Consider the following 575,387-nt stretch of genomic DNA (forward strand, 5'->3'; position numbering starts at 1 on the left):
ACAAAAACTATGGAGGGCCACATTTCAAAATTAAGGAATATGAAGGATGCCTGGGTGGCTCAGTCAGTTAAGCCTCCGTCTGGGGCTCAGGTCTCCATCCCAGAGTACTGGGAACAAGCCAGGCATTGGGCTTCCTGCTCAGCAAGAGTTTGCTTCGACCTCTCCTTTTGCCCCTCCCCCTGCTCATGCCCTCTCCCTCGCTATCTCTTTCTCTCAAATAAATAAAATCTTTTTAAAAATTTAAGAAATATGGAAGATATTTTTAGGTAAAAGCTGAAATATCATATATCCAGCAGATATGCACTACCAAAAGTAGGCTAGAGAACATTGTTTAAGGTTATAGGAAATGATACCAGATTCTTGACTGTTCAAAGCACAAATAATACAGGATTGAAGGGTTGGTAACGTATGCAGAAGTAAAATATATGACAACAAAAGCACGGAGTGTTATGGGGGAATAGATGGAATTATGTATGGTTTGTGAAGTGGTAAAATATTTGAAACTGTCTGTACTGATTTAAAGATGAATACTGTAACACCCAGAGCCACCACTAAGTAAATACAAAAGATAAAACTAGTAAGGATTGGAGGAAGAGTACTGCAGAAATACTCAGTTAACCCAGCAACAGGAGGAGGACGACAAAGAATACACAAAACAAATGGGAAAAAAAAAAAAACAAAATGGTAGGCTTAAATCCAGTTATACTGACAACTACATGAAAAGTTAGAAGACAATATTGCATTGGAAGAGAGAGATTGTCAAATTTTAGTGGGGAAAAATCAAGACCCAACTCAAGTCAATGCAATTGGAAAGGAAGATGTGTTCCATCAATGTGAAGCAACTACCTGTGTGGAGAGGAAAGAATAAATTTTTGACCCACATTGTTCCACACCAGATAGTGATCATGACTAGGCATAAGTGTGAAAGCTAGAATCATATATCTTTTAGAAGAAAACAAAGTATTTTTACAACCTTGAGGTGGGCCAGGATTCTTTAGATAAAATATATAAAAAAGGAAAATAAAGATCAAATGGGACTCATAAAAAAGTGTTCTTTTAAAAGACACCATTAGGGAAATAAACACACAACCACGGAAAGGGAGAAAATTTTCACAACAATTTTATCTAACAAAAGACTTGGATCCAGAATGTTTAAAAGCTCCCACAATTCAATAATAAAAAGACAAATACCCCAATTAAAGCAGTGGGGAAAAGACTTGAACAGACACTTCACAAGAGGATAAATAAATGGCTAATAAGCATGTGAAAAAGCATTTAACACCATCACTTACTAGGGAGACTTACACTGGAAGTGAAAACAGCCTCACACGCATTGGTATGAGTGAAGTCAGGGAGCAGCTGCGGCTCACACTGCTGGGTGGCTGTGTGGAATTGTACTTAAATAACTGCTTGGCAGTTTTGTATGAAATTAAAAAGCCAACTCCTCTGTAACCCAGCAATTCCATCCCTAGAAATTTTGAAAATGAAAATATGAAGTAGAAAAATGAAAATATGTGTACACAAAAAGGCTTGTACAAGAAGGTTCATAATGATGTTCATTATAATAGCCCAGAACTGGAAACAATCCAGATGTCTATCAACAGGTGAATGGACAAACAAATTGAGGTATGTTCATAAAACGAAATCTGTCAGTCAAGGGGATCAGCTGGAGAGAGGACTAGGGAAGTCTTAAGCGATGATAAAGTGCCCCCCATCTTGTTTCGGGTGATGATTACATGAGTACGTACAAAGGACAAAACTCGTTGAACTAAGTGTTTAAGCCTTGTGCATATTATTGTTAATTAAGTAATCCTTGATTATTAAAAAAAAATTAAATGTCTACCCTCTACATGCTGAACAGAGGCAATTTAAGAGAGAGAGGGTAGAATTGATGAAACAAGATGGGGTAGGAGACTATGCAGCAGTCCAGTTCATTCAACGAACTCTCCAGGACATCCGGCTTTTACAACTCCTAACGCTTTGGGATGAGCCCCGCCTCCTCAATGGAAGCAAAGGAAAGGAAGTCAATCCCTGCTGGAAAAGCCACCCTTCCAAAAGAGGTCTACTGCTTCTCAGCTCCTTACCATGCCCCGGTGCTGTGAGTGTGGTCACACCCTGCTCTTCATTCTGAGGTATTACACTGCTTTTTTGTTGGCTTGTTTTTTTGTTTTTTTGGGTTTTTTTTTTTTTGACTCATCTCACTCACCCTACAATCCCCTCTTTATCAATTTCTCCTTTTCCAATGTCTTCCTTGAATTTAACAACATATTGCTGTCTTTCTACTCAACATAATGTATTTATTTCCCACCTCTATTTCAAAGTCAGGGCAGGAATGGTGAGGTCCTTATCTCGGGGGGGGGGGAATGTAAGCCAAGTGGACAATGATATGCCTAAGGAATTAAAATCAGGGAGAGCAAGGTACTTAATGGCGGGACTAGGCCAGTCAACAGGGTCCTCACAGCCTTACCTTCTACCATTATATGACAAGCGCTCGATACATGTTGATACAGCCTACTAAATCAAAACTATGGGTTAATTCATACTTAATTTAATTAGCTAAATTTAATTCTATCCTGTATCCATTTTGTTGGACTAGAGGATAGAATTTCACGTGTATTCATTCTGGCAAGAAATTCTGAACTTTTCTTTGATCATCTGCTAATTTTGCTGCTGTAACAATTAGCCATCGCTCTGCTGCCCTAGCTTCCAGGCAGAACCTGATGCTGATTTTAATTACTTAACCTAAGACCAAGGCAAAGTGAAATACCCACTGAGTCCTAGTCCAATTGTACTTCATTTAATGTAAAATCTATTGCTTGTAGGCTTGGACTTTGCTCTCTGAATTAAGCATCACACGTTGTGGGGCGTTTAAATATTAGTTTCCTCGCTCCTTCAGTTCTTTACTCATGACCTTTCACGGTCATCCTTATTAATTAGCCCAACAGTCACAGCACTGCCTCTGTCACTGTGGTCCCAGTGACCCTCCCCCGTGGTCCTCTCTGGTGAGCCAGACCACCTCCTGTGTGGGTTTCTAAGGATAGCTCCTTTGAGCCCTCACAACAAAGACATCTAGGGCTTTTGGCTCTACCTTGTCAAGACATCCTTGTGATGGTTCCTGCCTTAAATCTTTCACCTTAGGTCTGCTTCGGTCTCCACTGAAAGGATTGTTTTTAATCTTATCAGGTAATTTAGATTAATGTGGGTGGAAGGAGGAGTAACCAGACTTATCTAATGCTACCCACCCCCAGACCTCATGATCAAAGCCATGGTCTTGACTGGAGTTCAGTACTAATCTAGCTTAATGGATTTCTTGCATTCACTTCACATTTTAATTGAAGCCCTCATTTAAAAACAAAAATAAAGTTTAAATGGCTTGAGGCCACGGAGTTAGAGCGTCCTTCGGTCCCATCAGCAAACAGGGTCTGTAGATGCTTGTGGTTCTCCTTCCTGCTGGCCACACCGACATTGTGTCCCGGGGCAGCCAGGCATCAGACTCATTTCCTGAGCAAACTGTGGCAGAGAATAGGCAGCGCAGAGAATTTGCAGAGATACTCTTTTTTTGGATAACTTGCAAATATGCCTAAAGAAAGAGAAATCAAATTCTCTTCACTTTTTAAAGCAAAAAGAAGTGGGAACACAAATGGGCGATCTCATAAGAAGTGCTTGTCCTGGTTTGGAAATCCAGATGTCCTCCCAGTGGATGTCAGAAGGATCATGTTGGTGTCAGTTATCCGGATGATCAGAATCCACCCCCTGCACCCCCAAAGCCTACTTTTGGGCTTTGTGGGCTTTACAAGATCATGACTCTGGGAAAACAAGCTAAGGGAAGAACAGGTGTTCTTACTAGTCACAAAGAGAAGTCTGTGCATGGTGCATGTGTGCCTGCACCCGCTGAGTACTGAACACTCAGGGAGCCCGTTTGATCTCAGTGATTCAGCACATGGTCTGGTGAGGCCAGATAGAAAGTATTGCCCAATAGTGGAGAAAGAAAGTGAGACACAAGAAGTAGGTATGGAAATGTGAGGCTGTCCAGAAGCTCAGACACACAGAGCTTCTGTTTTCAATCGATGAGAAAACTGGGCGAATTAACCCAAAAACTCTCAATTCCAAATACAAGAGACCATCTGATTTAGAGCCTCTTCTTCCCTGCTGTTGGTCACCATCCTAAGAAAAAGAGACATTGAATCCAGGCTCTTTGGGTCACGAAGTGTGGGGCAGTCCAGGCTTTTCCTTTGTCCCTGGGTCATGGCACCAGGTAGCCATCCTACAGACATTAAGTGCTTACAAAATATGCAGCCCTTGATGAAGATGCAACTCAGGCAGTAGTCCTCGGGCTATTGTTTGAGCGTGGGGTCACCGCTCTGGAGATAGGGGCCCACCAGCAGAGGTTGTGTTCTAGATGGAGGCCCCAAACTTCCTACTATGAAAGGGCCGGTCCCCTGCTCCCTCCCATTGTAGGTTCTGAACTTCCCACCCCAGTGCCGTAAACACCCTCATGCCCCATCCCATGGTCTCTGCATTTCTGCTGGTTTCTGTCTTTATTTTGCATATTCTACCTCAGTTGTTTTCTCCTACACATTTTTCTTCTTTTCTCTTGGTCTTTGTATCTTTGCCTGCCTCTGTATTTGATTGTCTATTATTTATGAAACAGATCCTCAAAGCTCCTTCTTCATGCAGAACACTGAGTTTGAATTGCTTTGAATGTTCTCCCTCTGAAATAAGACGCAACTCTCTGGATACCCCGATGCCCTGCCTACCATTTCATAGTTTCTGAAAGGATCTACTCAGATCATACAGATGCTTGGAATATCATTCAACTATAAGGAAATACGGGAAGTATTATTATCATCTAAATAGGATCGGCATCCTCCAGTTATTTTTGTTCAGTAAGCATGTATTGCTCCCTGGTTTCGCCTGGCACTGCTGTCTGGAGCGGGAGAGAGCATGAAAGATGAAGAACATGTGGAAGAACCGTCACACCCACCCTCAACAGACTTCATGCCCGCGCCCGGAGATTGGGATCAGTGCCGTGAAGGGCAGAGGCCGGGTGCCAGGACGGAGAAGGGAGTGGGTCTGCTTCATAAGTGGCCTTTGTTGGCTCTGATTGCTATAATAAAATTCCAGAGATCGGCTGGATTTAAAAAAAAAAGAAATGTATTTATTTTCCCACAGTTGTGAAGGGTGGAGGTCTAAGATCAAGGTGCCAGAATGCTCAGGGTCTGACAGGCTTCCTCTTTCTCATCTGCAGATGGCTGCCTGCTGCCTGTGTGCGCTCACGGCCTTTCCTCAGTTCTGGCATATGGAGCGAAGGAGAGATCTCTGTCTTCTTATAAGGCCGCCAATCCTACCTGATTAGGTCCCCATCCTTATGACCTCATTTAACCATAATTACTGTAGTGGTCCGGGTTCTCCAGAGCAACAATCAATACGATAACATAGGTGGGTAGGTAGGTAGACAGACATAATACATGTTAGATGGATGCATGGACAGGTGGATGATAGATACCCTAGATATGGGTGTGTGTGTGTGTGTGTGTCTATATACATATAATATGTATAGTAAATATAGAGAGAGGTGTGTGTGTGTAATATGTGTGTATATGTAATAGATACAGTGATAAGACCTAGATATACATCTATATCTGTAATCTGTATGTAGGTACATATAACATATACATCTTTCTTATACAGTATGTGTATAGATATATATAGTGTATGTGTGTATATGAAATAAATAAAGAATAGACATAGAATATATTAAATAGATCATAAATCTACATAAAGGAACTGGCTCACAGAATTATGGAGACCAAGATGTTCCACGATTTGCCATCTGCAAGCTGGAGCCCCAGGAAAGCCGGTGACAGAGTTCAGTCCAAGTCTGAAGGCCTGAGAATCCAGGGAGCCTATGGCTTAATTCCTCTCCTGAGTCTAAAGGCAGGAGAAGGCCAATCTCCCAGATCACAGAGTGAATGAGTTCTCCCTTCGGACACAAACATCCATAGCAGATGTCAAGAAGAGACTGTGAGCTTTCGAGATTCAGAGGAAACCTATCATTGAAACTGTGTGGAAAACCCACTGCAGAGAGAGAACCTAAGAAAATGCTAGTGAAATTGGTCCTAGAGATCAGCATCCAGGCTTCTATTTTGGATAGGTCAGATTTGAGGCTCCTGTCCCGTTCAAAGGGATGGATCAGTTAAGCAGTGAATAAAAGAATGGGAAATTGAATAATAATTCAAATCACTTATTTCCTCCCAAAGCACATTGGTGAGATCCCCAAGATAAAATCTCTGTGTCTTTCTATGGCTGCCCTATCTGGATCACTGCCGGAATTACTTAAAACCATTTTGGTGTGGGGGTAACACGGAGAATAAGCAGGCAAGCCTGCGGGCAGTTCAGCTTCCGGTGTGCCCTAGGGAACCAGGGGGAATGATCTGTACCAACACTCTGGATTTCTTCAAGGTAATGCACTTCACGTGGCTTACCGAAGGAGGTGTGTTTGAGGTTTCATTAGAGATTACAATATTCAGAACAAAGTCCTCCCATCTGGGAAGCTGCAGGGTCCTAAATAAATTCCTCATGAGCACCCCCAGTGGCCAACTGCGCATCAGAAAACACTGCTGTCACTCGGAGACTGTTTCATGAAGTCCACAACACCTGACATTGCCTTCTTTTTCTTCCTGAAACACCCAGGTTCTTAATACCGTGTAATCCACTCTCTGCCTTCCTGCCACACAAAGCTGTTCAGATAAATCAATTGAAGACTTCTTCCACAGAACACATGATTTAGGGAGAAAGGAGGGGGATCCTCCCAACTCTGTTGAAGGTCTCACCCCTCCCTCGGAGCAGAGGTTTCGGGAAGGACCCTGCCCCCTTCTACTCCTAGCGTTGGACAGAGCCTTTCATTTTAAGGAAGCATCCAAGATGTTACATTAATCGAGTGTGTAGGTCGAGCCCATCCTGATTTTAATTGCTTTATTCCTCGCAACCACACAAAACATGTAGGAGCCTTAACAGGCTGATAAGGGCCTCCAGGCACTGTTTTAACAACTTGAATGTAATTTGCAGATTGCAAGCATTGGCAAGAAAGGCCCTGGTATAGATCCTGGGGCGGGGTTGCCATGGGGGAAGAAAGAAGGAGTAGAGAAAATCTTTAGTACATTCTTGATAACGTATCTTAATCTTAATGTTGCCAAAATACACCAGTTGTCAAATATGCGTTCATGTGTTTTAATACGGCATCTCTGGGAAGATGGAAACTGTGGCTAGAAATAATTCATTTAGATAATTGGAAACTATCTGGGAGTCAAATATGTGACCCAGCGAGAAGTGACTCTTGCAGCTTCCTGTGGTCTTTGCCCCTTAGCTCCCCCCCCACTGAGCGCTATTCTGAATGAATCCTGTCTCGCTCGGTGTACAAAGTGACGCACACACGCAGGCAAGTGCTTCCTGGGAGAAAACCGGGAGACTCTGGCTCATGTGGAAACACTAAGAACCGGGTTTCTCTGAGCACTATGAATTACCCTCGGATGGAGAGGATGGGCGATCTATTTTCATGAACATGGGCATTAGCCCTTTAATTATACCGCAGAGGCTTCTCCTTTCAAGTTTTTGCATATAAAAAGCTTGGACATCATCTCTGCAACACTTCTAATAAGAAAAAGCTGGACAGACTGAAAATCAATGACTTCTCTTGGACTCATCGGGGAACTGAGTTTCCAGGGTAAACCAACCACTTATGGGGTTCAGGAGATGCTACCCCCAAAGAAGGTACCTTGGCAGATTGAATATTTCAAGCTGAAGGAATTTGAGAAAATGGCAGAGATGGGAAGTAATTCTGACCTTCCCCTCACCTGTTCCCCTCGAACAGAGTCACAAAGCCCTCATGGGCGCGCTGCCCTCCCCCTCACCCAGGAGAGGAGCTTCTTCATCTCGGAGGACAGAGGACACACATAAACAGGCCTTGCTGTTTCCTTTATTTCCTACACTTACACTCCTTAACCTGTCCTGTTCCTCCACGACTGCCCACTCTTCATCAAACCCCATGAAAACACTCAGGTCTAACTGTTTCCTTGGTCCTCATTTTTTAAAAACGATTTTATCTGTTTATTTGGCAGGGAGAGGCAGCGAGAGAGGGGACACAAGCAGGGGGAGTGAGAGAGGGAGAAGCAGGCTTCCCGCAGAGCAGGGAGCCGGATGTGGGCCTCAGTCCCAGGACCCTGAGATCATGACCTGAGCCGAAGGCAGCCCTTTAATGACTGAGCTGTGCAGGATTTGGTCCTCATTTCTTTACGAAGGCCTCAGTGTCTCATAAAACTTAGGTCATTACTTGTCTGCTTCTTTCCTCTTGGTCCGCATTTGTCAGATTACTTTTCAGACCTAGTCAGGGACCCTAAGAGGGTAAAGGGACATTTTTTTTCTCTCCCACACCACCAGCCTAACATGTAGAGAGGCAGATGAACCCAAATAGGCGCAACTCAGGTGGGGTTGTGCCTATCTGGTGGGAACGCTTAGTAATTCTGACAAATAGCTGTAACTGAATCTGTGCTAGCTTGAGAGGGAGAAGTTCCTGGGGGCACTCCCCCCCCTTGTGGACTTTATCTCAGGGAAGCTTTCCCACCCCAGGTTCTCATGGTGAAAACCCTGGAAAAGAGCCTTTCCAGAGGGCGCCTGCATGGCTCAGTGGACTAAGCCTCTGCCCTTGGCTCAGGTCATGATCTCAGCGTCCTGGGATCGAGCCCCACGTCAGGCTCTCTGCTCCACGGGGAGCCTGCTCTCCCTCTCTCTGCCTGCTTCTCTGTCTACTTGTGACTTCTTTTTGTCAAATAAGTAAATAAAATCTTTTAAAAACAAAACAAAACAAAACAAATACCCTTCTCCTTAAGGAAGGCCCACTCTGCAAGGGGAAGACTGCCAGCCCATCCCGCTGGGGGAAGGGTCGTCCTGTCTCACCTAAGGCAGAAAGAACAGCAGAAGGACGGCATGAAGGAGGAGGTTGGGGAGGCTGCGGGCAGAAGAAATAGAGAGCAGGGAAAGCCCTGCCACGGGAGAAACAATTGCAGCGGCCACAGACCAGACACCTGGCCCGCTAAAGCATGGATTGAATGTGAAGACTATAGAACGTTCCCCATTCTCCCCGCTCCTCTCCAGTGCCCAGGGCTCCAGCGTAACAGGCAGGTTGAAGGTGAAAAGAGACCCAAGATACAGGCTGTCCGTGAGGATGAGGATTTAGAAATTCAAGGTCAAAAGAACAGACAAAACAAGGACACCAGAGGAATTTGAAGCTCTCACCTACAGCCACTGAATATATCAAACACTGCTCAGCTCCGAGCCAGATGGCAAATACTCTTACCCTAAAGCCTGTTTGCCCCTCTGTCTATACTGGCACCCTGAATCAGCAGACCAGGAGTTTAAAACAACCCTGGCTAACATGCTAAAGACTCTGATAGAAAAGTAGAGCACTTGTAAGAACAGATGTAATATAAACACAGAGATGGAAACACTAAGAAGGAATCAAAAGAAAATACTAGAATCACAGACACTGTAAAGGAAATGAAGAGTGCCTTGGCTGGGCTCATCCACAGACTGGGTAGAGCCAAGGAAAGAACGAACAAGCATGAGAAGATGTCAATATAAAGTTCCCCAATGGAAATGGAAGAAGAAAAATAAGACACACACACACACACACACACACACACACACACACAGAAAGAACAGAATAACCAAGAACTGCCAGACAATGTCAAAAGGTTTAACATGTTATTGGAATATGAGGAGAAAGAACAGAGCAGGAGTATTTGAAGTAATAATGGCCAAGAACTTTCCAAAATTAATGACAGATGCCAAACACAAGATCCAAAGAACTGGAAAAGTACCCTTAAAAAACACATGTAGACACATTCTACTCAAGCAATAGAAAAACAAAAACAAAGAAAAAATCCCGAAGAAGACAGAGTAAGACAGGAGGGGGAAAGAACAAACAACAAAAACCTTTTCTACAGAGGACCAAGAATATGAGTCACAATGAAGTTATCAGAAACCGTGCTAACTCAAAGAGAATGCAATTAAACATGTATGGTTGAAAGAAATACACTTTTGGGGTGCCTGAGTGGCTCAGTGGGTTAAAGCCACTGCTTTTGGCTTCGGCCCGAAAGCTTTTGCATCAGGCTCTCTGCTCAGCAGGAGGCCTGCTTCTCTTCCTTTCTCTCTCTGCCTGCCTCTCTGCCAACTTGTGACCTCTGTATGTCAAATAAATAAATAAAATCTTAAAAAAAAAAAGAAATACACTTTTTATATCCAGAACAGCTGTCCTCCAGAAATAAAGGAGCAACAAAGTCTCAGACCAACAAAAAGTGCTGCAATTCATCACCAATGGACCTGCCCTGTGAGAAATCTTCAGTTCTTTAGACAGAAGGAAAACAGACGTGGTCAGAAACATGGATCACACAAAGAAAGGAAGAACTTTAAGAAAGGATTAAAGAAGAAAAAGGTTTTTTACTTTTCTTACTGATGTGTGAAAAGATAAGTGTGTAATGCAGCAACTGTAAGAGGGGACTGGAAGGGACTGGGAACACTGGAAGGTCCCTGCACTGTGTGTAGGGAAGTAGGCTGGTGGGTGAAGACGGACGTGGATGCAGTGACCACTAAGCAGCTTGGTGTCGAGTGGATGACTCAGGAACGCAGAGCAGAAGGGTTCAGCTCTCCGCTCTAGAGCCAGAAACAAGAGCCCTGTATGAGGTCTCCTCCCTGGGAGCCCAGGAGAGAGAGGGTCACGCCTGAAAGGCTCCATGATTCACTTCCTACCTGATTCAGAGATAAAAGAAAACCAGAACCAGGATCCTGATGTTTAGGTTCTAGGTTCCACTCCTGAGCTTTCAAATGTTGAGGTCTCTTGATGGAAGTATTTTCTCAATTCATTAGTTTAGTCATTTTTATTTTATTTATTTTTTTAGAAGATTTTATTTATTTATTTGACACAGAGAGAGATCACAAGTAGGCAGAGAGGCAGGCAGAGAGAGACGGGGAAGCAGGCTCCCTGAGAGCAGAGAGCCTGATGTGGGCCTCAATCCCAGGACCCCAAGATCATGACCCAAGCGGAAAGCAGAGGCTTAACCTACTGAGCCACCCAGGCACCCCTAGTCATTTTTATTTTAGTTGTAAAGTTGGATTGGGCCTCTAGTACACGCGATGGTCAGTGCGGGGATTATGAGATCTTCTCTCCCCAGAAATGATCCTCTGCTGTAGACAGCCCTATGAAGAAGCGGTATGTGGCACAGACGCCATGACAGAGGCACACCCATGAGGCTAATGAGTCTGCCCCAGTAGAACAGGGCTGGCCTCAGGCAGGAGCTAGAGATTAGAGCAGCAGCTGCTGGGGAGTCGCCTTGGAGAACTAATGTTTGCCCGCTCCGGAAGAGTGGATGTTCCACCTGACTGTCACACAAGGACATGGAATCAACACAGGCAGCAGGTCCCTTTTGCGTATTAAACTTGTGTTAAAATGCCTCTAGTGGAAATACCTAGTGCTGACAATGGTGTAATGAAATTAGCATTTTCATATATTTCTGGAAGCATCTGGTAAACCAGCAAATGGGAACAATTAGCTTTTGGAGAGGATCACTCAACACACATGAAAGGCTATCATAAATTTTGTATCATTGGGCCAAGTGATCAGACATGTGGGAATCTGACCTAATGGATGTTGTTTTAAATAGAAGGGGAATGATAATCTCCACTGTGCTCATTTTGAAACAAACAGAAGCAGTACAGATGACAGAGAATGGTTACATAAATCTATACCCACCACTCAGTAGTTAGTAGCCATTAAAATAATTTTGCTGAAGAAATTCAGCAACAAAATTTTAAGAAATGTTAAGTTAAAAATCATGACTCAAAGTTTTACCGAGTATGATTGCAAGTATCTAATAAGTAATAACATTGCAGGAAAATATTGGAACGGAATCACAGCAAAATAGTGCTGTCATTCAGATGGTAGATTGTGACTTTTTATTTATTTTTATTCTTTTTTAAGATTTTTTGGTCAGTATGGGTAGAGGTTTGTCAATTTTTTTTAAAGATTTTATTTATTATTTATTTGACAGACAGAGACCACAAGTAGGCAGAGAGAGAGAGGAGGAAGCAGGCTCCCTGCTGAGCAGAGAGCCCGATGCGGGGCTCAATCCCAGGATCCTGAGATCATGACCTGAGCCGAAGGCAGAGGCTTAACCACTGAGCCACCCAGGCGCCCCTATTTATTTTTATTCTTTGTTATCTATTCCTCATTAGCTCTACTTCCCTCATGCTGGAGGACTTTCTGTGCTGCGCGTCCGCTCTGCTTTCTGAGTCCCGTGTCGCAGGACTTCACTCTTACAAGAGACCGACGTTAGCCGCTGCTTTCACTAACTGAAAGAAATCCAAAGAGGATTTTTGCTTTTATGAAAAAAGGTGAAAAACTAAAATATCTTTCAGCACTGGTTTTGCAGCGAGCCATCCGGAGGCAGCGCCCCCAACTCCTTCCGTGGGAGCCCCGCTCGGCACCCGGCCAGAGCTCGGCACCGTGTCTGTGAGCTCCTGCTTCTCCTGTCGAGGCATTTTGTGACCGTGTTAGCGAGATGTGTCCTCAGGTAGCAGAAAGGCCCAAGACATGCAGTTTTTTGGCCTCTGAGAACGCTCCAAAAACGTTCGCCCATGGACCCCTGGTGAGGGCTGCTGCAGTTTCCCCGCACTTGGGCTCGCGGCAGGTGTAGAACGCGCGCCCTCCGGCCCGGGGAGCCTGTGCTTGCAGAGGGCCGACCTGCAGAGGGGTGCAGGGAAGACCACCTCCTTCTGTTTGAAACGGATAAAAACAGTCACAGGCGCTTCTGATTACCCGCAGCAGGAGCCATCACGAGACTTGATTTTCCTTCCTTTCTTTTTGCAGGAAAGTGGTCTCCAAGGCTACCGTGGTCTGGGGAGGCTGGAGCGGAAGGCGGTCAAGAGCCCAGGATCGGGCCAGGCAGAAGCCCGGGCTGCAAGTTCCTGCAGAGTCTCTCCACCCAGTGACAGCCGAAAGCCCCCAAAGTCCTCAGTCTGGGGGCGAGGCGGGGAGGGTCTGACTACAGGGAAGGGGTCCAGAGAGGATGAGAAGGCAGGGCCCTGTCAAAACCTGGAGAGACGTTCGCGCGTGTGGCCAAGTCCTCGCACACACGGCAGCACAGGCTGGGTGGAGTGGCGGGGAGCCGCGGGCGGTGGTGGCACCTCTCCAGCTGCTTCCCGCCAGCCCCTCAGCGCCTGGCCCCAGTGGGACGGCTTCCCAGCCCATCTCCCTTCCAAACCGAAAAGTTCTTTGTGTTTTCTGGACTCGGGGTTTTTGCTTCCTCACATCATTTTGGATGCCCAAAGCTTAAAGACATTTGAAAACCTCTACTTAATTTTATAACTAAACATAATATTATTTCTCATTTGATAACTGTTTAATACTTATTTTCCATTTATTTCAATAACTATTGTAATAAAAAATTACAGCTTCGAAATAAACAAAACGGTTTTTCCGTTAACTACCACGACATCATTTAACACTGCTGCGCACCACAGATGAGAAGATCTAAGCACCAGCCTCCACGCTCCCCGGTGCCAGGGACTTTCTCCGCCTGGTCTTTGCGGCTGGCCCGGACCCCCAGCTCCCAGTGGGCGCTCCACGGGCCATTTCGAAGTGAGTGGGTGCTGCCCCCTGGTGGCAGAATACCCAAGTTTCAGGCTTAGCATTTTGATTCCTTAAGGAGATTCATGGAAATTGAATCAGAAAACCTAAGACATGAATCTTGGTGATGGTAATCTCATTTTCCTCATTTAGCTCTTTTGTCTCCCGACTCCGCGCAGATTGGAGACATCTGAGTTCACTGGCTTGCACATCTTGCACCTGTCCTCGTGGCACACAGTTGCGGCTGTTCGGTGGTAACAGGGCTTGCCCCTCTGGAGGGCGGAGTCTTGTCTTGTCACCTTAGACCTTCTCCCCTAGAGCCCTGCGTTCAGCAGGCCCTGGTCTCACCTTTCCTCGGGACACTAGAAAGGTCATGTCCACGGCCACCATCTCCTCAGCTGACATCTGCCCCCCCCCCCCCGCTTCCTGGTGTTTCGCCGTGGCACAGGCACCTGCAGGCAAACGACGGCAGCACCATTCCCTTAGCTTCGTCTGGGCTGGAAGGACGACTCTTAAATGCAAGCGACAGCTGTTTCCTCGTGGATAGGAGGAGTTTTAAATTATTTAAGGCAAATCAATAAAGGATGTGGTCTTACCCTCTGAGGCGCTGCCTAATTGGTAGATTCATAGGACGTGGCACTGGGTTATGAAGCCACGTTATTCTGATTGGTAATATTATGCTATCTTAATTCAGTTTATATAATTATTTAAGTTTAATTTTTTAGGACTGCTATCAAATATTAACATTGTATTAGGTAAAGGACATAACTAATTGGGGCACACGTACGCACACACACTGAGGGGCCTAATTGCTGGTACAGTGCAGGGCAATTATCCTAATGAGAGCAAAGCTGACGTCTGACATGTACATATGACTCTGTCCCCGCGAAGTCTGTTAAAGTGACAGTTCCTGGGCTCTGAGCTCCTCAAGGAGAGGGCCATGTCTCCTTCACGGACATGACTCATTGGCGGTGCTCAGTCAGCATGGCTGACTTGACTTGAAGCAGAGCAAGGACAAAGAAAGGTCACGCAGTCCTGGAAAAGTCTAGGGTCTAAGAGAGTACGTTTGCTGTGGGGCTCGCTGTTTAATTCTGCGACGTCCATCAGGAAGCGGGTGGGAGCCACTGCACTGAGGCCACCCAGGCCAACCCTGTACACAGTGGAGACAGTGTCTCCCCGCCATGAGCCCCAGGACCGCCTGCCGGCTCTCTCTCCAGGCTGACTGTCACGGCTGCTAAAATCCCTCGCTAGCGCTCAGACCTCTGGCTGCTGGGCCGTGAGTAGTTCTGCTACAACCGCACTTGCTGTCTCTCTGCGCGCGCTCTGCAGCCGTACAGTGGGCTACAGAGCCTGCTCCGCTGGAGGGAGAAGCGATGGGAAGGAAGACATGCAACGTGCCTGACACGTCCATGGCCCGCAGCAGACCTCCGCCAGGCGCCGTTGTCATTATTGTTCTTCCTCACCCTGCTGACAGCCGGTCCTCTCTGCCACGTTTGGACACAAACTCCACTCCGTGTGCTCGGCCAGGCCCATGCACCTATATGCTGCCCTGAGTAGCGGCCTCCGGGGTCTGCACATCACCGGCCCCTTACCCCAGAGTGAAGTCCACTCTGGCAGGAAAGTCTACTCATCCATCCGCGCGTTCGTCCATTCAGCAAACACAGACCAGCGTGTACTGTAGACCACGCGCAGCAATCTAAGAGAGAGGAAATTAAATTAAAGCACGTTCTAGATTCCATAAAGAAGGTTAAACTGCATGCTAAGAATTCAGTGTGGGGGTCACACTGTGAGTTAAAGGGAGATGCCAGACTCAGACCCCAAAGTTTCTGATTCAGAAAGTCCGATTTCAGGCCCCAAATGTGCTGTATGTTCAGCGACTCAGGCTTTTCTGATTCAGATGATCTGAGGACGCGGGTAAGACAGTGAGCGCCTTATGAGCTGAAGTCACCCCTGGCCGGTTTGGTCAGTGCACGAAGCGGGTGCCTCGCATTTGATTGGTGGGGTGGAGTGCCACATCCCGGAAGTCTGGAAGGTCGGAACAGCTTCTCACAGAGGACTGAGATCAGAGTCAGGAGCAGGCAGGAACCCCGGGGACAGGCATTGCTTTTGGAGTCCTAGGAACTGGGTTCTTGCTGGACAGGACCTAGAGAGCAACTCTGGCATGAAAATTCCTTGGAAGGAGACCAGGATTCTAAAGGTCTTGTGACTAACTTGGAAGTTCCCAAACAGCCCCACTCCGCCCACGGGGAGAAAAGCGCTTGAGCTTGCAGTGGTTATTGCGTATTAAATATTAAACAAGATTTCCTCTTGGGCAGTCATTTGTGGTCATTAGGCTGCTCCGTCTACCACCACATCACAGAAACCCTCAAGCACACGAGAAACATGCGTCTGGGAGACAGCGGCTCAAGTCCAGTTCAAGGACACCATAGCTCACCAGTGGCCAAACCCCAGATGCATTGGATCCACTGTGTGTCTTCTGCAGCCTCAGGTGTCCTCTCTAATTATCCATGAGACCAGACCCAGCAAATGAAGTCTGTGCAGACCAGGAATACGGCTGCCCCACCTTTGCCTTTAAAAGCACCCTGATGCCCTCCTGGGCAAGCGGGGTAGGCCAGCTGCTCATTCTGGTCAGTGCCTCTTAGGCCCTTCATCCCCTGCAGTGGGTACACTCTCTCCCCCCCGATCGAGCTGCAGGTGCTTCCCCTCTGGACGAAGGAAGGGTCCTCCCTTATGTCAGGCGTAGCAACCCCCGATTCCCCCTCACACTCGCTCAACTTGCCTGTAGCTGTGCTCTTCCTGGGGATCGCCCTAAGCTGCCCAGAAATCTTGGGGGTGGGGGGTGTCTTCAGTGACTCTGGGTCCAGTATTTCTCCTGCCATCACAGGGAATTCATTTTAGGTTCTATATTATTTTTGCCATTTCAAGTTCTGTTTGAGGGTAGGACTCAGAGGCCAGCATTTGAAAATTCCCGGGATAAAATTCAAACTCCCTAGCCTGGAAGTCAACCCTGCACAGCCTCACTTCCTGCCTCTGCTTGAATTTGCCCTTCACGTCCAGCTGGTCACTCACCCCAAGTCAGCTCTCTTGCTGTGATTCCTCCAATTCCATTACCTGCTCATTTGGCCCGCGGCAGCTGCCGTCCTAACTCCCCCATTCCTTGACAGGGTGGCCAAGGTTCACGGTTCACAGTAATGATCAAAAAGTCATGTTGATCACAGGCACCCTGATAGGATCAGAAAGACACCATCTCTTTGTTTTCTCCCCCTGAAACTCAAAACCCCAGTCTAACCATGAGAAAACCATCAGACAAATCCAAAGGGAAGGACATCCTATAAAATACTAGCCACTACTCCCCTAAACTGCTAAGGTCACCCAAAACAAGGAGTCTGCGTCTCCAGAACAGCCCAGGGGAGCGTAGGGCAACCTGAGGACTAAAGGCGATGTGGTGTCCTGGCTGGGGTGCTGGACCAGGGAAAGGACATTAATGCAGATAGAGTGGAATCGGAATTAGATCTGCGGTTTGCCCGATAGCAATACACCAGTGTCAGTTTCCTAATCATAATAAATGTCCCATAGGACAGGAGGATGCTAACAACAAGAAAACTGGGAAGGAAGTACGAAGGGACTCTCTTCTGTAAACCTAGAACTGTTCTGGAAGTAAAAGTGCTCCGGAAAACCCTCCGATAACATCCCTGGCCCCTGGAATAACATGTAGGTCTTCCTGGCGACCATCCAAGCCCACATTACTAACTCTTGCTACATCCCCTCACCCCTCATCCCACTCGGGCCCTCTGCTCCCAGGCCCTGAAGCTCCTTTCTGCCCCACGGTCTTGGAACTTGCTTTTCCTAGAATACGCTGCTCCACTCAGCCCAGGCCTGGCCGGGACTCACGGCAGGCTGCGACTGAATGTCTCCCTTCCTGCTCTGCTCCCACATTCCGGCTCATGACTCCGGTAGCTGTGTCACCCGCTTCCTTCCGCTGCTGACTTCTACTCTCCACTGGACCCCACCGAAGCCAGGGCTGTGGCTCCCCGGGTCACTGCTCCTTCTGCAGTGCAAAGGACGGTGTCCGGCATAGAGCAGGCAGACCCAGGCGCAGGGGACCTAGACGTGAACAAGGGAGAGATCCCTCCCCTCAAAGAACTCCCAGTCAACCTCTTTTCCGTGGCCTCGCTAAATGTTTAGCTCTTAGGACCAAACTCAGCCCCGTCTTTCCAAGGGCACCTCCTCAATACCCATAACCTGAAACTTCTGCGAGGTGTTGGCGTCGTGGCTCGTTCTGCTCCCAGAACGAAGCTGTCTCTCTTAATCAGATAGAAAATAAATGATGCTGTTTTTATGCAGATTTTCCCATGCAATGAATCTACTAAAAATGGGAAATCAAAATGATAAAACTTCTCGTAACGTGAAAACTTAGGAGACTTTATTATTTTTACATATATAAGTAATCATTAGGGAAAATAATTATATATGCCCAAAGGGATACATTTTTTTTAAAAACCTAATTAGCTGAAATCTCCCACACAGATTAGCACAGTTAAGGTTTGGGTCTTTCTCCTTCCAGATGAGGATGCCCTGTTTGTAGCGCTTCCGTAAACCCACGCGGAGAGCTGGGCGCTCTGCAGGAAAGTATGGATTTGTGCCCCATCCTCGGGTGAAACCCAGTGATGTCAACCTAACTTACGTGGAGCGTCCCTCACTGTAGTAAACAGAGAATCACAGCATCACCCTGAACGGCTCACATGGTCCAACAGCTCGATGGCTTACCCAGGCTCTTCCTGTTTGTTTGGACACGTTGCTTGTTTCCAGTGGTTCACGATTATAAATAATACTTTACTTAATAGCTTTCCATATACATCTTTTCATACTTGTCCGGTTATTTTCTTTTTTTAAAAAAGATTTTATTTATTCATTTGACAGAGATCACAAGTAGGAGGAGGAAGCAGGTTCCCTGCTAAGCAGAGAGCCCGATGCGGGGCTCGATCCCAGGACCCTGGGATCACAGTTATTTTCTTAGGATAAATTCATTAAAGTCGAATGTCATGTTAACTCCCAAGAGAACTATATAAATTTATATTTCCACCAGCCACACTATTATTTTCATACAAACTTCTTCCATTTAAGAAAATTTCAAGCAAGAAATGCAAACAAGGTGATGCATTTGGGTAGCAGGATGTAACACTCTCCTACAATAACCACAAAATTATCATACAATATGATAGATTTATTATGCAGTATCAAACAAGGCAAAGCATTAAGTAGCTGAACATACAATTATCATACAGTCACTTCATACATACAAATCCGTTCCTTACATTTACCTTTATAGGTATTTTTATTTACTTTAAATGTAAAACTTGGGCAACGAGAGTCACCCACGTGTCGACCAGGTATAGCACAGCGGCCGTCAGACTGACGGGGAGACTCCGGGGGGGTGGGCGTGAGTGTGCCCTGATCGTCCGATCATCCATCCGAAGCAGGGGCACTGCCCCAGGAACTCGTTTTATAGCAGAGGAAATGAGCCATTGGAGCTACTCTGGAGGGTTAGTATTCCTTACCACTGCCTCCCACCTTTTTTTTTTTTTTTCAATTTATTTATTTTGAGGTAGATTTACACGCAGTTCTAAGAAATGATGCCGTTGGGTCCCCTGTAGCCTTCATCCGTTTCTTCCAGTGGTAAATCTGGTGAAACTGAAATGCAGTATCACAACCAGGAAACCGACCTTGACCCAGGGCGCCATCTCATTCAGACTGTCAGTTGGCTTCTACCTGTGTACGTGAGTGCGCACGCGTACGTGCTTGTGCATGTTTAGTCCTGTGCACTTCTATCCCATGAGCCGGTCCATGTATCCACACCACAGTCCAGACGGAGAGCGGATCCGTTCAAGGGTCCTCAGACGAGTCTTTTGTAGCCAAACGCACCTCCCGCACCTGACCCCTCACCAACCACTGGAAGCTCTTAATCTCTTCTCCATTTCTTTAATGTCATCATTTCAAAAAAGCTGCATAAATGGAATCGGGTGTACACAGGTATATCGCTTTGGGGATTGGCTTTATTCCACTCGTAATTCCTATGCTATTTATCTAAGTAAGTGCATATCCACGGTTTGTTCCTTCTGATTACTGAGTAGTAGTTCATGGTTTGGTGGATCTACAGTTTGCTTAACCATTAACCCACCAAAGGACGTAAGAGTTGTTCCTAGCTTGGGGTTGTTATGCATAAAGCTGCTATACACACTCATGCCTTGGTCTCTATGTGAGCCCAAGTTTTCATTTCACTGGGATAAATGCCCAAGAGAGCAATTGTTGACTAGTGTGGAAACTACATACGGAGTTTTACGAGAAAGTGCCAAACTGCTTTCCAGAATGGCTGACCATTTCACATTCCCCCAAGTGACATGAGTGACCCAGTTTCTCTGCATCCTTGCCAGTATTTGGTGTTATCACTGTTTTTTCTTTTTTTTTTTTTTTAAGGTTTAGCCATTCCGATAGGTGTGTAGTGATATCTTGTTGTGGTTTTAACTTATATTTTCATTATGGTTAATGATGTTGACTGTCTTTTTGTGGGCTTATTTGCTATCTGTATGTCCTTTCTGTGAAATATCTCTGTGTCTTTTGTTTGTTTTCTTCTTAGATTGTTTAAGGTTTTTATTACTGTTGAGTTTTAAGAATTCTTTATATATTCTAGCTACTAATCCTTTATGAGATATATAGTCTCTAAAAATTTTTCCTAGTCTGTACCTTGCCTTTTTATCCTCCTCACGTGAGCTTCACAAAACAAAACTTTGATGAAGTCAGTGTATTTTTTTTTCCTTTATGAATTGAGCTTTTGGTGTTAAGTCACCTAACCCTAGACTCCAAAGATTTTGTTCTGTGTTTTTTTTTCTAGAATTTTTATATTTTAGTTTTATGTTAAATACATGATCCATTGTGAGTTAATTTTGGTATTAGGTGTGAGATTTAGGTCAAGATTTGTTTTATTTTTTTTCCCTTAACCTATGAACGGCCACTCGATCCGTCACCGTTGTTGAAACGCTCTCCTTCCTCCACTGAATTGCGTTTGCACCTCTGGGAAAATCGGTGGGCAGAGTTGCATGGGTCCAACTATTCAGCTCTCTGTTCTGTTTCCTGATCTCTCCGTTCCCCCAGGGCTGCATTGCCTGAATTCCTGTAGCTATACAGGAAGTCTTATTATCAGGCAGAATGGGGAACGGCTTTTCGAAGAGTCAGTTTTGGTGCCTATAGGAGGGAGCGCACCCTGCCAGGATGAGGCGCGGACAAGGAGCAGTTTCAGCTCCGGCCCAGTGCCCAGTCCATGCTGCTGAGCCTCCCCTGGCCAGAATATGTGCATGTGGGAACTAGGGAGCAGAGATGCAAGTGGCTTCTCTCACTAACACACCCAGCAACCCGAACACGGGACGTTTAACGCCCATCCCTGCAACCTTCCGCCTGGCAGATTTCGAGGTTTTGGTTTCCAACAGAGAAATGCCAGAAGTTGAGGCTATAACGTAGCAAAGCGAGACTTGTCCTTCTCCAGAGCCTGTGCTGGCCGAGCTCACCGGGCGTGCTTCTATTAGAGGGATGTGGTGGGGCGGGGACAGGAGATGGGAAGCACAGGCCTGCCGGGGCCCCCTTTGGACTTCCAGAAGAAAACTCCCAGCAGGCCAGACCACTGAGGGCTCAGTCCTTCAGGAGGGGGCTTTGGTGAAATCACGCCAGCTGGGGATGACTGACATGCGGCAGTGACATGGACTGGTGGGTAGTGGGGAAGGAATTTATCAATACCAAAAGGCTTTGCAGCCAGTTACTAGAAGCAAGGACTCAGGTACTTACAGGGATTTTCTTACTTGCTTTACTACGTGTCTTTTATATCGTCAGCCAGCATCTTCTTCCCGCCCTCCCCAACCCTGCCATCTTACGGAAGGTGTATTGATCGCTAACCTAGTAATTCAGGCTGCAGGCCCCAGTCTAAGGGTGACTTTGTCTGAACAAGGAGGATGAGGACCGCTCAGAAATTTATTCTGTGACTATGGGGCGCCTGGGTGGCTCAGTGGGTTAAGCCGCTGCCTTCGGCTCAGGTCATGGTCTCAGGGTCCTGGGATCGAGTCCCGCATCGGGCTCTGCTCAGCAGAGAGCCTGCTTCTCTCTCTCTCTCTCTGCCTGCCTCTCCGACTACTTGTGATTTCTCTCTGTCAAATAAATAAATAAAATCTTTAAAAAAAAAAAAAAGAAATTTATTCTGTGACTAATGGGACTGTGGGTCTCCTTTTTCCCTGCATGGAAGAGAGCATTTCTCATTTCGTGTGAAGAAACATGATGATGATTCTGTGATTGCTGTTTGGAGATCGAACACGGCTGGAATATGGGTTTGGATGTTGAGTAGCCACGAGTGGGCCGGGCCGGCTACGGCTGTCGGCATTCACACCGCCCAGTCCCTGCAGCAGCTGGGCCATGTCATCCCAGGGGTTAGAAGCTTGGGCGTTACATTTTCCAGAATCCCTTTCCAGTAGGAGCCTGGTTTGGATTCTGCCCCTAAGAGCTGCCCCCATGAAATGCAGAAGGCAGAAGATAAGCAGCCTCCAGCGCCAGCCGCAGCAGAGGCAGCGCCTTCCTGAATCTCCCAGCCCCCCGCCGTGGCTCACATTGAGCCCCGGCTTCTGGCTGCAGGCAGCAATGGCAGCTTCCTGAACAGAGTCCAGCAGGTTCCTGCTGTTGCCGGACTTGTGGGCCGCTCTCCCACTCGGCGGCTTCCACGTGCCTCAGCTCCACCAACAGCTCCTTCCAGCCTGAAGTATCTTGACGGTTGCCTGCTGACTGTGCAAGCCTGAGTGGAGACGGAGGGGACGGTTTCCAGGACCATCTCCTCTTGCAATACCTTGTCTCTGGCTGAGGCGCGCGGGAGGCTCGCTTCTGTTTCGGGACAGGATCGGCAGCTTCGGTTTCCTCTGCACAGACCCGGGTGGCGGATGTTTGGGATGGGCCCGGTGCCAGGAGCTGGTCGGCTCACATCCTCGAGCAGCGCAGCAAAGCGGGCACACCAGACCGCTCGTGGAAGCTGCGACAGACGGTTTTCCGAAGTGGCCTCACCCTCTCTCACGCCTCTCCTGGCGGCCCTCCAGGTGGCACAGGAACACAATCTGCTGATTTGTGAAGCCAGCAAACCTAGCCTCACCTGTGCCAGCATTTCCCCCTTTTCGTCTCCTCCCACATTTTTTCTTCTTCATTTTGTCGAAGGTGACACAAAGAAGCAGAAAATATTTAAGCTGCCGCTACACCATTTATGTTTTTAATTTGACAAGAAAACGTGTGCAGTTGCATGGAACATTTGTCTTATTTCTGCAAAATTTTGCTTTCTTCTATGAATAACAAACAGATGCTAACGGCAGAACTCCCCCCGCCCCCCGCCCCCAGAAGAGAGCCCCGCCTCCGCTCGGCAGGACCCTCACAGCACGAGCCCCCACAGCCCAGGCGTTCTTCCCTCCCCCCCAGTTGTCCCGTGCACCCCCGGGGGCCCCTGCGCCGGCACAGAGCGGCGACCGTACACGCTCTGCACCAGCAGCCGATGCGCAGTATTTTCTTCCCGAGCCAGAGCCCTGCGTCCAAACACAAATGAATGGAAAGACATACTCAAAATGCAGGGAGAATGGGGACCATGTGACTCCAGGAACAGGATGAACACACATTTAGACAAGCCAGCCGTCCTCCTCCAGAGAGAGAAGCAGATGAGAACGCGCACCAGTGTGCTGATGCCTCCCCTGCCTTGCCCGCGCCCTGCCCGGGACCGAAGTGACTTTCGTCCCCACCCTCCTGCTTGACTAAGGAATGCCACCCATTACTCAGCAGACTACTTCTGCCAGTCGCAGCTTCTCTAGGAAGCTAGATACGTTTTGCCCATCGGCACCGATCACGCCCTACCCCCAACCCAGCGCACAGCAGCAGTGGTCACAGCAGTGGGTGAGGACCTGCTTCCGGCGGGCGTGATGCAGGCGTAACCCTGCATTGTCTCCTTCAGTCCTTGTAACAGCGCCGCGAGTGGGGTACGGCGCTGTTTCGCATTTGACAGATGAAGAAACTGAGGCATCCCAAGGTCAGCAGTGCATAGGACTTTTAAAGAACCAAAGTAGCGTTTGACCCCATAGTGTCAGAGCTCTGCCTTCTGGTGCTAAGCTAGAAAACACATAGGAAGTGGTATAACGTGTGACATAAAGAAGCACCGAGGCTATGCACTGAATTTTAGAATATTTAAAATAAATGAAGTGTGTTGTTAACGTCAGCAAGTGGGGTAGAGCGTTCACATTATTCTGGGTCCAGCCTGCATCCTGATGGAACGTGCGATTAAAGAAAAGCATCTGGTGTGATTTATGTCGGGTTGAGCAACGCCCAGAACCAGGTTCTGCCGTCCCCACACTCTGCCTTCGGAAATCCCAACTCAGGTCTTTCTGTGCCATAAATATTAAATGTGAGTTCTAAAGTTCCATCTGAAAGACCTCTCAAATACTCATCATCATTCTTCCAAATAACAACCAATGAGCAAGAACATTAAGTGGAGGAAATTTTATTTGGGCTCATTGAGAATGTGACCCCTGTTATACAACCCTGCAAAATCTGAAGAAGTGTTTTACTGCCTGCGTTCCCTTATCAATGCTTATCTAAGAAAGAATAAGAAGATAAAACCCTTCCAATGCTAAAACAACCATATATAAATTATTACTTAAGCGAAATTTACCGTGAACTCTTTGTGGTTAAACAACACTGAGAACTGAAGGAGGCCATCACTCAGAGCAGCTGAAGACTCGGGCAGTAGATTTACCTGGAGGGGGTGAGACAGAGAAGGGAGCTGTTGGGAATATGTTACAACAGCCCAGTTTTTATCTAGGCAAAGCTTTACAGGAGGCTTGCAAGGCTTTACATTGTTCCAGCCGCACTGACGAGTTAGTAGTCTAAGGACTAAGCCCTGTGACTACAATCAGCCAGTGACAGCACCCAGCAATGGCTTGCCTCCAACAGGCTGGCCTTGGAACTAGAAAGCCCAGCTTAGCAGGAGCTGCCCTGATGTCAACTCGAAGGACATCTAGAATGTGAGCATCCGTCTCAGAGAGGATGGAGCTGTTCCTACTAAGTTCGCGCCCTTGTCTCTGAAGTTAGCAGATAGTATTGGCTCAATAAACAGTTGTTAAATAAATGAACAGCCCAGGGGAGATCGGGATGGATGCCAGGGCTGCCGTTATTAGTTGTGGGACCGGGGACAGCTTCACCACTCAAGCCTTGGTTTCATTACGTGTGAAATGACGGTACCAGCAGAACCTCCTGGGCTCACTGAGCTGAGGAATGTGGAGTGCGTCATGGTGGGCAAACCCAGCGCTTCCTCACGGGGAAGGGCTCTGAGCCCCCAGCTTAACCAGAAAACAAGGTGCTGTGTGTGTTTCCTGCCAGGCAGTTTCTACTGGGAAATCATTTAGTTTCCCACTCTTGTCCTTAGTTGGCTGAAATCACTTCCTACCAGAGATGCCTAGAAATGAGAACGCACCAACATTTAGGGGTCAGTAACTCAGGTTCGTTTATACTTGGTGGGTATTCTGAGTGTCTCCCATGGGTCTGGCAGGACGCCGTGCGAAGAAAAGTGACGCGGTGCACATGCCACAGCTGTGCAGCTAACTCCTGGGGTCAGTCCCACCTCATCTTGGTCTCGTGTTAGCGCCTGTGGCTTCTGTCTTTGTGGCCACCAACAGGGTGACAGGCCCCCCTCAGATGGGGGCCGGCAGTGAGTGAGAGGATGTTTAGGAAGTGGTGATTAGGGCTTGGCAGGGCTGGCTTTTGTCAGGGTGCCCTGACTTCTCTCCCCCTCGCCTTCCATTGCATTTCATCTTGCGTCCCAGGAAGTGAGAAATGCAGCAGCAGGGTCTCTTGATGCCTCAGTCTGGAGTCACTTCTACCACACTGAGTGGGTCAAATCAGCTTAGGAGACCAGTTCATATTCAAGGGAGTGGATAAACGGTGAGGTCTGCCACATCTCATTGCCAAGAGGCATGAATCTCTACGAGGAATGTGTAGCCCTATTCCGTAGTGTGCTGCATAAAAATCATCCAGAAGGTTGATCATATGCTGCAGCTGGGGGACCCTCCGAGAGCTGCTGAGCAGAGCTGAACTAGGCTTCCTGCAGATGTGCTCTATAGCATGGGGAGTACAGGCTGGGGTAGATCAAGGCAAACCTGGTTTCAGGCTGCTGCTGGGGTCCAAGCAAAGAATCGAGGAAACTCAGAATTCCACTCTTGGGTATATACCCAATGGAAATGCGTATATACTTCCACCAAAAGCAACTTTTAAGGATATTCATACATAGAAGTATTATTTGAAATAGACAATATCTGGAACCATGCCAAGGGCCCGTCAATAATAAGATGGATAAATCCATTTGGTAAATTCCTGCAGCAGAACACTATACAGCAATTAAAAGGGGGAAATGCCACTACAAGCAGTGGGAGGGTAGGTCTCCCATACAAGAAGTCACGCACAGAAGCAGACCTCCTGTGTGGTTCCCTTTACGCACAGCTCAGAAAAGGCAGAACCCACGTGGCATATTCTGTGTTGCCTGAGAATGACCTTTGGGGATGTGGGGACTCGTAGCCAGGATGGGACTCAAGGAGGATGTGGGGACTCATAGCCAGGATGGGACACAAGGAGGATGGCCATGTACTTTCTCCTGACTTGGGTAGTGATTGTGTGGGTGTGTTTACTCTGTGAAAACTTACCTAGCTATACATTTATGAATTCTTTCTCTGTGTGTGTGTTATACTTCAATTAAAAAACAATTAAGTTCATTAAAGAGTAAAGACCTTGTGGGACACCTGGGTGGCTCAGTCAGTTAAGCGTCTGATTCTTGATTTCAGCTCAGGTCGTGATTTCAGGGTCATAAGATCGAGCCCTGCATTGAGCTCCATGCGGGGCATGGAGCCTACTTGGGATTTTTCTCTCTCCCTTTTCCTTCTGCCTCTCCCCCACTCCCGCCCCTATAAATAAGTAAATGAATAAATAAAATAAAGTAAATTAAAGAGTAAAGACGCTGTGACTTAGCATCTGTCTCTCGTGGTTGGGAGAGTAAGGGAATCATAGAGGACACCAAGGCTTCCGGTAATTGTGGAACAAGTGGCCAGCCTAGGCATATACAATAGGAAAGCCTCAAAGACCCCAGGACTTTGGGAAGGCTGAAGGAAGGTGAGTTAAGAGAAGTGTTATTCCAGGAGCATGTTGGGCTTATAATTCCAGTAAGAGTTTCAGGTGTGGACACGGGTGAACAGAGGGGATATTTTCAGCCTTCGGTGCATGTGTACATACACCCAGGCACATACAGACACACACGCTGTACATACAACATTGCACATACCTCCACGTGTGTGCGCACATATGCACGCTCATGCATACATGCGAACACGTGTGTGCCACTCGGGTACACGCACGGTCACGGGCACACGGGTGCACCCTTTGCCATAGGCACTCACATTCGTGTATATTCACACACACCCTTGAACACACGCATGAGCTCACACTCAAGGGTGAGCACAGTGGCAGACACAGGATCACGTGAGCCATACACTACCACACACACAGAGATGGACACACACGCATGCACACCCCCCACACACGCACTGACACTCACACATACACGTACACAGGGAGAGCTTGGTCACTTGCCTTCCGAGACCCTATTGTGACAGGTGCATGTGTCTGTGTGTTAGCAAATTTTTGAAACTTGGAAATGACTTCATCCTGGGTGTGAAATAGGAGGAGAAACCCCATTGCCCAAATAAGCTGAGCCCCTCTCCCTGGGGCGCTCCTCGGTATCCTGCCTCCTGGACGCCCTTCCAGTGGCTGAGGGAACCGACTCCCTCTGCGGCTGCCCAGCCTCTCAGCAGACGGGCCCCAGCCCACGCCTGGGACCCTCAGGCCGGCGCTGCCGCCGTGGGCCCCTGCCTGTAGCTGAGACACTAAGGAAGCCGTGGGCCATAGCTTGTCCTGTTGAGCACAGGGGCATTCCCGCGGCGGGGCTCCAGGAGGACTCAGGGGACGAAATGAATAAACTCCCAGAGCAGCCAACGGCCTTTAAGGGGGGGCCCCAGACCTCCGCAGCTGTTCTCAGGCCTCGGCTTTGGGCGGCTTTACTGGGTGTCACTGTGTGTTCTGAGCAATCTGTCGGAGCCGGTCGCCAGCCCATTGGTTCTGTGGGCAAAAACCCTCCTTCAGAAGGAAGCCCACGCCACGCTGTCTGCCGGGCTCCCTTCTCCAGCAGCAGCCGAGCCGCCCGCGGCGCGCAGAGCCGGGCCATGGAGGGGCCATGGAGGGGCCATGGATTATCCACGCGGGCCGGCGCCGTCCGACAGGAGCGCGGCCTCGGCACGGGCTGCCGGCAGGGGGACGCGGTGCTCATGACTTCTCGCTGTCACTTAGCAATACCGACTCATCTGCTGGGGGAGAAAGGGGCCTTTGCCTGGCTTGCTCACAGAAGAAAAGACGCAGTCACCCCAACACGGCGGGATCCACAAAGCGCGCAGAGTAGCGGGCGGCGGCGCGGGTCGCTTTCATCTCAGGGAGCAAACAGTCTGGGCCGAAGAGTCTCCGAGCAAAACGGCGTGAGGACACGCGGCTCCGGCGGAGACGCAACGGCGGGGGGTGAGGCGGGTGGCTCTGGAGTCAGCCTAGCTGGCCTTGACTGGCTGGCCGGGAGGACCTCACCGCGAGGGACCGCTGCTCTCCAGCCTCGGTGCGCTCGCCTGCGGGAGGGCTCGGTCCACGGGGCCACACACGCGGGCCCGAGTGCCCGTGTGCTCTCGCGGGGCACGCCCGGCCTCCTGCACCCAGGCTTCTAGTTTGCAGTGCCTGTCGCAAAGGGCACCAGGGGTGCGCCACCCAGACCCCGCCTGTCCCCTTCACCGTTTCTGAGCAAGGCCCCTGTTCCCTTCTGACTTCTCTGGGTTTTGACTTCTAGCCTCTTGTTACTGTGGCTGTTCCCAGGGACGGCGCAGAGGCTCCCGCAGCCCCTTCCCTGCACTGGCTCGGAGATGCCCAAGGTTCATGGCTCCCCGGGCAGCCCGAAGCCGATGGCTAACAGCTGTAGACCTGTACAAGCCTCCATCTGAGAAACCTCTCCTAGTTCCCCTGGAGGATCCTGATGAAGTCACCTCCAGGGGACCCTCGTCCACGCTCTGTCCACCTTTCCTGTCCCATGGTCCCACTCCCTTCCGGGACACTTTTCCTGGTAACTCACCTGTACACAAAGCCCACTCCCTGGACTGGTTCACACTGGCATTCAGGAAGCATTTGTGGCGTGCTTGAAACGACCCCCACCAACGCTCCCACTCCTGATGGGCATTGAGATTCAGCCCCATCGGATAACCCCAAAGATAACACTTCTGCCTTGTTTTCCGGATCTTCCAAAGCACATCTTCAAAATGCACAATTTTTCCGATTACAAAGGCTAAGATTAGTGATGAGCCCTCTTTGGGGGATGACTTGACCTTTATTACTATTCTGAATCTTCGCTCACCTTCTCTGCTGCTCTGTAATCCAGCAGGGAAAAAAGATATACCTATTTCGGGCTTTTCTTTCAAATATATGGTAGACTTTTACTTCTTACGAGCTAGGGAGGTGAAGGGGATTTTTTGTTGCTTTTCAAATAGTGTCCTAAGATTTCAAGGGAAAGATTCTAGAAACAGGTTTCAGAAATGGCATTTAAGACTGTTTTAGGGTTTTTATGAAAGCAAGGAGACACATTCAGATTTTCTACTCTTTTTTTTTTCATATGAAGAATTTATAAAATACTTCTCATAACAACTTTCAAAGAGGAAGATCTGTTTGCATGAGGCCTGACATTGACATCTCTGGGGAATGAAAAGGGGAGGGCGTGGGTGCCTTCCTAAGGTGCTGGTTGCTCGCCCCAGATGAGAATAGCCCTCAGAGGAGCTTTCTGTCTCTGAAGCCATAAGATCGTCTCCACTGGGTCTGTGGAGACCCAGGAACACCGGGACCTGAGGGATCCCCGCCGTCTATGTGTTAACCTGGAACCAGGGTCACTTTTTTACAGGTTCCTTGGTCAGTGGTCTTCCTTCTTACAGTAATGAGCTTGGGAGTGGACCCTGGCCTGCTCTTGCACAGGCCTATAATTCGAAAGACAAAAGAATAGACGCTAACACACGTCCCTGGAAACAGCACCCGGGTAAACACCTTGGAAGAGCTTATATGCTCACACTGAGCAAACTCTCCCTGGAGAATTTATTAAAACCAAAAAAAAAAAAAAAAAAAAGAAAAAAGAAAAAAACAAAAAGTGCTCCTTTCTCCCTGAAACGTCATCCTTCTACTCTGGGAGTATTGAAGAGGAAGCTATTTTCATAAGAGCACTGGAGCGAAATGGAAAACAAGTGTAAGACAACCAGTGACATTTTCCCAGGAGATGCTGAGTCTGAGCGTATTTCCATTTTAATGTTGCATTAAAGATCTTTATCAAAATTAGTGGCACATACTCTTATTTTTTAAAGACATGGGCATCATTTAAAGTTTCTTTAAGAAGCAAGAAGCCCCTTCCTGGGCTTCCTGCCTGTGGCTTTTCTCATTTACTGATTGATCATATCTTACCTTCCTGAATTCACATCTCTGCTGTCCTTTCCAAGACCATTGTCGAAAACATTTCTCGTGAAGCAGAATGCTTTTCGACAGGCCCTTCAAGCTTACTTTCATTCATTCCTTGTTTCCTTTAAAAGCATAATGTTGCTTCACAATTCACCTCCTGCCTATCAGAGGTGATGTTTACCTGAAGGCCTCTGAATGCATTTTGCTGGGATCAAAAGTAATTACTTTGCAAAGTTCATTTCCGACTTCAGTGTCTTCTTTGCCACTGAATAAATATTTCATAAGCCTGAAATTTGGAGGCTGTTCGTCTCTCTCTTAGTTTTGCAAATTTTTTTTAAATTAGCCAATATGCCTGATTTTTTTTCTTTTTCTTTTTTTCTTCGCCTAGATTTCTTCATATCATCTTGCAGAATAAGACACTTTGAAACAAATCTAAGGAGTTTTCCCGCAGAATGCTAAAGCTGTCATTGCACAGGGGAACAATCAGGGAGCTGGGTATTTGCATGAGGTAGCACGTGCCGATAATTTATTCAGTGTTCATTCAAACCCACGCACAGAGCGCGGGCCTGTGAAGGGCACTGGAATAAACATTTGCTCGCATTGTTTCTGGGGACTCTGGCTATTCATTAACTTGGAAACTTTTGAGATCTAAGGCCAAGTTTTGGAGTGCATCATTAGAAAGGCTCCCAAACTCCCAAAGACAGGAGCATATGCCGCTTGCTGCTGCCTGCCTGGCGACAGGAGTATTTGCGGTGACAGCCGCTACCTCTGCAAAATCCCGACTTCAGATAAACAAGCTGGGGCAGCTGACTCGGAACTGACAGCACCTTCTTATCCAGCTGGCAGAGGCGCTAAGAGGGACCCAGGACTGGGCGCGTGGGGCGGGCAGGACACAGGCCTGTGGGGCAGTAGCAGACAGTCAGCACTGTGGCTGCGGCCGCCGGCATCTGCCTTTCCCTGCAGGTGCCACTGCCCTCCCATGCTGAGGTTTCGGGCCTCTCAGTGAAGGTGCTTTACCCTCCTGGAAGGAACAGGTTGGTGACCCAAAGCTGGACAGATTTGGGTCACAAACCCAAACAAATGCCATCAGCCTGACTTCAGTGGTGATGCCCAGCAGAGCTCCCCTCTCCACGGAGAAGGTGGTTTCCCCGGCTTCTTTCCTGCTCCTGGGCCTCAGTCTTCAGCATTTCTGTCCTCTCTAGGTACCAGCCACCCAACAGCCTCCTAGTAAATCTCTTCGTGGCTTAACATCACCCCTGCTAGTTTCCGTCTCTTGTTACAGAAGAATTCTAAATGATTCAGGTCCTAGCGAGGAGCCCAAGGTAGGGACCAAGACCTCCATTCACTTGCCGTCCGTCCATGACCCCGTGTTCTCTGTGCATCTACGCAGGGCTACCGTCCAGACCCTCTGCCGCAGCGGCCCCAGTGAGCTCTGGCGACTCAGCCAAGTTAAGGTCACAGACTGGAGAAGAGGCTCTTAGATCCGACCAAGGCCTGCTTGACCGTGAGGCCCATTTACCTTCCACTCTGCGAGCTTCCTCAGCATCCAAGAGTAGAAAAGCCGATCTTCTCTCTTTAAATAGTTCCCTTCCAATTCTCACTAACAGTCCTTCCCCCTTTGAATTAATAAGAGTCATTTTGTGGGTTTTTTTTTTTCCCCCACTGAATTCTATTTGGAATCTCAAATTACCGAACTAGTGGGAGAGGGAAGTCCCGGACAAGGCCCAGCTGCTGCCTCCCCCCCGCAGACGAGGTCACCGCAGCCCCTCCAAGCCCAGCAGTCAGACACGTGGCCCAGACACCAGAGCTCTGGGCAATTTGGCTCTTTCATTAATTCAAATAGGACCATGCTCTCCGACCTCAGTCTGTTTCTAATCACGGCGTCTTGTGAAGCTTCGAGGTGCAGGAACTATGGCGTCACTCTCAGTGTATCTCTCCTGTGTCAGCTCAAATATTCCATTCCCAGCTCCTCTCTGACCCGTGTTCCCTAACCGAGAGCCGTTCATCTTCTTCATGTTTAGGAATCTGCAAACTCAGGATAAATGTGCCATCCTCCAGTGTCTCTTAAATTCTGTCTGGAAGAATGCCATGGGGAGAAGGGTTTAGCATATCTCCTTAGGCGTTTGGGGGCTCAGAATTCGGAGGGAGATTAATGCAGACGCTGTAAGTCACCATGAGGAGAGCTATAAATAGAGGGGCCTCTTTCCACACGGTTGAGGATTTTCGGGTCTAACCGCAATACTTTATAACCCAGATCCCCACACAAGGGCAAACAGGAAAATGACCGTGCTCTGGCATCGGATATTTTATGCATGAACTGGTGTCATTTCTGGAATCTGTAAGCTTTTAAGATGTAAGACTCGTGGAAGAGTCCACACCCCATCCACGTTACGCCCGGGAGTTCATCCGGCGCACCCATTAGCATAGTTTGGGGTTGTAAATCCTGAGGGCTTCTGGAATGCTACTTCCAAAAGCACCGGGTGATTTTTCCTCAGAGAATGTGCGTCCTCTTTGAAAATGAAGTCACTGTTTCAAAGGTGCCGCTCTTTCAACAGAAAGCCAAAGCAGATCATGGTTTTGGTCTTTGTTTTGTTTTTCTTTTTCTTTTTTCTTTTTCCTTCTTCCCCAAACTGGCTGCAAATTATATTCTTATAACCTCCTCTCTTCTAAAATCCCCACATGCTTCTCGGGGGCTGGAGGCTGGTTGGCCACCCCCTGACCTTGCCCAGTCTTTTCACTTCCCACTTTCAAGGACTGAGCGAGATCGTGATCCAAGGAGAAAAGACGAGAAGACTCAAGCAGCCACTTCGAAAAGTCAAGCTTCAGGGCCCGTTTCAGTCAGCCCAGCGTTTCTCGGCCGTGGGATGGGCTCGTTCCCGGTGGCAGCGCGGTCCTGCGCGTCGCTGCATGAGGAGCAGCGTCCCTGGCTCCCACCCGAGATGCCCGCAGCCCTCCTTCAAGGTGTGACAACCAGAACACGTCTCCAGACAAACGTCCCTGGGCAAGGAGATCACCCCCAGCAGAGAACTCCTGAGCTAGAAGTTTATTTGGGACCCGCATGACTATAAAGAAAGTAACCTTACCCAAGCTGAGCATGGAGGCCTCATTTCAGGATCAGAAACAATCCTACTAGCAAGTCTGATGCCCTGAGAGATTTCTTCAGCCCTCACATCTGCTGCCCCAATCCAAGGCTCACGTCCAGCCCATTCCCATCCAGCTACCCCACCGCCGGGGCCTTATCTAAGAGAAGTGAAACCAGGGTCTGAAGAGACAGCCACACTGCACGTCTGCTGCGACCGTATTCAAAGGAATCAAGAGGCAGAATAACGCAAGTGTCTTCCTGTGGGTGGGTGGGTGGGTACCGAAAATGTGGTATGCCCGTACAGTAGAATATCATTCGGCCTTCCAGCTGAAGAAAGTCCTGCCATATGCAACTGTACGGTGGACCGGGAAGACGTTACACTGCGTAAAATAAGCCAGTCACTGGAGGGCGAACACTGCCCAATTCCACTTCCACGAGGAATCTAACAGTCTCGCTGGTACAGAGGAGAATGGTGGCTGCCCTGGGCCAGAGGGAGAGGAAGACAGGAGGTGACGCTCCGTGGGGGAACGTCTCAGTCAAGCCAGATCAATGTGATCTGAAGGTCTTCCTGCTCTACAAAACGGTGCCCTTAGCTGGGTGTTGCGCACTGAACAATGTGGTGAGAGGGCCGAGCTCATGTTAAGTGTCTTACCACAGTACCAATAAATACAAGAGGCTGATCAGTAGATGGGGAGGGAGGAAGGGAGGAGGGAAGGAAGAAGGGAGGGAGGGAGGGAGGGAAGCACTGGCGTGCCTGAGTTCTAGACGGAGAACTTGGCTGTGAAAACCAAGCCCCTGGAGTCGTCAACTGTCCTGACCCCCGGCCCCTCCATTTCCCTCCCCTGCCATTTCTAAATGCACAGTCAGCTGTCCAGCCTGAATTAAAGGTTTATGTTGAGTTGTCACATGGATTCTTATGGCAATAACATTTGGAGCCTTTTACTGGGACATAAACTGTAAGCTAAAATGTCACCAGATTTTATTAGACAATCTAAACTTAATTGCAAATAAGTTGATGTACTCATAAAAGATGATGTAAGACCGCCATCTAAGCAGGCACATGGGGACCAGCCAGGAGCACGAGGCAGTGACTAAGTACTGACTTGTCCTCCACTCCAAAAGGCATCACTTGTTTCCTGAAGTACAAAGAGGGAAGAGTGATGTCGGCAGGAAGCGACATTATTACTTAATAATAATAACACAGAGAACCAGAGGTTAAAAGAGGTCGGTGTGAACCATGTTCCAAGACCGTTTTCTCTGGAATAAAATTTTCATAAAGAGCTGTAAGTCTTTTTTATGGCCAGTGAGAACGTCATTGGGAAATTAATGATGGATCTGAATGATAAATCTGCTTTCATATGGAAGGGCTGGTTTTATGAAAATATGCTTTTATGCCTCTAAGGCTGTAAATGAGAACAAGACAAGGATATATCCAGAAGGATGATTATTCCAAGCGAAGCCACCTGTCCTACTGCCCAATTTCATCAAATTTATTGGAAATAAAAGTATACATTGGCAAAAACCTATTTTTCATGTAAAGGTCAGTAGTTCTTTCTTTCTTTTTTTAAGATAAAATTCGCTTGATATTGTGAAGACCCCAAGGGTTGGGTCAGAATTTTGTGTTTTCTCCTCGTGGCTTCAGGATTCACCCAGGATAACAATTGCAAGGAAGAAATTCCATGGAAATCAAAATGCTCATCCATGTACCATATAAGGCCATTTTCCTTGATTGTGAATTCATCACCTCTTGGTCAGTTTTCAGAAAGCGGTTGCTGCGGTGTCCTGGGGCCACTCTAACAAAGCCCCACGTGCTGGGAGGCTTGGACAGGCGCCGGGTCTCTGGAAGGTCTGGAGGCTGGAACAGAAGCAACGTGCCAGTCTCACTGACCATCCCTCCGTGCTCCGTCCACAGTCTCTCGGGGGGGATCCGTCCTGCCCCTTCCGGTTTCGGAGCCGGGCTGGCAGCCGCCTCACCGCATTCTCTGCTTCTGTTGTCCCATGACCTTCTGTATGTCTGTCTCTGTGTCCCAATTTGCATCTTACAAGACACCCATCATTGGATGAGGAGTCACCCTAACCCAGTACAATCTCATCTTAACTCATAACATCTGCAAAGACCCTATTTCCAAATAAGGTCACATCCTGAGGTTCCCAGTAGACATGAATGGGGGCCGGGGAGGGTAGAGGTGGGGATGGAACACTCCACCCGGTGGAATGGTAAAGACACCGTCCGTCTCTTCTCTGGAGCCCAGGTTCAGGGCACGGCCGATGACCTTCGTAGCAAGCTGTGGCCCATGGTGTCCCACCCTGCCCCACCTCCCTGGCCTAGCTCTCTCCTTTCTCCAGGCCACCTGTTAGTTAACATTACCTAATTGATTTTCTACATTTTTACAGTTGACTCACTTTTTTACTTAATGCATTTTTAAGAGAAACTCAGCATCGCCAGCTTGAATAAAAACGAACCTCCCTTGCCTGCAGTAAAGATGATCTTCGAGACGCTGGGTCACAGAGGGTCACGTTATGCACCCGGCAGAAGCAGCTGCCTGCCAAGGCCTCTGAGTTCTGTGAGAAAGGAAGAGTGGCCGGCGGGGAGGAGGTGCCCGAGACAGGGTAACACCCGTGCGAGTTGTTCTGCTTTCCCTGCTCGGGGCTGACAGTTGGGAAGGCCAGGACTCATCTGCCCTGTGGGAAGTGCCACTTGGTGCCATGTCCCTGGGCCACCTCAGAGTGTCTCCCAAACACATCTGTACTTGGGACCCACCAATAGACTGTCCACGATCTACTCTTTGAAGGCGGGCCTGGGTCCCCTTGAGCAAACTTGAGCTTCAGCTTCTCACTGGTAAAGGGATCTACTGCCGTAGGGTCCAACAGCTCACCCTCTGGAAAGAGTGCGCCCGTCCGGTCTGTGCCCTCCCCTTGGCTGTCTTCTCTTCGCTGCGGCTTGGGGTTTGACTTAGACCCGCCGGGCTCCGTGACAGCCCCTGGTGCAGGCCGACAGCCTCTGACCCTTCTTGACCACAAAGTGGCGGGTGATTCAGTCCACGGGCCTTTGGCTGGCTCTCTCCGTGCAGTTGGGACCCAGCCCCCCGGACTCCGTCCTGCTTCTGGGGGCTGTGTTTCTCCTCCAAGAGCTCCTCTCCCTCACCGCCTTGTGCGTGTTGCTCGTCTGTCTGTCTGGCGTCCCTCTGGGCTTAGCTTCCCACCCCACTCTCCAGGTCAGCTGGCTTCCTGGGTGCTGCCTGCAAGCCCTGCACTTCCCGTGAGACGACCCAGCCAGCTCCTGGACCCCCCAGATTCCTCTGTATCACAGCCCCGCGGGACAGGACCCGTTTCAGGGCAGATGGGGCCCTTGTTCTAGCACAGCGGGAGGGCTCTGTGGCCGCCGCTTAATAGTCATTCATTCATTTATTTGTTAAAAAAAAATAAGTGTAATGAGTGCCAACTATGTGTCAGGCACCGAATTAGATGCTGGAGATTCATAGTGAACAGAAAAAGTAGCTACTCCCTCCCCTGGCTCCAGTGGCATTTGCGATCATGGGAACAAAGACAGACTATGAATGGATAAATATAAAATATGTCCACTGGTGACAAGAACCAGGACACAAGAAAAGTCAGGCAGGGTGAGGGGTGATGGGCCTGGGAGTCCTATTTGGAGGTGGTGAGGAGAGAAGGGGAGCAAGCAACCGGGATCAGTGCAGGGAGGGTGGCCTTGTGGTTACTGGGGGCCAGAGGGTGGGGTGCAGGAAAGGCAGGGTCAAGGTGCTGTTAGAGCTGGAGCAATGAACAAAGCAGTAGGTGACGTCATCTGAGTCCAACAGGGGAAGTAGGGCCAGTTCCCGAGATGCCCACTGTGGCCACAGTCATGGGTCACAACACTCCAGTCTCCTCAGCTCAGCTTCCGAATCAGGAACATGGGACCCATCCCCCTGCTTGGCAGTGAGGGTTTGACAGCCCAAAGAAGCAACGTGCTAAGGTTGGCGGGAAAGAGGAGAGGCTGGGCGCTTTCAAGCCCACACCCCAGACGACACACACCTGCAGCCGTCCTGGGCTTCCCAGAGCACGACCGGTCCGCGTGTCACGTCAGCCGAGAGCTCAGCCAGCTCTTGTGAGCAGAGGAACCCTCCTGAGAAGGAGCTTCTACCAGCTTCCATGTCAGGTAGCCTGTGGTGCACGCTCTGCACGTCCGAGAAGGCAAGTTCAGGAAATGGGGCAAGAGAAGTTCAGAAGCTGACGGCTGACTGGTGGGGAGAAGCTCCCCACTTCTTAGCCTCCAGGTAAAATACATTACTTCTCTTGAAAAGTCTGTTTTCAGGCGGGTGAGGATTTTCATCTGGTGGTTGTCCTCTGCATCCACTGTTGGTTTCCTTCAACCTGGTTTATTGACTTAGCAAGTCAGTGGGGTTAGATCAACACTAAATCTCACCATTTGGCACATATGATATTCATGCCCTTAATAGCTTCATTAAGGAGGTTTCCGGGAGTATATTACTGAGCAAGCCTATAGATCATCCGGCAATAAATCTAGAGAACTCTCCTAAGCATTTATCTAATTTGGCCGTGGTTTTAATTAAGTGTTTCTGCTAATGATTCCCATTTATGTTTAATAAAATTTATTGTGTAAAAATAAGTTCTCAAACCCCAGTTTATTCAAGTTCATCCAGTTGATGTGCCGCCGAGGGCACGTGTGTTTGGGGTGGCAGAGCGCATTCGGAGTCTCACCCGCTCCAGAAGAAGCACCGGTCAGAGGCATTTGATGGGGTGCTGAGGGTCCATGGGGCTCCATCCGTGACCCTGGTCTCATGACCTCATGTCTCTTCCTGTGGCTGACGGCCATAGCCAAGCCCCCACTGCCGTACCTCTGCCCAGCCCGTCCCTGGGATTGCTACAGACGAGCAAGGTCATGCCCGCCCCCCGCCTCCTACGTTCAGTGACCCATTGATTTGGGGTGCGAACACCTAGCCCATGACCCCAGCTTAGAACAACCCTGAAGAGCCTGCTGCAGAGCGCACCCCCACTGTGGGTGTGACGGAGGCTCTGGTGCAGCTCCGTCGCATCCAAGGCCCCCTTTGCCCACTCCCACGGCCTCCACCCCAGACGTGCGGGTCCTGAGGACACGCCCCGGCCAGCAGTCTCAGAGCCCACTTCGCAGGGACCCCCAAACTGAGATAGGTTGTCCTCGAAGGCATTTGTGTGAAATAGTAGAAACCATAAAGAAACTTTAAGGCCCGTGGGAGCTGTGTAGAATGCAGACTACTTGTACAGCACGCACTCCTGCTGTGGAAAAGGATACGGTGGGTCTGCATATGGTTCCACAGAAAGCTCGGCAGGCTATGTTGAGTTAAAAAAAGTGAGAAGAGGGGGCGCCTGGGTGGCTCAGCCAGTTGAGCATCGAAGGCAGAGGCCCGAGGGTCCTGGGACCGAGCCCTACATTGGCCTCCCTGCTCAGTGAGGAGTCTGCTTCTCTCGGCCTCTTCTCTTCCCCCGGCTCGTGCTCGCTCCCTTTTCTTCCTCTGTCAAATAAATAAAATCTTTTTTTAAAAAAAAGTGAAAAGAGGCATACATGATGATGCCCTTCAGCTCAAAATAGAGCAAAGCAATTGTCAATATTTTCTGTGGCTGTTGAACTATAGATAGAGGATAGATACCTAAATGCATAGACCATTCTGGAAGGAGATTTGGAAGTGCTAACAATGGTTATATCCTAGAAGGGGCCAGGGCTGAGAATGAGTGATCAGAGACTTGGTCAGGACAGACTCTAAGCTCATCTGGAATGCTTCTACTTTTTTTTTCTTTTTTTTCCTTTTTACAAGAGTATTTATGTATTGATAGCTAAATTAAATATTAATCAGTTTTTTGGAAGATGGGCCATAATATGATTTTTGCTGAAATGTATGGATGGGACCGTGTATGATGAAAAAAAGAAACACACCAGAAATATTTAGATGGCAGTTAAATGTCTGCTTTGCTCCTCAATTAGAGAAAAATAATTGGGTTTCTTTTTAAAAGAAAGTAGACTAAGAAAATATGTCTAATCCACTACACCAAACCATTACCCACTTACAAGAATCCTCAAAAAGCACCGCCTTAACCCTTCGGATTTTCTTACTGGAAATTTTTTCATAAGATCCTGGTTGCTGAGCGCTAACTAAGGGAAGCCGGGCCCCAGCAACTCCGTTTTCCCCTTCTTGTCATGGAGGCTTTTCCCCTCTAAATTCAGTCACTTTTTAATACCAATACAGTTGAGGTAACATATTTCAGAGTATCACCGTGTCCATCAAGTTGGTACAAGGTGCAGATGAATTTTCACTGCCTAAGGGAGGCAGACATAACGCTGTAATGCTTTGGGAGCCCACCCAACACATCGTTTTACATACAAGACCAAGAATTAGAGACGGCAGGTGACAGATCTGTTCAAGAGGTAAGTCAGCCTGCGTCATATTAGCACAGGCCATTGCAGTGGACACTTAACGTCTTGCTGACTTGGCTATATTTTTCTGGAAACAGCCCCAGCTTTCATCTATGATGGGCTACCTGGTTTGCAGGAACCAGTGCGGCACCCAAGTGTAAATGCGGCCCCACTGTTCAACCGTTGTTAAGAATTTCAAGATGGCCATCACAAGGCATTAAACCACACACGGGGCCCTTCTGACGTGGGAGACACCCACGCCGCTGGCCCATGAAGCCAGCCTTGCTTCCTGCTATCCTTCATAGGGTATGAGCCGAGGCCACATCCAGCCATAAGGCTAAACATGTGACCCTGCGGCCAAACCACCCTATGTCCCATTGCCCTGCCCACACCGATGGGTTCAGGGGTGAGCGTGTGAGCCAGATCAGAGCAGAAAGCTAAGGCTTGTGCCCAGAAGCTCTACTTCCCTGATGTGGACCCCCTCGCTGATCGCAGCACTCCTGTGACCACCAGAAGAGCTTTGGTCTGAACGTAGGCAGGCACATAGCAGACAGCAGGGCTGAGCTAGGACCCAGACACAGCCAGGCTCCGATAATACCTATTAAGTCCTTACAGCAGCCTTCCTCGTTATACAATCCAACTCATTTTTATCCATTTAAACATTTTTGAGTTGGGTTTCCTGCCACTTCCATCCAAAAGCATCCTCTCTGGTATAAGTTCTCGCCGGTTGTTAAGAATATATGTTTTTCACAGGCTTTTTGTGGATGGCAATTTGGCAATGTCAATTAATATTTAAAATGTTCATGCCACTTGCCCCATGGTTCTATTTCTAGGAAGGAATTTGTCCTACAGAAACTGTCACCCAATTATGCAAAGACATATTTAAAAAAAAAAAGGTCTTTGCAGCATGGTTTGTAATAGTGAAAAATTGGAAACAACGAGGCCTCCATCAACACAGCACTGATTAATTAAACTATGGCTATTTTTTTTAAAGATTTTATTTATTTATTTGTCAGAGAGAGAGGGAGAGAGAGCGAGCACAGGCAGACAGAGAGGCAGGCAGAGGCAGAGGAAGAAGCAGGCTCCCTGCCGAGCAAGGAGCCCAATGTGGGACTCGATCCCAGGACGCTGGGATCATGACCTGAGCCGAAGGCAGCTGCTTAACCAACTGAGCCACCCAGGCGTCCCTAAACTATGGCTATTTTATCATTTACAACAGCAGAGAAAAGTTGAAAGCTGAGATTTCCTTCCTGAGAAAGCTGTCCACAATGTGTTCAGTACAAAAGGCAAGGTGTATACGGAGTTTGTGATGGTATTTTCACCACCAAAGAGACCCTCCAGCAGTAGTGATGGCAGTGGTTGGTAGAGGGAGCAGTTTGGTCTGGGGAGACCCCTAGAAGCTGCTGGACAAAGACAGTGCAGCGGGGGGAGCGGGATTCTGGGATGGGAGCTGGTGAAATAGTCGACTCCCCTGGGGTCAAGAGGAGGAACCTGGCAGGGGACTGATTCAGGTTGGTGGCAGATGAGCACAGGGGCCCCGTCCCAGCTCAGCTCCGCTTTTTCTGCCATCCCCGGAGACGGAAGACCTTTGTAATGCCCCCTACTCACGGAATGTCAGCCCCACACTAAAGACGGCCCCAAGCTTCTCCGGTCACTCACGCACACCCCGTTTGATGTATGACAAGAGATAGTGCCAAGGGACCTCGCCAGCAAAAACGCAGGGTCAGCTTCAGAACCTGCAAAATGTTACTCGTGCAAAATGAAAACACGGGCCCTTGTTCCAAAGTAATGGGGGATCTCACGCGGGGAGGGCGGGGCTTTCACGAGTGCGCTGGGCCCCGTGAGCATCCTCTGTGTGACCGCGCAGACGACGCACCCGGGCACAACTCCTGGCCCGTGGCGAGGGGGAACCGGGGGGCGCGCTCTGCCGTGCTGTGCTGGGACAGGACGGGCCCCTCTGATGCTCCACTCACGTGGTCTCTCCAAGCATATTAATGGCTCGAGTGGTCGGCGGCAAGCTTTCTCCCGCTTGAAAAGCAAGCCCTATCAATTAAAAAAAAAAAAAGGCATAAAATCTGTACAAATGCCTTCCCTTACAACAAGTAGTGGCTGCTTTGTCTTCCAGGGCCCCTTCCCTCTCTGCCAGGCCAACCACCCGGAGGACTCACCCGTGCATAAGCGGCAGCAGCCGCGTCTCCTGCTTCAAACCACGGAGTAACAGATTCAGACACACCCTGTGTTCGCTTTTAATTTTCATTTTAAAACCCATCTCTGTTCAGAGCGAATGCCCTCCAGGACCTACCGCGCACAGAAGCAAGTGCAGGCCGGGAGTTTCCAGGCTCGAGGGAGTCTCTGACCATGACGCTGGATTGTACGGGGCGCGGTTTTTAGAGCAATTGCGGTTTTTCCACGAGGGCTTTGATCACAGCTTCATAGGGTTCGAGCAATCTGCCCTGACCCTTTTTTACCAGTAGCCCTGTTTTGTTTTTAATTGGTGTTTTGCTGTATCTGTTTCTAAATGCATGACTTCACACAGCAGGAGGTCATCTGGGACTGCAGAGGTAGCGTGGTGGTAGCAGCTGCCGGGTTGGAATTTTGGGGATCCCCCAAAGCGATCTGCTTGTGGTCTTGTCCCCCTGCCTGCACAGGTAAGGCTGGGGGTCCGTCGTGTTCTGGCTGCCACCAGTCCCAGCGCTGTCCGGGTGGCTGTCCTGGTGTCACCAGGCGGGACCCCGCCCTGCAGCAGGGACATGACACGACAGGCGCGCGGCGAGACGGGCAGGAGTGAGGCTCCACGCCGAGGGAGGGTCCACGCTGCGGTTTCAGGACCAGCATCTGGAAGAAACCAGAGAAGAGGGGGCGGCTGCGGGTGAGGAGGGACACGTGACTCCAAGGACGGGGCGGAGTTTGAGTTCCAGTGATCAAACGTTGATCGCGCTTCCGATCCGCACAGCAACAAACCACCCTCACCGGCAAGCAGATCCCCGAAAGCAAGTGTCGTTTAAGCCACACGCATGTGGCTACTGGGTGGCTCCTCTCCGCACCTCTGCACGGCCGGAGGGTGTGCAGACCTCTGACTTCCCAAGAGAGGGGGACCCGTCCCCCTCTCCCCGGAGCTCCTGCAGCCCCTGGAGCACTGAAGGGCACGGGAAGACCTCAGCAAATGGCTGCTAATTTCTGTTCTTTTTTTTTTTTTTTAAGATTTTATTTATTTATTAGACAGAGATCACAAGTAGGCAGAGAGGCAGGCAGAGAGAGAGAGAGAGAAGCAGGCTCTCTGCTGAGCAGACAGCCCGATGTGGGACTCGATCCCAGGACCCTGAGATCATGACCTGAGCCGAAGGCAGCGGCTTAACCCACTGAGCCACCCAGGCGCCCTGCTAATTTCTGTTCTTAAGAACAAATGACAGTTATAGCCACAAGAGCTGCCGCTACCAGAGATGCTTCTGGGCTGGCCACTAAGCTGACCCGCGGACAGCGACACCACTCACCTTGCCAGGGAGGGAGGTTGGCTCCGATCCGCAGCCTAGAGGTGAGCCCGCCGAGACATGGCTTGTCCACGGAGGGGGCAAGGCAGGGGTGGAGACCCGGGCAGATGCACTCACCAGCCCCTCTTGGAACCTGATGTGGAGCCGTGCAGGGGTTCACGCTGGCTCCCGCCTTGCCAGGTCAAGATCCCAGACCCCAGCTGCACCCGCTGCCATCCTGGAAGGAGTGCAGGGCCCAGGCTTTCCAGGGAGCGGGGCTTGTATCTGTTGGTACCGAGCAGTGCTGCTGGTGAAGGCACAGCAGTTTCTGTGGCTGTCGCTTCACTCCCGCACCTTCCTGTCTGACGCTCAGGTTCTGCCCCCCGCCCCCACCCTCAAGGGCCAACAGAAGCCAGTGCGGATTCCAGGGGCTCACTTCCAGAAGAGTCTCATGTGTGATAACAAGAAGGTAACAGGAGCCCTTTGATCTCAACAAGGTACGATCGATTTCATCCCATGGTTTATGAAACAATTTTAGACTAATTACCTCTGACAACTTGCAAATGTTTATAAACTTCTTCAAGGAGGAAAAGGCACAATTAGGTGTTCCTCTGACAAATGGAAAGGAGGTTTTCTTTGTGCCGTATGGCTGATGTCTTTTCCCCCAGGAGCATTCTGAAACCTTGATCTTCTAAGACGCTCCGATTTCCGCGGAGATACAGAATTCATCAAATCATTCCTCCTAGCCTTTGAGTAGAATTTAACTGAGCAGGTGAAAAGCAGCTGTGGTCAGGCCCCTCCCAGCTGTGGTCAGGCCCCTCCCAGCTGTGGTCAGGCCCCTCCCAGCTGTGGTCAGGCCCCCTCCCAGCGGGTCACATCTTTTGTCAGATGGTCGTGGTGGCCAGGGCCCGGTGCAGGCTTCCTCCTGGCGCAGACTCCTCCGCTCTGAGGGTCCTTTGTGTGGTTTCAATGTGTCTCTGCCGATAACCGTATGTCTGGCCACAAACAAGTCTCACAATTAAATAGAACCTAGATTCTTCATCATCTTCACCATCAAGGAAAATTACCCCGAATCATGGCTATTTGCAGTGTGCTGAGGCAACGCTGGGGGCTGTCAGAAGCCCCCCGGTCCCTGGGTGTTTTAAATTCAAAACCACAAAATTCCAGGGAGGCCGAGGGAGGCCCCAGGGCTTGGTACAACGGAAAGATAGATACTGGGCTGTTCCTCTGTGGCCCGACTCACATTTTAATACCCTTTTGATTATTTACCATTGTTAATTCAAGAAAACGCACAGCAGGCAGGTAGAAATATTGCAAAGTCAACCGGCCCTTAATCCCTAGCTAATCCCTGGTCAACTAACTATATCCTTCCTTTATTAAAAAAAAAAAAAAAGAAAGAAAGAAAGAAAAGAAAAGAAAAGGCATTCTGAATCTTTTGTTGAAAACAAATTGCCAGCATGAAGAAAGACCTTCTCCTTCCCTCCAGACCCAAGCACTAATTTGTCCGATCTGGCCCACGTAAGAGACTCTTCTCCCACTGCTACCCCGTGTTGTACCCCCACAACGTTCTCATTACTTTCAGCATAAGCCTGTGTTGTCATTGTTGAATGGAGAATTCCTTTTCGCCCCTCTGACTACAGGAAGACATTCGTAACGTTCACCATTAGGAACCGGTCACAAAAGCGGTCATAAAAAGCAGAAACTTTGCCAAGTTTTTTTTTTTCCAAAAAGGGATCAAAGGCAAACTCTGAGTTTCAATTTTTTAAATGTGAACACCAGTGGATGCCACAGGAATTTCTGATACCCCCTGATCCGGTCGCTTCCGTCTGGGCAGGCTTGCTGAGGGTCCCATGGTGGTCGCATGTGTGAAAGGAGAGAAGCCCACTCAAAGTCACCCAGAAAGGAGCTTATCGTGAGGAATCTTGTGGAATCCAAGAAAAACGCACCGGCCAGTCTCGGACAGGACAGGCAGGAGACAGGAGTCCCCTGGGAAGTTGGCCCCCACCACCTGGGCACCCCGTCCTTCCGGCTAGGTCAGAGCCCCACTGGGAGAGCAACCCCAGCTCCCCGCCCCCATTGTCCCTGGAGGAGGAATTGTGTTCATCCCCCCAGGTGCTGTAGGGCACCCCTGCCACAGGCCTCACCCCGTCAGCACATCACCGGGACGACTGCCAGCTTCAGATCTTCTCTGTAAATCTGTAACAATTAAAAAAAAAAAAAAAAAGGCCAAAAACCTACTATAACCCTTTGGAAGGGCAATTTGGCAATCCCCAGCCCAGTTACAAGCAAACAGTGTCTTTGCCTCAGCAGTACCTAGCGATGGCAGCTCCCTGCGGGCTCCCTCGTACGTGGCTTGCTGTAAGTCATGTTATTGCCGACGGCGCGGTGTCTAATATCAGGAGATCAGAAGCAACGCCCGGGTGCAGCAACGGGGAACGGATGCGTGAGCGGAGGCACACCCATGACTATGACACACCCATGGCGCACCAGGACCCGGGATTCCACGCAGCGGCACAACGAATGGGGAAATGCACCGCGAGGGAAGAATCACCAGGGTTTGTGGTTATGCCAGAAAGGACACAGAGCAGTGTGTCAAGGCGCTACCACCCGTGCGGGAGGAGAATGCGTATTCCTAGCACGCGGTTTGGCACAAGCTCCTTGAAAGCCTGCACGGAAGAGGGGCAATGCACGATGGGGGCGCGGGAGCCGGCTGGGGAGAGGCAGGACTGGAGGCGGGGTTTTCCGTGTGCGCCTCTCCATACACAGCCGCTTGGAGCAGGTGACGGCCTCCTCTGGCCAAACACACACAAGTAAGCGATATGTTAGAAGGAGGTGAGGTGTAAATTCCAAAGAGCATTCTGTCCTATAAATGGAATCTGGTACCACCATCCCTAACGAGTCATAACCTGAGAAAGAAAGGAAACGCCACTAAACAGCGTTACTGATCTTCCAGCCCCGTCACCTGCAGACGCCGTCTTCAAGGAGTGAAGGGTGCGGTGCGCCAGGCACCTGCCAGCAGCCGACACCTCCTACGGGAAGTCGCCAGGTCGGGGAAGAGCGGAGGTAAGGGACCGTCTCTGCATGTGACACAACGCGTTCTCACGCCACGCCTGTGAGCCACCCCGGACGGCCCCGCAGGCCGCCCTGCAGGAAGCGGACACCAGCCGCAGCCACCGGTTCCCTCCCCTTCGCCTCGCTCCAGAGGCCAAGCTGCCGCAACGACTTGTCCTCGGGTCGTGCCTCTGTTACGGTCACGGCACTCGCCGGACGGGCTCCTGACCTGGATAGCAAGCGGCCCCACCGATGCACCGCAGTCTGTTGAGCAGGCCATGGTCCATGCTTCGTCCTGTACCCTCTCCAAGGTGAACACGACATGTCAGCACCCGCTTTGTGATGGAGTCTCCGAGCGGTGACAGGTAAATAATTTATTTTGTTTTTTTTCCGCCGAAGTTAGCAGTCCATGTAAGCAGATGCATCCGTCTGCTTTCCACAGATAGCTGCCCCTTGGCCTGTCCGGGCCACAGGCTCTGAGCTGAGAATACCCAGGAGTCCGGACGTGTGGGGGGAGCAGGCACCAGGGCTGCCTGGAGCCAGACGTTAGACTCCTGCGTCTTCAGAGCTGTCCACGGAGCACCCTGCCTGGGGAGCACGTTTCCTGCCAAGTAGCTCTATGCCCAGTGACAGCACAGGACACCTCTGCTCCCTTTGTTAGTCACCTCGAGTCAGTCTTGACAAGCAGCTCGGCGAGCGCGGATCTGGATTTGTGCATTCGGCAAATGGACTATTAAACAGACGTTTTAGCTCAGGCCTGCCAGGCCAGGGACACTTAAGTGAGAAAAACAGCTGAAGGATGGATTCTTTTCAGAAGTTTGGTCTGCTTATTCATCGAGTGGCATGGGCAGGGCCGGGCCGTGGTGTCACCGGCTCCTCAGCCACTGCTCTGGCCGTCGCCTCGCTCTATGAGGCCTCCGCGGGGGATGAAAGCATTACAGGATCCGGCCTCACTGAGCACCGAGTACCGTCTGGAGGGAGAAGGAGCTCTCGTCTCTCCGGTGGCCTGTCACAGTCCTGGCTCGCACTCAGGGCCACAGCCAACATCTTTCCACTTTTGAACACCCACTGGAGCCTTAGACCTCTCAGAGCTCACCCAGGAGCGGGCAGAAGCACAATTCCAAGCTGTCCCCCCAGTACACGCCTCCTCACCACCCTTCACCACAGAGAAGTGCCGCACAGTGGGCCAACAGCGCACCACCGTCCTTCGGAATACCCCAGCCCGGTGTCCTCACAGCCTGAGCAGAAAGTGGGCGTCAGGACACGGAGACAGAACTGCACCGGGACGCCATGCTTCTGGCTTGAGGGACGGAAAGGCGAACGCCTAAAGCCCTGGAAGAGGGCAGACGTAAAATAAAAGAGAACTTATTTTCTTTATTCTTTCAGCCCCCGAGTAGCCAGCAGTAGCACACAGGGGCGCACAGAAGCCAAACTTCTGGGAGAAAAGATCCTTCCTTCTTGTCCGTGAGCTGTGGCCCCCGCAGGAGAGGGGGTGAATCTTCTTTGCTTGCTTTCCTCTCTCTCTCCTCTGCCCACCTCTCCCAGAGTGGGCACAGTCACACACGTGCATGACGGAGTGGGGAGACTGAGCCCCTGCATTCTGGGTGGAGGCTGGGACAGAGGATCCCCAGGGAGCCTGAAGGACCAGGGAGGTCGCAGAGAGGGAGGAGCCGGGATAGCAAGCCCAGAAAGATGCTTATGAATCCGAGTCCCATGGAGGAGACAAGATCCTGACCCACATACCAGCTAGTCTCACAACTGATGTATTAGTCACTGGTCTCTGGGTATTACGGACACGGGACAGGTCTGAGAAGCACGTCCAGACTTTGAAAACAGCTCATGATTGAAACTGCAGCCCACCGTTGGCTTGGAACGTGTGCCCTGAACCTAACCAGCTCACTTGCTGACTAAAACAAAAATGTAAACATGCCCCATGAATCTCCAGAGACAAGACTTAGGGTTTCCCAACACAATAAACACGGTGTCCAGGATAAAATCCAGAATGATTCGGCATACAAAGAATCAGGGAAATCTTAATTCATGTGGGAAAAGATTTCAACAGATGCCAAAACCAAGATGGCACACGTGATGGCATTTTTGGCCTAAACTTTAAAGCACTTATTATAAAAATAGCCCCCCAAGCAATCACAGACATGATAAAGTGGCTAGAAAAAGAGAAAATTTCAAAAAATAATCAGCAAGTAAAGAAGAACCAAATACAAATTCTAGAACTGAAGAAATACAGTAACTAGAGTAACACCTCACTGGGTGAGCTCAAAAGCAGAATGGAAGTGGCAGAAGAAAAAATTAGGGAACTTGAAGATAAATACACAGAAATTCTCCAATCCGAATGTCACAGTGAAAAAAATGCATCCAAAAAAATGAAAAGAGTTGCAGACACCTACGGGACAATAGCAAAAGTTCTATTGTTCATGTCTTCAGGTTCCCAGAAAGAAAAAGAGTGCAGGGCGGGAAATTATCTGACAAAATAATGGCTAAAAATTCCCAAATTTGGCAGAAGATGTAAACCTACAGATTTAAGAAGCTGAGCAAACCCCAAATGGGATAAACCCAATGAAATCCATATTCAGACACATTGAAATCAAACTATTGGCAACTAATGACAAAGAAAAAAAAAATCTTGAAACAGCACAGAAACTAGTCTCTTTTCTGTGGGGGAACAAGGGTCTGAATGACTTCAGATTTCTCACCAGAAACCACAAAGGTGGAAGGAAGGGGCACGCCGCTTAGGGAGAGCAGAAAGGAAAGAACTCAACCCAGAATTCTGTAGTCAGAGAAAATACCATTCAGGAATGAAGGCAAAATAAAGATTCCTCCGAGGAAGGGAAACTAAGAGAATTCACTGCCAGCACATCTTCACTTTAAAAGAAACGCTAAAGGAAGTTTTTGCACCAGAAGGAAACTCAGAACATCGGGAACGAAGACGAAGCACCAGAACCGGTAACTTTCGGAGCAGGCAGACTGACCACTCCTCCTGTTGCGTTCTCTAGCCGCATGTTGGAGGCTGGACGACAGTTACGACTTGGCATGGATTTTCGGCGTGTGTCGATGTGATACAGAAGACGTGGAGGTGCAGTCAAGGACCCACACGGTTCCTGGATTCCCGTTCTGCAGTGGCTCCCAAAGGTCTCCTGGTAAACACGTCCTACCGCAGGCACACCAGGCATTGTCCTGAGCCCTGTGCCAGGCAATAGGAAGCCTTTGAGGACAAGGCAGGCTCCACGGTGCAAGCTCTGAGATCTCCCTGGGACTCAGTGCCCAGAGCCTACCAAGGGAATAAAGCTGGTGCCTCCTGATTCGGGTCCCTCCGAGTTTGAAGGGTGTCTCAGCTTCGGCTGGCAATGCACCCTAAGAGCTCTGAAGGTCACAGATCAGGCAGGAGGCCTGGGAGTCCTTGGGAAATTCTGTCACTCTGTTTGCTTTGCCAGCTGTGTTTCATTTCTGCAGACTACTGGTCTGCGAGCCTCCCCACCTCACACACAGGTTGCCGGGTGAGCAGAACACGTGTACATACAGCGACATGTACGCAGACATGTGCGCACACACACACACACACACACAGAGCACATTGGCCCTCCTTTCCCGCTGTCGTAGGCCAGTCTTGCCAGCACATCCAGACTGGTCCTCAGGTGCCCTGGGACCCCAGTGGTCCACTGCAGCCCCCACCTCTTTCCCCGTGGGAACCTTCTCCGAGCTGAAATAGCAACAGCAATAAATGACCTGATTTGCCATCTGCCCCTTTGCTCTTAGCACTGGAAACGCAGCTGTAGTATACAACGCAAGGGGCTGGGCTGTTCCCAGCCTCCCAAGCAAGCCGCTACCCATGGCAGTAATTCCACTTTATCTCTCTCCCATTAAAAGGCAATTGAAAGTGCACCGAGGAGAATGAGGGCTGCCTGTGACTCCGGAAACCCTCGGACGGCGCTTGCTGAAGGGCGGCTGGCGGACCGAAGGCAGCAGGTGTGAAGGAGCGGGAGCAAAGAGAGTATTTGCAGAGCAGCGACTGATCGTAGGACAGCAGTAACCACAGCCGCGGCGACGGCCACTGCTGTCCGTGCACTGGGGTCGTCTTGGGCCCTGGGCTCAGGGCTGCAGGCTTGTGATCTCACTGGCCCCACGAGATGAATTTGCAGGGCAGTCGGGGCAAGGAGTGAGGTCCGGTGAGGTATTAGCTTATAAGTCAGGGAACCGGGGGATGAGCTCAGCTCCTACGTGTTCCTACCTCCAGAACCCGGAGGGTTTAGCAGAGCCGCACTTTACACTCCCTTCTTAAAACCGCACAAGAAGGCCCAGTCGATGCTTCCCAACGGTAAGCATTTGGGATCCAGCAGGGAGAAGACCCAGGATTCAGACCCAAGCCCAAGTCCCATGTTCTTCCTGCTACCTCGTGCTATCTAAGACTCCAGGGTTCTCTTGCTCAGGTCCTGCCAAAGCAGAATTCATCGAGGGGTTCACCACCCAGAGTGACCCCCCAAACATCTGATGGCCACCCGGTGGGCAGGCGGGATTCTCCAGGCTAGGCGGTGTAATTCTCCTATTTAGCCAGAGCGACTCCATCTTGGTTAAACGGATGAATGGATAAGGAAGATGTGGTCCATATACACTATGGAGTATGATGCCTCCATCAGAAAGGATGAATACCCAACTTTTGTAGCAATATGGACGGGACTGGAAGAGATTATGCTGAGTGAAATAAGTCAAGCAGAGAGAGTCATTTATCATATGGTTTCACTTATTTGTGGAGCATAACAAATAGCATGGAGGACAAGGGGCGTTAGAGAGGAGTAGGGAATTTGGGTAAATTGGAAGGGGAGGTGAACCATGAGAGACTATGGACTCTGAAAAACAATCTGAGGGGTTTGAAGTGGCGGGGGGGTGGGAGGTTGGGGTACCAGGTGGTGGGTATTATAGAGGGCACGGCTTGCATGGAGCACTGGGTGTGGTGAAAAAATAATGAATACTGTTTTTCTGAAAAAAAAAAAAAAAAGCCATTTTGTTGTTTGTGCAGTAAAACTTAAACTGACCCTCCCTCCCTCTCCCCAGAGAAACTTACTTAGAAGCAAGTCTGGGAAACCAGTGAAATATGGTCGGCCAGTTCCTAATAACAGAGCCCAGGATACAAGGGCGAGTCCGGCCAGGTGGAGACATCCAATCAGTAAGAAATACACGTGCTTTTCCCCTCACCACCAAAGAACGTAAACCCCGCCGCTTGGGCGCCAACCAATTCTGACCAGAGTAATAGGTTAGTTCAAACAGCTACTATGGGTAAATTGTAATTCAATTGGCCACCTGCGTGTGACCTAATGTGACGACAATCTCATTGGCCACCTATGTGTGGCCAGGCTTTTGCTCTATAAAAGGTAGCCTGTGAGCTGGGGGTGTCGCCCTCTTCGGGGGCGGCCCTGGCCGGTCAGTCTGACTTCTAATGCTTAGCATAAAATAAAGCTTTAAATAACTTCCACTTTGTCTCAGTCTCATTTCACTTAACAACGGACCTAACGGCAGCACCTGCGGGCCGAGGGGGGTGCGGGGCACTGGCCGGTGGCGCTGACATCCGTGATGGAGACTCGGGAAATGCCAGCCGAACTGGCAACGTACATGGGCTCGGGAAAATCTCGTGTTGGCACCACAAGCAGAGGATTTTTAAAGTCGGTGAAATCCCCAAGAAGAGCAGAGTGGTAGAGAGCACAGGCTCCAGTCTTGGGTCTTAGCCCTGGCTCCCCCAGCCTGTCCCTCCATTGTCTGGAGGAGACTCTGCCCTCGTCCGTGAATTGAGGACAAGGGACACGCACCCTGCTGGATGTTGTGAAGGTCAAAAATGTCTATGAAGTCTCCACACAGTAAAAGCGAGATCATGTTTTTCTGCAGTAAATATTAGAGATAAGGAAGTGCATTCTTTATAAAAAACAATCATCATCACAGCCCCATGCCTTCCGGCAGGCTGCCGGCACTGCCTCTCTCTCGGGAGCCTGCCTGTGTCACATGTCGATGCAGTCAAGTCTCGTGGCCCTTTTGCACGGCCCCCCTTCCCTCCGTCCTCGGCCTGTGATGCACACTGGTTGTCCTGTCCCCAAGGAGAGCAAGCTGCGGTGAATCAGTTTATTTAAGACGTGCGGTGCTCAATGCCGCCAGTTCCTGAATGACTTCACCGTAGAAGGGGAGGCTGAGAAGCCGGTGTGGTGATCCATGGCCCGCCACCACCTCTGCAGCCTTTCTGTGTTCCTTCTGCTACAGGGCTCTTGACTCGGGCTAGAAGGACAGCCCCCTCTCAGTTTATTGCAGAGGGAGCTGAGGTCCCCAGGAGGAAGCGGTTGGCTCACGGTCAATGAACAGATCAGTGGAAGTGGGCACGGGACCAATTTTGACTGATGCCGTCTAGCGTCCTCCCCTCCTGGTCTTGCCGCCTGGGGGACTACCACTGTGTGTAAGGGAGACCTGTCCGGAAGGCTGTTCCTGTTACAAGTGATAAAATCCGCACCAGACTGGCTTAGGTTTGAAAGAGGAAGCTATTGCATTCAGCGACGTGTCGGAGATCTGTCCTCAGGACTAGCCTGGCTCAGACGACAGGACTGGGAGGCTATCCTGCAGCAGCCGCGGTCCCTGAGGTCACAGCATCCAGGTGAGGAAGAAAGTGGCAGCTTCCCCTCAGCTGAAGTGGAAGACCCAGAATTAAGTCTCCTTGCTTCTGATTGGCTTGGTTACATCACGTGCCCTTCCCTGAACCCATCGTCATTGCTAGGGGCTGTGGCTCTTTGACAGGCCTGGGTCATGCGCTTACCATAGGGATGGTCAGTTAGGGTCCATTTAGGGAAACAGAAGCCAGCCAAGAGCTGCCTTGCATTCTGGCTTTTGGGCGGCTTCAGCGAGAGGTGGGAGCAGCTTTCTGATCTTTCTGACCTCTGGCTCGCCTCCTCATCCCTCTGGCTTTTCTGCTTTTCCACCACTGGCATAATGTCCGTAGTACTGAAGAAGAAATGGCAGAGGTGGCCTTCCCAGGACACAGACGGCAAGGCCATCCTGCTGAGGTAGAGTCATGGCAGGGCTGTGCCGGCTGCAGGGGAACGGGGCAGGGTGGCCGCGAAGTGGGGACTGGAGCCAGAGCTGGAGCCCCCTCCCAGGGCCTGTGAGAACGCCCGGACTCAGGCCTCCCCGCCTCCTCGCGTCGTGCCTGCGTCCCAGTGGCCGAGGCCGGGAGAGACGCTTCCTTGCGGTGCAGGTGACAGCAGGAGGGAAGGGAAGCAGATCTCGGAGCGGCCGGGGTGGACGGCCGCCCGACAGAGCAGCGTGGGGCCGGCCGTGTCCCCAGAGCAACCTGGGAGCCCAGCCCAGGTAGCCGGGAGCAGGAAGCACGGGCCACGGCTCCTCCTCACCAAGCGTGTGCCGGAAGGCGGGGGCGCAGTGTCCGAGCTTATGCTCTTGTTGGGAAACATGAACTTTCCCCGTCAGCAGCTAGTATCAGTGAGATTGGTAATATTTGTTTAGAACAAAGAGGCTTCTGGGTAAACGCTTTCTAAGAGCCACTTGGGAAGGAAACAGCATGAAGCCCACCCCCGAAGTACACGGTCAGCCTTGGTGTCCCTCGCGTGACTTTGTGCTTGTCCCCATTAGGCATCCAAGCCTCCTCCTCTTGTCCCGTTGCCTGAAATAATTGAAAGAATGATAGCAAAGAGGTTTCCAGGTTCGGTGATCTGTCTTGCTGACGGAACGGCACAACGCCCCATAAATAACACTCGGCTGCGAGCGTGGAGACACCTGCCACGGGAAGGACCGCCGAGCTCCGTCGTGTCCTCCTGCCGCCACCGCCATGGCCTGGACCCCCCGCAGCCCTGCAGTGAGCAGAGCAGGGATGGCAGGAAGGTGAGACTCGGTGGCCACCCCGGTGGCCTGGTTGTTTCCATCTCTAGTGAGGAGGCTGCGGAAGCCCATGCCCCCATGGCCACATCAGGAGAGGGCTCAGGACGTCTGGGCAGTCCCCTGGTCCCTCTGTCCCAACCGTTTGTCACTGCAAGGGCCAAAGGGACGGAGACCGCCCAGAACTTCCAGGACATCCTGTTCTGGTAAGACCCCAAAGACGTAGCTGATTTTCTGAACGCACACCCTACGAACACAACTCGGGCTCCGGTCCCCAACAGACAGACGCTGCTTCCCTGAGCCACCTAACTCTAAGGAAGGCTGCGGGACCTGGAGAACGAGCTGGGATCCCCGGCCTTAAGGGAGTGTCCGTAAGTGGCCGCCTGGAAGGTTTTTGAAATAGAATCCGGAGAGAGTCTCAAAGGGCTGGAGAGAAATGTGGCTGCCGCTAACCAGAGTGCGGGCCCCTTTGTCTCGCCAGATGCACAGGGAAGAATTAATGCAGCAGGAAGAGTGGAAACACTGGCATTTTAGGAAAATGACTGAGAAATAGACAAACAGAATTTGTACCGAGGAACCGATTTGCCAGTTGGGCGAGTCGCGTTGGCCAGTGTGGTCCAGGCTCAGCCGGCCTGGTAGGGCGGCCAGGCCTGGCGAGGGGACCAGGACAATGGCACCACTGAACACCCACGTGCTCAGGTGCGCACCCGGCCTCTTCTCCACCTCCGAGGGGCCTCCAGGGGCCCTGGGAGACACAGAGAGGGCAAACCGCCACAGCCTGGCTCCCAGAACCTCCGATGTGCGGAAGATTCGGTAACTGGAGCCGGTTGGGCTCCCGGCTGCATCCGTTCACCTGGCCGGCGGGGGCTCCAGGATTCCTGCCCTTTGCCTGTGCCTCACGTTCCTTCAGAGCCAGGGAGGCTGAGGGGCTCCTGAGTGGGAGGCCACACCGGACACCAACCTGTGTCTCCACCTGTCACTCCCAGGAGGTGGACCACCGGAGCTGCTGCCTGGCCTCGGGGAGTGGAGGTGCTGTGACCCTGTTGGTCAGCTTTAGGCCTGGCCTCTGGTCAGGGGCGAGGGGTCATTCCCATCCCCGGAGTGACCTTCTCCAACAGGTGCCCCGGGACTGTGACCCCCGCCTCTGCTTCTGCTCTTCTCTTCGCCTCCACCTTCCTCGCTCAAGCCAGTCCTAGAATTCACAAACGCACCTCCCCAGGGCCTTGCCCCTGCTGTCCTTTGAGTTCCTTGGCCCTTCTGGTCGCCTCCTCCGTGAGGCCCTCCATGACCTGCCAGATACCTCTGCCACGGTGTGAACTTACTTATCTGTGGCATCTCTTCAGAGCTGAGTTTTTTCTTTTGCTTCTCCATAAAACCCACAGCACAGGAGCTGAGCAGAGAGACGGGGGTCAAATCACAGGGACCCCGTGAGGCCAACGAGCCGTGAACGCGCCCCTGCAGAGCGCCCGCAGGTGCCCTGTGCCCGAGCGGGTGGAGCAGGGGCCCGGGCGAGTGACAGGGCAGGTGGAGGCCGCAGCCTCCCGGCACCAGACACATCCACCGAACCCCACGTCCGTGCTCGGCCTCCGTGGGGACATGCTCCTGTCTGGGAAGGCGCCGTGGGAGGGCTGACAAGGGGCCCAGCGAAGCAAGCTGCGGGCCGAGCCCCAGAGCCTGGGGTGAAAGGGAGGCAGCGTCCCGGCAGAGGCCGAGCCCGGCTGCACCGCAGCCTCCGGTCAGAGCGCGCTTTCCTCCCACAGAAGCTTCCCGCCTCCCGGGGGCGGTGGGGGGGAGAAAGGCAGCAGGACCGCGGTGGGGCTCGGGGCACGGCGGAGCGCGACACGCGAAGGGCTCCACGCCGCAGAGCCACACGCTTACGGGTCCTTCGAGGGCGGACGTCGTGTCACATGCGTTTGTCACCATTAGAACGACAAGGACGGTAGCGCGGAATCAGAGACGTGTACCCAACCCTAAGTGAGGCAGGATGAGTAGCATGAGGAGCGATTATTTTCCTTCTACAATAATGTACTTTCTAGAAAAAAAAGTACCATTTTACCATTAGAAAAGTTATAGACGCACGCTGGTTTCCTGGGCTGTTTCAGGGACGTCGCTGAGAGCAAACTTCTGCGCAGCGACTGTAAATCTTCCGTCGATGAGGCAGGACTCTGGGAGGTCGGGGCACGAGCGGACATTGATTCAGCACCCCCCCCCCGCACAGCACTGTGGGAGGCGCGTTCCCTTCACTCATGCCACGCGGGCTCACTGGGCGCCTGTTAGGGGCTAGAGTCAGGCACAGGAGAACCACCGTGACCAAGGGGAGGCCCGGGCCATCCCGGGCTTCCTTCCACAGACAAGCAAACCAGAGGGCAGAAAGCGTTGTGCAGAGCAAGACTGCAGGATGAAGGGGTCAGGACATGCCGGGGACGGGGTGGGGATATTATTTTAGATCCAGTGCCCGGGATGTGCTCTTTGAGGCAGAGGCATTTGAGCAGAAACCCAAGGGAAATGAAGAACCCGCCATGAGGCTAGCTGAGGGTGAGGCATCCCAGACAGCGTGAGCGGCATGTGCCAAGATCCTGGGGCAGGAGCCAGTGGGCTGCAGGGGCTAGGGAAGCTTGGAGACAGAGGTAGGAGGCGGCTCGCACAGGCTCTTAGGGGCCAAGGCCAGGACGCCAGGCTTCATTCTGTGAGACCGGAAGCCATCAGGAGTGTGGGACAAAGGGGTAGCCCAACCTCACACAGTTTAGAAAGCATAATTCTGGCTGTTGTAAGGCAAGTGGAACAATGGGCAAGATGGGGCATCCCTCGGTCACCTCACTCTCACCCCCTCAGGGCTTGGCCTTGTGCAGCCGGCCTGCTCGGTCCCCGCCCCACCACCAGTGGACGGCCAGCTGGGAGCCGAGCCTCGACGGCCTGACCCCAGTGCTTCAGAGTGGGGGCTCCGAAGACCCAGGTTCAAGTCTCAATTCTGTCACTTCCTATCCTGTGAACTTGGACAAGTCAGTGAAGGGCTTTGGGCCTCCGCTTCCTTGGCTGTAAAATGGGTCCGAGAAGAGCTGCCCCACGGTCTTTTGTCGGTGAAAGAACCATTATCAGCAAGAATATTGCCCAGGCTCGTTCTGGGGTTATATATGCAGCCACACCGTGAAGTCCCAAAGGCCGCGGGTGCCCTGACTTACCGAATCTGGTCACTAAAGCCCACAGCAGCAGTTTCATGAGCACCTACTGCGTGCACGTCCTGTGCCACACACTGGGTCACAGAAGGGACCCTCAGGACGACAGAAATGACAGCCACTGCCTGCAGGTGTTCACGACTGATCCCATTTAGTGACTTAAAATAGGGTTTTTTTTCTTTTTTGGTTGGAAGTATTGTGAAAGTGCATTATTACCCCCAGGCATCTCCTTACATGTCTAATTGCATGTTCTAATTAAATTTTCCTAATGTCACATCTGCTTTGCCCACTGCTATTAATTATTGAGTGAAACTCTCCTGTGAAGCCAGGAGTGGTCGAGCCGGTTTTCCCTCTCCCGACTCCCAGCGCCCCCCCCCCCATCTCCCTGCCAGCCACTGGTTCTGCCAAACTCTCGCTCGGCCTCCTGGCCCCAGTGACTCCTGAGGACGGGCCCCTTCGGAGAGAAGCCTGTCACGATGGAGGAGTGCCCTTGGACAGAGGGTGGCAGTCAGCACAGGAGAGAAGGCAGCATAGCTGAGTCAGCACGCTGACCGTGGTCCTTCCGACGGGGCAGCTCTCCAGGAGGCCGGTGCGCTGCCCTGCCGGGCCTCCTCAGTTGGTCCTTCCCACGGGAAGTCGTGGCTGTGCTGCACAGACGGAAGCCCAGCAGCCTCACAGCGCCATGAGAGGGGGTTCCGCATGCGGGGGCTACGGGCGTATCCCTGGCCACAGCCCGGCTGGGACACTGCGTGGTATGGCCATCAGAAGAGGCTGCGGAGCCAAGATGCTCACTCCCGAATCCTGGTGGTTGATAGTCTGTGACCTTGGACAAGTTCATTTACCTCTCGGCACTCCCTTTTCCTTATCTGCAAACGGCAGGTTATAGGTTATCGCAAGGACTAGGTAAGCCAGCATGTGCAAAGTGCCTGTGGTGAGTACCTGGCACCTTAGCATGGCCTTTCTTTCTAAGCATCTGCTTTTCCCAGTCCTCAGGGAAATCCTCACTGAAGACCCACGGTCAGGCTGAGACCAGGCAGAGAAGCCAGCGTTGGCCGCACTAGGGAGCAGGAGGATGCGCAGGGCAGAGGGCACGGTGTGTGTGAAGGCTGTGTTCAGGGAGGCGTGGCGTGTTCGAAGTGTTTGAAGAAGACAAGGAGACCGGATTAAGGGGGTGGGGAGCAGGGGGGAGACAGGGGTGACGAGGTTGGTGAGGATCAGACCTCGGAGGGCCTTCGGCCATGAGAGGACCTCGGATTTTGACCTAAAAAGCCATGGAGGGCTTTAAGGCGGCCTTGACTAGAGGCCATTCTGACTACTACGTGGGGCGTGGGTTGACAGGGAGCCAGCCAGGAGACTGTCGTCGCTGTCAGCACGGGGCAGGATGCGGCAAGCGCCTGAGAGCCCACAGTGGAGATGGGGAGAAGTTCTCGGATTTAAGAGAGGGAGGAGGCAGTGCCTGGTGGACAAGTAGGTTTGTGGAGTAGAGGAGACTAGAAGTCACCAACGATGCCCAGGGGCCATACCTGCTTGGGAGGCTGCGTAATGGCGCTGTCCTCACTGTGCTCACAGAAGTGTCCTTGAGAGGACAGTATCTGTCCTGGTCCTGGTACAAAGGCAGAAGCTGAGTAGGGAGTTTGGATGCGGGATTTTGTCAAAGGGTCGACAGCACAATGCATGAGCTGTCGAAACTCTCTGCACAGAACGGTTCTTTATTAAGTTAGGAAATGGCCATCACCGTGCCAGCGCCTGCCAGATACCCAGCCCTAAAAAGGGCACCAGGACTTCAGAGATGAATAAATGTCGGGGCCACAGTGCCATTGGCCCTGTCTGTCACTCTCAGTCTGCCTTCACGGTGCAGAGTATCTGAGGTTCTCGAGAAACTTTCCAGAAAACCCAAGGCCCAAGCCCCGAGCTTGCCCAGAGAGTGCTAAGAGACCTTCTCCACTTCCTTCTCATGACAGACAGATTCCATTAAAGTGCCCCTGGCCCTGAAGCTTTGCTTCTCCCCCGCTGCCTCCCCGCAAGAAGCACAAGAGGAGGATTATTAAAAATCACAAGTACAGTGCTCCACACTCCACCTCCCAAACTTGATTTCACAAAGGCTGTGGACATCAATAATGTCAGACAGGATAATCAAGTTTGCATAATGGAGCAGCTCTCCAGGCCCCTCTACACAAACACCCCTCCCAGCACGGATGCTGGGTACCAGACGGGCTGTAAGGGGAGGCCCCCAGACGGCAGGACCCAAGCGTCCTCCGCCGTCGCGTCCACACGGGATTTTACAGGCATAAGCGTCAGTCGGAAAAGCTGGCTTTGCATCCCAATTTGACCCCGTATCTGGAGGGGGACCAGAGACTAATCACGTGAACATTCTGTGCCTCCCCTTTCCCTGCTTTAGAATGGAGGCAACACTGGGGAATTCTAGAGGATTCTAGATGTTGGATGTCATAATATATTCTTATTGAAAGAATAAACTCAAGGAGACAGTTAAATAAATTATTTCATTGATTTATCTGTTAACGTGTCATCACCGATTGTTCAGTGGAGAAATAACTAATCTTTAGGAAACCAGAGCAATGCAGAATCGCTGGGCTCCAGTATATCCTGACATGAACTCTAGATAAAACGTCATTAAGAATTTGAAAATCAATGACACCCATGGGAAAATTAAGTTTAAATTGTTGCCTTTTGGTAAATTGTACTTATGACATGTAATTATCTGCAGTCTATTGCCGATCCGCTGGCTGGGCTCCGTGCCACCGACACCCAGTTCAAGAATCGGGACAGAAAAGGATGAGCCGGCCTAACCGACCAGATCCGCAGACTCGGTCCCTCCCCGGCCAGGCTTTGTGCGGTGCTCCGCCGGCCCCTCTTGCTTCCTCCCCTCCCCCCACCTCCCAGCGCTTCCCCTCATGAATTCCCGTTCTTTCTGGAGGCTCCAGGGCTCCTTCTCCCAGAAGTTCCGCCTGACCACGTTGGCCTAACACGGCGCCGGGCCCAGGGGGTTGCTGACGTAATCCCTTAAGCCGATGAATAAATGAAATGATGGATGCAATAATAAAACTTGACATTCAGGGAATGGCCAAAGCTTAGCGTTTATGACGGGACAGAATCCTCCTCTCGTGCCTCCTCCTGTGCCTCAGGACGCGCACAGATAAAAACCCACACCGTGCCGTCTACAGAATGCTTGGGAGAGACTCGGGAGAAACGCTTGTAAAAGCCCTCAGTGGACTATAGGACACTGCCTACCCCACGGGGAAATAGCCGTCCGGCGTGAATACACACCAGGGCCCCACGTGGCCCAATCTTTTCCTGGAATCACATTCGAGGAAGCACATCCCAATAACAAAATGATTAGAAACAAATTGCAATCTTTTCTTGCTTCTCTCTGCACACAGCCGATTAACTCAAAAGCGTCCCTCCTCCAAATTCCCCTTCTTCCCCAATTAGTTGATACCCTCCAGATTTCTCACCTGCCAAACCACAAAATATACCTCCTGACACCCCCAACACAGTCCTGTCTTGCTCTTCTCCTCCTCTTCCTCACCCTCCTGTAGACCCCCCAGCCCCGGGGGTACCTTCTGGTCCCCACATGCGTTACCTACAACCCAGATTCTGGATGACAGGAGAGCCTGGAGGCGACCCCTCTTCCACGCCCTGATTTTTCAACCCAAGGTCCTGAGTTGTGGGGAGGGGAGTAATTTGCGCTACCAAAGCTGTCTTCTTCATTGGGCGGAGAGTGCAGGGAGGAGGAGGTCTGAGAACACCCGACCCCCAGTCCCTCGTATCCTGCACCAGCCCTGCCTCCCCTCGTTGTGAGCAATCGCTGTCCATCATCTCTGTCCCGCGACAGATCTGGCATCTGACCCTGGCCTGACAGTCGTCCTATGTCCTTGACTCTGTGACACTGCTCCTCCTGGTCTCGTCCCGTGCTGCCCGACCAAACACGAGTCCCACCTGGTTCACGTCTGCTCTCCGCTCTGGGTGTAGAGCTCACCCTTGAAATATTAACAAAGGGGAAAAAGTGTGTCCCGTGCACTCCTTCTCAGAGCGTCCGTCCCTCCGTGTGTCCTGGACAGTGGCCTCACACCTCTCCTTGCACACCTGCCGCTCTGCTCTGGAGGCCACAGGCACCCGGAGCTTTCCGTCAGAGCTCAGCACCCTCAGGCTGTCGGGGTGGGACCTGGTGCTAGTGGGGAGAGCCGTGGGCACCTCCACCACCAGCCACACCAGGTCAAGTTCAAGACCTGGAGCATTCCCAGAGGGCTCAATTGTGTTTGCGGGGGCTCAACTGTGCTGCCTAGGTCTTCGGGGACTTCCGTTTGATTAGACCAGAAGCACAAGAAAGATTGATTTTTCTCTTGACCTTGGCAGCAGCACAACTTCAGGAGGTCACCCTCGGACTCGCACAGGCATCCCAGAGGCCCTGGGCAGTTGCAGACCCCCCCACACTCCGGGTCCTTCTGCAGGGACACGGAGAGGGAGCAGGGAAGCTGGTGAGAGGCCAGGAAGGGCTTACCCCGGGGCAGGCGAGCCCGCGCACCGGATCCCCACGGGGCAAGGGCTGAGTCCCATCCGAAAGAAGCCTTCCTGTGGCAGACCGCACGTGCCCTCCCGCTCCTGCGCCCCAACTGCAAGGACCGGGAGGCGGCCCCGCGTCTCCCCTTGCCCCGCCCCTCCCCTTGCCCCGCCCCTCCTCCTTTCCAGCTCCATTGTGCTACGAACGCTCTGAAGTGTCCAGAAACTCTTTTCTTCCGCATCAAACGGGGAGAATTCTAACATCTTAAGTCCAATGCGGCCCGGCAAGGTCACCCGGTGCACACCCCGGGCTTCAGAAAACGGCCACTTTCAATGGCTCCAGACAAACGGGAGCTTTCTGCACACATTTGCTTAAAAAGGACATTCCTTTCTCTTCTTGGGGCCTAGGAGGAGGCTAATTTTAACACCTCAGAAGAGATATTTAAAGGACCCAGAAATCTGCAGTCAAATGTGCCAATTACGGCGGCGCGGTTCGCAGGTAACGGCATAAGGAGCCGCGCCTTCCCGCGCCACCGGTGGGGCCGCGACCTCGCACTGCCTGCGCGGGGCGGCCTCGCTGGGTCTGGGTGGGGCGGAGCAGGCGCACCTACTCTGCATGTCCACGGAGGGGCCTGGAGCCTCGAGGAATGGAGTGCGGCGGGTTACCCTGACCTCTGAGTGATAATGCGGAAGGGAGCACCCCCGGCCGGGGGCCCCGCTGGGGAGCCCAAGTGCCCCGAGCCCAGGAGGCAAGAGCAGCGCGGGGAAGGCAGACGGGGTCTGTGTCGGCAGCCAGGGCCTCTGGCATCCGAGAACCCCCTCGGGAAGGAGTCTTGTGGGGAGACAGTGGCTCGGAGGCCAAGGTGAGGCTTGTCCTTCCGCCGCACCCCTGCCCAGGCAGGATCTGGGTGGAGGATGCCTCTGATGGGAGGTGAGCCAGGCCCTCAAAAGGGCCCCTGCTTTGCTGGAGTTCGGCAGTCCCTCGCCAGCCACTTTGGCTCAGGCTCTGAGGCTCTGAGCACGCTCTGAACGGTCTGGGCCTGGTCTGCACCTCACTGTCTCTGAATGGGTCTCACCCCGGGGCATTTGTGATTTCTGGGGACATTCGGCTCTGTCTACAGGCATTTCTTGTTGTCACATGTAGGGGGTGACGTGTTCCTGGTACCTGCAGTGTAGAGGCCAAGACGCTGCTAAACACCCTAGAGGCACAGGACAGCCCCATGGCAGAGAGGGACCCAGTCCCAAATACCAACAACAGGAGAAATCCTGGCTTAGTCTTTCTTAAGATACTTAAAATGACCCATGCTGGCCCTTCCACCACAGTGCTGGAAAGGCCCCACTTCCGGAGCTTGTGCCTGGGGAGACATCCCTTCCCCAGCTCCCAGCCAGCCCTCCCACAGATCGGAGGGAGTGATGGGGAGGGAGGCCAGGAGGCTGGTGCCAGCTGGGAACGGACAGAGCTGTGAGGAGAGAAGGGGAGACGGCCGGGGCCTCTGCTGCCCCCGCACGAGAGCTGACGCCACACGGTGCGGCAAGGCCAAGGCCGCGACGAGCAGGTCTTTGCTGCCGTGTGTGGACGTGGTGTCCTCCTCGACAGAGGCTGTGGCGGTAGCCTTCCAGCTCTGCCTTGTTGCTCTGAAATGGAATGAAAGTGGAGGCGTGGGACGGGGGGAGTGTGGGAGGCAGAGCGGGGAGGCGGGGACCCCTCCCAGACGCTCGACTGTTGGATTAAACCAAGTCACCACCGCAGGAGCCGGCAGAACCGACGGCCTCGCTCCAGCGCAACAGGCCAGGAAGGCCAGGCCTGACTGCTCCGGTGGCGAACGATCCAACACACTTCCTCTGGGCTTCAGCTGCCAGTGAGGGGGTCTGCGCGTGCCACGGGAGCCCACTGCGGTCTGAAACCTGGCCTCGGGGCACCGGGTCACAAAAACCTTTGCGTAAGAAGAGAAGCGCATGGAAGTGCGTGAAGAGCATCTGCGGTCCTCCGCCGGGCGCGAGCCCTGCCCGCTGCCTGCTGCCCGCTCGGTGCCGCGTCCTGGGAGAAGGACCGGAACCGACAGGGACGGGGTCGCCCCCCGAGGAACATGCTCGAATCCAGACCTCTTACCTTAAAACTGATGAGCGTTTGCATTCGACTCTGTAATGGTTGAAGACAGTCATGTTCAAAACGTGGACTTGCTCACTCTGGAGGAAACTGGAGCTCCGGGTCTGCACACCAGGCTTCCTGTCCCACCTCCGACCCTCAGCCCCGCGCCCGCCGAAGCCCACAGCGCCAGCCAGAGAAGCTCCGCCGCAGGAGTCAGCCCCCACACTGCAAGAAGGACCCTGCCCGGTTCCAGCAGGAGCGAGCACAGCTGCACCCCTCCGGCCCGGAATGATATTATTCTGATAATCTTTAACAATAACGAGTGTTTCCTAGCCACTCAACAGACGCCATGAGCGTTTTATGTGCTTTTATCACATCTGATGCTCCTACAATTGGGCTAAGTAGTAGTGTTATGCCCCCTTCGCAGACATGGAAACTGAGGCCCCAGGAAGTTGAAGAGCTGAACCAGGGTCCTGTTGCCAAACCCCCGTGTGCACACAGGCAGGGTCAAGTTCAGAGCCCATAATGGCATAAGCTTTCGCAGTCCTCATGAGCTCTTCGGAGGAGGGAAAAATTGTGCAGTTTGGGGGTGGGGGAGGATTGAACAGTGTCCCCCTGAAGGGTACGTCCATGTCCTAATCCCTGGAACCGGGAATGCGGCTTTATTTGGAAAAAAGGGTCTGGTCTTCCCAGATGTAATTGAGGATCCTGAGATGAGATCACCCTGGATTTTCCAGGCCGGCCCTACATTCAATGACAAGTGTCCTTCTCAGAGATGGAAGGGGAAGGAGACACAGATACAGGGGAGAGGCCATGTGGAGACAGAGGCAGAGGCTGGAAAGACAGGGCCACAAGCAGGAACACGCGGCATCAACAGTGTCCAGAAGAGGTGGGGCAGGATCCAGCCCTGGTGTCCCCCAAAGTAGAGACTTCTGGCCTCTAGATGGCGAGAAAGCAGGTTTCCCGTGTTTCAGGTCACCACATTTGTCGTAATTTGTTACAGCCCACCTACCTAGATGCTGCCAGCTGCCCTTCTGGCCGTCCTGCCCGCACTGCCGTCTCCCCCGTGCCTGTGGTCGTCACGTGCACTGCTTCTGCCTGTGTCCCCGCCGGACCGTGAGCGCCCCAACCCAGGCCTGCCCCGTGTCCTCACTGTTGTCACAGTAGCGCTCTGTAAATACTGGCGAAGGGGGGGCACCTGGGTGGCTCAGTGGGTTAAGCCGCTGCCTTCGGCTCAGGTCATGATCTCAGGGTCCTGGGATCGAGTCCCGCATCGGGCTCTCTGCTCAGCAGGAAGCCTGCTTCCCTCTCTCTCTCTGCCTGCCTCTCCATCTACTTGTGAATTCTCTCTGTCAAATAAATAAATAAAATCTTTAAAAAAAAAAATACTGGCGAAGGGGAGGCACAGAAGAGGTGACAGCTTCTGACCTCTGTTTTCTGTGGTGCACATTACGCAGCCCCTCAAGGGGTGCGATCCCCTCCCGAGCCTGGAAACAGTCACGGTCCAGGGGCTGCGACCACCTGCACGGCATCATACCACGGCAGGTGACACAGACGGCTGACGACGACAAGTGTAGAGTGGCGAGGAGGAGGAAGATGACGTCATCTAGCATTTATTGAGCGCCTACTGCATACCAGGCTCTTTGTTACCTGACTCAGAATAGCCTGAAGTGTAAGAGCCATCACTACCCAGCATCCGCCTCCAGCTCTATCAAGAAGATAAACAGGAAAAATGAGTGTAAACACCCCAGGACACTGAAAATCCCCCTCAGTCCTTAATTGAGAAACCAGGTAAAAATGAAGAAAGACAGCAGAGAAGGTAAAACCGTAAGTGAAACGTTGTTCGTACAATGGGTACCCACGTCCCAGCTCTCAGCTTTATAAGATGCCATGAGCTTTCCAAATTTATAGCAGACCTTTTTGGTTTAACAAATAGAATAAAACCGAGACCTTTGAGTGACCATTTCCAAACTGAGATTCTTAGCGGAGATGCATATTCTTCCCTTTTGATAACATGCGCGTCCCAAAATCCTACATAGCACTGTTTCTGTGTTATTTTTATACAGATTGTATCAAAATGGACTTTTTTTTTTTTCATTTTCTTTTCCTTCCCGGGATACTTTGAGAATTTTCCAGCCTGATGTGGGGAGAACTCATCCAATCACTTCAAGTCCTCAGATTAGTCCTCGCATAAATTACCTCCGGTCCTCCAGGGAAAAGCACTCAGGTCCTCTCCAGTCTGTTAGCCGCAGCGCCGCGGCGGAAGTGCTATGCTGTGCTCACAAGGGTGCTTCTCTGGGGCGCAGACCCCCAGTGCCTCCGCGGGGTTGCAGGGGTGACGTGTTGTACACCTAAGTGGGTATTAACGAGTGACTGTCACAGAGGCCGAGACAAGTCACGCTCTCGACAGTGGGTTACGAGTCACTGCTTGAAGAGTCTTATCTTCCCAAACCTTCAAGGAACGGATCATTCCTGCGCTCGAGAAACACTTCAGGCACACAGAGAAAGACGAAAGTCACGGGATGGTTTTGGTGAACCTGGCATCTGCTGGATGCAGGGCCTGATCCGGAAACCACGGGAAAGGTACTGGAGGAGGTTTCTGCAGAAAGCTGGAACGAAGTGTTCGCAAACAGAAATAGATAATACATCATAACAGTGGGTAGCTGACGGGCACAGTCCAGAACGATTCAGTGTAAGAAACTTCTAAACACACTTCCACCACGTTACTAGAACAAAGGGAAAAGAAGCACACAGTCATTTCTTTTCGTAAAAGGCGTAACGACATTTCATAAAACCCACTTCTGATCCTTGAAATGGAAATGGTGGATACCTCCTTCTAAAGATTTTTCAAAACACACACTTCAATCCAAAAATTACCATCATTGAGAAAACACTAGAAGTATTCCATTTGTGTAAAAAAAAAAAAAAGTTCTTGGTACCCTTTATCACTACAATTGTATGACTCTGTTCTCCAAGTGCTGAACAGAATTAGACAAAAATATAAAAGCAGTTGTGATCACAAGAGGCAGAACCAACCATGATTTTTCTTAAATTTTATTTAAATTCAATTTAAGTAACATAGGGTGTGTGAGTATTAGTTTCAGAGGTAGAATTTCGCGATGCATCATTTGCACACACCCAGGGCTCGCTCCATCACGTGGCTCCTCACTGTCCGTCCCCCACAAAGCCCACCCCCTCCAGCAACCCTCAGTTTGTTTCCTAGAGCTAAGAGTCTCTTATGGTTGACCTTCATCTTATTTCCTCCCTCCCTTCCCCTATGTTCACCAGAGACAAAACCAACTATAATTTGTAACTAATGAAGGTATGCTTCTGGGAAAACCCGAAGTAATAGAAAAATATTAAAATAATAAAAACACAGAAGTGTGATCAGTTATACAACAATCAGCATAATTTACAATCTCATACGTAAGCTATAAAAAAATATGATTTAGAAAATCATTTGCAATAGAACCTAAGCCCTAAAACGCCGAGAAATAAATTTAACAATAAATGTGCAGGACAGATGTGAAACAAAAACTAAGTTTCTAATGAAGATCATTTAAAATAAATCAACAAATGGAGAGTCGTGTCTTGTTTTATTGAACAAGAGGACATTCCAATAAAGATGTAATTTTTCCTAAGGTAGTCTTTAAGTTCAATATGTTCCCAATATGTGATGTATTTTAGCTTGGGAAAAAAAAGTAATTCTAAAATTTATCTGGAAGTGTTACAAAATGTTTTGTAAGGTAAATTATAAGATGTTTATCTTATAACACCGGGAAAATTATTTTAAGGAGTGGTAGTGAGAAACTTGTCTTGTCATATATCAAAAATATATTATATGGCCACAGGAAGTAGAGCAGTGCGATTTGGCAAAGACATCAAAAGACAGCTCAGAAGAACAAAGATCAGGGTCACTGTTAGAGTCCCAAGTATGCAGAGATTCTAACAGTCATTTCTAACAAGGCACAAAGCAGAAGAGCCAAAGAGATATTTGGGAGCACAGAACTGGACCCCAAACTCATCCTTCCTGCAAAGTGGGTTCCCAAAAAACAAAAGGTTTCAAGGAAAAGAAAAACAGAAAAACAGAGACCCCAAGAAAGCTAGAAGTAAATATGACAGAATATTTATATAATCATAAGGTAGGGCTGGCCATTCTACATGGGCTATGAGATCAGAAAACATAAAATTAGACATTTTAACAACATAAACGCTGACAACATCTAGATGGCTTAAAATATCACAAGCAAAACCAAAAGACAACAATAATATCTGAATGGCTTAAAATAACACAAATAAAACCAAAAGACAGCAATAAACTTTATCACAGATTTATCACAAATATCCCCCATATACGAAAGAGCTCTTGGAAGTCAGTCGGAAAACACATCAGCGTATCAGGAGAAAAACTGGCGAAGGATTTGAACCGCGTTTTGTAAAAGAAGAAACAGAAAAGGCTAATAGGCATTTCACCAATCTCATGATTCACCTACCAGATTGGCATCTGCAACGTCGATGAAAACCAGCCATAGTGGACACTTGGGAAAATAGGCATCGCATGGGGACTTGGAGAGAACAGAAGGCCGTGCGTGGCCACTGAGGCTTTGGCAAGGTCGTATGACATCGTAAGATGCTCACAGCTTTGGACCCAACAGTCCGATCTCCAGGAGTTTATCCCAAGGAGACTATTTCAGAAGTGAGAAAAATGCTCCCACAAGAAAACTCTCTAAGATTCTAAGTTTCTAAGAAACTGAATATCTGTGTCCCCACTCCCTGTGTCCCCTAGTGCGATGGTGTCAGGAAGTGAGGACTTCGGAGGAGGTTGGGTCCCAAGGGCAGAGCCCCATGGATAGGATCGGTGCCCTTGCTAGAGAGAGCCCACAAAGCTCCCTTGCCCTTTCTGCCACGTGAGGACACGGCAGAAAGACGGGTGTCCAGGAACCAGGTGGGGCACTCTCGCCGGACCCCAGATCCGCCGGCACCTGACCTTAGACTCCTCCGTCTCCAGAGCTGTGACCAACACAAGCCCCGTCTAAGCTATTTCTGTCCCAGCAGCCTGAACAGACCGAAACACAGTTTCCACCAGCGGGGGATTGGTTAAAAGATGCTCAGAAGTTGTTAAACATGACAATAGTGGCTAGAAATGTCCTCTCTGACATTTTAATTGAGTGGAAAAGGCAAGTGTCGACGTACACCGTGATATCAGTATACACAATCACACACCCGTAGCCTCATCTGTATTCATAGAGGTCCGCAGGTTTTCACGATGGCTCTTCCCCAACCCAGCACGTTTCCCTTGGCTCACTGGGTCTCATCCTTGAGAGGCCTTCTGTGCAAGCAGACACCATGTGCGCCTCTTCTTTTCATGGTGGCCATGGTCGGCATCTGAAAGTACCTGTGTGGTCTCCTCTCTCTTGTTTGCTTATGCACCGCCTTGCCCCACAGAAGGGCACCACGGGAGAGGAGTCTGCCTCCTTCATCCCTGGGCCTCCAAAGCCTGAACAGCCCAGACCTAGCATATACCTGCTGGCTGGTGCCGTCCTGTATGGCCCCCAGTTCCCAGGACGGGCTCTCTGGAGAGAAGGCAAACCCTTATTATGGGATAAGGCATCCCGTGCACACGTTGGTTTGGGAAACACGACACTGAACCCAGCCAAAGGGTTTACTTACTGCAGAACTTCTCAGACCCTCCAAGTGTCCCAACCAACAGGACTTCAGAGCCCTTTTTTTTCTTGGAGCATCTTTGGAGTGACCTGCCTCTTGAGACAGTCTGGGATGGAGTAGATCCAGGAGAATATTCAGCAAAGCATGAAACAGGGGTATGGGGTTCGGACAGCCCCTAACTGGTACTCCATGTCTTGTTCGAAATGTTTACAACAAGCGAACATTTATCATTTTGTAAACACGTAGTAACTTGCAAGATAAAAGAATAAATATTTTTAAATGCACTCATTTGCCGGCCTCAAAACTGACTTTGTTTTACTAAACCATGAGCTCAGCTAAAGTTATTTTGAAAGAACAAAAGCCAGCTCAAACCAAAGAGGAACGTTTCGTAAAACAGTACTAGAATCAGCGCTTCTGCACTCAGGTTCACCCTTCGCTGTAGACTTGTTGAGGGAAAGGACTTCACCTGTGAACCCCAGTCAGCAGCAGGATCTACCTCGTCGTGTCCTGGGGGCTCACAGAGGAAGCACCGCTGAGATCTCCATAAACACTAGCTACTTCCACTGTTATTAATGTCGATGCACCTAAAATCAATTGTAGCATCTCCATAGGTCTGAGTCAAACGTATTGAATCTACACAAGACACCCTCTCCACACCCAGACCCCCCAAGACCCAGGGCTGCCCTCACTTGCTGGGAAGTCCACAGACACAGCCTGCAGACGGGTCCCAGGCTTAGACCCTTGGACATTCAGCAAGGTCTGTGCTGGTGTCCCTTCTTGTTACGTGGCCGTGTCCGCAGTGGGGGCTGCCGGGAGAGGGGACGGGGACGCCAAGCAGCATCCAGGACCCCAGTCCATGAAGAGCCTTTGGGGGCACATGGATGCCGAGGAGTCCTTCCCTACAGCTGGATATTCTGTTTGTTTACGGAGCAGTTTCATTGCAGTAACATCTGGATTCCTTCGACGATACCCAGGAAAAGCAAAGATTAGGTTTAGCTGTCTGGTGTATTTTAAGGGATGTAGCTTTTATTCTGCATGATTAAGAAGTAATTAGCAGCTTAAACTTGATGCCTTCACTCAGAGTTGGTTCCATGAGTCTCTCCCACTGTGGGATCAGGAAAGTGGTAGAATTTCTTTTATTAATAATTTCCCCTTGTCTACCCGTCTACCCCAAATCAGGTTCAGCGGAGCAGAGCTTTCTGGCCTTCTGTTGAATAATTCATCCCGTGAGCTGGCTTCCTCCTGCGGCCCCTTGATTCTTGGAGAGGAGAAGTGGAAATCATCACAGGCTGAGACGGTGTCCGGTGGCCCGAGCTGTGGTCTGTGGCCGGAGACCAGGGAGGCGCTCGGAACGAATAAAGGAAGCAGGAAGAAAAACTGGAGTCGGCGACCCGCGTGGGGCAGGCAGGGTCGGCGCTCACGACTGGGCTACCCTGTTTGATTCCCGTTTCAGACCCATGCTGTCCTCACCTGCAGGTGGGCGGAGGGCTCCCCGCCGAGGCCCACACGACGGTTCCCATCCCGCCAAGGGCTCTGCAGCGACCCGGACGCACCGTCACCCTGGTCCTGTCACTGCCTTCTTGATGATGACGCCTCCCAGCCTTTCCTCCCGGCAGCTGAGAGAAGACCCGGCCAGCGATGGGCTCTGGGGAGGGGCGCCCAGGGGCTGCCCAGCGGGGGCGGTGAGTTCTTTACTGCGTGGTGGTCCCCTCTGTTGGCCCGTGAGAACTCATGACCTGAGGCCTTCGCCCGCGCCTCTCTCTGTGCGTGACGGTCCGACAGCTTTAAAGCTGAAAAGGCATTTAAAGAACAAAGTTCAGGGAGCTGAAGCGACATGACAGAGATCACACGGAGAACTGGGAGTCGATGTGGATTTGGAGCCCTTTCTCCTGAGGGCACCAGCACAGCCCCACTCCCCCTCCCGCAGCACGCGCCCATGCGGGCTCCTCGGGCATCTGGGATTCTCCAAGTTCACCCAGGTCATTTACCTTCCACGTGCGTGTGCGCGCGCACACACACACACACACACACAGGCACCCACACAACTGGTTTAAACCACACAACCTGTGCTGCCCGCCTCCTCTGTGTGATGGGGTTAAAGCGGGGCACCCCTGCAGGACTTTTGGGAAGACTGGACGGCAGCAAGCACGCACCCCCGGCGCATGGACGGAGGCCAGGCCTGTCACACCAGCTCTCATTCAGGTCGTTACTATTATCGGTGTTACTGTTACGCACGTTAACCTGTTGTTTACTCACTCACAAGCCAACGTGTATCAAAGTCCCCATCTCATCCGTTGGAATGTGCCCGTTTGCTTTGCGCCAAGAATAAATCTTGCCAAGAAACGCATTTGCTCCGTGTACGTAGAAAACCCGCACAAGCCCCATCCGTAGCTCTGCACCCCAGGCCACGCTAGCTGTGCTCACAGTGCACGCACAGCCTCCCCGTGGGAGAGCCGCTGGCCTTGCAGAGAAACCCCGAATGCTAGAACTGGATCCTCCCAAACTTCACCAGAGAGGAAGGATTTCAACTTTTTTAACTGAAGTTCATTAGTTTAAAACCCTCAAGTGTGATTCTGCATGTTTCCCTGGCATTCTTTCTGAGACCAGGAAAAATGGAATTCTCTTTCCTGAGGAGAGTCAAATTACATGTGCACCAACCTTCTCCAGGTAACACAGCCGTGGCCCTAGAATTAATATCACCGCCGTCCCCAGCCTCATAACTAAACATGAGATGCACGGCCTGGTGGGCAGTCACAGGGAGGCAGGAGGTAGATCACCAGGCCGGTTCCTGCCACCCATTTCCCGGGAGCCCACTAGGAAGGAGGGGTGGCTTCTGGGGAACGGGAGCACCCACCAGGGAGCTGGCGGTCATGGGGGCCCCGGGGAGCATTTCCCTCCCGGGGGGCCCATTTCCAAGATGCTTCATGGAGCGTCAGGCAAGCGGCACCTGCTAACGGCTGCTGATCGTGGTCCAGCTCTTCCCGTCTCTGCTGCCGGGCAGGCCCCTCTCACTTGGGGCACCTGGCTGTACGGATCTCTCTACCCCTGCTGCTCACCCCTGCACCCCCGTAGCCTTCCTCTACCTCCGTCTTCCAGACCCCCGGCCGTGCAGGGAGCCATGTGACGGGTTGGGGCAAATGGACCATGAACAGAGGTGACACCATGCATTCCAGGCTGTTCAAAGCCACATGCCTCATCTTTCTCTTGCTTCCTCTTCTTTGGCAGATCTTTTGGGCTAGGTTGTTCAGGTTAGGGGGCTACAAAGCGGTAAGGCCCCTTTTACCTGGCAGAGGTCCCCGCGCATCCGTACTGGGTGAGTCACAGGATCAAGAAATAAACCTTCCTGGGATAAGCCCCTGGGGGTTTTAGGGTCAGATGCTGGTAAAGCTCGTAGTAATCGCCACAGCTAAAATGAGCACCTACTATGTGCCAGGCACTTCATGGGACATTCAGCAGCAGAGCAGAAGAAACGGGAAAAGTAAGCAAGTAGGTCTATATTGAGAAGCACAACCAGTAGAGTGAGGTCAGGGACCTAAAAGAAGCAACCTACCTATGGATTTTGCTGAAAGAAGGGCTTTTGGAAGAGTAACAATAGGTGAGATCATGAATTTCAAGGAACAGGCCATGGCAAGTGTGAGGCTAAGGGCAGGGCATGGCAGGTGGTGGGACCAGCTTATGCAAAGGCCCTGTGCTAGAAGAGAGTTGGAACCTCTTTGAGGAACAGCAAGCCGGCCCGTGTGGCCGCCAGCGGGTACGTGAGTGCACCAAGTGAGAGGGAGGGCGGGTGGGGACCGACATCACAAGGATTCGTGTTTTTCTTAGTGCGGTGGCAGCCCACTGGAAGATCTTAAGCAAGGGAAAGACACGACATGATTAACTTTTGAAGGGATCACGCTGGCTTCTGGGCGGGGGAAGGTTACACAGAGGCAAGAGAAGCAGCAGGAGGTGAGAGCAGAGTCTGCAGCTGTCCCCTTAGCCGGAGACAATGGTGGCTCAGGGCCGTGGCCAGGGAGAAGGGGAACAGGACGGAGCTGAGGAAGCTGTCACCGTGACTTACTTCCACGCCACCAGGGACCCCACCGCCCGCATCCGCACCATCACGGCTCCATGTGATCAAAGGCTCAGGGCCAAGGTTCCGGCCCCCAGCCTGGCTCCCTGAGATCCAAAATGTGCCTCCCAGCAGAGGACACTGGTGTCTTGACCCTACAGAAAAACTCCAGGGCCCGTGAGCCAGAGGAGAGCATGTTAGAGGCAAGAAATCTCTCAAGTGGCTGCCGTACCACAGCCCGTTTCAGGTGACATGTGGCTTTCAAGCTGTGCCTTCCAGAGACAGAGCTTAACGGGATCTGCCCACCAGCACTTAACTTTCTACCCGCCGCCCCTTTGTTCCCTTCTGTTTGAACGCTGGCGAACGGCCTCCTGCATCTTCTCTTCTCTCAAGCAGATTTTCTCTGCCTGGAACACGTGCTTGGCTTCCTGAGAAAATGATTCTCAAATACGATTCTGCCTCGGAACCAGCTGGGAAAGCTTTGTAAACACTCCGGGTTCCACTCCGGGTTCCCGTTGCAGGCTTCCCAAATCAGACGTGCTCCAGAGGGGGCCTGGGCAGCTCTGGCTTCCAAAAGCCCCTTCGGCAACTCAGAGAGGCAGTAGGTCTGGGGCGCTGCTGAACCGCAGAGCAGACACGCGGAGATGCCCTCGTTCCCTCCTCCCCGACCTTGCCCTTACGCGGAGGCCCGGCCCACAGCTGGCTCAGCCTTCACAGGGTGGGGCTCAGTGCCCGGTGCTTGGGGGTCCCTGGGCCACCTGCACTTCGGACCATCTGGTTATACATCTGAGGGTCCCCCACCCCCTCAGGGACAGTCATTTGCACAAGGACTCACAGAACACACAGGTGTGCTATACCGGTGTCAACGGTGTCATTACAGAAGATCCAAGGGAAGCCAGCCAAACGGAGGGGCCAGGCCTGGAAGGGTCCCAGACTCGGAACATCCCCTTCTAGCACACTGCTGTGCATCCCCGGCCCGGAGGCTCCACTGTGCCTCGGGGCCCAGAGCTTTGAACAGAGGCAGGATGGATTGAACTCAGCCTCCCGCCCCCGCGCCCCAAGGTCTGATGTCCTGTGGGTCAGATCACAGGCTTGGTCTTCCCAGCAGGGTTAGCCCCATCCTGAGTCACCTCCTCGGTAGGAACCCAGGGAAGGCGCCAGGTGTCCACCGTGAACAACGGAGAGACTCCTATCCCCCGGGAAACTCCCAGGAGGTAGAGGCTGCCTCCCGGAAAGCAGGGGCAAAGGCCAGAAATCCTTTACTATACCACGGGGACATTTGGGCTGGACTCGCGTGGCCATGCAGGACAGCCGTGCCTGGATCCGGAACTCTGGCAGAGTGGGCTGGGAGCGGCTCTCTGGCATCTGAGGAGCCCCCGGCCTCCTCCTCAGTGGCCCAAGGTGCCAGGAGTAAAACAAAGACAATAATGGGTCTGGCCTCTTATCAAGGGGTGTTGGTTGCTATGGAGACAGAGGGAGTTGAATTGGGAGAGGATTTGGAGAAGATTCTGGAAGGAGCCTATAGGAGGTGTATGTGAGTTTCAGGGAAAGTCAGCGAGCGAGGTGCTCCCCTGGGTTCCTGCAGGGCAGGCCAGACTCTGTGGTCTCCGTGTGGCTCCAGGACCGTAGGCAGGCAGGGTTCAAAGGTGAGGGAGTAGAGGATTGGCCCAGTCTACACTCAAGCCTCGGGCTGATGTATCGAGTTCCAGACCATGTTTCCATAGCAACTCCAGGCCCCTGCCCCATCCCAGCCCCGGTGCGTTCGGCTTTAAATGGGCAAGTGGAGAAGACAGGATAAAATCAGGTATTTCGTGGACTAAGGAGGCCATGATCTGGAATTCAAGTGCTGCTCCTGAAGGCCTGCTCTCGCTACCCCGTGAGAAGCAGCATCTCACGACTTAGTCCAAGCACCCAGGATGAGTGAACCCCTCGGAAGCGAGAGTCCTGCACCCTCCGCGGCAGAAGGCCTGGGCCTGCACCTTGAAGATGCTTTCTGCTGCCCCCGATTCAGAGCACGCCCCTCCCTCTGGGCCGTTCTGCATCACTCCGAGTTTTCTCAAAGGAGGAAAGTCCGCTCAGGCTGCCCAACATGCCACCAGCTGCAAAGAGCTGTCAGCGTTCAGAGCAGCTGGCTGGGCCGGAAAACACGGAGAAGTGGGGAGTCCTCTGTGTGACTAAAGGATCCAGACACAGCCCCTTTGCAGTGTCTGCCACCACACTGCAGTGGACTTCCCGCGGACAGCAGTCATCAAATTCTAGAGAGCTGGACGCAGGGACAGCCGGCAGGCTGAGCTCGCAGACGCCTGGGTCAGCAGGTTCCAAAGCAGCTGGTCAGCAGTTCTCCGGGCTTCCAAGAAAATCTGGGCCCCTCCTCCCATCCCCCTTCCCCAGGACTGAATCTGGGGCTACAGGTGAGGGTGCCCCACCCCCTCCAATCTGTTGCCAATGGCAGGTCCCTGTCTCTGTCCTGCCTTCAGGCATCCAGCTGAGAACCGCCAGGAAACCTGCTTGAGCTCATCTGAGATGTGCGGGTTTTCCTGGTCGGCCTGGGCTCCGTGAGCACTTCCAAAATAAGAGAAGGGAAAGCGACTTCCGAGTTTTTAACTTCTTTCCTGCCCCCAAGCGCCGTGGTTTCAATGAACAGTCTTACTGAGGGGCTGTCCTCGGCAGACAGTGCTGATGCAGGCCCGAGGAGGAAGGAGCCGAGCGTGAGCCCTGCTGGCACAGAAGCTGCGTCTCCGGGTGGATCGACCACAGAACGAGCTCTCAGGCCAGGAGCCCATTCTGCAGACGCCGGAGGTGCTTCAGCGGCCGGGCGCCACAGATAGGCATGGCCCACGCCGTGGTGGACAAGGCGGGGCCGAGGCCAGCACCAGGTCGCAGAAGGAAAGGCTACAGCCGGCTCCCAGGCAGCCCAGGCAGCCCCACGGCACAGCGGGCGCACGGGGCCTCCGGGTGCCTGGCGACAGGCCAGCCTCAAGCAGATGAATCGGCTGTAGCCACGACACCAGCCCACGGCGGGCACCGGGAGGGGCAGCGCCCTGCGTTCCGGCTCTGCGGAGTCCTCTGTCGGGGCTGGCCTCCTGCCTCAGCCTGGCTGCGAAGCACCCCTCCCCGGCTTTCGCGGGGCTCCTGTCCCACGGCGCGCAGGCGGACCCCTAAGAGAGGGTTTCCATCGGCCGCAAGCAACAGGGTTCTTTGGGGCATTTCTGGGTTGTGTTTTTCCCATGGATGACGAAAGAAGGTGGGATTCAGCGACGCCTGCTTCTCCGGGCTTGGCCTGGCCCACTCCGGTGACAATGACGCCGGGCGGGTGAAAGCCAGCCAGGGACAGGCAGCCCTTGTGATCCCACATCGTCAATTCCTGGGAACACTTTGCAGAGCAAATTTGCAGGCGCCCAAGCTGGTTCCCCGGTATGTGCAAGGGGAAGGAAAGAGCTCAGCTCATTCGCTGGCCCAGCACACCCCCAGGCCCGTGTTCCAAACGACACTAAACCCTGACACAGAAGAGCGACGCGCTGAGGGGGTTTGTGTGGATGACACTGCAGCAACTCCCGACCGGGTGCACTGTCGACCTTCCCCGAGGCTCCCTGCTGCACTCGGGGACGCTGCCCTGCGAAGAGCTTCCAGCAGGACCGGAGTGGGACGCAGGGGGGGAGTCCTCGGTGCCTGGCAGGAGCCAAGAGCAAACTGACTTCCTGGGCGGCAGCCTCACAGGGGTCCTGGAGGAGCGGCTGGGGGCCCTTCTCCAGACTCGGAGGAGGCGGAGAGCCACCCCACCGGCGGGACAGCGGCCCTCGGCCTGGGCAGCCGCGCCTCCCGGGACTCCTCGGCCGCAGTCCCCGCTGTGCGTGGCGAGTTGCCCCAGCTGAGCACGTGTCACAGACATCTCGTCCTCTAGGGCTCGGGGCGTGTGCCGGGGCATCTCCCGGGCACTCTTGCTCTCTGCTGCTCTCCTGCCCAGGTCCCCACGCTGCCCGCCCCCGGTTCTCCGTCCGCCTCCTCGGCCCTCAGTTTCCGCTGCCTGGGCTCCTGCCTCCCCCGAAGCTCTAGGGGGGCTGTCGCGGCTCCCCCACGGCATCGGGTGACACAGAAGGGGCAGACAGCCAAGGGACGGGGTAGGATCCACGCTGGGAAGGAGGCCCCGGAAGGACGGGAATCCCCGCGCACCGCCCGGCTTAATGAGGACTTGAGCCCGAGTCTGCCAGGAATTGCCAGTTTTACTGTTTTCTCGGATGTGAAGAACACGGCGGGAACAGCGCAGCGACCTGCTGGAGGTGGGGCGGGGGGCTTGTCGCAGGCTCCCGCGGGTCTGAGCTTTTCCCCCCGCAAAGAGCAAGGGGCCTGTAGCCTGGGGCGCCGGGCAGGGAGCCGGACCCGCAGGAGAGACTGGCCGCTGCGCAGGGGCGCTGGGCGCTGGCGGGGGAGACGGTGTCGGCAAGACGGGAGGAGGGGGCTTGAGGCCGTTTGCAGCTTCCCGGGGGCAGCTCGATCCCCCGCAGGGAGGGGTGCCGCAATCCCAGGGTCCACGAAGCTGGAGAACCAAACCCCTGACCACCAAGCGGGCCGGTGGAATCGTGCGAACTGGCCGCATCTGGCCAGGGACGGCGCAGAATCCGACCCCGACCCCCGACCCTGACCTCCAGGCGGCCAGACCCCTGCCCCAACGCCCGCCCAGCCCCCTCGCGTGTTCAGCTCAGCCACACCGGCCGTTTCCAGGTCTGAACTGTGGAGGCCCCCCACCCCCACCACGCAGGGTCCGCCCTGGTCGCTCCCTGCGCCCGGCTCTCCTTTCCAGGCCCTCCCTGACCGGCCCCCGCAACCCTGTCCCTCGGCCCCCACGGCCCCCGCGCTCGTCCCCCGTCGTCTCTCTTACACCGGCTCAGTCCCTGCCCGTCCGGCCCCCTCCCTGCTACGCTCCGTCTCTCCCGCTGGGACGGGAGCTCCCTGCGGGCCGCCGGCGGACGCGTGTCCCGTGCTGCGGCCGAGCCCGGGAAGGGGCCGGGCACACCCCGGGTGCCCCACAGACACTTGGGAAACGACCGGGCCACGCGCACCAGACTAGTGGACAAGCCCAGTGTACGGACACGGACACGCGGTCCCCGCGGCACACGCCGGCCTGGGCGCGCCAGCCTGGGAGGTCCCCAGGCCGGTCCTCTGCGAGAGCTGGCGCGTGGGACCCGGAGGCATCGTGCTCCCCGGGAGCAAACGGGAGCCCGCCGCAGGCCAGTGCCGGTCGTTCAGAGTCCTGCCCAGGATGAAGGAGGCCCCGCCCCGGAGATCTCTCGTAGGACAACCGAGCAGCCCGGGAGTGGCCCAGGCGCGGCCGCCCGCCGGCAGGTGGGACGCGGGCTCCCGTCCCTGGCCTGCTCCTGCCATCTGCTGGCCACTCCGGGAAATGCAGCAGAGAGCTCCCGGGCGCCTTTGTTTCCTTCCTGGAAGAATTCTTTGGCAACTTGATTTCTCCTCCCCTGGCAAGAGCCGGGAGCCTGGCAGACCCAACCCTTGAGTAGGGCGGACTCTGGGCCTCAGGGGGGTGGGGGAAATGCCCTGCTCCTGGTCCCATGACTTTTCTGCATTTTACATCGATTAACTCTGTTAGGATGTCAGACCTCTTGAGGGAAGGGCACCATTTACAGCGGAGGCTGTTAAGGCTCAACGAGGTTAGGTAAAAGCCCGAAGTGACATACCAGGTGCTGTAGCCAAGGTTGAACCCCAGCAGCGAGACACTGGAGGGCACATTCTGCAGCAACGACTGTGCAAAGGGCCCAGGTGGCCCGGTTGGGTGAGCGCGCCCCCAGCACACGGGAGGGAGGGCTGTGGGGGGTGGTGGATGGAGGAGAGGAATCCTGCCCCCAGCCACTCCCAGGCCTGGAGAAACCTCCATCTTCTGACCTGGAAAATGGGAGCCCCGGACGGCGTGGTTCCAAGGTGGCTCTCGAGGTGTTCGGGACAGGACAGGGAGGCAGCACAGAGTAGGAGCGTCTCAGGGGAAGACAGGCGCTTCTCTCACAAGCCCTGTGAAGGGCAGGACAGTGGTCTGTGCTCCCTTCGCCCCAGCGGCTCCCATGCACCTGCTGATGGGGACAAGTGGGGTCGCATGCAAAGCCTCCAGCCCTGGGGTGGCTCAGGGCGAGTGCTTACGAAATGTTACGTGTCGTTACAACTCCACCGACCGCACTGGGACGCCTACTCGGCTAAGCTCTGCCTGCACCCGAGCACCCCACGGGGCTCTGGAAGATTGTCCCTCCACAGACCCTGCTTGCCCTCCTCAGACCCGTGAGTTCCTTACCGGGATGAGCACCTCAGGCCCCAGAGAGCACGACCCGGAGGGAACCCCGGCCCGCGGCTCCCCGCTCGCCGCTCTCGTTCCCCAGCGCCTCTCCACCCGAACAACAAAGGCACCACGAGCCATTCTCCCAGGCTCCCAAGACCGGTTCACGTTTGTCAGCTTTACAGACCAGAGGCAATTAAGAGTGTAAGGCCAGGAAGGCCGTTCTTAATAATTCTATCATTATTCGCAATTTCCAGCACCGCCACATGTGAAAAACCCATTTCTAATTTCTTTAAAGGCGCTAAATGGCTTTTGCACTGCATTGTGAAAGTTCACCTCCAGCCGAGCAGGCTCGGGCCCTCCAGCCCCAGAGCCCACAATAGCACCTGGGAAGGCTTGACCCACTGGGGCGATGCTTTCTCTCAGTGTTTCATTCCCAGGGCAGACGACTTGGACATGGGACTTCTGGGCACACCCTGCGTTGCTGGGCAGTGCTGTCCACTGGGGTTTCACAAGGCTCTGGGCGTACCGGGAAGCGAACAGGAAACCTGCTTTCCTGCTGCACCAACACCCCGGAAACTGATGGGGAAACCCAGTGACCAGCCTCGCTGACAGTGAGCAGGGGCGAGGAGGGGAAGTGAGTCAGCATCAGAGGCTGGTTCTGCCTCCAGCCCACTGCCCGTGTGGGTTGGGACCCGCTGCGGGGAGGGAGTGCCGGTCCTTGTCAGAGATTGAAGGGTTTAGACTCACACCAGGGCTTTTGGCAGAAGTGACAGGCATGGCTGCAGAAGACAAGAAACCCTGCCCTTAACAGTGACAGTAACAGCATAGAGCCCTGCCCTCGAGATACTGGCTTCCCAGGTGGAGAGCAGAAACACGTCGTGGAAGGAGAGCCAGGCCGAGGATATATCCAAACGGTCTGACAACAGGTGCAATGGAAATTAAGACACAGAGAAGGTGAGCTGGGACTGGAGAAGGTGGGTGCTATGGGGCACCTACCTGTAGACAGGCCTGGGGAGCTGGACAGAGCAGAGATTTCCAGGGACATGTTATGCCCAAATAATGGGTTTTCAGCCTCGGAGAGATGACTTTCAATTCCACACCGTTCCTGCAGCTTCTCTGACTCCAGGCTGTTACAGAACTTTTGGGCACACCCCTTAACTTGTTGCAGGGCTGACATCTCCTCCTTCTTCTCATTTCTTTACGTGTACATGCCTCCCGGGGGAATGACTTTCTGCCGCCTCCCAGGGTCCCCTGTAGTTGGCACACTGCATGGTTCCTGTCTACGCTGTCTCCCCTACATGTAGGTCCCTGCCCCCCACACCAAGGAAGGAGGGAGGGAACCCACGAACAGTCTAACAAAGAAGGAGCAAATGGACTGACCTTGCACGGCCTTTTGGCCGAATCCTGCTCTGCGTCCGGTAGCATTTGCGTCTCTCGCCAGGTGACCCCTCGTTCCGCCTGCTCTTTTAGCAGCATGTGCCGGAAGCAAGCGCTTGTCTGTGCTGGCTTGGTGTGTTTCCATTTAGGATCACGGGATTTACTCAAGTAGGAAGTAGAGAGCAAAGGAGACTCTGTCTGTCCAACAAAGCAAGGAGAGGGAAGGACTCTTAGGGCAGTTCATTCTCATTCTTGGTCTTAAAGCTGCCGCCAGCTTCCCTACGACAGGTTTCTTCTCCGGCCTTGTCCTCTGCACACAAGTGACAGTCTGACCTCAGGCAGCAAGCTTCCTGCCACATCCCTGTTGCTACAAGAATGGCCCACGTGAGTCCCTGTGGACATGCCGGTAGCTCACCTTGTTGAACGTTAGGTATTTATTTAACCCTTACAGGCCGGCAGGTAGGTAGGAATCCCCATGACCTGTGTTCTTCAGACAGGAAGGCTGAGACCCAAAGACGTGATGCTTCTTACTCAAAGTCACACAGCCACAGGGGCCAGAGCCTGGATTTAACCCCTGCAGCCTAACTCCATAGTCTATGCCCTTGACCACCAGCCGGTCCTCACACAGCAACAGGCTGATTTCTGAGGACATTCCAGCACATTTCTGCCATGCTTAACCTACCTGCTACTCCCAGCGGATGTAGGTGCTGTGGGTTTAATTTAATGAAAACTGTTGTTGGAAAGATACACCATGGTGACCGATTCCTTAACAGCGGGGAGGAGGTGCTGTTGTATGACGTTGTTTGAATCAGGGTGGCCCTGGAAAGGGGGCGCCTGTGAGGGGTGATCCCCCAAGAGAAATTGCCAAGGGGCACAGCAGTTTGGAGGCTGCGTTGGGCTTTGGGGGCGTAGGAGGTGAGCAGGTCTGTGGGTGTCAGGCCTGGAGGGGTTCCAAGACCACCCTGGATACAGGGCCCAGGAAGCTGAGCTAAATCTCTCTGAGACACCCCTCCCCCACCCCCAGAGATGATAAGCCCAACCCAGGATCTCCCTCCTGGAGCTGGTGGCAGAGAGAGAGCAAGGGCGAGCCCCCGATGCCCTCCTCAGGCTCGGACTTGTGGCTATGGGTCTGGGATGGAAGCCCGGCCCGGAGTGGGCACACAGTAGGTGCTACAGGTAACCTCAGCTAGTGTCCTGGATGACAGCACCCTGATTTCCTGTTGGGGAACAGCCCCTCCTCTGTTAAGGGAGGTCCTGCTGGGGCCATCCCAACCAGGAGCCCACCTTGCCCCGGGGGTGGGTCACCCTTGAGCAGACAGACCCCAGGATGAAGAAAGAGCGAGGCGCCCATTCACTCCAGCAGCCATGTTCTGAGGCCGCCCGGACACCCGGAGCTCCTGCGTTCCGGTTCTTTAGGTCCATTTCTCCAGCCCCCAGTCTGGACCTGGGCCCTGGGCAGGCCCCTCCAGAAAACTCCCTTTCTGCTGCGCTGGTCACAGCCGCACCCGCTGCTCGCCCCTCCAAGACCCCAGCCGCGCAGAGGCTGCGCGACCCACTGCTGAAGCACAGGACGGATGTGTCTGAGAGTCCGTCCGCGTGCGTGGGAGGCCAGGCCCCCTGTCGGGAGCCCTGCTGGCGCTCCGGGCCGGTGAGCCTGGGCGCGTCTCCGACCCAGTGGGCCTCGGCATCCCGCCTCGGAGTGATGTCCGCCCACAGCCCTGCAGGACCAGGTCTGCACCCCGGACGTCCTTGCCGGGCAACCTTTATAAGTGCGTTTCTTCAACTCTGGAATGGCCCAGGACCGAAGTCTGGGGTGAGGCGGGAAGGAGTGAGACAAACGAGCTCCCGGCTCTGGGCCCCGGAGGTGATGGGAGACGCGGCAGCATCGACGTGGTAAACGCTAACTTTCTTTCTCTGAGGCTGAGACCAGTCAGCACGCCTCGCAGCTTTGACATCACACCTGCCTCCTGAACCTGTCCCCAGCCCTTGCTAAGCGTCCTTGTAAGAACGAGAGCTCCGGGCTCCGCTCCGAGCCCTGGGCAGGCAACACTATCAACCATCATTCATTATAACGTGTTATCATGTTTTATATTATATTACTTATACATAAATATAACAAATAACATAAATACTATCATATAAAACATGATAACACACTATAATGAACGATGGTAAACCATGTATATATAGGATTTATTCATCTGAGAGATCGTGCGAGTGGAGGGGAGAGGCAAAGGCAGACCAAGAGAAGCAGACCCCCCGCTAAGCACGGAGTCTTACGTGGGGCTCGATCCCAGGACCCTGACATCATGACCTGAGCTGAGATCAGGAGTCGGATGCTTCACCAACTGAGCCATGCATGCGCTCCCGGAAAATTTTTGAAGTAGGTTTTATTTTTTAGAACAGTTTTAAGTTCACAGCAAAATTGAGTGGAAGGAAGGACTGAACAGATTTCCTGCATCACGGCTGCCTGCCCGTTATCACACTCACACAACCCCCCACCATCCGCCTCCCCACATCCAGTCCGCTCGATAGGGCAGATGAATCTGCGGGAACTTGTCCTCCGTTGCCAAGGGCCATAGTTCACGTGAGGGTCACGTCACACGTTAACATCCTGTGGGCTTGGACAAATATAGGGTGACATGTATCTACAATTACGGTGCCCTACAGGGTAGTGTCACTGCCCTAAAATTCCTCTGCGCACCACCGTTCGCCCCTCCCTGCCCCTGATTTCTGGCAACCGCCGATCTCTCTACCGTGCCCATCGTTTTGCCTTTTCTGGAAGTCACATGGTTGTCACGCACACCGTTTTACAGTATGGGGACGCTTCTGACTGGCGTCCTCCACGCCTTTCACAGAGTAATACGCGTCCAAGTTTCCTGCACGTCTTCCCGTGGTGTGACAGCTCACTTCTTCTTAGCCCTGACTCCTAGTCCATCGTCCGGATGGACCACGGGTTAGCCTTCACCACGGGAGGACATCTTGATTGTTTCCAAGTTTTGGCGATTATGAACCAAGCTACAATAAGCACCACACGCAGGTTTTTGTGTGAACTGAAGTATTCGACTCCTTTGGATCAATACCAAGGAAAGTGGCTGTTGGATCATATGGTAAGAATATGTCAAATTTTGAAAGAGACTGCCAAATTGTCTTCCCAAGTGTCTGCGCCATTTTGCACTCCCCGCAGCATGAAGGGGCTCCCGCTGCCCCATGTCCTCGCCGGCATCTGGTGTGGACGGCGCTCCAGATTTGGCCCGTCCCAAAGCTGTGCGCAGCTGTCCCGGGGACGACACGTAGCTGCATCGTGTTTCCTGACCCACCCTGACCGTCTCTGTCTTATAACTGCTGTCGCTAACGGTTGATACCTAAAGTGTCACTGATACGGTTGGAGGAACGTCTGTCGTGTTTGTGACTTTTCTCTGTTACCCTCGCTCGCCGCGCCAGCTTTTGCCTTCTCCTCTTTCTTCCTTTGGGTTTGAGCTGAACACGCCGCAGGATCCCATTAACCTACCAGTCCCACCTCTTTATTTTACCTTTGTCGGTCGCTGCCCCAGAATCGGCAGTGCACGGTCACAACTACCGCGAGTCCACTTTCCACGGGTGGTGCCACACGTCACAGCCGCGGGAACACCTCACGCCCCCGCCTCCCCTCGGGTCACGCTGCTGTTCCCGTCATTCCCACAGGCCTCGGTGCGGGTGGACACGGAATTGAACGCGGTGCGGCTGTTGCTTTGGAAGAGACTGTGTTACCCGTTGGACCAGTGAAGAGCTAGAAGCGTGAAAGTTTTATCTGCTCTTCACACGTTGCTTCTCGGACGCTCTTCCGTCCTTTCCGCACATCCGAGGGTCCGACCTGCGTTATTTCCTCTCTCTAAAGACCGGGAGGCAGGGCTGCTGGCAACAGATCCCCTCGGGTTTTGCTAGACCTTCACTTTTCACAGGGTCCAGAATTCTACCTTGGGGTTTTGTCTTCTCTCCCCTGCACACTTCAGGGCCGCGCTCTCCTGCTGGCCGAGATCTTGAGAAGCAGGACAGCAATCCCGGTCTTCGTGTCCCTGTGGACGCCACGTTTTTCCCCTTGACTTCTTTTCTCGTTACCTTTGATTCTCCGTAATTGGAAAGTGACATGCCTAGATAGTGTGTTTCTTGTTTGCTGGTTTGTTGGGCTCAGTGTTCTTTGAGTTCCCTAGATCTGTGGTTCCTACTGGACACGAATTTGGGGGACATTCTGAGTCATTATCGTTTCAGATCATTCTTCTATACCTTTCTCTCCTCTGCTGGAATTTCCACTTTGTCTAGGTTATACCCTTTGTAGTTGTCCCTTAGCCTTTGAGTAGTCTTTTTTTTGGTAATATTTTTATTTTTTGCTTTGTTTTTATGTTTGGCTGCTTCTGCGGAGATGCCCTCTGGCTCAGAGAGTCTTCCCTTCGCTTTCCGTGGGGTCCGCTCCCTAGGGACCCGTCAGAGGCGCTCACTGTTTCTGCTCCACTGTGTTCATCTCCAGCTCTTCTCTGTGGTTCTTTGTCAGGGCTTCCACCCCTGCTCACACTGCCTGTCCGCTCCGGCGCGCCCTCCTCGGCCCCGTTAGCGTTCTTAGCACGTTCACTGTAGTTGCTTTAAATTCCTGGTTTCAGAAGTCCAACATCCCGGCCGTGTCTGAGTCTTGTTCTGATACTTTCTCTGTCTTTTCTCATTGTGTGTTGGGGGTGTGGGGAGGGTTGGGGTTGTTTTGTTTTTGTTGTTGGGGTTTCTTTTTGCCTTCAAACATGTCTTACAGGTTTTCCGCGGCGCACCGCACGAGAGGCACCGCACGGCCGGGTCGTTCGCCGTGCTGCGGTCCGGTGCGGGGAGGGGAAGCGTTCTGGAGCCCGCGATTAGGTCTCAGTCTTTTGGTGAACCTGTGCCTCTGGACTGTGAGCTTCTCAAGTTTTCCTCGGGTTTTTCCTCTCCCTTTGGGAGGGCAGGATGGTGCCCGGGGGCCACCGCTGGGTATTTCCGTCCCCGCTGGGCAGTCAGGTTCCGACGGAGCCCAGCAGGCTTGGCTCGGGTTCACCAGTTTCTCCCAAGGGCAGAGCTTGTTGGAACAGACGCTTTGATGCATCTCAGACGGTTCTTCTTCCTCTTCTCTTGCCAGAACCAAGGGGATATTTCTGATATTCACTGTGAAAACCTGGTCAAGCCCCTGTAGGTAAAATTCACAAAAGTATTTTGGGCCCTGATGATTGGGTCAACCCGGAGCTTTTCTCACTCAGAGTTTTCCACACGGAGCCTCCAGCAGTTTCTCGGTGAGTCCCCGCTGCCCCCACTGGCTCCAGCGGCCGTGCAGGCAGGCCCGTGGCCTTCACCTTGGGGAAGCTCTGCTTCCCTGGGTTGCCGGTCAGGGTCTCCAGTTCGGGGGCAGGCATTTGCCCTGGGAATCCACTTCTCTGACGGATGTGAGAAGAGCTATTAATTTTCCAGTTTGTTCCACGTCGTACTTGCTACGCCAGAGCGTGTCTTCCCGCTGCTTACGAGCCGGGCCAGAAACCACGGGCGTCCACACGGCTCACGTCTTATTTCTCACGGTTTCCTCCCATTCTAGCAAGAGTTGCAGTTCCCATGCAGAAGAGATTTGGGAGGTTTACTTTCCAAGGGGAAAAAATTAGTTTTTTGGGTTTTTTGTTTTTTTGTTTTGTTTTTTTTGTTGTTTTTGTTTTTTTAAAGAAAAGAAAGGAAAAACCATGCTGCATGAACGTGGCGGAGACCTTGAAGGTGGTACTTGAGCCAGAGAAGCTGCGGAGGCCGGAGGAAGCGGGGTTAGCCGAGGAGGAGCGCGGTGACCTGGCTCGGAGCCAGAGCTCTTGCCGTCCGGATCATGAGGCCGCTGAGCCGTCCCGGGGCGAGCTGAGGCCGCTGCGCTGACCCAGTTCCTGCCCCACCCTTTGGAAGAGAGATTGGCGGAGGGCAATGGGGATAATGGCCCAGGGGACCCAGGCCACCGTGCCTGGTGACTGACCGCCTACTGTCCCCGGGGCTTGTGCTGACGGGCGTAATCAGGCCCCGCGACTGGGGTCTTCTCTCCAGCCACGGAACGTGCCCCTCCCGCCTCACGCAGATGCTGCTCGTGTCGGAGGCCACGGGAAAGTTGAGGGACTGGTTCATCCTTGCTCCTCTGAGGAGCGATACTTCCGCCCTGCCGGTGTGCACACACTCCCCGTGGCTGGTGAGCCCGCCCGCTGCTCAGGAGACCCCAGGACGCTCGTAACATCCTTTGCCTGTGACTGTGCCAGGGAGCCCTGGGGTGCCAGGCCCAGCGACGGGCGAGCAGGCTGCGTTCACGCTCAGCCCTGTGCCATGGTGACACTCTTCACCGGACAGTCTGCCCCCGGCCAGGGAAGCCCCGCAGCCCTCAGCCACATCGGCCACGAGCAGGAGCTGGAGACAGCATTCGAAACACACCTGGCTCGGGGAATCTGCACAGGCTGGCCCTCGTGAGAACAAGATGGTTTCACTTACATGAAACCAAAAATGAGGCAGGAGCCAGTGAAGTCGACTGTGTCTGGGCTGGAGCTCGGGCATGTCGGTCTCGAGACCCCACTGTCCACGGCGCGGCCCAGCACCCCCCTGAGAGAGCCGTGCGCCGGGGCATCCTGGAAGGGGCTTCTGAGTGTGACTCGACGTGTCCAGGAGTAACCAGCTGTAGGAGGACACCTCCAGAGCAGTGACAGGGACAAACGTGGGATCCAGGCAAGGAAGTGAGGGACGCGAGGAAGTGAGCCACTGGGAGGGAAGGAAACATGGGAACGGGAGAAGAAAGGGAGTCAGACGAGGAAGAAGGAAAGCAGTAAGGAAAAAGATAAGCAATGTTCTAAGTCAAGACCGTTTTGCAAGTGGCAACAGCCAAAATGATCTGCACTAACAAGAATTTCGGGAGTCTTAACTCGTGAAATGGGAAAATCAGAAGGTATGTGTAGGCTTCAGGCAGAGCTGGATGCAGGAGCCTGAGCCCTGGCATCAGCACCCAGACTCTCTCCGTGTCCCCATGGCTGCCGTGTGCATCTCCAGTGGCCCCTGTGGCCAGCCTTGCTCCACCCACCCTTTGGGTCGGTCCCTCACCCTGCAGCCCAGGACCTGGGAAGGGGAGGGACAGCATCCCCATCAGCCATCTCAAAAGGCTCCCACTGGCTCACTTGCGTCACATGCCCGCCAAGCACAGGGTCAGAGAACAGTAGGGGTAACTCTGGCCAGGTTGGGGCCAGTCCGACTCACAGCCCCACCAGATCCATGGACAGAAGAGGCGGGAAGTTCTGAAAATGAACAATAGGTACTTGGAAATATTTTTTTCACCAAGTCCATCCTCATCTTAATCACTCCAGGTAGCAATTTTAATCCCCATTTTAATGATGAGAAAATTAAAATAACATGCAGCCTTTCCACCTCCAGTCACACAGATGTGTCAGTACTGAGATGGGACAGTGTGGGTGAGTCCCTGAGGCCTGCTCCCAGCCCACCATCCGGGAACAGTCCCCTTCCTGAGACCCGTCACACCCCGCCCCTGTCTGGCCCCGTGAGTCAGGCAAAACCCAACCTCAAGCGGAGCACTTGGAATGTTCACAGGCTTCATTCCCAAGCTGCCGTCCACCCTGTCTTCACTCACTGGAACAATCCCTCTGAGCCCTACCATATGGGATGCCCTGTGCCCTGCTCTGGGGACATGCAGTGAGCAGTGGCAGCCCAGTCTTTGGGGGAAAGACAGGCAATGCGGAAAGTTGGACACAAAAATTTGTAAAAATATTCTGGAGATACAAATCTGGGAAGGCCTCAACTATGAGGAATTGCCATGAATTTGGCTAATCCAGGAAGTCAGACCACTCTGGAGAGCTGCTGGGATCTTACCTCCTGAAGAACCCGATAGGGCTGGGGGTGGAGGGTGTGCCCCCGTCATAGCTTTAGCCTGTGCCAGGAGGAGAATCTCTTCCTGGCGGTGGACACAGTTCGGGACACATCTGCTGCTCACCGTTGAAGCCTCCTTGATGGTTCAGGGTCATCGTGATCAACGTGAGTGACATAACGACTCGAACAGCTTCACAACTGACCTGGCAGCTAGGGACAAGTACTGGAAGTCGTGAAGGTTCTCACCGTGCGAGGGAGATCTCATGGGTGGATTGAGAAGACTTGAGGGTCCTGCAGAGATCTCGAAAGACGTCTGTGGTTGCTGCAGGCAGGGGCTAAGGGGCATTTAGCAGGTAGAAGCCAGGGATGTGGCGGATACCTTACAGTGCATAGCACAGCCCCCATGACGGAATTATTCTGGATACCTTGAACTTACAAAACGTCACATGCCAATAATACCCCAGTAAAGTCAGAAAGAGGTAAAATGATCAAGTGTTTGTGGAAATGTTGAATGCACAGTTGGGTAACATGCAATCAGTGAGAGAAACCAGCTTCATAGATTTGTACTTGCGTATAGGTTTGCAGTAGGAGTGGTCACTGGACAATTAAGGATGATTGTATTTGTCTGGACAAAACAATGAATCACGTGCTGAATCAAAATAGGCCATTTATCCTCAAAAAAAAAAAAAAAGAATTATTCTGCCCCTAATGTTGTAAAACTCTGGCCAGATGAAAATTGGTTTGTGGACTGTCCAGACAAATAATCCATGTAGGAGCTGTTAGATGCATTCAACGTATGTGGAGCTACCATCACCATCAGTATCACGACATCGCCCCACCATCCTCACCGCAACTTCCATCTTCACCATGACCTCCATCCTTACCACGACCTCCATCACCATCATGACCTCCATCACCACCACAACCTCCATCCTCATGATGACCTCCATCACCACTACGACCTCAATCACCATCATGACCTCAATCATCAACATGATCTCCATCGCCACCATAACCTCCATCCTCATGATGACCTCCATCATCACCATGACCTCTGTCCTCACCGCAACCTCCATTGTCACCACAACCTCCGCCCTTACCATGACCTCCATCACCATCATAACCTCCATCACCATCATGACCTCCATCACCACCACAACCTCCATCCTCATGATGACCTCCATCACCACTACGACCTCAATCACCAGCATGACCTCCATCATCAACATGATCTCCATCGCCACCACAACCTCCATCCTCATGATGACCTCCATCATCACCATGACCTCTGTCCTCACCACAACCTCCACTGTCACCACAACCTCCGCCTTACCATGACTTCCATCCTCAACATGAACTCCATCTTCACCAAGACCCCCATCACCACCACGACCTCCATCACCACCATGACCACCAACATCACCACTATTTCTATTTCCATCATCATAGTTGGGGTTTTCTTTGTTTATTTGTTTGGGGGGGTTGTTTTGTTTTGTTTTGCTTTTTACTTTTAAGGATACTTTCAACCTTCAAATCCTGTGATTTCTTATTTCCTCTCTCTGAGCCGTCTCAAGCATTCTGACCTGCTGGTTGATCTGTGTCAGACCTTTATCATCGCGCCATCTCTGACTCCTAAGTTCCTCTTCAAAAACTGAAAATTCCCACCTTTATTTTTTTTAAAGATTTTTTATTTATTTATTTGACAGAGAGAAATCACAAGTAGATGGAGAGGCAGGCAGAGAGAGAGAGAGGGAAGCAGGCTCCCTGCTGAGCAGAGAGCCCAATGCGGGACTCGATCCCAGGACCCTGAGATCATGACCTGAGCTGAAGGCAGCGGCTTAACCCACTGAGCCACCCAGGCGCCCCAAAAATTCCCACCTTTAAAATGGACACTCAAATATCTGTTCTTCTCATGTCCTCTCACGATGGGGGGAAGGCTGTGTATACAACAAGTTTTTTGCCCTGAATTGCTTTTAACTTCACAGTGAGAAACCAGGATACACATTCAAGTCATTGAATTCCCGTGTTCCCCCATGGTTATTCTATTCACCGCTGGGAAAACTGCAGTTGAGACCCTGACTGAGCTTCAGCCGCAGTTTCCGCCTCCCCGCCAGGCCTCCAGCCCCTGGGTCCACCCAGTCCTTCGGTGCCCAGACAGAATAACCCACACCTGCACATCACACATTTCCCTGGTGCATTGAGTCCTCTCCAGGATATTTCTGAGGATTCTATGAAAGAAAGGAAGGGCGGGGAGGGCACATATTTTCCAACAATGGCCTGTCCTCTCATCCTGCTTTTCTCCGTGACCGCTAATATCTTGTCTTTGTTGTGGCTGAGGTCCATGCACAACTCCATTTTGCCCCAAACGTGAACATGACCTCTTCTTCCCCCAGTCCACCGTCCTACTAAGGTTCCATGAAGACAGCGGGTATAAAATAGCGTGATGGTTTGGGAGTGGGAGGGGTAGGAAGCAAGCATATTCCAGCCCAGAGCTGAAAACAAAACCAGGCATCAAGACACCTGCAGAGCACAGCAGCTCCATGCCGCCCCGCACGGGAGCCTCCAGCTGCCCTCTCCACGGCCCCCACCCGCTCTGCCTCTCACACCCACACAGGACCTGTTCTCTGGCTTCCCTGGCTCCCCATGGCCTGCTTCAAAACCCTGATCTCTGGGGCCTCCCAGACGAATTGAATTCAGGAGCCACTGCTAAGAGAGGGGGAAGTGGAAATTGCAGTGGGGACTGGGTCCATCCCAGACTGAGAACCATTTCTCATCGGAACATGGAGGACACTCATTTATCTCATTACGCAGACAAATGTGACTTTCTTTGCCAGGATGTCCCCATTCCCGGCAATGCCCTGTCCTCTGCCTGCCGTGACAAACAGGCCTAACAAATTGTTCTCCGAGGCGGAACAGCCCTTGGAGCAGGTGACGAATTTTCCTTCCACTTCCTAATGCGACGTAATGTGTGGGTTATGTGTCCTCTCAAACAGGACTTCTCCTGGTCCTCCTGGTCCTGCTACGCTCTCTTTCAGAGCAGACGGCTGTGGCTGTCCATTCCCCTGCTGGGAGCGGTTCAGATGACCTCGGGCTGGCCTTTCTTCTGGGAGGCTGCCCAAGAAGCCGCTAATCCCCTTGATCTTGGTCACAAATCCGTCATCCACCAGATTGTCCTTCTTGGCAGATGTTCAAAATGTGCTAAATTGTAAGACCGCTTCCCTTTGGTGTCAGCATCTTGTGGGGTTGTAGGGCCTCTTCAGCAATCAGTCGGGCGAGTCTGTCTCCTGACTCACCTGCTCCCCAGATCCAGCTTTGACGTCTGTCCCTGAAGCAGGGATGAGCCTCGTGTGCGTATCACGCTTCTGAGCCAGAGGTGTGGCCGTGGGGCCGTAGCCTCAGGGCAGCCGGCTCGCCGCTGCAGGAAGAGGAGGCCCAGAAGACAGGAACTCCCGGGATTCAGCAGGGTGAGCCCCGCTCTGCCTTTGACGTGGGGGAGCACAGGTTTCCCAGAGTCAAAGTCACAGTCTCATCTCCCTGCCAAGTCAACGTCTTTGAGGCCACAGGCCTTGCACTTGAGGGGAAAGAAGGAAGAGAAAGTGGGCTCTGCCCGGGGCGGGGGGGTGCGGGGAAGGGCCAGTAGCTGAGGGCTCTTCTCACACTTAGTTACAAAAATATGACCATTTTGTTTCCCGCAGCTGGTACTGTGCTGCCCACACCCTTTTCCACGAGTAACAGATCAATACGGTTTGCTTTTCAGTCACTCAGCAATTCCTGCAAATCTGCTTTGCTTCTGAAAACGGATCCTCCTCCTCTTAAACATTCCCTTTCCTTAAGTCCATCACAGCTCCCCTACCAGGCCGGGTGCTGGGGGCCGCTGCTGGGGCCGCTGCTGTTAAGACACGACTTCCTGGAACGCATCGGGGAGACCTGCCTGGCCAGTCCTCATGACTGGGGTAAACCAGTGCCTCCCTGCTTTGAGCGCTTTGAACGTGCTGGAACCAGCAGGCGAGCTCGCTGAAATACTGCTCGCTGGGCCCCACTCCCAGAATTCCCCATGCAGGGGGTCTGGGGGTGGGGCCTGGGAATGTGCATTTCCAGCAGTTTCCCGGGTGATGCTGACGCTGCCGTCCCGGGGCCACAGACAGCAAGCTGTGTGCACGGTTCTAAAGAAGCTCCATGGTTTTCCGACTTTCGAATACATGCGGGTCTCCAGGCAGGACTTCTGGACGGTGAAGTTTCTGAGAAGAGCCTCCAGGAGAGACGGGACGGGAGCCTGTGATGTCACTGAATCCATTTCTCAGTTCGAGCAGAACTTTTGGCGGAGTCATTAGGGTTTCCTCTATAGGTGTCATGTCGTCTGCAAATAGTGAGTTTTACTTCTTCCTTGCCAGTTTGGAAGCCTTATTCCTTTCTCCTGTCTGATTGCTCTGGGCAAGGCTTCCGGTGCCGTGTTGAATTCGATGACGAGAGTGGACAGCCTTGTCCTGTTCCTGATCCGAGGGGGAAAGCTCTCAGTTCCCCCCCTGGAGAATGATGTCCGCTGCGCATTTTTCATAGCTGACCCTTACTGTTCCCTCTAAACCTACTCTGTCGAGAATTTTTATCATGAATGGATACTGTACTTTGTCAAATGCTTTTTCTGCATCTGTTAAGATGATCATATGGTTTTTATTCGTGATTCTAAATTTTCTAATAGCTGCACATTTTATTACAATTAAAAAATTATAATAGCCACATTTTAAAAAGGAAAGGTTAATAGGGATATTAGTTTTTATTTATTTATTTTTTTTTAAAGATTTTATTTATTTATTTGACAGAGAGAGATCACAAGTAGGCAGAGAGAGAGGAGGAAGCAGGCTCCCCACTGAGCAGAGAGCCTGATGCGGGACTCGATCCCAGGACCCTGAGACCATGACCTGAGCTGAAGGCAGAGGCTTAACCCACTGAGCCACCCAGGCGCCCCAGGATATTAGTTTTTAAAACTTACTTTATCCCAGTTCATCCAACAACATGTCCCGCAAGTATCATTTCAGCAGATGACCGGTATACGAGTGACCGATGAAGTTCTTTCCTGTCTTTTGCTTATTCCAAGTCCTCAAGATCAAGTGTGTAAGCGACACAGCAGCACACCCAATGCCGTCCCTCACATTTCAGGGGCTCAGTGACCATCCGGGGGGATCCAGCAGCTCCCACTCTGCGGTGCCAGAGCCTTCCCTTTGAAAACTCCCTCCCTGCCCCCTGCTGCCTTGAACCACTTTCCTCCAGCACGGAAGTGTGTCCCCGATTTCTCTATTCCAGGGCTGGCTCACACCGGCTTCGCTGAGAGGCTCTAAAACATCCTGACACTGGGATCTCCACCCCGAGGTGGTCTAATGTCCAGGGTCTGTGTGCCGCCTAGGCGAGGAGCAGGATTTAAATCTCTCCGGGTGCTCCCAGTGTCCAGCTCTGCCCTGCAGGGACCCCCGGTCCCCTGCCGGACTGCCCGCATGGAAAGACCGCAGCTCAGCCCCTGCCCCAGAACCCGCATCGGCCCCCACCACCTGGGAGCTGGTTAGAAACCCAGAGTCTTAGAATCCCATCCCAACCTGCCAAATGGGATTTGACAGGATCAGCAGGAATTCCTAAGGGTGGTGGGTGTGGCAAGCACTCTCCAACCTCTTCTGCACCCTCCGGCCTGGGGTACACCCCGTGCAGCTCCTCGAGGAGGCAGGGGAGGTGGGGCTCCCCACTGGAGGCCCAGCTCGCTCCAACCGGACGCCCCACACCTCAGGAACTCACCTCCCCTCGCTGAGCCCAGAGAGGGATAGCAGGCTGGTCGGAGTGGGAAGTCTCTGACCTGTGAAAGCGTTCTGTTTGGTTACCAGCTCTCAAATATGAGATTTGTTCCTAAGACACGGAAAAGGGAATTTGACCTGAAATACCAAAATTCTCATTTCTCCTGCAACATTAGAGACTCTGCGTTTCTAACAAGCTCCTGGGAGGTGCCCGTGCTGCCGGGCAGGGACATGCTTTGAGGAGCCAAGTTCAGAGGGCTCATGACCCCCGCGGGAGACGTCCACGGTCTCTCTTGATTCTAACCGGCAGGAGTTTGTCCCCAGTTGCACCCACTGTGACAGACCCCTGAGTCTGAAGGGGTGTCAGCAAGTTCCACTGAAAGTCCCGTGAGTTTCCAGGCCAACCACGCACAAAGCCCCAGCGAGAGAGGCTGCAGCGGGCACGGCGGGGCTGGGACGCCTCCAGACCGCTCACCCGCTTGGGCCGGCCCGGCCTTGCTGGTGGTCGCGGGCGGCCCAGCGGCTGCAGCGTTGGGGCTGGCCCTGCCCTGGGCCGCGAGCAATTTCAGACAGACCTTGCCCGTGGGAACTCACTCCCCACCCCCCGGGACAGTGGGTCAAGCGCTTCACATTCTTCACCTTCCACCAGACCGTGACGTGGCCGTCCCCACTTGCCCCTTCCCCCCAGCCCCTCACAGCGCCCGACACACGTGCTGAGCGAGTGAACGAATGTGCAGTTTTCACAACGCGTCATCTTCAGTTGGTGTCCCTCGGCCACAGGGACCTCCTAGGGCTCCCCATTATCCTTCCCGCCGCTTCCTGGGGCGTGTGCAAGGGCCATGACCCACGTCACCTGTACACTCAACACGGTCCCATTAGAAATAAGCCTGTTGGGGCGCCTGGGTGGCTCAGTGGGTTAAGCCGCTGCCTTCGGCTCAGGTCATGATCCCAGGGTCCTGGGATCAAGTCCCGCATCGGGCTGAGCGGAGAGCCTGCTTTCCGTTCTCTCTGTCTCTCTCTCTCTCTGCCTGCCTCTCTGCCTACTTGTGATCTCTCTCTGTCAAATAAATAAATAAAATCTTAAAAAAAAAAAAAAGAAACGAGCCTGTCGCCCACAGGCCACAGCCAGGGCTTTCTGAGGCAAAGCAGAAAGGGGAAGGACAGAGGTTCTGGAGTTCCAGCAGGCATGTTAAAGGTGGAGACCCAAGCCTCCTGCTTCAACCCTGGCATCTGCATTTTAACACGCGGCCCAGGACATTCTGGCGCACGGGAGCTTGGGTTCCGTCTGTCGCTACTGTCCGTCTCTCCACCCTCCTTCATGGTGTGAACCAGCAAGGGGCTTGGTTCACTCCTCTGTACTTCAGCCCACGCTGAGGAAGCACCCACCTCCTACCAGGGGCCGTGTTATGTGGGGAGGCCACGCACGAGGGTAAGACACAGCGCGTGTCCCGAGAGGCCTTGCCTACAGCCAAGAGGGGAGACCGGAAGAGCCAGAAAGAGGCTTGTGTCCCCAGGGCCACGCGAGGGGCCGGTGTGAGGAGCTGTGGGTCAGAGAAGTTGGCCTGGGACGTTGGCTGAGACCATCCCCACCAGCACCTGCGGGCTGGGAAGGGCACAGCCAGGAGCAGCCCAGGGTGGCCGGGATCTGTGATTCCGGCCGGGAGCACAGCATGTGATGTCTGCGGCAGGTGCGAGCTGCCCACACCGCATGGTACGGCGTTAGCTGCCCTGGGGAGATTTGGGGTAACCCCCCCACATCGGAACCTAAATGAATAGCGCCCATCTGAAGACGGCAGTAAAAGAGTCAAATAAATAAATAAAATCTTAAAAAAAAAAAAAAAGAGTCTTTCCAACGATTGAGAGCTTGTCCTGACCCTGCCAGCCCCTGCTCGACTTCGACAACTGCCGTCGGGAAGTAGGAGTCAAGGGCAGTTTATCAAAGTAAAGAGGGATGGTGTAAGCGGATTTTGCTGCTGGCGTTCGGGAACCCGTGCTCTCCCCTCCACCGTTCAGCGGAAGGTCTTCAGTTGCGGTTGATTGAAGGTTACCAGCCTTGAATTATTAGTTCACGGCGTCACTCATACGATTGATTCACCGATCAAGTAAACTTCACGAACAAACGCAGATCTGAGCTGCCGGGTGTCTCATCTGAAGCTGAAGTGTGCATTATTTCGACCGTCTGTCTTCACGGTGCAGGCAAAATCCGGGGCAGAGGCTAACATTTAGCCGTGATCTCAGCTCTCTCTGCACATGTTGGAAAGACAGAACCCAAGGTACGGTAGGGTCCCCAAATGTTCCGGCTCACGTGTGTCTGGAGGGCTCCCCCGCAGACGACCTTGCCCTGTGGCGTAGCCTCCCCGTGCGGATTCACCTTCTCGGCGGAAGGAAGGTGCCTTAGAGACTACAGCCCAGTCACCCCGCACGCGGGGGACCTGTCCTGAAACACGAGCCCAGCCTCCGCAACGCCACACACCATCCTGGGGGACCCGGCTGCTGCTTGAAAGCAAATTATGTTTGCTCCAAAGAAAAACACTGTTCTCTTTGTCACCTGCTACACTGGGGGCATCCTCCCCCTTTTCGCCTCACAGGGAGTCTGGTTCGGCCTGAAATCCTCTGAAAGGCAAGGTCAACGGAAAGCAGGATTGCTGCGGACCGTCCAGCCCAGTCCCAGCCTCACGGCCCCTCCAAGCACGCTGCCCTCTCAGCCTGTGGCACCGCCTCCCTCCTGGTCACTGCTTGGCTCAGCAGGACCTACTGGGGCTGTCGCACCCCCCAGATGAGGTCAAACACCCTGTCATCATCACGCCCTCCCTCTACAGCAAGGACCACAGCCGCAGGGGTGTGTGTGTGTGTGTGTGTGTGTGTGTGTGACATTGTCTGATTCATTCTTGTCATTCCAAGTCACTCCACTGCACTAGAACAGAGATCATTGTTTCCATTCCCTTTGACATCCCATGTACCTGGTGTTGGGGTTTCAGTGGGTTACCAAGAATCACTGGTGATCTGGCTACATGATGCTTTAAATTGTATTTATTTATTTATTATGTTAAGTTGGCCACCATACTGTACCTCATTAGTTTTGATGTAATGTTCAATGATTCATTAGTTGCATATAACACCGCATGTGCCCTCCTTAACACCCACCACCTTGCTACACTATCTCCCTTCCCTCCTCTTCTCTGAAACCCTCAGATCTTTTCCCGGAGTCCATAGTCTCTCATGGTCTGTCTCCCCGTCAGATTCCCCCCGCTTCAGTTTTCCCTTCCTTCTCCTGATGTCCTCTGTGCCATTCCTTATGGTCCACATAAGATTGAAACCGTATGATAATTGTCTTTCTCTGCTCGATTTATTTCAGTCAGCATAATCTCCTCTAGTCCCGTCCATGTTGTTACAAAAGTTGGGTATTCATCCTTTCTGATAGACGCATAATACTCCATTGTATATATGAACCACATCTTCTTCATCCATTCATCTGCTGAAGGGCATCTTGGCTCCTTCACAGTTTGGTTCTTGTGGCCATTGCTGCTATGAACATTGAGGTACATGTGCCCCTTCTTTTCACTACATCTGTATCTTTGGGGCAAATACCCAGTAGTGTAATTGCTACGCTATTGTTAACATCTGGAAGACCCTCCATCTGTTTTCCACAGTGGCTGCACCAGCTTACATTCCCACCAACAGTGCAGGAGGGTTCCCCATTCTCTGCATCCTTGCCAACACCTGCCATTTCCTGACTTGTTAATTTTTGTCATTCTAACTGCACCAAAGATCTTTAGACACCTAGGAATAAACCCAACAAAAGAGGTAAAGGATCTATACTCTAGAAACTATAGAACACTCATGAAAGAAATTGAGGAAGGCACAAAAATATGGAAAAACATTTCAGCTCATAGATCAGAATAATAAACATTGTTAAAATGTCTGTGCTTCCCAGAGCAATCTACACTTTCACTGCCATCCCTATTAAAATATCATTGGCATTTTTCAAAGAGCTGGAGCAAATAATCCTAAAATTTGTATGGAACCAGAAAAGATCCTGAATCACCAGGGGAATGTTGAAAAAGAAAAACAAAGCTGGCAGCATTGCGTTGCTTGACTTCAAGCTACATTACAAAGCTGTGATCACCGAGACAGTATGGTATTGGCACAAAAACAGACACATAGATCAGTGGAACAAAATAGAGTCTCAAGAAATGGACCCTCAACTCTATGGCCAACTAGTCTTTGACAAGTCAGGTAAAAATATCCAATGGAAAAAAGAGAGTCTCTTCAATAAACGGTGCCCAGAAAATTGGACAGTCACAAGCAGAAGAATGAACTAGACCGTTCTCTCAAACCGGACACAAAGATAGACTCAAATAGATGAAAGATCTCAATGTGAGACAGGAATCCATCAAAATCCTAGAGGAGAGCACAGGCAGTAACCTCTTTGACATTGACCACAGCAACTTCTTTTAAGATGCTTCAAATTTCCACATGGAAAAAAATACCAAGAAATGACATACTGGGAAAATATTTGTAACACATATGAGTGACAGATATCCTCATATATAAAGAGCTCTTATAACTAAATAAAAAGGACCATGAACTCATTAGAAAAATGGGCAGAGAAAAAAACCAGGAAGCTCATAGGAAAGTCCATGGCTCATAAATATTTTCATATGCTCAGCACATTTCAGTTATAATGAAAGACAAGAACATTAAAAGTGCCGTTACAAAAACTTTTTAAAATTTTTACTTAGACTAGTAAAGATTAAAAATTAATGGTAAACTACTGGTGGGAGTGCTGGAGGACAATTTGCCAATACGTATTAAAATTTAATCTGTACATCCCATTGACTTAGGAATTTCACTTTGAGGGTTTTACCTGAACAATAGATCTTCGCATGTGTGTAGAGAAATGTGAGTAAGAATGCTGTCAGCAGGGCCCTGCGGGGCTCAGTGGGTTAAGCCTCTGCCTTCGGCTCAGGTCATGATCTCAGGGTCCTGGGATCGAGCCCCGCATCGAGCTCTCTGCTTCCCCCGTCTCTCTGCCTGCCTCTCTGCCTACTTGTGATCTCTGTCTGTCAAATAAATAAAATCTTATTTAAAAAAAAAAAAAAGAGCGCTGTCAGCAGTGTTGTTGTTGCAGCAGAAGGCTGGACATCACCAGAATAATCTTAGCGAGAAAGTGTTTATGTAAATCACAATATAAGCATACAAGAGAGTGGTATGAAACCCATCTTTAGAAAGTTAGACAATGCATTGTTGATAATCTGCAATTCTTGAGGCAGAGGGTTAGGTGAACAAATAAGGGTTTGGGACAGTTTGCACATACCTATTAAAATTAAAGAATTGATACACAGACCTATTCAGAAGATACAACGAATCATAACCACTCCGGGAAGGAGGACCAAGGGACTGGATTCTTGCAGGGGAAAGAAACAGTCTCTTTACAGTTTGTTCTTTCACACTGTTCAAGTTTGACCATGCGCTTACCACACCTGCTCCTCTTCATGGGCATCCTCTTCCCCGCCGGTGCTTAGGGCCTCCATCAGCCTTCCATATGACTTCTAACCCTGCTAACTCTCAGCGGAATAACTTGACTCTCAGCAGCCATGATTTAGAAATGCTGTTGAAAGTCTATTTCACACTAAAGTGTAAATGACTCCCACAAGTATGCGACACTGTAACAGGAATAAAGGCAGGATTTCAGGCACTGGGATCCTGCCAGAGAGAACTGTATAGGATAGAAGGGTAGAAGGAAGCTTCTATCGTTCTCAAACCTCGCTACCTACCTTATTCCTCTACGAGCGGGACCGCCAGCCAGGTGTTAAGAGCTTCAGGAGCCCCATCTCTCAGCACTGTTGGGGCCAGAAAAAGCCTGCTCCAGGGAAGGGAAGACCCCTGGTTGTCTCAAACGGAGCTACCTGCTTAGCTTTCTCAAGGGTCGCTGCCTGGCACGTGGCTTAGTCGCACACCCGGGCCTTGACCCCAGCACCCGGCTCCTCCCTTCCCTTGAGGAATGCCTCGCCACCGGGAGCCCCTCGCTGGCCCAGCTCAACCCTGACTGTCAGTGCAGCTGTTCCCAGGGGGGTGGAACGGGACACGAGGGGGACCTGCCATCTCCCTGGACCATGGTTCCCAGCTTTCCCGAGCATCCAGACCCTCAGGACGGCTTCCTAGACCATGTGCTGGTCTCCACCCAGTTTCCGATTCCGCAGCTCTGGGGCTGAGCCCGGGAACGTGCATTCCAACAAGCTCCTGGACGAGGCCGATGTTGCTATCCAGGGCACCCACTTTGAGAACTGCGGCTCCGGTGGGGGAGTGCAGTTTCTCTTCTAGGACAAAGGTCACCAGGAGCCCTGGAGAGCTCCCCAAGGGGATCAAAGTGCGGCTTCTGTTTCAGCCCCAGGATCCCGGCCAAATCCTACTCAAAAATAACCGCTTCCAGGATCCTGGCCCAGAAAGCTGGTGCCATGAACACTGAGTCCACCGGGCAAGGCCTACGCTCCTGCTCAGTCCTGGGAGGATGAGCCCAGGCAGGTGCCTGGAGTGTCCCAGGAGTCGGGGCCCAATGCCCACTATCCCCCGACCAGCCGGGTTAGCCTCGGCAGCTCGCCGTGGCCCCCAGCTCCAGCGTCCTCGCGGGCAGAGCAGAGACAGTGGTGGCCCTGCCCGGGGCACTTGCTTTTGTGAGTCCTTTAGTAAGGACGAAACCAGACGGCGCCCAGCACCCAGCACAGCGAGTCCTCAGTCGGGAGCTGCCATGAGGAGTCTTGTTCAAGGGACACTCGGCTCAGTTCTGCCCCTCGCGACTGCCTGTCCCTCGAAGAGACAGCACTTGTGGGTGGGCTAGTTACGGGACAGCTGTGCATGTCTGTGTCGTTTCCCAGAGTCTGGAGCCCTCCTGGCTCATGGCCGTGGCATTCATCGCCCCCCACCTCCGGGCTGATGCGAAGGAAGTGGGACAGGATCTGCCCACAGCCTCCCACTGGAAAGAGGCGAGTCAGTTCCTGCCCGTGTCTGTCCCTCCTCGGAAGCCTGGACAGGAGAGCCTGAGGCCGCACCCCAGGCCCTGAGTCCGTCTTGCGGCTGGCAGCGGTCGGAAGCAGAGTCGGCCCCGAGGGACTGCACGAGCATTTCAGAGGCGCCCTCAGGGCAGACCCCGGCCTGGTCACTCCCCGCCGCACCCACACAGACTTGCTGTGAAGATAGAAAAACAGGGAGGTCTTCGGCTGCTTTGGGCTCTGAAAATCTCGGAAGCAGAAGAGCTGCAGGTGGTATTTCATGGGAGCCCGAGCACGAAGACCGGCCCGGAGGGGCTCAGATGTGCAGGTCCCAGGGGCTGGCTGACCTTTGCAGCAGGGCGGCCCGCCTGGTGCCCAAGTTACGGTCGGCGCTCACCCGAGGCTGCCTCTGAAAGCAATTTGCTAAATGTGATCCTGTAGGCCCATCACCAGGGTATTTTTAGCCACTCTCTGTGGTGGCCGCTGCTCGGAGGCTCTGAGCAGGGACTTCCAGGCCAGGGCCAGAGAACATTCTTGAATCTCGGGTCGCTGCTCTGGGCTGGGCAAGTTCCCATGGCTAATTTAGAACTTGCATGGCTTCCCTTGTGACCCTTCCCCCAGAGGGCACAGCTCTTCCCGAGCAGTCCCAGGACAGAATGGGGCCCTGCAGGGGCTAATCTGAGCATGTGACTTTGCCCTGCAGCAGACGGACGCCGTTACCCCCGCCTGGAACGGCTACTCTTTGGAGAGTCGGAGCCGTTCACACGCAGACATGGAGAGTGGAGCTTCTGGGCTGAGCAGAGAGACACAGGCTCTGGCCCGGGGCCCCGGATCTGCGGCTCCCCCGGGGCTAGTGGCCCTCACCAGGCTCACAATGCCTCTTGTGCGCTGCGATGTCGTGTGCGTGGATTCATTGTCTCGGCCCGTGGTTCACGGCAGCGGCGTCTGAACTGTGAATGCCCGCGGTGCACCATGAGCTTGACACGGCGACCCCCTCCTTTTCTGGTACGCCTCAGAGAAAATTCTATTAAAATGTGCAGAAGAAAGGAGGAGGGAAAGAAGCTCTTCTGTGTGCCTTTGATAAACTGTGATGAAACCAGCCGAGAGGGCGTCAGGAATGAGGTGTGTCGGTCCATGGCCCGTCCCAGACGGCAGAGGAGCTGGTAACTGCCAGGCCAATGCACATGTCATGACTTCTGCCACATTCTCTCTCTCTCGCTCACTCTCTCTCTCTCTCTCTCACACACACACACCCTTTGTCCTCCTGGATGGCTGACCTAACCTCCAGAGAGAAATTTCCCAGGCCCTAACTGTCGAGCCTCCAAGAACTTGCCCCCTACCCCATCCCCCACCCCAGCCATAGCCCTGACACAGCCCCACCATTGTGGTCGCCTGCCTGCTGTCCTCGGTCAGCTCCTGAAAAGAACTTTTTTTGCAAAGAGGTATTAGGAGTAGAAGCTCTGGACCCTCTTGCCAGCTGTGACCTTGGACAGATCACCCGTGTGCTTTCCCCAAGCTCCACCGTCCTCCTCTACAGAATGGGGTGATGACAGAACATGAGAATTGGGTACAGAGGCAAGAGATGTGACATGGCCCGGCACTCCGTAAGGGCTCGATAAACACTCAGTGTGTGTATGAATGAGCGCCGTCTGCATACAAGACAGAGCTTACACAGTAATGCACGGCTCGCTGAAGAGCAGCTGAAAATCTACTAAAAACACGGGTCTTCTGACTCCAGGCCAACTTCCCACATCTGTCCTCATGCAGGTTCTCCGCGGGATTGTGCAGAACCTGCCACAGGGACAGTGCTCGGCCGCTGAATGGCCCCTGAGAACCGGCCGACAGCTGCACGGACACCAAGTCACGTTATCCCCCTACCTCATGGCTTAGGCAGCTTCTCCTGACCCCAGGCCAATGGGAGGGGCCAGTTAGCTCTTGGAGACCGAGCCGCAGGAATGTGGCTACTCTATTCACGACGCTAAAAAGCCAGGTGTGTTGACATTGTGGCTGCTGCCGGTGACCCTGGTGCTGATGGCAATGGAAGGAGGATGGAAACGCTGATGATTTCTCAGAAAACCCGTAAGAGAGGCATTACTATTGTCCTCACTTTGCAGACAAAGCAACGGAGGCTTCTTAAGGTGGAGGGCTGGGTGCAGGAGGAAAGTGGTGGAGACTAAGTCCTGGCTCCCTCCTGAAGCAAAGCTGGTGTTCCAGACACCGACGTGTATCTTCACACGCTGCGTTCTCATGGTCTGCGGGCCGCTGGGGCCGGAGGCGTGACTCCAGGTTAGGGCCACATTCGTCTCCGTAATCCCACTGTCTAAATCGGAATCTTGACTTTAATCTCTGACTAAGGAGCACAGAGCAGAAATCCATCAGGGACGGTGAAGGGCTTTAATATGAACGTGCCCTCCTCTGCCCACTGACCCCCTTGAAGACAGATTGCGGCCATGCAGCCAGAGCTGACCGACAGAATCTGAGAGCCACTGTGCCTCCTTCGTGTCTGCTCTGTCACCGTGAGCTTGGAGGTCCATTTTGTTCAGTGACCGGTCCTTGCCTTCATGAGAAACCGGCCTTCTCTGGTTAAGAGAACTTGCAGGTGTGTCTGCTCGAGCGACCCACGTGGGCCTCCCTGACTGACAGATTCATCTCAGGGTTTATTTCTCCAAATTCTGCCATCCATCGCAAAGCTTGGAGCTTTACGGTGGCATTTTAATAATGATGGGTATTGAATTATGATACTGTCTGTATTATTTCTTTTCTTATTAGTCCCAAGCCTCTTTGGCTCAGGAGGAAGAACTCAGTCTTGCCCCATATTAAAAACTGACTTTCAGGAAGAGGCAGGTCTTAACACGCAACATCACCAAGGCTACTGAAGCTAAGAGAAGCAGACGGCTCCCGTTCGAGTCCCGACTTACAAATCACGTGGTAGGTTAAGTCAATATGCTTCCAAAGTAGGGAGACAAAGCCTCAGAAATCAAATCCAGAAAGTGGAAAAAAAAAAAAAAAAGACCTCTGTCACCAGTCAGCTCTGGATAAATACCCAGCAAAAGCCCAGAGAGGGGCCATAAGCCACTCTCTCTCCCGGACCCCTTCCCGCTCTGTCTACCTTTCTTACAAAGAACTTTCTGTGCCCCTTAAAGCAGTTCAAAAAATGCAGCAGAATCGTATCAACTGCTGGAAATTACAGACAGAATTTCATGAATATGACACCCCTTTCATCTCATGAACCTGAAGAAGTTGTTACAAATAATTTAATCCAATTAATCCCCAAGTTGAATTTCAGGCACTGGAATCTGTGAGGAGGAGAAATGCGGTGCCGGATCCCATACAGACCAATACAGAGTCTTGATGACCTCCCTGGTCATCAAGACTCTTCTCCAAAGGGGCAGCTAGGCCGGCAGCGGGTGTTTCCAGCTCCCCCGCCGCGTGGCCGTGACCTCACCGCTGACTCGGGGACGCTCAGCCGCGGCCCCTGTCCCCTCGGCCGGCGGTGCCGGAAGCTGCCCCCAGCGGGTAGAAGGTTGAGCTTGGATCCTACACCCGGGGCCTCCGGGCTTTCTCAGAAGTGAGGGGCGGCAGGTGCGAAGGCAGGGGGCTCGCGGCCCGCACACCCGAGCTCCGCCGTCATGGACTCCGGAGCGGACGCCGTCGCGGAAACCGAGGCTGCCGGATCCGTGAAAGCACCGCTCACTCGTGCGCCCGCACGCCGAGGCCCCCACCTGGGAAGTCCCAGCAACGGGGTGGCCGAGCCCCACCCAGCCGTGAGCTGGGCCCTCCCGTGGGCCTAGCGTCCCTCGCCGCCCCCTGAGCGCGCTGGGCTCCGCAGGCGCCGGGTCCTGTGCGCTGACCGTGGTGCTGAGCGGTAGCTCGTCCTGCCGGCGGGCGCAGCGGACCTCGTGTTCCAGCCGCTCCGGCTTGTTCGGATGGGGGCCAGCAGCTCGTGTCTGATTATCTTTGTTCTACTTTCAGCCCCCGCTGAGCTCAAGACTGCTTCCATTAAGGGTCAGGGAGGTGGCTGTCCGGCCGGCACTGGAGAGTGGCGGTCCCGCCCAGAGTTAACGCTCCGCATGCGCGTTTCACTCCGAGGCTTCATAGCCCGGCTCCCAGCTCGTCCCGGACTGCACGTTTGTTTTGTTATGTTTTCAGCTGAGGTCATCAGCTTCTTGCCCTCCGAACCGGATTTCGCAGGGGCTCTGTGCGGGTCAGTGGCAGGGTCTCTCCACCCCAACACTGCTCACATCCTTGTGCAGGTGGGATGCTCAGCCCCACACCTGCCTGCGCTGCTCAGTGCCAGCGCACCCTCCTCCCCCCACCCCATGTCATAACGACAGAAGTGTCTGCAGACATGTCCCCATGTCCCTCGAGGCACGGTCACCCCAGCTGGAACCACAGACCTACGGAGCAGCCCCCAGAGCTCTCAGCAGAGAGGTCGGCTCTCAGCCGACCCTAGCGTTCTCCAAACCAGGCTTCTCCCCAGACGCTGGCAGGTGTAGAGTGGATCTGAGCTGTCGGAGGGGCCCGCGCTAAGGCAACATGAATGAGCAGAGCAACAAAAATCATTCTTCTTTCTTTTCCCTCAGCTGGAGCTTAAAAACAGAGCCTGCAGGATCTGGAAACGGGAACGGTGGCCTCAGTGATGTGGTTCCAAAGACCTGGGATATGCTCACCGACCTTTCCCCAAAGAGCGCTCCTTCCTGGACTCACGTGCGTGTGTGGCTTTTTATGTCTCCACCTGCACAATGTAGCATCCTCGGGAAATTTCCTGTTGGTTAAAGCAGAGGTAACACTTGCTCCCCAGGTGCCGGTGCGCCCTCAACCTCGGGAGCCGGTGGGGGGCCTGGCTGTGAGCATCACAACCGACAAGTGCAGAATGAAGGCAGTGGCCTTAACACAGGCAGAGCAAGAATGCAGAGGACAGGCCGGCACGGTCAGCCCACCCTGAGCCACTGCCCGGGGATGTCCCCAGCTCCAGCGTCTGACAGGACCCACGGTCTGCCTGGTCCACGCACCTTCGCACCTACTTGCAGTTCAAAACAGAATCACCTGCTTACCCAAAAGGGTCCTGAATTACTTTGGGCAGTCAGACACCAAATCCAATGTCAAAATACACAGCATAGCCAGAGAAGATGGTATTTTAAAGGCTCGGCCACTGGACAGTGATATTTGTAAAAAGAGCTTCGAAAACATAGTAAGCAAAAATGCAGCACATTGTAAGTACAAAACAGTCATTGTACAAAAATTTGAACACAATGAAAAAAAAATCTGTGCCGTGAATTGAACGAATGAACTGAGGTAACTACCCTGACGCATCACGCACGGTAGTACGCCAGGCTGTTTTCTATACGTGGGTGTGTTTGTTACGTCATCTAGTCTGGGCTGCTTGACATTTGCTTTGGCTGCAAATAGCAGACACAGTTCCCCAAGTAACAGTGACCCGTGTTTGTTTTTCTCTCCTGTTAAAGCGTGCCAGTCCAGGCTCCGGAGGCCTGCCGGGGCGAGGCTCCAGACTCCTCTGTATGCGTGCTGCACAGTGCAAAGCGTCCTGTGTCCCTGTGTCTCCCCAAAAGTCCACTTTTACATCTGCACCCCAGAACTTGGTCGCCTGGCCATGTCTAGTTCAAAGAGGGGCTGGGGACGGTTTTCATCTGGAGGAGTCCTGCTGTCGATGAACCTCACAGACTTGATTCCTTAGGAGGAAGGAAAGAAGGGACAGGGCCCGGGGGAGTAGTCTCAGCTACCGCCCACCCTTTGGCCGCCCACATACTGGGGCACAGTTGCCACATTGCTTCTTGGCCTTCAGATCGGTGGTTCCAAGGACTGCGTTGGGGTTGGACAATCGCAGATTCTCCCCGACCAGGCTGTGCTTTCTGTGGCAGAGCATTTATTCGAAAATATATAGACTCTTCTGATGTATTTGTTTCCATTCAGCTCTGTCTATCAAGGCAGTTTCTAACCCTGAAGGGCCTGGCCTTTGCTCGCTGGCCTGGGCCAGCTCCTCCTGTCCCCAAGCACGGTGTCCTGCCCACCCTGAGCCTCCAAAGCAATGGGCTTTGGCTGCAAGCTTCGCAAATTGGTAGGATGGGGCCCTGGTTTTATTTTCCACTAAGTGTGCTGCTTGGCAGAAAACCATCCCTGTTACTGATGTCATCTGAGAGACATAGCAGTTGCTTTTTCAACCCTGCAAGGCTCCAAATTACCAAGCTCTCGGTCAACTTCGATTGCAGACTGCAGGCAGAGCGCGTCACCATTAGCACGGCTGCGTCCCGCTTGTTCCACCCCTCTAGCCTCCAGGAGCCACGGCCCACGTCTCTCTTGCAAAGCTTTGCTAGCAGCAGTGAGAAGCGGCTACCACACTTCTACATGATGGGTTTCTCCTGTCATTTCCTACCTCAATCCTAGTTCCAAACATGGGCTACTTTTCAAAATCCAGTAGGGACCAGCTGCTCTGAAATGCTCCATTTCTCCGCAGTCACCATGGCCAGGCCTGCAGCCCACCATACCGAGTCCCTGCCACCTGACCACGGCCAGCGAGCCGGTGCCAAATGCCTCAGCTCTGCTGCTACCTGCTCACTGCTCTGAGTCCTTCGTTTTGTTCGCAGTTAAGACCAGATTCGCCCATGAGTGACAGATACGGAAAACCCAAAGGAGCAGTGGCTGAAACAAGACATTTAATCCTCCCTCCTTTTCAGCCCAGAGGAAGATAGTCCATGGAGGGGTCCAGTGGGGCTCCGTGGCAGCAGGGACCCACACGTGCCCTATCCTATTGTTGTACCGCATACCAGCTCTAATGGCAATGTCCCACATGGCTGTCTCCCCACCAGCCATCATATCCTCCCCCAAGCCAGTAGAAGAAGAAGGCGGGGAAGAGACAGGCACACCTCCACTCACCAAGAACAGTTCCTGGAAGTTGCCTTCCATTGGCCAGAACTTAGCCACATGGCCAGACCTGCTCAGAGGAAGATGGAGAGATCAGTCCCATTCCAGATGGCAAAAAAGTCAAGATTCTTTTATTGAGGAAGGAGAGGTGACAGATATTTCAGTGCCAGTGTCTCTCCGGTTCCCCTAGCTCCGGGGTTCTCTATCCTCCTTACTATGGCAGAGTTATTTGGCCTATGACATGCACGTTTCTGGGGAGACAACGACCAGACAAGGTGTGCGTCCCCGAGCCTTCCTTGAGGAGGGGGCTGTGGCTACACCTCTCTCGCGGGGCCATGAAGGGAGGGTTCTCAGGCTAGTGTTCCCCTTGAGGAGGTTTTAAAGACTGAGAGAGCTTCCGTGTTCAGTAAATCATAAAAGTAAGCAAAACAAACACCTCCGATGAAAAGCACCATAAAACCAATGAGATTGTTAATGCAAATGGGAAACCAAAATTGATGAAATGCAAAATAAATATTTAACTTCTCAGACGGCAGCTATCTTTGGGCTGCTAAGTAATTCGGAGGCTAATGTTCTTAATAAAATCACATTTTCCCTGAAAATATTTACTATTTCTGTTTTATTGCCTACTTCATTGCCATTAATGAGACTTGATTTAGTTCACAAATGTATGTAAATCCACTGGAGGCAACATTTTCACCAAAACCTCCTGAGGCTGATGTTTCTAATGGAAACTTTTTAAAGCATGTACATAGACTCGAGAACGAACTTGTGGGGAGAACATCCATGAACTTTCCCTATAGATGTCAGTTGGGGAATGTGATGATATATAATACAGACCGACATCCTAAAGGGAAAGTCTATGCACCCGGTGTGTTCATACACATGCTAATGGGGCCTTTTTCTCCACTGGACACTATAACCCAAAGCTTGAGACCTATGAAAATGATCAAGATCTGAAATCTATATATCCATATATTTATATCTATAGACATATCGATGGTCTTCAAAATTCACTAAGGGAGCAACAAGATTAAAATTAATAAATGTCTAATTAAGTACTACAAAATATAATACTTTGTTCTCCTTGTTAATTGCTAAATTCGGTGTTCATGAATTTTTCATCAGTATTTTATTACTTTTGAAAATAATTAGTTGCAGAGCATCTCATGATGCAAGAATTCACAAATATTCACAATGGCCAAGTTTCATAACCAGTAGTAAATGAAACAAGCTGCCCATCGCTGAAAGCAAGCTGGCTTAAAAACCTTTCAAAATTTGTATGGCAAGGTGTCTGTTTTTAACCCAGGTTATAGATACGTTTCTTTAACATTTGATGCAATATGGAGTTTAAAAGAAAAAGCCTTAAACAAGGGATTGGCATACTTTTTTCTGTTAAAGGCCTGAAAGTAATTATGTTTGGCTTTGTGGGGTGGGCCCTATGGCTCTGCTGTGACAGCACAAAACCAGTCATTGGTGGCATGTAGACAATGTAAGAATATAGCTATGTGCCAATAAAACTTTATTTACAAAAACAGACAGTGGGCCATGATGGGGTCCATGATCAAAGGAGTGAGACTGATACAAAGCGAAGGTCAAGCAAAGCTTTATTTCGTGCCAGCACCGAGAATCAAACCGACCGGCCGGGTCCGTCTCTTACGGAGAGAGTGACGACCCCCAGCCTCACAGACTAGCTTTTATAGCGCAAAGGCCATGTGGTTGAGCCTGGCCAATGAGACTGTAACACACAGAGAAAGTTGCATAGTCTTGCTAGGTCACACACGGGTGGCCAATTGAATTACAATTTACCCCCATAGAAGCTGTTTGAACTAGCCTATCACTCTGGTCAGAATTGGCGCCCTAGTTTGGCACCCAAAAGGCAGGTTTACATTCTTTGGTGGTTAGGGAGATAGTATGTGTGCTTTACTGATTGGATGTCTCCACCTGGCCTGACTCATCTTTGTATTCTGGGCTCTGGTATCGCCACCTGACCTGACCCGCCCTTGTATTTGGGCTCTGTTGTCAGGGACTGGTCGACCATATTTTACTGGTTTCCCAGGCTTTTAATAAGTTCCTTTGGGGGGGGGGGGTGCAGGGTCAGTTTAAGTTTTACTGCATAAACAACAAAATGGCTGTTTAACCGAGATGGAGTCACTCTGGCTAAGTAGGCCCCTACAGGCCATACCTGCTGGCTGCGCTGCTGTGTTTTCTGACCGTTGCTCCAGACCTAGGAAGGTCCAATGACCATTTACTGATCCCTGTGAACAATTCAGTCTCAAAAAGTATAGTTCTCTAAAAATTGACTTTTATCCCAAATTATGCAGAAAATGCCCCAGACTTTCTTCTGGATCACTCCAGCATTTGCACAGCTGTTCTCTACCTCAGTGTCAGGTTGATGTCCCAGTGCTTCGGAGATGGTTTTTCTTCCTTTTCAGTTCCCCAGAGCCCTCGGTGATGAGCGAAGTAACGATGTGCAAACACGTGAGATTTCTTTATAGTGAGTATCTGCACAGCTTCTTCAGAAAGAAGGGCAAGTTGTCACCCTGAGTCAGCTAAAACGACTTGATGTAATACTTCACCGATCAGACAGCAAAGGTGTTTTCCTCCTGATCGATCCTGGGGTGTGAGAAGGCTCTCACCAAAGATGATGCCCATCCATTATATACATTTTTAGAATCTGGCCGGAGACGTTTAGATATCCAACGTATTTATTCAAGTGTCCTGACAGCACTTACAATTTTGCTTAGCCACTTACTAAGTAAAATGACTCAGTCAAGAAAACTCTGCTTTTACTACTGTCCATCGCCGTCCCTATCATTGTGTCACTGTTCCTCTCCTTGTGGCTCCCCTCGTGATCCTTCCTTTCAGATCAGTTAAGATTAGATTTGCCCATGGGCAGCAGACAATCCAAAAGAGCAGTGGCTTAAACAAGATGTATTTAAACCTCTCTGATCTTGAGTCCAAAATAAGGTGGTTGGGGGATCGGACCCACAGAGACTCATGGTAGCAGGAACCTGCAGCGTTCTTGTCCTGCGTCCCGCATCTTCTACGCAGACAGGAAAACTATTTCTAGAGTATATGTCCCACTATTTAAATTTTTTTAAATTATTTTTCTTTAAGACTTTTTATTTATTTATTTGACAGGGAGACACAGAGAGAGAGGGAACATAAACAGAGGGAGTGAGAGAGGGAGAAGCAGGCTTCCACTGAGCAGGGAGCTGGATGTGGGCCTCGATCTCAGGACCCTTGGATCATGACCTGAGCCGAAGGCAGACACAAAACAACTGAGCCACCCAGGCGCCCTAAAAAAAATTTTAAAAGAAGCTCCTCTCCCCACCACACACACACTTAAACTAGCAGTAAGTGGGTAAGTAAAAAACTGGTTAAAGTTTGGGTTTTGTTTAAAGATAAAATCTAATTGGAATTTATTCATTCAATTAGAATTCTTTCATGTTCATAATAAATACAAGTTACATTGTGTCCATTCGTGTGTTACAGCGTGTACTACTTTTTAAGTGTTACACATTGGGTGTAACACTGAGCCTGGGTGGCTCAGTGGTTGGGCCTCTGCCTTCAGCTCGGGCCATGATCTTGGGGTCCTGGAATCGAGACCCGCATCGGGTTCTCTGCTCAGCAGGGAGCCTGCTTCCCCCTCTCTCTCTGCCTGCTGCTCTGCCTGCTTATGATCTCTCTCTCTCTCTGTGTCAAATAAATAAAATAAAATAAAATAAAGTGTTACACATTATAATTTGTCTTATAACATACTTATTTACTCAAAAGTGAAAAGGAATCAATATTTATTTCTTGACAACTACTAAAAAACTGATCACAAATATTACAAAAGACATTTCCCTATGCATCTATTTTCTTACTTAAACTGAAGCAGGATCATAATTACAGAAATGTACATAATTACTAAAAGTAATCCATTTTCATTTTCCCCAGTATTACCTGTTGTTACCAAACTGCTGTGTAATCTATAAGTTATCATTTTATTTCCCCTCAGAGCAGGGCTGCTAATAGAAACAAAGTATTAAATTAAGATTTCTCTAAAATTTCACATTAAAAAAAAAGCATGACCTATTGTTTTGCTTTGATTCAAGACATCTGCTCTGAAAATATCAGAGCATTTAATCCAGGCCCTTGTGTTAGGGCGAGGAGGGATTTAAGAAGGAGAAAGAGGAGGGTGGGGGAGAAGAAGGTCCTTGAACAGTGATTACCTTCCACGAATTAGTCCACTTCCCCAAAATACTTTTTTTTAGGAAGGACTGCCTGACTTAGAATGCGTTTCCTTACGTGCAGCAGCCTGTGAAGCCCAGGGGTCCCGGTCGGGCTCTGAGAAGGCAAGAGCGCTGAGGCTTTCTGCTCCTTCACACTCTCCCTCCCCCGCGTAGATGGGCGGCGGGTCCCCAGTGTCACCTGCGAGCGCGTCCAGGCCACGGAGCTTCTGAAGAAAAGCCAGAGAAAGAGGAGGAAGGGCTGGGTCCTTCCACACCAGACCGTCCTCTCCAGGCCCCGCTGGTGCGACCCCCAATGCGGTGTCAGGCGGCCGTTTTCCGTCCCCCGCTGTCAGTCCCTGCTGTCACATCCCCGCCGTCACAGACGTTTCCACCGGCTCAGAAACGAAGGGCGCCGGGCTGAGGGGAGACAGCCAGACGTCGACCTGGTAGCTGCTTTTTGGGAGGGAGGACGGCCACCTCGCCCTGCTCCCGCCCTCTCCCGCCTGTGGTGCTCACGGGTGACCCCTCCCTCACCCTGCCCTGGCGTGTCCCCTCCTGGCACGTGCACCCGCTGTCCCTTCCCCTCGAATGACCGCCGCCCCCAGCCAGCCTCCTCTGAGCAAACTCCCGCTCATCCTTCAGGACCCAGGTCATTTCTCCGTGAGGACTTTTCTGGCTTTTTCTGGTCTGAGGGACGCAGGAAGCGTTGGTGGGACGGACCTGCAGGTTAAAGGGCCGTCACCCGCTCACTATGCGACACCGCAGGCGGGTGCGGTGGGAACCGGCCGGCAGCGCAGGCGGGGCGGGCGTGGCCAGAGCGTTCCCGGCTGTCGCCCACCGGCCGTCCCGAGGGGCTGAGCTCACCGAGGGCCCGAGGACGAGCAGAACCGGAGGGCCCAGAGCGCCAGGAGGAGGGAGATGGCGGAAAGTCGGCCAAAGGCCAAAGTGGAGGAGCCCTGGGGAGCACCTGTGTCCCCGAGCTCCCAGCCCGCTGTCCCCAGCTTCCTCGGACCCCAGGAGCCCCTCCGAAGCTCGGCGTTGAGCCCTGCGTGTACACGGGTAGGCCCCGCGGGCATCTGTTCGCTCTGGAGCTGCGCTCACCGCGTGTCAGGGATGCAGGGGTGCGGGCGGGGACGCAGGGGTGCGGGCAGGAGGAGAGGTCGCGCGCGGGCTCTGGCCGCGGCCCTGCGGGACCCACAGGTGCCTCCGCCCCAGCCGAGTCCGTGATCCACGAAGGACCCGGGGCGCGCGGAGCTGGGGGGAAGTGCCGCGAGCTGCGGCTGTGGGCTCGGCTGCAGACCCGCGAGGCCGACGACAGGGTCAGCGACTCCAGAAGCGGGAGGTCCGGGGCCCAGCACAGGCCCCCGCCCCGACGCTGGAAGTCTCGGGGGACAAAGAGCCGGGCCTTTCCTCTGCGCTTTTCTCCTCGGGCAGGCGGGTGGAGGGGGACAGGGCTTCCCCGCTGGGTGTGGACCTTCGTCCGCGTCCGCCCAGTCCCCCTGGCGCAGCCGCATGTGAGCGCGGGTCGGCGGTATCTGTGCGGCTGCTCCATGCGGCGGTGCCCTGGCTGGCAGCGCACTGTTCAGGGCTCCTTCACCGATGGGGGGTCGAGGGGGTCTACGTGTCCTTCCGAGATGGGGGTGGTCGTTCGAGGAGCCGGGGTCTGCTATGAGCCCGCCAAGCCCGGCCTTGGGTCTGCGTCCTTGTCGCTGACCACCTGGAGCAACGTCCCTGAGCCCACGTTTCCTGCTCTGGCGGCCGGTCTTCCGCCACCACGTGTCGCACAGTCGGGTGACACGACCTTGACCTCACAGCGCTGCGTCAGCTTAGGGAGAAATGGGCAGACACTGCTCTGCGGCCACAGGCTGCAGGGCTGGGGGGGGGCGGCTCTTCCCAGAAGGGGCTGGACAGTGTGGCTTTGCCTCTAGACTTGGAGAGTGTCTGTGGTCTTGTCTGCAGGGCTGGGGAGCGACCGGACTCCCTGCGGCCTCGGGCCCTCATGGAGACCTGCAGCCCCCACTCTGGGGCCTGACACAGGGGAGGCCCCAGGCTGTGACTTCCGAGGGCCAGACTCGCGTTCCTGGGGCCACGGTGCCACGTGGGGCATCATTCTAACAGCCAAGGGGAGGGGCCAGCAGAAGGACCACCCAAACCGGACCTCACAGAACAGGGTCAGGGAGCCTCAAGTCAGAGGCAGGAGCCGAACCCACAGCTGACGCATGGGCAAAGGGATGCCCTTCCCACCTGACTCAGGGTTTCTGCCATCTTCCGGGCCCTCAAGTCCAGGCATCGTCTGGGCACCACAGTGTCCTAGAAAACCTGCGAAGCAAATAAGCCAAGTGCCAGCACCACTGAGGAGCCCCCTTCCGGCTCCCCAGGTCGGTACCCTTGCTGCCTCTGGGCAGGGCCGTCCAGGGGAGGAGTCAGGCCAAGGACAGTGTGCACACCTCTCCTGTGTGTGTGTTGGAGAGAGGCGAGGCCCTGCAGGTGTCATCGCGGGACCTTTCATTGCCATGGCTTTTGGAGGTGAAAGGAGGCAGAGTGGAACCAGCCGGCAGGCTTTTAATATAGTGGAAAATGGTTTACTTCTTTTTAATTGAGTCCCCCCCAACTTGTTAATAGAAACAAAAACTTCATAATTTGCTTTTATGATATGAGTTCAAGGAATTTTCCATCTCCTGTTTGCTAAATCAAAGGAAATCTTGGTATTATAAGTGGAGCCACCTAAAAACTTCACATTTGAAACTGTTCCTTGGCAGAAATCCAAATTTTCTTGATTTTTTAAAAAGATTTTATTTATTTATTTGACAGAGAGATCACAAGTAGGCAGAGAGGCAGGCAGAGAGAGAGAGAGGAGGAAGCAGGCTCCCTGCTGAGCAGAGAGCCCGATGCGGGACTCGATCCCAGGACCCTGAGATCATGACCTGAGCCAAAGGCAGCGGCTCAACCCACCGAGCCTCCCAGGTGCCCCACATTTTCTTGATATTTTAACAACCGATTTACGACAATGTGTGGCAGTGGATTAGATGCTAAGATAAAATGATTTTGCGAACTACATCCACAACATCGACTTCTGTTTTATTTCCAGGGGAACCCCTGATTCTACTGATGGCTTTGGTGGTGGGTGTATATTATGCCTCTGTGCTCAAAACAGATACTAATAAGAAGCAGCTCTTACTGTTGTACTTATAATGGTGCTCTTCCCAGGATCTCATGTGACAGAAGAATCTGGCAACTAAAAAAAAAGGTTGAGGAGCAAAATGAACCAGAGGGTCTCTGGGGCCCTTTAGCTCCAAACTCCTGTAAGCTTGCGAAGAACACAGAGGACTGTTCAGGCCTTGGCCAAGTTCTTAGTGACTCAGCAGCAAAAGGAATTTGCGAGGGACGAAAAACCCTCTGCTTCCAAGTCTAGATGTGTGGTTTCTAATGACTTATCATTCATTTTTCCACACTCACGCCTCCTTTTACTTTATTTTTATGTTGGGCATATTTTTTTCAAATTTCTAATTCTCAGGGCTTCCCACAGTTGTTAGCAGGGTAAGGCGACCCTTTCCATAGTAACACCTTCATCTGTACTGACAAGAGTAGAATACTTGTTTCTCACTCCTCTTGGCTCCAAAAGCATGTCACAACCCGTTAACTTAAAGAGGATAAAAAATACATAAATAAGTAAAGCAAAATAATAAGGATAGAAATGCTACTGGTTTTATATAAATCACCCAAGGATGCAGACATATGACTAGAAATTCTTGCCATCATAGTGCTTTTAATTTCTGCACTAAAGGAATCATGATTCTAGTGAGCATAGCCATCCGTAGCAAAAATCCATGGGAAAGCTTTTCGGTTGTTTGATGGGGATGGAGTTTGAAAATAGGAGATTTTCAAGTCCCATTTTTGGTCCCAAAAGCCCAGTAAGGCTCAGTTGGTGCCATGGGCATAGCCTCAACATTTGTGAATGAGGTCCATTCGTGATCCCTAGGAACCCAAAACCAGCGACATAATTTGCAGGACCCAGAGCAAAATTTAAACATGTGGGACCACTTGCCCCAATATTAAGACTTTCAAGATGGTGACCACAGAGCTTTAAACCAGCACAGGGCCCCATGTGACTGCCTCGGCCTATCTGTGCCCATGACGGCGGCCCTACCAGGGCCAAAGGGACACATTTATGAATGCACAAACCCTTTCAAAGGTGGGTTCATGACGTCATCTTTGTGCAGAAAAGAACACCACATTTTTATCTTAGCTCAAACACAGCCCCAGGAAAGGTAATGAAATTATAGAGATCTTGAATTCTTTTTTAGAGGTTTCATCACAAACATTGTAGCTTTTTTTGAACCTTGAATATCTCTTTTAGTAGTTGTCCCCAAAAAGTACATTTTTTGCTAAAGTAGTACCTACTTATACTGAGGCAGTACAAATAAGGTCTCTCTTTGAAACCTCTCTTAATTGTGTTACACCAAAGTGGGTTTTCTGGTTTTGATCAAGTGTTATGGTTACGTTATCCTCGGGGGGATCTGTATGAAGGGTACACAGGGAGTCTGACCTATTTTTACAACTTCTTACAAGCCAAATTATTTCAGAAAAAAAATCATTTTACTTTTTAAAGATTTTGTTTTATTTTACTTTTTAAAGTAAGATCCACAGCCAACGTAGGAACTGAATGTGGTCCTGAGATCAAGAGTCACACGCGTTACCAACAGAGTCAGCCAGGCATCCCCCAGAAAAATCATTTTTAAAAGCGTAGCGATAGTTCTAGAATTTGTGCAAAAAGTGTATGAAGACATGATGCAGGAGGGTGTCAGGGCTCAGGGTTGCCCATGGCACCAAGCGGACCTTACTCGGCTTTTGCAACCAAAGATGGGACTGAAATGCGGGGCCAAAGCAATGTGCTTAGAACCTTCCAGGTGACCCCGACACCCTCAGATGGACTTGAAAAAAACGTATTCATTTGTGGGCGTTCTAAAAAGCATCATATGTGATCGGGACTGTCAAATAACGTTTTAACAACCAACAATAACCTTAGCTAGTTAGATAAATGAGGTTTTCATTGACTTGTATTTGTTCTACTGGTATCACAGAATCTTCTAGAAAGGCCACCCCTCAAGGGAACCAACTGTCAACCATTAGGGGACTTACGGCAAGAGGAGGTGAACTTCTATAATGCCCTGGGGTCCCTGAGACCAAGTACTCCTGGTCCAGTGCTCTCGCTGCCAGTGGTAGCATGTCCTGTAGATCCTGGGGGAGATGCTGACTTACTCAGAAGATAATGCGCTTGTGCCCTTCCGCCCCTTCCCCTTGCCCTACGCTCCTCTGCCCATCGACACTGGCGCTAAAGACGGGAGGGAGAATGCGAGTGGAAGAGGGGAGGCGCGGAGACGTGCCAGGAGACTCTGGAAACAAAGCGCGTGGCCAGCGGTGACTGTAGGAGGGGACCCCAGCGATCCCCCTGCCATACTGTAGAAGTCTGAGCACGGGGTAGCACGTGCGTGAGACCAGGCCAGGGACGCAGACGAGTGAAGGATGGGGCTCTCGGCCATTTCTGCTTCGGGCGTCCTAGTTTATGAGGCCTTTCGATAACGAAGCAGAATTTCAAAGAGAATAAAGCAGGCAACAGATCTTAACCACGGTTGAAGAGACTCCATGCTTCGAGCAGGTTTTAAAACAGGTTACCCAGTAAGTCAGGCCGTCCTCACTTAGGGGGGGTGCGCCGTGGGAGCATGGCTAACCAGGAGCCACCGGAGCAATTTCTGCGAGCGGGGCGCAGCGCAGGGAACAGACGCCTGGAGAGACGGGAACCGACGCCTTGGCTTCATCCCCCGCAGATGGAGATGGAGAAAGCGGACTACCCTCCCCCAGGGGCTCTGGTGAAGTGTCCGCAGGATGGTCCTTGCGGGGTGCACACCCCCAGAGCACACTCAGTAAAGCCGAGCTGTACGCATGCTTTTCGGGAGCGATCGTTCGGGCCTCTGGAGGCTGACAGACCAGCCAGGGAGGAAGTACCCCCAGCCCAGTGCACACAGTGTCCACACCGGAGAGAAAGGGCAGCCCTTTCCCAGCACGGATTGGTGGGCAGAATGCCTGCGGGACCTGCACCTGCTCACCCCCGGCCAGGCACCTGCTCCATAATTTATGGCAGCCCTGGATTAAGTCGCTGTTTTCCGAAGTGGGGTCATCTAGCCTGTAGAGAAGGGAAGGTTTAACCAATTTGGGAACACAGGCTTAAATGGCACTAAATTGCATGGTAAGAAAATGACTCCCCTTCTGACTCCTCACCCACATGCTGATGGCACAGGGGCCGGGGGGCCCTGAACCAGCATGGCTTTCCTATCTCTGCCTTCCTCCGGGACCCTGTGCCTGTGGTAGGTGGCTTTCTCTAGCCAGAGTTACTGGGCTTTATTTCTCTTGTGTCTGTTTTTCTCTTCCCTCTCTGCTCTTCATACCAGTGAAACTTTTTTTAAAGATTTTATTTATTTATTTGACAGACAGAGATCACAGGTAGGCAGAGCAGCAGGCAGACAGAGAGAGGGGGAAGCAAGTAGGCTCCCTGCCGAGCAGAGAGTGTGGGGCTCCATCCCAGGACCCCAAGACCACAACCTGAGCCGAAGGCAGAGGCTTTAACCCACTGAGCCACCCAGGCGCCCCAAAACTGTTTTTTGTTTGTTTGTTTGCTGTTGAAATACAGAATGCCCTATTTAAAGAAATGTACTTTATTTGGACCGAGGTTGATTTAGAGAAAGAAATATGATAAAAAGTACACTAGCCCTGGGGACATAGCACATGGCAGAAAGTCACGACAGTGACCGGCCAGGCTGAAATTGGGGCCCGGGGCATCCGATGCTGTTGTCCTTTTGGGCTACACGGAGTCATGGGGCTCACAGCTCAGCAGGTGAGGCTGGGCGCAGGCAGGCGCGGAGCGGGCTTGCCCAGGGACCTTGTGCGCGTTGTGGGGTGCTGTTGGCTGCCGTGGGAACCTGCTTGTCTCTGATGAATTGAGTAATTACCAGGCAGGAGGCTTCTCAACATTAAAAGTTCCACGGACCGACCCGCAGAAGGGAAGTGGACGCTGTGCGAGTTGATTTGCTCACTTGCTTATCTACTCAACAGAGATCGACTAAGTCCCTCCCGTGCGCCACGGCTCTGTACAGAAGTTAGCCGAGTCCAAAGTTGGAGGGAAAAGGCACCAACACCACCCTCCCGTATGCCTGAGACCAGCTCCCAGTCCAGGGGTTCTCAAGACCGTGCTCAGGTTTGGAAGTGCTCTGGAAGGACCGTAGGACTCCCTGAAGGCTGTGTGGTCCTAGTTATGATCCAGCACAGCAACAGGATATGGATTAAAACTGGCCAAGGGAAGAAGCACGTGGGGCAGACTCCAGAGCAGCACCAGACTCCGAGCTCTCCGTTCTCCAGCAGTCAGGACGGACCTCCCAGGTCAGTGAGTGACCGCATGCGTGGAGCGCTGCCAGCCAGGGGAGCTCCCCTGAGCCTTGTGTGCAGGGTCTTCAGCCAGACTCGGTCGTGTGAATCTGCCTGGCCATCCAACGGCTGACCTTGGTCCCCAGTGTTGCTGGAGATCAGCGGCTGTCCACAGGACCCAGAGCCCCCACCCTAAATCATGTCTGTATCTGTTGGGCACAAGCCCAAGGTAAAGGAAGGCATTCCTTTCAGGCAAGACATCCCAAAGGCCTAGAGCTCATCTTCCAGAAGCTGAGGGCAAAGGTCAGAGCTTGTTTGGGGCAAAGTTCAATGGTTTACGACACACTCTGGGTCTGGGAGCTGTAAACAGGAGCTCACAGTTCCATCTACAAAATAGGGTACATCCTACGGACACACTGATAGAGGCTCCAAGGAGAATGTTGACAGCAGATGCCCATGGCTGCTCCTGGGAACAGCACCCCAGGTCTTCTTCGGGAGAGCCCCCAGTTCCTGAACTGTCAGCCCATGCAGGTCAGGACATGCGAAGCCCAGAGCCCAACGAGAAGCAGCCAATCAGCAGATCTGCCGTCCCAACCCCAACCCACAATAAGTGATGGGGCAGCTGACCGAAGCCACACAGTGATATAAATACCTTTGCCACACACTCGGGTGAGTCCCGGGGACTCCCAGCAGCCACCTGCCACCCAGAGGAGAGCCTGCCTGGAAATGAAGGGACCCAGGGAAAGGCAGAGCCACAGGACAAACATCTTCCAGGGACGTTCCTTGAGCACCCAGGCCCAGCTCTGCGAGAACACAGGCTTGGCTGGCATCTCCCTCAGTTACAAAAGCCAATTTATTATTATTATTGTTGTTGTTGTTATTATCATCATTATTCCTTTCCTGGGTCGGTTTGAGTCAGGTTATTTTCAGTGCTTTATCCCCAACCAATACAAATACTCACCCCAATTTCCCCCCAGCTTCCATGTGTCTCCTGCTCTTTCCCACGAATTGTCCAATTCAAACGTAAAGGGGTCGGCATAGGGCTCCAGGTCGGCACCCTCAGTCTGGAGAAGGAGGGTCTCAGCGCAGACTCCCCGACCTCCACGTATCGAGAACGGGGATGGAGAGCGGGGGCGTTGTCGTTGATGTCAGACAGGAAAAGCATCTGGGTCCCCGTCCCGGTCTGTGGCGGGAGGCCTGGAAATGGAATTCCAGGAGGGGTTGCTTGTTAATTTAGAGAGACCTCTCGATGCGCACATACCCCCGGAGAATGGGCAATGTCATCCTCTCAGGGAAGGAGCCATTGCACTGAAACTACTTCCTTTTCAAGGTCATAGGCTCTCCCCTAGGTGCTTGCTCTGTTCTCCTGCTTTTCTGAAAATTCAGAGTATCTGGGAAGGGTACGTTAACAAAACACTTGCCACCTCAGATCATTTGTAGAACCAGGTAGAAAATGGAATCATTCGTGTTTCCTGGTGAGTCATGCCAGGTGTAAAGAAGGGAGCGGGGCAGGAGTGAAATGGGTGTGACATGGAGATGGAGATGTTTGGCCTTTGGCTGTGTCCATGTCTGAGTCCCGGTTATCACCAGACACTACAGTCTTGCAATGTGTTAACCATTAGGGGTCACTGGACAGTGGGTACTCTGGACCCCACCACATTGTTCCTTCAGGTCCCTGGAAGATGGACCCCCCCTTGCCATCTCCCCACCTCAGACTGATTAGGAACACAGACTTCACATCTTCCTAACCAACATTCTGCTACAGCATCATACAACATCTACAACTTCGTACAGCATCTACCACATCATCCATATACATCTGTGTATACCACCTACACACGTCACCCACAACCTCATACAAATGGACCTACACCGACATTTCCCTCAAAACCTGGGCTGTAACTCAGAGACTCCTTAAACACAATTATTAAAGTTATTTGAGAGTCGCTGTTTATTCAGCTCTGTGCTTGGGCAGGTTTCGAAGTCCAGCCTTGGGAGATCATAAAGAAAAGGGTTGTAACCCGCTCAGAGCGCTGCGCACCCCGGTTTACGACAAATTTGTCCCACACAGTCACATTTACCAGAGCTGATCAGCCATTCCAAGGACAGGGAAACTGTGCTAAACATTTGCCACCCACACCAACTTTGAGGAAGAGCTGCAGAGTTGTTTTATGGAGGGATGAAATGGACATCAGGTCTACTGGCGGCTTCCTTGCTGCCTACATCGTCTCTTCTGAATGCATCCTGCCCCTCTCCCCAGGGCACTGGTCCTTGCTTTGCCATTTCAAAAATTATCATGAAGAGTAGTTGCCAGGATGGATGCATAGTGCTAAAAAGGTTTATTTTATTTATTTTTCCCAGTTGTGGGGAAAGACTCTCACTAGTGTCATTTCCCCTCAGGAAGCAAGGAAACACACGTCCGCCTCCCCTAATTTTGGGTAAACACTTACCATCATCAACAGCCTGCAAGATGATTGTGTAAAAGCTGTGATTTACATAAGGAGATTCTCGGTCGATTTGCTGCATGGTGAGTCTCTTGCAGAAGGCATGGACTGGAATGTATAAAATTCTGCCAGTCTCTGTCTTTTGATTAAAGAGTTTAATCCATTTACGTATGAAGTAATTCTGACAGTGAGCCTTTCATCACCCTTCTCCTTTCTTGTTAGGTGTTCTGTCTCCTTACTGGCATTTCCGTTTCATTCACACACCATTTCCGGGCTTTCTCCACATCCTCCTTTAGGTCTTTGAGCATTTTTAAGGCTGTTGTTTGAAAGCCTTCATCTAACCGATCTGCCATCATGTATTTTTCAGGGACGGTTTCTGATGATCTATTGTTTTTCCTTTGAATGGGCCTCACTTTCCTGTTTCATTGTGTGCCTTGTGGTTTTTGGTTTTTTTTTTTTCCTTGAACACTAGGCATTTGGCTCTAACGTGGGACCTCTGAGGATCAGATTCTCCTCCTTCCCAGGGTTTTTTGTTTTTCCTTATCGTTTTTATTTTATTTTTGTTTGTTCATTGGACCATCACAGGATGTCTCTGTGCTGAGGATCAGCCTCTCAACTTAATGTCCTCTCAGGCCTTTCCTGTCCCTTTCCCTGGGCATGCTGGCCACCCTCTGATTTTCCTCAAACATGCGGTTGTTGTGGAATGTCCAAGATTTCAATGTCTGGCTCCCGAAATAGGAAAAAGCAAACAAGGAAGAGGGAAAAGTGATGGCACCTGTCCATCCAATCCCCTGAAGACACTTCAGCTGGTGGGGGAGGGGGTCTGCCACATCAGGGGAGGGGCGCAACCAATGGCTGCCTTCCTCTTGGCACCTCTGGGAATGAAAGCAGCAGACAGTGAGCAGTGCATACATCCCTGGTATTTCAGGATGGAGGGTTTTTGCCCACTCTGGCTCCTGCAAACTACGTTGGACCATTCCAGGAACAGGTGCACAGCTGCCGGCCACCAGCTGAGGGTAGGGAGGGTAGGATTGCTACTATTGTGCTCAGAGCCATAATTGACCAAAATTAACTGCAATTTACCATCTAAGCGTTTCTCTGGCAGCTGCAAGCCTTCAACAGACTCCAGAGTTCCAAACTAGGTTCGTGAGACAGATTCTTCCAGTGCAGTGGTCTGAGTGGAGAGACGATCCTGGTGCTTCCCACTCTGCCGTCTTCCTAGGGATTATGGCAAGTCTGTGGCAAAACACTGAGCAATCCAGGTGTGCGCCCTCAGGTGAGGGGGTGAGCACAGTGCGGGCTGTGCAGACCACAGAATATTATTCAGCCTTGAAAAGGAAGGAAGGGGGGGCGCCTGGGTGGCTCAGTGGGTTAAAGCCTCTGCTTTCGGCTCAGGTCATGATCCCAGGGTCCTGGGATCGAGCCCCACATTGGGCTCTCTGCTCAGCGGGAAATCTGCTTCCTCCTCTCTCTCTACCTGCCTCTCTGCCTACTTGTGATCTCTGTCTATCAAATAAATAAATAAAATCTTTTAAAAAAAAAAAAAAAGAAAAGGAAGGAAGGTCTGTGTCTGTAACACGCTACCACGTGGACGAGCCTGGAGGATGCCATGCTCAGTGAAATACATGATCACAGAAAGACAAATACTGTACGGTTCTCTTCTGCAAAGCACTTCGAGTAATCAGGTCGACAGAGACAGAAGCGAGCATGGTGGTTGCCAATGCCTGGGGAAAAGAAATGGGGGGGGGGCTTGTTTCATGGGGACAGTTTCAGTTTTATAAGACCAAGAAGTTCTGGAGACAGACGGTGGGAATGACTGCACAATATGAATGTGCTTAACACCCCTGAACTATACACTTAAAAATGGCTAGAATAGTAAACTTTTTGTTAAATATATTTTACCACAATTAAATTTTTAAAAAAAGGAAGAAAGAAAGAAAGAAAACAAAACTTCTGTTGTCCAGAAGCCAAAGGGCTGCCCTTTGGTAAAAAGGGACCTAGAAACATGTGAATTATTTTAGTACAAGGAAACCGTGTAAAAGCGATGTGTGCTAAGTGCAAGGGGACATGAACGCATGAGCCCCCTGTGTTGGGGGGCAGGGATCAGAGGCAGGTACAGAAGGAAGGAGGCTCTGAACGTGGGCCAGTGGGCCTTCTCCTGGTGGCTTCTGGTGTTTTCGTAACGGTGGCGTCAACCTCACCCACCCGCCACAGGGCAGGTGTCCAACAGGAACGCCCGCGGACACCGGGCTGGTTCCGTTGAAACGACCCCCCCCCCATTCCTCTCGTCTGACCTTACCGGGCCGGCCGCCCTGTCTGGATCTGCAGCACTGAAAACTCCCAGCTGAATTCCAGGCCCGGCGCCATCGACCTCGCCGACGACAAAGCTCCGGGGGTGAAAGTCTGGCGGGTCGTTGGCGTCCGTCACCCGCACGCTCACAGTGGTGCTGGCCACCACCTCCCCCGCCCCGGCCCCTGGACCTGGCCCCCTCGCCGGGGAAGAGCAGCTCCTCGTTCTCCACGGCGATGATGAGGCTTCGCGCAGGGCGCGTTTCATAATCCAAGGGCTGCGGGACCCAGAGACAGGGTTTCGTGAGCACCTGCTGCTTCCCTGGAGAGGGCGCTCCGCACGGGGCCGCACAACTCAAGCGTGTGGCTTTGCGTTTCATGTATTATTGACGCTGTCTCTGGTAATGATCAAAAGGCAGTTGCCGGCCCATTTTCAAATCACTTACAGAGTTCTGTTTTTTGGGTTTTTATTTTCCTCCCCCTCTCTGGGTTGAAAAGAGCCACCATCCATCAGAGAGTAATGAAAAATGCAACAAAAACCATAACCTAATGAAACATTAATGAGGCAACTCGGCTGCAAAAAAAGAAAAAAAAACCACAGGGGCTTAAGGAAATACAGAAATTAATGATCATAGTTGCTCAGGGTGCAGAGTGGGCAGTGACTTAAAAGGACTGAACAGCTAAGAATATGTGAGATATTCCGTCCCGGCATCTGGCACGGAGCTCCCCTGAGCCTTGCTGTTCACAGCACGGTTGGGGCCCACGGGCGTCACCCAGCACCCTGTTCCTCCGACAGGCAGGAGCCCAGGCCCCACCCCTGACCCTCTGACCCAGGCCTGTCTTTGAACCTGATCCCAGGTTGACTCGCCCACCCGACCAAGGAGCACCGGTCACTCCAGGATCTAACTAAGAGCAGTGGAGTGACCACCTTCGTCAAAACCCCTCCTCCAGCTGTGTGACTTCGTGAAAACAACCCAACCTCTCTGGGCTTTGGTTCGTTGTCAGTGAAAGGAGAAAATACTACTTTTCTGTGGGGCCAGCTTGTCCTCAGTCACACCAGGCGAAGCGCCAGGAGCCCACAGGACTTGTAGGGGCCCAGGTACACCTTGGAAGGACTTTTAGACTCCAAAGGAAACATTATCTCTCAGGAAGAGAGAAAGTGTCTTAAAAATTTTTATTTGAATCTACATAAACTGTTTTGCCTACATAATTCTATATATAAATCCATTTTGCCTCAAACAGAAAAAATTAAATGTTGAAGAACTTGGCACTGTATTATTTTGGTGGGAGGAGCCATGAAGGCAGAAGGACCAAGGGCCTGGGGCAACTGGCTGTCCCGACCCAGCCTGCCCTCCTCACTGGGCGCCACTGGATACACAGCACACCCCAGCTCACGTGCTTGGCCCCCAGCAGGCGTCCCCCAGCCCCAGCTCCCGCCTCGCCCCCGGCACTCCTGCGAAGACAGGCCCGGCGCTGCAGCGGCCTGGCAGGGGCGCCCCCCACCAACCCCCGACGGCCTTACCTTGATCACATTTAAAATCCCTTCACTGGTCTCGGGGTCAGTCAGAATGTCAGAATGTCCCCCTTGGTTGCCATTCAGTATGTGAAATCTTACTCTCCAGGCTGACGTGAACGGCAAGTCCCCATCTCGGACCGGGAGACGTCACACACTCGGGCTGGTGCGGCCTTCGGAAATCTGAATCCTGTACTGGGGGAGGCCACGGTCATGCCCGCACCGTGGAGGCAGAGACACGCAATTGAAAAAGAAAGCAGGAAAGAAAACGTAAGCCCTCCGCGCAGGAACGTGGACATGTTACTTCCCTTGCTCTGGAACTTGATCTCGAGCGATCTGAAGCTCCACCTGATCTCGCCCACGCCGCAAGCCTCTCCTCCTTCGCCCGGGGACTCGTGTCTGCGGCCGAGCAGCTTTCGAAGCCCCCTGAACTCCAACTCGATGCACTGTTTTCCCAAGAATCTTTAACATCATAACGGACACCCAAGTTTATGCTGCTAAAAAAACCTAGCTCTTCTCAAATAGAACTCTTATGGTGGCTTAGATGAGGACAATCATTTTTCTAACATATGTAGATCTGTAGTTTGTTAGTCCTCTCGGTGACAAGATAATTTCTCGTTGACACATACGTGGAAACACGGCTTATTTTCCCCAGCCTCGGTCTTGAGAGCAGAGCTTTTTACTAAGCCAGAGAAGGATTTCAAAACAAGTTTTAATATGTTTCAGTTATTCTGTACTGCTTGGCAAAGTGTTTTCATTTGAAAACATTTCAGCTTTTCTGTATAATTTTTTTAAGATTTTATTTTTTTTAAAGTAAGCTCCATACCCAGCATGGAGCCCAGTGTGGGGCTCGAACTCATGACCCTGAGATCAAGACATGAACTGAGATTATGAGTAGGACCCTTAACCGACTGAGCCATCGAGGCACCCCACGGGTATACAGATTTTACTTTTTTTTTCAAATGATACTTTTTGAAAATAATTGTTTGTAGCATTTATCAATATTCAACAAAGGCTCCAACGTGCCAGATTCTATCTTAGGTGTGTGAGCAGGATCCGCAAAACTCCATCCCCAGGGAGCAGATGAGTGTGTGTGTGTGTGTGTGTGTGCGCCCGCGCACATGCACATTGGGTAGGGACTGTGGGTGGGATATTGCATTGGGGAGTGAACTCGGTTGTTGGGAAAGGTCTCACTGAGAGAGGTCAGGAGAAAGAAGTAAAATGGATATTTTTCTTTTAAAAAATGCAAATGAAAGAGCAAAAAACATGAACTAGGAAACCAGTCCTGAGTGTTTTTAGCAATCTTGCCTATCTCAAGGGATGCAGCATTTCCAAATGATCTGCAATAATGGGTTCCAGTGCTTTCTTCACACACGGGGATTGGCAGCATGTGAAATCCCGTGTGGAGCCCGATATAAAAATCTTCACTATTCCAGAACTCCAGATGTTGTATGAAAAGCTCAGGTCTAGCTTCTCACCCCAGCGGCAAGCCTGCCCTCCAGGGGATGCCAGGCAATGGCAGCAGACATTCTGGGCTCTCACGCCTGGGAGGTGCCCCCGGCATCTCATGTCTCGTGGGCAGAGGGCAGGGTTGCTGCCCAACATCCTGCAGAGCTCCGGGCCGCCGACCCTGACCCCGCGACCATGAACTCCCCTTTCCCGGTCAGTAGTGCGGACCTGAGAGACTTCTCTGCCATGTAAGCACGGAGTCCTTCTCTCCCCGGTGCCTCGGCATCCCTGTCTGTAAGGCAGACATCACGTGCAAACCCCGGCAGTTCCAGACGAAAGCACGCACGAGACCGTTCCAAGCACAGCGTTCGGCTCAAAACAGTAAAAGGACACGTGAGCTCACAAGTCCGTTACTCAATGATTCTCTATCAGGACGGGGGACGCCTCCGTCTGGTTTGAGTGATCTTGGAGAGCGACGTGTATCCTGGGGGCTACGGAGAATTCCCTCAGCGGAGCTGAGCCGGGGACTCGGGGTCGGGGATGTGGCATCTCGGGCCGTCCAGGTGCAGTACGTTCTCCCGGGTGAACGTGGGCCGGTGGTTGTTGCCTTCTTGCACGTTCACGTGAACCGTGGCCATAGACGTCAAGGGAGGTTCTCCCAAATCCTTCGCTCCAACAAGCAGCGTAAACCACGGAGCAGTCTAGATGGGAAGGACAAGAACGGTCCAGCCCGCACTACAGCAAAGGGAGGTATTAATGAAGTAATAATGCATTATCACAAATTCAATAGCAACGCCAGCCACAGAGGGTTTTCCACTATAAACATAAATCTTAAGTCCAGGCTCCAAGATCAAGAACACATCTCATTTTTTCAAAATCACAAATTCCACATAACCTTATAATCTAAGCACCCTGACAGCTGCATTTCTCCGCTAATCGGGTCAGTCTGGAAGCCGCTTTCTTTCAGTGATGGCGTTTGAGAAATAAGGAAGTAAAGGACTTGAGAGTTTGGAGTATTTTCTTCATCCAAATCAACTGTTAACATCTTGAAGATAGGTTGACCTGGAAAGAATTGTTTTAATGTTTACTATTGACCAAAAGCAGCCTGACAAACCAATGGAATGATGATTCCTTGCTAAATGACATTGAGACATTCCCCAGAATGGGTTAAATATTTAAATATAAAATCAAACTGTGGATATGCTATAAAAAATAAAGAGGGATATTCAGATAGTCAAAAGAACTTTCTCTTTTTTAAAAGATTTTGTTTATTTACTTGAGAGAGAGAGAGAGAGAGAGAGTGCACACAGAGGGAGAGGGAGAAGCAGACCCCTGCTGAGCAGGGAGCCCAACATGGGACTCAGACCCAGTTCCCTGGGATCAGGACCTAAGCCAAAAGCAGATGCTTCCCCAACTGAGCCACCCAGGCACCCCTAAGTAGTCACAAGAACTTTCTAATCATGATTGCAAATGCAGAAGATGTAAAGGAGAGCATTGACAGAACACATATATTTTTAAGTCTGTGCCAAAAAGAACTATGTAGACAGAATTTTAAAAGAAATGATAAACCAGGAAAACATATTTAAAATATATATGGCAGACATAAACACTTTTAATACCGAACGAGAAGGTTAAAATCAAGAAGAAAAATGACAAGCACACAAACAGAAATGGACAAAGAAAGGAGCGTGTATCTGTTCGATACACAGAAGCGGATAAACGTGCGAGCATTTAATGACCAAAGACGAGCCCTGGGCCAGGGGCCCTCAGATGTTGCCGGCGGGTGAGGAAAGCGGAACCTTAAACTGTGTGCAGTCAGAAACAGCCACTCGGCTCCTGTAAATTATGACCAGTGAATAATGCTTCAGGGGACACAGATTCAGCTCCAAGATGTTCACTGAAGCATATTTCGTGAAGATAACAAAAAGTGAAAATAGTGCATCAATGTCTAACAACAGGAGATTAGTTAAAAAACCTTAAGCACATTCATGAAATAAAATATTACATAATCAGATGCTGAGGGGGTACACAGTTAGCTTACACACAGTAAATTTGCCCTTTTAGAAAAGAAAATTCATAACTATACAAGTATGAAAAAACACCCGCACATTTGTAAGTATTTCATATATATTCATATACATTTTGCACTATGATAAAGATGAAAAATGCATAATTAATTACATCTAAAATCGGAGAATATATACACGTAGATAAATATATAGTGTGTGTACACACACACACATAAAATTCAAAGAAAAATACTGAAAGAATATGAACTAAAACATGGATGGTACTTACCTCTAATTGGAAGTATTAAATATGCTTTCTAGTTCTGTCTTAATTTCTTGGAATTTTTCCAAATTTTCTGAAGCCTCTTTTGTGAAATAAATAATGCTTTTCTGTTATGAAAGTAGATGCACATTCTAGTGAGACTGGTTTGGATTTAAAGACTCACAGACTCTGCTGCTCAGAAACTTGAGATGTCATCTCATTGCCATTTTCCAGGAGAGAAGTTTACAGAGCTGTCCAGGAAGGCACCGTTCCACTCTGCCTTTCTCCCTCAGTGCATCTGACTTATTTGAGACCGGCCTTCACATACCAGCTCTTGCAACAGACACAATTTCCATCTCATTTTATTGCCAATACAAAACGACGCTTACAGACCTCCAAGCATTCTGCTCAAAACCAGAGCCTGCCACCTTCGGGATGTGAACATGTGAACAGTAACATTTCTCCCAAAAGACAAGGAGGATCGGGCACCACACCAGCATTGACACAGGGGGACCGGAGAGGACCATCGGGAGAGGAAGCCCTCACGTCCGGTCTCACGCACCTGCCATGTGGTTCTCCTTCACACTGATGTTGAATTCCTTCTCAGGAAACTGGGGTGCGTGATCATTCACATCTCGGATCCTAATGTTGAAAACCAAGGAATTATCCAAGAGCTTTCCTGTAAAGCGATCCACGACGTCAAAGTAAACCTGAGAAGCAGAGAGCGGAGTTGATGTTGTGGGATCGTTTACTTGATGGCCCGGTACGTGTTAATGTCCTCACATGTTCTGCGTCCTCTCCTGCATGAGCTGCAAAGTTTCTGGGGCCAGAGACCTCATTGTTGTCCTTCACCACATGACCCGGGGACGGAGCACAGTGCTGGCACGGATGAGGCGCTCAGGAAATATTAGTTGTGATCAGGTTCTAATCTCAGTCTTTCTACCCAGGTAAACATAACCACCTTGTTCAGGAGCCTGTTTCTGCTGTTGGTGCCATCGTGAGAAATACAGACACTGACCAATACTGCGGAGACGCCGTGGCAAGCAGACATTAGAACTTCTGGGAGAAGGGAACTGGAAGTCACCAGCCCAGCTGTTGACATATGGTGGGTTCTGGAGTGGTTAGTGATGTCACTTCTGGGCTTGAAGAAGGAGGGTCCAGTTGTCTCAAACATGTCTCGAGAAGTCTTTCCTCTCAAAAGGTCTCAAAGCTACACTATGGGCTTCTCACTTTGGTTTCTTACGAACTTTAAAAAAAAAAAAAAGAGCAAATTGGGACGCCTGGGTGGCTCAGTCGGTTAGGTATCAGACTCTTGATTTCGGCTCAGGTCACTATCTCAAGGTCAAGGCACCCAGCCCTGTGTGGGGCTCGTGCACAGCTGGGAGTCTGCTTGGGGTTCTGTCTCTCTCTGCCCCTCCTGTCTCTGTGTCTCTTTGTCTCTCTCTCTAAAATAAATAAATCGTTTTAAAAGGAGCAAGTTAGACTCAAACAGAAAGAAGGAAATAATAAAGATGAACACAAGATATCAGTAAGATTCAGAAGAGCAAAACAAAGTCAACACAACCAGAAGCTGGTTGCCTTCCCATATACAGTTTGGTATCAGCTTGTTGAGATCGATGCAAAGGTCTGCTAGTCTTTCAATTAGTCTAGAGAACTTATAGATAAATTTGGGAAGAATTATGCCTTTATTACTCAATCTTTCAATCCATAAATACAGTCTGTTTTTTCATTCAACTAGGTCTTCCTTGGTTTCTTTCATTTGTGTTTTATAGCTTTGAGTAAACAGATCCTACACAGATTTTAGATTTAGGTCTAAGCACTTCATTTGTTTTGGTGATATTATAAATGATACTGTTTTTAAAACATTGACTTCCAATTATTTGTCACTGGTATATACAAATACAATTGATTTTTATATATTAACTTTATTTCCTGGGACCTTGCTAAAATTGATTTTCAAATGTTAAAAATAGGCAAAGGATTTGAACAAATATCTTTTTTTCCAAAGATATACAGATGGCAAATAATTCCTCATTCCTTTGGCGGTTTCTTACAAAACAAAACATCCTCTAACCGTGCAAACCAGCAATCATGTTCCTTGATATTTATGCAAAAGCATTGAAAAATTACGACCACACAAAAACCCGCACACAGATGTATAAAGTGGCTTTATGCATAATCATCAAACACGGAGGCAACCGAGATGTCCTTCACTTGGTGACTGGACAAGCTGCCGAGCGTCCAGATGGTGGAGCATTATCCTGCACTAACAGGACCTGCGGGACTCTTCAGTGCACCCTGCTAAGTGAGGGAAGCCGGTCTGAGCAGGCTGTATACACCCCGTGTGACTCCAACCATGTCACATCCTGGACAAGGCAAAATAGGGAGACAGCAAAAGGAGCAGGGTTGCCGGGGGCGCAGGAAAGAGGGGTGGATGGATAATGGAGAGGCTGGGGGAACTGTTAGGGCAGTGAAAATACTCTGTGTTGTACTATAAGGGTGTATACGTGTCATATACAATTTGTCCAAATGCATAGCGTGGGCGGCACCGGAAGTGAGCCCTAATGGGAGTGTATCGTATTGGCTCAAACGCTGTCGTAAACGTACAGCAGCGATGCGCCACGTTAGTGAGAAGGGGACCTGTGGGGTGGGGCAGGGGGGAGCAGGTGCTCTGTACTCTCCACGCTCCTCTTCCGTCAACCTAAAACAGCTCTAAAAAGAAAGTATTAATTTTAAAAAGTCCCTACTTATAAATAAAAAGTGGGCAACCATATGTATGATTTATTTTTGTTTTTCTAAATAAGGAACACCTCGCAAATTTGCCTGCCATCCTTCCAAGGGGCGATGGTAATCTTCTCTGGACCATTCCAGTTCTAGTCTACATGCCACCGAAGTGAGCGCCATATATATATATTTTCCAAAAAATGATTTATCTATTTATTTGAGAGAGAGAGAGCCAGGCAGGGAGAGGCAAAGGGAGAAGGAGAAATGTCTCAAGTAGATGCCCCACTGAGCGCGGAGCCCGCTGCAGGGCTCCATCCCAGGACCCCGAGATCACGACCTGAGCCAAAATCAGGAGTCAGACTCTTAACCCACTGAGCCACCCGGTATATATAACAGATGTTACGTATTATATATTGGGACCCTCCGTAACTGTTATATGTTGTCACCACAATATATGTATTATATATTACATATATTATGTACATTATATATTACATGTGTTATGCACATTATATATCGTACATACACATAATATAATATAAATACATAATAATATATACATAATATATGTGATATGTGATAGAACACACATAATACATGTGGTTTACATGCTAAAGGCAATCTGATGCGACTTGCCGCTGAGTCTCTGCTGCTCTCGGATGAACAGTGGTTTTATTTGTAGAAAGGTGAAAAGATTGTGGGGGGTCAGCGCGGAGGCCGGAGTTCAGAGTCCCAGAAAAAGGAATGAGCCGGAGGGACGTCGTGCGTGTGGAGTCGTTCTCCAGCGGAGGATGGTCTGCTCTGGGAACGGTCCTTCCTCGAGGGCTGTGTGCTAGGGGACACGGAGCAAGCACGGGGTTTATTCTGGGGAAGCGGCTTCAGCGAGGCCCGGGACCGAGTTCCTCCGCCAACCCCTTCCTCCCTTCCTTGTAGAAGCCCCAGAGGGAGGCATTGTTGGCGCCCTACTGCGTGCCACGGGGAGGTTCCATGGCTGTCCACACTTTGCACAGCCCAGATTCAAGTCCAAGTAGCTGTGGATTTGGCTGCATCAAGTCCGCAGCCACCCAGAGCCCAGAGCAGGCAGCTTCAGGTACCGGGGTTCTCGGGCCCCGCCAGCCTCAGCCTGCCCCTTTCCCCAGAGCCCACGGGGTCTCTGCCGCACCGACCTCCCTGGCCTCTTTCCTGCAGACTTGTCGGCTTCCCCTCATCAGCCTCCACCATGGTGGTCCCCACAGCTCTCCTGCAACAGTGGCCGGGGCCCCAGGCTCTCTGCGGTTAGCTGTCTCCTGTCCCCTCAAGACCACTGAACTGGTCTGTTCCAGGAAATGCAACATACATTTTTAAATTTCTGTGCAAGCAAATTGGCTTCTTGCACACCATCTCCGCAGGCTCCTGTATAATTTATGGCCGCGCTGGCAACTCGGCTCCAGAATCACGCGGACTTCTGGCTCTGACACGGTGCCAACTGCAAGGCTTCCACTTAAAAATAAGCGCCGCCTGTTCGTTTTGTGTTTATTATCTTATATTCCATTTATGATCCTAAAAGCCACATCGGAGACCGTCAGCTCTCTGGGACGCCTGGGAGGCCCAAGTGCTGTTTATTCTTTGACAAGACGCTAAGAATTTCCAGGGACTCAGAATTGCAGCGGGGAAAGGAAAGGTCATGGATGTCGTCTGCACTTGGAAAGGGTTTCAGCCTTTTGTTACAGACTTAAGATTTACATCCTGGGATGACACACTGCAGTGTGGTGGCGTTGGTGACGGGGGGCGGGGGCGTACGACCACCAGTACGACAGGGCGGATCAGGTGCTCTTGGCCACAGACGAGCACACAGGAGAAAAGGCAAACACACTAGACGAGGCCCCTTGTACGCGTCGGAGCAAGGAGGCGGCAAGGAGTGTGTCGGCGTGAAGCGCCGCTGGGGATCTCGAGGAATATGGAAGACTTAGCTGCGTGTGTTTGTGTCCGAAGAAACTGAGCATGTTCTGATATAAACGGGTGAGATCGTGCCCAGCGACTCAGACGCGCCCCCCTCCGGCCGCGTCGCATCTTGCAGCCGTGCTCGGAGGCCGGCGCGGCGTTCTCACAGGCATACGGAATTATCAAGAAGTGAGCCCCTCCCCGCCCCACCCCCACCTCCCAGACACAAGCTTTTTGTGTTTTGGCTCATTCTCGTGCCCCAGGAGCACAGCAGTGCTACTGGGAAGGCCCTTTTGCCCACCCTTGGGCCGACTTCGCTTCTAATACACGCTGGCTTTACGCACGACCGAGAGCCGGTAGCAAGCATCCTTCTGCAGAGGCAGGTGGCTGAGCTGGAGGGCCCGGCCTGGGCGGTGTCTCCGTGACCCCGGCTTAGCCCACTCTTCGCCGCCGGCAACTCTGCTCATCAGCCTGTTTCTGTCTTCCTCACGAGTCTGATCGTGCTGGGAATCCAGTCATTAGAAGGAAGATCTGGGTCAGTTCCCATACCTCATCCCAGCGTCCAGAACTTTAAAAGAACGTTGCAAAATCAGCCTGTCGGCCCATCCGTGCTGCAAAGCTGCCACGGCATCATGGGCAGGCTCCCGTGACATGGCCCATGGGCGGCTTAACTAAGGCCTGCCGAATATACCGGTCCTGCCGCAGGTTTACCATAAGCCCAAGCTGAGAATGTATCAGATGTCAGGTACCTTGAAAGACTGCGTGATCTCCCGGTCGACAGGGCAGTGAACGTACACTAGATTGTACTAGAAACAGCTGCAAGGGAAAAAACAGTGGGAGAAAAGAGGATGAGAATAAACCACAAGGCACACCAAATATGAAGGCCGGGACTCAGGCATCTGGTAAGCCCCAAGCCTCGAAATCGCTCACCTGAGGGTTTATCTGAAGGAAACAGAGAGACGTGCAAAGAGGCAGGCGTGAGGTTTGTCACAGTGAGCCAGTGGGAAGAATGCACATGTCCCTCCCTAGGGAAGAATCCCAGCGCAGTAGCCCCTCCACGGGGCAGGGCCCCCAGCCGTCAGGACTTAACACACTCTGCCCCAGAAAGGGGGCTGTCTCACGGGTAAACCAGAAGGACACGTTGCAGAACAGTATGCATAGAGCAATCCCGTCTTGTCGAGGTGGACTCCCCTCGGTGCGACTCTAGAGAACTCTCTGGAAGGGGTTAACAGGAGTGAATCTTTAGGGAGAGGGGGACCACTTGTGCGGCTAACACGGAGAAAGGGCTTAGAATGAGCCAGCGGACTCTATGCCTTTCGTGCCCTCGCCTGTTTAATCCTCAAAACAGCCCCACAAGGTAGGCCTCTCGTTGACCGCACCGCACGGTGAGAAAGAGCGAGGAGGTGGGGCCGCCGCAGCAGGGGTGTGGGGCGCCTGCGGTATGAGCCCACAGCGTCCCCTCAACTCTTGGGAGTGGAGAGTCTGAACCATTGAGTCTTGAAACATTCTTTTTTTTTTTTTTATAGCAGGCATCTACTATTTTTATAAATGCTGCAAAAATATGAGTTATTTTAATTTCTTTCTCCAGAAATCGTAGGATGTCAGTGCTGTCGGGACCGAGTCACTCAGCGTGTAATTCACGGGTCCGTAGGGTCAGGCGTGCCATGGCAAGAAGGACATGGGCCACGTGCAAATATTCTGGCATCCCAAGTTGGTCACATGATGGCTTCGACCTCAGAGGGAGGGAGACAGCAGGGAGCGGGGGGACCGTGGGAAACTCAAGCCCCATCCCGTCGTTGCCGTGTGGAACGTACGCTCCCTGTGGGCAGACCTTCTGACTGTCAGAAAGCCTCTAGAAGTACAGAATTTCTAGTACCATCTTCCTACCAGTTCCATGTCATTGTGGTAAAACACACACAACATGGTGTTTTCCACCTTCGTCATCCTGAAGCGCGCGGTCGGACGGGACCAAGCGCACTCATGCTGTACCGCGGCCGGAGCTCTCGTCATCGTACCAAACGCACGCTCTGTCCCCCTCACGCGGTAAACCCCCATCACCTCCTCCCCACCGGCCCTGGCAGTCACGGCTTTTTGCTTTCTCTTTAGTTGTTTTTCAAATCTCCCTTTTCCCACCACCTCCCAGTCTCTGGTAACGGCGGACTCCTTATTCTTAAATAATACATCGGCGTGGGCCAAAGAAAGCCGGCCAGCAGGCTGGAGGGAAGCAGCCCTGGTCCCACGGGACGGATGTGTTAGCGCACGCTCACATGCGGGGACCTGCCCGAAGCGCCCCGGCCGGGGTGGGGGGTAGAGCGGGTTCTCGAAGCCAGTGCGGCCCTCCTCTGCCCACTGCACTCCCCGGCCTCCCTCACACGTAGCTCTTCAACACTCGTTCCTCCTGACAAGGGGAGGCGTGCCTACAGAGGGGGCGGGGGGCCCTCCTCACCTCCCCAGCAAGTTTGGGAAAGGGTCTTTGATCTTCCTCCCCCAGCTCCACGGTGGTGATAAGCCGTCTTCTCTTGGATGGTGGCTCTCGCCCTAAAATTACAGTGACGACCGTGAGGATGACGGCGAGGTGATGTGACAAGCACAGACAGGCGTCCTCACGGCCGCCTCCAATGCTTAGAAATTTAAAATGCCAGTTCTCTTGACAACCGTGGAGGCGTTTCTAGACGGTGGGCCACCCCTTGATTTTACACGGATCCTGGGATCATATTAGAGATCACATTTAAAATCATTGCCTGCCGTGTGCCGGCGCCTGCCCAATGGCAGACACGCCCTCAGCCGCTGAATGGACGAGCACGGCCCTCCCTCCTACTGCCCTCTGTCTTTCCAAAATAGTCACTGGGGACGTCTCCGTTCAGGGGTGATGGGCCTTCAACGTCGCTTCGTCGACTACTCTCCCTTTCAACAGGGAGAGACTCAAACTCAGACGTTGCGCTCAGAGACTGTCAGGTGAGGGACCACAGGGTTTAACCAACTACTCACTGCAAGCAAAGTTGCTTTAATTTTAATTTAAAATTAAATTTTAGGGGCGCCTGGGTGGCTCAGTGGTTAAGCCGCTGCCTTCGGCTCAGGTCATGATCTCAGGGTCCTGGGATCAAGCCCCGCATCGGGCGCTCTGCTCAGCAGGGAGCCTGCTTCCTCCTCTCTCTCTGCCTGCCTCTCTGCCTGCTTGTGATCTCTCTCTGTCAAATAAATAAATAAAATCTTTAAAAAATAAAATAAAATAAAATTACATTTTAATCTACATATTAATTTTTATCTACAAACATGTGAGCCTTTTCAAAAATTGTAGTTGACTCTTGAAACAATGCGGGGCTGGGGCACCACTGCCCCCAGGGGTACCCAAAAATCATCATAGAAACTTTGACTCTCCCCAAACTTAACTAACAGCCTACTGTTGACCTGAAGCCTTATCGATAACACGAGCGGTCGATTGGCACATGCTCTGTACGTTTGTGTATTATATACCGTATTCTTAGCATGACGTCAGCCACAAAAAAGACAACGTCGTTAAGAAAGTTCATAAGGATAGAAAATACATTCACGCACTAGCCCTGTCCTATAATAAATCAGCATATGAGTGGACCACGCACTTCAAACCCATGTTGTTCAAAGGTCAACTGTATTTAATTAGAAAATGAGTTGCTGGTAAGAATGACAGGAAGGAACTATTCGTAAGGTGGCCTGAGCTCCTAACAAACATGGTTGCCCCCCTGGGCTGTCCAAAGTCCACACACTGGACGATGTCAATCCCATATATTTTAACCCCGTAAAGAGGAAAACAGTGGGGAGGAAGCTCTGGGCCAGTGCCGTGCGGCTGGTGTCTGATGTTCGCAGATTCTTCATATTCTAGGAGACATAAAAGCATCCACTACAACTCTCTAGCAGTCCCTCAAGATTCCAAAAGGTCACATCTGGTTACTAATTTATTTTCTGCAAACTGAACATTGACCAGGAAATAAAAACCTTGAAACTGCGATCAAATCTCTGAGTCAAGTGTGATCTCACTTAGTTTATGAAGACGGTGACTTCCAAACCCCACCTTTGTTCCATCCGTAAGATCATCCTCTTCCTGTTGGAGGCTGTTGACGCTGTTGACCTTAAAAATACAAATGGCATGAATTAGTAGGGGATATACTTATCAGACTCATGTAGAAACTGCCTGAAGACACAAAATCTTCTCCAATGAGAAAAGAGAGAGAGAAAAAAAAAAAAACCTTAATGGATAAATATAATTTCTTGCTCTTGACATCGCAGGTCACACTTACTGCTTTTCCTGAGCATCTGCAGGAGAACTAACCAAAAGAATTCTCACAGAGTCTGGCCGACATCAGGGACACCTAACACCATAGCACACAGCCTCAACTGTATGCAGCACAGGGGGAGAGCAGACTGTGCCGACGGTGAGCACGGTGAACTTACGGCAAGTGCGGAATAGCACCGGGCGTTAACTGGTGGAGAGAGGCAACTGGGCCTTTTTTTTCCCCATTTCCTCTTTAATTTTTCCTTATTTTTAGATTTTATCGTATCATAATCAATAAAACAATAAAACTCAGTACTTTTCACTTATATGGTGATCTACATCGAGAATTATTTATTATTTACGTCTCAACACGCCCCAGGACAGCCGCACGGGCACGGCGACACTGTGGGAATAGAGACAGGCAGTGCAGAGTGTGTCACAAGGACACGCAAGGAGCTTGCGCGGGTGTGTTGACGCCTGCGGCTCTCGTCCGCCCATTTCACTACGGGGGTAGCCTTTCAGCACCCGGACAGGGGACAGTTCCTTGATTCACCCCCCCCCCCAGGGGCTGGTTGTCTGGATTACTTGTTCTTTGTTTTCGCTTAAACAGAAATGCCGCCGTCACAAACATCCCCGCGCAGAGAGGAAATTTCTGGGGAGCAGCAGGTTTCTGAGTGGGGTCCGCCGGGGGGCCTGACGCCACCAGAGTCCGCAAGGCCACTCGCTTGCCTCCTTACACCAGCGTCTTGTGCTGATTTTCCTCTATGACATCTGCACGGATGGGACAGATGGCTGGGGCCTCAGCCCCGAGGGAGGCAGCAGCGCCAGAGCCGCCGGCATCCCTGCGTCCTCATCCCCACGCAGGTGCAGGAAGAAGGGAAGGAAAAGCCTGTTGCGTTTAGGAATGAAGTAATGGGTGACCTGACTCGATTGCTGACGTCCCCTGAGAACCGATGAAGCAGTAAAGGCCACCAGCGTTACTGTCCTGTGCCGCCAGGATGCGCGTCTGCAGGACTCTGCGGGACTAGGTGAGACGTACACGCGAAAGCCCAGGCGGCCCCTCGGGGCAGAATCTCAGCGGAAGCAGGGGTTGCTGGCTGGAGTCGCCAGCTGAATGGCCCACGTTTTTATGGGACAGCATTTTCCTTGAAAGACTGACTGCCAGACTGTGTCGCGCAGGATTGGGCACTTGCAGATGGTACTTTGACGGTACACGAGTGAGCCTATCGCTTCACGAGGGACTGTGGGGGAAGTCATGTTGCCAGTCACAAAAGGGAAGCATTCCAGTCAAAATTTAGAATGTTGGAAAACTTACGTCTGCTACCATGGGCTTGACTGCTTCCCAGAACTTCCAGATGTTTCTGGTGATATTCATGGAGATATTAATGAGTGATTTTCTGATTTTGTGCAATGAAACCTGTCAACACTTGGAAGATCTGCGCAACTCCACGAGCCGGGAGTTTCCTACTGATTAACGCACGAGGTTCCGACGTCCTGCACGGGGAAGGATCATCCAAAACGCAAGACAGACAGGCCGCTGGTTTTGAGGTAACAGAGCACGGAAGGTTTATGAAGATGTGTTCAGATTGTTCCAACACGCCACTTGTGAAGCTTTGGTGTATTATCAAAGAAGGATATGCACAGGTATCTGCTCAAGGTCATTCAAATACGCCTCCCTTTCCGTACGCATACATGTGTGAGACCAGAATTTCTTCACGTCCTTTAACTAAATGACACTTACAACAGACTGAGAGCAGACTCGGAGAGCGGAATCCGGCCTTCCTCTTTTAGAACAAGAGATTTGCGAGAATATAAGACAGTGCCACTCTTCACGCGAAACAGAATTTCTTTAAAAATATGGTTATTTCTCATAAAAGCATGTGGCATCCACTCACATGTACTGGGTTCAGTATTATCTTTAACAAACTGAGAAAAACTTACAATGTCCCAGTCTTAATTTCTGATAACTCGTAGTAAATATATCCCACGCCAGCAGGAGCTCTTTGGGCTCCCAGTGATGTGATGTGTGTGAAGGTGTCCTGAGAGCAAACACTTGGACCCCAGCTACTCTAGGACCAGGCCTCAGTCTCTGGGACAGGGTGAGGGACCCCCATTGGTCCTGGTCATTTTGCACCCATAAGGGTCCGTCCTTGCTGTAGGGCACACGGTGCCCGATGGACTGGGCACAGTCCATCCATTTCTTTACACAGAAAATGAACACACATACCTCATGTGTCCTTCCCTTGTGGCCCGTCACCCTCCTGGTGGGGGGTGGACATCACCAGCTAGTCCTGTTTCATAAACGTCAAGGACGGTGAGGGTATTTGTTTCCTGCTACGGGCTACATCTCTATTCACTTAAAGGAAAAGAATTTTTAAAGTCTTGGAGTTCCAAAATCTCAAACATCGATTTATTCAGACATTGAATGCTTTTTGATTCGTGTCAGTGGTTTTAAATAAAGGGTCTAACCAGGTATGTGATTTTAAAATGGAGAAAATTGCAGTTTTTGCAAAAGAATGAAGAAAGTCATTCCGTTTCCAGCACAGATCTATTCCCCCAGGTGAGCCCAGCCCACTAACAAGGAATATATCAAGGTTTCTCATTGCTGGCCTCAGTTTCCCCTTCTGTAAACGAGGCCTTCAAGGGCCCTTTCCACACGCAAGCTTCTGTGTTTTCACTCTGCCAGCGCCTGAATAGCTCAGCCAACAGCCACACGAGAGTGCGGGTTCCGAGCTTTGCACACCTGACGCTCTGTTGTGTTTCACGTTTCCCCTCCACGCACGTCTTGCAAATCAGGCAATCGCGTCTGGCTGTTGCAAGAAGACCAGTGAAAGGTTATATATGCCGAAATGACTTTGTAAGTATGCTTATTATATTTCCCATCCCTGCCAAGTTTAGGTAGTTGGTCCAAAGAGGATGCCATCCAAACGGTGTAGTAAAGTTTCTGTAAAGTGAGGGGAGAAAATTTCCTCGCGGCTGGACGTCTCTGACGGCAGGGTCCCCCTTATGTTACGGGCCAGGCGGGCATCTGGTTGCAAGGGTCACGCACACATCATCTGACAGGCGGTGCTAGGCGTGGGGACATGGGACCAGGACAGTCTAGGCTGCCCTAGTCGAGTAGCCAAGACGTCGTTGGAGAGAAATAACCCAGGTCCAGGAGGGCTTTGTGTCTGCAGCAGATGCTAAGGAACTACAAGGCCCATATGGAAATAATTCTGTCCTGAAAATATTTCATTTTTTATTGCAAATTTGCATTCAAGGAGGATTTTTTGAAACAGAGTTATAATTGGTGTTTGCCATTGTATTCGCTGTAAGGTGTGCAACATCGTGATTTGATATGTGTATCGAATTGCAAAATGATCAACCATAATAAGTCTACTTAACATCTGTCAATACACAGAGTTACAGATTTAGTTTTCTTGTGATGAGAACTTTAAAGATCTACTCTCCCAGCAACGTCCAAGTATGCAGTGTGGTACGATGAGCAAGGACACCACGCTGTGCGTTTCCGGTGTTCCAAGCTATCCAGTGTGTGGCTCTCGGCCACGGCAGCCCTAGGAGGTTAATCAACTGCCCAGGTATGTTCTCTATACAGAAGCTCAGGTGATCTTTGAAAGTGCGGACCTCATCATGTCTCTGGGTCCCCAGGGCTCTCAGGACAGAGCCAGCCGGCTCCGTCCCTGCCGAGTGCCCGGCTCCATGCCCTCCCCCACCCCCGGCCACACCATCTCTCACCTTCTGCACCCCACTAACTGTTGTTCTTGGATGGGCGTTTCATAAATTAACCAGGCAGAACATCGGTGCTGACAGTTTTTTAAAAATAAGTCGATTTAGAATTTCCCAGGTTAAAAAATAGCAACGGCGACAAAAGAGACTTTGCTCACTGTCCGATTTCATGGTCTCAAATCCTCCCTCCTCTCTGATCTTGGAAGCCTGCCGCAGCCCAGAGCAGAGGACTCAGAAATCCTCAGGACCAGAAATTGCCCTACGAGCAGGGCAGGAGTCCCCTTCCACGGCCTGTCACCGAATCTGGATCCAAGATGAAAACCTGCAGGGAAGCCACAACTTTGTCACTTGCTCTATGTCCCCCGGACGACAAAGAGGTGGGGTCTCAGAGGAAAACCATTGTAGATAGAAGAGCGCTCCAGCAGGATGGGGCCCGGTGCTAAATGTGGAGCTCAGAGGAGGCTCAGTGGGCACCCGTTCTGGATGTCAGAGGCGGTTGTAAGGCAGCTCTGTGGCCAACAAAAGGAGCGGGAAGGAATGGGATCTTTAGAGCCATTTCAGCAAGAGACCGAGCACCCACCGGGCAGAAAGGGCTTTGCCCTGTTGAGGGCCCAGGACGGGGATTGCTGGAAACACCTGATTCCTGACTCCAGAGCTGTTGTCCTCTGTCTCGATTCCGTGGAATCGGTCTAAAGCTGCTTTCACCAAACGCTGAAATGACCACCCCCCGTCCACTCCCCACTGCGGGCCCCCCCTCAGCACACCCTCAGACACGAGTCTGCCTGGCTGGGCTCTGCTAATACAACAGGGAAGAGGAAACGACCCGCGTGTTCTGACAAGCACCATTTAGGGGCAAGGGCAGGAGCAAGGGAACTAGGGGGACAGGCTTTGAGTATTAAAAGGGACTATTGACAGGACTGGACAAGGCTGGGAGATAAAGTGAGAGTATTGCCTGCCTGAGGACTTTCGCAACTGGAAATGCCAAAGGGGACCGAGAAAACTCTCCCAATGCCAAGCAAGACTGCCAAGCATGGCCCTCGCATCAAAAGCAGAACCCCACGGGAGCATGTGGGTCACACACAGGGTGCCCCCACTTGGTTTACTGTCCCATCCCCTGCATCCGACCCAGAGCCATAAACAGGCGCAGCGTGGGCACCAGAGGTATGTCGCCAAACCAGAAGGACACCGACATTCGGACACGCAGACCAAGCCCCCCTCAGTCCACCAGCAGGGGTGGACTGGCCGGGTTCAGATGCTAAGCGCCCGGCCCAGACCGACAGCTGGCCCTGGGCCAGCCACTTCGGGAGACCTGGACACAATAGCCTTGAGCCTGCCCCTCCCTCCGTGGAAAGCTGTGGCACTGGTAGCCTGTCAAGTGCAGGTCACGGTAAGTCCCCAGGGTGCGCCCAAACGCAGCAAGCCCACACATGTCCTGACCTTGATTCCCCCATTCATCCTTCTGAGCCGTGGCCAAGGGCAGGGGCAGGGGGTCCATCCCCCGACCCTCGGTTTGCTCAGATCGTCTCAGTCTTATGTGAGGTGTGCACAGAAGTACCCTCAGAGGTATGGCTCAACACAAACCTAGATAAAAATGGCGTGTGCTGTATGAACCAGTGGAGGACGAGTCCCCTTAGCCCAGCCCCAGCGTGGCCCCAAACAGGTTGCGATCCCAGACCTCTCCTCCGTATATGTGCAGGAGCCCCACTGCCCATGGCCCACTACGTGGGGATCCCGGGCACCCCACCTGCCCACCTCGCAGGGCATGGCCAGGGCACCCTTTCTGGTCCCTCCCTCAGGCCGTCACCCCAGCAGGGGCGCAGCCAACAGGAGCTGTGCGTTTAGTCATGGGCCTTCCTGCCTGTGGGCCCCAGCCTGGGTCCTGGCACCTGCCCCAGCTCACCCCCAGCAGCAGCAGCAGCCCTGGAACCAGGGACAGTGAGTTGTGGCCCCTGGAGCCCATGTTCACATGGGGAGGCACACAGATGACCACAAGTCCCCCCACCATGGCCGGTGTCCCCCACAGCCAGGCTTCTCATCACCGATCACTTCCTTCCCAGCCCAGGTCTCCTGTCCCTGGCACCCTGGTCTCCTCTCTCCTGTCCTCTGTCCCCAGCCGCACTTGCGTTTATCAGAGCCGGGGGGGCTGGGCTGAGGCTTCAGGTTTGACCTCACGGTGACGGGTGCCGAGTTCCCAGGAAGGGTATGGCGAGGAATGAAGCCTGACCCACCTCTCATGCACACGCGCGGGCTGGAACCCGACCCCGGCGGGTCACCCCAGCCTGCGGAATGTGACACCAGCCCCTGTTCTTGCTTTGTGTGTCTTTCATTCCAGCTCTCAAGGCCCCATAATCTCTGTCTGAAGGAGGATGTTTTAATGACTTTCTAATAACCCCTATGCTTTGAAAGGAGAGCAGTGGGAAAGGACTCCAAGAAAGAAGGACTTGATCAAGGAAAGAAACCCAAACATTTTCACTTTCCAGAACACCAGCGACCTTTATCCCAACCATGGGATAACAGTTGTGCTCAGGGCTCTCAGATTTCTACCCAAATCTCTGCCCAGTTTGGCTGACTCTGTCCTTGTGACTTTAGGATTGAAGGAGGATGGAGAGATGGGGAGAGACACCCTACGGGTGGGGACCTCTGTGTGCCAAACTGGGGGTCTGTGCACTAGAATATCAGGAAAAAGGACTCTACGCAACCGACACTTAAAGTGGCAATGATTGACTTTAATACAAAATCGGAGACCGTTAGTCTGACCCCCTGGACGTCAGAGCCTGTCACCACACCACCTTGTTTCACAGCGGAGAGTTCTTGGGCAAGTGGAGAGGGAAGCCTTCCTTCCTGGCCGTCCACGGCTCTGTGAGATGCCCCTGAGTGTTGTCATTTGAGGAGTTCATCATCGTAATCCGAATCAGTAGCTTATTATTGGAAAGAGTAACAAATGTAATTTTAAGGTCTCTATTTTTCATGCCCAAATAGAAGTGGAATAATAATGATCTATTGGACAACTTCATGCCTGTTTTCAAACTGGGTATTTCTATTCCATGGCGGTCTACGGAAAGTTTGATCAAGTTAGCATCGTTAATCTGGGCTTTACAGATTAGATGAGCTAACCCCTGTGGAATGTTGTGGAGGGAAAGGAAGATGCAGAGAGGGCAGCCGTCCCGGGGCCGTGCTGGGGAGAAGGACAGTGCATCGCCTCCGGAGACGGGAGGGGCTGGGGATGCGAGTGGGGGGCTCTACTTCTACATTTCTTGCAGCTGAAAGAACTTGGTCTTTTCATGATTAGAAACAGCCCCATTTTCAACATCCTCAAACGCTGAAAAGTAACAGAGCAAGATGTCGGCTTCCCCGAAGGCCGCCTCTGGCTGGGGCGGAGTGGTGCTGGGCTCCATCTGCCGCGGGGCATGGCTCAGGGGAGGGTGAACCAGAAGGCGCCCACCTTCCCCTTGGGTCCTGAGCCTCTGTGACTGCGGAGTCTAGTGACACGCACTGATACCTCGCAGCCACAAGGTGGCAGCTCCCAGACACTCGGGACCTGCGGACGGAACGCAGGTGCAGGTACTGGAAAGGGAGGGAAGCAGCGCTAAGGACAGGGACTCACAGCCTCACCTGGCCCAACCGCCTCCCCCTCCCGGGATTCCCTATCACAACACGCACACTGGGAGTGCTGCCGAGGACTGACTTTGTCAGGCATCCTCCAGGACAGGGCAGGTTCCTGCTCACGCCAGGCACCCGCTCAGGGTCGATTTTCAGGGTGAAGGCAGCTTGAACGCGCTGCTTCTCCATCTCGGCAGGGAGAAGCACACGGCACAGAAGGTTCCTACTGGCCCAGGGATCGGTGAGTAGGACCTTAACTGAAGACGAGGAAGCGTCCCATGCAGGATGCTCTAAGATGAGACCCAGCAATTAAGACCAGATGCTTCAGGACCCACAGGCCATGGTGGAACGGGTCCCGTCACCCCCTCCCGCAGCTGGCCCTCTGCCACCGCGGCCGTGGACGTGAGGGGTCCTGGGACTGGGGGTCGGCTGCTTTCTGTTCCTCTGACTTGCAGGAGCTGCCCTGCCCTACCCCCCAAACACACACTGGGGAAGAATGGGAAACTTTCTTTCCATTTCGGGAAGTTGGATTTTTCCAGGGTAATGAGTGGGAGTGACTGCCAGGCTGGGTGCCTGGAGCCTCATTCTGGCTCTGCCTGGACAGTGGTCTGGCGGACCGGCCCACACAAGGAGTTGGGTGCCAGGGTGGACAGCAGGGCCTGAAAAGGGCCCAATGCTGCCTCCGTCCGGCAGGCCGGGAGACAGAGCTTCCCATGCTGGTCAAGTACACGTCAAAGGGGTCGTGGTGGTGTGACCCCTCTTCCCGCCTCCCCGCGGGGCAGACGCAGGTGTGGCACCTGGACACCTTCTGCACAAGGGTGCACCAACCTTGGTGAAAGTGTGCGCAGCCTGTGAGACGGGAGACACAGGTCCACCCTCTCCTCTGGTGGAGCTGGAGGAAGGAGAGCCCAGGGAAGGGAGACGTGGAGGAGGCCTCGTCTCTGCGCTGGGGCAGGTGAGAGGCCAAGCCCCCACTGCTCACCCAGGAGCCACTGTAGATGGGACCGGCTTCCGTAGCCAAGGGACCTCGGGGAAATGCCCATGAGGGAAGGGAGGGATTCAAATGGCAGGCTTGGAAACTCAGATGCCAGAAAAATTAAACGGCTCCTGGTCGGGCCTCCCCCTGGATAGACTTGTCCATGTCTGCCCACTCCTATAAACTGTACCTTCCCCCCAAGGGATTCTGAATTCAAGGTCCTGTTTCTTCAAAGTCACAAGAAAAGTTTAATTTCTCAGAATAGTCTCAAGCAGAGTTAAGGAGCAAAACAGATCAGAAGCCCCAGGGCAGGGCTGTGTCCTCCGTCCTGGCCCTGCCAGACAGAAAAACCACCGCTCCTCGGAGGAAATGCAGGACAAGGCCTCAGGAGGGCTAGAGAGGGAGCAAAGGCAGGTGTGGACAGGAGGGAGCAGGTGCCTGGAGCAGGTGCCTGGAGCAGGAGGCGGGCAGGTGGCGGGGGGCAAGGCAGAGAACAAGCTGTGAGCGCTGCCGTCTATACAGCGAGCGTGTGGACGTTCACTGTACAAGTCTTCCAACTTCTCTGGATGTTTGAAAATTTTTATAACATGATGTTGATGGGGAAAAGTCGGAAAGTGACTCTGACTGCAGCACTGAAAACCCCAAGTTATTATGAAGTGCACCCTGAGCCTCATGTCTCCTGGCGTGCCTCTAACCCCTGGACCCCAACACCTGACCTGTGTGAGGGCTGAAGGGTGGGTCTCCCGGGACCATAAAACCGCTCCTCACTCGTCTTTCCTGATTTGCTTTAAGAGACCATCGTGTCTGCCCCTCATTGCTGCTGGGGTAGCCACGCGGGCGAGGAGAAAGTGTGGCCCTTGTCTTTTAGTCTTTTGTCAGCCTCCAAGGCCTGCCCAGAACATTGCCTTGGAGAAATTTTAGCCTCTTGGCCCTACTTACCCCACCGGTAGATGTAGGTGAGCACATGTGGGTTAACACGGCCGAGCATAACCGACTGGAGGGTTTCTCGCGTTCTGCAGGTGTATTTTATACTAAGTACGTTAGCAGTGGAAGCACTGAGCTCTTTTCTCAGTTATTTGTGTATACGAATGTTGTGATGCTTCTTCAGTTTGAGGCTACTTAGTCTACCCTGTCATGTCAAAACTGTCCCAAGCAGGGAAGAACACGCAACTTGAGTTCGAGCATCTTCAGCGGAACCCGGTGGAGCGTCCTTCTCTTACTGTGTCAGACCTACAGGGAGGAAGCATTTCACTCCAGGGTCAGGCAAGTGAGCCACTTGGGACCACAGCCTGTCCCTCTCCGCACTGTAGGAGGGCGGTGTCCCTTGAGACTGGAGTTTGCAGGAAAAGCTCGGTGGCAGGCAGGGGCGATCCTCCTCGACGTGGCCAGCGTGATGGAGGGGGCGAAGGGCCAGCGGAGGACACGGCGAGAGTGTCACCCCTGAGCCCCGCAGCTGTAGCGTCTGCTGGGAGAGCAGGGGCTCGGGGGGCCTGTCCTAAGAAACCTGAGCTCCTCGGCGCTCACCTGCCCCACAGATGAGCAGAGGCCATAAACGAGGCCGCGGAGGGTCTGTCCTTGAGCCAAGAGCTCGCCGAGGGCCCGTAAGCCCTGGAGAAGCGGACACAGGCGAGCAGGAGACCTCGCTAGTGTGGCCGCCGCGGGGACGAGGCCAGCCCGGACACGCGGTCACAGCAGTGGCGTCAGACTTGCACAATTCTAAGTGCCGCGAACAAGGCAGGTTTCTCAAACGTGAACCACCGAGGAGCTTGCTGGGTCGCAGACTTTTATTCTACAGGGGAGGTAAAATTTGACCTTTACTGCCATAGACCATAATCTGACTTCTACCCTTTTAGGTTCCTGACTGAGACCCTATAAGTAAAGGCAGGTTCATGGGAGGAAAAACAAACACAAGTTAAACAACACGTACGCCTCCTGCATGCGTGGGAGACACCCCAGGAAGCCCGAGAACTCCCTGAAGTGGCTCTCGCCGCCTCCTGAGATACCACCTGCCCCTAAAGACGAAAGGTGTTCATTTGTTTCTTAAATCCCACATAGGGGAAGGGAAGGAAAAATAAAATGAGCTGAAAACTGAGAGGGAGGCAACCACAGGGATGCTGAGTTCTAGGGCACAGAGTTGCTGGAGGGGAGGTAGGCGGCGGGGACAAGGCCGCTGGCGGGTGGGCACAAAGGAGGGCAGGGGATGGAGCGAGCACTGGGTGTTACAAGCAAATGACAAATCACTAAATTCTACCCCGTGAGGTTACCGGGAAAAGCTCAATAAATGGGTGTGGCTGTTTTGGAGATTTAAGTCCAGGCTGTAATGAGGTAAGAGTCCATAAGCATTTCTAGGGTCCTCTTCCCGGTACAGAGAGGGAGACCCACCCCAACCCATGGGGATCTCCCCGGTGCGACCCTTACACTCGCCTTTTGGAGCCTTTCCCGTGGCTGTGCTGTCCCTTCAAAATATTTTGGGGCGGCAAACTCCGCTCTCCTGCTTCTCTTAGGGTCCCTTTTGGCTGGTGCTGAGAGTTAAGTCGATGTAAGACAGATCGACAGGAGAAAAAAGCAGACCAATTGTGGAGTCCCGTTCTGCAAGATGCGGGGCCTTGAGAAGGAATGAGCCCCCGGAGAAGCGGTGGGAGTCATGAGCTTTGCTGATGGGCTGAACAAGGAGAGGCAGTTTTAGAAAACGTCCTCGGCTGTGTGGGGAGACCGAGGAACACAAGAGCCCTTCAACAAAACCTGCGCAGAATTCTCGGTCTCCACTTCTCATCCCTGAGTGTAAGAATGATTCTTTCTTTCTGGCACTGGGAGGACATGTCTCCTACAGGAATTTTATCTCCTGCTTTGGAGAAAAAGAAGAAAGGTAAGAGTGTTTTTGTTCGACTTACTGTTTTTCAAGTGTCTTTAACCTGAGGTAGGCAGTGTGCCCTGGCGGCATATTTCCGGACGGTGTGTTCGGAGCTCCTCCCCCTGCAGCAGGTGTGAGAGGGGGCTGGCCGGGGGAGGGGCAGGGCCACGGGACCGCGCTGGCCGACTGGGATTGCAAGAGAGATGGACATTGACTTTCTCTAAAATATCCTTTGAGCTGGGACAGTTCTACTCATGACTACCCCAATTTTTATTTATTTATTTATTTATTTATTTATTTATTTATTTGACAGAGATCACAAGTAGGCAGAGAGGCAGGCAGAGAGAGAGAGAGAGAGAGAGGAGGAAGCAGGCTCCCTGCAGAGCAGGGAGCCCGACACGGGGCTCGATCCCAGGACCCCGGGATCACGACCTGAGCCGAAGGCAGAGGCTTAAACTGCTGAGCCACCCAGGCACCCCAGTGACTACCCCATTTTTAAAAATTCTGTATGATTTCCCAGTGGTAGCACAGTTAATTCCTTTCAACAGCAGGTTGCTGAGGACAGGGAAGATTTTTATAGGGTCTCTAGGAGGATTTTTACAAAATTCATGATCTATGTTCCTCCACTGATCATTATTCTGATAACATTGTTTTCTGATGTTAATCAAACAAGGAGACCATTGGACTGAGGTGGTTTTAGGGTTAGGTCGAGAGGTTTTCTTTGCTGCCTCGTGGATAATAAAACAGCAACATCCGAGAATAACCTGCCATTTTATGTACAAATTTGTGATTTAAAACTTCCAACATGGTTGGTTTTCCAACTACCAGAAAATTATTTTTAAACCCCCTGATAAAAAGACCACAGGGCCTTACGGCATGACTTTGCCCAGCTGGCCACAGAACCCAGCCTTATTCGGAGTCTGGGCTCAGAGCAGGATCTTAAACTAGACAGTCAGCTGTCACATGATCCGCACTGGGGAGGCCATTCTCCTGATAAGACCCTGGCCACCCCAAAAAGGAAAGTGAGCTTGCAGTGACCCGGCCACTTTCTTATCTAGCACAACTTCCTCGTGCTTGCTCCCTTCTGCCTATAGAAGTCCGTCCTTTCGTGCACACGCTGGAGCTCCTTTCCACCTGCTGGGTGGAGGCTCCCCCACTCACACATCATTAAATAAAGCCAATAACATCTATAAAATTTTCTCGGTGGAATTTTGCTTTTTAATCCCCCCCCCCAGAATTACTGTTTAAACTGCCACTATTTGGTAGACTCAAATGAATGGACCTCCTTCTCAGACATGAGCTTAGAAAAAGAGCAGGTGGCCTTTGAGAACGTTTGCAGCTCCAGGCGCATTCCCGGGGAGAGCCGGCTCCCGGTCCAGGAGGTGCTGTTCTTGTGTGAGCTCCGATCATGGCGCTCTACTGTTGCTGCATTTCCATCTGGGCTCCCTAACCATGGGGCACCTTCTGGGCTTAAGAAGAGGAGCAGGGACTCCAGAAAGCCCAGTCAGGCTTCTCAGATGCCCCCAGTCCTGTTGGCAGGTGTGCTGCTGAGTGTTAAGAAAGGACGAGGCATGGTCTCCTGCCCAGCGGTTCTGGGAGATGAGCCGGCGGACAGGACACAGACTCAGGAAGAAAACTGCGCGAAAAGCACAGTGGGCCGCACCCGAAAAACCCAAACAATATCTCCTACTGTTTCATCGACCTCAAGGAAGGAAAAATCCAGCTTCATGAAAACGTAAGATGTGTTTTCATTTTATTGTGTACAAAACCAAGCATACGATAATTTAACAGCAAATAACAAACATGCTCGACGGGGCCAGGCCGTTTGAAATGGACCCCTGGACACAGACATGAAGAAATCATGAATACTGCTTCTCTGTTATCTTGAAACACGATACCACCTAGAGTTTTCTGTTTTTAACTACTCGAGTAAGTGAGGGTAAAGAGGAACTCGCATTTAAATCATGAAAGGTAGAGATTGTTCCGTCTTTCTGGAAACTAGCCTACTGGCGTAAAAACCGGGACAAGCCTCCGTCCTTCCAGCCCGTAGCTGCCAGGAGACCCGGGGCGCTCTGATCTGGTCCACACAGGCTCCCGCCGCCGCCCCGCCAGTCAGTTACGATCCTCAGCCGGCCTGGGCCTTGAGGAGTTGAGAACTAGTCCCGCCCCAGAGAACCGTAGCTGATACTGATAGGTTTTTGCGGTTTCATTCGCTTTTGTACACTTTCACAACTGATTCTAAACCTTCAATAGTTCTTAATTTTCTCTACGCTTTTTTTTTTTTAAACCTTGGATTATTTTAGTTGGTTTAAACACAACACGTATGTCAACAACTCCCAGAAGTGAGAGGCACTTCTCTGGAGACAATGACAGGTCCCCAGACTAGCAGGACCCTGGGTGGCTCAGACGGGACCACCCTCAGGAGGCCAGGACTCCGCTCTGGGGCGCGGTCTGCAGGGTCAGTGGGATTAGGGTCTGCAGCATTAGGACAGGAGGCTGTATCGGGAGGGGCTAGGAAATTCTGGGAAGGAAATTGTGCTTATTTTCTGCAGTGAGCCCCCGCTGGTCATCGGGGGCTCTGATCCAGCAGCAAGAATCCTGCTTAAAATAAACCATCAACCTGAGGCAAAAATGTGAGTAAGCAAAGTCACTTTTTCAGGCTTTTCAAACTGTCATAACATGTGACATTATAACTGTTCCCCAAATTAGGAAACTGACTTCAGTTCAAAGCGCAAGGAACAAATGTGACATCCGAGGCACCGCCTCCCAGTTTCTTAACCAGGATGGTCTTCGGCTCAGATGTCCACCAGGAAGAGTGGACACGGATCCTTCACCCTGTAGGGCCTCCCAGAGGACCCCCGCACGGCACTCCTGGAGAAGGCAGCAGCTCACCAGAGACCCCTTAGTATTAATAATGGGAGTGCACGTATATACATGACGTGCTTACAGACACTCATAGGCCCTGAAATGTCCTAAAGAGCCAGTGGACGTCACAGCCGAGAAGGCATCACGAATGAGGGGCAGCGCCGGCCGGGCACAAAGGACGAGTCCCGCCGCACTCACAAGGAGCAGCGCAGGCAAAGGGCACGGGGGACGCCACGCAGCAACCACAGGAAGGCGAACAGAGCAGCGCTAGGGTTTCAACCCGCAGTGCATACAGTGAGTGGAAACGTCGCAGCATAACTGAGAACTAGGAAAATGAGGCCCACTAACTGGGCGTCTTCGTCCATATAAAAAGGTACAAGATCTTCATGAAAAAACGCACTCTCTCCAGCAGGCTGGTGTGGAAGGTAAAGAACATACGACAGAAACTGTGAAAATCTAGAAGTCGAGTCATGGGGCAAAAGAAAACGGCCCTAAACATCTGTATATGTTGTTTCATACTAGTAAAGTCCGATTGTAAAATGGGGTCTTAACATTTAACTTGTGCGCATTATTTTATTTACGAATGTCTCTTGTCCTTATCCTATTAACTGAAGGGCCTTGGGAAACATTTGACCTAAAGGTGAAAAAAATAGAAACATGTATGGATGAAAGCAAATAATCATTTCAAGAGATAAATTGGCTTCTGTGATTAAAACATACTGTATATCCAGTGGTCCACCAAAGGTTTTAAAGATTTTACATTATTAACAGAGGCCTCACAGTGCGACTGAAGGCCTACGTAGACCCAGCTTAGTGGTGGTTAAGTAAGAAGCTTCTAGAAGAGTCGGGGGGGCCACAGGACCCACTGTTTGTGAAGAAGACACCCCCCAATCTGGAAATGTGCCCCCCCCCCGCCCTGAAGCAAGGTGATAAGATCCTGCTCTTACAAAGTAAAACAGATCATGTCATGTCGGCTTCCTACAGCAGGCCCCAGGTCCCGAATCAGTAATGGGGTGCTGGCCCCAGGTCCCGAGTCAGTAATGGGGTGCTGGCCCCAGGTCCCGAGTCAGTAATGGGGTGCTGGTCACAGGTCCCGAGTCAGTAATGGGGTGCTGGCCCCAGGTCCCGAGTCAGTAATGGGGTGCTGGTCACAGGTCCCGAGTCAGTAATGGGGTGCTGGTCACAGGTCCCGAGTCAGTAATGGGGTGCTGGTCACAGTCACAGTGCTCTCATGTGTATCTACGGTTCGTGGCAGGCCTTCCGTGCAGACTCCACAAACCGTGGCTTTACTGCATACCTTTTCCAGAAGCCACACATATGCCAGAGTCGCTTGGGTGCCAAGTGCTCCACTCTGGGCTCCCACCAGGCAGGAGGGGTTCTGCTGAGACCCACTGGGCACTGCTTTCATCTCTGGGTAGAGAACACAAAGGTGGATTTCACCACCACCTCTGAGTTTCAAATGCCTTAAAAAACAAAATGAAACAAAAAACTATAAAAATATTAATTCCACTGTCTGGAAAGAACAAGCAGCTCAGTGTTCCATGACTTTGCTCCAAAAGGGGCTCCCGAATGAGAGGAAGGGCTGTGGCCCCTCCTGGGCCTGAAGTAGACAGGATTTCTGTCTGGACGGTTTAGAAGGGCACGGAGAACCCTCTTTCAAACGTCTCAGGCTCTGCACAGTTGAACACGGTATGCAGGACCTTCTACCTGCAGGTGCCCAGGGCTGGGGGCAGCTGGGGGGCAGCTGGGGGTGTGCGGCTGGCAGCAGCGTCCAGTTTGGACCGGTCATTGTATGTCGTTATATGGCGCAGACCTGGGCTCATGAAGCTAAAGGGCTCTCATGTGCTTAAGATCGCCGGCACGAAGAAAGGCTCATTGAAAGCTGCCTTTCCTTGTAAATAAGCCCCAGCCGGCTGCACCCCGGGACCACCCCAGGACTCGCCTGTGGGTCGCCAGAAAACGTCCTCGGACTCACAGTGTGCCAACCTTCGGACGAGCTCTGACGTTTAGCACTCTGCGGGGCTTTGCAACGCATCATTTCGGTTCTTACTTGAATTTGTACGTGCTTGGCTTTACTCCATTGGTTTTGGGTTTCTTCTCGCTGGCTATGGCGGCGGGGACACAGCTGCTCGCTCCGCCCTTCTTCTTCAGGCCCGCGTGTGCCTGCGTTCTGGCCGCCCCGCCGGGGGTAGCGGAGTCGCGGGGGGTCGCCCCCTGCGCGGGAGCCCTGGCGCCGCCACTGTCACCGCAGGGCAGGTCCCAGCGCTGGAGTCTGGGGCTCTTATTGACTTTCTTTCTCTGCTCTTCTGTCCTCACGTCAAGGGCTGGCTTCTGAGAACTCGGCCTGCTGGCCCGAGGTGCACGGAGGCCTTTGGCTGTGTCAAACGCGTAATAGGACGGTCGGGCTTCTTCTGGGTGCAGCTCCTTCCTCCGGGAAGCGCCCGGAGCGCCCGGCTTGCAAGCCCCCTCCTGGGGAGGCCTGGCCGCAGCACTGGCCACCAGCTTGCTTCTGCCTGGGCTTTTCAGAGCCCCCGGGGACATGCCAGGGACGGTGGGAGGCTTGGCTTTGGCGCCCTTCCCCTTCTCACCTTGGACGGTCTGCATCTGCAGCCACTCGAGCTGGACCAGCCTGTCGATGTACCTGGCGAGTGGCCCTACAGCGCCGCAGCGAGCTGCGGGCCTGGGCTCGGTGCCGGGCGGCACGGCCAGGTCGCGGAGGTCCCAGGAGCTGAACGGGGCGGGCAGGAAGTCCGCATACTGGTAGGAGGGTTGCGCGCCGCCCCGGGCTTCAGCTTCGGAGTCTGACTCCAAGCCCGGGTCGGTAGCGTGTATCTCCTCCGCGCGCAGGTGCAGCTCCGGGGGCGCGCGCACCGACCCCAGCAGGGGCACCCGCTCCGAGTCCGATAGGTCGCTGGCGCTGTCCTCATCCTCGCCCACACCCTCCTTCAGGATTTTCATGCACTGCAGGTCCAGAAACAGCTCCTTCTCTGAGGCGCCCCGCCGCTGGGGGCCCGGTGGGCTCCTTTTGGGTTTTCCTTCTGGGGACCTGCTGTCCTGGAGTCCTTCTGCAGGAGGCTGGGAGGACACACGGGGCACTTGGGATTGACTCTGCCTCTTTCCTGAAGGGTTTTTTGAACGTTGTACTTTATTCCAAGACGGGCCACCGTTCATATTGCTGTAAGAAAGAAATCTGTAATTCTTAGTTCGTAGGACACAAAGAGGTCTGGCTGTGATTAAACAAGCAGGCTCCCCTGGCTGTGGCGGGCGCTGTCCCTGGGAGGGGCAGTGGGCCACCCTGGGCTCTAGTCAAGAAACAGTGCAGGGCACAGGGGCCAAAAGAAGTTGCACGGATTCAGTCTCATATCAAATAGTATCACTTCGGAAAAACACTGACATTTCTTAAAGTGCTTATAATTTTAGACCAGTCAGGTATACTTTAAAAAAACACCACCACCACCAGTTTGGAGAAAATCTGTCCTAAACTCTCCATCTGTTCTGCTGTTGGTGAACAGCGTTTAATGACCCTCGTGAGTAAAAGCCATGGTTTCTTTCTCAAGGCTACTTTCCATGAAAAGTAAACAAGGCATAAAATGCAAGTTTTCTACAACTTAATCACTGATCAGTGGTGATTCTGAGCCCTTGAATCTAATCCAATCTAATCTTAATATGAAAGAGTATAGCACAGACAACCTGTACCTTTAATCAAAAGCTTACTAAAGTATTCTCAAATAGGAAACACATTCAGGAAAACTTTAAAAGGAGAGAGAAAAAAAAAATATCACAGGGTGCCGTAAAGCAGAGCATGAATGAAAACAGGATCCCTGCTGTCTTGTGAACTGTGCAGAAAAGGGAATGATGACTAGGAGAGCAACTGCCCCCTCACCACCCCCCACCCCACCCAGCGATTTACTCTGACGGAAGATCTTCTACCAGAGTTGAAAATACTTTCTTTTCTGTGTATTTACCCAAAACACAGCATCTCACTAGGATTCACAATACCTCTCGGGAACCCAAGTCAGGTAGGGTAAAAGCAAATGAGTGTTAATATGCTTTCTGGAAACCTCAGAGGTTCACTGGTCCTGTGGTTTCTACCACAGTAAGCAATCATTTGAAAATACATGATTTCTTAATAAATATGAAAGGTGTTGAATCATGGCCAATAAACTAACATGTGCTCATATATGTTGAAGGAATGGAACTCATTTGGAACTCATAACCAATCCTGTTATAACTCTTGTTGACTCTGTCAGTGTACATCAATAAAAGTGATTATCAGGATCCTTTTTATAAAAAAGGAAACAGTCATAGAAGGGTAATTAAGTGGCTTAACCCAAAATGATAGGGTCTGCTAATGGCGGCAGAATTATGACCTCTGGAATTCTTACTAACTCATAATGTTTAAAACCACTTTGCCAACTCATTTCTGTTGCATAAAAAATGTAAATACAGATTTCTTCCCCACAGACATTATTTTTTTTTTTTCCAGCCACACATATTCGGCCTGGAGAACTGGTATCATGTGCCTTTTGCAAGATAAAGCAATTAAAATCATTTACCTGCTTTTCTGATGAGACTTCGTCACCCTATTCCCTTTCTTGAAAAAATCAGATGGCTGATCATCTTCTAGGGTTTGACAGACTGTCTAAAAAACAAACATACTTTTAAAATAATAATTTAGATAAGATAATAAATTTAATAATTTAGATAAAATAATAAATACCATGACACCACACACACAACACAACAGCAGAACAGATCTAATAAGGTTTTTCCTCAGAATATACATCACCTTTTCTGTCGTGCTTGAAATATTCTTGCTCAGTATGTTTGCAGATGATGACAGCTGGGGAAGTGACTTCTTTATTCCTCTTATATTTGGAAAGGACGACTCACCACCAGAACTGGAAGCAACAGAACCCTGTGGGTAAGTATGGATTGCAAAGGGTCCCGCCCTGAGTACTGGGCTGGCTTGCACTGGTTTGTTTCGAAATATTTGCATAGTATTGAAATTGGGAGGGGGACGGGTACTGCCTTCTGTGTACAGTTTCATCTTTTTTGCTTGTTTTTCACAATGGATATTAGATACAAAATCACACAGCTATAAATGTTGCCTATGGACTCCTTCCTCTCTTCTTATACACACAGACACACACAGACACACACACACACACATGAGTCTCCTCAGAAATGTGTGGGGCTAATTAATGATTAAGATTGGGTATTACTCCAATCTCCCATGTCCATTCATTCATTCATTCATTCGACAAGTAATTACAGGAGAGCCTTGAAAACGGCCAGGATTAGGCACACATCCCAGCTGTCATGGAACGACCACTCTATTGGGGAAGCTCCCCTTTAATTCTCCCGCCTTCGGGATCAGGATCATCAGTATAGTAATACAGATCATATAATGTTATCTCTGTGAAATTCCATTGACTCGTATGAAGAATGCTGCTTTCCCTGATCTTGAGTGGGTGGCCTACTAAAAGGGCCCTGATTTGAAAGTGAATACTTTCTTCCACGACACCCGGCACCTCCATAAAATAGACAAGAAGTGGGGTAGAAGACTTTTTTCTTCCTGAAACTCTGCTGTATTACTTCTCATTAGCGCCTGTGCCTTTCAGCCAGGGCACACAGGCTCTCACAATTAGTGACTTACACCATCAGCAGGCTTGATTTATGTTAGATGTAGAGAAGGTTCTTTACTGGGCCAGCCCTCCATCAGTCGTTTGGTTGTCCTTCTGCTTTGTCCCCCGGGACGGTGAAAAGGAACCTTCTACGATGCCTGGCCCCGCACTGCTGTCTGGAGGGCGCGTTTGCACCTTCCCCAGTGCATTTCACCTGGCACGCTCTACAGGTAAGCGGCGGCGTTTTCGCGCCATTACAGAGTGAAACAGGAGAAAATTCTTGCAGGGGGCCTGCATCCTAAGATGCGGAAAACAAGCTCGCGGTTTCCCTGGTGGCTCGCGCCCGCAGCAGAGCAAAGCTAAAGGTCTGAGACTCTGGCTACAGAAAGGCTTCCCCAGCGCCAGCGGCCGATTAAGGGCAGCGGCGTAATTCATCACAGGGCATTAACTCTGGTTCCCAGGTCTTCGGGCCCGCGCCAGGAGACGGACAGGGCAGCACCGCCCCCTCCCCACCCTCCGGGGAACTGGCTGGCGGTCCGGGCGGCAAAGCATTGTGGGTGATGTGTGGTGGGTCGCCAGCCCCTTGCGCAGCGAGTCTCCCTCGGTCTGGCAGGGGCCCCAGGGTGCAGGGCAGACATCCAAGGAGCTGGCTAGCCTACAGGCTTCCAATTAGCCGGGGGCCCGCTTCTGGAAAGGCCGATTTATGCGCACCCCCCAACCCCGTGACCCAGAAGTCCAAGGGCCCGCAGCATGCATTTTTCTCGTCCTCGCTGGTGCAGACACAGGTCTGCGATCGATAGGCGCAGGGACCCGGCAGATGCAGACAGAAATTGATCAGACCTGTTCGGCGATCGCCGAGGACACGTGACGAGGCCGCCAGGCAGCCTTCCCGGCGCCGGGCGGGGAGGCCGGACTGCGGCGCGCTGCGGCAGGCCAGGGGAGGCGGCGGCGCGCAGGGCTCCCCGGCTGCGCGGGGCCGGCGGGGCCGGCGCGCGGCGGCGTCACGAGGGGCGGGGCACAGGCTCGCCGGGAAGTTGCGCCCCGACAAGTTGCAGCCATGTAAGTAACGCAGCGGCGGGGAAGGTGGGAGGGGCGGCGCCGCCCGCGTCCCCCCCAAGAGCCTCGGAGGAAGCCGAAGGGAGGCGCTACCCTGCGCTCCCAGGGAGGGGGGCGCGGAAAAGCCTCCCCCCGGAGAAAGCACTCATCTCTCGGCTGACGATCTCCTTTCTCGCTGCAAGAAGCGGAAGACCTGCGCCAGGACTCGGGGGGGGGGGGGGGGGGCGCGGCGGCGGACGGGAGCAGCGCACAGCCGGCCCCAGAGGCTCCCTGCGGGCGGCGGTTTTCGGCGGACACTAGGGAATTCTGAGCCCGACGGGGACCCCGAGGTAGCGAGCTCCGGGTCCGGAGGCTGCCCCTCGGTTCCGGCTTCCTGTCATCCGACGGCTGGCCGGGCCATGTCCGGAGGCTGGGGCTCGGCGGCCCTGCCCCCCGCCCCGGGGTCGCGGAAGCCCGCCCCGCGGAGCCTCAGCTGCCTCTCAGACCTGGACGGCGGCGCTGCCCGGGAGCCACGGCCCTGCAGGCCCCCCGGGAGCCCGGGCCGCGCGCCGCCTCCACCGCCCGAGCCGTCCGGCTGCGACCCCCGCCTCCGGCCCATCATCCTGCGGCGGGCGCGCTCGCTGCCCAGTTCCCCCGAGCGCCGCCAGAAGGCTGGGGGCGCGCCGGGAGCCGCGTGCCGGCCGGGCTGCAGCCGGCAGCTCCGCGTACGCTTCGCCGACGCGCTGGGCCTGGAGCTGGCGCAGGTCAAGGTGTTCAACGCGGGCGACGACCCGTCGGTGCCGCTGCACGTGCTGTCGCGCCTCGCCATCAACTCGGACCTGTGCTGCAGCAGCCAGGACCTGGAGTTCACCCTGCAGTGCCTGGTGCCCGACTTCCTGCCGCCCATCGAGGCCACCGACTTCAGCGAGCGCCTAGGGCGGCAGCTTGTCTGTTTGGAGCGCGTCACCTGCTCTGACCTGGGCATCAGCGGCACGGTGCGTGTGCGCAACGTGGCCTTCGAGAAGCAGGTGGCGGTGCGCTACACCTTCTCAGACTGGAAGAGCGCGCATGAGGTGGTGGCCCGGTGGCGCGGGCCCGCGGGCGTCGAGGGCACGGAGGATGTGTTCGCCTTCGGCTTCCCGGTGCCGCCCTTCCTGCTGGCGCTGGGCTCTCGCGTGCACTTCGCGCTGCGCTACCGAGTGGCCGGGGCCGAGTACTGGGACAACAACCATGGCCACGACTACAGCCTCACGTGCCGCAACCACGCGCTGCACATGCCTCGCGGGGAGTGCGAGGAGAGCTGGATCCACTTCATCTGAGGGTGGCCCGGCCCGGCCCAGAGGCAGCCGTTCCCTAGCCGGTCTCTCCCGTGCTGGCAGTTGCTCTTCCTCAGACACCCCCCCCCCCCCCCCCCGCCAGCCCGAGTCTTCTCACTTCACTTCCCGCTGCAAGGTTCCTGGGCGGTGGCCCTTCCCATCTTCTACTTGAAACATCTGTGTCACTAGGTCTAAAATGTAGCCTCAGGTGGCCAGAAGGCCGAGTCTTAGAACGCGCCGGGGGAGGGTGCTGGGTGGGCGGATGCATGGCTGGGTCGGCCCTTCCAGAGAGAGCCCCGGCGGGGTGGGTGGGTGGGGTTGGTTGGTGGGTTTTTCGGAAAGGCCGGCATCCTCCTGCTAGGAAATCCTGTGGCTTTTGCATGTGTTCTGACTGGGTCTCTGTAAATGTAGCTGTTATTTATTATCATTGTGATGTTGGAACATTTTACCCTGACTGGATGCCTTCTCAGGAACATTCTGGATTTAACAAGCTAAAAAATAAGCCCTGTGTGTCTGTGCCCATTGCAAACAGAATGTACGGTGTGACCCCCATCATGGTCCCTTGAGGCGTTTCTGCCCTGGGACAAGGAAAACCTGAGACTAGGTTGCTTGCCAATGTCTGTAGACTTCTAACAGTGGGAAACTATTAATAGGCAAGAAATTTATGCCTCATCAGTCATCATACAGCCATTCCTGGGAGTTCAGGCTGCCCTGGTTAGGCCATGTGTCTTCTACATCAACTGCCAAGGAAGGGGGGAAAGCTGGACTTTACAAAACTAGCAAAACAGCCCCTTCTCTTGCAGTCTCGCCTCCCCCCTCTTCGTCTTTGATAATTATGTATCTGCATGTTATCAGGCCATTCTGTTTAGGTTTGAGACGACCTAAACATTTTAAGAAATTCTGCCTTAAGTTATTTCAATTTTCAGGCACTTCTATAGAAAAATTTCAGGCAACAATGCCCTTTGCAATTACCTTTTTGATGACTAAGGTGACTCCTTTAATGTCTGCTTAAGTGTCAGAAAATTCCAGCGGTCATCCTTCAGAAGTCAGGTTATCAAGTGGAACTGGCAGGTGTTTTTATCAGTAGCTGGAGCTCTGCAGGAAAAGTCATCAGTATTTACACTTTTTAATCATTTTAAATTGTATTCATATTTTCCCAGTTTTATCAGCTACCTGCCAACTTTATTCTTTGTGCCTTCAGACAGGAGAGTTTCTAACATTGTCTGGACTTTCCCCACCTCCCCATTTTTAAAATGTTAAATGCTTTTCCTTCTTTGTTGTTTATCTCCAACCAAGAAGTCAAAGCCTTTGTGCCCTGCTGAATGCCGGGATGACTTAAAACTCCCAGCGAGCTGCTGCTGATTTCTTTTGGTGCTGAGCAGTGGTCTCTCCGACAGCAGGTGCTAACACTGAGGTGTGGAAACCCAGCCAAGATGAACAAGGCCTCCAACTTGGGAAGTTTGGTTCTAATACAGTTGAAACCAGTGTCATTAATTTGTGATAGCTGTCACCAATGAATTGACTCTCAATTTTTGAATACTTATTGACATTTGTCAAATCGCTATTTAAACGATGTGTTTTGCCTTTTAACCAATTTGTTTTATAATTGCAACTTATGTGTTTCTAAAATTCAAAGAAGAGGGATCGCTTTCTTTGATACCTTTTGATAATAAGAACACTGAATTTTGATTTAAAGTGTTGTAATTCAATGGAACAACCTTGGCTACTAGCACTGTGCACTACATTGACATGCAAGAGGGACGGAAGCCTATTTCCATTTCCTGCTGTTTAATTAACTGTCCAATTAGGTCACCAAGCCTCTGAGAGCCTTGGCTGTTGTGTCCTTGGCCCAAGCCCAGAGTGCAAGACAACTGTCCAGAGCATTCAGGTATAAGAGTTAGAGCTGCCAAATGTATTGTTGTGTAAAGGCATGTAAAGAATCTTATCCACGTGAAAGTCACTTGTCAAAAAGGTTCTGCTCATGGAATATACAGTAAATGTTTTATCTTCGATAGTAAGAGAACCTCAACGTGCCTTTAAAAATATCAACATTCAAAAATGTAAAAACTTAAATATACCTGCCTATTTGATAAAGAAGTTGATAAAGTTTAGCTTAAGGAGAACTTTCAGATCCTGAAATAGTTATATTGCTTAAATTTTAAAATTTTGCAGTGGATTGTGCAATTGTGGGGCTGTCTCCCCAAACATATTTGAAGGTCATTTAAGATTATTTCACTCAAGCCTCAATATTAAAGTATGTGCATAAATTGTTATCTGAGGTGTGTTTTTCTTATCTAATTATAGAAACAAGACTTTAGAAACTTCTTGTTTAAATCATTTCATACGTAAGTCTTACTCTTTCTAAAACACTATCAGATTTAGTGCCTTGCCAAAAAAGGGAAAATTGTAGGACTGCCCCTCAGCCTTAGGAGCACAGTTGTGTATGTCCTTGAGAAACAAATGTGGTCTTTTAGGTCGGGTCTGTGTTAACATCTGATGCACGTTTTAAGGGAGTGTAGGGTGTGGGAAAATAATTCTTTCAATGCTTACTGAGTTCTGTGTGTGGAGTAATGAGTGTCTATCTGCCTCCCCCCCACCCCCCCCACCCCCATTGTGTCCCTCACCCAGCACAAAGCCTTGCACTTAGGGGAAAGAAACTAACATTTGCTGTGCCCTCATTCTTATTGGCTTGCCCCGAGTGATAGGTACTGCATGCAGAGGATTTCGTTGAACTCTGAAAATTACCTGATAGATAATGCCCCTGCTTTCTTAGCTGACGAGAATGAAGCTCAGAGGGGTTTCAGCCATTCTTCTGAAGACCCCCAGCTGGTAAGCCTCCTGGTCAGCCTTCAACCTAGACCAAAGTCCACCTGCTCTGCCCTGTAACAGGAGGTGCTTGTGAAATTTAATTGGAAATCCAGTTATGATTGATCGATAAGGTTTTCCATCTAACACCATACTCTAAAACCCTACTTAAGAACAATTCAATTAAGATGATCGCTTTTATCTTCCATGTGGCCGTGCACTAAACCCCCGTGCTTGCCCGATCCTTGAAACAACAAAAGTATTCTTATTTTTCTTCTCCACTAGAAGATGGTAAGACCAGAGATCAGGACGTGACTTCCGAAGGGCTTGTCTGCTGGGTCCGTTTCGGAATTGCTTCCTATTTCATACAACAAGCATCCGTTGATCTTATCATTTAAACTGATAACTTAAGTGGAAATGCTCCAAAAAGCCTGGGGATACAGTTGATGATTGTGCTCAGTACCACGCCTTCAGGGCCTCAACCTAACGTCCTCCAAGGCTCTGCGGTTTGGCTGGTGAGGGCAGCAAACCCTGGCACCACTTGCGTCTAGGACACTGGAGTGGGGCGTGTCCCCCGGTGGGCGTGACCCCAGGGTGGGCGTGGCCCCGGGTGGGCGTGGCCCGGTGGCACGTGGGCTCCCTCGGGGGAGTCGGGCCCTTGCCCGCTCGCAGGGTTCGCAGTTGTGTTCGGGTCCCCGCGACCCCGTCACGCCGTCACCGTCCAAGGGGCTTGTGGGCAGCCCAGAGGTCTCCCGGGGCCGCCCACGCCCTGCTAGCCGGCGTCCTGCACGGCGGCGAGTGGGGGTACTCGGCGTCCGCACCGGGGGAGGGCAGTGCGGGCCGGGTAGGGCCGTGCCGGCCGGGTAGGGCCGCCGGCACGTCCTCTGGGGCCGGGGCCAGGGCAGCGGCCACAGCGTGCAGTCCCCTTACCCTGCCCCGCCCACCGCGGCGCCCCTGCCTCCGGCCTCGGTGACTCCTGCGTCACCGTCGGGTGCTAGGGGCGGAGCCTGAACTGCGCGCTGCGCTGATTGGACGCGCTTCCGAACGCACGCGAGGCTGATTGGTCGGATGCTTCCCGCCCTCCGTCGGCCGCCTGAGGAGCCGAGGCCGGAGACGCGACGCGAGGCTGCGGCCGTGGCGGCGGCTTCCCGGGCCGGACGGGGGAGCTTCTTCCAGCCTTAGGTAGAGCCGGGCGCCGGGCCGGGCCTCCCTGACGGTGGGGCTGCGTGGCTGGGGGACGTGGCGCCGGGCCGGTCTCCGGCAGCAGCGGGTGGGCGAGCGGGGGGACGGCCGGCCCCCTGACGGTTGAGGCGGAGCCGTTGTGGAAACGGCCGGGGCGGCGCGGAGGCGCGGCTAAGAGGACGACTCCGGCCGGCTGGGCAGGGCGGGCCTCGCGCCGATCACGGGGCAGGCAGGGGCAGGGTCCGCACTGCGCGCCGGGCGGCGGGCGCCAGCGGCGGGTGGTGGGCTGTGGGGCAGCGCGGGGCCGACGCGCGGGGCCGACCCGGCGGCCGCCTCAGGTGAAGAGAGTCCAAGCCCCGCCCCCTGCCTTCGCGGTTGGCTGGGGCGGCAGGGCGGGGCGGGGCCTGCGGGGGGCGGGGCGGGGCCTGCGGGGCGCAGGCTCCCACCTGTGGCGGCCGGGCTGTCTGCGAGCGCGGCGCTCTGGGGGCTAATGAGACCGGGTGCGTGCGCGGGGCTCCGCCGCGAGGTCGCGGGTGTTCGCTGAGGCCGCCGGCGGGTCCCTTCTAGGGAGGGGCGAGGGCGCTGCTCCTCCCCGGTCCCCGTTCCCGGTCCCTGTCCCCGGTCCTGGTCGGCCTCCGGTCCGTTCGTGCACGCGAGCGGTCGGTGCGGGCTGGAGCGCGCGCCTTGTACTGGCCCGCGGGGCTTTGGGGCCAAGTGTGCGCCTGCTGTGGGGTTGTCGGGTGGTTCTCCAGGCCCCGGGCCTGTGTCCGCCGGCGTGCGGACGCATCCGTGCCCTCCCCCGCACACGTTGTGACTGCGGTCGCAATGCACTCGGCGGAAGCATGACGTCGTGCAAACTGTGTTTCCTTCGGGGTGTCTGGGTGGCTTCAGTCCGGTGGCCTTGATCTCAGCCCAGGTCTTAACCTCAGGGTCGTGAGACTGGGCTCCACGGTGGATGCGGAGCCTACTTTAGAATTGTTCTTTCCTTTAAAAATTTTTGAAATATTAAAATTCTCTTAAGATTGGGAAGGAATATGAGTTAGTAATGAACATTAGTCTTAAATAAAATTATTTAAATAATACTGAAACTTTTAATAATTCAACTTATCAAATGTTCTTATGGAACTATTTAGTTCCCACCCTAGTGTTTACTTGTCCTCCGCCGCGGTGGAGACCATGTTGTGTTCCCGCAGTCTACGCCGACTTCGTGTGTGCGGGTTCAAGAGCAGAGCGAATCGCTCGGAACGGCAGGTGTTCCTCAGTCGCCATGTGCAACTGTTGCAGATACTCTGTACTAAATTGCTGGGAATTCCAGAGCATCCTGCAATTCCAGTGTATTCCAAGTTGGAATGCGAAGAAGAGCAAGAAAGTGGACATTTGGCACTATTAGGAAGCAGTTCCTCGTTATGCAAGGGGACGCTGTATTTTTGCTCCACTGGGGAAGGATTTGGCAGTGAATTAATGTCTTTTCTCATACCTGACCACTTCGGTTTCTGAAATCCTACCTCCATTCTAAAGCATAGAGACAAATGTCAGTATTGGCACAATCTACAGCCTTCTCCGGTCGTATTGGCCTTGTTTTGGCCTCCTCCCCCACTTAAAAATTTTTTAAAGATTTATTTATTTATTCCAGAGAGTGCGAGAGAGCGCTCTACGGGGGAGGGGCACCGACAGAGGGAGGGACTCTCAAAGCCGCCTCCCTGCTAAGCATGGAGAACCCTAAGAGGGCCTCAGAAACAGGACCCATGAGATCACAACCTAAGCTGAAACCAGGAGCCAGATGCCCAACCGACTGCACCACACGGGCACCACAACTGTTTTTTAAACAGGAGTTTTCTAACATATACAAAATAAACAGAATAGTATAATTAACTGAAGTCCCCTTCTTTCACAGGCATAAGCCTGAAAGAGGTTTCTCTGGGGCCTGAAGGTTTGAGTTACAGGAATGAGTGTCTGTGTTATGGTTATAGGAGTTGCTGGCCAAGGGCGGATTCTAAGTGAACAGATGATTCTTGTGTTCTGCTTAATAAAAGTGTGTGTGTGTGTGGGCGTGACAGAGACAATGATGTACAGAATGTTACTATTTTTGTGCTTTGTGCTTTCCATGTCTTAAATCCTTCTGTATTACAAAGTCATGGAGATAGCCTCCTGTTTGCCCTTCTAGTAATTTTTAAACATTACTTATTACACTGGGTAATTAATGAATCTGGAGTTTATTTTTGTGAATGTGGGAAATAGAGTTCTGAATTTTTTTTTCATATGGTGAGTCAGTTTTCCTAATACCATTTATCAACTAGTTTACCTTTTACCCTCTGATTTATAAAGCCTTCTATATGCATGAACTTATATGTTTGGGTATGCATTTGGACTCTCTTCTGTTTTATTGATCCGTTTATTTCCTATTAATACTTTTTTTAGCGTTGTGTCTTTGTGACATTTTTAAATATCAAATAGGATTATTCTTCCATTTTTTACTTTATTTTATTTTTAAAAAATTAAATTCTAGTATAATTACTGTACAGTGTTTTATTAGTTTTAGGTATACAATATGGGGATTCAGCAGTTCTATATATTACACAGTGCTCATCACAATAAGAGTAATCTTAATTACTTTTTTACTTAATTACTTAATTATTTAATTATTTAATTACTTTTTTACTTAATTACTTCAGAGTAGTCTTAATTCTTTTCACATATTTCACCATCCCTGTACTCTCCTTCTAGTAAGCAACAGTTCTCTATATTTAAGAGTCTGTTTTTGTTTATTTCTTTTTTTGTTTATTTCTTTAATTCCACGTACGATTGAGATCATGTGGTATTTGTCATTCTCTGACTGACTTATTTCAGTTAGCATTATACTCTATAGGTCTATCCATATTGTTGCAAATGCCAAGATTCCATTCTTTTTTTTTTTTTTAAGATTTTATTTATTTGACAGACACAGATCACAAGTAGGCAGAGAGGCAGGCAAAGAGAGAGGAGGAAGCAGGCTCCCCACAGAGCAGAAAGCCCGATGCGGGGCTCAATCCCAGGACGCTGAGATCATGGCCTGAGCCGAAGGCAGAGGTTTTAACCCACTGAGCCACCCAGGCGCCCGGAGATTCCATTCTTTTTTATGGCTGAGTAATATTCCATTATGTATATATACCATCATCTGTGCCATTCATTTATTGATGGATACTTGGGCTGTTTCCATAAATTAGCTAATGTAAATAATGCTGTAGTAAACTATAGGGATGCATATATCTTTTGAAATTTGTGGTTTGTATTTGGGTAGATAATCAGCAGTGGAATTACTGGATCATATGGTAGTTCTGGTTTTACTTTTTTGAGGAAGATCTATACTGTTTTCCAGAGTGGTTGCACCACTTTCATTCCCACAAGCACTGCACAAAGGTTCCTTTTTCCCCACATCCTCACCAACAGTTGTTTCTTGTGTTGTTGATTTTCACCATTCAGATAAGTGTGAAGTGATATCTCATTGTTCTTTCAATTTGTATTTCCCTGATACATGATTGCGAGCATCATTTCATGTGTCTGTTGGCCATCTGTATGTCTTCTTTGGAGAAATGGCTGTTTTTGTCTTTTGTTCATTTTTTAAATTGGCTTTTGTTGTTGTTGAGTTGTATAAGTTCTTTATGTATTTTGAACACAACCCTTATCAGATATGTCATTTGCAAATATTTTCCACCATTTGATAGGTTGTCTTTTTGTTTTGTTGACTGTTTTCTTTGCTGTGCAGACTTTTTATTTTGATGTCATCCCAACAGTTTATTTTTTATTTTGTTTTCCATGCCTTAGGAGACCTATCCAGAAAAAGGTTGTTATGGCTGATGTCAGAGAAATTACTGCCTGTGCTCTCTTTTAGAATTTTTATGGTTTCAGGTTTCACATTCAGTTCTTTAATCCATTTTGAATTTATTTTTGTGTATGGTATAAGAAAATGGTCTAGTTTCATTGTTTTGCATCGTGGCTGTCCAGTTTTCCCAGCACCATTTGTTGAAGACACTGGCATTTTCCCATTTTATATTCTCGTCTCTTTTGTCATAGATTAATTGACCATATAATTAACCATGGATTTATTTCTGCACTTTCTGTTCTGTTGATCTATGTGTCTGTTTTTCTGCAAGTACCATACAGTTTTGATTACTATAGCTTTGTAATATATCTTGAAATCTGGGACTATGCTACTTCCAGTTTTGTTCTTTTTCAAGACTGATTTGGTTATTTAGGGTCTTTGTGGTTCAATCAAGTTTTAGGATTATTTGTTCTAGTTCTGTGAAGTGTGCTTTTGGTATTTTGACATGTATTGTTTTATAACTATAGGTGGCTTGGGTAGTATGGACATTTTAACAATATTTTTTCTCCCAGCCCTAATAGCATTCCATTTATTTGTGTCATCTTCAGTTTCTTTCATCAGTGTTTTATAGTTTTCAGAGTGCAGGTCTTTCACTTCCTTGGTTAAGTTTATTCCTAGGGATTTTATTATTTTTGGTGCAATTTTGAATGGAATTGTTTTCTTAATTTATCTTTCTGCCACTTCATTATTGGTGTATAGAAATGCATCAGTTTTCTGTATGTTCATTTTGTATCCTGTGACCTTACTGAATACATTTATCAGTACTGGTAGTATTTTAGTGGAGTCTTTAGGGTTTTCTATGTATGGTAGCTTATCATCTGTAAATAATGAGATTTTTTTTTAAATATTTTATTTATTTATTTGAGAGAGAGAGAGACAGTGAGAGAGAGCATGAGCGAGGAGAAGGTCAGAGAGCAAAGCAGACTCCCCATGGAGCTGGGAGCCTCCAGGATCACGCCCTGAGCCGGAGGCAGTCATCCAACCAACTGAGCCACCCAGGCGTCCCTAATAATGAGATTTTTATTTCTTCCTTACCAAGTTGAATTCCTTTAATTTTTTTTTTTCTTTACTGATTGCTGTGGCTAGGACTTCTAGTACTTTGTTGAATAAAAGTGGTGAGAGTAGACATCCTAGTCTTGTTCCTGATCTTAGGGGGAAAGCTCTCAGTTTCTCACCATTGAGTGTGACGTTAGCTGTGCATTTTTCATATATGGCCTTTATTATGTGGAAATATGTTTCCTCTAAAACTCGTCACTTTATTTTTGAATGGTATTTTTGCTGGCTATAGAATTTATTTGTGTTTTTTTTCTATCAGCACTTTGTAATTTCTTCCTTCCTCTCTTTTTTCTCTCTTTCTCATTCCTTCTATCCTTTCCTTCCCTCCCTTCCTTCCCTTTCTGGTGTTTTGTTTTGTTTTGTTTTTTTAATTTGCTTTTTTTTTATTGTGTTGTGTTAGTGACCATACAGTGCATCATTAGTTTTTGATGTAGTGTTCCACGATTCGTTGTTTATGCACCACACCCAGTGCTCCATGCAATACGTGCCCTCCTTAATACCCACCACCAGGCTCACCCATCCCCCCCAACTCCCTCCCCTCTAAAACCCTTAGTTTTTTTTTCTCAGAGTCCACAGTCTCTCATGGTTCATCTCTCCCTCTGATCCATCCTCCCTTCACTTTTCCTTTCCTTCTCCTAATGTCCTCCATGCTATTCCTTACGTTCCACAAGTAAGTGAAACCATATGATAATTGACTTTCTTCTTAGCACTATGTGATTTCTTATAGTGTCCTTGTCTGGCTTTGGTATCAGGATAATGCTCACTTACGTAGTGAGACTGGAAGTATTCCAACTCTTCTGTTTTGGGGAAGAGCATGAGCAGCATTGGTTTTAGTGTTTGGAAGAATTTACCAGTGAAGCCGTCTGGTCCTGGACTTTCCTGTGCTGGGAGGTTTTTGATTACTGATTCAGTCTCTATGTTCATGACTAATCTGTTCAAATTTTCTATTTCTTCATGATTCAGTGTTATATTTCTCTAGCTTATATGTTTCTTCTGGGTTTCATTTCTTCTAGGTTGTCCATTTTATTGACATGTAATTGTTCATTGTCTCTTACGATCCTTAATATCTTTGTAATTTGAATTGTGATGTTTCTTTATGATTTTATTTGAATCTTCTTTTTTTTTGTTAACTCAGCCAAAGATTTGTCTATTTTACTTTTCTTTTTAAAAATCCAACACTTATTTTCACTGATGTGTTGTCTTTTCAGTCTGTCATTTATTTCCACTCAAATCTTTGTTATTTCCTTCCTTCCACTAATTTTGGCTTTACTTTTTTCTTCTTTTTCTAGTTCCTTGAGGTGCAAAGGTAGTTTGTTTGAGATCTTTCTTTTTTCTTTTACTGTAAGCATTTTTCGCCATAACCTTATCTTTTAAAACTGCTTTTGCTGTATTCCATAGTTTTTTTGCTATGTTGCTTTTCCATATCATTTGTCTCAAGGTATTTTTTTTAATTTCTACTTTGATTTGTTGGTTGTTCAGAAGGATATTATTTTATCTTCATATAATTGTAGGATTTTGGGTTTTCTTCTTATAATTGATTTTTAGTTTCATATCCTTGTGGTCAGAAAAGATGCTTGATATGATTTCAGTTTTTTAAATTTATTAAGACTTGTTTTGTGGCCTGACATATGGTTTATGTTGAAGAATCTTCCATGTGTGCTTGAGAAGAATGTGTATCCTGCTGCTCTTGGATGGAATGATCTGTAGGTATCTGTCAGGTCTGTCTGGTCTAACATGTAGGGTAAGTCCAATCTTAAAGCACTTTAAAACAGACACTGTTCTAAGTCTTCTGCTTTCATAGTTTTTGTTGGTCAGCTATCAGTTTGATTGATGCTACTTAAAAATAATTTTTTTTAAACTCTCTGGCACTTTTAATATTTTTGTTTGATTGTCAGCAGTTTCTGTGGTGCACCTGGATATTAGTTTTCTTTTTTGGTTGGGGATTCTTACAACTTTTTGAATCTACAGTTTGATATCTTTTATTGGTTTGGGGAAATTCCTTCTCATCATTTCTTTAGGATTATTTCTGCCCCATTCACTGTCTCCAAGGATTTCAGTGACAGATACATAGGACTTCATAACTTATCCCCTGTGTTGTTCTGTCTTCTAGTTTCTCTCCTCATATTTTTGTTTACCTTTGTTTCTTTCTGGATATTTTTTTTCTGATGTAGCTTCTATTTCTATAATTTTCACCTGTGTGTCTTTCCATTTTATTCTTAATAATTTTGTTATTGACTATTTTTGTTCTTAGAATTATGCGATTCTTTTTCAGATTCTCTGTGGCCTTCCTTACCACCCTTGTTTCTAGTTTCTAGTTTTCTGTCAAAGTTTTCAGTCTTTCTGAATAATCTTTATGTACACAGTTTTATAGTTACTTTAAAGTATCTGATAATTTTACCATCTGGAGGTCCTATGACCCTGTTAGTCTGGGCTACCTCTACTATTCCTCATGTCTTCATAGATTCGTCCAAGTCTATGAATTATACTTTAAGTATTGCTTTGGTTTCATCTTACAGAGTTTTGTATGTATACATAGTCACTTAAATATTTAGTAATTTTCATCTTTTTATGTCTTGCAAAGGGACATATTTTAGTTTACAAGTACAGGGAAAGTTTGAAGCTATCTTTGTAGTTGATTTCTAAATTTATTGTGATAACAGGGTATCTATTATGTTATTCTTTTGCATGTTTTGTTTTTGCTTTTGTGGGTTAAGATTTTCTCTTTTATTATTCAGAAGTAATCTCACAGTGTTTGTAAATTTGTCTTCTTTGGTATTCAGTGGACTCTTTAAATTTGTGGATGTCCATTTTTATTTTGGGAAAATTCTTGGTTGTTATTCAACTGTTGCTACCTCACTTTTTTTTTAATTTTTGGAATTCTTATTGGGTAGATATTGTAATATCTGTATCTCTCCTTCATATCTCAGCTTTTTCTTGTATGCATTTTGTCATTTTATTCCTTTGTGATATTCTGTATTGTATCACCCAATGAATAGTTGCTTCTGCAGACAGCTACCCTCTTAAGCTTCAGGCTTATGACAATAGTGCCTGTAGTGGATGCTTAAAGTTCTAGGCTAGGTCGTTTCTCAGTAATCACCCTTGTGGTTGTTGACCTCCAGTACGTATTTCTTACCGCTGTATTTGAGATAATACTTTTCGTATCCTCCCCCCACCGCATTTTCTATCTAGGAAGCAAGCCTCTGTGTGTGTGTGTGTGTGTGTGTGTGTGTGTTAAAATCTTTTAACAGTGTGTGATAAGACATTCTCAAACAGAACCAGGCTAAATTTCTATTTTCTCTGATGGCCTGGAGAGAATTAAGGAAAGAGTGAAGCCAAGTAAAAAATCAGCAAACCCCTACTTTGGAATTGGGGAAGCAAAGAGTGGGTACTTTGTTTCCAATATTTTCAGGATCAGAGCTCTCTGAGTCAGGCAAAATGACAGAATGACTCCTAGCTGTTTAGAGATCTTTCAATCATTGTAGGTATACTGGAGTTCCCAGCTAGCTATGGACTTGGAACTGCCCCATTCGTGTATCGGCCAGAGCAGACAAGCACCACCAGATAGGGCATAATCACAGCTAAGCCCTGACTAGGTTTGGATGGAGCAGCTGGACTTCGCAGCCGCTCAGCTCTGGAGGCTGGCCTTGGTCATTTTCATCCCTTGCGATAACCCAACCTCCATGGTACTGATCTCATGTTTTGGATCCCACTTACCTGTAGTTTGGCAAGACTTTATTGTATTTTTAAGAAGGCATATAAGCGTAAATTACAAATAAAGTTTGCCTTTGACAAATAGCAAGTTACAGTCTTGTGCAACCTACTATTCTTCCTCCCCAGGGAGCTGACAAACCCTCCCAGCGGAATCTTCCTCTCCCTCCCTCCCCTCACCACAGGCACAAATACACACACACTTGCAAGGATGTGTATACTTACTCCTAGAGATATAATCGTAAGACAATGTTTCTTTTTTTTTTCACATAAATGCCATTACACAGTATCATTTGGTAACTGTTTTTAATTTAAAATTGACTGCAAATATCTCAAATTCTGGTTCATCTCTTATGTTTACAAAATTGATTATCATATACCACATTTTATTCATTCTTCACCTTCCCTCCCATTCCTAACTCCTTTCTGGATACTTTTGAATTTTTGCCACTCCAAACAGTGCTACAAAAGCATCTTTAGACTTGGCTCCTTAGGCACATGGAACAAATGTTTCTTTGGGGATCAATTTTTCCCCCCTGGAGTTAATTTGAAAATACAAGAGATTTTTTTATTCATGCCTTTTGTCTGCCTGATATGCATGCCCTTACTGGCACTTAATTTCTCTGTTAGCACATCTGCAAGAAAGTAGACTGTGACTAACAGCACTTGTTCTTTTTTTTGTTTTGTTTTGTTTTGTTTTTGTTTTTGTTTTAATTATTTATTTGTTTGATTGTTTGTTTACACTCACATTACCTTTTTTTTTCAATTTATTTATTTTCAGAAAAACAGTATTCATTATTTTTTCACCACACCCAGTGCTCCATGCAAGCCGTGCCCTCTATAATACCCACCACCTGGTACCCCAACCTCCTACCCCCCCGCCACTTCAAACCCCTCAGATTGTTTTTCAGAGTCCATAGTCTCTCATGGTTCACCTCCCCTTCCAATTTCCCCCAACTCCCTTCTCCTCTCTAATGCCCCTTGTCCTCCATGCTATTTGTTATGCTCCACAAATAAGTGAAACCATATGATAATTGACTCTCTCTGCTTGACTTATTTCACTCAGCATAATCTCTTCCAGTCCCGTCCATGTTGCTACACAAGTTGAGTATTCATCCTTTCTGATGGAGGCATAATACTCCATAGTGTATATGGACCACATCTTCCTTATCCATTCATCCGTTGAAGGGCATCTTGGTTCTTTCCATAGTTTGGCGACTGTGGCCATTGCTGCTATAAACATTGGGATACAGATGGCCCTTCTTTTCACGACATCTGTGTCTTTGGGGTAAATACCCAGGAGTGCAATTGCAGGGTCATAGGGAAGCTCTATTTTTAATTTCTTGAGGCATCTCCACACTGTTCTCCAAAGAGGCTGCACCAACTTGCATTCCCACCAACAGTGTAAGAGGGTTCCCCTTTCTCCACATCCTCTCCAACACATGTTGTTTCCTGTTTTAACACCACTTGTTCTTATAACTGTGTAGTCCTATATTCATCTTGGGCTAATTAATTGTCTCTCTGTGTTGGATTTCCCAGTGTTTCTATTATGAAGCTTTTCATAGTACAGATTATTTTTTAATTGTTCCAGTTATAATATCTTGAAAAGATGATATTTCTTTTCCTTTATAGATAAAATGGCCAAATCACATTTAAAAATGTTAGATGCTTTTGTCAAGATGGTAGGTGATGCAGGGGTGCCTGAGGGCTCAGTCAGCTAAGTATTTGCCTTTGGCGCAAGTGCTAATTTCAGGGTCTTGGGATCAAGCCCCACATTGGGCTCCCTGCTCCCTGCCTCTTCTCCTGCTCTCTTTCTTTCTCATATAAATAAATAAAATCTTTAAAAAAGAAACATGGTAGGTGTTGCTATATGTAACCCTGTTGATTCCCATTTCCATTCCTCTTGGAAGAGACAGTGTACTTGGGTTTTCTTTTCCTCGTTTCACTGAATATTTGTCTGTTCTCATATATGCTACATGAGAATATTCTCTCTTTCTTAAATATTATGTTACTAGACCGAATTTCATTTATACATTAATTCAGTTGTATATTCTCCCCTTCTTAAATATTATGTTACTAGACCAAATTTTATTTGCACATTAATTCAAGATTATTTTCTTCTTGTTCCTAAAGTTAGAACAAATATAGCAGGAATCCCTAATGAGAGAGATCCAGGTTTGTATTTTTTCACTAACTAGTTTTGTGACCCTTTGACAAGACTTTTATTTAAGTAATCTATAAGAAGAGAAGGCTTGAATACATGGTCTTCAGACTTTCCTCCAGAAACTTCCTTGACCAGATGCACCTGTGTAATTTCATAAACAGTGAGAAACTTGAAATTATTTATTGCCTTGAGTATAAGCACCAGTGCTTATTTACGTGTATTAAGATTTTGAACGATGAACATACAGAATAGATTATAAGATACTAAAAGCATATGTTTTGTTTTTACAGGTGTTTGTTATATTGCTGTTTTAAAATTAAGTCAAAATGCCCATAAGACCAGATCTCCAGGTAGGTAGTCCTAGACCAAAAAGAAGGAAGTATTTTAATTCCTAAAATCACTTTTGTTTGTTTATGGGTGTTAAGTGCTGTATTTTTAGGAAAAATGAAGCTTGTTTTTATGAAATGGTCAAGAGTGGAATAATTTAAAATGTTACTCTTTCATTTTTTTAGTAGATTTGTTTTCAAAATCTTATTTATGAGGTATGAAAGATGCTGATTATTTACATATGCCTTTTATATTGAAAAGAATTATGCAGTGATTCATGTATAATTTATGTCTGGATATTTTTATGTCAGGGTTTAAAACTGTAAGATACTTGGATTTTGGTAAAAAGACTTAATGTATCTATTTAACATGTATGCAATTTACCACCAAATGTGATGATCAGATTATAGTATAAATATTCCTTATTAGTAATGTTATACCTTAGTAGTAAGGATGGTAGATTTTGTAAAGGTTATAAATGTATAACACAAATTATATATTTAATTCTTAAATTATATTGATACAGTTGCAAAACAGTGCTTTTATCTGTCTTTATGCATTTTTTAAAAACTATATAAACTTCTTTAAGAAATTGATATTCAGATGTGTTAGGGTTTTATCCATGGTATTAGGTATTAATTACTATAGAGCTTATTTTGTTTCTTTCATTAATAGGTTTCTTTTTTGAGCTGAACATAATGATGACTTCACAGTAAAGGATATGAAGTGGAAAATTAGTAGACCATATATATATATATATGTTTTATGTAGAATCTTGGTATTATGGAAGAAGCTTGATCTCTATCTCTGTTACTCCAAATTTAATAGTGGACAGCTTTAAAAAAAATAAGTGAATTGATATAAGCTCTTTTGAGAATTTTCATGTGGCAATAATTCTTAAATTACTGAATTGCATATGGTGACTAATTTTGGTTTTGATTCAATCTCTGTGCCATTAACTGTATTTCTCTAGCAGTTGGAAAAATGCATTGATGATGCTTTAAGGAAAAATGATTTCAAACCTTTGAAAACACTTTTACAAATTGATATTTGTGAAGAGGTGAAGATTAAATGCAGCAAGCAGTTTTTCCACAAGTTGGATGACCTTGTATGCAGGGTAAATACTCCTTTTTGTTGAATGATTGTTAAAATTATTGGATAGCGCTCTTTCTAGGAAGAAACACTCCATTGGAAGAAGTGAGTAAAAAGGCTTTGGCAAACTTGTTTACAGTTATATAAATAAGTGCTCATTTTTTAAAAAAATCTGGAGTCCCAAATAACATATTAGACTACTATTTTCTAAATACAGTATACAAAAAGTTATGTTTACATTGTGTTGCCACTATTAAATGTTACCTAAACTGAGGAAAAATAGTTTACCTATTTGAAGTTTGAAAAACTTTAAAAATCTATCAGCATATTGTTCATGTAATGGGGACAGTGCTTGGTGCTTTGAAAAATAAAAACAAATAAACAAAAATTATCCAAAATCCTGGACTTGATTTATTATATGTAAGGCATTTTTTATACCAGAGAAAAGGTATAGTACTCCAGTATCTGAGATTTATTATGAATCTAAAAGATTGAGTAAAAATTTATTTCAGTTGGTTAAATACATAGAGCTTTCTGGAATGAAAGGTAACTGATTCATTGTACCATAGTCTAAAATTTTTTGAACTTATACAAATCTGCATATTTGTGCTGGGTTTCTCATTCACACGCTGGGTGGCTTTAAGCCTTGCTTCTCTAAACCACACTTCTGTATTTGGCAATATGGAGATGATGGTAGTAGCTGACTTTCAGGATATGTGAGGATTATACAGTGCCAGTTCCACACTATTTTGTATTTACAGATGTTTAAATATATACTTTTTGTTTTAGGAACTTAATAAAAAGGATATTCAAGCAGTTTCAACAATTTTGGTTTCTTTTGGAAGATGTGGTAAAAATATCACTATATTGGGGCACGCCGGACTTACAACTATGATAAAGCAAGGACTGGTCCAAAAGATAAGTATAGAATGTGAAGTATTTATGTGAAGGGAAATAAGATTCAAGGTGTGTTTTCTAATAAATAAATGTTCAAAAAGTTGAAAAATAAATTTGGGGAGTTTACTTAAAACTTTAGGTAAAATAAGTATTTTTGTAACCTGAGCTACACGCTACAAAGATAAAGATCAGAAAGACCCTCTACACCAGGCTCCTTGAGGATCATGTGAATTTAAGGTCGCAAGACTCCCTGAGGCCTTTACTTGCTTTATTTTCTCTTATCTATTTACTGTCTAACTTTGTTTTTCTTTTTATATTGCTTATTATCTATTTCCCATGCTAGAATATAGAATATTGATTTTATTTGTTTTATTCATTTCTGAATACCTAGCACTGAGAATAGTACCTAACATGTAGCATATTCTCGAATATATGAATTAATTAAAGTAGAATAACACCAAAACTTCTCAAATAGTAATAATGCCAAAACAACTTAATTTGTGATGATTTATTTTCATTTATTAATGAATGTACCTGAACTTGGAATTTGAATGGGGAAATCAAGGTCTTCTGCCTAGAATTAGGATTAGTTCAGCCATTCCCACCTAAACAATGGTAAAATACAGTGAGTTACCAAAAAATGAAAACAACAAAGATGTTTAAAAACATAAAACTTCTTTTAGTATAATACTGGAATTTTTATTTTTAATGTTTCTTTATTCCTAAGTTTACTGTTTATGCAAGATAAGTACATGCTTAAAATTATTAAAATTGAATTCAAAGTAACTAATGTATACATTTCTTTTTTTACATGGTTGCCTGGTTTGAAAAATCAAAGGAGATTATTCTCAGCCGAGGAAATTCAAAAGATGAGGCAGTTATAAATATGATAGAAGACTTATTTGATCTTTTGATGGTAAAAATCACATTGATTAACCAATCTTACATGCATGTGTTTATTTAAAATACAGTTTGTGTTCTATATGTCCAGAGCCCAAAAGTCACCAACAGATTGGTTAGTGACTTGAGTGGATTAGTCGGCTCAGATTATATAAAGCACTTATCCTGACAAACACAATAAATAGTTAATAAGTTAAATAATTACATGGTAAATTCAAATGGGATCTGTTACTTTAATACTGTTTTTAATATTTACTACTGTATCAATATACTATAATGGTTTATAATACAAGATGATAAATTACAAATTATTCTTTTTTTTCAGGTCATACATGACACCAATGATGAAGGTATAATAAACATTTTCTTTCTTTTAAAACAATAATTTGCTTTTAGAGTTTTAGTATAATTTTGCAGTCCTCAGAGTATTGTCCTAATATTAGGAATCTAACTATTTAATTTAGGGATCAACAACCTTTTTCAGTAAAGGGCCAGATAGTAAACATTTTAAGCTTTGTATTAGGACCAAGCAAAAGAAATCAATGATACTATATAGGTACTTGTATAACAAGAAAGAAAACAGATTTCCACAGAGATCTTGGTACAATTCAAGATACTACAATAATTGAGTACAGTGTTTTTGTAATATAAATCAACTAATGAGACTAGCTCTCTTTTGAGGTGATGACATTTCACTTAATTAAGGCTCAGAGTTAGTGTTCGCTCTTAACAGAATTGATTGCAAGCGTTCATTTTTTATGCTTATCTGTAATGAGATTTTATGTGAATTGCATTAGAAAATGTCTTTCCATGTAGATGATGCCGAATACTGTTATCAGTTCATGATTTTTAATTGAACATGTTCATCACTTGGAAAGCATTTATGGAATTGTATTAGATTCTTAGTATTTGCCTTGTAGAATGTCATTGCATCGCGGATGAATCACTTACAACGGAAGGCTGGTGGAAGCCCCTCAGCCGAACGTTTAAATGGATTTTGAAATATGGAAATTTCCTTTGTACTTCATCCGTGTCCAGAAATGATGCTGGACCTGTAATTGGAACTCAGAAAAAAATGTACTCCTGTAAATGTGTGTGGGAATGGAGATCTCGCTCCTTGTTTTAATTTTTGACAACCTGGGAAATAGATAAAACAGTTCGTCATTATTGTGGTTCAGATAACCTTCCTTTCATTGAAATGACTTTAGTGAAGTATAAATTTCTCATATAAGAATGATTTTTGCCTTATGACTTTGGGTTGAATTCATTAAGAAATATAAACTCTATAGCCCATGCTAATTACTGAAGCCGTTCAGACACCGGCTAAATTCCTGAGAGGAGAATGAAATTCAGTGTGAAACTGCTGGTTCGGTGATGCGGATCTTTCCATTGAGCACCTACTGATGGTAACAGAGCCATACGAAATGGGCAGTGGGGCGGACTTGGTTTGTGGGCCCTAATTTGCCAACTTTTGACCTAATGGGACAGAATTTTCAGTATGTAGAACACGTGACAACTCATTCTCACTTGCAGATGACTGTTGCTTTTTGCCAGGGCAGCAGTCCAGCAAATTATTTTATCTCTGTTGGTTGAAGAATTACCTAGGATTGGTCACTGAGGGTGGAGAATTGTTTAGAAATAAAAGGACAGTTTGCCTTCAAAGCCAAAAATTTTTAAAAGCTCAATTGCTATTTACTTTGATGTAGTTAATGCTACCTTTTCATTGATTGCTTTACAGCTGACATATAACCTAGCCTAAACTTTTAAGTTTTTAGGGAAGAAAACAGTCCTACAGCATCAGTGAATATGAAGTAATCCATGTGCTTTTTTAAGTAAATAATTATATCTTTTTACCTAATTAAGTGTTTTTATTCTTTTTTTACCTTCAGTGTAGTTACCTGGAAAGTTGTGTATTTTCTGTTGTATCGCCAGTATTTAAAATTATTTTTAAAATCTGCATTATGAAATAGCATGTGGCAAATTCCTCTGAATATATTTAGTATTGATAAAACCTTGTCTTTTGCAACTAGGCTTAACTTTAGGAAAAAAGCTCAAGATACCTAGATCTGTATATCAAGGAGTGATTATGACCATTATGGAGCTTTTGATACATGATTAAATTAATGAGGCCGGTTTTCATAAGAACTTCATGATAGAAATTTCACTTTTGAACTATATTTATTTCATCTGAAAAAAGCCCTACTACCTTGAAACAGAAAGGAGAAGCTGAATCTGAAGTTATGCCTTTCCCAGCTCAAGATGAGTCAAATCTGTTGAGAGGTGTTTTTTTCAAAGCCACAGAGCTAGTTAGTAGGATGACTAGGACTGGATTTCATGTTTCCTGTTGCCCAAGACTGTCAGCGGGCCTTTTCTGAACTAGTATATTCTTTCATTAATTCATATAAGAAAATATTGCCACTTAAAAGAATTTAAAATACACATTTATTAATGATTTAACATTTTCAGGTAAAAGGCAAGTACTGGAAAGTTTCGTGCCTCGAATCTGTGTCCTGGTTATTGACTCAAGAGTGAATATTTGTATTCAGCAGGAGGTAAAACCATTTGTTAGTTTTTTAAAAAACTAAAAATGAGAGAGTGAAGCAAATTTAGTAGCAATTCATCAAAATGAATAATTTTTTCTTGGTACTGAATTAATTATGTAGTATATTTCTGTTGTCTTAAATTCATTGTCTGACATGATGAATAAATATGTTACCCAAATATTTATGGAAAATTCATAGCTATCTGTGTTTATATGCATATAGCTTGTATGAAAATAAATTATAGCATCTAGATATTAGGAGTTCTCAGTATTTAAATGTTAAAAATAACCTATATTAATATGTGTATGTGTGTACATATATATAACCATAAGAACAAATATTAAGTAATAGTTTTTGTTCCTTTATTTCTTATAACAGAGTAATAATAAACATATGTCTTATTGCAAAGAGTATAACTGGAATCATGATATATTTTATTCTTGATATCCTTGGTTTCATGTTTTTTGTATTCACTATTTTATACTTTATATTCTTTTCTCTACCCTTCTCCATTCCCTACTTAAAATGCTTTACTAAAGGGAAAAAAAATAGGCTTCTAAGTTTGTATACCTAGAATATTTCTCTAAATACTTAATGTTTCACTGAATATATAAAGTTAATGAATTATCTTTTTTTCTTTTCTAGACTCTAAAAAAAATGAATGCTATGCTTGACAAAATGCCTCAAGATGCCAGGAAAATACTCTCTAACCAAGAAATGTTAATTCTCATGTAATAATTTGTACCATATTGCTTTAATTAGTGGTTCAGGTTAAGAATTTAAAGGATATTTTATAAGGCTGTAAGACAACCATGAGTTGCATTAATAATTAAAACTGATAAACTACTGTAGATTTCTAATATAATTCATGGTTATATTTTCTGCAAAAGTCTATGATACTCGCCAATTGTAAATTTTAGTGAAGTTTTTGTCCCCTAAATATGTGCGTTTTTTATTTAATTGGTACTAGTTTGGTACGTAATCTGTTATTTTGATTTACAGGAGTAGTATGGGAGAAAGGATTTTAGATGCTGGAGGTAAGTATGCTTTTTCAAAATGTTCATATTTGGAAGTATTCCAAATTTATTAGTAAAATATAATATCTCTTTAGTCAAAATAATATTAACATTGTAATGTAGTGAGATTATGTGAGGGAATTATAAACTATGTACAATCAAGTGATTTTCAATTATTAATAGGTGATTAAATAATCTATATCTATGAGGCTAAAATAATAATTAAACATGACAGTAGGAGTCTTCAGATATAAATTGTGCCTAATGGTAGACTTAATGAATAATAATTTAATTTTCTAACATATTTGAATTACTTTTCCTAAGAAATTCCTCAAATGGTGTTTTGTGAAATTATTAATATTTTGGGGACTTAAAGATTTGTTTTTAAAAAATGAGTTTTTTAAAAGAACTCAATCTTTTCTAAGTTCAGTATGAGAAAATTTTGATGCAGTGGTTGGTTTTCATATCAAACAAACCGCTGGTTAAAGTACTTTGGAATGACTATAACCATCATACAAAAGTAAAAGCTTCTGTGATTTATAGACTATCCTATGAGTTATTTTGCAATTCACAACTCTAATAATGGAATGGCAGAGTCTTTGAATATTTAGGAGTTTCTTTCAAATATCCTTTTTTTAAAAAAAAAAGTTTTACTCTTTTCTTCTATTAGTAAACTTGTTATTTGCGCCAAACTTCTTATTTGGGCTATATTCATTTCTGAATCTGTCTAATCCATATAAAAAAAATAGCAAAAGATGAGTGAATGACACCAGTATTTTCCTTCTTTCTTTTGCTTGTTCTAATTGCTTGTAACCAATGACTTTTATAAACTTATTTTTCATACTTTCTAATAATACATTAACAATTTTTTTTTAAGATTATGACTTACAAGTAGGTATCGTAGAAGCACTATGTAGAATGACTACAGAAAAACAAAGACAAGAATTGGCATGTCAGTGGTTTTCAATGGATTTTATTGCTAATGCATTTAAAGGAATTAAAGATTCTGAATTTGAAACAGTAAGTAGTATAAAAACAGTAAATTAATAATAGGGGTTTTATTACTATGCTTTTTTAAAGTCTCTTTTTTAAAAATTAGGATTGCAGAGTATTTCTCAACCTTGTAAATGGCATGCTTGGAGACAAGAGAAGGTAAGCTTAGTATAGTGTTCAACCATTTACTGATTAAAAAAAAAAAAAAACTAGCCCAGGAGCCAGCACACAATGTTGTTGAACCTTTAAAATGTACTTGGTCATTTGGGATGTAAAATGCACAGGGATATTTAAAACAATTTTTTTTTTGTAATACCATTTATAAGTTACTGCATGGTCGACCAATATAATCTCCTGCGAGTGTTATTTTACTTTGTACTTTTTAGAGGAAACATATATTTGTATTTAGTAGTTAAAAATCGTTTTATTTAGAATTACATATACCTTATCATAAATTTAGTGTTTGAGGAATAATGAAAACCTAGTATTAATATTGCCTCCTTCATCCACATACTGGAATAAAAATATATAGCAAACAAATTGTATTTTTTTAATAATTAACACACTGTAACACTAACCTCTTTCTGAGGTTATTTCATCTCAGGAATGAGCATGAATGAAAAGTAATTAACACTTTTGATACTAACAGAGCAGTATTTGCATTTTATTCCCTGGCATCATATTATAGATGCCTAGGACATCTTTATTGAACATTTACTTTACTTACTAAGGAAACAAGGACAGGGTGAAGGTTGAGTACAGGGACTCAGACTCTTTGGATTTGAATCATAGGTTCCCCTCTTCCTATTCTAATGTGGGCAAATTATTAAACTTACTTGCCTCAGTTTCCTTAGATGTAAAATGAGAATACAGTAATATTTACCTCAAATGTTTGTTGTAGGAATTAGATGAGATGATTATGTTAAGTGCTTATAATAAAAAGTGTTTGACCAAGAAAGTGTTTGGTAAATTCAGTCATTTTTATTAGCTGTATTATTCACTTCTACTCTTCTTTTCCTGTGTAAAACCTATGGGAGCTTCCACTATCTTAATAGTATAAGCTAAAATAGGAATTTCTACTTATACTCTATAGCATAAAAAGTAAATTGGTATAGTCACTGTAGTTAAAAGGGGAGGCTGAGTAGTATCCTTAAAATAATATACTTTTTCTACAGAAAAATATTTCCATTAAACTCTTATTTTAGTTTAGAAGGAGATACGATTTTATTTAAATCCTTAGGACCACAGCCTGATTACCTTTTGATCCTAGACATGATTTCTATGGCTAGTCAAGATTACAGTGTGAAGGCTTATTAGTATTTTTTTAACATGAACTGCTTTTTATTTCAGGGTCTTTACATTTCCTTGTTTATCAGCATTTCTTGATAAATATGAGGTAAGTTTTAAATTTAACATGTTGGGGTACCTGGGTGACACCAGGGTACCTGGGTGGCTTAAGCGTCTGCTTTCAGCTCAGGTCATGATCCCAGAGTCCTGGGATCAAGCCCCACTTTGGGCTCCTCAATCAGCGGGAGTCTGCTTCTCCTTCTCCTTCTGTCTCTCTCCCTGCTCATGCTCTCTGTCTGTATCTCTCTGTATCAGAAGAGTTAAAATGAATAAATGAATGAATAAATAAATGAAACATGTTTTAGGTATTAGATGAACTTTGACACATGATCTAGTGAATTATAGGTTACAAGTTGACAAGAATGTTAAAAATAGTCATAACTTGATCACAAGTACAGCTGGGCTAGTATTCTGTGTCTAAGAGCCATTTTATGAAGTGACGTATTGTGGCCAAGGATAACTGAAATATAAAGATTTGCTTCTTTTCCCTTTAAGTCAAGCCCATTATTGATTTAGTATTCAATAATATAGTCAAACTAATATTTTCAACCTTTATTTGTACTTGGAATATTTGTGATTTCTTGGAGCTAGCTAATTTCTGTGTAAGGTATTAAAGCAGCATTTTTTTTTATTGTTTCTGTGTTTCTGATTAAATGTTGTGCTTGGCTGCTCTTTCTTTCTCTTACCTCATCTTCTGGCTGTCCTCTCTTTATTATTTTTTTTAAAGATTTTATTTATTTATTTGACAGACAGAGATCACAAGTGGGCAGAGAAGCAGGCAGAGAGAGAGGAGGAAGCAGGCTCCCTGCTGAGCAGAGAGCCTGAAGCGGGGCTTGATATCAGGACCCTGAGATCATGACCTGAGCCGAAGGCAGAGGCATTAACCCAGTGAGCCACCCAGATGCCCTTCCTCTTTTCTTTAAAAACAAAACAAAACAAAACAAACAAACTCAACCAGGAATATAACATAGTCATAATATTCTATTGTCAGTTTTAAAATCATTGCATATAATAATTTTTTATTTTTTTATTAGTTGCAAATACCTTCAGATGAAAAACTTGAGGAATTTTGGATAGATTTTAATCTTGGGAGCCAGACTCTATCATTCTACATTGCTGGAGATAATGATGTAAGCTTTATTCTATCTATCATTTTATGTTTGTGTGTAGGGGTGTATCTATCTATCTATCTATATATATGTTATAAAATGTTTTAATTTAAGAATTTGGATTTTTGTTTATTTGTTTTTCTGGCTTTTTAAATAGATTTCAGTATTAACCCTATAGTTCTGATTAGCATGGTAGCCCATTCCATTAATTAGAAATGAAGATTATTTCTGATGTCTAACTGCAACAGAAAAATTAATGCTAGATTTTCATACTAGTTTTTTAATATAAGATTTTTCAGAAATAAATTACATGTTAATTACCTAACATTTAACACTCATATGAACATATGAACTGGAATCTAGAAAAGATGCCAGTTACTCAAATGTAGAGGCACTCACTTAAAAATAATTTAACAAATACTGGTAAGTGATCTTATCCATTCATAAACTCTTCTATTTGAAAATAGTGAGGTATTGATTCTTATGGTAGTGTTTGGAAATGCTTTAGTCCTTTATGTGCTGTATTATAGCTACATTTAAACCTTCCAACCAGATGGTATATTTTCTGACTTCTTTTTAACATAAAGAGAATTCTCAAGCCTTTGTTTACAAATATCTACCACTTAATATTTAGTCCAGGGGCATACTTCTGGTCTGGACTATATAGTTGCTTTATAAAAGTCCAACTAGGAGTTGATCTGTATTTACTAATCTAATTGCAGTTGCTAAATTTTAAGGAGGCACTAGTCTTTTTTGCTCTGTCTCTTGTAAAATCCTGTTTTTTGTTCCAGGTAAACTATAGATAGACATTAAGCAAATGCCCCTGAGGTTTTCCACATACTCTTATTTCTTTTTATTTTAGAGCATCTTCATAGAATACTTAATTAAAATTGAGTTCCAAATATTAGCACAGCTTCTCAGGGTCACTCACAGTTTTAACTGGTGTATTTATTCCAGTAGAGTTTGTAGGAATATTTTTTCACTGGTTTATCTTTAGAAATGAACTTCAGGTTTGGGAGAAGAGGATGGAATAGGATCCATGTAGTGCCTGCCTGCACTCAGTGTGCTATAGTGAGGATTCCAACAAGAAAATAGCAATTATAGTATACTAGCCGGTAGGTATAGTATAAAAAGCATTTATAATTGTTAAATGCCTGCCATGTGCCAGAACCTAGAAAGGCAGGGAGAGTGCTCCAAAATGCATATTTAGAATTCTCTCTTTCTTGGATTTCTCTGGCAGTAGTATGTTCACCCTGTATTCTCTGACTTTCCTAAAGCCATTTTCCATGTAGTGGCTGCTTAAAATCCTCCTTCTGTATCTTTAACATTGTGTATGAGGGTCATTGTGATCTGGTCCTTGGCTATTTCTCTGACACCTCAGACCATTCTCTATGCTTACTATGTTCCAGCCACGTTCATTTTTTTTTCTTTTTTAACAAAGATCGTGCCCATTTCAGATCTTTCTACTTGTTTGTTCTTCTGCCCAGAAACTTCCAGATCTTTGCATCTCAGTTTCTTCCCATTTAGATTTCAGTATAAGTGTTGCTTCTTTATAGAGATACTCTCTGGTAACTCAGTCTAATGTTTAAAGTTGCTTCCCACCCATATGATCCCCTGAATGATGCAGAAAAAAATATTTGACAAAATACAACATCCTTTCTTGATTAAAAGTCTCCACAGTGTAGGGATAGAGGGAACATACCTCAGTATCATAAAAGCCATTTACAAAAAGCCCACTGTGAATATCATTCTCCATGGGAAAAACTGGAAAGCTTTCCCCCTAAGGTCAGGAACAGGAGAGGGACGTCCACTCTCACCACTGTTATTCAACATAGTACTAGAAGTCCTCGCCTCGCCTCAACAGACAAAAAAAGGAAATAAAAGTCATCTGAATTGGCAAAGAAGTCAAACTCTCACTCTTCACAGATGACATGAGATTTTATGTGGTAAGACTCCACCCCAGAATTGCTAGAACTCATATAGCAATTCAGCAAAGTGGCAGAATATAAAATCAATGTACAGATATCAGTTACATTTTTATATACTGAAACAGAAGAAACAGAAATTAAGGAATCAATCCCATTTACAATTGCACCCCAAATTGTAGGATACTAGGAATAAGCCTAACCAAAGAGGGGAAGGATCTATACTCTGAAAACTATAGAACACTCATAAAATAAATTGAGAAAGACACAAAGAAATGGAAAACACTCCATGCTCATGGATTAGAAGAACAAATATTTTTAAAATGTCTTTGCTACATGGAGCAGTCTGTACAGTCAATGCAATCCCTATGAAAATACCATCAACACTTTTCACAGAACTGGAACAAATAATCCTAAAATTTGTATGGAACCAGAAAAGACCCTGAAGAACCAAAAGAATTTTGAAAAAAGAAAACTAAAGCTGGTGACATCACAATTCCAGACTTCAAGCTCTATTACGAAGCTGTAATCATCAAGATAGTATGGTACTGGCACAAAAACAGACACATAGATCAGTGGAACAGAATAGAGAGCCCAGAAATGAACCCTCAACTCTATGGCCTAATAATCTTCAACAAAACAGGAAAGAAATATCCAATAGGAAAAAAGTCTCTTCAACAAATGATGTTGGGAAAATTGAAAAGCCACATGCAAAAGAGTGAAACTGGATCATTTCCTACACCATATACAAAAGTAAACTCAAAATGGATCAAAAATCTCAATGTGAGACAGGAATCCATCAAAATTCTAGAGGAGAACATAGGAACATGTGGCACATTTGACCTTGGCCACAGCAACTTCTTGCTAGACACGTCTCCGAAGGCAAGGGAGACAGGCAAAAATGAATTATTAGGACTTCATAAGGATGAAAAGCTTTTGCACAGCAAAGGAGAAGTAGACAGAACCAAAAGACAACCTACAGAATGGGAGAAGATGTTTGTTAAATGTCTTATCTGAAAAAGGGCTAGAATCCAAAATCTATAAAAGACTTAACCAAATTTAATACCCAAAGAACAGATAATCCAGTCACGAAATGGCGGAAGAAATGAACAGACATTTCTCCGAAGAAAACTTACAAATGGCCAACAGACACGTGAAAAAAAAATGCTCCACATCTTTTGGTGTCAGGGAAATACAAATCAAAACCACAATGAGATACCACCTCACACCAGTCAGAATGGCTAAAATTTAACAAGTCAGGAAACCACAGATGCTGGCAAGGATGCAGAGAAAGGGGAACCCTCTTACACTATGGGTGGGAATGCAAGCTGGTGCAGCCACTCTGGAAAACAGCGTGGAGGGTCCTCAAAAAGTTAAAAATAGAGCTACCCTATGACCCAGCAATTGCACTACTGGGTATATACACCAGAGTTAGAAAGGTAGTGATTCTCAGAGGCCCCTGCACCCCAATGTTCATAGCAGCAGTGTCCACAATAGCCAGACTATAGAAAGAGCCCAGGTGACCCATCGACAGATGAATGGATAAAGAAGATGTGGTATGTATATATAGATACACATCTATATATACACAGTGGAATTGTATTACACACACACACAATGGAATTGTATTACGTGTGTATAAATACAATGCCATTGTATATATTCCATTGGGGTGTGTGTGTGTGTATGCATACATATATATATATACATATATATATATATATAATGGCAAGATATATGTAAATGGCAAGATTTCATTTTTTTGATGGTTGAGCAGTATTCCATTGTGTGTGTGTGTGTGTGTGTGTGTGTGTATACTGCTCAACCATCAGAAAAATGAAATCTTGCCATTTACGATGATGCAGATAGAACTAGAGGGTATTAGACTAAGCAAAATAAGTCAATCAGAGGAAGAAAATTATCATGGTCTCCACATGTATGTGGAGTTTAAGAAACAAAACAGACGATCGTAGGGGAAGAGAGGGAAAAATAAAACAAGATGAAATCAGAGAGGGAGACAAACCATAAGAGACTCTGAATGATAGGAAACACACTGAGTGTTGCTAGAGGGGAGGTGCGTGGAGGGATGGGGTACTGGGTGATGGGCATTAAGGAGGGCACATGATGTAACAAGCACTGGGTGTTATGTAAGACTGATGAATCACTGAACTCTACCTCTGAAAGTAATGATACACTGTTAATTGCATTTAAGTTAAAAAATATAAATAAATAAAAATCATGAACATTTGCATAATATAAACATTTCTTAGAAGGGGAGGCAGTGAACCAGGAAGCATCACTTTGAAGTTAACAACCATTTTGCATGTGCCTCAAAGGAGCAAGTGTTTTTGCACATAGAAAATAAGAAGTTGCTCAAAGCTTTGTGGCAGAGAAGAGGGTAGGAACCCTTTCCTCCTGACCCTGAGGCTTTGGGGTATGGGAGAATTAGCACCTTACCTGGAGATGCCATGACGGTGGTGGTGCCCTCAGCATATGGACATGTTTCAGTTAAGGAAAAGAAGTGGTGGGAGTTAGTGAAGAGATTGAGGGTTCAGGGTGAATTTCTATAAAATGCCCTTAAGTAACAAAAGAAGGGAATCTATTTTCCTTACAAGAGTAGTGGAAGGTTTTAGGATCTCATCTTTTAGGAATGATAACCTAATTTTTCCTGTAGCTTTTTTTGTGAATTCAGTATTATTAAGTTATACAAATTTTCAGTGAAAGCGCATGGAAGGAGGAGGGGCAAATATGGTGATAATTCATGTGCATTCATGTTTGAATCTAAGGTTGGTCAATCAGTAAGTAGGAATTGAGGAATACATAGGATTTCACACTCTTTCAAAGGCATAAATGACAGGATTTGGTAACTTTTTTTAAAAAGATATCCTCTAATAAATACTAATGGTAGCGATTGCTTTTTTGGTCAAAATCAAGAAATTATAGCATTATACTATGAAATCATACCAGTATTTCCTTTTAAAAGTGAGCAAATAGATTAAATATGACACTTTATATAATGTATTACACAATCAATTGATGTAGCAAGAAATGTGTTACTTAGTGATAATAAAAAAAACCTATTGTTTGAATAACTTTTACGTTTTTAAATTGGTATTTACAGAAGATTTAAAGCAGAAGTAAATTATTTATTTATAGTCAAACCTGTTTTTATTTAAGGATCATCAGTGGGAAGCAGTGACTGTCCCTGAGGATAAAGTACAAATATACAGCATTGAAGGTATTAAACTTGTTTTCTCTAACTCTCCTCTTGACTCCAATCACGTGGGGTAGCAACTGCATGCTCTCTGCAGAAAAAAATAGACTAATGAAAACAAAGTCAAAATTTTCATATATTCACATTCATAAATTTGATGCCAGTATTACCTGAACCTGTATTTCCTCTACCCCAATTTTTCAACTCCTTCCTGAACTTGTTTCCTGTGTCTAGTCTAAAGCCTATGACTACTTTCTTGTCAATATCTTCAAGGCTCTTGCCTTTCGTCCTATTAGTTTGATTGGATCCAAACATCTAGTTGCTACACAAATATAACTGGAATTGTATAACACTGCTGGCCAAGTCCTACAACTTGCAGAGTGGTACCACTACAAATTCAGGTATCAAGATATATTTTAGTCATTTTGCATTCGCTTGGTGATCATTGATATATATTCCTTCGTGAAGTATCCATTTAAATATTTCATCATTTTATACTAGGCTGTCTTTTTTTAATTAAGTTTTTGAGTTGATACATATGCAGGTACCAGTCTTCTGATAGATAGATGTTTTGTGTAATAGTATTTTCTCCCCATCTGCATCTTGCTTAATTATTTTCTTAGGGATATCTTTCATGAGCCGAAGTCTTTAAGTTTCAAGTTCACTTGATCACATTTTCCCATGGTACTTGTTGCTTTGTGTGCCTTAAGTCATTTTTGCCTACTACCAAGTCGCAAAGATGTTCTTTTGTTTGTCTATAAAAAACTTGGTGGTTTTAGCTTTTATGTTTGGGATTTTGATCCATCTCAAATTAACATTTGGTTATGGTATGATACAGGAGTTGAGGTTCACTTTTTCATATGGACATGCAGTTATTATAGGACTGTTTGATGAAAAGCTTTCCTTTCCCCACTGGATTTCTTTGGTTCCCTATTTGAAAATCAAATGGCCGATAGAAGTGCATATCTTGTTTCTTGAAGCTCTACTCCGCCCCATGGATCTGCTTGCTGTTCCTTATGCAGAAGTATCACACTGTTTTAATTTTTGTAGATTTATAGTTAGTCTTGAAATCAGATAGTGTAAGTCTTCCAATGTTGTGGTTTTTTTCAAGGCTATTTTAGAAATTCTAGACCTTCTGTATTTCCATATATCTTTTAGAGTTGACTTATCAATTGCTATAAAAAGCCTGCTAGATTTATGGTTGCAACTGTAGTTTGATAGAGAGAGAAACAACCTTGTAACAGTAGCTAAGTATTTGAGTCCACAAGCATGGTGTAGCTTTACATTTGTTCAGGTCTTTAATTTCTCTTAACATTGCCTTGTAGTTTTCAGTGTAGAAATCGTATGCATCCTTTGATGAACTTACTTCCACATCTTCAATCTTAATCTTATATGATTATAAATAGAATTGATCTTTAATTTCATTTTCCAGGTATTTTCTGCTAGTATGTAAAAATACAATTGATTTCTAAATACTTACCTTGTATCCTACAAACTTGCCAAGTCACTATCTAGTTCTAGTAGTTGTAGTGTGGATTCCTGGGGATATTCTAGGCAGTCGGTCATGGTATCTGCAAGTAGAGATATGGTTTCACTTCTTCCTTTCTGATCCGTATGCCCTTCCTGAATGAACTTCCTTCCTTTATCCCTCTCCCCCACCTCTCCTCCCTCCCTCCATTTTCCCCTCCCTTTATTCTCCCCCACTCCTTTATTCCTACCTTTGCCTTACTGCAATAGCTAGAGCTTCTAGTACAGTATTGAATAGAAGTGGTGACAGAGGTCATCTTTGCCTTCTTCATGATCTTTGCTTTGGGAAGAACATGTAGCATTTGAGCCTCAAACATGATGTTAGCTGAAGGTTTTTTGTAGATGACCTTCCATCAGATTCAGGAAGTTGGTGAGTCTTCATGTGTATAAGCACAAGTGAAACTCTTGTGCAGTTCAAGGTAATAAATATATCCAGTACCCCTAGGTGTTCTTTATGCTCTTTTTGATCTATACTCAGGAAGATTTAGCCCCAGGAGGTCACTGAAGTTTTCTCTACCACGGACAAGTTTACATTTTCTGCAATTCCTTTAAATAGAGTCTTACAGCATATAGCAGTTTTTTTTCTGGGTACGCCTTTTCAACAATACCTATGTATATGCATATTTATGCTAGTATATATAATATAAATAAGTTTCCACGTACCCACTCACCCAGTTTCTCCAATTTTTTAAATTGTGGTTAAAAAAAATACAACATAAAATTTACTACCTTAACTATTTTTAAGTGAATAGTTCAGTAGTGTTAAGTATATTCACATTGTTGTACAACAGATCTCCAGAATTTTTGTCATCTTGCCAAATTATAACTCTTTTCCTGTTAAACAACTTCCCTTTTCCCCCCATCCTCTCAGCCTCTGGCAACCACCATTCCACTTTTTTCTTCTGTGAATTTGACTATTTTAAGTGAAATCATACAGTATATATCTTTTCATGACTGGCATTTTTCATTTAGCATAATGTTTTCTCCCATACTTTTTTTTTAAAGATTATTTTTTTAGGGGCACCTGGGTGGCTCAGTGGATTAAGCTGCTGCCTTCGGCTCAGGTCATGATCTCAGGGTCCTGGGATCGAGTCCCGCATTGGGCTCTCTGCTCAGCGGGGAGCCTGCTTCCTCCTCTCTCTCTGCCTGCCTCTCGCCGACTTGTGATCTCTGTCAAATAAATAAATTAAATAAATCTTTAAAAAAAAAATTTTTTTTTTTTAGAGATCACAAGTAGGCAGAGAGGCAGGCAGAGAGAGAGAGAAAGAGGAGGAAGCAGGTTCCCCGCTGAGCAGAGAGCCCGATGCGGGACTGGATCCCAGGACCCTGAGATCATGACCTGAGCCGAAGGCAGCGGCTTAATCCACTGAGCCACCCAGGCGCCCTTTTTTAAAGATTTTTATTTAATCTCTACACCCACCTTGGGGCTTGAACCCAAAACTCCTAGATCAAGATCCATTGACCAAGCCAGGTGCCCCTCATTTTTTAACTTTTACATCTTTTTTTTTTTTTTAACATCCTCTATATTTGTGGTACCTACATTATTGCATTTTAAAACAAAAAACCTGCTTGGATCTTCATCTTCCTCTACTTGGCTCACTCTTTTTCCATTCACAGTCAATTTTGAGAGATCATTTTTACCAAATCTTTTTTTCTCGTGCTTTTCAGTCCTGCTGTTACTACATTATTTTCCATCCCACTCCACTGAAATTTTACATGTCAACATAATAGTTAATTTTTTCTTAAAGATTTTATTTATTTATTTGACAGAGATCACAAGAAGGCAGAGAGGCAGGCAGAGAGAGAGAGGAGGGGAAGCAGGCTCCCGGTGGAGCAGAGAGCTCCATGCGAGGCTCGATCCCAGGACCCTGGGACCATGACCCAAGCCGAAGGCAGAGGCTCTAACCCACTGAGCCACCCAGGCGCCCCAATTTTATTATTAATATCAGTATGCACACTTTCAGTCCTTATAATGACCCTCCCTCACATTTGACACTGTTGACTACAATTTTATTTTTGAATCTTTTTTCCTAATTTCCCAGCTAAGCTCTATATACTTCTCCTTTATTTCCTATTTTGACAAAATGTATGATAACCTTCCAGGTCCCCCAGAAGGAGGCATTCTTGATTGTTTCTTCTCTCTCAACTAATCATTTTTCATGTTCATTTATTTCTCTTAACATTTTTTGAATTTCTTTTCTCCTCTATATTATCATGCTAATCACTGCTACCACTTCCTAATAATTAAGTTCTGTCTTTTGCATCTTGCAGACATAGTTGCACATAATTGGGCCAAAAAAAAAGTTATTTTCATTGTTTTAGTAGCAAAATTTGATTTTTCAGATTTATTTTCCAACATATAACTCTTCCTAATTATATGAGGACACTTTTATAAAAAATTAAATTCTTTATGTATAGATTAAAAGGGGTTTTTTGGAGCTTCCTGGCTGGTGAATAAGAATAAACCTTCATGCCTGGAGGGCGGGGCACCCTAAGCTTCTCAGGGACAGGTGCTCCTGTGCTCCAGACCCTTCCAGACCTCACACTGTGTATCTCTTCACCCAGCTGTTCATGTGTATCCTTTAGTGTCCTTTGTAGCAGAGTAGTAGTCTGGTGTAACCTGTAGGGAATGGACAGTATGTGAATTTTTACATGAAGGGCACACAGGGAAGTAAGAAAAAAAAAGTAGAATCTGGAACTCAATATTTGCAGTGAAAAAGAATTTAATTAGTTGCAGACTGAGGGGATGGGGAAGCAGTAGCGATGATGGATTGCAGGCAGTTAGACCCTTTCATGTATAAAATTAAGAATTTATAAAATAAAGGCTCCATGGGTAATCCTAAAAATTTTTTAAATGCCTTAGTAGGAGAAAATATTATATTCATATAGTGCATTTGAATCTCATATAAATATGTTTTATCTATAAATACTTAGACTAATTTAAAGATTTATTTATTTGAGAGAGAGTGAGAGCACGCGCGTGCATGCCCATGTGCAGTGGGGGCAGAGGCAGAGGGAGAGAGAGTCACACGTAGACTCTGAGGTGAGCGCAGAACCCATTATAGGGCTCGATCTCACAACCCTGAGATCATGACCTGAGCCAAAACCAAGAGTCAGACGCTCAATTGACTGTGTGCCTCCCAGGTGCCCCCAAATACTTGGTTATTTAGCAAGCCGCAAAATAAATTTTTTGGTATCTCAGTAATATTGCTAATTAAAAGCAAGCCATGGTATAGTCTAGGCACTTACAGGAGATACCAAAAATTTCAACAAAGCCCACAATAAAATATAACAAATATCAATAGATTCTATATAGATTGTCACAGTATATGTGGAGAATACTTTGTACAAAAAATGTGCAAAACATTCAGCAATATTAGAAGTAATTCTAATACCATGTTTAGGTAGGCAGTGAAACAAATATTGTATTTACTACAATTTCATGGCAAGCTGTAGAAAAAAATCATCTGAACAAAATAATAATCAAAATATCCATAAGGATTATAAGTTTTCTAATATTCATCAGAATTCAAGATATTGTTGTCTCCAAAGCCACCCAAACTTTCATCTCTAAAGCCTGAAAACTTGTTACTGTTGAAACACATGACTTTTTTTTTTTTTCCAAAATGAAACCACCAGCACTCTTTGAGTTAGAAACTGTCACCACTGTCTTCAAGCAATTAGTAATTCCGAAAGCCATCAAAGGACATTACTGCGGAAGTTTTTCATGACCACATAGTTGCAAAAACATAGAACACATATTCTGCTTGAGTAAGTCTCTCAGGAATCAGAATTTTATAGCCAGTGGGGGACATTTGTCCTATAGGTTAGGTCCTGAAGTAGCCAGTAGAACTTTTCTCGAAGTAGAGACAAACTTTTCTACTTGGCATGCTCCATCTCCATCCATCCATCCATCTCCATCTCATCCATCAGGATGTTTTCCTCCTGCCCAAAAGTACACATTAGGGGCCGGCGTGGCGACTTGACAGTCATCAACAGACGCACCATCCAAAGTAGGACAGAGCCACAAGTAGCCTGTAGTCCACAATACAGGCACACTAATTGGATGCCAGATGATTCTTTGGTGAATACTGGGAGGAACAGTGGTGAATACCTCTTAAAAACTGGCACTTCCAGTATATTCAGTGTATCAGTTGAATTAATGGAGGAGTCCCACTGACCCTTCTTCAGTTTCCTGGCCCTCAAGGTTTTTGACAGTTGTTTACTGTCAACTTGTTTGTAACAGCTGCATTTAAGAGAAGTGCTTAAATAGATGCTTATGCCTAGAAAAATAGTTATGTATGGAACTAAAGTTATTTTCTTTGTTTGCCTCTTTTAAATTTAGCAAATAGTTTTCTTAGATGTGTTCTAGGAATATTTATTAGGAACCTGTTAGTGTTCAGAACATATTTGGGCTTTAGCTCATTAATTATTGTATTAGCTTATAATTTACAGGTCAGGAAACTGAGATTCTGAAAAATAAATTGATTTGTTTGCATACATAGTTAACACTGGAATTGATTGTTAAATCCTAAAAGTTAATGTTATTTCACTTCAATTTAATTAATATGCTATATGACTTTCTTATTTATAGTATACCTAGAGAGTGGTATCATAGAAATGAATATAAACTAATCAGTGTGATCTGTTTGTATACAGTGAGAGAATCGAAGAAGCTACTAACCATAATTCTGAAAAACATAGTAAAAATTAGTAAAAGAGAAGGGAAAGAATTGCTTTTGTATTTTGATGCATCATTAGAAATCACTAATGTGACACAAAAAATTTTCGGTGCAAATAAATATAGGGTAAGTGTTTAAATTCCTTTTAATATCTATTTTCATAAAATTCTTTTTAATATTTTCATAACTCTGGAAAAGAATTTAATTAGTTGCAGACTGAGGGGGGGCTCATAAATTTCATTATATGTGGGGCTATAAATTTCATTGATTTTTTCCCCTTAGAATTCTTAAAATGACATGCTAATTTTTAGTTCTTTGAATTTTTATTATGGAATAGCCATCAGATTGTTAGCCATATCCTTGAGACAGCTGTTAGAATCTCAGAAGACAAAATAAGCTGCAGTATTCAAAATGGTTAATGAATTCCTGCCAAGTGTTTTACAAAGTGAATTGAGGCAAGACCATGTTTTTAAGATATTAAACATTTTTTTGCGAGAATTACAGAATCTACCTCAGAAGAAGTAAATAAGGGGCAGGTATAGAAGTTGAGAAAAGAGATTGCTCATTAAGATTCAGAAGGAAAGGCTATTCATTCAGATGGGGCTTGAAATGGCCTTGGAAGTTGATGGGTGAAATTTAGGGAAGATGCATTCTAGGACTGTGGAAGACATCATGAATCAATAAGGTGACAACTGATGTTCTGTTTCAGGGAGCTCCTCTGCTGACAAGCTTAGTCTGTTCAGGCTGCTATAGCTGCTCTAATACTGTAGACTGGGAGGCTTAAAATGACGGACCTACTTTCTTTTCTTTCCTTTTTTTTCTTTCTTTCCTTTCTTCTCCCCTTCCTTCCTTTCTTTCCCCTGCCTTCCTTCCTTCCCATTTATTTCTCATAGTTCTAGAGTCTAGAAGTCCAAGATCAAGGTACTAGCAGACTTATTTTCTGGTGAGGGCCCACTGCTTGGTTCACAGTAGCTGTCTTTTCACTGTGTCTTCATGTGGCAGAAAGGGTGAGGGAGTTCTTGGGGTCTCATTTTATAGGGACATAGATCCCATTCACGAGGGCGCTGCCCTGATGATCCAATCACCTGCCAGAGGCCCCACTTCCTAATACCATCACCTTGGGGATTAGGTTTCAATATATGAATTTAGGGGGACACATTCAGTTCATAGCAGTGCAGAAGATTTATGGTGAAGAAAAATAGAGACTGTGTGGAGAAGAGTATTTACATACAAAAGAAAGATTTGAGAGGATTTGGGAGTTTAGAAAGGAAACAGGAAACAATTGTATTAACATGGAAGGAACTGGGAGAAAATAACATTACGATGAATTAATTTAATTTTAGGAATTTACCAGAAAACAAGGTATTTCCATTGCCAAAACATCTGTGCATATACTTTTCGATGCAAGTGGATCACAGGTATGTGTCTGACTTACTTGGTTTTCATCACTGGGCTACGTTGAACCCTAAAAAATTGCACAGTATGATGTTGGAGGGTGAATATCTAAAAAACAAATTGTCTCAACATATAGAGCCCCAATAAGGTATGTGATTTTTTAAACATGTTATTAAAGATCATTTATTTTAGAACAGAAGATAGTTATTTCGGTAACTTTAAAAATTAGGTATGTATGTCCTACCGCTAATGCCAAAGCTTGTTTTATGTCTGTTGACATTCGAAAATGTGGGTGCTTTTTGTTGGGACACTATGTAGGACTAAGTACATAGAAAACAGGAAGAATTGACTTTTGTAAGTGTGGGACGAATGGATGCTTTATTAAGATACCCAGTGATTTTTGAGAACTTCTTGTGGTTTGCAGTTTGAAATACTTTTCTCCACATTCTCCAACAGATTCTAGTGCCAGAAAGTCAAACCTCGCCCATCGAAGAGGAACTCATTGCTTTGAAAGAAAAACCTAACTCCCAAAAGGAATTTGCTAAACCTTCAAAATACATCAAAAACAGTAATCAAGGGGACAAAAAGAATAGTCAGCTTGAGGTAAATATGGTCTCAAATAGCTGCTTATAAAACAGCACAGGTCAAATCATTGTGACATACAATATAGAAAGAAGCATCTAGAATTCACCTTAATGGCCTTCATCAGTAACATTCAGAATATTTCCTCTGCCTTTTACACATGCAAACAAAAGATAGTGTTTTATCAATTGTGTTTATGTGCAGGGTAGGAGGGTCAAGACAAGGTATACTATACACTTGCAAATTCCAAGTTAGAAATGTATAAGAAAGTACCCCTTGTTACATTTATCCTGTCTGTATTTGCTTTTGGCTGTTACTAGAATACCAATCTGTAAGTAATGGTCTCTTTATTTGCACAAGGAAAGAAAACTAAGTATTAAGTTCTTTTTCCTCCTCCTGCTGCTGGTGGAGGCTCTCCTCTAGGCCGCATTCAGCCGAACCAGTTCTCAGCCTTCCTGTCTCTTTGTGACACTTGACATTGCGAACAGCGCTTTCTTAATGTCCTTTCCTTCTTTGATTTCTGTTAGCCTTTTAGTTTTCTTCCTGCTTCTGTGACTACATCAGAGATACTTTTTCTCCCTGCATCGTAAGTATAGATTTGCTCCGAAAGCTCAACTCAGCTTCCTGAACGTCTCTATGCCCTATCCCTTAAAGAGCTTCCTTCGTGTGCAAAGTTTAAGCTCTTACACCGGACCGCTCTTCCAAGTGCTGCAGTGAAATCTCTGCTGACTCTTTGAATGTTTCCTTTGGTATGTCTCTTCTTTTCTTGAAGTCTAACCTCAGACTCTCTCATTTTTTGCTTCAAACGTGCATCTGCCTCCAGATTCCTCCAGCTTCAATAATGCTACCGTTAATTTTCTGATAGTATCCCGGATCCCGCCTCCTCTCCCCCAACACCAAGGTACTCATGATGGTTCTTTCGTAGTACCTCACGCATTCTTTCCTCCTCGTTCCTTTCGCCCTTACTCATTTGAGCACACCGAGCCCAGCCCAGCAGCCTCCTCATTGGCCTTTGACTCTGTGACCTGCCCCATGTGGTATTCCTTCCCTTTCCTTGATCCCCATGTGGTATTCCTTCCCCGCTTTCCTTAATCCCACAGTCCGTGTTGCATCCCGCTCAGAGTTGTGGCATCTCTGTGTTTATCTTCCTGCCTCTAAATTTTCACTCAGTTCTGAGTCCTTCTACAAATTCCTTTTACTCTGCATAGCCACCACATTAGTAAGGTTAACTGCTTTCCTGCCTCTTTTTACGATTTTATTTATTTGAGAGAGAGAGAGAGAGTATGAGAGAGCGCAAGCCCGAGAGGGGAAGGTCTGAGGACGAAGCCGACCCCCGCTGAGCCAGGGCCTCCGGGACCCTGACCGAGCTGCTGAGAGAGCCGGGCGCCCTTTCCTGCCCCTTTCGACGTCACACTAATTCTTGCCTCTGTACCCTCATTCGTGTCGTCCTTTCGTGTACCTTCCCTCATGTAATGTGCTGTTACGTTTGCAAGTCTTGATTTTCGCATTTCTTCACGGACATTTTCCTGTTTTAGTTTTTACTAATTTCTCACCTTTAGGCAAATTTAACTCTCAGAGGCTCTTCCATACATTTTGTCATGTTGATGTTATTCACTGTTTTTTCCCATTAGCCTTATATCCGTCCTTAAATGAAAAATTCCATCTTCTGTATTTCTTGGACAATTAAATTATAAAAGCCATTTTCTGTGTTTTTATATCAAAGTCATAACACAAGTACTTATTTAAAATGCTGATTCCTAGGGCGCCCCACCTTAAACTTATTGAGTCATAAACTCTAGAACTCAAGATCTCTGAGAAACAGTACCCTGTTATTAAATACCACCATGTTTTTGTTAAGGATTGACTGTTTGAAGCATTTATATGAATAGGTAACTTCCCGGTCCCATTCACTGTGCTGCTAGGAACTGTCTTTTCTTGAGGAATGCATTGTTTCAGTAATTTGTTTTCTGATCACTCACAGAATTCCCCCTTTTTCTCTCCTTTCACCCCTCCTCCACACCCCGTTTACAGACCTGTTAAAAACTCCTGCAGTATTTTTTTTCTTAGTCTTAGAGATAGGTGCCTTTTGAAAAACAGCTCCCCTCTGCATCTTACTAGTTTGTCTGTTTATTCCCTGTCATGGCGTCCTCTGAGATCCTCTCCGCTTCTGTTCAGTGACTCTAGCATGAAGTTAGAAAATGAACATCTTTGCTTGAACCGCCAGCTACTGTGCTGCTGAGTCTCTGAATTCCTATAGCAACTTTTTACTCCAAAGTCACTTTAGTCCTCACAGAATGTTAATACAGTTTTTAAAAATGTGTGAAAAGTTTTGAAGAATGCTAAATATTATGAAAGCATTTGCAAATTTACATAAATACATATCCAAACATATACTGAAATAGAATAAGAAACTGAGCCATTGGTTATAGATATACTCAGTATCAATAAAATATTTTCAGCTAGCATATAAAGGTGCTGTATTTCATATGTCTGGGATATTCTATAAATACTTGTTAAAATAACATTTCTTGTTTGGGCTACCTATTCAATACCAGATATTAGGGTAAAACCTTCTAAGTCAACCTAAAACACAGATACTTACGGATATTATGTTGTTTATAAAATACCACAGATCGGGGAATGGAGGGGCGCAGTCGGTAGAATGTCCAGCTCTTGGTTTCAGTCGTGCTCAGCACAGAATCTCCTTGTTCCTCCCTCTCTGCTCTTCCCCCTGCTTGTGCTTTCTCTTTTGCTCTCTCCATCTGGCTCTGAAGTGAATAAATAAAATCTTTTAAAAAAGTACCATATAGGGCACCTGGGTGGCTCAGTGGGTTAAAACCTCTGCCTTTGGCTCAGGTCATGATCTCAGGGTCCTGGGATCGAGTCCCGCATCAGGCTCTCTGCTCTGCAGGGAGCCTGTTTCCTTTTATCTCTCTCTGCCTACTTGTGATCTCTCTCTCTGTCAAATAAATAAATAAATAAATAAATAAATAAAATCTTTAAAAAAAGATTTTTTGTGTGTGTGTAGTCAAGTAAAATGTTACAGATAAAATCATAGAGTAATTTCAGAAGAGAGTGTGTTTTTACTCTGGCTGCTTCTCGTGATTTCAGATAACTACTCCTAGCAAAAGAAAAATGTCTGAAGCATCAATGATTGTTCCTGGTGCGGACAGATACACTGTGAGAAGTCCAGTACTTTTAATCAACACATGTAAGTTGTATAGTCTTAAAAGACTTCTAATAAACATATTTTTAAAACAAGCATTTTTAAATTCAGAGATATTCTGGACATAATTTACATAGAGGATAAGTTGGGGATACAGAAATTGTTAATTTACGAAGCACAAATGTCTTCTAATTGTCAAGAAATTTCAAATTTGTAAGAAAGGCATATTGGTTATTATCATGTAAACATTTTTAACGTATTAATAATTTATTGTTATTTAAGTGGGAGTCAGCTGTAACATAGTGGACAAAACATTGAATTAATCAGGATGCTTGTGCTTATTTCCCTTCCCCCCAGTTGTGTGCTTTGTACAGATTGTCCACCAGGTAAGTTTAGAACCAGTTTTCTCTTTATAAAATGGAACTAAAGTGTCTATCTTATCAGGTTGTTTAGAAGACTAAATGAAAATCATTCACTCAATGAGAAATATTGTGAAACATTTAGACAGTGCCTGCTACATGCTAAGGACTAAATATAAATCAAAAAATAATACTATATACTAGCTTCTATAAATCACAGTCTTCTTTAATCTGTATGACCTCTGTTCCCAAAATCCAGTTGCCTACTGGGCAGGTATCTGATATCCAGTAGGCTCCACAGTAATTCATCTTTCCACCCTCCCTGCCAAGTTTTTTGTCTATTTCTTACCTTGTTCAAGGGCATCTGTATCCATTTATTCATCTAAACCAGAAACGTGGGACCTATCTTAGCACCTTCCTTTTTTACCTTCCTCATCTGAAAAGTACCTCAGTAATAGCAATATGTAATTTTAGAAGCCTTATAAATAGAGCCGTTCTTTGTCCTCCCTTTTAGCAACACCTCGAAGAGGAAGAATTAAACCACCACTGCAAGTGATGGGTTCTGCAGAAAAACCCGATGTACCTAAAACCTCACAAAGTGGAGTGGACAATGCTGTATCTCTTGTATCTAGACCATCTGAAGGAAGAAATACTGGAGCTAATACAGACAAAGTAATTTTACTTTGAAAACATTTTTTAAAATATATCAAGTCATTGTAGAAATACATATTGAGCTAATTTCTTTTGCAAGCAGAGAGTGCCTCACTTTGTTTAAAGCATCATCACGTTGTGTATATATATATGCACACACACATACACACGTATGTATATACGTGTATGTATATACGTGTGTGTGTGTGTGTGTGTGTGTGTGATTTATTGTTCTTGAAACTCAGTTCCTTCTGACAGGATCTACTTATTAGGCTAACAGTAAAATTGAGGAATATCCATTCAGTATAACTCTGATTAATGTATTCAGTAGGAGAAATGAACTTGGCATCATTCTTTAGTTTATTATACAGGTTAGTGACTTCTAGAAATATAAGATACAAGTGGACTCTGTCCTTAGGTATCTCAAAGTCTAGTGTGGAAATCAGACAAATTAATAAGATAATTATAATATTGTGTAAATGTTCTCATATTGTACACATAGGATGCAGTAGGAAACTAGTGGAGGGGCAGTTACCTAACTCCATAGCTGGAGGGGAGGGTGAAGATCAGGAGATGCTCTTTAAGGAGGTGGAGAGTGAGTTGGGTTTTGAACGGTCAATAACGATTAGTGAAGCAGACACGAAGGAGAAGGGCATTCATTCCAGCTAGTGGAAAGGACAAAACAGAGAATAACTAACAGAAAGTTATTTCTTGGAGAGATAAAGGAGGTTTGGAGATACAGATAAGTAAGTTTGTAGATGAGAAATGCCTAATAGTTTTGTTTCCTCTGAAGTGTGAGGTGAACACGGTGAATATGTCTTGGCCGTAAGCTCAAGTAGTGGGCTCAGGGACATGTAAAGACTTGAAGCCGTTACGAAGAGATAATGGGGAGGGCAAGTAAAGGATAATGAAGAATTAATAAAGGTGTTAGGTTGAAGACCCTTTCAGTTTAAGACTGAATTTTATCATGGCATCAGATCAGAAATATGTGTCATTTTCTCCAACGGAGCACCGTAAGAAAGAATAGGTAGTAGATTAAAAAAAAAAAAAAAAGGTCATGTGGCCAAAGGATGAATGGTGCGAGAGTTGAAGATACTCAAGGAAAAAAGTCAAAACTAATTGTTCAAATTAATTGGCTCAATGTTCCGTTCTTATGGTGCTGCTGTTCAGTGCTGTGCGTGGCCCTGAGTGTGGCAGGATGGTGGGCGTCCAGGCCTGGACTTGCTTGTACCAGTCAGCGGAGCCCTCCTGTCACGGGAGCAGCAGCATGTGCCTTCATGCTCGCCCACGGCTCCTGTCCTGGGGTGGAGAAGTGCCCGCTAGACCAGGTAGGGAGGACGGCCGGCATGAGGCACCGCATCTTAGCCTGGAGGGCATGTATTTCCGAGTGTGATGGCAGATTATCATCAGAGCTGTGGCTATGGAAGGAGGGAAGCTTGGTGGAGACAAAAAGGTACCTGTTCAGTGGCCACAACTTTACAGAATCCTTTAATATTCTAGAATTGCCAAACCTTGTGTGTATGTTAGTGAAAAGACAGTAGATGCAGGTTGTGAGATCCGCTGCAGTAGACGTGCCGCGGCGGTTCTAGAAATCGTCAGCTACAGATGAGAATGGAATCACTGTACTAGCTGTGCATGAGGTCAGAAAGTCTGTAGGCTCCTCTGCCCTGTCTGTAATGACAACTGTTTTCTTGTGTTTTAGGGTAAACAGTATTCTGGAATGGGCATAACTTTCATGAAACCATAGAAATACTATCCAACTTTTAGTAACAGGGCAAATTATTTTAAATGTTAAACTTTGATACTCTGACTTCTAAGAGTTGTTTTCATGTAATCCCTTGATTTAAATTTACATTACTGTGTTTTCTATGTGTTTTAGCACATCGAAACTGCTAAAGTTGTAGGGAAGAAAGAGAATAAGAACATTGAATTCCCAAACCAAAATATTAGTAAGTACTTTCTTGGTTTAATTTCACTTTCTCTTTAAAAAAATGTAATCATTTCATATTTCCCTTTAACTCCACTGGCTTCATTGATTTGAAAAAGATTTATAATGAATGCATTTGGCTTTATGAAAGGGGCTTAGAGGTTACAAGGAAATATAATACAGTCTCCATTTCTAAGAAAATTGATCTCTGTATCCTAATATGTGAATCTTGATCAACTTTTATACCAACTCCCATTTTACCCTGCCAACTGCACAAAAAATTGAAAATGCCGTAATTTTTGTTTTGTTTAATTTAGATGACCTGCAGGATGTTGTTTCAGATTCCAAGGCAGTTGAGAAAATAGATAAGCCTATGTAAGTATGAAGAAAACCATCAAATAAGTTAGTATATATTAATGTTGTTTTTACATAAATGTAATAAATTTAAAAGAAAAGGCATTTATATTCTTAGAATGTAGTATTGGCTCTAGTACTAATCAGCTCAAGTGTTACTGTGATTGCACAATGGTGAATAGTCTGTGTCTTTTCATAGCCACCAACATAACTCTTTCCCAAATTGAGACTTAAAATGAATGAGATTTTTTAAATAATTAAGTATGAATGTGAAGAAATTTAACCTAGTTTAAATACACAGTAGAACATGTAAGATATGTGAGATATATTTGAGATATCTTTAGGTAGATACCAAATAATAGCAATAATGGAACTTTTTAATAGTTTTTAATCTGATCAATTACATAATAAGTTTTAAATTTCATAATGACTTAGCAAAATGTTTTCATACTTGACTAATAAATTGCTATCGGTAAACACTGACTAAACAAAAAATCACAGTCTCATGTCAGAGTCATAGGCTAATGTTTTGTAACACATTAAGCAAGTTATTTTATTTTCCAGGTTACCTGGTGTTTCGGGCAACATCTGTGGAAATAAAATGCCCTCCAAATGGTCATGCTGGACTCCTGTAACAAATATTAATTTGTGTAACAACCAAAGAGCAGGCACTTCATCAAGAGACACATTCAGTCAAGGTGAAACAGCATTTTCTCTGTATACAATAGTAGCTCAGGGAAATACTCATTTCTTGGAATGTCTAATATTTTTTATTTTAACAAATTTATGTATCATCAGTTTATTAATTTAGTAAGGATTGGTTTTTATTTTTCCACTAGGTGTAACTGTCAACAAAAAACTTAAGAAACAAAAATCATCCTCTTCCGTATCTGAGGATAATTCTGAAGAAACAGGAAAGGTGCGATACAAGAAAAAAAAAATGCAGCATAACAAAATAGAGAAAGCAGAAGTAGGAGTTTGCAAAAGAGACACTCAGCAACGACTAAATCATCCTAAACATTCGGAGCAGAAAAGCACTGAAAATACCAAGCAAAGTGATTGGCATATTGAATCTGAAACTACTTTTAAGTCCGTTCTCCTAAATAAGACAGTCGAAGAATCTCTGATCTATAGGAAGAAATACATACTGTCAAAAGATGTGAATCCTGCTGTTTGTGATAAGAGCCCTTCTCCTAGAAAAAATGTGAAAAGTCATAGAAAATCAGGGAAAAGATTAACGTCAGAACTTAATTCCTGGGATCTGAGACCAAAAAAAATGGTGAGTTTTCAGTGTGTTTAGTTTCTGCACACCTATAATATGCCCAGTTAATAACATAAGACAGTGAAGGAAGCTTGATGGGTTGCTGCAGATTTAACATTTGTAAGACCGGGATCTTTAAGTCTCCAGTCTGCGAGTGAGCACCTCCTGAACTCCCTCTCCTCATCCTTGTCCCTGGCCCCCTCCCAAACGGTGTGCCCACAGGTGCAAGGCAGGTGTGTAAATAGGTGTGGCATGAAGGCACCCTGCAGCTCCTTGTGTCCTCCTGATGGTTTTCTTCCTCTCTGTCCTGCAGATGCTTTGAGTATTTGGAACTGTCTGTGTCTCTCTTGTGGTGCTTACCTTTCTTTTATTTATTTTTTATTTTTTAAAAAATATTTTATTTATTTATTTGACAGACGGAGATCACAAGTAGGCAGAGAGGCAGGCAGAGAGAGAGGAGGGGAGGCAGGCTCCCTGCTGAGCAGAGAGCCCCATGCAGGGCTCGATCCCAGGACCTTGGGTCATGACCTAAGCTGAAGGCAGAGGCTTTAACCCACTGAGCCACTGAGGCGCCCCTTACCTTTCTTTTAAAAAGTGATTATTTGTATCTATTTTTCTCCTTGTTTTTACCTATTAGAGTGTAAAGACTATGTTTTATTCGTCATTTATTTTCTTGCATGGCCCCGTTCAGTTTTGCACATAGTAGCATCTGAAACCATTTCTTGTATTATTGCATTAGAGTTTGACAGGTTTTGTCAAATGAGAAGAAAAATTGTAGGTGGAGTGTAGGAGACTGTCTTCCACTGTCCTGTTGCTCATCCCCACTGGAGTCTTGACCTTCTCCTCCAGATTCATCATCTGTGGGATGCTCTAGGACAGCTTAAGCTCATCTTCACCATACTTTAGATGAAAAGTTTACTTTTTGTAGTAGTTACTATAAATATCTTTTGTCATTGCTATCAAGATACATTTTAATAACTTTTTTAAAAGAAAGTATTTTTTAAATTTTTTAAAGATTTTATTTATTTATTTGAGAGAGAGAATGTTATTTAGAGAGAGCACGAGTGGGGTGAGGGCCAGAGAGAGAAGCAGATCCCCTCCTGAGCAGGGCTCCTGACGCAGGGCTCAATCCCAGGACACTAGGATCATGACCTGAGCCGAAGGCAGGTCATAACTGACTGAGCCACCCATGTGCCCCAGAAAACTTTTTAATTAGAATAATTTCCACTGCCAGGGATAGAATCTGTTTTTCACTCTTCTTTAGAAGATCCAGGGTTTGTTTTGTTTTGTTTTTAACATATAATGTATTATTTGTTTCAGGGATACAGGTCTGTGATTCATCAGGCTTACACACTTCACAGCACTCACCACAGCACATGCCCTCCCCAGTGCCCCTCACCCCACCACCCCATCCCTCCCACCCCCCTCCATTCCAGCAACCCTCAGTTTGTTTCCTGGGACCAAAAGTCTCTTAAGGTTTGTCTCACTCTCTGGTTTGTCTTGCTTCATTTTCCCCCTCCCTTCCCCTATGATCCTGTCTTATTTCTCAAATTCCTCAAATCAGTGAGATCATATGATAATTGTCCCTCTCTGATTGACTTATTTCACTTAACATAATACTCTCTAGTTCTATCCACATTGTTGCAAATGGCAAGATTTCAGGGGTTTTTTGATGGCTGCATAGTATTCCATTATACACACATATAAATATATGAGGGGGTTTTGATGGCTGCATAATACTCCATATTGGTTTTTTTTGATGGCTGCATAATATTCCTGTGTGTGTGTGTGTGTGTGTGTGTGTGTGTGTGTGTACACCACATCTTCTTTATCCATTCATCTGTTGATGGACATTGGGCTACTGTGGACATTGCTGCTGTGAACATTGGGGTGCATGTGCCCTTCAGATCACTACATTTGTATCTTGGGAGTAACTACCCAATGGTGCAATTGCTGGGTCATAGGGTAGCTCTATTTTCAACTTTTTGAGGAATCTCCATGCTGTTTTCCGAGTGGCCCTTACCAGCTTACATTCCCACCAACAGTGTAGGAAGTTTCCCCTTTCTCCACATCCTTGCCAATACCTGTTCTTTCTTGACTTGCTAATTTTAGCCATTCTGACTGGTGTCAGGTGGTATCTCACTGCAGTTTTGATTTGGATTTCCCTGATGCTGAGTGGTGTTGAGCACTTTTTCATGTGTCTTTTGGCCATTTGTATGTTTTCTTTGGAGAAATGTCTGTTCATGTCCTCTGCCCATTTCTTGACTGGATTATTTGTTCTTTGGGGGTTGAGTTTGATAAGTCCTTTATAGAATTTGGATACTAGCCCTTTATCAGATGTGTCATTTACAAACATTTTCTCCCATTCTGTCAGTTGTCTTTTAGTTTTGTTGACTGTTTCATTTGCTGTGCAAAAGCTTTTTATCTTGATGAAGTCCCAATAGTTCATTTTTGCCCTTGATTCCCTTGCCTTTGGCGATGTTTCTAGAAGGAAGCTGCTGCAGCTGAGGTCAAAAGGTTGCTGCCTATGTTCTCCTCAAGGATTTTGATAGATTCCTGTTTCACATTTTGGTCTAGAAGATCCAGGTTTTATAGGCTTCTATTTTCATTTATTTTCCAGAGTGGTATTAATACCTGGAGAGCCAAATTTCTAGAGTTGATACAAAATGTCCATGTATTGGAGCATCTCAATATGCAAATGAAATACTTAATAGATAATTTGCTTTTGTTATTTATAATTAGACATCATTTCATTTGTCTGGACCAGGCTTTTTATTTTGTCTTTAATCTGCAGTTCACTTTCTGTGCCTTATTTGGCTACTTTCTTCTTAAACAAAATCCTTTTGGGTCACTTTCTCTTGTTTCTTAGTATGCTATTCTTCTTTCTAGTTGTAGCTGCTGTTTAGTTCTTCAGATGCAAGGGAAGTAGGTTCTTTTTGTCTGAATGCTGAATGTTCTGTTTTTATTTTAAATTGTTTCCCTTGGAATTTAGAATTATTCCACAGAATTTCCCTGAGCTAGTCATTGTTTTTTTTCTGGGACCACAGAAACTGATCATTGAAACTGTGTGCTCATTTTTTAAAACCAACTTCCTGTTTCCAGAAGTTCTCTTCAGTCTTTCATAATGTTGCTCCCTGTGTTACGATAGAGGACTTTCTGCCATTTGCAGGCATGATGACTCTCCTCTAAGGTAGTTATCTGGTCCCGCTTCCTGTTCACTGGACTAACCTAGAGAAACAGAACTTCTGCAGCTCGGTGGTACAGGTTTCCCAAGGCAGCTCCAGTCATACTGGAAGTTCCTAAACCATACACTCACTATTCTGGGAGAGGTTCATTTTTGCTACATTTTTATCAAACCAAGTACAGTAATCTCAAGAAGAGACATTAAATAGTAACTTATGATCTATATTACATATAAAAACATAAATGGAAAAATGATTGAAAATAGGCTTCCTGGTTGGCTCAGTTAAGCATCCGACTCTTGATTTCCTATCAGGTCATGATCTCAGGGTTGTGAGATCAAGCCCTGCATTGGGCTCTGTGATGGGCATGGAGCCTGCATGAGATTTTCTGTCTCCCACTCCCTCTGCCTGAAACCACCTCTCACTCTGGCTCTCCAGCAAAAAAAAAAAAAAAAAAAAAAAAGTAAATTTTTTGTTTCTATTATATTTTACCATACTTTTAAAAAAATGCCTGATTCCCAGAAAAAAAGAAAACTAATGATTAGAGTCAGGAGAACTCGTACCTTTGAGTATTATAGGGAATTTTAGCCAGATTATCTAAAATTATGCAGATGATAGTTGTGGTTCTTCCATTTTTAGAGTAATAGTATATTTTATTTTTTTTAAAAGTAATTCCTACACCCAACAGGGGCCTAAAACTTATGCCCCGCAGATCAAGAGTTGCACACTCCACTGACTGAGCCAGGCAGGTACCCTTAAAACAAAGTATTTCTTAACGCAGTTTCAGGTGTACAAGTACAGCAAGACTTCCCGTTTCCCCTTTGCCCACACCCTAGTTTCCCCATCATTAACATCTTACATCAGTAGGTACCTGGATTACGAATTATGAACCAGTATCAATACATTACTATTAACTAAAGCCTATAGTTTAGTTTAGAATTCAGCCTTTGTGTTGTATATTCTATATGTTTTGAGAGATGTGTGGCAACACGTATTATCATGCATAATAGTTTTAGTGCCCTAAAATTCCCTTATGCTCCCCACCCCCTCATACTACTGGCAGTCACTGATCTTCTGTCTCCATAGTTTTGCCTTGTCCAGAATGTCAGAGTTGGAACCATATAGTATGTAGTCTTCAGATTGGCTTCTTTTACTTAGTAATAGCAATGACGTTTTCTCCATGTGTTTTCATGGCTTAACAGCTCATTTCTTTTTACTGCTGAATAATATTCTCTTATATGCTTGTACCAGGATCGTTTAGGTGTTCACCTGTGGAAGGACATTTTAGCTGGTTTCTATGGTGTGACAGTTACGAATAAAGCTTCTGTAAATGTCCATTGTGCAGGTTTCATGTGGACATAAGCTTCCAGTTCATTTGGGAAAATAGAAAGGAGCATGATTCCTGGATCATATGGTCAGAATGTGTTCAGTTTCATAAGAAACTGCCTGTCTTCTGAAAATGGAAAAGATGGCTATACCATTTTTGCATTCTGAGCAACAGATGAGAAAATTCCTGTTGATCTAATCCTTGCCAATACCGGGTGTTGTCAGTGTCTTGGAGCTTAGCTACTGTTATATGTGCTTGGTGGTATCTCATTTTACTTTGCAGCTCTCTAATGACATACACATCTGAGCAGCCTTCTATATTTTTATTTACCATCTGTATGTCTTTGGTGAGTTGTCTCTTCCGATCTTTTGCTCACTTTTTAACTGGGTTCTTTGTTATTGTTGAATATTAACAGTTCTTTGTCTAACGTAGATACAGGCATGCCATGCTTTATTGCCCTTCACAGATACTGCATTTTTTAAAAAGATTTTATTTATTTATTTGACAGAGATCACAAGTAGGCAGGAGGCAGGCAGAGAGAAAGGAAGGGAAGCAGGCTTGCTGCCAAGCAGAGAGCCCGATTCAGGGCTCAATCCTAGGACCCTGGAATCATGACCTAGGCCGAAGGCAGAGGCTTTAACCCACTGAGCCACCCAGGCACCCCAGATACTGCATTTTTTATGAATTGACGGTTTTTGGCAGCCCTGTGTTGGTCAAGTGGATTGGTGCTATTTTATCACCAACATTTGCTGACTTTATGTCTTGGTAATTTTCATAATATTTCATAGTTTTTCATTATTATTATATTACTTATGGTGACCTGTAATCAGTGTTCTTTGATGTTATTATCATAATTGTTTTGAGGCACTATGACATCACCCAGATAGGATGGCGAACTTAATAAATGTGTGTTTTCTGACTGCTCCACCACCCGGCAGTTCCCCCATCTCTCTCCCTGTCATCAGGCCTCCTGGTTCTCAGGGACGTAACAATATTGAGATTAGGCCAGTTAATAACTTTACAGGGGCCTCTAAGTGTTCAAGTGAAGGGAAGAGTCACACATCTCTCACTTTAGGTGAAAGGTTAAAAATGATTAAGCTTAATGAGGCAGGCATGCAGAAAGCTGGTATAAGCAAAAAGCTTGTCCTCTTGTGAAACACCTTTATGAGATCTGGAGTGATCTCATAAGTTTGAGTGGCCTGGATAGAAGCTCAAACCAGCCACAAAATTCTCTTAAGCCGAAGCCCACTTAAGAGCAAGGCCCTACTCTCTTCAATTTTATGAAGGCTGAGAGAGGTAAAGAAGCTTTGGAAGAAAAGTCTGAGGCTAGCGGGGAATGGTTCATGTAGTTTAGGGAAAGAAGCCGTCTCTGTAATGTAAAAATGCAAGGTGAAGTAGCAAGTTATCCAGAAGATCTGGCTAAGATCATAAATGAAGGTGGCTACACTGAGGAATTTTCAGTGTAGGCAAGATAGCCGTATGTTGGGGAAAGATGCCATCCACGACTTTCATAGCTAGAGATAAGTCAGTGCCTGGCATCAGAGCTTCAAAGGACAGGCTGAGTCTCTTGTTAGGCTAATGCATCTAGTGACTAAGTTAGAGCCAGTGCTCCTAGGGCCGTTAACAGTTATGCTCAATCTACTCTGCCTGTGCTTTGTAAATGAAATTGCAATGCCTGTGTGACAGCACTTCTGCTTACAACATGGTTTGCTGAATATTTTTAAGCCCACTGTTGAGACCTGCTCAGAAAAGAAGATTCCTTTTAAAATAGTACTTCTCATTGACAGTACACCTGGTCATTCAAGAGGTTTGATGAAGATATACAATGAAATTAATGTTTTGTTTTTCTTTTTTAAAAGATTTTTTTATTTATTTGTTTGACAGCGATCACAAGCAGGCAGAGAGGCTTGCAGAGAGAGAGATAGAAGGGGAAGCAGGCTCCCGTAGAGAGCCCAACTTGGGGCTCGATCCCAGGACCCTGGGATCATGACCTGAGCCAAAGGCAGAGGCCTTAAACCACTGAGCCACTCAGGTGCCACAAGTTAATGTTTTCATTCCTCCTACACATAACATCCATTCTGCAGCCCAAGGATCAAAGGGTAATTTCTACTTTCAGGTCTTACTATTGAAGAAATACATTTCATAAGACTCTATCTGCCACAGATAGTGATCCCTCTGATAGATCTAGGCAAACCAAGGATTTAGTTTGGATTCACCATTCTAGATGCCATTAAGAACATTTGTGAATGGGACACCCTGGTGACTCAGTTGGTTGAACATCCAACTCTTTGATTTTGGCTCAGGTATAATCTGAGGGTCTTGAGGTCAAGCCCCGTGTTGTGTTTCACAGTGGGTGTGCAGCCTTACTTAGGATTCTCTTTCCCTTCCTCCACCCCCCAAAAAAGAACATCAGTGATTCATTGAAAGAGGTCAAAATATCAACATTAGCAGGAGTGTGGAAGAGTTGGTTCCAACCCTCATGGATGACTTTGATGGGTTCAAGACTTTAGTAGAGGAAGTAACTGGAGATGTTGTGGAAATAGCAGGTGATCTAGAATTACAAGTGGAGCCTGAAGATGGGACTGAATTGCTGCGATCTCATGATGAAACTTGAATGGATGAGGAGTTGCTTCTTATGGACGAGCAGAGACCATGGTTTCTTGAGATAGAATCTACTCATGGACTATGGACTCTGAAAAACAGTCTGAGGGTTTTGAAGGGGTGGGGGTGGGAGGTTGGGGGAACCAGGTGATGGGTATTACGGAGGGCACGGATTGCATGGAGCACTGGGTATGGTGCAAAAACAATGAATGCTGTTACACTGAAAAGAAATAAAAAATTTAAAAAAAAGAATCTACTCATGGTAAAGATGCGGTGAAGATTGACAAAAAAGAATTTAGGCTATTAATTGAACTTAGTTGATAAAGCATAGGCAGGGTTTGAGAGACTTGACTTCAGTTTTAAAAGAAGTTCTGCTGTGGGTAAAGTGTTATCAAACAGCATTGCATGCTGTGCAGAAATCGTTCATGAAGGAAGAGGCAGTCAATGTGGCAAATTTCATTGTTTTCTTATTGTTAGAAGTTGCCACAGCCACCCCGGCCTTCAACAATCACGACTCTAATCAGTCAGCAGGCGTCAACTTTGAGGCAAGACCCTCTGCCAGTAAAAAGAGTGCTATTGGCTGAAAACTCAGATGATTAACATTTTTTAGCATTAAAGTATTTTTTAATTAAGATATGTACTTTTTTAAAAGGCATAATGCCATTATACATTTAATAGACTATGGTGTAGAGTACGCGTAACTTTCATATGCACTGGGAAACCAAGTTCGTTTGACTCCCTTTAATGCATTTGCTTTGTCACTGTGTTCTAGAACCAGACCCGCCGTATTTCTGCAGTAGGCCTATACAAGGCCTTTATCAAATATGTGTTTTACAAATAGTTTCTTTCTGTCTGTGGCTTGTCTCTTTATTTTTGAAACAGTGTCTTTTACAGAACACAAGTTTTTAATTTTAATGAAATTCTGCGTCTCAGTTTTGTCTTTCGTAGATTGTGCTTTTGGTGTCATACCTAAAAAGGCATTGCCGAACCCAAGGTCAATCTAGATTTTCTCCTCTGTTATCTTCTAGGAGTTTTATAGTTTGCATATTACTTTTAGGCTTATGATCGCCTTTGAGTTAATTTTTGTGAAGGGTGTAAGTTCTGCGTCTAGATCCATTTTTGGTTTTTGTCTTTTGGTTTTTGGTTTTTAGCATGTGGATGTCCAGTTATTCCATCATCGTTTGTTGGAAAGACAAATTTATCCATTGCACTGTCTTTGCTTCTTTGCCAAAGATCAGTTGACTATGTATATGAGGGTATTTCTGGGCTTTCGGTTTGCTCTCTGTTTGGTTCTATTACTTGATTTGTCTATTTCACCAATACCATTCTACACTGATCATTGTATCTTTATAGTAAGTCTTAAAGTATGCTAGTGTCAATCTTCCAGCTTTGTTCTTCAATACTATATTGGCCATTCTTGGTGTCTTGCTTCTCTGTGTACACTGTAGAATCATTTTGTTGATATTCACAAAATAACTCGCTGGGATTTTGATTAGGATTACATTGAATCTCTAGATCAAGTTGGGAAGAACTGACATCTTGGCAATATTGAGCTTCCTACCCATGAACATGGAATTTCCTTCCATTTATTGAGACACTGATTTTCTTCATTAGTCAAGTGTAGATCCTGTACATGTTTTGTTAGATTTATACCTAAGTATATAAATCATTTTAAGGAGTACTAATGTAAATGGAATGTAATTTTAAACTCTCGCTTTTCATTACTAGCTTATGAGGAAGCAGCCAACTTTTGGATATTAACCTCGTATCCTTCAGCAGTGCTATCACAATTGCTTTTTAGGGGGTGCCTGGGTGGCTCAGTGGGTTAAAGCCTCTGCCCTCAGCTCAGGTCATGATCCTAGGGTCCTGGGATCGAGCCCCACATCAGGCTCTCTGCTTAGCAGGGAGCCTGCTTCCCTTCCTCTCTCTCTACCTGCCTCTCTGCCTACTTGTGATCTCTGTCTGTCAAATAAATAATAACTAAAATCTTTTTTAAAAATTGCTTTTTAGTTCCAGGAGTATTTTTGTTAATTTTTTGAGATTTTTTTTCTACATAGACAATGATGTTATCTGCAAACAAAGATAGTTTTATTTCTTCCCATTCTGGATACCATTTATTTCCTTCTCTTGTCTTACTGCATTCATAGGACTTCCAGTTTGATGTGGAATAGAAGTGGTGAGAGCAGGCATCTTTCCCTTATTTCAGATCTTGGTGGGAAAACATGTAGCTTTTCTCCATTAAGTATGATGTTAGCTCTAATTTTGTTTTTTTTTTTTTTGGAAGATATTCTTTATCAAGTGGAAGACATTCCCCTCTATTCCTAGTTTTCTGAGAATTATTATCATGAAAAGATACTAGGTTTTTTCAAATGCTTCTCTCATATCTATTGATAAGATTATATGATTTTTCTTAAGGCTATTGGTATGATACATTATAATTGATTTTCAAATGTTGAATCAGACTTGCATATCTTGAATAAATACCATTTAATTGTATATAATTCTTTTTATACATTATTGAATACAATTTGCTAATATTTTGTTGGTTTTTGTATCTATGTTCTTGAGAGATAGTGTAAGGTCTATTTCCTTTCTTATATTGTCTTTGATTTTGCATAAAGATGATACCAGCTTCATTTAATGAGTTAGGAAGTATTCCCTCTGCTTCTATCTCTTGGGTGATTGTGGAAAATTGGTATGATTCTTCCTTAAGTATTTGGTAGAACTCACCAGGAAACCCATCTGGGCCTGGTGCTTGCTGTTTTAGAAGGTTATTAATTATTGATTCATTTTCTTTAATAGATAATAAGCCTATTCAGATGATCTATTTCTCTTGTATGACATCTGGTAGATTTTACCTTTCGAGGAACTGGCCCATCTGATTTAGGTTATCAAATTTGTGGCCAAAGAGTTGTTCATAATATTCCTTTATTATCCTTTTAATGTCCTTAAGAGTGACAGCCTCTATTTCATTTCTAATAGTAGTAATTTCTATCTTTTTTTCCCTCTCTCTTTTTTTTTCCTTAGCTAACTTGGCAAGAGATGTATTGATTTTATTGATCTTTTCAAAGAACCTGATTTTAGTTTTCTTCAGTTTTTAATAAAATTTATTTTTCCATGGATAGAAACTAATTTGGATCTGTACAGAACATTCTGCCCCATGTGTAAACTGTTAAGTCTTTTTTTAAAAAAACTGTTACTTATCCTGTGTTTTTGAATGCCTAACAGACTTACTAAAGAATTTCTTACCTCTTTTATTTCTCTTTTTAGTTATATATAGAACCAGATTTTTCTTAAATGTTCCTTTATTTTCCTTTGAAGGATTACTGGTAGAGTTTTAAAGTAACTTATAAATTGTTTCAGAGAGAAAAGTCAAAAGAGAAAGGCTTTACTGATGCAGCAGAATCCTTGATAAACCAAATTAATAAGAGGTATAAACCAAAGGAAGATATAAAGTCTACAAGAAAATTCAAGGAGTCTTTGATTGACAGGTATGGTCTTATATTTTAGAAATAAACATTTTTCTGTCTGATACAACTAAATTATTTTACTCAATTTTAAGAAGGTAAGTTTTGAGCATGTTCAAGTAATACAATTTTCCAGCAGAAAACACCTAGTTATTTGCACTTTTTTTAATTAAAAATTTTTTTAAAGATTTTATTTATTTGCCAGAGAGAGAAAGAGAGTACACACAAGCAGGCAGAGAGGCAGGCAGAAGCAGGCTCCCTATTGAGCAAGGAGCCCTGTGCGGGACTCGATCCCAGGACTCTGGGATCAAGACCTGAGCCGAACATCGACTTAACCAACTGAGCCACCCAGGTGTCCCTAGTTATTTACTTTTAAAAATAGTAGCTATTTAAATTATACAGGAAGGGAACTAAATTTGAAATTAGTCTTTGTAGTAAGTGATTATTACATTTTATAAAATATCAAAAATACCGTATTGATACAGCATACCATTTCATAAATAAATCTTTGGGATATAAACATTTTAAGATTTTATTTATTGAGCCTAGTGATGAGTAAAACTAAATATATTTAAATATATTGCTTAATGAAACATGAAATTTAAATGAGCTGAGAAGTTATTTTTTTTTTTAAGATTTTATTTATTTATTTGACAGACAGAGATCACAAGTAGGCAGAGAGGCAGGCAGAGAGAGAGGAGGAAGCAGGCCCCCCACTGAGCAGAGAGCCTGATGCGGGGCTCGATCCCAGGACGCTGGGATCATGACCTGAGCTGAAGGCAGAGGCTTTAACCCACTGAGCCACCCATATATAGTAAATACGTATTTTTTTGTTTACAGTCTTTCTGAAGGTTATTTGTTATTAGAAATGTTTCTTTACAGGTTGATTGGTGGTTAATTCATATTTAAATTAATTCTGGCCCTATAATAAGACACAAAACAATTACTCTCCTGGCAGAACCATTCATTTCCAATTGCTTGGCACCTCCTACTGCATGAATGATTCAGCTTTTCATTAACAGTCAGTGTTGCTATTTACTACAAGTGAAGTTGCAAAATTACCTGGCTAGTGCTGCGCATTTCAGTTTTTTTATAGCGTATTGAATGTAAACTTAGTGACCCAGAAGTTTTACGTTATATAAAATGACTTTTATGAAGAACATTCTGATACTGAATTGCTTTTTTAATTTTGGCAAAACCTTTCTTATAGTGGCTTTTCAAACAAATCTGATCTACAGCTCAGTAAGGTAGGTTTCATTTATTTAACTACCCCAAGTGTATAGTCAAACGCTAAATGATATTTGACTGTAAACATAAAATGGAATCGCAGGATGGGATGGAATTAGTGTTTGCAGCATGTTGATAAATGAATTAAACAACTGACAAGTTTAATGGCAACTCCTCAAAATAGTCCTCTTTCTGTTCAAATTTTCAAAACAAAACAAAAAAATGTTTCTTTTCCATACGTGAGTGTGATGTTTTCGTTTTTTGGTACCTGATTCAATAAATCTTTATTTTCATAGCTAATCCCATCTCTTCTGACAATAAGATCCTTCTTAAATTTCTGTTTTTTGTTTTAAAAAATTAGCATTTATTTAGGATTAAAATACCAATTATCTTTGATTTACTCCTCACAATTACTTTCTGTGCATTTAATTTCAAGTTTCGAGGTTCACCGTCTATACAATCTTCTTAAATATCCCCTTTGCTGCCTATGCAAGTCCTTTTTCCTAGTTTGAGTTCTAATTTCCAGTCCCTGGATTATTGCAGTAGCCTTTATGTGATTCTTTTGTGTCTAGCGTTTCTCTTGCCGACCTGTCCTGTTCAGAAGGAGCTTTTTTCTTTCTAAAGCACACAGCTTCAGTCACGCCAATCCATTGTGCAAAATCCCTTCTGTGGTCTCTGTTGCTTACGAAGTGGAGACTCAGGCCAGCTTGTGAAAGTCTGTCTTTATTTCCTAGTATTAGCAGCTCCCTGTGCGTGTCTCCTTTGGCTGAAGAAGAAGAACTTGAGCTTTCCTCGAGTGTCTTTCCAAGTGTTTATGCTCTTTCTTCCCCTCTTCAGAAAGCGCTTTGAACCGAGTCTGCCTGCTTTCGCACTCTTCTGCTCGTCAAAACTTGATTCCTCCTCGCGAGTCTTGCTTCAAAGTCTGCCTTTTTTTAAAAAAAAAACTTCCAAGGTGTCCTGACTCAAAATCCAAACAGGCAAGAATTCTGAATCTACACACTGATTTCTTTGTACGATTGTTCAAGATTTCACTCGCTGTTGCAATTTTTCTCTCTCCTTTGTCTCTGTTAGCATGGGTTGTTTAGAATCATCTTTGTGTCCTGAATAGCGCTTTTGCTTCCTTTCGTATCCTTTTTAATATTTTGGCTTATTTTTTGTGTCTTCTCTAATACCTAGCGCAGGCTAGTACACAGTAGTGTATTGAACAGGTGTATAGAAATGCTGGTAAAAATCCTACTGGAAAGCATAACTGAGATAAGTGACCAGAGGAGTGATATATTAAGGGATGAACTTTTTGAAAAAATACAAATAGTTATATATAAAACAGCCAAAATATGGAATAAAACTTAACATGAATAACAACTAAAATGAATAGTTTTAGTATTTCCAACTTATTAGACTTCAGAGTATCTCTGTTCACTAATCAATCATTTAGTAATATTAATAGTGATTTTACATAAACCTTAGTCTCCTCCAAAGTTTTTCTATCTAAGACTTTAAAGCAAATGAGTCCAGGAAAAAAAGAAACATGCTTGTTTTGTGTTTCTAAAATCACTAAGGTTCAGCTTATAGGATAGCGTTTACCTATGTCCAGGAGTGTCAGTGCAAATAAAGACGTAAGAACCTTATACTTTATATTTAATTTACAGTACTTCCAATTATGTTCTTAGTACTTAAAGTCTCCAAAATTTTTATTGGTCTGGATATTATAATACTTTTTTCAGTTTACATTAAAGAAATGGTTACAGATGTAAAACATGAATAGAAACAAGTAGAAAATATATGAAAATATAATTGATATGTTGTTTGTTTGCCAAGTATACTAGTGTATAAGTTTGAATGTAATATAAACTTTTTTTGTATTTAGGAAAAGGTTCAGAAAAAAAGTTATAGACAACTGAAGACTACTTTTGTTAATGTTACTTCTGAATGCCCGTTGTAAGTAATTTTTCATAGATCTTAGTTTTATTCATATTTGAAGAAAATGTATTAATTATATAACGGAGTTAATATTTCTCTTCATTTTTACAGGAATGATGTTTACAATTTTAATTTGAATGGAGCTGATGAGCCTATTATAAAACTTGGAGTAAGCTAGAAATCAATATTTTGTATTGAGTATTTATTTTGTATTCACCATATAGTTATTATAGTGTATGTTTTTTGGTTTCCATTCTCTTGTAGATATGCTTTGAAAGAGTTTAAAATATTTTAAAATTTATTTGGCACCATTTTAGGTATATTTGGTTTCCTTTCAAATCCTCTGGACTAAAGTAGAGGAAAAATTGGTAATTGGAGCCTGGGGGTGGGACTCATACTACTACATCAAAAAAATCACTTTCCTTCTGGATACAAGAAATTTAAAAATAATTACTCCTATTTATTTTGTTAGTATATTTTATGATACTAGCTTTCTTCTTAAATATAAAAATATTTTAGTAAACTTAATTTTATGGCTGCATCTTATGAAAGTTATAGAAACTATAATTTTAATTTTTATTTACCTTATTTCAACACTAAGAAGAAGTGTTTAATGTTTATTCACAATATAGATCCAGGAATTTCAAGCTACAGCTACAGAAGCCTGTGTGGATAATTCAATAAAACTGTAGGTGCTTTTATTATAATTAGATGGATCAAATTAAAATAAACTTCTCAATTGTTCTTTGTCTTCAATATTTCCTCCCACTTTGTCTGAGAGTATTTAACATATGAGAAGAATGAATAAAAAATGCTACTGCCATGATTACCTTAGATTACATTATATTTCTAATATTTCAACCTTTGCTTCTAAAATTAATGTGCAGATTCTGTGTACTTTTAATATTAGTTGTGTCTCTTAGATGATAAAGCTGAAAGAACTTAGTCCTTTCATCTGACTTGTTATTTTTATAATTAACTGAGGTCAGAGAAAATAAGCAACGTGACCAGAATTATATAGTGAATTAGTAATGTCTAACTGTCCAGTATATGTTACCTTAAGAGAACAAATAACTAAAGTTAATTAAAATTTATGAATATTTTTGTTTAAGGATAGGTTTAAGGAATCATGATGAACTTGAAACTTCTCTCAAAGCAAAAGATAAAAGAGTAAGTTATATCCTAATTGCCTATTAACAGCAGTATTTTAAAAATAATTCTCCAATGCCAAAGATGATCACAGATCTAGAAAACAAAATCATTTGGAATCCTTCCCCCTCTATGGGATTATCCACCTGCCCGCTATGACTTTGGTATGGTCTCTGAGCTATTTGTAATCATCTAGGAATAGAAGATATGACAGCTTCACTTTCTTTGATGACATTGGCTTATGTCTCTATGGGAGTAAGCAGTTTTAACAACAAAATCTGAATCTCAGTCTCTGCTCTGGATTTCTGAGTGAATTTCTAGAATGTTTTCCTTAATGCCAGGTAGATTAGTATGCCAAAAAATTAAGAAGTTAGTTTTTCTGTTGCTTGAGGTTGGTTTTTGGTTTTGTTTTGTTTTGGCTTAACTTACCTTACATAGCATAATATGAGACACATTTCTTCATCTATTACAAGGATTCTTTTTTTTTTTTTTTTTGTAGATTGTAACAAATCCTAAAAAGAAAAATCTCTTTAGTGATACTGACACAGAATACAGATGTGATGACAGCAAGACTGATGTCAGCTGGCTAAAGGAACCAAAGTCAAAACCACAACTAATAGACTATAGCAGAAATAAAAACATGAAGAAACCTAAAAGTGGGAAATCAAGTAAGAAATCACTTTTTAGAGAAATGTTGCAAATGATATACCATATCAAGTACATGAAATGCTTTGTTGGTTGTAAGTATATTTGCATATGTAGTTAGTGTTTGCAACTACACAGCCTTGTAAATAGAACAGAGCAAATACTCCACAACACTACAGTCATTTTGCTTTTTGTTTTCTCATTTTTAGTAATATGGTTCTATATAAATTACTTTTTTTACCAGAATCTTAGAAACGCAAAATATGACTGTCGTATTTTTTGGTTCATGCATCTTTTCATTTGTCTACCCATGGCCTACTGTTGTTGTTCAGTGATTTAGCAATTATTGTGGATGACATATTATTAAGTACTCATGAAACCAACACTCTAAGCAAAAATCAAATCTTGGACATCCCATTCCCTGTCACACCCACACATATCCTTTTTAGGAATCCACATAGAATGCATATAAAGATAGATTGTAAGGAAAACAATTTTCTTGCAGAAATACCTTCCACAGATTTTTCTTTTTAAGATTTTATTCATTTATTTGAGAGAGAGAGTGAGAAAGAGAGAGAGAACATGAGAGGATCATGATCTGAGCTGAAGGCTGTCGCTTAACCAGCTGAGCCACCTATAGGCGCCCCATAGGTCATCTTCCCAGCATACGGCTTCTGCTTTGTCTAGTGACTCTCTTGAAGTAGTTGGGTAAGAGTTTGAGGTATGGGTTTTTAGCTAGACCTAATTACCATTTTCCTGGATTGTTTGCTAAAACACTAAGATTTCACATAGTCCATTTTTAAAAGAAGACAACATAACTCTGAACTTTTAAATCAATATGTATTTTAAGGAAATCGGCATTTAGGTCAGGATAAAAATAACCAATAGTAACCTTTGTGCATATGTCAGGGGGAGCAGGTGATGACTTAAATAGAAGTAAAAATAGAAATATGGAAGTGAAGTTTGGCATGTGTTCATAAACGAGGTTGAATCTTGAAAACAGATAAGGCCTATCATATACATGTGGGAGAGAAGCAATAGTGTTATCACCTGTAAAAGAGACCAGTGTGAAAGAGCATCATGTTTTAGTGCAGGGACTGTAGTGTTGGGGTAGTTGGAACACAGATCAGACTTGGGAGAAGATGTTGAAAGATGCACCGCGTCTGGTCATATGTCCGGACTTCGAAGCAGCATTTTCTGATAAGCCAAAGGGAAACAGAAGATTCACATGTTCTCAGGGAGTTTACAGTCACTTGTAGCAGAGAGTAGATAATCAGAGATTTTTGAGGAGACCATTCAGGGTTAGAATACTGTCATCAGTAAGTACTTCCAAAATTGAACTTCCGAGTGAAGTTTTGTTTGAATAGCTGAGTAACTGCCAGTCAGTGTGTAGAGGCTGGCTTCTTGCCAGGACTGGAAGACCTTCCTCCCAGAACTTCATTGCTTCCTTGGCATGGGTAGTTTCTTAGGCTTCAGAGAATATTTAGAAAGTTGATTGTGTTTGAAAGGCAAAAAAGGGAATAGAAACTGAAGCTATGCTCAGTAATATGAATGCATCTTAGGAACCATGGTGAAAAATAAAGCAAACGATACAATATTACATATGAGATGATACTGTTTTATAGAGCTCACTATATTGTTTAGGGATACATATCTGTGAAGTAAAACTTTCTTTTTTAAGACCAAGTGAATGAGAAACAATTCGATATAATGAAAACTTCCCTTTGGGCAGAGGGGTATTGAGCATCATAGAGATGCTCGTAAGTACACATAAATAAACACATCGCTATTCATCATCCAGCTCTTAGACTGAGTGGTAGATGCATGTAGGTATTCATTGTAACTGACGTATTCTCTTGCATGTTTAAAAATTTCAGGATGTAAAGGAGGAGAAAGGAAATTGGTAATTCATATCCTATCAAACATTAATAAGTTATCAATGTAGCCTCAAATCATCTTGAAATTTAAATTTTTGAATGAGTTTAAAGATATATTCTTGTTATGATTTTAACTTCTATGCAAAAATATTCTAATAAATTTTAATGCCAGTTCATATCTATTTGAAAACTCATTTTCTTGAATTGCAGAACCGTCTTTGGAAAGGAGACAACCAAGACCTAAAGTGGTAAAGCCAAGAAGTTTGTGTTCCAACATCACTTTAATATTATTTTTCTTCTGTCATGTAAAAAACTTCATTTTTCATCTCATAATTTTATCCTTATTTGTTGCTTGTTTTTCCATAATTGTTCGAGACTTTGCATGCATCCTCCTACCTTCTACCGTTTTGGATCATGTTGGCCTGTTTTAGGTCTATATTATTCTGGAGTTATAGGAACTTTTTATATCTCTGTTTCTCTTTTTTTCCTCTCCTTTTCTTTTTTATGTAAGTTAGGTAATATATACCAGGCTTCCCAGAGCTTTAATGACAGGGATTTAAAAAAGGTAATAGAGAAGATATTTGGATGGAAAGATAAAATCCCATCTTTCAAAAATGTTAATCAGGAGACTTTTCTATTCCTACAAATATTTTATGTATTTCTTGTCACAGTGCCAGTTTTATAGAAAATAGCTTATATTTCTTATATCTCAAATACTGACCTAATAATTCAGAAATTTTTCTCCTAAAGACACCCAACAAAAGCATCACCAAAAAAGTAGAGGAGACAGTTCCAGATGGGAGAACCAGACTTCCACGAAGAGCAGCAAAAACCAAAAAAAATTATAAAGATCTCTCAAATTCAGAATCAGAGAGTGAACAAGAATTTTCACATTCGTTTAAAGAGAAATTGCTAGTAAAGGTAAATAGCTACAAATCAGAAAAAAAATTCTGAAAAGCCTGTGAAAATACTATACAATATATTTTTGCAGAAATGTCAAAATTTGTCACATCTTGAGATTAAACCTTCTATATGAGAAATTTTATAGACTGAAAATTGATGTTCAGCAATATATAAATTTGTGAGAAGTTGGCATTAGTGTTATAAAAGAAGTTTGACTCTAGGAAAATGATAGCTTGAAGATAATATCTTTGAATTAGAGAAGTGCTCGATCTTTCCAAAATTTTACTTCAAGAAAGTGCAGACTGTTGGGAAGCAGTGAATCTTTCTCTTGAATGGACCTGAGGTTCTTCCTATACACTGCCCAACCTGTGTCCATGCCTGGTTTCTGTCCTGAAAGTTAACATATGTATGCCTAGCCATCTGTGTTTGAAAGCTTTTTTAACAAAGTAAAAAGCAAAAAACCAAAACAATAATAACAACAATCCAGTGCTTACAGTGTGCCAGGTGCTATGCCAAGTACCTTAACATCTTAAAATCTCTCAAGTACCATACGTGATTAGTACTCGTATTGACATCGCATTTTACAAATGAGAAATCAGGGCTCAGAGAGATAAAGGAACTTGCCCAACGTCACACAGGTAGGAGGTGGTAAAACAAAGTTGTGAACCCAAAGAGTCTAGCACTAAAGGTAGGTCTCTGATTATTCCACTATGCTAACGTCACATCAGTAAACTTCCACCTCCCCTTGTTCATAACCTTGCTATCCTTTACTTGGAAGACCTTAAGGACTTTGTGACTTATCTCCACATTTTCTATCACTTCTTACTTTAAATTACTATACATATAGCTGTTTGTCTTCCCAAGCCACCTCTCCTTTTATCCCTCTTCAAAGAAAAACCCTGAAAATCTCCATACAGTGAAATAGTGCATCAGAATACCTCTACATGCTCATTGCCCCTGTCCCCTGGCGTGTTCCCAGAGCTGAAACGGATGGAATAGCCTGTGACTCCCTAACAGGACCCATGGCAGGCTCACGGCGCCAGCGCATAGATCCAGGGAGATCCCTGCCTCTCCGCCTCCTGGGCTCTGTCAGGAGTCGTCCCTGGCCTTTGTAGATCTTCCTTTACCATCTTATTTTACAACTCCCAAGCATGTCAGGTGCCATGAAACCCAGGAACTCTTTCTGGTTTCCCCACACTGATTATAATTTTCTCCTTACAGCATTTTGGTATTTCTTATGCTATTATAGTCCATGTATTTTTTCCTGTGAATTTGCCATAGGTCTTCTAATATATTAGAAAGTCCGTCACTACTCATGTTGAGGCCCCTGTTATGCCTGTAAATAGTAATAGAAGATATTTGGTAATTTCAGCATAATTTGTTTTATATGTCTAAGTATAACTTATCTGTATTCAAGTATGATTTGAAAGTTATCAATACCTTTAGGAGGAGAATATCCATTCCAGAAGCAAAACCATGAAGCTGCCAAAGAAACAACAGAACATCTTCTCTGCTGAAACACAAAAGGATATATCAAAAGAATGGAAAAATTCATCTCTCCTAAAAGATGCTATAAGAGATAATAGCCTTGACTTATCTCCTATATCCCTATCTGGGAGCCCATCATCTATAGAAGTAATGAGATGTCAGTATCATTTTTTTCTTTTAAATATTCAATAAGTTTCTATTATGATTATAATTGTGTGAAAATACAGTTTAAAGATTAATCTTAAACATGCCCTTCAAAATTATAGGTATTTAAAACATCATTTTTTGAGCTAGTTAATGCTGGTAACTTGGTCTTTGCAAAGTAGACATCAGGACAGTGTCCTTGTGACACTCATGTCTTTCATGATAGGAAGTTAAAGATCAAATTCTTCAATGTGGAAAATATTTAATGTATATTTACAAATTATAATGTGCTGAATAAACTTTTAGATTTTTAATCCCCAAATATATTTAATAACGTGAAAATAATGATGGGGATTTCTCCTTCCTCTTTTTTACATTTCATTGACAAAAGTCTCTAAGGAATATCATGGTCATTCTGTGGACCCATAGTAGGTTATCTTCATGATTTGAGGTTTGCTTTTATTTAAAAATAACTGACAAATATTCATATTTTTTGGAGCTCTGGTGTATAGTACACACAAACACACACATCACACACTTTTCTAGCACAGAAACTATAAGTTTGTACTTTTATCTTTTTCACTTCCCTTTAAAGATATTTTAAAACATTTCCAAGTATCCATCTTTTCAGTTAAAATACAGGATTTAAATAAGTTAACATATACTTCCTCCAGAGTAGTTATTTTGTTCTTTACTAGAATATTTCCATAGTGCTCAGGACCACTGTCATGTCAGATAACCACACACTGGAAGACAGATGTACATGCCCTTATTCGACCTGAAAACTGTCTGAGAATTCATTTATACCAAGACTTATTTTGGCCATGAATTTGCTCATCTATATATGAAGGATTGAGATAAGATGATTTCCCAAGCCGTCTCCAACCAGAAAATTCTGTGGCTTTACTATGTGACTATTGGCTATGATGTCAAAATACTCAAGACAATACTTAGGTTTATCTTCACAGAGCAGCTCATACCACAGATATTTTTGTTTGAGCTTTTGAAAGTTCTTATGATTACACTTTAATTTGAACTATGGTCTTTTTCAGAGTCTTACAAAATTGGTCTTGATTTATTATCTATTTAAATATAGATAAGATTTGAGGATTTGGTTAATTATTATATTAGAATGTAATCATACTATTTCTGAAGCAGTCACCAGTGATAATACTTGCCATCTGCTTTTTTGTGTTTTGTGAGGCAACGCAGGTATAGAGAAAATAAGAGAAAGGAACTTTACTCAGGATTATGACCGTATAACAAACTCCCTATCACCTTCTCCAAAAACTTCATCCCCTGAATCCTTAAGCAGTAAATATGGAGTTGGAGGTGCAAAAAAGTCACCTAAAAACAGTGACAAAAATTTATGTGCAAGAGAAAGTTGCTCGCCAATTCCACGATCCTTCTTGTTGGTAAGAATATACATTATTTTTTTCCTTATCAGATATATCTGAAGGAGGTAAATCATTTCCTTCTAATCTTAATCAAATATACATTGCTTATCCACCTAACGTAAGGCTCAGGGTTTGGTCTGCGGGAGAAGAGTAACCTACTGATGGGTAAAATAGCCTCCGTGAAACCCAGACTAGTAAGGATCTGTGCAGGATGAAGGATGTGCTGGCACGGGAAGCACTGAGGGCCGCTGGTGCTGGCACGGGAAGCACTGAGGGCTGCTGGTTTGGGATAGGAGGGCTCGCCTCCCTAGAGGCGCTACTCACTTTGGACGTCCAAATCACATAGTCACTGAATGAATATTAACAAATTTAATGCTACAGGAAAAATTCTTTATATATGTATATACCATTTTTTCTCAATATGTAGGTGTGTTCACAGGGTTGTAAAACGACATTAAAGACAGGAAGCAGTTACGGTCCAAGCGAGGGAGGGCGGCTAACACCGGTGCCTACAAAGAAGTTTGCTGTTGTGGATACTTCCGTGCCACTTTACAGACCCCACCCCGCCTCCACCCCCCGCCCTTTTTCTTGGCTTGGGTTGTATAAATGGCTTAAATTAGAGAATTTTAAAGCAGTAATCAAGTTACAGAACTGACTGCCAAGATAATATAGTTTACTGTGAGAGTTGTGAGTCAGACAGATTGGCATTCAAATCCTGGTTCCACTCTTGGCTAACTGTGTCACATTTTACAAGTTAATGAACCGCTCCGCACCTCAGTTTTCTCATCTGCACAGTGGGGCTGTGAAAAATCAGTCTGATTATTTAGGCGTTAATACCTGACACATAGTAAATAGCCAAATACATTCTTCTCTTGAGATGTGCTAACTTCTGTGCACAGAGATGGAGTTAGTGAGAGTTCAGTACACCTACAGCCACAACCTAAAACCTCTGATGACACCAAATTTCTGTCCTACCATTTGTAATTGAATGTTTGTATTCCTACCAGGTTTTAAGGGCCTTTTATTCTGGCTAGCCATTAGTCCGCACAGAGCATATTTCTAACACTATCTCTCACGAAAGCACCAGTGCGCCAAACCGATGGGAACGAAGCTCTGCTGTTTAAAGCAGAAGGAGGTCTGCAGCCTAGACTCCTCGGCCTCGCTCCCCAGTCAGCCCCAAGGCACCTTTGCAAGACTCAGTTTCTACAGCCCACAGTTTGAATACCACTTCCCCACGAGATCACCGTCCCAGCATCCTTTGTCAGTAATGCTCTGCCATCCTCGGTGCCCTGATTCCTTCCTCCCTCAGTACTCCATCTTGAAATCTCCAACCTAGATAATCCCCTGCCCGCTTTCTTTTATGCTGCTCAGTGCGAGTTGGAATCTTAATTGTCACATACTTACTGGCCATTTGTTTCCCATTTACTGTTGACTCTTAGATATCAGAAATTTGTTATCTAAATAGTTCTGTCTGCTTGCACTCTCCAGGACTGGTATGTGACCGTCCCATTTCTCTACAGTTTTAACCGGCTGTTACCGGATGGTTCTCTTTTGCCAATCTGTAAGTGTAGTGAGGAACTTTACTCTGCATTTTACTGATAAACAGCATCAGTATTTCATGTTTTTTGACAGGTTGGTGAATTGCCTTTTTTTTTGGTATCATCTGATTTTTCTTATAAATTTGTAGGAGTTCTTAAAATATTTTAGATATTAATTCTGTATTGGTTATATACAATACAAACATTCTTTTTCCAGTATGTTATCTTTTCATTTAAATAAAAAACTTCCATAGGACAAAAAAATGAGACCATAAAATTGACCAGTCTTTGTGCTCAACAAATCCCTCGGCTACTGTCGTGTTCCTTCCTGGTTAAAAGTGTTAGTTTTGATTCGTTTCAACTTTTAGGTTTTCAATCTTTCTAAGATTTCTCTTTGCACGTGGGTAGTGAGTTAGTGCAAGATCATGCCTCAGTGCCGCTCCGCCGTCTGCAGTGCTCCTCTGGGCCCGGCCCCGGCTGCGGCAGCGGCTGGGCGAGCTCTGTGTGCTGCGGCCCCCGGGCTCTCCTCAGCAGGGCCTCCTGGGAGCTTCACCACCTTCGCCTTGTACTTTCCCATGCTCTGGGCCCTCTACTCACTCATGCAAATTTCTCAGTTTGTCTAAGGGGATTGCTATTTCCCAAGATCGATACTAAGCTTTCATGTCCACATATTTTTCTCTCTACATTTTGGTGATATTTCCAAAAAAAATTATGCCAAATCTTCCACAGAGAAAATAGATTAATTCTTGTGTTTTATGTATGTTCTTTTTGCTGTATTAAAAAAGCTGAATTTTCTGGGTTTTTCTTTTGCTTTTGCATAGAAACACTATTGATTTTTATATCTCCAACTACCTTGACTAATTCTGTCATAATTCCCTGCCTAGGCCCTCTTGGATTTTGCATAGAGACAGTTACTCATGATAACTTTTGCATTTTCCATTCCAGCTCTTATACTTTTTTTTTTTTTATTGTTAAGGTGATGATGACCTTGGGGACAATGTTCACTAGTACTGTACCGATAGGCATGCTTATTCTGTAGTTCTTGGTGGGTACTTTGATCAAATTAATGTTTTAGTTGTCTAAGGATTTTTTCACCCTTTAATTGTGAATGGGTGTTGAATTTTAGCAGCAAATGAATTATTCCCTCAAAACATAAGTAGTTTTGGTTTCATATTATTGTGTTTTGGCTTTAAATAATTTTCTAATTTCCTTTGGGTTTGTATATGTCTTGTTCATTCATAGCCCAGGCATACTCCAGTTAATAATACTGTTGTGAATAGAAAAAATATAAATTCTGTGGTACTTACACAAGATACACACGATTGTAACAGCTACTCAGATGTAAGCATTTATAGTTCAGAAAAAGTTGATGGAAGTTGAACTTGCAAACAGTAATGAAAATCCTGCATAAAGCAATAGCGGTTTAAAGAGTAGTATAACCATCCAGTTTAAACTAAAATTGTTCTTACAAAAATCAGATAACTGTTCTTTAATAATAGTTATATTTTAATATTTTAACTGTTACTGAAAATCTGATGTTTAAAGTATGAAGGATGGTTTGATGTTGGAAAAAAGTTGAAATTTTTAAAATAAGAAGTTGTAAGGTCTTAAGTAGGATATAGCGGCTGAATCACTGACTTACATAGTTCTAACAGGGACTTTAGGGTTTCATGATTATATAGAAATTTGGCTGAGCTTTGTGCCACTGTAGCAGTCCATCAGTCCATCGTCAAAAATATTGTAATAACCTGTAAAACACAGAAAGGTAAGGCGGAATTTTATAGCCTGGGGAGGGCTCGACCTCCACCTCAATAGATAGGCTTCTCTTCCTTCTCTGCTTGGTCAGTATGTACTGACCCACCTAATAAGTAGAGGAAGGTCACTGGGGTGGGCATGCATTTTCATGGAAGAGAAAAAGGACTCATTTGACTGCAATGGAGAAGCTTGTGTACAGGAAAATGCCAGGTTAGATTAAAAAAGATGTTGAAAAGTAGGTTGAGAAAAGAGTTTTGACTTCTATTTTGTGTGGCTTCCCATTCCCCGAGTCAAAGAAATCGAAATCCCTACTAAGGAAGAATGGAAAACTGGGAGAATGTTGAAAAAGCCAGCTGAACACTATTGCTATAATGTAGGATTGAGATGGACATAGGCTTTTCATCAATGTGTGGTTGTGGTGAGATGCAGAGGAAGGGGTAGAAACAGAACTACCTGAAAAAGGAATGGACCACATTTGCAATTCATGGCTTCACGGTTTGAGAAACATGGTCACGGGTGAAACAAGAGCACTTACAGAATTTTCCAATTTCTAATATCTGTTTTAGGGAGGTCATTCCGCATCTCCACTATCCCTGTCTAGTGAAGAAAGAGAGCAGATATGGTGTGACTTGCCTTGTGGTTCTACTCATACGTCAGGTTTGTAGTCCTAGCCCTGCTTTAAAAACAGCATCACTGAAATACTACTGTGGGGAATTATCATTTAAGACATAACATTTATCAGTTTAGTTAGTCGAATGGAAAATAGAACTTAATGCACTATTGCCTAAAAACAAATAATTTAAAGCTTGTGGGTTTTTTTAATAAAAGCAAGAAAATTATTTGGTATTTTTAATTAAGATTGTAGCACCATTTTTTTAACTCTATCTAAGGCCCCACACAGCATCTTAGTCGCAAACGAATGTACATAGAAGATGATCTCAGTAATGCTGATGAAATAGAGTTGGAAGAAGAGGAGGAAAGGAGAATATACTTGCTTCCCAAAAAAGTATCTAAAACTGAGGATAGAGATCATCACACTTACAAAGGTAGGTAGAATAAATGACTTTGACAAAATGCAATTATTGTGGAAGGTGGTTTCTTAGCTCTCAAATGATACACACACACACACACACACACACACACACACACACACAAATGCCCTCTGCAAAGGGAACTCTGGATCAGTCTAATAAGGGTAATACTTTATCATAAAGTTGACTTTCTGTGAGAAATATGGTTGTGAGGGTCTGTTTTGTATTCATAAATCTCCTTTATGATTCTATCATTGATTACCACGTATAAGCTTTACTAGAATATAAATTTACTGATCAGTATGTCACCAAACTTTGGGTTATTAACATAGAAATAGTTAAAAAATGATCAGTCCAAAAATGTTCCATCCCAGTGTAACCATTGCCAAGAGGATTTTTTAGAAATCAACATAGTTTTAAATTGAAGAATAGGAGGTCTTTTATGTCATAATTCTTAGATCACACACAGAATCTGAAAATAAGACTTTGTTCTCAGCTTCATGAGACTTCTAAACTTCATGAAGTTTAGATTCAGACTAAATTTGTAATAATGTATATTTTAACTTTACTTGATTATCTTCATTTTTTAGTATCTGGAAGTGTATCTCCATTATCAACAAATGAGTTTTCTCTCCCTGGGGAGAGCTGGGAAAGTGAGATCGCCGAGCTAGGGGAGATGTGCGAGAGCCTCAACACAGAATTTAGGAAGAAGTTTCATGTGAGTTACCAGTCTTTAAATTGGGACTTCTACCCGATAGGATGATAAGATGCTACCTTTCTACGAGACCGTCAGCTGGATTTGATCCTTTGGCAACAAAAACCCATGGAACTCCCTTGGTCCTCACGGACTGATGAAAAGCGGAGTAATTTGTCTTCGGAGCCAGGTTTCTCTTCTAAAACCTGTGCGTTATCCATATTCTTTCTTTTCAAAGAGATTCCTTTCTCTTTGTCTTATTTCCCTTTTCAATTTGCTTACCATTTGGACTCTTGGCATGATTTTTCTTCTTTTCTGAACGATTTTCTTTTCGTGCCTCATCTTTTTATTGCACGGGGATGACAAGTAGAGAGGGCGCCCTCACAGCGAGGAAAGGATGCAAGCCCGCTCGCTCGGTGCCACCGGGTCTGCGCACCTACGGAGCCCGAGCTGCTAAGGCTCCGGTGAGGTGATGTTTGCAAAAGTACTTTGTAGAACAATTTTTCATTATTGTTTTCTCCACCTACCTCTTTTTCCTCACATGCCTGTGTTTAGAATAGTTCTTGGGCTGCTGTTAGTTAACCTGTGCAGAAAAATATCTTTTATCGCCAGCCCCATCTCTTAGCTTTTTCTTCTCTCTTAAACCAAGATTCTGTATATTTCATTTTAATTGTCAAAGGTCAAACTAATCTCAACAGCAAAGCCCTGATTTATATATTTTGTTCTGCGTCTAGCTGCATCTAGCAAACATGTTTTCATGGAAGATGGTAATAATTCTGAGTGTGACTTTTGACTTTGTTCCTGAAGAGAATTATAATCAGTAGCATTTCTGTAAATAGTGTAGACTGCGGTGTCTTTACAAAACCAGTGATCAGTTAAACCCTTAGTCACAACCATCCTGTTGGAACCAGATGCCGCTTCAACTGGATTTATTTATGAACACTGGGTTTAGGTTTTCATTTGTCACTTTTCTGAATTCTTCATGATCATTTGCATGGTCAAGGCTTTGTTTGTAACATAGTCTTGGTTAGATTATTTTGTAAAGAGTTTTCAAGTTAAATATTAGTATTTTTCAGATCCGCCAGAAAGTGATGGATTATTTTACAAAGCAGTCTTGGAAAACAGCTCAACAACATCTGAACACAATGAACCATCAGATTCAGGACTATAGGTCTGTAATAAAAACCTCTTTTGAAAACTTCTGAATGCTACAGTTTACAAAAATAATCTCATTTTGTTTCTTTACTAGGATCAAAAAACTTGACAAGTTCCAATTCATCATCATAGAAGAGCTGGAAAATTTTGAAAAAGATTCACAGTCTTTAAAAGATTTGGAGAAGGAGTTTGTGGTTTGTGCTTTTAAGAGCTACACTTGGGAAAACTGTTAATTTTGTTCTTTAGAAAATAGTTTTAGATTGCATGTACACACATAGACTGAAGCTTATGCTGAGTAATGCCTTTGATAATAAGGGGAAAACCCTGAAAGAGAGTGTGTAATATCTAGAATATGCTCAGCATATAGCCACATTGTTTAAATTAGGAGTATAATAATTATCCAAGTGTTAATTTTTGTATTTTAAAATTAAGGATTTCTGGGAGAAGACCTTTCAGAAGTTCAATGCCTATCAAAAAAGTGAACAGCAGAGGTTAGTGTGACGTCCTTAATCAAACCGTAATCGCTATATTACCGCAATGCAGTGTAAAATGATAACTGCAAAGGTAACTCCTTTCGTTAGGCTTCACCTTTTGAAAACATCACTGGACAAAAATGTCTTCTACAACACTGATTACGAAGACACTGTTTTTACATCTGAGGTACCAACTTTTACATGTTTATACATAATCTCTCACAATACCTCCTTGCTCTGAAAGTTTTACAGTAAATTTCATAGATGATATGTGTGTTTACAGATGTGTTCGATGAAAGAAAACATGAAAATGCTCCAAGACAGGCTCCTGAAGGAAACGGTGAGTCCCCTCTTGGGTCAGGGATTCACGTGGATCGGCCACCAGTGAGGGGCAAGTCTTTCACAGGCTTGTCTTTTGTTTTGGTTTGAGAGACAGTTTCAGCCCAGTGATTCTTAACTGTTTAAATTAGAATAGTGGGAGCAAACTTACTTTAATCACCTCTATTAGTATTTTACTATGAGTCCCTCCTAAGGAAAAAAGGAGTATCAGTTTGCTGATTTTAAAATGAGCTCAAAGAATGATTTCTTTGTCCTGTGTCCAAGCACGGAGCCCTGCAGAGGACCTCTGCTGTGCCTTCTGCAGGAGGTGTGTCAGGACAGAGCCACAGGGACAACAGGATTTCCTTTACTTCGATTTGAGGATAGAAGTGTAGTTGCCTTTCCTGAGGTCCGGTAGACGGACAGCTGCTCTGTGGGGGGAAAAGCAGTCCTGAGCGGGGCGCAGGCCATCTTCAGTGCTGACTCGGAGATGGCAGACCTTCTTAGGACCCTGTAATGTAGCCCGCACACAAAGATGCGTGCGACGTCCTTGCCCACTTTCAGTAGACGCTCACGGTGCCGACTGGCGGAGGCGCTTGCGGCTGAGCCACCTTAGCTTGAAGCGAACCAGCTGACTGACTAGACCGGTCAATGAAATTCAGTCTAGAGAAAAAATTCAACAATTTGGGGTTTTAAAGACTGGCTCTCTCAGTTGATGCAGAATATCAGTGATGATCCCTGAACTCTGTAGCTAGCTGGGAACAGATCCTGGGGGCAGAGGCGTTGGATAGAATGAGCACTGATACAAAATATCTTTACAAAAAGGGTTGTTTTAAAAAGAAGCCCAAGTAATAGCCTCCTCCCCCCCATTTGGTGGTCTTACAGTGATAATTTAAAATCTAAGTGTGATTTTTATTTCCACCCCCACCCCCGGCTCTAGCAAGAAGAGGAGCTTCTTAATGTACGCAGAGGACTGATGTCATTGTTCATGGCTCATGAGAGAAATGTTCGTGTGTGATGTCTAGTTGTTATCAACAGCTTTTATCCACTTATTCCTTTTTGTGTATAACAGGAAATACCAGAGTAGCCCTACAAAGAGAAAAATACACATGTCACCCAGGCCAGAGTGTTTTTGTAGGAACCTCCAAATCCAAAGAAATGTCACCTTATGGATGCGAAAGAACCACTTTAAAATGACTCCAACCTCTGGAGACTTCTGCCTATAGAATACCGCTCTTCTTTGAGAGGGAAATTTCGGGGAAACCAAACAGTAAAAAGAATTTGCTTGTCTTTGTGGTAATATTTACATTACACAAATCTTACTGAGTTAACTACACTCATAAAACTAGTTTCTTTAATAAACTAAGGTTTATCATATAAAATATTTTTAAAAGAATACAGTTTGGACCAAATATAAGTATTACTAGTTCAGAATATACTACATGTAATAAAAATTCAGTATGCTGAGAAGGGCTAAAGGCTCAGATTTAAACCCTTACCTGAGTGGAAGCCAGTGCTCTGAGCGCGCTCGGAGAGCACGGACATTCGGCTGCGCTTCCACTTACCGCGCTGTTGCGATGTCGTCGCTGTAGGTAGAAGGCTCAGCTCAAGCAGCTGTTTTTACTGGTTCTTTTAAAGCTCCTAGTACTCATTGTAATAGTATCTTGCTAACATAAAAATATACATGTTTTAACTATATATTAAAGTTGAAATAAATACTCTGTGACTTAAATAGTATTACAAATAAAAAGTTATTCGATGAATATTGGCTCAAACAAAACATCCTGCTCCCATCAGACATCTGAGGCAGGATAGAAAGTGGCCTCACTCCCCACTGCTGGCCTGCAGAAGGGTGGCCGAGGGTGGGAATACTACCGGTATTTAAGTCCAGTAGAAAAAGCGGCTTTCCTAACGTAGACAAGCAGAGGGATTCAGTTGGTGGAAGGGCAGCAGGGACTCTGCGTCGGGAGACAGTGACAGTTCTGCCCTGACAGTGACCACCGCTCAGGAGCTGAAACCCCATGGAGCTCCTGTTTACCTCCTGTCTGGCCACACTTACAAGGAGTCACACACATTCCCACACTGCACTGTGTGTGTGTGGCCCAGACTAGGTCTCTGCTCTGACCTGCTCAGCAACAGTCGGTGCCACCTGCTGAGTCTCCCTTTCCAACGCCCTTTTCACCCGGACCTTCCTCCCCCTGCAGCTTGCTTTCTGGAGTAGCCTGGGCTGCTCTCTCCTCCGCCGTCTGGCCGTACCTGTTACCTTCCTCCTTGTCCCTCTTTCCTTCCCTACCCATGAGAGATCCTCCAGTCCACAATCACACTCTTCTTCCCCGCCACCTCTCACTGAATCTGCCAACTCACACCCTTCATTCCGGAATCTGAACATCACTAGACAAGAGTTAAAATCAGACTTAACTTTATGACCCCATATTTTACAGCAATCCTACCTCTGCCTGACTTGACCACATTTCCAGAGTATTACCAACTATCACGGCCACAGTCCCTGATTCTTGGGCCTAGCTTCATACTGTCCTCACCTTTTCTCCCGGCAGGTTCCCTGCATCAATACTAGCCTTTTCTGATTTCTCGCATGTTCCTGTGGCAGATTTATCTTTTTATGTAAGGACAGTCCCCTGCTAGTGCTCGGAATCCTGTGGTCTCTGCATCTCTCTCAGTGTGCATAGCCCACACTTACCACACACACACACACACACACACACACACACACACACGAATGCCCCTGGTTCAAGTTCCCTTCTGACTGCTGCCCATCCGATGTAATTCTCTGCTCCCCTTCACACAGAACATAGGGAAAGAATTTTCTCTAGTTACTATTTCACGGAACCTACTTTTTATCAAAACCACCAGTGATTAATTTTACCAAGTATACTCTCCCATCTTTTTTTTTTTTTTAAGATTTTATTTATTCATTAGAGAGCACAAGCCAGGCACAAGCCAGGCGGAGGAGCAGAGGGAGAGGGAGACTCCCCTCCCCAAGCAGGGAGCCCGGTGTGGGGCTCCATCCCAGGCCCTTGGGATCAAGCCCTGAGCTGGATGAAGGCAGATGCTTAACTGACTAAGCACCCATATGCCCCAGTCTCCATCTTCTTAACTCCGCTTCACCCAGACTTCGGCTGGCGTATTTTCCATTTCCTATCTCTTTCCTGTCTGCCCTTTTCCTCTCAATGTAGGGCTCATTCCCGGTCTGTTACTTTTCCTCAATCTACATTTCCTTAGGTAATTTCATATGGTTCCGTGTAACAGACGTCTCCGTGTTGACGGCAGTCCTCAACACGTGGTTTGGGCAACAGGCTGGCTTCATGCGAAACAACACTGGGCCCTTATTTCACACCATATATACAAAATATGTTAATCAAAAAACCTAAAAGAGTTCGAACTATGAAACTACTAGGAAAAAGCATAGAAGCAAATCTTCATGACCTTGGATTTGGCAGTGGATTCTTAGGTAAGACACCAAAAGCACCACCAACAAGAAAAACAACCACCAAAACCCCAAAAGGTAAAGTGGACTTTAAAAACCAAGAAAACCTTCGTGTAAAGACTACTTTCATCAAAGTGAAAAGACAACCGACGGAATGGGAGAGAATGCTTGCAAATCACGATCTGCTTAGGATCCAGTACTCAGAATATATAAAGAATTCTTACAGCTAAGCAACAAAATGACAAATGACCCAGTAAGAACGGGGCAAAGGACCTATAGGAACATTTCTCCAGAGGAGATGTACAATTAGCCAACAAGCACACGACCATCCACGCAGTATCATGCGTCATTTGAAAACTACAAACCATAGCGAGACGCCACATCACACCCACCAAAGGACTGAAAATAAGTATTGGTGAGGTTGTGCAGGACCCGGGGGCTGTGGGCTTCTGGGGGCAGTAAAACACTGCAGTCCCCGTGAAAACCAGTTTGGTGGCTCCTCCAAGAGTTAAAGGTGGAATTAGCCTATGACTCAGCGGTCCCATCCCCCGGCAATCCACGCAAAGACCTGAAACCAGATATTCAGCAGACGCCAGCCAAATGTCCACAGCAGCACAAGTCCCAGCAGCCGGGCACGGAAATGACTCGAATGGGCAACAAGCGGACAAATGCAGGATGTCCATCTGCACACAGGCTGTTCCACAGCCCTAAGAAGGAAGGAGTTCCACCGATGCATGTGGACAAACACGATGCATGTGGAAAACTAAACACAAAAGGTTACGCTGTCGGATTGGATGGATAGGTAACACCCAGAATACGTAAATCCACGGGGACAGGTTGGGGGCTGCCGGGGGCTCGGGGAAGGGGAAGCTGGGCAGTGCCTACTTCGAGGATATGGAGTCTCCTTGGGTTGTGATGAACCAGATGGAAGCAGCGGTTGAGTGGCTGGTGAGTGGACCAGGTGCCACTAAACGGCAGTCCCAACACGGTTAACTCCGTGCCATCGGCATCTCACCTGAACTGACTTAATAAAACACAAACGCACCAAACCTGTGCAGAGGGGTCTTCTGCATTTAAAACCCAGCCTTTAGATCAGGGCCTGAAAGCCCCTAGGGGAGCCGGCCTCTGCCTCTGTCCTGACGTGCCTCCTGCCCCTCTCCTCCCTCGTTCAGCAGACTTCCAGGCCTGGCGCTTGGACGGTCGCATTCTTGTCCTCGAGGCTTTGCTCCTGGGGCTCTGCTTCCCCACGCACAGGCACAGGCCGTCCTTTGAGTCTCACGTAAACAGTACTTCAGAGGGATCCTCCCACACAGCCCTATCAATCTTCCTATCACTCCAGAAACTTCTTTCTTCCTCCCTCCCATAAAGCCCGCTGCTGTAAAGTCTATGACAACAGGTACCTCGTCTGTCTTACTCACTTATGAATAGTGACTTAGGCCACTATTTCCAGAACCTAAACACATGCCTAGAAAAGTAGGGTTGCAACAGTGTGAATGAATGAGGGAATAAACGGAGTGTTTCTAGGTGGAAATTCACTGCATTCAAAGAGGGCAGATGAGCCTGAAACTCTCAGACCCTCAAATCCCATATAGTCGAATTTCCGTTAAAACGGATCATGAAGTATTAGTCAATCAGCCACCTGAGTGTCTGTGTCACATACTGTGCTCAGCTCTACGTACTGAGACAAGCAAGAAAGGAACCCTTTCCAAACTGAGGGCGGCCGGAGGGGAGGGAGTGGGGACGGGGTAACCGGGGGATGGGCATGAAGGAGGGCACGTGATGGGGCGAGCACTGGGTGTTGTCCGCAACTGATGAATCACTAAACTTATCTCTGAAACTAACACTACATATATTAATATATTAGGTTAATTTTTTTAAAAGATTTTTATTTATTTATTTATTTCTTTATTTGACAGAGATCACAAGTAGGCAGAGAGAGTGAGGAGGAAGCAGGCTTCCCGCTGAGCAGAGCGCCTGATGTGGGGCTCTGGGACTCGATCCCAGGACCCTGGGATCATGACCTGAGCCGAGGGCAGAGGCTTTAACCCACTGAGCCACCCAGGCGCCCCTATTAAGTTAATTTAAATAATTTTTTTAAAGTTATTCTAGGAAGACATGAAACGTGTATATCCATGTTTTGTAAAAACGAGGAGTGTTTGAATTTTAAAAACAACAGCACCAATGTAGTCCCAAAGAATTCTATGGCTTTCCGTTTTATTGGCCCCTTGGAAGAACTGTGTAGGCGTGTCAAATGTACATAGACTTTATCATCCAAGATACTATATTTTTAATGGTTATATTTGTGATGTTTAGTTTTGGGCTTTTTGAAAAACATACTTGGGGAGGCGCCTGGGTGGCTCAGTCAGTTAAGCGTCTGACTCTTGATTTTTAGCTCAGGACAGGATCTCAGGGCTGTGCGACTGAGCCCCACGTCAGGCTCTACAGTGTGTGGAGCCTGCTTAAGATTCTCCCTCTCCCTCTGCCCTTCTCCCCCAACTCCATGCTCTCTCAAAACTATTTTCTTTTGAAATATGAAAAACATTAGACCAAGAAAAGCCCATGGAAATACTCTAAAATAATATCTAGAGGCTTTCTTCAGGAACACAGAGGTCTATTTGGTGCAGTGTCTTCAATTTCAGCTTCGATACTGGGATTTTGGTTTGTGCTGCTGTGATAGCAACAGTGTTGAGTACAAGGAAGCGGGAGGAGTGCGGGTTGTCCTACAAGGAAATGCTGGCCTTTACCGTCAATAAGGCCTTTAGTACTTACCTCATAAAATGGGCATTTTACGCAGCTCGACTACCGTCAGTATGAGTTTATAATGAATATTGACATTTGGGACAGACGATGTCTGGGGCAGATTTGATGTAAAAAAATTTTAAGTGTATTTAAAAAACATGTAGTTGCTTGACTTTGTTCTGTGTGATTCATTTTTAGCATTTTCTATATTTATTTACACTTAAGAAAAATTAGAGCCGGAGTTGGCAAATTATCTAAAAGACCAACCATATAGAAGATGTTTTACACTGTGTGGGCCAACAGGTAAATTTGAGAATATATGTAGGTCTTTGTGTAAACATGTGAGAACCAGTCTTAGCTTGCAAGCCCTTAAAAAAAAAAAAAAAGGCAGGCCAGATTGGGCTGGTGGGCTGTTGTTTGCAAGACAGATAGCATAGAAGCAAACCTTTAATGATTGGATCTCTCTCTTCTTTACTATACAGTATGTTTCTCAACTTATCTCACTATTTAACAAAAATGGTGATTTAAATCAATTTTGTATTAGCAGAGCCTATTATGTGAAGTAACTACAACTTCTTGATTTTCCTGTTTAAAGCATATTAAAAATAAATGACCATTCTAGCCAGTACTTTGTATTTCTGACCTGGGTGGAATTTAACACATGTTGGTGCAGGCTTCTCACACTTCCTCAACCGAACTGAGCTGCAAAGTCCTAACTATTTCAGAAGAACACACGGGGGAGAGAACAAATTTTGCATCATTAGTATAGCCAAGCAGAAACTTAGTCCAGTCTAAGAGAGGTTACTACAGGGACGTTAATGCCACCAAATCCTGATACCATGGATGCCTAGCAGACCCTCCGAGTCCTAGTGGGCTGGTGGTTTTCATTCCGCACTTAACGCCCCAGTGACCTGGCAGTCAACAGCGACAAATTCTGACTCTGACCTCAGCACATGGTGTGAAGCCCGCAGTGGCTCCAGCCAGCTCTTCAGCCACCTGTCACTCCCACCTGTAAACAGCTGACCCACTCACGGTGGCTATCCCCGAATTCCTACGTAGTTCCCAAACACAGCTGGTGGAGAGTTAGAGCCAGCGCAGACAGAATCACGAGTGCTGCGAAGAGACAACAGAAGCAGAATACTGGTCACGAGGACACGGCAGGGAGTAAGAGCACACGGATCTGAGCTGGGACGGAAGAAGTGGAGCAAGGTGTTACACATTCCCGAGACCGCTCTGTGCCACACCAGGAGTCCCCACTGTAACCAAGTTCCCGGGTGGAATGCAGGGAAGGCACTGTTCGTTTGGGGGGCACACCTGTGCATTAGCAGTGCCCATATCTTTGAAAAAGGGGAATACATTGCATGCAGAAAGCAATAATGTGCGTACACAAGCATGGTTTGAACTTTAAGAATCATTAGCATGTGCACCAGATCCAGAGTTTCTTACCGTGGCTTACTGTCAAGAAAATGTGCTTTTTAAAGAATTTCCCTGCTCATCTTCTTTAAAGGAGATCTAACAGCTAAAAGTTACTTTTATTACTTAACATAAAATGCCATTCTGTTCTCATGAAACTGTGGGAACATGTAACTAGTAGCTTTTCCACTGCTCATTCTAACATTGTCTAAGAGAAATTAACTTATGGTAATTCACTGTTTCAGGATATTTTCATATGTTCAGTTTGAGTCTCAACATGTTCAGTTTCTTACAAGCGTCTTCTTGGACGTTTCTTTCACATGAAAAACTCTGTAAAAAACGCTCTGTAAAAGAATGGGTTTGAGATTAGAAGCATGTAAGACTAATAATTTTAATAATGTAATTAGAATTTTATAGTTCTGGACTTGAAGTTGCTGTTAAAGAACTATGGGTACGTAGCTAAAAACTTGGCTTTTCACCTCCAGAATTTAGACTTGTAATTACCATGTATTTCCACAAGATGGACTTCTTGACGTTAGGGTTTGGGGTTTTTTGGGTTTGGGGTGGTTTTTGTTTGTTTGTTTTGGGGTTTTTTTGGCCATCTCAATTGCCTAAGCATTACTTATGTAATATAATTTCAAAGTCCTTTCAACATGCTTAAATTTTTTTTTTTTTTTACAAAGACTTACAATGTACTATTCCTCCTATCATGCCAGGTTAAAACTTGATACTTCTAGAAGTGATTTAATTTCCTCCCATAAAATAATCAATTATGGTTTTAATCTTTTAATCTCCTTAAAAGCAGAATTCCTTCAATGACTTAATAGTATTGTTACTTTCATAGTTAATCACAGTTTGTTTTGTGGAAATTCGAACAAATGATTTGTGAAGTCAATGCACTGACGACGCCCATCGTGAAGAACTGTCGTGATTCGGTTTGTGATTGTTACTGAGCAGGAAGGCAGTAGAAACGGTTTTTTCTAAGACCTCATAAGATGCATATTTCCATCTTAAGGAGATTGAAATCTCACTTTTACATAATTTGGACTCCCACTTAATATTTTAAACTGAATAAAAGAAAATAGGGAGCTGCTTAAATAGTGTAGAATAGGAAAAAAAATTTAAAGTTTTCTGGAGGTTGGCCACAAATAATGGGTTATGAATATATAGGTATATATCACACATATAATATAGAAACATACACGTGCTTGTAAAATTAAAGAACTGACTTCTAGTTAGAAAAGCTTTAGAGCATCTCATTTCATAGACAAATTGAGGCTCAGAAAAGTGAAGCAGTTCGCAGAAGGTGGCACAGCACAGAGAGGCAGAGCTGGGATTTCTGCACCCCAACGGGGATTTCTTTCTAAGAGTTCAGCTAACTGACACCACGTGTGCCAGCATCCAGGACGGACTGGACAAAGCGCTGCCGCATGGGGTGGGCAGTTTCTAGGGGCACCTGACCCACTTCAGCATTAAAGAAGATGAGCAAGGAAGGTCCCAGCAAGCCATGAGGTAGGGTGTGCAGTGACGTCAGAGGACATGCACCTGCCCCCAGGGCTGCCCCTGCCCCGCCAGCAGCTGCCGTCTACAGGAGGCGGAGAATGTGTTGGTGACGGTCGTCTCCTTTAGGAGATACAGCAGTATTTCGAGAGAGAGATGTTCTTCCTGGAGAGAAAGTATCTTGGTGAACAGCGCAGGGCTGGGGTTTAAGCAACAGGGTTTGCAAGCTCCTGACGTTAGGCTCCGAGCGCCCGGGCTTCCTGCCTCACCATGTACCCGGCAGGCGGGCTCCCCTGTGAGGACACGTATTCAAAGGCCAAGTAAAAATACCTTTTGGGAACATAATTTTTTTTTTTTAATTTTCCCTCTTTGTGCCAACATTACGTTTTACCTTTGTGCTAGGGTGAATGTTCTCTTTAGAACGTCCACTCCCTCTAAACCTGTGTCTCCTATAACAGAGTTTTCCATAATGTCTGCATACGTGAATCTAAAAATACTCAAAGACGGCCCAATTTCCATCATGGTAGAATTTTCCACCAAGTTGTTGCTTACCTCTGGGATCATTATTCAAAGATGATCTGATTTTCAAGCACAAACCACATGTACTAACAGAATTTACAAAACAAAGCACACAAAAAGTTGGAATTCTCTTTTATGTGTTTGGATCTGACGGCTCGACAGTAATAAAACCCGACTTACTTCACAGATCCCCACTCTCCTTCCAACTCTATGAAAACATAAAACCCGGGTTCGTTTCCTGCAATAAGTAGTCATTTAATTAAAGAACAAAATTAACAGGAATCAAAATGTTGCAGCTGGATTTTTTTGTTAGACATTATATAAAAAAAAAAAAGAAAAGTATAATACAGTCAATAATTTTGTGGAACATGAACTTAAAGAGTTCTCAAATTAACTGTGATCGGAATAAAAACGTCTTTTACACACAATCCTGCACACGGCCGTGCGGCCCGTCCCCGTCTGAGGCCCGGGGCGGGGGGCACCGGCACATGCGCGTCCCCAGCCTCCGTGTCGCTGCAGAACTGAAAAACCGGGTTCAAAGGCAAATGACAGTTTTCTTCTGGGAGAGCGACTCTGGGTCTCCCCCGGGCCCGACAGCCCCCACTCCGCGGACATCAGAGCGTGAAGGGCGTCCTCTGGGTTCCCCTCCTGCAGGTGAGCACAGCCCCGACTTCACCTGCCTCAGTGGTCCTGCCCCTCTCGCTGACGCGGCAGGGAGTCGAGAGCCGAGCTTCAGGAAAGTTCCCTGATGAATGTTCAGTGTTGGTATCAAAAATTAAACACAAATTCTTCTCAGAAGAAAATCTCTATGGCCTGTGGAATCTAGGAAGTACAAAAAGGCAAACAGCGTAAAGTCACACATTGGAAGTTGAAATGGCCCAAACCTCCCACTAACAAGCGTGTGGCCGTTAAAAGCAGCTCAGAGCCCACACGGGACATGAGGACGGGCCCGCTTCGCTTCCGGTGCTGGAGGACCTCCGAGCGCCCCAGTCCCCCGGGCCTGCGCTGGACTCCAGAAAGAATGATTTGCTGAATTCTGCCTAAAACTCAGTCTGAAGGCTGTTGGCTAAGCTCCTGAAGTGTGTGAGGCCAAGGTTTGCTAAAATCAGAAGTAATAATCAACAGAGCAAAATTTTGGAAATCAGGGTTATGGTTTGGTTTTGGTTTTGTACGTCGGTAACATGTTTGTGGTAACGTGATACGTTTCACAAAGTATCAGGTGACTAAACTATTGTGCTTTTCAAAACGGAGACTAAGTGCTAAAATGTGGTATAAAAATCCCATTTCCTGATGTCCAAGTTTGCAGCCAACTCTTAAAATTCCTTGATCTAGGAAAGGCATTAAGGACTTAGGAGAGAAGTCGTGTATCCTCAGTCAACCACGTTTAATAACGTGTAATGGGAAAATGTACTCGGTATTTTGACATTAACACACGCGATGCTACGTAACAATTCTACCCTTTTTCTTTAACACGGTAAACATTAAAAACAGCTTTGAATATTTTACTGGACAATGTCAATTTCTTCAACGTTTTTGAGTGTTTCGGATAATCCAAACTAAGATGACATATTCTTGCTCAAATGTACACCAGCCATGGGGGGAACCTGAACAAATTTTAAACTGTTCGTTGGGAATCATTTTCTCCTGCTCTTGCAACCTCCTCTCCCACCTTAATACATTTACCCCGAAACTGTCCTGGGGACAGTTGGAACCCCTCACAGCCGGCTCTGCCCCGCAGCCACAGTGACCTACACAGTGAGTGTCCTCAACAACAGCCACGGTGACCACTTGGGGACACACCAGAAAAGGAAAGGAGTCGCTATTTTAGCTGAAGGCAGAATCTGCTCTCAGGGCTCCCTTCTCTCCGTCTCTGGGGCGTGAGCCTCTCGAGGCCGCGGGGGATGTGGCAAAGGGACTGCTTCGGGCGGAAGCTTGAGCATCACAAGCACGGTCTCAAGACGGAGGGAACAGGAGACCATATTGCTTGTCGCGGCAGGGGGAAGAACACACGCACAGCCAGTGAGCACGGGGAGGCCAGTCCTCCCCCTCGGTCCCCCTCTGCAGACCCGCGGCCCCTGTGGGGCAGCACGTCCAGAGCCCGCATTGACCGTGACGCGGACAGCCCGGTGCTGGAGGTCGGCCGACGCGCCCCACCAGGACAGTGGCTCCCCGGGGCGGGGGCCCCTTTACCACCGCCATCCCCACACCTGGCATGACACCGGGCACACCGTAGGGACCCCAATATTGGAGGGTTTGGGGAAGGATCTATATCGAATTAATGATGCGACTGTAAAGGCGGGGAAACAGGCACCAGTAAGTGGAAGGGACCTGGTGGCCTCCGGTTGGTACAGACGGGCCGGGTTTGGTCACGAGAGGTCCAGACAGGACGGGAGGGACGGTCGGCCGACAGGTTCGTCCTGTTCCCTGCTTTGAGGCCGATTCTCTGGCGCGCACACGAGCTCCTTACACGGCTGACCCAGGAGCACCGCCCTGCACTGCCCCGAAGCCGCGTGTCCCCTCCCGCTCTCCGCAGAGCTCCTGGCCCCGGGCGCCCAGGCACGCAGAGCTCTGCCCCTCTCTGCGGCTTCGAGGCAGCCGGGACCGGCACCAGCAGAGGCGCCGCGCAGAAGCCCACCTTGTCAAGTGCTTGCTGGACGCGTGCACCTCCATTTCGTTGCTCTTGTACTCGTTCAGCTCCTTACGGATGGCCGCCTGCGGGTCAGAGACGGGCGTCACGAAAGGCACAGAGGACGCCAGCAGCCTGGGGGATGGACAGTAGTTCCTACTGTCCCCCGAGTTCTGGCGTTTTGGAAGATACTTCCAGAGAAGCAGAGTCATCGTTGGGCCGAGCACTCAGCCTCTGACGCCTGGTCGCCGTCGTCCCCAGCCAGGCCCCGGCCAGCGCACGGCCGCGTCCCAGAGAGGCCGGGGATGCCCCCCAGCCGCCTTGGCACACGGCCGCCACGCTGAGCCAGGTGGAGCCACCCGCTGGCATCCGAAGAGCCAGATCACGCGGGGCGTCAGGCTTGGGGTGAACTCGCCCGGAACTGTGCGAGATCATTAGGAAGCTGTTCCAGCCTTGGGCACGCGGCGCCGCTGGGTCATGGGACAGTGTCGTCACGTGCGGGTGAGGTGCGCACCACAGCTCGTCCAGCCTCCCCGGCCCCTTGGGACCCTGCGCCCCCATGGGTGAGCCCCCCAGGGACCAGCTGAGAGCTGGGGAGAGGCTGAGAGTCGTGTGCCCCGGGACAGGACGCTGCCCGCCGAGCCCTTGCAGGCCGGCCGCCCACAGCGCCTGCAGGGGGAAATGACCACCCGCCTCCCATGGGATTTTCTGGGGCTCGAGGGACATGCGCTGGTGGACAGGCCGGATTCAGGGTCCGGACCCGGCACAGCGAGGCTGGGGAGACTTGAGACTCACTCGGTCCCTCCGCTTTCCCCACGGCCTCTGGGACCCGCTGCTTCCTCGCTCCCTTCCCGTGCTTCACGTCGGAGGCCCCTGGAGACACCTCACCCCAGAGCGTGGGGTTGGAGCCAGAGCCGCCTCCGTCTACACTGCCCACGCCTTCCTGCGGGCCTCGGTCTCTCCGCGCTGTGTCGCTGTAGTGGACTCTGCCTAAACCTCCGTCTCCCACCTCTTTCCCGCCAGCCTCGCCTGCTTTCCCGCCAGCTTCCAGTTTCTCAGCTCCCACACGCTCGACCCTGGGGACCCGGTCACCCTGGGTGGGGCCGTCCTGTGCTTCACGGGGAGCTCAGGGGCATCCCTGGGCTGCAGCCACTGCCCCCCATTTCTGACACCAAAAATGTCTCCAGACATTGGTTGCCAAGGACCAAACTGTCGCCTCGCAGCAGACACAGCCACGCCCCGGACCACCTCTGTGAAGCCCACCCCGGGGCACAGCACGGCCGCCGTTTCCACAGCGGGTAGCACCCCCCCTCCCCCGCCCCGGCCCAGGAACAGACCCGCCGGCCCGCCTGTCGCGGACTGCCCTCCTCGGGGGCTGCCGTCCCCCCAGCCCACCCAGCAGGGCCAGCGGCCCCGGACCTTGTCGGCCGCGGACAGGCGCGTCCAGGGCTTGTCGGCCCGCCGGTCGTAGTCCTGAGCTTTGGCCACTTCCACATAGTCGCTGAACCGGATCAGAATCTTCCTGTCCCGCAGCTCGTCCACCGTGGGTCTCTGATTCAGCTGAAATCAGAGAAGGCCCGTGAGCCGCCCGTGGCCACACCCGCGCTCGCGAGCCCTGGGACAGACAGCACGTGTCTGCAGGGACAGACAGCACGTGTCTGCAGGGACACGGGAAAGCCAGAAACTGGGACGTTCAACCCTCACGCCTGCGAGGGCCAGCGGGAAGGCCTGGACTGCGGCCCCGACGGTGACCCCACGGCTCTGCCAGCGCAGCCCCGGCTCGCGGGAGGCTTGCTGAGGGCAGCCCCGGCGCACTGGACCCTCCGGGCGAGCTTCGAGAAAAGGTCTGGAGGGAGCAGAGGCGGCCGCGAGCGGTGCCCCCGAGGCAAGCTCAGGGAGGACCCACCTCCTGCGAGGGGGGCAGCGGGGGGGGGAGAGCTTCTGTCAGTCCTCCAGGGCGCGGAGGAGACGGGCGAGGCGTAGACACTGAGTTTAGACACGGCTGGGGCTCCAGAAGGGACCAGGCTGCAGGGTGGCCACCTGGGCTGGCCAGACCCACTTCCACCCGGCGAGGCCCACACCCAACCCTCGAGGCTGGTGAAACGGTTCTGCAACCAGGATCTTCCAGACAAGCCGGAGGAACCAAGGAGCCCGGAAGGTCACCGCATGCGGACACCCAGGGAGGCTCTTCCCAGGCTCTGTGTGAAGATCTCCCGTAAACGAAGGTGATGCCCTGTCACCGTCCGGCTCCCCAGAGATCCGCAGAAATGTCATCGGACCTGCCTGTCCCCCAGGCACAGAGGGCCACGCTAGGATGGGCCAGGGCGCTGCCTTCCCAGCATCTGGGGAGTGAATTCGCTGCCGTCCAGGAAGACGTCACTGAGCAACATGGAGAGGCCCTGCGTCACCTCCCCCCAACCCCACTATCAGTGCACCTGTCACCTGTCCCTCAAGATCCAGGGATAAGACACTCAAATCACTGTACCTTTCTTGTCAATCTTTGCTTGATTTCTCTTCTTTCTTCCTGCTCTGTCTGATCATTCCTCTCTGTGAAAGGTTAAAACAGAAGAAAAAAAGAAAAGAAAGAAAGAAAGAAAGAAAAATGGGCTGAGACTCTCCTTTGGTAAAGAAGTCCGCTCCCAGCCCCTGCGATTCTGGTGGCTGAGGAGGGTCATCGGGACTCCCTGCGTCACGGCTGGTCTCCCTGCACTTGGCCAGCCACGTTCAGACCGTGGTCTCACTGCCCCACGGGGACACTGGCACTGGGGGAAGCTCTGCCCACCTTGCAGTCCTTCTCCTCGACTTTCTCCACGGCGGACTCAGCACACACACTCGGCTGCGCAAATTTACTTGCAGGAGAAGCAGGAAGCAGCCCTCCCTCTGCCCTGCCCTGCAACCAAACACCCACCCTCCGTGCATTTACGCCCCGGAGCACAGAGGGCACCCACACGCATTCCAGGAGGGTAACTGTGCACACACGTGACTACTAATACCCGTCGCATGTGACCCTCCGATAGGGACCGTAACAGAGCGGTCACTGCCGTTTTCCCTTCCGCTTTACAGGAATACACACACTTCCAGCCAACGAGCGCGCACAAGGGACACCCCTCCCCGGCTCCGGGCACCATAAGCTTGCCTGGAATTTACATTTTCAGGGGAATATCTCACACCCAAAGATACCAGGCAGCCGGCTGACTCCCACCGCGGGAGCGAGCGCAGCGACACAGCCCAGCCTTTGGGGGCGGCCTCCGAGGCTCCCCGCACGGGCTGCAGGGCGGATTGGGACTATTAACATGCAAGCTGCGCTCTTACCTACACGCGGCGGCTAAAAATAGAGCAGAAGTCAGAGCCCGGCGTAAAATGCAGGCTTTGCCCTGGGACTCGGGATAATGGATGTCCTATTTCTGGCGCTCTCTGTTGCTAAATAAAGCCTCGGGTCCCGGGGGGGTAGGAAGCTCCATTCCTGGGAAGGGAGGCTCACGGGCCAGCGCTCGCTCCTCGAAACCGGGCTGGTTCAGGGAAGGGGAGCCCTGGTGCTCGCGCTTGACCTCGCCTCCCTTCACCTGCCTTGGCTGGTGGGTTGACGACATCCCACACGTGTGCACTTCGGGGCGCGGGTCCGCGGGGGTTCGACAGACCGTGCTCGCCTCACGTCTGAGTGTTTTAGGAAAGGAAATGAAGCTCTTTTATGTTCTTGGCTCCTAATCCAAGGGACACTCCAGGAGAAAGCACATGGAGAAGCTCTCTCGTCAGAAGGTTGATGAGACGATCAAGAAAAAAATGCGGAAGTACCAATCTAAGGCCAACCCTGAGGGGTTTCTGTGATGCCACGAAGCTAATTCTTCAGATTTCTTAAAAAATCGGCCACAGACAAAGGCCAAGTGTAGCCTCTCTGTGAAAAGGGTAAAACAAAACTAGACCTTTATCTTTTATCACCAACAATGTCATTACCAAGGTCACGTGAGTGACACAGGTGCTTTGGAGAGTGGAAGTTTGAAGGTGGCCGGCAGGGACCCCCTCTGAGGCAGGTGCTCTGTTGGGCAGCAACCCCAAGAAACCCTTCCTCAAGCCTGAGCCCATGGGTTCCCTCTGAGCAACACCTAGTGACGGCTTTGGGGACATTCACGTCCCTGACCCAGAAAGTCCTGTGCCTTCTACAAACCAAGGCATCCATGACCACAGCCTCCACACTGAGATGTTCTAGAAACAGAGCCAGCGGCTGGGAAGCCCCACTCATCCTCTGGAAACCGTCAGAGATGCACTGTTGCTTCTGATGCAGGGGTCCGAATGGCCCGTGGAACCAGCCACTTGGGCTCCATCTCCTTGCCAAGAGTCCTGTTAACAAGCCGTACGACTCCTTCAGTTGTCTTCCTGACCAGGGAAAAGGGGACGTCGGTGCGAAACCTCATGACTCTGTTGTGACGATTCAACGCGGGCACGTGAGCAAGCCCTGAGTCGGCACAGCTCGGGCCGAAGGTGGGCGCGTCGGGTCTGGGGTCATCACCTGTAAGGGGGGCCCTGTCTTATCTGTCACGACACCCAAAACGAGTTCCGAGGGTCCTTCAGGCCTGATCGGTTACTCGTGAGTCCCCACGTGCAGGGGCAGACACGACGAGGCAGCATTCCAGGGGGACTTCAGGCAGGAAGGGCCCTGGAGCAGGAGGGCCTGCAGCCCGGGTCGGGGGGCGCTGGTGACACTCTCCACACCGGACCACACATGCTTACTCTAGTCTCAGCTCCGCGGACCCAAACAGGATAACCCCCACCAGGAGCCAGCAGGGGAGTTCGCAGACACCCGACCCGGGACGCTCCTGAGCTACAGACACACCGGACGGCTTGTGGGTGGAGAAGGGATGGCCGCGGCTGCCGGGGAGGAAGCCCACTGTTCCTTCCGTGCACCGAAGGGGAGCGCGGCCGGCCCGGTCCCCGCTCAGCAGCCGGGCTCGCCATCAGCGGTGCCTCTCTGGAGGCCCTGGTGCTCATCTGCCAAGACTAATAGACTTGGGGGTGCTTCTTGGCGCAAGGACCTGGCACCCCCAGGAGCGGGGCCGAGACGGACTGGGAGCCCCTGCCACTCCAGCCTGTCCACCAACCCCTGGGCTGCTCTTTCCAGGGCTCCGGGACGAGGTCGCTTTATGAATGAGCGGCGGCATTTTCCAACCTTCTCGTACATGGTCACTGAGAGAGCCCGACTCCCCCCGTCCCCACCCGTCCACCGGAGGAAGCAGGAGGAACCCAGGACAAGCTTCTCTTTAAACCCGCAGACATGGCCAGAAGAGGAGGGGCCGCATCTTCAGTCTGACGACAAAAACCTGGAATCCCGTCACTTAGGGTGAGCTGTGTCCCGCCGCCCCTGACGGAGGGGCCCACTCAGGCCGGAGAAGGTGCAGGGGGGAACAGGGGACCGGGACCAGCCGGGACTCTGCACCCAGACCAGCAGGCTCTGCCGCCCATTGGCTTTCGGGCGTCCGCTCTGGCGCTGCCCTAACTTTGGGGAGAGCTCACAGCTCTCAGAATAAAACGCCAAACTCAGAGCGTATCTGCAGCTTTCATCACAGAAAGAGGAAAAAGAGCAGCAATAGTTGAAAAACCCAGGCCCTTCAAGAACACCGTTTGCAGAAAACGTTTTGAAAACTAAACTCTGCCGGCCAGAGACAGAACTCTCCGAGAACCACTGCTGAAGGGGTTTTACCCCCAAACCGTCCAGGATGTTCACGAGGCAGAACGGCATCCTCTGTACCGGGGAGGCTATCTGTGGGCACTGTGACCACACACCTGCCAGGGGACCCTGAGGCCACGTGGAGCCAGGACCGACTCTGGAATGGCAGAGACGGGAGCCCGGGGCAGTTTCCCAGGGTTTCCGGGTCCTTCAGCCGCAGCTCCGGGCCATGTGCTCCTGCCCTCGGGTTTCTGACGCCGTCTGTCCCCGCGCCCATCAGGACTCCCTCCCAGACCCCTAGAAAAACCTGCTCCAAACCCCAGAAAGCAAAGAGGATGCTAAGCCATTTCCCCTAGATCTACAGAGCTAATTAAATAACCTTGAAAACAGGGATATCTTTAATTACGCCAGGAGGAGAGCTTTTCTCTCTCTCTCTCTCTTAATTTTAAAACAGCAGATGTCTGAATGCATCAACTTTCCTTTAGGGCTTGCTTCTGTAGCCAGACTTCCCAGGCAGGGGAGCGTCCAGCCTGCAGAGGGGGGCCTGCAGGGGGAGAGCCGGGCCCCACCCCCGCACCTGGGGAAGGAGCCAGGGGTCCCCGGCTACTCACGTTTCAAGATGTTTCTTCTCTCCAGCTCCTCCACGGCCGGTCTCTGGCTTAGCCGTCTGCGGAAAAACACCAGAATTACATTTTGCACCATCGTGGCCGCCTGCAGAGTCCACCTGGGCTCAGCCGGGGGCAGAGTCCCCAAAAGCTGGAGGAGGGGAGGGGACCTCTGGTGGCAGCCTCTTGCTGGTCAATCCTGTAGGATCCTGTCCAGGAGGGAGGTCGCCTTCTGTCACGGAGCTCCTGGGGTGGACCCCCCGCCCCCTCGCGGTGTGTGGCTCATTTTCAGCCCCGCCGATCGCAGCCCCACGGCGGGATGCCCCCCAGGTGGGAGGAAACCCCTCCTGCCCAGGCCAAGCATGGGCGGCCACTGCCACCGCTGCCTCCTGCAGCGGCACCTGTCCCGCTCCTGTCCTCAGCGGCCTGGCCGGCAGCCCTCGGCGGGGGAGGGACAGCAAGCACCGCCTCTCGCCTCCCGGCCACGCCTCCCGGCCCAGCAGAGCGGAGCTGCAGCCGCCGAGGGGGGGGCGCCCCTGCCCGCCTCCCCTCTCCCCCCTCCCCTCCAGCCCCAGCCCGCCCCCACCCCACCCGCGCCCTCCCGGGCAGAGAACGAGCCTTTCCAGCAGTTTCGAGTTGAAAGAGTCAGAGGATCCGGCCAAAAACAAATACATAAAATAAAGAAAAGGCTTGTCAGGAGAAAGAGGCATAATTAGCCACAATTAGTGCCAAGAGCCAATTATTTCTGTAACTCCGACACTGTTGTCCTTGGGTCAGAGCCAGGAGCCGCCCCACTTCCGGACCGTTAGCCGCGGGAGACAACAGGCCGAGCCTGGGACCGCCCCGACTCTGGGGCCGCCGCATTCGCCCCGAGGAGGACGCAGCCTCCAGACACGCTGTCTCTTCGGAACCCCTGTCCCAGCACAAAGCCGAGGGCGTCCCCGGCCTCCGCTGCTCCTCCGCCACCGAGCCCGCCGCGCCTGGCGGCTTTGTGTGCGGCGGGTCCGTGGGCGGCCGCTTCGGCAGCGCCTCTGCGGGTCTGCGGGGACGCGAGCCGCCCCCCGCGAGGCCTGGCTGGGACCCCGGGGTGAAGGCTCCGACCGGCCCTGGGAGTGGGACGCACAAGATCTGGCTCCCTCACCACCACTGGCACCGAGACGTCCCCGATTTCCCAATGCCACTCGCTCGCTCCCTCAGCAAAGGACCAGGGAGGGCTGGCTCTGGGCCAGGCGGTCCCACGCCCCCGGACACGGCGCTGGACCAGCCTCCTCCGCCGGGGAAAGCCCACAGTCTGAGGAGGAAGGCCGACGAACAGTAGGAAAAGGGACAAGACATTCCAGGATGTTATACCTCAGAGGACGCAGGACAGGGCGTGTGACCAAGGAGCGACCAGGCACCATGGGGGCGGAGGGTTTCACGTGGACCCCTCCCCTCCGAGACCACATGAAGAGGCAGCCACGGGAAGACCATAACTCTCTAGCCGAAGCGTCCGTCCCCTAACTGCTCAAGACAGGGGAGAGGGTGCAGGGTGGGGGGGGGGGTGGAGAGGGGAGGAGGAATCTCGGCAGGCTTCAAGGAAGAAGTGACTCTGGGCAGTTGTGGAGCATCTGTAGAGAGACAGAGCCTGGGGACTAGTAACTGCTCAGCCAGATCGCCTGAAGTGACACCTGGGGACTGAGGCCACAGATTTCCTCAAATCTGAAAGGCCCCCAAATGCCCACTAGCAAGGCCTCCCCACCCTGGGCCTCCTCTTGCTGGAGGCCTGTCTTCTCTTCCGAAATGGGACTCCATCACAGACTTTCCCAGAAGCTTGAGCACGGAATGAGGTAATGCGCTGAGCGTCTGGGAGTGCTAGCCTGGCACACAGCAGTCTCTCAAAACCGTCTCAGGAAAACCCAGCCTGGGAGCTGCCAACTGGCCACGCACGGGGTGCCCAGAAAGGCCTGTCACCAGCTCCTGCGTCTCTCCAAAGTGCTGAAGCTCATCACCAGGATCTACGCCCCTGGCCCATGTGCTGAAAGCGGGCCGGGTCCTGCCCCGCACTGCGGGGTTCTCCTGGATGCCACCCGGGCAAGGGAACAGCAGGCCCCCAGGCCAGCTCCAACCCAGGCCTCTGGGTGGACACAGCCCGATTAGGGACCCCACCATGAGTGACGTGCAGGCGCCGCCCCTCACCCGACCCTCCCCATAGAGGCAGCTGGGGCTGGAGCAGAGGACCCGAACCCCTCCCTGTGTGGTTCTCCCCAGGGAGAGAGGATCCCACTCATGAGCGACAGGGGAGGAGGAGGCCCCGAGGGCAGGGCTTCGTGTCCAGAGGTCCAGTCTAGACTCACTCCGACCCAGGAGGGCCACCCAGTACCCAGGATCCCACTTTATGAGATTCTGAACATCTGCTTTGGCTTCAGCCGACCTTCCTTCACCACATGTTCTGGGAGCACTGACGACCCGCGGGGCCTTGGGGACACGGTGGTGAGACACGAGAACCAGTCCTGTGCTGGGGCCTGCAGGTTCCTCACCCTGTCCCCACACAGCACTAGGATGAAGCCTAGGTAGGTGGGCGGACCTGCACAGGGCCGGCTCCCGGGAAGGTGCCCCTTGGGCTGAGACCCAAGGATGAGGAGGGATTCTGCAACTGCTCCTTAGACGGGCTGAGGGGCGTGAGCGTCTGTGGGGCAGGACAGCTGGACGGGGCCACAGCCTGGTGTCGGGTGAGGGGTCTGTAGCCATCCCAGGAGTCTGAGAAGGCATATGACGGCTTGAAGCAGGCAAGGGTGGGTGGTTTGAGGGGGCGCCGAGATCGGATTTGCCTTCGGAATCCCTGTCTGGGCTCCTCCAGGCTGCTGTCCCAGAAGGGACCGGGCAGAAGCCACCACAAGGAGACAGAGGCCTCCCCAGGGCCGGGGCCCCGTCAGGAAGCACGGTGCTCCAGACCCAGGAGGGGCCGAGGGCAGGCGGGGAGGAATTGGCTCAAGAGGACGAACAGGCAAACTCCAGCTCGGTGCCCGTCAGCCTAGCCCGTGAACCACGGCGTGCTGTCCCCTCGGGCGGGGACTCGGCTCTGCTCTCCGTGTGGGGGACGGAAGTGACGACCCCACCCCCTGTTAGAGGTCGATGAGAGAAGACCATGAACGCTCAGGGAACCAAACGTGATCAGGTCTTAGCGCCCAGGTTCACCCCGGGGCCCGGCACAGGTGACCCTACGCAGAGACCCGGCGCAGATGAGAGCGTGGAGACCCCTCCCCACGCGGTGCGTCCCAGCGGCCCCGGGGCGGGGGAGGCTCTTCCTTTGGAGCCTCAGTGGCCAGGGGCTCTCAGAGGACCGGCAGACACAGCCCCAGGGCGGCTGGGCCAGGAGCTGGGGGGCCGAGGCCTCAGGGAAGGCGTGGGTATGCTCCCGCCCCAGGATTCCCCAGCTCCTCCGGGAGGCTCCTCCCTCCCCCGATTCAGAAACGCGCCCCAGCCCAGCCCCGCGAGTGACGAGTGAGCAGCAGGTGCCGCCGGGGAAGACACGGTCTATTTCTGACTCTTCCCACGGAGAAAGCTGGAGTGTGGCAGCTAATTACAGAGCCGCGGGGGGAGCGGCAGCAGGAAAAGGCGTGCCAGGGTAGAGAGAGGCTGTGCCCATCTCTGAGCCTGGTCCCCACCTGTGCAAGCAGGAGAGGCCGGGATGCCAGCGCTGGCCGGGGCAGGGAGCGCGCCGACAGGCCTTGGGGGCCCCAATGGGAGGTGAAGGTCTAGAGCACCCAGCCAAGGGCAACGTGAGGGGCGTGGTACCCCAGGGGACAGCGCATGCACATGTGGGTGTGTGTCCCATGAGCACCTGTTGCCAGCTTGGGCTCCTGGTCCCACGGGGCCCTCCCGCCTCTGTACCAAACGGATGCCCCACACCCGGCCCTCTGCTGCGAACCCGGGAAACCCGGGACGGAGGAGATGAAGGGTGAGGGGTGCGTGGCAGTGAGGAACCATGGCCTCGGGCAGCTGGTTGACCAGATGCCCGTGTGGCCGCACGGGAATAAGGGACACGGTCGCACCGTCCACGAGGCTCCGGCTCTGCACAAGGCGGTCACATGTCTGCTCTGCCCCCACCAGCGCCAAGGGCCACTGCCGAGGGCCACCGCACACGCACAGGGGCTGAAGTCGAGGCCCAGCTCTGCCTCCTGTTAACACCCTCCCTGACCTGAGCCTCTGGTCCTCAGCTGTCACCTGCCCCAGGGACCCTAAGGGGTACTGAGGGGGGAGGACACTCGGAGACAAGAAGCTGGAACAAACAGGGGCCACCACTGTTACTGGTGTCTACCGTGCCCAACGGGTGTGCTGAGCCCAGGTCTCCTCCAGCCTCAACCGTGGGGGCTGCGATCTCTAACCTGCTGGCAGCCTCCATGCCCATCAGAAGGGATCCCCAGGAAACACTCCTCCCTCAGACACACTCCCTCCCTCCCCCGTCAGATACTCACTCACTCACTCACCCCTCCTCCGTCAGACCACTGGTGCGAGGCTCCCACCAGCAGAGGCCCAGGGTGGTGACGGAGGCCCAGCCATCAGCCACCCTCATGGAGGTGACCCAGCTGCACCGTCACACAGCGCCCACCCTGTCCCACTGCCCAGTGACCGTGGGCTCCCAGCAGCTGACCTGGGCCAGTGGTGCAGGGACCTCCACAGCTCTCCAGGGTCGGGGCTCCCGATACGTCCCAGCCCCCCGGCAGGGCTGTGTGGCTGGCTTGGAGCAGCAGCTGGAAGCCAGAGAGAGGCTGCAGGAGCGTGGCAGCTTCCGTGGGCTCCCCTCCCCTCCGTGGGCACCTGGGCCTCCACATGATGGCCCAGCCTCCAACCCCAGCGGCCCCAGCCCGCCCCCTCATGAGGCCAGCTGCCCCAGTCTCAGCGGACCACGATGGAGCCTGCGTGGGAGAAACGCACCTGTGCTGGGTGGGGACATCACCATAGGGCCGTCTGACCTTGGGAAGCATAGCTCGGGCCACAGCTGGCCATGACCCGGCCCTGCCTCCAGGGCACCATGCCATCAGGGCCAGGCCTGCCTACAGCCTGGACCAGCTAAGGGCCTTCTCCAGCATGGGGCCAGCCCCAGGAGCCCTGCAAGGCCAGGGGGACTGAAGGTGTAGGTGTCCCTCTGCCCCATCCTCATGGGGTTGGGGACAGCCTGGCCACCAGACCCATCAATGCTCTACACTCCAAACACAGCAGGCAGGTGTGTTTTGGGCTCACCTGGTATTTTAAGAAACAAGAGCATGAAGGGACATTAATTAATTTCACCATCAATCATCAAATATGAAATACCCTGTTTCCTGACTTTCCTGGAAAATACAGAAAAATTTCCTACTTGGGTGCCCACCCCTTTCCCCCAGGCACAGCGTGGGGCAGAGTGGCTGGCAGTCCCCGCGCTCCCCTCCTTCTGGGCCAGGTCAGCGGTCCTCCCCAGGGCTTGGCCAGACCCCAAGACCAGGACCCCAGAGCTGTCCATGGACAAGGGGCCGTGATGTGGGCCCGACCCTGCTCATCAGCTGGGAGGGAGGCTGGTTGGGGAGGGTTTTATGCACGGACCGTCCCCAGTACCCGCTCCAGGGGGTCCTGCACACGGACCCGTCCCCAGTCCCCATTCCAGGGGGTCCTGCGCACGGACCCGTCCCAGCCTGCTGCTGCTGAGCGGTGCATACAGGGACTTGGGGAACAGAGCCCCTCTCTCCAGAGCCATGAAGCCCCAGACTTCCTGAGGTCTGTGAACCCCAATGTTGTGATGTGCTCCTCTGCTCGCTACCATCTCGCCACCTCTCATCTGCCAGGGAAACTGAGTCACGGGACGTGAACTGCAGACACAGCCCCTGGAAGGCGCCACCTTCACCACAGTCACCATTGGCCTTCTTGGACCTGCAGCTGCTCGGGGTGGGGGGGCGGGCTGTCCCGTCCACAGAGGCCGAGGCTCCCCCAGCCCTGCCTGTCCCCGTGGCCCGCTCTCACCCACCGGACTCCCCCAACCCCTCCTGTGCCTCAGACCCTATCACCCACTGACGAGAACCCTCTGCCAAAACCCACAGAACTCCCAAGCCGAGGTCCCTACCAACAGCTCACAAAACCCCAGAGAAGCCTCTTGAACCACACTCTGTGGGCTGAGCCTCCCCACCCGGCGCTGGCCCAACTCCCTGGGGGAAAGGGCTCCTTCCGCAGAGCATGGAGCCCCCGGGAAAGAGCACCGCTGGGACTCACGCCGGGCGCCGCACGGCTCCCAGGGTGACCCCGAGCCCCACTCCTCATGTGCCCGTCCCCGTGGGGCCTGTGGGGGGGACCAGCCGTGCACCCCGCTGGTTCCTGTGCTTCAGCCCCGTCTGGCTCGCCCTGCGTGCCCTGGTCCCCCACACCCCCCATGGCCTGGGGCTCCCACTCGCCACACCTGCCGTGCCTTCGCCAGGGATTTCCAAGGCTCTCAGCGCCGGCCCCACATCCGACTCCTGTTCACTCGCCTAGAGAAGCGCTTTCGGGGTGCAGCAGCTGCTGTTAAGGTGGTCGGCATGCATCTCGGCCCAGGCCACTCAGACCTTCAGTCCCCACCCTGTCACCCTCCAGCTCTGCGACAGGGGCAGCCCTGTGTCCTCTGAGCTGCGCTTTTTTCCCCTGAGAACAGAGGACGACGGCACCTGCCTCCCAGGGCTGCGGCTACTTAAGTGAACTGGCGCAGAAGCCCGGAGCCCAGGGCCCGGCACGCAGCAGGCCCAGGACGGTGGCAGCTCCAGAACTGTCCCCGCACGGCGCTCAGGCTGCAGGGAGTTCGGGGCAGCAGAGGGACAGTAGGCCTGGCTCAGGGAGGAGGGACACGGGTCAGAAGCCGCACATCCCAGCCTCCTGCTTGGCCCTACGTCGAAGACCCAAACCCTGGCTCCGTCCCTGGCTGGGGTTCAAACAGGACTAACATCCCCGCGGTGTCCGCAAGAACAGAGAAAGATTCCTTCCACGGACACAGGGTGCGGGTTCGGAGGGAGAAGACGCAGCGGCCGTGCAGACAGCCCCATACCCACGGCCGCCGAGCTATTCCGGGAGCTCCTGCCCAGGAACCCTGAGCCCGCCACCGCTCCAGCCTGGTGCCACCCTGGCGTGCTGGCCTCTCTGCCTGGGATGGGTCCCCCGGGCAGGGCAGTGTCCCTGCAGTCATTCCGTGGGGTGTCCTCCTGCCACACACGGCCCTGGGCCACGCGCCGGCTGTGGGGAGCTCCCCCAGGGTGCTGTCAGGGCTGCGGACCCACAGGAACTTGTGGCCATCCTGGGAGGGAAGGCCAGGGGACAAGAGGCCTCCCGAGGGGGTGACCCAAAGACCAGGCCCAGGAGACAGAGCAGGGACAGGCTGCGGGCTCTGAGCGGGGAGAGGCTTCCATGTTGGGGAACAGCAGCTCCCCCGACCTGAGCCCCCCAGGCCCTTGCAGTCACCCCACATTGGTGCTGTCCTGTGCTATGGGGTCTGCGCGCACACCTGGGCCTCCGTGGTTGGAGGGGGGAGGGGGAGAAGAGGTGGGCAGGAGGTGAGAAAGCAGGACTGTGGCGGGGATGTGAGCCTGTCCAGACCCCACCCATGGCCCCACCTGCTGCCTGCCGCTGGGGAGATGGGGGCTGGGCACACGCACAGCCGGGACCATGACTCCGGGGCAGGGCCTTCATCCACCCAGAATCTCCCCCCGCCCCCGATTTCCCACAGCCACTGCCCCACCCCAGCGCAGGGCCGGCCGCTCAGCCAGGGGGTCCCAGGACAGCCACGTCTCCCAGGGGTGCCGGGCAGCAGCAGCGGTGAGCGTGTGGAACGCGAAGGCCCCCCCACCCCCCAGGTCCCACTGAAGTAACAACCACGATCAGAGTCCCTGCGTCATGCGCAGAATGGCCGAGAGCCCCACGGCGGGAAGTTCAGTGTGGGCCTCAGTGCAGGCCAACAGCCCTCTGCCCCCATGGGTGGGACCGTCAGCCGCCTTCCACCAAGATTAGAAACGCCCGTGTCCTCTGACCCAGCGGCTCCGGCTCTAGACGGACAGTTTCTGAAGTCCCTTTATGTTACAGCAAAATGCAGGGCCGACATTATCTGCCCATTCAGGGCCTGCACGAAGGAAGCAGTGGCCGGCACTGAACTCCACACACGTGGAGAAGGACAGGTGTGACTACACAAGCCTTCACTGGAAGGCTCGGCCCGCTGGACTCTGGGAAGAATGGGCAGAAGCGCGAAGACGGAAAATGCAGAATCACGCTGTGGCTAAGGATCTGGGCTCCGGACCTGGCCTGGGCTGGGATTCTAACTTCTGCACAAATCAGCTCTGGGATCTGCAGCCTGCTCATGGACTTCTCACTGCCTTTTGCTCTGTGATAGTCGGAGGTGTCCACCTGGCAGTGACAGTCCCCAGGTGTCCATTTGGTCCCTCATCCAGGTGCCACAATGGCAGTCTTTTGTAGATGTGATTACAGTCCACAATCAGGTGACTTTATGAAAGGGAGACTATCCTGAATGCTCTGATGGGCCTGGTCCAATCAGTTGAAAGGCTTTAGGAGTTGGGCTCAGGCTCTCTGGTGAAGACAGAATTCCGCCTGTGGACACTGTGCCTGACCGCTCTAGCCCTTCCCGACAGCCCGTGTCACCGGTTCAGACCTGCCTAGCCAGCCCCGCGCTCACCCACGCCCACACTGTACAATAAATCCCTATTTGTCTCCTACTGGTTTCCCTGCGGTCCAACCGACACCACCTCCCTGTCTATAAATGAGGATGACGATCCCACAGGAGGGGCTCTCTCCAGTGCCCCCACTCACTGGCTCTGGAAGCACCGAGGCTCCCAGTCCTGGAAGGCCGGAACCCCGGGACCGTGCCTGGCCCGCGGCCGCTGCCCCTCATGGTCTGTTCTTCATGGTAAGCCCCTGCCCGTCGGAACAGCTCCCTGTGTTCCCAAACTTATGTGTAGCGGGTGTCCTTACTTTTCTGATTAGGTGAACTAATTAAATTTTATGCACATTGATTAAATGACTTAATATGGGTGTCAAAGGAAAACATTTCTGTGAGAACAGGGTTGAAGGCTTGGCGTCAGGAAAGTGAAGATGCTAAAAATATTCTGCTGGCTAGTGTGCGAGAGGGAGTGAAAACGATGGGAGGGAGTCGAAAACTCCGGGGGCTTCTGCTCGCAGATCCTTCCTGGCGCCTCTCCGCGCTCACTCCTCTCCCAAAAACCCGACACTAGAACCCGTAGGAAGTGCACCCCACCTCTGCGCCCTCGGGCGCGTGTCCTCCCTCCGGGGCACGTCCTCGGTCATCACCTGTGTGACTGGGGCTGAAGGAAAGGATTCCGAGCAAGAACAGATCACGTTTATAATTTCTGCTTTTAACCAGATTTCTGAGGCGTCACCGGTGTCTTGCCCTGTCCCGTGTCCCGTGTGGGCCTGGGCGGCGCGGACAGGGCGGCCACAGACAGGGGTGCAGACGGGGACCCAAACTGGACGGCACACCATCAAGGCAGATGGAAACCCAATCTGCACTTGAAAGCCCCCACCAGCCGCCGCCCAGATGACTCCTACGGGACACGCAGCTCCATCGATGCACTCGGGTGCAGCCGGCCCGCAGAGCTCAGAGAGGTGAAGCAGGGGCAGGGACGGGGCAGCAGCACCCCTGTACCGGCATGCTGGGAGCACCTCCCGTGTCCCACCACCCCGCACTGTGTGTCCCTGCATCTCTCACACTTGCGTAGCTGACCCCTTCCTGTCCTGTCCCCTGGTCCTGAAGGCCCTGCCTCCATCCTTCCCCTGTCCCCGGAGCTCAGAGTGGAGGGTGGTGCACAGAAGTTGCTCAGGAAAGGAGTCCTTGAACTGAGAGGTTGTCAGAGTGGGTAATCACTGAGGAAGGGACAACAGCGTCTGTCCACACTGCAGACCACCCCCCCCCCAGCTTCTTCCCAACTCCCAGCACTAGAGCGTACGTGGGGCACTCGCCTGAGCCCATGGAGACTTCTCGGGCCAGATTGCTTTAGAAGCTGCTGCTGCCTGCCATGGAATGTTTCCATTCCCTGGTCCATCAGCTTGCTGGCTCCTTCCCCCTCTCTTCATTCTATCTCCACAAGTGAATTAACTCTAACACCCATGGTTAGCATGGTGTGTGCCTCTGGGACTTACATGCGATGTCTGGTGCTCCTGCATCCATCTCAGACCACGGAGGATAAATGCCAGCGTGAGCATAACCGAGCAGGAAGACGGGAGGAGCCTGGGCTCTCAGTGACTATGGAGCAACCACAACAGACCTCACAGTCTGCAACTATTCCATGACGCGGAATGGCTCCAGGCCCGGTGTTCAGAGACAGCCTGCCAGGTCAGATCTCAGCTCTGTGACAGCCTACTCGTGCGACTTTGAACACCTACCTAATTTGTCTGAGCCACCATCCCCTTAGCCGCAAAATACAACCGATCTAGCACTTACATCTTGTGCCTCCACGAACGCAGGCCAAGCAGAGACTGTGGCACAGAACACAAGTTTAATAAATGTTAATAAAGGCCCCGTGGCATCGTCACAGCTACAACCACGACTCAAAAGGGTTAAGCGCCGACGGCAGCTAAAGCAGGAGCCGGTGTACTCAGTCCCTGAAAATGTGAGCAGGCAGGAATTCCACACCCATTCCCCAAGCTCGGACAGTGGGAGGCACCCGGGCTCAGTCGCCAGTCCCAGCCTGGGGACCTTTAAACCACCAGACCGCCTGCTCCCCAGTTTGGGATTCGTGTTTTATTGATACCGAATTATGTCATTTTGATGTCATTTTGCTTTTTCTTACAAAACACGCTGTACTTTCTCTGACAGGTTCCCAAGCAACCAGGAAAAATCAAAGAGCAGCTGACCCCAGGCCAACTCAAGGCCACGGGCTCCCAGCACAATGGCCCAAGCGCAGGAGCCCAAGCCCCACAGCCTGGCGCTCCCTGCAGACCATGAGCTCCACCCAAAGACCAAGATCTACACGTATGTTCTTGGAGGATTCCATGTGTCAAACCCTTCCTGATTTGGAAGTGCTGTTTTCTGTTGCTTAGCTACCTCCGTCTAAACCCAGAATGTGCAAGACCCATACCTTACAGCCAAGGCTCTGACCGGACCCTGCTGGCCTTGCCGGCCACCCATGCCTTGTGGGAGCCGGGCACCCTCCCTCTGGGGCAGAGGTCACATCCTACCCTCCCCACATGCCACAGGGCCTGCTCACAGCCCTGCCTCTGGTGTTTTTTTTTTTTTTTGCATTTTTGCAATCAGTCCTTGACTGCCCCCATAATGAGAGCGTTCCTCCTGACCTTGGAGGCTGTGTCCTGTGGGCGGCCGGCCCCTCACCACCACGGTGGCTCGGGCAGGTGCTGCCGAGCTGACAGCCAAGAGGGTTTGGCAGGATAGAGTAGACCCGACCTGCCGGCACCTGGAGCTTTCTAAATGGAAATAGGAGCAAAGCCGCAGGAACACGCCCGAGACCCCGAGAGGGCTGGGAAGCACGTCAGCCAAATCTGCTTCCCCGAAAATGGAAAAAGGGCAGAGGAACAGCTAAGCAGAGTCTTTGTTCTTAGGATCTCAGGATCAAAAGAGGGTCACGGGGAACTGCCTGCCCCACGTGTCCCAGCGGAGGGCGTCATCCGTCCTGCGACACAGGCGGTGGCGGCATCGCGAAGAGGATGTGTGGGGTCTGTGACGTCTATCCCCGTCCCCCGCCCCGTCCCCCTGAGTCTCTGCAGACGGGGCGCCGCGGGAGGCTCCTGACTGGGCTGCGGGACCGGGCGCCCGTCCCCTGGAAGTCGGACGGGGCTCGTGGGCGTCAAAGGGCTGAGGCCGCGGTTCCCTCAGAGCTTCCCGAGCGTGAGACGGCGTGAGAATGACACTGCCAGCGGTGACGGGGACGGAAGGGGCGGCAGACAGGAGGAGGACGGGTAAGAGGGCGAGGAAGGTCCTGAAAGATGCTGAAGGTCGGATGAAGGTGACGCGGAGACGACAGAGACGCTAACGCTCGCTAACGTCCGGGGCCGGCCGGCTTACACCGTCGCGCCCCATCCCTGGGACGATAACGTGAGTACACAGGGCACCCACGGGGCCCCCGGACCGGCCCAGGGATCGGCAACCGGGAGGGGCTGCTTCCGGCGGGAACGGACATGTTCTAGAACCGGCTGTGGGGGCACACGACGGTACAGACCCCCAGAAAGCAGTGGATTGTGCACTTGGGAAAGGTGAACTGATCGGTGCAGAAATCACAGCTCCGGAAACTGACAACAAAAACACAAACTCCCTCTCCCTGTGGGAGTCCTGTTGTCCCCGGGCTCCCCCCTTCCTGGCATCTCAGGCATCTCCCGTGTCCTGGCCCGTGGCCTCCATCCTGCAGCCCCACAAGACAGACTCTTCTGGAAGCATCCCTGTTCTACGGAGGAGGAACGGGAGGTGCAGGCCAGGGAGGTGGCCGCCCGCCGTCAGGCAGCTGGAAACCAGGGCCCGGACGGCAGCAGAGGCCTTCTGGCCAGAGCTGAGACCTTCAGCTTCCCCCCCAGCTGCCATCTGTGATCGAGGTGAGCCGAGAGGCCTACCCCAGCTCTCAGAGCGCAGCTGTGCCCCTGCCAGAGGGAGAGGAAGCTTCTATGGGGCACTGGCGACTACACTCTGGGCCTCGGGGACGCTGCCGCCGCTGACAGCCAATGAGATGCTGCGCGTTTACAGCAACTCCACGGTCGAAAGTCCCCCACGCGCAGCACAGGCCCAGAATGGGCTTCTCAGAAAACGAGTTCGCAAGGGATTTCATATCACAGGTCCAAAGACGTGACCCCAGGCCAAATGTGGCCCACCAGTGTATTCTGTGGGGTCCACACATTCGTTTTTTAAGAACGTGAATAGGCTGCCAACATTTAACTGAAGGAAATCCGCAACACTGCCAGGTTCCCTTGAACGATCCCACTGCCCTGGTCCTGCGTGCTGGAGGGGACGTCCACGCTGTGGGCGACGGCAGCTGTCCCTTTCAGCGAGGACACAGTCTCCACCTGCCACACGTCCTGCCCGGCCCACGAGCTGTGCAGACACAGTCTAACCCCTCTCCCGCCAGAGAGTCACAGGTAAAGAGGCTTTGTCGCTGCAGAAAACTCCACTCCCCCTCCTGAAAATGCTCAGGAAGAATTCTGGAGCAGCCCTGACGTCCTGACGTCCGCCAGCCTTCCAGGGACAGTGCGGGGGCACGTGGGGGACTCCCACCCCAGTGCCTGAGCACCTGCAGCCCAGTCTGGTCAGCGGGCTGGAGAGCAGCTGTGCGGCAGGAGACGCGTGCCGTCCCCGCCAGGACAGCCCCGGGACGGACCCACGCTCCAAAAGCAGGAGCACCCACCGTGGATCCGAAGAGGCACGTGGCCCACGGATGTGCTCCTGAATGTGTCGGTCACACACCAAACCGGGGAGTGGAATCACTGCTTGGAAATATCTGAACGCCCCGCTATGGAAAGGATGCCTTTCCATCCATGTGCACACTTCGTGGAACCGAATTCTTACTGAATTGCAGCCTTCCCCCCAGGGGGGGGTCCACCTTGATGTCCACCCACCCACCTACACAGCCACCTAACTGTCCATCTTTCTTCTTCTTCTTTTTTTTTTCAAAGATTTTATTTATTTATCTGACAGAGATCACAAGTAGGCAGAGAGGCAGGCAGAGTGGGGGTGGGGGAAGCAGGCCCCCTGCTAAGCTGAGAACCTGATGTGGGGCTCGATCCCAGGACCCCGGGACCATGACCTGAGCCGAAGGCAGAGGCTTTAACCCACTGAGCCCCCAGGCGCCCCTGTCCATCTTTCTATCCATCTCTCTGTCCACTTACCCACTCACATAACCGCACGAATCATATGAGCGGATCAGGGGTCTCGGACCAGGGAGGGCCATGGCGCGCTTCAGGGCGGCCAAGGCATTGGTTCCGAGGACTCGGATCGGAGCTGTGGGGGCAGGGGCAAGCTCACGGCCTCACTCAGCCACTCCCCAGCTACGATCAGCTCCGAGCTTCAGTTCCCTCACGGACACAACAGAGACGGTGAGATCCGTCACCTAGGGCTCAGCTGCCGTGACATCACGAGGTCCCGAGCCCAGAGAGGCAGTGGGTGAAATTCCAGTGACGCAGCGTGCCCAGCACACATAGGTCTTTCATTCAATTCCTAAATGCATGACCTCAAAGGCTAATAATCATAGGCGTAATCCCACATTTTGTGCATTCGGGATTCACAGTGAAAAGGAAAGCCCGTTATAGCTCCAAATTACGTTCCCCACACAACTGTGCTGCTTCTTCCTGAAGATACCCAGCTGTTAGTTTTGTTTCTTTGTTGTTTTTTTGGTTTTTGGGGGGGGTTGTTTTGTCTTTTTGCTCACGAGTGATCTTGGACACGGTGCGTTCTCCATGAATCTATTCATCTACCATCTTTCCTCCACTTTCTAAAAACCCCTTTGGAAACGGACCCACTGGCAGCTTTGGACCCCAAGCCAGTGCTCGGGCTCTCGTGCCGCAGGGAGCCGAGCTCAGCTCTGAGGGTTCTTGCCGAGGCTCAGGCTGGTGCTGGGAGGGCGTTCTGCCACCAAGGGGTGGTCCTCGACCCAAGACCTCTCCCGGCTGTGTCCCACGTCAGCCGCTCAAACTCTACCCCTGATGGATCGGGGAGAGCTCGGGCCCGGCCCTCCTCGGCGTCCAGGAAGATCGTAGCCTTCGCCACAGCCTGCTTCATCCGAACAGAAACAACTCGCTCCTAGTATGTCGGCCCCAGACCCCAGGCTATGCAGCCAGGCCAACAGCTCAAGCCCTGCCGGCTTTCAGAACAAAGAAAGTGGATTCCAAGGCCCCTGCATTTTGCTTTGCTTGCATTTAATGCTGCCCTGTTTCCAGGGAATCGAGAGGTCCCCGGAGGTCAGTGAAAACGTCTGTGGAAGTAGCGAGAAGTCAGAGGGAAGACCTCTGGAGGAAATGAACGGACAGTAACAGGGAACACACAACCGCGCGAGACCCGCAGTGGCCTTGATGCTGAGCTGGCGCTGCTCTTGGCCACAAGCCACCCCTTCAAAGCTGCCAGCAGAGGCTCCGCACAGGCCCCCGTGGTCTACACACGCCTTCCGCAAGCTCACCTACACTCTGGGTTAACCACTGCTAATGTGCCAGGGACCCTACTGACGCCGTCCAGAGGGACACGGAGCCTCCTGCGCGCATCTCCCCTCCTCCTTCCCGGGGCACAGCATCCAGGTCCACCCTGGTGGGCGAGCTCAAGCCCTCACCCCTCCCCAGGCTTGCTCTCTCCTCCCCTGCTCTCAAGTCCATGCCGTCCAGCGCATGGCCCGTGTGACTTGTCCAACTCCTTGACCAACAGCCCCTGCAGGACCAGTGTCCACTCGCCCCATCCTGCCCTGCACTCGACCCCCCACATATCAGGAGAGCGGTCTTCCTCAGGTGCCCTCACCCCAACGCACCCCTGCTTGTGACCCCTCAGGGGCCGCTCACTGCCGCTTACAAAGACCAGACGTCTCTGTTCACCACTTAGCACCAACTTATTGAGCACCTACTGAATGCATCAAGGACACACCAGTGACAAGACAGACAGGATCCCGGTGTCCTGGGGGGAAGGGGACCTTGAAGCGGCCAACAAAGAAGCGATTTCAGGCAGCAGCTGACGAGGACAATAGCGGCATGTGATTCGAGCGTTGGGGGAAGTGGGGGGGCAGGGTGTGATCATCGGGGGAGTCAGGGGGCGGGGTGGTTATGCCAGGGCCCGGGGGTGGGGGGGACACCCGAGCTGGGCCAGGGATAAGCAGAGGCAATTCCTTGTGGCCGAGGAGCATGGAAAGCCCACTCCCGGCCCCCCTGGGCCTCTGCCCACCATGCCCCTCCACAGCTACGCCACGTCCTCACAGCCACGCTGGTTCAGGACTTGGTGCATTTTAGCGGGGTTCTGGGGGTTGTGGGGGCCTCTCAGCCTGGGACATCCCTGTGCTCCTGCCTGCAGGTTAACCGATGCCTGCAGGTCCGTCAGAATCGCACTTGGAGCCACCCACTCTCTGATGCCCGGCCCCATCCCTGCCTCCCTCCTGCCCGGCCCCTCTCTCCCCACTAGACCCTGCAGCTCTGTGGCTGGGTCACACGTCGCTCTCAGCATCTCAGAACGAGTCTTTCCATTCCCGCCCCCAGAACCAGATGCTCCTGTACTTGGGGCTGAGCACGCCGCACGCGTCCAGGAGCTGCAGTCCAAGCGCACGCGTCCAGTCCCGTCTCCCTGCAGCCTCAAGGTCTCCCTTCTCTCTGCGTAACGTAAACCTCGCCTTCAAGCACAGCGGCCACAGAAAAACTCAGGGTCGGGGGCAGAATTTCGAAGAGTTTGTAGGGACGACACCAAGTGCCATGGTCGGGGGGCATTCCGTGCAGGCTGAGGCCGGGGCTGGGTCTGGGGGGTGGCGCGCTGGCTTGCACGGGGCGGGGGATCCCACCGTGGGCCCGAGAGCCATGTTTCCTGCATTGATGCAGCGACGGTGCCCAGGGTCCCCAGGACCTGGGACACAGAGCCGAGTCCTGGGGCTGCTGCGGCTGAAGCCGGCGGACTCAGCCCAGCCGAGGGGACGCTAACAGGACACACACCGAGGGGAAAGCTTCACTAACAGGACACACACCAGAAGCTTCAGCTGCAGTAGGTTTGTACCTTTGTACTCTGTGCGCAAGATGGGGCCGGATGCCTGGGCCTCAGTTGGGGAGGCCCCGTGGCCAGGGGCAGGGCTCTGGATCCTGCTGTCTGCTGCTCACTAACTGGGACGTGGGGACACCACTTTGCCTCTCTGGGCCCAGTTTCCTCCTCTGCAGGGCAGAGACAACAGTTCCGGCCCGGGACGTCGGTCAGGCGGAAAACCAAATGGCTCAGTGCCCAGCGCGGTTCAACCCGGGTCAGCCTGACTCTGGGGTCGGGCGGGACCAGAGCCCCACACAGTGGTGGGTCACCAGCACCAAGTCATTAACATGTGCTCTGACTACGGATCTCGGTGCCGACCTGGTCATGATGGGAAGGCAGGGTCAGGAGAGCATCTCCCAGAGAAGCAGCCCAGGTACCGTGGGGAAGCCCCGGGAATGCCCATCTCTCAGCACCGTGCTGAAGGCAGAGGCTGGGAAGACTCGGAGAGTCGACAGGTGCATCGTCTCCTCCCCAGCGGCCTGGGGGCCACTGCGCACCCCCAGCAAAGCAGAATCTGCTGGCAGATGGGAGGGCGTGAAACCCGCCACCTCATTAGGGCTGGGCCAGATCCTGCAGTCCCTTACTACTACTTCTGTCTATAGGAATATTAAAGGGTCTTATTTCAAAATCGTATTCTTTGAAAGTTCTGTTGTCATTTTAATTGGGGAGGAAAGATTCTTTGTTGTTAGAGATTTTCGTGTCTGTGATTCCTAATGAAGCTGAGAGCTTCTCCCCTTCTCCCGTGTTTGCTCACAGCCTTGCTCCCCTCCAGGCTTGCTCACACGGGGACCTGCTGGGGTCCGGCTGTGCTCCCCGACAAGCGGCCTCCCTCCCAAGGAACGAGGTTGTCTCATTCAAAGTGCTTTTCCTCCTCCTGCTCTTCCTGCTTTACTTCTCCTCCTCCCGTTTCTGGAAACGCAGCTCATGAAAATAGCCCGTAAAAAGGAAAACACGGTTGTGTGAAAATGAGCCTTGTCGCTTTACTTTAAAAGTAAAGATCTTGAGGGAAACTCCCCGTCTGTTGAGTGTGGGAGGGAACAGCAAAGCTGGCAGATGCGTCCGCTCCTTCGAGATGAGACACTACTAAAAACCAGCATCTGAATTCGGTGTCGCACCACGGAAACCCTTCTGACAGGATGCTAACGTGGCCAAATCTCATATTCACTGAGGGGTCTTCCATAAAAAAAAAAAATATGCATTTTTACTTGCTTTTTATAGTAAAATCTGGAAATGATTTTGAAATCATGTATAGAAAAATCATATCCCATGGAGATAAAATAAAGACCTGAGGAAATCCAGGCAAAGGGCATAAAAGAGAAGGTCAGACGCAGACGCACACCCCAGATGATACAACAGCATTGCCACAGTAGCTGCACACTTGGCTCTGAGCATCCTGGTGGCCAAAGCAAAAAGGGAAACATGATGAACTCCAAAGTGTACATTCTCTCTTTTTTAAAGAGCCACCACGCCCAGCACAAAGCCCAACATGGGGCTTATACTCACAACCCTGAGATCAAGACCTGAGCTGAGATCAAGAGTCAGATGCTTAACTGACAGAGCCCCCCCAGGTGCCCCTAAAGTGTGCTTTCTCCTTAAGATACTAACAGGCAGTGGTCGTGGAGAGCACAGCATACGGGGATCCCGAAGCCCCAGAGAACAGTATTCCCAAGACCCTGAGGAAGAGACCCAGCACAGCTCAGGCAGCAGGGACACTTGGTGAGGAAGGGCCCTGTTAGAACAGAGACTCCTTCTTGGGAGATTCGGAGCGGGGTCTGGGAATCTGTCTCCACCAAGCTCCCCAGCGATCCAGATACGCAGTCAGGGGTGGGCACAGGCGTGACCAGATGACCAGTCACCCACCCGCACTTCCTGCTGCGGGCAAGTGACGGCCCTGGTCTGAGCCAGCGCTCATCTGAACGCCCGGTGGCGGAGAGCGGCTTCCCCGGAGAGCCCCTGTGAGGCTTCGAGGGGAGACTATCAAGCAGCACTCCAGGAAGCTGGACGGGACTCCACATACATGTCCCCAGCGGCCATCATGAGACGGTCCTGCAGGAGGCCTGGGGGCCTGAGCCGAGTGGTTCCCACCCTGCAGGCCAGCAGGGGGAGGGGTGGAGCAACGTTTCTTCAACTGGCAAATATTTACGGAGGCTGCTGCTCTGAGGACAGGCCCCCACGTCCCTACAACGACGCTTCGGCCCCGTCCGAAGGAAGCGCTTCTTTTCCCGCAATTAAAAGTCTTTTTTTTTTTCTGGTTAGCCCACAGAAAGAACGGTTTCTCTATTTTTGAAATTTTGTGTCCACAGAACAGGGACCCTGAAAGGGACCGTCCCCACTCTTGAGGCTTCCGTGGAAGGTCCCAAAGCTGGTGCTCAAGGCCAGACAAGCCCGGGATAAAGCCCGCGCCGGCCTCCATCCCCGTCCCTCAGGACGTCCGGCCTCTTCTTTCCGGCTCTGCAGATTTCAAGGTGGCCGTGGCAGGTGTGGGTCACCGCACACAACAGTAGGTTTTTTTGTTTTTTCTGTTTTTTTTCCCCCTGGGAGCCTGGGTTTCCATGGAGGCTGAGCGGCGCAGACGTTCTGGATGCGGCTTTGTACAAAATGTACAAAGGTAGCAGCTCGAGGACCGTTTAACTCCCGTGTTCACACGCTGAGGACCAAGTCCCGAAGGACATGACCGGGCCTTCATCAGCTTCTCACGACGCGGCCCCCGAGCGCAGAGGCCCCACGGGACAGCTGACCGAAAGTCCGTGCGTCCCTGAGGCCCCCCGTCTCCAGGCGGATCATACAGCAGCCGCAAGTAAGAGCACACGAGAATGACACTGGTGCCGCCGCGTGGCCCGCAGGCCGCTCTGGCTTCCAGGAGGGCGCGGGGCGGGGGAGGGGGGCTCACTCCGTCCTCCTCCGGCGCAGGCGACCATGAAACAAGGGGGCCCCCAGCCAGGCACCTGCCAGCAGCAGCTCTGTCCCCCCCCCCCAGTGCCTCCTGCCGGGAACACGCTTTATGCTCTTGCAAGGACCGACGTGGGGAAGGCGCTGTCCTGTCTCCACCTTACAAGCAGGAGGGAGGTTCAGAGCCGACAGCGTTTGCCTGAATTCCCACCGCCGTGACCGTGAGGCTGGGCTCCAGGGGCCTGTTCTGGGCATCACAAACCCCCCCTGCCCCGCTCCACAGCGGGGGACGCTCTGCGTCATCTCTGCCCCCCATCCGGACCGGGACGGGAAGGATTCTGCACCCAGGGGCCGCCTGTGTTGGCTGGGGGCCCAGACGCGCCCTGACGGAAGCCAGAGGACTATGAGAATTCAAAACCCTGAGATGAATGAGCCGGGAGCTGTCCTGGAACACTTCCCCGGGGGGCTGGGCATGGGCTTCAGGGGACACACCTGGATCCGGGGGACCTGTGGGCCCCTGAGTGAGTCACTGAACCCCTCTTCCAGGCTCAATGTTCTCATCTGTAAAATGAAGCTAAGACACCTGTTTCACCCGGCTCCTGCAAGGATGGAATTAAATGAGGGAAAGCAAGTAGGACTTACGGCCTGGGGTCCACCCGGAGAAATGCACACACCCGGGCACCCCTTAAACACCCCCCTGACACAGTGCGCAGGTCCCTGAATTTGGGCGTGGTTTCCAGAACACCCCTGCCATGTGGTGAGTGGGGCTGTGGGTTCCTAACACGCTGCCTGCCCTCGCACACACATGTGCACGTGGTCCTGAGGGGCGCCACACTACCGCATCAGGGGAAGCCTCCGACGTCCCCGAGTCCCCAGACCCTGCGCACGGAGCTGGGGACGGTGCCCGCCTCACCCCCAACAGCCCTGGGAGCGCTCCAGAGATAAAATCTTCAAGGTCTGGAAATTAAAGAAAATAAAACAAAATAGAAACGCCCAATACACTGGAGGGGGGCAGGCAGATGGCGTGTTGCCATGGCAACCAGGGCTGAATTATTCAGCACGTACTCGTGAAGACCCCAGAAGGAGGCAAAACAAAGACAAAGGGATCCAATTAACTGTTTTTGCTGGGAAGCAAGCAGCAGACCCTCTGGGGACCCGACATCTCAACTGCCCCTCTGAGGAGCCCCAGAACTGGATCCGCTTTTCCATTTTCACACCTGGCAAAGGATGCCCAAGGGGCTGCTGGGTTCTCGTCCAAGGTCGAACATCAGTTACAGCCTCAGCAAGTCATGGGGGAGGTCCAGTCCAGGGCGTGTGCTCGGGGAACCTCTGCAGCCCTCAGGTGGGGCTCCTGGCCCCACCCCCTCCCACTTCCTCTCTGCACCCACAGACAGTGGTGGGGATCCCTGGGCTTCTCTTACACCAGGGGTCCTCATGATAGCTTTGTCCTGGGTTTGAACCACATATACATCACTGTTTACTATTTTCCTTTGTTTTTAAATAAAGATTTGTATTTATTTGAGAAAGAGAACAAGCACAAGCAGCCAGGAGGGGTCGAGCGAGACGGAGAAGCAGGCTCCCCGCTGAGCAGGCAGCTGGACAAGGGGCTGGATCCCAGGACCCTGAGATCATGACCTGAGCCAAAGGCAGACGCTTAGCCCCTGAGCCCCCCAGGAGCCCCACTACTTTTCTCTTTAAATCAACTCACTTAACACTCTATTTTGAAAGAGAAACTTGGTTTGTGTATCAAACAGAAAACCATCCTCAGATGGCAGAGCTAGGAGTCAGCTCAAAATCCTTCGGTGAGGGAATAAACGTTTTACCTCTGGGTCGGGAAGGATTTTTTGAACATGACACAAAGGGCATGAACCACAACATACGTGAGAGGTCAGCAAACTACGTCCTGTGTCCTGCGTTTGTAAATAAAGTTTTATTGGCATGTACATAGGCCCACTCACGCCACACGGGCTACTGGTGGCATTAGTACTGGAAGGGTAGGGTTGTGCTGCTGCGACATTCGGGTCCACAGAGCCTGGAAGCGTTCCTCTCTGGCCCTTTGCAGAGAGACCTGTGCACGCCCGGAGGATACGGCTGGAAACCCCACAACCTTCCTGCACCCAGGAAAGTGGGAACGAAATGAAACACGAGCCCCCAGACTGAGAAAGGATCGGAAGCCGCGATTTCCCAAGTACACTCCTAAAATTATTAAGATGGAAAAAGCAGCAGGTTAAGTTCATGAAAAGAAACCAAGCAGCTGATGAGCACTGATTAACAGTGTCACTAGAAATAAGACAAAACCAAGCCTGCGGGCACCCGACCCAACAAGACCAGCGACAACGCTCGCCAAGCTGGACCAAACAGCATATGCTCCTGGCCGTGGTGACGGGCTCAAGGACGAGCACGTGATCCGGACTTGTCCAGTTTAGTCCCTTCTGTCCTCTGGGTCAAAGGGATTGGTTCAGGAATGGAGCCTGGAGCTTTGGGGATTAGGCAATTAGGGGGTCAAGTAAAAGAGCCAGAGAATGAAGCCACACAGAGCACGACAGAGTCAAGAAACAGAAGCAGACCAACTCCTGCCAATGCCATCCAAGCACCTGGATCCAGCCATGCCTGTAGCACGCGCAGGTGCTGTGAGCCCCATAGGGCAGAGAGTGCCTCTGTGTTGTTTGCTATGACACCCTAGCATCCTGCCCTGTGTCTGCCACGTCGTATTATTCAGCAAGTAACTGTCGAGCGTGGGACTGTGTAAATACGGCTTGTGCCCCAGTGGAAAGAAAGGAGCAGTTTGCGAGGAAACGGAGGCAGAGAGAGGCTCAGGACCACTGTTCCACCATGACCCAGCGTGAGGGCAGGAGGCCCCCATTCAGGGCACACCCGCTCTCCCTGGCTTCTCACGTGAGCCTCACAAGCCCCGGTGAGGAGACGGGGAATCTCCTCCATCGCAAGAACAGCAGGAAAGGAGAACATGGGGCTCCTGCTCCAGCAGCAACACCGACAGGGCAACGAAGGCCGGTCCCTCGGGCGTCTGCAGACCTGGAGGCTCTCGTCACAGCCCCCTGAACGGCGCTGCAGTCTGGGAAGCACAGAGTGTCCCGCTCTTCATGTGACGTGCTGGCCTCCCGAGGGGGAGGCCCAGGGTAGCTGGTCTAGCTCACCACTGGGATACTGTCTCCTCCTGCTCCCTGGGACCAGCTTTAGGGTTTAAAGAGGGCACGGGTGGGCTGGAGGTGATCCGGGACACGGTCCCTTCAAGCCGACACTGCACAGGTGCACGAGGGAGGCTGGGGACACGACAACACGCAAGCAGCTGAGCACCAGCACCAGTGCCTGAAGCCCATCTGTATCTCCTCCCCAACACCCACTCGCACATCCTGGGGCTGTGATCTGGCCCCACGCTTCGGGAGGACGGCAGGAAGTAGAGGCCCAACCTGCTGAGAAGGCCAGACTCCCCGCAAAAGCGCTCCGGTCCAGCTCAGCTCTGGGCTGGCTTCGCGGCCGGGGAGGCTGGGGAGAGCTGGGGGCCCGGCGTGCTCTGGGTTCTGGACCTGAGAGCCCAGTCCCTGGAAAGCAACCTGGAGAGTCAGCCGGCCCCTGAAACGGCCCCATTGTCATAACCCCACCCTGTGCACCTTACGAAGCATCCTTTTCTTGGGCTACGGAACCAGATCCCAAAGACCCCAGCTGCCAAGACCCACAGCTCCACGCCGGCCAGCCCGTAGCACAGTGACTCTCCAGCCGGCCAACCCCAGGACCTCCGAGGGGACCACTGGGAGCGAGGGAGCTCACTCGGGTCTGGGGCACAGCCAGGAAGCAGATGAGCTCATCTCGGCACACGCCGTGCCCCCCAAATAGATTTCCAGCTTTTCTCGAAAAACTTAGAAGATGTGGCCGTGCTAAATGTGATTCTGGTAGGAAAGTGACCAGGTGGGACTCTCCCCTGGGCCCCGGACGCCGACAAGGCACATCCCCCCAACTCTGTCACTGTCTTTCCCCAGTGCGACCCCCTTTTCACTCCTGCAGGTGCCTGGCCTGGCCGCTAGAGACCAGAGCTTCTCCCCTGGGGGGCAGAGGATGTGCTCCCTGCCGCCCGGGGACATTTGAACACATGTGGGGACAGTTCTGATGGTCACGGGAGGGTGTCACGTGTAGAGCAGCTTGCCGCTCAGCACCCAACGGCACACGGGACAGCTCCCCACGACAACGCACTGGCCCATGCCGAGTGCAGATAGTGGCGAGGGGAAAAGCCACCATAAGAGCCCCGTGTGGGTGCCCTGAGACAGCACGGCCCCGGGAGGGCAGGGCAGGGCCTCCGAGGGGCTTGGGCTGCCCGGTGGCACGCAGCCTCTGCCTGAGGCGACGTGCCCCTACTCACTTGGAGAGTTTCATCTCGATCTGCTGCCGGATTTCCTGCCGCTCTTCATCGGTCCTTCTGGGGAAAATGTTCCTGTCTTCCAGTTCCTGCTGGCTCGGCCGGTTCCGTAGCTTTACCGCCAAGAGCTCCTTCTTGCATTTCCTTGGCAGTGTTCCTGAGCACCACCAGAGATGGGGAGAGAAGGGACGAGAAGACCAGTGTTAGCCGAGCGCTGGCTGGTTGAGCTAGCCACCCACCCTGCTGGGAGAAGGCATCGGCACCCGGACAACTGGGGCACATCTGTCAGCGTGGGGTGCCTTCCAGCGGGAATGTGGGCAAGTTGGGGACACGGTGATATCTCCACCATGGGCCACGTGTTCCACGGGTGGGCGAGCAGTCACACATCCCCGGCCCCCAGGGACGGTCCTGGTCGACACCTGGTGCCCTGCGTGATTATTAACGGCTCCCAGGCTTTCTTCCGAGTGTGGACTGTGACTTATAGTTACTTTCCACGTGGCACCCCGCCCCCGTCCTCTCCCCCTCTCCCACATGGTCCACACTCCCCGCTGACCTCTGCCCTCTGGCCACGCGGGGCTTCAGTCTCTAGAACGTCCCACCTCTGGGCCTCTGCAGCGGGTCTGCTCTCCACCGGCCACCCTGTTCCGCTCGACCATTCGTGGCCAGCCCTGTCCCCACAGCCAGCCTTGAACCTTCCCACAGAGGCCTGACCGGGCTCCAACCGCCAGCACACCACAGCGTTAATGCCCCAGAATCCAATCTCTTCCCTGCCAGCTACTTTATTCTGTTTCCTGCACGAGACTAAGTTCAAGGGTGGTTTTCCCTCCCCGGGCCCTAGATCTGTGCTGATGCAGCAAACTCCCAACGAAGACCGGGGAGTGAGGGCGTGGGGGGCCGACGCAGGGTCTCCAGGCTGAGGCCGACCTTTATTTCCACAGATGTCTAGGATCGGCTGAGTGAAATCGGGGTGAAAAGTAAGATCTCAGAGGACAGAGTGTCTAAATTAAGAGAGGTGGGGTCTGGTGGTGTTCACGGATGGGAACTCATTAGTGGGCTGGGAGATGGACGTGTTCGGGCTCGTTGAGATGCTCCACCTACCCTGGTGAGTACCGGGGAAGTACAAGGCAGGGTGACTGGTTTTGCATCTCTACTGGGACACGGGTTTCAATCTCGGGACTCAAACCATCACCCAACGTCACACTCCCAGGGGTAGAGGCAAATGTTATCCGCCGCCCCCAAAAAAGGCTCCCAAAGACAGCCAGCGCCCAGTGTCCAAGATGGGAACGGAAAGCAAGAAATGAGTCTAATACCAAGACCATTTTTGGAAGTTTGGGATAAAGTAAAACACAAAAATTGGGGCTCCGCTGAGGTTTGAATTTCTAATGTGAGCTCGTTTGCCGTGTGTTTCAGAGACGGAGAAAACGAATGACTGTTCAAGCCATTTCAGCAAGGGCTCCGGCCGGAATTTGTTTGAGTAGCTTTACAGGATCACAGAGAGCCTGAAGGAGGCACACGGCTTCGGTTAGTCTTTACTATGTGTTCTGGGGGAAATAGAGCGCCGTGGTGGCCTTCATGAGTTAAGGGAGTCTCGAAGGTCTTAGGGACGATCCTTGTGAATGTCAAGGGTCTGGTACATGGCGAGAAGGGGCTGCGGTTTTCGGAGATCCAGGACGCGCTCAACCGTGAAACGGCCCTGGGTGCACTTTAATCCTTCCAGCGCTTGATAGCAAAAGTCTTTTAAGCACATTGCAAATGTCTTGGCTATCTTATTATAAACTTTAATCATATTTGTTCTTCACTGAAAAAAAATCCCCTCATCAGAGACTTACAGATGTAAACGAGAATTCATTCTGCGCCAGGAGCGAGCGGTTCCCCCAGCCTCCCAGGCACAGCCCGTGCGCACAGCAGGGTCACCCCAAAAACTTATGGGCTCACTTGAGGTCTTCTCCAGAGTGTCAGCAGGTTGCTAGGTTTTGTTTCTTAAAAGTCAAAAAAGGAAATTTCCAGATAAACATGAAACTTTTCATAAATTTGACCGGCAGGTGCACCTGATGGCCAGCCCCGGCGTGACTGAGCACGCATCCCAGGGCGCACACGCCAACCCGGGCGGGCAGAGACGCTGGAAAGCAGCGGCTGTGGGACCCTTCTGTGCAGCTTGACTCCCCAAGTGCTCCCCGGACACACCCGTGCTCTGACCCGGAAGTCCCACCCCGGAGTGTGCTCCCCAAAGCACGCGGGATGAGCACGGAAGAACACATGGAAAGGTCTTCCTGGGGCACCACTGATGAAAGTAAGAAATTCCACACAACCGACAAATCCAACAGACCCTGTCAGACCACGGCGCCTCGTAGTACTGGGCCGTGGGAACCGTGGTGAACGGCGGCGTGTAGCTTACTGTGTGCTAGGAAGACACTCGTGGGATGGCTGTAGCGTTTTGTGACAGCAGCTGGTCCTACAGTGCATACGTCGTCCGAGGAAACGTATTTGCGTATGCGAAAGTATCTGCTTTTGCAAGTACGTATGACACTGTTCATTGGCAGAGAAACGTCAGGAACTGACCATCTTACATATTCATTTTGCTCTTCTGTGCTGTTTTTATCGCAAACATAGTTCCCTTCTATGAAAATAGAGAACTATTTAAAAAGAAAGAACAGAGGCACCTGGGTGGCTCAGTGGGTTAAAGCCTCTGCCTTCGGCTCGGGTCATGATCCCAGGCTCCTGGGATCGAGCCCCGCATCGGGCTCTCTGCTCAGTGGGGAGCCTGCTTCCTCCTCTCTCTCTGCCTGCCTCTCTGCCTACTTGTGATCTCTGTCTGTCAAATAAATAAAATAAAAAATCTTAAAAAAAAAAAGAACAACGTAAATTCTAAGTAAAAAGCAATAAGACAACTGGCAAAAATGTCCAGCCTCCACTTTTTTGAAACTCTGCAAATGGAAACAGGGCACGTTCATCCAAGGACAAGAGTCTGAGCCTCTGGAAGGAAGTTTTACTCTGTCCAGCACCAGACCCTCTGCCCTCCAGGCCTGCAGGAGACGCGAACTCCATGAGTCTGCGTTCCCGATGCAGACCAGCCGCCAGCCGCCGGGAAGTCCCTGGGGGGGGGGGTGCAGGCAGGCCTGGTTCCCTGGGACCTGCCGTCCTCCGACCGGTCTGCGGGCTCCCCAGGCGTGCCCACGTGCAAGGCTCACAGCGCCGGATCTGAGCAGAGCTCACCCAGCCCACAACGTCCTTCCCTGGTGCCTTTGTTGAAAACGGTGTTGTCTTTCCAAGGCCAAGACTCTCCTGGGCCTTCAGACCAGCCCCGCTCAAGATGATGGAGTTCTGTATTAGCAAAAGCCAATTTTTAAAAAAAATCAATGTAGAGGCCCCAAAATTAAGTAAATTAAAAGCTTGAGCCTGATATTACCACATCCAGTTCAACTCGAGCAAACGCTGGGGGCGCCTTTCCGACACGCCACTGACGGGCGGGGCACGGCGGGCAGGATGGGGTGATGCGGTCGCCTCCCCCAGGTACGGGAGCGGCCCGAGGGCCACGGAGTAGCGGCACCCGGGCTCCAGCTCAGCCAGCGGGGGCAGCCCTGCACGCGCCCCGCTCACGGGCGCTCACGGACGCTCTCTGAGGGCCCAGCACGTGGGGAGCCTGTCCCTGCTGCTCCCGGCACCACCGCAGCAGAGCGAGGGGCTCCTGGAGACCTTCAGGCCATCAGCCTCTCCCTTCTTCGGTGAACGGCTCCCCACCTCCTCCCCACAGACCTCCACGCGGGCTGCGGTCCTCGGGTCTCGACGGCCACACCTCAGTCTCCTTCCCTGGTTCCCTGTCATCTCCCCACCTCTGTGCCCTGGGACTCCATCCTCAGACCCCTCTGTCCACACCTGCTTCCCACACGACCGCCGCCGTCCTCCGAGACCCTCCAGGCCCCCTGCTCATGGCTCGGGATTTCCCCAGGCAGCCCCAGCTTCTCTCCCGCACCGCAGACTTGTTTACCCACTTCCTTCAGGATGTCCCCCCCCCCCCCGCCCCGGTCCCCACCCGGCCTCTCAAACGCAGCCTGTCCACGCGGAGCACCTGCTCTCCGGAGCACAGACAGGCTGAGCGACGCTCACGGATCTGCTCGGGGCGGCCAGGCTCCTGCTACGCTGTGTCCGCCCCCGCCGGGGTGAGGGTTTCTCTGCCGCGCCTGCTCCCGTGAGGGCGGGGAAGGTGCCAACAAGCGCCTGTCGCAGCCGGGAACCCGGGACACGTGCCTTCCCCGGGCGCAGGCTCACGGCACCTCGGAACCACCCGTCTGCCCGGCTCTTCTCCTCACCGCGGTCCCTGCGTGAGCGGGAGACGTTCTCACTCACGGAGAACACACCTGCCGGGCTCTCCCGCGCAGAGAGCTGCTCCTTGTTCACTGTTTCCCGCACAACCTCGGCCCCTGCTGACTTACACAGCGCCATGCAGAATAAGCCTCGGAGGAAAGGGGGCGTGAGGGAGACATCAGGAAAGGCTTCCTGGAGGAGGTGGCATCTGAGTGGGGACCTGAAAGCTGCCCCCCACTGCCGCACCTGGGGACCTGTGGTCCCAGAAGCTAGCTTCACTCCATAGAAGGAATGTGCCGGGGGATGTGCCCCTGCCCCCGAAGTAATGATATACACCATCTGTAAACGAGAATTCGTTCTGCGCCGGGAGCGAGCGGTTCCCCCAGCCTCCCAGGCACAGCCCGTGCACACAGCAGGGTCACCCCAAAAACTTATGGGCTCACTTGAGGTCTTCTCCAGAGTGTCAGCAGGTTACTAGGTTTTGGCAGTTGAAGCTAAACTCACCAAGAGACAGAATTTCCTCAATGAGTGGCACCTTGGAATTTATCCTAAGGACATAATTACGGAGATGCACAAGTCTTTGCTCCGAGGACACGCACCCTCTCCTTGCTGACGCAGCCGGACTGGCCACCCGGCTCCCTGGGGGCTCAGGTCGCACGAGCTGACTCTGGAAGGAGCAAGCAGGGCTGGGCGCCAGGAGAGAGACGAGGGTAGCAGGGGTCCCCCACTGGCCCCAGGGTCCGGCTCGGGCATGAGCCTGCGTGACAAGGGCCCTCCGGCCTCTCTGGGCACCATCAGTGACACGGTGGGGCCACCTTTTGTGGGCTGTGATGCAGTTTTAACCATTGCGTGCTTTATCCCCAGAAAACACACTCAGTGCTCCTTCATAGTTCTTTTCTCTAAAATTCTCCGTCTCTCTGCTCATCCTGACCTTGAAGATCCTGAATGTACACCCGCAGGTCTATGTGGCTTTGAGCGTGGTCTGGGCTGGGTCCCCCTGTGCCCCCGACCTCCTACACCCCAGCTCAGGCCTCGCTCCCACAGGTGACCGGCACGGGGCCTCGTGGAGCTCCACCTGCTTGGGCACGGCCCGGTGCCCTGGATCGCTCAGCCTCCACGCCAACATCCGGGGCCCCTTCACACAGCCTGTCTCTGTCCTATAGACTCCAGCTGCTTCAACAGCCCAGAACCCCCCTCTCTACCCGCTCATCCTGGTTAGGCCAACCCCCCCAACCCCGGGACAGGCCCCAGCGGAAAGCCGGACAGCCGGGGTGGAGCTCTCCCCATGTGTCTTCCGTCTAACAAGGGTGATGGTCCTGCCCTGCCTGCTGCCCAGCGCCCCCAAACAGTGGCTCCCACACTGAGGCCAGTCTGTAGCCGGTTCTGGTGGAAAGGTGTTCACCACGGTTCTGTCCAGGCCGGAAGCAGGGCTAAACCCCTTCTAAAAGCCACAGGGGCGCTCAGAAAGGCTGCCACTAGACTCCCAGAGCCTTGGAGGCACAGGCTTACCCCTGCCCATCTCTCTCCCCCATGTAGGATGCAAAGGGGGGCTCGCATTTCCCGAACAAAGAGAGGAATTCTGGGAAGACGGGGAAGGGGAGGCGGCAGCTGCCAGAGCCTGACTCCCTAGAATCACGGCGAGGATGCGACGGCAAATGGAGACCCAGGAAGGAGGGCAGGTTTCCTGTTGAAGGGGCAGCGATGGCTTTGGCTTTTGGGGAGCTAGGGGGCAGTCTAGGGGGCAGTCAGAGAATCTATGGGGACACTAGCAGAGGACAGAGGGACACCTGGGGCTTCTGCATCACAGAGCCCTGCAGCCAGGGGTGAAGGCCGGCCACTCACTAGGGGAGGCTATGGGGACAGCCTGTGTGGATGAACTGGGAGAGGGAGGGAGCCAGTGGGATGCCCAACAGGGGCAGGGCAGGGACAGGAACCAAGAGAGCAGGGAGCCAAGGAAAGGCGGGGGGCACAGACAGGGAGTGTGGAGGTCAATGAGCCACAGGGACCACGAACGGAGGAAAGGCTGCCATGGAGTCCAGTCCCTGCCACGGGGCTGCTGGGAAGGAAGTCATGTGGCTCTTGCCCCCGGGACCCCTAAATCCCTGCAGTCTGCTGTCCCTTAAGATTCTGCTCTCTGCTCCCCAGAAACCATACCGTGGACCAACCGGCCTTTAACATTACCCACACTCCGTTTTCCCAGCCATCTTGCTCAAAAGGAGGCGCAGGCCCAGCCCTTCATAAGAATTCTCAACCCGAGGGGGGAATCCAAAGGCCGGCATCCCGGGCCAACGACCCTCCCCGGGAAGAACACGTTTCTCGGCGTGTATTTCAAACGGGAGATGCTACAGCAACTCCAAGCAAGTGATTCTGCGCATCCCGCGTTTCCACGTCCCCAGGGCTCTCGGCAGCCTGGCTTCAGGAAGCAGTGCGGGGACCTGCCACCTGGGGGGAGCGAGGGCACTCGTCCCCAGCTCACAGCTGCGCTCCCGTGGAGGGGGATGGGACTCCGGGGGGTGTCCCTGGGCCACCGCCAGCTGGCCACGCAGCCCCAGCCAGCCGCGTCCTCTCTGGTCTGTCACCGGTGAGATGGGACAGTGGCCCACGTGCCATCACCTCGGTCATCGCCGAGGACCTGCTATGTGCTGGGCACGCTGCTGAGAATGGTACAGGAACAGGGCACATGAGGGGTCCGCGACCACACAAAGAAGGACACTGTGGTCAGCAGAAGGAAGGCCATCGGAGACGTCTACTTCCCGACCCCAGAACATGACCGTGGGACCACAGAGTAGCCAGAAGCAGCCCATGTCATCAATGGGGTCCTTATTGGGGAGAGACGGTGGTGGGGGAGTCAGTGTCACTGCAAAGTCCCCACCGGTTGCTGCTGGCTTTGAAGGTGGGACCACGAGCCCAGGGCTGCAGCGGCATGAGAAGGGAAAGGCAGGGAAGCGAGACCCCCAGAGCCTCAAAAGGCCCAGAACCAGCTGACGGCTTTAATTCTGCCCGGGGTGACCCTCAGGATTGTGAGCTGATAATTCGTCTTAGAGCCACCGAGCACGGCCATCTGTTAGAGCAGCAAGAGGCCTGACCAACTCCTGAAACTCAGGCCTGACCCGTACCCTCTCTGCCTTCCTGCAGCTCCCTTCTGGGCCCAGAGGGCCTCCGGTTCTCAAACTGTCCAAGGGAGGAGACCAGATCCTTCTGAGGGGAAAGGGGGGCTCTCAGAGAAGGGAGGGCTCCAAGGCCCTGCGCAGGGACAGCGGCGAGCCCAGGGCCCCTCCAGCCGCAGTGGACAAGCTCCCGCTGGGGGATGAGCAGGGGGACCAGGGGCAGGGGAAACACTCAGTCGCCTAGAAGTCTTCATCACCCTGGGAAGGACACTCAGATTCCTGAACCAAACAGCCTCCGGGACGCAGAGACCGCATGGGGTCGGACGGCCCACGTGAGGGAACAGAAAGGTCACGAGCCACTCGGGTCTCGCTGGAAGCAGAGATTGAAGACGGAGCTTGGGAACAAGACCAAGGAGCTCTGAGGACACCCAGGTATGCTCGCTCCCCTGTCTCCTGTCACCAGGCTTCACTCAGCACGCATGCAGAAGGTACTCAATAAACGTTCCTGAGGGACCGTGAGGTGTCTGGTTGACCCTGAGCCCGTCAGGACTCCCCTCATGAGCTCACAGGGCAGGGAACCCCTTCCTCTCCCCCGAATGCTGAGCCAGTGGCCTCACCAACCCCGCTCCTGCCCACTGCTCCTCTCTGGTTCAGCCTCCCCCCTGCTCTGGGGCTACGGGTTGGTGTCCCCCCAAAACTCATGGCCTGAAGCCCCACCCCGATGTGGGCCTGTTCCAGGAGACGGGGCCTTTGGAGGGGATTAGAGTTGAGGCCCCAAGGGCAGGGCCCTGGTCCAATTACACGGGGGTCCTGAGAAGAGAAGAGAAGCCGAAGTAGCCAGGCTTCCTCCCGGGGATGGAGGCATGAGCATCGGGGCATCTTAGGGCACGCAGACGGCCTGGACCCCAAGGCTTTAGGATGTAGAAATCCGCATGCTCTTGGCTTGTGCACATCCCGGGATTCCTCCCTCAATCCTGAAATCACCTCTTGGGGGCCCTTCCTCCCCCACCTGCAGGCTGGCGTTCATGACACAGCATGAGTTTGCTTGTGAATGACGGGGACCCTCACGTCCATGAAGTGGCCACCTTGTGTCCAGCAAGAACCACCCAGACCTAAGACTCCTCCACACAAGGCCCACCAGGTTGTCCCCAAGGTCCGCCCTAGAGCATCCTGCCTCCCGGCGACTGTCTGCAGCGCCACCTGGTGTCCGCGGGGGAAATGGCGGGGGCCAGCCCGGCTTCCCGCGGAGGCTGGGAGCAGGTGCTCCGGAGGGACAGGTGAGCCCTGCCTCAGGACAGGTGACTTCAGAGGACTCCTCACAAGGAGGCTTTCAATATGCTCCCTGCCGCATTTGAAATGGGGTTCTATGAACGCAGTACGTTTTAGCTTTCGCTTTTCACAAACGCAGGGGCAGGGTCGCGGAGCCTGCAGAGAGGGACACCTCTTCCCTCGGCTCAGGTAGTGCCAGAAGCGCTCAGCCACCCCCGCCCCCACACCCACGTCCACATCTGTCCAGCCCAGAGTTCCAGGGGCCCTCACCCAGACACGGCCTCTTTGGACTCCTTGCCCGATGTGGAAAGGCGGCTTTCTGCCGTCGGCAGTGAGCGGCTCAGACGGCCGAGTCAGCCCCGAGAGGCCCCGCCCCGAGCGAGGACGGACAGTGCTTCCTGAATAAACAATAAGGCGTTCTTAGAAGCTTTAAACAACTCTAGCTCTCACACTATCTCACACTATCTCACACTATCTTACACCCAGGATTAAGTGGGGACCCAGGGCCTCCGTCTCCCGCTCCCCACCTGGGCTCACGGACGCGCCGACTCCCAGGATTGTGCGGGTCAGGCTGTGGCAGGAGACGCTTACAGAGCGGCCAGTCCATGGCCTCCCTCCGTATTCTGATTTTCGGGCACGTTTTATGTTTGCGGTATACTCGTATGGACTCAGGTATACAAGCGACGCCCAGATATCCGGGGTGTACTTTTTCCTCTGCTACTGGGGTGCACCATCAGAAAACCATAGGAACGTCCCTCCAGGTCGGTGGCGCTAAATCCGGTCACACCCCAGCTGATAGTCACTTGAGTAAAGCCTCCCCCCACCCCACCTGCGGGACCCACCACAGGGGTCCGTCTTGGCTCCACGTATCACCTGGATTCACGAGAGCATCACGGACCCGAGGTCTCCCTCAACCGCGCGGCACACAGGGCAGCCCAGGAGTTCAACAGTGAGTCCCAGAAGCAGCTCGCGTGGCTCCCCAGAACCAGCCCCCCCCCCAGGGGACGTGGCTCAGGTGGGAGGATCCGCACGGCTGGGAGCCCCCAGAGAGCTGCTCAGGGGATCAAAGACCCTCACCTTAACACTTTGTTCCATGGACAAAGAGCTCCCTGTCCACACGAGCCGGGCCCCAGGCAGCCCAGGCCAGCTTCCTCCGTGCACCCACCGCTGCCCCCTTCCTGAGACTTCAGCCACCCTGCACACTCTCCTTCATTCTGCAGGGAAGGAAGCCTCCTCTGCCCTCCCCGTGATGCTTGCCCACGACCCACCCCGCTCCCAGCCCGTGTGCCCCCCGGGGCAGGCTGTCACGCGCTTATCACCTGCTCCGTGAAACACTGAGTCCTCAAGGTGGACGGGGGGTGGGGGGAACTTCCCGAAAGTGGAACGATAAAAGTAAGACGGGCTCATTCCGAAAGGCCCAGACAGGCGGCAACTTGAACAACCATCTTAAACGGCCACTGTCCCTTCTGTCCCGGCTGGTTGGAAGGTTTCCTCCTCTCCCTGCCCCTCCCATTCCCAGGATCGGAGGCTCCAAGGCGCGGTGGGAAATGGGTCCTTCCTTCTCTGCCTTGGGTGGGGGGTGTCAGCACAGCCCCCAGGGTGCTTTCCGATCGAGGATGAAGTGCCAAAGGCACCTTCCTGTCAACCTGGCCGTTATTTCCAGGACTTCCTTCTTGGGACGCAATCACAGCATTGCCTGAAATGGGGAACAGACAGGCCAGAAGTGGTGTCCCGCATCCAGAAGCAACGATCTAGATGTACCCAGAATTCTCTCCATCTCTTACACACACACACATACACACACACACACACACTCGCCCTCTCTGTGTGGCCCCTGGGCCTGTGGGGGTATACCCCGGCTGCTCCTGCCCTCACTCCCCAGCCCTCTCTAGGACCACCTGCAAGTCTGGCAGACCTCCTGGGGAGGCGCTGCGCTCACACCAGGCACTTCCCTCCTCTGCATGCCAGCCCTGCGTACAGGCAAACATCTGTCTCCTAAGCAGATCTGAAAAGAAACAAACAGGAGAAACTCCACTAGTTCTTGCTCCCCTTAACTCTGCAACGTGTACGCAGTGAACGTACCTCTGCCAGTCCCTGGTAAGCATCAAGGAGAAACCACCTGTGCTCTACACTCCCCAAGAGGACCTCGCCCTGTGCTTGATACAAAGTCAAGACAACAAGTAGAGTACACTAGATTTCACTGTTTTTCTCGTAAACAGAATTGGAAAGAAACTACCATGTAGGAGCGAACGCCCACATCGTTTTGAAAAGCACCTTTGCCCCCACTCCGTCCTCTAGAACCTGAGCTGGACGCTACGGGAGGCGCACAGTGGGCGTGTTGCCTGCAGGGGCCGGGGGCTCCGGCCAGAAGACCCCCATGGAGGCCCCGGCCTGGGTTTTCTGTTTCCAACTTTCATCAGCTGTTCTGACTGAAACAGAACTGGCGGGTCCCGATCACACTGGGTAAGAAAAGGTCTGCTTTCTCATTTATCTTTCTTCCTTATAGTGAAGAATACAGTTGTGTGTGCAACTTTATTGTACGTCATTAACAAAAACAACCGTTTTCAATTCTTTCTGTCCCCTCCCCATATACCTCGGATGCACTTTACGCTCAAGCAGGAACTTTCTGTTCAATGCCTGTGTCCACAGCAGACATGGGGTAAAACTTGTTTAATGGGTCCCTGACGGATGCCCCCTCGGAGCATTTCCCTGCTGCCATTACCACACACGAACATCCAGAGGTGTCGGTGCTTCTCCACCAAAGGAGCTGCTCCCCTCCGGGCACACGGGGCAGTGTCGGCAGGCATTTCTGGATGTCAGGACGGGGGGCGGGCGGCTCCCGGCATGGAGCGTGTGAAGGCCAGGGATCCTGCTCCAGTGCACAGGGTCCCCCCCCCCAACCAGGGAAGCCCTGGCCCCCAATGTGACAAGCACCAAGGTGGAGAAACCCTCATGCCTATAAACCATGGTGCGTGAGTGCTAGGATAACCGGGGGAGAAATTCCTGGAAACAAAGTCGCCGGAAGAGAGAGCACAAGCACAGATAATCCCAACAGCAGTGACCCCGAAGTGCCTGCGGATGCGGGCTCCCCTCTCTGGGCCTCCGCACAGTCTGGGGCTGCGCTGGGGTCTGTGGCACTCAGGCGACATGCACTCCTCCCTTGGCCTCCCTGGGCTTCTCTTTCAACCTTGACTGTCCCCACAGACTAGCGTTTGGGGTCATCACGCCTCACAGATCACGGCCACCAGCCACCGCTGAGCACAGCCGGGGAACGGTCCCCCCCGGGCCAGTCTTCCTGTCCTCCTGGGCGATCTGATAAGCGCTCACCGCTGACAGTCAGCAGCAAGACTCTCCCTTAGCAGGACACGACCAGACGTGTGTGGGGGGTCTGCAGACTGGGCGACACAGGATAGCCCTACAAGTACCACGGGGGCACGGGGCAAGGGGGACAAGTTACTCCCTGTGCTGGGTGTGTCCGGAGCTGAAGCCGGTGGGCTGCGCGTCCCTCCATCGCCTCCTCAGAGGCCCTGTCCGCTGCCACCGTGCTTAGGGCAGGCCTGGATCCTCGGAGACAACTGCTAGGTCTCAGGGACATAAGGGCACCGGGATGCCTACTGTCATAAGGTGCATGGACTTCAGGATCTGGGGGCTCTTGTGTTCAAGCGAAGGGAGCAATGAGGACACAGACGATGGAGGCCACTACAGGAGCCGCGCAGGTGGCCCCAGGTGATGGCTCATCAGTCCCCTGGAAACCTGGTCAGGGAGGCCCAGCTGTCACCAGGAGTTACAGATGGCGAAGCTACGACCTGGTAGTCCTCCCTCCCGGTCAGGGACAGGTGGTTCCCAGCAGGTGCCACCAGAGGTCTCCTTGGGGTGTCCCTTCCCAGTGCCAGGGGTCCCCCAGCCCGTCTGCCAAACAGGGAACCGAGCAATTGTCGATTCTCCGTGTCCTCGCTCCGTTCTTCTAAAGCCGCGTCCAAGGGCGCAGTGCACGGATTAGACTCCCCAGTGGAGGACAGGCCTGTCGGCCGCAGGGACACGGACACTCTGGTTCAACTAGGGAATCAGCAGAGGGAACAAGGAACAAACCAGCTACATGGTATCGACAAAATTGGAGGCGAAACTCATTCAGACCCCGGGCATGGGGGCACCCAGTCCCCCACCCCACCCCGTTCCTCCCCAGTCATCTGACAGCGATGATGATGGTTACGAGGGCAACAGCGTTCACGGCACAGAGTCAGGGCTCCGGCGGTGAGCCGTCCCCTGTAGCCATCAGAATAAGCCTCTCATCGCTCCTGTTCTACAGACGGTGTGTCTGAGGCACAGAGAGGTTCAGGGGGGCTGCCGCGGTCACAGAGCCAGAAGGGACACATCCTAACAGGTAAAGAGACTGCGGTCCCTGCGATGTCTCTCAGAGCACGCGGTAAACCGGGGAGAAGGCGTATCTGACAGCATGGCCGGCCCTCAACCAGGACATTCCCGATGTCCCAGACAGAACGTCTGGGCCGGTGCCGGGAGGAGCTTAGGTCACGAGGACGCAGCCCCCGTGATGGGACGCGAGCCCTTCTTAAACAGACTCAAGGCCGCTTGTTCCTCCCTGTCCCTCCACTACATGGGAGCACAGCAAGAAAATGGTCACCTGCTGACTAGGGAGCGGCCGTCACTAGTCCCTCCATCTGCAGGCACCCGACCTTGGCCTTGCCAGCCTCCAAAACTGGGAAAAATATGTCTGTTGTTTAAGCCACGGAGTCTATGGTATCTTGTCACAGCAGCCTGGACAGACAAAGACACCCCACAGGGGGACGTGGGGACACCTGCTCTATCCCCACGTGCACGTCCTGGCTCTTCAGGGTCACTGTGTGGACATCAGGGGCGGGAACTGCCCGCACGCAGGGACAGCAGACACCTGGGCAGAGAGCACCCACAGGCAGGGACAAATGGCTTAGGTTGCTGAGGACGCTCTGGGACAGGTGGTCTCCCACACCAGTCCCTCCTTCTCCTACAGTCCCACTTGCTGTGAAGCCCTTCTGTCGCTTGTTGTCCCCCTCCCGCCATGCAGCAATCTCCAAGCCCCTGCTGTGTGGCGTCCATTGGGCCGGGGCAGTAACAGTGGACAAAGTAGACAGAAGTGGTCCCTGAGTTCAGGACAGGTGAAAAGAGGAAAAACAATCTTCTTGACAGATTTTAAGCTTGCATCTTGGACTGGCGACAGAACAGAAACTGTTCCTTGCAAATTTCACCTCTGGGGGAGCAAAACTTGTTTTCTAGGTCAGCGTGTAAGGAACCTGGAAGTCACTACCCTGTTCTAGCACCAAGCAAAAAGCTGAACAGACTCAAAATTGCCATCTCTTCTTAGAGCAGAGACTCGTGGGCAGAGACCTCCATGGGAACCAGCGCAGGGGCAGGGAGACCTGAACGGTGACTGAGGACTTGCTGGAGGCTCAGGGGACCATCTGAGAGTTAGAAACTGCAGCCGCGCTCACAGGGGCCCCACAGCACTGCGAGTCTTACCACCAGGAGCCCGACCAGGCTCCCACAGTGAACAATCAGAAAAAGAATCCGCTTCTGCTTCCTTCCAGCAGGAAGGAGGGGAGGAAGGGATCTGAAACACCCCAGAACATTCTATTCTCCTTACCAAGGTCTCCCTCTGGGGAAACCAGCTCACCAGAGCCTCACCCACTGGGATATCACCAGAGCTAAGTGCCCTGGCAGAAGGGAGACCCCCGACTCCAGCCCACGAGAGCAATCGGGTCGCACCTGAGGTGGAAAATAAAGCCAAGAACTTGTGAGGTTCACGGTCCAGAGGCTCGGTTCATGGACACAGGGAGACCTGCTCAGGATCTACAGAACATGCCCCCTCCCCGCACCTCCCCTCCGCTTACCAAAGCCCTGTTTACAGCAGCTCCTTTCCCCCGGGGCATCAAGTCCAGCTATCAGGAAAGCATTACGAGGCATCCCAAAAGACAAAGTCACAATCTGGAGAAACAGAACAGCGAAACTGCACATGGCAGGGACGTTGGAACCATCAGGAATTTAAAACAGCCCTGATCAACCCGCTAAGGGCGGGCATGGATAAAGTCAACAGCACATGAGACAGGGCGAGCAACGTGAGGTGAGCAGAGAGAGAGGAATTCCATGAAAAAACAGCAAAGAATTCTAGAGAGAGGAAAAAAAAACCCCACTGTAACAGAAATGAAGGATGCCTTTGATGGGCTTATTAGTAGAATGGACACAGTTAAGGAAAGACTCTCCAAGCTTGGGGACATCTCAACAGAAACTTTAAAAATCAAAAAGCAGAGAAAATAAAACCTGAAACAAAACAACAGACTATCCAAGGACTGACCGACAATTACTAAAGATGCAGCACTCACACAATGGGCATACCAGCAGGTGAAGAAAGCGGAAATAACAGAAGAAATCTTTGAAATAATAATGCCTGAGAATTTCTTCAAATTAACGTCAGACACGAAACCGCAGATCCAGGAATCCCAGAGAACATCGAGCAGGGCACATGCCAAAAAGAAAAACAAAACAAAACTATGCTTTGGCATAACATCTTCAAACCACAGAAAATCAAAAATAAAGAACATTCTGTTAGAAGCCAGAAGAGAAAAACATCTACAGAATGATGAAAAGATTTCAATCCAGCTTCTCCTCAGAAACCAACAAGCAAGGAGAGAGTGAAATGAAATACTTAAAGTGTTTAGATAAAAAAAAAAAAAAACCACCAGCCTAGAATTTTATAGAAAGTGAGAAATCATCCTTCCAAAGTGAAGGAGAAGCACACTTACTAAGACAAACAAAAATCAAGGGGATTTGTTACCAAGAGACCTGTCTTGCCTGAGATCTTAAGTTTTTTAGGGAAGGAAAACATGCAGACCAGAAACTTGGCTCTGCATAAAGAAAGGGAGACCATCAAGAGGAAACAGGTAAAGATGACGGAAAAACTTTTATTTTTTCTTATTTTTGATTTATCTAACAGATAAATTTATTCAAAGTAACTACAACAATGTATTTGATTACATACATTTATCTATATATCATACATACTATATTTTCATGCTTATGTATATACCTCATGTGTATATACATGCTTTTATGTAGGTGAAAGGAAGAACGGGAATGATACAAAGGCCAAAGGAAGGAATCAGGATGATCTCATTACTATAAAATACTCATGCTACCTATGAAGTGGTCTAGTGTTCTTTAAAAGTGGACTTGGGTTGTATGTATATTATATAAGATCTATAAACTCAAGGATAGCCATGAAGAAAAAGTATAACTTTTATGTAAAAAAAGAAAAAAAGAAAGAGAGAAAATAAGATTATATAAAATTCTAAATTAAAACCACAAAAAGTAGGGATTTCTGGGAAGATGACAGAGCAGGAGGACCCTATGCTCACCTCATTCATAGAGACAACCAGGTAACATTCACGTCAGTGTAAAGAACCCAGAAAATCAACGGCCGGCAGAACAAACTCTTCCACTAAATGTGGCAGAAGCCCAGAGTAGGGAGAGAAAGAGACAATCATACCAGGGAACCTGCACAGGGAAGGTGCTTTCCCCATAACATCTGGCTTTGAAAACCAGAGGGTTGAATTTCTTGAGTTCTTACAACTAGTGGGTCTTAAAACCTGGAATTTTAAAAATCACCAGGCAAGAGAAAACCGAGTCCCAGCCCTTACAGGGAAAGTACAATGGTCCATTGAAATACAGCATGGAAGCAGCAGCTTGAAAGCTCCTGGTGCCTACCAGAGGAAGTGTTGTTTACTCATCTCTGAGCATGTTCTAGAGGGATGGAGAGGGCAGAGAGACTCCTTCAAGAGTAAAGGAGCTAGCACGAGCCATCTTTCTCCCCCGCCCCCCAACACAAACACACTGCCAGCTTCAGGAACCAGCACAACACTGATACTCACTTCCTAACTTGCTTCCCCATGCCCTGTCCCAGCCATGCTTCAGTGGAGTCAGCCCCTCCAGCCAAGCCTGCCTCAGCCCCAGTGCTGCCAGTCCCGCCCTGCAGAAGATCAACACAAGCCTTGCTAACACTGCCTCTCACCCTGTTTGCTGTGTGGATCCACACCTGCCAACATGCTCTTGGCCAGAGCCCATCCAAAATGGCGCCACAAGCCTGACAGTGCGCAAACAGCCCTGACAGGGGCCAGCACCGCTCCAAACAGTGTCCTACTCCATGGAGAGGGAAAGATAACCACGCACACCGGTCACACTGCAGACCCCTGAGAGTGGGCTGGGGGCAGGCAGCTGATCTGACTACAGGCCCCGCCCACCAACAAAAGCATCTCAGGGGGCAACACAGGGACAGTGCCCTATAGTTTGGTGCTACTGCCTCTCTGGCAAATGCCCGGTTTGACTCAACTCAGTTCCAAGGAGAGCCCAGACCAGCCCACGAATAGCACAGGTAACAGACACTCCCCACAAGCCAAGAGAGCCACTGCAGATGACTGGACTGAAAGGAAAAGTGGCTCAGCCATAAGAGTAGGGGGCATATAGCACACACAGGAGATACCCCTAACATATCAGGTTCTGGAGAACAGGGGACACTGCTCTGCAGGATACACTGCAGGACCTCTTGTTCATAAGGCCACTATGTTCAAGAGCAGTAGACGAAGCTGACTTCTATAACACAGAGAAATAGACTTGGGCAAAATGAGGACACAGAGGAATATGTCCCAAATGAAAGAACAAGACAAAACCACAACAAGAGACCTAAGTGAAATGGATATAAATAATATCCCTGGATAGAGAATTTAAACTAATGATCATAAAGGCACTCCCTGAACTTGAGAAAAGAGTGGAGGATATCGGTGGACCCTTAACAAAGAGATTTAAAAAATAACCAATCAGAGATGAATACAATAAATGAAATAAAAAATACACCAGATGGAACAAACAGCAGGTCAAGAGAAGCAGAAGAACAAATCAGTAGCCTGGAAGACAGAATAGTAGAAAGTAATCAAGCTGAGCAGATGAGAGAAAAACAAAAAAATTTGCAAAATGAGAATAGACTCAGGGAACTCAGTGACACTATCAAGCATAGTAACATTCATATTATAGGCATCCCTGCAGAAGAGAGAGAAAAGTGGGCAGGAAATATATTTGAAGAAATAATAGTTGAAAACATCCATAATCTGAGGAAGGAAATAGACATACAGGTCCAGGAGGCACAGATAACCCCCCAAAAAATCAACCCAAGGAGGACCACACCAAGACACACAGTTAAATGACAAAAAAATAGTGAAAGAGAATTTTTAAATAATAAGAGAAAAGAAGACAGTTACATACAGGGGGAACCACATAAGGATAACAGCTGATTTTATAGTAGAAACTTTGCAGGCCAGAAGACAGTGGCATGCTATATTCAAAATGCTAAAAGGAAAAAATCTGCAGCTAAGAATAGCCAGCAAGGCTATCATTCAGAACAAGAGGGAGAGATAGAGTTTACCAGACAAACAAAGGTTAAAGGACTTTGTCACTGTTAAACCAGTCCTGCAGGAAATGTTAAAGGGGACTCTTGGAGTGAAAAGGAAAGACTATAAGTAAAGTAGGAGCACTTTACTTTTTACTGCAGAAAAGCAGTAAAAATGAGTCAAGGGACTTACAAAAGGGTGTAAAGTTTGACACCATATACTTAAGACATGGCAGGGAAAGGAGTAAAGAATGGATTCAAAGTTAAGTGGTTATCAACTTAATAATATACTCTACTATATGCAGAAGATGTTATATACAAGCTTAATGGTCACCATAAATCAAAACCAAGTAATAGATCCGCAAACAATGAGGAGAAACAAATTCAAGTGTATCACTAAAGAAAGCCAAATAATCATGAGAAAAGACAGAAAGGAGAACAAGAAAACAAAGGAAGAGAAAAGAACTATAAAAACACCCATAAAACAAGTAGCAAAATGGAAATAAATATACTATCAATAATTACACTGAATCTAAGTGGACAAAATGCTCTAATCAAAAGACATAGGGTGACAGAATGGATTAAAAAAAACAAAAACAAAAACAAGACCCATCTTTTTGCTGCCTACAAGAGACTCATTTCAGACCTAAAGACTCCTGCAGACTGAAAGTGAAGGAATGGAGGAACATGTATCATACAAATGGATGTGATAAAAAAAGCTGGGGTAGCGATACTTCTATCAGACAAACAGATTTTAAAACAAAGACCGTAATAAGAGATGAAGAAAAACACTATATAATCATAAAGGGGACAATCCAGCAAGAAAATATGACAATTGTAAATATTCATGCACCCAACATGGGAGCACCCCAATACATAAAACAAACATAAAGGAACTATTTGATAATACAATAATAATAGGGGACTTTAACACCACACTTATATCAATGGACAGATCATCTGAATGGAAAAAATCAACAAGGAAATGACTTCGAATGACACACTGTACCAAGGTGAATTTAACAGATATATTCAAAACATTCCATGCTAAAACAGTGAAAGACATGCTCTTTTTAAGTGCATATGGGACCTTTTCCAGAATAGATCACATATTAGGGCCACAAAACCAACCTCAATAAATTCAAAAAGATCAAAGTCATACCATGCATCTTTTCTGACCACGATGCTACAAAAATAGAAGCCAACCAGAAGAGAAAATCTGGAAAAAGCTCAAACATATGGAGGTTAAATAACATGCCACTAAACAATAACCAGATCAACTAGGAAATAAAGGAAATTAAAAAGGACATAGAAATAAATAAAAATGAAAACAAAACTATCCAAAATCTTTGGGATGCGGCAAAGTTCTAAGAGGGAAGTTTATAACAATACAGGTGTACCTCAAAAAGAAAAATCTCAAACAACCTAAACTTACATATAAATGAGCTATAAGAAGAAGAACAAAACTCAAAACTGGTAGAAGGAAAGAAATAATAAAGATTAGAGCAGAAATAAATGATATGGAAACTAAAAACAAAAATTAGAAAAAAACAATGGAATGGATCAATGAAACTAGGAGCTGGTTCTTTGAAAGATCAACAAAATTGGTAAACCTCTAACCAGACTCATTAAAAGAAAAAAAAAGGACTCAAAATCAGAAATGACAGAGGAGAAATAACTGAATAACAGAAACACAAAGGACTATAAAAGGATATTACAAAAAATTATATGCTAACAAACTGGATAGCCTAGAGGAAATGGATAAATTCCTAGAAACATATAACCTTCCAAAACTGAATCAGGAAGAAAAAGAAAATCTGAACAGATTACTAGCAAGGACATTGAATCAGTAACCAAAACACTCCTGACAAACAAAAGCTCAGAACCAGATGGTTTCATAGGTGAATTCTACCATACGTTTGAAGAAGAGTACTCTTTCTCCTCAAACTACTCCAGAAAATAGAAGTGGAGGAAAGCTTACAAATTCTTTCTAGGAGACCATCATTATCCTGACACCAAAACAGATAAAGACACATAGGCCTATATCGCTGATGAACACAGATGCTAAAATCCTCAACAAAATATTAGCTAACCAAATCCAACAATACATTAAAAAAAATCAATCACCATTTAAAAAGTACAACATCCATTCATGGTTAAAAAAACACAAACACAAACAAAAACAAAAACAAAAAAACCCCACAACGCTCAGTAGGGACACCTGTGTGGATTAGTTGGCTAAGCATCTTGACTTTGGCTCAGGTCATAATCTAAAGGTCATGAGAGGGAACCCCACAATGGGCTCTACACTCAGCACAGACTCTGCTTGACCCTCTCTCTCTGCTCCTCCTCCTTGTCACAAGCTCTCTGTCAAATAAATAAATAAATCTTAAAAAAACACACCTCTACAAAGTTTAGAGGGAACATACCTCAACACAGACCTTATATGAAACAAAGACTTTATATGAAAACCCACAGATGAACATCATACTCAATGAGGAGAAAATGAGAGTTTTTCCCCTAAGGTCAGAAGGAAAACAGGGGATATCCACTCTCACCACTTTATTCAACATAGTACTGGAAGTCCTAGCCACAGCAATCAGACAACAAAGAAATAAAAGTCATCCAAATTGATAAGGAGGAAGTAAAACTTTCCCTATTTGCAGATGACATTATACTATATAGGTGAAACCATAGAGACGCCATAAAAAAAAAACCTACTAAAACTAATTAATGAATTCATTATGGTCACAGAATATAAAAACCAATGCACAGAAATCTGCTGCAATTCGATACCCTAATAATGATGTAGTGGAAAGAGAAATTAAGAAAACAACACCATTTACAATTTCACCAAAGATAATAAAAAGCCTAGGAATAAAATTAACCAAGGAGGTAGAAACCCTGTACTCCAAAAACTAAAAACTAGCCACAGCAACTTCTTACTAGACATGTCTCCAAAGGCAAGGGAATCAAAAGCAAAAATGAACTTCTGGGACTTCATCAAGATGAAAAATTTCTGCACAGCAAAGGTAACAGTCAACAAAACTAAGAGGTAACCAACAGAATGGGAGAAGATACTCACAAATGACATTACAGATAAAGGGGTGGTATCCAAGTTCTAATAGGAACTTCTCAAGCTCAATACCCAAACAACAAATAATCCGGTCAAAAAATGGGCATAAAATATGGATACTTCTCCAAAGAAGACATACAAATGGCCAACAGTCACATGAAAAAATGTTCAATCACTAGCCATCAGGGTAATATAAATCAAAACCACAATGAGATATAACCTTACACCAGTCAGAATGGCCAAAATTAACAAGATAGGAAACAACAAATGTTGGCCAGGATGTGGAGAAAGGGGAACCCTCCTATACTGTTAAATGGAGTGCAAGCTGGTGCAGCCACTCTGGAAAACAGTATGGAGGTTCCTCAAGATGTTAAAAATAGAACTACCCTAAGACCCAGTAATTGCACTACTGAGTATTCAATCCAAAGATACAGATGTAGTGAAAAGAAGGGGCACATGAACCCAAATGTTCATAGCAGCAAGGTCTATAATAGCCAAACTGTGGAAGGAGCCGAGACACCCTTCAACAGATGAATGGATAAAGAAGATGTGGTCCATAATTACAATGGAATATTACTCAGTCATCAGAAAGGACGAATACCTACCATTTGCATCAACATGGATGGAACTAGAGGAGATTACGCTGAGTGAAGTAGTCAAGCAGAGAAAGACAATTATCATATGGTTTCACTCAGACGTGGAACATGAGGAACAGGGCGGAGGACCACAGGGGAAGGGGAAAAAAAACTGAATAGGAAGAATCAGAGAGGGAGACAAACCATGAGAGACTCTGAACTCCAGGAAACAAACAGAGGATTACAGAAGGGGTATGGGATGGGGTAGTGGGTGATGGGTACTAAGGAGGGCACGTGTTGTGTTGAGTACTGGGTGTTATATGCAACTAATGAGTCGTTGAACACTGTATCAAAAACTAATGATGTACTACTATATGTTGGCTAATTGAACATAATAAGAAAAAAATTGAAGATGACACAAATGAAAAGACATTTCGTGCTCATGGATTGGAAGAAGAAACAATGTTAAAATGTCCATACTACCCAAAGCAGCCTACAGACTTAATGCAATCCCTGTCAAAATACTAACAGCATTTTTCACAAATCTAGAACCTTCCTAAAATTTGTACGAAACCGCAAAAGACCCTGAGGAGACAAAGCAATCTTGGAAAAGAAACAGGAAGCTGAAGGCATGACAATTCCAGATTTCAAGATCTATTACAAAGAGGTAGTATCCAAAACAGTACGGTACTGGCACAGAAAGAGACACATTAATCAATGAAACAGAAAAGAAAACCCAGAAATAAACATGCAATTATATGGTTAATCTTAACAAAGGAGGCAAGAATGTGCAATGGGAAAAAGAGTGTCTTCAACATAAGGTGTTGAGAAAGCTGGAGAGCTCCATGCAAAAGAATGAAACTGGACCACTTTCTCACACTACAACAACACACTGGAAATGGATTAGGGACCTAACTGTAAGACCTGAAAGCATAAAAATCCGAGAAGAGAACACAGGCAGTAATTTCTCTGACATTGGCCGTACCCACATTTTTCTAGATAGGTCTCCTAAGGCAAGCGAAACAGTAGCAAAATAAACTATTGGGACTGCATCAAAATAAAAAGCTTCTGCACAGCAAAGGAAAACACAATAAAGCAAAAGATAACTTGCTGAATGGGAGAAGGTATTTGCCAATGACATATCTCATAAAAGGTTAGTGTCTAAAATATAAACTTACACAATCCAACACCAAAAAGTCAATCCAATTAAAAAATAGGTAGATGCATGCACATTTTTCCAAAAAAGACTAAGAAATGGCCAATAGATAACATGAAAAGATGTTCAACACCACTCATCATCAGGGAATGCAAGTCAAAACCATGTGAAGATAACACTTCACATCTGTCAGGATGGTTAAAATAACAAATAAAAAATCAATTGGTGAGGATGTGGAGAAAAAGGAACTCTCACACACTGCTTGAGAATGCAAACTGGCGCAGCCACTGTGGAAGACACTATGGAAGGTCCTCCAAAAACGAAAAATAGATCTACCATATGATCCAGTAATTGCACTACTCTTTACCCAAAGAACACAAAAAATACTATTTTTGAGAGGGTACGTGCATCCTTATGTTTACTGCAACATTATTTATAATAACCAAATCACAGAAGCAGTCCAAAGTGTCCATCAACAGATGCATAAAGAAGTTATATGTATGCAATGAATGTTACTCAGTCATCAAAAAGAACGAAATCTTAACCCTCTGCAACAAAATGGATGGAGCTAGGGGATATAATGCTAAGTGCAATGAGTCAAACAGAGACAGACAAATCCTGTATGACTTCACTCATGTGTGGAATTTAAGAAACAAAATAAATGAACAAAGGAAAAAAAGGAGACAGAAAAATAGACTCTTAACTATAAAGATTGAGTCATGGCTACCAGTGGGGGGTGGATGGGGATTGGGTGAAACAGGTGATGGGGATTAAGGAGGGCACCTCTGATGAGCACCGGTGACGTATGGGAGTATTGAATCATTATACTGTCCACCTGCAACTGATATAATACTGTATACTAACTATAGTGGAATTAAAATTAAGAAAATAAAAGCACAAATGGTAGAAGAGAAGAACAAAGAACAAGGGCAATAAACAGAAAACAATAATAAATGTGGTAGATATTCATCCAACTATATTACCAATCCCTTTTAATGTCAATGGCCTAAATATGCCAATTAAAAGGCAGAGGTTGTCAGAGTAGATAAAAAAATAAGACAACTCGGGCGCCTGGGTGGTTCAGTGGGTTAAGCCGCTGCCTTCGGCTCAGGTCATGATCTCAGGGTCCTGGGATCGAGTCCCGCATCAGGCTCTCTGCTCAGCAGGGAGCCTGCTTCCCTTCCTCTCTCTCTGCCTGCCTCTCTGCCTACTTGTGATCTCTCTCTGTCAAATAAATGAGTAAAATCTTTAAAAAAAAAAAAAAAGAAACTACTTCAGATATAAAGACACAGAGAGATTCAGAGTGGATGGACATAGACAAATATACCCTGAAAACACAAATCTAAATAAAACAGGAGTACCTACTTTAACTTTAGAAGAGCATATTTCAAAGCAAGGAAGGTTGTTGGGCATTCCATAGGATGAAGAATGCGTAACAGGTCCTAACAAGTTTGCATCTAACAACAGCATGTCAAACTGTGTGACAAAAACAGAACTGCAAAGAGAAGTAGATGAGCACATTATTGTAATTAAGACTCCAACACTCCTCTGTCAGAAGCGGGCAGACCCAGGAATGGAAAATCAGCGAGGACTTGGTTGAACCCCACACCCGTGCCAACCAACTGGGTGTAAATGACACCCACAGATTAGTTCATCCAGCAAGAGCAGAACACACATTGTTCTCAAGGTCACACGGAATATTCACCAAGATATACCAAATTCCGGGCCATAAAACACACCCTTACAAATTTAAAAGACTAGAAACTAAACACTGTCTGCTCCCAGATCACAATGCAATTAAACCAGCAATCAGTAACAGAATGGCACCTGGAAAATCCCAATACACATGAAGGGTAAACAACACATATCTAAACAACACATGAATCAAAGAAGAAATCTCAACAGAGATTTTTAAATATTTTGAATTAAATGAAAATGAAAATGCAACTTACCAAAATTTGTGAGATGCAGTAAAAGCAGAGCTTGGAGGAAAATTTATAGCACTGAATGCATGGATTAGAAGAGAAAAAAGATCTAAAATCAGTAATCTAAATTTCCACCTTAGGAAACTAGGAAAAGAAGAACAAATTAAATCCAGAGCAAGAAGAAGGAAAGAAGTAAGAATCAGAGCAGGAATTGGTGATATCTGAAACAGCAAATCAAAGGAGAAAAAAAAAATCAATGAAACCAAAAGATGGCTCTTTGAAAAGATCAATAAAATTATTAACCTCCAGCCAGGATAATTAAGGAAAAAAGATAGAGACCACAAATTACTAATATCAGAAATGAAAGAAGGGACATCACTACAGATCCCATGGACATTAATTAAAAGAATAAAGAAATACTATGAACAGCTCCATTCCCACAGAATTCATAACCTAGAAGAAATGGACCAATTCCTTGAAAGACACAATCTGTCCAAAATCACAAGAATAAACAGATTTTCTAAACAGGCTTATATCTAAGATTTTGAATCAGTAATTAATAACCTTCCAAACAGAAAAGCACTAGGCTAAGATGATCTCACTGGTGAATTCTACTGAAATTTTAAGAAAATTATACCAATTCTCTGCAATCTCTTGGGAAGGACGGAAGCTGAGGATAGGAGGCTAACTCCTTCTGAGACCAGCATTTCCCTAATACCAAAACCAGACAAAGACAATACAGAAAAAAAAAAACAAAACTCTAGACGAATATCTCTCATGAACACAGATGCAAAAATCTTCAGTAACATATTAAGAACAATTATTTAAATGGTTAAATAAGTTTTAGGGTGACCCCTGACTGGGTGGCGCAGTCAGTTAAGCGTCTGACTCTTGATCTCAGCTCAGGCCCTGATCTCAGGACCATGAGTTCAAGCCCAGCAGTGGGCTCTACACTGGGTGTAGAGCCTACTTAAAAAAGTTTAAAAATGCTAAGTTGTTAAATTTTAAATGTTTATATTAAAGTGAAACATTAAAATTCTAAATTAAATAAATTTTAATTAGCAAATTAGCTAGATATGGACATCTTTTTTATTCAAAAAAAAAAGAAGAAGAAGAATCTTTTTTTTTTTTTTTTTTGAAGAAGAAGAAGAAGAATCTTGAGGTACCTGTGTTGCTCAGTTGTTAAGCATCTGTGTTCAGCTCAGGTCATTATCTCAGTGTCCCGGGATCGAGCCCCATATCGGGCTCCCTGCTCCACGGGAAGCCTCTTTCTCCCTCTCCCACTCCCCCTGTTTGTGTTCCTTTCTCGCTGTCTCTATCAAATAAACAAATAATCTATTAAAAAACCAATTAATTTAAAAAAAGAATCGACACAGGCCATATAACCGTCACAAAATAGGTCATGCACCTAAATGTAAAAATCGAAGTGATAAAACTCTTAGAGGATAACATGAGAAAAACCTAAGTGAGCTTGAGTATGGTGAATCCCTTTCAGATACACTGCCCAAAGCACAGACCAGGATAAAAATAATCAACAATGTTGACTCCATTAGAAACTTCTGCTCTTTGACAGACAGCATCAAGAGAGTAAGACAAGACACAGAGCAGGAGGAAATATTTGTACAAGTTACATCTGATAGAGGAAGGCCATCCAAAATATAAACAACTCTTAACACTCAACCCTAAGAAAACAGAGAATCTGATTAAAAAACGGGTCCAAAACCTTGACACCTCACCAGTGAAGATCGGCAGGCAGCAAGTGAGCGTGCGGAGAGTTGCTCCACATCACAGGTCATTGCGGGGACGCAAATTAAAACAATGACATCGCACCACACACCTCTGAGAAGGGCCAGAATCCAGAGCATTGACCATACCAGATGCTGGCGAGGACGTGGGGCAGCGGGAGCTCACTCATGCTGCTGGGAATCAAAATGGCACAGACACTTGGGAAGACAGTTTGAAGGTTTCTTACAAACTAAGCATAGTCCTACCACACCAATCTAGCAATCTCAATCCTTGTATTTACCCAAAGGAGGTGAAAATCATGCCCACAAGAGAAATTTCACAGGAGTTTTTGTAGCAGCTTTACTCATAGTCACCAAAACCTGGAAGGAACCAAGATGTCCTTCAGAAGGGGATGGATAAACAGCCATCCGTCCAGACAGTGGGACAACGGAGTATTATTCAGCACTGAAAGGAAATGAACTCTCCAGCCATGAAGATGCGGAGGAAACTTGACTGCATATTACTAAGTGAAAGAAGCCAGTCTGGAAAGGAAAGTCACTATACAATTCCAAATCTATGTGACATTCTTGAGAAGTAAAACTGCAGACAATAAAAAAGATGAGAGGTTGCGGGGGTGGGGGGGATGAACGGGGGGGCCATGGAGGCGTTCTGGAGCAGGGAAAATTCTCTGAATGACATCATTCAAGTCCTGGTACATGTGCCTAAACCCACAGAAGGCCCAACATCAAGAGAGAACCCTTTGGGGGGACGAGGGGTCCGTAGGTTCATCATTTATCACAAATGCACCACTGCGGTGAGCGACACTCGTAACTGGGGGGCCACGCAGGGCACAGGGCTGGGGAGGCCCATGGAAGTCTCTGTAACTTTCTCTTGATTTTCCTGTGAACCTACAACCACTTTTTAAAAATTAAATCCTAAAAATCCGCCTTTGATGAACCCGAGAACATTCTCGGTGTCCTGTTTTTACCCAGCACTGACGGCACACCCCATGAAGGTTCCTGCGCCCTCCGCAGGCCGGCCTGTCACGTATCTCGCTGTGTTGACCAAGACACTTCATGGTCACGGAAATCCAACTGTCAGACTCCGAGTACGACAGGCGCACTGTTTCACTACAAAGAGTCAAGTGGGACAGTCTTCGGCTGATTCATGAGGTAACCTGCCTGGGGTGAGGCCACCACCAGCTCTAAGAAACGGAATTCTCTCGCTGATGTGTAGGATGTCACCTCGCTAGAGAACCTTGGGTGACACGTCCTTGGAATGTTCATGTGGGACATGACAATGCCCGGGACACTTCTTGAACCCGAGAGAAGCAAATAGCTGACCCTTGTCACTACTGTCCTACCAGGCAAAGCAGACTACTTTCAGGGACCCTGCCTGCTGTGAGTAACTGTCCTTCTAAAAGTAACACTTCTAGACTTTTCTAGAACCAAAACAGAATTTTTTTCCTTCAAGTACTTTATCGGAGAAGTTCTTGGAAAGAATCAGACGCACAGGGGAATGTATAAAAGCAAGGAACCCACTTTCCACACTGGATTTCCACTTTGGGAGCCCCGCATCAGGCACCCGGCAGGAACACCCGGAGGCTCGACTGGCAGAAGACTAGACTCTCCAGACACCCCCGAAGCGTGTCAGGCAAGCGCAGCCCACAACAGGCCGCGCGGGGAACTGTCCAGGACCCTGGCGCGCACGGAGGAGGGGCCAGACGCGCAGACGCTTGTCTCCGGGTTTGCAGGAACAGTGAAGGGCAGCACGTTCCTGGGCAGCGTGGGGGGAGCCTGCGCACGTTAGCAACAGTGTTTCCAGAAGGAGTTCTACCCTCGCTGTGTCCATCAGACCGCGGCGGCTCAGCCAGGAGCATGTTCTGCCATCAGGAGTGACTGGGAGAGAAGGCGGATGGTGACCCCAAGACATGTGTATCCTGTCTCTGTGAATGCGACCTTATTTGGGGAAAGAGGCGATTTGTTTTTCTAGATGTGATTAAGGATGTCAAAATGAGGAGATTCACCCATGATTACGCAGATGAGCCCTACATGGAGTGACTAGTGGCCCCATCATAAAAGGAGAGGGCGTGTCTATGGCCGCACCACCTTGAACATGCTCTGTCTCGTGCGATCTCGGCAGCCAAGCAGGATCGGGCCTGGTTCGTACTTGGATGGGAGAAAGAGAGAGGATCCAGGGAGAAGAGGAGAAAGGGATGTGACCGCGGACACTGGGGGGAGCCGCTGCCGAGCCCAGGAGATCCTGGAGCCGCCAGCAGCTGAGGGGCAGACAGAATCCAGCCCCGGAGCTGGAGGGAGCATGGCCCAGAGGGGTGGAGGTCAGACGTTCTGCTGAACACCCTCCGAGGCACAGGACACGTCCCCAGCGTCCCTGATGCTGAGCCTGGGGGACACCTGCACCAGACTGGCTTCCCCACTTTCACCAGCCGTTCTCAGAGATCTCCCGCAGGACCCCCTCCCTCAGAGGCTGACAGGTGTTCGAGGAAGAGAGTTCTGGGGAGCGGGGGAAAGTCCACAGGCTCAGGCTCCTGTGATGCATCCGGAGGCCCTTGGCCAGGGGCTGGCTCCATGTTTCTGGCTCAGCGATCAAAGCCAGCCTCTTCCCAGTGCCCAGAACCCTGGAGCTCCTCACACGCGCTGGCACCCCCTCCCGGAAATGCCTCGCTGGCCAGGGTGGGAAAGGCTCAGAGGTATGCGGAGGGACAGGATGGCTGACAGCCAGGGCTGCCCTCTGACACCTCACGTAACCAGGTCATGGTGCCTGATGCCCGCATCCCTCCACGACCAGCCAGGACTAAGGTCAACATCAGCCCCTTCCCCATCTGCCACCAGACACCCAAGGAAAAAGCAAGTTGCTGGGCTGGGTCCCTGGTGCCTCTACCCAGAGCTCTGCCCACGGTGGTGACAGTCAGCATGAGACCGAGCCTCGGGCAAGGAGCGGGCGCCGTCCCCTCCCCGTGCTCCCTTGGCCTGGCCGGCACCTCCTCTCCCTTCACCACCGTGGGGAGGGGGGCTGCGATGCTGTATCTCCCTGAGCCCATGTCCTCAAGGCAGGACGGAGCACGCCGTCTGACCTCCGGAGCACACTGGGGGGACAGAGCTGGAGCTGAGCCTCTGCTGGCCTCCGGAATGTGTGTTCCCACAGCAATAGGCGCCGGCCGGAGGGCACGACTTCGGGGATGGCCGCTGGACTCTGGCCCCCTCTCCCTCCTCCTTCCACTGCAGCTCGCTCTCCTGGCCCAATTTTTGCAGCTCGCTCTCCTGGCACAACTTTTGCTCTATTTCCCAAACTCTGAACCTCGGAGCGGCAGCTGTACTTCTGTGCGCGGGATCTCCCTGAGCAGCCCGCTCTCGAACTTACTACCGAGCCTCTTCTAGGTGTTGTCAAAGACACTCAAAAATGACGATGCAGTTACCAAAGTAAAACGGGTCCACTCAGCATCCCCTAGTCCCTGCCAGGGCCTGTCCGCTCAGGAGCGTCCCCCTCCCATCGCCCAGGGGGCAGGCCCTTGACCGCCCCTCCCCCCCGGAGCCTGAATTCCCCCCCACCCCTCCTTCCCTCGGGTCGAGACCCCGCCCCGCCCTGCTGGTTCCCACCGCTCCGCACCAGAGATGATGGAGTCGTTCAGCGCCTCCTCGTCCTGATACACCAGCAGGTCGTCCTTGAGCTCCGAGTTCACGATCAAGTTCTCCTTGTTCTCCTCCGACCCTCTGGCGGCGGCCCGCTTGCTCTCCGAGACCCCATCAAAGCTCCAGGCCTCCTCCCTCTCCTTGGCCCGCTCCACGCTGGACGTTCTCGACAGGCGGACGTCCGCCCGCTTCTTCGGGGACGCCTTACTGTCCCTTCCTTGGAAACTGAATCAGAAGACGGTTTGGGTTGGACACTGTCCGCCTCCACGCAGGACCCAGCCCAGCCGACCTGGGGGCTCATGAGGAGACTGAAAGGTGGTCCCCAAATGCGCGCGGTGCCCAGCTTCTGTCCCGAAGGCACGGGACGAGCAGCCCCAGGGGCGCACGGGCTCCGGCTGTGGACAACGCACCGTGCGGAGCGGAGCAGGAAGGGACGCAGACGGGCAACCGCACTCCGCACCGCACAGTTCGGGCTCTGGGACGACCCGAGATCGGGCAAGGGCGCTGCACTCCAGCGGCGTTTCTGCCCAGCCCTATGGGCGTCCCGTTACCTGTCCGCTTTGCCCTCCATCAATCACTTCTCCTTCTCTGTGTACGGACATGTGAGACCAAAGGTAAAACTAGAAGCTTCAAGAGCAGGCTTAATTATCCTCCTGCCTAATGAAACCTGCAAGTCTTCAGGGTCCTGGGGACGTGTGACAGCTGCTTCTCTTCCACAGGCGCTCCTGCCCTACCTGGACCCCCGGGGGAGAAACCCAGGGGCTTTACGGCCAGGCTCCCACCCAGAATGTCCTCCCCAAGAATGTGGCAACCAAGACCAGAGCCCGGTACGAAATCAAAAGGTGGGGTTCTTGTCCAAAAATTAACAATTTCAAGACTGTGACAGCAGTGTACAGAGACCAGTCCAGCGGGGTGTGTGTGTGTGTGTGTGTGTGTGTGTGACTACACAGGTGCGCAGTACAAGGCTGACGGGGATCCGGGCACCCAGGTCTCTGTACCAGCAGGGCAGAGGACCTCACCTGTCCTGGCGATGCTTGGTGGCCAGCGCCCTGTGCAGCTCCTCAATGACACGGCTGGGGGGCAGCGGCCGGTGGACAGTGGTGAGATGTGGAGACCCCGTGGGCGTGGAAAGCTGTCCTCGGAGGGGAGGGTCAGCGCTCTTCCCACCAGGGCCTTGGAAGAGCGCAGTCTGGCCTGGAGTGTGAGAGGGACCAGTGGGAACGTAAGTCTCTGGGAGCGGGGAGGAAGGAGTCTGCAAAAGACAGGAGCCCAGGAGCAGAGGACACAGCCCCTGGCCGGGGGACCCTCACACCCTGTTCAGATGTTGTGCCAGGTCCCCTGCCCCCAGAGCCAAAGCCAGGTTCACCTCTGTCCAGATCCATCCATGGGCCCTCCGGCCTCCGACCCTGGGAGCTGAGTTCCATTGGCTCCCGGCAAGGTCTCAGGCACAGACCACCCTCCTTCCTGAAGCTCTGCTACAGATCTGGCTTCCTGAAGCCACACTTCCTATCGTGGGAACCAGCACAATACCCCCAGCTCGGCAGGGGTCACTCAGCCCAGACCTACCACCGTCCCTGCTTCCCCACATCTCCTCCCAACCCTCCCCCTGTACCTCACCCAGTGGGAGCATTAGGAAGGTGAGCCGCTCCCATTTTCCTCGGCACAGCATCTGGGCTCCTGGCCTAGTTCCAGGGCCCCATACGCTGCCCCGCTCGGTGCTCTGGCTTCATCTCCTCCGCTGTCCCCATCAAGCTCTTTTCACTCTAGGACAGGAGGATCTTTCCAGTCCTTGAGGAAACCACACGCTCTACTCTGAGCCTTTGCATACTCTGTTCCCTTGTCCTGGAATGCCTTTCCCTTCCCCTGTCTGTATCAATCTCACTTCCTTGGGGGGACCTTCTGTGAATCCCCACCCTTGTGCAGAGCCCACCATACCTGCCCGTGGGAATCAAGGCAGCCCTGACACCCTCTCCTCCCGCTTGGCCTGAATTCCTTCATCGGGTTTGTCCTTCTCCTGACTGCGCCTCTGGGCAGGCCCGGCATCTGCCTTTCCTACTGCTGTACCCCCAGGCCTGGCACTTGATACGTGTGCAACAGACATTCATTTACATGAACAATTCTGAAGACTCAGAAAAGAGCTGCTCACGTCCATCCTAAGAACGTGAGGCTTCCCTCCCTAACAGCTACTTTCGGAACGCTCACTCCAAGCCCTGCACAGCATCGGGGGCTCGGGGCAGCTGAAAGCACAGGTTTGCTCATAACATAGATCTGGCCTCCGGGCTCCATCGACTACTTACCAGCTGGAAGACCCACCCCCCCAGCGACCCAGGCAACTCTCAAAGCCACCCTGAACTCTCAAAGCCTCAGCCTTCTTGTCTGTAAAATGGGCCAAGAGCTCCCTGACAGGGCAGCAGGAGCCTGGCAGCTGGGCAGGGGGGGGGGGCGCTGGCATGTGTTACGTGTTCGTACACAGACTCGCTCCCAGACTGGTCTCTGCAGACGCAGCCTCCAGGCTCCACCAGTTTGTTTGACTGGGTACAAACAAACCAACTCCCTTCTCAGCCTCAGCAGGAAGAGAGAGAGACACAGACAGATCTAAGCCACTCCATAAAAGACAAAGCCTTTCTGACGCAACCCTAGAAGGTGGACGGTGACAATAAACACACACACACACACACACACACACGCCTAGAAGGAAAACTTTAAGTCTCACTGAAACATGTCATTTCTCCTTCTTCACAAGCACCAAACAGCCCAGGCCTTGTTCTCAATGGGCCTGGAGGCCAGTCGGGCGGAGCCAGGAAGGAAAGGCAGACAGAAAGCCAACACAAGGGTTTTAGGAAGAGATGGGCTCAGGCCAGGGCTGAGGGAGCAGGTGGGCTGGTGACAGGGCTCAGGCGAGGCTTCTCAGCAGGACCTTCTTAGCGGACGGACACCCAAGGGACGAGACGGTGCCAGCCAGAGTCCGACAGAGCCAGTGGGGGCTCTACCCCGAGTGTGGCCCACAGACCACCCCAGCTGTCCACACTCCGCTAGCTCATCCCCCGCCAGCCTCCGTCCCTGCTCGTCCTGGAGACCACACCCCAAGTAGGTGATGCCCTGCCGTTGCCCGGAATCCTTGCCCCACACTTGCTAGGAAGGCACCCCAGCCCAGGGAGATGGAGGGGACGTGCGTTGCCAGGGCTCACTCAGCCGGGACTCTGAGGGGGTCTCCACACCCCACCAACCATGGGCACAGGGAGTGAGTGCTTCCCCCATGCCGCTCTGCTGACCACGTTCCCGGCCCGCCTCCTCCAGCCTGGCCGGGGCGCCTCTCGCCCTTCCCGTGTCTCAGGTGTGGAACCAGGCTCCGAAGCCAACTCCGAGTTGTACCTCCAGGGTGTGGCAGGGGCTGGGACTGGAATGCCTCTGAGTGTAGCTGGCAGAGGCCACGGGACCCCCATGTGGAGGGGCAGCTGTCCCCCAGCTGGGCAGGGGCAGCTCTGCCCTGAGGGGGGTTCGCTCACACGGGGCCCAGGTACAGGCAGGTGAGACACAGGTGAGTCAATGGACCTAACGCAGTTCCTACAAACAGGGGCGAGGTTTTCGGCCAGCGAGAGCACCTGCCCACCTTTTCGGGGCTGCTGGGACTCGGGGCTGCGGACAGGAAGACTGGTCAAGAAGAGCCCAACACGTGGATGACGCGTAAAATTTACGTGGTTTCCCATGTTAATATTTAACACTTAAACGTATGTAAACGTTTGAAATGTTGGCAACCCATTAAAACAACTTAAACCCCAAACAGACCCAGCAAAGCAAGTCTGTGAGTGGCCTGGGGGCGGGGAGACAGCTCCCGACCTCTGCTGGAGGCTGGGGGCACCGTCACAGACAAGAAAGCATCTCCTAGGGACTGGGCTTGTACCTGCTGTCCCCCTGGGTCCCAGCTAGGCCCGGGCAAGGGGCCTTTGCCTTCCTCTGCTACCACCCAGCGCCACACGCTGAAGCTTCCCCCAAAAGAAGAGGAAGAGGGAGAAGGGGGAAAACAGAGACAAGTCACCAAAATGCATTCTCGCCTGTTAAAAAGATGGAGACCAAAGCCGCCCGCCTGTGCCCCCACGTCAATCCCCCCGATGTTCTGGAGCTCCTTGGAAGCGGAGGGCGGAAGTCGGGGCGCTGAACCTGAGGCGTCGGACCCAGAATTTCGGCTGTGAGAGCAAGCAGTCGCCATAGGGGAACGTGTGGCCCGCGGCCGGGTCCATCCTGAGCACGGCGGACGCGGGCCATCTCGGGCTGCTGAGCTACCCCGGGACCAGAGCGGACTGCTGGTGAGCCAGAAGAAAACGTGCTGGACGGTGCCCGGTCGGATGGATTTCCAGCGGTTTCAGGTCGCCACGGGTGGAGAAGAAACTGATCACAGGACAGGAGCAAGACACAGGATTGCGAGAGCCTGATCAACGCTTTCATCTGGGGGCCCTATCGCCGGCAACCTGCAGGCCTGGACTCCTTCCCAGAGATGCAGAAAAAGGCGGGCGAGGCTCGGGACACGCCTCTGCTCCACCGACTGCAGCCGCGTGCACTCACTGAGCACCTGCTGTATGCCTGGTGGGGTCCCAGGCTGCTGTCTGGGATCTGGTGGGGGGGCCGGTGGGGTCCTAGACTGCGGTCACCAAATCCCACCAACGGGGTAGCTCAGAACAACAAGACTTCATTCTCTTGTGGTTGTCAGGGCCAGAAGTCCAAGACCAAGGGGTCAGGAGGACTAGAGGCTTCTGAGGGCTGAGTGGGGAACATGCCAGCCTCCCTCCAGCTCCTGGTGGCCACTGGCCAGCCTCACCACGCCCTGGCTTGCAAACAGGTCACTCCGACCTCTGTCTCCCCCTCATCTTCTGTGTCCTTTTCTGTCACTTGTAAGGACGTTCTCACTGGATTTAGGGCCCACATGAAGGCAGGATGATTTCTTCTTGTTCCTGATGTAATTATGTCTACAAAGACCCTTTGCCAAAGAAAGCCACTTTCCAAAGTTCCAGGTAGAAGTGAATTTTGAGGGGACACTGTTCAACCCATGGGGCAAGGTGAAGGGATGTGGCAGGAACCAGAAGGCAAGGTGCATGTTGCTGTGAGGCTGGGGTCGGCACTTCCGGGGGGAAGCAAGGAGAAGAATGCTATAGCGGGGCTGGGGGTGTCACAAGCCTCAGGCCCAGAAGTGGGGTCGAGTCTCCATTAGCCATGGGACCCGGGGCATGTTGCCGGAGCTCCTTGAGCCTCTGTCTCTTTAACTATGAATTGAGCACACATCCCCTCCCCCGAGAGGCTGGCACGTGCATTAGGAACAGGCGATGTGTACCCAGGCCTCCTTGTGACCCAGCAAGAGGGACGGAGTGGCAAGGAGGGCCGAGGTCAGAGCCGCTCAGGTCTGCCATCCATGTGCTCTCCTGGCCTGCGACCCCCTGAGGCAGCGGGGAACCATCTACTCTTCAGGAGAGTCACCTCTTACGAAAGGACCTGCTTTCCCTCGAGACCAGGCTCGTCTCCTGTTTCTACCCGTGATGGGACAAGAAATGCCCAAACTCCAAAAGCCAATGTTTCCACTTCTGGGATTATTCAGCCAGTGTGGCCAACGCTACAGAAGCCAATGCCTTTTGGGGCCTCCGCCCGGCCGCACTCCCCTCTCAAATTTCCGCCCTACAGGCCAGTGTTTATGTCTGGTTCTGCCCTGCAGGACGGAGCTCACTGGGGAGGTGAGACCATGAGAGAGAAAGACGGAGGGAGAGGAGGGCACGGAGCGAGGAAGGAAGGGGAGAGGAGGGAGAGTAGAGCAACAGAGCAGAGGACACCTGAACACCCAGACAGACAGACAGACAAAGTCCTCATTCTGGGGGCTGGCTGCACCTTCTGCATGAGGTTCTAGAAGACACCTTGTACCCCTGCCGACAGACTGCCCCATTCGCTCGAGGGAGCCCAAGGGGTCGACTCCTGACAACCAGAGCTCCTTGCTAAGAATTGTTCTCCTGCCTCCGTTCTGCTCCCCAGACCTGCCCAGAGCCCAGACCCCAAAAGCAAAGTGTGAGAGCCCGCCCGCCGTGGCAGCCCCCCAGACCGAGAGCATGCGCTGATGAATGGAAGGACGTATACCTGCGGACCCACCTGTGACGTTTTTCGTGGTTTGGGAGCCTGCCTTGGGCGGTGGGGTGGGCAACAACGGGGGGCTGGGGAGTTGGCCCACGGATCTCTCCAGGGCTCTGGGAGGACTGTCCAGGGAGTCAGACCCAGCTACGGCTTGAGAGGGCTCATCCGTGGTTGGCGGGAGGCTGCCGGCGGCGTCTGCTTCTTCACCTCTGGATGCGGACGGCATCTTGGCTGGTTCAAAGGCAAAACAGCATTGATAAGCTACTCTTCCTCCGGCCAGGGTGGACATGAGCAAGGACAGTAAGGAGGCTTGGGCTGGGTGGGATTGGAACAGGAACAGCAGACAGAGGGGACACTTCACCTATAGATAGACCTGACTTGTTGAGAGTTCAGAGGTCAATGAACTGTTGGAAGTCAAAAGGAGGAAGTGGGGAGGGAGAGAAGGGGAGGAGGGGAAGGGGAAGGAGGAACTTCAAGAGCGCAGGTCATTCCGTCCTTTCCCCACTCGGCCGGTGGTGCCAAAGTCCCGGCTCCCACCTGACCAGGGGGTGGTGACGATCACAGGCTTCGGAAGGAGACATGCCCAGGCTCCCATCAGCTGCTGCGCTGCGATCCCGGTAAATCACTAAAAACCCCCTGTGCCTCCATTTACCCACACGTGACATCTGATGACAAACACCAGGAGTCCCCCATGGGGCCGCTGTAAGGGTTAAACAGGAAGTAACGATGAGATGAGCAGCTCAGCAGCTACTGAATTTACGGGTCTGGTTTTCCATAGCCCTGGCCCCTGGCATGGAGGTCCCAGCAGGTGGCACGGGAGGCCAGGCGGTCCAGCAGTGAGGAAGAGTCAGCCTGCTCAGAGCCCTGTGGTCGTTCCCGCTCCTTCCTGCTGCTCCCTGAGTACCAGCCCAGCCTGTCTACCCCTTGGCCTTCTCCCAGTCCATGTTCACTTCTCCCTTCATCCACATCGAGTTCTACCGATCATCACGACACCACCCACCCCACAGGCACCCCCAAGTCCTCTGCCTCACTTCTTTTCCATTTAGCTCCCTCATGAGGCCTCTGCCCCCCAGGTCCTGCCCCATGAGTGCTGCAGGAGAAAGATGGTAGAGGGGCCCCAGTGTCCACCACTGTCGGGCTCAGCTCTGCCTCAGACTCCTCCCCCCAGCTCCTCACCTTCCTCCTCCCAGGGGAAACGGAGGCCTTCAGTTGGGGGTGGGGCACACTTCTTGGCTGCCTGACTCAAACACAATGGTCCCTGAAACCCCATATTGCCTCCCTCCTCCCTGATACAGGATCCCCGTGCCCACCCAAGATCCCAGCGCTCCCTGCCTTCTTGGAACACACCCGAGATGCCCAATATGATGCCTGTATACATCTCACCTTATTTTTTTTTTTTTAAGACCAGCTGAGGAGGAGGACACAAACACTCATCAGAAACAGCTTGGTAGAGCAGGTCCTAAAGTCACAGTGAGGGTTCATCGGTCAGGGAGAGTCCAGAAGGGCGGGGCGCTGTCCGCGGTGCTGAACACACAGCACTGACCCCAGCCCTGCCTTCCAAAAACTTCCAAAGTTCACAAGTGGACACTGCGCATTCCACGGGTCCCATGTCATTACCATTTCTGTCTTTTAACTCTCCATGGCTGACTCCATGGCTGGGACACTCTCGTGGCACAACACAGGCCAGTTTCTGGGTCCTGGGGGTCTGGACAAGGTGAGCAGTGTATGACCTGGCCGCACGGGTTCCCTTGGCTGTGCTGCCGAGGAAAAGGTTAACAGGAAGACTGAGCAGCCTAGGTCAGGGTCCCCACACTTGCGTCAGTCAGGGCAGGTCCACTTGGTATGTCTCAGCTGTCCTCAGTTCAATGTGTTTCTCTTTAGCTTCCAGACACCTGTCCCCGGGTCCCTCCCGTCATGCTGACCACAATGCTCAGCCTCTCCCCAGCACCACATAGGCTGCCCAGGACCCAGCCCTCAGTCCACAGCTCTAACTCTCCCATCGTGTCCTCTGGCTTCAGAATCAATCCCATCTTTCTGTCAACCCTTGACCTTCCCTCCAAGCTCCAGACTCGTACATTATCAACCACTGTGACATCTCCATCTGAAGGTCAGAAAGACAAAATGAAACATTCCCAAACCCATCTCTTGATTTCCCAGGGGAAAGCCTTCCCGAGGCTTCCCCTCTCTCACACTCATCCATCCATCATCCATTCCACCCATCTTGCAAATGTCCTGAAACATTTGCAATCCTGAAACTATTACAGGGTCCAGGCAGCCTTCCAGGAGACACAGACACAGCACTAAAGCAGACAGATCCTTCACCAGGCTTCCTACACACCAGCTGAGCAGCCACACTGGACACCCAATGCCTTGGCCCTTGTATGTAATTCACAGATAAATCCTGGCTAGTCTACTTCCAAAATAACTCCCAGCCACGTCCACTTTCCTCCCTGTGCAAGCTTCCACAGCCTCTGCCTGGACCGCAGCAATGGTCTCCAGGGCTCTCTTCCTTCCTGCTATGCAGCCTGCCCCAAATCCATTATTGAGACCAGGGGTTGGTAAACTTTTTCCATAAAGGGTTTTGCAGGCCAGAGTGTCTCTGTTGGTGCAGCAGAGTCAAGAAGGCTGACCAATTCAAACAGCAAAACTCCCTGCCTGTGCCCAGAGTGGGTATGTGCCACCAATAGAACCTTCTGAGATGCTGGACAGTTTCCTCCCTGTCCCTTTCAGTAGGCCACCAACCATGATGTGGCCAATGAGCAACTGACAAGTGGCCAGTGTGACTGGGAAGCTGATTTTTTAAAATTTCATTTAGTTTTAATTAATTTAAGTAGTCACGCAGCCACTGAGTACTGCGCTACACAGGGCAGCTGCAGACTTCTGGGAGGGAGTCAATGGTCACAGCTCCTACCCCCTCAACCAGAGAGAGAATGCAGGGTAAGCTTCTAACAGCTCTATGGAAGTCCTCCCTCCCCACCAGCCCAAGGTGACATGCAGGTCCCCCTCTTCTGCTCTGAGAGCCCCAGGACCCAATACACCAGCAGGTCTCACCAAAATCCCCCCAACATCTTCTCACAGAGCTCATCCAAGCTGATCACACACAGTCCCCTATGTCCCTGATCTGTCTGGGGCTCCCCAGGCTGGGAAAGAGATGCCCCCAACATCTTCAGCCTACACCTTCCTCTACAGATCATGTGAGTGTGCAGCCACCATTATAGTCTGCAATCTTGTTGAAATCGGAACATTAAATGAGAATTTAAACGTTAAGTCAGAATCCATTAATGTCTTAGTTGCTAAGTCAGGGAAAAAAAATGAAGACAATGTCCGTTTTCCCACCTTCCCCACATTTGGGATCCTGCCCCGGGGCTGTTCGTGCTCTCTCCCGCCAGCAGAGGTCGCTGCTCACCCGCTGTGCCCTCAACCAGCGCTCCTGAGTCATCCTGCAAACCTCCGAGTAGAGGATGAAGGGAGGGACGGAAGCTGAGCCAAGTTTGCACACCCGCGACTTAACAGCACATTTTATGAAATTATTCCATTACTTCCGTGTCCCCCCATGTACTTTCTTAGGCAGGATCTGATAAACTTTTTGTGGACGTCCAGGGACAGAGTCCATATTTTAGGCTTGGCAGGCAAGAGACAAGAGAATTGCACAGACACTAAGCTCCACGCTGCCCGTCAGCCTGGGAGTGTTGTCCAGGTGGTGGGCATCCTTTGAGCCCATTTGTCACCTGCTAGAGACATTCCAAGACCAGGAGTGACCAGTGCGACAGGAAGGTCCTGGTGGGCTGGGGGACAGCTGCTGTGTCCAGTTCCACTGCAGCCTAATGACACCTGGCATGTCCTCGGTCTCAGCCGAACAGCTGGCCTGAGGGGCTGAGCCCAGGTTCTAAGCAGTGGGGAAGTGTGGCCTCCGGTCAGGGACAGGAGGTCTCTGCTTGGACTCTGGGTTAACGGTGGTGGCTCACTCGAGCGCGCCGTCAGACTCAGTGACAGCCGGGTCCCACCTAGAGCCTCCACGTCACCACCCGCACCTCTACTTCAGAAAAAACCCACACCCTGAACATTCCAGAAGCGGGCTGAAGGTGTATCCCCTGCTTGCCGCTAGTTTAGGCTGCAGAATGTCACGGACAAAGCCATGTCTGGAGATCAAGCTGCAGCTGGCCACTTCCGGGCTCTGTGGTCTTGGATGAACAACAATCTCTCTGGGCCTCTGCTTTCTCAGCTTTAAAAAAAAAAAAAAAAAAAAAAGCCGGGTTGTTAAGGAAATATAATGAACAAAGTACCTCCTTTCTGAACGCCGCTTTCCTTTCTAACTGGTGCACTCACAGGCATGCCAGAGCGCAGCCCCTGCCAGCAACAGAAACACGGAACAGTCACCCGTCCCGTTCAAAGCCAGAACAACAGATCCTTCTCGACTTTTTTTAGGAAATGCTATGTTGCTGCTATAACAGCATCCGCATAAAACCAAGAAAAGCAAAATCACCCCAAATCCAGGGGTCCAAAGTCAACCCCAACCACCAAACTCAAACTGAGGGTCAAAGAAAACAATGGTCAGAAGCTTTGTGATGTCTGGAGGGAACCCCCACCGCTCCCCTCCGAACCCACACAGCAGCTGGGAGCCCACCCGCCCGGCCAAGGAGTGCTGTCTCTGAAGCTGGGAGCTTCTGGACACACGTGTGGCCCTTCCCTCCCAGGGGGTTCCTGGGGACACAAGGCCATCCCATTCTGGGCTGCTGGACATTTCCATGAACTTCCTGGATCCAAGAAAAGAGCCCAGCCCCTGCCCTGGGTTGGAGCTCTGCCCTGCTACAGTCGCTGCTCAATCCGGGTTTCTCTGTGAGGCATCACTGACAGCGCAGAGGGACGGGCCACAAGCGGGTGGCTCTGTCGGGTGCTGACATGAAGGAGACAAGACTTGGTGCAGGGACAAGACCGACAGGCGAAGAGAGTCAGATCACAGCCGCCCGCCCACCTGAGCTCTGCCTCAAGCCCTGCAGACCTGGGACCCCATCGTGCCTTAACTACAGCAGCCGCCCTTATCTGTGGGAGACACGTTCCAGGACCCCTGGATGCCTAGAACCACGGAGAACACCGAAACTGACAGGTGCCGAGTCTTCTCCTCCAGGTGCCTGTCGGATACCTGCAATTCACAGCCAGGGAGAGTCACAATAACTCGCAGAACAGAACCGTGATAACCACACGGGTGAGGATATGAGCCGACGTGAGGAGATGCGGTGAGGGGAAGGCCGCGGGCCTGGGACTGAGCACTCGGTCACCGCGGACTGCCTGACGGCGTGTCAGGAGGAGATGCATCTGCTTCCAGACAGCGGCTCGCGGTGGGGAACTGAGGCCATGGATGGAGGCAGGGGCCACTGCATTCACCATGTGAGGACGTCCCGTGGCAGCTCAGGTGGCTCCACAGACCAGGCTCTTGCCCTCCACAGGATGGGCCGGGCGAGGGCAGACAGGTGGGCCGTGCAGGGGTACGGCCCGCGGCCACGGCTGCAGCGGAACACCAGACCCGGGGTGGGTGGGGGGGGCACTCATGGTTGGAAAGAAGCCAGCTGCGCATGAAGATTTGGGTGAAATCTTGTTTTTAAATGCTGACTTGCAATTTTTTAAGCAGTGAGTTTAAAGTCTGTTCGATTATAACATGCTCCCTCCCCGAAGGGCTTTGCTTAAGGCCAGGCTTCTCCACAGCGACCTGGGGCCCCAGGGGCGGCCAGGGCTCCTGGCCCCAAGGCTGCCCGAGACCCCGGCGGTGACCCCCCTCCCCTGCTCAGTAGCAAAATGCAGGTGGACCCACATCCTCAGACCTGTGCGGGCAGCTGGGTCCTGTGTGCTACGTGCATTCGTCCCTGAGAGAGGCTTTTACTCTAAGGACCACGAGAACCATTACCAGCGGCAAGCACTTACAGAGTCCTTGGGGTGTGTCAGGACAGAGTCGGGATTCCTGGGCCTTCCCTCATTTTAGCAACCCTGAGAGGTGGTGTGGTCTTGTCCTCATTTACAGTTGAGAACACAACTCAGAGAGGTTGAGTGACTTATCCGCCGTCCCACAGCCAAGCCGAGCGTTCAGCCACGTCTCAAGGCCGGGTTGGCCGGAAATCAAGCACGTTGCTGAGTTCCCTAATTCCATCCCCGGGTTACACGAGCTGGTGTGTCCATAATGCTTAGAACAGAGCCCTGCATACAACCTGCCTCCTTCAGACATTTCAGACTTTTCTCCATGTTCTGTACTTTGGTTTGCTGCATTTTCTGCTACATGAACTTACACTTTTCATTTTAACTTCTCTATTAGGACACAAGCCTTTCACTGCCCTCCATGAGAACCCCATTTGCCTCGTGCTAACCAAAAGCAAACATCACTGCTGAGTTTTCTAGTGCTTCTCCCCGTACCAACTACATAAACTCTCTCTCCTGCCCCAGGGACTCAGGAACCCACGGAGGGCAGGAATGGGGAGTCCAGTGGCTGGAGGAGGCCCCACACTGACCAGAGACGGTGGTCTCGCTCACTCCCCAGGTGCTGGCCTGCCCTGCAGCCTGGTGCCCTCCCACAGGGCAAATCCACTGGGCCTCCACCTCCCTCTCCATCCCCTGGGTTCCAACCGCCTTCAGCCCCTCTCTCTCCATTCTACACTGGCTCTGACCACTTGCACCGATATTGCATTCTATGGAAGTGCCATGGTCTGCCCTGCTCCCCGGCTAACTGCAGCCCCCGAAACTCAGCCTGGGGGCTGCTTCTGGAGGGAAGGCTTGCGGGCAGAGCCATGTGCCTTCGTTCGCAAGTCTTCTGTGGCTGCTCCTGGGCTACACGTAGGAGAGAAGTGGTTTCATCAGGAACCTGACACAAAGGGGACAGACACTTCCATGGCCACGTGCAGAAGCAGCTTGCGGACCCTGTTTCCAGTCTTTGCAAGATTCCTCCCCAGCTTGGGGATGCTCTTTCCTGCCCCATCTGCCCGGCCAATGCCTTTTCATCCCCAGCTCCCAGGCTCAGGGAGGAGCCCCGTGGGCACACCCACGCTCATGGACTTCACTCAAGGGGGTCTGCAGGTATGCTCACCTCCTCCCATCGCTTGGGGTCGGGTGGGGACGGGACGCAGACAAGTTTGCCATTATGAGCCCCGACTGACAGCACATCCTACTTGGAAGAGAGTCCTTAATACGAACCTGTGCTCTCCACAGACCAACCCTGCTCTCAAGAACCCCATCTGTACACCAAGCGCACAGAGAAAGGAAGCACCAAGGTTGGCAGGTGCCGAGGGGACCGGGCGCAAAGAACCGGCCGCGGAGGAGCCCCGCCCCAGCAGGGAACCGGGATCAGCACCCCGGCAGAGCAAGGCTCTGTGGCCAAGGGCGGGGCTCGCCAGCCACCCTTCGGATGGAGTCTGAGGCCTGGGGACCCCGGGACAGTCCCAAAGGTCACAACCCTTCAGACCCCAAACTCCTACAACATCTCCAGGCTGGGGTGGAACAGGAGAGACACAGGCACCCCCAGGAAAGGCAGAGCAGAGCTCTTGGCTGGGGTCCGCCGACCATCGAGGAGTTCCGCCGGCCAGGGTCATTGGGGAAACACAGGGCTCTGGTGGCAGAGGAAGGCCGCAGGGAAGAGACGCCCACCCGCCTCTGAAGCCCGAGAACCCGGCGGCCCGTCCACGCAGCCTGGACTTCCAGCCTCCCGCACGGGTGGAGACCAGGCCTGACGCGTTCATAGCTGCCAACGTCACGGGGGAAAAGCCCCCCCCACCCCCGCCCAACACACTTTCTTTCTTTTTTTTTTTTTTAAAGATTTTATTTATTTATTTGACAGAGAGAGATCACAAGCAGGCAGAGAGGCAGGCAGAGAGAGAGAGAGAGAGAGGAGGAAGCAGGCTCCCTGCTGAGCAGAGAGCCCGATGCGGGACTCGATCCTAGGACCCTGAGATCATGACCTGAGCTGAAGGCAGCAGCTTAACCCACTGAGCCACCCAGGCGCCCCCCAACACATTTTCTATAAAAAAACTCCGCTCCCGGGTCCGAAGAAGAGCGCTGGGTATTTCAAAGCACTAGGGGCTCCCGGGTGGGCTCGTATCGGGTGAGCCCTCCACCTTCCTTTCCTCCCCACCTGCTCCCTCAGCCGGCGCCTGGCGGCCCACGGTCCCCAGCGAAGACCCGAGGCGACTTCTCTTACCTCCAAACAACCCTGAATGGGAACCACTGCCTTTCTCCCCTCTTGGAGGCTAGAAGGGGGGCTCCGAGCAGCACCCCAGCACGCCCCACGGAGACGAGAGCTGAGAGAAGCATCCGGCACCCCAGCAGCACCCCCAGGCCCCTGGCGCCGTGTGGCAGGCACGGACAACGGGCGCTGCCGGGGAGGCAGCCCCTGCGGAGGATTTGGGCCACGAGGGAGGCCCCTCTTCCTCAACCTGCCCCACAGCCTGGGGCTCCACTAAGGTGCTCCCACTGGGCCCTGGCTCCCTTGGAGAGAATTTTCCTGTTCTGAAGTTCCCAGAGGCATGCAACCCTGTCCCAGGACGAATGAAACGGGGAGGCCCCTGTGAACGTCTCCAAGCACCTACAACCTGCTGACTGTGCCAGGCTCGCGACGACCAGGAGCGGAAAATGCTCTGGACAGTGTTGAAACCCAACCACAGGGGCCGAGAATGCTACCCCAGGGGGCCCCCCGGGGCCAACGGCCGTCCCCACAGCAGCTCGGCCCGGCACGGTCGTGGCCAGTACCTGTGTCGTCACAATGGGAGTCCAAGGACAGCGGCTCGTCCAGGGATGAGGGGTCCGTCCCCGTGGCCAGAGGACTTCCGGGCGGGGCTTCATCGGAAGTCAGCGTCTCCTGCTTGGGGGTGGAGGGTTCGCTCTGTGCGGCCCGGGGCCCTCCGTCGGGGCTGCAGGCTTTGCTTTCAGCATCTGCGAGGAGATCCAGCCATCAGCCAAGCCCCCATCTCTCTCCCTATGTGCCTTCACTCACGCAAGGGGCCTTCCTGGGAAGAGTGGCACCCCAGGCCCCGGCATGGCACCCCCGTCTCTTCCCCACATCTCCCCGGACTCCCTCTCCGCATCTGGGCTTCCTAAGGAGGCCCAGGCACTGCCGCACCCCCAGCCCCCCAGACTCTGTCCACTACCTGCCTGTGGGAGACTGGCCATAGCCCCCGCCCACATCGGTACCCCCACGGTGCCCCCCATTCCCATGCTGGCCTCTACCCTCTGGTTCGCTTTGGCCAACAAGGCCTTGAAGTAGCAGTGACTTCTGAAGTGCTCACACACCCCCACAATCGAGCCCCCGTCTGTCCTCGCTGCCGGGACGCACCGGGCCAGCGGGCTAGGGACAAAAGGCAGATGTACAAAACAGGGCTGCTCCCGTCCAGCCAGCAGAGACCGGCCCCAGACGGGACGACACCCACCGACGGCTGTCTGCCCCGAGGAGCTACGGGGGTTACAGAACATTCTCGTGGCTACAGGTAACCAGCCCACTTCCGTGCCCACTGTTCCACATCAGTCCCCTCACACACAAACCGCTGTCACCCACGGTACGCCCAGGCCTGCATCCACCCCAGGAAGGCGGCGGGGAGTAAGAGTCGATCCCTGCCCCCGGCTGGCTCATGCTGAGGCACTGGAAGCCCAAGGCTGAAGCGGGTCAGAGCAGGGAGTCCGTAAGTGCAGACGGGGGGCCTCCGAAGAAACGACCCAGGCTTCCGGGAGGACTGAAGGGAGGGCTCCGTGCCTCCCCTTGCTTGGGCGCAGTGGCTGGAGTCCTTGAGGGTCCGGCCTGGGAGGGATCGTTCACCTCCATCCCCCGACTGAACAAGGAGGACGTGGTGCTCAGGGACACAGCGTGTCCAGTCCCACGGCCACCAGATGGCAGGTCCGGGCTTAGAAACAGCCAGCAAGTGATAACCACTTCCGAGATGCAGAGCAGACTGGGCACGGAACCCCGCACGCCCCCCCCAGATGTCACATGGTGTGCACGAGGCCACCCCGCGCAGAGCGGCGCTGCGGGGTCCGGAGCCTGGCCCGGGACCACTGCCTCCCATCACTGTGGGGCCTGGGGCAGGGGCTGACCTCAGATCAGCGCTCCCTTCTCCCCACCCGCTGCCTGCTGGGCCTCCAACAATGTCCCTTTTACCCCCAGACTGGCGCAAGAAGGAGAAGGTCTCGCTCCCCACGCGTCCCATCCCATGGCAGGCCTCTCCGGCCTCCACTTCCTCACCTCGGAAAAGAGGGGGAGGATGACGTCACTGCGGGCTTCACGGCACCCGTGTGGGGAGTAAGTGGGTGTGTCTACAAAGCGCCCCCGCATAAAAGACGCCCTGTGCCTGCCACGACCCTAACGGCCGCTGATGACGCTGAAGGACGGACTGTCCGGGCCCCAGGCTGGGTGAGAGCAGGTGAGAGCAACGGGCTCCCCCGCAGAGCCCTCCCTGCACCCAGGACGTGGGCCCAGCCCGCGCACGTGACCCCGCAGGGACGGGAGTGGCCGTCATGGCCCAGCACCTCCTGCCCCCGAGGCCACAGCCCTCTCCCCAGGAAGGGCAGAAATGTCAGCCAGGCCGAAGTCTGGAGATGTGCGGCGGAGAAGGGCTCGTCTCCACAGCTGTGTCCCTGACCAGAGGGTCCAGGCGACGGCTCAGCAACCTTTCCCAAAAGAAGAGCAGAAGGCTAGTATTTTAGACTTTGTGGCCCACATGCCATCTGGTCCCAAAATTGAAAGTCCTCAATTTTTTTATTTTTTTTATTTTCTTAGTTTTACAGAAAGCGCTTTCAGTTTAAAAACCTTGACTCAGCCCAAGGGCCTTCCAAAACCTGGTCCTGGGCCAGCAGCCACAGTTCACCGACCAACGCCGACCCAGGAGACGCAGACGCCGGCTGGGAGAACACAGCGGGGGACACGATGAAAGGTCGCGGAGCTCAAGCTCAAAACCGGGCTTCCTCCCCTCCCTCGCTCAGGGCCGGTTTCCACCTCCTCGACACATGTCCGGGAAGGGCTCTGCCCTCAGCTTACAGGGACCGCGGCACAGAGGCCGGCCGGCACGGATGGCACGCTGTGCCCCGCCAGAGGCCCAGCACGGGCACCCCGCAAGCACCGAGTCCGACGACCGCACACCTTCGCCAGGCAAGGCTGGAACCCGGCGTTTAGAGAGGAGGACTCCTGGTCTCCTGAAGGACAGGCCACCTCCTGCCGGGACGACACTGCGGTTTGTGCCAGTGACCGCCCCCTCCCCCTCTGTCATCACCACCAACCAGACAGCGGTCAGAACGTCGAATCAGGAAGGCCCACGGGTCCGCACCTGCCCCCGGCCCGGCGGTCTCTAGCAGACAGGCCGTGGCAGCGTCCCCCACGTGTGCCCAGCTTGGGGCACCTGTAGGACTCTTCTGGACCGTGCTCAGAGCTCCCGTTCACAATCCTGTTCAATGAAAAGTTACAGTTCCCAAAATAGCGCTGCTGGCAGGGCCGTTGCTAAGGAACGCCGGCCGGGGCGGGGGGAGCTGTGGGCGGCTGTCCCCTGGGCCGCACTGTTCCGCCAGCGCTCCCTCCCAGCCCGGTCTGTCAGATGCCCACCCGACCCCGAGTGCTGCGGGGGCACCCAGTGGAGCACCTGTGTTACACGGAGCAGCCACGGCGCCCGGGACCGTCACCCGCAGACACACACGCACACGCACAGGTTGCCCCCTGCCGCACAGAACCACACACATGTGATTTGTCACTGCCCAATCCCCCCGTCCCCGCCAAGAAAGGAAATCTCGTGCCTCCCAGGTCCCCGAACACAGCACCAGGGAGACAACCACCTCCTCTCCCATGGCCGAGGACGAAATTCCTTCAGTTAGGAGAAGGCCAGGTGCACACGTGCATGAAGATGGAGGAACGTGCAGGCCCCTTGCCGGCTGCCTTCGGGCACGGGACGGGATGGAGGAGCCTGGGGGGCGCTGGCCGGCCCCCACCCATCACTGAGGAGTCAGAGGAGTGTGACCAAAGCAGGGAAGACGGGCGCGGGGGAGGGCGTGACCTCCTTCCTCCCCACCCAGGCCTGGTCCACCTCCCGTATGTTTAACAGCAGCCACGGGTCCCTCCCAGCTTCCGACAGACCACCAGGCTGTTCAGAACAAGAGGGGTGGGTCAGGCTGGTTGATGTAATGCTTAGGCTCCTAGGATCAGAAGACAACAGCCCAAGAGAGGGACACAGGCTCGCCCCCCGGGCTCCCCCACTGCCTGGGGGCACCGTCCTGCTGCTTACTACTTTGTGGGCCAACTCCCAGGTACCAGGTATGAGGTGTGAGCCCAGTGTGGGTTCGTTCTGGCCACGGAAGCTCAAGTGTGAGGTCTGGGGCACCACTGCAGTGTCCCTGGCCAAGCCCGTGGTCACCGCCCCCTCCCCGCCGGGGGCCAGCAGGGCGCAGGCTCAGTGACGCAGCCAGCGGCAGGGAGGCACTCGGGCTGCAGGCACAGGCCTGGCCGAGACCAGGTGGTGGCCACTGAGGCGTCCTTCATCCAGACCCAGGATGGGGAATCACGCCCCACCCCTACCCCAGACCCAGGCCAGCAGAGCGGAGGGGCTCACTGCTTCACTCCCAGCCCAGAGGCCGGAGGGGGCCCATCCCCTGAGACCAGGGATTCTCAGCCACCAGCGGAAACACTGGGACAAGCCAGGGCCGGCCTCCGCCCCCAGGGCAGAAGGCGTTTCCTGAGCACCCACAGGGCAGAAACACCAGTGCGGGCTGGTATTCAGCCAAGGGGGCTGCTGCCCCCCACAGCCCCGGATCCGCTGTCCCTGCCGCTCCAGGGAGGGCACACGCGGGACAGAGGCCCACAGAACAAGAGCACGTCCCCCTCCTCTCCCTGACCCCAGGCCCCTTCCCGGAAGCACCCTTACCACCCTGCTAACAGGCCCCCCTTAGCGACGCCCCAGGCAGGCCCACTGCAGACCCACTCGGCCCACACCCTGCTCAGCCCTGGGCTTAACACCCACCAGGAGTGCCGGGAAGAGGCCAGACTCTGTGGGACCTGCCCCTCTCCAACCTCCCTGCACCTCACCCCCCTTTCCCCTTCCACGGCTGGGCCCTGCTCCCGCTGCTGCTGGGGGCTGGAAAATGCTCCCCCCCCCGCCCCTGCTTCTCAGCCCTGGTGGCCCAGGTGCCTGGAGGCAGCTGGGGGGCTTATGAAGTACAGGTGCCTGCGTCCCAGCCCAGAGCCGCTCCCCAGGTGGCGGTAATGGCCAGTGGGCTCCGGAGCCCTTTCTGATGTCCTGGGGTCCCACCGAGACATCACGCCCTGCCCCCTGGGTGGGGTCGGGGCCTCGCATCTTGTGCTCCGGGTGTGACACAGCTGGGCTGTGACTTTCTGTTGGCCTGTGGGGTTACTGACCGCGGCATCCGTCCAGGAGCGCATTTCCAACCTCTGAGGAAGGACACACTGTGTGTTGGACCCACCTGGCTCTCGGCTCAGCCAGGATCACTCGCGGACACAGTGGGATCTGGCCTCGGGGGTTGGCAAATGACACGCCGGGAGCCGAGGCCAGACACCGCCTGCTCCGTGTGGCCCGTCCATCCTTCAGACGACATCTTTTAACAGGGCTCAGAGTTGAGGAAAAGCACAGCCCTCCTCTGCAAGGCCCCCCTCTGCTTCTCTGACAGGAATCAAATCCACACCTTGGCTTCCTCTTCATTCACTGACCAAAATAACTGCTACGATGAACAGCATCAAGGCTGTTCTTATCCTCCCTTCCCTTCCCTTCCCCAAAGTCCGCAGGAAGGTCTGCTGGCGACATATTCAAAATGCGGGCTTTAGAGCTGCGTTGTCCCATCCCGACTAAAACAGCCCAGACTTCCATCAGCAGTGACAGTCCCCCAAACCTGAGGGTCAGACATTCAGCACCTGAGCGCCGCAGCACCCGGGACCAAGCCCCCCACTCACACGTGAAGTTCCATCCCCCAGAGGAAGCGATTTCGGGGGCCGGTATCCCAGGAACGTGGCATCATGAAAACCCGTCCCTCTGCAGCTGAAGAGGAGCCAGAGGCCAGAGGCCGAGCCCGCTAGCACCGGGACCCCCACCCCGCTTCCTGAGGCCCCTTCCCAGTCCCGATGCCGGGAGCTCCACGTGCCCGCACAGCCTCGGGGAGCTGACTGCATGCGGCCAGCCCCCCGGTTGGGACGCGGGAGCTCCGGCCGCGGGGAGGTCTGCAGATACCTGCGTTTTCGCGAAGGACTAAGCACGGAAGGTGTGCGTGAGGACCCGCGCCCTGTGGCTCGTCACCCCCGAGCGAGCGAGAACAGGCGGGAGCTCCAGAACATTGTGAACAATTGGCCAGCAAGCACACGCCCCGGGGTGAGACCTCCGGAGAGGTGTGGACGGTGTCTGGGCCCTGGGCTGCGTGACCCCGGAGCAAGCCACCCCAGACCCTCACGTTCCTCATCTGCAGCGTGGGGTAAGCACCAGTGCGGGGGCTGGGGGCACAGGGAAGGAAAGGGACGGGTCAGCGTGCAGGACCCGTCGATGCTTCCCAAGGATGACAGGGTACGAGAGGGCCGCGTGAGTCAGAACCACCTGCCCGGGTAGGGGATCGTGACGGAACTCGGAACGAAAGCCAACGCTGCCAGCTCGGGGGAAGCAGGACGGAGGGCCAGCCTGCCGCACCGCCCAGCAGAGGACAACTCTCAGCTCCGTGCCCGGTGCAGAGGTGGCCTGGACCTCAGGAAGGGCCTGACAGGGAACGGCCCCTGGGGAGGCCCCGCTGGGGCCCAGCCCCTGCACCTGGACCCTGGGCCCCCCGATAGCCGCTCCGCTCCGCCGGTCCTCCGGGCCCCACTTACCCCGCTCCATCATCTCCAGCAGACCCTTCTTGATGAGCTCCTCCCGGCCTTGCCTGCCGGCCATCTTCTTCTCCAGCGCTGCACAACACACAAACGTGCCAGTGAGTCACCACGGGGCCTGCCTGCGCCTCCCGTTTACAGCAGGGGACTGCGGGGTCGGGGGCCACTGGCAGGGGCCTTGTCCAGGAACCCCAATCTTTCCTACTATGCACTCTGCTGAGCATCGCACAGACGCCCCAAACTTGAGGCAGGGGGATCGCTCTGCTGGACAATCTCCTTTCTCTGCCCAGGAAACGATTTGCCTATAAAAGAACTCGGTTTCGAATACGACCCCATGCAATTCCTCAAACCCTTTCTTGGAAAGATGCCAACTGCAGCTGTGAACCGTGATCACAGAGGGCGTGAGGTCCCCCACGCATGCGAGCGCTCTGCCTGGCGAGGACGGCAGTGGGGGACATGGAACAGAGCCAGGCCCTCCCGTCAGAGCTTGAAGACTAGCAGCAGAGGACAAACAGGTGATGGCAATGAAGTTATGGATTTAGAAATACTTACTGAGCATCTACGATGTGCTAAGTGCTGAGCATGCACTGGGGAGTACCTGGGGAGAAGAACCAATGCAGCCCCCCACTGCCCAGGGCTCCAAGAGGCTCTAGGAGGGAGCCGGCAGGAATAACGGGCCTGTTCTAATGACCAGAGCTAGTCAAGTGTCTAGTGAGCACCTACTGGGGCAGGCATAGGGCAGCAAGACGGGTGCGGCCCCTACCTGGGGACACCAGCCAATGAACATCTACAAATGAGCAAGCGGAATGACCCAGAACCCGAGGGACAGGGACGGGGTCTGGGAAGCCCTGGCTGGGCTGAGCATCGGGGCTGGCTTCCCTTCGGGTGTTCACGCTGAGAGCTGAGCATGAACAGGAAGACCCGAATGTTGGGAAAAAGACGTTTTCGGGCCAAGGGAACATAATGTCCTTTCTTAGTCCAATCTCCAGATGCCGGAAATATGCACAAAAATGAGAAATTGAGCCCTGGCTTTGGGAGGTGTACACAGAGCGCCTGCCGTCCAGACCAGCAGACGGGGGTGAGCAGAACCGGGGTGGAGGTGAAGACCCGAGGGACCCATGGTCTGGGGGCCCGGCCCCCACACAGGACGTCACCCGCCCTGACTCCTGAGCCTCCCAGTGACCCAAAGAGGCTGCTGCAAGGGTCCGCTGTCCCCAGCTCAGGGCCCACATCCCAGACCACAGCCTCTGGGAGCCGCCCTCGCAGAGCTGCCCCTGCTCGCCCGTCCAAGCTCCTGTGGGCTTGTTTGTCTCTAAATCATCTTTAGATGCATGTCATGCCGGCCAGCAACGCCTGTGAGGTCAGGAATATACTGAGCACACGGAAATAACCCCCACGCTCGCGGGGAAGGATGATTTAGAATAAACGAAAGGCAGCCGTGATCCCCAGTTTTCCAAATACCAGCTGCAGGCCCCCAGGTGAGAACCCCACAGGTGTTTACCTGCAGACCTCAGCCCACCTGCGGGGACCCCACAGCCTGTCTCTCCCCCGCAGCATGGGGCTCAGGGTGTGGAGCCCACAGACTGCGCAGTTCAAACCTCCAATTCTACAGCCCAGAGCACATCAGGGGCTCCCGAGGTCACAGAGGTCACCGTGTTCTGGTCCCCTGTGCCTTCCCCAGCTCAGTACCTTTGCATGAGCTATTCCCTCTCTTACAATGCCATTCCCTGCTTTTCTCAAGGAGCCAATCATGCCTCGGCTCAACGGTGCCTCCTCACCTGAGAATGCTCAGATCGTCCAGCCCCAAACGAGGCCCAGCCCACCGCACCTCCCCCAGCACCTGCTCAGGTCCTCCACGGCCCCACTGGGAGCGAGTGACCTCTCTAGGGCTGGAGCACATGCCCGCCGGCCTGTTGCCCCCTCCCCACTGGGCAGAAAGTGCTGAGTGCTCAGGCCCCCCATCTACTCGGCGCCCGGCACACAGCAGGCAGTCAGGACTCCTGCAGGAACCCTGCTCTGCCTTCATTCTCAACAAGGAGGACTGCTCAATCAGCCTCTTGGGGAGTTAAGAAATAATCTGTAAACTGTGTAACAAGTGGGAGCGGAGGGCCTGCTGCTCTTGGCAGCTCCCCCCACCCCCATCGGCTCTGTCTCCGTGTCCTAGATGCTCTGGAATCTGCAGGGCTCCAAGGATGGGAAGGAGACCGGGGCCCCGGGGACCGCTAGAGACAGAAGCTGGAGACCAGCCCTTCCCAGGCTGGTCCCCAAGGCCTCGACTAATCCCACATGCACAGCTCCCTTGTTAATGGTTTCCAGCCATAGCTAACAAGCACGTGCTCAGCAGTGAGCCCTGGCGGGAGCTGAGATGCCGTGCCCCCTGGGGTTTGCTCCTCAGGACACTGACCTCCCTCCCCTTCACCAAAGACACCCCGTTATCCAGGAATCAGACCTGAGCCAGGCTGCCAGGGGTCACCCCAGCCTGTGGCCAGCTGGTTGCCGGACCCTGAGCTGGGCTTCTCCCTTGGAGCCTGGGGCCCCTTCCCGGGGTGGGTGGGGTCCCGGGAAGGGCACCGGCCTGTGGGCTGGTCCTCTGTGTTTACTTGGTCACTTAACTTGCTATCACCGCCAGCTGTGTCATTGTCGCCACACCTGTCCTCCGTGGTCCAGTGCCCCGGCCACAGTTCCTGCTGTGGACGCGAGGGGGCAGGGGCAACGGTACAACCTGGCGCAACCCAACGTCCCACAGAGCCGGGACTGGCAGGGTGTGAGTGAGGATGCCGCCCGCGGTGAGTGAGGGAAGGAAGTTTCTGGGCCCTTTGCAGGGAGGGTGTTGGGGTGGGAGGGCCCGAGAGCCAGCCTCTCTGCAGGAAGAGCTTAGGAGCCCGGAGCAGCTGGGCTCTGGTTTCCAGTAAGAGCCAGGATGAGGGCCTCGACCCTCCCAGTGACCCAGAGGCCTCCTAGGGAGGGCAGGCCCCAGTGTGGTCAGCAAGGACACTTGTCCCAAGCCAGCCTCCCTGCCCCGGCCTGCAGGGACTCCGGGATGGCCAGTGACTTGTGTGCCCCGTGAGTCTGGGCGGTGAGTGGGTCACAGGTGTGCCCAGTGCTGACCCACCCCAGCCAGGAGGTGACCCGGCAAGGCTGAGCAGCTCCCGCCGTTGGGGCCCACAGAGCTCAGCCTGCGCTCCCATGGCGGCTGGGGAGGCAACGTCAGCACAGAGACATGGCAACCGGGGTACTCGCTCCCTCTCCCCCACACTCACCGGACGTCGTCTGCTTCAGCTTTTCGTTTTTCTTCTTCCTCCATTTCCAGGGCTTGAAGATCCTGCCCAGGGTGGCCAGTCTGCTGTTCCTCCTCACCGGGGGGGTTCGGATCCCTGAGACCAGATACTCGGAGCGCGCTGGGGGGGCCTGGTCCATCTCATCTGGAGGGGAACACCAAGGAGGAGCTCAAGTGATTACCAGCCCTACATGGCTCCTTGGGCGGGGGGGTTGCTGAGGTGACTTCCCTCACCCAAGGGACCACCAGTGACTCTACAAAGCCTGGGGCTCATTGCCATGGGTGAGTACCCACAGGTGGCACATACCAGCGCCTGAATTCCTGTGCCCCTTCTAGGGAAACCCTCCCCCCTGGAACCCTTCTGTGGCCTGCCAGAAGCCCTCCCCCAAGTTTGCACTTGGCCACAGCAGTTTGAGGACTTCTCCAATTCCCTGTGAAATCTCTGCCCACCCCAGGACCTTTGCTCATGCTATGCCCTCCACCTGTGCTGCTCTTCTGGTCTTCTTTGCCCTATCAACTTCAGCCACTCTGCTAAATCTGACTTTCTCTACAAGGCTGCACCTTCTCCTGCCCCACACAAGGTGCAGAGCTTTGCTTTCTGCTCCTGAAGCTACTTGTGCCAGCATCGAGGAGTTGCAATGGTCCCTGGGTGCCTGCCCTCCCGCTCAGCTGTCAGCTCTCTGCCTTGACCCTCAGCAGAGGCCTGGCCATGGTCCTCACTGGAGAGCCATGGAAGGAGCTAGTTCATGAACAGGCCAAGGAAAGTAGCTCTCCTTTGGATCCTTGTTCAGAAAACTACGCTGTTTTCACACTCTGTGGGACACATAGAGATGGACATCCAAGGACGCTCGTGGTGCCAAGACTGGTATTATCGACAGGCCACTGCTAAGTCACTGATCATCCCTCCCCTCGGCGACCCATGTATGGACATGGAAGGAAAGGAAGCAGAGAGGCAACCAGGCCACGGTCGATTGCTAAGTCAAGAAATCACACGCAGCGTCACACAGCACACGCCAGCAACGTGCGTGAGGCAGTCGTGCGGAGAACACGGCTGCGCAGAACATGTCTGCGGGGCCCTCAAGCCAGAGGGGACATGCGCTACTGGGGCCTGGGAGAGAGGAAGACATGAGCTTCACGACTGGCCCTTCAGGGGTTTAGGATGTGTTCACGTTCGAAGAAAGAAGGTTCGTTAGAATGGAGAGCAACGCAGCGGACAAGACGGAGTCATCAGAGGGCCGCGTGAGACACCCTGCGCTGCCCCCACGGCCCACTGGACCCTGTCCACCGGGTGTGCCTAAGGCCGCGCTCAGGCCAGCGCCCAAGCGGATGGAGAAAGAAACTTCAGTTGCCCCAAACCCCTCCTGGCACAGGGAAGGGACCTTTCTTCCGGCAGTGACGAGGCTCCCAGTGCCCTAAATTTCAACCTTTCCGTGTCCCTTGGGCGCACGTTCACACCCCTGTCCGTGCTCCCCGGTGTGACTGCTGGCACACGTGCCTGAACCTGGCCAGGACACTCCGTGCAGACGTGTGCACACACACACACGCGCGCACACACATGTTGCCCAGCACACACGCTGCTCCCCACAGACAGGGCAGGGGGCTTACATGGAGCCAAGAAGCCCCAGAGGGACCCGAGGCTCCCAGCAGAACAGGGCTGGAATGAGGGGTCTCAGGAGGGCTGTCAGCAGAAGGAGGCCCCCAGAGGGGCCAGGCCCTGTAACGGGCTGGTGGCCATCAGATCTAGCCCCGTGCCCCACGTGACAGGGGACCCAGGGACACGCGACCCCGGGGAGCAGCAGTCAGACGATCCCGGAGGTCTGACACCTATCAGCAGCCCAAGGCTCCTGGCAAGGCACCCGCAACTTTGGCCTCCAGTTTCCATGTCTGTAAAATAAAGATAATGAACATCCCAGATGCCTTGTATTGAAAGGAAGATTCAGGGTGACCACAGAGACCGGAAACTCAGGTAAACACATTCAACACAAAGTTCACTGAGAGCATGTTACAACCCTGCATTACAGCATCGTCTACATTCTAAGGCTCTGTAGACACACTGGTTACCGTACCGTGCTGGCGTGGGGGGTCTCCCAGTAGAAGTTTTCCTGGTGGTTTATATTATACAAGAAGCACGAGAATAATGATGGGGCGGAAGTCAGTCCGGGCTTGTTCCGGGTCAGGGACCACCCGACTTCCCCTCACAGTAAATCTGTAAGATACAGACTCTTATCCATTGTACAGATGAGCACACTGAGGCTCAGAGCCGTGAGCCACCCTACTGACTCACAGAGCGAGGAAATGCTGCAGGTCGGCATGACCTTGAGCAGTGTCATTCCAGAGCCCCCCTCCTTGTATCTCTAATCTGTTTCTAGGGTGACTGTAAATTTGTGCCCAGAGCAGGACGCAAATGGGAAGACACGACAAAAGGCACAAACCAGGACCGTCCCAGCCCACCAGGGCGTGTGGCCACTCTCTAGCTGTTACTGTTAACTGTACGGCAGAGACCGTGTCCACGGTGGCCGACAAAGCAACCCCGTGTGGAAAAACAAGCCTGGGGTGACTTGAGGGAGAAAGCAACTTAGTTGAGCTCATTTTCCCGCGTGTCCCCAGCACCCTACAGGGGCGCAGGAAGTGTGGGCGAGGGAGGGAGGGAGCGGGAGGAGCCTCGGGGCGTGGGTCACAGACTCCCCACCACTGGCTCCCCAGCTCTGCGCTGCAGGCCTCCAGGCACAGGAAGCAGACCCGTCCCAGAGGCCATTCATTCCGTGTTATTATTCTCTCTTTTCCTTTCCACCCACAGAAGCGGCCAGAGCCACATGGCCCCGGAAGGCTGCTGTCCTGCAGGCATTTTGACACAAGGGGGAAGAGAACAGGCCAGGTCCCCCCAAGCCTCCAGGCTGGTTGGAGGAAGAAGATGAAGATCCCCAGAGAGGCACCTGGGGACAGTGCACTGCTGTTGTCACTTGGTTTACAGCTCACAAAAGATGGGGGTGGGGGTACCAGAAACACAGGGCCCACAAGATGAGCATCTGCAGAAATCCAGAGGAAGGGAGTTCTGGGCAGGACCATAGCACCCAGGGCTTAGAGACGCCACGAGGGCACAGGAGAAAGGCACACTTGGGGCTCTGAGCTTCCTAGCAGCCAAAGCAAAAAGGAGCAGCACACAGAGTAAACCACAAATAGGACCCCAAATCCCACCCCACTGGCTACCCACATCACCAGAACTCCGGTCCGGGCCACCAGCAGCTCCCCCCAGATGCCCCCACGGGTGTTCTAGCCAGCCCCCTCCCACAGTCCCCCCACCTCTTTAAAAACGGTATTCTAGTCACACCACTTTTCTGCACGTTCCCTGCCCTTTCCCTTCTCCTATAGCACAAACAGCAGATCGATCGCCAAGCCAGGACCGCTCCCGACGTCTTCATCCCGCCCCTGCCCACTCACCTCTACCACGCTCTGCCCCGTGACTTTATCATCGTCCTCGCCGGGCAGTAACGTCTCTGGCGTGCTACGGAAACCATACGGTGCAGTCATGCAGAACCCGGGGGCTCCGACCGGGAACCCGGGCTCACATCCGGGCTCGGTCTCTCATGGATGGGAGTGGACGTGCTGACCCCGTCTCCTCCCCGCACCCTCGCGCCTCCCACGGCCTTGCTGGGGAACTGAGGGCACCGCACTTCCCATGTCCTTGCCTGGGGCTCGGCCACGTGGCTCGCTTGACTCCCTGCTCCCCCCACCACACCTCTGTCCCTGGCGGCTGGAGCGGGTACTTGGTCCTCACACACAGCCGGAGCACAGAAGGGGCCCTACTCAGGGGCTTGAACCTGACCCAAAATTCGGAAGGAGCCCCTGAGGTCTCTTCATCTCCATTTACCAAGTATCCCACATGCTGGGCCAGGACAGACACCTTCCTGTGAGCAACTCCTCGGGGGCCCTGCTGTCACCAGGGAGCGAAGCCCAGGGGGCAGCAGGCTCCAGCACCTCTCCCCCGCACCCCGGGAGGGATGCCCTCTCCCTGCCACCTCCCCCAGTGGGGCTCAGGCCCAGGGACTGGCCCAAGGAGAGAAATTTCAGAAGAGACGCTGTAGCATCCAGCGAAGCAATTCTTCACCGGCACCTCGAGGGCAGAGGGGGCATCAGTGTGTCACTGACCGTGTGCGTGGGGATCCATGGGAGCAAGAGGCGGGCATGCACCCTCCTGGGCACAGAGTGGCCCACGCACTCGAGGGCACACAGGCGTGGCTGGGGCCAATGTGGCGGGCGGGCACGTTCCCGCGTGTGTGTCCCCAGACGGCAAGCAGGGCGGGGTGGCCGTGCACGCCGACCCCGTCCCCCGCCCACGAGTTCAGACGCCATCTCCCTGGGGCTCGGGAGGAAGCCGTTCCCCGCGCCGGGAGCCTCCCGGAGGTGCAGACGCGTTAGCAGATCCCTCGAGCCTCCAAGGAACACGGGGCTGCGCCAGGGCCACCTCTGCCACCTGGGAAGCATTAGCAGGTAATTAACGGAAACTGTTTCCCACAGCTGCATGCGGAAGTCAAACAGGCCCCCACGGAGCAGGCAGGGGCCTCCTGGGGCTCCCGGAGGAGGGATGGGGCGGGTGGCCGGCCCCGCCGACACGAGACGGCTGGAGCTAAGGGGGCAGGCCCCAGCCCGCAGCTGGGACCGCGCCGGCCCTCTCCTGGTCCCTGGCGCCCGCCCTGCCCACCTCCCCCCACCAGTGGGTCCCACAGACGTGTGGCCCCGCGCCGTTCTAGAACAAGGCAGGGAAGGACGCCGATGCCCCGTGACTGAGCTCACTGGGCTACCGGCTAACGGTCCTGCCTGGCCCCGGGGCCAGCCTCTCCTCACGCCATCCCCTCCACGCTTGCTCTGATGCTCTAGGATGTCGTCCCGGGGCGTCTGGCTGATTGCGGTCGTCCGTCCTTCCCACCGGGACGAACAGGAGCTGCGGCCGTCTTGCTCACCGCGAGCTCTGGGAGGTGGAGCCGCCGTGGCGGGAGCCTGGACGCAGCCCCGTCCGTCTGACTCCAGCGTCCCCTCCTGAGTGAGCTCCCGCCTCCTCATCTTCTATCCACCGACCTCCTGTCTCTCTTCTTGCCCTTCCCCTTTCCCCAGAACACGGCGGAAGGCAAGTCCCCCACCCCCCGCTGATGCCCGGGCCGCCTCGTGGGGGAGGCAGTGCCCTCCGCGTCCAGCGATCCCGACGCCACCGCGGTCGCTGCCCTCACGGATCCGCAGGCTCCTCCGTCCGCTGTGGGCTGAGCCTGCCGGGGCCGGGGCCGGGGCCGCTTTGCGGGAAGCGGACTCGCTCACGGAAGGGGAGGAAGACGCGAAGAGGGAAACAACGAGGGAACTTCAGATTATGGACTGACTCATGTCAGAACTTGGCACGCCGACCTCCACAGGGGGGTCTCTGTCCTCCGTGAGCCTTCCTGGCCCCAAAGACTCCATCTCTCGATACTCAGCGACCGCCTCCTGTGAAGCAAGCACCTGCCAGCTGTGCTGGGACCACCCCCCCCCGGCCCCCCCCTCCCCCTCCCCCCGCCGGTCCGTCCACCACAGAGAAAACCAAGATGCCTGGAATTACCAGGAAGAACAAGTCGGGGGATGATACGTGCAGAGGACATGATTCTTCCTGCCCGGGGGCCGGGGTGGGGGCAGTGAGAATCAGAGGCCACTGGGGGCCCAGGTAATACTTGATCTGGGCCTCAGAATTTGACAAGGATTTGTAAATCCATCGACGTGCGACAGGAAGTGGTATCTGGGCAGTGGGAATTACGGCCGGGAAGCACGATCTGATGTCCCCAGTCCCAGAGGTTCCAAAGAAGCCCAGAATCCCTACACAGAAAATCGAGGTCCACATGGAGATGACAACTTTCTACAGTGCCAGTTAGCGACCGACACGCACACACACATACACGCGCATGTGCGGACACACGCGTGCGAACACACACATGCACATGGACCACACACGCACAGACACACGCACACGCAGACACACATACATGCAGACACACATGCGCGTCCACGGGCGCACGCACACACACACAGACACACGCACACGCAGACACACATACATGCAGACACACATGCGCGTCCACGGGCACACACATGCGGACACACGTGCGCTCACGGACACACACACACACACACACACACACACGGACATGCGCAAGTACACCCACACGAGTCGGCCGCCAGCACCACAGGCCGCACATAGCAGGAAGAACGTGATCTCCGAGTAAGAAAGGCATCTTCTAGTTGGGAATACACTGGTAAGAGAAAAGGTAACCATTCTGTCTCATCCTTGGTGTTCCTCTCTGCCCAGCGTGGGTCTGTGCACTTGAACCTGGGAGGCCTCAGCTGGAGCTCGGGGTTCCCGGAATGGGAGTGAGAGGGGAGGCTGGGGCCCGGCCAAGAAGAGTCGTGTGGGGCCAAGACTGAAGCCCTGAGGATGGGCAGTCGCTAAGGATGAGCAGTGGAGAGGCCTCAAAAGTGTGGTGTGGACGGCCGGAGGCAGGGGCCCAGGCTGCAGGCGGGGGGCCCTCGGAGAAGGGACAGGCAGGGGAAGCGGGGAGGACCGGCACAGAAAGGAGGGAGGGACCCAGAGATGTTGTTGAGACAGAGTCGTCTCCCGAGCCGGGAGAGCCATCAACAAGGGACGTGAACACACGGGGAAGAATCCAGAAAACAGAGACGGGCCACAGCAACACCTCTGGGACACTTGCTGTGTTGTGTGACAAGCCACGTCCCGAGCCCCTACCGGGAAGGAGCTCATTCCATTCCTATCAAGCCCCTAGAAGGCAGGTCACCATTTCCATTGCCCCCATCACAGGGACACAAATGGAGTCAGAGAGATGGGAAATCATTTCCGCAGGTTACGCAGCGAAGGTGAGAGTACGCTCGGACGTCAGGACACCGCTGGCGAAACCCGCATCCGACGCCCTGCGTCAGACCCCACGGACGGGAGGATGACGTCCCCGTCAGGGGTACGGGCTGTGCGGTGAGAGCAGGCGCTGAGACCATCCCCAGAGCAGCCCAGACTAAGGGCACGGCCTGGAGCATCAAAGGCCGCCGCTCGTGTCCAGCCTGAAAAAGCTGTGGTTTGATGTCTGTCACAAAGAGGTGCTGGTGTTTCAAGTGACCCATCACCCGGATGGGTCTGAACCTCCTAAACCAAATTTTCAAAATGGACTTTAAGTCTCCCAGATGTGAAAATATGGCTGGTTTGACCTTCACTCCTCCTGGAAATCGCTCGAGTGACAGCTGAAGGGCAGGACATGTGGGGGGTACTGACCAGTACAGGCAGGAGCAGGACCACACCCGAACACGTCCAGGAAGGAGGGAGGCACTCCGCGGCATCACGGCTGGGGTGGACGCGGGCACTGGCCACTGGGGTCAGAAGGGGGCCGGTGGGGGCAGGAAGAAGGGTGAGTGTATTCAAAAGGGGGGAACCTGTAAGGGCCGATGGCCGTCTTCCCAGAACTCCTGCAGGCTTTCTCCACTGCTCTTCCAGCCTGCCCCCCAGAACCTGCAACCCATCACAGCCCCTGCGTGGAAAGGCACAGCTTCCCCGGTGCAGAGGCCACAGGGCCCCCATGGCAGGGAGTACATGAAGGAAAGAGTCAATGCACGCCTGAATGAGAGGGCTGGATCCTGCCGCAGGAAAACAGACGTGGGATCAGAATGCAGGTCACTGGTTATCAACAGCGACCGGAGTCACCTCTGCACCCCTCGATAGTGGGGGATAATTCAATTCCTAAGCAATGTCCAGGCTTCACGCTGCCGCACCCCGTCTCCCAGCTGGGCCACAGACAGACGGCGTCTCCCTGCTGTGTCCTGCTCGTCAGTCGAGGGCTAAGAAACACAAGAGCCTGGCTGGGCTTCAGGGAGAACGGTGGCCCCAGAATATCGTGCATCGAGTGGATGCTTAATTGTAGGAGAACGCGGTTTTGAATGCCCAAGGGGAGCCGCCAAATTCTTCAGCATGTCTGTTCCAAGCGAACAACCCCAGGGGACAGGGACCGAATTTCCAGCTCCATTTGACATTTAAGAAGAGGAGGCTGGGGTCGGGGGGCAGGGGTAGGACCCAAGTTAGACAGTCACACAGCTGGTAAGTGGTGGGACTGGCCCGGGAGCCTAGGCTTTCCGACATAGAGCTCACCCGCGGGGCGTGACACAAGTGTTTCCCAATGCACGTTCCATGGAACCCTGGCATGGGAGGGGCTCTGCGGTTGAAGGCAGGTGGGAAAACACTGTACATGCTGAAAGCCCTCCCTGAAGGACCACCACATACTATCACAGCAAACAAATGCTCTGAGAAGTCCTGCAGTCAGCAACTCTATTCAGCTGCTTAGCCAGCTTTTCCTACACAGATGGATCAGGCCTGTTGACGCCTTGCTGCCCAGACAGCCATAACCACACCCCGGCTGGAGAGAGAACGGATTTGGAGCAGTAGATGGCAGAGGAAGCAGTTTATACGTACTCCCGCTAAGAAGTGTACACGGCAAATTTCTTTTTGGAATATAAACGTCTTGTCCCCAATATCTGTATTCCAAAGACAAAGGGGATCCTCTGAGACCTTCCTAGAAGTTGCGCCTTGAAACTCCCCGTGTCTCCAAGTGTCCGCTAGCTGCCCGAGGCCCCGCCACGGCAACGGTGCAAACATAAAGACCAGACAAAGAACCGGCTACATCCTGACACTCGTGGAGAAACCAAGGCATCATTCAAGCGGTTTCTTTCTTCCTCGCATACACTGTGGAAAAACCAGCCCATCTGATGAGAAGGCCCATCTGTTTAGCATCAACCCCATAATTCTGCCAATGGTCGCTGGTGTCTGCCAGACATATGGCCGGTTCTCCAAGTGAAAATCAGCTCAAATCTGTAAATCAAGCGGGTCTGGAAAGGCTGTGTGGAGTCTGGAACCAGGAATAAAAGCAGGAGGAGGGTGGGCTCAGGGAGGGAGAAGGGGCGGACGGGAAAGGCACCTTTGTCTTCACCAGCTCTGGCGTTTGCCGGGGTTGGGCTCAGCAGGAAAGTCTGTATTTGCACATCAGCAAACGCTTACAGAAATTATTTAGCAAGAAGCCCACGGACTTTGCAAAGACTAGGAATTGCTTTTAGAGGCAGCCCCTGAAGATCCTCTCAGACAGAGGAGAGAATGAGTGTTCCGGAGACAGGAAACCGTCCAGCAACGCACCAGGAGACCCCGGCATCGCGATGTGAGTCTAGACCAACGATACCGCCCAGCATCTTCAAAGCCCAAGTTCCCAGCCCGGACTTTCCAAACCAAAGTGTAAGAGGAGGCTCTTAGACGCCAGTCCAAGCTTAAGGGCAAATGTCAGTTTTTTTAAAAGTACGCATGTCTTAGCATTTTTCTGAGGAAATTGAACATGTTTAAATGCTGGGGAGATTCTGAGCCAATAGATCCGTACTTTGAAAATGGGTCCCACGTTCGTTTTGCTCAGGTCAGGGATGGGCAAAGGTTCTCACATGTAGCTCGCATCTATCTCCGGTGCCGTGGGCCACACACTCTGTGTTGTGACTGCCCAGCCACCGACGAAAGCAGCTGCAGACGGTGCCTAAGTTAATAGGCCTGGACATATTTTAATGAAACTTTATTTATAGGCACCAGTGGAAGACAGATCGGCTGTGTTTACCCACTGTTTGCCAGCTCCTGCCATAGGTGGTCCCTTTGGAAACGTCTTCAGGGAAAAGGTACCCGCTGGGCGTTCGGAGAAGAACGAGGGGGAGCGGGAGTGGTTTGTGCTCAGGATCCTTTACTCCCACTCCTGAACCCTGGGTTCCGGGCCAGAGTCATTCCCGCCTCCAACTCTGCGGCCTCCGACAGGTTTCCCAGCGTCTCTCTGCTACACCTGGCCCCCCAGGCAGACAGGGTCTGTGTCACTTTCCTGCTTAGAGTCATAGTGGCCTTTAGGATGACACACAAGACCGCAGCAGTGACCCCAGATTCTGGAGTCTGCTTCAAGCTTACCTCCCACCACGCCCCTGCCTCACCCCACGGATTGCCGCCTCTCCTCTGCTTCACCCTGCCCGAGCTCTCCCGTCGTAAGGCTGCCCCCATGCCAATCCCTCCGGAAGCAACGCTTGTCCCTGATGAACTCCTACTCACTCCTCAGGGTCCCGTCCTCCATACCCACCTGTTAGGCTTCCTGTTACGTTTTGCACCACAGACTCCGGTACAGTTTAGAATTTGCTATCCATCTGCCCGTTCATGAGTGGAATGTCCTCCTTTGCTATCTGACCAGGAGAGCAGGGACCCAGGATGTCCCACGTAACTGCCTCCCCAAGCCCGAAAACAGAGCCCAGGAGGGCTCAGCAAAGCTTCGGCAAGTATTTGAGAAGCAAAAGGAAAGGAGAAGCCGACATCTCTGTGCCTGTGCTCGAGTTCACGGTCTCTAGCCATGGGGAAGGAGTGCAGGCACCTCTGAGGTGTAAAATCCTACAGAACAAGACGTGTTTTTAAGGATTTGCCGAGCTAGGCTCCCTCCCCAGTTTGCTGACCCTGCAGCCACACTATGTTTTAGCCTGGCACTGCCCCCCACCCCCATGGTTGACTTGTGGCTGCCCCTGAGAGCAGAAGCCGCTGTGCCTGAGAACATTGCTGTGTCCCCGTTTTGTTGTCACTGTGGCTCCCAACTTCACCACAGACCCTCGTCCTGGCCTGGATCCCCCGGTGGCTGTCACAGAAGCGACAAGAAAGTTGACCCCAGCCCAGCCAGGTAGCAAGTCCGCACAGCTCACATTTTCCGGGAACATGCCACGGCCGGTGACACCTGTCTCCTTGGAGTGTGCTCAGAGTCTCTGGCTGTGCCTGGGAGCTAGCCTCCTGGTGCCCCCCAGGACAGGCCAGCCCCAACGAATGGAAGCACGGCTAACCTCAGCCCCAGCCACTGCTCTCCGTCATTGCGGGGCACCCAGGAGCCGCTCTGGTGAGGCGGCCAGCTCTGCCCACTCCCACTGAAGAGTGGGAGACTGGACTGATTAACTGATTAACTCACACTTGAGACAACTTGGCTGACCATTGACTCTGGGCCCAACACCTAACCCTGTGCTCCCAGGCCCAGGGTCGGAGGGTGGGGGGCGGTGGCAAAGGCAGAACGGGCACCCAGACATTACGATGCTGGTACCTACATCCTCTGCTGCTCATCTGCCCCCGTGCCGGGCCCCCTCATGGCTCCCAGGTCCCTGCAACATCTGAGCCCACCTGACCCAGCTCCAGTGGCCTCCGCTGCCGTTAGAATAAATTCCCACTTTGTGCTTCAGCCCCTGCGGGCCCTTTCCACCTCTAGAGCCCTGTACTTGGTGATCCCTGGAGGGACCCTCTCCTTCCCCCTCTGCCAGTCACCTCCTCCTGGTCTCTCGGCTTTGGGTGCCAGATTCTCCTCCACAGGGAGGCCCCTGGAGCTACAGCACAACCAGGCTCTGCTGGGCAGAGCTCCACGGGGAGCTCTCCCTAGGACTGTCCCTGCAGGAGAGGCCCCGCCCACAGCCGGTCCCACCCATGACAGGCCCCGCCCACAGCCGGCCCCGCCCACAGCAGGATCTAGAGAGTTCTGGAAAGGAGCAGGGAAGGATGGAACAGAAGGGCCTCCACGGTGGAGGTGCTCTATGGGCAAGGCGAGGTCGGTCTCAGCCTCAGGTAAGTTTCCGGCCAACTTGAGGACACCTGAGGACGCCTGGCACGAGTCCTGAAGACCCAGCGGGAGGCAAACGAGCTAGTCAACGTGGAAGAAGAGGCTTGCTTGGATGCACCATGTTTTGTGTCTCCATGCATCACGCCGCTGCGGACATTCGCAGGCACGTTTTTGCTGGAAGACCTATTTCCAGTTCTTCTGGACGCACACATGGAAGCGTGACCACTGGGTCTTAGTCCTATTTGAGCAGAGGCCAGCCTGTCTCCCACATGGCTGCACTGAAGCGCCACGACTTGGATGAACACCCAGAAGGGCATGCCCAGCGAGAGGCGCAGTCCCAAAAGACGTGCATGGGTATGAAATGGCCAGAATAGGTAAACGTGGATCGGTGGTCACCAGCGCTGGCTGAGGGGAGGGACACGGGGTGATGGCTGATGGGTCGGGTTTCTGTTTAGGTGATGAGAAAGTTCTGAAATCGGAGGTTGCACAACCCTGTGAAGGTACTGGAGGCCACAGAACTGTACCCTTTATAATAGTCTAACAGCTAGGGAAACCGAGGCAGAAGACAGAATTCGTGATCTGGAGGACAAACTGAGAGAGAAGAGGGGTCAGGAGAAAGCATGGGACAAACAGCTTAGAAGCCATGAAAACAGGATTAGGGAAATAAATGACGCCACGAAACATTCCATCGTCACAATTATTGGGATCCCTGAGGGGGTAGAGAAAGAGAGAAGACTAGAAGATATAGTTGAACAAACTATGGATGAAATTTTTTCCAATTTGGGGAATGGAACCAATGTTCATGTCCTAGAGGCAGAAAGAACACCCCCCAGGGTCAACGGATCTAGAAAGACCTCAAGGACACTTGATTGTGAAACTGACAAATCATAATTTTAGACAAGAGCATCTGAGGGCAGCTGGGGGAAGAGATTCCTTAAGTACAGAGGAAGGTCCATCAGGATAAGGTCAGACCTGTCCACAGAAACCTGGCAAGCCAGAAAGGGCTGGCAAGACATATTCAGGGCACTAAATGAGAAGAACATGCAGCCAAGAATACTTTATCCAACAAGACTGACATTCAAAATGGATGGAGAGATAAAGAGCTCCCAAGACCGGCAAGGCTTAAAAGAGTATGTGACCACCAAGCCGGCACTATAAGAAATATTAAGGGGGAGGGGTTCTATGAAGAACCCAAGAGTGACACAGAAAAGAAATTTATAGAGACAGTCTATAGAAACAAAGACTTCACAGGTAACACGATGTCCATAAAAACATATCTTTCAATAATCACTCTCAACGTGAATGGCCTAAATGCATCCATAAAATGGCACAGGCTTGCAGATTGGATAAAATGACAGGACCCGTCCATATGCTGTCTACAAGAGACCCATTTGGAACCTAAAGATACATCCAGACTGAAAGTGAAAGGAAGGAGAAGCATCTTCCATGCCAACGGGCCTCCAAGAAAGCTGGGGTAGCGATTCTCCTATCAGATAAATTAGATTTTAAACTAAAGACTGTCGCCAGAGATCAAGCAGGACACGACAGCATTCTGAAAGGGGCTTCCCACCAAGAAGATCGAACAACTCTAAGTGTTTATTTCCCCATATGGGAGCAGCCAATGACATAAGCCAACAGTTCATCAAGATAAACAGTCATATTTCTATGCATACATCAATAGTAGGGGATAGAGTAGTTAAAATGTTAAATTTAGGGGTGGCACAGTCGGTTCAGCATCTGACTCTTGGTTTCGTCTCGGGTTGAGGTCTCGGGCTCCCAGGATCAGGCTCCGCGCTCAGCAAGGGGTTTGCTTGCGATTCTCTCTCCCTCGCCCCTTTCTGCTCGTTCTGTCTCTCTCTTTCTAAAATAAATAAATCTTTTTTAAAAAATTAGAGAATATTAAATTCAGGTATTTTAAAAATGTTAAATGGAGGTCATTTTACCTCTATTAAAACAAAAAGCATGTCCTGACCCAGTGGTGCCCCCTGTCGTGTATAAGGCAGGGTCAGACTAATAAAACTGACCCAGAAGAGCGGTGGTTTCTGGGTAGGAACAAAGGTCCAACAGTCCTCCCCTTGCCCCTTCGCCCGCGTCTTGAGCGTGGCGTGCCCCAGTGCTGAGGAAAGCCGGGTCCCAGAGAGTAACTCACGCGATCCTTCTAGACCCACAGGTCTGCACAGAGGCGAGCAGCCTCCCCATGCCCTTGACGCCGGTCGCCGCCCCGCCTGGCCTCTGCCTTCACGTCCGCCAACCCAGCCCTTCACTGAGCCAGGACTCTGGGGTCCAGGAGGAAGCCAGCCGGGATGCCGAGCGGTAACCCCCACACACATCCGGGCTGTGGCTCAGGCAGATCTGAAAGGGCCACACAAGCCTAAAGTCTCGTGCAAACTTCGCAATTACCCTAAATTAAAAATGCACCGAGGATCACCGATTTCAGGGCGTCCTGGCTGGGCTCTCACGATGCCGCGCGGAGGCACCGCTTCGGCTGGCGAGCACACGCGAGCTCCTGAGCGAGCGCCTCGGAAATCGGGCGGCGGCCCCGTTCCACTACGCCTGAGCAGGGAGTCGCTAGAAGGAATCAGACTCAAGACCAAATGGGAATGAGTCTGGGTAAGCACCTTCCAGTCGGAAAAACACAGTGTGTGAAGCTACCTGCAAAGAGGCAGCTTGGAGACTCACAGGCACACCTTTTTCCAAAACATCTTCACTGCCCATAGATCTTGCATGTCCATAGGAGCCACGTGCCAAAGCAACAAGCAGAGCCGGGGAGGGCTAAGTGACTGGCCCAGGATCACACGGCACCGGCTGACGGCCGCGGACGTGAACAGCGGGCTTCGCATCTTACCGGGCGAAGGAGATTTCTACACATCTGCGCCGCTCACCCACCCCCGAGCCCAGACCAGAGCGTAACAAAGTGCACGCCTTGTCCAGCTGCTTTTGCAAACTCCACATACGCTGTGGACCCCAGAATGATGCCAGCCCTCCCCACTCAAATGCCTTTTAAAAAGTCATTACTCTCAAACTCCCTTTATAAACACCAAATGTTGAAAGGTCTTGGGTCACGGTTTCCAGCCTAACGAGCGAATCCCTACGTGGAAGTTTACATGTGCTGTCGGAACGGAGTCCACAGGGACCGCTCGCGTCTCGGCCTCAGAAATCATTTCCTTCCCCATCCATTAAGTAAACGAAGCGGAGCCTGAGACGCTCCCTGTGGGTTGAAATGAACATGGGGAAGGAAAGAAGGCAAGGACCCTGTCCCTGAGGCCTCCGGACCCTGGGCAGCGGAGAACATTGGATGCGGAGCTTCTCACGCAGCCGGGAGCTGGGGGTGCTCTTCCCGGGTGCCTGGTCTGTAAATCGCCAGGGAACCGCTCAGGCAAGTGCGACAGGACCTGTCAGAGGTGCTCAGGGACGATCGCAAGCGTGGGTGAGGACATGAGAAGGGCCAAGCCTTCAACACACCGTGGACGGGACGGAAGATGGGGCAGCCTCTGTGGGGAACGGTCTGGCAGTTTCCTGACCACCTGCCCCAAATCACCCTCTGACAATTCCACTCCCGGTGTTTCTCCCAAAGAAGTGAAAGTACACGTCCGCACAAAAACGCCCGTGAGTACTCGTAAGAGCGTTACCCACCATTGCCAGAGAGTGGGAAAGGACAACCCAAGCTTCCACCAACTGATGAACAGAGAAATAAAATATGGGCTGTCCCCACAACGGACCGTTACTGGTCCATATAAAGGAGAGGAGGCTGCACACCTGCTCCCCATAGATGGGCCTCAGAATCATACTAGGTCACAGAAGACCTCGTGTGACACATGGTTTCATTTACACAAATCGAGGGGATGGTGGCACAGGCCTGGGGACATAAAACCACCAAATCGTATCCTCTACGTGGGTGACTTGTACGGTGCGTGAATTATAGCTCAATAAACCTGTTACAAAAACAGAAAAACACAAGACGGTCGAGGCCGGACCACATCGTCTCTGGCTCCATTTCCAGGCCATTTGAGAGCCGTGGGGGGTCATTCCCGACCTCCCTGGAGGGTAGTGTCTCTCACGACAAGTGGACCTCTGGACCCGAGGCTGCTGCCCATAGCTGTGGTCGTCACTGCCCCCTGGTCAGGAGCTCCGTATCAGAGCAAGTGTGAGCGTGTGCCAACATTGTCCACACCCGCCTCAGTTCCTCTCCCCACCACGGACTCGCTCAGGTCGACTCACCTGCTTCTGTAGCTAGAGCTCACTCCCGCCACCCATCCCAATGTCCATGCTTGCTGTGCCACAATCCACTGGCTGCACAAGAGCAGAGTGATGGTCGAAATCACAAATCAGGCCCTGCCACACCCTGTCTACACTGTCTATTGGCTTCTCCCTGATTTGGGATTGAACCCAGACTCCCTGGAGTCCCTCTGGCTTCCCGTTCCCATCTCCTTCCCTCTATTCCAGCCACACAGACCATACTCTGCATTTCTGGAGCATGCCCAGTTGGTGGCTGCCTCAGGGCCTTTGCACCAGCTATCCCCTCCACCTGGAATGCATTCCCCCCAACACTGCCACACTGCTGACTCCTCATCTCCAACTCTCGACTGCACCAATATGCCCTCCCTCCCCACCCACCTTCTTCATGTGGCTTTCCTACTCCCCTCACAGCTGACTCTGAGACTTCCCTTTGGGGGCACACAGTGCTCTCTGATGCCATGTTGTGTATTACCTATTGGCTTTTCCACTGGAATACAAGCCCCTGGAGGGCAAGGGCTCTGACCAGCATCATACGCCAAGGGCAATAGGGTCTCAATACATTTCTATTGGATGCCAGCCACCCCCTGCTCAAAGTCAGCTGCCCTCGGGAGGGGAGCCCAGGAGGCCCCCAGGGTCCTCCCCAGGGGATCTGGTTTTGCCTGCTCTTGGTCTCATCACTGTTCACCCAACCAAACTGGTCACTTTGTGATTCCGAGATCTCTTTTCTTTTGCTTCAAGATCTCCACACATGTCTTCTCTCAGAAAAGCCTTTTTCCCTGCATATTTGGCTGGCCAACTCCTAACTCTGGATCACAGCTTAAACTTCACGTCCTCCCCCAATAAATCTCTTCGGGCTCTGTGCGCCCCCTGCTCTGGGCCCCCAAGCTGTCTATCCCCGCTGCCTTCCATCGAGTCTCACAGAGCACCACTGGCTTCGTCAGAGGTCTTGCTGGAAGCCTCCGTTGAGCGCAGAGCCAGGTGGGGCCACCCCAGTCAGGGCAGGCCCCGCACAGGGTCAGTCCCCGGGAAAGGGCTGTGGGGCGAGCAGCGGCCCCCGCAGGCCCGGCCTGCCCCACGCAGGGCAGCACCTGCCAAGCTTGGACGCCACTCACGGCCAGACAGCCCGCCTGTCGGTGCAAGCTCTCGTGACCTGCCCAAACGTGGACAAGTCTCTTGGCCTCTTGGGGCCACTGGGCTTAGCATCTGTGCGGCTGGGATGACGCCGGCACCCACCGCACACGCGGCTGTGAGGGCAGGGCGAGCGCACGCTGTCGGGACGCACCGAGTGTCCAGCACATGGCCAGGCTTCACAACCCCCGGCGCCCCTCACCTGCTTCGACAGTGGTCTTTCCAGGCCCCTTGGGGGGCCTTGCTGTACAGCGGTCGCTGGCACACAGCAGCTGCTCAAGGAGGAGCGCCTGTGGAATGGGCACCATGGGGATCCCGGGCAAAGCCGCACAGTTTTCAATGGAATCACAAAAAAAGACACTTTGATCAAGTCTTTCATTTTTAGCCACATGTCCCTGGGGAGCAAGGGCGTGGCCACAGAGAGACCGGAGGTAACAGGTTGTGGCCTCTGCCTGGTTCAGTCTCCACCTGCCTGTCCACGTGCGCCTGTGGCCTCCCCGTGGCTGCCGGAGATGTTCACTGATGTGTGAGTGTCCACAGCACAGGCCTGCAGGAGCCAGCAAGCTGCTGTGCGGGCGGGGGTCACTATGCGGGCTGGGGTCACTGTGCGGGCGGGGGTCACTGTGCGGGCGGGGGTCACTGTGCGGGCTGGGGTCACTGTGCAGGATGTGGGTCACTGTGCGGGCTGGGGTCACTGTGCGGGCTGGGGTCACTGTGCAGGATGTGGGTCACTATGCGGGCGGGGGTCACTGTGCGGGCTGGGGTCACTGTGCGGGCTGGGGTCACTGTGCAGGATGTGGGTCACTATGCGGGCTGGGGTCACTGTGCGGGCTGGGGTCACTGTGCGGGCTGGGGTCACTGTGCGGGCTGGGGTCACTGTGCGGGCTGGGGTTACTGTGCAGGATGTGGGTCGCTGTGTGGGCTCAAGCTGCCATATGGACTGGGGTCCCTGTATGCGGGGCTCACCCAAAGAAATGGGGCGCTTTCTGGCCAGGTGTGCTGGCCTCCTGGGAGAAGCTGTTTGGTCCTGGACACAGGGCCCTCCAAGGGTACCGTGGAGCTGAAGCCCCTTCCTCACCTGCAAGGCAGCCGGCACCAAACGCCTCTCCTCCGAGCTCGTCACACACACCCCCGTGAAGTGCCGGAGGCCACAGGGACACGGAAAAGTGAGCACAGGGTCTGCTTCCCAGGAGCTTCCCACAGTCTCATTCGCCAGTCCTGAAAGAGCCAGAGCTCGGAGCCAGGAGCCACTGGTTGGCGGCACAGAGCTGGCCCTGTCGCCGTGGTCAGGCCACAGGCCTCCGCTCATCCCTCAGGGGCTCTCACCCCATCGCTGACGCCCATGACAGAACCCCAAACCGGGAAGGAACCAGCCACTAAAAGCCATGCTTCAGCAAGCCAACCCGACTCACCAGTCCTGTTTCAGCTGCCCCAGCACAGAGGCTTGGCGGGGGCCACTCGCGAGAACCGACCGTTTCTCAGCGGGAAGGTGACCGGGCTATTCCCGCGGCAGCCCTCGGGCTCAAAGGGCAAAATTCAACTCAAACCCCACAGAAACCGGCACAACTGAAATCACGTCAGAAAGGAAAATAAAGGGCCGGGGATCCCCTTTATGGATAAGCCACAAACAAGAGAAAGCGAATTTCAGCCCGCGTGCTGCCTGTCGGCCCCCCCAGTCCCCCAGGGAGGTCCCATCACTCACGGATTCACCTGTGCCACCGGGGGCGACACACTAAATTCCTGGGAATGGGGGGAAGCCTCACGTAACTGTAGTTTTTGACACATTAAATTTTCATGAGATCTGATGGGCTCTTCTCTAGGTAAGCAAGGGCCCTCATGATGACATTCCTGTCCCTTGGGGACAGGGAGGGCTTTCTGGTGACAACAGGCCGCACACAGGCCAACCGCGGTGCCCCACCCACTAGCAGCTGCTTGTAGCACACGACAGAAACCCGCGGAAGGATGCTGATGCCCTTGTTAAAACAGAGCCATGCCAAGTGCGGCTCTGTGCCTTCCTCCACGGCCGGTGGGACTTACCGTATTACGTACACCGGACATTCGCCACCAACACTACTCAGCCGTCGCTGCCTTACAGACACGGCAGTTCCATGTCCAGTTTGACCCAGTCAGGTCAACGCTGGATCTCATTCTATAATGAAGCAACAGGGGCATGAGTAGAACTGGAAATGTTCGCGGAGTTTTCTCCTACATCATCCGTAGGGGCCAGACCAAAGTCTGAGGAATGAGCCCTTCGTGCCGCTGTAAATGGTCGCCCCGTTCCTCTGCCCCCAGGTGCAGGCACGCAAGGAGCGAGTGCCCGTGGCCCTGGCAGGTGGTACCACAGACCCTGAAGCGGCATCTTGCTGGAGCTCAGCCCAAGCACGGCGCCCACACTCTGCGAGGAAATGCTGGGGGTGGGGAGCGAGGAGCCCCTTGCCCGGGAGTCATCCAGAGCCACGCAGGGACCAGGAAAGGAAGCGGGTGGGCTTGGACTCCACTCACCGGGCAGGAAAGATCGTGTGGGCGGCAGAGTGTGCACATGTAAGGACTCAAGGACCCATTCACAGGCCTTGGGGAAGCTGTTTCCGATCTTCCCAAGTGAGAAAGTCTTGGGAAGAAGACAGAAAAGGGAGTCTTGACCTCCCTGCTAGGTGGCCTTAGCCCCCGGCTTCTAAGAACATAGGAGGATATGGCAAACCCAGTTTTCTTACCACCTGGGACCTCTTCCCAAACCTCGTCGGGACACCTGCAAACCCGAAAGGCAGAGCTCTTCCAGGACACCAGGCCACCGCACAGAGGCCATGAGTCCATCCACCGCTACCCTAAACACGAGTGGCGCACGCACGTTTTCAAAGAGCTTCCTCTCGGACACCCGGGTGCCCTGAACCTTCACAGTTTGCCTTCGGCGTTGAAGACTAACAGAAGGCACGATTTGGGAGGAATACTCAAAAACACCTTTCCAACAAAATTCTTCTTGTTACCCCCTTTACTTTCTTCCTCAATGATCTCTAATGAGAGACAGAGCCATGCGCTGTGGCTCCCATCAGCCCAGGCCTCTTGGGGTACGTCAGCTCTGCCACGTGGTGCGGGCACGGCCAGGAGGCTGACTTCACCGCCCTAGTGCCCCAGGCTCCAGGACACATGCAACGACACCATCTCGCGTGCAGGGCTGCTGTGACGATTACAGGAGACAAAGCACACACCACAGGTCCTTGAATGGGAATGCAAAGCTGACCAGAATGATAAATTCAGGGACTGCATCCATGTCAGTATCCCCGGCAGGCAGCTACCCTCCAGTCTGGCACTTGGGGGGAACCAGGGAAGGCCACACACATCCCTCTGAACTATTTCTGACGCTGCCTGAAGACCCACAATGATCTCAACACAAATTTTAAATAGTCAGCCGGCCATTCTCATTATTAGGATCGTTAACCCTGCCGAAAAGGATGCCGTGAATAAACGCTCCAGGATTCCTTCAATTTTTCATGAAAACAATAAATAGCGGTCTCTATGTACTGTTGGTGGCAGAAACAGAATGAGCGTAGGAACAAAGTCACTTCTGAAATAATCTCGCTGTGATGACTGTTTCTGTCTTCCTCCGTGAGGGAAGCAAACTTCAGTTCCCCTCCCTTCATTCATTTACGCGGCCAGTACAGACAGCGCAGCCCGTGCTGGGTGCGGGGACCCATGGCAGAAGCAAGATGGGTTTGGTCTTAATCTGCATTTTCTGCATTTGGTTGGTTTGGCTTTGGTTTGTTTTTTTGGGTATTTCATTTTTTTTTTTTCGTGTTTTTTCCCCTACTAATGTCCTTCCAGAACGCTTTAGAAAGGAAGGGAAGAAGGGCACCTTTATTGAGCACCTAGCATGTGCCCGGCCTTGCATGGGGCACAGGGACTCCACAGCTGAGCAGAACGAGTAGAGCTTGTGTCCCCAGGAAGCACCACAATTTGGTGAGAACAAGCACCATTAAAACAACAACAATCACAGGACTCAACTGCGGGAGGAGAATGGGCTCTGAGCCTGTGCCTGAAGACCCTCAGTGAGCCCGAGGGGCCACACTACCGTCTCTTTATTTCTGCGTTCCGGTGCTCTGACACCAAGAGCTTCGCTGACCCTGAAGGGACAGCCCTCTCCACGCTAGCCAAGCAGTAAACAACTTGCCCACAAGCGTGGTTGGCAGATCAAGCCAAGCAACCTGGAGCCACACCCCAGTGTGCTTCCTCACGGGGTCTCGGGCTCTCGGACACCATCCACTTGCCATAACTCCCCAGGGCCGTGTCCCAGACAAGGGACAGCAGCCCCCGTGCTCCAGAACCCACTGGAATCATCCAACCTAGCCAAGCCCAAGCCTGCTTCTCTGGGACACCGCAGTAAAGGCTCTTGTCCACCACTCCCCCTCGCTCGCAGGGGCTCCTGACCCACCCCGGGGCTTCCCTGTCATTGGCGTGGCTGTGCCCTTCTCTTGGGAACTGTGACGAACTCTCTTTCCAGTGGTAACTGTTAGCCTTATGACATCTCCAAATCTCCACTCATCTACTACATTTAAAACCACAGCCAGCCCATCCCTCACTGAAGAAATGACCTTTCAGAACGAGCAGGGCTCACAGAAGAAGGATGAAAGTAGGAGCAGAGCAGGAAGCATCCCTGAGCCACGTGGGGCACAGCACACCCCAGAGTATGGAAACACGGAAGAAGACCAGGAGGGAAGTGAGCGGGGCCAAGAAGCCGGAGAAGGGGTCAGGGCCAGCACCCGCAGGGAGGGGGTGGGACAAGGGGCCCTAAGGGCAGGGACACACCTTCAACCTGGCCTTGAAAGCACTCCTTTGTCCTAAGCATAAACTCCCTGGCACGTGGCCTCTGGGTTTGGCTCCCACGGGGCCCTTAACACCCAGCAGAGCCTGGTGCACTCAGACATTCAAGAGATTTTTGCGGAATGAATGAATCTTCCCGCTAAGGAAAACAGGGACAAGCCCCCTGCTTCCACCTGCTTGGCTGTCGCTTGGTCTGCAATCATCTGAGAAGGGGTCTTTTCTGAATCTTTTAAGCATCTGCTGGAGCATCAGCTGGATTGACAGAGCCCCCCATCCCCAGCCACCAAGCCACCATGAGGAGGAAATAACGGCAGCCTTGCAGAGAATGGAGGAAGAGGAATCCTTTTTATGAGGCCAACAGGACATCACGGACAGAACCCGAAGAGTGCGTGGCCAGCAGTGGAGGGGGCAGCCCAGACTCTCCCACGCCCCTGCCTGCTCAGATGCTGCCCACGAGCCGGTCAATCAGATACAGAGGTACTCGGGAAGACAAAACTCACACGCCTGCCGGCCTCGTTCCAGAAACAATCATACTGCTTTCCCTCTGGACTTGTTCCTCAATCAGTGGAATTGCATTAACCAAATACAGGGGAAAGGTCATATGATCATTTTGATAAATACAGAAATAGTCCTTGATAAAAGTCCACATCCATGCATAATAAAGGACCACTTGCAAATTAGAAATAGGAGGGAACTTCCTTGGTCTCCTAAAGAATAGATACAAAGTATCTCCTGCAAACTCATACTTACTGATGGAATCCTGGAAGCTTTCCCTCTGAGATCCAGGAGGAAGACTAAAAATGTCTTTCTCTAAAAGTGCACTAGAGATATTAGCCAGCACGACAGGAGCAAAAAGTTTAAGTATGGGATTGGAAGAAATGAAGCTATCTTTTTTTTTTTTCCAGAGTAATGTTTTTAGAAAATCCAAAAGAGTCTCTAAAATTAGAATAAGTTAATTTAGCAAGGTTATTACATAGAAGGTTCCTTTTCAAAAATAAATTATATTTCTATATGCCAGAACCAAAGATTTAAAAAATCATATTTAAATAATGAGATCATTTAAAAGTCATCAAAAAAATATACCCCAGAATAAATCTGGTGAAAGATGTGCGTGAGGCCTCCACAGAGAAAGCAGTCCTGAGAAAAAAGGGAAATAACTTAAATACAATGTGAGATACACCAGGTCCACAGATTGAAAAACTAAATGTTTTAAGGATTTAATTTCTTACCAAATTAATTCATAGGGTCAATACAAACCCAGTCAAAATCACAACTCTGGGGGCACCTGGGTGGTTCAGTGGGTTAAAGCCTCTGCCTTCAGCTCAGGTCATGATCCCAGGGTCCTGGGATAGAGCCCAGAGTCAGGCTCTCTGCTCAGCGGGGAGCCTGCTTCCCTCCTCTCTCTGCCTGCCTCTCTGCCTACCTGTGATCTCCCTCTGTCAAAAAAATAAATAGGGGCGCCTGGGTGGCTCAGTGGGTTAAGCCGCTGCCTTCGGCTCGGGTCATGATCCCGGGGTCCTGGGATCGAGTCCCACATGGGGCTCTCTGCTCAGCGGGGGCCCTGCTTCCTTCTCTCTCTCTGCCTGCCTCTCTGTCTACTTGTGACCTCTGTCTGTCAAATAAACAAAATCTTTAAAAAAAATAAAAAATAAAAAATAAATAAAATAAAATCTTTTAAAAAAATCACAACTCTATGTGTGTGTGTGTGTGTGTAAGAGAGAGAATTAATTCAAAATTTCATAATTTTTTAAATGGTAATTTTGAGAGAGAGAGAGAGTAAGAGATAGCATGGAGGGCAGAGCAGAGGGAGAGAGAATCCCAAGCAGACTCCCCACTGAGTGTGGAGCCCCATGTGGGGCTTGATCCCATGACCCTGAGATCATGACTGGAGCTGAAATCAGAGTCAGATGCTCAACTGACTAAGCCACTCAGGTGCCCCCGAAATTTCATAATTGTATAGAGAAATGCATAGGACCAAGAATGGCTGAGGCAATCTTGAAGAATAAAAATAAACATGGCTAAGATTTATACTATCAAAACATCCTGATTATAAATGCATAATAACTATGACAACATGCTGTTGGTAGGACAAAAAGCACAATGGAACAGAAAATGGTGTAGACAGACCACATCCACGTGGAGTGTGACTCAGGAGAAAGGGAACACAGCTACGCAGTATGGGGTAAGAAAAGGGTGGGCCTCTCCAACTTGCTGCTGAATCCATGGGGCACCCAAACGGAAACACGGACTCCCGATCCCTCCCTCACACCAAATCACAGTCAGCTCTGATTCTAGACATCACAGACAAAATAGTAACACTCCTAGAAGAAAACGTAGAAGAAAATCTTACTGGTTTGGGGATGAGCAAATATTCCTCAAACAAGACACAAAAATGAAAAAAAAAAAATAAATGGGCCTATGTTAAAATGAAATCTTTCTTGTCATCAAAAAATACTATTAGGCAAATGAAAAGGCGAGTCATGTCAAGGGAAAATATTCAAGATCTCTCTCTCCACCCAAGCACTCAATCTAAACCATACTTTTTTTTAAAATTCTAGAAATTATTTTTTAAAAGTCGGGCACTGTCCTCCTCACACAATTAACGAACAAGAACCTAAAAGGCATTTCGAAAAGGAGACCTACCAAGAGCCAAAAGAAAATGAAAAGATGTTCAAACTTTACTCATTTCCAAGGAAACACCAGTTGTATCACAACGTAGTATTTCCATGTGGATGCGACAAGGGCTATAATGTTTTAAAGCAGGTGACAGCATCAGCGGTGGGACCAGACTACGGAGTAAACAGAACTCCCCACTGCTGGCCTGGGAGGGGCACTGGCGTGGACAGTGGTTCACCCACTTTAGAAGCCTGTTCAGCAGGATCTGCTAATGCTGAACCTATCAAACCACCTGACCCAGCAATCCTCACCGCCCCCCACAAAAAAGGAAGTAGAAAAGAAACAAACCAATAAACAAGAACAAGTAAGACTGTTTCTAGGGACACCATTCATAGCAGTCAAATGCTGGAAACAGCAAAGGGTATCCCCAGTAGGATGACCTCTTTGTGGGATAGTGACCCAACAGAGTACCAGTCAGCAGAGAGACAGGTGAACCAGCACCGCCTCTGGCAGTGGGGGGCATGCCCAGGAATGTCAATGTCAATCCCAAGAGGAAGAATCACAAGAAGCCAGATACAATATAGTATCAGTCGCACTCGCTCAACTCTGAAAGGTTTGGGAACAAGAAAAACTCACCGAGGCTGTTCTAAGTCACGACTGCAGATCTCTTTGGGGAATCCTAACTGAAGAACCCAGGGTCTTCTGGGCTACTGATGGCTTGGTTTCACCATTGGATACCAGTTCAAGGCCCGTTCACTTAGCTGGTCTGCACACTTAACAGTTTTTTATTTTTATGGAAGTGCTACGTAGCAATAAAATGTTCCTAAAACTTTTTCAAGTTAAAAAAACATACAAACCTGTCTTTCAAATGCCTATTCTTGGGTGGGGGGGGGAGGAACAAACATACCCAGGAACATATTTAAGTGTTAAAATAAAAAAAAAGAAAAACAAATAGGAATGATTAAAATTTCTCTGGGCTTCTGAATGTGAACGTCAACAGATGCCCGCCAGACTGCAGGCGGTCAAAGAGCACTCGGAAGCGCCTGGAAGGTCATCTGCTTCCCCATTTCCATCACGGTTCCAGCAGGGATTCAAACCCCGATCCTGACATGAAAAGAGGAAGCACCTCATTTTGTCAAGACCTCCTTGCTGGATGTTTCCACATCATCTAATAACCCAGTGTGATGTTTTGGTTTGAAATAGGAATAAGGAAATACAATAATTAAAATGATAACGTTTTGGTTTGAAATACAAGTAACTCCCGTTTCAGAGCAGCTACAAATCACTGCTGGAGAAAGCCATGCCTGACCACCAACAGCGTGGGAAGTCACGTCAGCTGGGGCTGCCGCCTGGAGACAAGAGCCACAGAAAAATGGCATATATTTGCTTCCTGAATTGCAGGTTGTCTAAAAATAAAAGGAAACCAGAAAATGACCTGAAGGAAATTGCACGTGTGATGTGACAGATACATTTGCTGGAGTTCTAATTGGCCAGCCCCGGGGTGGGCCATGCTCTGTGAGAAGACACAGCCCCTGTCCTTGAGGAGCTACCCGTCAAAGCAAAGACATAGCCACCAATCAGCAGAAACCCCTGGAAGGTAGAAGTCCTTCTGGAAGGAGACCTCGACGAAAAGGCAGGACAACAGGGGTACTTTCCGTACTTGGAAAAGGATCGTAAAGCTGCAGGCATATTCCTACTCAGACCCCAGCACATGGCCACCCGGACCCCTTAAATCAAGTCACTTCCACAGTTGCAGGAAAGGAAGCGTCGTAAAGGGGGTGGGAAGCCACACATTCCTCGGCAACGCAGCATTTGGCAGAATCTGAACCAGGTGTTGGGGAAAAGGTCACATGGGGCAGTTGTGGGTACTTCCCCTAAGATCAACCCTGGCTTAACTCATTAAGTACAATGGTAGAAAATCTAGGAAAAAATGAAACTGGTTCAGAATTAAGATGAACTTTTTAAACTTAAAAAGTAATATAAGTCATCAAGAACAAAAGAATGGGCAGTCCAAATTATCGAAGAATATTTTAAAACTTTGCATTTAAAATCCATATAAAACAAAGTCAGATGAGCTCTGGAATATATTCGCAAGAAATGACAAAGGGTAAAATCTTTCCATATATAAAGACCTCTCTAAAATCAACAAGAAAAACAAAAGCCGCCCCTTGGAAAGTACACAGGAGACTTAAAGAGTCTTTTGGGAAAAAATAAATAAGTAAACAGTAAAAATATGAAAAGAAAATCCAATCGTCCAAGTTATTCCAAAGAAACAAATAAAATAATGTTTCCATTTTTACCAAATTGGTAGTTGAACCAGAATCAACTTTTTAAAAATCAAAGTTGGCAAAGATTTGGAAAGGCAAGAATCTAGCACAGATGGGAGTATAAGTTAATGCCACTTTGGCAATGTGTGTCAAAGGCTTTCAAGTACTTTATACACCTTGTCCGTAATTATATTTCTAAAGAAATAATCGGGAATATAGACACAGATTCATACATAAGTAAGTAAGCTCAATGGTCCAGTAGCTGCATTTAAAACCAGGACACATAATTAGTTCTATGGTATGGTGTCACTATTAGATTTTGTGTGTGTACATTTGCATTAAAAAGGATGAATGGAATCCATGCAAATATTTGCCGTGATTAAATGGCTGGTATGACTGCAGGTGCTTTTCATGTGATTTGTAAATACTCCACAATAAGCACGTAACACCCTGCGATGCGGAGGAACACTGTTCTCCTTGCGTCTTTCTGAAGGTGTGGCGCTTGACCAGACCTCGAGGGCAGGGAAGAGCTTGCAGATCCTGGGAAAGCTGTGTCGCAGAGAAGACATACGCAGGTTCGGGGGCTGAGGGGAGCCATGGTGACAGAGGTGAGGAAGGGAGGGTGGGTGTGCAGACCCCAGAGGGACTTGGAAGCTGAGCTAAGCGCTGACGAGGGTGAAGGGGACGGGACCAGCGATAAGGGAGTCACTGACGGAGCCGCTGGTGAAACCCGCAGAATGGAAGGCGCTGTTGCAAGGGGCCAGGTATTTCCAGGACCCAGACGAGAACTGACAAAGAATAAAAAAGCCTAACTGGAGACTGGAGGAGTCCAGAGTGCGTGTCTGCCTAAAGGGGCAGCAGCAAACCCTGCTACTGTGTCCGCCATGCCCTGCGGATGGCGCTTCGAGCCCTCGCATGACCCTACCACGGTCTCGCAAAGAACAAACCAAGCTCTGTAAGTCACCCTGGTCACGATCCAAGGAGGACCATTACCGTCTGGTGTCTTACAGACTCATCCCTCCTGAGGTCCACTCAGACCCCAAGATCATCCAGCTTGGGTCCGAAAGTGGGAGAATGCAGTTCTTGGGTCTGAAAGTGGGGCCACTTCTCTCTTTGCCATTCCTGTCCACAATACCCAAATGATTATTATAAGATTCTCTGTTTGTTAGGATACATCTATTAACTCGAGTGGTAAACCATGGATGATTAAAAGAAATCTTTCCAGAAGCCAATCTGGAAAAGTAAAGGGAAAAATTATCACCGAATCAGAAAGATGTGATCATCAAACTAGACTCTACCAATTACCAGCACCTTCCCTGAAATGTCACTGATTCTCCTCCGAAACGGAGAAAACCCGAGCTCAGCAGGTTTTGCAAAGGACCAGACGATACTGGGTAGGTGGTAGGACCCCATAAAAGACCACACACAGCGACTACAAGTGTACCCCGTAACCTGCACATCAGAGATGTCGAGGACGGCTTTAAGTAATCACAGAGGCACTGGGACCCTGAGTCAAGGGACTTGAACACGAGTCAGCCTCCACGCACGAGTGTCCGTCTCGCACCAACTCCCCCACCCCATGCCACTGGCTTCTAAATGCTCCAGTGACAAAGGGGATACACACGGCATGAAACATCCAATTACTTATTATGAAATGCTAAGGATAATTTTAAGTCTCAAGTAGACACTAACTCTCAGCTCAGAAGCCACCAAATTCCTCCCAAGATGAAGGCAATAATCCTCAACAATATAACCGATATCCATGGGAAAACGCCCACCCAGAGAACGAGGTCCAGCAGCACTGAAACAGAATCCAGAAATTCAAAGCTCTGCTTGGTGGGGAGAAGCTCCCCCTGCTTCAATAGCACCGACAAGAAAACACAAACGCAAGAAAGCCTTGAGTGACAAAGGGTAGTTTCGACTCTTGTCTGCTGACCCGCTCCTTGTTAAAATCCAGGATGGACCTACGTGCTGTCTAGCAAATCCTTTCAAGGGACGAAACTGTTCAGCAAAGTGACAATGATTATGGCTCTTCTGTAGGCGTCTGACAACATCAGGGCACCCCAGTTCCGACTCACGGGGAGGGCACATCGCACAGACATCTCAGACAGAACGGAAGTGCGGCTGTTGGCTGGTGAGGCCAACTAGAGCCCAGCAAATGAGCTCTGAGCCATTTACCTTGCCCAAACTCTCGCCAGATAAGATAAAAGCAGGCACAGTGTGTTGCATAATCGGTCCTTGGATTTGACCCTCCAGGCTGAGATACTGCTCAGGACCACCTTGTCTTCCAACATCTCTTGTCGCAACCCACCAAGAATATGAGACAAGAGGGCATCCTGAGGGGTGGAGGGGGGTGGGCAGTGTGTTAAGAACTGTGCCCTGGGAGCTCATCCCAAGGACAAAACCAGGGTCTGACCAAGGAATTCCCTTCCCCCAGGGAGGGGGAAGTTTCAGACCTGAAACTTGGGAGCTGCGTGGGCCTCCCCTCTGTCCCCTTCCCGAGTGTTGATGGAAGCACAGGAAACCTTAGGTGTGAGTTGTGGGGCCGGTGACCTGTCTTAAGTCTCTGAGCCGATAAGAGACCCATCTGAACACGATCTAAAACCACAACCTGTCCCCCAAAGGTGTAGTGGACAAGGAGCTATAGCGACTGGCTGGGACCCCGAGATCATCTCCCTGGGGGCAGGGGCAGGAAGTGAGGATTTAGGGACCAACGGAGGAAGCTGGAGTAGCCTCTGTCATTGCTGACAGATGCTGGGTGTCTCCCCCAGGGGAGAACTACAACCCTGCTGGCCGCTCTGGGCTGATGCTTTACCAGCAACGTTTCCTGCCGCTGTGGCCACGGAGACACGTGCTGCGGGAGCGCTGCGGTCAAGCCTGGACCCCGAGGACATGCGCAAGCAGCGCCCCTCTGCGGTGCCACCGCAGGCAGGTAGAATCCGAGGAACACACGCCACGGGTGTGAGTCCCTCAGACGTTCGGGGAGTGACGGCAGCATGAACCCAGCTCACCCTAATGCCCCCTCCACCAGCCTCTGCGCCCCCTGGACCCGCCATGAGAATCAGCCCCAGGAGGTTTCATGCAACTGCTGAGGTTAAGGTCTGTCTTCCCAAGCGAGGGTCGCTGGACATGCAGAGCACGAAGCCGGGGCTCTCCGGAGCTGCTTGCTCTGTCCGGGCAGAGCCGGCGGGGAGGACGCCAGACTGGGTGGGTGGGCAGAGCGGACCCGCACCTCCAAGCCCCACCCCAATGCAGCTACCCTGGCTGGTGTTTCTGGTTTCTCCTGACTCTGCCCAAGTCAGACCTGCCCCCGCCCCGGGACAGACAGACAGACTCCGCAGGCTTCTCAGAAGCCGAGCACAAGACGCGGAGAGGGAAACCCTGAGGAAAGGGTCCGGACGACGTGGGGCGCTGAGCAGGGCGGGCGTTTGCAGCCCGGGAGAGAAAGCTGAGCAGCTCCCTGGCGAGCAAGCCCGGAGCCCGGCCATGGGGAGCCAGGCTGTGCACCGTCCCCCTCTGTCCTTCTGTCCTTCTGTCCATCGGGCTTGGTTCTCAGACCCAAGGGCCCTTGGTTCTCCCGGCCTTGCACGCCTGCGTGTGATGGTACATGTTCGCCTTCTAAGCGACTCACAAGATTGGAACAAGCAAAGCAGAACAGACACTTCTTTTCCCACTTAACAGCTCGGGGTGGGGGGGATGCGGCTCCATTATCTCCGCCGGCCCACGAGGACCGTCCATTAGCGCTAATGCGATCCAGGCAGGAGCCCAAGAGCCTGGTCTCTGCTGAGAGGGGTGAGGAGGAGCTTCCTGTGAGCCCCGCCCCCTGGCCAGGGTCAGAGTGTCCTTTGTCACTATGACCCATGTGTGCAAGAGCCTCAGGAAAGGCTCTCGCTAAGGCCAGAGAGGCTCAGAGGAGAGCATGTGGGAAACATGCCGTGGTTTGGGAAGCTCCCTTTGTCATGTCCTCGCGGGTTAATGAGAAGTCCCAGACCTCACGTGGCTTCCGAGGGGACTTGTCAGCATCACACGGGGTCTGCCCATGTCCTGGGACATAAACCACAGTCGGAACTCCCAAGCGGGCAGCACTGTCCCCTGCCGGCGTCCGAATGCTGCAAGCTGGCACTTCCCCCCACCTGACCATTGGGTGAGGGCCCAGACTCAGATCACAGGCAGCCCTGGCTGGCCTCCCAAATCCTCCTGGGGCACCCCGTTACTCCCCTGACACCTGCCAGCTAGATGTGCAGAGCGCTCACTATCTACCCGGTCTCATCCGTGGACCAGACCTGAGGGCCCCCGCCTCCAGAGAGAAGGGAAAGTGCCCTCATGGAAACAGGGACCAGGTAGATCGGCTTAGTGGGCACGTCCAGGAAGACTTCCTGAAGGAAGTGGCTCTGAATGAGGGGTGAGTGAGATGGGGAAGGGGAGAAGGGTCCTTACCCTGGCAGCAAGAGCCATAAGAGAAGAGGTATGAAGGGGGGCGATCTCACTGGGTCAGAACAGGAGTCCGTACGGGGACAGGGAGCACAGCACCCTGAAAAGGCAGGAGGGGCGACAGGATGGACCCAGCTGACGTTTAGTGGGTGGGACGCATGCCCTCCCTCCGGCACTGGCCCTGTGGGCGACTGGTGGGTCGTATCTATACCTGGAGGGCTGAGGCCAACCACTGGGAAAGCTATTTTAAACACGAAGAGTTTCTAAGGTAACTCGTTACAAAATGATCAGATCCAAACCACTACTTTTTTCCTAATTAGTCAGCAATAATGACCCAGATAATTTAATAGGGAACAATCCCATTTGTAATAACTGATACACAGCATTGAACACTCAGACGCAAAACCCCTAAGACGCTGTTGAACTCCTGGGGAACAAGCAAGAAAATTTAAACAGAATTATTTTTCAAAGTCCCAAAGAGTGGAGAGAGGTACCATGTTCTTGAACAGGATGATTCCATGTGGCAAAGTTGTGGATTCTCCAAAACTCCAAAACTTAATAAGGTAGGTCTTCCACTAAAACTTAGACTGAATACATTTTAATTAGTGTATAATTATGATTAATATATAAGTAAGTAATGAGGGAGGCTGGATATTAAAATACATAACCACAGTTATTAAAAGGACAGACTCAGGGAAATGAAAGAAAGTTAAAATTCCAGAAGAATGTAGTATAAATAAAAGTGGGTACATTATAAAACATGCATTTCAAATCGGTGGCAATAAATGGACAATTCAAGGACGGGGCTGGGTCTCTGACCTAACTCAGAAGGTCAGGGCCTCCCACCTCATGCTAAACGCATTTTCTATGAGCTGAAGGTCAAATATAAAGAAGACGAACCCAGAAAAGGATCAGAAGAAAATAATGAGTGTAGCAACTCATCTGACCTGGCAGTGGGAATGACCTTCTTAGGCATAAAGGAAACTAGCGAAGCCATAAAGAATAAACACTAGTAGATTTGACCTCATACTTTCAAAGCTTCTGAACATGAAAACACATTGTTTAAAAAAAGAAAAACAACCATATCACCACCACAGCAGAAGATTACTCCCTGGAACAAATATTTTTAACATACACAGCAGGGATTCACCTGTCCCGTGAGGGTGCCCCGAAGCCACTAGCCATGAGGCATACCCCAAGAAGCCACTTCATGCTTCGCTGAGGAGAGTGAAGCTTGGCTCCTTCTGGAGAGTTACTTAGCAAAAACATATGAATTGCTTAAAAACCGTTCCCACCCTTCAACCCAAGAACTCCGCTTCTGAAGATGGATCACAAAAAATGAATGAAGGGGGTCTTGAGGGTCGCTGGAGGAAGGGGCTTCCAGCTGGTTTTCATACAATGAGAGGACATTCCACTATTAAACATCGTGTTTTCAAAGAGATCTTCATAAGGAACTGCTGGTATTTTAAGTGAAAAACAAGCCGGATACAAAATGAAATATAAAGAACTATCCAAATTTTGCTTTGAGAGACGTGATGCATATAAACGTAACTTGATTTCATTCAGTAATTGGCCTTGAGCTTCTCCGGGGTAGACAGACACCTAGAGAATAACAAGACGGGTGAGGGGCTGCCTGCTGGGTATTTACTGTCCGATCTGTAAGGTCTCTCTCTCTCTCTCTCTCTCTCTCACACACACACACACACACACACACACAGAATCACCCAGAAGTTAATGTTATCTGGTGCAACTTGGGTGACAATTTTCTCTCTTACACTTACTGAAAATCTTTCTGTCATGTGACATGTCATACTTTCATAATTAGAGATGAGACTTTGGGTGAAATTCCCACCACTTCCTACCTTGGACACCATCCTTCCCCCATAAAAAGATGCAGCACCTTGCAGGGTGTATTAAAGCTCTGTTCTCCCAGGGCTGCCTGAGCATCATCTCAATCTACTTTCTCTGAAAATAATTTCCTTTGTTACAGTCAAGAATGGGTGAGGAGAAGGAATGTGAGACAATGATTTGCCTACTATATTTGAAAAATCTAAATGACCTTTCAAAAGACTTCGGCTTAAAATAAATGCGTGACTCAGGAACAAGTGATCCCCAATGACTAAACGTCCTCACAAAAATACCTCCAAACCATCCCCAACTGAGATAATTCCCCCCCAACACCCCCCCAAAAAAGGCCATTCATGCTCATAAGTACTGACAAGAAAATGGAAATTTTGTCAGAAAGTTTCAGGACCCATTCGAAATGCACGCATTTATGGCACCTGTCGGCACGCCAGGAACGAAGACCGGCAGAATCACCATGAAAGTCCTTCAAAGGCCACATGGACGGAAAGGAAAAGGAGAGAAATCTCATTTTAAGAAGGATCACTTTGAAATTGATTCTCGCAACGTGTTTGTGTAGGTTGATACACCACTGCGGGCTCTATCCCTTCTGCTCTGGAGGGAGGGGATGTGGACCAGACTCCAGCAGAAGCTGCATGAAAACTTGTCGCTGTCCCCCCGACAGCTACAGGACCCACACCGCTGAAGACGGGCTTGCAGGTCCCCTCCTTCACGGATGAACAGGACCAGCGTAGAGGTGACGCGACCAGCCTGGGCAGCATCAGAGCAGTCAGACCCATCCCTGTCATTCACTCGTCCCACAGTTACCCTTCCAGCCTCCGCTCTGCACCCCAGGCACCACCCTAGCACTGCAGATGGGGACAGGGGGAGACACACGGGGCCCCTCCCTCGGCAGGGAGACAGGTAACAGAGAAAGCGAGCAGATGGGACCATTTCAGGGAGTGAAGAGTGTACTAAAGGAAATCAAAACAGGAGCCCATGGGGGACCCCCCAGGCAGGGAACTTTCTTTTCAGAAGGGGTCCAGGAGGGCTTCTCAGAGGAGGTAGCATTTGAGCTGCATGGACCCAGCCAGGGAGAGAGCTGGCACAAGAGCCTTTAGGACAGAGGGAAGAAGAAGCGAAAGGTGCTGGTGTGGGACTCAGCGTGGTGCTGGGAAGTGTGGCCAGTTGCAGAGTAGAGGAAGGGCGGGGAGACACAGAAGGGGTGAAGCCGGACAGGGCAGTGAGGGTGGCGGAGCCCAGGCCACTTGGGCTTCAGGTCGTGGGGAGCACCCGGGTGCTGTTCCAGGTGCAGTGAGTCTCATGGGTAAACTCTAACTCTTTTTTTAATTTAGTTTCAGAGGTAGAACTTAGTGATTCATCCATTGCACATGAAAACATTTCTTTTTTTTTTTTTTTTAAGATTTTATTTGTTTATTTGACAGACAGAGATCACAAGCAGGCAGAGAGGCAGGCAGAGGGAGAGGGGGAAGCAGGCTCCCCACCAAGCAGAGAGCCCGATGCGGGGCTCGATCCCAGGACCCCGAAACCATGACCTGAGCCGAAGGCAGCGTCTTAACCCACTGAGCCCCACAGATGCCCTGAAAACATTTCTTCAAAAAAGACTGGGCCAGTAGGAAGTGTACTAGAGCCGCCCCCAGCCTGGTAGGGAAACAGACGAACAGTAGCATCTCCAGACAACGGAATATCCAAGGATAAACAGAAATGAGTTCTCAAGACCTGAGGGGACACAAGCGCCAAGAGCCAGTATGAGCAGTGTGCACGCGGTACGATCCCACGGGGATGACCTCCTTCCTGCAAGAGGCAAAGCTGCGGGGGGCTGAGAGAGGGAGGGAGCGAGGGGCAGGCGGAGCCCAGTCCATTTTCAGGTGGAACTACTGCATCCGGTGACGGAAAGGTGGATACGTTGCACGTTACACATCACAGAATGCCCACCACCAAGAGGGAGCCCCAAGGTGCTCTGTGGGCTTCCGTTACTTAAAAACGTAAAATCGATATTACGTTAAATCCATATTTAACGTATTTGAATGAATACGAATAACTAATATTAAATAATATTCGTTATTAATAAATATATAAATATATAATATATATTTTATAAATTTATATTTATATATTTATTTATATATAATTTTATATATAATATTTATATATAATTTATATATTTATATAAATATAAATATATATTTATGTATTTATTTATAATAATAAATATATATTTATAAATAAATATATATAATAAATATTATAAATAATAATATTAAATAACGAATTTTAAAATTCCATATTTAAATCCATATTATGTTAAAAATCTGTATCTGCCCATTACCTGTAACAAAATACCACACTACTGCAAGGGGGCAGTCATGGGAGAAATGTAGGGGAAAGTATATAGGAACTCAGCTTTGTACAATTTTTCTCTAATCCTAAAACTGCTCTAAAAAATGAAATCTATTTAAAAAGGAGACTTGCTGTTGTAATTGTTCCTATAATCCACCTGTGTCTGTCCTTTCTTTCCCATCCTCCCGGAACCTATCTACTAACTCGACCCTCAGAGTGACTGGTGCCCCAAGAGCCTGATGGACAGGTGGCATCCGGGGGTTGAGAAACGGAGTCCCTGCCAATTTCTGTCTGATTATAAATTGGCATAATATCTTTGCATGTCAATTTTTTCTATCTATCCAGATGAAATTGCCTGATTGAGCAGTTAGAATCGCCAGAACACACGTTACAGCCAGACCGGAACCCAAGAATGAAGATGAGTGTCCTTGCAGGTGAGCACAGGTGAATGCTCTTGCTACAGCTGATTTCATTGACAAGCATTTGGAAGCACCTCAGTATCCTGGTGGGCAGGGCCCTGGAGGAGAGTATTTTGCTATGTTTCTCCTTAGAACATCAGGCAGCGCAGAGAAAGAATGACAAAGACTGGTGTGGACGGATACAGGATGCTCTATAAGAAATACTGCCAAGTAAGAAAAGGTACCAAATGGTGTGCAGAGAATGCCATCATGACTGTGAAAAGCAAGGACACGCACACATGTGTGCATGCATGCTACACGGTGAGCACATCGTCAAGGAGTCAAACAAGAGGCCAGAAGAGGAGAGTCGGGCAGCCAGTGAAGAGGAGGAGGAGGGGCTCCCCTGTCGCATAACTGATGATGATGGTGATACTGGTGCTGCTGCTGATGGTCGTGGTGATGATGGTGGTGATGCTGAAGATATTGGTGGTGACACTGATGATATCAGTAGTGATGTGGATGACGTTGGTGATGGTGGTGATGTGGTGATGATGATACTGGCGGTGATGATGATGGTGGTGGTGAAGTTCTTGATGGTGGTAATGATGATGATAATGGTGGTAATGGTGATACTGGTGGTAAAGATGATGGTGGTGATGGTATTGGTGGTGATGATATCAGTAGTGATGTTGTGGATGATGGTGGTGATGATGATGATGGGGGTGGTGATGTTGATCATGGTGGTGGTGACGGTGATATTGGTGGTGACGGTGATATTGGTGGTGATGATGATGATGGTGGTGGTGATAACGATGGCGGTGGCAATGATGATGACAGTGTGCCCCTTCTCCTGCTGCTTCATTTTTTTCTTACCATACACGCGATTTTTCTATTCAAATATTTTTAAAATAAATGTAAGGGGGAACTAGAAATAAAGAAAACCATTTTCCAGACCAGGCACAAGACCCAGAGCCCATGGTGATTTAAAAGGAGTCATACACCCAGGAGGCAGGAGGCAGGACAACTAATAGCATAAAGGAATCCCAGGGCTTCACAGGTCACAGGGGGACGTGGAGGATCGCCATTTCCTTAGGAATCAGCAGCTTCTGCTTTTGAAGCTGCTGCTTCAGGTTATGGGTCCTGTAGCTCTTGGCCCTGAATCTAGAGGTCGCTGCACTGGATGGAGCCCAGGATGTAACATAAGGATGTGCGGACGTCTCCCGGCAAACCACACCCCTGCCCCACTCCTGGTGGCGGATAAAGACAGAGGCTCAGGGTTTGGTGTGTCCATCCTTTCCTGGCTTGGTCTGTGATATTTCCCTGCTCTTGCTCTTGCTAAAAATAAGCAACATCCCTTTCCAGTTACTAATCAAGCAATTTGCTGATGTTTTTATAGCTCAGACATGACCCCTGGACTTATTCTGGCCTTACAAATTTTGGATCAGCAGGAACACAGGGACATCTGGAACAAACCATGTCTGAATGTAGGTCCCAGGCACTGCTGATCTGCTCTCCACATTCTGTGACTTACGTGACCCAGAGCGTGGCAATTTGATCAAATGGAGAGAAAAAAATCACCCAAGTTGAACTCGATTAGAGAATTTATTTCTGTGCCAAGTAGTTAAAGAACTAGCACCACAGACTGTTCTGGGGACCATATACATGATAAGCAATTATTAAGTGTCTGCTGAAAACATTCTCTAGGAGAAAATGATCCTACAAAAGTAAGACCAATCAACCTTGAACTTAAAATATGAGTCTTCAGCCCTCCTCTCTAAACTCCTCCAAAAATAAACCTTTCTTTTAAAATTGTTTCTTTAACATCTCCACATAATAAAAAATTTTTTTTTTTTTTAAGCACAGAGAGGGCCGCCTGGGGGGCTCAGTTGGTTAAGCATCTGACTCTTGATCTCAGCTCAGGTCTTGATCTCAGAGTCGTGAGTTCAAGCCCTGCACTGGGCTTCAAGCTGGGTGTGGAGCCTACTTAAAAATAAATTTAAAAATAAACAAAAATAAGCAAAAGCACAGAGTATAATATATTAAACACATAGAACTGGTAGTTGTCAGTGCCGTTGTTTGGTGCGTATCTGTGGTGACGTATACATACCGTGTTTGCAGTGAGGATCCCTGGCAAAGCAGAAAGGCTCCTTCACTCCTTCCACTCCCAGAAGGAACAACAGGATGGATTTGGTTCGTGCCTTTCTAGGCCAAGACTGCCGGTGCTTGTGCACACGTGCCTGCAGGTGTGTTTGCTCACACACACTCTCTCTTCTCTCCTGGCCACCTTCCCACACAGTCTTATCTAGTATGATATTGTTTACATGGAGGGTAGGTTTACAAACAAGAGAGCACACTGTACATTTCTTGCACTTGAATTTGTCATAGGAATTTAGTCTGTTGCTTGTAACTACTGCCCAGCATCCCAGGTAAGAACATACCAGATCTGATCTATCAGGCCCCTCCCATGAGGCTATCTGGGTTGTTTTCATGACTTATTACTACCCACAATGGCCTCATCAGAGGGATCCCCCTTGGCCTCCTTGCCCATGTCTCCTTGCCTAGAAACAGACACGGGGAAGCACGTTACCAATTTCCCTCGAGTCTGCCAAACCACCACTCCAAAATAACCACACCAACCTCTACCTGAGATGCCTGACAGCTGTTCCCACACACTTTGGCCAAACTTGACATTGTCAAAGATTTCCATTGCTTGGTCAATCCCTTGGGTGAAAAATGTCCCACACTTCCTTTCTTCTCCTGTTTTCTCCATTTCTTTCTTGGCTGGTGCACTACCTAAAACATCCCATGTTCAGTGACCGTTTCCTTGTCCTCATGGGTTACTAACCAATCGCTGCCATCCAAGGCTGGGGAAGCGCCTGGGACTTGCTAACAGTCCTGTGGCTAGGAAACGGCAACGGTCTCCAGCTGAGGCTCCTGTGGACCCATTAACCCCTGCTTGGTATCTGCCAGGGCCTCTGTGTGCAACGACGGGCACAGAGAAGTAGGTCTGAGCCACCCTGACAAACGCATACTCTCTTCCTCCTTCCATGAAGTCATGACACGAATCTGTGACCCATCTGAATTCACTGTTCCTGCAGCCATCAGTAAAAGAGGAGGCCGTCCCACGCTGGGAAGAAAGAGCTAAGGAAGCCGCCCATGCCTGCCACCTCTGTGGAAGGCTCTAGAGAAGGCTCCCAGGCTCCTGTCCACCCCAGGCGTCTCACCTCAACCCTCTGAGCCTCAGTTTCACAGCCTGTTATGTGGGGCCGTACGGCGCCCCCAGGGCCTTGCTAAGAACCAAAGGGAACGGAACTCATGAGCGATCTTGGTCACAGCACCAGCGAGCTGCCACCAGTGCTCTCCCCTCCCTGCCCAGATGTCTAGATGAAGCCCATCCCCCTCGGGTCCACTCCGAGACTCGTGTCTGGGCTACTGCTGAGACCGTCAGTGTCCGTCCGCTTGTCCAGCCGGAGACCTCCCAGCCGGAGAGCTCGACACTTCCAGCGTCCCGGTGTTGACTCCGGCAAAGCAAGAGCGAGCTGGGAAGAAGCTCACCAGCCTGTGAGTCTCCCCGGAGCAGACCCGGGTATCCCGAGAGGCTGCCCTGGGTCCCGCCAAGACGAAGGGGCCCGCTGCTGGCCGGCTCCTCTTCAAGGCTGTCGGCATTCCTCGTGGGCAGCTGCGCGGGCAGCCCGGCAGGGCTGAGCCAGGCCGGGGGCCCTCCTTAGTATTCGCCAAGTCGCCCGGCCTCCTGGGCACAGCGGGCTGGCGTCCGAATGCCCCCCACGAACGCACACACTCCACCGGGTGCGGGGAGCCGCGCACCCAAGTGGGGACGAGGACACGCTTGCCCGGGGCAGACCCGGCGCGCTCGGCCGCCGCGGACACTGTGCGGGTCCCGCCGCGGCCGGAGGAGGCGGCCCAGGCCTGACTCGGATCCGCTCCCGTTCTGGCCGCGCGTCCCAGGCCCCTGCGAGCGCCCTCCGCGAGGCTGGCTCTCCCCGCCGGCCGCGGACGGACACCCTGTGTACAGCCACGCGACCGCGCCACCAGACCGCGCTTGTGACTGGCGGCCGGCCGCTGTCGCTCTGACACTCGGGGAACCGTAAGCGCTCTCCGCTTTGACCTCCATGTCATTTTACTTTGCACTAGCACCAAAGACCATAGAGCATGTGTCTTGGCATGTGACCTTCCAAATACAGGCTCCTCCCGCTACCGAAAATAGAACTTTCCTATGAAACCTTTCATAGGCCAAAATAACATAAAGCAAAGAAGGAACTGCCATGAATTTATATGGAAAACAAATTTTTTTAGCATTCCCAGTCCCCCAAAATAACCTCTCTCTTGGGTTTTTCTGATACCTGAGGCCACATCTCAATAACAGATGTGCAAAATACATCGAGATAAAGCCCAGAGGCCCACAGGCATGGCTCAGACTGTGGGGCCGGAGGCTGAGAGGCTGCGTGGGTCTCCTGGGGCAGGAGCTGGGGGCGCCGCCCTCACTGCCTGGGGCGGGGGTGGGGGCAGAGGGGGGAGGTGGGCTTTCCTCTGTGACAGCTCGTGGGCTCTCTGCCCAGCCCACGCTGAGTGCATTTATAAAAATCATCTTTGGATTTCTTCTGCTTAGGGCTTAGCAAAAACAGATACTAACTAGTGTTTTATAAAAGCAAAGTGACCTCAGGCGTCTGGGCGGCTCCATCGGTAAAGCTTCCACCTTTGGCTCAGGTCATGCTCTCGGGGTCCGGGGATGGAGCCCCACGTCGGGCTCGAGCCCTCTTCTCCCTCTCCCTATGCTGCTCCCCCTGCTTGTGTGTGCTCCCTCTCTCCCTCTCCCTTTCTCTCTCCGTCAAATAATTAAATAAATAATCTTTTTTTAAAAAGAGAGAAGAGAAAAGCAAAGTGGTCTAAGACCAGCTTCTGGAAGGTGGGGGATACCTGGAGCCTCGTACACTGTCTGTTGTAATCCCAAACTCATGGAACACACCGGAAAGTGTACAGCGGACAGCTACGGAGCTGAGCGGAGTGCTTTAGCTCATTTAGCCCTCCCGGGAGCACAGCCAAATACCTCTGTGAGGTAGATACTGGTAGATACTGGTAAATCCCCATTAACTACATAGACATGGAGTTTAAGGGGTAAAATGAAAACTGCCTGACCTCCAGACCCTCTGTCAATAAGATATTCATGTCACAAAAATAACGTGGGGTGAAAAACACAGACTATAGTGAAACTAACACTGTATGCTAACTCTCCAGGAATTAAAATTTAAAAACTTAATTTAAAAAAAAAGCACAGAATACAGCATAAACAGTAATTTGTGTATGAAATCCCCATCTGCACACATGAATGGGGCAAACACTGTCACAAGCCCGACCAAGACACCCACGACGTTCCGCCCCGAGGAGGGGGATTATGTCTCGTGCGGTTTGTGTTTTCACACAAAAGAGGGAGGAGTTGTGGGCAGTGAGCGGCTATGCCATCCACTCTCTGGGACTCAGTTTCCTCATCTGTAATATGGGGATAAATAAAGCACCTGCCTCCAAGGGGTGTTGTACGGCTGAAGGGTTAACTGAGGGAGAGTGCAGAGAAGGGTATGAGACACGCTGTCCAAAACTATTAGCTGCCAACATCAGCAGAATCCGTCATCGCCTAACTTCCTCCTCCTCGAGGTCACAGAGACCCGCGACAGAATCCTGACCAAGCCAGCAGTGCAGGCCTCCGGCAAGGGACAGTCAAAATCATCACGGGCTGTTGGCCAGATGCTATTTATAGGCGGACGCTAGCTCAGAGCGAGCACAGGCAAGGGCACCCCGGAGCCGGGCCACGTGTGACCTTCTGGATCCTCACCCGCTTCTGATTATTGTGATTCCGGTCCCGTGGTCCTGCTGGGGAAGCGCCTGCCAGGCCCGGTTTCACACGGCTCGCTCCTGTGCTTGGATACGTGGGACATTTTTCCCACAAGTTCGATGGAGCCAACCAACCCCTCTAACAGAACTGGCTTCCGACATTGAAACAAAGAAACGCATCGGCTACATTGTAGCTTCGCTCACAAGACCACCAGCAAAGTGGAGATCAAAGCTGACTTCCTTAGTTCTGTCCTTCCCTCTACCATCTATCTACACAGCACAAGGCAGTGCTTTGCCCTAAAAGAGCAAATTTCAGTCAAAGACAGGATACTGGGTCACCTGCTGATGAATCTCCTCCTTGGCAGCAAACCAGCTTTGGTTCTTCACCAACACTCCCCCAGCATCATCTCGATAAAATCACTGCGCTCCCTCTAGCAAAGAAGGACTACGTTGAAGGTTGCAAGCATTCCCCAGGTTCGAATCCACCTGTCCCCGTATGTCTAAAATCCTCTTAATGTTATCGGAGACTCAGGAGACATAGAGCAGATTGGCTAAAGTTTAAATGAAAAAGAGATAAACAAGAATCCAGAAAAAAACTGAAAGAGAAATAAGGTATGAGAAGAACCACAGATTTCTCTCTTATGAAGACATATATAATACAGTGATAATTAAAGCAATATGGTTTTGTTACAAGAATAGACAGGTGTCAATGAGACAAAATGAAAAGTCCAAACATAGACCTCAAATCACATGGGAATTTAAAATATCTCTAAAGAATTAAAAGGAAAGTCAGAGGAAAATGGGATTACTTGGTACATGGAGTTAAGGCGATCAGTGGTAAATGGGAATAAAAGTAGGTTGATTCTGTCCCTTACATTTTACACGAAAATAAATTCCAGCTTTATCAGAGCTTAAAATACACCAAAAAAAATGAAAGCATAAGGAGAATAAAACATTTAAAAAATTATCTCAGGATGGAGAAGGCCTTTCTAACTAAGATATGAAACCCAGATGCCATAAACGAAAGAACATCTTGATAAATTCACCTACATAGAAATGAAAATGTGGGTACGACAAAAATCACTATAAGCAGTCAAAAGACTAGCATCAAACCAAAGAAAAATACTTGCAATTCGTGTCTCAGGCAAAGAGCTGAATTTCCCTAAGAGACGAGCCCTCAGGAATAGAAAAAGCAAACAAACAAGCGATAAAGAAGTGAGCAGAGCGCGAGTCAACCCCACAGACAACCAGGGGACGGTGCCCACGGCAGGCGAGACCACGGCCATGACACGCAGGAAGCCACACAGAAGCGTGTGGCCGAGTCCTGCTTTTTTAATATGACCTCCTGCCCCCAATTTGTTGTCACCTCCTGAACAGGGACCCCATAGTGGAAGGAGCCTCTCTCTTGACAATATCTAACCCAGAGCGGGTCCTCACTTCCTGCATTCCTTCTAGAACCATCCAGCTCATGCCCCAAACCATACAAGCAGCCCCTGTCACGGGGAGGCTGCCAAGGCCGCGGGATGGTATGTCCTCCTGCACCACAGCAGGTTCAAGAACACTGACTTCACTGGACTGCAGGAGTGCTGTTGGCGGCCTCCGACGACTCGTCTTTGGCAGAATGACCGACTGCAAGTAATTCGTTAACTCCTGATTACTAGTACTAGCAGCATCTGCAGCAGAGACCCTTCTAGGATACAAAAGGCAGGGGTTCTGGGGACAGTGAACTGAAGACGGTCTGAGGATTCCAAATCCGAAACCACCCCGACACGATGCCTCAGCAACCCAACAGGGAAGATTTCCGAGGAGGACAGTGAGGAGAGAGAAGACATTTCTTGCTGGATCTCAGACATCTCTGTATGGCCCGTGGCCTCCCCCCAACACTCAAGGTCCTGATCCATTCCGCATGTGTGACGGCACCCTGGACAGACAGGCACCTGCTAAAGACCGCCACATGGCGGCACGCAGAGCCAATGACCTGGCGGGTGAGAGAACCAAGCGGATCCCCAGCTAAGACACTGACAGTAGGTTCTGAGTGTCCCAAAGGACCAGAACACATGACGGACTGTGGTGAAGAAGTTGTTCTTGGACTAGGACGGGAAGGGGGAGCCGGACTCAGCCAGGCGACATCCCAGGTCTGCACGTATTGTGGTGCAGGTGGTGTATAGCATGGGTCAAGGTCCTGAGGCCGGAAGGACTGCCATGCTATCAGGAGGCCAGAAGAGCAGGAGGGGCCGGAGCAGGCATGGGGAGGAGTTTGGGTGTTTTTAATCTTACAAGTCATGGACAGCCCCTGAGAAATTCTGAGCAAGATGGGAACATGGAAGAGGGGAGATGGAAATATTCCCATAATGAGATTTGAGGTTTAAAAAGATCACTCCAATTACCCAGCAGAAACCCAATTAGATGGGCCTATCAGAGGAAGCAGGGGGTGGGTCAGGGTGCAGCTGCATCCCGCAGGACGAGAGATGAGAAGGCTGGACCCTGGCAGTAGCTGGAGGCACCAAGAAGCGTGTGGACTTGAGAGGCACTGGGGGGAGTCTGCTGGCTGCAGGGCTGTTGGTGGTGATGTGGGGGGAGGAGGGAAATGGGCGAGGCAGGCTTCTGGCTTCAGCAGCTGGGTAGAAAGCAGGGTCCTCTCCTGGGAACACTGATAAAGGATGAGGGACTGAAGCTTGGGACCACTTCAGGGCCTCAGTTTCCCTCCGAGTCAAGCGGCCAGGCTGGAGTGCCTGTAGGGCTTTCTGTCCTGTTTCACTAGCCAGGTATGGGCTCCACCCGATCCACACAGCAAGCCGCTCAGACACCAGGGGACAGGGCCCAGAGAGCCTGGGATGCCCCTCACTTAAGTGGGCCTGAGGGGTGCCCTCACCAAACTCAGGAAGATCCCTGACAAGTGCAGGAAACAGTGCGGGTCTCAACAGCCTCGGCTGCCACCATACAACTCCGCTGCCTGAGTCTGTCTGACTCCTTTCCCCCATGCTGCCCTTCCAGCCACGGGGCCTCCCGGCCCTTCCAGCAGCCGTAACCCTAACAGCTCTGGGGACCGAGCTCTGCCCTGCTCAAGGTTGGCAGCTCTCTGCCCAAAAGTTAACGTCTTTGCCCTCAACCCTCGCAAACGCACACGGCAAGTCCCCTGGCACAATGATAAGCCTGCACCCTGCAAAAAGCTGGCTCTCGAGACGTGCATTTAAAAATACCCACGGGATGGTGTGGGTATATATAGAGAGAATGAAGCCAGGCACCTCAGCCCACACACAATGCAAATGTGTGCCTTGAAGAAATCTATGTTGTATCTTAAATAGAGGCCCGAGATCTGAGCACCGCGGGGTAACAGAAACTGGCGCTCGGAGCCATCATGATGGCGCCCGGCCCCAGCCTCCGAGAGCAAGGGCGCCCACCCTTCTCACCCTCCTGCTCCCCAGTCCCGATCGCCTCCAAGAACCTCCAGCAACAGAGCTGCCCCCAATCCTGCAGTCTGAGAAAAGAACGTCATTGTTCCTTATTTACTTATTTGTTCAGCGTTTACTCATTACCCACATCATGTTTCAAAAAGGAGGCAGAGAGCTTACAAAAATACCTATGGCAGTCTAAAAAAAAAAGAAGAAGAAAGAAAAGAAAGGGGTAAAACATGTGAAAAAATACATGATTCCATGGTTGTTGGTTTTTTTTAATTTTAAAGTTTTGTTTATTTGACAGAGAGAACGAGAGAGCATGAGTGGGGGGAACAGCAGAGGGAGAGGGAGAAGCGGGCTCTCTGCTAAGCGGGGAGCATGATGTGGGGCTCGATCTCAGGACCCTGGGCTCATGACCTGAGCTGAAAGCAGATGCTTAACTGACTGAGCCACCCAGGGGTCCCCAGATTCCATGGTTACACAAACACATACCAAAGGATTCTGTGCAGAGACAAGAAATTTGAATTGAAGTTGGAGGACAGGCTTCCTAGCAACCCTCGTGAAGAAAGAGACAAGATCAGTTACAACATTCTCTGCATTGCCCCCAAATAAAGCAAACCATGCTGCCCTGGTACCTAGAGTAACGGCTCCCCTGCTTTCTCACAAATCAGGTGCTTGGGATGAAAAGAAGCGTGCCCCTGATGCTACCCCACCAGAGGGCGGGGGGAGAAGCTTACACAACCTCAAATGACTCCCAAGCTTCCATCCTGTCCTTTCGCACTTCCCTTACCCTGCCTTCCACTGGAGTCCTCTGAAAACTTATCAAGAATCTCTCTTGTACCAATTATATGAGATTTTTGTCAGACATGCACACTCAGCAACGTGATAATTCACTGTATGTTTTAAGTCAACTTGCCTTTGCACTTAAATAAATGTATCTATCATGGAAATTTTACACCTCTGCTCCAATAAAGAAAATCAGAATCACTTTCCAGAATCATTAAGTGGCCTCAAAATAAATACAGTGGACACAAGTGAGTACAGTTATATTCTGACACCGGACCCTCCCAGGGCCCTTGCCGAGGCTGTTCTCCACTTGTTGGAGAATGGAAATCAGCTAACATTTGGGGTCAAAGACACACCAGCCACAAACTAAAAGTTTCTCCTTGATACTCACAACGAGAAGACTGGAAGAGCATTCAAAGGGGACAGCCATCTGACCGTCCGATTCCGTGACATCAAAGCCCCATCTGAGTTACACAGAGAACCGTCGTGCTCAAAGGGCGTCCGGACCACCACCCACCTGGACAGCGAGTGTAGCCATGGCAACCAGGTAAGGACCTGTCCCAGGTACCAGTCCCCACCCCCGTCTTCCCTTAAGGTCAAAGTATCACAGTGCTTCTCTTCGCATTAAAGAAAGGACCAGTCTGTAACACATCGGAAATTTTAAAACAGGTCCCACTTCACCGAGGGTGTGAGATGCGCAGCTAGAAAATCTCTGATACCTGCTGGGGCCACGTCCACATCCTGGGAAACAGGGCTCCTGCCGTTAGCCCCAGGAAAGTCCAGGTGCCGTAAAGTTCGTGAGTCTGAATTCATCTGAAAACCGCAAACAGGCTTATTCCCTCCCTGGCGAGCACCTGCTGCGTCCTTGCTCTCTCATTAGCTCTGGAGCCCTTTGTTGAAATCTGCTCTGCTCCACATTCTGAACTCTCTTACGAAACAACGTCATCTCCATCACCACCTGCCCCATCACCGCCATCACCACCATCACCACCATCATCCCCATCACCATCATCATCATCATCATCATCCCCATCACCACCATCATCATCATCATCATCCCCATCACCGCCATCACCATCATCAGCACCATCATCCCCATCACCACCACCATCATCATCGTCATCATCCCCATCACCGCCATCACCACCATCACCACCATCATCACCATCACCACCATCATCATCATCATCATCCCCATCACCGCCATCATCATCATCACCATCATCCCCATCACCGCCATCACCATCATCAGCACCATCATCCCCATCACCACCACCATCATCATCATCATCATCCCCATCACCGCCATCACCATCATCAGCACCATCATCCCCATCACCACCACCATCATCATCATCATCATCCCCATCACCACCACCATCATCATCGTCATCATCGCCATCACCATCATCACCACCCCCACCCCCACCAGTGTCACAGCAGCTCCCACTGACAAATTACCACCCGCCCAACACTGACCCTGTGTGCAGACCTCTCAGTATCACCATCAGTATCTCCCAAGCAACCCTCGGGACAAGAACTATTGTTGCTTCTACTTGGCAGATGAGGAGACAGAGGTAATCGGGGAGAACAGAGTTGGCCGATGAACGGCAGGAATCAGCATCACGTGGGAGCAGGTAGGGAGCGCTGGAGCAGGTAGGCTCCCAGTCCTCTGCTCATCCCCTTTCTGCCTGATCCCTGGCACTGAGCTGTCTCGGGGAACCAGACGCCTGGCAGGTGTCTGACACATGGTGGGATGTGATGGCACTTGAGGCCAGCGCCGGACGAAGGCAGAGGAGCAACTCTCACACAGGAAGAGGCAGGGACAGGGGCTGCCCAGGCGCCTCGTACCACGGTTCCTGTCGGCATTCCTGCCTTCCTCCATGTTTCACGCCTCCCTTCAAAGTGACCGGGGCCCTGCTGCTCTAGGCACCACAGCAGAGCAAAGTGCAAGCAAGGTCCTCACCCCTACGGATGGACAAATTCTGGTCACTGCAGACACAACACAACAGCAAGCCAAGGCAATATGGATTTTGATAGAGTGTGGGAGTAGGGGACCCCCTTTAAGTGGGGTGCCAAAGAGGGCTGCTCTAGGGAGGTGACATTTAACCTGAGACCCAAAGAATAATGTGCTGAGCAAATGACAAGTCAGGGACAAATGTCCCTAATGAAGGAAGGCGGAAACAATCTGAACAAGTTCAAAGTCATGAGAAAACGTCCCAGTGGCCAGAGAGCTGCGTGCAGTGGGGAGACGCAGTGGACCCACAGGGCGACCACGTGCAGCTCGGCCGCGCCGACTGGCGCATCCTCAGAGCAAACTACACGGCAGCCAGTGTTGCCGTCACCATCATGAGGGAAAGGAGGAACCAGGCCACAAAGCAAGCACGCTGGGAGCCAGGCTTCAAACCCACATGGTCCGGGGCTGGGTCCACGTCCCCAACCCGTGGCCACACGGCCACCACTCCACAGGAATAGAAGGTGACACCCACAAGGAAGCCTGGACTTCTATTCAAGGACAACAGGGACGGGATGACACTGATCTACACGTTGAGAGCCTCCCCCACTCTGGGCAGAAGGTGGTCCACAGAGGCCAAGAGTGGGGGCAGGGAGCCCACCGGAAGGCTGCGCGGTTGCCCAGGAGCCAAGCGTCAGTGAGTGGAGAACAGCAGCAGAGAAACCAGAAGGCTCACCGTGACCTGGGGACAGAGGTGCAGGCGGTGAGTCAAGATGTCATAAAGCAGCGGGACCTGGACACACTGCAGGATTCAAGGAACTAGGGAAGCTCCCTAGGGAAGGGCCTTGGGACCACACAGGGCTCCGGGGCCTACAGTCAAGCAGTTTGCCTTGGGAGCAGAATCCTCCCTCCTCCCCGTTCATTCCACATTTAAGTGTGTCCCCCAAAGGTATGAGCAGGGCAGGGTGTGATGTGACCGCCACCAGCAGCTCCAAGCCACCAGACGCCCCCAGCCCAGAGAAGGTGTCAGAAGCCTCAGGATTCCTGCAGAAGAGGTCACAGGGACAAAACAGGGAGAACCTCAGAGACCCCAAACCTTTCCATCACCGAGGGGGGCTGATTTACATAGTTCTTATGACAGTGAGCTCCCCCTCTCACCACCGGCCATCGGTGGGGAGCTCCCAGCTCCAGGCACAGCATAGAGGGCCGCCATTCCTGTCCCCAGGCCACCCACCAAATGGGGCTGGCAGGACCCACACACAGGCCAGCGCCGCAAAGCTGACCCACTACTGAAACACCTGTGACAAGCACGCTCGGGTCCCTGCCGCTTTGTTCTCAAGCAGGAAAGGTCAGCCGTGGCTCACCAGGCAACTGAGGAAAGCCTGTCCCATGAAACAGAGACCGCAATAAACAGACGGGAGAGAGAAACTCCCCAGAAGAAAGAGATGAGTCAGGAGGCAGATTATTTAATTTAAAAATACAAACTCTGAGAATTCTGAGAGAGGAAGCGTGTGCTCAGAGGGAATGGAAAGCCGGCTGTCTCCTCCCCACAGGTCCTGGTGCCGCCTTCTGGAATCACGCAGGACAAATCCCCCCCTTTCCTTCCAAGGCAGCCATCCCTCACGTCTGTTCTAGAATAAACAGCCGCAGCCCCCGCAGCGTTCTCGCAAATTCCAGTTTGCCGACGTATTTCGGAAAACACAGGATCCTAAAGTGAACCCAACTTCTGGCTGAGGGTCAGGCTGGACCCCAAGCTCCCTTATTCCGCACACAGTCCAGCACCTCCCCATGGCTTTGGCATAGACCTGAGGGTAATGAAGTGATTTCAAGGGGTTCATGGGCCCAGTTTAGAGCGTGGTGGGTGACAGGATTCTGATGCCCGCCGACATCTGTAGATCTAGGTGTTTGAACCTCGGCAGGAGGTCGTGTCTAGTTTAAACTAAATGTTTTATGGTCACTGTTTCACAGTTACAAAAGCGATATCAGCATTTTGCTTAGTCTTAACAAAATATTTCCTTTTAAAATAAGTTTAAGTAAAAATAAATAGACTTGAATTAGAAGACAATAGTCTCCAAATTAAGCTAAGAGTGGCGGAGAAATGACAAAGGCTGGCAGGGATGCGTGGGTGCGTGTTCAGTCCCTGCCTCCGCGGCGCTTCTGGTGCACAGCGCCAGCCCAGACAGGGGTACCCAGACCCCACTCTCCCCACAAGCCCGTCTCCATCCACCATGCCAGGAGCTCCACCCTCCTGGCAGGAAGGGCAAATCCCGAGGGGCAGCCTCTTCTCCCCCATCCCTCCCTGTCCTGTCCACCAGGGAGGCCAGTCCCACCACATGCACCTGCTGCCACCTCCTTCCCTGGGACCAGTCTCAGGCCCCCACCTGGATGCAGCAGTGACCTCTAACTAGTCTGCCCCTTGCTTCTGCACTTGCCTGCTGTCACACGGAGGCCCAGGTCCCTTAATCCTGAGTTCGAATCCGAAGTCTCTGAGCTTCAAGCCCCCGCACGGCCCCCAGCACACTGGGAGCAAAGGCCACGGTTGTGGTAGCATCCACCATCCTCCCCCACCCCTGGCTCTCTCCTGCCACCACAGCTCCTAGCTACTCCCAGACCCTCTGGCAGGCTCCCACTTGGGTCTTCGTGCTGGCAGGTCCTTTCCCGAGGCCCTTCTGCCCACAGCCACATTCCCGTGCCTGCCCTTCCTCTCCTGTGCACGTCCCACAGCACTTATCACTGGCAAGCGGGATGACTTCCTACTGGTCAAGGGGACTAGTTATCGTGTGTCTTCCCTCCCCCCAACAAGGCAGGCCCTGGGAGGCTGGCAATCTTGTCTGCTGTGCTCATCGTGTCCCAGCTGGCAGGACAACGCTTGCACACTCTAGGGACCCAAAGACATGGATTCAGCTCAGTGAAGAGGCTGATTCCGCCCAAATCCACTCTTTGCCAGGCCTGGCAGGGAGCTTCATGAATCTAGGCTGGGCACTTGAAGCCCACCAGCACTGACCTCCTCCCGGCTGGCTCGGCTGCCCAAGCCGTCTGTCAAAATATGTATCTGACTCTTGAGTATGTTGGCCGGACTGTGAATGCATTCATCGATTTCTATCATCTAGTCCATTGATTAACCTGTCAAGTTGTTAAGGCAAATGTTGATGGTTCAGGACCTAGAACAGCATTCCTCTAGAGATCCTGGCATGGTCAATCTACCATCATCCTAATGCTTTATGAAATTTCAAACACATAGAAAGGCAGGGAAACAAAGTACAATAAACAATCGTATATATGACACCCGGACTCTTCCGTCAACATCTTGCATTTCCTTTGTGGTGTGTGTGTGAGTGTGTGTGTGTGTGTGTGTGTGTGTGTGTGTGTGTGTAAACTCCACCAAGAAAGCCATTTTCCTATAGGAAAATGCCAGGGTCAGCAGTCTTTCTTTGCAACAATCCAGTCATAAAATATACATCACAGGGATGGTTGTATTCCAATAAAACTTTATTGACAAAACCCGGCAGCAGCCCACAAGCCCAGGGAAAAACAACAGTTTGCCCAGGATGAAACTTTCTCTGAGCAGATTCAGCCACACCCTACACGCATCCTGGAGAGAAGCTGAAACACGGACAGCCTGTGGGATGTGGGATGTGACAGCTGTGAGCTGAGCCATGCGTCTGGAGCTCACACTAACCTCTCACTGGGCAGTAGAAGTTCAGAGGTCTGTCTCCACCTTCCGAGGCTAAACTCCACCTGGACAGGGTGAGTAGCCAAGGCCCAGCACAAGAGGCAGAGCCCAGAACAGACCGGAAGACTCCTGTCCTGTCCCGTCTCCTCACCACAGCAGGGGAAAGAAAGTGGGCTTACTGGGCTCAGAATGTAGGTTATGAGCAAGTTCCTTAAACCCCTAAGCTTCAGTTTGCCCATCTGTAAGATGGTAGCAATGACAGGACCTGCCTCCCAAGCCCAGGTGAGGACAGGGGAGAAGCTCATGAACTGCTGAGAAGGAACGGGTGAATGTTTTATTTCCAAGGATGAAGTTTAACACCAAGTTTCTATGGTGCCATTTGCTTGTAACAGAAGCCATGTGGAAAAAAGAAGTAAGGAGAGCAGGCAGGAGGCAGAAAGGCACGAGAGCTTCTCTCTGAGTGGCCGGGTGGCAACGACTCCCACCCCAGCGCCAGCCTGATCTCCACGTGCCCAGAAGTGTTTTCCTGTGAGCCCCCAGCTCCAGGCTATGCCTCCCTTCCAGAGGCTGAACTGTCTAGCTGGTACTAACTCTATGCACGTCTTTGTCCCTAGGCAGGTTCTAGAAGGGGCCTCAGCCCTGTATTTAGGGAATTCTTTTGTTAACAGCTGGGGGCTTAGTTCACAGGGAAACAAGTGAAGTCGGGAGCTTGCACATCGGGTAGGAACCGGCACCATCAACCCCAGCTCCAGGAGAGGACGCCGCACCGGTACCAGTAAGATGTCATGAACTGGGCGCATCACCGCAGCCCAAGGAGCAACTGGAAGCCACCACCCGTGTGTCAGAGTTTCGAGTGCGCTACCCACATGCCCACGCCTCCCCAAGCAACTTCGCTCTGAACACACGCGCTGTCCTGACTTAGCCCCTTACACACACACGGGAAAGCACAGCTGCGTCCTCAGCCCTGTGACCGTTCTTGGTGTGTTATGACATGGTTTTTGAAAGTGTAGGGAAGAATTAAGAAACACGTAATGAACAGCCCACGCTGAGCAATCATTAGTACTTCGCTGCATGAGCTTCCTGTGTCCGCACCCGCGCACTTGCTACAGGCCCTGGCTGCCGCACGACGTCTCAGAGGACGCTGAAGTGTGGACACTCCGCCTCTAAGTGGCCCGTCCCCCTAGAGTAACAGGGTCGTGTCTAATACCACTAAGAACACCCCCTCATACCCCGAATCCCAGACCCTTTTAGTTAATAAAGTTTTCATCTAAACTTGATTTCCCTGTCGCATTCCTCTTCAACCAATACAAGATACACAACCAATAAAAATCTCCAGCTCTGCCATCTGGATATTTCTTAAATTGGCTTGCCTTCCCCAGGCGGAGGGATCTCCCAGCCCTTAAATATTTAGCGACCCTGCGCTGTGATCTGGATCCATGATTCTGAGTGCGGCCTGACCAGCAGCATAGCCCTGGAACGCGTTACAGCTGCAAATTCTCACACTCCCCCATGAGGCCGGCAGAACCCTAAAACTCCGCAGGGGGGGCCTGCAGGCAGAGGTGTGACCAGCACTGTCCACCCCCACCTCCCCTACGGGAGACTCGGGACTCAGAAGCACTGTCTCCTTCCTCTGGACTAGCAGTTTGCAGAATGGTGGTCCCTCCAGTCAGGTGCCAGAGCCGGGAGTGGGGGGTGGTGGAGGGCAGGGAAATTAGCATAAAATAGACCAAAGGGTGGGTTTTATTTTGTAGGTACCTTCTGAAGTTGGTAAGTGGAATATCTGAACTTCCCACCTGCGTAATGACAGTGCAACATGCCCAGGCAAAGACGATGTCTGCCCCACGAAACCCAGACTGCAGAACACAGGAGCCTCTGCAGAAAGATGGGATTCAGCTGTGACATGTCAAATGATGTCAAGATTCAATGAAGAAAGGGAGCTAAAAATAGCACCACAAGGCTGAGCGCTAAGGGCTCCCGTCCCTCCACTCCAGGACCAGAAAGAAGCTGCTTCCAGCCACTCCTCAGGTCCCGCAAGGCTCCAGGCAGGAGAGCTGCTCTGTTCCCGCTCCGTCCGCATGTCAGCTGCCCACGACACCTCGGGTGCAGAGCTCGGGGCTCCCAGGGAGGCAGGAGTGAGCAGGTTGCTCCTGAGAAGGCTATTCTATGGTTTAAAAATAGAATGTTCTCGGCGTGCACACATGATATCAGCAGTCACTGCACGAGCAAAGCTATTGCATTATGTAACAACGATGGGATTCAAAAAAAACCGCGGCCAGACACAGGTCGAGGGTCAATAACGCTGCTCTGCAACCACAGAGTTCCCAGGGAAGAACACAGACACAATGTTTCTATCTCTTCCACCCCGACAGAGAGCTGCCAAGTGTCCTGCCACCGCTGGGTGTGGCTCGGGAGGGGAGGTGACGGGTTCTCCAGAAACAGTGCATTTTCGTACGGGCTTCTTGTTTTAGCTCGCCCGGTAAAAGCCGGGAAGTGAAACAGCAGCCGGTGTGCAGAATGTCTCAGGGGCCGCGTCTGCCTCTGCTGAGGGATGGCCCCTAAGTGACAGCTGAGATGACTCTACGACAGTGTCCCCGCTCCTCTCTTCCCTCCAGCAGGCTACCCCTGATGATTTCTGAATGAACTTGGAGCATGGTGGTTTTTTGTTTTTTTGATGATCGGTTATTCTTAGAGTTTGGAAGCGGCTACCATCATTATGCATGTGCATAATTCTGTAATTCATCCCGGCAGAATTACACGCCCAGGGCTCTGCACCGCACAACTGCTAAATTACCATCTTTCCTCCCCGTGCGCACCCACCCCCCGCCCCCAGGAAGAAAGTGAACATTTCAGGGGAGGGGGTTGGGCATGCTGACCACAGCCCTCTCCTGACATCCTGGGAACTTCATTTCCCTCTGAGCATGATTTCCCTTGCAGCATCAGAAACACAGTGGGGGACCACCGGGAACCAATTCTGCTTCCAGGAACTTCCCATGACCCATATTAACACTTGGAATCAGTTCCCCCATTTCCCTCTGTGGCCCCAACTCCAGATATCCAACCTCGCTTACAAACTGTTCCTTTAGAAACCCAAACTCAGGAACGGTACTAAATGCAAAAATCACAGAAAAGCAAAATGCCTCCTCCTCCCCACCTCCACCCACGGGCCAGTCCCCTAGAGCCCAAGGGACAGTGACTCTGAGCGGCGGCGGGGGTGGGGGGGTTATTCCAGACACAAATGAAGGTTTCTATCTCCGCTGTTGGGAAACCTCCCCTCCTTTAGATTTTTACAAAACCTGGCTTTCGCACAGAACCTTGTGCTGTCAAAACGCGCATCGAGGACAATCTATTATTTCCTGGAAATTTTCGTACAAGCTGGAGATGAAAAGGCATCCAGGTGGAATTTTTATTTTTAGCCCCAAAGTAATAGGGTCAAAATCACATTCACGTGGAAACAAAAGACCGGGGCTCTGTGGCAGATCCGGGGCTGCTGGCAAACGCTGGCTTGCTCACCAGAGGCTTGAAAAGGGCCCATCTGCAAGGAGAGGGGCAGCACCCATCCCTCTGCCCAGACTCCAGACTTGGACATTTGATTCAAGGGGGCAACAGCGCCCTTCCCCCCTGGCTAGCCCCGCTGCTGTTGATGTTTGCAAAGCCTTTGCCTTTAAGCGGCCTCCCCCCCAGAATATGTCCACTTCTCTCCCTCCCCAGCGGTGTCTGGAGGAATTCCACTTACCTTAGAGTCAAAGAAAGGTTCTGAATTACGGTCCTCATCCTCCCAGGAAACTCTGTCTGCCTGCGGGCTCCTGGATCCCCGCTCCCCACACCTCCCTTGGAGGTAATGCTTGGCAAAGAGCCCCCCCCAGCCCTCAGGACTCGCTCACATCCCAAAGAACCCCCAACCCCCCAGCCCAGCACCACACTGCAATTGTCAGCAAGCTCCCGTCTGCCTTTTGGGGCTGAACACCATTATTATCCGTAAACATTTTTAAATATAGACGTTGCAGGAGTGCGGGTGTGGGGCAGGGGTGAGGAGGGCTGCTCAGGGCCAAGGGACTGGCTCAGGGGACCAAGCGGCATGCGCCAGCCCCCAGCAAGCCCCTGCTCTGCTCAGTGCCACTGATTTGTCGCACGGTCAGGACGGAGCCGGGCAGAAATCGCCAAGCTGAAGGTTTTAGTCTCCCATAAATAAACCCACTGTGCCAGCACCCCCCCAGGCCTTAGGCAACCTCTCCCCTAAGTGTGGGGGTGCTCTCCCTCCCCCACTGCCCCAGCAGCGCACGCTGACCTTGGGGAGGAGGCACCTCAGCCATCTGGAGCCGCAGCAGCCTCAGTCCGGGGAGGCTGCCCAGAGCCAAGCCCCGGGGACCACAGCAGAGAAAGGGACTCTGACCTGCGGCCTCGGGACAGAGACGCTGAAGGCAGACGCCTGATGAAGAGGGGGTCCAGAGCAGGGTGTCCCCAGCTCAGCATGGCTGCCTGCTGGGGCCATACACTCCTCTGTTGCGGGCCCGGCCTGCGCACTGCCGTGGGATCTCTGGCGGCCTCCCTAGTCTCTCCCGGCTAGAAGCGAGAAGCCCCCCCACCCCTGGTGGACATCCTGGATGTCTCCTGGGGGCAGGGCTGCACTACTGAGAACCGCTGTGCCGCAGAAAGGCAGGAGTGGGTCTGAATCAGGAACTGCATGACCGTGTGGACTTGGGATTCCTCTGAACCTCCGTGTTCTCATCTGCGAAGTGGGTAGAACGGCCATGAAGAACGGAGCCCAGGCCAGGGGCTGATTAATGGAGCTCTCACCCAGAGGGGCCCACACCCTTCCTGCTCAGGAGTGGGGCTGGGCTCTGCCTCCACACACTCCCCCACATGCCCTTCTGCTCACCCAACCGAGCAAGGGGACAGGCTCCCCGGTGCCATCATCACTCTGCATACCTCAGCTCACTCAGGACCTGGGGAGGACAAGGAGAAGTAGGGGGGAGGGGGACCAACAGGGGGAGGAGGGCAATCCCAAGGGCAGGGCTCCCAGGAGACCCAGGAGACTCAAAACCGTCCCTTGGGTAAGCACACTAACCCCAAACATTTTTCATGCTTTTTTCCATGTCTGGGGTCCCTCTGGAAACCTCTAATTCCAGCAGCCAATGATAGGTTGCTCCTGCCTTTTAGAAAAGAGGGCGTGTGCTGCTAATGACGCCTCTACAGCTCCTGCCGGGGAGCCGGCGTGCCCTGGTGCTGCGGCTGCGGCCCGCTCTGCCCTTTCCGGGGAAGGACAGTGGAGGGCTAGAAGCACAGCCGACGGCGAGGACGGGGCCCTAAACGGGTAACGTCCGCTCACCTCCCGCTCAAGGCATTTCTAGAAGCCGCACTGGGCTTCCAGGCGCCTGGAACGGCGGAGATCCTCGGCCACGGGCCATGCAGAGTCCTGCAGCCCCACCCGGCCTCCCCCTCACATGGGGCCGTCCCAAGGGCAGGCACTTCTACGCTCCCTCTGTCCAGTGGGGAAACTGAGGCCCAGAGAGGCAGAGTGAGCTGCCGAAGGCCACTCATTAGGAGGCAGCAGGGGAGGGCGGCAGGAACTACCTCTGTCTGACTGTGGGCCAGGGTGTGACCCTTGGCCGCTCTGAGGCACCAGCACCAGACTCAGGGAGAGGACAGCCACCGAGTCACAGTCCTGACTCAGAGCAGTCCCAAGGGAGCACCAAAGCCCAAGCAAGTCCAGATCCCGGGAGGGAGAATTCCAGGGGTGCCTTTCCTCCCCAGGGGCCCCCCAGCTGACTGAGCCCAAGGGGCAGCCATGCCGAGCCCAGAACCGGCTGTGAGCAGGTACAAGAGAAGTGAGAGCCTTCTTCCCCGGCTGGTCCCCGCCACACGAGGTCGACCGCGGAAACAGCTCAGCACGGCGCCAGGCGCCCGGGGCACATTCAGCACCCCTGGGGGTAGCTCTCATGAGGACGGTCCGTCAGCAGATTCCTCCCGTCTGCATGTCAAGAGCCCGTTTCTCTGCCCGGGACTTGCAACACCAGGTCTTCTGCTCCTCACAGGAGCCGATGGAGGGAGGGATTCTGTCCCCATTCTCCAGAGGGGGAACCTGAGACCCGGCTCAGCTAGGCACAGGCGGAAAGTGTCCTGGACCCAGTCTTAGGACATTCCTGCCACTCTGACGCATAACTTGTGAAGTAGGGCAGTGCCAGAGAGACGTCCAGGAGCTCCGAGTTTATTGAACTCCATTTACCATATTGACTCGGATGTCGGGAGACAGGAGTCAAGTGCGTGCCCTCCCGCCCCCAGGTACCCACAATTCACTGCAACAGACACATCAATCTATTGGCAACTCTTCCTGGCACCTCCCCCAGAATCTCCCATCACCTCCTCCCCAGCCTCACTTGCCACAGCCCAGACTAAGCCACGCTTAGCTGTCCGCAGGACAAACTTCCAGACTCCTCCTGGAGCGTGTGGGTCAGAGGACAGGCTTGGAGCTGGGCTGGTGGAGGAAGAGAGACAGTGGATGGAGGGAAGGCCAGGAGCCCGATTCCAAATTGCGCGTGGTCCACGGGGAGGAGGGACCAGGCAGGCTGCTCACACGCTGTCGCGCTCCAGGTGCCGGGTCCAGGCAAGGTCCACTCGATGCTCACATCCCAGAAGGGTGCCCTGTCCTCTCCCTGATGTCTAGGTGACCCAACGGGCTCAGTGAGGGCGAGCAGGATGCCTGAGGTCACCATTAATACGCACGGAGTGTTGGGTGCCCCAGCCAAGGACCGATCCCTCCCAGAGAGGCCGAACTCCGCCCCCTGACCCTGGGTACAGGCTATCTGATTATCATCCCGATGTCAGAGATGGGAAACTGAGGCAGAAGCTCGGCGGCACACAGTGATGAAACAGAGTGGGCACAGCGTCTCAGTCCCCGCACACGGACACGGAGGCCACATGGCCTCAGCGGTGGGGCTGTCCCATACATTACACATCGCCCAGCAGTCGCCTGGGGCTTCACCCAGACACCGCCAACACAGCTTCCCTTCTGGCTATGACAACCAAAAATGCCTGCAGACATTGCCAAGGCCACTCCCCTCACCCCCGCTGTAGACGTCGGAACGCTGTGGTGTTAGGGACAGGGTGGTCCTTGCCTCTAGCCGTGGTCTGAGACCTCTTGTCACTGGAAAATGAAAAACAAAGGGAGCATCACTGGTCCCTGAACACAGCATCCTTCTGTCCACACATGTCCACTTACACGGCAGGCACTCCCCCAGCAGACGACAACAAGTGACCTCCAGTTGATCCCCTCCAGAATGTGGGCACTCACGAGGGCTATGCCCACTGCTGAGCCTCGAGGTTTGCTCCTGCAGGAGATCTGGAAGCTTTAGAGCTGCGGTCTGGAGGACCACGTTCAGATCCGGAGCCACACGGTTGTGCCCGGAAGCCCCGGCTGAGTACTCAGGTAAGGAAAGGTGGCCCGGGGCGAGTTCCACACACAGGGGGTAGGCACAGGGCTGGTGCGGGTCCTGCCAGGAGGACACAGTCTGCACTCAGCTGTCTTTTTCTCCATTTGTAGTTACTGACCAGCGTCTCCAAGCAGGACTTTCAGGCAAAGAAAACCAAACAGTGAACAAATCAGACAGAAACCTTGTCATTTATGAAAGGAACAGTGCGGTAGCCCAGCACAGCCAGAGCCCTGGGGTTTTCAAGCCGAGCCAGGAAAGCCAGATGTTTGTGTGAGATCCTTCAACTTTTTTCTTTCTTTCCTTTCTTTCCATTTTAATTCCAGTTAGTTAACTTACAGAATTACGTCAGCTTGAGGTGCACAGTACAGAGACTGAGCCCTTCCATCCATCACCGGCGCTCATCGCGACAAGACACCCTTCATCCCCAACCCCCATTCCCGCCTCCCTCCTGGTGACCAGCAGTGTGTTCTTGTTTCCTCGCTTGCCTTCTATTCCACCTTTGCTCATACGCTTTGCTTCTTGAATTCCGCACATGAGTGAAATCATACAGTGTTTGTCTTTCTCTGACTTCACTTAGCGTGATGCCCTCTGGATCCATCCATGTTGGTGCAAATGGCAAGCCTGTTTCTTTTTTATGGCTGCATAATATTCCTTTTGGTATAATGTACCACATCTTCTTTATCCATCCTTTGATCAACGGACATTTGGGCTTCTGCCGCATCTTGCCTATTCTAAAGAATGCTGAGATAAACACAGACATGGATATATTGTCTCCAATTAGTTGTTTTTGTATTCTTTGGGTAAACACCCAGTAGTGGAAATACTGGGCCATAGGGCAATTCTACTTTGGGATTTTTGAGGCACCCCACGCTGTCTTCCCCAGTGGCTGCACCAGCCTGCATTCCCACCAACAGTGCACCAGGGTTCTCCTTTCTCCGCACCCTCACCAAAACCTGTTGTTGCTTGCGTTGTTAATTTTTGCCATTCTGACAGGTGGGAAGCGATAGCTCATTGTGGTCTTGATTTGCATTTCCCTGATGATGAGTGAGGAAGCCATCTCTTTGTGCATCTACGGGCCATCTGGATGTCTTCTCTGGAGAAATGTCTGTTCATGTCTTCCACCCATTTCTAATTGGAGTATTTGGGGTTTCCCGGTTGTGTCTTTAAGTTCTTTATGTACTTTGGATGGTAACCCTTTATCAGATATGGCATTTGCCAATGTCTTCTCCCATTCAGGAGGTTGCCTTTTAGTTTTGTTGATGACTTCCTTCACTGTGCAGAGGTTTTTTTATTGATGTAGTCCCAATAGTTTATTTTTACTTTTGTTTCCCTCGTCTCTGGGGACATGTCTAGAAAGATGCCTTCTATGGCTGATGTCAGACAGATGGCTGCAGTGCCCTCTTCTCCGACTCGTATGTGTGTGTGGTTTCGGGTCTCACATTCAGGTCCTTAATCCATTTTGAATTTATGTTGGTGTGCGGTGTAATAAACCAGTTGTTTCATTCTTCCGCATGCAGCTGCCCAGTTTTCCCAACACAAATTGCTGAAGATACTGTTTTTTTCCCGTTGCATATTTTTGCCTCCTTTGTTGAAGATTAACTGAGCCCATAATCATGGGTTCATTTCTGAGCTCTCTCTTCTGTTCCATCGATCTCTGTGTCTCTTTTTATGCCAGTACCGTACTGTTTTATTTACCACAGCTTCATAGTATATCTTGAAATCTGGGATTGTGATACCTCTAGTTCTGTTCTCCTTTGTTAAGATCGCTTTGGCTATTCAGGGTCTTCGTGGTTCCACACAAATGTTGCTTTGGGTTGTATGGACGTTTTAACAACATTTGTCCCTCCAGCCCACGATCAGGGAATAGTCTTCCGCTGTTTGTCTCATCTTCAATTTCTTTTACTGGTGTTTCACACTCTTCAGGGTCAGGTTTTCACCTCCTTGGTAAAGTGAACTCGTACATATTTTGTTATTTTTTATGTAACTGTAAATGGGTATTTTTAACATTAATTTCTCTTTCTGCTACTTCATTATCAGTGTATAGAGATGCAGTGGATTTCTATATATTGGAAAGCCCTCAACTTTTAAGTGTTTATTCAGTTCCACAAATGCATGTGCCCAGGTACGCACGCCATGCACACACACACACACACACACACTTCACCAAACCAAGCAAGTCTATAGGCTAACCTTGGCCCATGCGCTTCCTGCTTGGAATCTTAGATTTCTATCTTCCTTTCCACCAGATTTAGAGAAAAACAGCACCGAGTCACCTCCCTGGGCTGCTTTTAGACTTGGTGGCTTCTGACCCAGGCTTAAGAGAGAAAAGAGAAAGCATGATAGCTTCAGGGAAAGTGTGATTCTACGTTTGACTTTTCCTGGCCAGGAAAAGGGAGGCTTGTCCAGCATCAAGCTGTGTCCCAGCCCTTATCATGAAACATATGGATGGTCAAGTCTCCCTCTTGCCTGGGCCAAGGAAGCCACTTAAGGAAGGCCAAATATTCTGGGAATCTCTTCCAGTTGGCTCCTGTGATTTTCCATGCTGGGAAGTGAAGCTAAAAGCAAGAGAAAACTCAGAGTAAGCAGAAGGAGAACCACGTGGCTCTCCCTGGACCAAATGTTCTCTCTCCTGGACCAAGGGAGGAGCTGAAGGGGAGAGGGGCAGCCCCTCAAGGTCACTCAGAGAGCACACCATACACCTCCAGCCTCCGCTTTGGGAGCAAACGTGTGAGACTGCAAAGAAGCGGGAAGACCAGCAGGGAGGCCACGGCACTTGTCCAGGTACAAGGAGCAGGTGAGTCGGGCCAGGGAGGTACAGGGAGGATGGGAACAGCTGGCCACATTCGGGAGGTATTTTAGAGACAGAACCCACAAGACCATCCAGTATGATGGACCCATAAACAGCTGATCGCAGTAGAAGATGGCGTGAACCACAGGCTACAGACACCCCGTGCCACGTGCTATTGAAGGTCAGCATGGGGTCCTGACCACCAGCTGACTAGGACAGAGACACGGAAAGTGCCGGCTCCTGCAAGTGTCCACCCTCCCCTCCTCTCTCCTGAGAAGGCCAAATGCAGAGAACATGGAGGCGGGGTGGGAGCTCAGTCTACGTCGATGCCCTTCACCCCTGCAGGTGTGGAGGACACAGGGGAGGCTGATTCACAGGGAGTAAGAAGGATTTTGCCGCAAAATTCTGTCCAGTCTCCAGCCCTGGGAAGGCTCATGCACCCGTCTTTGAACCTGACCCAGACCAAGCGCGGGCTCTGCCCACACCCCTCCCTGGAGGGGGCCTTCCCCGACAACCACGTTGGAAACAGACCTGTCGCTTGCCTCGTCTCTGCCCAGCGTGGCTGATCCCGGCACTCACCGCACCAACCTAGCACACAGCGGCTTGTGCACTGGTCACAGCCCATGCCCTCCCGTGTCAGTGAGGGGCTTGTCAAGTGCCCCGCAGAGCACTCAGAAGACAGAGGTGCTCCCTAAGTATTTGTTGGACAGATAAGGAGACAGACTAAGGAACCTTAAAACAGAGACAAATATCCACGCGAGAATGCTGTGGAAGCCAGCGGAGGATGGAAAGTGAGTAGGAACAACTCAGATGTTTGTCGGCTGACGAATGAATGAGCAAAATGTGGTCCATCCCTATGGGGGAACATTAGCCACAGAAAGGAATGAAACTCTGAACACACTACAATAGGGAAGACCCCAAAATCATTAAGCCGAACAGGATCCGGTGAGAATCACCACACACGGCGTGATCCCATTCATACAGAACGTCCAGAGAAGGCAAATCTGCAGAAATAGAAAGCGCGCTGGAGACTGTTGGGGGCTGGAAAAGGGGGTGTGGGAGTGATTCCTAATGGGCTCAGGGATTCCTTTTTGGGGGCACGGTGTTTCCTAAACCTGATTATGGTGCTGGTTTCACAACTCTGTGAATTGGGGAAACCACTCAATAGTATGCTTTCAATGGGTCAGTTTCATGATATGATATGTGGTGTAGACCATATTTCAATAAAGTTCCTACAAAAAAAAAAAGAAAAAAGAAAGAAAGAAAAGAAAATGTTGGGGGGCACCTGGATGGCTCAGTCAATTGAGCCTCTCACTCTTGATTTCAGCTCGAGTCATGATCCCAGGGTCCTGACATCCAGCCCCACTGGACGGAGCCTGCTTGAGATTCTCTCTCTCGCTCTGCCCCTCCCCACCCCACTCCCCGGCTTGGAGGACATGCAGGACATTAAAAAAAAAAAAAAAAAGAGAGAGAGAGAGAGAGAGAGAAAGAAAGAAAATTTCCAAGGCAGCTTATCTATGGGTCAGATGCTCCCAATCTGGCAGCCACATCCTGAGTATAAATTGGGCAATAAGGAAAGCAGCCCTAATTACTTTGCATCCCCAGGTGATCTGTAATTAACCCCATCTTTAGCTGCTAAAAAAACAAAGTGTGTGAGACCCAGAATGCCGAGAAATCTCACGGCCACGCGTGCTGTCATCACTGGCTTTGACTGAACACCTCTCCAAGCAAGGGTGCTCCAAGAGCGCTCCCCGCAGGCCTCGCGGCTGGAGCCTTCGTCCTCAGTTCACAGAGGCTCAGAGAGGTTGAGCGGCCAGGCTGAGCACGCAGACACCTCAATAGCAGGTCCTTTTCATCCGCCTCTGCATGTGCGCCGCAACCGATGTCCTTCTCCTCCCTTGAAGGCCCTCCTTCCCTTCTCTCAGGCCGCGGTGTCGGAGCCACAGTGAACAGAATTCATCTTTGCGATTCTCTGCTTCCACCACCCCACATCCCCACCATCCTTGTCCAACATACCCCCCGCCCGAAGCTCAGGGCCTGCAGCTCTACCGGTCCCCATCTCTGTCCATCATCAGCTGCGCTGGCCACGCCCCAAGGTTCCGGGAGCCCAGCCACTATCTTCTGTCTCCTCCCAACCATCGCCCACGTGAGGACCAGTCCAGGCCCTAGCATTGGAGTCCTTGCCGTTCCAACACCGACGCCACCTCCAATCACCATGACCATGGCCAACACGGAGTCGGCTTCCCCCAGATCTGCCCCTCAACTGAAAACATGAAGCCCCTTTGCCTCAGACCCCCATCCTTCCATCCACAGAGCCCTTGGGCCACACGGGCTCTCTCTCCTGCCTTTAGCCCCTCAGCCAGATCCTCCCAAGTGTTACTTCCATCCAGCTCAACCTGAGCCCCCCACAATCAACACGTCCGACCAGCACCCGAGCTTCAGTCCCCCCGTGCCCTCCACCACAACCTCCTTGCCCCACCATCTGCTTTTTCTCATTTCTGCTCCCAGCACACAGCTTAAAAGCTGCTAGAGGAAAACCACAATGCCATGCTCCCCGAAAAATTCATTTTATTTGACTTCAGCTGGACATTGAGCACCTTCAGAGTTCTCCACTCTCCACCAGGCGATTTCCCATCCCATTTTCCAGTCCTCTTGGGGCAGTGAACTCACACCCCTTTGTGCGCTGCTGAGAGTACCGAAGTCAATGTGGCCCTGCACAGAGGCAGCCCTGCATTACTTTTCAAGAGGCATCAAACACTGACCTTCCTAGGTTCATGTCTCACATTCTACCCTGGACACAAAATCCCTGAATTCAGAGAACCCTCCCTGCAGGAAGGTTTTACCATTTTATGAGCCGTCACACTGAAGACTCCGGAGCATTGAAAATACCCAGCAGAAGGAGGACCAGGTGAGTAAATTTCACTTTAGTGGGGACGCTGCTCCAACAGCCTATGCCAGCATTTTGGCAATGAAACTTCCACTTAGACTTCAAATAAATTCTTATTTGACAACCAAATAAAATAAGACAAAGCGAACCAGGTGCAAAATAAGTGGATTGTGGCCTCAGGGCAGAGGTCGAGAGCAAGCCTGAAATGCACGCATCAGGGCAGACAGCGTGAAAGTGGCTGGGGGCACCAGCTCCAGCCGGAAGTGCGTACTTAGTGGGAGGACATTCACTCTTGTCTCATGACCATAAGGGCAAAGGCTTCATGACAGGCTCAGATGCTGGGAGCTGACTTGGGAAAGCTGCCATCCACACGGTCAGCCCAGAAGGTCTGGTACTTCCAGCGAGGGCCAGAGGTAAGACTCGAATCAAGATCTTAGCCATCCTGAGATGTACAAGAAGCTGGGCGAGCAGCCCTTTGGCCTTGGCTGGGGTTGAGGAATGGATAAACGCATGGTCACGTGACTTCTGTCACCACCAAGCAGCCAGCTCCCCGGGGCTGGAAGAAGGACATTCTGGAGTTGAGGATGGGAGCCCCGGGTCCAGGCTGAAGCCGATGGACAGTGAGGCTGGGTCTGGTCCTGGGTCCCAGACTAGCTCAGTGAGGCAGCTGGGCCAGGAAAGGACTACAAGATGAGGAGAAGGAGGGTTGGGGGCAGGGTCATCAGGAGGTGGAGGGCAGGCAGGACTGTAAAGGTGAGCTGGCTGCTTGAGTTTGACTCTGGAGGAAGAGGTCTTCCGTGTGATGCAAGGACCAAGGGTAGGGCCGTGTAGGTGGGCTGCGAAGGAAGCCAGCCAACCACTGGGCTTCTCAGATCCATCAGATTAAAGGTTCTTGGTCCCTGCTCCGTTTGTGGATTTTTCACTTCCTTGCCCTCTTTCCGTGGGAGAAGCCATCATCTTGTTTTTCTTATATTTTGCTTCTTACTTATCCATCAAGCACCCATTTCTCAGGCTGCTAAATAAAATATACCCTTCATAAGTAAGACTCTGCAATTAAGTGGGTTTCTTTTCTCCTGCGTGTTCAGGAAAGGAAGAAGAGTCACAAGAAACCCGGCACTTGTCAATAATGGACATTGAGGAGTAACACGGACGCATGAACCAACATCACACAATCACGGACACCCTCCTATTCAGGTATTTGGTAAAAAATAAATAGAATCCTCTTTGGTTAAAAAAAAATCCTTTTTGGTAAAAAAATTTAAAAATAGAATCCTTTTAGGTGAAAAAAAAAATCCTCAGACATAATTCCTCCATTAAAGGTAAAAACAAAACAAAAACCAGGCCAGTCCTCTTGACCAGCACTTTCTAGCATTATATGGTTCCTTCCATGGCCCTATCCCTATTTTTGTCCCCACTGCACAAAGGAAGCAACTTAAGCTCAGAGGAGCTCAGGTGCACACAGGTAGACAGAGGTGGAGCTGGTCGGTGCTGAGGGGTCAGCCACCCCCCTGCCATGCACCAGGGGACTTGCACTGGGTGAGGTCTTGGTGGTCATCACACTATTTCAAGTGTATAATCTTCACTGAACTGAGCCTACATCCACGCAGCAGTTTACAGAACAGCACACTAAATAAGGGTGAGCGGAAAGGGCTTCCATGTAGAATCAACAAAAAAAAGGTCAAGCCAAGGTGCACCGAGATGCTCACTTCACCTGGTCATTCACCCACACCCACGTCAAGAGTCCACGTGCATTCCCGGCTCAGCTGCCCTGCTGTCTTCATGCTGGTGTCGGTCCATCCTCAGCCAGAAAGCAGGACCCTTCATGGCTCCTCCTCCAGCAGTCCCCTCAGTGTCATGTGTACTTGGAACCTTAGAACGAGACATCCTGCTCAGCCTACCACAGGTCCCTTGCATATACAGTTCTCTTGCCTCAACACTGTCCTGGTCCTTCTTTCATTTCCCACCTGTCCCTCCTCATCTGGGGAATGTTGTTTCTCCTGGGGGGGTGGGTCTCAAGGGAAAGGCTGTTTTCTGGGGAAACCACCTCTGTCCCCACTGCCACCCCGGGCTGGGCCACGTCTCCCTGCTAGCTCTCCCACCATATCCTGAGCTTCTTCACATATTCCCATGTGTAACTGCTTGTTCACTGTCCATCTCTCTTCTAGACTGCAAGGCTCTTTAGGGTAGAACTGTCTTCTGTTTACCCCCATGACCCCACTGCCTTGCACGGAATCTAGTACATAGTAGAGGTACAACAGATAGAAGCTGAGAAAATGAATGAACAAACAAATGAATGAATGAACGAACAGCCACAAATGCACACAGAAAGACCCTGGAGTACAATGGTGTCCTCTGTAGCACTGAGTACAATATGCCTCCATGATTCCCTTTTGCAGGGGTCAAGAGAAGCGGACCCCACCTGAAGCAATCCAACCAGAAGATGAGGGGCCTGCAGCAAGCAAAAGACTGCTTGTGGTCACCTTGTGGAAGAAGGAAGCCAGGGCAGATTTGTTTTGCACCATCTAACTGCTGAAGCCAGTCATGCAAGCAGGTCAGATTTCCATCTGATTAGACATCCTGAAAACTCCCACTGAGAGGCAGGGCTGTCACTCCATGGCCAGTCAGGGGAGCCAAGACCACCAGCACGTAGGAAATAACGTGTATGGTCCTCTTTGGCCATGGAACACCCTACGGATGGCCAAGCCAGACACGTTTCCAACATAGCTAAGAAGATTTGGCGAACACGTTCACTGACACAGGATGCAGGCATGGGGGCCAAAGAACCAAGTCCTGAAACAAGGATGCTAGCAATGATCCAGGGACTGTTACAGTGGGAATGACAACTTGGACTTGTCCTTACTATAGGGAATGACTTTGGAATCACACACCACACATAGCAATAAAAGAACAGCCCAGCTGGAAAAGACTGGTTTCTCTGGCTCAAACATCCTTAATTCTGAGCAAAGTCACAGTACCTGGGTGAGGTTGGCAGATTATGCCCTCAGCCCTGAGCCCAATTTTCCCACACGACTGGGGAGTGAGAGGCTCTGGAAAACCTGGGCAATCCACTGTCCATTTGAAATGTCTGAGATCTGACATTAGGAAGACAAGAATCACAGTGTAAAGAGACGTGGTCAAACAGACCCTTAGGCTGCCACTTTCTCTTCCTTGTCCATCATAATTTTGTTAGAGTAAATGATGTCAGTAAGACAAATAAAAAATATCTTCCAGAGATGAAGTCATGATCCTCCAAATTCCCTCCTCTATAATTTTCTCGGACAAAGCAATGACTATTGTAGCATTTGTTTATTTTTAATTGACTAAGAGATGTTTCTTAAAACAACTCACTTTCTGGCTCTCCAAGAGACCGATGCACTTACTGTGTATACACAGTGTTTACATATGACTAACATGAGTATCAAATTCAGAAAATGGAAATGAGTGATAGAAGATATTATTTAAGGAGTCTGGCAGCTGACTACTCTCCGCCCTGACAGCACAATGACAGAATAGGAGGAAGGAGAGACTCAATGATATTTTAGTGAATTTCTGATGGCCAGATAACAGATCAGAATATGAAGAAGCCTGGCCACTGAGTGAGTTTTTACCCACTCCAACTCCTTCCCACAGATAAAGCAAGAAAACAAAAAGATTCCTGTAATGTGTGGAACCTTCCCCCATTGAAAGGCAGAAGTCCCCTGAAAGTGGGGGGCTGGGGGGGGGAACTCAAGAGAAATCCATCCTGGAAATTCCAATCTTGAGTTGTTGAAACCTAAGGGTAAGGGAATGTGTGTGACAGGGAACCCCATCAAGGCATCATGGGCCTTCACTAAGTGTAAGACCTTTGGAGTCTCCAAAGTCAGGAAGCATCATACCATACAATAATTCTGTGACCCCTACTTCTGCTAGCTAAGCTATGACAAGTCTCAGAAGGCTTGTAGCTCATAAGTAAAGCACTAGAAAACATAGTGCTCAGAGCTGAGTTAAGCATGTGCAGCTGGAAGTGAACCCAATCAAAATAAGGCTCCAGGAGAGTTAAATTACAAACAAGTTTGACTCGGGGCTCCAATTTTGATAGCCTGAAAGAAGAGAGATGTACTGTTATTGATACAAAATGTCTGATGTGTAGTAAAAAGTAAGGTGTGTGAAGAACCAAGAAAATTTGGTGCATGATCATTAGAGGAAACCAACAATAGAAGAAGAACCTAAAATAGTTCAGCTATTAAAATAATGAGATAGGAATTTTAAAATAACTATGAAAAAAATTCCAAAGACCACTGTGTGAAAAGTAGTAATATGCCTGAAGAGATGGAGACTTGAAACATACAGAAACTAAGAGAAAAATCCAAATGGAAATGCCAAAATGAAAAATACAATATCAGAAATAAGGGCTTCATTAGATAGGCTTAATGGCAGACTAGGCAAAGCAATGGAAATTTAACAGTGAACGTGAAGACAGGTATAAAAAGCCAGTAGCAACAAGATATATTGTAGACCAGATAGTTCATCAGAAAAAGAGCTAAGAAGAGCCCTCTTAGCCAAAAATTGGCATCGAAAATAATTTTGCAAAGGGGGGCTAAATTTAATTGGATCAGTAGAGGAATATAACCCCCAGGGCCTTGACAAAAATAATAGATTAATCATCTGGCAACAGTGGAGTCCAACAGCTTGAGGAAGCAAGCAGATTAAGAGAGAAATTAGGGGGTAGGCCAGCCACCGAAGAGAGACCTGCTAAAACTACTGTCATCTCAGGGTGCCTATGCACACCCTGAAGGCTGCATCCTTTGAGAAGAAACACCAAGGGCTGTGGGGAGAAACAAACACCAAAAGAGCCTGTCAAAGTCACAAAACATAAACAAACAAACAAACAACAAACCCAAGGGAAAAGGAACCAATATCCAGAGTTCCTAAGGTCTCATATCTAAAATATCTAATTAAAAAAATACCAGATGTATAAACAAACAGGAAAATATGACCAATGCATAGAAAAAGAGCAGACAATGGAAACAGCTTATGAAAGGGGCCAGATGTTAGACTTAGCTGATAAAGATTTCAAAGCAGCTTTAAAAAGGTTCAAAGAACTATAGGAAATTACTCTTAAAGAGGAAATGGGAGGTTTAATGTCAATGTCTTATTTTTTTTTAAAGATTTTGTATTTATTTATTTGACAGAGAGAGATCACAAGTAGGCAGAGAGGCAGGCAGAGAGAGAGGAAGGGAAGCAGGCCCCCTGCTGAGCAGAAAGCCCAATGTGGGACTCGATCCCAGGACCCTGAGATCGTGACCTGAGCCGAAGGCAGTGGCTTAACCCACTGAGCCACCCAGGTGCCCCAATGTCTTATTTTTTTAAAAAAGAATGTCAATAAAGAGAAATTATTTAAAAGAATCAAATGGAAATTCTGCAAGAGAAAGTTACAATAATGAAAACAAAAAAATTACAAGAGGGGATCAACAGGTGCTTTGAACTTGCAGCAGAAAAACTTGTCAAACCTGAAAATGACATTATTCCATCTGAAGAACAGAAAAAAAAAGAATAAAGAAAAAAAAAAAAAAAAGAAGCTCAAGACTTTGGAGTCAACAGGAAGTGCTACAAGATATGCAAAACAGGAGTACCGGAATCAGAGGACAGTGACAAGGGGACAGAAGAAATACTGGAAGAAAAAATGGCTGAAACTTCCCAAATTTGATTTAAAAAACTAATTTCTATATCTAGGACACTCAATAAACTCCAAGGAGGACAAATACACATATACCTACAACCAGATACTAGTGTTGAAAGATAGACAAAGAATACCTTCAAAGTAGCAAGGTAAAAATGACAAGGGCCATATGAAACAACCCCATGAAGATTAACGGCTGACTTCTCATCAGAAATAATGGGGGCCAGAAGGCACTGGAATGACAGTTGACTTTCCAACAGTGGAAGGAGACACCACTGTATACCACAAATCTTATATCCAACAAAACTACCTTTCAAACTTAAAGGTGAATGAAAGACATTTCCAGATAAATAAACTAGAGGATTCACTGCTAGCAGACCTGCCTTATAAGAAATGCTAGGAAAGATTTTCAGGCTGAAAGTGACACTAGACAGTGATTCAAATCTACATACCAAAAAAAAAAAAAACCCACATTAAATATGATTATGTAATCCTAAGAGACAGCATAAATGCATATTTCTTCTGCTTTCTTCTGTTAACTGGTTTTAAAGAGCAATCACATAAAACAGCGCACACACACACACTCACACACACGTACACACATGAATTATTGGGTCCACAACTCCTAGAAATGTAATGTGTTTTACAATAATGATATAAAGGAAGTATGTGGGACAAAGCTGAATGAGGGTAAGGAAATCAAACCAGATGGTGACTTGAGTCCACAGGAACAAATGAAGAGAACTAGAAATAGTAAACAGAAAGATTAATATAAAAAAAAATACTCTCTTAGCTTCTTTAAAAGACATAATTTCATATGAAGTAATTATTGTAACAGTGTATTATAGGAGTTGGAACATGTAACATGTAATATGTATAATAATTATAACACAAAAAGAGAGAAGGGAATAGAGTTATATAAGAGTAATGTTTCTATATCTGACTGAAATTAAATCAGTATAAATCATCTGAAATGTTAGCATGCATATAGTAAGCCCTAGAGCAAACACTAAGAAAGTAAGTTTAAAAAGCCACTAAGAGAACTATTACACTAAAAAGTTTTCACTAATGCAGAATAAAGCAGTAAATGGGGAAATGAAGAACAAAAAAGATAGGAGATATAGAAAACACAGATGCAAATCCACTGTGTCGATAACACTAAATCCATTAAATGGATTAGACAGTTCAACAAAAGGCAGAGACTGTCAGACAAGAAATCAGATCTGGTATACACTGTCTACAAGAACATATTTTTTTTTCAATTTATGGGAAAGAGATTGGAAGAGGCAGAGCAGAGGGAGAGGGAGAAGCAGACACCATGCTGAGTGTGGAACCTGACCTGAGATCATGACCTGAGCAGAAACCAAGAGTTGGACACTTCACTGACTGAACTATCCAAGCACCCCTACAAGAACATACTTGAGATTCAAAGATATAACAGATTAAACACAAAAGAATGGGAAAAGAAATATCTTGCAAAGAGCAACCATTAAAAAGCTGGAGAGGGTTACTAATATCAGACAAAATAACAATGTTACTAGAGACAGAGAGACATTTTATAAAGATACAATAGTCAATCCATCAGGACTGCATAACAAGTACAGACATATGTACCTAACAATAGAGCTCCAGAACACACAAAACAAAAATTAATAGAGTAAAAGGGGAAACATATAACTTTATACCAATAGTTGGAGATGTCAAGAGCCCACTTTCAGTCATGAACAGGACATCCAGGCAGCAGCTCAAGAAGGGACAGAAGAACCAAACAGCACCATAGACCAACTGTAGCATCTATAATATGACCAACATCTACAGTTCACTCCATCCAGCAACCGCAGAATAGACATCCTTCTCAAGTGCACTCAGAACATTCTCTAGGGCAGGCCATGTGTTAAGTCATAAACCAAACCTCAATAAATTTAAAAGGATGTAAATCATAAAAAGTGTGACTTCTGATCACATGGAATGAAATTAGAAATCCTTAATAGAAATTTGAAGAATTCATAAAAACATGGAAATTAAACTACATGCTCCTAAATAACCCATGGGTCAAAGAAGAAACCACAGGAAAATCAGAAAGTACATCAAAATGAATAAAAGTGAGGAAAGAGCAAACCAAAATGTATGGGACACAGCTAAAGAAAAGCATAAAGGGAAGGTTATAGCAAAAAAATGCTTATTTTAGAAGAAAAATCTCAAAACAATAACCTAAGGCTCCAGCTGAAGACAGCAGAAAAAGAAGCATAAACTGAACCTAATGCAAACAGAAGGAAGAAATAGAGGAAGATTCGTGCACAAACCAATGAAATAAAGAAGAGAAAAGAACAGAGAAAATCAGCAAAACCCATACGTGGTTCTTGGACAGATCAAAGAAGATTTACAAACCCTTAGCTGGACTGCTGAAGAAAAAAAAGAGAGAAGACTCAAATTTCTAAAAGAAGGAATCTAAGAGTAGACTTCACTACCAGCCCTGCAGAAATAAAAAGAATGAGAATGGAATACTATGAATTATTGCACATCAATAAATCAGACAATTCAGGAGAGATGGTCAAATTTCTTGGAAGTCACAAATGATCAACCATATGATGATATGAAAAACCATTAACATATACACTTTAAATGTGTGGATTATATGATATATGAAACTCAATAAAGCTGTTTTGTAAAAAATAAACTAAAAAAAATCATAATGAGTGCCAATTCCTATTCACCTGAATGACAGAATTAAAATGATAGACAATACCCAGTTCTGCAAAGAGTGTGAAGCCACTGGAATTCATACCACTTAGAACTACTTAACTTCCTTGTAACATTACTCATATACCTACTCTACATTATAGCAATTTCACGTCTTGTAAATTTATCCAAGAGTTATAAAAACATACATCCACAAAAAGAATTGTACAAGAATGTTCACAAGCAGCTTTATGTACATCAGCCAAAAACTGGAAACCACACAAATGTCCATCAACAGAAGAATAGACGAATTATGGGATATTTATATAAGGAAGTACTACTCAACAATAAAAAAGGAACAAACCAATTATATATATAAACACACACACACAATATGGAAGAATTTCTAAAACATTATGTTTAGTGGAAGAAGCCAGACACATGCACAGATGCATCCTGTAGGACTTGACGCCATTTGTGTGATAATCTATGGTGAGATCTACAGAAAATCACTGCTTCTGTGAGTAAAGATGGAATTGAAGGGAGGAAGAAACTAGGAAAATTTCTGGAGTGATGGACTTCTTCCACATCTTGTTCCAGAAGGTGATTAACTTCTTAACATGTTCCTTTAGCCCCCATTTTTCCTGCAAGCTGGTAGTAAGGTCTAGAAGCTTGATCATATTCAGGGTTGATTTTTTTAGGCAAGAATCCATTCCAGATGGTGATGTGTGTTTCCAGTTGTGTATTGGGAGGACTAGCAGGTGTGGTTGTCCTACTCTGAGAGGGGTGAAAAAGATCAGTTGATCCAAGTTATATCTTCAAGATTCATCCATTATACAATTCCCCATAGATGGATACCAACAATGTTAAGACCCAGGGATGACACCCGCCTAGATTTGTTATTTCACCATGATTGTCAAATGGTAATTTCCAAGTTGTATCTTTCCTTCTGCATTGATTGATTAGAAATTGTCTCTAAAGAAAAACGTTCCAGCACCAACTACTTGGCTACCCCAAAATATAAGTCAAACAGGAAGACAGAAATGAGTGACTCTCCCTCCTTATCTAGGAGCTGGCAGAATAAGGAGCTGGTGCCCTGGCAGCATAGAGTGGTGACCAATTGCTTTTTGAAGTATCATTCTGGAAGGCATAGATTTTTATAATTTTGAAATGTTTCAATCAATTCTGGTCACTATTTTGTTTGACATGCAAGTATGTCAACCTAACCAGTAGAAAACCATTCCATTGAATCTCTATATCCTGCTGCCTTTCTACGGGAAATGGTATTTAGCAACCAAACTGTGGGCCAGAAGGAGTGTTCACTGCCATGAGGGTATTACTGCTTCTAACCCTTTTTGGCATGCAGGGTATGACGGAGACAGTTGGAAGAGCAAAGAATGCAATGGAGGCATCTGGATGTTTCCAATTCAAAGTTAAGAGGATAGGACTTCAGGTAAAAATATTCTTCCTCACTTCTGTTCTATCATGCTAAGAACCTTGATTCCTAACATTAACACATCGCTTATTTGCTTTCTCTAAAATTATTCCTATAATAATTTCAAAGTAACAACATCAACACCATAGCTAATGAGACTAATGAATGCTATTTATGATCCTTTGTGTTTCTATATGCATATGTATCTTTATACCTCACGACAGATGGACAATTAAAACACTGGGTTTTAAAGTCGCTTGAAGGCATTACTTTCTCTGAGGCGAAGCCACCGCCTGGGTACAGAGTTAGGTTCAATGATTATATATCTTTCTGTTTTTTCCTTTTTTTTAACATAATGTTTTCAATATGGAAAGTATTGGCATGTTTCAAATCTCCAAGTTCAACCACCAAGTGCACTCACGGATGCCTTGCTTCTGTACCTCTGCCCTTCGGCCTGTAGGTTTCCTCTCCTACATGCAGCCGGTTTTGCTTTATACTTTGGGGTTCCTTTTGGACAATCTAAGCGTACACACGCACATGTGCATGCACACACACACGCATGCACACATATGTGGACATCCACATGTACACATCTCCTCCCTTTTAACACAAAATGTAGTATACTCGAAACACTGCTCTATACCCTGATTCTTCTCCCACTCGAGCACATGCCCGAGCATCACTCCCTGCTGGCATAAAGGGTGCCCTCCCTTCTCTTGAGAGCCACCCAACACTCCACCGTGGGGATATACATTGTTTAGCCAACCAGTCCACTATTTGGTAATATGTGGGTTGTTTCCAACATCTTGCTATAACAAATAATGACAAAATGAATAGTCTTGCATATGTGCTATTTTATATTTTGCCAAGATATTCTGGGATAGATTCCTAGAAGTGGGATTAATGGTTCAAAGGGTAACTGTATATGTCATTCTGCTAAACATAACCAAATTTCCTTCCATAAGGTTGACAGGGCTGGTTTGTGATGGTAATCTAACATAGTTTTGTTTTTCTAACTCATATATTTTTATATTTTTTTATTAATTAACACACACTGGCAGGATATTCTGACAACCAACAACAGTTTATAATTTTCTACATACTTCAGTGACATGATTGATTCTAGTTTCCGATATAAAGGATTCTACTACTTTAAAAAATGCACTCTGAATGTGCTTATTGCTTTTGAATAATACACAGGTAACAGAAAATAAACACAGGGGCATCCAGTAGCCAGAAATAGCAAATATTAACATCTTGACATAACTACTTAAAATGGGTTTTCTTTGGGGGCACCTGGGTGGCTCAGTCAGTTAAACATCTGCCTTTGGCTCAGGTCATGATCTCAGAGTCCTGGGAGCGAGCCCCGTGTTGGGTTTGCTGCTCCATGGCGAGTCCCCTTCTCCCTCTGCCTCTTGACTTCACTTGTGCTCACTGTCTCTCTCTCAAATATATGGATGGAATTTTTTTTTAAGTGGGTGCTTTTTTCATTTTTGTTTTTTGTTTTTTTAGGAGAAGCAAGTATTTCAAGTGGCGTTGAAGCCCCTGGGGTAAGCGTGGGAGTCCAAAGTATCACCTGATCCTGCCACCGCCAGGCAGTGACTGTCACGGTGGGCGTATGGATTCTCACTGCCATGATTTCTCATTCCTCTGTTGTGGCCCCTCCCATTTTTTCCTCTACTGAATCCATGCTGGGATAAACAGCCTTGGATATCTCTCCTGCTACTCAGGGACGCGATCTTCTCCAGGGCCATTGCTGGGGTGGTATTTTGAACTCAAGGAGACATGTTGTAATGCTCTTCAAAGTGTTCAGACCCATTTATGCTAACATCCACAGGCCTTAAAGTTCCGTTTCTCCAAATTCGCCAACACTTCCCATTGTTACATGCTTTTACCTTTGCCAATAGGACGAGTGTAAATAGCATCTCGTTTTCATTTGCATTGAATGAGATAACATTTTAAAACAACAGTATCTTTCTTTAATGGGAAAGCTTACTTTCAGTTGGCTTTTTAAAATTAATTTTTATCCCCACAGGCACGATCAGCATAATGCAAAAGACAGAAAACAGCTTCATATATATTATTTCTCTTCACTAAGAACTTAGTGTCTTCGTATCGGCAACCCTTTATGTAAACCTTAGATATGTGCAGATACAAAAAGCATATACTTTATTAATTTTAGAGGAAACCCAAGCATAAGCAGATCCATTTGGAATATCCCCTGATTTGCATTTTATTTGATGGTTCTCCTGATGTTTAACTATTTCTTTGTTTTGTTTCACAGCAGAAACAGATTTCTAAGAACCTGTTTTAGAAAATATGAATAAAAAACTCTCCACATTTTATATTATGAACAGTATACTGTACCCAAAGCCTGGTATTTCATTCTTTACAGTTTGATTTGTTTTATGCGCACTTGCCAAAAGGAAATCCTTCCTAGGTCCCTTTATATTTGTTTGTCTACCCATAAAAATTAAATGTGTGCACATCTATAAATTATTCATCTATATTCTGACAGATGTAGCAAATTTACCTTTTGACCTGCAGGGGAAAAAATACATAGGGAAGTACCACTTGACTTTTCACACTGAAAATATTGGAAACCTACCAGTTATTGAGTGTGCAATAAGACCTCTAAAATAATTCAAATAAGTCAGACAAAAGCTAATCTATAAAAGCATATCCCCACTGCAAAAGAAGATAAGGTGGAAAACCACATTGTAAGGTTTCTGCTTCTTATTTTTAACATGTGAAGGTCAATGATAATCGGGTACTTATGGGACAATTTGTATCTAATACAGAAGGCACCCCGACCTATCAATGATACCTTACACTATAGGCATGACATCACCAAATACTACTGCACCATGAACCGGTTAAGAAAAGCCTTCAAAGAGTCAATCTGTACTGACATCCGAGTCCTTCATGGGAGGAAGCATTTCTGAGATTCTAACAGGATGACTCTTTTAACAGGCTGGGGTACAGAGAAGTTCTTTAAGCCCAAATAAAAATAGACATCAGGTCCCCAAATATCCATTATATTCCCACAAAATCCAACTTGAATGACGACTTACTTACAACATGAACTACATCCTGTATTTAAAGAAAGAAGTCGTGAGGTGGGGGGATGGGTGAAATGGGTGAAGGGGATTAAGAGGCTCAAACTTCTAGTGATAAAATAAGTAAGTCATGGGGGTAAGAAGTACTGCCCAGGAAATATCATCAGGAATATGGTCATCATTTTGTACAGCAACAGACGGTGACTATGGTGCGAACGGTCTGTAATGTCAGTTATTGTTGAATCGATCACTATGTCGCACACCTGAAGCCAATATAATATCATATGTCAACTGCACTTCTGTAATGACAAAAAAACTAACAAAACAGAAAGGAAAGCAAACACACACGGGGCTGCTGCGCACAGGCCACGCTGTTCAACCTGGTTCATGAATACACGTGCCTGTGCAGGATAAAAAGCACATTAAAACGTGTGCCTTGAAAAATCTCTTAAGAAAGAATACATTTCTGTATCTTGGTTGGAATCTCTATCACCACCAAGCACTAAATAGAGTTGTTTTGTTCTAACCATTACCCTAATAACTTTTCTTATAACAATTTCATAGATGGGTTATTCGCTACTTGCTTTTCAAATAGTTACCATAAAATTTCACTTCATTAGCCTTTTTTTTTTTTTTTTAATGTGAGGCCAAGTCGTAGAAAGAAAACTCAGAAATTGACTAAACTAAGCAAACAATTACCCAGCACATGACCTCTGGGGTGAAAAGCCTTTGGTTCTTTATCATCCTCCTGAGTCGACGCCCCTGAGCTGGACAAAGCGAGGAGAGGAGAGTTTCTACGCCTGCCCTTCATGGCTCATCACTTCCATGCAGGTGTCTCCAGACAGAGGAGTGTGAGGGTCCCTAATTCAAGCGGGTCTCCTGGAGGAGGTGGTAGCCAGATTACCCCAACCCCCTGGTGTCATGGGCTCTCTGCACGACTCGGGGTGGGGCTTCCTCTAAGAACGAGCTCCTCTCTCTCACTCTCCCCTACCCTGACTCACAACCACCCAATCTATCATTCTACTAATCCAATGTGTCCTCTTTAATTAGTGCCAAAAGGACATGACAGTGATGGATGCTGGTGAGCGGAGGGAAGGACAGGGCCCACGTTAAGCAACAAGGTCAGAATAAGTCTGTTATTGGGAAGCAGAGCAAGGGGTGTCACCCATCCCCAGAGGCCAGGACTTCCAGCTTCTTAACCCCCAGCCCCACGCCCACCCTGCTCTGCAGGATAAGGATTCAAGCCATCCTCTCATTGGTTAAGCAATCGTGGGGAAATTTTAGAGGAGATTGGAGGGACTTCTCCCTCTCTACACCCTTTTCTGGTGGCAGCCCCTGGACATCCCCTAGGGCCCCCATTCCTTAGCCACTCAGTCCATAGGATTTCAGAGATGCTGACCATCCCTAGGCTAAGAAGACAATTTCCTAGAGTTTGCTTTTCAACTAGCAGAGAGGGGAATTCTCTTCTTTCCCAGAGTTGGCTGGAACCTGGAGCCTACAAGGGCCCCCAGAGGAGGAAGAAGAGCCTAGCAACAGGTGAACACAGAGAATCTGGCCACAAGACAGAGAAGGAGCCAATGTTGGGGCTTGAAGGAAACCACCTGCATCCAAGGGCCTGAAGTCAAACTCCCCCCAGACTAATCCAATCTGTAGGTCAATAAATATATTTTACGGGGAAGCCAGTGTGGTTGGTTGGGTTTCTCAAGGGCAACTAAACCACAGACAACTCAAAGAATCTTCCCTGATAAGACGAAAAACCTTCTGGAGGGAAGGCACCTCGCCTGTGTCATCCACCAATTAATCCAAAGAAGTGTTCTGATGCCAGCAGTAGACACAAAATAGAAACCCACAGAGTGTTTCAAAGCTGGAAAGGAAGGGAGAAATGGAATAATGCAAATCCCAGATCGCACATGTGAGGAAATCAAGCTGAGAAAGGCCACCGAGGGCACAAGCATGTCTGCAGTGGGGCTGGAGCCTGGATTCAGGGACCCTAAGTTTTACTGCATTCAGGAAACCAGGTTAGGAATGCAGACACTACAGGAGAGGACACACTTCAGGGCACACATGTCCACACAGGGGTGCACACACTCCCAACACTCCTTTCCTTTTGAAACTACGGAGCCTGTTTGTCAAAGGGTTTCAGGGACTAGTGGGGGAGGGGAAGAAGGGGATAGAGAGATCGAAAGGACTTGGGCCCGACACTGTCTTTGGGTCAGGGTTTCTGCTGGACATACGCTGTGGGGTCGTCTCAGGAAATTCAGGGGCTTTAAGATGCTGGAATTGCCATGGGACTCGGAAGGAGCTTCCCACCGCCATCGGGTCCCACGATCCGGACTGTGGGTCCCCCCTCGGTGAGCCCGAGCACCAGAGGTGGCCGGCCATGGGTAGGCTCAACAGCCTCATGAAAAATACAACAAAGTGAATTAAATCATTCATTCATTCATTCATTCATTCAAGTTATAATTTAGCCTTCAACGTGCTAGGTGCCGAGTGCCAGAAAAGACGGTCTTCATTTCAAATTCTGTTCTGGTAGTGTAGACAGGTGGCCATGTACATGTGACTATCTATTGTCTGTATACATGTTTGTATCTTATATATAATTAATATAAGCAGTAGTCAGTTGTGCATAAATAATAGATTTCTGGATGGCGTTAAGTGTGCTCAGGAGAAAATACAGTGAGAGGAGTAATGGGAATGACAGTGGGGGTGAGGGAGGGGACAGCATCTCAGCAACAGTGGCCAGAGAGGGTCACCGGGAGCTGAGACGTCTGTCATGAGGGAACCAGTGGTGCTAAGAAAGAGGGAGGGTTGTTCTAGGAGGGAAGGCCTTTCCCTGCCCCTTGCTCACTCCCGTCCTCCTCCCTCCTTCCCTCTTGAGTCTACAACAGGACGTGTGTTGGTTCTAAAAATACTGAGCTCCTGTAATCTGCACATAAGGAGGCTGGCCCAGCCCCGGTAAAATGACCGTCAGCGCAGCAGGACCGGCCAGCAGGGGTGCAGAGGCCGTACAAGGGACGGAGAGGCTGGGAGGGCTCAGGATAGCCTGCTGAGAGGGTGTGGGGGCAGCCTGGGCAGTGGTCAGCTCTGGGGACACTGGGTTAAGGTGCCTCTGCCCAAAGCCCATCTCCAGGTGCTCAGGCCACACCGTGGCACGAGACAAGCCATGTCTGCTGGAGTCAGTAGGGACACCGGTCCGTCCCAAACAGAAGACGCCACTAAGTGCCAGCCCTGTGCTAGACTCTGGAGTCCCCGCTGGAGACAGGGTAGACGCGGTCCCAACCTCCTGGGCTTTACAATTCCGCGTGCATGCGGCAGGGCCAGAGACCAGGAAAGGCGAGCGCGCGTGGACACTGGGCGATAAAACCGTAGCCGCTATTCTGTGTTATCCACTCCATTCACTCTCACGACGGGTAGAAGTGAATTCAAAACGTTTCACCTCAAAACACAGCACACACGTGTCTGTCCGGACCCACGCACGCTCGGCTCCCTTTGCCCCGACCGGCTGTCTGGTGATCGTGGTTAGCGTCTGCCCCGCCCTCCGGCGCCAGCTTTGCTAAGGAAGGTGGATGTCGTGTCCCTTTCGCTCATCAGGGGCCGCAGCCCCCATGTCTGCCTGCACACAGTAGGTGTCTGCTGAACCTTAACTTATTAAAAGGAGCCCTTCCCCTCGACGAGACATGCAGTCAGTGTTCTCAGGGGGATGGGGGACTGCTGTGGAATATTCCGGGTCAACTGATGTCACTGAAACAAAAGCTGTGCAAGCCCCGGGGTGTCTGATCTGCCTCCTTCCTCAAGAGTAGCCAGGAGCGTTCTCTGACAAGCTGCAGAACAACACCGGGTGGGACTTAGTACGTCCTAAGGGTCACCCTCGCAGATCGGACGACAGAGGATGGCACTGGAGGGCTGCCCACCGCTCCTTCGCTTCATTTGGAAGTATTTTTAGACAGAGTGAAGGGGCTAAGTCAGCAGCACCTATGCATCTGTCCCCGTGCTCCCCGAGGTCAGGGAGCACCACTCACTGCCACTCACTCCTCCCGGCTGCACGGGGTGTCACTGGAGCTCACCCGCACGGCCGCCAAAGACTAGTTCTCCCGCTGGGATTTTACTTAGATGCATTTTAACATGCACTGTTTCCCTTCTAATTTTAGAGTCTAATTATCCTGTGAAGATCAAGGCAGATGTCTACTTTCCTCTTGGAGTAAGGACACGGTTTCATGCAGAAATACTCAAAAAGTAGGCAAAAGTTAGCAAAATTGGGAGGATCCCATTAAATCATGGTGCCTAAAATAATGATAAAAAGAGATCACTGTGTGTGTGAGAGAGAGAGAGAGAGAGAGAGAATTTCCCCAGCGCTTTGCAGATAAGGCCAATTTAAAGAGAAGAGGAAATCAGTTATAAACTTAATTCTAAGAGACGGGAAAAATCACCATAAATGAAGAAACGAATCACATTCATTTAAGGTACGCCATGTGCTGGGGCTGTGCCAGCTGCTTTCTCATCTACTCATCCCCAGCTTTCAGGGGTCGAATTACATTTCTTGAGGACATTTGGTTCAGCCCATAGCCCTCTCTCTCCACAAACACCTCGCCTTCAGCAGGAAGGCACCCCAAGGCCTCCAACCTTCCCCCCTTTGATTCAGGAACCCTGCTGCTTGGTAGTTAACCTAAAGCAATTACCAAAGCTGTGCACAGAAAGATATGCAGCCCGAAGCCCATCACAGACTTACTAGAGCAAGAAACAAAAGCGTCAAGCCAGACCAAGTTTCCCATAAAGGAGAATGGGCAAAAAATAAACAAGTAAATTTTGGCAAATTCGTATTGTGGAGCACCATGAAAGAGCGCAGGTTCAAGCAGGGGAGAGAGCAGAAGTGCTTATGACACGCTGACCTGGTAAAGGATATACACAGTAACCCCAATACAGAAAACACAAAAACCAAAAACAAACAAACAAACAAGAAACAGCTGCATAGAAAACAGGCTGGAAGGAAATGAATCCAGAAGCTGCAGGAGTTACATCTGGGTGGGGTGGGGAGCTCGTGAGGGGTGTTTATTTCCTTCTCAGTATTTTCCTGTGTTTTCTGAATTTTCAGCAATGCATATATTTGTCACTGTGATTGGAAAAAAAAAAAAAAAGTCTAAAAGAAAGATAAGAAAAGACATTAGAGGGGCGCCTGGGTGGCTCAGTCGGTTAAACATCTGCCCTCGGCTCAGGTCATGGTCTTGGGATCCCAGGATTGAGTCCCACGGAGTGGTTCCTGCTCAGGGGGGCGTCTGCTCTTCCCTCTCCCTCTGCCCCTCCCCCTGCTTGTGCACTCGCTCTCTCTCTCTCTCTGTCAAATAAGTAAAGACAGAGGAACAAGCCAGTAACTAAATATTGAAATGACCCAACACCCCCCAAAATCCAGGATGCCAGAGAAAGGAGAGTCTGGGCCATGCACCCGCCCATGCCTCAGTCCCTTTGACCCAGACCTCTTCTTTCCAGAGGCCGGCTCTCCACAGACAGCCCGTCCAGCCGGACACCGGCAGCCCCACGCCCTCTGCCAATGCCAGGACAAGAAAACCGCCAGAGATGCAGAGGGGTTGTTCCCCAGGGACGTGGTCACGCGAGAACAGACATTGGTCGTCTGCTTGGGTTTCCTAAGTGACAGGGACCTGATGTTCACAGGAGGAAGTGGGACTCCATGAAGTTTAATTGACTTTAAACAGACTAACAGGAGAGTAATTAATAAGACGGACGAGGGCATCAATGCTGCCTAATTTATTCGTCTGTAAAGAGACACTGGAAACCACCAGGTCAGAGGTCAGCTCGCTGCAGGCTGGGAGGCCTCGTCGACAAGATGACTGCGTATCATAAACATATGTACACACATATCACTGCGTATCATAAACATATGTACACATATCTATAGATATCGACATACGGGTATGCTTCTTTCTGTCTATCCATCCACTAACAGAGAGACAAAGACAGAAACAGAGGGAGGAGGAGGACAGGGCGGGAGGGAAGCGGGGAGGGGGAAGAGAGCCAGAAGGGGTAACAGTAGTGCCAGACACTTGATCATGTGTCCCTGCCCTGCTGGTCCCTTTTTGGCCCATTTTTATAACTTAGAAGTCAAGTTGTTGACTTCCAAAGATGCATTCATGACCCTTCTGCCACGACAGGTGCCCCGTCCATATTCCCCGTAGAGCCCGTCGCATTTACAAGGCCCCGCGTGTAAGGTCACACTGCGTTTCTCCAAGATGCGAGGTGAGAGGTCACAACCAGAAGCCCGTCACCTGGGTGATCTCTCTCTAGAAACAAACTCTGTGTCTCATTGCAGCCGCCTTCCCTCCCGCTGCCTGATGGACTCGTCACTTAGGCCACTCGTATTTTCCATTTCCTTCTGTCACTTCTGTACTCATCTCTGCCTTCTACACAGCTAGGTCAAGATATATGTGTATCACTTTATTTTATTTTTTTTTTTATGAATTGAAAGCAAACATTTTTAAAGAGTCAAGAGATTGCATATGAAAATCTTGACTTCCAAATTCTCTTAAAAGTCGTAAGTCCAGCAACCTTGAGCTCAAAGACTCCCACATAATCACAACCAGCTGCTTCGCGGCCGCATTCTCGTCATACAGGGCAAGGGTGCCCTGGGGATCCCAGGGTCTCCCTACCCGGAGCTGGAGGCAGTGGCTGTGAATCCCCAGGCCTGGGGGGGGGTGCAGCTGGCCCCAGGGCATCAAGCATCCTCTGTGCTCTGAGCCCAGCCCAGATCCAAGCAGGCTCCCTGGGGAAGTGCTCAGGCTGAAGTGTTCTTACACTCGCTGTGCTCGGTCCTACTCACGCACCCAGGCCGCTGCTGCAGGAGGTTAGAGCCTGTCCTGAGGTCACTCAGCGGGTGAATGGCTGACTCAGGCAAGGTATCAACCCACCTGGCACGCTCCACTTCCCTACAGTCCACACCACGGGCTCAAGCCCGTGTGCATAGGACCAAGGACACCCGCTTTGCCCTGTTCCACAGGAGGCCCTCTCCCTGGGCCAGGGCTGGAACCAAGGTCTCTGCCAGCTCCCAGGGGGCACAGCGGCGGGGCTGTCCAGTCCTGTGTGTGTGTGTGTGTGTGCGTGCATGTGTATGTGCGCGCGTGCTCTGATGGACAATATGGGGGACGGGCAGGACGGAGGGCACGCGCTGGAAGGAGCACTGGGCGTTAGACGAGACCGATGACTCGCTCAACTCTGCCTCTGACACGAATAATGCACTACATGTTAATTAACTGAATTTAAATAAAATTAAATTTTAAAAAACCAATGAATAATACAGAGGACAGAGAGAATAAATCTTAGGAAGTAAATCCCAGCGCAGCACGTCTTCCAGGAGTTTTTGTTCAAAAGGAAACACAGAGCGTGAAACGGGGAGCCCATAAAGGCGATGAGCGGGGGGCCACACACCCATATTTGGCTGGACTTTCTCCAGGCGCACAGAAGCCCCTCCCGCCTCCCTGACCCACGCTGGCCTGCCGGGGCGCGCGCGGGTCCTAAACCACACGCTGGTGAGCGCTGGGGCTGGTGCTCCAGCGCGTCTTTCCAGGCCTGCTGCTCTGTGCAGCTGCCCCGAAGACTCTTCGAAGTCACCACCGTGAACATTCTCCTTTCTGCCGGCCCAGAAGAGGCCCAAGACGGAGGGTGGAGGGTGAGGGTCGGGCTGAGAGATTCAAGTCAGCTGGAGGCCCGAGATGGGCCTGTTCTGTCCTTGGAGCTTTGTGTGGTCAGGAGAACCTTCTCCGGAGTGTGACCAGACATTGCTGTGAGGGTGTCTCAGCCAAAAGGAAAGAAAAGACATACATGCAAGCTCTTCCTCCAGGGGCTTCTTTCTCCAGAAGCTGAGGGCAACAAAATGGGGAACCATGACGGAAACCCCCCAGCCCACAGTACGTCTGCTTCTGCCGCCATCTGTGCCTGCAGCGGCTCACCCTTCCGTCCTCCTCCTCGTCCACCCAACCATCCACCTGCCAACCCACCCACCCACCCAACCGCCCAGCATCCACCCATCCATCGTCATCTCTCCATCCATCCGTGTGTCGATCCATCCCTCTGTCCATCCATCCAGCTGTCACTGAGGCCTGCCGTGCGTGCAGCACCGTGAAGGCACTGGGAGAGAGACAAGCGGACACTGTTCCTGTCCTCACAAGTCTACGGCTCGCCCTACATAACAGACTTCCAACTACCAAGCTAGCGAACAACAGTCAGAGGAGTTTCGGTGAATGCCACAAAGCCACCTTCCAGATGCCCAGATGCCAGGGCTAATACTAGAGGACCTCACCTGGTTGGGGTGGGTGGGAGGGGTGTCAAGGAACCCAGGCACATCTAGTGTAGACCTTGGGGTCGGAGGCAAGATGGCCTCCACGGTCTGTGGCGGTGCTACTCTGAGGGCGCCCAGCCTCAGTTCTTGGTCTCAGTTCTTCTGAGACCTGAGACTTTAGGGAGGTGAGTGTGTAAAGAGCTAAGTGTGTGCCTGACAGAAAGCAGGCCATCAATAAAGATGTTAGCTGCCACCACAGACCCATCACTGACCCTACCTTTTAGCAACTTCTCCACAGGAAGAAATGCACCCAAACCAACCTCAAGAAGGAGGACATCTCTGCCAAAAGAATGAGTCAGCATTGTCTAGGCACTGGGAGACACAGAGCTGCCGAAAGAATGACTTTTCCCTGCTGTTTGATGGGCTTTTTTTTCCCCCCCACTATGGTATGTCGGTTGGTTTTAAGGCTCCTTTCCGATCAGTTCAAGGTGGACACCATGGTTGGAATGAGGACAAGGACAGTCAAGAGTCAATGATACGGTTGTTACCTTTAAGAAGGTGTCTTTCCCAAGAGAGGTGCACTCGTCACAGACACAAATTCCCATGGAGAGTTTAATCCCTGGAATTTTTACTCCCAGTAAACTTGGGCCAAGAGGGAAGCTAAGATGTCATGGCCTGGCCAACTCCATAAACCCAGGAGAAGGTAGAAGGCCCCACAGGGCTGGGAAGGAGGGTCACTCCAGGACACGCCCACAGACCAGGCCTCCGTCCCACAGTGAGAGGTCTCTCACCTACCGTGCAAAGGCCGGATCTGTCCCCGGACACAACCAGCCGGGCACCGCAGGCCCCAGGCCCCAGGCACCAGTTCCAGCAGCCCCAAGTCCCACCTCCGACATGGAACAGGAGTCTCATCATTTGGTCCCACACACGAAACATATCCACCAGCTTGCAAAAGTGTGACAAACCAGGTGTGACAGTGACAGCCACCCGGGTGGCTGGAGAGCAGGCTGCCCGTGAAGCACAGTAATATTCTTGCCTAAACTGATGAAAATACTACTGGCTGCGTGGACCGGTTCCTGGCCACTGTGGCCAGGAGGTCTGCATTTGTGAGACCATCGAGGGCCCGTGAGGAGCTCTTGGCAGTGACCTTGGGCTGGCAAAGTTTGCATAGCGCTATGCTACAGAATGCAGAAATAGACATTGCAACATAGTAATGAAATAATGACAACTAGTACCCAGGTAGCTAGATGTTCTAGACACTTTCTATCCATCATCTTCACCCATGTGTTTCATCATTGTGCTAATAATTTTTGCTGATAATACAGATAATAGCCACCATTTATCATTGGTGGGGTATAAGGAAAGATGCCGGGCTCTTATACACTTCTCTTGAGACAAAATCATCCTTAAAACAACCCCACAAGGTAAACATCCCGGAATCCCTCTGGGAGCTCTGAGCTCTGAGGGGCCGTCTAACTTGGTCCAGCCAGAAAGCCATAAGTGAGCCCTATTTCAGCCAGATCCGCTGTGCCCCACCTCGCACGCCTGCCCCTGCGCCGTGCCGCCTGCTGGGGGCTTGAGCAGTGGGAGCGCTGGTGGCAATCTGTTTAAATCCAGACTCTGTCGCTCAGTGACCTAGGACTTGAGAGCGCTCAGTCTCCAATAAATGGAGATAACAGTGCCTGGGTCATCAGGAATGAAGGAGCAAAAACCAGCAAATTGCGTAGTAAAACTCTCATTAAAAATGAGCTCCTATTAAAGGCTGCTTTCTGCAGACCCAACCTGCGCCCCACCAGACTGCCCAAAGATTCAGGAACTGGTTCCGAACCAGTAGCCCAACCCAGAAATGACAAAGAGCAAGAGAAACGATCAGAGATATTTCCTAGCAGTGACTCCTGGGGACACATCTTATTCAAAGTCAAAGTGATACAAACACGGAGGAGTCATTTCTCATTGTCGGACTGACGAAGGTCAGGAAGGCGAGCAGGACTGAGCATCAACAGTGTGGGAGGGATCAACAGTGTAGGAGGGAGCGGAAACTTCTAACACCTCTTGCAGGAACATCAACTGATAAAAGTCTCTTAGGAGGGTGCGTGGGAACTCTGTATGAACATGAAAAACAAAACCGCAAAGACACTTAGAGCAAGGACGATCATCCTTGGACTGCTTACGAAGTCCCTGACTGTGACCGGGCCCGGGACCAGCCCAAGAGGCTGCCGCATCACCAAGACTCTTACAGACGTGGACCTCGATTCCACGGGGCTTTAGGCGTGCGCCTGACCTGTGGGCAAAGTAGGGTGGTACCCCCGGGGGCACTTTCACCCCCTCTCCCGCAGCACACAAATATACGAAAGTGACACCAAATGTGCAGACCGGTCTACGGCCGCAGCACCCTGAACGCACCGCAGCCCGTCTGATCCCGCCAACGTACAACCGAAATATTTACACGGCTCCCTCTCCGAACCATGAGATTAGGTATCTTCATATCTTCCTTCATGCTTTTCTACCTTTAGCAAATATTTCACCAAAAGTTTGATGATCATGACTCACAATGTTTTTAATAACCAAAAACAAAAGAAAAAAACAAAGTAGGCAGCCTTCCACCCTCCCCTCCTCTTAGCCCAAGCCCCCTCCACCCAGGACTCCCACAGGGACCACACAAGATGCCACCTGACGGACACTCTGGCCCGGGAGAAGGAACGCGTCCCTGCGTGCCCGGAGTGCAAAAGTGACCAAAGGTGGCTACTGTACTTTGCATTTTAATTAACTGTAACTAAATAAGATGTAATAAAGACGTCTCTGGGTAGCTAGTCTATTCTGCCACTGTAGTGTGAAAATAGCCACGGAAAGAACATAAATGAATGAGTGCGGCTGTGTCCCAATAAAACTTTATTTACAAACACAGGAGGTGGGCTCCCAGGGCCAGGTTTGCTGACCTTCGCTCTAGTGAATACAGTGTTGCCATCATCCCCGTGTGGGGTCCTGCCGTAACGGCTACTCTGCCTTTTCTCACTTAATCTTCACTGCAACCCAGACAGGTTAACATCCCCATTGCACAACAGAGGAAACTGAGTCAGAGGTGTGACGTGGCCAGCCCACGCGCAGCAGCTGGGACCCACACTCTGGCCACCCTGCCTGAGGCTCACTGGTCGCCACTACACACCAGCCCTCGAGAGAATGAGATGGAACCTCGTGATCGCATTTGCAGCACTAGAGTGTTAAAATACCACTTTGTGTGGCAAACCCTTCCAAAGGCTTCCTAACGCCTGGATGTACGGGCTGTGTTTCACAGACAGTAACATGAAAGCTGGAAGCTCTGGTGTGATACGAACGACACCAGTCAAACCTCGCAGAGAAATCACAGAAAAATTAGATGTCCCCAAGAACTTCATCTAGTTGGGTGATTTTAGAGAAAATAGACTTCGGAAAATTCAAAATAATAATTAAGTGAGGAACCTATTAGTTAATGGGTCACAAGGTCTTTGGTTTTATAAGAACCTCCCCCTCCGCATTCTAAATAATGCATCGTGTTATCCACGAACCGCGGACTCTTCCGCCGCTCAGCCAGAATGGAAAGCCACGGGAGGGAGTAAGCGGTGAGCAGGGTGTCTCATTATGAAAATGAAATATGTCATTAGCAGCTCCTGAGCTCACCCTTTGCCACGACTTAGAGCGGCTGGAGGTGACCCGCAAGCCCACACGATGAGAGGGTCCGAGCAAAGCCCACTTTCGTGAAAAAGCCTGAACCCTCAGCACCTGCTAAGGCATCGGGAGTCATAAGGTCCTTCCAACAGCAGAGGCCACAGACAGACGCCTCCTGTCACACCCCTGGGCACTGCCCCAGTCCTCCAGACACGCTCGTGATAAGCCCCAGGACCCTCCAGGAGGCAGACGCGCTAAGACCGATGGGCCAAACCGGTGATCTGCTGGAGGCTGCTGGGCCTGCGGAGCTGCTTGGAAGGACAAAGACCAGACCGGGTCGTGGCGGGAGAGACCAGGGGTGGGACTCCAGTCCGGGCACTCACATCCACCCCCGGGTCTGGGCGAGGGCCTTTCCTTCCTCTCCGTGCTGAGATCCTCAGAGCTCTTAGCTGCGAGTGGAACCAGCTTAAGCATCAAAGGGAGTAAGTGCTGAATTGAGAATCCGGGGTCCACACTGCTTCCAGGCTGAAATGATGCCAGCAGAAAGTCACCCTCCCCTCCTGGACCCATTCCCCCACAGGTCCTCCCGAGCAGGCTGGGGAAAGCGACCACCAGCCCTCCAGGCCCCCATCCTAGGAGCTTAGGGACGCCTTCACAAAGAGAAAACACCTCCTTCCTCATGAAGTCCGGGAATGGACGCTCAGGGGTCAAGCCTGAGCCACGTGTCAATCCCGGCGCTGCTCACCATGGGCAGAAGGGCGCCATGGAGGGCGGCAGCCGGTCCCACAAGGATGGAGACAGGAGGCACACTCCTTCCCAGCCGGACGGTGAGGAGAAACAGAGCACTCCTGGGACCTCCTGGGGACACGGCCCCAACACCACCCAGGCTGTGTCTCAGGGAAACAGGCTGGTGAGGCCCGTGGTTCACAGTGGGGACACAGAGGAGAGACCACGAGGCAAATGCCCGGAGTAGGGGCAGCACTGGGGTAGTGACCTGAGGGGAGGGCAATGCAGACGGAAAGGGCCCCCTGGCTCACGGCCTCCCCCAACCCAGACATGACTCCCAGGAAAGGTCAGATCAGCCCGAGCCACGCCACACAAGGCCCCCCGGGGACGCTCCCATGGCTCTGAGGACCACGGACATCCCCGATCTTACAGCTACAGCCCTGACCCCAGCCTGTCCATCCACGCCCGCCTGTGGTGACATTTCCCAAGACCCCCAGGCGAGGACAACGTTACAAAGAGCTCCTGAGGCAGGCTGTGCCTACTTTAAAACACGGCCCTCTGCGGCGTGGCCAGCCTCCCCACTTCTTTGGACTCTGACTCCCGTTTCTCTCAGGAAATACCTGTGCTCATAGTTGGAGGTTTCCTTTTATTCCTTCATTATTGTTCTTTTGTTTCAAAACACCCCTACTTGGCCAAAATTAAAAAGTCTGGAACCTGTGCCCACCCTTCCCTCCAGGCTGAGCCTTGACTAACAAGTGACTGACCTTTACCACTGCGGCAGAGTTGCCCCTCCCGCCCTCCCAGGGCCCGGGGCTCTGCGCGGCAAACCTCGTGTCACGGGAACGAGGATGCTGGCGAGCTTCCGTGGGGGCTGGGGGCCTGCTGGATGCTTGCTGGGAATGCAGAGTCTCAGGCCCCACCCCAGACCTGATGAGTCAGAATCCACCTTGTAACAAAATCTCCAGGGCATCTGTGCAGGTGCACACAGAAGTCCGAGAAGCGGGGGGCCAGACTATCGGAGCGAAGACCTCTTCTCGCTAATGAGGCCACTAGAGGGCCCCCAAGCATGGGCATTTGCCCCATAAGTTTTGGCCCAGGGCCATATTGCCCTTCTATTGCCCTTCGAATTGCTTCTCTTCGAGGCAGGGCTACAGCACTCTGCCAGCTCTTCTGTAAGCCCACATCTTGCCTGTCATTCAACGATGACGGCTACCCCATGATGGTCACCTGCACCCTGACGGTCACCTCCAGAATATCCACAGACACATCTCCTGTCCTTCACAAAGCCTTTGCCAAACACCTCCACGCCCCCCAGCTACACCAGGCATATAACCCTCTTCCCGGCACCCCCCTGGTACCAAGTTGCTTATCCAGGCTTAGCAAGTGCCCGTCCCTTTGTCCTGTCTCCTGTGCTATCCCTTCCCTCTTCCAGACTGTAAGCTCCTGGAGGGCGTGCAGCCCGGGCCCCTCCTCCGCATCCCCTGAACCATCCTCAGCCCTTCTGCTGGACGGGGGGCCTCGGGACTCTGCACAATGCAACACCTCCCGCATTTCACTAACTCAGCCACGACTCCCAAGGATTCTGCCCTAATAAAACCAGCTGGTCTGCAATTAATAGGCATATAACATTCTCTTAAATAAATGTAAAAGGAAATTTTGACATCTACTTTAATGGAAACATAATCTTATCTAAACAAAAAAAACAAAGGTACACACTCCTTATGTGATCGTTCATCCCCTCCTGAAATCTCATGGAGACTGCCAGGAGATCAGTACCCTACTGGGCTGGCCGGCAAGTGGGCAGCCTCACAGGGAATAAGCAGGCACATCCCGGCACTCTTTGAGCCTACACGGCCATCTCCTCCTTCCTTGGGCCGCAGGAACATCTTGGTCCGTAGCCACGCCCCCACACGTGCGATCCCCAAGGTCATCACGAGCCGGGATGCTTTCTCAATGGCTTTCTATGGATCAGGGTGTGAAAACAGGTCACGAGTGTGAATATAATCCCGGGAAGCTCCTTCCATGTCACACCCTGGGATTATTCAGAAGACAGTAATGGGATTGAGAGGTGGTTTATTTTCTTTTCACGTTTTGAAGTGCTCACACAGAATCACAAGAACGGGTCTCCAATGCCAGAGAAGGACGATGTTTATTCTGGTCCATTTCCTGACATAGGACAGAAGCCGCCTCCTGGGGGTGAATCCCGGCAGCCGGAAGCCCCAGAATGTGTTTGGGGCCGGCGTGCAGCCCACAGCCCGTGAGACCTTCCCTGGCAGAGAGCACAGAGCCGGACAGGGGCTCAGGAAGCAAACGCGGGGGCCCGGCACATCTGTCCCCCGAATGATGAAACGCGTCTACGTGAGCAGGGGACCCGGCTGGCGGTGGCATCTTCAGGGATTAATGATAAAGCAGCGGGACCTGACCTAGAGTCGCAGAACCCCGATCCGAAACTCTCTGCTCGTTTCCCGACGGGCGTCTTCAACTGGCTTCTGAGCAGCTCGCTCCGGAGAAGCGACATTTGAGCTGCGGTCTGACGGCAACACACACCAGCCGTGACACCTCGCACCTCCACACGCGATCCAACCCAGACGCGGACGTAAGTGCTTGACTAGCAAATGATTCCTGGAGGCTGGTGTCACTGCTGCTGTCACTGCACAGGGGAGGAAACTGAGGCACACCGTGGCTGACCGACTCACTAGCTCATAATGGCGGAGCTGGGTGTGAGCCGGCGGAGGTCCCCACAATCCACCCACCGCGTCCCACCACCTCCCGCGGCCGTGCCAGCGCATTTCTAGGATAACGGGGCTGCTTTGCTCGGGCTTCAGAAGCGCAGAGCCCTCTGTGCTCTACATGGCTGTCCCATGAAGTGATCGCGGCGAGCCCGTGCAGTGAGGACCATTATCGGCGGGAAGAGCTAAAGATATGCCAGGCCAGGGAGCTCACGCAGCTTGTCCCAGGCAATGCCGCCGTCTGAGAACACACGAGTCCCTGGCCAGCTGCTGGCCAGGTGCTGGCCAGGTGCCGGCCGATGGCAGAGGGTGGGGGGAGGGACAAGGCAGCTAGGATCTCTTCCTCCCTGGAGCTCTCGCTCAGGGTGGGGGAAGAGGGAGAAGGAGATGGTCAACAAACGCCCCAAAATCACGTAAGAGTTACAGACGCAGAAAGTCCAATGGAAGAAACAGAGCGGGATGTTGGGACAAAATGCTGAAGCCTTGGGAGAGAGAACAGAAGGCTTCCAGGAGGTGGGGTAGAGGGTCCACTCAGAACCCAAGGCGGAGACAGCTTATGGAGACGTAGGTAGCACATGGCATGAAAGTGCACCTGCCACAGGTGAGGAGAACAGCCCAGAACAGAGGCTGGGCGTCCGTCTCTGGGGCTCGCCGCCCTATCCACTCAGTGGCCACCGCATCCCTACTCGTCCTGCATCCTGTAATGTCCCATCCCTCCCCGTCTTAGTGCACGGGCTTTGGTGGAGCTGACCTACCTCCCGTGCTAAGGACAGGGATGTGACCGGAAGGAACCAACCTGGCTCACACCCTGATCTAGAATTTCTGGCCTCCAGAACCACAAGAGAGTTTGTTTCTCTTCCTTAGGCCATAAGTCTGTAGTGCTCTGTTCCAGGTGCCCCAGGAAACTACGAGAAGAGGGGGACACAGATAAGCTGAGGTCCTGGGGCAGCTCGTGCAGGAGGGGGCAGAGTCCTGAGCATCCTCGGTGGGGGTAGGGCCTGCCTCCCACTGCCCGGGACCACCTGCGGCCCCGAGGGACCACTGTGGCCACCAGAGCCAAATGCTTTCAATCTAAAAGTAAAGTCTCAGCTCCTTGCGGTCAATCTGTCAATGTAATAAAATCTCACACAACTAACACCAAGAACTTGCAGGTCAAGCCTGGTGGCATCGGCCCCGGCCTCTGGTCTGGCTAGAATATTCCTTCAAGGGTCGTCTCCTGCTGTCCGTCAGCATGATGTGTGAGCTACGCCGTTACTACCTTTTGCAACTTCCACGTGAGTTTAAGATGATTTCTAAATAAAAAAGTTAGAAAATGCAAAAAAAAAAAAAAAATCTAAAAAGCAAAGTCTTGCCTCTTTGAAGCTGCTCACAGGCTGCCCCAGTTCCTTTGTCTGAGTCACAGGCCACTGGTCCTCTCGAAGCCAGCCTCTTTTTGGCCCATCTGCAGATAAGTTGTAGGGAACCTTCCAGAACACTCATTCCCCCTCTCCCCCCGCAAACAGGTTTGGAGGCCCACTGGCAGCCAGGAGAAAATGAACCAATCGTCTCACCACTTTGCATTTCTTTGTGGTTTTGTTCATTTTGTCAGCCAGAGCCCCAGGAGGGAACAGGGCAAGCTTTCTCCCTGGGACTGAGAAGCGGGGCTCAGCGGCGCAGTCGGAGAGCAAAGAGCTCATTCAGGCGCAGGCACGCGGGGGCTCGCCGCGGAGACCGGCGCAGGGCTTGCTTTCTGTGAAATGCCTAATTTTAGTTTCTAGCCATCATTTGCTCTTCCACAGCGTCCCCTGGCCTGCCTCAATGGCGGGCCTTGTCCGTGTGGAGCACAAAGCCGCCTTTGCCCAGGGAGCCAAGAGGAGGGAAGCTGCAGCTGAGGCGGGGGCGTCCCCCCACACTGACTGGCCCCATTCTTCCCCAGCGCGCCGAGGGCTGCCCCGCCAGGGGACGTACGGCTCTGAACTCCCAAGTGGCTCTCTCGTGGCAAGTGGAGAGCGTAAATAAATCTCGGGTGAGGGATGGGAGAGAAGCACAGGGTCCAGATGACACGGTGCTCAAGTGGGCCCAGGAGGCGGAAACTTCTAAGCAGAATCCCAAGGAAGTAGAGACTTGCCCGTCCCTGGGGGCGTTCAAGCCAGGGCGAGGCTCCATCTGGGCAGGGGTGCCAAGGAAGGGTTAAAGGGAAGCGAGTGATGGATGGATGGATGGGAGCGTGAGAGACAGACAAGTGATTTTTAGACCGATGACAGATACAGCTAGATAGATGCGAGGTAGCTGGGTAGGTGGGCTTGATACACTGAAGGATGACAATCAATCAGCAGCGAGGGAGACAGATGATGTGTACAGATGGGGATGACAGGTGGGTAAACAGCAGATCAAAGATACATGAGGGACACAAGTACCTTGATGATGGAAAGGAGGAGGGAGGGGGAGGGAGCGTCGTGCTTCTCAGACGGGAGACAGAGCTGACTGTCAGAGGCCGGGGGCCCCGTCGCTCGATGCTGTCTCTTCCCAGGCCTGTGGCTACACCTTTCCCAAGTCAGCACCATTTCCACCCAGGTCTCTGGGAAACCTCTGGTTCAGAAACTGTTCAAACCTGCATGGCTCACCTGCGCACCAGGACTCCCAGACCCCCAGCCTGCTCATCACTATCTCCCCCTCCCCACCCCACCCTCGTCGCTGTCCAGAACGACTTCTTTCTTCCAGGGGCTCAGGCCCAACCCTCAGGGTCCCCCTGAGTCCCCTCCCAGGCTCGGCAAATCCTGTGGACTCTCCCTTCCAAATACACCCAGACAGCGGCCCCATCTCACGGCCTCTCCCTCCAGGACCATCCTGATTCGGCTTCCCTGGAAGCAGAGCCGGAGGTGGGCTTTGGAGTAACAGTCTGGAAGATGGTCCCAGGCAGCAGGGGTCGGAGAGCGGGGGAATATATGTGCGTTCCCCAGGTCTCTGCCATGGGCAGCAGGGGGTTACTCCGCACGGGCTCTGAGGACTGCCCACCCGAAAGCAGGGATGCCAGGACATTGGCCCCATCCCCTCGGCTGAGGATTAGTCCTCAGGCATGAGCTCCCTGATGTTCTGGCCATACCTCCACTTCAGGGGAGAAGGGCCAGGGCCCCCAGTGCTTGCCCGAGGCAGGGTCCTGGCCTTGGGAGCTGCTTAGTGTCTAACCAACCCCCGGGAGGGATACGGGAGTAGGCACATAGCAGCTGCCAGTTTCCACGATGTAAATACTTCCACCATGGCCAAGTTCAAGCTGCCAACGTGACAGCACCGGCAACCACACCACTGTGGCACCTGGGCGCCAGTGCCAGCCTGGAGGGCTCAGGCACATCGCCTGTTGCCTACCTGCCGTGTGGGCAGAGCTCAAACCACAGCTGAAGGCAGAGACAGAGCAGGTCCTAGGGTCGGGACGTGGGTACCCAACAGAGCAGCTACAAACAGTGTGCTCTTGGCCACTATGATCTCTGACGACATGACCAGCCTTACACCATATGGTCTGATGCCCCACTGCAGCTAGATCAATCCCCTTCCAAGAGCTGGTTCTGGAAACCAAGCCCAAGCCACCAGCAGGGCCACGGTACCTCCCCAGCATCCCAGTCCTGACTGCCAAGTCTCATGGGCTCTAACACCTCCAGCCCCCCATCACTCACTGTACTTAAGCCTCCTGGTCCCCTTGTTCATCAATACTCCAAGCACAAATCTACCTCAGGACCTTTGCACCTGCCATTCCTCTGCCCAGAGAACTATTCTCCAAGGCATTTACATGACTAATCCCTTCACTTCTGCCTTGTCTCTCTCTGACCATGTGACCTAAAAATAGCCAGCCTCTCCTCCCTGCCACTCTCCCTCCTCCAGCCTGGCCTTGGGGCACTTATAACTCCCTGGTGTCACACCATACATCTTCATCTTTCTAATTTGTTTCCCTTTATCCCAACAGAGGATTCGCTCTGTGAAGGCAGGGACATCATAGTCTTTATTGCTGTATCCCCAGGACAGGTATCCAATAAACAGTTGTTAGTGACGGCTGCCAGTCACAAATTCCAGGGAGAAAGTTCAGGCTGATTTCATGTTTAAGCTCCCCACAGGATTGCAAAGAATGCCCCCAGCTCAGAACACCGGAGCTGAATGCCTTCAAAATCCAGCCCAGCCCCAGGGTCCTCTGATGGGCTGGCCTCTGCCCGGCACTCCACAGGCACTAAGATCTCCCTGCTACTGGCTCCTGGGGTAGAAACCTTCATTTCCATCAACACAGACCAGGTGAACCCTCCAAAGTCCAGGCAGACCCAGCCCCAGCCAGAAACAGAGAAACCGTATTGAAAGTCACCACCTGCCCAGCAGCGTGGAGCAAAGGACCAGAGTGTGATTCCTGACGAGAAATAGGCCCTGGCACCGTGGAGTCCGTGTCAGTCAGCTATCGGCGTGGAACAAACCACCCCACATCTCAGTGGCCTATTTTAGGATGTAACTGTTCAGCCAGTTACATCCAGAAACATGGGCCCGTGTGCTCGACGTGGGGAGGGCTGGGCTCACTGGTCCTGCCGTATTCAGCTGGGAGCCTGGCCGGGGCTGGGTCGTCTAGGACGGCTGCACTCACCGGCCCGGCAGCTCTCACAGGGTCACCTCAGCTCTACTCTGGCTGGATGGCCCACAAGAGACAAGAGGGCCACAACAGAGGCCACGAGCTCTAACTTCTATGCCCATAAGTCATACTGTGTCCCTTCTGCGGCATCTGTTGGTCAAAGCAAGTGGCGGGGACACAGGGGGGCAGGAGACAGCACCCTTCCTGATGGGGGGTGGGGTCAGAGGTAATGATCGTGGCCACCTTTGGAAACAGCGTGAATCACATTGTTGTCCCCTTTTTACAGGCGAAGGAGGGCACAGAGATGGCAAATAACTCACTGAGGTCAACCTGACTGCAGACACAAAGCCACACCATCCTACCCAGCGTCCCCCTAGGACCCACCCATGCCAGAGCTTAAATTCAGTCCCAGACACAAGCCCCCTTTGTGGCCAGCACAGGTCACAAGGCCTAGCTCCGTGAGGACAGGGCACCTTTGGGCGGTCCCCAGCAGCCAGCACCGTGCCTCTATGTAGGTGGGCAGAGGCAGGCTGACTGGTCAGGGTCCCCACTGTAACCGAGACAGGGAAGAGTCTGGGGACATTCAAAGTCCCTCCCCGTGTCCCACAGCCCCGCTGTGAGGGAAGCACGGAGCCTCAAATGTGCCCGTCGGCGTGGTGTGGTTCTCCGGCCGGCTCACGTGCCCGATACCTTCTTGGCAACCGTCCCAGACTGTCTCCTGAACTTGAGCTCTCCTTCCCCAAATCGCGCTCCTCAGCCGTCCCCATCTGAAGGGGGTCTGGGGGCCACCCTTCCTCCCTTGCCCTGCCCCGCACACCCCAAGTCCCCCTCCACCTCAGTCTCCCCATGGCGGGCACCCGACACGCGGCACTGCTGAACGCCGACCATAACCACCTGGGCGGGGGGAGGGAGGCCTGCGAGTGGGGAAACTGAGGCCCGGAGGGAAGAAACAGACAGCTGGCCGGAACAGACCCCAGCCCAGGCCCGAGCGGGCCACGCCAGCTCACCGGCGCCTACTCCAGCCGTCTCCTGCTGGCCCGGAGTTTTCCCGACATGGGCATGTATTACTTTTCCAGTTTAAAACCCTTTTGTTTTTTGTAAGAACTGCTATCTACCACCTCCCAGGGAAAACATTTATTTCCCCTTTCCTGCCTCTATTTCCAGGGTTGGGGGGGGGGATATTATTTCCCAAGGCTCACGCCTTCTATGAAAACATGCTTCTGAGTGTTTGCTGAAGATCTTTCTGATGGAAGCTAAGATGACACAAGATAGAACGCGTGCTCCCCAGAATAAAGGTTAGGGTTAGAGTTATTAGCTCAAGGGTTCTCCCCCAGCAAGTCGAGCTCAGGCTCCTCTAGACAGTGGCTCACGGCTTCCAGGAGGGACGCAGGGGTCCGGGACGGAGTAACAGCACCCAGCCCAGAGGACTCTGGATGTGTGCGCTTCCCTGCTAAGACCCACGCCCAGCTCAGCCCCCAGAAGCACTCGGACCCCCGCCTGTCCTGCAGCTGGAGGGGCGACAAAGACACCAGGCCTTCCCGTGCACAGCAAGACGGTGAAGGCTTCTGAGGCCATGCCAGCAAACAGGGGGCACCGTCCCCCACAGTCAGAGCCGCTCCATCCCAGACTCGCCAGCCCGGGGGAACAGGAGAAGGGCGTCATCTCACGGTGCACACCGGCGAGTGTCAGCGGCAGGTCAGTGACAGCTGATCTGGGCCGAGCTCCCAGGCCTCATCCGCGGCCCACGACCTCCCCAGGAAGGCAGAGATGTCATCTCTCCATGCACAAAGGAGGACAGGAAGAACCGCCCGACGCAGGCACCTGCCGAGGCTAGCCGGGGCGGCGGGGGGGGGGGGGAGGGCTGGGGTTCGAGAATGCCCGGAAGGCTCACTGCTAGGCACCCAGACACTGGCTCCAGCGGTCTGCGGGAAAGATGTGAGCTGGCACCTGACCCAGGTCCCTTCCCACTGAGGCCTCAAAACCAGACGGGAGGCAGGTGCCTGGTGCCTTGGTTGACTGAACACCCAGCTCTCGGTTTCATCTCAGGTCATGATCTCAGGGTCCTGGGATCGAGCCCCACGTCCAGAATCTGCATTCAGGGCAGAGTCTGCGTGACACTCTCTCTCCCTCCCCCACTGCCCCGCCCCACCAGCATATGCGCGCTCTCTGTCGAATAAATAAATGTTCCCCAAAAGATGAGAAGTTACAACAGTAACCTCAACACGCACACACAGGCACCCATGCACACATACACACGTGTGCGAAGGCTGCCCCCACCCCCACAGCAACTTCTGACAAAAGTCAGCACACGGAGCTGTGTAGCCGTTACGGCCTGCAGGAGCCTGACAAGCTGACCTTCAAAGCTCCTGGCAACCTCCGACCATGCACCTTCTCCCACTACTGCCTCTTCTTTTCAGGAAGGAGGGAGGCAGGAGCACGGGGAGGAGATAGGAGGAAAGATGGAAGGAAGGAGGGGAACAGAGGAAGGAATGGAGAGAAGGGGGAGAAAGAAGCCTGAAACCCCCAGTGATTCTGGGAAGGAGACCCTCGTCCCTCTGTCCTCTGGGCCTGCCCACCTCCTTCCCACGTCGCACACAGTACAGGTGCCCACCCGAGCCCCTGACCTCAGGGTACGGGGGCCCACGCTCAGCGTCCTGGGCCTGGGCACCATGAGAGAAACACACAGAGGGTTTCTGAACTGCCCACGGCAGGGAGATGGCCGGTGAACATGGGCTCACAGACCCTCATCGCAGGCAAGAGAGAGAACAGGTGCCCGACCCCCCTTCCAGCACTTCCAGCCCCGATGCTGGGATGGTCCGCAAGCTTCCCAAGGGTGACAGGGGCCACACAGCGGTGGCCCCACCAATCTGTGGAGTGAGGCCTGATTCCAGGCTTCCCGGTGTGAGAGGACAGCAGAACCCCACTCACGAGAAACCGCAGGGAGTCACGTCTGTGCACATTCTGTACAAAGAGCCCCACAGGGGTCTGCGAGCCCAAGGAAAACGCAGGCTGGGAACCCGGAGCTCTTCACAGGACCTGAGAACAGCCTCCCAGTCTCCCTCTCCACGCACGCGGGCGCGCACACGTGCACACAACGTGCACACACGTGCAGACATGGGGGCCCCCCCTCCAGGCTTCCTGCTGCCTCTGCAGGTGCAGACAAGCCCCCCACCCCCGCTCTGCCCAGGAGTCCCTGGAGAAGGCTCCCGGCCCCTCCGGGGCACCCTCCGGCCACCACATGACTCTGGTCCCTGGAGCAACCCCCAAACTCCTTCCCACCTTTGCACGGACCATCTTCTCCCACCAGAAAGCCCTGCCCTTCCCACTCAGGCTGGTTCACTCCAACCCACATTTCGGCTCCCGACTGGAGTGACACCTTCTCTGAGCTCCCCCAGCCTGCAGGCCCCTCCCCCGCACCAAGGCAGCCTCCCTCTGATGGGACTCGTGTTTGCCTGTGGGAGAGCCCAGCCCTGACCCACCCCTTATGAGACGACCCCAGGGCAGTGGGGCAATGCCTCTGCTGTCCATGCTGTCCCCGTGCCTACTGTGCCTACCGTCACACCTGGCCTGAGGCAGGCACTCAGTGCGCTGGTCAGGAGCGAGGGGGGGGAGGAAGGAGGGGAGTGGAGGGGAGCCCACACTTGCAAGAAGCCCCCTGGTGTCGTCACACGTATGTTGCGTGTCTCTTCTTTTCCCAATCCAGGCTCTCGCAGTGGGGTGAGAAGCCATCTAACACCCTCTCTGCAACGAGCGATGTCACAGCCCCTGAGATGTTTGGTAACTGGGCTCCTAGGTGCCATTTGAGGGGCGACCTGGGTCTCCTGGCCCAAGAGCCCACCGAGCGAGATGCAACATCCACTCGGCCCAGGGTCAGAAAAAGGAACCAGAGAAACAAGACGCGTGATCGGAGTCTGTATTTCCCTGAGGGCACAGCTGCTCCGGGCTAATGTCCTCCGGGAATAAACTGTCATTAGTTCATTTAAAAAACCACACAGAGACTAATTATTAACACATTTGTCGGCTGCTTTTTAGCAATGCGTATCAGTATCACCAAGAGAGGTGCTCCAAGCGCTGCCCTTCTCACGGCTGCAGCAACTCCCCGAAGGGCAAGACCACCTGCCCTGAAGCCCCGTGCCCTGCTGTCACTGCCCCTTGCTGGGGGACTTTTCCCCCCTGACTTAACTTTTCCCGATAGTTCCCTGCGTGGAGGAAGAAGGGGATACGGGGTGTCGTTACCATGTACTCGAGAAGAGCTAGCATCCACGCGGAGCAGGACTGTCCTGGAGCTGAGAACAGCCGCCAACAGCACAAATCTTTACGGAAAGAAGGTAGCAATATAGTTCCCAGAGAGCGGGGCAGAGTTGGGAAACTACTAGAGGAAAGGCGTCACGTTAAGATGTCACCAGCGTTCGCAGTGGCAGCGTTAAGGAAAGGCAGCTCTACCAGAGTCCCGCAGGGGACATAACAGAGAGAGGGGCCTGTGCCCCCTGCCCTCCTCGAGGGGCTGCCCAGACCAACAGAAGCATGAGGAGGGTTCATAGTTCGTTCCACGTTCCTGTTATTAAACGTCCCCTGCTACTCACTCTCCCACTAGAACAGTGAGACAAACTAATACATTGTCCCTAAATCTTCTGTTGCTTCACATTAATGAAGAAGCAGCTACCCATGAGGGTAGCTGGCGGGAGGGGGGGGGATCCCACGAGAGGAGCAGGAGGGCCCCGCTGTCCACGCACCCGCTCCCGAGCCAAGGCTGACCTCAAGCACCAGTCCCGCACACTCGCAGCAGGACATCCCAGCTGGGGCTGTGACTCAGCCTTCAACCTTGTCCTTTGACCTGGGCCTGTTACATCCTGGCTTCCCCAGTTCAGCTCCCCAATTAGGGAGATGGGCACAGCGCCTCCAGAGGAGTGTCCCTCCCATAGCAGCGACCCCGTGCACCAGCCCCAAGGCCAAGCAGGCAAGGGTGGGAAGGTGGGAAGGGATGCCTGGTTATCCCCCCGCAGTGCAGGGACACTCCCCCCAGGAGGGACACTTCTGGCAGCATCGCGAGGCCTCCCATGGGAGACATGGGTGTCAGAGCCTCCACACTGCCCCCACCGTCACTGGCCAAATGCTCAGCTTCTCGTAGTGACAGGCACTGTGCTTAATGCTTTACAGAAACCAACCCACCCTGGTCCTCACCACCATCCTCCACGGTAGGCACTGCAACGAGGGGCCGTCCTGCTACCAATGGGGACACAGGCTCAGAGATGTTCAGGGGCTCTGTCAAAGTCATGCTAACCCAGGCAGTCTGACACCAAAGAGTCCACATACCTGCCAGGCCCCCTCCTACCTCGTCTGTCGGCCTCCCAGGGGTGGCTCCACCTCGTGAGAGGAGCAGGAGACACGGAACATGAACCCCACCGAGCCCTCGTCTCTGAGAGCTCGGAAGGTCCGGGAAGGGAAACGAGCCTGCCGTGTGGGCTGCACCGTGGCCCCAGTTCTCTGCCCCTCCTGTATCTACTATGACCTGCATTTCCACCACTGCCATGAGGCAAGGTGGCTGGGTCCGTGGAGGATGAGGCCCACATGGAAAAGAGGCGCTCGCGGAGCCCAGCCTGGGTCCTTGACCTGCCACCTGCTTGCAGACCACTGATCACTGGCAGAGAAGGAACGAGACCCAGCCCAGAAGGGGACCAATCTGAGAGGTCTGGTGCTTAGGACACAGGGATCCTGTCATTGTATTTGTGAACATGGTATCATCATCGCAGCTCCCCAGACTGTGAGCTCTCAGAACGGGCGACACAGCCCCCACACCATGCACGCGGCCGTGCAGATAAATAAGAACCAAAGAGCCACAAGCCCAGGATGATAACATACAGCATCTCCCCAAGTCCCTGAAACCGACACCCCGGTTGTGACCTCCCCGACGTTTGCTGCCTCTGTGTCTTCTGTCTCAACGCATGACCGGGCTACTTTATTCACGTCTTAATGCATCTTCCCCCGGACGTAAACAGATTTGGTTTCAAGGAAGATCCTCTACGACCACTCTCTATGGAACCCGTGTCCCCCAGCGCACCTGGACTCTAAAAAGAAAATAAAAAGCGGGGGGTGGGGCCTGGTGACCCCAGCACCGCAGCAGGGTTCTGAGGCTCGCGAGGGCTCAGGAGCTGTGCACAAACGACCCGGCTGACAAATGTGCCGAGGTCAGCAACAACCTGACTCATGTGACTGCAGAAAACAGTCACCCCGAGTTAACATTGCCCGAGACGATACTTTCCCTGCCAAAGGGAAGCAAAAAGATCGTTTCTGGCACATCTCTCCGCCTTGATTCAAATCCCCTGAGCTGGTGATTACAACCAGGCAAAAATCTCTCTGCACACGGATACAAACTTCCGGGAAGAAGTGGGACCAAACTCGTAAAGCAGTAACACGGCCCATCAGGAGGGCTGAGACCGACGGCACCGTCAGCAAGTGCTACATTTAAGACAGCTGCAGGACAACGTGGAATACGCGTATTTATTAGGCCACGGGGCCACAGTCCTCCGCTTGGGTCGCGGCAGATTCGTTCTGTGACTGGCCCCGGATCAGTGCCAGCCTCCTCCGGCCCTGCCTGTCGGATAAGGTGCGCTGCCAAGTCACCCGTCCAGTGACCTGCCGGAACAGACAGGGACACCGCCCCAGCCCATTAAAGGGGAAACCTTCAACGACTCTGCCGAGGGCGGACTCTCCACCATCCCCTTGCCTGACTTTCAATACCTAGATCTCATCCTGGCGGCCATTCTGGTCAGACGAACTGGGAAATGGACGAGGATGTCTGCGCCTGTGTTGATGCGACTACGGATACACCTACGTGGGCCAGACGGATTGCCGGAGCCGGGGGAGGGACAGAGCACAAGTACCTGTTCCATCCAAGAGGCTGATGAAGCCCTGCAGGTAAGAGGGATGAAGGGGACGCAGAAATGGGCGGGGCAGGCAGAGTGGGCGGGGCAAGCAGTGGGCGGGGCAAGCAGTGGTGTGGGCAGGTGGGTGGGCGGGGCATCAAACTCCCTGGATTCAAGCTCCTCCCCCAGCCACCTCTTCCTCTAAGCTACCCATGGGCGGGACCCTTGGCCTCCTAAGATGAAACAGAAGGAAGCACGATGGCCCCCATGGAACGCAGAGTTGGCAACGTGCGTATTTTCACTCCAGCTATCAATAATTTACCAGACTGTCAGCCCCGTGAAGGCCAGTGACCTTGTCAGTCTTGTACCCGGGATAAATATTCTCAAATAAAATTTGGATGGACATAATGTTCAGGCTTAGATCACACATCCTAGTCCAACCTTTAATTTCTTGGTAAAGAAATGTCATGGAACAAAATAACTGCTTCAATCTTCCTGAGATTCCTTCTCCGTATTCCTCGAAGGGCAGCCTGCAGGCCTCATGCAGCCCCGATGCTTGGTTTGGGTTGGGGTTTTGTCTGGTTTCAGGTTGGCCTGGCAGGCGACAGAGGGCGACTACCTACAAACACTTGGACCCTCTCCTTTTTCACCAGCTCTGGTGAGAGGAAGCCATGCACCGATCCTAAACAACCACGAATCAGCCAAACAAAACCCCACATTTCCCAGCCCCGCAGCACCTGCCAAGAAAGCATCAGCGGATGTCCCTGGGTAGGGCTCCCAGGAAAGCAGGGTCATGACTCCACAGGTGGACAGCCCTCAACCTGTCACCATCCCCTTCATCCTGCCCTGACGGCGTATCTGCTGTTAGAGTTGCAGCGACCATCTGCAACCAGAAGCTTGCAAGGAAGTCACAGAGCCTCTGATGCTGCAACGGGTTAGCAGCCGAGAAAACCCCAACCTCATTTCAGCCAGCGCGGTTTAGTTTTCCTATTTTCACGAAGCCAAACCAATCCCTAACCAATAGACTTGACAAGCTCAAACAATCACATTTCACATTAAAAATCTGGATGTCCAGCCTCCGGATATAAATAGGGGATCTGGCAGCCCTGGGCCTGTGCTCCCACATGGCCCTAACAGGCTCCACGCCAGCTGTCCACTCCCCAACTCGCCTGCTGGCCAGGACGCGGCTCCCATCGGCCCTGCAGCTCAGGCCCCATGTGGAACGATCATAGGGCAGGGAATCGCCCCCACCTCACAAAATGCAAAACAGTAAGTCAAAAATCCTCTGATATCCACTGGTCATATTCACACTTTCCCCCTGTGCCTCTCTCCCTCTGACAGTCTCTGTCCACCCCGTCAAAGACAGGGTGGTTGAGGAGCCGGCAGGGGGTCTGGAACATTCCACCCGTCGCTGCAGCTGCGGCTGGTGTGACTGCTCCACGGCCCCAAGTGTCCCAGTGACTCAGCCATGTCCTTCTAGAAGGTGTCCTTCCCCAAAAGGGCCCGCCAGGCAAACTCATAAAGGTGAAACCCCTCCCCCCCAAATACACATTCAGATCTTATTTCAAGGCCACCAAAATGCTGCCCCAGAATTATAGTACCCGAGTCGGTGACTTGGAGGAGGTGAGGGGACTCTGTGAGGACTGCGGTCTGGGGAAGGGGCTGGCAGGCAGCTGGGGAGTGGCATCTGGGAAGGGGGAACTGGAGCTGGACAGGGAGGCAGCCGTGGAGTCAGGCATGGCCCCGGAAGGACGGTGACTACGGGAAAGGGCAGGTGCGGTCTGGAGCCAACGGCTGGGTGGGAGGAGATGGTTTGACCCAGCCCGTCCACACAGCAGGCTGCCGCAGGGACGCAGGGAGACCTGAACCTGAATCAGAACCACAGCCTCCTCCTCATCGCTGTTTCCTGAGAACGGACCCTGACACCCTGCGGGGCCCCGCGTCCTGATGAGTCCCGCGGGGTCAGCACGGGCTCGCCCACATTCATGCGTGGGGGAGAGCCTGAGAGCTTGGCCTTGACACAGACCCAGTTAGAGCAGGGGCTGCCAAGGGCCCAGGAGTTGTCCCTCCCACACCTCCCCAACCTGGTCCCCGGGTTCGCTGCCTCCTGACTTCATTCACAGAAGATGGGACAATCTCGAGGTGATCAGAGAACGTCTGAGGGGACGCCTGCCTCCTTGAAGCCATGAAACCAATGACCAGTGTCTCAAAATTTACTCCTGGTTATGGACAATAGCTCAGTAAACCTCACCCGCCAGGAGTTAGGGACAGAAATTACCACTCTGTGACATAACAGAAATGGACATTTGGAGAAGTGAGGTGCCCTGCCCAAAGTCACCTAGCCTGTATGTGGCAGAGCCAGACTTGGACCACCCATCCCGCTGCAGACAACGTGTTTGGAGGTCATTGTTTTCTTAGTCAAAGAGAGCCAACCAGCAAGAACCAACCACGGGGTATTTTAGTTGCTTTGGGGAAACTCACTGGGGTGAAACAAATTAATGTTGTGTGGATATGAGATAGTCTCTGCTTGGACACCCTCCTCTTCACAACATGAGAAGATCAGACTGAAAAAGGCTGAGGGTCTCTCTAGCAGGAGAGCTCTGGGCCATGACAATGCCACTCTGGTGACCTCAGTCAACCAACAAACATTCACTGGGAAACAGCCACATGTAGCATAACCAGGAGGACAATGGACAAGGCCCAGCTCTCAGGGGGTTTACAGTCCAGAGCAGTGCTGCCCAACACTACGGGGATGGAATGTTCTAGATCCGCACTATCTAAGATGGCAGCCACCAGCCACCGGTGGCTATCGAGGTCTTCAAGTGTAGTCAGTGCAATAGGGGAAAGGAAGTATTAATTTTAATTTATTTACTCAGATTCAAATGGCTACAAGTCACCAGCTATGGCACTAGACAGTGTCGTCTAGAGGGAGAGACATAATAAATTAGGTTGTCGAATAAATCAGTGAGATCATTTCCAAGAGTGAAAGAGAGAAGGCAACTGGCAACAGATCAAGAGGGGCGCAAGGTGGCGAGGGGAAAAGCCGGGACCCTGAACTTGGTGTTTGACCTTCTCGTGCTGACAAAGCCCTCCCTGCGAGGGCCTTCTGGGTGGCATTTGGGTGAGAAGGGGGCAGGGCACAGAAATCTCAAAAGTATCCCATCTTTTTCTGTGCGGTGCTTTTACTGTCAGGGGAAAAAAAAAAAAAAAAACAAAACTCTTAAGTTTTTAAACTCCGTATCTTTTTAAAGCATCCAGCTTTTCTTTTTAATAAGCTCAGAGAAGCTGACAAGGTAATTACCGCACGGCTCTGCTGCTGATTGAACCACGCGGACCCTCTGCCAGGGGCCACAGGGACAACCCCTGGACTCGGGACTTGAGCATCGGAGCCAGGAGCCGGGAAGAACCACAAGAGACGTAAAGGGGATGCATCTCCCTCACCACCACCAGGCCGTGGGGCTGCGGCAAAGGAGACACCAGAGGGGGCTTACATTTTGGAAAGCTCCCTGCCCTGCCTTGTGGGACCAGGCCGGGGGACGAGAAGACCCGGGACTCGGTCCTGAGGGTCCAGCCGGAAGGTGTGGTGGGGGATCCCAGAGGCCACGGGCAGGGAAAAGGAAATCCATGGGAGTGCTCCCCGAGAGGAAGGTGGGTGCATCTGGGTATCAGTCCGCAGCTCAGGGGGGCACAGGACGCTCTCAGAGGCTTCTCCCCCTCCAGACGTGGCTCTGACCCTGCAGAAGCGCGCAGCTGCCGGCCCCTCAGCCCCCCAGCCTCTCTTTGGCTGTGCCAGAGCTGCTTTTCCACGGGGGCCCGTGCAGCTGGCCGGCCCCAAGCCTCGTCAGCGAAAGCCCTGGTGTCTGGGACCTGTCCGCCTTTCATTCGGCAAATGCTCGCGGATGCTCCTGCATGTGAGGTCTGTGCTGGGCTCGGAGCCGAGAGGGGGACTGGCCCCACGGATGACAGACCCCGACATACCCGGCCGAGACGAGCACATTGAGTGACTTGGAACTCAAGGGCAGCTCGGGGCTGGTTGGGGCAGGGTGTCTGATCTAACCTGGCGGACAAGGAGGGCATTCTAGGAGGTGACGTCAGCCCGAGATCTGAGGGACGGGAAGGGGACAGCAGAGGTGTGGGGCTCAGGACTCAGGAAGGGCAGGGCAGCCCCCCCCCACACACACACACACACGGAAGCTATCAGCAGAGAGACTGAGGCCATGGCTGAGCCCTAAACTCAGGGGTTCCCCACGTGAGCTCACCTGAGCCGTTTTACCCCCAGGGGACACCTGGTGATGCCTGTAGACATTTTTGGGCATCATAATGAGGGGCGGGGGAGCCACCGTCATCTAGTGAAGAGGCCAGGAATGCCGCTAACCATTTCCATACAGCACCGAGGACAGCCCCTACTGCAGAAAGCGACCCGTCACAGATGTCCACAGGGCCAAGCCTGAGGAAGCCCACCCACAAAGGTCCCCCACCTGGCTGGTCCTCCAGAACAGAGCCTTTACAAAGGGAGATGACCAGGCCCCACAGAAGTGTTTTAAAAGGCATTCCCAGCTAACTCTGAGCCCAGTCTCTGGTCCTGCCCTGGGGAACTGGGGAGGCACCCGGAGGGGCAGGGCGTAGAGAAAGAAGGTGGCCAAGGACCTGCAGGGACCCCAAGTGTCATGCTGGGTAAACAGGGAGCCCCGAAGCAAAGGCAGCAGGGTCCAGGAGGAAGACAGCATCAGAAAGAGGGACAAGGGACGGGGCAAGGACACGAAGGGGACAAGAACAGGGAAGGCAGAGGAGGCAGCAAGGGTTGGACAAGAAGGAGGTCACAGATGACCTTCTCCGTGCGGGATCACGCCAGGTCAGGCGCCTGGTGCCAAGGGGCAGAAGGAAGTCTGAGGGCAGAGCCAAAGTCCCCATGAGCAGGCACTCCTGGGATGCGTGCTGCATTCCCTTGTTTAAAGCTCAGTTTGGGGAGAAGGGCTGCCCATGCCTGGGGGTAGAGAGTAGAAACTTACAGAAAGGAGCCTGGCAAAGACAGGACAGAATCATTATTGCAGCGATGATGCGGAGAGAGCGGAAGGAAAGGCCCTCGGGGAGCATCCTTCATCCCCACCACGCAGTCCCTGGCCACAGACGTGGCCACGGAGAGATTTAATACACGAATAAGGCTGCTCAAGCTCACCAGCAATCAAGGAGCCACAAATTAACACAATGAGCCATGAGTTGTCACTCTTTGTGCAGGGGGAATAGGAGATGGATGATCTCAGCTGTTGGCAAGCCATCAGAGAAAGGGCACTCTCGGAGAGCCTGGAAAGAATGTCAGTTGGTACAGTTTCCAGGGTGCACTATCATAAAAAGAAAATGTGGGTCCCCTGCGACCCAGGCATCCCACAAGATGAGACACACCTTACAGGAAATTTACACAGGAACCCAAGGAGGCTTTGGCCGGGGAGCCCCAGCCAGGGGGATTGCGATGGGTAAAAACTGGAAACAACACAAATCCATAAACTGAAAAATATATTCTCTGGCCTGCTGTGCAGGTATTAAAGAGAGGAAGAGGGAAATATACTATGTGACAAGACCTCCAAGACCCAGTATGGAGTAGGAACAAGTTGAAGAACCTTCCACACAGTGTTTTCTCAAAGCTGTTCTTCTAAGAACATGTAGCTATAAACGAATAGGAAAGTTCCAGAGGATATCCTCTAAACTCGTCATAATGGTAACCTCTGAAGAGTGAGAGAGGGAGAGTCTACCCTTCTGAGAACGTTCTGAGTCCTCACTAAGAGAATTCCGATGCATGAAAAATGTACTGGGGGGGGAGGGGCACCTGAGTGGCTCAGGAGGTTAAGCGTCTAACTCTTGATCTCAGTTCAGGTCTTGATCTCAGGGTCACGAGTTCAAGCCCCAGTGAGCTCCCTGCTGGGCATGGAGACTACTTTAAAAAAAAAAAATGCCTTGGGGGCAAGGGTAAATGCAACCTTGGGCTGTTTTATAAAAATCTAGAATTCAGAGGAGAGGAGGCAACTCTTCTCCCTGACTTTGTACTGGGTTATTCCACAGCTGGCACACCAGCTTCAACTCCCAGGAGTAGATGTTTAGAGCAGGAGGAGGACAAATGAAGAGGTCCTGAAGGGAGGGCAAGATGAGGGCTGCGACTTTTCAGCCCTAGTGAAAAAACAGACGCAGATCCATATGCTAACTGCCCTGAAATAACGGGCTTCCTGCAACCCCCAGTAACACACACCGTGAGACGATCCCACCAGGACAGAGGGGCTGCAGCCTCCAATGAACCATCTGAAGAATTTTTAAACAGGTCTGCCCCCAAAAAGCAGGCACCGCCCCATAAAGAAGTGAGCCTCCCGTCAAAAGAGGTATGCAAGCCTGCCAAGCCAACCAGGCAAGGCAGTTATCGAAGATGCTCCCCTGGTCCACCCTTCCTGCTTCAGGCTCCCGGGCTGGTTCCAACTTGAGGATTCTGACCCTCTTTCTGCCAGAACTCCTCTGCTTAACATAGTCCATAAATACTTAATTGATAACTGTAGCCAGGCTCTACCACTCACAGAATTTTACACGCTCTAGACTTTCACCTCAGACAGCTGCTCCCAGGGTCCCATTTTGACCATCTGAGCCGGAGACTAACTCGGGCGTGTGCCCTCCTGGGGCATCACGTTATCACCCAAGCCCTTCCACCTCTCCCTGGTGGACTGACACCAGCCACCTGCCGAGCCCTCTGTTCCCACCCACGGAGGCATCAACTCACAGACAGCCAAAAAGCTAAATCCTCCATAATTTCCGTTTCAAGTTTGCTTCCTTTTACTGCCAGGGAGACAAAAGGAGCTCGGAAGGATTCTCTCGTGACGAACCACTCAACTTCCATAATTGGAACAATCATGGATGTGCATCTCCAACACAGAGAAAACCAATCCATCATGGAGTGCTGAAGGCTTAATCCCCGATTCCTAATAAAAGGATTAATTAAACCCTTAAGGGTCACCTTATGGCCGGCTCCCTTGAAACTCCCAGGAAATTAACTTGCCCTCCCAGATGTGGAAAAGCCAGGGATTTCCTCGGCTGGTACCTTAGTTTGACCAAATGACACAGTGTCACTAGTCCTAACAAAGAAATCTTACAAGCCTTGCATGGGTTTATTGTTTAAAATTTCAAATTGGGCCCTGGTGCCCTCAGAGCTGCCTTTAATAGGTCCCTCTTTGTAGTTAGAGAGTAAAGCTCCTGTGTGTTCCAGTGAGGTGAGGGAGTCCCTCCCCACAAAGCCTGCGTTCACCCCAGCCCCGGGGGGGTTTCTAGATTTCCATGCCCACCATTTACCGTGAGCAGGTCCCCATCTGGGGCCGGTGCATCTGGAGAGAATAAATCTTCTAAGGAAGGTAGGGGCAACTTATTGTCAAAACATCATTCCTGAGAAAATTGTGCCTCTCAAAGAGAGGAAATCGAGTCCAGTGGCTTGATACCAAAACACCAGCTTTGATTCTTTTTTTGAACCCTACATTTCAGAAGCTCAGACTTCTCTCTGTGAAGTGAAAATTGCCTTCTGGTGGAGAAAGGTTTTAATGATCACTTTGCTTCCTGCGTCTCCATGGTGACAGGCCCCGCACAGCCCACCCCCCTCCTGCTTTATTAGGCCTTTCTTCCTCTCTGGAAAGTAATCAATCAAGCCCTATAGACGCCTTTGTAACCGGATTTATCACCTAAACAATCGACGCTGCCGCGGGGGCGGGGGAGCGGACAAAGTCCGTGTAATTTAATGAAACGGGGCTCGGCCCTGGCGCACGCCCTGCATCTCCCTGCCCGCGGCTCCGCCGGGCACACCTGTCCCGGGAGGCGGGCGGGCGCGCCCAGGTGCGCCAGGCCCCGCCGGAGTTGGGCGTCCAGCCGGAGCCCCGGTGCGCGGCGGCCGCGGGAGCGCTGCCCTGCCCAGGCGGGGACGCCCAAGCCGGGGCCGCCGGGGCTGGGGCCCCGGGGAGGGACGCAGAGCTCGGAGCCAGCCCGCGAGGAGGCGGCCACAGGTCTGACTCTCTTCCCCCAGCTGGTCAGCGCCCAAGGCAGGACAGCCCCTCGGAGAGGAACGGCGGAGCCCGCAAGCCCGCAAGGAGGGCCGATGCGGAGCGCCCCCGCTCTGCCCGCGAACTCGGTTCTTTCCCGGACAAAGGGCTCCGCGGCGCCCCGGCCGCGTTCCCGGGGACGCGAACTGCGGAGGCCGGGCGCCCGGGTCCTGGCGCGGCTCCCCGATTGCGGAGCGCGGCGCGGAGCAGCGCCGGGGACGAGCCCAGCGCCACCTGCCCCCGGCCTGCCCACCTGCCCGGCCGCCCTCGCCCGGCCCCGTTACCTGGGTTCTCGCCGGCGTCGGCGGAGGAGGCGGCCGAGGAGTCGGTGAGAACGCTGGGGTCACTCTGCGAGCGGCCCCGCGACACGAGGCAGCCGCTCCCGTCCTCGGACGCGGCCATGGGCCTGGCCGGAGCGGGGGCAAGTTGCTGGAATCAGAGCATCCGAGGCGGCCAAGGTCACAGGCGAGGGGGCTGGAGGGGGCGTTTTTTTAAAAAGGAAAATCAAAAAGGACAGGGAGAGGGAAGGAGCCGGGGGACAACGCCAGGCTGGCTTCAGGGCGGTGAGACAATGGCCTCGCGGCTGCAGCCCGGCGCATCCCGGCGCGCGGCCTCGCTCTGCTATTTATTCGTGTTTATTCCCATTCTTCAGTTTATATTCCAGGAAAAAAAAAAAAAAGTTGAACCAGGAAATAAAAACTTTTTCTTGTCAGTGTTTATTGCGTGCTTGGGGCAGGGGGTGATGTCCAGGAATTTCTGGGGGTGCTCCCTCCCCCCACCCCACCCCCCACCCCCCCGGAAAAAAAAGGGAAAAAGGAAAATCTTTGCTCTTGCAATTGCTTTAATCTGAAAGCTGTTCTTGGAGCATCTGTTGGAAAACATTAGGATTCTCCCATCATGCCGCGCGGGAGGAGCATGACGTCACGAGAGAGGGAGTGAGAGCCAGCGTGGTGATGGGGAGGGGTCTCCAATACCTGGGCTGCCTGCCGCCAGCCCAAGAGAGGTGGGGGGGCCCATCCTGAGTTATGAACTGCCTACCCCCCGCCCAGCAGAGCTCTAGAAATAAGAATGCTCCCAGTCCCACCTTCTCCCCTCCCCAGGGGGAGGGGAGGAGACCCTGAGGGTGCCTCCCTTGGAGGCAGGGCCTAATCTCCCCAGAGGCTTCAGGCAGCTAGCTGGTCTCTCTCTTGGGGATATGGAGGCGAGTAGGTCCTGCTGCCCAGACTCCACCCTGGGGGGCGGTGCCCTCCAGAGCTTTATCCCTGCAACCTTAATCCCTTCTCCATTGCCCCCCCCGCCCCCCCTTCCTCCAGGCCCTCAGCACCCTGCCTGGGGGGAGACTGGCAAGATGGGCCCCTCGTGCCTTCCAGGGAGGCTTCCCCAGACACCTAGATGGAAGTGGTGGGCCAGGCAGTGAAGGTGACACCCCCAGGGCTGCCACTTACAGAGGTACCCTCCAAAGTGCTAATGAGCAAGTCTCACCATTCCAGATAGTGGCATGGGGGTGGGGGCACACGGAGCTCCAGCGTCTCCAGCTAAGGCCTGGGGGACGGGAAGGGCAATGAAAAGAGGAAATCCCAGTAAAGGCGCAGGGAAGGTTGGAGCGTGGCACAGAGCCAGGCCTCGGAAGGTGCCCAGAGGAGGGAGCATTTCACCAGATGCCCAGACGGCTGGGCCCCAGGGGCCCTGGGGGAGGCTGCTCCCCCCTAAGACTTGCGGTGTGCAGGGCCGGAGCACAGACGCTCCCACCGCTGCTGCCCTCTCAGCCCCTCACACAACTGCAGGGGGTAGGCCCTCTCCGAGGGGGAAACTGAGATCAGAGGAGGAGCTGGCCAGGGGTCGCACAGCTGGCGGGAGCAGCGCAGGGACTGGGACCTTCTGGGGGCTCTTCTTCCAGACGTGGGCAGCCCCTAAAGCTGGGTGTAGGGGTGTGTAGGGGGAGTACCTGGCACTGTTGGATGACCCCCAATGGAGGGCCGAGGACAGAACCAAGAAGGGGGGAAGTGCTACGGATGCTCGCCCACACACAGCGCTGGCCGTCGGCCGCGGTCACCCCTCACTCATCCATCCATCCATCCTTCCATCCATCCATCCAATAACCCCCAGGAGTCTAGCACACTGCGTGCCCCATCAGGCACCACGGATCCAACAGTGAACAAACACAGAAGCAGCCCCTACAATGGGTCTTCCAGGACGAGAGGGGAGGGCAGAGCTCAGAATGGTCACCAAAAAACCACCGGGTGTCCCCCAAAACAGTTACAGTTGACAACACCATGAAAAAGAGGAAACCGGGAAGACACTTTCCTGGATTCTTTTTATGCACATAGAGATGTGCCCGACGGTGACAAGTCCAGCTCCGGGCTGAGCACTTTACTTGGGACGTTGTTTCTTCCTCCCAGCGCCTGAGGAAGTGAGGGCAGCCAGAGCCCCCACCTCAGATGTGAGGCCACGTCAGAGCCGTGAGTGGCCTGTCCAGGCCTCCGGCCTGGGGTCTCTCCAGCCCCCAGCCTGGGAGCTCTTCAGGCAGCCCCCCCGAGAGCCAAGCTGAGTCTTGGCCCCACGGGCGAGCTTTCAAGCCCCCTACCCGGCCCATCACCAACACCTCCCACACAGAGATGAGAAAGCCAGCAGCAGGCACAGAGATGGACCGGCCGGTGGGGGTGGGGGTGGCAGCCCAGGGGCACGTCCCAGAGAAAAAGGCACCGGGGCGGGGGCTCCTTCAGCTGTCTGCCGAACGCCCACCGCCTCCCACTGTTCCGATTTCCCTACTCGGAACCCACGCTGCTTAAGATTTTCCTTTAAATCAGGGGCGCCTGGGTGGCTCAGATGGTTAAGCCTCTGCCTTTGGCTCAGGTCATGATCTCGAGGTCCGGGGATCAAGCCCTGTTTCAGGCCCCCTGCTCAGTGGGGAAGGTGCTTCTCCCCTTCTCTCTCTGGCTCTGCCTCTTCACATGCTTGTGTTCTTTCTCTCTCTCAAATAAATAAATAAATAAAATCTTCAAAAAAAAAGAGATCTTTCTTTAAATCAATTCTTAGTACTTACATGCACTTTAAAGGAAACCATTGCCCCAGCAACAGAGAGGGGGCCTCCCTGTCACCTACGGGAAGGACTACGGTGCTGACTGGGTCCTGCCGGCCAGATCCCCTGCGGGCTCCAGCCTCGCTGGAAAGGAAGACGAGCAAGGGTAGAGAGACGTTCAGACACTCGGGCCCCGAACAGACATGTTCTCGATGTGGCCAGAAGGACAAAGCACAGAAAGAATTTTTTTATGAGAGCCAGCGTTCCTAAATGCCTGTCCGGGCACCAGCTAAAATAATGTCTATCTCTTTAGTTGGTCTCGCTGCAGTGCCATTTACCAGCACCCCCCAAACCGTAGGGGCAGGACTCAAAAGCGCATGATGGGACGCCTGGGTGGCTCAGTGGGTTAAGTGTCTGCCTTCAGCTCAGGTCATGATCCCAGGGTCCTGGGTTCAAGTCCCGCGTCAGGCTCCCTGCTCAGCAGAGCGCCTGCTTCTGCCTCTGCCTCTGCCTCTGCCTTTTCCCCTGCTTGCGCTCGCTCTCTCATAAATAAATAAAATCTTTAAAAATTAAAAAAAAAATAATTAAAAAAAATAAAAGCACATGAGAGAAGACTTGGCATTTGCTCCAGGAGTGGAGAGACAGAACACAGGAGTGACAACCAAGATTTAGTTTCTTAAAAAATATGCTTTAGCAAAATATTGTGATTTGTCAGAGCTGAGTAGACATCCAGCTTGTCGTCGCAGTTTTCTCTGGCTTTGAAATGTTCCATGTTAAAAAGAGCTTTACATTTAAAAAAAAAAAAAAAAAGGTGACCACTGCTACCGGTCAGCAGCAACTAGTCTGCGGGGTAGGAGCCTTCCGGAGAGACTTGACCTTCCAAGTCATTCTGCCCCAGAGCAGGAGGGGCCAGAAGCCTGGGAGGATCTGGCCCATAGGTGGCAGACGGCAGCTGTCCACAGGAGGTGTCCCAGCCTCGAGGACCCTCAAGGGGTCTCAGAGAACGTTACCAACAGTCCCACCTCAACCAGACCCCTGGAAGCGCCCGGCTAAAAACCCTACAGACACCAGCTAGACCATAGAGCACCTCAACAAGCCCCATCTCCGTCCTCTGATACGTGAATAAACACCACGTGACCTGTCCAGCCCTGGAACATGATTCAGCCGCAGAAAGGACGAGAATAGGGACACCGGCTCTAGTATGAATGGACCTGAAATGTTACTCCGAGTGGCAGAAGCCAGGCACAAAGGAGTACGTGTTGCATTATTTCCTCTACGTGACACGCCTCCGTACATGAGCCGATGAGTGCCAGAATTTGAGGGAACGTACAAGCACTGCTAATGAGTTCGGGGCTTCCTTTGAGGTGACAGAAATGTTCCGAGTGTTCTAAAACTAGACGATGGTGGGGACTTCGCAACCATAAATAAATTTTAAAACATTGAATGTTATACTTTGAACAGGTGAGCTTTATGGCATGTACATTATTTCAATAAAGTTGTTTTTTTTAATTTTATTTATTTATTTGACAGAGATTATAAGCAGGCAGAGAGGCAGGCAGAGAGAGAGGAGGAAGCAGGCTCCCCGCCAAGCAGAGAGCCCGATGCGGGACTCGATCCCAGGACCCTGGGATCATGACCCGAGCCGAAGGCAGAGGCTTAACCCACTGAGCCACCCAGGCACCCCTCAATAAAGTTGTTTTAAACACACACACACGCGCGCGCGCAGAGTACACAAAGGTCCTTAGGCTGGGCTTTGGAGCTGAGGGATGACTGGGTTTGCTTCTCACCTTTGCAGAGTGTAACCATACTGAAAACCTCTCCTGTCCCTGCCTGGGGCTTCAGATCAGGCTAAAGTCCTCTCTGGGGCCACCCTTCTGGTCTTTGATCAGAAAACCCAAAGCTATTTCTTGACTCCGGCCGCCGTGATAACCCCAGCACAGTGGCCTCAAAGAACTAGGAAGAGCCAAAGTCAGTAAAATCTGTCCCTTCAACAAACACTAAGGATGAAGGCAAAAGGAAGGTCTTCCTCTGCCTGGGGCAGTCAGGAGGGGCATCATGGGGGAGATGACGCTGGGCCTGGCAGAGAAGTACAGGAAGTGTAGGAAGTGTCCACTGTCCTGAGGAAGCAGGGGAGGGGCTTACAAGGACCCCAGTCCCACTCACACACATCTCTAGAGTTGGTTTTATTCTCATACAATGTGCAGGTTAACATCTGTTTTGTGCCAAAACACGAGATTTTCCCAGAATACCCCCATGAACAAAATGTGATTGGTCCTTGGCTTCATGGAGCTTGGGACCTTGAGAAGACAGGATTAAGGACTGAGCCCTAGGTCAGCGCCCTGAGGTCAGGGAGCACAGAGCCGGGCTTGCCTGGGGAGGAAGGAGCCTGGGCCACCGATGCTCTTCTTGAAGCTGACGTCTCCGTGGGGATTAACCCCACAAGCCAGAGAGGAAGCGGGGCCAGCGTGGGCCGGGGAGCAGCGTGGGGCTTGAAGTCCCCAAACAGAGGCAGAGTGAGGGGCTGGGGCACGAGCCAGGCTGGAGAGAGGGGCAGGAGGCGGCCCACGCCGTGCCTTGTGCGGCTCCTTAGGAGTCTGGAGTTTGCTCCAAGGAAGGTGAAAAGCAGCGGATGGCAGACATGAGTCTCCAGAAGATCCTTCTGGCTGTGGATGGAGAAGGGACCTCGGGGTAGAGGGAGAGGGACGAGGGGCCGGCAATCCCCCAGGCGGGCACAGGGGAGCCGAGTGTGGGTTCAGTGTGCTGCAGAGGTGGTGCCAGCAACTTGGCGAGGGGGCGACTGTGAAGGGACAGGACAGAGCGGGGAGCCACAGGTGACTCCCGGATGGCTGCCTTCGACGATTAATGGGGCTGCGGTGCAGGGACGTCCAGGTGCGTCCCGATGATGCGATACTGACGACAAGGTGGGCACAATGCTACTCCTGGGGTGGGGAGGGTCACGGAAGGGGCAGGAGGGGGCAGACAGACCAGAAGCCCTTTTGGACCAACTTCATTAGACACAACATGGAAGAGACTACGGCCTTAGGTCCACGCCCGCTTGGCTCAAGACTCCCGGGTCCCACCTGTTGGTTAGCTGCAGACGGAAAGTGTGAAAGGACGAGCTCTGGGTCCCCCAGATGCTCCAGTCCCAGCCGCAGGCCCGGGGACCCTCTCTGGGCCTCTAATTCCTCATCACAGAACGAGCATGTTCCCTCCTGCCCAGCCATCCCATGGTGGTCATTCCAGAGGTCCGGTGGCAAGCGCTGACCCCACCGGAACCCCGGAACCCCCTCCCAAGGCTTCGGCCCCGTTGCCCATCCACCAAATGCACGTGAAAGGTACCCAGAGGGCTCAGCAGTGGGACAGGGAGGCACAGTGGGACAGGGACCCACCCGAGGCTACGGTCAGCGCCCTCCAGTGGTTATGCCAGCGCCCACTGACTGCTTCCCGGCCCCTCATGCTTCCAGGAGCCCCAGAATCTGGGCTGCTGGGGTCTCGGCACCCAGAAGACCTCAGGGTCTTTGTCAAGTCTGCTCACCCGAGAACGGGCCTGCCATTGCGCAGGCACCGGGGAAAGAGATGCACTGGCTGAGCCCGTGCACAGTGCACGCGGCCGGACGGAGATCCCCACGCCGGGACACGGGGTTCCGCCTCCCCGCGGCCGCAGGGACAGAATCATCCTTCTCCGACTGGCTTATCTCCATCAGCGCGTGATGCCCTCTGGGTCTTCGCATGTCATTGCAAACGGCAAGATTTCACTCCTCCGTGGAATTTAAGAAGCAAAACAAATGAACGACCGAGAGAGAGCGAGAAACCGAGAGAGAGACTCTAACCTCTAGAGAACGCACTGATGTTCCCAGAGGGGGGGCGGTGGGGCGGGGGTGGGGAGGGCGGAGTAGGGAGCAGAACGGGGAAAACCTCACACACGGACACGGCTGTGCCGCCGGGCGCTGCCCACAGTGGGATCCAAATGAAAAAATAAAAAGAAACAGAATTAAACCAGCAAACTCGATCTCTTACACGTCACGGCTCAAGCCGCCGTGTCTGTCCAAGCTCTTAAAGAACCAGTGGAAGAGGGACAAGGGGGCCAACCCCTGGGTGGGGACTGGAGGCCAAGGGACCAGCGAGGGACCAGCGAGGGACCAGCCGGTCGCATCGCGCTGAGCCTGGCCTTGAGGAGGGGAGGCGCGCCCTCTGCTGGCCACTGGAGAAATGGCGCCCGATGCATCACGCAAGGGCCCTCCCAGACCTGGCTTGCGGGGGACTCAACCTTGCCCTTGGATTCTTCCACACTTTGGCCACATTCTTGACAGGGTCTGCCCCTGCAGCCACACCCACAAGGCTGGCCAGGGTGGTACTTCATGCAATGCCAGATAGGGCTCTTCTTAAAACATAACCCTCTTTTAAAACAAAACCCTCCGTGCTCGCTGTTCTGAAAGGCACCGGCAGCCAGAGCAGGCCTGGGAGACCCTTGCCTTCCCAGTGATGCCTCCAGCCCCCCTCAGGGTACTGTCCACTCGGACCATCTAGCAAAACCCTTCAGAGCTGGAGCGGAAGACCCGGGCATGAGACAGGGTTCAGAGACTTCCTCTGGGTGGCCTCGGGCTTGTCCCCGCTGCCCCTGTGCCAGGTGCATGAGGGAGGGAAGGGACAGCCTCACTCTCCGGGTTTGGGCAATCAGCATAGCGCCCAGCACGCCAGACACCTCCCTATGTGCTAGCTGCTCCCAGTACAACGTCTCCTCTGGGGCAAGACTTCTGATACTGTCTCACGTGCCCCATGCACGCGCAGGTGCCAGGGGTGGGCATGTAAGGTGGTGGCGATCGATCTGGGGCAAGAAGCACAAGCAGGGGAGAGATCAAACCCTCCTCTAGGAAAGACGGAGAACAGCGCAGTGGGCTCTGGCTAACGCAGGTCAGCACAAATCTGTGAAACTCGGGAGAGTTTTCTCCATGCACCGAACATCCTACATCTTTTCCCCGCCGTGTATGTGTGTTTTTTTTGGGGGGGGGACCCTGTCTCCCGCTGATGAACAGAGAGGGGTCTGCTTCTGAGGCCTCCAGAAAACACTGCCGCAAACCAGAGGGCCACTTATAGAAAAGGCATTTGCCGTGATCGTTGCCGAGAGCTGGGCTCTGACTCCCTGCCTCGGAGGCTCCCGTGGGGCTCGCGGGGGCAGCATCACAGGTAGGAAGGGACGCCTGCTCCTGCAGACGGAGACTCCGGTGGCCTCCCGCTGGATCTCATGTGCAGGGAGTGAACCTCCTGGGTTTTCAGCTTCTTTACCTGTAGACCTGAGAATGTGCCAGGCATCGTTCTAAGCACTTTGTAATTACTAATGTGGCTACTGCCGAAAGTCACCAAATACGGTTAGGTCCTAGTATATTCCCATTTTGCAAGTGTGATGCAAAGCGCTTAGTACTTGCCTGTTTAGCAAACATAGAACTTGAACCCAGGTCCTCAGCTCCCAAGCTCAGGCTGTTACCACGTCAAGCACAGCCTCCATGGCATAGGCAGGAACCTCCCATTTTTTGAGTCCTGCAAAAACCAACTTGGACGACGATGACAGAAAATTTGACAACTGGGGCGCCTGGGTGGCTCAGTGGGTTAAAGCCTCTGCCTTCGGCTCAGGTCATGATCTCAGGGTCCTGGAATCGAGTCTCACATCGGGCTCTCTGTTCCGAGGGGAGCCTGCCTCCCGCCCCCCACCCTGTCTACCTGCCTCTCTGCCTACTTGTGATCTCTGTCTGTCAAATAAATAAATAAAATCTTAAAAAAAGAAGAAGAAGAAGAAGAAGATTTAACAACTGCGTTTCTGCAATCCTATGACTTAGCAAGAATCTGACACGTGTGACTCACCATCCCAGAGGTTGGCGTCACTGTCCTCCTTTTCCAAACCAGGAAGGTGAGCCCCCCAGAGGGTGTGTGACTTAACAAAGGTCCCAGAGCTAAAAAGTGACAGGGACAGGACAGGACAGGACTCCTAGCCTCTTTCCACTGTGCCAGCTCATCCCTGATGCCTCCCATTCTGCCCACGACCCTCACTCACCATGACCCCAGCTACCCTGAAGCCATTAGCTCGGGCAAACACACTCAGAGCCGACTCCACTCCCGGCCCCGTTGGGTTTGCCATCGGAACAGCTAATTGGGGAGCAAGAGGCTCCCTTGTCCTCTGCCAGGACAAAACGCACCCTGTCCCTTCCACCCAGCACAGACATCTCCTGTCATCGACTCTGCAGGGACCCCTGTACACAGAAGTCACGAACAAGGCAGATAACGAGAAAACAACCGAACATCTCTCAAAGCCTAATGGCTGACCTTGGATACATACAAACTAAGGGATGTGATATAGTGGCTTTTTTTTTTTTTCCCAATGAAATGACTCCATCTATCATGACTTCCAGGGCAAGTGGCTACACTGTATAACACAATGATGCCAAATGCAAGAGTCACACCACAGGTGCTTGGACGTGGGGTTCTGGGCTGCCCTGTGCCCCCGCTGCCCACGTGGCTGCCTCCAGGAGCGGCTGCTCACCCGAACTCCCCACCAGAGGCGATTTCATTCGTGCTCAGAGAAGGAGATCGTGAAACATGTGCGTGATGATAACGTAAAAGACAAACAGAGGGAACACCTGCACCCCTCGTCAGCCGCTATGCTTGCCGCCTGAACTATCAGGTCATTTCACTCCTTGCTTTTTAAGAAAAGGTAATTCGTGTTTAAGGAATGGCCTTTCGTCACCCAAACACTTAATCCTTCCTCCAACAAAACATGCACATTCTAATACGTTCACCAGATTAATATTCTGGAGAGCCGTGTTTCTCTTCCCGTGGGAGATGGCAGAGCTGGGCTTATTGACTTAACCACAGAACGGATTGATCTGGCCAGCTCCCTCCTGCAGAAACGGCAAACCAAGCACTTTATACTGTAACAGTTCAAACACAGCACTGAGTCCGATCTATAAATTACAGAAAATCCATAACGCCAGGTTTATAGGTAGTACTTTAAAAATACATCGTAAGTCCCGTGGCTGGAGTGATAATCCCAGGAATCCACTTGTACAAAGCCATAAATAATGCCAATAACGTCCGCACTTTCGTAGAAGCCGTGATCTCCTTCAGAGCCCGGCACGCATTAAAACCGACGCGAGCTCTAGAGCTGGTGGGCCGACCGGGACGTCGGGCGCAGGGGACAGTCATTCGGGCAATCGGATTCCGGCATCCCCGCCAGTACCAGGGATGTCTGCAGCCTTTGGGGGGGCAGCACTGATTTCTGTGTTTAGCAGGGGACATTTCAGTGAGCCCCCGGGGTACAGATTATTCCTGGCGTCTCATGCTGCAGTCTGGGGGGCTTCAGACCCTCTCGGTTCTTTTCCAGGCTACTCGGGGGGACCCACGTGCCTACTCAAGCCACGGCATAGAAGGGAGCCTCAGGGTTTTGGGGCAGTGGGCCTGGGAGTCTGTCAGCAGGAGAGAACAAAGGTACAAGAATCTCAAGTGGGGTTGGCTCTGGCTCCCAGTAGAACCCACAGTACACAGTGAAGATGAGACGCTGGTCCTTCATTTAGATCCAGGCAGGGGCCCAGAGACAACACAGATCCACCAGGCTTGGTCTGACAGAAGCACCCTTGAGATCACAAGGCCCTGTGTTGGGTCTGTTGACTGATGTGCTTCTGCGGTGATTGATGTTGCCTGCTCCTAGTATGTGCCAGGTGTTGCGTGGGGAGGGGGGTGGGGACGGCGCTCCTGACAATAGCAGGTGCAAAGGCCCTGAGGCTGGGCAGTTTGAGCAGCTGAGAAAGGGCAGGGAGGCAGGCAATGGGTGGGCATAGAGACCCCAGAACTCAAACGGCCTTACGATCCATGGAGTAGAGCCTGGATTTTCTTCTGAGGGGAACAAAAAACCCAGCAGGGTCTCCAGATAGGACAGAGACAGGATTTACCTTCTCTCAGGAGGTTATGGGGCCACGGGGTGGAAGGTCAAGTAGAGAGAGGCAAGAAGGGGCCAGGAGACAAGGGACGCACGGGGACCACAGCATCCAGCGTGGAGGATGGGGACTCAGGGCAGTGGCCAGAGCGAGATACACTGCGTTCCGCCAATGCCTTACTCCAAGGTATCTTTCAGCTACTACTGTAATTAAAAAAAAAAAAAAAACCACTAAACCTATGCACCATCACTATTAAAATACAGATAATTAACAACGAATTTATGCACTTTCTAAGTTAGAAGGTTTTTTGTTTCAGTGTTAGGATTCCTTAAAGCAGGACTCAGCCACCCAGCCCCACACACCTGTGCAGCTGGGGCAAGGCGGTCCCATGTACTGGGGTCCCCTCACTCACCCCATCCATACTGAGCCGCTCCCTGTGGGCCTGATCGTGGGCTAATGCACTTACCCACAGTGCGGACGGCAGAATGCCAATCCCCTGGGATCCTGACCCCCAGTGACCCAATCAAACACTCCTCTAGGCACTGCTGCGAAGGCTTTTGTGGACAGATCGGGGCTACAGTCAGCAGCCCCGAAGACGGGGAGATTACCCCAGGTGACCGGGAGAGCCCGGGGCAATCGCAGGAGCCCCACTACGCAGAGGAAGGCAGGAGAGGAAAAGAGATGGGGTGGAGGGGAGGGAAGAAGGACTTGAAGTTGAGAGAAGGGTTCAGCCCCCCACTGGCCTCGAGGACCCACAAGCTGAGGAACACGGCAGCCTCCGGAGGCTGAGTGGTCCCTGCCAACAGCCAGCAAGAAAACAGGGAGCTCGATCCCACAGCCCGGGAGCTGACCTCTGCCTGCGGGTGCGTGAGCAGGAAGCGGACTCTGCCCCCGAGGGTCCAGGAAGGAGCGCGGACCAGTAGACACAGGTCTTCCCCCTGCGGGCCCCAGGGAGGGGCTCAGCCAAGCCCACTGGACTCACACCCATGGAAGACAGTAGAAGTAAACGGGTCCTCCTCTAGGCTGCTCAGGGCCATTTGTTTCAGCAGCCGCAGGAAACAAGCACGCACATCCTTTCATCCTCCGGACTGGCTGAGGACACCGGCTCTGGGGTCGCCGTCTGCTGACGAGGACAGCCCGGCTCAGAGGGGGGAGGTCAGGCACGCGAGGTCATGCGGGGAGGCAGGGCTGCAGCTGGAACGAGCCATTCACCTGACTCCAAGGGTCCTTCCCCCAGCTCTGCTCAACTCTCACCCCTCCACCCTGCCTAGAGGGTCTGCAGAAGACAGAGGCAGTCACATCCAAGGTCAGCTCAAGGCTTGAACCAAGGGAAGAGGCTGCGGAGGAGGACAGGTGTGGTGGACTCCCCTCTCCCCGCCCTGGCATCCCCCTGCAGGGCACACAGTGTCCCCGTGTGGAGCAGGACCCTTTCCTGTCACCAGCTTCCCCGTTTCCAAAGCAGGCATCTCCAAGGTGCCGCCAGAAGTGGGTCATGCATGAAGGGCTGCCAGGTTAGGTCCTAAGAACTAGTACTGCCTCCCAGAGCACAAGGGAGAGAACATAAATTTCGAGAGTCAGGACAGCAAATGGCTGGGAATCAAGGGTCGGCCAGAGGAGACTGTCCAGGTTCAAAGTTCTGTCCGCCAGCTGTGCGGCCTTGGGCAAGAGACCCGATCTCTGAGACTTGTTTCTCCTCATCTGTCAAATGGGGTCGTAGTCCACCCCACACGCGCGGATGGAGGAGCAGACGGAGCACAGCACTCAGCCCGGAGTCGGCTCGGCCGCCGTGATGACCCCCGTCCCGCGGGGTGACTTCACGGTGGCGTCTCCCAGGTTCCCGCACTGCGGTGACCCCCGGGCAACCCAACGCAAATGAGAAGCGTCAAGTACTTGGCACGGGGGCCCATGACCATAGTTCTCCGCGTTGGAGACCGCTTTCACCTACAAAGAGGAGAGGTGTTTCTTTTTATCATCCCCATGCTTCCCCCAGAGGTAAAAGTCTGCCATGACTTCGTGTGGATTGCGGGAAGAAAGCACAGACGACAAAGCCACTAAAATACAAATAGAAATGAAAATTTGCCGCAAGCCTCTGCAGTCCGGCGTCCTCGTCCTCAGAGCGAGTGTGAATTGCACGAGTCGGAGGATTCGCAGCCATCGGATAAGGATGGGTTCCCCCCGCGCTCTGACACTCGCAAGGGGACAGATATGGCCCTTTTCTCATGTTAGCAACCGCACTGAGTGCGGCCGATTTTTAGTTCCTGCTCTTTGGGGAAGCGGCAGGGAGCTCCCAACAGTATCTGTAAGGCGCACTCCGCCGGCAGCGGGACGCCTGTCCACCTGCCGAGAGACCATGCTTGTGGCGGGAGGAATGGGGTGGGGTGGACAGGGGGCCGGGGGAGGGGACAGGCAGGGATATCTGATTAGGGCTTACCTAATGGTGTCTGCCAGGTGTCTCTTAGGGAACTCGTACACAGAACATGTCTCTTAAGGAACTCGGTACGGAGAATAGGGCCCCACAGCCTACATGGACCAGTCATGATTTGTTGGAGAAATGGTACGTAGATCCTGCAATACAGTCTAAAAATACGATGTGCATTCCGCAGAATGTGGGAGCCACTCAGAGAGGCCTACAACGAGGCCGGCGGCCTGCCCCCAGCCCCGTGGAGGTAGGTGCTACCGAGTGTTGGATGGCTTTCTCCATGGGGCCAGGAGAGAGGAGGTTTCCCGCCACAGACTGCCACACGTGCTCCGTAGGGCCACAGAATTTGTAGTGCACCTACTGTGTGCTACGCACGCCGGGCACCGGGTTGTGGGCTAGACACGTCACTGCTGCGAGAGCTGGACATCTGGCAGGGGAAGACGGGTCATTAACGGGGGAGCAAACACGTGACTCCTGGGTGACGGCCCAGGTTTAGGGAGTCACCAGGGGGACTCCTGGGACTCAGCTAGAGTCAAATGCCCAGCCCCGAGTTATTACAGTGAAAGGACACTGAGCACAACCGGCAAAGGGAAAAGGTGTGCAGGGTGAAGCCCCGGGAAAACCAGGCATGAGCTTCCAGAAACCTCTCCCAGCGGAGGCCAGCTGACGGCACTCAGGTCCTCAGCAACAAGTTCTGACGACACCTGTGAAGGCCAGTCTCCCAGGGAAGCCCCTCAGACACCCGCACCACAGCCGGCACCCGGGGCCTGGTTCTGAAGATATGCTCTGCCTGGCACAACCAGGAGGCCAGAGCCCCGGAGGGAAAGCAGGCCCCGGCGTAGAGCCCACGGTCTGCACACAGCGGAGGAGCGGCGAGACGCCCTGATCCGTCAGAGAACGGCGGGACCGTCCCAAAGCCCAGCGGCGCAGGTGCCGGTGGACGGCCAGCCTCGCAAGCGGGCCTTTCTAAGGAAAGCAGACGGGCCGGCTCCGTTAACCCTTTCCACACGATCACACACCGTGGTGAGGGCTGCACGGGAATTCAGAGGAGAGTGCGCTAGGCTCGGTGCAGCGAGGCGGGGGTCTTTCAGACAGTGTGGTAGATGCTAATTTCCAACTACGGCCCCGGCGTCCTCCACCTCCCACGTCCTCACCATGTGACCTTGGACCGCCCCCACCGAGGGAAGGGTGCCAGCCCTCACCCCTGCGTCTGGGTGACATCCAGGGCCGGATCATCAAAGATAACAGAAGTTGAGCCTGGTTCTCTTAGGAGGCTCCGTCTTGGGACCTCCGGGCCCCTGTGCCGCCCATGTAGCAAGGATCTGAAACCCACAGTCCGGCTGGGCTCCCAGCAGCATGAAGCAGGTCTGGACTGAACCGTGTCCCTCAAAATTCATACACTTATGCCCTTGAATCTATCTGGAGACAGGGACTTAAAGACGTAACTAAGACAAAATGAGGCCATTGGCGTGAGTCCTGCTCCAGACTGACTGTATGCTTAGAAGCAGCGGAAATGTGGACATGGAGAGAGCCACCAGGGGCGACACACAGAGAGGACAAAGGCCACATGAGGAGGCGGCTGTCTACAAGCCAAAGAGAGAGGCCTCCAGAGAAACCAGCTCTGCCCACACCTCGATCTTGGACGTCCGGCCTCCAGAACGGTGAGAAATCAAACTTTTGTTGTTTAAGGCCCCCAGTCTGTGGTGTTGTGTTATGGGGATCCCAGCAAACTAACACACCAGCCGTACGACTCAGGGTCCCCAGAGAAACAGAAGTGACAGGAGATAAGTTGGCGCAGACAGCCAGACTGATTACAGGCACTGGCTCACATGTATCACGGAGGCTAAGACGTCCCACAGTCTGGCGCCCGCCCTCTGGAGACCCGGGGACACCTGCGGCAGAGGTCCAGCCCACACCTGAAGACCGAGAGCCAACGTCCAAGGGCAGGAGAAGACGGGCGTCCCAATTCTGAGGACCCGGGATTGCTGGATTCCACTCAGAGCAAGGCCTTATGAAGACACGTATAGTCACCCACACCCAGTGACAGGTGGAACCCGTCACCTTCCCAGAAACATGCCAATCACACAAAATCAACCCCTTCCCAGGTAACCCAAACCACTAGCCTACAGAGGGCGCCACGCCCGCGTCACGCACCTGCACCCCTCCCCACCCCCATCCTCCCTGCCCCAGGACCGCAGAGCAGAGTACGCAGTGTGGTCCTCAGTCCGGCAGGAGCCTGCGGGGCCCCAGTGGTACCATGCCAGCCAGGCCACCAGGCTGGCTCGGAGAAGACCGATGTGAGGGGCGTGCGTGATTCCTGTTAACTGTCCTTACAACTGCATTTCCTAAAACTGAATTCTGGTACAAATCCCAAAGGCAGCAGTTGCCTCAATGAAGCTCAAACAACGGAGGGGTCGGGGGAACCCAGTGCCCTGGGTCGACCACGAGGAAGTCGTGAGAGCGCTTGTCTGGGCGGCCCGTGGGGACGGTCTCCTCCCAGGGGGCCCCGCCGTGGCAAGCAACTGGGGCAGCGAGGAGGCTCAGCTCGACTTTTCTGAGCAGCGGGACCCCAGGAGTTGCCGCTTCACAGTCCAAGGAAGGAAGGAAGGAAGGAAGGAAGGAATGCACACTCACACGGTGATCGTGTTAATAAGTCGCATACGGGGCGCCTGGGTGGCTCAGTGGGTTAAGCCGCTGCCTTCGGCTCAGGTCATGATCTCAGGGTCCTGGGATCGAGTCCCGCATCGGGCTCTCTGCTCAGCAGGGAGCCTGCTTCCTCCTCTCTCTCTCTCTGCCTGCCTCTCTGCCTACTTGTGATGTGTCTGTGAAATAAATAAATAAAATCTTAAAAAAAAAAAATAAGTTGCATACGTCACAGAGTCAGAAAACAAACTCTTGCCCAAAACTGGCTTCCATTTATGGTTCGGAAGACAGGATCTGCTTTGTGGTCCCGGGCAAAGGAAACCACCCAAAGCCCCCACGGCCCTCCAGACCATCTCTCCTCCCTGGGCAGGCGCAGGGGAGGACATTTCCCCCAGAATCCACAGCTCCCCGGACTGAGCATTTTGACTCTGGGATTCCCTACTAAAAATCTGGATTCTACCACATTCTCTTCATGAAAATGAACTACCGCAGAGTAGAAACAGAAATGTAAAAAAATACCTAATCGGCCATTGATAGGAAACGTGACATAGATGTTTATGACCCATCATCCTGGTTTGCCCCGGGGACTGAGGACGTACAGGGACAAGGACCGGCCGTGCTAAAACCAGGACCATCCCCGGCAAACTCAGTGTCCGCTCTAAACTCGGAGCAGAAAAAGATTTCTTAAGAAACAAAAAGCAAAGACATCAAGGAGCAGCTTGATAGGTTTTGCTACATCAAGACGAAAACCGCAGGGATGTACTGGGGTGGCGGGCAGCGGCGGCAGGTACGAGCTCCGGGCTGCAGATCCGAAGGCAGCTAAGAGAGCAGAGCTTCAAAGTTCTCGTCGCAAGAAAACACTTGCCACTACGCGTAGTGATGGACGTTCACTAGACTCACTGCCGGGATCTTGCAATGCACACGCTTTGGAATCACTAGGCAGTACCCCCGACACTAATACAATGTTACGTGTCCATTATCTCTGAAAAGAAGAAACCAACCTAAGAACTTCTCCTCCACCAAAGACACTATAGACAAAGCTAAAAGACAAGCCGCAGAGACAGCATAAGTACCTTCGGCAAGTAGAGGGTTGGACTCGAGAACACATAAATAGTTCCTACAAACTATCTAGAAGAGGACCAGCAACCCCACAAAAATACTGGCAACTGAGTGGCAACTCACAAAACTTAACCAAATGCACATTCACACACATACACACACATACACACACACACACACAACCCTCCAGGGGCACGTGGATGGCTCAGTGGGTTGAGCATCTGCCTTCAGCTCAGGTCATGACCTCGGGGTCCTGGGATCGAGTCCCGCATCGGGCTCGCTGCTCAGCGGGGAGTCTGCTTCTCCCTCTGCCTCTCCCCTGGCGTGTGCTCTCTTGCTCACTCTCTCTGTCAAATAAATAAATAAAATCTTAGACAAACAAACAAAAAACCTCCAAAACAATCTAGGGAATGGAAATTAAACCAAGGAAGTGACACTTTTTTTTGTAGAATTGAGGAAATGGGAGACTCTGAACAACTCAAGACAGCCGGAGGGCCGGCACTTCAGACACGGCCGTTGGAAGCAACGTCGCCTCTTCGGGAAACTATGCGGTTGCACCAAACATAATTTAAAATGTATGCATCTTCTACCCCAGGAATTCCGCTTCTGACAACGCGCCATACAGAGGGGCGCTTGCCAGGTGTCCCACAGATGCACACGGGACGCTCGCTGCAGCCCCGCCCGGGACGCGAAGACCCGAGAGCGACCTCCACGGCCGGCCGCAGCAGAAAAGCCAAGACAGCAGTGGAATACTCTAAAGCAGTTGGAAGGAATCTCTTAACCCAGATACATCTCCCAGACACGCTGGTGCGCAAAAACAATCCGGTTCGGAACACGATGTGCTGCCTTCAGATGCTATTTCTTGAAAACACTGACAGGAAAGCATCCCGTACAGCTTCCGGGCCCCGCACGCGCGTCCAGACAGTCTGCCGGGAACCCCAGGAGACGGTAACAGAGGGGTCACCTCTGGGGAGCACGGGCGAAGCGCAAGGAGCAGCGCTCACCTCATTCGTAACGTTGGCGCTTCTCACTCGGACGAGGCAGTCGTGACACGCTGGAGTAATTAATCGTTTTCCCCAAAGAAGCCTGTTGCCTGCATCGAGCACGCTACGAACGCTTCAGCCAACACATACTGACTAGCGCTGACCAGAGGCCAGACCCGCTCTAAAGCCTGAGGGTCACTCAGTGCCCGTGGAACAAAAGCAGGGCGATCGACGGTATCATTTGGCCATGGTCATCGGCAGCCGGCGCTCCTAAGCTAACAGGACGGCCGATACCTGCGGACAAGGGACAAGCAGAGAGAATGCTGGGGCGGGGGACAGGAGTGAAGGGAGGTCTTAAGCTGGATCTCCCCTGATGATACTTGTCCCCAGAGAGAAGGCTGAGGTCCGCAAGGCAGGTCTGGACCCATGGTGGCTTCCGCCAGTCAGGTAAGCCCAGGCCGGGATCCCCGCACTGCTGGGGGTGGGGGCAGCCGGAGACCAGCTGCTTGGTGTTTGCAGTGTTCAGCACCCACTCCCCCTCTTCTGCAGACATGCCCTGATCTCTTCTGGGGCCTCGGGCCTGGCGACTGAGGGACGGGCGTCCACACCTGGCCTCTACCACCCAGCCCCCCACCTCTCCCAGGCCACAGTGACAGGTGCAAGGGCAGTGATGCGGCCCAGCCCAAGTCCTGCACAGACAATGGGACACTAGCTGGAGCCCCTGAGCCACCGGGCTCTGGTCTTCCAGCCTCTTGACCTGGCAAGCACTCCTTTTGCTCCTGAGGTCTAGTCCCCTGCTAGCCTAAAAGCCAGCTGTGCACAGCTGGCTGTCATTCCAATGTCAACAGAATTGGGCAACTGTGATCCTTCCCACATCTTCAGGGTCACTGCCTCCAGGAAGCCAGGCCTGGCTCTAACTCGGAGCCCTGAGCTGAGTCAGGGAAACAAGGCATTACATTTCCAGCTGCCTTGTGCGGCCCCTAAAGCCGCAACGTTTATGAGCATTAGCCGAGGCGTTTCCTGATACCATCCAGCACGCCTTCCTCTTCAAACAAACAAACAAACATACAACCCCATTTGGTACAGAAATACCCCAGTACGAGTCAGAGCTTCCAGATCAGATCCCGAAGTCTGGAAGAATGAGTGGCTCATTTGTTCCTAAATCAGAGCAGCGGCTCTGGCCACAGAGCCCTCAGCCCTCCAAGGTGGGGATGTGGGATCAGCCCAGGGCAGACCCCCGGAGGCAGCCGCGCCCAAATCAAGGGGGCTGAGCTTCCGGCAGCCGCTGGACAACCCTCGGCGCCTCGTTTCCCAGGGTCTGGCCATCAGGACACACAGCTGGGGGCACACCGCCAGCTCTGCCCCGGCTCCCGGGACCCTTGCTCCAAACCGAGATATGGTATTTGGGCCGTCCTATCTGATTCCACACCAAAACCCAAAAACTCATCCCCACTCTGCCTCGGGCCCCCTCCACCTCCTGGGTGACATACTTTGGGTGAAGGCTCCGCCTGGATGAATCTCAGCCTGGAGGCTCCATCAAATATGCCACTGCCCACACCACACGTCCTCGGGGATGTCCCTCCGACCTCTTCGTGCTAGAACAGCCTCCTCCTGCCGACCTTCTCCCCGACCAGCCTCTCTCCTTCGATGCCTTCGAGGGCCATACACGGACCCACCGCCCCAGACATGGAGCCTGTGAGCTCTCCTGCATTTCAGGCCCCCAAGTCTGTCCACTTTGCCCACCTCTGTCCCCTGGGCAGCAGCATCTCCCCTGCCCACCAGGACAGCCAGATGAGCTGCTCCCGGATACAGCAGGTCGGCCGATCCCTCTGCTCAAACACCGCCGTAGCCTCAGACCTGTGCCGTCTGTGCCGTTAAGGCCCCGTGGCTCATCAGGGGGTCCCGGTCTACCTGCTCGCCTTGCCAGGTGTAGTTCCCTCCTCTCCCCCTGCACACAGGTCCGCGGCCTCAGCGACCCCCTGCTCCCTGTTTCCACCGAGCTCATTCCCGTCTCGAGGCTGCTGCTGCGGCTTTTCCTCCGGCTAGACATGCTCACACTCCTACCGTACGTGGCTCCCTGCTTCTCCCCCATTATCACACCTGCAGCCAAATAGCCCTCTTCCGAGAACCTTCCCTGGCCACCCCCACCCCCGCAACAGCCCCCACCCTCAATCACCTGCTTCTACGCAGCCATTCTCTGCCCAGGGATTATCCTATTTGTTTTCTTTGCTTCCTCCACTATGATGGGTCTCCCTCCTACGAGAATAAAAGCTCCCTGAGGGCAGGAAGCTGATCTTGCCCTCAGGCCGAGCATCTAGGTCAGCTCCTGACCCATTTTCAGGGACGAATAAACACCTGCTGACCCCCCACCTGCGCGGTTGGCTTTCTCCCTGGGAAAAGTGGGTTAGCAGAGGCTGAGCCCTGCCAGCCTTCAAGGCCTTACACAGAAGCCACAGAACTATTTTAAAAATGCCCAACAATTGAAATGAACGTGTGCGGCAAGAGTTGCGTAATGTCCACGGGGCAGCCCATACACTCGGGAGGGTTCTCCATGCACCGCCGAGTGGTGGGAAGTCAGGACTCGGATTGTCCCTTCTCAAAGTCCAACCCCAAATGCACTGGCTGTAAACTCAGTACCCAACGGTGGGGGCGGGGGGGGGGCCTTCCGGGAGGAGGCCAGCTCTGTGTGCACCTCCTGTGTGCAGGCACGGGGCAACGGGGTGTGGGAACTTCTTTCCCCATTCGAGGGTGCGTACCCTGGGGTCAGGGAGCATCCCATTCTTGGTCAGCGCTGTACCCCCAGAGCTCAGCACAAGGTCTAGGATTAGCAGGTCCTCGGTGCTCCAGAGGGACGGAGTCACAGCAGAAGGGCCGTCCATCCTCTATGCTGGGATTCCAGATGCTCCCTTAACCACAGGTTGGTCCCCCAAAGCTTCAGCCACGGGCTTCTCGTACCCAGGGCACCACAGAGGGCCTGGTAAAGCTGGCTCTTGTGGGCTACCTGCTGATCCCCAAACCCCAGCATCAACCCCAGCGTCACTGCCTTCTAGACCCCCTGACTCCGGGTGTCTCAGTTTCCCAACCTCGGCAGGGCTGGCACTGGGTACTAGATCATTCTCCTCTTTTCTTCCCTGGGGGGACGGGGGGAGGCGGTCCTGGGCATCACAGGTGTTCTGAGGCACGCCTGGCTTCTCCCCACTAGATGCTAGTAGTAAGTAGGGGGAGATGTCGCAATCAAAAATGGGGGGCACAGAATCACCCCACCTGAGAGCCACCAATAAAATGCTACTGAGGTTTCCAAGCCAGTATCCAGACTGGCTTGATCCCAAAACCACTGGCACTGATTAAAAATATCGATTCCAGGGGAATCTGAGGGGCAGGCTGAGAGGGTGGTACCCCCTCCCTCCCAGGGGAAGCTGTTTGTAATAGGGGATTCTCACCAGGAGGCCAGTCTGCAAACAGTGGTCCAAGTTTCCTCTGGCCCAACAGCATTCAGCCTTCTGGGCACCAAATGCACCAGTGGCCACTGGGGACCCTAAGCCCCCTCCCACTCCCAGCGCCTCTTCCCTGGACAGGTGGCGCTCTCAACCTTTTTCAGCTTCCTCAGCCCCTCTCCTGAGATCCTGTCCCTTTAACTTCAGCTGGACCCTCTCCAGGACCAGGTGTCTGCCTGCAGGGGCCCTGGCCTCTCCTGCCTGACACAGGTGGTGGCCCGCTGTCCTCCTGAGGGGCAGGGGGACAAGGAACACGTGCGAAACTCTTACTGGGTTGGGGGCGCTGCCCACGTGATCCCACCTACTGCCCCAAGGCGCAAACACTGGACCGCCCCCATCTCACAGAGGCGGCAGGAAGGCAAGTGCTCTGCGCACCGCACACGCAGCTAGCAGAGGTGGGTCTCCAGCCGCGACGGCCCCAAGACCCCAAGGCCAGCGTCGGACCACTGCGCTCACCGCCCTCCTTTGGGGCAGAGTCGCCCGCCTTGGCTGCAGGACCGCCGGAGCCGGGAGGCGCCCACCTCTGCGCCGGGGGGCGCCGCGGGTGTCCCGGCCACCCCGCAGCGGCCGAGGGCAGGGCGCGGGCTCCCGGCGTGCTCGCTCCCCGGCCCCGAGCCCCCCGGCCCCTCCCCTCGGTGCGCGCTTACCTTGCGCGGGGCCTCGGGCGGCGGCGGCGGCGGCGACGTCCCGGGTCCCGAAGGCGCGCAGCAGCAAGCGCACCGGCGCCGGCCAGCGGGCGCGACCCCCGCCCCGGCCGCGCATCGCGCCGGAGGGCCGCTCCGGGGCCGCGTCCGCCGGGGGCCGCGGAGCGCCGCGCAGAGCCCGGGGGTGCGGAAGGCTGGGCGGGGGGTGCGGGCGGGGGCGGGGCTGCGGGGCCGGGCGCGGGCGGGGCACCACGCTGGCCCGCCCCTCGGGCGGGCGGGGGCGCCCAGGGGCGCCGCCTTGACCTTGATCTCCCCGGACCCGCCGGGCGCCCCAGCCCGGGTTGCGGGACCTCAGGGCCTGGGGCGCCCTGCAAGCATTAACCGGAGAGCGGGCAGGAGGGGCAGCCGCAGTTCACAGCGTGGGGAGGCTGCCCAGGGAGAGCCGCTGCGGGACCCTCAGCGCCAGCGTCCGGGGCTGCGAAATGGACCCGGGGATGGGGAAACGAGAGGCGGGTGAGTCTGGACTGTGACTCTCCAGGGTGGGAGACGCCTTGGCCGCCTTTAATTTACCTGCTAACGACGGAGAAGCCATTGTTGTGCTAATACACCGTGACATGCGTTGTCAATCTTTTTGAAAAATAAAACTAAAACCATAACTATTTTTAATGCGTACTGTATGTGGGACACCCTCGTAGCCACCAACTGGCTCAAGGATTAGAACTGTGCCAACACTCCCCCCCGCCCCGCCCCCCTGAGAGCTCCCACCGGTCACACTGCTCCCCCAGCGAGTCTTCAAAGGGCTCCAGCCGCCTCTGCTGACTTTGGGGGTTTTGCCTTGGAGGCAGAATCCCTGCCTGAGTGAGGTGGGCTCAGGACCCTCAGCATCATCAGGGTCATCTGGAGAGGTCCCTGTCACCAGCAGTGACTGGCTCAGTGTACCAGGCAAAGGTCCTCAGAGCCCCAGCGGGACAACAACCCCCCCATCCCCACCACCCAGCATTTCCAGGTACAGCTCCGCCCAGGAAACCCCGGGTTCAAACCCTAGCAACTCCGCAAGCAGGTGCAATCACGGTGTCCATTTCACAGATGCAGAAGGGCAGGCCACATAGAGGAACGAACTGTCCCGGGCCACAGGGCTGCGGAGTGCAGCGCTGGTCATGGATGCTACTGGACATCCTACCCACCTGCTTCTAGCATTTCCTGTCCTTACCACTCCTCATCTTTAGAACTTTGTAACAACTTTGTAACAACAACTAATAGCTAAGGCTATGTGCCAGCATATGCCTATACTCCTATAACCTTTAGGACAGCTCCTTGAAGAAGGCAGAATTATCATCTCCACTGCATGGATGAGAACTTCATCCCCAGCTGCCTCCTATTTTCTCCTCCTTCAGCTCCTGTAGGGAGGTACTAGGATCACCTTGCTTTTTAGAGGAAGGGACTAAGCTTCAGAAAGAAGAAGTAACGTGTCCTAGGAAGTTAGGATGGGAAAGAGGATTCAGACCCCAGTCAATGTCTCAGTGCCTTAGTTCTCTGCCCAGCCCACTGGGCATGTTCTGGCGAACTCCTATTCATCCTTCAGGACCCAGTGTAAGCACTGTGTCTTCTCTGAAGCCTTTCCTTCAGCCTCCCTTGCTTCTCTTCCCCATGCATTTGGTTTCTGCTTGTCAAGGCCCCTGCACTGTGTGCATATTCTATTGGGCACGCACCACAGGACTCTTGGTGGGAAAGAGAGAGTAAGACACAGACGTGACAACATACTCACAAATCAAAGGTGTTAAATGGACAACCCACAGAATTGGAGAGAATGTCTGCAAATTGTGCCTTTATCTGAAAAGCTAGAGAACTCAAACCCAACAACAGAAGAACAAACAACCCAGTTCAAAAATGGGCAAAGGACTTGATCAGACATTTCTCCAAAGATGAGCAAATGGCCCATAGCCCATGAAAAGATGCTCAACACTGGTCATCCCTGGGAAATGTTAACCCAGCCGCAATGGGATACCACCTTGAACCCACTGTTTTTTAAACATATGGAAAAAAACACACAAAAAAAAATGAGTCTTGGTGAGGATGTAGAGAAATGAAAACCGTGCACTTTGGTGGGACTGTGTGATGTTTCGGGTACACACAGTAGAAAGGACAAAATGAAGCAGCTGCAGGAAACGGTATGGAGGTTCCTCAAAAAACTTAAAAATAAAATTACCCGGTAGTCCAAAAGCAATCCCACTTCTGGATTTGCAGAGAAAAGAAGTGACATCAGGGCCTTGAAGATACCTGCCCACCTGTGTTCACAGCAGCGTGATTCACAAAAACTAAAATGTGGAAGCAACCCAAGTGTCCATCCACGGATGAGTGGAGAAGCAAAATGTGGTCTGTCCCTACAGTGGAAAATTCCCCGTCTTAAAAAGGAAGGAAATTTTGAACTTGCATGCCCATGGATGAACCTTGAGGCCATGGTACCAATACCACAGCCGAGGCAAAGACACCGGCTCTGAAAATATGGGATGATCCCATTTTTAAAAAAATTTTTTTAAAGATTTATGTATTTACTTCAGAGAGGGGAGGGGCGGGGTGGGTAGAGAGAGAGACTCAAGCAGACTCCTGGCTGATGGTGAAGCCCGATGCAGGGCTGGATCTCATGACCTTGAAATCATGACCTGAGACGAAACCAGGACTGAGCCATCCAGGACTCCCTGATTCCTTTCTAAATGAGGTCCCTGGAAGAGTCAGACTCGTGGAGGCAGAAGTGGAAGGGCAGTTGCCAGGGGCTGGCAAAAGAGGAAGAGAGAGTTAGTGTTCCATGGGGACAGTTGGAGTTTGGGAAGAGGAGACGTTCCGAAGGTTCTGTTAACAGAACATTATGATGTATTTAATTCACGGAATTGCACATTTAATTCTGGTTAATTTTGGTTTTGCAACTATACTGAATTAGTTGATTAGATCTAACCATGTTGGGGGGAGTCTTTAGGGTTTTCTACATATAAAATCATGTCATCTACAAATAGAGATAATTTTATTTCCTTTCCAATTCTGATGTTTTTTTTTTTCTCTTGCTTCATTGTTCTGATGAAGGGTTCCAGCTCCATGTTAAGTAGGAGCCATGAGAATGGAAGGCTGGTCTTTTTTTTTTTTTTTAAAGATTTTATTTATTTATTTGTCAGACAGAGAGAGAGAGACCACAGGCAGACAGAATGGCAGGCAGAGGCAGAGGGAGAAGCAGGTTCCCTGCCAAGCAAGGAGCCTGATGTGGGACTTGATCCCAGAATGCTGGGATCATGACCTGAGCTGAAGGCAGCTGTTTAACCAACTGAGCCACCCAGGTGTCCCTGGACGGCTGGTCTTACTCCCAGTCTCAGAGGAGAGCTTTTGAGCTCTCAGCGCTGAGCATGACGAGAACACCCTCATGATCCTGCAAATACTGGAACATATACCCCCATATATCTGCGGGAAATGAAATCACCATGTCAAGGAGATATGCACGCCCCCCTTTTCTCAGCCACCTTCCCCACAAGAGCCAAAACATGGAAGAGACCTAAACATCCATCAACCAATGAGTGGATAAAGAAGATGTGGGCACAAAAGCAAGGGAAGCAAGGGCAAAAAAAAAAAAAAAAAACTATTGGGACTACATCAAGATCAAAAGCTTTTGCACAGCAAAGGAAACAGTCAACAAAACCAAAAGACAACTGACAGAATGGGAGAAGATATTCACAAATGACATATCAGATAAAGGACTAGTATCCAAAATCTATAAAGAACTTATCAAACTCAACACCCAAAGAACAAATAATCCAATCGAAAAATGGGCAGAAGACATGAACAGACATTTCTGCAAAGAAGACATCCAGATGGCCAACAGACACATGAAAAACTGCTCCACATCGCTCGGCATCAGGGAAATACTAATCAAAACCACAATGAGATATCGCCTCACACCAGTCAGAATGGCTAAAATCAACAAGTCAGGAAATGACAGATGCTGGCGAGGATGCGGAGAAAGGGGAACCCTCCTACACTGTTGGTGGGAATGCAAGCTGGTGCAACCACTCTGGAAAACAGCATGGAGGATCCTCAAAAAGTTGAAAATAGAACTGCCCTATGACCCAGCAATTGCACTACTGGGTATTTACCCTAAAGATACAAACGTAGTGATCCAAAGGGGCACGTGCACCCGAATGTTTATAGCAGCAATGTCCACAATAGCCAAACTATGGAAAGAACCTAGATGTCCGTCAACAGATGAATGGATCAAGAAGATGTGGGATATATACACAATGGAATACTATGCAGCCATCAAAAGAAATGAAATCTTGCCATTTGCGATGACATGGATGGAACTAGAGGGTATCATGCTTAGTGAAATAAATCAAGTGGAGAAAGACAACTATTATATGATCTCCCTGATAGGAGGAAGTGGAGATGCAATGTTGGGGGCTTGGAGGGTAGGAAAAGAATAAATGAAACAGGATGGAATCAGGAGGGAGACAAACCATAAGAGACTCTTAATCTCATAAAATAAACTGAGGGTGGCTGGGGGGAGTGCGGGAGGGAGAGGGGGGTGGGGTTATGGACATTGGGGAGGGCATGGGCTATGGTGAGTGCTGTGAAGTGTGTAAACCTGTCGATTCACAGACCTGTACCCCTGGGGCTAATAATACATTATATGTTAATAAATTTAAAAAAAGAGAGATGTTGGCGCTACGTAGGGGAATGTTCTGCAGCCAGGAAACAGAAGGAAATCCTGCCGTTTGCGACAATGTGGACGGACCTTGAGGGCATCATGCTAAGGGAGATAAGCCAGACAGCAAAAGACGGACACTGTGGGTTCTCACTTCTGTGAGGACCCTAAAAAACACAAACAAAAGCCAAACTCATAGAAATGGAGATCAGATCTGTGGGGACCAGTGGCGGGAGTGGGGAGTGGGGCAAAGGAATTGGAGGAAGGTGGCCCAAAGGTTTGAAGATCCAGCCCTAAGATAAGTCAGTCCTGGACATGGGACACAACGTGAGAACTATGGCTACCTGCCGTGTGGCACATCCAAAGGTTGCAAGCAGAGAAGATCCTGGCAACTCTCATCACAAGGAAAAAGCATTTTCTTTCCTTCTTTTCCTTCCTTCCTTCCTTCTTCCTTTCTTTTCTTCCTTTTTTCCTTCCATCCTTCCTTCCCTCCTTTTCTTTCTTTCTCTTTCTTTCATTCTTTCTTTGTATCTCTAGGAAATGATGGATGTTAATGAACTTAGTGTGATCATTTCACAATGTATACACAATGTACACTTACACAGTGCTGTGTTGTATTTCAATAAAACTGAAAGAAAAAATGCAAAGGAATCTTAGTGACAGTTGCTCTTTTAAGACAAACTTTGAATAAAGAATGTTCTAAAAAATAGAAATAAACAAAATGATTACTTTTATATGATGTGGATTTTTTTTTAGTTTTTTTTAAAGATTTTATTTACATCATTAGTTTTTGAAGTAATTTTGTTTTTTAGGCTACATTTTTTTTAATTTTCAGCATAACAGTATTCATTATTTTTGCACCACACCCAGTGCTCCATGCAATCCGTGCCCTGTCTAATACCCACCACCTGGTACCCTGACCTCCCACCCCCCCCGCCTCTTCAAAACCCTCAGATTGTTTTTCAGAGTCCATAGTCTCTCATGGTTCACCTCCCCTTCTGTGGATTTTTAACTTGATAGTTTTTTGTTTTGTTTTAAAGAGAAAAGCAGCATTCCCTCAAAAAGTATCAGTGTCTTCATGTGGCTCGGCTGAGGAAGAGGATGGACTCTGGAGAAGGTACACACAGCCACTGTGTGTGTGTTTGTGTGTGTTTCTCTCTTAGCCACTGGGAGCCGGTTTTATTTCCTGAAAGCAAAAGACAGAGACTCCTGGCGTCCAAACCCAAGTCAGAAGAAAATCAGTGTGTGCCCTGCAGTGGTCTGGGGCTGAAATGATTAGTTCTTTTTTTTTTTTTTTTAAAGATTTTATTTATTTATTTGACAGAGAGAGACCACAAGTGGGCAGAGAGGCAGGCAGAGACAGAGAGGAGGAAGCAGGCTCCCTGCCGAGCAGAGAGCCCGATGCGGGACTCGATCCCAGGACCCTGAGATCATGACCTGAGCCGAAGGCAGTGGCTTAACTGAAATGATTAGTTCTTTTAAGTCTCCTGTTTTATCCTAAAAATCCGTTCCCGGCACACACTTAAAATCTCCCTCCAAATGGCCCAGGGGAGCCAAGGCTGAGGGAGCAGGTACTCTGCCCCATGGCTGTCCTGGACCTGCACCGGGGGCACTGTGACCCACCTAGAGATGGCTTTTCCAAGAACGGCCCCCTTCTCCCCCTTGTTCCTGTCCTGGCCCCGTTTCATGCCCCTGCTCTCCACCCGTTCCTTCCTCCCTCTTTCCTTCCTTCCTTTCTTCGGGACGCTGGGTGTGGAGACCAAAGCAAAGTTTGCATTCATGACCCTGAGATGGAGACCTGAGCTGATATGAAGATTCTGATGTTTAACAGATGGAGCCGTCCAGGTGCCCCTCTCTTTCCTCTGTCTTTGTGCGGTCTTGTTTCTCCAAGACCCTGCTCAGAGTCACTTCTCTTCTGGGGCTGAATTTTGTGAAGGACTCTAAACTGCCCCAAACCCTTTTTGGGTCAAACGGAAATATACAGAGCAGTGGCTGTCAGTTCTGGCCCTATGCCCTCCCTCAGGGACCCCTCACATCCTGCTTCTCAGCATCTTACAGAGGTGGACACGGGTTCAAGGTCGTTGGAGTGACCACAGAGAGGAGGTTTCAAGGCTAGACTGCCTCCAGCCGTCAGATTCTCACCGGTCATCTCTTTTGTCCACATGCTGATTGAGGTGAAGAGTCTAAGCCTGCCACTGTCCCCTTGGGAAGTTTTGGGGGTGAGCACTAGGGGTCAGCATTGCAAAGCTGCGGCGCTGGAGAGAAAGAAACTCAGAAACCGAGTTGTTTCCAGGAATGTCAGGCTCGAGGGATGGGCGGCGCGCCCTCTAGTGGCCACTCGGATGGATGCAGCAGAGCTGGTCCAAGGTTCCCCAACCCCGGGCGCTGAAGGTGCCTGGCCTGGATGGAGTTATCTGATGTTTGGGGGGTGGGGTGGGAATGGCCCACAAGGGCATCATGCAGGCAGCCGAGCTATGTTTTCTAAAATGCACCCAACCTGCCATTCTAGCCAACAACCAGCACTGTCTTCTTCCATTCTCCGCTGTGTTTTAGGAATGAGGGAAAAGCTCCTCAAAACCTTTGCAAAGCATTGCAGGGATATCGATCAACGGTGAAAAACAAATGCTCATGGTGCACAATGGTGCGCCACCTTGGAAAACAGTCCAGCAATTCCTCAGAAAGCTAAGCGTGGAGCTGCTGTGTGACCCGGCGCTCCCCAGCACTCACACCCTGGGCGCCCACCCAGGGGAGTTGGAAACACGTCTCACCAGAAAGCTTCGATTGGCCCCTCAGGGCAGCATGACAACTTGCAATAGCCAAAAAGTGGAAACAACCCAGATACACGTGGGCTGGTGAGTGGATAACTGACCTGAAATGCATCCACACAACGGGACCTTACTTGACAGCGAGGGGGAAGACGTGGGGACCCGTGATCACCGGACTCGCCTTGAGACCACGGTGCTCGGTGAAAGACACCAGACACAGAGCGACAGCAGGTGTGGGGTTCTCTTTAGGAAGAAACGAGTGGCAGAGATCCAGGAGGCAGATTAGTGTTTGCCACGGGCTGGGGAGTGGGGGATGGGGGGCGGCCACTGATGGGTGCGAGGTTTCTTTATAGGGTGATAAGAAAGATCTGGGATTGGATGGCAGTGATGGCCGCGTGACCTTGTGAATACACTAACAACTGCTGATTTGTACACTTCCAAATCGTGACTTTAGGATACGTAAGCGACATCTCAATTAAAAATACAGTTCTCCACTCAGCCACCTGGTGAAGGGCCCACTACACGCCAGAGTGTTTAGAAGTAATCAGTTAATCCCACCCCACTCCACACCCCTGGCAGCTGGGAAGATGAACTTACTTTATAGCAAGAACACGGGGTCAAGAAGGCTGCTGTGTTGGGATTGGAACCAGGCTCCATTTCTTCCCTTGGTGTGGGGAGGAGGCGGGGTGGGGGTCTCTCGGGAGCCGACTTTGAGAACAGCCAGACCTCTGGAGCTGAAACAGCAGGAGGGAACTCGTTGGCATTCATCCACCCATGCATGCATCCGTCCATCCATCTGTCCCCCTCCCCATTCATCCTTCTGTGCGTTTGTTCAACTTTTCTCTGACTCTCTGCCTTTTCCTTCCGGGCTGCCTCCGGTCTCCATCAGCTGGGGTCTCCTGGACTCTGGCCTCCTGGACTCTCTCCTCTTGCCTCACTCTTTCTCCCTGTCTCAGTTCCAGACTTTCCCCTGCCCCTCCCCCACCGCTCTCTCCAGTCTGCGAGTCTCATGCCCTGCAGCTGACGTGGTCTGCGGACTCCTTCTCCATGACTCCCCCGGCGCCCCTCCAGTGGAAGGAGTCTCCTGGATCCCTCTCCTCTCCTCTGATTCCTCCTTCCTTACCTCTCACAGGAAGGTACCCCAGGCTGGGATTTAGGGGGAGCAGCAAACTGGGGGCACTCCTTTCAGTCTTCTCTCCAAACTAGGGATTCAGGAATGTCCACCCCAGGTCCCTGCACACACATCTGAGTGGCCCCAGCTCTCCCTAGAACCCGTTTCTCCTTTCCCCCTGAAGGTTCCTTCTTTAGAAAGCCCTCCGCCACCTGTGTGAGCTTCTGTGTCCCTGCGTCCTCCTGGGAACTGAGCCCACTCTGTCTCTGAGGCTCAGCTGAGCGTACTGTCCTCCCATTCCTAGAATCTAGAAGGCTCCTGTCTCCCTCCCAACCCCAGGCTGAGCTGAGGGAGGCAGACCCAGAGCAGGAGCAAGGGAAACTGCAGGGAAGCCACCCATTGCTGTGTCTCCCAAAGGCTGAATAAGGAGGGATAGCAGCTACTTATCCTATAAACTGGACCCTCACAAGAACGAAAGCACGTGATATTTCAAGACAACAAGGCAGCAGGTGTCACTGGGGCTGTCCCAGGCAATCAGTGACACAAGGCAACCCTGTGTACAAGGGACACCCTCAGAATGGTCCCTCTGTGGGCAGAAAAAGAAAAGGACTTGCCACCACCTCTTATGTCCCCTTGGTCAAAGATTTGTGCAAGGAGCCCTGACTCCTGAGACTCCCCTGCATCTGGGCTCAGAGCAGGGTCCCATAGCAATTTCCAGTGTCTGCAGGGTGGGGGGACCTGGGTAGCGGCAAGGCCCCTCCAGCTGCTGGGGCTCCGAGACATGCAGGTGCGCTCCAGGCAGGATCTCTGCCATACAGGGAGGAGAGGGTGCCCCAGAACCAGCCCCCCACGACCAGAAACATGCACAGTTTAGAGCATATGCTGCGTCCCCCCTGGCCAGCCCTGCAGGCCTCTGTGATGGTCTGTCATAAGAGAGCACAGGAGAAGAGTAAGTCCTGGGTGGGGAAGACGATTGTCCCCCCTAGGCCAATAATGGTGACAAAGCCGTACTCACACTCATTATTGATGCTGCTGACATTAGAATTGGGAACCTTGGTCCTTCTCAACAACAATTTCCTTTGGAGCCCCAGGGTGGCTAAGTGGGTTGATTGTCTGAACTCTAGGTTTCGGCGCAAGTCATGATCTCAGGGTCATGAGACTGAGCCCCAAGTTGGGTTCCATGCTCAGTGGGGAGTCTGCTTGGGATTCTCTCTCCCCCTCTGCCCCTCCCTCTACCCTTGTGTGCTCTCTCTCTCTCAGTAAATAAATAAATTTTTTTAGAAAACAAAAACAATTTGCTCCTTTTGATGAAGTACGTGAGTTGCGGCACCAATTGGGTGTCCCTCTAGTGGCTGCAGCAAGCTGGCCACAGAGTCCCACCATCTCTGGCAGAGATCCTCAACTCAGGAAGGAGAGGGAGGTCATCCTTGAAGGAGAAGGGTCTGCAGCTGAAGCAACAGGAAGTGAGGACTTGTTTCAGCTCATAAAAGCACATCAGTTTTGTACTCTTCCCTTTTGGGGTTAATATAAAACAACCAGACATGCTGGGACTCTCCCTTGCTAAACATGTGTCCCAAGGACGGGTCATGCAGCATGGCCAGTGTGACCATGTGGGGTCCCCTGCCTCTCCTCTCCTCTCTGCTGCTAGAGCTGGCAGGTGTCTATGCAAGGGGCTTTGGGACAGGGGCAGTTGTCAGCTCTGTGACCATGCCTCCCAGTGAACATGGGACTGCCCTTTCTATGCTTGTTGTCTTGGTATAATTTTCAATAGCACTCCCTTTCACTCTCAAAGTATCCCCATTTGGGTAATAGAAGTCTGCCTGGTGTGATGTTAATTTTATATGTCACCTTGACTGGGCCATGGGATGCTCAGATGGCTGGGAGGATATTATTTCTGAGTGATCACGACGGTATCTTGGGAAGAGAGGAGCGTTTGACTCAGAAGACTCAGTAAAGAAGATCACCAGTGTGGGTGGGCATTGAACCATCTGTGGATGGCCTGGATAGAACAAAAGGTGGAAGAAGATGAGCTTCTTCTCTATGCTTGAGCTGAGACATCCATGTTCTCCTGCCCTTGAACATCGGTGACCTTGGTTCTTGGGGTTTTGGACACTAAAAGACACTAGAGAATCCCTTACTTAAGAAATAAAAGAACTAAAATCTAGTGAGACCAAAATCAAAAATGCTATTACCAAGATGCAATTCCAAGTGGAGGCTACAAAAACAAGGATGAATGAAGCAGAGGACAGAATGAGGATATGGAAGATAAAGTGGTGGAAAATAAGGAAACTGAAAGGAAGAGGGAAAGAAAACTATTAGATCATGAAGGGAGACTTAGAGAACTCAGTGATTCCATAAAGCAAAATAATACAATATCTGTATAAATAGGAATTCCAGAAGATGAAGAGAGGGAGTGAAGGGCAGAAGGTTTATTTGAACAAATTATAGCTGAGAACTTCTCTAATCTGGGGAAGGAAACAGGCATTCAAGTACAGGAGGTACAGAGAAACCCCCTAAAAATTGATAAAATAGTTCAAAAATTCAATATAGTAGAGGGAAAATTGCAGATTTCAAAGATAAAGAGAAAATCCCGAGAGCAGCTTGAGACAGGAGGTCCTCAGCCCACAACAGGTAGACATATAAGGCTGGAAACAGACCAATCCAGAGATCCGGCAGGCCAGAAAGGGCTGGCATGATTGCTCAGGTTACTAAATGAGAAAAATATGCAGCCGAGGATACTTTATCCAGCAAGGCTGTCATTCTGAATGGAAAGAGAGATCAAGAGTTTCCAAGACAAACAGAAACTAAAAGAATTTATGATAACTAAAACAGCCCTGCAATAAACAGTAAAGGGGATCCTGTTAGCGAAAAGAGAACCCCAAAAGTAACAGACACCAGAAAGGAACCTAGACAATAAAGTGACTTTGTGACAGGCACTATATTGGCACTAAATTCATATCTTTCAATAATTACTCTGAATGTAAATAGAATCAATGCTCCAATTAAAAGACATAGGGTGTCAGAATGAATTTTAAAAAGACCCATCAATATCCTGCTTACAAGAGACTCATTTAGGACCCAAAGAGCCCTCCAAATTGAAAGCAAGGGGGTAGAGAACTATTTATCATGCTAATAGACATCAGAAGAAAGCTAGTGTAGCCATCATTACATCAGACTTTAAACCATAGACTGTACTAAGGGATGTAGAGGGACACTATATCATAATTAAAGGGTATAGCCAACAAGAAGATCTAACAATTGTAAATATTTATGCTCCTAACTTGGGAGCAGCCATTTATATAAGCCAATTAACAACAAAATTAGATTATAATACAATAAAAGTAGGGGACTTTAACACCCCCCTCACAGCAATGGACAGACCATCTAAGTGGAATATCAACAAAGATACAAGAACTTTGAATGACACACTAGACCAGATGGACTTCACACATATACACAGAGCATTCCATCCCAAAGCAAGAGAATATAAATTCCTCTCAAGTGTACATGGAACATTCTCCAGAATAGATCACATACTGCTTCACAAATCAGGTCTGAACTAGTACCAAGTGACTTAGATTATTCCCTGCATATTTTCAGACTACAGTGCTTTGAAATTTTAGCTCAATCACAGTAGGAAATCTGGAAGGAACTCTAATACTTGAAGGTTAATGAGTATCCTACTAAAGAAGGTTGGGTCAACCAGGAAATTTAAAAAAGAATTTAAAAAATTCATGGAAACAAATGAAAATGAAAACACAACAGTTCGAAACCTTTGGGATGCAGCAAAGGTGGTCCCAGGTGGGAAGTACATAGCAACACAAACCTTTCTCAAGAAACTAAAAACATCTCAAATACACATCCTAACCTTACTCCCAAAGGAGCTGGAAAAAGAACAGCAAATAAATCCTAAACCAAGCAGGAGATGAGAAATAATAAAGATTAGAGCAGAAGTCAATGAAATAGAAACCGAAAGAACAGTAGAGCCGATCAACGAGTATAGAAGCTGGTTCTGTGAAAGAATTAATAAGATGGATAAACCTCCAGGCAGACTTATAAAGAAGAGAGAAAGGACACAAATTAACAAAATCATGAATGTGGTGCCCCCTAACTCCATGGAGACAAAAGATCCTATGCTAGGGACCCTTTCAAACCCTGCCCTGGGTATGTCTTCCTCTGGCTGGTCATTTGCATCCTTTATCATATACTTCCTAATAAATCAATAATACTGAAAAAGAATTAAATGAAATCATGAATTAAAGAGGAGAGATCATGGCCAACATCAAGGAAATATGAATAATTTTAAGAACATCTTATAAGAAACTGTATACCAAAAAATTAGGTAATCTGGAAGAAACAGATGGATTCCTACAAACATATAAACTACCAAAACTGAAACTGAACCAGGAAGAAATGAAAACCTGAACAGACCCATAACCAGCAAAGAAATTGTATCAGTCATCAAAAATCTCACAAAAAACAAGAGTCCAGGGTCAGATGGCTTCCCAGATGAATTCTATCAAACATTTAAAGAAGAATTAATGCCTATTCTTCTTTTACTGTGCCAAAAAATAGAAATGGAAGGAAAATATCCAAACTCATTCTATGGAACCAGCATGACCTGGATCCCTAAACCAGACAAAGACCCCTTTAAGAAGGAGAATTATAGACCAATATCCCTGATGAATATGGATGTCAAAATTCTGACCAAGATACCAGCCAATAGGATCCAACAGTACATTAGACAGATTATTCACCCTGACACATGTAGGATTTATTTCTGGGGTGTAAGTGTGGTTCAACATTTGCAAATCAATCAACATGATACACCACACTAATAAAAGGAAGGACAAGAACCACATGATCCTCTAAATAGACCCAGAAAAAGCATTTGACAAAATACAGCATCCATTCTTGACAAAAATTCTCTTCAGTGTAGGGATAGAGGGAACCATACCTCAATATCATAAAAACCACATACAACAGACCCACAGTGAATGCTCATGGGGAGAAACTGAAAGCTTTCCACTAAGGTCAAGAACATGACAGTGATGTCCACTTTCACCACTGTTGTTCCACATAGTACCAGAAGTCCTAGCCACAGCAGTCAGACAACAAAAAGAAGTAAAATGTATTCAAATGAGCAAAGAAGAAGTGAAATTTTTACTCTTCACAGATGGCATGATACCCAAAGGACTTCACCCCAAAAGTGCTTTAGAACTGATATAGGAATTCAGAATCAGAATCTGAATATAGGAATTCAGAATCACAGGATATAAAGTCAATGGCAGAAATCAGTGGCATTTCCATACACTAACAATGAGACAGAGAAAAGAGAAATTAAGGAAGCGACCCCATATACAATTGCACCAAAAACCATAAGATACCTAGGAATAAACCTAGCCAAGGAGGTAGGTAAAGGACCTGTACTCTGCAATCTATAGGACACCTATGAAAGAAGTCGAAAAAGACACGAAGAAATGGAAAAACATTCCATGCTCATAGATTGGAATAACAAATATTGTTCAAGAATCTATGCTGCCTAGAGCAATCTACATGTTCAGCACAATCCCTATCAAAATACTATCAGCATTTCTCCTAAAGCTGGAACAAACAATCTTAAAATTTGTATGGAACCAGAAAAGACCCTTAACAGACGAAGTAATGTCAAAAACAGAAAACCAAAGCTGGGGACATCACAATTCCAGACTTCAAGCTCTATTACAAGGCTGTGATCATCAAGACAGCATGGGACTGGCACAAAAACAGATGTGTAGATCAATGGAACAGAATAGAGACCCCATAAATGGACCTTCAACTGTATGGCCAACTAGTCTTTGACAAAGCAGGAAAGCATATCCAGTGGGAAAAGGACAGTTTCTTCCACAAATGGTGCTGGGAAAATTGGACAGCCACATGCAGAAGAATGAAGCTAGACCATTTTCTTATACCATACAGAAAAATAAACTCAAAATGGATGAAAGACCTAATGTAAGACAGGAATCCATCAAAACCCCAGAGAACCCAGGCAGCAACCGCTTCAACCTCGGGCAAAACAACTTCTTGCTAGATACGTCGCCAAATGCAAGGGAAACAAAGGCAAAAATGAATGATTGGGACTTCATCAAGGTAAAAAAATTCTGCATGGCAAAGGAGACAATCAACCAAACCAAAAGACAATTGACAGAATGGGAGAAGGTATTTGCAAATGTCTTATTAGATAAAGGGCTAGTATCAAAAATCGATAAAGAACTTACCAAACTCAACACCCAAAAAACAAAAAATCCAAGCAAGAAATGGGCAGAAGACATAAACAGACATTTCTCCAAAGGGGACATACAAATGGCCAACAGATACATGAAGAGATGTTCGACATCACTCATCCTCATGGAAACACAAATAAAAACCACAGAGAGATACCAACTCACACCAGTCAGAATGGCTAAAACTAGCAAGTCAGGAAACAAGGAATATTGGTAAGGACACAGAGAAAGGGGAACCCTCTTACAGTGTTGGTGGGAATGCAAACTGGTGCAGCCACTCTGGAAAACAGTATGGAGGTTCCTCAAAATGTTACAGATAGAGCTACCCTATGACCCAGCAATCGTAATACCGAGTATTTACCCCAAAGATGCAAATGTATTGATCTGAAGGGGAACGTGCACCCCAGTGTTCATAGCATGAATGTCCACAATAGCCAGTCTATGGAAAGAGCCGAGATGTCCACTGAAAGAAGGATGGATAAAGACAATGTAATATCTATCTATCCAACTACATATCTGTAATGGAATATTACGCAGCCATCAAAAAGAATGAAATCTTGCCATTTGCAATGGTACGGTTGGAGCTAGAGTGTATGATGTTAAGTCAAACAAGTCAGTCAGAGAAAGATAAATACCATACAATTCCACTCATATGTGCAATTTAAGAAACAAAACAGATGAGGAGTGCCTGGGTGGGTTAAAGCCTCTGCCTTCGGCTCAGATCCTGATCCCAGGGTCCTGGGATCGAGCCCCACATCAGGCTCTCAGCTCAGCAGGGACCCTTCTACCCCTGCCCCCCCCCCGCTGCCTGCCTTTCTGCCTACTTGTGATCTCTGTGTGTCAAATAAATAAAATCTAAAAAAAAAAAAAAGAAAAAAAAAGAAAAGAAACAAAACAGATGAACACAGGGAAAGGGAAGGAAAAATAAGATAATAACAGAGAGGGAGACAGACCATAGGAGACTCTTAACTCTAGGAAACAAACTGATGGTTACTGAGGGGAGGTGGGTGGGAACGGGGTAACTGGGGGATGGGCATTAATGGGGGCATGCAATGGAATGAGCACTGGGTGTTATCTGCAGCTGACGAATCACTAGATTCTACCCCAAAATGAATAATACGGTACATGTTAACTAAACTGAATTTAAATAAAGAATAAGACCCTCGGGTTGTTTTCTCTGGAGTAAAGAGCATGAAGTCCACAGCGTGACATGTTTACAAATGCACAAAATGCGGACGATGGGTCCTTCGAGTCAACCCCTAGAAGCAGCAAGGAGCTCCGTACGTGGTTCTTTTGAACATTCGGTAGGAACGTAAGGAAGAGGGCGGTGTCAGGCGGCTGCTGTAAACGCCACCGGACAGAGTGGTGGGAGAGAAGGACGGGACCCCTGCTGGAGCCCCCACCAAGCACCAGTTCCACAACCTGAGAGCTCCCAGGTGCGCCCAAAGGAGACCCTCGCTTCCTGCAGCCTGGGGGCTGAAGTCGTGGCCATCCAAGTGCAATGGGCCGTGCCGCCTGGCAGGGTGTGTGCTGGTCCCATGACGGCAGAGGCTGCAAAGCACGGATCTTGCGAGTTGGGATGGGGACACCCGGGAGACCCAGAGGAAGCCCATGGCTGGGCTCATTGTGGGTGTGGGGCAGCTGTGGGTGTGGGACAGGCCTGTGCTGGCCCTTGTATGAGAGACTATGTGTCTCTATGTGTCTCTGGGTCTCTGTCTCTCCTTGCACATCTGATTTTGCTTCTTGGTCCTTTGAATTTCCCTCCCACGGACGCTCTTTCTCTCTGATGATGTGTTTCATCACACAACCCCCGCCCCGTCCCCTGCCCAGGTCGGGGTACAGCAGGAAAGGCCCAGCCCTCCCTCTGCCAGGCTGTTTGGATTCGTCATCTGCAACTAGGTGGGGGGGGGGGTCGAGGTTCAGAGCCGGGGGCTCCTGCAAGGGACGGAAGAGGGCCTCTTGTCACCTCTTGGTAGCAAGACGAAGGGACCTGGTGGCCTCTGTTCCCCCAGCCCATGGCAGTCTCCTCAGGGCCCAGTCCAGCTCTGCAGCTTCCTGAGGTCACGGCAAAATGCTCACAGGAACACAAAGCTGTCCTGATCCAGACACCGACATCTGACTCCCTCCAGGGACCACACACGATTCATAGCATTCAGTGTGCCATTTTTTTCACCAAAATTTTTTTTAAGATTTTATTATTTGACAGAGCAAGAGAGGAAGAGGGAGAGCACAAGCAGGGGGAGAGGGAGAGGGAATCTCAAGCAGATTCCCCGCCCACGCGGGACCCGATCCCAGGACCCCGAGATCATGCTTAACCAATAGAGCCACCAGGCTCAGGTCACGATCTCAGGGTGATGAGTTCAAGCCCTGCCTCAGGCTCGGTGCTCAGGGTGGGGTTGGCTGGGGCTTCTCTCTCTCCCTCTCCCTCTGGCCCTCCCCGCGCGCACACTTTCTCTAAACAAACAGACAGAGATAGAGGCTGAAAGACCCCCATCCCCGGCGCCCCGCGCCCCGGGCTGAGCACCACCGAGCTCCTGCTCCTTTGCTCTCCGCCGTCTGAAAACTCCCGTGGACCTACAGTCCGTTCTTCACTCTACACTTAGGGATTTTGCTGAGGTGTAATTTGTGCTGAAAAGTAAGCTCGTGACTTCCGTACGCAAATATAAATAACCGCGCATCAGAGACGTGACTGTAGTCGCTCCGTGATGAGGGACCAGTGGGAGCTAAAAGCCAGCTCCAGGGAGAGGCCCAGGAACAGCCGCCGGGGGGGGGGGGGCGCCGTCGGGGAGCTCACGGGAGACCCTGCTGGCTTCCGGGACGGCCCGCGGCTCCGCCACCAACAGCCCCCGTGTATCTGCGGACCACGGAGAACTCACCTCCCATTGTTCTCTCCACTGGACGGGTTGGCAAAATAGCTCAAAGACCATGAGAGGCATAGAAACCCCGTAACCCAGACCACCCAGTGGGCGGCCGGAGATGGAGGCTCCTCCACCAGGATCCCCGGGTGCCTGAGAAATGGGTCCAGGGGGTGGTCTGGAGGGGCTGCAGGGGTGCGGCTGCTAACCTCCTGTGTGCTTGTCTCTGGGAAGCTTCCACCGTCCCCAAAAGCGACACGTGCTCAGCACCAGATGTCTGCAGGGACGCCCCCCGCGGTTCTGCCAGGTGGTACCCATCCCCCCCGGGCTGGTGAGTTCAGTGACTCCTGGTGCGTGGCCAGGCTGCTATATTGGGGGCCGAGATGGGGGCCGAGAAAGTTTGTCTGGGCCGCAGACCCACACGTCTAAGTTCACCTCCGCTCAGCACGACCGTCCTGCCTGCCCTGTGTTGGGGTATCGTGGTGACAGGCACAGCACAGCCTCCACAGGAGAGGACACACCCGCTCCCCCCACCCCCCACCTGCCCCACAGACCTCCAGGCCAGATGAGCTGCTCCCACCTCCCTGGGGACCCCCTGCCCCTGCTGTTTCAGCTGACCCCTACCCAGGGAGGGAAATCACATCCTGAACACAACCGACACCCTGCAAAGTCACCGTCCTTGTTGAGTTCAGCGACATCAGCGTGTCGGTGACAGAGGACAGCCCTGCCACCACCTGCTGCTCCATAACCAGAGAAAGCGATAACGACTTTCCAGTCTGAAGTACGGACGGCCTGTGACGGAGTCGATGATGACGGCTGGTACCACGGGGCCGTTCAGCCCGGGATGCTTCCTTGTGGGTTTCTGTGTCCTGGGGGCCTTTTGGATCAGCCAGACCGAGCTGTCAACACCTGTCCGGGTTCGTTACCCTTCAATCTGCAGCAGGTCCTGGCTTACCCCAGCAATGCTGCCCTCCCCCGGGCACCCCGTACCACCTGTCGGGGCTCGGGTAATCGAGGTGGCTGGAAGGAGTGGACACAGCAGTGCCATGACTCCCGTTCTTAGCTGAGGGCGCAGGGCCATCCCCGCACAGTGACGCTCCGTGCCGCAAGCTGCCAAAATGTCAGTGTCCCCCATGCACTCAGCTGTGGGAGCCACCAGCAGCCCCCCCAAAGGTGTGTCAGCGTCCGTCTCTCACGGCTCATCACGTTTGCCCCAAGTCCCCCAGTGGCATCCACTTAACCCTACCCCAATGGAAATAGCATCGTCACAGAGAGCCCCAGAGGAGTCCAAAGTCCCTGAGTTTTATCCTGACAGGGGTGAAGGACCGTGCGCCCCAGATGGGGACCCAGAGGCCTCTGTGCATTCTCGAACTGTGCCATTGTGACTCAGAGGCATTTCGGTGTCCCTGTTCAGCCAACACACGCACCACCCAGGCTGCATGGACTTCCTGGCTTCTGTTCCTGTCTGACCTTAAGTGTGTAGGTTTTGTTCTTTGAGACAGGTCTCCTGTCCATAACCATATTTTTAGCTACACTGTCAGTGGTCTTGTGTAGAGTGAAAACAGATCTCTGCCTGAGGCCCCGCAGTTCCCTTGGACATCGTCTGTGACCCCTGGGACACCACAGGCAATACCCCTGTGTCCAGAGAGCATGCCCTCAGCCCATTCCCCCTGAGAGCAGGCACCCCCATCCTGGGCACTGGGGCTGCGGAGCCCCCCTATTTCGACGAAGCCCGGGAGAGCTCCATTCGTGATCTCACTCACCACACCAAACTGTCCGGATAGTGGCATCTGTTCCTGTCCCCTGTCACCAGAAGCAGAACTCGGAGGTCTTCTGCCTACGCATCTTGGTATTGAAGGGACCAGAAAACAGAACACAGCGAGGTGCTGGGCAGAATGAGCTTTCCCGGCACAGAGAAGAGGCAGAACGGATCAGCTGCAGAAGCGGCATCACTTCCCCGGACCCACGAGTCCCTCCTGCTAGCAGACACGGGGCCATTGGTGGGCACGCACCCCTCTTGTGCCACATTGGGACCATGTGCCCTTCCCACAGGAGACAGAGAGAGCAGGGCGTGGGCCCGGCCGTGTGATGCACACGCTTAAGCAGAACACAGGAGCACAGTGGAGTCGGACCCAGGGGCAGCTGTAGCAAAGCAGGGGATGAGCCTGGCACAGGCTGCAAGGACCTTGCCTCCCGGGGAGGGGGTGCTCTGGGCCCCCGGCCCATCCCCGTGTGGCTGAGTCATGCTCAAAACTCCGAACATGAGACAGCCTCTCCCAACAATGCCCACGATCCAGAAACCCCGCTTCTGGCAACAAAACCCAAAGACGTGAAAACAGGGTCTCAGAGAGAGAGTCGCATGCCTGCGTTCCCAACAGCATGGCTCACGACAGACCAAAGACAGAAGCAATATGGACGTGCACTGACAGGTGTGGACAAAGGTGGTGTAGACATACAGTGAAATGTGACTCAGCCTAAGAAAGAAGGACGTCCGTACGGCATCCCCGTGGCTGAACCCCGAGGGCGTCCGGCGGAGCAAGCCCGTTCAAGAAAGGCAAGCGCAGTGCTGCTCCTCTTCCAAGCGCGGGGAGAGCGCCGACTCCCAGCCAGCAGGACTGCGGGGGCGGGGGCGGGGGGGGACAGGTGGGGCTGTTCAAACGGGGACAGACTTTCAGTTTCTCGAGGTGAGACGTTCTAGAGCTCTGCTGAGCAACAGTGTGCATAGAGTTAACACTACCGTACCCCAAACAAGGACTAGGATGGCAAATTTTACGTTACGTGTTTTTATCACAAGTCATGAAAAGATTATCCTAAAACTGCTGGGTTCAGACCTCAGGGGTAACTTGTGACGTCAACTTCCACTTCAACAGGGGTGACTCATGGACTGTGTCATGGGACCACAGCCTTCCAGAGGGGCCCAAGTCCTCTGAACCTGTGAGGGCAGTAGGTCAGGCCAGGGAAACTAAGGCTGTAGACGGAATTAAGGCAGTTCCTCAGCCAAGCTTTAAATGGGAGGATTGTCCTGGATGATCCTGGTTAGGCTGATGTAATCACAGTAGGAAGAAGGAAGCCAGAGAGATCAGAAGGATATGCTGTGAAGAGTCGTCGCCCTGCGCTGTGGACAGAACTGTGTCTTCCCAAAATGCACCAGCTGAAGCCTGAGCTCCCAGTGTGACTGTTACTGATCTAGGGACTTCAGGAGGTAATGAACTCAGCCATCAGGGTGGGGCCCCAAGCCCACGGGACTGTGACTCCCTCTCTGTCCACCACAAGGGGAAAGTGGCCGTCTCCAGCCAGGTTGAGAGGACACACTAGGAACGAACCCGACAATGCCTTCATCTGGGACTTCCCACCTCCAGAGCTCCTTAGTTCTGCCTTTTCCAGAGAATCATATATTTGGAACTAAACCGTATGTAGCCTCTTCAAATTGGCTTCCCTCAGTAATAGTCATTTAGGTTTCCTCCTTCTCTTTCCATGGCTTGATAGCCACTTCTCTGTAGCCCTGAATAAGAGCCCATTGTCTGGATGGACCACACTTTATTTATATACTCAGCTCCTGGAGGGTATCTTGGTTGCTTTTGAATTTTGGGAATTAGGAAGAAAGCTTCTACAAACACCCAGGTGCAAGGTTTCTTGTGGTCGATCTGTCACATGTGGAGTGGTATCTCACTGTTGTTTGACTTTGCGTTTCCCTGATGAATATGGTTGTCTGCATCTGTATATCTTCTTTGGTGAGGTTGGGATGTGTGACTCGTTCTTCAATCAGGTTGTGTTTCCTCATAGTTGAGTTTTTAGAGTTCTTTTTATACTTTGGTGACTGTCCTTCCTCAAAAGTGTCTTGCAAATATTTTTCTCACAGTCTGTGGCTCTTCTTCTCATTCATGGATACCCACTCAGGAAGACTGGCCCAAGCAATAGCCAACAGCAGAGACCAAAGCTGAGTCCCCAGTATGGGGACCCCATATGGTACCATTCCCTGGGCACTTTGGGCTCCTCATGTCTCTGATTCAACAGACAAAGAAGGGAGCTATAGTATTGGCTGTGGTTGTTGATCCTGACCACCAAGGGGAATCTGGACGGCTGGTCCACATGGAGGTGAGGGAGAACGGCTGGTCCACATGGAGGTGAGGGAGAACATGTCCGGGGATACAGGAGGTCCTTTCAGGGGTTTCTTGGTATCACAGTGCCGTGTTGATGAAGGTCTGTGGAGAACTAAACCCAATCCAGGAGGGCTACTGAGGCCTTGACCCTCTAGGAATGAAGGTTTGGGTCACCCTGCCAGGAGAGCACCATAATGGGCGGAGGTACTTGCTGAAGACCGAGGGAACACTGAACAGGTAAGTGTGAGAAGGTAATTCTAAGCACCAGCAATGACCACGTGACCAGCTGCTGAAATGAGACTGTAATTGTCACGAACTTTCCCCCTCGTCTTGTCGCAAATACCTTTGTGTGTGTGCATACTTATATCAGACAAATATCCTTGCTTTCTTTCCTCTCTTATTTCCTTACCATGTAACATACGCTTTATTTACCTTACAAACATGTTTAAGTATCATTAATCTTACATCGTAGTGTTTAAGTTATGAGCTATCAGGAGGAGAATAAACATCACTCAAGGACCATCCCTTCCTCTTCTGGGGAAGGGATTAGTGCATTTCCAGTGATGGCTATATCATGTTAGGTAAAATTGTGACCTCATTATTGTCTTCATTTGGAGATTAGATTTGGTTTAAGGGGACCCACGTGGGTGCCCAGGTGACAAGCAGGGCAATGGTGATTAATTTCACAGGTCACCTTGACTGGGCTAAGGGGTGCCCACAGGGCTGGTGGAGCAGCATTTCTGGGTGAGTCTATGTGGGTGTTTGCAGTGCAGATTAGTATGGGCATCCGCAGACCTAATTAAGAAGACGCCCTCACCAGCACAGGTGGGCTTCTGGGTGACTTCCTGTTCCATTATTCTGTCTTCTCATGACGCGTCATAAACATCTGGCAAACTCCCTGTGGCTTTTCTCTGGAACTGGCCTTTCAGACTCGCTGACTCGGCGTTCCTGAATTCCGGTTTTTGTCTTTCTGGGCCTATGTTATTCCCCAAAACTCGGGTGGGTGGCTTTGCTGCCTCTTTGCAAGGGACCTGGGGCTCTGAGGCTCACCCTTGCACTGGGAATCAGCAAATGCCTGAAGGGAAGGAGCAGCCAGATGTGGGCTCCTGTAGCTCTCCTCTCTTCTTTCGGATCTCAGCCCCTAAAGTGCTGGCTCCCCGGCACATTGCACAGACTTCCCTCACTTTCTCCCGATGCTCTCCGGCGGAGTGTGACACCTGCCGAGCTGCCCCATCAGAGCTAGAAACAGAAGCCTCCGGATCCTTTATTCTTAACCTCCTGCCACACCACCTCCAGACGATAAATACAGTGCCAAGTCAGAGTGGTTGTGGGGAGCCCGGGTGGCTCTGTCGATTAAGTGTCTGCCTTCCGCTCAGGTCATGATCCTGGGGTCCTGGGATCGAACCCCATGTCTGGCTTCCTGCTCAGCGGGGAGGCTGCTTCTCTCTCCGCCTGCCATGTGCGTGCTCTCTCTCTAATAAATAAATAAGATCTTAAAAAGAAAGAAAAACATCGGCGTAGTTGTCGGGCTTCTGACATTTGTTCTAGTCTTATTACACGACTCCTGGGGACTCTGAAGTTGAGGGGGTCTCGTGCAGGGTCTGCAGAGATCACAAGAGATTTCCAGAAGGTCTCAGAGTCCTCAGAGGGTTTTTCAAATTTTTTCATTTCTAAAATAGTGTTTTCATTTCCAAAATAGTTTTTAAAAATCTGTCACATTATATTAAAAAAAAAGAAAGAAAGAAAAAGTCTCTCTCAGCGTTCCTTGCGGTTGAGAACGTATTCCTAAAAGATCTTGGATTTTTCTACCATAATTTCAGAGTCTGGGGCCATATGCACTGTGGGGGATGGAGGATACTTTTCAGGGTTGCGAGAGAATGTTTTTCCTTCAGAGGAAACCCCACACCGGGCACGTGGGCACGTGTGCCACAAACAGGCGTCTGTCCCTGAAGGCGGTGGTTCCTGGGTCCTTGATAGACTCTGGCCTGGGACGTCTCTGACCTTTACACTGACATTCCCATGAGGAGAGATGACCCTGAAGAGGTTCTCTGAAGGGATGGAAAAGCAGGTAGCTCAGTACGACGCGACACCACGGCCGAGTATTTATAATGTAAGCAATCGTACTCACGGGCTCCCTTGCCTATTCTTGAAAGATATTTGAATGTTGCCACCGGTGCAGTATCTTTGTTCTGGTTTTAGTACAAAAGCAATCATCCACACCCCTGACATCTCAAGACAGGTTTGGCTTTTATTTTGGGAGTGTGGATGTGGCTCCAGAGTGTCCCTGACCCTGGGGTGGCCTCACTCTGGTGGCTGCTGGGCTAGGTGATGCTTCCTGGCCTTCATGGATGGAGTCTCCCCACGTGGGGGCAGAGCCAGGCTGCCATCTGAAACTCCCATAATCTCACAGTCCCCCCCGCAGCTGGGACAAGGCACAGGCGTCTGGGAGAGGGCACGCGGCTCTTCCTGGCGGCACAGATGCCCTCCTTCCTGTTTGACGTCCCAGCTGTGCTCCTTTCTCCCATACCCCCTGGCCACCCATCAAGTCCCAGGTCTTGTCACCTCGGACCCTGCTGAAGCTGCTGACCTCCCCCGTCCGGTGCTCAGCATCAGGCCTCTGGGGCTCTGCGCACTGTCCATACAGGCTCTGGGCTACAGGCAAGGGCCTGCCGATGAGCAGCACAGACGCAGAGCGGGCATCCAGCAGAGCGGTCCACAGTGACGATGGTGGGACCGCCCGGTGAGTGCAGTCAGCTCTGTGGGCAGCTGGAGCACTGCAGAGAGGAAACCTAACTTTGGTGATCATTTTGGGCGGTACAGAGTTTTGTGATGGTCATGATAGAGAATTCCTGAAGACCAGCAAAGGCCTTGGCAATGGCCTTCTCCATGCTCCTTAGCAAACCAGCCCCCACCTGTGGTCCAAGGACAGGAGCCCGTCCCTGATGTTTGCACGCACTTCTGATGGGAGCAAGACAGGAGGCTGGAGGGGGCCCGGAGCACCAGCTGGAGCCCATCCGTGCACCCACTGTGCCCCTGGGGTTTGGGGTGAGAGAGTGACTGCCGTGTCAGCTCACAGCTGTCCAGCCAGTGTGATGATGATCAGAACGTCCGTCCTGGCATCTGGCCCATGGTGGGAAGCCCTCAGCTGTGAGCGTGCTTTGCTTCTCATACGTTGCATGGTTTTATAGCCCACCTTACTCTAAGGATAGCTTCACATGGGTCACATGGATCCAGAAAAAGCAACAGCAAAATCGGCGTTGGGAGCGGGGCGTCAGAGAGACAGGACAAGGAGGCAGGGGAGGGCCACACTGTCGATGGGACCAGGGCTCTGGTCACGGTCACCGGATCTCCTGCTCTACGTGTCCCTTCAATGGCCCCAAGCTCATGTATTAGAGGGCCCCTTGGGTAGAAATCACACACTCTCCTGGGATATCTGTTTGACTCGGGTTTTTTTTTCCCAGAGGAATCCATTGCTTCGATACTAACACAAAAGTCGAGAACTGAGTAGAAGACAGAATTCAAATGATCTGTGCTATGTAAGGGTTTACGAGGGGTAGCATCATTAGCTGAGGGGCTTTCGTCATCAGTCCCGGGTGCCCTGCCCTCTCCTCGGTGCTGAGCCGTTCAGGGCACCTGTGCAGGGACGGCCGCCGCCTTCCGAAGCTGTGCCTGTCGGAGGCCTTTGCACGTCTGCTGTCCGCCACTAGGGGGACCCGTGTCAGGACCGAGCCGCAGAAACACCTGCCTGAGGTTCCCGGCGGCGGGGACCCTGCAGGGGTCACACCTGGGTGTCCCTGGAGAGCCAACATACTCTCGGGGGCTAGGTGCCAGATGGCAAAGTTTCATTCCAGACTCCCCTTCAATCCGTTGCAGGAAATGCTGCAGACGGCGAGGTTTCCTGGGGCCAGAAGGGAGGGTCGAGGTTGCCTGTTGACGTGTCCCCTGAAGGTGAGACGGCGCAGTGGCCCGGGCTCTTGCTCTGAGATGCTGGGGGCCTTGGGCGGTTGAGCATCTGCCTCCGGCTTCCGGCTCGGGTCGTGATCTCAGGGTCCTGGGATCAAGCCCCACGTTGAGCTCCCTGCTCAGCCCAGGAGTCTGCTTCTCGCTCTGCCCCTCCCCGCCACCTGGGCGCTCGCTCGCTCTCTATATCTACCTCAAATAAATAAATAAAATCTGTTTTTTTAAAGAAGATGCTTTAAGAAAACAGGAGTTTATAGGTGGGGTGAAGATAACAAAATCGGCCAATGCCGGTCACCGCTGGGGCTGGGAGGAGGGCGTGGGCAGGCTTCGCTTCCTACTCCCCTTACTTCCGAAGGGCTGAGTGTTTCCAGGGCAGACAGGAATATTGATACGCCTCTGCTTTCTTCCTGGAGACCCTGCGAATTCTGGGTGAGTCTCGTTTCCCTCTGCCACAGCTGAGATCCTGTGAGCTCGGTCAGAATCCCCAGGGGGGATGGGCCAGGTGCGGGGCAGAGGGTGCGTGGGCTGGGCCAGCACCGGGAGGACCATCCTGCTTCTTTTGCACGTCCGGGAACTTTATGTTTCGACTGCTACCTAACGCTTCCAAATTAATTGCTTACGTAGGGGTGTTTGGTTAAAAAAAAACATTAAAATGGAATTTTAAATTTTCAAGTGTTTGAGGTAAACAGTCCTGCAGATAGGTCTGTAGCCCAAGTTCCCATAACCTCCAGCCCAGGCTGGGGACCCAGGGGTCTGGGAGCGACCCTCGCATGGACAACTACGAGCTCAGAACCCACATGGGCCATGCCGTGCCGCGGTCGCAGGACTGGCTGGGTGACCCGAGCCTCGCCCAGGTCTGTTTCATGCCATGACCCTTGCACTGATTCCCTTTCCTCCCCGGAAGAAAGGAGCATGAACCAACACCGAAGAGTGACCGTGGGATTTTAAATTAGCTTCTATTTGTGGAGGACCCTATGTGTTGTGCATACCCTTGCCATCAACGTCAGGTGCACAGAACGGGGGACCCCACACTGTCAGGGAGGTCACATGGCTGCTCCGGATCCAGGCACAGGGTGCTCTGGGGTCCACCACCTAGGGAAGGAGGGACAGCACATCCTCACCTCACTAGGTGCCCAGGGCCCCTCCTGACCCCAGGAAGTGGCTGTCTGCGGCTGTCGGCGGGGTCCCCAGGCCCCGGGGAGAACGGTCACGATCTGCTAGTGTTGCAAAGGCCAAAGGTGCTGACCAGAGCATCGGCACTTCGTGGAAAAGAGGTTTTTCTCTAGAACAATCAGTTTCTTTGTACCTTAGCTTCTGGACGTGTCTCTCTCAAACAGGCATCTGCAGACCCCGTGGGCACAGGGAGTGCATGTTTGGGGTGGGAAAAGCGTGGGGCACTTCCCCAGAAATTTTTCAAACGCCAGAGTTTTGTTTGTTTGGTTTTTGGCAAGGAAAAAAAAGTAAAACAACAACAATAACAAAAATTGACGTTAGCAGCCTCATGACAGCCCCCCCCCATTGCAGTGCGAATGCAGATCCTTAAATCTGCATTTTTGAACCTTACGGCCTCAGACGCAGTCGGCGGAGGGGGGTTGGGGGGGGGTTGGTGAGAAAATTAATTTGTAGTGAACCTGCTCGCCTCACCGCGGAGAACTCAGCAGGAGGTGATCGGGGCGCCCTCTCGTGGCTGCTATAAAAAAGACACATTCTGCTTCTCCCTTTTTCCTGCAAACACTTGGATCTTGTGTGTCCTTTCAGTCCCCAAAAGTGCTGAAGATCCCAAAGAGTTTTGGGTTTGTGCTGAGTAGACCGATAGGGAGACAGAGGGTTTCCTGTGCTTTAATAAAGATTTCTGTATTAATAATGATGATAATAATAAATCAATGCACTACGTTGCTGGTGAGGATGTGAGCAGTGCAGCCACTTTGGGAGCTGGACGGCACGTGGATAAGCACGTGGCTCAGCACATATCAGTCGTGGGCCACGCAATTCCCCTTCTGGGTGTTTAGCTGAGAGAATTGAAGACACGCGTGCATACATGAAATACAGGCCTGTACTCCTGTTCAGTGCTATTCACAACAACCACATCTGCAGAACCCAAATCTCCAGGGCTTGGTGAACCCTTTGGCACAGGCACATGATAAAAATGAACAAAATACTAAAGCAGACACCCACGCGGGCGGACCTCCAAGTTCCTATCTCCTTTCTTCTCTTGAGAAGAATTCAGGTAAAACTCAAAGCTTAAGAAACAAGCCAGAGATACAAAGAAGTCACAGCAAAATAAGCGCAAATGGTCCTTCATCGAATGCAAAGGCTCGCTGCCTCGTTTATGAGAACTATAAATTGAAAGTGTGCTGAGATATAATTGTCACTTAACAAATAGGAAAAAAAAAATCCAGAAGTTCGCAGCACGCTGCTGCTGGGGCTGAACGTCCCCAGGGGAAGAGACTCCAACAGCCCCACAGGACCCTACCCCCTGACCTGTCCATCTTCTAGGACCCTCCCCGAAGAAACCCGGGAAAACAGCAAAAGCAGCATGCAAACAGGGCATGAGGGCACGTCCACATGCATCCTACACAATCAAAAAGGAACGATGGAAACGCAAACAGAAATGTAATCAGCTCGGTGGTCTGTGGGGGAGGAAAGCGCTAGTCGAGGACGGCAAGGGTAAGGCGGACGTCCCCGTGCGTGATCTTCGTGGAGTTTTGCCTTTGGAACTGTGTAAATATTTTTGTATAATTTAAGGAAAAGATTAAGCTTAAAAAGAAAAAGAAAACAATCCTTATAATTTAAAACAAAAGGAAAAACATCAGCCCCAAATTCTATCAGACGGGCAGCATCACAATGCGGAGAAAATCATCATCGGTTCAACTGACTTTAAAACACACTTTGGATATATATTCCTAATAGAATGTTCTAAGGACAAAAGTGCCTGAAAGAAATTTGAATCTGAGCTCCTTATTGGTATGGTTATTTTCAAAACTATTATAGGCCTATTATAGGATAAAGCAAATGATTCCATTTAAAGTGGTTAGGAGCTATGATTTTTACCCTAAGAGGACATTTTGAAATCAAAGAAGTTAAGTAGCTCTCTGGAATCTTAATGTTGAACTGAAAATATTAGCATGAACTTACATATTTTCCTTGAAATAATTTCCTTCCTTCTTTAATAAAAATATTTAGAAAAATACGACCCAGTGATATTTAAAAATGAGTGCCCCTGATATGCAGATTGTACTTCCTAAATACCAACTCTATCTTGTTATCTTAAAAAATTGGTAAATAACAAGAAACAATAAAATATTTATCTTGATTATCCCTCGAAGTGGTGCCTGGGTGGCTCCGTGGAGGAAACATCTGCCCTAGGATCCCAGGGTCCTGGGACGGAGTCCTGCATCGGGCTCCTTGCAGGAAGTCTGCTTCTCCCTCTCCCTCTGCTGCTCCCCCTGCTTGTGCTCTCTCTCTCCATCTAATGAATAAATGAAATCTTTGACTACCCCATATGGACTTGAGTCTAGAGTCACCAACTAGGTGCCAAGAGAAAGTCTTCTTTTGGCCAAAATGCCAGCTAATGAATTCAGGGGTAATGACAGAGTTTTAAAAATTATCCTTTGGATCCCCCAGTAATAGTGGATCTAGGCAATTGCTGTCCATGGGCACTAAAAAGCTGAAGCTCCACGTCGTTGGGTACCATTACACTGGCCCAACCAGCTGATGGTGTGCAAGCCCACTGTTGTTCAAGTTTGCCATCACGGAAGCGAGACAAGGGGTCATACTGCTCATGACACAGCGCCTGCCTGGGCAAGAGTCTTCCCTTATACACTGAGTCCAGCGATTCCTCCACATTAGTTGTCTCTGTGTAGGAACTACGGAACACAGGAGACATTGCCGCTATCACCCAGAGGAGTCATCCACCAAACCCGGTGTGGGAGTCATCCCAGCCCCTCTGCGGCAGGGTCTGCTCTGGAATGGGGTGCGATCTGGGCAGGGGGACAGGAGCCACAGGCGGCACAATGGAGTTAGGAAAAGTGCACCAAAACGCAAAGGCAAAGGGCCCTAAGTAAAGAAAAAAAAATACAGCTTAACTTTGCTTAGAACAAAAGAAATGCTGATTACAGCTCATTGGAATGGCGTCTCTCTTTGGTCAGTTTGCCTGAGGACCAAAAGCGTGGATCCTTCTCTGTCGGTGAGACTGTGAACGGCCATCCCCGGTCGCTGCTGATCGGAAGGAAAAACAGTACGACTCCCGTGAAGGGGAACGGGACGTTGCTTAGCTTAGAAAAGCGGTTTGTACGTTTCCCCTGGAGTCCAGCAATCCCACCTGCAGGAATAAATGGTAATGATTCAGGGGCATAAAACAGAGGCACGGGCATTAGGGCAACCCGGGCAGCTCTTTTAGCGAAGTGAAATATCTGTGCACCACGAGGGAACTGGTGGGCCACGTGGGGGACCACGGAGCGTCCTCCTGCCGGTGAAGGGATGAGCCGTGCCCTCCTGCGCTGCTCTGGGGCGCTTTGGGGATGGATCTTTCACCGAAAATACAAACATGGAAAAGCGTGTACAGTATGCCACTATTTCCCGAAGAGAGAGGGGCACGAATGTCCGTGTGTGTGTGGTTGGATACACTAAAGACCAAGGAAATGTTAAAAATAGAAGTCTGCTCGGCTTCTAGAAAGAAGGGACCAGCGTGGAGGAGACTCGACTTGCCGTGATATATCCTGATGGTCGATAGTTGGTCTTCTGGTCTCTTCTGGGCGCTGAGTCCTCCGGGAGCGCGGCCTGGGAGCACGGCGGCAGGAGCCCTCCAGGCCCACCCGGGACGCAGCAAACCCACGAGGAACTCAGCCGCCGGGGAGGGGGGCAGCAGGCACCGCGCTTCCTAGAGCTTCCTAGAGCTGCTTTTGTTTTGTTTTTAGATCTAAAGCGTTTCCCCGTTTCCTCCCTATTAGCGCCGGCCAGCAGCTCCCAAACCCCTGTCCGCTGGCTCCCGTGTGCGCCGGGCGGGCCGCTGGAGCCTCCGAAGGAAGAGGCGGCCCGAAACCGCCTCACCAGAGTGGTTTGACGGGACGCGAGCTCACGGCTCCGGCGGTCACCTGCCGTGGGCTCCCGCTTCAACCTCAGGATCACCCGGAGCCTCTAACACGCTCGCCAGGTCCTCCTGCAGCCCCGGGGCCTGGAGGGGCCTCCCGGGGCGCGGCCACCCCAGGCGGCTTGCTTCCTCGGAAGGGAAACGTCGCCGGTGTTCCCACACGGGCCGCAGGCTCTGTTCTCCCGAGCAGCGCGACTGCATCTGTTTTAACAGTGAAAGTACGAATTTCCTAGAGATTTCAGTAAAGAGCAGGGTGGCCTGGCGAGGTCTAGTGTCGAAGCCTCTCCGCCTGTGTGGTGACTGGGGGCCCCTTCCCCCCTCCAGGGCACCACCGTCCCCCCCACCCCCGTCAAAGTCTTGTCACAAGCAGGACCCGACAGAAAGGGCCGTTTCGAAGACTTGAGGGGGAAAGTCAGGCAGGGGACGCAGGGGAGCCCTGGGCCCAGCGGGAGGACCCCAGAAGCATCTCTATGACTGTTGTCCTCTGGGAGGTGGTCCCCCGTCCCTCCCAGGACGTCGCGGCACCCCAGGAGCGCGAGGACCCCAGGCGGGGTGCGCTGTGGGTGGACGGAGGGGCAGGACTGGGGGGCGCGGCGGCAGATCTGGGCGCACTCTCTCCACGTAAAACAGAACGAGAGCTCGCTCGGCCTTCTCGCCCCTTCCCACGTCGAAGCTCTTACTCTATTTCAGGCCCCCGCAGACGCCCTCACGATGCACGCTTAGGAGGAGGTGGGTTGGAATTGCAATGGAAGGCTCAGGGGAGAATGGATTCCCAGCATCGAGGGTCCCTCCCCGCGCGCCAGGTCAGTGCCCAGTGTCTGGGCTCCCGGCACATGCCTCCAGGTGCAGACGGGGCTGGCGGCACCATCCCCATGTCACAGGCTCAGAAAGTCACACAGCCTACCCCGCTCGACACAGATCCTGAACGGCATTCCCCGGTTCGTTGGTCCGTGGGTCCATCCATCCCTGCTCTCTGGGGGTGGCAGGAGCCCCGGACAGGTGGGGAAGGGGTCGGGAGTACAGCAGTGAGCGAGGCGGACCCAGTCCTGCTCTCCTGGGGCTCGTAGCCTGGCTGGGAGGATACCCAACCAGCCCCACAAATTTAGAGAAAGCAGAGAAAGAAACACCTTCCTGAGAGTACCCCGCAAAGCGGTCTGAGCTCAGGAAGCTTCTCGGACCGCAGGAGCTGGAGCCCAGACTAGGGGATGAGCGCAGACACCGGGGGTCACAGGGGTCCTGGGGTGCGCTAACGACCGAGCACATGCCGCTGCTCGCAGTTCGGGGCCTGTGTGTCCGCCCGCCGGGCGAGGGGTCGCGGGCCGGGGCTCAGGAGTGGGTGTGATGTCAGAGGTCAGCCGTTTCCGGCGAGGGCGGCGATCCCCTGTGGCTTTTGACAGCCCCAACAGGTCTCCTGACCGCTGGGTGTTCGTAAAGGCGGCCGGCAACCTGGAGACACCAGCCAGGGCGGGACGTGGACGCCGACCGCAGAGACACTGTGACCAGTGAAAACGGAAACAGGGACGGGTTTGCTGCTGGGCTGCAGTTTCGGTCCCGCTCACCGTCTCCGGGCCCCGCAGGGTGCCGCAGGGAGAGCTGCCCGCTGGCCGGGGCCGGGGCCCGCCGTGGAGACGGCTCGGGATGCCCCGCACGGGGCAGACGTCGGATCAAGGGCCTTGGGGCATTGCCTACGGGGTTCTGAATCATTCCGCTTCCTCTCGCAAGCTCTGGGGAGACGTCGCTTCCACGGCGGAGACACGTTTGTGGGGAGAGGAGTGATCCTGTTTCTCACTTTCTAACCGGCAGGTGGAGGGAGCCTGGGCGTGTCCCTGATGACATCTGGTGCCGGCACAGGGACAGGGCACCTCGGGCCCCTGAGAAGCCTGGGCCCCCGCCCAACCTGCAGCCCCTGTGCCAGGCCAGGAGGCGGTGGGTGGTCGGCGCCCCACCTGGTCCCTCCCGTGCCCCGACCCTCCCCGCTTTCCGTCCTGCTCTGCTGCGCGTCGCTCTCCGAGAGCCCCGCAGACGAGAGGGCCCGTGAAGAAGCGGGCAGCAGTGGCGATTCGACGAAGCCGGAGCTCCCGCGGACGAGGAGGCCGCTGCGTGGCCAGGGCCTGCGTGAGGCTGTCTTCCCACACGCTCCCACTCCGTCCTGCAGGGGACATGCCATCAGCACTGGACAGAGGACACGGTGGCCGTGTTTAGTTAAATCACAAGCGGTCCTGCAGCTGCCCCCGCGTCACCCATCCAGCCCGGACCCGAGCCCGGCTCTCTCCACATCTGGGGCAGAGGTTTGAAGGGTGATGGGTCCCATCTCATACACCGACCCCCCGCCCCGTCCTAGGCCAGGAACCGAGTCACAGGCTGTCAGCCTCGTGCGGAGCGACGACGGCCATGACCCTGGACTCTTTGGCTGGAGGACAGGGACACAGGCCTAGGTGGCCTGTTCTAAAGGGTGACACACAGCCTGAGCCCTGTGGGGACTGTGGCCGGACGCCAGGATGTGCAGGACGGTTCCCAGGACCCAACTACAAGTAACGAGGATACTAAGAACTTCCTGCGTGGGCTGACGGCATTTCTCTGAGAGCCCGCTTCCTTCATTCCAGGGACATAGTAAACCTGCCGCAGGACTGTGGGCGTGGTAGTCTTCTGCTGCAGGTTGAATTCTGCTCCCCACCCCCCAAATCCGTAGGTCAAAATCCTAAAAAACCCCAGGGCCTCAGAGGGCGACCTGGTTTGGAAATAGGATCATCGCGGATGTAATTAGTTAGGATGAGGTCCTACTGGAGTAGGGCGGGATTCATGTCCCTTACAAGGGGGGACCCTAGAGGGAGACAGAGAGCGGGATGTGATGATGAGGGAGAATGCCACGCAGGGGAGGGCGGCATCCACGCCCGAGTCCGCCAGAAGCCAGGAGGACGCCTGGAACGGGCTGCCCCCGGAGGCCCGGCCTTCCCCTTGACCCGGACATCTAGACTCCAGGCTGTGGACAGGACGTCTCCGTGGCCCTAAGCCCCCTGCTAGCTACCACTTGGCTCCAGCAAGTGCCGGAGCAGACAACTGTCCTAGAGGACAAATCGGGCTCCAGACCCAGGGCGGCACGCCAAGGATCCCGGAAGGACACCCCCCCACACACACCTCACATATAAAAGAGACTTCCTAGCAGGGATGGGTTTCGAGTTCTCTTTCCAAGTATAAAAACAAAATTACCCTGAAAAGTCCCGATGGAAAGACATTTTCACAATTTAATAGGTTAAATTCTCAAGGGGAGGTTTTTAACATGGGGACTTCAGCTCTGTTCTGAGGGCTTTCGGGATTATTTTCATTCGGAAGCGAAGCTTCGCAGGCTTGTGGAATACAAGAACGACTCCACAAGGTCCCCCCGGGGCCGGTGCACACTGAGAAGACCCGGGGCCCGAGGCCTGGCTTCCGGGGCCGGCTCCACGGCTGAGCTGAACCTTCTCTGCCTGAACTTTCTCTGCCTCCGTTTTCCCATCTGCAAAATGGGGCTATTAATAGTTCATCTCATGATATGTTTGTGTGGATTAAATCCATTAACATATGTGTGGTTGGCTGAGCAATGTCCCCTCCAAATAAGCCCACATCCTCATCCCAGGGACCTGCGAATGTGGCCTTTGTAGAAACGGCATCTGCACGGACATGGTGAGGTTCAGGATCTCGAGATGGTGGTTGTCCCGAACCGTCCAGGTGGGCCCTAATGCAGCCATGTGTCTCGGCGAAGGGAGAAGCAGGCTGGACACGCAGAGGGGAAGCTCCGTGGAGACAGAGCTCCTGGCCTCGAGGGCAGGAGGCATAGGTGGGGTCACAAGCCGGGCCAATCTGTGGCCGCCAGGAACTGAGAGACGGCACAGTCCACTGGCAGAAACTTTCACACCCTGAGCCCGGGGCCCAGGCAGAGGAGGCGCCCACGGGGGACGGCGGGTCTGAAGAGGAAGCCGACAGGGCATCACTCAGAAACACTGGAGCGAAGTTCAGGGCCGGGTCCCCAGTGAGGAGGGGGTCGGCGTGTGGCTGGAGGTGGCGGGAGGAGGGATGTGGCAGGGAAGGCGGGAAGCAGAGAGGGCGTACACCCAGGACCCTGCCCCCAGGCCTCAGATCTTGACCCTGGGGCTCCCGTCCGTGGACGACCACATCTGGATGGGTAACGGGTTCCTCTGGCGAGGTGGGGCATGGAGGTCGGGTCCATCTCAGTGCCGTGGCCCTGGGAATGGCTGGCAGCCAGGGGCACCGTGTGGCCGGCAAGGTGCTTCCTTCCAGGGGTGGGCGTGGGGGGCGATGCCGGCTGTCTGCTCCAGGTTGGGGGCGAGGGGGCACTGGCAGCGCCCGCCTGCTTTGCTCTAGGGCCGTGCTTCAGAAGGACCTGACCTTGTGGACCAGTCCGTGCTCTGTCCCCCTCTGTCCACGTCAGTCGGGCTCTCTGGGTGACAACTCGGCAGGAGTGTGTGCTCAGCCCCACCTCCAAGGAGGGTGACCCGCAGCCAGGTGCAGGACGCTGGTAGGAAGGTGGCCCCTTCTGGGACACGGCGGATCACATGGCGTCCGAGGGAGGGAGGTGGCAAGCCCTGGCCCCAGACGGACTTGGACACAACGAGGAGGGTAACGGCAACAACTTAGCACCGGGAAACGTCGAGAAGAGTCACGCGCCGCACCACGCCTGAGCTCGGCCCCCAGGAGCTCCAGGAGCGGGGCCGGCGACGTGCGGGAGGGCTGCCGTGTAGGTCGGGTGGAAGCGTCACTGATTTTCCCATCAAAATCCTCCTGAGCTGAACAAATGGAACTCACCACCTCCCCCGCCGAGTTATGGGGTGAGGGCAGGAGAGCGTTCAATTTTCTTTCATTTTCCCCTTGAGCTGGAAAATTAATGGGAATTTCATGTTTACTCCCTCATAGGGGCCTATTTCTCTGGGTATGAAATAATAGCGTTTTTTAAAACTTGAAAGTTTCAGGTTCAAAGAGGTGCCTAGAAGACGGGCAGCATGGTGCCCTACCTGAGGCCAGGTGACCCAAGGCGAGGGGACCATCGTCTGAAAAGCACAGGCTCGAAGCCCAGCACACAGCCGTCTCCTTCCAGCGGGTCTGGACAGGACAGGGAGGGTCACCTGGGCCTCCCCTGCCCGGCGTCTGCCGCCTGCCTTCTGGTTCACCCTCCTCTCCCACTAACAGCAGGTTGGGGCTTCTGGACCGCTCTCAGAATGGAGAGAGAACGCGATCAAACACATTACAAGGCAGTTTGATTAAAACAGGAGCTGCCAGTGCTCTGCAAGGCTCCAGAAGGCCCCTAGGAGGTGTGGACGGGACCTGACCCAGGGCCACGCCCTCGTGCGTTTTTGTTGTTTCTCCAAACCGCATCCAACGTTGCTATTCCATGCACAACACAGCTCCATCCGCGCATTTACACGGAAAGTTTACGGGACTTTATATAAAATACAGTCGTCCCTGAAACCAAGACAGAGTCCACGGGCATAAAGAGCACTGGCCCGGGAGAGGCACATCGGGGTTTGAATCCCGTCTCTGCGTTCCACGTGTTCTACGTTGAACGCCCCGAGGAAGGACTTCATTTTGCCCCAGTCTCCCTGCACCGCCGGTATCGGAACGGTCGCTCTCTCCAGCCGAAGGACTGTTGGATTTGAAGAGACGCGATCCATATGATCCGTAGACTCCGGCCAGGACAGACGAGGCTCTGTGTGTCCCTGTTTGTGACTCCTGGACCATGAGAAGATGCTCTAGGTCACCCCACAGCTTTTCCGGTCCTTGGCACCTGGCTCAGGGCTCCTTGCAGGACCCACCCCCGCCCGATGCGAATGACTTGGGAAATAAGTCAGCAGCCCCCCAAGAAGTGTGGATTCTCATTCCCGGCTTTAGTCAACGGGGTTCTCCACTTCTCCCGTCTTGGTGTCATTTTTAACTTTCTTTACCGCTGGTGCCTAATTTTTGATTTGTTCCTGGGTTTCCTATTTCTCTGGGACCCATCTTACTCCAGGTTCAAACAGACCCTTCCTGAAGGTCTGTCTGGCATGGAGCTGGGTGGTCCCATTCACCGCTCTCGCGGGCGGACGAGAGTCTCGGGGAGAAATCGCGACCCGCGTTCCACAGCAGTGGTCAGTGTGTCCCCGGAAGCCCATGTACTCTACCCTCAAACATGTAACTACAACTCCCAGCGATGAAAAGTAGAGGGAGACACCACTGAGCCCTTAATGCCCATAAAACCAAAGCAATGGGGCAAGTGAGAGGGTAAAGCGCCCGAGCATCCCAACGGCCAGTACCGGGGACGAAAAGAGAATGCTTTGTCACAGACACTGCGCAGGCGAGAAGAAACGACAAAAACATTTGTGCCAAGAAGTTGAAAATTCTGACAATGGACCGTCTGTTTTAAGAGCTATGTTATTAAAACCAACACAAGAAGAAGGAAACCAGTCTGAACAGGCAGCCCAGGCCCTCCCCAGAGCAATGCAGTCAAGGTCTCTGCGTGCGTGGCCAGAGAACCAGGGTTTCCAGACTCTTCCCAGCGACTGGTAGGTGCATCCAGGGGTGAGGACCCCAGGTCCAGAGGGCGACCCACCCTCTGGGTTTTCAGGCCCAAACTAGGAGGTCTTGTGCAGACCGGGACAGCTGGTCACCCCATATACAGCACGGTAGACAGACTGCAGGGGCTCAGCAGGGCCCTGGGGGCCTGGCTCATGCCTAAAACCTAGAACTTTCCTGATTTGAGTAGGGGGAGTGCAGTCCTAGGCAGACTGGGTGATGGTCGTCCCGGCTGGTGCCCGAGCTGCGGGAGCAGAGAGGACAAACAGAACCGCAAACATGACAAGGACAAGAACAAAGAAGGGTCCTAAGATGGCACTTTCCTCTCTCACACGGACGTCCTGGGATCTCCTCCAGGCAGCGCTTCCCAGCCCTGGCCTGGTGTTGGAGTCACGAAAAGGAGGAGGAAGGGCTTTAACACCCAGTAGGCAGCATCTGCCCTGGGGCCCCCCAAGCCCAGCATCCGGAGGTGTCTGGCAGTCCTTGGTTCGCAGCTGCCCCACGGGGCTCTGTGGCCAGGTGGCCTCCTCCCTGTGCGTCTGTGTGTCTCTTCCTCCTCTGCTCAGGACAGCGGTCCCTGACCGCCACCATCTACTTTCTTCTCTCCGAACGCGAGGGCTCCAGGGACCTCCCGCACGTAGCATCACCTGGGCTTTGTGGCTGGCTGATTGCATCCGGCATAATGTCCACAAAGTTGCGTCTTTCAATATAAATAGATTTTTCACATCCAGATTCTTAATGAAAAGAGGGCCTGCAGCTTTTCACCTCCCCTCCAGCACGCTGACAGCGACCTCTGGGAGTTAGGGGCCCGGGAGGCGCAGGCCGGGAGCCCAGCATGGGGGCCGCCCCCGGGGACAGCCTGGGCGCCCCGACGTCCTGTGCGCCAGCCCCGCCCCAGCCCACACAGCGTCCTGGCCCTGCACTCACTCCCCCGGCAGCCCCTCTTCTCCCCGCTCCAAACCGCAGGCTCCGTCCTGCTGCTCTAATTTATGAGGCATTGTGAGCCCAAGGGGCCCTCCTTGAAATGAAAGGACTGTGTGAATAAACCCCTGACAATGGGGATCTGATTAAAATGCTAGCTGCAGCCCTCAAGGGCCCTTCAGATCCCTTGCGAGGGAGCCACACACCCTCTCCCGTTCCATCCCACACCGGCGGGAAGAGGAAGGTTTATTACTCTCATTGGATAGAAGCCGTTATGGCCCCAAAGGTTAATTAATTTCCAGAAGGTCACACTGCTGGGCTGAGATGAATCATTCTGGCCGTGTCCGGGGCGGAAGGACAGGGGCGTCACCCGGGTTTGGGTGGTGAACTGACAGCCCCTGGGTCCAGGCTCACCAGGGAAAGGCATCTGCAATGGAACAATGGTGCCGGCCGAGGGCAAGGGAGGGGGATGGGCCGCTAACAGACGACCAGCCATACGGCGTGCCAAGACTGGGGGGTTGTGGGGGGCAGTTGGGTGAAGAAGGGCTCCCCAAGGTGTACACACCCTCATCCCTTGAATGTGGCCTTATAGAGCAGTAGGAGTTTGTAAAGGAGATCAGGTTAATGATCCTGAGATGCGGACAATGTCCCGGACTCTTCAGGTTGGCCCAATGGAAATACATTCCATGAGAGCGAGGCAGGGGCTCGGACTCAGAGATCGGAAATGCCACGGACTTTGAAGGTGGAGGAAGAGCCAGGAGCCGTGGATGAAGACAGGGAAAGGACTTCTCCCCTAGAGCTTCCAGAAGGAACGCAGCCCTACCGACACCCTGGTTGTAGCCCAGGGAGACGGATTCGAGGACATCGGACCTCGAGAACTCTTAGAGAATGCATCAGGGCTGTCTTCAACCTCTAGGTCTGCACTTCGTCCAGGCAGCCAGAGGACGTCCCGCGCTGGGATGTGGCAGCTTCTGCGCGAACAGCAGGAAGGTCTGGGGCCCAGGGGACCAGCTGGGCACTCAGGACCCCAGGGGCCTTCCGTTAGTTGAGGCTGGTTTAGAAAGCTGCCGTCTCTGCAGGGACTCACGAGGACACCGTGCCTATGGCATGAAAGCGGGTCTCACGCTGGAAAGGCAGTGACCATAACAAGGCTGAGAACAGTGTGGGAGACGCGAGCCTGCGGCTCAGTGGACCCCACACTGGTGTGGACCCCATGGGGAGACTTCTCTGCAGGGAATGTGCCACCAGGAATTGAATTGTCCCTTTCTTTGCTATGGGAAACTTTTTAAAAGAACTTAACAAGGGGCGCCTGGGTGGTTCAGTTGGTTAAGCATCTGCCTTCGGCTCAGGCAGTGATCCCGGAGTCCTGGGGTCGAGCCCCACCTCAGGCTCCCTGCTCAGGGGGGGAGCCTGCTTCTCCCTTTCACCCCTGTTCCTGCTCTCTCTCTCTCTCTTTCAAAAAAAAAACAAGAAAAGAAAAAAAAAAAAAAGAACTTGACAAAACCCTCCCAATTAGAGGGTTAACGCATGACCGGACCACTTTTGTAGCTTAAGCTTTTGAGTCATACGTCAAGTGTTCTCCAGCTGGAGTCTGGAGGTCTGACCCCCCCTGGAGATGAAATGTCCTTCGGGAATGTGCTCAGGTTGGAGAAACAGGTCGCTGCTCAGACCTCCGCATAGAGCCCACGGTCTCGGAGCTATCTCTGCACCTCCTAGAGCCACTGGGAGGGGACAGCTGGCTGCCCATGGGCTCTGGAGCACACAAGAGTGGTCACATGCCAGTAAACACCACATGACTGGCTTTCCAGAAAAAAACACGCATATAGGACGTGCATATATATTTAGATTATAAAGTTGACCGACATGAAGGGTTTAGAGTAACAGCCTGGGAGTCACGAGTTCCAACGCCCTATTGTAAATTCCACACGAGGATAACTTCCGTGTACATTGCATTTCTTGAAACTCCATCGCCAGCTTTTAAAATTATACTGCCAACAATAGAGTCACATTAGCAGTCTGCGAATGAACACTTGATTGATATCTGATTCAGCACAGAATTCGGCTCACATCATTGACAAACAATTACAGTTCCCACCTGAATACTGGTTGATATTTTCATTTATGTTAGCGAGTAAGACAAAAGTAATATCACAAAGACATATGTCAAAACTTCGCTCATTTGACAATGATGTGAGTAACTTCCTTGCTGAATTAGATAATGGTTTTCAAATACCAAAAGATTATTTCCTCAGTGTTTTTGTGCTCTTTACAATGTAAGAGCCACAGACGGGCCATGTTTAAGGTTAATTTGCATTATTAACACGCTTCTATCACTTTATTAAGTCTAGATAATCAAGAAAACAATCTAACAGGGACTGCCCTCCACGGAATAAATGTTGCCATCAGGGATGATCACCAGCTACTGATGTGACATTGCTGACTACCGTTTGGGAAGAGACACCAACCGGCAAATAGTGTTTCTGTCCCACAGACACGCTAGACATAAATGACCTTAAGAACATAGATAATAGCAAAATATGGTTAAGACATTTGGAAGTGATGACCTTTGAATAATTATTTGCTTTGTTTTATTATATCATTTATTTAAGTTTAAAAGTTCTAATTTATAATAATGGTTGTGATTAACAAGCAGCTTATAAAATTCCTGAAAATTTAACTGTTGGCTCTGATGAGCCCTCGTCTGAGATTAGAGGAAGAAGCCTAAAGTCATTGACTTAAACCCCATTCTTTTTTGAGGTGCCTTTTATTCCCCTAAAATACCTTTCAATGATAAATCATTGGTTTTAAAAGTTGTTTTTCCCAATCTTTGGTGAACGTGGACCTGGATAAAATGGGGTGGCAGCGTGGGATGGTTAAGACTATCCTACACTTTCCCCTTAAGAAGCTGTCAAAATCAGGGGCACCTCGGTGGTTGATGAAGCGGCTGCCTTCCGCTCAGGTTATGATCCCAGGGTCCCGGGGTCGAGCCCCTTATCAGGCTCCTTCCTCCCCGGGGAGCCGCCTTCTACCCCGACCGCTCTCCCTGCTTGTGCTCTCTCTCTCCCTCTCTCGGACAAATAAACAAATAAAATATTCAAAAAAAGAAGCTATAAAAATTAAAATTAAATGACACCCAGCACAATGAGACATCACTTCATACCCAGTAGGGTGACTGTGATCAAAACAAACGAACGAACAATAAGTGAGCGTTGGCGAGAATGTGGAGAAGCGGGAACCCTTGCTCAGTGTTGGTGGAAATACATGATGCAGCCACATGGAAAACAGTATTGTTGTTCCTCAAAACAGTGAATGTAGAATTACCATATGATCCCGAAATTCCACTTCGGGGCATATACCCAAAAGGAGTGAAAGCAGGGTCTCAAAGGGTTGCTGACACACGCACGTTCACCAGCAGCGTTATTGGGAACAACCACAACGTGAACCCAGCGGAGACGTCCGCGGATGGACGAATGGATACGTGACATGTGGTCCATCCATACAAGGGAATAAAAATTATTTGACTTGAGCAAGGAAGGAGTTCCTGACACCTGCTACGACGTGGTGACTTGGGGACATTATGCCAAGTAAAATAAGCCAGACACAAAAAGACAAATACTGTGGGTTCCACTTTCGAGGTTCCTGGAGTTGTCAAGTTCGGAGACAGAAAATAGAAGGTGGGTGCCACGGGCTGGGCAGGAGGCGTGACGGGGGTGGGAGGTTGCTGTCGGGGGTGGGGCGTTCAGCCGGGAAAACAGATGGTAGCAATGGTAGCACAGGAGGATGAATTTATTTTTAAAAAGCTGAAAGGGTCAATTTTCTGTTGTTTACATTTTGCCACAATTAAAAAAAAAATAAGTAGACCACACGTTGCAACTGAACTAATTTCAACTCAGGCCTTAGGGACCATCCAGCCCGCCGACCAGGCACGGGGGCTTCACCCTGAAGCCGGACCGTCCCTCAAAGAGCACACGTTGCAGCGTCTGCCTCTCCAGCCCAGAGCCTGGGAGGCCTGAGGATTCATCGAAAGTCCTTCAGGGCAAAAGCGTTGCACAGGGGCCAACAAGAAGAATAGAAAATAAGAAAAAAGAAAACCTCAAAACAACACAGGGACCTCAAGTGAGCCAAAAAATTTCTTTGAAAAGACCTATAAAGCTGGTAAACCTTTAGCTAGACCCATCAAGAAGAAAAGAGACACAAATGACCGATATCAGGAATGAAAGAAGAGAGAAAATGTGGCTTTGTGCATGTCAAGATGTATTAGGAAGGTAGATCTCATGTTAAATGTTCTCATACAGGCACAAACAGAGGGCCATGAGGACACTCAGGAAGGTAGTAGATGTGTCTATGACCTTGAGTGTGGCCATGACCTTGACTGTGGGGATGGCATCATGGGTATTTGCATATATGAAAACTCATCAAACTATACTAAGATATGTGCATTTTTTGTATATGAATTATAATTCAATAAAGGTATTAAAAAAGAGAGTACACCGTCGACGTTAAACAGCTTTATGCTGATACACGGCATAAATTCGATAAAATGAATGAATTCTTTGAAAGAAAAAAGTTCCATAATGGCTTTAAAAGGAAGTAGGAAAACTAAGTGGCTCTCTATTAATTAAGAAATGGAATTCAAAATTAAAAATCATTCGGCAAAGAGAGTGTGATTATGTATGTTATCAAATTCCAAGGAATCAAAAAAGACTATTTTTTAGAAGTTTCACATTAGTCATAGTAACTAATAAGTGGCTTATTATATGTACTAATTTTTACAAAAAGAAGGTCTTCTGAAATCTGAGAGGGATTGCTTTGACTCAATATACAAAACTAATGCATTTCTGCATGCTAGCAAACAACTGGAAAAGGAAATTTTAAAATAATGTCAAAAAACGTGAAATACCTGGTGCCAAATTTAACCACACAGATTCAAGATCAATACCCTGAAAACTACAAAATCTTGCTGAGAGCTATTAAAAAGGTCCTCAGCAAACAGCTGTACTGCATTCATAGATAGAAAGACTTGATGTTTGCAGGCTCAGAGCGACCGTGATCATAATCTTTTTTTGTAAATTTAACAATTTGATTCTAAAACATATACGAAAATACAAAGGACCTGGAACAGCCCCCATAACTTCGAAACAGAAAAACAAAGTTGGTGGACTTATACCGTCCAAACTACCACTGCTGCCAACGCAGTGACCAGACCGCACAGCATCTCATTAAGACAGACAAACAGATCAATGGAAAAGAAGAGTGAGTTCGGAAATCGATCCTCACGTGGATGGTCCAATGCTTTTCAATAAGGCGCAAAGGGAATTCCACGAGAAAGATGGTGTTTTCTGGAAACTGGGGCTGGAAAACCTGGGACTGGAAAAACGGAATGTCCGTAAGGGGGAGAAATCGTGATACTCTCAACATACAATACATGCAAAAATGAGCTGAAATTTGATGAGAAATCTAAATAGAAAAGTCAATATTACCATGGGATAGCAAAAACAAAAACAAAGCAAACCAACAAACAAAAAACCAAAGGGGAGCCCGGTGGCTCAGTTGGTTGAAACTCTGACTCTTGATTGATTTGGGCTCAAGTCATGATCTCGAGGCTTCGGAATTGAGGCAGCTCCGTTGTTCATTGCTGAGTCTACAGAGGGCTCTCCCCCTCTCTCTCTGCCCCTCCCTCTGCTCATGCTCTCCCTTCGCTCTTTCTCACTCTCAAATAAATAAATCTTTTTTTTTTTTAAAGAAAATAAAGGAGAAAATCTTCACCATCTCAGCGTAAGTCTTAGATCTGATACAAAAGTCATGGGCCGTCAATAAAAGTTGATATATCTTTCATTTTATTTTATTTTTTTTTAAAGATTTTATTTATTTATTTGACAGACAGAGATCACAAGTAGGCAGAGAGGCAGGCAGAGAGAGAGAGGGAAGCAGGCTCCCCGCTGAGCAGAGAGCCCGATGCGGGACTTGATCCCAGGACCCTGAGATCACGACCTGAGCCGAAGGCAGCGGCTTAACCCACTGAGCCACCCAGGTGCCCCTGATATATCTTTCATTTTAAAGATGAGGCTAATTTAAACATTCGCCTAAGAAAAATGAAAGCCAGGTCACCAGAACACGCCTGAGTGTTCACAGCAACTTGATACATAGTAGCCCAGACTGGAAACAACCCAAATGTCCCTCAACAGACGAAGACATAGTTACGTGCCCTCGCGCTTGAAGGCTTCTCAGCGATAACAAACAGAACCAATTACAGACCCACTTAAAACATGAATGGATCTCAAAAACGCTTTGCGGGATGAAAGACGCCAGACGCGGAAATGGCTCCATGAGTCCTTTTATGTGGAAATGAAGAAAAGGCAGAATTATCGAGAGTGACACAAAGAGGCGGGAGTGAACACTTTGAAAGAGATGAAAACGTGCGTTGTCCGTCCTGTTGTGGTCACGCGCCTGTTTACCTTTGCTAAAAGTTGCCGAACTGTATCCTTTAAATGGATGATCTTCACTGTATATACGTTATTGAAAAGGTGGAACTGGGAAGAGCTTGTGTCGGGACGGGTGTAATCGAAGAGGTGTGTGTGTGAGGGCAGAGGGCCTACCTGGGAGCCTGGACAGGAAGCAGAGTCAGAAATGGCCCCATAAGGCACTTATAGGAAAAGGCAGGGACCCTTTCTGTGGGCAGGGAAGAGGTCTGGCTGTTGCAGGTGAAAATCTGGCTTTGCCCTCAACCTGGGTCTCAATCCTTCAAAGCCTGGAATTGCTTTGTCTGCCCGAAGACAAGGACACCTGAGGGTCATGCTCACTCGGGGGCCAGATCTAGACTCTGTGGGAGGGAGTGTCACTGGAGCCCAACATTTAGGCTAGGGGTGCGCTCAGGTGCTGCTCACAGAGACATCTGGGGGTGGGGGTCACCATCTGATACCAGATCCACGGACAGTGTGTTACTATCACGTACCAGGGTCTTGACATGGACCGACAGCCAGAAATGGCCCCCAAACTGGTCATACCGAGGAAAGAAGAGGTAAGGGAAGTATTATTTGCAATAAGAAGTTAACAGGTGTGACCTACACCCGAGCAAAGGATTTACTTTTGTCTGTCGGGCGGTGGAAGGAAGCACGTGTTCTTCTAGTGGTTGTTGAGGAGACCGCATCCCCGAGTCCAGATTCCCAGCACTGGGGGGGGGGGGTCCCCAGGTGTCTACAGGGCTGTGGGTGCTTGCCACCGAGGGCTGGGAGGCAGTGCCTCTACTAGTCTGCCTTCTTGTGCCATTAAATTCATGAGAATTTTATCTTTTGCTTTCTAATACCCTGACATTTTTTTAAATATAAAAGTCATCGCATTCTTAATTTTCAAATATTTTGGTTAAAATATGTCCCAGGTTTATCCTGTAGCTTCCCATCGACCCATGTGCCTGGCCGGGACCCCTGGATCTTGGAGCCCAGAGTGTGACCCATCCCACTGGACCGACTCTGGGGCCAGCTGGGAGCTCTCGTCCACCCTCCTCCCTGCTCCAGACGGCCCGCTGCTCTGGCACGGTGCCATCCTGAGCCCTCTGTGAAAGAAGGGGAGGGTGAGGACGTGCCCAACAATGGCTCTCTAACGAGCATTAGCTCCCATTTACAGAGAGCCATTATGAGCCAGACACAGGCCAAAGTGCTCCCGCTCCCTCCTCCCAACACTTTCGGGGCTGTTTGTCACTGATTTCACAGGGGACACAGAGGCCCCAGGAGACAGTGGGTAAGACAAGGCTCCATGGCTGGTCGAGGGATTCTGCTCACTTCCTGGGGGGCCGGCGTCAGTGTCACGGTGCTGGGGACAGACCCCCCCCCCTTCGGCCACTGCTGCTGAGCACTTGTGGACCCCACCTCCCCAACACACACACACACTCCACAGCATTCCTTTCCCAAAGTGCATTTGCCTGGTGCTTTCCAAACCCCAGCCTGACCCTAACACCTGTTGGGACAGGGACCAGCCTCTGACACCCCCACTCAGAAGCCCTCTCCTTTCTAGCTCCCTATTCCCCCTTCCTCTCTTTCTCTTTATTCTCTACTAGTCCTGGGTCTGGGAAGGGAGTGGATGGAGCTCAGAAGGGCTACAAATCAGTAAAGGAGGCCAAGCAGGGACCCATCCAGCCGGTGTGACATGACGCCGTCATCAACAACCTCAGCATTAGCCAAAGCCAGGAGAAAGGTGGGAAAGATGCTCCTTTTGCTTTTTTCTTTGGGGCCTTACGAAGCTTGGACCTCACACTCTTGCCCTCTGGTGCCATCAGAAAGCACAGATCTGGCGCTGCCCTGTCCACCCAAGGGCAGGGAGCAAATGCTAGAGGTTTCTGAAGAGCCTTGCCTAATGTTAAGAATGCAAGGGATTTTTCAGTCTCCTTCAAACTTTGTTTTGGTGTAAAAATAAAAATCATATTTAAGGCAATCCCAATCAAAATACCTACCCACAGCTCTCTTCGCAGAACTAGGACAAATAATCCTCAAAATGTGTATGGAACCACAAAAGACCCCACATGGCTAAAGCAATTCTGCAAAGGGAGAACAAAATTGAAGGCATAATCCCAGATTTCAAGCTAGACTGCAAAGCTGTGGTTGTCAAAGCGATATGGTAGCGGCACAAAAGTCGACTCAAAAATGTTAATGGAACAGAACAGAGAGCCCAGAAATAAACCCACAATTATATGGTCAATTAATCTTCAACAAAGGAGGCTTATCCAGTGGGAAAACAGTCAACAAATGCTGTGGAGAAACTGGGCAGCTTCGTGCAGAAGAATGAAACAGGACCGCTTCTCACCACACGCAAAGACAAACTCAGAATGGATTACGGACCTAAGCGTGAGACCCGAAACGATACAGACCCGAGAAGAGAGCATGGGCCGTCATCTCTCTGACAGCAGCCACCGCAACGTTTTTCTGCATAGGTCTCCAGAGGCAAGGGCAACAAAATCAAAAATGAACTTTGGGAACGACGTCAAAGTAAACCTATTCTGCCCTGCGAAAGATACAATCAACAAAACTAAAGGACAACCTGCTGAGTGGGAGAAGATATTTGCCAATGACATCTCTGATAAAGGGCTAGTACCTAAAACATAGGAAGAACTTCACATAACTCAACACCAGAAAGCCAAATCATCCAATTTTGAAGATGGCCAGAAGATAGGCACAGACATTTCTCCAGTGAAGACATCAGGCGGCCAACGGACATGTGAAAAACTGCTCAACATCACTCGGCATCAGGGGATACACATCAAAACCACAATGAGACGCCACTTCCCACCTGTCCCAATGGCTAAAATTAACAACACAAGAAACGACAGGTGTTGGAGAGGATGTAAAGAAAAAGGGACCCTCGCGCGCTCTTGGTGGGAACGCACACTGGTACAGCCGCTCTGGAAAACAGGATGAGGGGTTCTGAAAATATGACAGATAGAACTCTCATATTATGCAGGAATTCTGCTACTGGATATCCACCCAAAGAACGTGAAAACACTAATTCTACAAGATACGCACACCTATGTTTAATGCAGCATTACTTACAGGAACCAAATTACGGAAGCAGCCTCACTGTCCGTGGGCAGAGGAATGGATGAAGATGCGGTCTGTGTGTATACACAACGGAGTACTATTACTCAGCCATAAAAAAAACAAAATCCTGCCGTTTGCAACACTAGGGATGGATCTAGAGGGCATCATGCTAAGTAAAATAAGTCAGAGAAAGACAAATACTGCATGATTTCACTCATATGTGGAATTTAAGAAACAAACGAACAAAGAAAAAAAGATAGGAACAAAAACCCAGGCTCTTACCTACAGAGAACACACTGATGGCCACCAGAGGGAGGCAGGTGGCCGAGATTCAGAGTCCACTTACCATGAGGAGCTGAGTCATGTACACGATGGTCGAACCACTATATTGCATGCTGTATGTTAGTTACACTGGAATTTACATTAAAAAATAAAAATCAGATTTGTATATAAGAAGTCAATCATTCAGGAGGACACACTCTACTCCAGCTGGTCCCACTGCTCTCCCTTTGTCCCAAGCAAGCTTCCCTGGGTCCCGAGCCTGTAAGCGGACAGCGTGGGCTCTCTGCTCCCTGCCCACTTCGTGGGGGTATGTGGACTTGAGAGTGGGCATTCCCCGCACGGGGCTCTTTCGTGAGCCCACCGCAGGTCCCTACTGTTGTTTTCCTTCCCTGTTTTTAATTTCTCCTGTATTTTCAGTTTCGTTATGCTGCTGGGCTCATGATGACGATAGCCAGTGTTTACCGTGTACTTAGGACTAACGCACCCTCACCTTCGAGGGGGCGGCTATTAATACCCTCTGTGAGGAGAGGAAACTGAGGCAGGACAGTGGAGTGACAGCCCGAGGCCACCAGGGCCCAGCAACGCAGAGACAAGACCGCCAGCCGCTGGACAACAGCCTGCAGTCCGGACCGTGGGACCAGTCGCCGCTCACCCACACCTACACGGCTCCGCTCGTGGGACGCGTGTCAGCGGAAGCCACCTCAGACTCTTTGTAGCCCAGATGGCATGTCGGCCGCATTCACAAGAACCCCAAACCCCTAACGACCCCAGTGCCCGTCAGCGGCAGCCTGCACAGACGAGAACATGATCGTGCAAAGGAGTATCCCATTAGAGCAACAACGACATGAGTGAATCTCACAGAGTAACGTTAGATGGCAGGAAACAGAGATGGAGAGATACACATTCTGTATCACGCCTCTCAGAAAGTTTCAGAAACAGAGACTGGGTACCTTTGGGGGCAGGAGAGTGATGCCGCAGGCCAGGGTGCAGGTTGCTTGCTGGGGCCCCAGAACGTTCTGTGAGCAGCGTGGTGGGTGTGCAGGTGCGGAGGCAGACTTCTCGAGGGGCTCTGCAAGTCCGAGGGCGGCAGAATGGCCCCAAAGACGGCCACACCCTCGCCCCCGGCACCTGTGAATGTCACGTGATGTGGCAGAAGGGACTTCAGGTTACAGACCCTAAAACAGGGGCGTTATCCTGGGCCATCTGCCTGGGCCCCGTGTTCTCTCAGGAGCTCTAAGGAAACTACACTTTGCCTGGCTGCAGAGGTTTGAAGCAGAGACTGATTTTTGATTGTTACTGTAGCAAATCGCCACAAACTGAGCAGCTTCAAAGAACTCAACCTCACTGATTTACTGTTTCCGGAGGTCAGAAGTCCCGGTGGGCTCTGGGTTCTTAGCTTGGGGTCTCTCAAAGCTGAGATCAAGGTGGTGGCCGGATGCTCTGTGCTGGAGGCTGGGGGGCGGGGTTGGTTCCCCTCTCCCAGTGCCTAAAACCCTTCCCTCCCCACAAAGGTGCTTTCCAATCCCAAGGCTGCACCCCTCAAAGAAAGCTGGAAAGAAATGCATCTATTCAGCAGGGCCAGAAACAGCCAGTACGGAGGGGTCCCTGAGAGTGCATGTCCCCTGTGTGTATCCTGGGGACCCACCCCACCCTGCTGGCTCCCGGGCCTGCCGAGCAGACCCTGGTATTCCAGTGGGAGAATCAACCCCCTGGCCACACAGCATCGCTCCAAGGGCTTAACCAGATGAACAACTGCGCTCATTCAGTCCCTCCCTCCTGACTTCTGTCCCCAGCGGTGTGCCCAGTGCACGCAGAGTCACCTGCTTGGGCTGGGGTCCCTCTTCAGAGCAGGGTTCTGCACAGAACTGCTGCATTTAACAAATAAATTCAGGGTGCAAAGACTCTGACAGAGAATTCTAGCGGACACGTGCTCCGTGCACTGTTGGGGGCATGCTTATGATACAGATGTTTGTGCTGTTAGTTGACATTCAAAGCCACCCGGGCACTCTGTAGGTTGCCCTGAATGTTACCTGAGGCCTCTGCCCACCCCATCCCACAACTGTCGCCAGCTGGGAAAGTCACGTTTCCCTTACTTACCCTGGTCACTGCGGGGCCTGGCCTGCTCCAGGGCGCCCCCTGCCGGGGACTGCTGACCACACAGGACTAGCGTCTGCTAGTGGGGGTCGGCCACCTGTGGGGTGGCCCTCCTGTGGTGCTGCCCAGCCTCGCTGCTAAGGCTGGTCTGGCCTCCGAAGTCCGGGATCTCCCGTGTGACCACACAGTGAAATCATCCGGTTTGGGGACTTCCTGCCAGCCCGGGGCCACCCCAGGGATTTGGACCGAACGGGTCTGGGAGCAGCCTCTGCATCAAAAACTCTCAAAGCTTCCGAAGGAACAGGAAGTGTAGTCAGTCCCGACTCAGGACGCCCGTCTGAGAACAAGCCTCAAATGAGAAAGAAGCAGGGTACCTGACTCTGGGTGGGGGGCTCCGGTCTTGCCTCTGTGCTTGTCTGGCTGGGCGGCCTCGGGCAGTAGCCTCCACTCCCTGAGCTCCGGCGTCCCCCTCTGTCCCTGTCTCGCGAGACTGTTGTGAACGTCAGTCAAGACAGCAGTTCTCGGAGGTCCCTGGGCCACCACATGAGCAGCACCTGGGACCCCGGGAGAGAAGCAAATTCTTAGAAACCTGAGGGTGAGGCCTTCCAGGTGATTCAGATTCACGCCCACCGCGGGCGTAAGATGACAAGCGTTAAGCGAGAAAGATGGATAACTGAGAAATAAGCTCCCAGCGTTGACTCCTAAATCTGGGGGCTCCCTCTCGCCACTAGGAGCCCCTGTGACGTTGCCCCCTTCCCCTACTGCCCATAGAAGTTCAAGGCTGTTCGTTATGCAAGACCTTGCTGGTGGCCTCAAGATTCAGATGTCTTTGCTCCCTGGTCCAGGATGGCCCACCCATCTCCTCCGAGGGATCAAAGCTTTACCAGGCACCTGCCTCACTCCCTCTCTCTAGGCTGATAATTCCGCAGCTGCTCCCAGAGCAGGGTTTCCCCTCTCCCCCACTGCCTCTCTCTTCCCCCAACCCTAGGGCAAGAACTTCCTGCCCCCTCTGTGCCTTGCAGCCACGGTGCTCCCCTGAAGTCTCTAGAATCTGGAGTTTGGGCACACTTAGGGGAGAAAGGTTCCCACTCACATCCCGAGTCTTTAAACCCCGCAAGCCGCCTATTGATTGAACATAAAAATGTAGAGTGATTGCTGATTGTGAGCTAGAACTGAAATAATACCAGTTTTCTTACTTCGGCTAAGTTAAAATAGCTTCCGTCTCGGCCCGGGGCTTCGGAATCACAGAGCCCTGTGCTCAGCCCGGATGGGCTAGACCAGCTGACTCCCCAGAACCCCAATTTTCTCAGCTCAAATAACTTAATAATCACTGCTGCAGCGATCGGGGTAATAGCGGGGATTGTAAGGGTTTTATCCTCCCGGCCATGCCCCGAGGCAGTGCAGCCCTGGGCCGACTTGGCGTCTCCTTAGAATACCTGGGGGAATTGTAGGCTCCAGACGCCCAGGGCCACACAGGGACCAAGAGAAGCATGGGTGGCCGTGCCATCTGCGTTCTCCATCTCCCCCCACGATTCCAAAGTGCAGCCACGCTGGGGAGACCATGGCTTGGTAGACCGCCCGGATTCCTGCCCACGGGACCCAACTTCCCCTTCTTCGGGGGACAGAGCCCCTGTTCTGCTTTGAGGCCCCTCCTCCAGAAGCACGCACCTCTGGGGCTCACACAGGCCCTTCGGGGACCCGGCCCTCCAATGTGGGTTCCGTAAACGACTGAGAAGGGATTGAACCGAAGGCAACATATGGCGACTTAAAAAACAATTAACTTCATTTAAGGGAAAAAAAAAGAAAAGATGACTTTTTGTTGAGTTGTTGTTTTTTTATAAAAAAAGAGCAACACCAGAGCAAGCCTGTGTCATTAACTGGAAGCAGATGGCGGCCTCTGCGGAGGGCCCTCGCGCAAGCTCATCCCCATTCCCTCGCCAGCCTACCCGCGCCGAGCGCTTCGTTCTTAACAAGCCTGGGCCCAGCCCGCTCTAGGTGCAGAGCCGCGGGCCCTGAGCCCCCCCTGCCTTGACTTCCTGCAATCAGGAACATCTGCCGTGCTGAGCCTGCCCTGTGTCCCCAGGGCCTGGCAGGGCCATTAGTCATCGTCTCATCTGGCAATGTCGCAAACACCCCCTGGCTCTCCCAGCTCCAGCTGGTCCAGGGGGCCCTCTGGGGGCCTGAGGGGCGGGGCTGGCTCCAAGGCCCCCTCCTGCTTCTGCATCCCTGGAAGCCAGGACCCTGAGTGACAGCCCCCTGGCACAGGCCCAAGGCCATGGGCACGCACAAGGTTCTTCAGCGATGGAGGGGAGGTTATGGCTCTCGGATGGCTTTCTGAGTCTCTCCCTTCACATAAGATGGGCTCAGGCAGCCCCTTGGCCCAGAAGGCCCGGGTGGGATTCCTGGTGCATATGTTATTGTTCAAGCCCCTGTATTGATGAGGGCTTTTCTGTTGCAAAGAGACCTGACCCACACTGGCTTGAGCAAAAGGACGGATTGGCTCATTAACTGAGAAATTTGAAGATTCCTGGCTTCAGGCACAGCTGGATCTAGGTAGTCCAAATAGGTCATAATGAACGTGACACCTTCCATCTCTCAAGCCACATTCCTCTGTGCTTGCTTCTATATTTGCTACTAGCACCGTGTAGCAAATTGCCACAAAATGTATCTGCCTAAAACAATAAGCCTCTAATATCTCACACAATTTTTGTGGACCAGGAGTTCAGAAGTGGTGTCATGGTTTGAGGTCTCTCGTGAGGTTATAACCAAGATGTCAGCCTGGCTGCGTCATCTCATGGACTGAATGGGGCTGGAGGAGCGGCTTCCAAGACGGCACACCCCAAAGGCCGTGGGTAGGAGGCTGCAGTCTCTTGCTACGTGGCCTCTCCACATGGCTGCTTGCGTGTCCTCACGGCAGGACAATGGGAAGAGTGATCAAGGAGGAGGCTGTAATGTCTTTGCTCACCTAGAAGCCATGTTTCCTCCATTCTACCCTCTAGGGTTGGTAATGCCAGTTGGCTTTACCAAGGTGAGCAGGGACTGCATACAGCAAGATACCAGGAGACAAGAGTCACCGGGGTCTGGGGGGGCGTCTGGAAGGCCAGTGACCACGGCTGGCTCCCACCCAGCAGCACACAGCTTTCCTGTGCCGTGCCCATCACCAGCCAAATGATCATGACTCCACCTGTCCAGGCTGAGCCACAGGTTCATCACTCTGGTCAGGGAGGGAGGCGGGTGAGCCCCATCCAAGCCCCGTGGACCGAGAGTCTAAGCCGAGCTCCTCCCTGAGCGGAACTGAGCACACTGCGTGCGGAGCAGACAAGAGAGCCATGGGACACCCCCCCTACGGAAATGCCCCTGTGTTTGGGGGAGGTGTTGTTGGGGGCGTGGACAGGGGTGCTGAGGGATGAATGGTGCAGGGTAGGCCGCGGGAGAGAAGGAGAAGGCAGCAAGAATACACTCGGGCTTTCCCTGAGCCCCTCACCTCCTGGGTCCCTGCCCAGATGGCCGTGTGTCCTGCTTATCCCTCCGTCAGAGCAGAGGTCAGTGAGGAGGAAGGAGCCGCTCGGCAGCCCACACCCCGACCTGGAGGGAGCGTTCAGAACACATCTGTGGACTAAGCAACTCCTACGCGGAGGCCAGCATGTGGATGGTAGCGTTAATCCCAGTAACTGCTGGAGAATGATGGCCAAGCGCTGAGGCTCCTTGCTGGCAGCCTTGAACCCTGGCTTGGCTGTGCTCCTGCTGTCGGGCCTTGGCCAAGTCTCTCAACTCCTCTGACCCTCGGTTCCCTCATCTGCGAGGTGGGGACGATAACCGGACAAGCCCCGAACAGCAGTGGGGACGTTGAATGATGCAGGGGAAGTGCCCGCCGCGTGCAGACACGGAACAAACGTTCATGACGACGTCAGTTCCCAGTTCGGGAGGCAGGGGTGTAAACCTGCCCCCCACAGAGGCAGGATGACCTGACGGCTCAGTAAAAGTTGAAGGGCCAGCCAAGCCTTTGGTTTGGAAACTGAGTCCATCACTTCTAGCTGGGCTGGCCCACCTGTACCTCAGTTTCTGTATCTATAAAATGGGCATCCTTATAACCTGCCCCTTGTAGTGATCATTGGGAAAGATAATGCAGATAAAACCCCTCCCACAGTCATTTAGGAACACAATGGGCCACTTAACGAACGAAGCAGCGATCTTCCCAAAGCATGAGGTTCAGAGCGGCCCCGGAGCCGAGCTCGAATCCTCACTGCCGTGTGACTATGGCGACCGCCCAGCCTCCCCGAACCTCCGGTGCTAACACCCAGCACGGGGGCTGTTGATTTGTCCAAGTCTCCCCTTTCTCAGTCTCCCAGGGCCCCTGGGATGCGAGTCGGCCAGGAGAGCTGGGTGACCTGTCCCGGGGCTCAGGGTGAGGCTGGGGAGCAGTCCCGGGACAGAGGGTGTGGTGTGGGGGACCGGGGTCCCGGTACGAAAGATCAGGGGACACATGTCACCCCGCTCTGCTGTCTCCTGAGGGGTGGGAGGAAGCTTCAAGGGGAAAGAACTCCCGTATCTCTTCAGGCATTATGGGGGGAGACTTGGACAAATAAACAGACCCTCCCCCAGGAGAGCCTAGCTCCCTGGACTGCTCCAGAGGAAGCCACAGCCCAGTTTCCCCGGCTGGGGTGTCCTGGGAGGTATCAAGGCAAGGTGGGCTCCAGTCAGCCCCCCCGGGACTGCAACAGACCAGAGCAAAAAAAATCTGGATCGCATTAGGGAGGGCTGGCCCTGCGGGGATGGGCTGGGGGGCTGGGGGAGGAGAGCCATGGGGAGGGGCGCAGGCTTCTCGGGATACGGGCCTTTCTGCCTACTCGCCCCCGTCATCCGCGGTCAGAAGGAGCAGCCGCCTTGTGCTGGAGTGGAAAGGAACCGTTCCGGCCCGCAGACAGGAGGGGGCATGCGAAGCCTGCCTTCCCTTCCCCGGCCATACACCTGCAGCACACCCTCTTACCCCGGGCACAGGTGCTTTGAAACCCCACGGAAAGTTCTAGAGGAAATACTGCTTTCTGACCAGAGGGGGTGCTGTTGCCTCACAAATGAGCTGCCTGCGTGGGCGGATGGGGAAAAAAAAAAAATTCTCTCTGCAGTGCAAAGACTCTCAGAGAAGTTTCCATCTGCAGATAGCTTTGGAACAGAGCCCGAGTCCTGACAAATCCCGGCCTTTCTCCGGCTGGTGCCCTCGTTCCCAGGGCAGGGCTCCTCTGTACTCCCACAGGTTGCAGGAGAGGAAGAGACCATCAGAGGGAGGGGACCCTGGTATACACCTCGCCAGGTGCCCCCCAACAATGTACCAGAGCCCACAGTTTGAGGGGGGTGTCATATCGGAAAGAGCTATGTTGTGTCCCAATGTAGCAAAGCCTGGATACAATTGTCCCCAGCCTGCAGGGACCGCTCAGCCCTTGCCTGGACTCACAGGCCCCTTGTCAGGGAGCCGCCCGTGGCACCTGGGGTCTCCATGGCTCAGTACGAAGGCTCCTAACTGCCCTGTTCTTTGGGGGCTGGGTGGCAGTTGAGCCTAAAGGGCCAGAGTGACATTTCTCCTCCCCAACTACATGTCTTGTTCTGTCAAGAGGAGTATGTGGCTGATGGCCTGACCATGGCCGCGGCCTGGGCCGCCATTCCTGGCTGCTCTGTCAGAGGCTCTCAGTGCCTGCCCTGGAGGGCTCTGGCGTGTAGGAACCCCTGGAGATGTTTCCATTAAACCATCAGCTCGGACCAGATGTTCTCAGTTTTTAAGCCACATTTCTTATGATCTAAGAGGGACACTTTCATAATTTTTTTCTGGAAGAGAAGACCTTAAGTGAGAAATTTCAGCTCAGACCGGCTGGTGTATATGATGGTGCTGGAGGGGAGGCCAAGGTCCGGGCCCCCAGCTTCAGCTGAGCCAGCAAAAAGCCACTCTCGAGCCTGTGAGTCAGGCAGGGGAAGATAGGAGAGGGACGATGTGTTTTCTTCTCACATTTACGCACTAAGGAGAGCGCGGTGGGCAGTGGGCCAGGCGGCCGTTAGCACGACTCCCCCCGCTCCCGGGTGGAGGGAAAAGCGGATGTCAAGCCAATGTCCACAAAAACGGACGTTTTTCCACTGTGAACTGCTCTGCCAGCGAATCTGGTCCGTATGTCAGAGCCGCTCTCTGTTTTTGTAAATAAAACCGATGAGGACTACTCGGAAAAATGAGCATTCTTCAGGAAAACTTGCTAACTCGGTGCCAACTGGAATTAATTGGGCGTACTGACATCCTGGGGGCCTTAACATGAGTCTCTGGATGGGGTTTCTACATGACCTGACACCTGTCCAGGGGTGCTCGCTGGACCTCAAACAGGACAGGCAGTCAGAGACTCTGGGCCCACATCCTGGGTCCCAAGGGAGCAGACAAAGCGGCCGTGGAGACGTTGGTGCCACGGCCTCGAGGGTCCCAGCGGGGCTCAGCAGACGCTGCTCCGCACACTCATTTCATTTCAAGGAAGTGTATACGGTACACACATCTGCTCGGCATCCTTTTCCTTATACTTCATCGGCTTTTCTTGATGGTTTTTCTTGCCATTGCTGTGAGCCAACCAGCATGGGGCCATTGCGCTCCGTGTCCCCCGTCTCTGCTTCCTGCCAGTGGTTTTCCAAGTCCTCACCTCCAGACCCCACCTCGGTCGCGTCTCTTCCCACGGACCTGCTGACTTCGAGGGAGGGGCTCTCTGGAGTCCAGACCAGGAAAGGTCTTCCCCCTTCTTCAGGGCCAATATGATGTCCCGTGGCGTCTATGCACCATAACCCAGGGGTTCATAACTGGGTCCAAGTGTGCCCTCCGGGGGAAGGTTTGACAACATCTGGAGACATATTTTGTTGTTACGAATGGGGAGGGGGCTTCCTGGCATCAAGTACGCAGAGGCCAGAGGTGCTGCCTAACATCCGGGACAGCCCCGCCACGGAGAATTAATTATCCATCCCAAATGTCAGTAGTGCTGAGGTTGAGAAACCCGGCCACGATCTACTCAACCCACTCCCTAGCGACGGACATACTTAAGTTCCAAATATTTTGCCATTATAAACACTGTTGCAAAGACGTTAGTCGGCCACGGGTCAGCGTCTCTCAGGGAGTACCCGGTGCTACCCGGTGCGGCACACCTGAGCGCGGAGGGAACGCAGCTCTATCCACCAGGAGCCCCCACGAGCTGACACAAGAGGGCGCTCCTGTGGGCCGAGAACGAAGGGAAGCGGCCACGTCCCCGCTCCCGCTCTCCGAACCACCAGGTCCTTTTTGGTCCTTCCTGATCCGGGGAGGATGAGAAGAGCCGAAAGGGGAGCCGGGGGGCGACCGGGACGAGACCTCCTGCACCCCCAGGCCGGATGCGTCTCCTCCCTGCATCACTCTGCAGCTCGCGGTCCTGCTCAGACCCAGGAAACCTGGTCCGGCCCCGTGTGGCCGTCCCCAGCCACCTCCCTGCCCCATGGCTGCCCTCTGCCTCACCTCGTCCTCTGGCTGGTTCCCTTCTGGACCCGAGCATCCCACGCAGGCTGGCAGGAGGACCATCTGCGCCCTCCTTCACCCTCGCCTACCTTGTCATTTTGTACCTTTTGTGGGATTCTGCCGGCCATCCCTCCCCAGATGGTAAACTTCACAAGGGCGTTCCACGGGTGTTCCCTGCGGCGATGGGTCCAGACCCTGCACAGTACGTGGCACAGAGGAAGAGCCCTAATGCGCCTGGTGCCCCGTGGTGTCGGCTGGGCTGCTGCCCCCGGTGCGGCAGTCTGGACCCCTCCCCTCCTGGCCCAGGGCTCCCTAAATCACTCATTTGTGTTCTCTTTCTAGTACTTGAGGATGACTGTAAACTTTCTCTCTCCTCTTCAGAGCAGGAGCTGCCCTCAGGCAGGACTTCCCTGTCTTATTCACGGCTCTGTGCCATTGCCAACCTGGTCTGTGACAGGAGTTCATAATGGATGGGTGGATGGAGGGAGGGATTCATGGATGGAGGGATGGGTGAGTGAGCAGAAGGAAGGGAGCATGGAGAGCTGGGGACAGACAGGCAGGCTAGACACGGTACCACCCCTTTGTACCTACATCCTCCATATAATCATGACTCCACGTGCAAGTATATTAAGCCATTTTCCAAACGAAGAAGCTGAGGCCTATGGGTGGCCTGTCATGCCCTCTGATTACCAAAGCCAGCAAATACTGGCCCCTTTCCCCACCCAAGGCCCCGGGTCTCCACATTCAGCTGCCTTTTGAAGGCTGTTTGAGAACCAGCGGGTGAGACCCACGCCGGCTTGAGAGGCCCAGTGCTGACTGCCTCTGTGCAAACGCATCACATCGCCTGCGAGGGAAAGTCATAAATTCACCCCTTCCCTCCCCAGCTGCGTGTTTATTCCAACTCAGCCTGAGCACAACTGTGTCCTCGGGAGAGAAAGGAGATCCACATGTCTCCATGCCAAGAGCAAGCATCATTTCCTATGAAATTTGAAAAACACTCAACTTCCAAGAGTCACTCCATCCGCGGGCATTGTACGGCCCGGCACAGCCCGGCCCGCTCCCCTGGGCTCCCTCCCTGCTCCCACGGGCTGCCCTGGGGCTGGCGCCCGTGACCCGCGCGCCTTGGCGCCTGCGGACGGTGACCGACGTGGGGCACTTTGTGACCAGCGGTTTGTTGCTGTGGCTGCTGTGGGAGCAGATTTTGTTTTATGTTTCGGATATTGCTGACACTTTAAATCTTAGCTATCCTAGAGTACGAATGGAGAGTATGTGTTCGGGCTTTGCTTGGTCAAAAAGAGGGAAGCAACCGGGAGGGCGCGTGGGAGGGAGCGAGAGTGAGAGACAGGATCAGACCCGAGGCTGAGCGGGGAGGGGGGGTTGGAGGCCGTGTTTGGGGAGCGGAGAGCCGGGTCTGAGAGCCGCCGATCGTCCCCCCCGGTGCGCAGGTGGAAGAAACCTTTACTTAGCGCTTCGTTTTAAGAACCTTGGTAATAAAACACTTGCGCCTGACAGCTGTGTTATCTACAGCCAACTTTTTAATTTCACTTTGCCAGGTTCCTCATTCTTGAAATGTGTGTTCTTTATACCCGGAGGAATACTTTCTATTTTCCAAACTTCAAGAAAGCTGTTTGAATAGAAAAACAGGGATCTTTGAGCCAGGCCATCAATAGCTTTTTAAATTAAAGTAGAAGAAGCAGCCAGAGGAATGGGGATAAGGGAGGTTTCCCAAGGCTACCTGTGGATTTCTGGGACGTTTATGGCCGCCGTGGGGTTGCTGAGGACGCCCGCACAATCTTTCCCCATATCAGCCCCGGATTTTCAATAAGGCGCGTCAGTGATGGATTCACGCAGCGACTCTGCCAATTAATTTATTCGGCATGAACTGAAAACCACAGTGTCCGTTCAGGGCAGACAAGCTATGTAGGGCGACAAAGTGATTTCCTGGCCCCGCGAGGGGTGCCTCTTCGCCTGGCGTCGCGTCCCAGGGAAATCACACCAGGTGTCTTCACCGGTCCTTTCGTCTCCGGAAAGTCACGAGGAGGGAAGGAAGGGGCCACCGCCCTCGCTCGCTCCTCCGCCTCTGCTGCCCGAGGAGGGCGAGGCTTCCTCACCTCCACTTCGGGCCTTTTCCTCGGTTTTCCCAGCACGACTCGTCTCAGGACCCCTGACGGTGAGGGGAAGCCCCTCCCCCGAACTGCCCTTCTGTGCCCTCTCATCCAAGAGTGTGGGACAGCGTGCTGGTGATCAGGGACTTCCATCGGGGTCAAGGGCCGCCGGCCCGATGGTCTCCTGCCGAACTTCTAACACCTGCTCAAGGCCTTATGCCTTGGTCTCACCCCCATCTGGTCCAACCTTCCTACCCCTGGAGTGAGCACTCCACAGTGGAGGTCAGCTCGCATCCCGACCAGGTTTGGTGCCTCCGTGGACCACCCCGTCTCCACGTGAAATTCAAAGTCCTTAGCAGGTCTTCAAGACTCTTCATGAGTTTGTCCCAACTGAACCGCCCTCTCCCACCTCTTCACGCACAGAAATCGGTCGCTACTCACCCCCCCCCATATCCCCACGCCTCCGCCCCTGGAACGCCCCGAATGCCTGACTGCCTCTCCACCTCTCTGTTTTCCCCAGCGCACCGCCTCTGCACCCAAGAAACACATCACCCTTCCCTGAGGGCTCCCAGCCCTCGTGTTCCTCTCTGGACACATAGTCCCTCTCCCTTGCTAAGTTGTGAGCTCTGCGAAGATGCAGGTCTGTCTCCCAGATGGCCCCAGGGTCAGCAAGGACTTCCCGCCCAGCAGGGGCTCGGCCGTCGCTGATTCCCAGCGAAGGAGCGAGAGGTCTCTGCCGGCCTCTCTGTTGTGCGGCCAGCGTAGACAGACAGCCCGGGAGCCCTCCCTGTGTTCACGATCGAAAACTCGTTTGTTGTAGTTTTTGTGGGAGTTACGTGTTGTTTTTAAGATTACATAGTGGACACCATTTTCCGCGGCCGTGTTGTCCTCCGGGGTTTATATCAGGGACCTCCCTGGAGGCTCTACGGGTCCTGTGACTTGATGGACATAAGTCAGGTCCCTCTCAGAGAGAAGAGGACAACCTCTTTTCCACTTTCTTTTCAACAAAGCGTGCTTGCCGTGGTAATAGCTATAATGAGAAAGGCTGTCCTGTGCCCTCCCATCAGTGCGTGGCTACCATGATCCTAGGAGACAGACGTCGCCGTGACCTCCGTATTGCACAAACAAGGACGTATCACATGTGGGAGCAGGTACAAGGAAGGGCTGGGACGCTGCTTGACCCTTTACCCTCTGCTTTCCCATCTCCCCTGGCCTTGGAAGTCCTCGACGCCCCCGGGAAGCGGGCGGGACAGGGTCAATCAGCCCCATCTGAGAGAGCTAAAGGCACGGGGGAGATATACGGTGACTTTGGCCGGGACCGCACGGCTGGCCGGTGGCCACGTGAAACTCAAAGCCGGTCATCCGGACACCCCACCGGCGGGCTCAGGGCCCGGAGCCTCGCCGTGGGGCACAGCGACAGGGCGGTGTGGGTGTGCACTTGTGTGCGTGACTTAAACCAGCACCTGGCGCGTGACGTTCCTCACCGGGAGGAAGCGGCTCGGGATCCGCTGTGTGACGCTTCGGCAATCTCAGCGGCAGAATGTTGCTGGCCTTGGACTATTTTAAGCCGTTTTTAAAAGCCTCTAGGACGCCGTTCAACACGCATCAGGCTCCTATTCAGTAAAGTGCGGGTGCCCAGCCGGCTGGAAGGCATCAGAGGAGAACAGCTGGTGAATCACGGGCAGCAGAGCCTCAAGAGTGCGTGAGAGCCTGACTCGGGCCGCAGCGTTCCGGGCCGCAGCATGTGCGAGCCCCCGTGCTCTGCCCGGGGTTTCTTCTGCATCGCCCTTTAACGCAGGCTCTTCCTGGGACTTTTAAAACACATGCTTATGCACTGTTTGACTCCTGTTCATAATGTCTCTGAAGATGGACTTTAATTGAGTCTATGACTTTTATTATAGGTATCGGTGCTTTCCTGACCACGTGTTCTAGAAATAACAGCTCTGCACTGAGAGCCCTGCCCTGGAGCCCCCTTCATTTCCTTCTGGGTCAGAGTTTAGGATTCAGACGATGGGTCCTCAGGGAGTGTTTCAGCCCGAGCAGAATGACATTTTTATGAAGACCAGGCAAAAAGCGAGTGATCACAGTCAGAGGGTAATTTGGGGTTTTTCAAGTCTACGTGACCAGTGCATGGTCCAGAGCCGGGCGTGTCTCCGTTTGAAGGGCCCACGGAGAAAGCCCTGAAGACCAAAGGGGGCATTTTTAAAATTTCTTCTCATTTGAGTCATCTTCTCTCTAAGTGCAGACTGTGATGGTCCTTCGAGCGGAAAGGGAGCTGGAGATGGGGCGAACGGGGCGAGCCGCTCCCCGAGCCTTCGGCGGACCTTCCTCTCGCTGGGCAGACACAGATCTCAACGGGCTTCTATTTTCGCAGCACGCGGAGGGGCTTGGCGTTGCTACCTCAGGCTAAAACCCAAGTGGGGACCCCATAAGCCCCACATCCCATTTTCTTCCATTTTATAGCTCCTGTCTCTTGGAAGCTAAGAGAGAAAGGACTTTCAGTAAAGCCCTTTGTCCCCCATTTGCTTCTGTGATCTTTGTTGATGGCATTCGCCTTCTGCAACTCCGGATTCTGTCATTTTCAACATTTGGCAGAGACACAAAAAGCAAATAAATCAATATTGCCATGGAGACTATCATTTCTGAGCCAGACTTAATTATGAATTATTAAGAATGGTTCAGTTGAATTAAAAGAATTAGCAGGGCTCCTCTGTTTAATGCAGGGTCCAATGATGCGTGTTAAGTAGCAACTAGGTTCATTACCAAAAGTTAGATACATTAGGTTATATAATTTGCAAGTTTCTATTCTTAATTTCTCCTAGCCAATTCCAATTATTTTCTTGAAATAGCATAATTAGGGGCAGGGGGAGAAAAACACATTAACGTGACATGAAAATAACACATTTTTCTCTCCATTTGGTTACAAAAATCCTTTGGATGTGTTTTTGGGTCCCGACTAATAGCACGTTTAGGTACACAGACTTATACCACAGAGGTGGGTGTCTCTTCATACGCACACCCAAGGCTCATCCAGTTAACCTCAGGAAGTATGATCAGCAACAGGTGTTCTGGGTAAGCTATTTTATCTTGGCTTTTGGAAAAATCCAAGATTTGCATTTGCCTTTTGGTACCTAATTAAAATTTCCGCAGACTGTCATGGTGCCTTTTTTTTTTTTTTTCACCCGCTTTTCCTTTCATGAGAAAGTAATTGAGGTTCCAAGTGAGCCTTGTGGAACTGACCTTTGCAAACACCCACATTTTGCATGTAGTGCCGGAAATTTTAAAGAGGGGGTGGCAGCTGGCGGCGGAGGGAAAGAATGCAGAACCTTTCGGAAATGATTTTAAATTAGATCCCTAATAGGCAATTTTATAACCTGTTTGTCTTCTAAATGCTTCTGTGGCTTTTGGTATTTCTTATTATCTTGCGTGAGTAAGCATTTAGCTCAGGTAAGACACCGCCGGTTACGAGGAAGAGAGAAAAACGGACAATTAGCCCGTTGATTTCAGCTCTGTCAACAACCAAACTGGAATATTCCAGCTGAGAAATGGAGGAAAGAGGGAAAAGGGCAGGAAGGAGGTGTGTGGGGGGGGGAGAGTGAGGAGGGAAGTGGGGGGTGGGAGAGAGGAGGGAGAGAGTGAGGAGGGGAGGGGAAGAGAAGGAGAAACCCATCGAGCGGATCCAGCCACTGGTCTGGACTCGGAGGAACAGTTGCAATCTTGTCTCTGTCAGACCTTCTCTTTATTTGGATCGGACGTGTTCCGAAGGGCTTCCGTTCTGTAGCTTTGCCCCTTCCAGACACGAACTCTGCATCATGGTGCTCAAGGGAGAACTTGAGGCCTGGGTCATGTTCATTTATCTGGGACCCCTTTCATGCCCAATGCATTATACTTCTGGACAGCTTTGCCTCTGCATCTGGGAATGGCCTCGCCATGGGACAGAGGCGTACCTGTGAACACGCTCCCGGAACTCCAAGCTCGGATACTACCAGGGCTCCCCCCAGATGCAGGGGGTCACGTATCCACAGGAGGGAATCTGAAAAGCATTAGGTCCATTCCCGAGAAGGCAGGAATAAGGAATAGAGTGCTGAGGTGATCTTTCCCCTAAACTCACAGAGAAGAGAAAGTGCCTGTTTCCAGTAAACTGTATCATTCTGATGTTATGCCTCTGTTAATTTCAGAATCCTCTAGAAACTTTCTAACTCCAGGAAAAGAGAAGGATCTGGTTGAAAAAATGGCACTATATGTTAACTAACTTGAACTTAGTAAATTCAAAAAGGTCCCCCGTTCTGGGCACCGAGGTGGCTCCGTAGGCTGGGTGTCTGGCTCCTGATTTCAACACGTTTCTTCATGTCAGGGTCATGAGTTCAGGCTCCGTGTTGGGCTCTATGCTGAGGTTGGAACCCTACTTAAACAAAAACAAAAGCCAAAAAAAAAAGCAAAAAAGGCCCCCTTTCAGTGTTGTGTTCCCACATTTAGAAATTTGAAGGGTGCCTCCTCTATTTCCAGCCAGGCTCTGGGTCAGCTTTCCGTGGCCCCATGTCTTGCTGGAGCCTCTGCTTAGTTCGTCACCCAACAGCTACAGAGCCGCGCGCCTGGCTAAATCGGAAAGTTCACAATCAATCTTGTTCTCCAAATTAGAGCAGCCCTTGAAAATATTTCATTTACAATAAGAGACAAATGCTCGTTTTGCCACGTTTCGACAAGATAGCGGAGCTGGAGAGGTTCGTGCTTGGGTTTAACCGTTTGGTCCATTAGGTTGGTGCCTGGAAGTATTTTTTAATGGCCTATTCCTTCCTGCAAAAAGAATCATATGGGTCAGCAAGATGGAAGTGTGGGGCACAGGGGTGGGCTTCTGGAGAGGGAAGAGAAGCTCTTTGTCCCCACATTTATTGAGGCACAACTGGTGAGTAACAAGGCACGGACTGAAGAGTACAAGGGCACGCTTTGCGTTACGGACACACTGTGAACCGATTTCTCCAGCCGCGCTGGCTGGCCATGCACCGCCTCACACATCCACCTGTTTCATTTGTCGTGCGGGGAGAACGCGTAAGATCGAAGTGTGCCGTACGCTGTTACTAACCACGGCCCTCCTGCCAAAGCTCTTCTACCGGCAGAAGAATGCCTTCTAGCGCCAGAGTGGCACCCCAGGAGGCCGTCTCCCCCGTTTTGCTCTTTTGGGTATCCCACACAGCCTCCAGGAGCCCCGGGGAACAGATTTGCGTGAATCCTGGGTGACCGGGACACACAGTGAGCATGTTTTCCTGCCTTCTTCTCTGTGCTTATTCTCTTCGTTTGCCAAAGAGCATGGTGTATCACGGACATTTCATCCTAATTAAACCCATGCAAACATATGTGAGCTGAGAAACGAGGTAGAAACAGGTCCAAAGAGGAAAGAAACTGAACCCAAGGAAGAGAAAAGGCAAAATTATTTTCAGCGTGGGAGCCCTCGTGGGCCCCTCTCTCGAGGAATTTTTTTCCATCCACTTACATCTTATCAGTGGGAGGATCAGAGTCCAAGAATTCTGAGCTCCGGGGTCACCCACTGACCTACACTCCTACATTCTTAACCTTTCTGCCTTCCGGGAAAGGTCACGGAAGCTCTTGGAACGAGTGTGCTGCTCTGAGCTGCTCAACTCCGGGGAGAGAGGCGCCTTTTTGCAGAAAGCTGGGCTGGCCCCCCTCACTCTCAGCCAAAGCCTCCCAAGGAAGAGACACGACAACCCAGCTCCCAGGTGGGGTCTTTCCAGCCATAGCTCTGCAGAGGGCTCTGCTCCGGTTGAGACCCGAAGCTAAAACGTCAACACCTTCTGATGAGAAACTTCCAGAAAATGCATGTAAAATAAATTGCTCCCCAGGAAGAAAGACCCTCTTTCCAGGTCTTTGCTTTTGCGCCCCACGCAGGAACCCCAGGCCAGGAATGTCACTGTGGTTAACCGTGACACAGACCGACATGCCCGCAGGGCTCCCCCCGCACACCTGCTGTACTCACAACACAGCCACGAGTCTGGTATTATTCCCATTACAGTGGAGGACCCTGCGGCGGGCAGGTTAAGCACTGCTCACCTCGGGGACCACCACCCAAAGCCCCACAGCCTTTGGGATTTTGGATTTCAGGTGCATCTGCTCTCCCCCTCCCTTGACCTTCTATGCTGTTTCCAGCAGCATTTCCAATGGATCCGGGTCTCAGGCTTGAGAAACCAGGGCCAGCCGCCCCCTCCGGCCGCGTATGAGGCGGAGGCACGCGCTGTGACATTCTGAAGCACCCTCATATTTTCGTCATATTTAATTTGGCTGCTGCAAGACTGTTGGAGACATCTGAGGCCGGATGGACGGGAAAGCTGAAGCCAGAGGCTTCAGATGTGAAGACACAGACTTGAGTCTACTCAGACCATGAAAGACGAGAGTCGGTCTTTCAAAACGTCGCCTTTCTTTCTCGTCTGGCAGGAAAAGAATTTTTTCCAACCTCCCAGACTGCCTTGCCTTATTAGGAGGAACCCCCGGACTAATTAGAAAAGTATTGCATGTACGGGGCAAGCGTTCCCTGTTAGAAAGTCGGTGAAGCTTGCATCAGGCCAAATGCACTGCCTTTGTGGACCTTTGTCTTTCAGGGACAGGGAAATACCAAGGCTTTGCAAAGCACGTTGGTGAACTGGGCAACTGAGTGTCTCTTTCCTGCTTCCAGATGGCCAAATGTTCTTGTGTTGAATGGAAATAGTTCTAATTAGTGCAGCCCCCTTTGGGATCGATGGCTTCAGAACATTCAGGGCCTCACTCTGTTAATGAGGCGACTTTTCCACTCTGTCTGTGCTGCCTGAAACCTTTGAGCTGCCATTTATGACGGCAGGACTGACTCGACACAAAACCCAACGGCTTCATTTCTTCCTGGGGAAGACACAGCAGCAGCTTCTCAAGGACCTCAGTATGTTCTAGAAGGGATCAAAAGACACCTTCACTTAAAGGAACCTCTGCAAACGTACCGGGGATGCCTTCTCTTTCGTGGCCTGAGAATCACGGAAGCAAAGATAGTAGAGCCCACCCGTGTCCCCTCTTCCTGGCAGATGCACACATGTCCCAGCTGCTGGTGGCTCACACTCATGCCCCCCCCCAAAAGATCACCACCTGCCCTTGGGAACCCCGTCCCCAGAGGTTTTTGTGGGGTCATAACCCACATTTCTCCCCAGGGACATCGACTACTGAACTACTGAATGTCTGAATGAACACAGATGCGGGGACCAGACAGCCTTGGGCTCTCAACTCAGGGGGTCGCGCGGTGAGGAGAAAACTTTGAGGAGTAAGTCATCTCCAGAGCTCTCTGGGAGACCAGGCTGAGACTATGAACTCATCTCTTTGATGAGCTCCTCACCCATGCCTGACTCGCCGGTAGGTGATGAGCATCTGCGGAGAGCGGGGCTTCACTGCAAAAGTCCCCCGTGAAGGCTCCCTCCAGGGGCTCCGAGGACACATTCCTCCAGGGCTCAGCCACCCACTCAGTCCACCTTGAGTTTGCCTGGGGAACTTGGCCCAGGGTAGGAGTTTCACAAATGTTGCATGACGCTGCTCTGCCTGTCATGTTCGTCCTCGAGATTCACCCTCCCCTCGCACGGATGACAGCTGACAGAGCAAAGGAACAAGAGGGGATTCGCAGGGTGCTCCACAGTGGCCCACTTCCCCATCTGCACGTGGGGACGCAGAGGCATGGAAGGTCAAAGGCCCTGCTCAAGGCCCCACAGCAAGTTGGTGGCCGGGCCAGAATGAGAAGGCAAATGGGGAACAGGCGGCCGTCTCCAAAGTGAATCTTCTGGACTCACTGTCAGGTTTCCCTGTGAAGCAGGACACCCCATTTTTTAAAAGGATTTTATTTATTAGAGAGAGAGAGAGAGAGAGAGAGAGAGCATGCAAACAAGCAGGGGCAGCAGGAAAGAGAGAAGCAGGCTCCCCGCTGAGCAGAGAGCCTGACACTAGACTTGATCCCAGGACCCTAGGATCATGACCTGAGCCCAAGGCAGACGTCCTATGGACGGAGCTACCCCGGTGTCCCAGGAAACCCCATTTTTAAGACCAAAATCCAACCACAGAAAGGAACTGAGCCCGTGACCTGGAACCTGCTGACGGGTGCAGCCCACTGAGACTGGCACTCTGCTCCACCTGCGCTTTGAGCCATGCCCAACGCTCCAGAACTTTCTCTAGCTCTAGTCATCAACCCACTCCCCTCCCCTTCATCTGTCCAGCAGGTAGTGACCTGGAAATGGACGCTTCCCTCCTCCGGTTAATGGAAATCATGCGGGCGGCCCCCTTGGGAGCGCAGGAGTCCTTTCACTCGTGAACAATCACTAACGGCCTTTACCCCATTTCACAAGCCTTCTGTCCCTGGGCTGGGTCTAGATGAACACCTTGTGCCATCCCGGGGAACGTTCCGCAGGGACGGAGGTGCTCCACACCCTCACTGGCCTATGTGGGGGTCAGTGGCCACGTGTGGCTATTGGGCCACTTGACGTATGACTGGTGTGACTGAAGGATGAAACGTGAAGTTCCACTGTAGCTAATCGAAATATAAGTCGGCCCCCCTGGCTGGTGGCTGCGGTGGATGGGGGGCAGTTCTAGACGGCAGGGCACTCGGAGAGACTCGGGGCCCAAACCACCTGGATTCCAACCCCCGACTCGAAGGTGTGACCTTTCAACTCCTTTGTGACTTAGTTTCCCTACCCACAACTTGGAGGTGACATGGTCCCTTCCTTAATTGTGAGGATTCAAGAAGGTGATCCCTGAGAGGCACTCTCCCCACTCAGAGTGAAGGAAGCACAGGAAGGCTGGCAGAGGGGCCGAGCTGCGGCCAGACCAGCGACCAGCGACCTGCGACCAGCGACCAGCGGGCCACCCAGCCCTGGGCCATAGCCGCTGCCTCCGCCCCCCACCCGGGTCACACCAGCCTGAACTTCCAAATGCAAGCCCATGGGGGTCTCCCTCTCAATCTGTGCGCAGACCCAGCTCTGGAAACTGCCCTTTCCCTTCCTAAGGCCAGCAGCCTTCATCAGGACCGCTCTGGGCCCGGCGGCAGAGCCCAGGTTAGAGACGCTATCATCGTCATCCCAAACTGGATTACGGAGATCAGATACAAAGAAAATCTACAACGCCCCATTGCAACACTGTAGATCAAACAGCCTTCCTGCCCCTGCCCCTCCCACTCAGTTCACTCAAATACTCTGGATTTTTTCATCCTGGGCATTTCCAATACGTTCCTTTGGAGCTCCCCACCCCCCCCACCTCCAACCCCCACTTCCTGGGAAGCATGAATCTCTTTCCCAAAAGGGCCCCAGCCTAAAGCTGCCCCAGGTCTCCTGGTTTGGCATTTTCCAAATTTCATCTAATTGTTTTCATCGTATATTTGATTTCCACTTTAGAAGTTCTGAAGAAAACACGTCTGTGCACATGGTCTCTGGGATGACATTGTTGTGGTTGGCAAAATCTGGCTTCAATATATTGGATAAACTGTGGCTCCAGACACTTTTTTTTTCCTTTTACAGCTTGAAACTTTCATTCTAAAGTGGCAAAGTCTACAGGATTGTCGTAACATTGCCCCTAGTCCTGAATTTACTTTTCTAGCATTTATTTGCCAGCAGAACTTTAAAAGTACAGTCTGCTGTGGAAAAGATTTGGTACCCAACTCTCTGTGCCTGTGCGTCCTTAAAACTTTTCCTTTTTCCTATCACGAAACTTTAAGTGAAATGCTTGAAAAGAGAGGGATGAGGCTTTTCTTTTTCTTTTTTCTTCTTTCTCTAGAGTCTTCCCCTGAAATCAAGGCCACCTCCCCAACCCCCCAAGCCGGGTCAGTTCATAGGGAGATGGACGATGAGAACCTGGCTCCTTTTTTTTTTTTTTTTTAAATTTTGTGGACAAGTTTCCAGGGATGGTTGTGATGGGGTTGGTGAAGTCAGGGCTGAGCCAGGGGAAGGGGACCGGGAGACAAAGTGTGTCGTCGCTGGCACGTGCACATGAACATTTACCTTCTCCATGCTGGAACAGCGGAACTTCACACCTGCATCGAGAAGGCAATTAAAAGCCCATTGCAGAAGAGAAAGACAGGGCTTTCCCTTTGTACCCTTGGAACAGATGGAGAATAGTACGTCTCTGCTGCAGGGTCCTGGGTGGGCATCTGAGTGGAGAGGAGAGGCAGGGGCAGCCCAGCTTCTCAGGGAATATGCAAATGAGTTGGTGCATACGGCTTTCAAACATGTTGGAGATGTGACGGAAGGAAGAATAACTCAGGATCATTTCTCTGGTAACCTTTTCTGCATGGGAAATAAGAGCCTCTCTCTTCCCTTTTATGTGCACTTGTGTCCCGCTTGCGTTTCACGGGGTAATTAATTCATTTCTAACATCCCTTGACTTGTAAATCTGGTTTGAAGGTTAGGCAAGGCAGAGTCCCTGGGGCTTTCACAAAACTATTATTAAAGCTGGAGGAAAGGTAGATTGGCTGTGTTTGCATTTGAGCGGCGGAAGGTCTCTTGAAAGGCAAAGAAAATCACTCCTCCGGTCACCCTAAGAGGTCCGGGTTTCCACAGGACTAAAAAGTGGTGCCACGTACACGCAGGCACACGTGGACCCGGACATACAAGGGATTTCCACCCGTGCGTGTGCACCTTTCTGGATGAGCGACAAAAACAATATTTGGAGATGCCTTGTTGAAAATGAAAATATGTATTTTTAAAATTCATAGGGTGGTCAGCAGGATTCTCTCACCTCGGCGCAATTTGCCAGTCACACCAACCCAGCCGTCATCCTGCACCAAGCTGAGAATTTATGGAGGTGGGAGCTGAGGCTTGCTCCTGCTGGTCCCAGGCACTGGCACAGGGCCTGGGCAGTGGTGGCGTGGAGAGGTGGAGGGAGGGAGAGGAAAGGGAGCACCGATTTCTTTTGAGAGTCCATCTTTTGCATGTCTTCAGTGAGGAGCGTTGAAGGACAACACTAAGTGTGTGGTTCGAGCTGCCCTTCCCTCGCAAGTTTGTCTGAGCAGACACGTTTCCTGTCCACAGCCCAGGGGAGGACTGGAGCTCTCTCCGTCGGGGGGATGTCCGGTACCGGAGGTCAGCGCCCCTGGAATCAGTCCTCTACCAGTCTCGGGCAGAACTGGTATCTTCCATCTCAGGAATGATGACCTCATGGGCTGCCTGGTCTCCCAGAATTACTTTGGGGTCTACGGTTTACAGCAGGGGCACCTCGCCCGCCCACACAGCGTGCAGGGTCTGCCTTCCTTTCCTGGTCTACCTCCGATCCCCCGCCCCCAGCGTTTCCTGAGACCAGGTTCTGAATAAACCACTCCCGTGGATGCAGAGAAAGGGGAACCCTTGTGCACTGTTGAAGGGGACGCACCCTGGGGCGGCCGCTCTGGAAAACAGCATGGAGGTTCCTCAAAGAGTTGCAAATAGAGCTACCCCACCACCCAGCAATCACACTACTATGGGGTATTTATCCAAAGGACACAAAATACATTCAGAGGGGCACCGCTATGTTAATAGCAGCATTATCAGCAATAGCCAAATTATGGGAAAACCCCGAGTGTCCACTGACTGACGAACGGATAAAGAAGAAGTGATATTCGTGTGTGTGTGTGTGTGTGTGAGTGTGTAATGTATGATATTACATATGATGTCTGTATTATATGTGCTCTGTTATACACACACAGTGGACTACTACTCAGCCACTGAGAAGAATGAAATCTAGGCATTTGCAACAATGTGGATGAACTAGAGGGCATTACGCCAAGTGAAGTAAGTCATAGAAAGACAAATACCATATGATTTCACTCATATGTGAAATTTAAGAAACAACACAGACGAGCATACGGGAGCGGGCATAAGAGAGTGAGAGGGAAACAAACCACACAAGACTTTTAACGACAGAGGACGAACCGAGGGTCGCTGGTGGGCCGCGTAGGGGGGGGAGGCCTGGGTGGACGATGGGGATTAAGGGCGGCACTTGTCCGGATCAGCCCTGGGTGTCGTATGTGGGTGACGAATCCCTGAAGTCTACTCCAGAAACCAAGACTGCGCTGTATGTGACCTAAGTTAAATTTAAATAAAAACTTGAAGAACAAGGCAAACAAATAAACCACTAGCATTCAGTTCCTAGTGTCGAGGACACTAGCTTCTGGCAGGACCCGGCGTGAGACCCAACCTCAGACGACACGGTCCAAGTGTCACCTGCCCAGCCCCCCGTGCCGGGTTGGGGGGGGCGCACGATGGGTGTCCGTCTGGGCCCAAACTCCCCGGAGCGGCTGTGCCTCCTCACCCCCGCCACCCTCTGCCCCCGCGAGCCGGAGGCTGAATGACGGCGCGGGCGCTGGAACTCGCGTGTAGACGGCCCGGCACGGGCACACACCTTCCCACTCGACAGTCCCCGGCGGGAGCCTCACCTGCGCGAGAAGCAAGTGAGTCACTTGCTCGTCACTGCTCGGTGCTGGGTCCGAGCCCAGGCTTCGTTCTCCAGAAGCAGGCGCTGGAGCGGGAGCTGAACAGGAGCCGTTTCACGGCGCGGCGCCCTGCAATGCCGAGGCGGCCTTGAGCAGGGGGAGAGCGAGGCCTGGGTCTCGGGCCTGAAGCTCTGGCTGGCTGCAGGGATGCGGACGGGACTGGTGCGGCCGGGACGTTTCACGTCCATCCAGAAGGGCTGGGCCTCTGTGTCCTTGCCCGGCTGGTCCCCAGATGTTGCCCTGGGCAAGCAGCGGAGGGCGCCCCCACCCCCGGGATGGACAGCCCGAGGCACCTGCGAACCGCCTTCAGAGCAGCTGGGAGCAAGGGCTTCCCGGAGGCGGCTCCTGCGGGATTCCCTTCCGCACGTGCCACCTCCTGGGATTCCCTTCCGCACGTGCCACCTCCTGGGATTCCCTTCCGCACGTGCCACCTCCTGGCTGGCACCCTCCGGTCCCTCCCGTGCTCTGTCCTGGGCCCTTTCCACTCAGCGGGAGCTGCTGTCGGGCCAGCCCATCCCCATGGCTTGGTAGGGAAAGGACGGAGCTCAGAGGGACCGTCATGATCTCGGGGTCACGTGATGTCCCCTGGCCGGGGGTCCATCAGCCCCTGCTCTGGGCCCCCCTCGAGGCTCTCCGTGGTGTGCTGCCGCCATGCCCAGGTGCAGAATACGCTCCCTCCCAGACCCACACACGCCCGCTTCACGGTCAGAGGTGCAAGACGCTGCACTGGGTCTTCTATCCGGAGAGAAGGTCTGGGCACGTCTCCAAACTGCCGGAGCCCCCGTCGGGGGAACAAGGCCCAGAATCATCAAGGGTCTCTCTCAGCTCCCCCGAAGTGTGTGTCTGCTAAAGGCTGCCCGCAGCCTGCTGCCCCCTGCGCGCTGGCCTGGCACCACGATGTCATCGATACAGGAGAACAGGCTGATGTCCTGCTGGTGTCTGGGTGGCGCTGATTTCGTGATGATACGGGGTTGGACGGTGAGCTAGCCCCGGGCCAACCTGCCAGTGCACACGGCCTTCCGTCCCGATCGGTGCAAACCATGTCTAGGCTTCTTTTCTGATTGGGACTGAAAAGGACGTGTTTGCCCCGGCGATGGCTGCGTACCTCGGGCCTGGGACTGAGCTAGTTTGCTCTAGAGAAGGTAGTAGTACTCTAGCATCAGAACTGACGGGGCACTGCTGTACTACTGGGTGGGCTTCTGGTGGTCTCCCAGGGCCGGAGAGAAACATCACACGGAGATGCGATGGGACCCCCTATGGCTGGATCTTTCAGCTCTTGGAAAGCGGCCCTGATCACCACCCCCATCCCGGGATGTGGTACATGGGCTGCAAGGCATAAAGTTTCAGAGTTCTCTCTTGACCTTCTCCACTGAGATTATCCGATGTGCCTACCATGTCCGCCCTAAATGGGCATCCGGGAATCAGGGAGCCGCCCCCTGCATAGGTCCATAAGCCCAGTAGACCCATGATAGACCAGAGTCTGGCCGGGACTCCCCTTATGATCAGGGATGCCTATCCCCTCCCCGCCCTGAAGGAAACCATGCGGAGACGGCCACGGTCACCGAGCACCAACTCCAATGTCCACGAGACGGTATAACTCAAGTGTCGCCTGCAGCCCCACGGGTGACGGGACACGCAGGGCAGTCTGACAGAATCGTCAGCTGGTTGTGGGGCAGGTACCTCGGCCGGGACTCCGGGGTCCCCGAGTGCTGAGCTGCACCAGGTTCTCCCGGCCGACGGGCCTCTCTGGACGTCTGCCGCCTGACCCCGGGCGGAGCTCCGTGTTGGTGGTCTGAAATTCAACCAGCAAGCTGGGAACAAGACATTAATGTGCTCATGGTTTGGAAAATTGGAGGCAAAGGTATTTTCCAACCTTGGAAGGAAAAAGGACCCTGCGAGCCAGTTGGGATCAGGACAGAGGCAGAGGCAGAAGAGTCAAACACAGACTGAAAGGAAGTTGGGGGGGGTGGCGCGGTGTCCCCAAGAACGGGAGCGACTGGGACGCGATGGGAGATCTGAACTCGGGTCCCCCTGCGCGGTGGAGGAGCCCAAGAAACCACAGGTCCTGCTCAGCCCTGTTAGACCCTGTGACCCTCTCCCTGCTCAAAAGACAAAGGAGATTTTTTTGGATGATTATCCCTGAGAGAGCAAGCCTGACGGGTGGAAGGGCCTTTGCCTTGGGCTCTAGCTACCGACCAGAGAGGCCCTCCCAAGGACCCTTCAGGGAAGTGGCGGAGCTTCAAGTGGGCCGATTGAGGACAGAGCAGGGCTGCGGGAGGAAGAGCCTCTCAGAACCACAGCTCACGCCCTCCCCCGACCTCAGACAAAGACCACAATTTAGATAAACCCACATCTTTGCAGGGTCTGGAACCAAGCCCTCCCCCGCCCAGGGCAAAGTCCTCAAGGTTGCAAAATTCTCCAGGAGATAAGCATGCGGGAAAAGTGACAGCCCGAGGTGGTGGGCTGGTTTTTGTTCTTTGGTTTTTTTTTTTTTTTTTTTGCTTTCCTGGTTTGGTGTTTTTTTTTTTTTTTTCCCCTCTCTTAGTCCCCCTTGGCGTTCCCTGGTTCTCCACCTTCCAGCACTGCACTCACACCAGGTGTTTTTCCTAGAGCTTCCCAGGCTCTCTCCCCTTTGAAAGCGGAGACTCATTTCTTTTTCCAGGCAAGCTTCTCAGGAAACTTCACATCTGCCATATGGAAAGCAAAGGAAATACACAGACGTTTCATTTTCATTTCATTGCCTTGCAGCCTGGTTAAATAAAGCTCGAGCCTGCCCGTCAGCGGCCCCAGCGGCGGCCCCAGAGGTGGCCCCGGCCAACAAGAGCCGCCGCACCTGTGATCGAGCCCCTCCGTCCACACCCGTCGTGCAGAGGCAGCTCAGGGCCGCTGCCTGGTGTCTCGGCCACTGAGCCACCCCTCCCGTGCCCCTTCCCTCCATCTGTAGGTCACCAGATGCCAGGGGATATCACGGCATTCTGCCGTGGAGCTATGCGGTTCCTTTTCAGTTTAATTATCAAGCTCTAATTACCGACCCTTTGTCTGTATTATTAAGATGTTGTTGCAGATAATGAACAATTTGAGAGGGGAGAAATTCCAATCTCCTGTCTAGCTGCCTTTGCATGAAGTCCTCGCAGGATGGTAATGACTGACGGGACCAGTGTCTTGCACCCGTCCCGTCTGACCGACGGGCCCAAACCCATCCTACCAGCAGCCGGGGACCTGGGGCTCGGGAGTGGGGGTAGCTGGTTCCGCCCCTCGTGAACTCCCAGGAGGGCGTTTTTCTGACTCGGGGTGTCCGCTCCCCGAGGGATCTCTGCCTCCACTGGGAGGGTTACTTCCCAGCCACCCCGACCTTCCTCCGGAGCCCCGGACCCAGGGGAGGCACTCAGGGAGGCACATAGTAAATCTCATTCATGCTCCTATGTGTCCGCCCGCCAGGCTCGGACCCCATCTTCACATAAATAAAGTTAGTGCAGGAAACACGATTACAAGAAGGAGAAAGGCAGATGTGCTTCGTGAGGGGGAGTCCGGGCCGCTCCGTTTCCTCCAGGAATGATTGCGTCTTCCGGTGCATCTTCAAATCGTTTACCGAAACGTATTTGTAGACACAGAAGGCAGGAGGCAGGCCTGACGGCTCAGATCTTGCCAGTGGAGAAACTGGGAACCCCGGTGCAGGGCTCTGGGGGAGCTCGCGCACTCTTAATTCCTGCTGTCTTCTTGGAGCCGGCGTCTCAGGGGGCAGGTGGATGGTGGGGACGCAGAGAGAGGGAGAATGGATGAACCCGCCCGCTGCCCGGGTCCAAGGAAACTTCTACCCCACGTGATGTCAGAGAATTTCCTCCAGGGCACGGAGTTAGCTGTTAGCGGCGTCCTGGGGGCGGCGGATCTCGGGCTGTACGGGGAACTCTGGGAGCCCAGGCTCCTCCTCTCTTTCCTCAACAGCCCCCATCTCTGAGCCCCGTGCCCCCCCCATCTCTGAGCCCCGTGCCCCCCCATCTCTGAGCCCCGTGCCCCCCCCATCTCTGAGCCCCGTGCCCCCCCATCTCTGAGCCCCGTGCCCCCCCCATCTCTGAGCCCCGTGCCCCCCATCTCTGAGCCCCGTGCCCCCCCATCTCTGAGCCCCGTGCCCCCCATCTCTGAGCCCCGTGCCCCCCATCTCTGAGCCCCGTGCCCCCCCATCTCTGAGCCCCGTGCCCCCCCCATCTCTGAGCCCCGTGCCCCCCATCTCTGAGCCCCGTGCCCCCCCATCTCTGAGCCCCGTGCCCCCCCCATCTCTGAGCCCCGTGCCCCCCCCATCTCTGAGCCCCGTGCCCCCCCCATCTCTGAGCCCCGTGCCCCCCCCATCTCTGAGCCCCGTGCCCCCCCCATCTCTGAGCCCCGTGCCCCCCCCATCTCTGAGCCCCGTGCCCCCCCCATCTCTGAGCCCCGTGCCCCCCCCATCTCTGAGCCCCGTGCCCCCCCATCTCTGAGCCCCGTGCCCCCCCATCTCTGAGCCCCGTGCCCCCCCATCTCTGAGCCCCGTGCCCCCCCATCTCTGAGCCCCGTGCCCCCCCATCTCTGAGCCCCGTGCCCCCCCATCTCTGAGCCCCGTGCCCCCCCATCTCTGAGCCCCGTGCCCCCCCATCTCTGAGCCCCGTGCCCCCCCATCTCTGAGCCCCGTGCCCCCCCCATCTCTGAGCCCCGTGCCCCCCCATCTCTGAGCCCCGTGCCGTGGTGCCTTGCCTGCCTCCTTCCGACACCCCACCTTGTGGGTTGCCTGAAACTCTTGCCCGCCAGACCTCCTCCAGCCAGGGGTGACCCCGTGGTGGCTACTGGAGCAGCCGCTTGCTAAAAATCCATCCGATGGAACCCAACTGTTCGAGGAGGAAAGCTGAGCCTCCTCGGGCCCGGCGGCCAGCCCGTGTGCATCCAAGACAGGAGGTGCTGGGACCCGCTCCCCCGATCCATATTTCAATACAGTTTGCCTGAGGTTAGCATTTCAACTTCCGTTAAACAAAAATAAATCGGTGGTTTGTTTGCCTAAAACAGAGCCAAAAGATACTAACTAATGAACCCTCAGTAGGAAAGATCTTCCCTTTCAGCAAAGAGGGTTGAAACTCAGACCCCAGTTTCCCTGACCAGCAAACCTGTACTTTGAACACCAAATCTACACTCTCCGAACCAGCCCTCCTGCTCTGTTTCTAGGGCACTGCTTGGCTTATGGTGCTGTGCAAGGTGTGGCGGAGTGGGGAAGGGCTCTAGTGCCTCCGAGCAGCGCTTCTCCGCCTTGAGCCAGACAACCCCCCCATGCTGGGGGCTCTCCGCACACTGTTCGGCAGCGTCTCTGGCCTCTGCCCACGATGCACCCACAGCACCCCTTGCCCTAGCTGCGGCAACCCGACATGTCCCAGATGTCGTCACTGGGCTGCGGGAGGTGGCCAGACCGTGCCAGCCGGCTACCACTTGGCTACAAAGGCCAAGGACTGAAGCCTTCAGATCAATTTGGACTATCCTCTTAGAGTGCATGAAGGTATGTAAATAGCCAAGTATGTCCATTGTCCTTCCTTCGTGTTTCTGTTCTCAGGACCAATGATCTCTTAGACCTCGATCAGACTCTTTAAAGGGTGACAGCAAAGCTCCTGACACAAGATCAACCTGACTATGAGGCCTGGGACGCCCAGCCAGACTGAGCGGGGGACACATACGCCCCTTGGAGCTGGTGTCGAACCCCTTGGGCATTCAGTGGGAGCTGAAGGTTCAGTGAGAACCCTCATATCTGAGCAAATCCATTCAAGCTCCGGGTCTAGTTCAAGAGAAGAAGAGCGTCCCGCACTCAGCACACAACACGCGTCCAGGCAGCCCCCCTTCCACCCGTACTTCAATTTCCTTGTCCCCCAGTGGAGATGTCACTACTCCTCGTCGGTCTGTCCCACCTGGTCACAGCCAGGCTCTCTGCATATTTACATGAAAGTACCTTGAATAGAGCACTAGGAGCAAATGAAAGGCATTTTATTATTCTTTGTCTGGGCCCCACTCTTCACAGACCCTGGATGGACACCAGACTCCGCAGATGGCATTTCCTGTTTAATCGGAGAGAACTCTGCTTCAGACAACTTAATGGTCTTGGAGTAAAGAAGGTGTCACATTGCAGAAGGGAGTTTATCATTGCCACTGCTGACATCTAACAGAAGAGTGACTTGAGAAACATTTCTGAATACACATCTTCACAGCTGGATTTTAAAGCCGTTTCTCTGCATTGCACTTACTGGCAGGGTTTACAGAAAAGGAAATAGAGAGCTGAAGGCATTGTATTATTTAATATAATGCAATTGTTAGGAAAATATTTTCACTCTGAGTGCTTTGAAAGAAGGATGCCAAAACCGGTTAAGTTTGAATAAGTTGTATGTGAGGGAAAAGGTATTTCTTAACTGTGGGTGGGCCTGATTGCTTTAAAACACAATGAAGCAGAGGTTCTCAAACTTGGGGGGTGGATATCTTGAGGGGGGATATCACGACCCCTGGAGGGCTCGTTAGCAGTCCCCTGGCAGGTCTCACTCCTAGACTTTCTAACTCAGCGTGTCTCAGATGGAGCCTGGGAATGGGCATTTCCGAGCATGTTTCCAGGTGGTGCTGATGTTGCTGGCCCGGCGACCACACCTGGAGGTCTGAGAACCGTAACAGTGGAGCACACACGAAAGAACGATTCTCGTGGAGCGGCTGCTGTCGGTGGCCTGTCCGCATTCCCCTGGCATCACGTCAGTGCCCGCAGGTTGGTACAGTATCCCTGAGGCTTACCACTGCGGGACATGACAGGTCCGCAGAGGAGGGACGCGAGGACAGAGAGCTAACTGCCCGGGTTGCAGCCCTTAGCGACTGTAGGCGACCCGATGGTTCATAAACACGCCGGGGTCCCTGCTTCTTGGATGGGGTCATTCTGAGCGGTCCTGCTCTGGAGGGGGTCCTGGCCACAGGGCTGCCGGGGTCCCTGAGTGGCTTGATAGCTGTCTCTGATGGGCCAAAGACTGACACGCGAGCATTTAGAAACTTCTACAGCAATGTCATACATTAATTTTATGGCTGCTGGAGCTAATAATTTTTTTAAATGGGGCTTGTATTTTATATGTCTTTGTTGCCATTTTTATTGGGCTCTACAAATACACCAGTTGTTTGAGTCTTGGCAAGACAAAAGAATTGTCTGCCACAGAGAGTCTGAAGCCACAAGCAGCCATAAGGGAGCCCCCTCGGGGTGGGACTTCCCAATTTTGCCACATCCTCCCCAATGCCCTATTGCTTTCCCGAGGTGGTGCTCCTTGCCCGTGAGCCCTCAAGGACAGGGTGGTTTCGTCGCATTAGAGCAATAGTTCCTTTCATCCTAATTTCTGTCAAAATGAGAACAGATAAACCAGGAGAGCTGCATGATCTGAGTCAAAGATGATAGAAGACACATCTCTACCTAGACGGGAAGAGTCCGCCCACGGGTCCCACGAGAACCAAGGCTCGCCCTGCCCAGCTCTGGCCTCTGAGGGACGTTGAGTTGGTTTCCTCGGGGCCTGGAGCTGAGACTTCACCTTCCGCCTCCAGGGATTATCAGGTCAGGTAGGCAGAAGGTCCTCTGAGGGATGCCATTGGGACTGAGCACAACCAAGATGGCGGGAAAGTCCTCGGGGAGGCCACGGGCTGTGTGGCAGAGACACCCGCCTCGTCTCACAGGACAGAACAGACCCGTCTGCCCGAGTCCCCTTTTGTCTGACGAGGGCCTCAGATCCGGGGACAAGCCTCCTTCTCTGAAGTCCATTATGTAGCCTTGGACCGTCCGCGAGATCACCGGTGGCCGTCTTGGACCCAGTATCACTTCCCATCCCGTCACTTGGTGGTAAGAACAATATCCTCATTGGCTGGTACTGAGCAAAGTGAACGATTTTACATGAAGATATTTCTATGAACTTATGTCCAGATACCCCTCTCCCTTCCGTCACATTTGCCTTCAGGGATTATCACACATTCTAGAGACGGCGTCGTTGCTCAAAATACTTCCCTCTCAGAATCGTGCTGCCAAGGGGGAGGCTGCTGATTTCCTTGGCTTCCCTTCTTTGTCCCGTGCATTTTTACCATAAAGATGCAGTTTGAAGCCAAAACAAAGGGACACGTCCTTCCCTCAGAACCCCACAAGCCTGAACTAACAGCTATCTTCCCCCAAAGGTAGAGGCACCTACAATTTGGAGGTCTCGGGTTCTTTTTAAAAAATATTTATTTACTTAAGTGATCTCTACCCTCAACGTGGGGCTCGAATCTATGACCCCGAGATCAACAGTCACAAGCTCCTCAGACTGGGCCAGCCAGGCGCCCCTCGGGGTCTCGGCTTCCTCCCACACTCCCTCTTCAGTGTGTCTGTGTGCTGGGGCCGTCCGTCTTTACGACGTCCGCGTGGGGGGCCTGGGCCCAGGAGGCCTTGCAGACCCTCTCGGGGGCACGGAGGTTATTTTCAACGTTGCCTGCTTGTTTATTTACCCAACCGCTACTATAAACACGCCCGCAAAGATCCACATGCAGGCAGCATGGTTTTCCCTTCCTAGGTATGCGTCCCTTCAGATAAGGGACCAGGAGAAAGAGGACCCCCAGGGATCAAAGGATGGGGAGCTTTTGAAGGCTCCCGAGAAAATCAGCCTCAGGACTTTGGTGATTTGCCTCGGTGTCCAGAATTTAATCTCAGAACATCATCTCCCCAGGCTGATCACGAGCTCGTTTTAGCTTTAATGACTTGTTTCAAAATAGCCAGCCCTCCCTCAAAGAAGGTAAGTATGTTACTGCAAAGAAGACCGAAATTATGCCAAGGTTCTTGGCTCCCAAGAGGAAAGCTGGGCAATGGGGGATGAGGCTCGGGCCCCTGGTAGCTGGCACTGGGGACGCACTTCCCAAGGAGCCCCCCGCCCACCCTGGGAGCCCCCTTCTTGCCCACCGGTTCCGTCAGCTCACACCTGTCGGTACCGCTGCAGCCACCGTTCCCGCCACCAGACGGGCTCTGGCATGAAGATGCCGTGCATAAAATCCTACTTCATTTTTGTTTTCATTTCCAGTAACACTAGGGGTCACCCCCAAATTAACATTAGAAAGACAGAAGACTCCAGAAACCCTAGTCTTTCTGCAGTAAAAGCCTGGAAATTACATTTTATACAATTAAGAAGATGGCATTTTAAATATAATTCTATCAGTTCAGCTAAATGCTCTTAAACTATAAGATCTGCTCCCTAAAACAAAGGACTACGTCTTTCTAATCAATATAATTACATTTTTAAATGAAATTTTTTGAGTACCCTTTCCAGGAGGCGTGTCAGTTGTTGCCAAATGCCTGACGAGGTTATTAATCTCCTTCCCTTCCTTAGCGATGTACTTCGAGCGGCTACTTTGTATCAAGTTCACATTAATGAACCAATTAAGATAATCTAAGGTAATACATCATTTCAAAAATATATGATTCCAGATCCCTGAAAGCATCTCGTAAAAAACCCAAGGATCTCATTGCAGAAATGGGACTGTCCAAATAGAATTATGTCTCACAGTATTTGAAGGACTCCAAGATTCTTCCCACTTGGGGTGTTTTTGCCATAGTCAGTATTATTTAAAATAGTTCTTTTATTTCTTCCTCCCCCATGATTCTCTGGATTCCCATGGACCTGAATAATCTCCAAGAGAAGTGAGGAGATTAAATAAGAAAATGTTTCTGGGATAGAATGCTGCTGTAAACCCAGCTATGAAACTTAGCATCAGAGGGCAGGTACCTGGGGAGTAACTGCGACGCTGTACCAAAGAACCTTCTGGGGGATGGGAACACTTCGCGCAGGACAAGGACTCATCCATACATCCATCAATCAATCAATAAATCAGTGATTAAGATTTTTGAGCTTTACTCTTTGCACATCATACATTACTTTAAAAGGGCAGATAAATAATAATTAAGAGAAAAACAGGAAACGCTGGCACAAAGTCCTTTGCCTGAGAAACTGGGATGGAGACATGGAGAGACGGGCGACGTACAGCAGCCACATTCTATAATTGGGTCCAGCCGCACAAATTGTGGGGCCTGGTGCCATGAACAGATAGCCCTCTCGTTCGACAGTTGTCAAGAATTTCAAGATGGCAACGGCCCCGAATTAAACTAAGTGTGTGTTCTTCTGAGCTCAGGGCCCTGTACCCCCCGTGAAGTCCTCACTGTCTGTCTTGGGTCCCCATGTCCAAGAAGGGACTGCTGGATCCTTCAGGTGTTCCTTTTTTTTCTCCCCCATTTTTAAATTTCATCCTAATATAATTGCTCGTTGCCATGGTTAAGTCATTGCTGCAATTTATGCCTCTATTAAATGCAAATTAACCTCCATATGGAGCCATCCCTTCGTTTTCAAGGACCTGCAGGGGTCTGTCTGTGCAGAGGCCAGAGAGGGGTGGGCAGGAGAGTGTCATCTAGCCCTGCCTTTCTAACTTTCGCTGCTGTCCCGGCTGCCGAGACCCTCCTGGCATCATAACACACAGCCATAACATGCTGGAGCTCCTGGCTTTGAGAAACAGGTCCCTCACATGCAGCTTTCCCTGAAGCATCTCCAGAATCTTCCTGGGAACCCCTGCTGACATTTCTTTGCCAAAGAGTTGCTTTCACAGAGGGAAAGTCGGCAAGCACCTGTTAAGTACCTCCTTTTCTGACTGTTCAGCGAAGGGCAGCCCATGGGTCTGAACAGAGGGCAAGTCTGAACAGGATCCTTGGCATTGAGCAAGAGGTTCCGACCTCTGCTGAAGGCCCTATGACTCCATCTCTAGGCTGCAGTGGTTTAATCCCCTCGGGCCCCTGTGCCCTCCATGATCCTTGCAGATGAGTGGCCCAGGTGGCCATGTCCCTTGGAATGCACTGGGTAGCAGAGCAGTATTTGCTCTTTTCCACGATGGGTGGACTCCACTAATTCACTATGCAGTGGCCTTCATGAGTGCTGACACGGGGCCACAACTGCCTTAGGTTCCTTCTGTCTGGAGCCTACCATGGTTCCCAGGGATAAACTCAGACTGTGCCAGAGATCCTCTGAGAAGGGCTTAATGAGCAACTACTACAGGTCCTGGTCCAGGCAGGAGGTGATGCTCCCAGCCCCACCATGGCATGTACTGCTTCACAAAAGATTTCTGGCTGCAGAAATGTTTGGAAAGATTTTGATAATGTGGCTTTTCCCATTATTTAGAATTTTACTCTACCCCCAAAAGTCATGCCTTATCTGCATGTGTCCTTACAAATTTTCTTGTGTTCTATTTTGTAGTGGAAGATGCATGGATTTTGCTCCTCTTGCTCGGGCGACTGTATATAAGAGATTTGCAGCTGACACAATTTCACCTTTAGGTGCTAATTGCACATGCACTCATCTGTGTTTGCTGCACTGTCTTTACCTTTCAGAGGACTTTGAGAAAGGCAGGTAGCCTCAGGGACAGCCCTCAGGGTCTGAAGGATTAAAGCCACTCCAAGAAGGACCCATCAGAAAAGGCACCTAGACTTGGCTCATGGACTGCCTCCTGCCTGCTTTTAGGGGCTGGCTCCGGGACTGGAGACCCTCGATCCTGTTCCTGTGCCTCAGGGACCCTACCTGGATCCTTCTGGGCACCCAACCACCATGACGGCCAACCCCGTCTTCCTACCCAGCCATCCGGCGTGCTGCCCGGAATCATATGGATGGAAACTAAAATGTCAGTTCGAAAAAGAAAACACACTTCTGACTTTTTTCATCTGACCCTTCAGCCAAAGCAGCTAATAGGAATTATAAAACAATATAACGATTTAATAATTAGAACCAGGACACATGCGGTCTTCATTATGATGATGATTACTTTTCAGTATTACGAGGAAAAAACATGAATCTTAAAGTAATTCTCAATAATTAAATTAAGGCCAACCTTCTCCCAAAGAGCTGTGGCTTTGTTTTAGGAGGGGGGATTGTTTAGGAGAAATCCTGATAATATGGTAGTAGGTATTCAGCACAGCTCTGGAAGACCATGTACTTTTCAATAGGAATTGGGGTGGTGTGTTCATTTTTGTTTTGTTTTGAGAAAGGGAAGAACAACAGAGTTCCCAAAGGTGTTAATTTTATTAAAACCCAGCTGTGGCCGTGCAGGTCAGACCCATAAGCATTTTTCATTAACCTCTCTGTGGGTGAGGCTTTGTGATTCTTCCACGTTCCTGCGGCAGTGGGGTCATCGGACCGGCCATTAATTCCTAGGTTCCGTGAAGTTAAATTAGTTTAACTGAGCTGGAGCTTAAATTAGAAAACGTGCCCGGTTCTCTCCAATAAAGGGCAGCAGAAGTGGGGACTCTCCCACCCCACTGAGCCCCACGGTCTGCTCCTCCACCCCCACCTTGCCCAGCGGTGACCTGCAGCTTTTTCAAATGGAAAGGACACTCCCCCCAACTTTGGGCTGTGGCTCCCTAGGTCCCCGGTACTCAGGCCACATCCTCCCCTTCTTCGTGGCAGACCACAGCTTGGTCCCAGGTGGCCCAAGTCTTTGCCGTTGGGCCTTGGCGCTCACGGATCTGCCGCCGGCCTGCTGTGTGTCCTGTTCTCACAGCTGCCTGCCTCCCTCTAGTTGGCCAGTCACCTCCGCGACCTGCCCGCCGAAAGCAGCCCCTCACCACTCCCTCACATCACCTCTCGTCATGGCAAGGCAGGCCCTAATCATTGCCCGTGTTTTCTTTCTATTTTTTTCTGTCCCACCAACAGGGAGAAGTTCTTGCCTCCTCGGCCAAGTCCACTGCCCCAGAGTGAGGACCATGCCCCGTACAGAGAATGTTCTCCGAGTGCTGGAGAAAGGAGCCGCTGCAGGGCGTGGCAGCCCCACGGCACAAGAGGTGACGTGCTTCGTGCACAGAAGGGACCATATTTGGGGTTGGGGTCAGGATTCCGGGCATGACCAGAGTGACCAGAGCTGAGGAAAAAGGCAAAGCTGCAAGAGAGGGCTGCTTTATGAGGAGGAAGACCGAGGGCTGTCTGGCGGAGGGGAGGCGGGGAACGGAACAATCCTCTGACCTCCCCTTCAGAGTTCTGGTCCTGCTATCCCTGAATCTTTGCCAAGACAGACCCTGTGATTGTTCCCATTTCCCAGATGAGCTTTGGAGACGTTGAGGACACTCCAAGGTTGCATCTCGAGCCGCGACTCATGTCTGACCTGGGTCCATGCTCCTAAAACCTCCTGCAGGAAGGGGAACAGACCCAGGAGCTCCTGTGGGAGGCTGGGTCTGGGAGCCCACAGGTGGGTTACAACTAGGGATTGACACAAGAGGCCGTGAAAAGAGAGGTCCAATAGAGCAGGCACCCCGTTTGCAACCAGGACAGATGGCCATGTGACGATGGGACCATGTGTCTGCAGCAAGTCTGGAGAGAGGCCACACTCCCTGCCCCAGTCTCCAGGATGCTTGCTCAGCCTCTCTCTCTCTAGACCCTTCTTTGCTCTCCATCCAGGGCCCTACAGCAGCGAGCTGCCCACACAGCTCGCCACCATGCAGTGACCCTGTGATTTTCAGAAACTCTGGCCCTTCCCCAGATCCCCAGTGGATAGGGGACCAGTGGATAGAGGACCTCAGAAGTATCTGAGTCTGTGGAGGTCACCACATTCATGGCAGCACAGTGTGGCCAAGAGCAGAGATCTTCGTGGCCAGGAGCTCTCTGCCAAGTCACAAAGACTTTACTGTATATATTCCAGACAGAGTAGGAAGAAATTCAGGTTTTTCCACCCTGACAAAGTACTGTGAATTATTTGCAAGAAGTCTGGGAAATTCCAGAAGTCTGTTTTCAAAAGACGCCCATCTGGCCGCCTAGCGTTTTGGGCAGAACCCCTCATTCAGGTATGGAAGGGGGCATGTTCTGAAATTGCCAGACCCCGTGCTCAGCTCCTTGGGTGCAAAGAGCCAGAGAGGGAGAGACTGCAGGTCCGAAAGCTGCCCGCTGCCCACCCATCGTTCCTCACGTGGCTGCAGGCTCCCCTGGTGCAGGACCCATGCAGCCCGAGTCACCTGCCCCAACCCAGCCCCTGGCTCAAGGGGGCACCTGGCGCAGTGCCCGCGTCTGTTTTATGTTACTCTAATTCCTAACTTTGTCAGCTCCCCTCCCTCTCCACCCCTGTAATGTGCCTTGGCCCCTCCACGTAAACTCTGAGATCAAGTTGAAATTCCAATTCATGGACGTCAATTGTCCATGTGATTTGAGTAAAGTGGGACAAGGCCCCGGCTGGTTATTTTTCCTGGATTCTCCGACGGGACTATTCACATGCTAGAAGCCGCTGGTTGCATAATTAGACTGTTGCTCTTGGATGAGTCCACACGCTGCTCCCGTGTGGAGGGAAAATCACGCAGGAGCACGAGGCGGGGGCGAGGGGGGCCTGGATTAAGTGAATTTGTCGGTGGTACCTAGGAACTATTTATAAAGATAGAGTAGGGAACTTGTAAAATATACAGGTTAAAGAAAACCTGAAACTTAAATCCTTCCTTTCCAAATAGCGTGGATGAAAACCCTGCGTAATATTAAATATTTAAGAAGATGGCTATGGTAGATCATTGTAAACACATAATTATAATGTCACTCTGAGAGTTTTATAATGTAGGGGTAATTGTTCTATTCCTAAAACTTTATTTTGTTCTTTGGTGACATCATTTTTATTTAAAACATTTTAAATACAGAAAAGTTCAAATACTAAAAAAACAAACACGCATGAACCGCAGCTGGACTCTGACAGCTGTTGGCATTTATCGGTACTGCTCCGAATATATACTTTTTTAACTAGAGAAATGGCATTTTAGGGTCAAGGACATCTTGCACCACTTAGTCCTGACACCTTGAACGCCCTCTCACAGACAACCTCGACCATGAACTTCAAAAATCTTTCCAACCAAATACACATGCATGAAATATAGATATGTGCACATCTCCCAAAATAATGTTGAGCTAGGGATGGCTAACGCTTCCTGTAAGTGGCCAGCTAATAGAGATTTCCTGCTCGGTGGACCAGATGGTCTCCGCTGTGGCTCCTCGGCTCTGCTGCTGCAGTGTGAAAGCAACCACAGGCCATCTGTAACCAACTGGCATGGATGTGTGCCAATAAAACTTTATTTACAAAAACAGGCAGTGGGCGGGCCCTTTGCCAGGTCTAGCTATACAGTATTGTGTTGTGTGTATATTTAAAGACACATTGACAGAGCTGTAGTTCACTCATTGTAACTGCTGATTAGAATTCCGTCACACGCGGGGCGCCTGGGTGACTCAGTGGGTTAAAGCCGCTGCTTTCAGCTCAGGTCATGATCTCAGGGTCCTGGGATCGAGCCCCGCATCGGGTTCTCTGCTCAGCGGGGAGCCTGCTTCCCTTCCTCTCTCTGCCTGCCTCTCTGCCTACTTGTGATCTATCTGTCAAATAAATAAATAAAATCTTTAAAAAAAAAAAAAAAAAGAGAATTCCGTCACACGCAGGGTCTCGTTTCGTTCAGCCGGGCTTCCGCTGACCGGCGCCCGGTCTCTTAGAGGCTCTCCACGCCGTCAAACCGGCGGGCTGGCTCGGACTGTCCAGCTGGAGCTAAGCTCCTCGGACTCTGGTGGTGAGTTTGGGTTCTGGAGGGCGCGGTGTGGACGGGATTAGCTCGCGCTCCTGTGCACATCGCAGCGTCGCACCCACAGGATTCTGGCAAGAACGGAAACTTTTGCCTTTTAAGTATCGCTACAGTGTTTGTCCCTTATTCCATTTGCCTTGGGGACTTGGGAGAGAGCTCGCCCCAAATAGGGATGGGGAACAGGTATCACACTCTCAGACACGGAGGGAGGGCAGGCCAGAGACGTGGCCTGAGGCCAGACCCTAAACAAGGGACATGGGCTGGGGGTGCCCCGCCTGACTGCCAGCACCACAGGGGAACGGGGCCACAGCTGCCCGATCTCCCCACTCCTCCAGACAAGTTTGCATCCGGGTTGCAACGTAAAGGCTCCCACTTTTCAATGGAACCAGTTCAGCGGCACAAAGGGAGGGAGGGACCACTGCAGCGTGCCATGGAACGGATCTGGTCCCCATTTCCAGCCTCCAGAGGGGAGCAGGGACGAGGAATCCCCTCGTGGAAGCAAAGAAAAGCCTTCTTTTAGGGAGCTTGGAAGCTCTTGGCTCCATCCCGTCTCCTGCCTCTCTACACCTGGGCAAGCCCGCCAGCCTCATGGGTCGAACCTGGAGGTTCTGGTCCGGGGCCTTGGGGACTGAGGATCTGCCTGGTGCTGACCTATTTACGGAGCCGGGGTGCTTTGGGAGGAGCAGAAAGGAAGATGTTATTATCGTTACCCTACAAAACCTCTGAAACGTAACGTAAGAAGCAGCTCTTCCCTCCGACAAAGCCCCATTCGCTTCGTTTTCAGGCGTGTGCTCGTTAGCTCGGGCCACACCATCTGCTGATAGGATCCGGATCCTCCTCGAATTCCGCCGGCCCATATCCCTGGAGCTTGCCGAGCGCACAATCCATTATGGGGCCAAGAAAGACTCTCCTTAGTTAGTTTTCTTGCGAGGTGTTTATTAGAGCGAGTCCTGCCCTTTCCCCAACCTCCAGTAAATTATATTCTCTCTTCTGCCCGTCCCCCTCCTCAATTCGGAGAAAATACTTTTGCAATAATTTCCTATTGTTTCTCCTTCTTCATTTTTAACTTCATTAGGGTCCCGGCCAGCTGTGCAGCCCAGGCATCGTCCCAGCTCCTTCTGAGCACCCTTTCACATAATTCCTCTAAGATCCAAAGAAACAAAACAAAACAGAAATCCTCTCATAACGCGCCAGGCTTCCCAGCAGGCGGGGCGGGGGATGTCTTCCTGTGGGCTCTGCGGCTGCTGAGCCTTCTTGAAGATCACGTGCGGAGAGAGCCTGGAACAGCTCCCTTCGCTCCGAGCGGACCAGAACAACTTCTTCCAAGGAGTCCGGACACTTGGTCCGAGCCACAGGTCAGTCAGTCTTCAGGAAGATGCGGGACGATTACAACCGAACGCTAGGAAAATCGAAAGCTGGCACAGGCCACAGCCTCCACAGGCCGACAAAACACCCTTTCCCTTTGCTACCACCTCCTTCTAGAACCCGCCCTGCCTCTCCACTGGCCTTCCACGGCCGCCCTTCTGGGTGCCCCCTGGGCCAAGTGGACAGAGCAAGATGGAAAGCCAATGTACGGCCCAAACGACCGGGACTTCCATCGCAGTGTGTAAGCTCGCCCCGAGGTGTGACCTCCCCGAGACGGCCGGGCTCTGGCCCAGTGAGGCAGGCTGGACTCGTGTGCTGACCCTCCTTCCTCTGACCTCTGCGGCTTTGTCTCCAGGGCCGGGGTAACTCATGGGGCAGGGCTTGGTTCCAAGTCTGAGAATGGAAGGGGGAACTTCTTCCAAGAGCGGGGGTCCTGTGTCCCCACAAAGCAGAGTGGCCAGCACAGACCTCAGGACCGAGATGTCCTGGCTGGTGAGGGGCACAGGGCCCCGGGACGGCGTGATCCTGGGTGGGACTCGCCTGGACACTAGCTGGCTGGCTGGCCTTGGCTGAGGAACAAGCAGTCCCTCTTGAATCTTCAGGCTCCCAGCGGTGGAACGGGAATGCTGGCCCCAGCCACCTGGAAGGGTGGCTAGGGAGCTGCTGCCGACCCAGCCTCGGAAGAATGAAAGGATGGGGGAGACAACACCACGGCCGGGTCGCACCCGCCCCGGGTAGAGCGGTGGCCATGGCTCCCCAAGTCCGCGGGGCAGACGGCTCCCCAGGGCCCCCAGTTGCTGGACTCTGACCTGCATCCACAGACGCCCCAAAGCTGCTGGAGCTTGGACGTCGGCAGAGCCCGTCCCGTGCCAGTCAGAGGGCAGCTCGGTGAGGGGCCCTTCTTGTTCTCAAGAAGCATGTGCCGAGCTGGGGAGAGGCAGTAAGCCCCGCCAGCCCCTGAAGGCCCTCGTGTTCCTGCCCCAGCCCCACCCCAGCCTCCGAGCCTCGCTGCGTGGCTCCAAGCCCCATCCCGGTGCTGCTGGATAAATGAGAAAAATCGTGAATGTTTGCAACTTGGCAGCCGGCAGTCTGTCATTCTGGGCGGCGGCCGCGCGCCAGCCCTCTCATCCAGGATAGCTCTTAGTATATTAGCACCACGACGGTGTTAAGCATCTTGAAAATTCCACCATGATTTGCTGCTCCGTGAGTGTGTGTGATTCCCGGCGCTTTCACCCCACCCTGGGCTCCTGCCTCCCTGCCGTCTCTTCTATTATTAATGTCCGTCTCTGCCTGCTGCCTAACCACTGTCCACCCTCATTAAGTTCTGGTCCCTTCCAAGCTGGGTCCAAGTTTTCAATGATCAGCCCCAAGAACAAGTCAAGTTTCCTATGGTGATAGAAGTCAGAATGGCGGGGAGGGATACTGCAGGTGGAAGGAGCACATGGGAGCCTTCTAGATCGTGGAAGCGGTCTTCGTTTCCGTCTGAGTCGAGGCAGCAGGCAGGATAATGCACCCCCCCCGCGCCTTCCCAAAGATGTCAACGTCCAAATCTTTGAAACCCATGAATTTGCTGCCTTACATGGTAAAGGGGACTTTGCAGCCAGGATGGATCTTGAAGTGAGAGAGACTCTCCCAGATCACTGGGTATGCCCAAGGTCATCTCACGGAGGCAAGACGGTCACAGAAAAGAGGAGACAGAGGATAGGGCCGTGAGCCAAGGACCGTGGGTGCTCCTGGGAACAGGAAAAGGCAAGGAGGTGTGTTCTCTCCTAAAACCTTCTGGCCTCCGGAACAGCAACATAATACATGGGGCTTGTTTTAAGCTGCTAGTTGTGGTGAATTTTACATTGATATTAGGAAAGTAATGCAGTGTGTCTGTCCGTGGAAGGTCATGGCCATGTGCACTCAGGATTTGTCTGGCTTGCTATACGGTCAGCTCAGATCTCCACCTCCACAAGACTGACGTGTGGGGGCAAGTTATTCTTTGTCATAGGAGGCTGTCCTGTGCACGGGTGTTGAGCTGTTGTCCCCTGGACCCCAATAGCGTCCTCTCATCCCAGACATTATGCCCAAAATGACCCCAGATGTTGCCAAGTGTCCCTACAGGGCAGAACCCCCCTTGGTTGGGAAGCGCTGAGTATTATTTCTCAACAGTAAAAAAAAAAAAAAAAAAAAAAAAAAATCACTCTACCTCCTGTAAAATAAAGTAAGCCTTGGTCTTGTGCTAACCCAAGCCACTGCAGGACCCCTCACTTGAGTCACGGCACAGACAAGACTTTCCCTTTAGAGGAAAGTTTCGACAGAGGTGATCAGAGCAGGCTCCCCAAGAGTTGGTTTTCTCATGGGTGGGGGAGGGTGGGGGACAGTGGCGCTGGAGGAGGACATACCCTACCAGCCCCAGGTGCCCAGGCTGAGCTGAGGAGGGACCGGTCATGGAGGTCCCCCTCTTTGGCCCTGAGTCCCCTCTGTCCTTTCTGATGCATTAAGAAACTCAGGACTCTCCTGAATGAGACGGAAATCTGCCTTGGGGCTGCCGCACCGAGACCTTTGGAGAGGGGCTGTTGAGGTCGGATCTCCCATGTGAGGAGCATGGGGGGGTTGGGGCTCCCCAGTTGGCGGTGAAAGGGGAGAATGCTGGGTGGCTGATTAGTTGGAAGGAAAACAGGGCTGAGAAGGGACAGCTTTCATAAACAAGAAGTCTCTGCCTGGCAATTTCCCTCTTACCCCCAACCTTGAACTAATTTTCAGGAAATCTTTCTTCCCTGATTAACTAATTTCTGCTAAGTGACATTTGAAGAGCTCAAGGAGGCCCCAGGGCCCGGGGGGCTGGCCCTGCCAGGGCCACCTCCTTGCTGGAGAGAGTGGCCGCCAGGTCCTGGGGGCAGGGAGGGGGGCTAGGCTCGTCCAGCACCTCCACAAGGCCACATTCCCACTTGACAGGGCCAGTGGGGTCACCTGAGAACTGGGGAAGCAGACACCGAGAGCCTGGAAAACAAGAGACAGACCCGAGCTTGAACGCTTGGGGAAGCAGCTCTTGTAAACAGGGACCAGCAGTTTCTAGATGTTTCGGCTGCTTACTGAAAAGCATCTGAAGGTGGCACTAGATCCCTTTCTCAGGCTGCACTGACCAGTGCTGTGGGTGAGCCACGGCTCTCCCTGGTTGGGAGGGCACTGTTTTCCAGGGGTGTGGGTCTGAGCAAAGTGGGGAAGAGAGGGGGCTGCACCCCCAGATCCTCCCTGAATTCGGGAGATCCCACTCCCCCCTTTCTTTTGGTGGGGTGTCCTCACACACCTCAGAAAGTCCGTAAAATGCTGCAAGAAAACCGTGATCCCCTCGACCCTGTTCTGGGGAGGGTGCTGCGGTCCTGAGCTCTAATAGTGGAATGAAATATTCCATCCTTCCAAAGGGGCTTTGAGAACAGGGAGCCCCGGGGAGGGGCGTGTGGGGTCAGACTCTCGCAGGGTACATCGGCAGCAGCTGGCAGCTTGCTGGTGTTTACCAGTGAGGCCGTCTCTCTCTCCCCTTTCCGGGAGGCTGAGATTAAATGTACAGAACAGCCCAGCTGTTCAGAAGGCTTTTTGCAAGGGTATCTAACAGACTGTGGTCACTGTCCAGCTTAGCGGAATCAGGAGAAAACAAAACAGACCCTTGCACTTACAATGCCAACAGCACCCTTGGTAACCTGGCACAGAGTTTTGCGATCCATACCTCCTGCCCAGGCACCGGCTCGAGCCCCCGCCGGGCTCCTGGGCACCATTAGTTCCCACGGGAGCAACCCGGTGTGATCCCTGCAGTGCCGGCGCCCTGAGCCAGCGGCCTGGGTCCTCTCTGGGGGAAGGAGCGGGAAGAACTCTGTTCTAGCCTCATGTTTATTACTCAGACTTCTTGGATTATTAAATGCTAAAATATATGAAAACTCAGAGGCTGTTCTTTTGAGGATCCAAGAGGTTTTGGCAAGGAGCCTTCCTTGGGTTTGGCACCGGCTCCCGTGACGTTAGTCCTGCACGGTGGGTTTTCTCCGCCCGCTGCCTTTCATGGTTTTCCCAAACCACTCGATTCAGAAACCAAGAGGTCACACCGCCAGGTGCTGTGCCTTCCACTTTTTGGAACGAGGGCTCCCGAGTCGGCCACTCCAGCCCGTGTGGAGAAATGGGGGCGACTCCGGCAGACACGTGCACCTGCAGGCGGCGTGAACGACGGTGTCTCCCTGCGGGAGGCCAGAAGCGGCCGGCTTCACCCTTGCGACACACACGTAGCTCATTTCTGCACTGTGTGTCCTGGAGCAGGTCACTGCCCCTCTCTGGGTGTTTTGTTTTCTCTCCTGCGAAGTGGGGTATTGATTCAACCCCCCTTAGGGGTCCTCAGCTTTGGCGCTAGAGTCCTCGGGGTCGTTCCGAGTGGGGGGGCTGCCTGGGTCACTGTAGGGTATCGACCCCCCTGAGGCCGGGAGCATCCCCACCCCTGCTGTGACAACCAGACACGTGTCTAGACATTGCCAGATACTTCTGCGCAATCTTAAAGGGCCACGACAAGGATTTGGAAAGTTAACACGCACAGAGCCCTCGGAACAGCGCCGTAGGTGGGAAGTGCAGGCTTCAAACCTGCCCTTGGAGGTGGGCGTGGAGGACACCCGGGACCTGACCACACACCCCTCTGGTTCCCTGGGGCAAGCTCCTCCTGTTTCTGTGACTGCCAAGGTGTCCTGCCCCGGCGGCCCTCTGGGCTGTGCTTTGTGCTGTGTCCACCGTGTCTGGCGAGGACGGCGGCATGCCACAAGGCCCTGTGCCATTCTCCCTGGGTCCCCACTGCAGCGCCGTCTGTCCTAGGCAGAAACTGGGTTTTGAGGATGTGGTGGGGGCTCTGGGCTTAGGCTATCTTCTCTCCCTTTGCTCATTTACATTCAGGACACACAACGCTGGTTTGCCGGGTCCCCGTCGGCTTCCTAAGGGGAGCAAGTGACATTCTCCCGGACGACGGCATGGCAGAAGCACCGAGTCTCCTCGTCAAGCCTTCGCGGTCATGGTTACTCCGAACAAGGTTCTCCCGACTTGGAACCATCAAAGCATTTTCTGCAAAGCCTTTGGAAGCGGTGCATTGGTGACAACAGGCCCAGAGAGCTTCCTGACTGGAAGGATCCAAGACGGCAGGTAAAGATGGGCCCCAGGAGGGGCGTGGGGGAGGCACGGTGGTGAGGGAGGAGAGTGGAAAGAAGATTCTGGGCGGGGCCAGTGGGTCCTCACGTGGGGCCACCAGGCACCATCCGTGTGTTTGGTAAATGCCGTTGGTAGGGAAAGCCTTTTGTGGGCCGTTCCGGGGGAGGGCAGTGGCGTTGGGCACCCATTTGGCATTGCAACGTTGCGACTGAGCTGTGAGGCCCGAGATGGAGCCCATGGTGTGACACGCGTCCCTTCTTGCTCCCTGCAGCGGAGGGGCCGGGGGAGAGGCGATGGCAGCTGGTACGGCTCCGGCCCCAGGTCTGGGACTCAGCCAGGGGCCCTCGATCTAGGCAACCGTGGATATGCACCTGATTTCTCCACAAACAAGGAGAAATCAGTCGTGACAAGACACACACTTTGAGGCGTCAATTCACCATCATAATTTCAAAGCGAATAAATGAACCAGGGGTAATAAAGCGGCCCTGGGGAAGATGGCGGGTCCTTAATGAGTGTGCCCTGCCCGCTTATCTCAGTGGGCCTGCTGTGGTCACCAGAGCCCGAACATTGGGATGGATGTAAATAAACATTAATCAGCTTCTCCAGGGCCAGTTTATTTGCTGAGCCAACATGAATTCTCTTGGCAATTTTTTCCAGATCACTCTTGATGGAGACTCTCCTGGCCTCTGAAACCACTGCCTTCAAATCGGCTCTCCAAGTTCTCTCGCTCTTGGTCTGCTGTCTGTAATAATCTCTTTAAAAGAATTTGAAAATAAAAGCCAAATGGTTGGCCACTTTTTTATAATAATGACTGTATCTCAACGGTCAGAGACTGATTTTATGGGGAGAAGAAAAGGAGACCCTTAAGCATTTCATGAAGACACCATTTGGGGTTTACAACCCCAAATGTCCTTCCTTCCTTCTTGGATTCATTCTGAATTATCACCACTCAGACCTTCTCCTTCCTAACTCAAAGCACAGTAACTGGCTTGTTTCTCACAAAGTAAAAAAATAATGCACCCATTGACTGTCTCCCCCCCCCCCCCCGCCAGGCCCACTGGGGCCTCTCCACATACATGTGATCCCAAAAGACTCTGCCTGTTGCTTGCAAACCTTCCATGCTGACCAAACCCAGACTCTGTGCATCTGGGAAGTCAATGGGCCTGCCCTCCGAGCATGCCCCCTTGCGACAGCCACACCGATCAAAGGTAGAGGTAATTCACCCACCACGTACATCATTGGTCGTGTGCATGAATGAACGTCCCACACTACCACTGCTCAAGCCCATCACGGAGCACAAAACACATTACAGTTCAAGTTACAAATGCGTGTCAAGGAAACCCAGTCAGGATCTGGACTATGGGTGGTCCGGGGGGGCTCCTTGGATGAATGCAATTCCATTTTCCTCTTCCGAGGCAGGGGGTGCTTCCATCTCTGTCCTGCTCTGTCTTAGCCTCCTCCCTTCCCAAGAAATAGTGCCCCAAGACCACAAAGGTCTTGAGACCCAGAAGCCCTCCCCCTGGAGTGTGGGCGCCTGATGGGCTCACTGGAATCAGGGGCAAAGCGGAAAGCCAAACGCTCTGTTCCTCTTCCTCTTTTTCCAGCCCGCAGCCCTAATGCACCCACTCATTGTTTCTTGTTGACAATGAAAAATCGTGACCTTTTTGGTTCTGTTCTTATTGACAGCAGAGGGATGGATCTGCCTAAACAGAAAATAAGACTTCCCGAGAATATTTCATGCCGCTTGAGAGAGGGGAAGCTAGAGAGACCTTTTGCAATCAGCAAAGCCTCGAGGCAGCGTCTGTCACCATCTATCACCCATTCATTGAGTAAACAGTCTGAGCGCCATGATGCCCCTGAATTATATACCGAGCTCTATCCCCGGATCCCCGGAAAAAACCTACGTTTTCTAAGTGGTTTTCTAAGCCTGCTGTTTAGGATTAAATTTGGGCCTCCCAAAATGTGTCCAGTGGAGCTTTCAGTCTTGTTCTGGGAGGCATGATAAGTACACCCTAAAGTTGAGGCCAAGAATCTTTCCCAGCAAGACTCCCATATGCCAAAAAAGCCTATGAGCAATGTGAGTGGAGAGAAAGGTTCAACGCGCTGCTCAAACGAGAGTTTGAAGAACACGTGGGCAAAAACTCAGCACAACATTCAATGAATAAAAACACGCGTGCATATGTGCTGTGGTCAAAATCACACAGGAGAGCTGGGAAGGAAAAAGTGGGACACAGAGCCGGGGCCAGGGCAGCGGAGGGCAGCTCAAGAGCGGGAGACAAGGAGAGTCGAACACAGGTGCGCAGAAGAGGGACGGCCCGGCCTGCCCCACTCCCCGGGCGCGGTCTCTCCAGGAGACTGGGGACCCCTCAAGGACAGGGGCCACGTCTTACTACTCCTTGCAACCTCAGGACGCAGCATGGTACCTAGTACATAGCAGGCACCTGATAATGGCTTGGACGTCGGACAGGAGCCAGAGAGATTCAGACTCTCATGGGAAAATCCTCCCTCATTTTCTGGCTTGGTTGTACTGAGCTCAACTCAACTCTCCTGAATGCAATTCTCGTCTCTCCTTGCTTTCCTTCTTCTGTTGGAGAGAAGATACAAATTTTTCAGGACTTCTTGGAGTAGAACAACTCAGGGAGCCATACTTCTGGGGAAACCCTACATCCAGGTAGGAGGTCCTGAGGGCCCAATGAACAGTCCAAAGTTTCATCAAGCTCTTCTCCTCCATCTTATGAAATAAGATGGGGAGGTTGACCTCTGCTCTAGCAGAGGCCCTCTCGCTTGATAGAAGGTTTTGGATTAGAAGGATGACTTGGTTTGCTCACACAAATGTGGGCTGGCACTGAGGCTCAGAAAGGGTAACACGCACTGTGAACCTCCCAGGGCCCCCCTCCTTTAAAAATTATTATTATTTTTTAAATCAACTTGGTGTCCTCATCTGAAAAGTGAGAGATTTGGAGCAGGCATCCCCACTGTCCCTCTGTGGGCCTAGAATGTAGCCAAGGTCACATGGTTAGGGAGAGAGACAGCCAGTCTCGAATTTAGGACCTCTGCTTCATTAGCAGGCCTTCCCTCTCTCTTGGGGAGTCCTCACTGGTGAGGACCAGCCTCTGACTTTCACCAGATGGCTTTTTGGATCCCAATTTTGAATTTCTCAAAGGCCTTCAAAGGGAACCCTTCCTACACCAGAGCATGTCCTGCCTTCCAAGCTATCTTTGGTTCTTAGCAATCAGAAGGTCACTGCTCCTTCATTGGTCATAGCAAAGGTGGGATGAAAACCTCATTACTTGAGGTTCACATGGATTCATGGTGGAGAGCTAGAATAAGTACCTCTTATTCTAACTAAAGTGTAAAGGATTAATATAATTCCATTTCCAGTACATGAACATTGCAGATGAGGGTTGACAAATGAGGCACATATGCTATGGGAGAATTTGTGACAAGGAAGTTGGTGTTCTCCCAAAATTCTGTTATTGTTTCCATTTCACCTAATACTATCAGCTCTCCTCTTGGGGAGTTCCTGCCAAGTCAGACCTAGGTTCAAAGCACTTCTTGTTTGCAAATTATTATGGAAATGAAACTTCTAAAAAAAATCATCAGATTTATGGCAAATTGAAAAAGTCTCCTTCTTGAAAGTGATTCTCAAGTGAAATCAGTGAGAACAATTGTTCTGGGCCATCCAGGAAATGTTGGAGTTGGTGGTTACTTGGAAACATAGTTCTTTCTTATGAACTCTGGAAGGTAGTAATTTGGGAATTATGCATTTTGATCAATGACTATTACAGAATACATTTTAGACTATCATTGTAAATGTCATGAGACAGGTTGAATATTCTGTTTCAAATTTGCCGCCAACAGTCCACACTGTAGCTCAGCTCCTCCCTCAGACGCATCACAAGGAAATTATGAAGACCTTTATTTCAACATATAGAAATATTGGGGAAACACCAGTCCCACAAGGAAATGATTTCTCAGGGTTCAAGTCAGTCCTCAGAGGACCAGCAAGAGGGGTTCTGAAGGAAAAGCCAAAGCAAGAGGTCCTTGAAAGCCAACACCACTAAATGGAAGAGAGTAGAAAGGAGAAACCAACTTGGAAAGGTTTTGGCCATCTGGTCAACCATTTGTGGCCAGGCTAAATTATGTTTTCTTTCATTCATCCAGCACATCTACCTTAATGCTAACTACAGCACATGCACATTCTAGACACCTATGTGAACAGCAGATGTCTCAGGAACTATTCATCAAAGCTGCTGTGGGAAGACCTTACAAGGGCTATGAGGAAGGCAAAAGGAAGCTGCTAGTCTGTCCTTGAGGAGCTGCTTGTTTTGGAAGGCAGCACAACATGAACCTAAGAAAAGCTCCTGTGAAATAAATATACATCTGATCCAAGGCATCGGCAGAGAAGATGGTAGACAAATGAGAGCCGAAAAGCACGGACCTGCCCCACAGTGAGAGGTGGGATTCCAGCCCAGCACCCCACTCTGCATTGTACTCCAGCCCAGCACCCCACTCTGCGTTGTACTCCAGTCTGAACAGCTACAAAATGGTAGAGCATTACTCAGTGACATATGCCACAGTCTTGACCTCCCAAATCGGACATTTTTCTCATCTCCAACACCTCCAAACATCATTTCCCACCTGAACCATGGCAAATGTATTTGGATTGATCTCCATGTGCCTCCTTGCTCCCCAGTCCTCAGTTTTCCATGCAGCTCCAGAGAGACCTCACAACCATTAACCAAATTCTGCCCTTCCCTGCTTGAAATCCACTGGCTTCTCCAAACTTAGACTAAAAACCCAGTCCCTCACCTCATCTTTACACCCAGCACTTCCTTCCTGCTTCCTCAATCTCATCTGCTCATGCTCACCCCAGGGCATTTGCTTGCGCTATTCTGTCTCCCTAGAACACTCTTTTACTGCTATTCTGCACATGACCAGCCTCTTATTATTGAAAGAAGCCCTCCCCATACCCCTCCTTGTTTAAAGGAGCCCCTCCCGATTAATCTCTACCCTATTTTTCTTCTTTCACAGGATTTATCATGTATAATTATCTGTTTACTTATTGATTCACTTGTCATAATCCTATCCCCCAATAGAATGTAAGCTCCTTGAGAGAAGGGGGGTTTTACCTTCTTCATGCAGTATTCCCAACAGTGGGCACGGTTCCTAAAAGACCGCAGGTCCTTAAGAAACATCTATCAAAGAAAGGTAGCTTCTTTGTAACCCTCCTCCGCTGGCAGATTTTGAGGGCCAAGGGGGAGTAAGACACGGACTCGGAATGCTTCCGAGCTGCAGAGAGGCAAGTTGTTAGAGTAGAAAGATGATGCTGTGTGTGTTACCAACAGCGGGCGCTGAGGAAGATGGTGGTTTTACCTCATCTCCCCCATGAGACTGAGAAGCCCCAGTGGACCTGGCCCAGAGTGGGTCCATTAGTGAACCAATGAGGATCTCGGTAGGATGACATATTTTATAGTCTATCTACATGGCTGAGCTAATCCTTGCTAAGAGAAGACAAGGGGATCATGAGGAGAGATCACCCTTGGCCTAGATCATCCTCCCCAGGACACCCTGAACACAAATTTGTTGACTTTCCACTCCCAGCAGAGCACAAACTCCCCATCTCCCAAGAGCTTCCCAGCTGGAATGGCGAGAGGCCTCCCCCCCGAGCCCAGATTCCTCCGCTGGGAGCTGTGTTTGCTAAGTAACACCACCACCAGCACCGCGGTGCCGACTGCCGTATCTGTGCCCTCTGCCGGGCAGGTCTCCAGGCTTCATGCTTCCTGGGATCTTCCCAGCAACCACATGGGGCTGTGAGTCTACATCACAGCCATTTACACATGGGAAAACTGAGGTTCAGAAAGGGAGCGGGTCTTACCCAGGTCCCCCGAGTTAGCAGGTGGCAGAGCAGGGACCTGAACTTGAATCTGTTTCCTTCTGGTGCAGAGGCACGGACAAGCCACCTGCAATCTTGGTTTTTGTTTTGTTTTGTTTTGGAGGGGGTCCTCTGGGGACAAATGCATGTTAAATCCGTGAGTAGAGAATACCTTAAGTCATCAAATTTGAGGAGGGGCGACAGGAGACAAGCCCCTCTTCCTGGGGTCCCAAGTCAGAGCCTCTTGGTTCCCCCTCTCCCAAAAGGAAAGCCAGGTGGAGGTCTCTGGAAGAGACTCCCTCACAGTCCTGGCCTGAGCATGGGCGAGGAGAGTAGGGAACTTCGCAGGGAGCGACCCCCACGGTGCATCTCCCCCCCCCACCCCGCTGACCAGGAGCTGGGCCGCTGGGCCGTCGGCCGCCTGCAGTTCCGCGGTCGGCCGCGTGGCTGCGCTCTTGGGCAGCGAGTGAGGGCGGCGCGTGGGGGCGGCGGCGGCGGCGGCGGTCAGGGCTTCTGCGGGCTGAGCACCCCCACCGGTCCCGGGGGTCCTGGAGCGGGGGCCGGGAGCGGGGGGCAGAGCGGGCCAGAGGGTCCCGCGGGGGGGTGGCTCAGCCTGGGCCAGGCAGGGAGGGAGACCCCTCCCCAGAGCGCCCAGATTGCGGCCGGGGTCCCTGGGGGCTGGCTGGGAACGGCGAGGAGAGAGGTGGGTGTGGGGGTCCCAGGTCCCCCCGGGGAAGGGCGTCGCGGGTGGGGACAGAGGGGCGTCGGGGGCCGCTGGAGCAGAGCGAGGGACCGAGCAGCCTGCTGCAGAGCGGCCCCCAGGACCACCGGCCCAGGTGCACGAATGTCGGGGGGAACAGCGAGGCCAGGGCCCAGGGACACAGACAGACCCAGAGACAGACACCCTGCTGCTCTTCGTCAGCCTCAAGGTCACCGTCCGCAGGCCGCGTGCTGCGTGAATCCGGCCCTGGGCCTGGACCGGCACAAGCCCACTTTGCAGCCTGTAGAGAGAGAGAGAGTGTGTGTGTGTGTGTGTGTGTGTGTGTGTGCGCGCACTCATGTGTCAGAGAGACAGACAGACAGACAGACAGCCCAACAGCAGAGAGGGGAGCAGGCTGGGTCCTCCAGCTGCGGGGAGAATGGAACAGAGCTTGGTTGGGGCCGGGAGAGGCAGGCTGAGGTTCCGGCCCCACACAGGCGGCCTCCAGCCCCTGCAGGGGTTAAAGGAGGGAGACGTTCCTGCCGCTGGTAAAGAGCAATAAACCAGGATTTTTCCACCAGAGGGAGAGACAGAGAGATTGATTTTCTGCCTCTGTGAGAAGCCGCGCTAGCACACACGCACACACACGCACACGCACGTGCACACGTGTGTTCTCCTGTGAGGGGGAGAGACAGCAACCAGGGCTTCCGGCTTACCCCCTGGAAGGTTCTGGAGAGGGAGTGTGTGCATGTGTTTTTCTAACACGGTGTGTTTCTTGGCTGCGGCAGAGGAGACATTTCCAAGAGGGAAGGAAGGAGAGGGAGAGAGGAGGACATTTTCTGCCCACACACATACACAAACACTCGTTATTTTCTGCAAACTGAGAAACCGTATCTGTTTCTCAGGGGCTGCACCCTTCGTGACAGAACGGGGGGCATGTTTGCCTCACGGGGGGCCTGAGAGACACCTGCTGAGCCCGAGTGTGTGCACACGAGAGACACACAGACAGACGGACAGATGGAGAGAGAGAGACGCAGAGACAAAGATACCTCAGTTCAAAATACTTTAACTTAAAAATGCCCCCCCCCGCCCCGCAAAGAAACGCAGAGAGAGACAGAGTATGAGAGAGATAAAGACAGAGGAGAGGAAGTGGGAGAGTGACGGGCAGGAAGGGAGGATTTTTCTTTTCCAGCGAGAGACCCAGCACCGGCAGCTTTCTGTTTGCAGAGAGACAAACCCACGGAGACAGACACTTGCGGCTGGGACCACACACACGCGGACACGCACACCTTCCTTCTTTCCCAACGTGTGTTTGTCCTATCGGGTGTGTGCTTTCTCGGGGAGAGGGGAGGGATGTTGCCCCGTGAGGAAAGGGAGAGACTTTTCAGAGAAGGAAATAGAACATTCTCTGCCCAGAGACACACGCTTCTGTGAACCGAGAATTGCAAAGTGCTGGGGTTCCAGTGATGGCTACTTAGAAAACCAGACATTCTGCGTGTGCGTGTGTGTGTGCGTGTGTGTGTGTGTGTGTGAGAGAGAGAGAGAGAGGGACCTTTTGTTACATAGAAAGAGATGTATATAGACACACACTGACTTTCCTGCCTGCTACAAGACACATTCTAATAAACTGAGGGTTTGTCACACACACACACACACACACACACACACACCAGGTTTGCTGTGAAGAGGGTGAACGTGTGTGTTTTATCTGGTGTCGTCTTCATGGGAGACGGTGCACTTTGGCCCAGTGACTCTTTTAAAAAGTGACCTTTTTTTGAGTGAAAATACAGAATTTTGTTTTGCTTGGAGACAAGCACACATACCGTTTTCTGTAAGCCGAGAAGCACGTTTGTTTGTTTCTTGTTTTGTTCAATTCCCAGGTATACAGACAGAGAAGAGCCACATCATGGGGTGGGGGGCAGTATTGTTTCTTTCTGGAAAAACGACGCATCTCTTTTTCTGTTTGCAGGGAGTCGGCTCAACCGAGACTTTTCTCTGCCGATAACCACACACGGACACGCAAATCTTTTCCCACTAAGTGTGTGTGCGTGTGTTGATTAGTGCTGTGTGTTGTGTGTTGGCGGGGGTTGTGTGTGTGTGATCATCGCTGCCTGGCGACAAAGAGCTCGGGGGAGACTTTTTTGAGAGACAAAGAGAACACATTCTGCCTGGAAACACACTCGTTTTTGTGTGTGCTGACAAGTATGAAGGGCTGCCTTTCCAGACTGCACCTCGTTTTAGTGAAAAAAGGAGGGCACGCCTACTGGAGTGCGTGTGTGTGTATGTGTGTGAGAGAGACAGACAGACAGAAACTCAGTGAATATTTCTGTCTGGAAAAAGACATATTTTTTGGCTTACAAGAAGACAAACCAAAAACAGCGATTTTGCACACTGCACACACACACACAAGTACACGTACACACAGAGTTTTCAAATATGGCAAAGGAGTGGGACTAGGAGTGAGAGCCCTTGCAGAAGGGGAAGGGGACATTCCTGTCCCAGGGGCAAATGCTTTGGAGAAAGACTTTTCAGGGGAAGAAATCATTTTCTGTTGGGACAGGTTTTCCTGAGCAGAGAACTAGCAGGGAAAGAGGCTGTTTCTCGGGGACACGCACTCCGTCGGCGGGGGCATGTTTCTGCCCGAGGGTGTGTGGGGGTGTGTAGAAAGAGTGACAGGGGTGTGTGGAAGCACACACACGAGCCTCTGGGTGCAGGAGTGTGAGTATGAGCGAGTGTGCACATGCGTGTGTGCGTGCGTGTGTGTGCGTGCGTGTGTGTGTGTGTGTGGAGGGGCAGCATCTCTGCCTGGTGACAGAGCGTGAGCTGTTTCTCAGCAAGCAAGAGTGTTTTCTCACTGGAGATACACAATTTCTTTGAGAGCCAGGAACTCGGAGACCTGCTGCTCTCTCCGGAGGCGCGAACCCATGCGGAGAAGCGCAGACATTTCTGCGTGCACGTGTGCAAGAGGGAGACGGGGTTTTCCACTGGGGCAAAAGCACCTGCGTTTTCTGTCTGCGGGAAGAGACAGACGCACGGACAGGTGTGTGCCACACACACGGAAGGGGCGGGCTTCTCTCGGGTGTGAGGGACAGTGAGGCAGCCGCAGGGACCGGCGTTCCGGAGCCAGTCCGTGGGCTCCTTCCACACGACACACGTGTTCTGTGAACAGAAAATAGTGTTTCAGGCTGTGAGTGCTCAGGGAGAGGTGGAGAGGGAAGTGTGTATGTGTGTGTGTGCACACGCACACGCATGTGCGACAGATGTGCAGACAGGGAGCACCATGGACAAGCAGAAACGCACGTGCAGACCAGTCCCTCCTTGTTCCACACGCGTGCGTGTGCACACACCTGTGCACGTGTGTGTCTGGGGGGGCGTCTCTGGCTTGCGACAAGCCTTCAGCAGGAGCCATTTCCGAGAGAGAACGCCTCGTGCCCGAAAGGCTTCGGCAATTTTCTGTGAACCAAGAGGCAGAGCAGGGCACGGAGGGTGGTGCACACGCGGGCGGGCGGGGGCACACATCTGTCCCAGGCGCCACTCACGCGCGAACGTGTGTGTGTGTGTGTTTAGGGGAGAGGAGGAGAGTTGTTGTTCTCTCCGAGAGCAAACACGTCCCTCCGAGGCTGCAGGCAGCTGACCCAGACCAGACGTTTGTTCTCACTCTGCGCAAACACGATGTTCTCAGTCCACAAAGGGGGGGGGGACATGTGCGCGTGTTTCTCTCAGGCGTGCTGTTAAGGGGGGGGTCACTTCGGTCCTGTTTCGGGGCCTTCACGGGGAGCCTCAGCTCCGTGAGAGACAGTTCGGGGTCCGGAGGCTGCGTGGGGCCGGGAAGCCCGAGGAAAGGGCCGGCTCTCCGGGGCCGGGGGGCAAAGGCACACCGGGCCTCACTGCCCCAGCAGCTGAGTGTGGCTGAGCGTGTGCGCGCGTGCGTGTGCGAGACCTTTTTCTCTGCCTGGAAAATGCACACTCGTCCCCCGCCGAGAGACATTCAGGCAACAGACAAAGGTTTTCATTTGTTTCCGTTGTTTCCCCGCACACAGCCGGACATGCACGGCCTCCTGAGCGCGGTTCTGCTTCTCCCGGGCACTCGGGGTCTCTGAGGATGACCTTCCGAGCAGGACAGAATGTTCTCTCTGGGCTGGCAGGGGAACGGATACTGGGGAGGGAGCGCGCGAGGGTGAGCACTGGGAATTGTGTAAAACTGATGAATCACGGACCTGTACTCCTGCAGCAAACAATATGTGTTCGTTAAAGAAAACAAAGAACACGTTCTCTCTGGAGACAGGCCGGCCAGCAGGTTGCCACAAGCCGAGAGGGGGCTGGCTTCCTGGGGACCCGTCTGGCCCGACCCCTGAGTGTGTGCGTACACATGTGTGTGTGCACATCTGTGCCCGCGTGTGCATGCGCGGACCGGTGTTTATGCAGGAGGAAAGGCATGTGTGGGTTTTGCTGCTGCAGGAGAAGCTGGCCGTGGGCACAGGGTCGCGGGGGCCCGGCCTCCCTGTGGGGCACCGGCCAGCAAGGGGGTCTCAGACACTCAGGGCCAAGGAGCTCGGGGAGGGAGGGGCTCTCGGCCGAGACCCGGGGCCAGACCACGTTGGCCAGTCGGGGGGCACCCCGGTGTCGCTTGCCGGGGCCGTCCTGGTGAGAAGCGAGACAACCCCCCGTCTCCCCCTGCCGTGAGGCAGCTCGGGAAGGAGCCCGAGCTCTGTGCGCGCGTGTGGACGAGGGACAACACTTGTGCTGCATTTGTGCTCTTCAGAGACACACACCGGCCAAGACCGGGAGACACACACACGTGCACATGCACACGCGTGTGTATGGTCCCTGAGCCTCCCCCACCGCTGCGTGCTTTCTTGCTGTGTGTGGAGTGAGTGTGTGCACACTGGGCCCCATGAAGGAAAGCCTCAGGGAAAGACTTTCCGACACAGACAGCTCTCAGCCCGGCGGGCACACACAGTCGTCTGCGTTCTGGGGAATAAAGGGTTTGTTTTTCCAGGGACGCGCAATTCATGAGAGAAGAGCGCGCGCGTGTGTGTGTGTGTGTGTGTGTGTGTGGCGGATGCATTTTTCTTTGTGACTAAAGACCCCATGTATTTTTCTCTGCAGGGGGGGACAAGCGGCCACAGGCGGCCACCCGCTGTCCGTACACGTGCCCCTGCACACACGCACACGCTGTTCTCTTCCTGTTTTCTTCTTGCACCGAAAATTTCTGCGTGTGTTTCCCCCCCGGTGCGCACTTCCCCAGGGAGCCCGCGTTCCTGCCGCCGAGGCCGGGCTCCGGGGACCGGCTCCCCGACGGAGAACGGCTCGGGCCACGCGCCCGCCGGGCCACGCTCTCACACGCGCTCTGTTCGCCGAGAAACAGTTTTTCCTCAAGTGCTACTTCCCTAAAGAAGGGAAGTCGTTTCTGTCTAGCCTGAAACCCAGTGGAGAGCACTTTCTGCGAACGTGTGAGACCGAGACAGCCGGACGCCGTTCTCTTCCCGGAAAAACCCCCAGATGTGCCCGTCAGCTTCCCGGGGAAAGGACCAACAGGCAGGAGCACTTTTCTGGGGGTTTCTGTCTCACACGTGCTTTCCTCAGGGGTCGGTTTTGTTCGTGCCTAGAGAGAGAAACCTTCGGAGAAAGACGGGAGGGACAGAGACAGAGAGACAGAGAGTGACAGAGACAGACAGAGACAGAGACAGACAGAGACAGAGACAGAGCGCGCGTCTCCATCCGGCTAGCAGCCTGCAGGGAAACGCACAACCATAACACAGCATGTCGCGTGTCGGGGACGCAGGAGAAGCCACCGAGGGGGCTCGGGACGGACGTGTCCCTGCTGGGCAGGCATCTTCCTACCCGTGCTTGGGAGCGGGGCCGGGGCCGGGGCCGCGGCCCTTCCCTCCCCGGGGAAGACCCGCGGGTCGCTCTGTCCGCGCAAGGGCCTGGGGCACACGGGGACTCGCGGGGCTCACACCGCGGGGGGCTCTTCCGTGCTGCCTGGACATGCGTGTGTCCTGCCCAGAGACGGCAGCGGCGGGGGGGGGGGAGACAGTCTCCATCCAGAGAGACACTCATGTGCGTGCCTGTGTGTTCACACACACAAAGTTCTCCCCATGCTGAGAAATGGAAAGTGTGCATGTGTGAGAGACAGAGACAGAAACACAGAGCCAAAACCCAGAAAGTTACAGAGGTAGAAAGACAGAGACAAAGACATGCAGAGACAGAAAGAGACAGAGATAAAGAAAGACAGAAAGACAGAGACAGAAAGAGAAAGAGACTGAAAGAGAAAGAAATAGAGACAGAGACAAAGAAAGAGACAAAGATAGAAATAAAAACAGAAAAATACAGAGAAGAAGAGAAAGAGACAAAGAGACAGAGATAGAAAAAGAGGCAGAAAGACAAACAGAGAGACAGAGACTGAAAGAGAAAGACAGACAGAGAGAAAGAGACAGAGATAGAGAGAAAAACAGAAAAGTACAGAGAGAAAGAGACAGAGACAAAGGCAGAGATAGAGAGACAGAGATATACAGAGACAGATAGAAAGACTGACACAGAGAGAAAGACAGAAAAAAAGACATAGACTGAAAGAGACAGAGAAAGACAGAGACAGAGAAAAAGAGAGAGAGAGAGAGAAACAGAAAAATACAGAGGGAAAGACGGAAAGAGAGAGAAACAGAAAGACAGAAAAAAAGAGATGGAGAGAGAGACAGAGACAGAGAAATAGGGACAGAGACAGAGAGAGACAGAGGAAGAGACAGAGACAGAGACAAAAACAGAAAAATATGGAGAGAAAGAGAAAGAGAAAAAGAGACAGACAGAGACAGAGAAAGAGGCAGAAAGAGAGAGACAGGGAGACAAAGACTGAAAGAGACAGAGACAGAGAAAGAGAGAAAAAGAGACAGAGACAGAGAAAGAAAGAGACAGAGATAGAGACAAAACCAGAAAAATATGGAGAGAAAGACAAAGACAGAGAAAAAGAGACAGAGACAGACAGAGACAGAGAAAGAGGCAGAGAGAAATACGGAGACCAAGAGACAGAGACTGAAAGAGACAGAGGAAAACAGAGACTGAGAGAAAGAGAGACAGAGACAGAGACAAAGACTAAAAGACAGAGAAAGAGACAGAGACAAAAACAGAATAATCTGGAGTAAAACAGAGATAGAGACAGAGAGACAGAAAGAGACAGAGACAGAAATACAGAGACAAAAACAGAAAGTTACAGAGATAGAAAGACAGAGACAGAGAGACAGAGACAAAGACATTTTGAGACAGAGAGACAGAGACAGAAAGAGACAAAGAGACAGAGACAAAGAGAAAGACAGAAAGAAAGAGACTGAAAGAGACAGAGACAGAGACAGAGACAGAGAGAGGCACAGGAAGACAAAGATAGAGACAGAGACAAAGAAAGAAACGGAGACAAGCAGAAAAATACAGAGAGAAAGAGATAGACAGAGACAAAGAGATAGCAATAGAGACAGGGAGACAGAAAGAAATAGAGATAGAGACAAAAACAGAAAAATACAGAAAGGCAGAGACAGAAAGAGACAAAGACAGAGACAGAGAGACAGAGAAATAGAGACAGAGACAG

At 51.1% G+C, this 575,387-nt stretch overlaps 5 protein-coding genes and 1 non-coding gene across 8 annotated transcripts; 2 read left to right on the forward strand and 4 right to left on the reverse strand.

Annotated features, from left to right (window-relative positions):
• Positions 1-115,235: 115,235 nt before the first annotated feature.
• On the reverse strand, positions 115,236-146,843 carry CDH26 (cadherin 26). The gene is given in 18 exon segments (XM_044262574.1): positions 115,236-115,372; positions 121,431-121,553; positions 121,556-121,666; positions 122,920-123,004; positions 125,183-125,374; positions 125,376-125,480; positions 126,725-126,910; positions 128,737-128,865; positions 129,060-129,226; positions 130,998-131,145; positions 135,829-135,885; positions 136,010-136,021; positions 137,526-137,617; positions 137,898-138,027; positions 139,128-139,222; positions 139,691-139,731; positions 146,554-146,618; positions 146,781-146,843. Coding segments are annotated over 18 exon segments (1,938 nt in total).
• On the reverse strand, positions 133,231-133,334 carry LOC122916656. Its single transcript, XR_006386277.1, has one exon. It is a non-coding gene; the product is annotated as a U6 spliceosomal RNA (small nuclear RNA).
• A 7,179-nt stretch (positions 146,844-154,022) lies between the features above and the next one.
• On the reverse strand, positions 154,023-159,884 carry FAM217B (family with sequence similarity 217 member B). 2 transcript variants are annotated; one of them, XM_044262732.1, is made up of 5 exons: positions 159,814-159,832; positions 159,006-159,197; positions 158,136-158,247; positions 157,903-157,988; positions 154,023-156,521 (listed from the first exon to the last, which is right to left on the reverse strand). In XM_044262732.1, exons 2-5 carry the CDS (start codon positions 159,008-159,010, stop codon positions 155,393-155,395), a joined length of 1,332 nt encoding a protein of 443 aa, XP_044118667.1. In that variant the 5' UTR covers positions 159,011-159,197; positions 159,814-159,832; the 3' UTR covers positions 154,023-155,392. The 2 variants fall into 2 exon arrangements, with proteins under 2 accessions (XP_044118667.1, XP_044118668.1); XM_044262733.1 differs by lacking the exon at positions 159,006-159,197 and having other exon boundaries at positions 159,814-159,884.
• A 543-nt stretch (positions 159,885-160,427) lies between these two features.
• On the forward strand, positions 160,428-161,404 carry PPP1R3D (protein phosphatase 1 regulatory subunit 3D). The gene has a single exon (XM_044262734.1). It carries the CDS (start codon positions 160,428-160,430, stop codon positions 161,325-161,327), a length of 900 nt encoding a protein of 299 aa, XP_044118669.1. The 3' UTR covers positions 161,328-161,404.
• Positions 161,405-176,402: 14,998 nt separating this feature from the next.
• Positions 176,403-237,388, forward strand: SYCP2 (synaptonemal complex protein 2). 2 transcript variants are annotated; one of them, XM_044262736.1, is made up of 42 exons: positions 176,403-176,448; positions 177,399-177,542; positions 178,307-178,435; positions 179,226-179,330; positions 179,640-179,664; positions 181,781-181,866; positions 182,503-182,588; positions 182,860-182,894; positions 183,751-183,893; positions 183,973-184,025; positions 185,217-185,262; positions 186,248-186,343; positions 191,425-191,485; positions 197,648-197,796; positions 199,014-199,088; positions 199,522-199,668; positions 202,759-202,858; positions 203,687-203,844; positions 205,703-205,772; positions 206,068-206,125; positions 206,669-206,802; positions 206,944-207,383; positions 217,839-217,966; positions 219,153-219,189; positions 221,037-221,107; positions 221,201-221,258; positions 221,722-221,777; positions 222,202-222,259; positions 222,738-222,906; positions 224,971-225,008; positions 225,511-225,681; positions 227,110-227,308; positions 228,499-228,710; positions 232,552-232,642; positions 232,876-233,031; positions 233,607-233,734; positions 234,787-234,881; positions 234,960-235,059; positions 235,298-235,356; positions 235,447-235,525; positions 235,622-235,678; positions 236,597-237,388. In XM_044262736.1, exons 1-42 carry the CDS (start codon positions 176,425-176,427, stop codon positions 236,672-236,674), a joined length of 4,404 nt encoding a protein of 1,467 aa, XP_044118671.1. In that variant the 5' UTR covers positions 176,403-176,424; the 3' UTR covers positions 236,675-237,388. The 2 variants fall into 2 exon arrangements, with proteins under 2 accessions (XP_044118671.1, XP_044118670.1); XM_044262735.1 differs by lacking the exons at positions 176,403-176,448; positions 177,399-177,542; positions 178,307-178,435; ... (4 more) ...; positions 182,860-182,894; positions 225,511-225,681 and having other exon boundaries at positions 183,807-184,025.
• Positions 237,389-245,502: 8,114 nt separating this feature from the next.
• On the reverse strand, positions 245,503-445,108 carry PHACTR3 (phosphatase and actin regulator 3). The gene is made up of 13 exons (XM_044262737.1): positions 444,976-445,108; positions 332,476-332,637; positions 329,216-329,293; positions 323,137-323,319; positions 314,434-314,646; positions 309,330-309,504; positions 308,288-308,535; positions 278,105-278,258; positions 254,169-254,224; positions 250,384-250,445; positions 249,318-249,458; positions 247,908-247,984; positions 245,503-246,094 (listed from the first exon to the last, which is right to left on the reverse strand). The coding sequence occupies exons 1-13, from the start codon at positions 445,091-445,093 to the stop codon at positions 246,079-246,081; spliced, it is 1,683 nt and encodes a 560-aa protein (XP_044118672.1). The 5' UTR covers positions 445,094-445,108; the 3' UTR covers positions 245,503-246,078.
• Positions 445,109-575,387: the final 130,279 nt, after the last annotated feature.

This window comes from Neovison vison, chromosome 8 (genome assembly GCF_020171115.1).
Source record: "Neovison vison isolate M4711 chromosome 8, ASM_NN_V1, whole genome shotgun sequence".
In the NCBI taxonomy this organism is placed as follows: domain Eukaryota; kingdom Metazoa; phylum Chordata; class Mammalia; order Carnivora; family Mustelidae; genus Neogale; species Neogale vison.

Coding starts and splice junctions, on each gene's coding strand:
- SYCP2 (XM_044262736.1), top strand. CDS start 176,425: ATGCCCATAAGACCAGATCTCCAG. Junction 182,895..183,750: donor AAGGATTTTAGATGCTGGAG/GTAAGTATGCTT, acceptor TTTTTTTTTAAG/ATTATGACTTACAAGTAGGT. Junction 203,845..205,702: donor CTGGAGCTAATACAGACAAA/GTAATTTTACTT, acceptor TATGTGTTTTAG/CACATCGAAACTGCTAAAGT.
- FAM217B (XM_044262732.1), bottom strand. Junction 157,989..158,135: donor TTTCAAGCACGACAGAAAAG/GTGATGTATATT, acceptor TTTGTTTTTTAG/ACAGTCTGTCAAACCCTAGA. Junction 156,522..157,902: donor AAGTCTCATCAGAAAAGCAG/GTAAATGATTTT, acceptor TCTTTCTTACAG/CAATATGAACGGTGGCCCGT.
- PHACTR3 (XM_044262737.1), bottom strand. CDS start 445,093: ATGGCCGCGTCCGAGGACGGGAGCGGCTGCCTCGTGTCGCGGGGCCGC. Junction 329,294..332,475: donor GCTGAAGCAGACGACGTCCG/GTGAGTGTGGGG, acceptor TGTGTTGTGCAG/CGCTGGAGAAGAAGATGGCC. Junction 309,505..314,433: donor AACCACGAAAAACGTCACAG/GTGGGTCCGCAG, acceptor CTCACACTCCAG/GCCAGACTGCGCTCTTCCAA.
- PPP1R3D (XM_044262734.1), top strand. CDS start 160,428: ATGTCCGGAGGCTGGGGCTCGGCGGCCCTGCCCCCCGCCCCGGGGTCG.